At 39.0% G+C, this 576716-nt stretch overlaps 2 protein-coding genes, 1 long non-coding RNA gene and 1 pseudogene across 9 annotated transcripts; 2 read left to right on the top strand and 2 right to left on the bottom strand.

The window, feature by feature from the left end:
* Nucleotides 1-42779: 42779 nt before the first annotated feature.
* Nucleotides 42780-70752, bottom strand: THEMIS (thymocyte selection associated). The gene is given in 4 exon segments (XM_087718520.1): nucleotides 42780-45178; nucleotides 57725-58186; nucleotides 61820-61978; nucleotides 70662-70752. Coding segments are annotated over 4 exon segments (1782 nt in total). The 3' UTR covers nucleotides 42780-44108.
* A 34835-nt stretch (nucleotides 70753-105587) lies between these two features.
* Nucleotides 105588-538563, bottom strand: PTPRK (protein tyrosine phosphatase receptor type K). Of its 7 annotated transcripts, XM_087718519.1 has the most exons (32): nucleotides 538252-538563; nucleotides 453033-453155; nucleotides 405733-406004; nucleotides 341654-341735; nucleotides 338691-338806; nucleotides 319690-319864; nucleotides 307363-307656; nucleotides 227526-227828; nucleotides 214367-214476; nucleotides 211286-211487; nucleotides 206743-206848; nucleotides 193561-193834; nucleotides 190537-190573; nucleotides 163977-164115; nucleotides 158310-158339; nucleotides 146720-146880; nucleotides 144780-144815; nucleotides 139669-139853; nucleotides 137443-137530; nucleotides 135954-136030; nucleotides 132997-133033; nucleotides 131411-131508; nucleotides 130700-130816; nucleotides 124016-124185; nucleotides 121139-121274; nucleotides 117793-117942; nucleotides 117181-117354; nucleotides 115706-115837; nucleotides 112075-112200; nucleotides 110578-110741; nucleotides 108460-108595; nucleotides 105588-105873 (listed from the first exon to the last, which is right to left on the bottom strand). In XM_087718519.1, the coding sequence occupies exons 1-32, from the start codon at nucleotides 538352-538354 to the stop codon at nucleotides 105820-105822; spliced, it is 4407 nt and encodes a 1468-aa protein (XP_087574645.1). In that variant the 5' UTR covers nucleotides 538355-538563; the 3' UTR covers nucleotides 105588-105819. The 7 variants fall into 7 exon arrangements, with proteins under 7 accessions (XP_087574645.1, XP_087574640.1, XP_087574639.1 ...); XM_087718514.1 differs by lacking the exon at nucleotides 158310-158339 and having other exon boundaries at nucleotides 124031-124185; nucleotides 538252-538562; XM_087718513.1 differs by lacking the exon at nucleotides 158310-158339 and having other exon boundaries at nucleotides 163977-164112; nucleotides 538252-538562.
* Nucleotides 200607-204666, top strand: LOC148045105 (uncharacterized; annotated as a pseudogene).
* On the top strand, nucleotides 205587-221671 carry LOC148045104 (uncharacterized). Its single transcript, XR_015697053.1, has 3 exons — nucleotides 205587-205796; nucleotides 205965-206165; nucleotides 221229-221671. It is a non-coding gene; the product is annotated as an uncharacterized LOC148045104 (long non-coding RNA).
* Nucleotides 538564-576716: the final 38153 nt, after the last annotated feature.

Here is a 576716-nt window from a genome sequence, read left to right as displayed (position 1 = left end):
TTGTACAAAGCAATGAAGGAAATTGACAGGATTGAGGGCAACAGATTGCAGGAACATGTAGTGTTGCAAACAACATAAACAGTTTAGAGAAGCTTAGTTCAGCTCAGCTACAGGTTGATAGTTCTCATGTACGCCAAATAGTTAGTACTAAGATTGAAGGAGTGAATGAAAATGGTGTATTAATCTATATTTTTACATTTTTATTTATTTATTAAATTTGTAAACTCCCCCCATCTCACCTAAATGGCAGTTTATGACATCGTATACATAACCTGTATAGTGTATTCAGGCAATCATCCTTAAACTTTTTGATGACTCTACTAACAGGTGAAACATTAGTCTGGTGGATATTTAATGTATAAAATAATCTATATTAGCAATAGCACTTAGACTTATATACCGCTTCATAGTGCTTTTACAGCCCTCTCTAAGCAGTTTATAAAGTCAGCATATTGCCCCCAACAATCTGGGTCTTCATTTTACCCATCTCAAAGGATGGAAGGCTGAGTCAGTGTTGAACCGGTGAGATTTGAACTGCCAAACTGCAGCTAGCAGTCAGCTGAAGTGTCCTGCAGTACTGCACTCTAACCACTGTGCCATCTCATGTAAAATATAAAATATGATTATTCTTCTAGAATAAGATAATGGATTGAGCAATCAACAATATGCAACCTGAATCCAGGATATCAAAGCTGCACCAAGATTTTTCAGTTTACAATGGGATCTATGTAATGCATTTTGGATGGATAATGGGTTTACTGGACAACATAACTCAATTCTTTCTTATAAGCCAATTCCTAGTTGAGTTACAGATGTGTACACAAGCTAAATCTGAGATCATCCAGTCTTACATCTGGCAAAGATACTAATTCTGACATTTCACTTAATACTTCATAGCCACCATAAAAAACAAGGAACAATTTTTTAATTACAATCTACTGTATAAGTATAATCTTTATTGTCATTGTACTTAAATACAGCAAAATTGGTTCATATAGCAATATGCTAACATGGATGAGATTTCTTAAAATTGTGCTCTTTGCTTAACATATGCGATTGAATGTATCATTAGCCATTATATTGGGGGGGGGAATGGGAGTATTACAATAATTATTTTAAAATCTTCTAGGGAGAAATATTGCTCAGTTACCTGTACCTCAGCACCTAGGTACATGTCTCCTTGTTTTCATGATAACTGGAAGCATTCAGTCTACCAAATATATTCCGTGTCATTTGAAATCCTTTACATTTTTATAGCATGCTATCTCCTCTGAATTTCACATGACTGACATTGACTAATGAATCTTCTCAAACTCCAGAGGAAGGCTGGTTACAGATCATCATCATTTCATTTTACAGGTGAGTGAACTGCAACTCAGATAATTCTCCCTGTGTCAAGAAGTAGGCTTCCATCGAAAACAGACAGGAGACATAGGAGACATAGATGTGATTTAAGAGGTGAACTAATCAGATTTCATTCTTATTTCATTCTTCATTCTGTATCATGCCAGTTAATAATAAATACATTTCTTTCTTCAAAAAAAAAAAGACTGATGTTGCAAACTAGATGGTTTGGATGTACATCCATTTAGCAGTGAAAATGATTTGTCTGAAATCTTTGAATGCCACCACCTCTCAGTGTCAATGTACTGAACTTCCTGTTTTGTATAGCAAACTGCTAGCTGTGATTTATTATATAAATATCATGTTCAGGAATAGGTTCCTGTTCAGGTATAGTCAGGGTTGAAATGCAGGGTTTGCAAGGATATCTTTATCCTTCCTAAATTTAACCTTGGAAGTAGCAAATATTGAAAAAAGAGAGAAAACAGGACCAATATCATCATCTGGACTGGAACGTCTGGGGCTGTCATTGCTGTTACCTTTCTTCTATATATTTTTTTAAAGATTATCAGGGAACCAGGCAGGCGTGTAAAGTTTGTGTGTTTTATAATTTTGTTGAGAATATGTATCATCCTTTCCAATACTATTTTCTTTCATATTCTGTAGAAAACACTCAGGATAAGAGAAACAACTCCGGGGTTTTTTTTTGGTAGTCATAATAGTATTCCAATTTTAATGAATTTAAATTGTAAAACTTCATTTGCTTAGAGATCTCCTCCCACCTCCCAACTATGTCAGCAATCTTTTCTTTTGTCTCTCTGATTTGCTTTAATACAATGTATCAGAAATGTACAAATACTTGTAAAACAAGAAATGATGTGGGGAAGGAGAATACTTCATTAAAACTGAAGTAACAAGTTCAACCGTCTTGAGGTGAAATCCTGTGTCACCTGTAAGATCATTTAGTTCATGGTCAAGACTAGCCCTGAAGAACTACTGCCTGAAGCAGGAGGAATCTTTGCCACAGGGAGTAGCAGCAAGATCAAAAGATTCCCCACATGCCACTCCAGCAATCAGACACCTTCCCCAGCCCCAATGACAGCAGCAGTGAACTCATTGTCTGGCTAGCCACCATGCTGGCTGCCTTACAAGGAGGTGCTCATAGTTTTTTATATTATTGTGGGATAACTGTGATGCTCACTGTGCAGAGAGATGCCATTGCTGTGTAAATATGTGTTGCTTTAGAGTAATGACGATAGAGCACACAACCTAAGTGAAGCTTTAACCACACAAGTGAGTGAGATTACTGAGCTCAGATTCATTAAAGAGTTCCAGGCTATCTCTGTAGATTTTAACAAAAACAATTGATTTTTAATATATGATAGTTGTTAACTGATACAGTACTCGGAGATACCTTACATCAATACTTCCAACTTATATTCCCCTCCTCCCTTGTCGAGCGCGATTTTGTCCTACGCGCTTTTGTGGTGGAACCCTCCTCCCCACCCCCAGCTTTGCTCTACATTGGATGAAGTAAGTACCTCATAAAAATTTGTATGTCAGATGCAAAGAACCAGCACCAAAGATTGCAGCTTTATTCAAGCCTATACACAAGAATCTAGTCAACTAAAGTTTAGCACTAAATTGGTGACCAATAAGGATCAGTGGAATTCAAAAGGAGGAATTTTGGAGTTGGACCATTTGGAGGAACATAATGACTCTAAGCTGATGATACACTTAACTCCATCTGCCACTTCTGCCTCCTCTTCTCCGACATTATACCTTGTAATAAAATGTGTTAGCTGAAAAAGATGCCTCCAGATTCTTTCTGATTCATGAGAAGCTGAGGCATTGCCCTTGCTCAGAGGGGGGTACTCAGAAATCAATAAGTGGGGTCTTTGCTACAATTTATCTGTTTCTTCAACTTGCTGCTCAAAGAGAGTATTTTATTTCATATTAAGGTGGGATTGCCTATTCCAAGTTTAAAATTATTTCAATACAACATTATTCCTATTACCAAATATTTGGACATGGGTTTTAAAAGAATCTTTTCCCTACATTCTCAGTAGCATTGTGCTTGCCAGGAAGAAAAATAAAATAAAAGAATATGGGTGGAGCAAACTTTCAAACAAGCTAATGAAGAGAGACTCTCAAAATAACTAGTTAGAATATGACTGAAGAAACATTCGATGTTATTATCATAGCTGCATATTCATATCTATGATGGCTTCCTTAGGGTTTTAACTTCATAAGTTCATAAATTATTTAATTTCTATTAATGTGAAAAGAGCTAATTGGCCTCATCAATACAAACTCAGTTTCTGAGATTGCACCATCTTTCTTACTTTTTCCTTATAGATGATAATGAATTGATGGCTTACTATAAAATTAGTACAGGCATTCTGTACAGAGAAATTTAATAGTTTCTCTGTTAATAGTTTAGTTTTTGCATTAGGCTTATTTTTCCTCTGAAAGTTGCACATCAATTTTTCCTAAATGGTGAGAAAATAGTTTGCCAAATAACTCTAATACCTTGGGGATGTTTTCTCTGATAATCTGGAATTTGTTTTACATATTGTATTAAATGGTGGGGTTTTTTTGATGGCTGATAAATTAACTGCCATATTTTGCATTATCATAACCACTATTCTTCATTGTTATTTATAAAGAGAAATGGCATTTATTAACTAGTGAAGATAATCAAATGTCTGATTCACTTTATTTTAATGGAAGCAGAGCTTCATTGCCTTTAATGAAAATGTCTATTTCTATCCATTTCTCTCCACTAAATACACATTCCTGCTTTATCCTAGTGGATGTTTAGTTTCTGCACACTAAATCAGTGCACTTTCTGTAACCTGTGCTGCAGAGAATATTTTCTGATCTGTTTTTCTTTTTTCCAATATATGCACCAGCTTGCATCTTATTTGAACCATAACTTTAGTGAGCAATCAATACTTGGAAATGATTTGGAATGACTTGGAAATAGTTAGGAACTCAACAATGCATTGCAGATTTCCTGGGAAGATATAAATTTCTATGTTATTGTGTTTTATTGGAGGACAATGAGGATTTTTTTTTAGTAATATCGAGATTTAATAGCAATTAATAAGATATCTTAGATATCTATGTCCATGTGTGTAGGGTTAGAACTCTACAATTTTCTTGGCAAGATTTCAGGAGTGATTTGCCATTGTCTGCTTCCTAAGGTTGAGGGAGCATGATGTGTATATATGTATGTATGTATGTATATATATATTCATAGATTTTCACGGGTGTAGGTATGCTGGTCTTGTATTCGGGTCTTTTCCCGTGTAAGATTGAGATTGTCTTGGCAATTGAAATAGAGAAACTCCCCCACAACATGAATAAACGTGACGATACCTCCCCCCTACCAGACATCTGGAAACCAGCCCTAGTCAACAAACGAGTCTCACCCACCACCCAGGCCATTACAACACAGAAACAATAACGGACACACAACCAGTACCAATCAGCACCAATCTACCAATCATGATACAACCACACAGCCAATCAATCCACTTACTGAAACAAAGCCAGCACTCCACAACCCCAACCAAGATTTATAGAAAGACGGCAGCTCTGACCACGCTTTACTCACACAAACACGAAGCTGAAAACACCAGCCTGAAGATTGCGAGTGAGACCTTGCCGAAACATTGCCAAGACAATCTCAATCTTGCACTGGAAAAGACCTGAATACAACAAATCAATCAATCAATCTCTCTCTCTCCCTCTCTCCCTCTCTCCCTCTCCCTCTCTCTCTCTCTCTCTCTCTCTCTCTCTCTCTCTCTCTCTCTCTCTCTCATCTATCTATCTATCTACACACACACACACACACACACACACAGGAATCATTCTATATATATCATATAATTCTAGCCTGTATATAGATGAAGCCATAGTCAGTCAGTCAGTCAGTCAGTCAGTCAGTCAGTCAGTCAGTCAGTCAGTCAGTCAGTCTCTCTCTCTCTCTCTCTCTCTCTGTATGTGTGTGTGTGTGTATCAAGTGGGATCCATTCTATGAATGATTTAGTCCACCTGCTATCAGTTCTTCTTGCTATTTGACCACCCCATTTCCATTTCAATTCTTTTACTCTATTATAGATAATAGAAGTTGTTGCTCTGATGTGCTGACTTTGCTTCTTCACAATACTGTGGTGTTTTTATTGTTACTCCCAATTCATCACAAAACCAACAATATGGTTTAAAAAATTAAAAATGAATGCACACGCTTTTCTCAGACACATTCTGTGTTCATAAGCACAGCTATAACCACATCCTAACTGTTAGCATCAAAATGAAACCTTGTAGTTCTAGAAAAAGACTAAAGAAAAAGTGGTGCCCCATCTGAAGGCATTATTGGACCAGGCCAGAATTCAGGACTACTTATGGGCAGATGAGTTGAGTCGAAGTGCAGCCAAGCCTCATTTGAAATGCAAATTGCTATTATGCATCGGAAAAACCTTGAGATAATTCTGAGATGAGCTATTTGATGAGAAAAGTAGATCAACAGAAGAGAATTAACTTAGACACCTTTGGGAATTGAGTGACATAGAAACCATAATAGACAAACATACAAACAAATGGTTGGAGGCCAAAGCCAGCAGTTAGTCAAGGCTAAACATAAAATAGACTGACCTTCCTCTCTCATTTCCTTCTGCTGAAGATTTGAATTCAAATGGATGCATTTATGATCATATATGCTGAGAACTAAACTGAACTGAGTACAGGGCGGGGCATAACCTTTTCCTAGGGGGTCACAGCAAGATCGACAGCAGTTTACAACTTCCGCGACACCTCATTTTAAAGCCCATAAAAAACTGAATTGAATGAGCTATTAAATGTTAAATTTGCTTTAAGAATGGCTGGAAAATTCGATTCGGAAGAACAAAGGATCATTGACAGAATAAAATGCATTGCCTTTCGAGAGGCTCGCGATGCTGGAGCGAATTTTGGGGCAATGACGTCTGGCCGGGAAATTCGCCAGATCTCAATCCGGCAGAGAACATTGGGGCCATAATTAAGGATGAAGTGGAAGCTCTGATGATTCAGGAGCAAGGTCAAAATCGATATTCGGTTGAAACTTTGAGAATGAATTTGGAAACTGTGTTGAAAAATCTGGAAAATCGAACGGAACTGTTTGAAGATTTGTTGTGTTCTTATCCACCTCGTTTGAATGCTGTTCGAAGGGCTAATGGTGGTCATACTGACTATTAAATCGTGTCAATAAACTCAGTTTTTGATGGGCTTTCGAATGGTGTATGAATTATTTGTGTTGTTATTACAAGTGTTGCTGTGACCCCCTAGGAAAAGGTTATGCCCCGCCCTGTACATAATTACAATACAAAGGTGTCCCATTAAATAGATGAAATGCTCATAATGCAGTTTTCTTGAATGACAAAAGAATTACTCAATCAAATTTTGGTTATTTTAGCAGATTCTATCTATGAATAATGTGTGTGTATGTGTATTATTCATAGATAGCTTCTGCTAAAATCACTGAAATTTTATGTATATGTATATGTATATGTATATGTATATGTATATGTATATGTATATGTATATGTATATGTATATGTATATGTATATGTATATGTATATGTATATGTATATGTATATGTATATGTATATGTATATGTATATGTATATGTATATGTATATGTATATGTATATGTATATGTATTGAGGGGACACGATGGCTCAGTGGCTAATAGCAATAGCAATAGCAGTTAGACTTATATACCGCTTCATAGGGCTTTCAGCCCTCTCTAAGCAGTTTACAGAGCCAGCATATTACCCCCACAGTCTGGGTCCTCATTTTACCCACCTCGGAAGGATGGAAGGCTGAGTCAACCTTGAGCCGGTGAGATTTGAACCGCTGAACTGCAGATAACAGTCAGCTGAAGTGGCCTGCAGTACTGCACCCTAACCACTGCACCACCTCGGCTCTTTTTAAGCTAAGATGCTGAGCTTGTCGTTCAGAAGGGTCAGTAATTCGGCGGTTCGAATCCCTAGCACCACGTAATGGAGTGAGCTCCCATTACTTGTCCCAGCTTTTATATATCAGTGGTGGGTTACAACCAGTGCACCCTGGTACAGGCGTACCAGTGCCTGCTGGGAGCACCAGAAACCATTCTGGTATGGTGCTCTGGAGGGCCCACCCGTCTGCCCATTTTCCTTACTGGAATTTGAGCCCTTCAGGACTTCCGTGCACACGCATGGAGCATATGGTACCTGTGCGATGCTCCACCGAGCAGCTAGAGTGTCACGGAGGCATCGTGGAGTGGCGCAGGCAGTAAGTACGCATGTGCGTGTGTGTGTGCTATATATATGAGTATGTATGTATGTATGTATGTATGTATGTATGTATGTATGTATGTATTTAGTGTCACAACCCCTGATATGCCCAAATATCGGAGGAAGGTTACTGCTTCCATTCTCTGTCTATCAGCTCGTCACAAGAAACCATCCAGACAGAAACCCAATATTTTTATTGTTGCCTTTGTTACATTTGTGTTATATTTGTGCTGATAAATAAATAAAAGGAGACTAGTATAGATCTGTTTCAAGTTATTTAGCTCTCATCAGCTAGCCATACCCTTACTGGGATTCGAACCTGGGCTGTATTACATATTAGGCAGTAAGCTTCCTCCCATATTTGGGCATACCAAGGGTTGTGACACTAAATACATACCTATTTCCCTGGCTCAGCTGATAAAGGATGAGAACCTTGTGGCTTAGTGGTTAACACATCTGCCTAATATGTAATACAGCCCAGGTTCAAATCCCAGTAAGGGTATGGCTAGCTGATGAGAGCTAAATAGCTTGAAATAGATCTATACTAGTCTCCCTTTATTTATTTATCAGCACAAATACAACACACACACACACACACACACACACACACACACACACACACACAAAAACATATATATCCATGTCCATGTCCATGTCCATATCCATATCCATATCCATATCCATATCCATATCCATATCCATATCCATATCCATATCCATCTATCTTCTATCTATCTATCTATCTATCTATCTATCTATCTATCTATCTATCTATCTATCTATCTATCCATCCATCCATCCATCCATCCATCCATCCATCCATCCATCCACCCACCCGTCTATGTCTATGTCTATGTCTATGTCTATGTCTATGTCTATGTCTATGTCTATGTCTATGTCTATGTCTATGTCTATGTCTATGTCTATGTCTATGTCTATATCTATTTATCTATCTATCTATCTATCTATCTATCTATCTATCTATCTATCTATCTATCTATCTATACATAGTTAGATCATAGATAGATATAGAGACACATACGCATATTACATATATACATATACATATACAAGAGGGCACGTTCGTTTTCTTCTTTTAAACATATTGACCTGTATTATTCAAGTGTAACATAAAGAGGGTGAGATATAAAGAAAAAAAGCAAATAAGATCTAAAATAATAATAATTTTGAAAAGATAAAAACAAAGATAGCATCAGAATCATCCTCAACTAATGGCCAGGGACCAGAAAATTTATTGTTAAGTGGTATTAAGTGGTTAAAATCTCACTTGTTAATCTAAATGTCAGAACTTTGCAAATATGTTAACACGCCCCCCCCGCCCCCCCAAAAAAACCCAAGAGGAAATTGTGTTCTTTCTGATGGCTCTCCAGCAACATTTTATCCCTAACATCCTCCTTTCCCATTATTCACCTGAGCTGAGCCACACCTCAATCTCAGCACTGCTATTTCCCCAAGATACTAGTATTTCTGCTGTTTATTTTTTTCCCCAGCTCTTTGAGTGATTGTGGGGTTCATCCATTACTGAGAAAAACATCTTTCAAGCCAGCTGGATTTCAACTTCATTGTTGAATGATTATGATTACATGGCTTTACATTACAGGGACAGAACAGAGTACAGGTTGAAAAAACAGCACCCCCCTCTGAATGAAATTGTGCCTGAGGGGAAATAAAAAATTAAAACACCAAAAATACTGATTGGTAATCATTGCTAGCAAAATAAAATTTGTAAATAGTAAGATACCTTCCTTCCTTCTTTCCTTCCTTCTTTCCTTCCTTCCTCCTTCCCTCCCTCCCTTCCATTCTTCCTTCCTTTCTCCATTTCTCCTTCCCCCTTCCTCTCTCTCTCTTTCCTTCCTCTCCCTCCCTCTTTCTTTCTTTCTTTCTTTCTTTCTTTCTTTTTTTCTTTCTTTCTTTCTTTCTTTCTTTCCCTCTCTCTCTCTCTTTTTTTCTTTCTTTCTCTTGATTGGATGAACAGAGCAAAATCATTATTTTAAAAGCTTATTAATGAGCACAATCATAGACGAATATTATGTTTGTAAACATTATGGGACCAACCCACGATCTTTCTATCACTTTCCACTTTTCACAGAAATGTGACACTTTAATGTGTGTTTCACCCTGACATATTAAACTCAGCAGAGTTTGCCCAGCCAGCAGGGACTGCATTGCTGAAAAATGCCATCTCTGCAATGCCTCATACAGAAGAGGCTCTAGTGTAAAGATCATCTGGGATAAAGAGTAAGTGGGACAATTACATATTGTCTGCTTAGGGCCTATTTGCCAGCTGTCACTCACATCAAATGCAGATATGCTCTCCTTTTTTTAATTTCTGAGAGGCAAAGGAACAATAACATGACTTGTTATTGTTTCATTTTTAAAGGTTTTTATGGAAATTCTACGTAAAATTGCAGAATACATAATGGTTCATTTATAACATGAGAAAAATACGAATGGTTAAAAAAAAGAATAAAATGGGATTTCTCTAGGTCTGAGCAAGGGCCCTGATGGATACAGGGACGCTCAGAAAATGGCTGCCATTTGAATATCCTAAATATCCATTTCCCAAAAGGCAAATTGGTATGATTGTTCACCGGTCTCCCCAGGATGCTTCCTATCATATCAGTTTACATTTGTTTTTGATGTCAAACAAAACACTGCTGCAGCTTAGCATTATTTCTATTTTTAAAACATGATCTTGGAGCCATTTGGGATCTAGCTTCATCTCCTGATATAATAAAATGATGGTTGAAGTTGACAATTTGTTTTGTGGCATATTAACTTCTCTCTTTAAACAAATCAATCTCAAGGGGGAGAAAACAGAGAAGAGAGAGAAAGGAAATATTAGCGAGTTCACTGGTGCATATGGGTATCATGTTGGGTCAAGGACCAGTTGTTCTCCAGGCTAGTGCCTCATATGTTTCAGGACTATAATTCCTCAAATTTCTAGGTAACCAGGTTTTTCTCCAATGTCTTCTGAATCCACTTATTCAAAGGTATCCACAGAAGAGAGTGTGTTAAAAACAAATCAAGATGGGGCACATTGTTGCACATTTAAAGAAGAGGCAGGACACTGATCACATAGTTATTGCCTTTACCTTGATTTTTTTCTCCTTTCCCTTGTGGATATCCCTCTTCTTATAATAGCTAGATCGTGTATGAAGCATATATGAAGTTTCAACTTACAGAAGGTAAATAAGTCACCAGTGTGAAACCAGTCAGAAATCACTACTACTATTTCATTCATTAAAGCAACATACCTATCCATTCAAATGATTTACTAACAATGAAAGAAAGGACACATTAACCATAGAACCATTTCATTTAGATGGGTTCAATGTATGCACCCCTATAAGCAAAGTTTCTCTTCTTATCTGTCAAAAAATATAATAATAATAATAATGGGTATGTCTGCCACTGTTTTGTTATAAAAACCCAGAATCAAAGAATTGGAAAGTAGCTTAAAAGATATTTAGCCCACCCCAACGGTCATATAAAATCTACTACAATATAGCATTTTGATAGATAACCATACAGCTTTTGTATGAAGGCCTTTGTAAAATAGAACATTATGAATTCCAGTTGTAACATCTTATGTCAACTGTGACTCTTAAAACCAAAGCAGATATAATATAAATATATATCAAGAAGCTATATCCATAGTTTGCTCCAGTTAATAAAGGGAACATAGTAAAATGTGAGGGAAGAGATAATAAATTAACTCTTCTTAGGAATGCCTCACACAGCAAAAAGAAGCATATGTATCTCCATTGCATTAACTAAATCCTTTTACAGTCACCCCTTTGAGATTAAAACACAGACAAAAAATAACATTTCTGATAAGAATTCCTGCTCCCTTTCACTTGTGAAGTAATTAAAATATAATCACACATGTAGCTAACTACTACATATTTATAAAGCATCTGGCCCTTAGTCATTACTAAACCAATTTAGACTCATAGCTTTTTACCGTATCTATTACAAGCACCACTTAAATTAAATCCACAATTTAAATAAGGTAACTTAATTTGAGCCAAAGCCCTGCTGAAAAACAAAACAAAACTAAACAACACATGGTTAGTATCACTTGAGTCCGCAACACTTTGTCAAACGGGGACAGTCCCAGAGTTAAGTATGCTTAATTTGCAAAAGTACTGCAACCAATAGCCATAAATCCAGATTCAAAGGATATTGTGCTATAATACAGCAATGAATACACTGTGCATGAAATCTCTTACATAAATGCCTGGAGGAAAAGACACAAGCTCTAATCAAGCCAGACTTTTCCATAAAGGCCTATATATACTGCGTTAACAAACTGTGTTTTTTTTTAACATATTCATTTTAGTGTCTACAGTTCCTCCTTTGTAATCCTTTCCATGCCTTGCTAAATAATATATCAATTTCAGATGGCCCATTAAATTTGTTATGTGGAAATTATTGGTGCTTTTTAGAATTAGAATTATAAACACACATATATTCCTCAATGGGTAACGTGACAAGAAAAATTGAGAATGCTGTTGATTTCACTTTACATACCCCATTAATAACACCCAGCATCTTTGACGGTAATATATGGTAAGATTACTTCTTCCAAACTGGGCTCGCTTCCTTGGGCACAAAGACAAATGGCCAGTTTAGATAATGCTGTTTATATTCCCAGCAACACTGCCTGTCACAAACTGACTTGGGGAGTGACTGAGATTGGAATATATGCATACCAATGTTTTAATCTGATGATTTCAGATCCCAACAAAGTCATGCAAAAGAGCCCCAAGAATCTAAGCCACAATAGGCTGGTCATGGGAATTATTTTAGGTATATTTTTTATACTCTTTCATCAGTCCCCAGGAAGATTAAGACCACTTCACAAGCTCACCAGGGAGGCTTCATTCACTTCATGACCCCTAAGAATTTTAAGAATTGGCACATTCCAACAATCCTCTGCTTACTCACTTAAGGAATTTATTCAGATTCCTCCTAACCAAACTTTCTCAAACTGAAGAAGTTACTTGGATAAGCAGTGAAATGTTTCAAACTAACAAGAAAATAAGTCCAGTTGCAATAACTCAACTTTGAGATAATTCTACCTGGATGAACTGAGAATCTTCATCAACATACTTTAGGTACACTAAATCCAGGACCTGATTTTAACTTCACTTTGCAAAAATAGATTGCTCTTTAAAATAAACCTTGCAAAGGATTATGATAATCCTAGCAATCTGTCTCCCTTGTTTTTTATCTCTCCTGCCCTTGCTGGAAGAAATGTCCATCCGGGTTCAGTTCCAAGTGGGAAAAAAGACATTGGATTCATGGAAGTTGCTTGGAAAGAAAGTTTATTAATGAACAGTATCACATGCCTTGAACATCTTGGGCGAAGAAAAAGGGAAGATATGCTGAGAGAGCCTGGTATGATGCCCTCCCTGGGCTTTTGAATTTGAACTTATATTCTGATTGGTTGCCAGACTCCCATGGGATCATGCAGGGGTAACTTTGTAGGTTGTGTTTTGAGTCCCAAACTTGGTTGAGCCTTGCTGGGGGATGCAATCTTCTCAAGTGCCATGTGGTGAATTCTGTTGTTAGATGGGTAAAGGGCTAATCCTACTTTTATTGGATCTTGGGTGAGGGTATTTGCCTATGAATAGACCTACCTATCTCTTTATCTCTTAATTGCAGACATCTTCTGTGGGCTATTGAGGAGGATAGGGCTATTAAGAGTAAGTCTGCTTTCTGCAAAAAACATGTTTCTCCATTTGTCATCCAGGAAAATATAATATTCTGTCTTTTTAATATTTCCTAGAATATTTCATTTTTTTAGGAGGGGGATGGGTGCTAACTTCCTACACCCTAAATGCTACCATCTGATGAGCTCCAAGCTACCCACAAAACTCACAGCTCTGTCTCACTTGGCTCATTTTCCAAGGTATTGGTGGTGGTAGAGAAGAAGAAGTGCCAGTGCTTTGCCAAGAAATTTTTCAAAGTAAATAAAAGCTAGTGGTTTTCTCCCACTTCCATACACAATCTGTTTGCTGTAAACTCAACAGAAGGCCTTAAACCTAGAGCAATCTGGCTGCTGGGAGTCCGGAAAGAGGGCATGGACTTTGGAATTTATGTTTTACAACTAAGCTTTAAAGGAGCGAAGTTATGGTGAAGAGCAGCAAGAATCCTCTTTTAGAAAATCACTATGCTATCCAGACTGCTAAATTAGTGCTTTGGAGAATAGAAATGAAAGTGAGAGCTTGCAATGAGTTGGAGAAAATCTGGTAGTTTAGGAAGAGCATCAGTTTACTAGAACTGGACTGTGCAAGAGAGAAGCAAACGGATGGATTGGTTCCTGAAAAAACCCGGGTACAGAAAAGAAATTTAGTGATGTCTTAATTACAGGTTATGGCATGGTTTAGAGCAGGGATGTCAAACTCAATTTCATTGAAGGCCACATCAGGGTTGTGTTTGACCTCAGGGGGCTAGGGTGGGTGTGGCCAGGGTGGGTGTGGCCAGCTTGACGTCACTTGTGTCAGGGACGCCTGTGGTGGCCTGACTGCTCTGCCAATAAAAACAGGCTCCCAATCGCTGTTTTTGGCTGGAACAGCCTCCTGCAACCCTCTGCCAGTGAAAACGGAACTAGGGAGAGCTGCATGTCAGGAAAGCTGATTGGGTGACTTTGGGCCAAACACCAGGAGACTGTGAGTTCTAGACCTGCCTTAGCCATAAAGGTTGGCTGGGTGACTTTGGGCTAATCTCCAGGAGACTGTGAATTCGTATCCCGTCTTAGACATGAAAGCCAATTGGATGACTTTGGGCCAATCACCCCTAAGACAGAGAATTATAGTTCCATTTTAGTCATGACATCTGGTTAGGTGATTTTGGGCCAATGACTCTGAGACAGAGAATTCTAGTCCCACCTTAGTCATGAAAGCCAACTGGATGACTTTGGGCCAATCACAAGGAGACTGAGTTCTAGTCGCACCTTAGAGCTCTGTTTTTGCTGGTAGAGGATTGCAGGAGGCTATCCCAGCAAAAAAACAGAGCTTGTGAACCCGTTTTCACTGGCAGAGGCACTATAGGCCGATCCTTTGCTCTTTTCAGGGTGATTACCCGGGCCAGATCTAAGCACCCCAGAGGCCAGATCTGGCCTTGAGCTTGACACCCCTGGTTTAGAGTTTTATAATGTGACTGGCATGCAAATTTATAGTTAATCAAGTACATTCTGCTGCAATGCTCTTAAGTTGGAAAGGTTCTCGATAGGGGTGAGTTCCTGCCAGTTCTAACCTCTTCTATAGAAGAGGTTCCACACATCTACAGTGCCGTTTAAAATCAATTCCAGCTCCCTCCCCCCGCATGTCCACACATCATCAAGATGAAGAGCGAGAGGCGGAATTCTGGGAGTTGAAGTCCACAAGTCTTAAAGCTGTCAAGTTTGAACACCCCTGGGTTTTTTTCTAAAGGGTTAGGGGTGCAAGGGTCTTGTAACTTGACATCTTTAAGACTTGTTGCTTCAAATGCCAACATTTGACCCAACATTTTGGTTGCTAAGCAAGAGCGTTGTTAAGTGAGTTGCACCACATTTTACAAGTTGGCCATGCCCACCCAGTTACATGGCTACTAAGCCACTCCCACCCAGTCACATGGCCGGCAAGCCACTCCCACAAAGCAGGGCACACCTACAGAAGAAGTTCTAAAAAAAATTGAAACCCACCACTGGTTCTCAGTCACAGAGCATTCCAAGTTTCTGAAAACAAATGTTTTCACAATTAGTTTGACATAACTTTGCTCCTATAATTTAGCATCTTTTTTTCACAATCATCTCTATTCAGAAGGGAAAATTGTTTTTTCCTCCTCCTGTAAGCAGAGCATCATGTGAAACCTTTTGTTTCTCGCATGGTATTGATTTTATTTTACATTCATGGAATTGCAAGGCTGGAAATAAAAATTATTACAGAAACCATCAGTCTTTTTTTTTAAGTGATATTGACTGTATACTATGGTCAAATAATCAGACTACCATCCTGCAATCATGATTTTGTGGCATAACAAAAAGATTACACAGCTGTTTTTTTCATATAATGTATCTTTTATTCTTCTCTTCTTACAGAACCAGTTAAGCATTTTCCTAAAAAATATGCAATTCCTTTGTAGTATTCAGATATATGTAACCTCAATCTTCATACTTTGCTTCTGCATTTCTGGTAGGTTGATGTCTTTTATTTAAAAAATACCCCACAATGATGGTCTTTTATATCTAGTTTTTAAAGAAAAATTAATTGTATATACAGCTAGTCCTTGCTTAACGACAGCCAGAACAGGAATTCCCATTACTAAGTAATGTGGTCATAAAAGTGAAAAATCACACCATCACAACACTTAGCAATAGCAATCGTCCCCCAATCCTCATTGCCATCATTAAATGACCATAATCGGTCATTAAGTGAGGACCACATGTGACTACAGGGTATGACATCCTGTCGGCTTCCAACACACACACACACACACACACACACACACACACACACCTGTGGTTTAGTGAATTTATTAATGTTCCCCAGCAATTCCCTTCACCAAGACTCAGAACTGTTCCAATTAAGACCAGCCACAAGCAGGCTAAGAGTAGCCCACAAAGTAATTGAAAGTTGCTCACACAAATAACTCCACCAAACAAACTTAAATACATTCACAAGAGAGCTCATGAAACAAGAAAATTCCAGAATCTGCAAGGCAAGAATTAATTCCAAACACCATGTCCATCCAGAGTGAAGCAGGAAAAATGACAAACAAAAACCCACAGGTAGAAAACAAACATTGTTCCCAACAACGCCTCCCTCTGTCTGTTGCAAGAGGTTGGACTAAATGACCTGCAAGAACCCTTCCAACTCTGTTAATCTGTTATCTGTAATCAATTGCCAGCTTTCCAGAGCAGGGCCTTCTCCTCTTAAGTAGTCTGGCTGACCTCTGTTGCTCCTGCCTTTTCTCTGCCCTATGGTTTTTCAGATACAGAAGGCAGTTCTTCCTCCTCTTCACTGGCCATCTGTCACTGCAAGGTTTCCCCAGACGAAGCTTCCTCCAATTCTCTTCCGGCCAGCTGTTCAGACCCATTAATCAACTCAGTTCCTGACATGGCAGGAATGTGCTCATCCTCCCCTGAGTAACCTCTGAGGAGGAGGAATCCAGGGAGTCATTCAAGGAAAACATCACACCTGTTTACTTAATGTTTATAACATTTGATATTATTATTAATAGATTATAGATAAAACTGAACAGAGGGCAGTTTTCTAATCAAATAAAGCAAAACTCTCAACAAGATAAGTGAAGATGAAGATGAACAGGTATTGAGAATAATAGTCACAACTATTGTGTGTATAAGATTCATTGTCTGTATTCAACAGACTATAAAGATTGTACCCAGACAGTATTATGTTATACAATATAGAAATTGTATAAATAAGCAAGAAAACTATACAATAAATAATAATAATAACACACAAAAAAGAAAGTTGAGATATTGAAAATGGTGGAACACACTTGACATCTATAATATCAAAATGTTAAGAGTTAATAAGTATATAAAAGACTATAGTACAATTATAATGAGCACATTAAGGCTTGAAGTTGAAAGATAAAAATTTTGTATATGTAATTATATTATTACTGTGAACACTGTGTAGAAAATATGTTAACCCAGACATTACACTGTCAACAAAAAATGTTGGTTATTAAAGAAAAACTGCAAATAAAACTTATACAACAAAAAAGGGGAAGATATCACACCATCAATCAATACCCATAGTCTTGAATTCCCGGTCTGTGAACTATCTCAATCTTGCAAGTCTGAAAATGCTTCTGCCTCTATGCCTTTACCTTTCAGAGAACTAGGAAAAGTCCATTCAAATTACATTACCTGCATTGGGCTCAGATTTCTCTTATCCAACCATTACATCTTCCTCATCTCTGGCTCTCCCTCATCTCTATCTTGGTTATTCCCATTACAAAAAGAAATCCATAGTATACTGTGGAATTCTCTGCCATTAGGTGTGGTAAATGATTTGTCATCAATGTCTAATCTTAATCTTAATGTGTTGCAGTGACGTGCTGTGAGGTTTATGCTGGTGAGGCAAGCGGGCAAAAGCCGCCCTATATCGGACACAGCGGCAGGGCGTTTGGACGCCCTGGCGCTGTGTCCACCATCCCGCTCTATGTATAAATGATCATAAAGATAGACTAAATGACACACATGGTTCTCTCACCTCCTCCTGCAGAGGGCACTCTTTTAAGAGGCTCTTTTAAATAGTTAAGCACTAAGCAGAGTCATCCACTGTGACTCTGGCAGCAACTACCTCAGCCTTTTTCCTTTTTTTTTTCTTTTCATGGTGACAGTGGTAAGGCCCTGCCTCCCCTGCCTCCCCTGACTGCATGTCACTGATGTGTTGCTATTAATTTTTTAAATCTCAGAAGAATCCTAAAGGATTCAATGTTATTGAACCCAACTGGAAGAGGAGATCAGTCTCTTGTTAATGATGGTAAGTATCTAATTAGCCAAATCTACAGTATGCTGGACTAGATTCAATCTTACATTCTCATAATAGGAACCTATGTAAGGAATGTAACGCTACAGCATCTTCTGAGAATAAAATGATTCAGCAACTTTGCTGAAGAACTGGGCCCTTGAAAGAAAGAAAGACTGAATGGCTTCTTTAGCTGGTTCTTTTGAGTCTTAACATAATTATCATGCTCATGGGACAGCAAATAAGATGTGTCATTTGCAGCGGTATTAAATAACCCAAGCCATTTTGGAATTAAAGACAAAAAGTATATGACAAGTAATGCCATGATGGATGAAAAATCTTGATTAAAAAAATAACAGTATGTTTGCTGTTATATTCCCTTGAATACAGTCACTTCTACCAATTCTAATTGTTCTATTAAGTAACCAAGTATGTTGAGTTGCCTTGTGAATGTGTGGCTATGTACATTTAATAATACATGCATTTATAAAGTTGGATTTTTTTTAAAAAAATAATCTGTTGTAGTACAAAAGTGGTGACTTGACAGCCAGTTACCCAGAACAGGAATATATTCCTGAGAGAAATATGACTTAACCAATGACAGGAGTGTTTGTGAAGTTTTTAAATAAATGTAATTTAGCAAAGGCAGGACAGACTATAGCAAATGGGATGCCAGCATGAGAGACTTGCCTGTATAAAATCAAAGAGATATTTCCTTTAGGGAATTAAGAACAGATGTAAAAAGATCTGATAATAAAATGAATGTGACTGAAACTGGCTTAAATGAACATTCAGATAAAGTTAACTGAAATAGCTATAGGCCTCAAGACATTTGACAAATGAGAGTTAGCTTGCATTGTAAAATTAAAAAGATGCCCGGAAGGGATACAGAAAAGTATTATTGGTAAAAACATAAAAAAAGAAGAGAAGAAAGCTTTTTTTGAAAAAGAAGTTGTGTATTTCTATATAGCAATTAAGCAATAGTTGATGCTTATCTATAACCAGGTATAGAATTTTGCTTCAGGGAGGCCCAGCTATGTTAATATAAAGATTTAAAAGAGGGAAAGAGAGAGATTACATTATTATTTTTACAAATAAAGAACAGAATACAACTAATAAATTTTTATGAGGACATGCTTAGGTTTATCAAACACATTCCTTATTTTTATCTTATTTCAGGTACACATAACAGTAAAATTATTATTACATTACTGAGCATTTTATTACTGTATACACCTCACTAACCAGGAAGCTGCCACCCATCACAAATAGAAGGGCTGACAAAAACTGAAGGGAGTCCAATGCTGCTAAGGTAAGGTGACCAGACATCCCGCTTTTGCACAATTTGTCCTGCATCTCACGGCGTTCTTAAAAAGTCCCAATTTTTTTAAAAAATTTTAATCATTACCAATGTAAAGAGGCTGCAAGGCCGTGGAAGATACAGGCCACCAGCGGGTCTTACTGATTTTCTAGGATAGATACAAGTTGCCCACTATCTCCTCCATATTCGGGGAGAGACACTCGCTCCCGCACAGCATGATCACACTGCAGGTTTTCAAAGCCACACTCTTGATTGGCTCGCAAACAGCCAGACGGTATTTTGTCCCTTCTGTCTCCCCGTTGCTCAGAAAAACAACTTCGGGAAGGTCCTTTGCTAGCAGGCAGGTTCTAGGACGCCTGCCGCCACCAAAGGACGTTCCCGGAGTTGCTTTTCTGAGCAATGGGGAGACAGAAGGGACAAAGTACCATCCGTTTTCCCCATGCCACGAGGCAGCAGGAAGACTAGGACAGGGATCTCCTCTCGGATCCAGCCTGGGAGAGAAGCAGCAGAGAAAGGTAAACCAGCATTTTATATTTTATTTGCTTTATTTGCTTTCGGCCCGAGCGGGGCGGGGAAGACACCTTGCCAGAGGCTGCTGAAGAGCTCTTTCCGAAGAGAGGGTTTGGGAACTGGGCGGGCGAGATTGGAGCGGGCAGGCGGGGAGCGCACTTGCTCCCCTTTCCCATGGCCCGCCTTTCCCCATGGAGACTGTGGACGCGGCTGCTGGCTGTGCAGGTGGCCTGGAGAGAAGCCCCGAAACTCCTGGCATGGACCTGGCATTGGAGATCCGCATTTCCAAAGCGTAGCATTATTTCACTCCTCTTCCATTTTCTAGGGGGGGGGAGCTATGAGAAGCGGGTGGTGGCTACTTGGAGATCTGCTCTTCCCTGCCCCTTACCTCCGAAGGGGAGGCCAGGCGTGGGAGAGAGTGCTAATGATAAAGACCGATTCCCTGTTTCTGGATTATACATAAAGAGTATTAATTACAATAACTATCACTATTGTAAAAACTAAATAAAATACATACAATCAAATGTTAATCAACACTGGGAAAATGTTATGATATATGATATAACTAAATATTATGGATGTCCAGCTAAAATAGGATATGAGGATTTGATGTAAATAGAGGACTTTATAAGTAGTAAATGAAATGTCAGCATGTGTTATGGATTAATTTTCTGGTATAGCTAAGGATGAAGGATATTTAAATAACTATAGGTAATTAAAACTGGAGGTATAATGATGTTAATATGGTAAACATTTGAGTTAAGATATTTGAATTAATATGAATTAATGGAAGAGAAGCACCAAAGCATGTTGTAACCAGCTGATATACTTCTCTTTTTTTTTTAATAGATACCTGTGTTTTGTTCTTTTTCCCTGCCTGTCGTGTTTGTTTTTCTTTTTCTTTTTTGTCTTTTTTTTTTTTTTTGCCTTTTCTTTTTGATTTTTTCTTTTCCCACTGGTGTGGGCAGGTATTGTTCAAGATTATTACTTGTATTAATACTTTTAAATAATAATTACAGTCAAATGAAAATGGATATATAATAATGCTTAAGTTAATATGAGTTATGTTTATTGACCGTGGAGGATCTGTAATCGATTGATACACTTTCTACAGATGTAAAGAAAGATGCTGTACTTGTTTCAATTAAAATTAAAAAACATAAAAAAAAAAGACCGATTCCCTGTTTCTGCGGGTTTGGGGGGGGGGGGGAGAGAAGGTAATTGCAGAGCCTGGACTGAAGTTAGGAGGCTGACTCACTACAAGAAGCGGTGACCATTATTTGGAGGAAGAAAAAGCGTAGCCATGTGACGGAGATTCGCTCTTTCAAAACCTGCATCATCTTTTTTTTCCAAATTAAAAAAAAGCCTTTTAAACATTCTTATTCCTAAAGGCAAAAAAACCCCATGAGGCTTGCTGGAGAACGGAGCGGAGGTGATGTGTGAGGGGGAGGTGGTGTGCCGTGGTGGGGGGAGATGTTGTTGAAATAATTCGATCTGTCAGGAACTCGAAGGTGGGGTGGGGAGGTCAGTGGGAACCCTGGCCCGATGCCAGCTGTAGCTCTGAAGTTGCTTTCCTTTCTACTGAAGCAACAGATGTTTCCCTTCCTTAACATCTCGGCATTTTTCGCATTGGGGCGGGCTGCAAGAGGGAGTGAGTGAAGACCTTTTCCGGATTGCTGGTGGTGGAGGTGTGGGCCCGTTGCCCCCGCTCAGCAAAGCAAGTCCGGGGAAGTCCTTTGCGCCAGCTAGAAAAGGTCTTCACTCACTCCCTCTTGCAGTACGCCCTGATGTGAAAAATGCTGAAATCGGTGCACTTGGGGCTGCAGCTGCTGTGACGTCCAGGGAGGCTCCGCTGGTCTGGAACCCATCTGTTGGGGAGGGATCCCCCTCATGTTACTCGTCTTCCTGGATGGGCTGATAAGGGGATAGAAAAGGTTTTTCTCCAGTCCCAGGTGTCAGTCTTCACTTATGAAGCCGAGGTGGCACAGTGGTTAAATGCAGCACTGCAGGCTACTTCAGCTGACTGCAGTTCTGCAGTTCTGCAGTTCGGCTGTTCAAATCTCACCGGCTCAGGGTTGACTCAGCCTTCCATCCTTCCGAGGTGGGTAAAATGAGGACCCGGATTGTTGTTGGGGGCAATATGCTGACTCTGTAAACTGCTTAGAGAGGGCTGAAAGCCCTATGAAGCGGTATATAAGTCTAACTGCTATTGCTAGCTGCTATTGCTAGCTTCTTGGCTTCAGTATCTCTTTCCAGCTTCTTTTGTTGAGCCTGTAATTAAGGTTCTTTTTTATGTCTTAGGAAAGATCACCTGGTTAAAAAGAAGGAAGAGGCTCCGCTGGTCCGGAGCCCATCTGCAGGTTGGGAGGGAGAGAGAGAGAGACAGAAAGACAGACAGACAGAGACAGAGACACAGACACACACACACACACACAGAGTGAGTGATTAAGTGAGTGAGTGAGTGAGTGAGTGAGAGACAGACAGACAGACAGATACACACACACACATATACACACAGAGTTACAGAGAGAGAGGAAGGGAGGGGAGAGAGATAGAGAGAGACACACACAGAGTGAGTGATTAAGTGAGTGAGTGATTAAGTGAGTGAGTGAGTGAGTGAGTGAGAGACAGACAGGCAGACAGACAGACACACACACATACACACAGAGTGACAGAGAGAGAGGAAGGGAGGGGAGAGAGATAGAGAGAGAGGGAGGGAGAGAGAGCTTTCAATTTGTAGGGATGTAACCTGGCTGTTTTTGCCTGCTTTCAGAAAGATGAGCAAGGTTGAACCTGGCTTATAATTGGAGGGGAACCCACCTGGGAATCTCAGTACTGTATATTTAATAGGAAAATATTAAAAATTGTCCAAAAGCGACAGTGACAATTTCCATTCTACTGCTAAGAAAATTACGACACATCAATAAAATTATAGGAGCTGAGTTTAACTCAAGAGAAACTTTTCTAAAGGTGGACAGTTATATAACAATTCCACAATTCTCAAAGAACAAGCTTGTTCTATATGAAATTTAATGCTACAGCACTTCAACACTGAAGATAAGTGCAGGTAGTCCTCAATGCACGACCACAATTGAGCCCAAAATTTATGTTGTTAAGTGAGAAATTTATTGAGTTTTACCCCATTTTACAATTTTTCTTGCCACATTTGTTAAGTGAATCTTTGCAGTTAAATTAGTAACATAGTTGTTGAGTGAATCTGCTTTCCCCATTCTTTGCTTTTCAGAGGGTTGCGAAAGGGAATCACATGACTCTGGAAAACTGCAACTGTCATAAATCTGTGTCAGTTGCCAAGCATCCGAATGTAAATCTTGTGACCATGGGGATGCTGCAATGGTCATAAGTGTGAAAAACAGTAGAAGTCCTTTTTCTGTGCCATTGTAACTTTGAACTGTCACTAAATGAACTGTTGTATATTGAGGACTGCCTATATTACATTTAATTTTTTAAAAATAGCCAATAATTTATATCCTTGAATAAGACTGCATTTAATTCATATAATTATATTTTATGACTATTTACATAGAGATAAATCTTACTAATTATTATGCTTATAAACCAAGGCAGAGGAACTTGTACTATACTCCCTTTCACAGCAACATTCCCTTGAAAGTAGATTAACTTGGGACCTAATGAGGTAAAGGCATCTGGAGTGAGTTGGTAGTTAAATGACTACATTTTATTTCTTCATAGCTTCACTATCATGGCAAACAGGTCTATTGGTAAACTGTAAACATTTTGCTAATTGGTGCCATTTTTAAGAAATATACACAGGATTGAAGTACTAGAGAAATTTTTTATTAGAACTCCAATAAGAACAATAATACTGCATTATGTTTTTATTTTTGTTTATTTAAAGTGACAAGTAATGTGAAATTAATCTCATCAGACAATACATATTTAATTCCATGGTATGGCAAACATTAATACTAGATTTGTTACTTGTATCTCATTAGAACATAAAATACATATTTTGGTGGAAGGACTTGTATAGAAATTTTAAATATTTACAAATAAAAGACACAAGACTATTTTGAAGTGTTTAAAAGCAAGTCATCCTCCAAAATTCATGACATAGCCCTCCTAACAGGACCCTTTTAAAAAACAAATATATAAGTATTATTGTTGTACACAGAAAAATGTACAAAATGTTTGAAAATCATAAAATGACATCATAAAGCAGTTTGTCATTGTCAGTAAGAATACTTTGTCACTGTGCACACAACTGTACTGCTGATATTGAAGAATACTGTGTCTCACATATTCCTGTGAAATACCAAGATTGGCAGCATCTCCCTTTGAGTGATTTAATTGCCCTGAATCAATTCATCAGCTTGATGATGTTATTGCAACATTCACTTCATTTTTGATCATACAAATCAGCTCTTTCTGGTTCACCATATTTATATTTTTGGCCCAGCAATAAGTATACTTACGGTAACTAATCATCACCATAAAGAAGCTGCTTTCAGCAGTGAATTTCAGTTGAAGCTACTTCAGCACTCAAAAATTCAGTCGTGGCACGTTGCTTAAAGCATGCTTGAGAACCTGTCACAGCCTTCCATTTCACAAACAATAACAACCCAATGTTTTTTCAAAACTACTTCTCAACAATCAAAACAAAACAATGTTTCAGCATTTCTAACATGTCAGTACTACCTTTTATGGCAATTGACAACCTCAGAGCCATTATTTTTCACTCAATCCTTACACTATGTAAGTGGAGATCAAATAAATACAACAGGCAGAAGGGTGGGAAAAGTGATAATTCTGAGGGAAAAAATGCCTGGGTCAGCATTAATTTGAGAAGCAGCTATGATCCTGCCATGAGATGCTAGTACAGCATTTCTTTGGTGTTTTACACAATCCATGTTCAGCTGACACATGTCATTTGCCTGTTTTGCCCACTTTGAGCCATCCACTAACACACTGGTAAACTCCACACAACACTGATCCAAGATTGCATAGTGTGAGAACAGAGCGCACTGCTATTTATACAAAGCAGGTGCACTGCTTTAGTGCACATATAACACCCATATGGATGTTTATATGCCTACAAGCAGTGTTCAATACAGCATCACTCTATTTCAAGTGTTTGAAAAGCAATTTTTTAAATTATCAGCCCCACTCCAAGCTGCTGTTCAGTTATATATAGAATTGTCAGTCACATGCTTCCGTTTGAAGGAGACATCTTCATCCTCCTCTTCCTCCTCCTCAGTCAGCACCTCTAGTCTAAGGTGACCAGACGTCCCGCTTTTGGCAGGACAGTCCCAATTTTGAACAATTTGTCCCGCGTCCTGCGGCGTTTTAAAAAAGTCCCGATTTTTTATTTATTTTTTAATCAAACGCCCCCTCCCCGGTCAATGTTGTCCCTCTTTATTAATGTTAAAATCTGGTCAACTTATGCTAAGGGCCTGTTGATAGGAAATTACCAGTGTTATGGCATCTAAAACAAAAATAAATATAGACTATACTATTCTTCATTTTACGACGTCCTTTTCAGGACTTGATATGTAATAGAATAGTCAAGTTTAAACAGTTTTCCAAAAGGCCAATTGGGTTGAGGTTACTGTAATCTTATGTGGTATGCCCCAGAGGACAGAAAATGTGCCAAATAAAATGCACACTTCCTGAGTCCCACAGGATTATCTAATAGATGGAACCTGGAGCTTGTGCTTCCAGTCAGATCTGATAGGTCAACTCCACAGGACCTCCAAGAAAGCTAAAATCCAAGGTGAATTGAATCCAGGTGATTTTATCATCCAAATGCCTAGAATTCCTCATAGAAACCTTGTAAATGAGTCTCTGCCCCATCTCTACTTCCCGAGAAGAGACCTGGCACAAAAAATCAGGAAGATGATACTGAGAAAATAGGCAAGAACTATAAGCAAAGAGGACTGAACTATTCCTTAAGTCATTGTATAAGATACAAGATAAAGGAATCCTACCTGATTCATAAGGATAGCTCTCTCTCTCTCTCTCTCTGTGTGTGTGTGTGTGTGTGTGTGTGTGTGTGTGTGTGTGTGTTGGTAGTGGGGGAACATAAAGCACAATTAGTTTTGGAAGATTTTTTTTTTCAGTAGAGTCCTATTTTTCCTGTGAAGTCAGTTTCCTGATCTGGTCTGTATACAAGATGATACTGTTTACTCAAAACTGGTCTGATGGACAACTATTTGGCCATGCAATAAGAAGGGAGAAGTAATGTCATTTTACAGGCACAAGGTATTAATAGCAACTCTACCTCATGCTTGATCAGTTTCATTCCTCTAATAGTGCTCTAGAAATCTCTTCTTTGTTTCATCGTCCTAAGCATCTTCATAAACTGAATGAGCTCCAGAATCAGTGGTGAAATTCATTTCTTTTACTACCGGTTCTGTGGGTGTGGCTTGGTGGTATGGTATGGTATGGTATAAGTTTATTTATAGGCCGCCCTTTTCCCTGAGGGGACTCAGGGCGGCTTACAACTTATGTAGGAGGGGAATACATACAATGACATATAGGACAATACATAATTAAAAGAATAAAGCAACATTCATCATTCGGGCGGGGATGGATTATTATCTTTAACCCCAGGCCTGACGGGATAGCCAGGTCTTGAGGGCTGTGCGGAAGGTCTGGAGGGTGGTGAGGGTACGAATCTCCACGGGGAGATCGTTCCAAAGGGTCGGAGCTGCTACTGAAAAGGCTCTCCTCCGCGTAGTTGCCAGTCGACACTGACTGGCAGATGGAACTCGGAGGAGGCCCAATCTATGCGATCTAATGGGTCGCGAGGAGGTAATTGGCAGGAGGCGGTCTCTCAAGTACCCAGATCCACTACCATGAAGGGCTTTGTGGGTGGTAAGTAGCACCTTGAAGCGCACCCGGAGATCAACAGGTAGCCAGCGCAGCTCACGGAGGATAGGTGTTATGTGGGCGAACCGAGGTGCACCCACAATCACTCGCGTGACCGCATTCTGGACTAGCTGAAGTCGCCAGATGCTCTTCAAGGGCAGCCCCATGTAGAGCACGTTGCAGTATTCCAGCCTAGAGGTCACAAGGGCACGAGTGACTGTTGTGAGAGCCTCCCGGTTCAGGTAGGGTCGCAACTGGCGCACCAGGTGAACCTGGGCAAACGCCCCCCTGGTCACAGCCGACAGATGGTAGTCAAAGGTCAGCTGTGGATCCAGAAGGACTCCCAAGTTGCGAACCCTGTCTGAGGGGTGTAATATTTGACCCCCCAGCCTGAGTGATGGAACACTGGCCAAATTATTGGGAGGAAAACACAACAGCCACTCGGTCTTTTCCGGGTTGAGTACAAGCTTGTTAGCCCTCATCCAGTCCTTAACGGCTTCAAAACCCCGGTTCATCACGTCCACCGCTTCATTGAGTTGGCATGGGGCGGACAGATACAACTGTGTATCGTCCGCGTATTGGTGGTATCTTATCCCATGCCTCCAAATGATTTCGCCCAGCGGTTTCATGTATATGTTAAATAGTAGGGGCAACAGGACTGACCCCTGCGGCACCCCATATGTTAGGGGCCTAGGTGTCAATCTCTGCCCCCCAACCAACACCGACTGCGACCTGTCCGAGAGGTAGGAGGAGAACCACTGCAGGACAGTGCCTCCCACTCCCACCTCCCTCAGTCGTCGCAGAAGGATACCATGGCCGATGGTATCGAAAGCTGCCGAGAGGTCAAGGAAAACCAAGATGGAGGCATGGCCTCCATCCCTGGCTCTCCAGAGATCATCGGTCAATGCGACCAAAGCGGTTTCTGTGCTGTAACCAGGCCTGAAGCCGGACTGGAATGGGTCTAGGTAACTGGCTTCCTCCAAGGACCGCTGGAGCTGGGAGGCCACCACCTTCTCAACAACCTTCCCAACAAAGGGGAGGTTGGAGACTGGACGGTAGTTGTTAAGGACGGCTGGATCCAAAGATGGTTTCTTCAGGAGGGGTCTCACCACCGCCGCTTTAAGTGCGGCGGGGAAGTGCCCCTCCCTAAGGGAGGCGGTAATAACCGCCTGGATCCAGCCCCGTGTCACCTCTCCGCTGTTGGCAACCAGCCAGGAGGGACACAGGTCCAGTACACAAGTGGAGGCACTCACAGCTCTCATGGCCTTGTCCACGTCCCCTAGGGCAACATCCTGAAACTCAACCCAGCGATGGTCTGCCAAATTATCCACCTGTGCCTTGGCTGGATCTGCAAAAGTGGAGTCCAAATCCGACCGAAACCGAGCAACTTTGTCCGCTAAGAACTGGACATAGTCTTCAGCCCTACCCTGCAAGGGGTCCCTCGTATCCCTCCTATTTAGGAGGGAACGGGTTATCCTAAACAGGATGGACATGGCAGGGGAAGGATACTGCAAAATCTCCATTCCCACCCCACTCTGGGGCCAGCCAGACGTGGTATTTGCCAGTTCTCCGAACTATTCAAAGTTTCCTCTACCAGTTCTCCAGAACCTGCTGAATTTCACCCCTGCCCAGAATGCATTTGTGTGAGAGTCTCTCAGCCTCCCTCCCTCTCTCCCTCCCCCTCTCTGTGTTTGTGTGTGTGTGTGTGTGTGTGTGTGAGAGAGAGAGAGAGAGAGAGAGAGAGAGAGAGAGCAAGCGAGAGAGTGACCTATATAGGCTCAATCTGATCTAAAGCCCTAGCCACCCTTTGTTTCAAATGTACTACAAGTATTATACACATGGTTCTGTTCAATTAAACAATACCATCTAAATCTTGAAAATAAATAAAAACAAAGAAATAAATTATTCTTTTTCTCACGCTAAAGTTTAATAGATATAAAAAGTGGAAGTTTGAGTCCCTTGCTTGTTTTCTTTCTGACTACATACTTACCGGATATACTAAAAATAGCTCCTGTTATCTACCTGTATTGAGAATCTAATAATAAAGATTGTTGAATATGTATAGACATTCAATAATACTTGTAAAGGAACTCTGGAGCCTTTTTCAAAATCATTAATAGGCCAGACTAAATTTTTTTATTTCTACTCAATGAAATCAGCTTTCATTTGCCTTTAAAAACAAGAAACTTCCTCACTTTCGCAATGCTGTTTTTATGCAGATGTCAAGATACCAAGACCAGTTCCAGTGACTCTAATATGGACTTGCCAACAAGGTCCATATTCACAAGCTGTACTGAATGTCTATAGCTTAGGGGAACTAGGATCCTTGCCCACACATAAACTTATTCAGATTAATTGGATATCTCATGGTGTGTTTTAATTGGATATCTCATGGAATTATTGAGTCTGTCATCTGCATCTCTATTGGCTCTGCAACCAAACAAGACAGAGACAGACTTCAACAGATAATTAGAACTGCAGAAAAAACAATTGCTACTAACTTGTCTTCCATTGAGAACCTGTATACTGCATGAGTCAAAAAGAGGAAAATATCTACTGACCCTTTATATCTACTGAGGGCGTTTTTTTAGAGGCTTTTTTAAACAGTTAAACAGAGTCATCCATTGGGGACTCTGGCAGCAGCTAACCCAGCCTGACCTTAGCAGAAAAAGGGTCTTGCCTTTTTCCTTTTACATTTTTACATTTTCATCACGGCAGACAAGAGGAGAGTTGAAATCCTCTGTGAAACAGCTGGAAAAGGTATGTGGGTCGGAGGGAGTGGGAGGAATTCAAAATTAATGTAATTTGTAAGTAATTGTATTATTGTAAGTAATTTGTGTGTGTGTGTGTGTGTTACCCACCTCTGCTGGCCCATGGGCTGGCACTTTTTTTTATGTCGGACATAGCGGTAGGGCTTTTGTATATAGCAGCAGGGCTTTTGTACATAGTGGCAGGGCTTTTGGATGCCCTGGCGCTGTGTCCACCATAGAGGCGGGATGCCTCTATGTCTGACACAGCGGCAGGGCTTTTGGATGCCCCGGCGTTGTTTTGCCATAGAGGTGGGACGCCTCTAAGTTGGACATAGTGGCAGGGCGGCTTTTGCCTCTAGCGCCAGGGCAGCTGGGCGGCTTTTGCTACATGGGTCCGAAAGCCCTACCACTGTGTCCGATATAGAGGTGTCCCACCTCTATGGCGGACACAGCGTTGGGGCATCCAAAAGCCCTGCTGCTGTGTCCGACATAGGGTGGCTTTTGCCCGTTTGCCTCACCAGCCATAAACCTCACCGCACGTCACTGACTATATCCATGTTACTTGTATCTTTAAAAGTTATACTGTTGTATTTGTTTCCTAGTATATTTTATTGCTTATTAGTAACCTATGACTATCACTAAATGTTGTATCTTATGATTCTTGATGAATGCATTCTATTTTATTTATCTTTATGTACACTGAGAGCATATGCACCAAAGACAAATTCCTTGTATGTCAAATAACACTTAGCCAATAAAGAATTTTATTCTAAAAAGAATAAGGGCTTTCCTGTTTTTAGACATCAGTGACAGTGAATCCAAGGGAAAGAGATAAGATGTCTGACTTAATTGGAGGCTTGAGATCAAACATTTAACTTTTGGCAATTTATGTTAATTCAGATGTATCTTCCATTTAATGTCACCTGTTTCATTTGAAAAGTTGCTTGTGACAGTAAGTTCTTTCTTTAATGATGAGAGAAGAGAAGCTAAAGAATAAAATGTAAAATTAAAATTGATTAAGAATGAAACTCAGAAATCTGTGGCTGAAAGTAAACTAACAATTAATGTTGAAATGGTTTTGTAATCTGGAGTCACAAATAATAAATCTTATTCATCATGGATTCAACACTGCATCCTGTTAATTTATAAACTTTCTTGTCAATCCAAACACTCATTATAATTGGATCAGTCTTCTGAGATAGGAGTTTCATTGATTGTATAGACTCAAGAATGTCAGCCTTTGAAAAGAAAAATGTCAGCCTGTATGGAAAGATTGCAATATATACTTAAATATATTTCTTGAAAGACACTGTACCCTTTTCCCAGATGTAATTGATTGCTTGCAGATTCCCAATTAAAACTGTTAATATTGAACGATTCATAACAAAGGAATAAAGCATTAAAAAGGAGCATGAAAAATATTCCAGCTTTCTTGAGTTCAGGTATATTTGATTGCGTTACATATTGATTCCATGTCCCTGATTTAAAGTTTTAAAGCATCTATTATTGGATGATACATAATGGATGCCTCCAATTTTGCTACATTTTAAAAAGAGGACTACAGCTGTGTCTCTGGTACAGTAGCCTTCCTGAACCTTTCCTGCTCATAATTATTGGATCACAAGTGCTAGCATCCCCAGGCTTTTATTATGAAAGTAACTCCTAAAAGTTGCAGAAAAATAACATTTATTTTTGATAGTGCTTCATTCAGATTCAAGACAAAGGAGCCTGTGCATTAAAAAAGAAACAGCTCTAGTATACTTTAAGACTAACAAATATATGACACCAGAAGATTTCATGAGCACAGTACAGCTATCTGAGCAAAAGCTCTCCTCAGAATGAAACTACCCTGTTTTTCCAAAAATAAGATCTCCCTGCATAATAAGCCCAATCGGGATTTTGATTGCAAGCCCTCCCCCCAAAATAAGCCCTCCCCTAAAATATTTAAACACATGTGCAACTGATCCCTGCCATTTCTTGGGGGAGGGGGGAGAACATGCCCCACGCACCCCACATGTACCTGCCATCCACACAGAATGGCCTTGCGGAAGCCACTCCAGGAAACCTTAGCTACCGCCCTGCTGCTCTCAGTTGTGGCCACAAAAGAAGCAGGCCGAGTTAAGGGGCCTCTTGCACTTCAAAAATAATAAGACCTCCCCGAAAATAAGGCCAAATGCTTATTTTGGGGGTCAAAAGAGACCATGTCTTATTTTCAGGGAAACACGGTATGCACCAGATGTAGTAGGAAAAAAGTCATAATGGCGCTTTCTTTCACCCACAGAAGCAGCCATGCAGAGATTTTTGCTTTATAACAGCACATATTGAAAAATGTGTTGAAGCCATTGTCAGCAAGCTAGATGAGTGCCATCAAGTTTCATCAAGAGGGAATGATGCACCTCTAATGTCTATAGAGATATCAGTCATCCAGGATATGGTTGTCCCAAAGGTGCTGCTTCAAGCAGCAACTGGACTGTCTGGGTTTTTTGGAAGACGTTTAGCTTCTCATCCAAGAAGCTTCTTTAGTTCTGATGGGATGGTGTGAATGGAAGCATTTATACTCCTTGCAGACAACTGGTCATTTGCATTCTTTTAGAGAGTTGATGAGGTTTATCTGTGTCATCAGGGTCACCTGAGTAGTGCAAATGGGTGTGACGCCTTCTTGGACCTATAAATTCCCTTCCCATTCCCAATCTGGCAGCACATTTTCAAAATAATACATTTTATTAAAAGGCTGCAGAAAGTTGCCCACCTGCCTCCTGACTGAGGTCCATGCAACTCTTGCTACTGTGTTTCCTGAAAATAAGACCAGGTCTTATATTATTTTTTGCTCCAAAAGATGCATTAGGGCTTGTTTTGGGGGAAATAAGAAACTGAAATGTGTCTTTCTGGCTGACAATCTTAACTGGGGCTTAACTGGGATAGGGCTTATATTATAAGCATTCTGAAAAATCATGCTAAGGCTCATTTTTTGGTTGTGTCTCATTTTCAGGGAAACACGGTATTTAATGAAGTTATTTCTTGTTTCTTCTTTGACAGAAAGGCTCACTGGTGACTGGCTATGAATTACTAAAGAGGAACAAGACTAGAGAAAAACAAGGTAGTGTGTGAATCAAGGGAACAATGTACATCTATACAAAAAAGGCCACAAGTATTTGTGGCCCTTGTTGTGGTATTGTTTTAGCTAAATCAAACACACACAAATTGTGCATACCTCAAGGGAATGGCATAAGAGTAAGGGGCTTTAACAGTTTGTCTTGGCCTGAGGAAGAAGACTCCTAAAGTATAGAAATTAGATAAAGGGTAAAGATTATAAAGATAAAAGGGTAAAGATAAATTGAGGGAAACAGAAATCTAAGAAGGGAAACTTAATGCTCTACAGTACATAATAGGCTTATAGAAGCTGTGCATATAATGCAACTGTTGAATAATGATCTGTATTGTTAAATAATGATGAGTATTCTGTAGTGCTATAAAAAACCTATTTTTCTGCATCTCCTCCTGTAAAGCTTAGTCTTGTACAAGTCTTCAAAATGAGATTATTCCATTACATCTGGTTCATTGGTGTATACAGCTAGGAACAAATTCCTTCTGCAAGTAGAGATTTCCACAACAATTTTAATGTGACTTCCAACCAATTTGTCCTTCAGGTTTCTCCACCCATTACTTAAAACCATAGGAATAGTCCTACGGCTCATAGAAAAAAAAATGACTGAAATACTGGAAACTATATAATAGGAATGTAATTATCAGATCAATTATGCTGATCTCTCGCAGCTTCTGTAGATGATTAGTCAGAACAACTGAAATTCAGAAAGTTGTATTCTCTAGTCTGTAAGAGTGTTGCAGTTTGAAAATAAACACAAAGTGTTCTGTGTAACATAACACTGGACAATAGGAAAATAAATGAAGAATGTATGATCAAATCCAAACATTTGTTGATTTATTTGTTAAATGTATATAACATATTTTCATTTAAGAACTCAAAGTGGCATATGTAGATGTTCCCCTTCTTCATTTTACCCATAAGAACAACTCCCAAAGGTGCTTTTTCAAAAGGCAACTGGACTTTCTTTGTTCTTGAAGATGCTTTGCTTCTCATCCAAGTTGTGTTGGATGAGTTAGATGAGAAGCAAAATGTTTTTAAGAAACAAAGAAATTCTAGTTGCCTTTTGAAAAAGTACCTATGGTACAACCAAGACCTGGATGACTGAGATTCTCCATAGACATAAGAACACCTCTATCAGGTGGGTTGGGGCCCAAGGTCAGTCAAGGAGTTCCATGGCTGAGGATGAATTTCCCATTCTTACTGACACCTTAAGCCAGGAGTGTCAAACTCGATCTCATTGAGTGGATTGTATTTTACCTTGGGGAACTGGGGTGGGTGTGGCCAGGATGGGTGTCACTTGTGTTGGGGGTGCCTGTGGTGGCCCGAGCGCTCTGCCATCAAAAACGGGCTTGTGAGCTCCATTTTTGGCTGCAACAACCTCCTGCAACACTCCGCCAGTGAAAATGGAGTTGGGAGTGTCGCTTGCAGCCCTCGTGAGCTCCGATGCTGCGATAGCCTCCTGCAACCCTTTGCCAGTGAAAATTGAGCTCAGGAGGGCCACATGCAGCCCTCTGAAGCTTCATTTTCTCTCGCAGAGGTACTGCAGGCTGGTTCTTCGCTGTTTCCAGGGTGGCCTCATGGGCCAGATCTAAGACCCTGCAGGCCAGATCTGGCTCCCGGGCCTTGAGTTTGACACCCCTGCCTTAAGCACTGTACCATTCTATCCTTGTGGTAACTGAATGCCTTCAACCCTTTATTTTTCAGTCCATGTTCTTACTGTGCAAAGGATTGAGCAATGCTATTATTTATTTTGTTGCCTTTATGCAAGATTACCAATGTAGTAATGTCCTCATCATTTCAGCAAACATCTTGGATATGAACTTTGTGTTGTCCACTTAGTGGGCCTCACTCTGTCATACTTTATCTATGCAAAATTTATGAAACAATTATTTAAATGGCAGCACTCTTTCAGCATCTTGGTGACTGCTTTGTTAGCGACTGGCATTCAGTTATATTCAATTGCACCTACAGGGTGTGATTTCAACAGTTTCTACAGGGCCTGTTTAGACTTTAGATTTAGCTCCATGGGGACAGTTGCCATAAGGCACAAGCACCACATCATTCCCACATAGGTTCTCAAAATAACTCTTGAGAATCTGTCCTCTCTTCTGTGTGCAGGTTTAACTCTTGCTTTGGCTAATACATGTTGAGTGTGTACTTCAAAGTAAAAATAGCATCATAGCATTTGATAATCCAATCTCCTTTAAGATTAACAGGGAAGAGGGAGGGAAAGAGAGAGAGAAAGAGACAGAGAAGAGAAAATAAGGCTCTGCTGAATCTTTGAAGTGTTTAGAATGATAGAATGATGTTTCAAAGTCTCTGAAGCTAAATTCTTCTTTTGCCTATTAACTCATTTCCCCCCATAAGGTTAAAAAAGGAAAATGATGAAATGATGCCAACTTTTTATGTGTGGGGATGAGGGGAATCATCAAAGTACAACACAAAAGAACAATCTTCCTTAATGCATGTTCATTCCAAGCCCCAAAACCTATGGGCAGTTTTATTTACTTTTGTTGAAAAGAGCTTGATAGCTTCATCTTTTTCTGCAACTTCATTTGTGTGGTGTGAGCAGGTGTTGGCTCCTAAGATCATATCCAGTCTAGCACCCTTTTTTCCTACAGGGACCAACCATAAGCAGCCACGCTACCTCTTTTACTAGGAATAACATACAGCTATCCTAACCAATAATTGTTGTTATGGTTAAACTTCATAGATTTGTTGTCCCTTTTCAAAGCTATCCTCCAGATGGTCTGACTGAATTCTATAAGGTTGATCTCATTGCAAAAATGCCTCCCATCTTTTTTATGTGGATGGTGAAAAAGCAGAGCCTCTGAATATAGAATAACGCGATGGAGCTGGATATCGGCTTAGGAAAGAAATGCTTGGGGGAAGCAAGGGCATCTGGGTGATGGTGGATGGAGCAAGCTCCATGGTGCAGTGCTGCACTGCAATGGAGAAACTGGAAACAGAGCAGCTGACATGAGGGAAGGAAGCCGCTTTCCCTCTTCCTTCTCTCTGCTCCTCCTCCTTCCATCATGCTCTCTTGCAGTGCAGTGGCCAGGATCCACTTTGATGGGGGGGGGTGTCATTTAACAATGGTTCACCCAGGGTCAGGTTGGCCATTGCAGGAGGCTCATCCTGCATGTGGCGGAGCTGGAGGATGGGCCATGCCTCTCACAATGGCCAACATGACTCTGGGTGAACCGGTTGTTAAATTATTTTAATCCCACCACTGCACATAGGGTGAGTAACAGGGGTGGGTTCTGGCTGCCATTACTACTGGTTCAGCCCCCGAAAGCTTTTGCGCACGCATGTGTGCACGCTTTGTTCATGCACACACCAGACATGCGCTCTGTGCACAGGCACATTTGCATTTAAAACGATCTGCAGATGCGCACATTAGAAAAGGAATAAAAATTACATTTTTCAATGAAGATTGTTCTGTGCATGTGCAGAACAGAAAATCAAGATGGCACCACTGAGGATAGAACCAGTACAGTCATGTGTCTGCTGGAGTAACTACCTATTCGGCCGAACCGGACCAAATTGATAGGAACCCACCTCTGGTGAGTAAGATACTAACCTAGCCTTGTGCTGTTACTAGCACTGCATGGAAGAGAATAAATTCAGGATTAATGCTGTTCTGAAGATTTTCTTCAGAGGCATGGAATAAGATTAAGCACTAAACATAATTATATTTTACTTGTAGAAGATTGCATGTAGATACTGGAGTTCAAATGAAAAAATAATATTTCATTTGGTTTTTTGTTTTGTTTTGGGGAATAATTACAAACTTCAATATTAACCAATTAAAGCTCTTTGGGATCCAGACACCCACTAGAAAATATATTGTGTTAGGACTAGGTAGATAATTAAGAAAGGGATTTACAGAGCACTCATCTTCACTTCTGGTAAATATATTGACTTCCAAAATAATGTCACTGTCAGTGAACTCCTTTGTTGTGTCAAGGCAAACTTTAATTGCCTCATTTACACCCAGAGGAAACCTTTTACTTCTGCTGAGCTTTTGATTTATCTCTGTTGAAAGACTGCATACTAATCATACTGGATGAAAATCAATACAAATTTCACTTGAATATAAAAGAGTCAAGTGATGATCACTGTTTTTGGTTCTGTTTGGTGTATTGATAAATATGGCACAAGGCTACATGGACCAAAGTTTGGGGAAAGTGGAGTATATACCTATACCAAACAAAAAAAACCTCAATAACCCAGTGCATGTATCATTCATTCATTCATTCATTCATTCATTCTTTTCCTCCTTCCTCCCTTCCTCCCTCCTTCCCTCCCTTCCTTCCTTCCCATAGGACCTATATGACTATCTCCCATATAATGACTCTAGACTGTTTACCATATAATGACATACATATGTATTCATCACAAGGTGAGCATTACATAATATCTGTACTCTCTCCCCCTCCCCATCTGTCTATATCATCTCTATCTATCATCCATCTATCTACTAGCTATCTGTCATCTATCATCTATCTATATCATCATCATCATCTGTCATCTATCATCTATCTATATCATCATCACCATCTTTCTCTCTCCTATATATCTCTTTGTTATTGTTAGTTGCAAAGTCGTGTCCAACTCCCCGCGATCCCATGGACAATGTTTCTCTAGGCCTTCCTGTCCTCTACCATCCTCTGGAGACCATTTAAGCTCACACCTACTGCTTATCCCAATACTTTGCATTATATTTCCATAAGTTACTCTCATTGTAAACCATTCTTGCTTTTACCTGATTGATACTTTTTCCCCATGAATTTCATTAGGAGTTCATCGCCTGGTTTCTAGGGTTTTGATGATTTTGGACTCTGATTAGCTGCTACTTAATGCTATATCAACCTGCAATAAACCGCACTTTCTCCACCATTTAATTGAGGATGAGAGGGCTAACCTAGGGCTATCACCAAGACCTGAAGGGTGTATGGAGGTTGCCCTCTATAAAACTACCTTCCTGGGCTTCAAGGATAGCATCAGAACAACTCCAGGACAAGGTGAAGATGTGGCTTTTGTTATTCATGAGTCCAGAGGCCTCAAGTGGCCCTGCCCAGACATCACTGGATATGATAACCTTTTTGGTGCTGTAGGAATCAGAACAAATTGCTATTCATGTACTTTCTTCTCTGATGGGCAGAGAAGACCTATACGTCCTACCTATATTCCTAGATTCTGTGTTGGGGTTGTTGATGGAGTTCCCAGGCTTATGATTCAAGACATAAGGTACATATTGGTACATTTTTTCCATCACACTGAAGGTAGGTAGTAAGGCAAAGGTTGATGTCCATGATTCTGGGTATTATAATCTTAATGTATTTGACCAGGGTGAATCCTGTATGTAGATAGCATGGACCTGATATGTACAAGAAATCATTGTTATAATAAAAAGGGATCAACTAGAAATGACACATGCAACCAACAACATTTTTAAAGGAACAGCATTCAGAAGGGAAGAACAAACAACAAGACATTTCCCCTTCCTGAATAACCTCATCTGTAGAGGAAATGATGGCAGTTAGAAATATAAGTCTATCAAAAAACAATCCACAATAAGTGCTCCTTTATCATTACCATAACAATCCATCATCCCATAAGAAGCTGGGTAAGAATTTTAATTTTTGGAAAACAACAAAAGGGGAGCTAGAATGTGGACTTTGGAAAGTTAAGGGGCTAGACAAACTTGAAGGAACATTTTAGAAAAAAAGATATGAAGATTTTGAAATTAACTATTAGAAATCCTCCCATGGGAAAGTTTTATTTAAAAAAAATATGTAAGAGGAGTCTTTAAAGATTGACTAAATTGCTATTAGAAAGAACAGGAAGTTCCTGTTCGTATTGTATTGTGTAAATGTGGTGTATGTCTAGGTTTTGTGTGTGTGTATTTTACATGTTTGTTAATAATTTTTTTTAAAAAAACATTAAAAAAATTGACTAAAGGGAACTAGAGAGAACTAAAGATTGCAATTAAAAGTGAAATACAATAGAGCAGTGATCGTGAACCTTTTCGGCACCAAGTACGGAAAAGGGAGTACACATGCACACACACGCAGGACCGAGTGCCGAAAAGGGAGTACTTCACATGTGTGTGTGCTCATCTGGGACACACCCAGGAAGAGGAGCTGTCCAAGGGACATGCCTGTGCTGGAAAAGGAGCACCTGGTTTCCAGTGCTCAAGTCTTCTGGTTACTGGGTTTCCAGCACTGCTGCATGCATAAGGGCCAGCTGATCATTACGTCCACATGTGCACCAGAAACCCAGAAGAGGAAGAAAAATCCTGGCAATATGGCTCTGTGTACCACTTCAGGCATAGGTCATAGGTTTGTCATCACAGCAATAGAGCGATACTGTGATTCTTACTTACTGTGAAGAAATTAAGGCTGTTTGGAAACAGTTACTCAAAAATTATTTGTGAGATTGTCTGATACTATAAAAGTGGATATAACAGGATTTAAAAGAAGAACTGATTTTTACTGATTTTTTGAAAGTGGATTTGTATTTGTTTGTTTTTAAAGAAATCCCATGCTACAAGAGTAATATTGAAAAGATGTGGATTAGAAAATGGATTTAAAATGGCTGACTACGAAAGTAAAATGGATAAGTATGCCACAATAGATTTACGTTTGAAACTGCCTGATGTTTTAATAACTAAAGGGGGTGAATAAAAATAAATAAATCAGACAAATTATTTGGAAAGCTTTTTTATTTTAGATTTACAAAAGGGCTGTATTACTACTAAAATTCTTCCTAAAAGGAGACAAAAAGAAAACAAGAGTTTTCTTTTTAGTTTAGTTTGGGGGTTATTATTTGATGGGATTAAAGATCAACCTTTTTAAACACAAGGAATGTATGGTGAACATTTTTGACCACTTATTTGAGATATAGTTTCTGGTAACTATTAATGGAATTTCATTTTGATCAGAACTGAGTAACAAGGTTTCAAATATCTGTTAATAAATGAAAATAGATTTCTTTTGCTATATTTCATAGAAAAGTGATGAGTTGGAATACAAAATTGATTTCTTTGATTCAGGTTAAAATAAGTAAGTTACAATTTTTGGTTCTTAATTGACTTTTGTTGATTAGAACTGCATTATGAGTTTTTACAATCTGATTATTAATAAGGAATGTGATATGGGAAGAAGAATTTTTTAAACATTGTAATACTAAAAAAGATGTTAAATTATTGAAGTTTACATTGATATAGACGGAAGGGGAATGATCTTTTATATATCTTTTTCCTTATTTTTTATTTTCTTTTTTCACTCTCTTTGTACTTCTCTTTTTCTCAATTCAGTTTATATTGTTTTTCAATTTGTGTTACTCTTTTACTTTTGTATTGCAAACCTTAATAAAATTATTTCAAAATAGGAAAAGAAGTGAATATATTATTCTCATACTTTTAAAACTAACATAGTGGATACATCATGAATGGATTGGAAGAGATGACAGTGTGAATTAGACTAACAAAATCAGATATGCAGGAACCCTAACTTTGTTAGCTGAAAGTATAGAAGATTTTGAAGAACTCTGTTGTGTCCTCCCAGTGCAGCTGACAGCCGAAGCCAGAGCTGGAAGAAGAGCTGATTGGCTCTGGCATGGATGCCGGCCGGCGGGAGAATTGCTGTTTCCTGATTGGTTCCCTGCCTGACAGCTGTCAAGTATAAATAGCTGTCAGGCGGGCGCTGGTTCTTGTTCTTGTTCTGAAGTGTTCTGTGTTACAATAAAAGCCTGTTTGAAAGAACCCTCTCCTAAGTGCCTGAGTTTTTAAAACTGGCGACGAGGATGTGTGACATGGACCCCATTCACGTCCCAGCCATTGCTGCCACTTCTGTCTTCGCCGTGTTCCGTCCTGAGGTGGAATTGTGGGATGCGTTTCTTGAACGCTTTGAGGTCTTCTTACAGGCTCACGATCTCACGGACTTGTCTGAGGGGAGGAAGAGAGGCGTCTTCCTCCATTATTGCGGCCCGGAGATGTTCGCCACTGCACGGGCTCTGTCTACTCCTATGCCCGTGCATACTATGCCTTTGGAACTGTTAATGGCCAGGCTCAAGCTACACTATGAGCCTACTCCTTTGTGTTACGCCTGCCATCAGTTCTTCAGGTGGTGCATCCAGGCTGAGGGCCAATCCATCAGCCAGTATGTTGCCGCTCTGAGGGCCACCGCAATCCACTGTGAGTTCGTGGATTTGGATGACGCCCTCCTTGAACAATTTATTTATGGCCTCCTCGACATCAACCTCCACTGCTGCATTCTTTTACGATCTGAGCTGACCCTGAAGATCACGGTGGATGAAGCCCACGCCTATGAAATGGCCGGGAAGTCCACTCCTGACCTCCGCCGTTTCCCTCCGTCAGCCTTGGCTTTGCTGCCTCACTCCTCCGTCCATTGCCAGCTCAGGCCCAATGATTCCCGGTCTGAGCTCGATCTCTCAATTGACTGCCTCAAGACTGTGTTTCTTTGGGATGGCAGTGTCTGCCTCAGCTGCGGCGGCTGCCACTTCAGGTCCTCCTGCCGCTTCTGCTTGTCCCTTTGCCGCAAGTGCAGAAAGAAGGGCCACATTGCGGCCATCTGCCGCTCGACTCCTACCGGCCGCCGGCCCGCTTCTGCTCCTTCCTCTGCCCACCACATGTGCTATGCCGTTTCTGACCCAAAGGGCCCACTTCCTGACTGGATGCTTGACTCTGTCTCCTCTGGGGGGCTGGGGTAAGATGCATCTCCGCGTCTTCATTGATGGCCGCCCCTGCCCCATGGAGTTGGACACGTGCTCGACCCACTCAATCATTTCCTGGGACACGCTTAAGGCCCTGCTGCCGCATCTCCATCGGAGCCATCTCTCTCCAACTTCCTGTCATCTGTGGGACTACCAGGGCAACCCCATTCTCATTTTGGACTACAGCACCTCATCCAATATGGACAGGTTAAGGGCCCTCTGCCCCTGATCGTTGTCTGTAACCCTTTAGCTTCCCTACTAGGGCTCGTCTGGTTCTGAGCCTTCGGTCTCTCCATTACAGGCATCAATTCCCTGTGCCTGGCTTCCTCCCTCGATTCCCTCCTGTCTGAATTTTCTGATGTCTTCGATAATTCCTTGGGTTGTTATTGGGGCACCCCCATCTCTCTAAATTTGGACCCCATGGTTGTGCCCATCCTTAAGGCCAGGCAAGTGCCTTTTGCACTTTGGGCGCGGGTTGAAGCTAAGTTGGACAAACTGATCGCACAGGGCATCTTGGAGCCTGTGAATCACTCCCCTTGCTGCCTATTAAGTCTGACGGATCCATGAGGATCTGTGCGGACTATAAGACAACTGTCAACAAGGCGTTGCAGGCCCACCCCTATCCCGTGCCAGTCGTGCAACATGTGTTGCACTCCTTGGGCCAGGGCAAAATCTTTGCTAAATTGGACCTGGCCCAAACGTACCAGCAACTGCCCATAGACGAAGCAACCACTGTGGTGCAAACTATCGTGACACACCATGGTGCCTTTAAGTGCTGCCGACTTAATTAGGCATCAGTGTTGCCCCTGGCATTTTCCAGGGATTGATGGAGCGCTTGCTCCATGAGATCTCTGGAGTCACACCGTATTTTGACGATGTCCTGATTGCCGCTGCCAATCAATCGGGACTCGTCAAAATACTGCGGGCGGTGCTGACAAGATTTATAGCTGCTGGCCTCCGCTTGAAGTGCTCTAAATGTCAGCTGGGCGTCCCTTCAGTCGAATTTTTGGGCTACCTCATAGATTCTCAACTCCACTCCCGCCAAGATTGATGCAACAAACTCCTTATGAAATAAATAATGTAAAGTGAAAAATAATCCAATTTAATGTTAAATATTAAGAAGTGTTAACATATGCTTAGTAAACTTATATTTGACAATGAAATATAGATAGTTTTGTTGTCTTCGGCTTTAGAATAGATAAAGATGGGAGTGTGTGGGAGAAATAAATAGCACATTAATCTTTGGGAATAAAGTAATGACAATTTTAGGTAAGAGCAGGAAGGATAAAGAATTTTCAGTGACAAAAGCATCAGAATAATTAAAGCCATAGTCTTCCAATGGTAATATACAACCGCGAAAGCTGGATCCTGAGAAAGAGCAGGAGAAAGAAGATGGATGCCTCCAGTTACAGTCTTGGAGATATTTACTCATGAAGTGCAAGAACCAGCAGTAATCAATTTTGTATCAAATAAAGGTTGGCTGCTCAATTAAAGCCGTGATAAGCAAGCAGAAATCTCCCTACTTACACTAGGTGAGAAGATACAGCCTCGGGGAAAAATGTTTACTCTTGGCAGGAATTAGAAAAAGTGGAAGAAAAGGCAGGCAATGAATAATGTGAAAAATCAAATAGATTACTGGAATGTTACTACCAAAGACAGGGCAAAAAGATGAGCATTGACCACAAAATCCAACCTGCTTTATGACAACTAACCAACTAATTAACTTACTAACTTAACTATTTTTTGAAGGTGATGGAAACAATTATTTGTACCTTCTTCCGGAAATTACTATGCATCATTTATGACAAAGAGAAATTAAGTATATTAGATATATTCTTCCATTGGGGACATACTACATATTACAAATTATGTGATACATCTATTCTTGGACTCTGCCATTTTGGGTGCCAGAAGCACTGTGGACCAGTCCTTTGCTATTTCCAGGCCAGCCCCACAGACCAGATTTAAGCAACCTGTGGGCCAGATCCAGCCCATAGGCTTTGAGTTTGACATTCCTGATCCAGCAGTTCAATCCTAATACTGCAGGGCAAGGTGAACTCCCATCACTTGCTTCAGATACTGCCTACCTAGCTGTTTGAAAGCATGCTATATAAAAAAACTTTCCTGAGGAAACAAGTTTCATGTGGATGCTTAGAATCCTGCTGGTGCTGGACCTTCCCTGTTGCAATGCCTGTTTGTGAGGGAGTTTTCTGTAGAGAGAGGGCCCAGATGTTATTGCAGGGAATGTTCTTGTTTTTCTTTCTGGTACAGAGCTAGATTTCCCTATCTGACACACTTGGAAAGTCTGCAAGCATGAACTAACAGGGTTAGTAGTCCTAGGCAGCCAAACTACTCTTCAGTATTAGCATTGTAGTTTCCTGGCTAATGTAACATTGCCATATGATAAATAAAAATAACAACACATCAACCCAGTGGAGAAACCAAGATGACTTATTGACAACAAGAGTTTTGTAATTGCAGCATATAAATGCAATAAATAAATACAACAAATTAAAATCTAAAGGAATTAAGATGTGATGAAAACCAACAGTCCCACACAAATGTGGAACTAAATGGTTTTTGGAATAATTTTGGAACAACTAGACATGTAATGAAATGAGAAGCTGGGTTTCTGTTTTATAACTAGTATCTTTCTATGTGTCTTCTATCTTGTCATCTTCTGGTGTATCAAACAGATGGTGAACTGGAACAACGGGAAAAGATTATTTGGATTCTTCTACAAGGTGTACTTTAGGAGGTCTGGGTGGCGGGATTGTGGCTTGATTTTTATATTTTCTCATCATATAGTACTGGTCTTCGGTAATCTCTTCTACAATTGATTTTATTTGGGGATGCACACTATCGTCTGGATATTCTCTCAGCAATTGGAAGGACATATTTAAACAGTGCACAGAAACTTCCCAAATCTCTGTGGGATTATTGAGATTGCTGATTAACAAGTAAGAATCGTTGATTTTCTCTTCAAGCTGCAGATAGGGAATGCCAACCAAAATATCCTCCTGAGTGGAAAGATCCCTTATGCCAACTGTGACATTTAATGGAAGGTGGGAATTGTTGCAAAGCTCCGAAAGATCATATTGATTTCTATCATGCACAACTTCATTAAAGCCTCCTTCCATGAACATCGGAAGAAGGACGGTCTTATTGACTTTATTTGGCAAGATAATTTGTTCACAAGGTAATGCAGTCTCCACACACTTCCTTCCATATTCAACAACTTGGCTTTTCTGGTACTTGGGAATCAAAAAATTATCCCCAACAGAAACAGAGCACATGTCTTCATGCGGACAGTCAAAAGCTTTTGTAGCTACAACATGAAGCTTTTCCTTCATGTCCCTTGCTATTTCCAGGTCATAGGCAGTTGGGAATTCACGAGGTTGTCTCTTGAATTTCCCTTTGTAGCTCTCAGGAATTAAAAAGTATCTTTTAGAGGAATTATTCTTGATTTCAGAAGCTAAGATTCTTCCAGCCTGAAACTTTTTGTAAATTACTATTTCTCTGCCAGGACACAGGAAATTATAAGAATGCTTGTTTCCAATGGAGTCTTCAATTATAGCAACAACAAAAGGGGATCCATTCTCTGCCTTTTCTAATATATCTTTCACTGATAATTGCTGGAGAAAAGTATTAATATTGTAATGGTCAGTGACATCTTCAACTTCAATATCTAAATCAGAATGGAAATGAACGATCTCTTTTTGAACTGGAAAAGAAAGATAGAAACAAAATTCTGGTCAGTTTTCAATGGTATAATGGTGTTAAATACCCAAAAGCCCGTTATATAAAAATTAACAGATTTGGATATCTTTAAGAAAACTTCCTCTCTCTGTTGTTTTTTTTTCTTGTTTTTTGTAGGTTAGGTAGTAAGGTGCTTTCAGACAGAAAGTTGCTATAAACTATATCACATTGCATTACTATAAAGCAGACTATGCAGTATTGCTTTGTCAGAAAAGCTGTGAGAATATTGAGGCAAATGTTCAATGAAAGGTGCAATCAGTTGAACCTTTCACCTCCATGAAATTCATCAGAAGAAGCAGGCAGCCATACAATAGGAGTTTCATTTTGGGCAATTCCACACTTCAGTCTAAGTTGCTAGTTCCCCTTGCAGTTCCTGGGTGTTTCTGAAACCAACTTCAGAAATCCCAGTTAGTAATTAGCCCATGCTGGAACTCAGTCTAGATTATGGCCAACACAAGCCCTAAGTCAGGGGTGTCAAACTGGCAGACCATGAGCCAGATCCATCACACACAGGCCACACTTACCTCAGCTCCGCAAAGGCAAAAAACCCATCTTGATACGTCTTGTGACATCAACCTGACACAGCCAGTTTGACACCCGTAAGTGGTCGTTCCCCGTTTCCTGCCTTTCCAGCCCCCTTGCCTTTCCTAGATGTTTGCATACATGGAAGTCTTCATATACCCCTTCCCATATATTTCCTTTGATACAAAGGCAAGTCCTTCCTTTGTTTTCTTTCCCTCCCCTTGTGGTACCATCATTGCTTTGAGGTGACAGTAGTCACAACAATGGGGAAGAAGTTGTTCTTTCTCTCCTACTTCCTTCTGTTGGAAGAACCATTGGAAATAGCAAGGAAGAATAGCTTAGCTTAATAGAAACAAAGTTGTGATATAAATATATTTTTGAGCCATGGTGGCACAGTGGTTGGAGTGCAGTACTACAGGCTACTTCTGCTGACTACAATTTGGCAGATCGACTCTCACCAGGCTCAAGGTTGACTCAGCCTTCCATCCTTCCGAGGGTGGTAAAATAAGAACCTAGATTGTTGGGGACCATAGGCTGACTCTGTAAACCTCTTAGAGAGTGCTGTAAATCACTCTAAAGTGGTATATAAGTCTAAGTGCTATTGCTATTTTTAAGAATAAAGAAAAGGGGATAAAATCTCTATAGCAGTAGGATGAAGGGATAGAAAAGCAAGGGGAAAATGCCTCACTTGTCCAGAAACTATAAAGAATGTGACCATTGGGAGAGAAAAGAGGTGAGGGATATATAAGCTTCTGGGGCTGGGGTTCATTGCTAATAGACTTAATGGACTTAATTTACTGAATCAAGTAAAAGATTATTGGGGAGGGATATGAGCAACTGCTGATCAATAAATAACACAACAGCCCAGCAATCCAGGATTAATTAGCTGCCTAGGGCAATGACCAGCCACTATAAGGGGGAGGCTATTCCAGGGGCTGCAGCCAATCAGAGCTGAAGATGCTATCAGGGTTGACAAATACCTGTAGGCCATCTATTTTGAAGGGCTTAAGATATCTTGGGTCAGAAAACAGCAGTTTTCAATGGAAGCTGGAAAATCCATCCATCCATCCATCCATCCATCCATCCATCCATCCATCCATCCATCCATTTATTTTAGTTTGTCACTCATGTATAAGATAATAGGAAAGAATGAACATGAATAAGAACACAGAAAATGGGTACAAATAAATGGGGACAGTAGGACAGGGACATTAGGCATGCTGGTACGCTTATGCATGCCCCTACAATGGGACACATTCACAATGGACTGGGTTTGGGGATAAAATGACATCATCAGTTTCTGTACTTAGGAAACCATGAGTTACTGGCAATGGGCCAGGCAAAAAATCTGGATCAGCTGATAGAATTATTTCTTGTTGGAATTAAGTTTCTTGTCTATTAAGAATGTCACTATTTCTTAGATTTAACAGGGAGGACAGTTCTTCTGAAAACAAGCTACACAAAGATTCACTATCACAGGGGAATAATGGAGTAATAAACAGTCCTGAAAAACCTATAGATAATTCCAAGTCATCTATCTTATCTCACATATTCTGTATGCATAGCCTAACAGAAAATAGTTGGATGTAGGCACGTAATTGAAATCGACCTTTGCTTATGAAACTTGCTATTTTGCGAGGATGAAAGCACCTTTCATGTATTTCTGGCTTCATGTTCACAGCCACTGCATAATCAAGGTTAATGATGGTGATGGTGATGCTTCTCTTGCTTCTGGCCTTCCATGTAAAATCTACAGCTACCTCTGGTGATATAATATTTTTAGAACAATCACTTCAACAGCCCTCTCTCCTCTGAAACTCATTGCTAAAGATATGACCATGAGAGGAGAAATTGCAATGAGGAACACAAAACCTGTAAAGGGACAAGCACCAGGAAAAATTGGTGCTAAGATCTGGCCCATGGGGCTGATTTGGAAACAGCGAAGGACCAGTCTGTGGTGCCTCTGCCAGTGAAAATGGAGCTCGGGAGGGCCATGTGCAGCACTCCCGAGCTCCGTTTTCACTGACAGAGGGTTGCAGGAGGCTATCACAGCTGAAAACAAAGCCCGGGAGTCTATTTTCACTGGCAGAGCACTCAGGCCACCACAAGTGCACCTGACACGAGTGACGTTGAGCTGCCCATGGCCACCCTGGCCATGATCCTCCCGGCCCCCTGAGGTAAAACACAACCCTGATGTGGCCCTCAATGAAATCAAGTTTGACACCCCTGCCCTAATCTACTCTACACTACCCTACTCTAACTTGTTATTTATCACAGAAGCATACTCTGCTGTTCTCAGTTTGTCAGAAAGAAAGCTAAACTGGTGTCCCTCTCATTGAAGCTTTTTGATTTTGGTTTTAATTAGGAGCATTCATTTATGTCACTATCACCACCACTGCTACACTACTATGAGACCTCTCCCCCTTCCTCCACCACCATCTGCAGCCTGAATTAAAGTTGTCCAAAAATCAGATTACTACCTCATTGGTGTGCAATAGAAGTATTTATCAAATTTTATTTTTAGCTTTGGCATATTAGTTGTCGATGAGAGAATAAAGTGTTTTTTTTTAGTCCATTAGCCCTTGTAGACAAGCCCTATTTTCATTTGAAAATAGCCTTTTAGGTCCTCAAGTCCAATCCCTTACTGAACACCAAAATCATAATTAAAGCTTTCTTCAACACATCCAAGGGATAACAGTGAGTAATTTGTTTAACTGCTGAACTGCTCTTAATATTAGGAAGGTCTTTGCTAACCTTCAGTAAAAATGTTCTTTCTTGTCTGCATTAGCTTTGTTTGGAGGATTTCAGACAAAAACTTGAAATAATTCCAGTTGGAATTTTGCAGTTCATTCACTGGGTCTTTGTATTTAGTAAAGCGTATGTTTGTAAGCAGGACATATCCCAATGCATATATCTAGTGAAAGATGCTTAGGATCCAAAGGGACAAGTACCATTTAAATAAACTGCATGGTACTATAAATTGATGTGTCAGATGCTGCTTCATTCAATAATCAGGAAAGAAAACCACTCAACTCTATTTGTTTGAAATTAAGTGTACTTTTACTAATTACAAACGAATAGTAGCAAAGCACAACTGAGTCTGGTTAATTGGGCGTGAAAGCAATGAATATCATGTATAGGTCAATCCCCTCCCCTTGGCACCCCAGCCCATAGTCCAATAATAATTCACCCAACTGTCAGGTGGGAGATATCTTCAAAAAACCTCATCAGGATGGAATGCTGGACAGTTAACCTTGGCGGGAAACTCCCTTCCTCCACATGTGCAATGAGATGGTCAGGACAGCTTCTAGAATATTCCTCCAGCACATAATGATTCCCCTCCCAAATACCATGTCCCCCTCCCCGTTTCAATGGCAGCTGAAGCAGCAGCAAGACAGAGGCTAATATCCGGCCCTCCTCCAGAAAAGGGCGGTCAAACCTGCAGAAACGAAAGAACACAGACAAACAGACAGACAACATGACACAGAAGAGACATACGGGAAGGGGGGGAAAAAGGAAAATTAGCAGTCCATCCAAGAATCAGGGCTTGTCAGGGTAGGCAGAGTAGAACTTGTGGAGCAGACGAGGAGCCCGAACATGGGACTTATCAACCCATTCAGTGTGAGATGGGGGAAAATGCTTCCAAACCACAAGGTATTGGACACGGTTCCTTCATTTATGAGAGTCCAAAATCTCACGGACCTCAGTCCGTTTTCTATCAGCATGCTTCTTATGAGAGTGGGGTGCAGCATCTAGAGCCCAAATTGTCAAAGGCCACACCTCCTGAAGGCGGTCACTCCACTCAGATAGTGAGGACACTTGCGGCTGCTTACGAGGAATCTCTGGAATGGGCATAAAATCTTGCCCGTACACCACACGGAAAGGGGTAAAGCCAGTGCTACTGTGCACGGAATTGTTGTAAGCCACTTCAGCATGAGGCAATAATTCCACCCAATCATCTTGCTGCTATTTGATGAAACAACGTAGATATTGTTCAAGCACAGAATTAGTCCTCTTGCAGGCCCCATTAGTCTGAGGATGGTGGGAGGAGCTTAAGCCCTGAGCGGAGCCAATCCATTTTAGGAATTCCTTCCAGAATAGGGAGGTGAACTGAACACCCCTAATCCGAAATGATGCGGTCGGTTACCCCATGTAAGCGATATATATGTGAAATGAACATCTTAGCGAGAGACTTAGTGGAAGGGATCTTGGAGTAAGGAATGAAATGAACTTGCTTGGAGAATAAGTCAGTAACAACCCAGATAACTGTGTTTCCCTGACTTTCTGGAAGTTCAACAATGAAATCCATAGAGATCTCCTTCCACGGAGCCACTGGGTGAGCTACCGCCTGGAGCAATCTCTGGGGTTTTCCCAGAGGCGTTTTGCCGCGGCACAAACGGGACAACTAACCACATAAGTCTCAATGTCTTTTTTCAATGAAGGCCACCAAAGTTGCCTCTTAACGAGATGCAGGGTCTTGACGAAACTAAAGTGTCCGGCCATGCGAGAGTCATGAGCCCGTTGGAGTATGATGGTCCTAATGGACACAGGGAAGTATAATTTTGCCCCAGTCCAAGCCAATCCATCTTTTATAGTGCATTCATTCATGTGTTGTTGGAACCAGTCATCTTTTGCAAGGGCCTCCTTTAGGTCAGAGATAAAGTCTTTTGTGACCTCCAATTTAGAAGTTGTTTGACTTCTAGTGACAACAGGAGCAGCCAGGCTTTTTGTGGTAATGACAGGTTGGACAACACTGAGCTTTGAACAGTTGTACTGTGGAAGTCTGGACAAAGCATCAGCCATAAAAATTTTCCCTCCCGGAATGTATTTCAAAGTAAAATTGAATCTATTGAAATGCTGAGCCCAGCGCATCTGTTTAAGAGAAAGTTTTCTGGGGGTTCTCAAGGCCTCCAAATTTTTATGGTCAGTCCACACCTCAAAAGGGTGTTTGGCGCCCTCTAGAAAATGGCACCAGGTTGATAAAGCCCAATGAACAGCAAAAGCTTCCTTCTCCCAAATAGCCCAATGTCTTTCCGTGTCGGTCAGTTTGTGAGAGGTGTAAGCGCAGGGTTGTAATTTACCTTGGCTATTTGCTTGAAGCAGTACCGCCCCCATTGCCAAATCACTGGCGTCAACCTGGACCACAAAAGGCGTGTCCATGTCTGGGTGCTTCAGGACCGGTTCCTCTGCAAAGAGGCGTTTCAGCTTTTCGAAAGCAGCTTGACACTCCATAGTCCAGCCAATGGTTTGCTAGGTTTGGGCTTAGCTCTTCCTTTTCATTTAAGGAGGTTAGTTATAGGGAGAGCTATCTTAGTGAACGAGGGAATAAACTGATGATAGAAGTTAGCAAACCCCAAAAACCTTTGTAATTACTTAAAAGTACGTGGGGCCTCCCATTCGGTGACAGCCTTGACCTTAGCGGGGTCCATTTCTATTCCCTTGTGGGAGATTCGATAGCCGAGGTAATCAACCCTTTCCTGATGAAATTTGCACTTGGACAATTTGGCATACAGTTCTGCAGCCTGGAGTTTTTTCAGAACCGCTCAAACAAGCTTCACGTGTTCTTCACATGTCTCCGTGTAAATAAGGATATCATCTAAATAGACCATTACGCCTTTGTAAAGATGGTCATGCAAAACCTCATTAATCAGTTGCATGAAGACTGCTGGCACCCCCTGGAGGACAAATAGCATGACTCGAAATTGGAAGCAACCAAGGGGGCAGTTGAAAGCAGTTTTCCATTCATCTCCCTCCTTAATTCTGACCCAATAGTATGCTTCCCGTAGATCCAATTTAGTGAAAATCCTCCCCTTTCCTAGTTGGGACAGCATGCCCTTCATCAGTGGTAAAGGGTAGAGGTTCTGGGCAGATATGCAGTTTACATTTTTGAAATTAACACATAATCTGAAGGAGCCATCTTTCTTTTCTCTGAACAATACTGGTGCAGCTACCTTGGGCCTTGCTGGTTCAATGAAGCCCCGTTCCAAGTTTTTATTAATGAATTTCCTCATTTCCTCCATCTCTCTAGGGGTCATTGAATATATTTGGGGTTTTGGGAGCTTCACCCCAGGTAAAATATCAATGGTGCAATCTGTGGCTCTATGAGGGGGTAATTTATCAGAAGACTTCTCACTAAAAACATCTTTGAGGTCCCAATATTCCTTTGGGATTCTTTCCTCCCCTTCAATTTTCTCCTGGCCCCTGGCCGCCAGTGTGGGGACAGTATTAGCAGACTCTGGAGCTTCTATTTTCCCCTCAGGGGGTGTGGCAGTCTGGATCTGTAACCATCCTTCCCTCCAGTTAATGTGTGGGTTCCACCTACGGAGCCAGGGGAGTCCTAAAATAAGGGGCTGGTCCATCCCTGGGCCACAATAAAAGTTATTATTTCCTGGTGGGTTCCCATCCATATCTCGATGGGCTCAGTAGAAAAATGAGCAGGACCGCCCCCTGCAATAGAACCATCTATTTGGCAAAAAGCAATAGGGATTTTCAAAGCTTTCAGTTTCAAGCCCATTTTCTCAACTATTTCAGGGCTTATCATGCAACATGAGCAACCAGAATCTAAAAGAGCTAGAGGTTTCTCTTTTGCACCAGAAGAGGGCACTCTAAGCTCAACTGGGATAAGTATGGGGCCTGAGCAGGAACTTACCCAGCGGTAGCATCTTCATAGTCACTATCGTCAGATGAGCTGGGACTTCCGTTTCCCCCCTCCTCTGGCTCGAAGCGTTGAGAAGTCTCCTCCCCACCCAAAGCGGTTTCTTTTCTCTTGCCGGGAGTCTTCTCAGGTTTCCTCTTCCTCCGGAGGGGCAGAGCGGAGTGGGTCAGCTTGACTTGGCAATTCACAGCATGGTGCCCCTCCTTCCCACAGCGGAAACAAGTGGAGGGCTTGGGCTTGCCTGTGAAACCTCCTCTACCCCCCTTTTCACCCTTTGGGAGGGGGGTTTTAGGGGGGGAGAGGAATCCTCAACTTCTCCCTTTTCTTTGCAATGAAGTCTAGTCAAATCAAGCTCAATATCTGCAGCGTTCTCATACCAAGGCTCCAAGCGGCGGGGAATGCGTCTGTTTACGCACTGCTGGTAAACATCTCTATTCAAGCCATCTGCGAATCAATCCAACAACGCTTCTTCAGACCATCCCATCATATAAGCAGATAACTCTTGGAATTCCTGCACCTATTCAGGCACAGTCTTTTCCCCCTGTCTGAGGGTCGTAAATTTTAACCTAGCTCAGCGCTCGGTGAGGGGGTCGTCAAAACGTCTCCTCATTGCTGCCATAAAGTCATCAAAATTCCTCAGGAGAGTTACTATTATGTAATCCGACCATCCAGTCAGCTGCTTTCTTCTCTAGGGCCATTAACACTATTCTTACTTTAGATTCATCAGAGTCCAGATCAGGCCCATATATTTGCATATAATTCCAGACCTGAATAATAAACAGCCCCAAACTGCTAGGTTCTCCATCATACTTTATGCTTAAGGGTGGGACCTTAGCCATCCAGTGTCGCCTGGGCCCCCTGCTCTCAGAATGTCTCTAGCTGCAGGGGGAGAGGTTGGTGCTGGGATTTCTTGTGCACACCCCACTTCGGGCCCTCCAGTCTCCCTTAAGCTAAGCAACGGGTACCTTTTCTCTAGTTCCTCTGCTGGGTCCCTTTCCACAACATTCTCTCGAGCCCGGCATTCGCTCCATGCCTCTTCGAGGAGCTTCATGGCTTGGGACATTTTGTAGTCTTCCTCCCTAGATCCACGCCAGTCAGCAGCTGGTTTTTTGGGTCTCCTCCTCGTGACTCTAGTTAGTAGTTTCTCAGGTTCCTCTTTCTGTCCCACTCCCCAAGTCCACTTGGGTCAAACAGCAGGTTCCTCCACCCTCAGATCGGCCAGCATTTATGTTAAAGATGGTGCTGCCATTGCACCCATTTCTTCTTCCTGGTCGCTTTCATATAAAGACATTTTTCCTTCTGTGAGGGCACCCCCCTTGGAAGGTGTTCGCTCCGGGTTGGGTGTGAGGTGAGACTCAGCTTATTGTCAGATGCTGTTTCATTCAATAATCAGGAAAGAAAACCACTCAACTCCATTTGTTTGAAATTAAGTGTACTTTTACTAATTACAAACGAATAGTAGCAAAGGGTCTTGAGGCCGTTAAGAACTGGATGAGCGCTAACAAACTGGTACTCAACCCGGACAAGACCGAGTGGCTGTTGTGTTTCCCTCCCAACAATTTGGCTAATGTTCCAACACTTAGGCTGGGGGGTCAAATTTTATACCCCTCAGATAGGGTCCGCAACTTAGGAGTCCTCCTGGATCCACAGCTGACTTTTGACCACCAGTTGTCAGCTGTGACCAGGGGGGCATTTGCCCAGGTTCGCCTGGTCCGCCAGTTGCGGCCCTACCTAAACCGGGAGGCTCTCGCAACAGTCACTCGAGCCCTTGTGATCTCTAGGCTGGAATACTGCAATGGGCTCTACATGGGGTTGCCCTTGAAGTGCATCCGGCGACTGCAGTTAGTCCAGAATGCAGCCGCGCGAGTGATAGTGGGCGCACCGCGGTTCGCCCACGTTACACCCATCCTCCGCGAGCTGCACTGGCTACCTGTTGGTCTCCGGGTACGCTTCAGGGTACTGATGACCACCTTTAAAGCACTCCATGGTAGTGGATCTGGGTACTTGAGAGACCGCCTTCTGCCGATTACCTCCCTTCGACCGATTAGATCGCACAGACTGGGCCTCCTCCGAATCCCATCCGCCAGTCAATGTCGACTGGCGACTACACGGAGGAGAGCCTTTTCTGTTGCAGCCCCGACCCTGTGGAACGATCTCCCCGTCGAGATCCGCACCCTCACCACCATCCAGACCTTTCGCGCAGCCCTCAAGACCTGGCTCTCCCAACAGGCCTGGGGATAGGTTCCCAATTTACCCGCCCGAGTGTTGAATGAAAGTTGTGTTTTATTATTTTTCTTTTGCTCACATTTTGTTTATCTTTTGATATTGCACCCCCTTCCCTGTGATTGTAAGCCGCCCTGAGTCCCCTCAGGGAAAAGGGCGGCCTATAAATCTTAATAAAATGAAATGAAATGAAATGAAAGCACAGTTGAGTCTGGTTAATTGGGCGCGAAAGCAATGAATATCATGTATAGGTCAATCCCCTCCCCTTGGCACCCCAGTCCATAGTCCAATAATAATTCACCCAACTGTCAGGTGGGAGATATCTTCAAAAAACCTCATCAGGGTGGAATGCTGGACAGTTAACCTTGGCGGGAAACTCCCTTCCTCCACATGCACAATGAGATGGTCAGGACAGCTTCTAGAATATTCCTCCAGCACATAATGATTTCCCTCCCAAATACCATGCCCCCCCTCCCCGTTTCAATGGCAGCTGAAGCAGCAACAAGACAGAGGCTGACATGATGGATCATTGAACAAGTTAACCCAGAGTCCTCATTTGAGGCACAAATGACAATGTTCACATTTGGCACGTCGGCAGGATTATGCAAAGTTCTAACATATTTGGAAAAGGCTCTAATGCTGGAAAGGGTGGAAGAAAAGAGAAGAAGAGGATGACCTGCTGGTCATCCTCTTCTGTAAGATACAGTACACCACTAGAAGAAAAATCAAGTTACAGTTTATCATTTGAAAAACTCTATCAATGTGGTTGCTAAGAGTTGACACTGACTTGATGGCACATAATCAACCAATCCATCAAATAGTACCATAGGTATGTTATTTAATTCTATCAAAAGGCATTCCCAAAACTACAGCCACTTCACTTTATACTTGCTGCTTTTCAGATTTATTACATTGCTGATATTTTAGTTCTCTGTGTTAGCAGAGCTATAAGCATTCACACATAACTGAGATAAAGTAAAAGACAATTCAGGCCTGGGAAGGGGAGGTAGAGGGGCCTATGATAATTTGCCGTGGTCAACCCGCTGGGTCCAACTTGCTGCAGCCAACTTGCAATGGCCAACTCCCAGTGGGGACAATTCACCACAGCCAAATTGTTATGGGATAACTTGCTGAGGGACAAGAGTTCCATCAATAGCAAAGAAATGGTGGAATAGAATCATTAAAGAAAGGATGAAAAAGGAGGGACAGAATGAAATGTGAATCACAAACATGAAAATTATTTTAAATAATTTTAAAATAATTGAATTGTTACATTGTCCTGCAGCAATAGAAATTATTTCAAATAATTTTAACAATAATTGAATTGTTACATTGTCCTGCAGCAATTGTCCTGTGGTATATTGTTCCATGGCGAATTAGACGTGATGAGTTGGCTGTGGTGAGTTGTCCCCTTCCAGAGACAGAAAGAAAGAGCTCAAAATATACCCTGGGGAAGCTGACAGGTTTTCCAGACTTTGTTATTCTGCCTTCCATCAATAAAATAGAATTCCTGTGATGTCCTGGCATACCTTGAAGGGCTTATGCTCTGGAACTGAAGAACTGTTTCCAGTTACTGTCATCATCATAAATATAGAACATCAAAAGCTGTGTCAGTATGACATCTTCCCCATTCAATAATATGACTATTATTCTACTATTAAGGTTCCAGTCTTTCCTCTATTCCTAAATTAAAAGGTTCAGAAAAGGATCAAAGCCTCCTACCTAGGCATCCTGTACAGGTGTTCGCTTGGAGCTCTTATTATTTCCATTCAGTCAAGAATCAGGGAATCAGAGTCAGAGCTCAGTTAGTGAAAGCCAAGTTAAAATATGCATAGGACAGACAATTGATTGGATTTCTTTGGAATCAACCAGCAACATTAGCATAACTTTTTTTTATAACTGCATCTGCAGGTATTGAGCGGAGACCAATATGTGTCGTCTCCCCCCCTCCATACATGTCTAGCAATGGTGCAATTCTATTTCCAAATGCGCACTTTTTTCAGTTGATCAGGCCAAAGCTAGCTTTATTACTAAATATAATACAACATTTTGAACTTGTATGATGACTCTTCTACAGGTCAGTTCCTGAATTTTAGTGCATCTGATCCTTATTTGCTATATGTCCATATGCTCCTAAGGCAATCCTTGTAGAAGGAAGGCTCCAACAGTAGATATGCATGACCTGGAACAGGCTCCAATGCTGGGAAGAAAGTTCAGTGGCAATGAGTCCCCCCCTGGAAGAACTAAAATAACAAGCATGGGAGGAGCCGTGGTGGTGCAGTGGTTAGAGTGCAGTACTTCAGGCTACTTCCGCTGACTGCAATTTGGCAGTTTGAATCTCACCAGGCTCAGGGTTGGCTCAGCCTTCCATCCTTCTGAGGTCCATAAAATAAGAACCCAGATTGTTGGGGGCAATAGGCTGACTCTGTAAACTGCTTAGAGAGGGCTGTAAAGCACTGTAAAGTGGTATATAAGTCTAAGTGCTAGTGCTAGTGCTAGTGCTAGTGCTATAGATAGGCAGATCAAGTCAATGGGATCACTTGGAGTTAGAAACAGGTGGATGGCACATAATGATCAATTGATCACATGTTATTATGGAAAGGTTTTTGTCCTCATGGTGGGAGGAAGGAGATCAAGTTAGGGGAGAGAGAAAACACATTCCTTCTGAAGAAAGGATGCTGAAGGGGAAAACTAAGAATCCTCCAATCCAAAGAAAGCAGAACAAAGAGGAAGAGAAAAACAGAGAGGAAGAGCCTTGCTTTATCTCTTCTTAAAGCGATAAAAAAGATTTACCAAAGTGGATGCATCTCTGTTCATTCAAGCAGAAAATTACATCTCGAGAATAATAGGAACTTTTAAACTGTACCCGTCTCATTTCCACTCTGTCCTAAATGTGGGGATAAAAAGCATCTGCTATGCACATTCACATACATTGTGGCCCATAATATCAATGGCCAAAAAAAAGGATATTTCACATCTCAGGATACAACATGACATTACAGATTGACTAGAACTAAATTATTTACTCTTCAGCTTTATTAACCTGTTCAAATTATTGATTTTCTATTATTTTTTTTGAAAAACTTTGGTGTTTCTGAGTTATTAACTTACATTTCATCACAGCATGGACTTCATATATAGCTTCTAGAATTCCACAGCTTCCAAAATTCTTAGGCAGCAGCTCAAGAGAGAATCCAGCATCATCACTAGTATTAAGGAACAGGACTTTCTTTGTGCGGCTCTTTGGGATTTTCCATTCAGCAATCTCTTCCATGGTATATATTTGGTCATCTTGACATTCATAGAATTCTCCTTCTTGAGAACATGGCAAAATAAAGGTGTGTACCTGGTCATTCCTCTTGATTTCACAATTCACAGTCAGAGTCTCATTGCGATCTTCTACAGACTTAAATACAATTTTCTCCCCCTGTTTGATGATCAGGTTTTCTACATGGATATCGTTAGAGCAACAGAAGCATGGTTGTTCCTGCTGTGTTGGCCCAATCCAAACTTTGCTCACAATTTCTTCAACGTTGATGTAGGGGGTTTTATCAGCCACTACCTTGCAAAGTCCTTCAAAGGCAATTTTCAAATTGGGAAAAAAATGTTAAACATTATGCAAACGTCAAATATTACTGAACATTCATTTTATATTTATGCAGGGATGAAATCAACTTACCATTGATACTGGTTGGCAAATGTAAGCATGCTCATGCACAGAACCACCTCTGCGCATGTGCAGGACCAGAGGTGGATTGCTGCGGGTACAGCCTGGTAAGGCCATACCAGTAATGGCTGGGAGCAGCGGAGAGCGTACCAGTATGGTGGCTTGTTTGGATCACCCGCCTACTTGCACTCTATAGCTGTTTTTATGGGAATCAGTAGAGTGCGCATGCAGTGCCTGTGTGAGCCCCACCAAGCAACTGGTGCATGTGCAGTGCATCAGGAGCATACACAGCGCACATCTGGATGTGCATGAACAGACCACGATCAGCATACTGGTAGCGACGGTAAGAGCAACCCACCACTGTGCAGGACCTTCCGTGCATGCACAGAGCATAAAAAATGGGATCTGATGATGTCTGGGTGAGTGGGCGGAGCCTCCCACCACCACCACTACTGGTTCACCTGAACCAGATAGAACTGGCTGAATTGCACCACTGTATTTATGGTTGCATGAGTTCAGGAAATTTATATTAAACTAAAAAAGATGGCTATATTTTTGTAAAATAAAGGAAATGTACATACAGGTAGATTTATATGTCTGTGTGTGCGCATTTGGGCATGCTATGAGGATACCTATTATGATGACATTTGCTCATTTTCATTTGCCAAATTAATAATTGAAATGTTATCCCCCAAGTATTTAAGCTATTTCATTTTCAGAATATTGTGCCACATGAGTTTTAAACATGAATGTCTACAACAATTCATCTTTGATTTGGAGTCAAGGTTTCCCCTTTGCTTTTTTTCTAAGATTGAAGCAGTCTTGAGGCAGTGAATGCCATCTAGACCTCCTTCCTCCTTCGAGTGTCACAACAACAACAAAATGACAACAACCCTGTTAAGTGAGTTGGGTGGAAAGAGAGGGACTGATATGAAGTCACTCTGCTACTTTTTTTTTTATAACTAAGGCTAAGACTACAACTAACATTCTTCTGCTTTCCAGGCTAGCTGCTTTATCAAACTGGCTCTTAAATAATTTCAAGAGATTGCATGCCAATTATAATGAGGTCTGAGGCCAGTTGTGAGTAGGGCTGAAGTTACAGACGCAACCCACAGTGGGTGGGACCACTTTTTCCATGCTGCTATTTCTGAGTCATCTCGCCCTCTTTAGGATGATTTAAACATGGCCTAATAGAAAATGCAGGCATATAATACTATTAGATTGCCAGTGTTCAGCTGGCTTTATATTGTCATGGCTTAATTTTTGAGTAGCTGGAAAGAATATTTTTTACAGGAAGAAGTAAAGATTAGTGTTTCCTCTCTCTGAGGATAGAAATAGCAGCATGAGTGAAATCAACTTACCTTTGCTACCAGTTCAGTAGCAAGGTGAGTGTGTGCTCGCACGCGCCACCTTCACGCATGTACAGGACCTTACGTGCATGCGCAGAGCATCAAAAATGACATCTGGATGGGTGGGTGGAGCCTGCAAAACAGTGGTGGGTTCTGGATCCCATTCCAACTGGTACGGTTGGAATGGGCCCGGCGGCATCCCCATGCGTTCTAGCTGCTCAGTGGAGCATCGCTCAGGTGTTGTATGCACCATGCGCATGCAGGGAAGTGCAGAAGCCTTGAAAGACAGATAAAGAGCTCAGATGGGTGGGTGGGCCCTCCGGAGCACCGTACCAGAACGGTATCCAGTGCTCCGGCCCGTACCGGCGAGTACTACCTGCAACCCATCCCTGCTGCAAAGGTAAGTGAACAGCAAGGGGGGAGGGAAAACCACTGTGCCACGTGATTTACATTAATATAATATGTGTGTCACAGCTGATAATTGGAAATACCAGTTCACCTGAAGTGGTAGCATTTTTACTAGTTCGGGTGAACCGGTCTGAACTGGTAACATTTCATCCCTGGATAGCAGGAAGTCTTTGTGGAGCTATTGATCAGGACTCTGGAACAAGATTCTACTGATAGTCATTGTGGTTGTAAATTGAATTATCATGTGACAGGATTCAAACTTACAAAGTTTTGTATGATGGTCCTAAGCAAATCCATTTTCCCCAATTGGCTTTTTTTTTTTTTTTTTTTTTGCTGGAAACTGGAACTAAATGCTGAAAACTGGTAAAAAAAAAACTATCACAAATCACTGTCACATGATCGCAGGGCATTGGAAACAGCCCTAAAAGTGAGCCAAGTTGCCAAGTGCCCAAAATATAACCTGTGACTCTGTGCATGGCCGTCATAACTCTGAAAATAGCACTTAGGTAGCTCTGGAGAGATCTGTTGTAAATCTGAATGGTTGTTAAGTGACTGGTCATAAGTTGAGGATTACCTGTATTGTGATGAATGGTGACAGTAGTGAGTGGGAGCTATTAAAAATGGGTTTTGTATTTAGGCATGGCAGGATTTGGGTCATCTAGTTCTAATTACAGCTGTGGAATATTAAGCAGCAAAAAGTTCTGCAAATGAAATTTGTTAAGTTCTGGGCGATGAATGGAGGTGAGGCCAGAGTGATTTCTAACATCTCTTTATTCAATACTGCCTGTGAGGCAACTGAAACTCCTTGGCTGACAGAGCTCCTTTTATAGGACACTGATCAGCTGAACAACCAACCAGGAGAGAGAATTTTTCTGCTCCAACAGAGGACCAGAATGAGAAATTCAACTGACAACTATACACAATACATACCAAAATCCCTGAAAGGTGTCTCTCTCTCTCTCTCTCTCTCTCTCTCTCTCTCTCTCTCTCTCTCTCTCTCTCTCTCTCTCTCTCTCTCTCTCTCTCTCTCTCTCTCACACACACACACACACACACACACACACACACACACACACACACACATATATATATATATATAGTGTCACAACCCCTGGTATGCCCCATACAGCACAGGTTCGAATCCCAGTAAGGGTATGGCTAGCTGATGAGAGCTAAATAGCTTGAAATAGATCTATACTAGTCTCCCTTTATTTATTTATCAGCACAAATAAAAAATAAAACACACACACACACACACACACACACACACACACACACACACACACACACACATATATATATATATATATTGTTTTCCTTATTTCCCTTTTCTTTTTTTCCCCTATAGCAAGGGGACTATAAAACTTTAAAACTTATGGATTTCAACTCCTAGAATTTTCCAGCCAGCATGCGGCCTTAGAAGAAGGTTTAGCAAGAAATTTAGAGAACCAGGAAGTGAAAATTAATTTGGTTCTGTGATTGAAGTATAACTTTTGATATCCTAGGATTTATGGAGAGAATTGTATGCTGTGGGAAATGCATTGCTATTTCCATATTATCTATCTGTAAAATGTAATGACATAAATTGTTGGTATTGATTTGGAATTAGGATTTTTTTGGTCCGCAATTGTTCATCTTTTATATAATGCTGACTGCTATTTATCACATAGCTTAATTTAGGAGAAGATGAGACACTGGGGAAAAAGTAGTTCAAAACTATTTTATGCTCTTTGTCTCTGCTTACCAGCTTTCATATCAAAGGAGAAAAATATTGTACTGTACCTGGAAAATTTAGAGGTAGTTCTGCTGTAGTGGACTGTATGCTTACATCTTCATTTCCTAGATTGTTTGCAAGGATTTTTTTAATTTCTAATGCAACAACTTTAATCACATCACCTGTGGATAAGCAACATTCATGGCCAAGCTTTTCATACATTGAACCTAAGAGATAATGTAAAGATAAAAGAAGTTTTACTGATTTTATTAGCAGCATTAAAATACAGTTCTATACATTCTACTGTTTCATTTTTAATGCACAGGTTAGATACTATCTATTAGTATGGGTGTAAATATCAAGTGAGAACCATGACAATTATTTTAAGACTTGCTAACTTAAACCTTCATTTGCTTTTAAAAGGGCATGGAAGCTTCGAAAAGAAGCTAATCTTCTCTTCCACAATTTGTCCAGAAACTATTTGTTTAATTTGTTGCCAGAACTTTGTATGTAATTTTGTGAATCAACAGCGCTGCTAGCATCCAATATTTTCAAATTGTTTATGGCTAATTGAAAAAACCTTTAGCAGTTACTCTAACATAGGTGTGTCAAACTGATGGCCATAGGCTGGATGCGTCATACGCAGGCCATGCCCACCCCAGCTCTGCAAAAGAGGAAAATGCCACAATACATCATATGATGGCAATGTGGCATAATAGTTAAGTCACCTGGCTAGAAACTGGGAGATGCGAGTTCTAGTCTTCCCTTAGGCATGAACCCAGCTGAGTGATCTTGGGCCAGTCACTCCCTTTCAGCCCCAGAAAGGAGGCAATGGCAATCCACATCTGAAAATGCTACCAAGAAAACTGTAGGCCCTTGTGCAGGCAGTTGCCAGGCGTCAACACTGACTTGAAAGCAGCAAAAACTATAGGCCACTTTAAAAGAAGAACCCAAATAAGAGGATAATTTTAGAAACAACCAAATAACGAGTGGTTGTTATTGAAACAGGTCTAATACTGCTTACAAATGGGAGTTTCAGTTGATTTCAAGATTGCTTTCTCCCCATCTTAAATAACATAGAACTTTTCTCTCTCACTTTTTTTTTGTTTATACATATTAGAGATCTTGGGATTTAAATCTGAATATATAGTTCTTGACAGATCCACATTTCTCAGGGAAAACATACCCCTTGTTTAACAACCTTAAGTAAGCAGAAAATTCAATTGTCAATAAAATTGTTACTTTATATATTTTTAAAAGGAATGCCTTTATAAGGTAGGGAATACAAATTCATTTCCTTGAAATCAATTGGCATATAACATCCTTAGCTTATTCAATATCAACATATATTTGATTCCTCAGAGGAGAGTTTCAGTAAATTAGATACATTTTAAAGGATTTATTGTTCTTTAAAATTATATTTATGCTTAAATGAATCACCTTATTTATTCATTTCTTCAGTATTGATGATAAAATAATTACCAGGGGAGAGAAAAATGAGAAATGTTTTTTTGTTTATTTCTAATTGGAATTTATTTCTAATTCCAGTTGCCTCCTGAAAGATTTGTTGTACAGCTTTAAATTGCTCATGGTTTGATGGAACAAAACCTATAATTGAACTAGGGTATTTGAACGAATTAGTCCCTGAAATTGTATCGGGTGTTTTGGCTATGAGAAACAGTGAGAAAATCAGAACAAGCTTCTTGGGATGCAAAAATATGCAATGGCAGCAAAATAGTACAAAATGAACAACATTCTTCCAGGCTTCCTGTCCTCTACCATTCTCTGGAGTCCATTTAAGGTCACCTACTGCTTCAGTGACTCCATCCAGCCATAAAATTTTCTGTCATCCCATTCTTCTTTTGTCCTCAATTTTTCCCAGGATTAGGCTCTGCTCCAGTGAGTCCTTCCTTCTCATTAAGTGGCCAAAGTATTTAAGTTTCACCTTCAGGATCTAAAGAGCAGTCAGGGTTGATTTTCTTTAGGACTGACCAGTTTGATCGCCTTGCAGTCCGAGGGACTCACAGGAGTCTTCTCCAGCACCAGCACCTACTATATTGGTAGTCTAGATCTTTGCAAGTCAATTATGGCAGCTTTAGCCTTAGCCTTTTGGATTACATTTTTTTAAAGCTATGGAAACTACAGCTACCCCTCATTTAGTGCCCAGAAGGGGTACTGGTTGATAATTCAGTTGATTCAGTTATTAAACAAAGCAGTCACTAAGTAGAAAAAATCATACGTGGTTAAAACATGTGGTTAAAAATCTTAACCACAACTATGCATAAGATTTTACTGGGTAAAAGGAAAAATCTTACAGCTATTTTTCACCACTTCCGTGTTCTTTAGAATTCTCACCCGAAACCGAGATAATTAGCAAACATGTTTATATTTACATTCATTGGAGAGGAAGGGATGACAAGAGAGTAAGCAAGCACACAATGGGGAATATATATCAAAAGGAATGCGCTAGGCCAGCTGTTTGCCTAGCATTCTTATAGCTCCAAGCCTGCCAGAGGATTCTAATCAACTCATTAAGGTCACAAAACTGAGCATGTTAACTTGCAGTTAATACTTTTTAGGGAAGTGTTGTACTGTGGAGAAAAGCAACTTAGGAAGAGACAGCTTGTATAGGCAAGAAGTTGGCTCTGAGAGGGGGAGAAGAAAAAATGGGTCAGGAATAGGATAAATGTGTACTAACAGACTGTAATGGCAAGTATGTGACACAGAGAATGAAAGAGAAAGAAGCTACAAAGGTTATAAATGTGGGCCCTGGTTGCAAAGTTATTTCTTCATCCCCATCACAATTACTAATGGTCACTGACTGAAGCAGTTGCTAAATGAGGAGTCTAATACAGGGGTGTCAAACTCAAGGCCCGTGGGCTGGATCCAGCCCACAAGGTGATTATATCTGGCATGTGGGGTCACCTGGAAATAGCGAAGGACCAGCATATGGTGCCTCTGCCAGTAAAAACAGAGCACAAAAGGGCCACGTTCAGCCTTCCTGAGCTTCAATTTCGCTGGCAGAGTGCTCAGACCACCACAAACACCCCCGGCATGAATGACATCAAGCTGGCCTAACCATGCCTGCCTGGCCTCCCAAGGTCAAGCACCACACTGATGTGGCCCTCAATGAAATTGATTTTGATACCACTGCTCAAATAGGTTGATTGGGGGAGGGGGTTTGATGTCACATATAGAACACAACCCTTTCAATTAATCAATCATCTCTTTTAGAGCAGAAGGACTTCCTGCTAGAAAAGATTATATTCCAATTGTAGCATGAAAGAGGGAGGAGAGTTGCAAGCCATTTAACAGAATATAGCCATTTATTTTACAAAGCCCAGAATGAGATTTGAGTAAGGTGACTGGATGTCCCGATTTTGGCGGTACAGTCGCGATTTTTAACAATTTGTCCCATATCCCATGGCGTTTTTTAAAAGTCCCGATTTTGCCTTCATGTTGAAAGTGCAGTGGATTTGCTTAAGAAATCCTAACCGGGGCAAGACAAAAGACACTCTGTCTAAACCCTCTCTATGTCTCAGTACTTTCATTGAAGATATTAAAACATTAAAGCAAGAAAATGGAACCTCCCCCCCGCCCCTTTTACTTCCTTTTATAAGAAAAGATGACCCAGTACCATAGAGCTCCAAAAAATACTTTGGCTAGAGAAGTAGCGACTCTTCCTTCCTGGATTTCCCAGAGGGGAGAGGCACGGAGGTTGGAGGTCGGCTCTTGTGGGAAAAATGGTGGCAAGGTTTCTTTGAAAAATATTTCTCTGGGATTAATTTCACCATTTTAATTTGCTCAGTTCTTTGTATTAACATCTACATCATTCTGGATTGATTTGGAGTGCCTGCCTGCTGGTAAGTGAGCTGGGTTTTTTCTTTTATTTTTTAATGTATTTTAAAATAATATTTTATTTATTTTTTTAAAATAGTTTTATTCTGTGTGGATTCTTTTTTTAAATTGTCTTAGACTATTTAAAAAAAGATTATCCAAAATAAATTGAAATAAACAATTTTTAAAAATTCTATGCACAATACTTTGAAATAGCCTTAGCTTTCAAACAATTCATTTAGTGACCAAAGTTACAATGGCATTGAAAAAAGTGACTGATGACCATTTTCACACTTAGCGATCATTGCAGCATCCTCATGGTCACGTGGTCAAAATGTTGATGTTTGGCAACAGATTCGTATTTATGATGGTTTCAGTGTCCTGGGGTCATGTAATCGCCTTTTGTGACCTTTTGACAAAGTCAAATCAGATTCACTTATGTTACTAACTTATCAGGTGCAGTTATTCACTTAAGAACTGTGGAAAGAAAGGTGGTATAATGGGTTTAGTGACCAAAGTTACAATGGCATTGAAAAAAGTGACTGATGACCATTTTTCACACTTAGCGACCATTTTCACACTTAACGACCGTTGCAGCATCCTCATGGTCACATGATCAAAATTTTGATGTTTGGCAACAGTTACAATTTATATTTGTAAATTGTAGTTATGTTGAAATAAAAAAATATTACAATACTATTTTTGCGTTGTGTGAAAATTTTTGTTGCTCCATATAAAATTTTTAATCAAGCCCCCCCCCCCCCGGATCAAAGGTGTCCCTCTTTACCAATCTGAAAATCTGGTCACCTTAGATTTGAGAGAACCTGCAGCACTTAAAACTCACTCTTGCTTTTCTTGGACAAGCCTAAAATAAGCCCTGTGTATAAGAAGTGTATTTTGTGGTTTCTCACTCAAGTAAACCTGAAACACCACTAAAACTCCTTCTAATTTGCCTGGAAACCCCTACAATAGGTTTGTGCAGGTGAAGTGGGGTGGCAAAGCTCCAAGCAACCTTTGAGAGATAACTAAACTCATAGGGCTAGTCATTGGTCAAAGATGTCGACTAAGCAATGGCATCTTATTTTTATTATTATTAGTTTGTTTTCTTTGTGAGAGGAGGAAATTGTATCCATTGAGCATTTTAAGGATTGGAGTGTTGCAACATTAGCAAAACTCTAAATTCTTTTTTTTTTAAATGACTCAAAATAAATACCTTCTCAATCTGTGTCAGCTCCTTGTAGTAGTTCAGAAAGGAAATCGAACCCATAAATACTAAGACTACCTTTACTATAAGATTACAGTAACAGAATCTTGAAAGTGTGACTTCTCCCTTCCTCTGCTTTTCCTTTCCAGAGAGTTATGGAGGGTCCCTTGTGAGATGTTTTCCATGCTGCTGTTCCTTCAGGGACTCAGATGCCTTTTGTCTGACTATTATCTAGGCTGTGGCTCTCCTTCTTATCTCCCAAGGTTACTCTTACAGCCTATTAAAATCTATCCCATCTATACATAAACCCCATTTTGCAGACAATTATGGAACAACTCTCGTCAGTCCAGTAGATATAGCCAATCAGAGTTGGGACTAGTACTAGAGTAGAACAAAGTGCTATAAGCTTTCTATCTTTTTGTTTCATCCTAAAGTCAATCAAATTTGCAATCCAGATAAGGAAAACCCATAGGAGATAGAACTAATCATTCCAAAAAACTTTGGGGCAAAAGGACAAGGATACAAATCTGGTATCTATCCATCTCCCTATCCCCCTAACCTCCCTATCTCTCTATCCATCCATTCATTCAAATTTATTAGCTAACTCCAACCTCTCTCCACAAAACAGGTCCTTGTTACTCAAAAGGTTGGAGGGAGGCACTGCTCTAACATAAGACTGGCCACAGCCATGCAAATTATATTCTATACAGAATCATTCTGTATCTTTTCTACCCTGAGGTCTTTAAAAAAAACCTGCCAAATGAGCAAAAAGATTTTGGGACATACATACATACACACACATGCACATGCACATGCACACACACACACACACACACACACACACACAGACACACACACAGAGCAAAAGTGCAACTCTTTGTAGACCGATCTTTTCATTAGGTCGCTTTCTAGTGAGTTCAATCTGATATTGAACTCACTCAGTACTCACTCAGTATATTATCATATAACATTTATTGTAAATATTTCTGGTAACCTGGTTGAACTACTACAAGGAACTGGGAGATATAAGCACGAGTTTCCTAAAATTATTGAGGATGAGAAAATAAATTAGGCATTATGATTTCTGAGCACTTTATTTTTGTGTGGTTTTGTGGAATTCCAAGCAGAATACTTTGTACAATATCATGGGCAGCAATGGTTATATATTAAAAGAGAACCAAATGAAAACAGCAAGTATTTGGGTTGTGCTCATAGTAACAAACCAATGACACCAAGTAGAACAAGCAGAACTGGCAATGAAGTTATATTAAAATGATGGATAGCTTCTACCGTGTATAATAAACAGGCAAGCAGGTAAGAAAAGTATGCCACAGACAAACCCATGGTAGAGCAGACATGAAGATCTTGGAAAAGATATCTAGATGCTTTGATGTGTCTATACCTACAAAGATCAGAATGGTGTAGGTCATGGTACCCACTGTGACATTCTGTGCTGTGGCACTCTGTGGAAAGGAATGTTGGACTTTGAAGAAGCAGCATAGGAAGAATAGTGATGTTTTTGAAGTTTAGTATTAGAGAAGATTCCTGGGGATAATATAGATAGCTAAACAAACAAACAAACAGATCATTGAATAAATCAACCCAGAGTTCTCACTTGAGGTCCAAATAACCAGACACAAATTATTTTACTTCAGACAGCTTATGCAAAGATCTAACTCTCTGGAAAAGATTGTAATGCTCTGAAGGTGGAAGGAAAAAGAAGAAAAGGACAACCAGCAGCAAGGAGGTGATGTAACTCACCACAGTGGTGATGAGTATACAGTTAGGAGACCTGAAAGACCAAGTTATGGACAGATCATCAGGGAGAAAATCTATCTATGTGATTGCTAAGAATCAACACTGATTTGATGGCATATAATCAACCATCAATCAATCAATCAAACAAACAAACAGCACCATTGAGATATACTTGTTTAATTTCATCCAAAAGCATCCCCAAGACTAGAGCTGTTTTATTTCACATCTGCTACTTTTCAGCTTTCTTGTGTTGCTGATCAGATGAGGTTTTGGCTCACTGCCTAGTGCAATGTAGATATATGTGATATAAGTAAGCAGACAACACTGAGGGAAAATAAATGATAACCCACTTCTGGGAAAAGGGAGGGAGGGAGGGAAAGAGAGAGACGGGGGAGGGAGGGAAAGAGAGAGGGGGACTGCAACCATCATAAATATGAACCAGTTTCCAAGCATCCAAATTCTGATCATGTCACCATGGGGATGCTGTGTGAAAAATGGTCATAAGTCACTTTGCAGGGGCATTGTAATTCTGAACAGTCACTAAACAAAAGGTTTTATGTTGAGGGCTACCTGTAAAGGAGTCTTCCTGTGATGATCTGGCATATCTTGAAAAGCTGAAGAACTTTCTCCAACATACTCTCTTCAACATAGCCATAGAATACATAACACTGTGGACTCCCAAATACTTCCCATCCAATAATATTACTGTGATTAAGGTTTCAGCCAGGGGTGGGCTGCTACATGTTCGCTCGGGTTCAGGAGAACCTGTAGCTAACGTTATGGCTGGTTCAGAGAAACCTCTAGATCCCACCTCTGGCTGGCCCTGCCCACTCACCCCGCCCTTGCCAGAAGTCTCCACACAGCCCATTTTGGGTGTGAGGTAAGTGCAGGGCCCAAGGCTCAGAAATATGTCTATTAATAACAGATGCTAAAAAGTTAATGATAGTGTTGTTTTCATAAATGCATCTTCAGATATTAAATGGAGACCCAGGGATTCCCCCACCTCTACCTACAGTATGTATCAATGACACAAATCTATTCCCAGATTTTCACACTTTAGGTAGATTAGGCCAAAGCCAGATTTATTGCTAAATTTTATGCAAGGCTTTGATCATTTATTTATGACTTTTCTACATGTCATTTTCTGAATTATACCTCAACTAATTCTTATGTGCTACGTGTCCATATATACGCTTGTTAGGCAATCCTTGTAGAAGAAAGACTACAAATGCACAGTTATTTTATAACTATTTCATTGCACTTTCCTGAATATACTTTTTCCCCTCAAGGAAAAAGAAAAAGGAAAAATCAGAAACAAACACTGGAAGGTTATAAATGATAATTGACAAACAGCGTGAAGAAGTTGATTTATAGTTAATTTTAGATACCACCCATCTCATGATCTAAAGTTGGTTGGATTGAGTAATAAATGTCATCTGGAAGCATCACGAAAGCATCCTCCTCAAACTTTATTCTTTTTATTTTGTTTTATTGAAAAATGTTTAATTTAATCAGGAGCAAGCCATCCTCATCTCTCTGTGTCTCATTCCATCATTTACTTCTCTTTCCTATCTAAGATACTGTCAGGCGACACTGAAAAATAATACAATAGAAAATGGAACAGACACAAAATATGAATTATGATACCAAAAATACAGTAAAATATTCTGAGTTCACACTATTGGTATTACCGCTTTGGTCTGGATCAAACACTATCTGGACCCAGCACATTTCTGGTGTATTTCAAACACTTCCATTCCCTCCCCCCAGCCTTATATATGCCATCCATTTTGATGACACTTGAGTTAACATGTGTTCAGATTATCCTTCATGGTTCAGTGAAAATTTATACTTACTTTTCTGTACTTGAGGGTGGGAACTGTGCCTACTGTCATTAGTCAAGTGTCTCAACTGTGTTGAACAACCACAGTCTAGTCAGCTGGAGCCCAAATTTGGCATGGATTATTTCAATATATTCACTATCACCTATTGATATGAGGGTTCCCGCTAGTAATGACATAATGCTCTTCTTCCAATAAGTTCTTCCAACTTCTGATAAATGCAGAAACTGCATTATTATACACAGATAGATAATTTTGATCAAACCTTACCTTCATCATAAAAGCCAGACTGGATTTGCAGAATCCGAGGTAGAGATTTGGGATCCAAAGAGTGGATGAAATTCTTCAGGCTAGAGGCCATGGTCTGCAGAGTAATAGAGAGATGTCGTACTTAAAGGGAAATACCTTTTAGGGGGCCTTCCGTTATCTCTTCTTGCATTTGAAACAAAGCCTGGGAAATTCTGAAGCACGCCTTCTCTAGTTGAGACAAATCTTCAACTGGAGACCACTTCCTCTCACTTCACTCTGGGTTGCAATCAAAAAGGAATAAGACGCTAAAAGTACTCTACTGCAGTGCCTACTTTTTATACCAATCTGGGTCACAGGAAACACAATTTATAAGCAGCTGTACTAACACAGAACTATTGACTCAATCTTTGATTGTTTGACAATGAACTTCTGGAACATTTAACTTTAAACAGAGAGTTTTCTTCTTTTAAAAAAATTATTTTCTTTTTTTTCTCAAACCCCCCCCCTTCTTCTCTTTTCTTTTCTTTTTTTTTTTTTTTTTTTGCAAAATGAAATTTTACTTGTTTTCACTCTTAAACATAGCAGGAAATCTTGCTTAGAAACCAAATAACTGAAAACTATTGAACATGTACGTCTCCAATTAAAGTGAGCCTTTCTTTGCTCTCTGCAAGGAAACAACAGTTCTGAAGGCTACCTTAACATTAAAAATTATCTTCTCCTTGCAGAATGACGAGGCATTCCTTTTCACCATTTCAGCTTTCAGAAATCATCCCCCTTGTTTTGGAAATAGTCACCAGGCAATCTTGATTCCCTACTTTTGTGCTCAACAGCTATATCCTACTTCCATGGTCAAGAGTCATGATCTCAACCAACTTTGGGTTCAACCAGGACTTCATATGTACATTACTCATGACTTCTCTCTCTCCCATTCTGCATTTACACAGCTGAAAAAAATGTTCCTTTTTTCTTCTGTGAAAATGTTCCTTGTAATAACAGGGATAGCATTTTAAAGTGGGGCAAGGGAAAAACATGGACTATTAAAACTAAACTTAAAAAAAAATAAGCTGGAATTTCATCTGCCTTTGAGCAGTAGGAAAGACAAATTTACACTTTCAGTTAGTGAATTATTCACATGGCTTTGAATTTACAAATAATCCCAAAAATAATTGTTAAAGTGATAGGTAAATGCAGGGGAGTCAAACTTGTGGCCTGCGAGTCAGTGGTGTCACGTGCTGGCTCCACCCCTGGCCATTTTGTATAGAGAAAACACCAAATTGATTATTTCCCCAGTCTTTTTATAGAATCAAATTTTATAAAGATGATTCTGAACAGAATTAGATAGTTTTTTTGGATTGGATTTCGAATACTTGATGCATTGCCTACCTTGACTTAAAGAAATTCAGGTTTTTTACTCTGTCAAAGCCCAACTGATACTGAAGTATGGCAGTTAACTGGACAAAATCTGGTTGGCTTCAGGCTTAATTTTTGATTCCTTGCTTCTTCATATGATGTGTTCATTTCTCTATAACTGAGTATATGAAATGAAAGCCACAGACTCTTATTCTCCTAAGAGTAAAGAGAATTATAATCTCTCACTTTATATCATTGGTACTTTTCCATGTTAAATTATGGAGACAGGATTAGTTGTCAACCAATTCACATCCGTAGAGTTTATATTCCAACAGATGGTATTTCAAGATGATACATTGACAGTTTGCAGACAAACAAATAATCAGACATTTATAATTGTTTGCTATGAATTTGCAACTAAGCTAAGAGGGTTCTTTTACAGTGGCTGACTCACCAATCTACCTTTTCCATCTTTCTCTCTCAGCAGTTCTTCTACAGTGTCTCCCACTGTCTTGTCTATTCCCTCTATGTCTAAGGTGACCAGATTTTCAGATTGGTAAAGAGGGACACCATTGACCGGGGGAGGGGGGGTTAATTAAAAATTTTATTTTTTGTCAAAAGGTCACCCCAGGACACTGAAACCAGCATAAATACAAATCTGTTGCCAAACAAAAAAATTTTTTTCATTTCAATTTTTATTTATTTCATTTTCATTTTCATTTTATACAATCACTTATATACTGTACGTAACAAGAAAAACAAAAAGAAAAAAAAAGAAAAGAAAAAACCCCAACATAACACTTCAATCCCCCATACACCCTCTCTTCTCCCCCTCCAACTTCCATTTCACCCCTCCAACATTCCCCTCTTCTACTTCCCTTCCCCCTCAGACATCTCCCCCTCCCTCCATCTCACCCTCCTTACATTCCCTCTCACTCCCTCTTTACTTCTCCCTCCTCTTTCCCTCTTCTCCTCGCTTTGGTGTATCCATCAGTTTGTTTGTTTTTTAAAAAAATAAAAGAGAAAAAGAAAAAAAAAGGAAAACGAGCCGCAGTATACAAGTGAATTCTTATTGTTCTAAGAATTGAAACTGTAATTCCACCCTCCCCCCTCCCCCCTATAATCCCCCCTCCCTAACCCCCTTACGGCTTCGCAGGTCCCATACCCGGCATAATTCTTTAACAAGCATTTGAGTATAATAAGGCCAGCTAACTTTAAACTTAAAAAAAGAAAAGAAAAGAAAAGCCAAAAAAAAAAAAAAAAGGGAATAATAAAAAATAAAGAAGAAAAAAAAAACCACACACACACCCAAAAAGAAAGGAGAAACAGAGAAGGGTCAATAAACCCACTATGTTAACACAGCTTCCCATTATCTGTAAATCTTAAACAATGTAATTCATTCCAAATTTCGATTATTTTACTACTTGCAGGGTTTCAAACTATATTAGAGCCAGGTAAGTTGATCAATTAGAATTCCCCAACTAAAAGTCTCATTGCTTTATCTATCTATTCAAACCGTTAATTTATCTCTTTTTTATCCGAATATCCAAACCTTTCTATAAAACCATTAAACTCAAGAACTTCTTTCATTTTTCATTTCCAACACCTCCCTTTCTATCCTTACCCACCTCCACATGTAAATTTTTTTTACCTTCCACCCTGCCTTTATCCATATCCATATATATATTTTATCCGCGTCCATTGCTCCTCCCATATTTACTCCACTTTCCTGAAGACTCTCCGACCAATCTTTCTTGACCTTATATTGAAATAGGAACTCAAACAAACATCTGCTTGCATTCTAGCCCCAAGTAGTCTAATTAAGCTTTCGCTACCCTTCCCTCTCCCACACGCCTCCCAACTCCGTTCGTCCCAGACCACAACTCAAAAAGATCGCAATCTCCGCTCTCCTCGCCTAGGAAAATAATTCATGCCAAACAAAATTTTGATCACGTGACCATGAGGATGCTGCAACGGTCACTAAGTGTGAAAAATGGTCGCAATGGTCGCTAAGTGTGAAAAATGGTCATCAGTCACTTTTTTCAATGCCATTGTAACTTTGGTCACTAAATGTTTTCCCCTTCCTCGAGACACCTCACTTCTTCCTTCATTCCTCTTGCTTATCTACCTTCACCTTATCCGTCTTCTGCTCTTTCCCTCTCTTCCTTCCTTTCTCCTTCCATCCTCTCTTCTTTCCTCACTCACTCCCTTCCTCCTTTTCTCTTCCTTCCTCCTTCCATTCTTTCAGCTTCATTTCTTTTGCCTATCTACCTTCTCTGTCTTTCTGCTCTTTCCATTTCACTTCTGTTCCTTCCTCCTTCCCTCCTTTCCTATTTCTTCCTTCTTCCTTCCTTCTGCCTATCTACCTTCACCTTCTCTGTCTTTCTGCTCTTTCCCTGTCTTCCCCTTTCCTCCCTCCCTCCCTTCTTTCCTTTCTAGTTCCATCTTTTCTTCTTTCCTCTCTCCCTCCCTTTTTCTTTTTTCCTTCCTTCCTCCTTCCTCTTGCCTATCAACTTCATCCTCTTTGTCTTTCTGCTCTTTCCCTCTCATCCCCTTTTCTTCCTACCCCCTTCCCTCTTTTCTCCCTCCCTTCTTCTTTTTCTTCCTTTCTTCTTCCATCTTCCTCCTTCTCCTTCCATTCTTTCTCCTTCCATCCATCTTTTCTCCTTCCATCTTCTCCCCCCTCCCTTCTTCTTTTCCTCCCCCCCTCTCTCCTTCCTTCCTCTCCTTCCCTTTCTCGCACACAGGAAGGGGAGGGGGGGCCTTCTAGTCGCTTTCACAGCATAATTTCTTTATCTAACTTTTAAAAAACAGTGTGCAATCAAACGAGATTTTCGTAACCTGCGAAGCACCAAGTTATTATCTTCTGTTCGCAGCTACTCCATTCTTTCCAATAGGGAACTGCATTTCCCAAGATGCCTCAGGTCCTCAAAGCACTGAACGCTGTTTTGCAATTGACTCCAGCGAGGCCTGGTAGCCGCCGGATGGGGTGGCTGTCAGGGCGCTGCGGAGTGGACACGCCGTTTGTTACTGCTTCCAGCAATCAAGACGGACGAGGGAAGCGACTGAAACGGATGCCGGTGGCAGGAGAGCGAGGCGGCTGCCGGCCGTTTCACCTCGCGCAGAGAACTTCCACTCGGTCCCGGGGCTTCTGCCAGGCGGCACAAGCCCCGGAACCGAGTGGAAGTTCTCTGCATGACTGAAACGGACGCCGGCGGCAGGAGAGCGAGGCGGCTGCCGGCCGCTTCACCTCGCGCAGAGAACTTCCACTTGGTCCCGGGGCTTCTGCTGGGCGGATGCCGCCGCAGGAGAGCCGCAGGGGAGGGCGGCGGGATGCGACCACACCTCGCGGACTTGCGGCGTGGTCGCTGGGAACCGCGCAGCACAGGCGCCGCCACACCGGCAGAAGCTCCGTGAGTCCGTGACCGAGTGGAAGTTCTCTGCGCGAGTGGCGGGGGCTGTTTCACTCACGCAGAGAACTTCCACTTGGTTCCGAAGCTTCTGCCGCCCGTGGTGGCGCAGCACAGGGGCTGGCTGTGACGTGAGGAGGTGAAATGAACTCCGCAAAGGGGGAGAAGGAGGAGAGGAGGGCTGTCTCCTCCCCCAGTGCCTCCCGATTCCCACCAGTACCAATCCATTCCATGATTACTCACCAGTGAGTAAGCGCAGCTGCAACCAAAACAAAAGACGAAATGAAATGGAGACTCACGCAGGCGTGCTAAGCTAAGCGGAGTCCAGCCAATCAGTGAGCTGGTTGGGATGGAAAATTTTCAGCACGCGGCGTGCTGAAAATTTTCCATCCCAGCCAGCTCACTGATTGGCTGGGGTCCAGGCCAATCCAATCAGTGAGCGGCAGGCTGGGCTGGCTTAAATTTGTAGGATAGAACGGAATGATGAGCCAGCCCAGCGAGCTAGCAGCTGATGGGTGAGGGAGCAAGGGAGCTGCCAGCGCCAAAAAAGCATGTTTTTTTAAGAACGGCACAGGACGCGGGAAAATTTATGAAAAGGCGTGCCTGTTCCACCAAATGCGGGACGTCTGGTCACCCTATCTATGTCTGATGCTTGCTCCCTTTAGATCACAAAGCTACAGCCATACCTGGCCTAAGCTATTAGCAGAAAGACCATGAGCTGGCCCAGACAGGGGAACTGAAAGCAAAAGCATGGTTTAACATTCTAGTTGCAAGAGACAACATTGACTTAGAAGAATGAAAACAGAATGGCAAATACTTTTCCTTTCATTTTCAGATTCCTTCCGAAGCAGATTCTGTAAAGAGCAAACCATAAGAAGCACAGAGATTTCACTCCATTCTCTGACTGTCCAAACGTAGTTGTTCTGTGCATGGAATATCTCCTCCCATTACCTATTATACAGGTATGATATATAGAACAACATATAAACCAATGCAGTATTTGTTTGTGGCTTCAGGCCTGTTCAGAGGCGCTAAAATATCTATAATATTTCCAGATGGCATCCGCACAAAGCCTATTTGTTTTAAAAAAAAGCCTCTCTAGGAGCTCAAAAAAATTCCAACTATGAAAATAACAAACTTGAAATGTCATACTTAACTGCTGATCTTGGCTTAACTTCCCAATGAGATAGCCATACAATTGGACAAAGGCCTGCTAGCATTCCCTTTTCTAAATGACATAAATATTAAGCTTCAACAGAAGTATCGTTCAGTAGAATATAGCATTACTGCTGGTTTTAGGTATTTCTGGAAAAAGTTACAATATATTAAAATTATGATTATTGAGATTTATTAAACATATATTCCACCCACCTCCTACTATTATGAACTCTGCATTGATTAAGCACAGGCAAAACATTTATTTTAAAATCTGTGTGCTGCCTATAGGTTCCAGTGACTGGCCAGTTCACAAGCATAATTATTAAGGGAGAAAATAACAGACAAAAAAGAATACAACAATAGACAGGAACAAACTACAACAACATACACAATCTAAATATTCATTCTTAAAACAGGAAGAAAATTGAAATGTCTCAGTCATACACGTGCCATTAATTTTAAACATAATATTGCCTTTAGAAGAAGCAAACTTCTAGTGTGCTCATTCATGATTTCACTTCAATGCCTAGTTCAGTGTAGATGAAAAACAAGAGCATATATAGGGTAGTGAGGTAAATATCAAACACCATTATGTAAGGGCACATGAAGCCAAAAACAATTCACTTTCTAACAGAAAGAGAAAAAACTAGAAATGTAGAAGGCGGAATTTGTCTAGTTGTTGTATAGTGTATAGTGCCAAATACCTCATTCTATCTATTAAAGTCTGATAGAAAAGATCTCATTAGCATGTTCTCCGTAATATTAGAGAGAACATATGGATAATAGTGTTGGTTAATCATGTGTCCTCATTTGCCCTGTTACACTGGCAAACAAAAAAGATTATCAGCTAAAGCATGGGAACAGAAGAGACACCAGAGAATCCTTTCAGTTTGAATTACAAGTTGTGTTTGTGAAAAGGAAAGTGTTACAAAAAGAGCAATTCAAGAACAGGTAACTATTTTCACTAAACCTTTTAGCTCTCTGAATGCAATTGAATTGCTAACTAGCACAAAGGGGGCAAACTACGAGGAATATTGGTTTATAGCTCAGGTGGCCAGATACTCCTTTGACTGACAACTAACACAAAAGACTCTTTTATGACCTTTTGTTGCTCTTTCCAGGAACTGCCATATAATCCCAGTGTGAAGGTTATTTGATTATTGGCACCAATGTAATTAAAGAAGGAAGTAATTCAATCTGTTTTCTCTTGCAATTAAAAACCACTAAAAGTTAATTTTATGAACAGAAACATTTATGCTGTATTAATGATGTGCACATCCAAACTAGTAATTATACTCCAATTGTAATGCTTAATTTAAATTATTTGGTTTTAATTCCTATATAATGGAATATCATTAAGGTAAAAAAGTAAACAAGCAAGATACCCAACTTGTTTGACAATCTATTTCTCAACATGAAAAGTAGAATTAGCATTGTCTAATTGCACTAATTCTGAAGATAGTTGTAGGTACATTTATTTAGTAGTAAGTCCTGCTATATCCTAGGGAGCACATTTCCAAATAAAAGGGGATAGACTCAAAAATGGCCTGCATCAGTGGTGGGTTCCAACTGGTACACCCTGGTATGGGCGTACCGGTACCTGCCCGGGTCCACCCACCCGCCCTCACTCCTTACCGCTATTTGAAGTTTTAGGGGTTTCTGCGCAGGCGCAGAGCACATGGCGCCTGCGTGACACTCCACCGAGCAGCTGGAGTGTCGTGGAGGCATTGCGGGCGATAAAGATGCATGTGCGCTTTGCGTGTGTTCATGTGATTAGTGCCAGCCCCGTTGCACTGTACCGGTTGCACCGGGATCCTGAACCCACCACTGGCCTGCATGCTTAGTATTTCACAATATTTCTTGCTGATCAAATGATTTTTATCATGCTATAAAGTAATGTAATATAATACTGAAGGCATTTACCTTTCTACTTTACTTTATCCAAATCTTTTGGAGATGAGCTGTGGTGGCACAGTGGTTAGAGTGCAGTATTGCAGGCTACTTCTGCCGGCTGACTGCAATTTCGCAGTTCAAATCTCACCTGGCTCAAAGTTGACTCAGCCTTCCATCCTCCCAAGGTGGGTAAAATGAGGAAAAAGATTATTGGGAACAATCTGCTGACTCTGTAGACTGCTTAGAGAGGGCTGTAAAGCACTGTAAAGTGGTATATAAGTCTAAGTGCTATTGCTATTGCTATTTGAGGTGCTACAGAAAGATAAGAATCTTATCTTGCCATTAATGTGAGTCCATCACTGACAATGTTGTATGTTATCTAGGATTAGTCAAAGCTATTAAAACTTTTGCTTGATACTGTGTTTATAAACAAATATTGAGGCTTGTATAGATCATGGCACACACATTTGGTGAATAACACAATAATTCAATACCTCTTAATAATATCTGCAAATCAATGATTACATGAATATTAAAGGAATATTCAATATTCAGTGGGCAAATTACATAATGCATCCGATTACTACAGTGAATCACAACTTTTTAAGGCTTTCTCATATCAGTGTCTGTATTTATTTCTAAAAGGAAGTGGAGAAGACAGTAAATTAGTTTTCCTAGATCATTATTGACTCATTTATAACATAAGATTTTTCCCCAAGAAATTTTGCAGATCTTCCAAAAATTTTCCAAAGCACCTGAAGGCCAGACATGGAATAATGAATGGAAACTGATCAAGGAGAGATTCAACCTAGAAATAAGAAGGAATTTTATGACAGTGAGAATAATTAATCAATGGAACAACTTGCCTTCAGAAGTTGTGGGAACATCATCACTGGAAGCTTTCAAGAAAGGAATGGACTGACATCTGTCAGAAAGGGTATAGGGCTCCTGCTTGGGTGGGGGGTTGGACTACAAGGTCCCTTCCAACTCTGTTAATCTGCAATCCCACCAGAATAGTTTGGATATATTTTATGAATCTCCAATTCTAGATTATATGGAATGACAGTAAAATATTGTGAAACTTATGAAAATCTTTTTCCTTTTGTCTCACAGAAAGTTGTCAGATTTAATTTTGGCACATTTTAGTTCTGACTGCATTTGAAACAACTTAAATATTATTTGAACTAATTGACAATTATGAAACAAATTATACAGAATTATATAATTGTACATAATTATACAACTCACCAAAAGAAAGCCATCTGACATATTAAACAAGAATTAATATTTAAAAACTATTATTTTATGTATAAACATTGATGCAGTGCTAATCATTATTAGTTATTTTTATAATATGGTAATGCCTATTAATTTCTCTTGCTCCTCAAAGATCAAGACCAAATATCTTAAGAGTAGCTTTTTGTTTTGTACTAAATGCAACTTAAATATAATCATCTTTATAATCACTTGTTAACAAATGTTTCATTTTTAAGAAAGTCCAGCAATGTCTGAGTAAACACTGCTTATGCAAAAAGGAAATGGTATTAGAATAGAATAACAGAGTTGGAAGGGGCCTTGGAGGTCTTCTAGTCCAATCCCCTGCTTAGGCAGGAAATCCTCTACCATATTATGCATTTAATTTTATTTATTTTTGATAGGTGGCATAAATTCTTTGTTTCTCACATCATATCTTCACATCACAGGCGATGTCTCCAATACAGTACGTTGAAGTATGAAGTAAACTGGCCCATACATATAATGGACAATGATATACTATTTATGAAATCTTTTGGCATGTTCCTCCTGTATATATTGTTACAGTACAACAATTATCTGTGTGTTCCCAATGTATATGTTTTTTCATTTAGTTTATGTGAGATAGACATACCTCACATGCAGTTTTCAAAAATACAATACAAATAAGTTTTAAATTGATGTTTTTTTTTCTGGTTAGATAATTTTTTGCACAAGAGTATAGCATCCTCCAGATTTCTTAAAGCATTGTTTCCCAGAATTATAGCAATACAGAAAAGTTGTTGCTCACTTCCAACAATGGCTAGATAATGCAGTGAAGATGTTATAAGTCATCAGTATAGAAATGACTCTCCCTCCCCCCCCAATAAGGGCATTCTTATTTAAGACCACCATACCAAACAATCAATCTTTTTGAATCTCGTATATAATTTTAATTTAGCAAAACAAATCTTGAAGGAACAAAATGTAATCACAGTTCACAGCAGACTCACATGCTTGAAGAAGTCTAAATAGCCAATGATAGATCTTAAATAGTTCAAGGTTACTAGAGTTTAGGAGATACTAAGATATGTTCCAATGAGATTTCTATGAGAAGGTAATAGACTTTATAAAGGAGTCTTAAATATCCAAAGGAGACCAAAATATTTTGAAGATCTTTTCTCCCCCAGCAGACTCCTTTTGAATGCCTAGAAAGTTGCTGAAAGGGACATGACTTCTACTGTACCCACAAAATCCCCTTGGGAATATACACGAAAAAGACAGCAGCAATGCAGGAGAAAGAACTTAGTAATAACTTGATAAACTATGTTTAGAACATCTCTTTTCAGATGTGCTAAACATGTCTCAGAATAGATGTTCCATGGCATGGAATGAGCGGATGAGTTATCCTGCTTGTCCGTCTTGGTTCTTCTTGCATTCTGGGTGAATTGAAGCATAAAGCGGGATCTTGGATCACTTGATCTAAAGCTAGGAAGTTAATGAAAACAGGGGCAAGAGGGATGGAGCTACCATGTGCAGCTACGGTACTTTCATTTGGTAAAGACAGCCAGAGAAGCTTTCAAAACAGCCATATACAAAACGTGTACTTTAAAAATCTGTGTACTATGGTCCATGCTCTTCCACATCCCTCTTTCAAACACTTTGGAAAGTTCTTATTTCTAATTATGTTTCATTCTATTCACTGACCACTTCCACCCTAAACATTATATTATACTAAGGCAGAAGACAAAACTCCCTTCCTTATGTAAGAACTTCTATGGCAACAATTTTTAATGGGAAAGTAGATACAAAAACTGAAGCAATTTATTTTGCAAAAAGCAGGAACTACTAGCCACATTTAAATGTCAAAATGACAAAATGTCGTTTTGAATAGAACATTATTTTTGAGATGAAAATTCATTTGAGTTGTGGATTTATAAAAACTGTAGGAAACTTGTTTACAAACTGAATTTTGGGCAGATTCTTATAAAACTATTCTCAGGAACAAAACACATAAAAAGATATAATGTAACATACTCAAGAAAAATAATCATGTGAACTTCTTCACCAGCTGGCTTATGTTCTTCTCTTGTCCTTTGTTTGTCTTGTTAATATCATTTCCTTTCATGAAAAAAGGAAAAAACTCACTGAGCTTTTGATTACTTAAATAAAACAGTAGGTAGCCAGTCTCAAAACATGTGACCTAGACATTCTTTCTGTTTATGTATCCTCTTCCCTTTGTTTAAACATTTTTTCTTTGGACATTCAGTACATATTTTGGGCTTTATATTTTGATTATAGATATATTTTTATGATTTGCTGCTGACCTCACATAAACTTGATATCTTCAGTTTGTCTGTTATTTTACTAGTCCAACATCATTTAAAAAAACAACAACTCCAAGTTATCAATTCTTTCTCCATAATGCTGCTAAGTTACAGAGAATGTAATATAAAAAAGGGACAAAGTTCAGCCCATGCTATTTTTTTCTTTTTTGAGCATGATAATAATCTCACTGGTTTACTTTGCTCACATCTTCATCCAGCTCTGTATTTAAATCTACTGTAAGCAAATGTTCTAGAGTAATGGCTCTGTGTGGAATTAAAACCCCACACTTTAATATGAATGATCCTATTTCATAGAATTTAGTCCTGTGTATCACTGACAAATGGCTAACACTGCATTGGAGGTAATTTTAACTACTTAAAAGTTGATCCTGTGTGGTAAGAGTAAAGAGCCGGAAAATCAGAATTATTTTTCACAAATGAAGGCAAATATACATGTCCCAGAATAATATTGTAAGATCCAATCTAGGTCAGTCACTGGACTGAGTCTCGAGACTTGTGCTGGAGCCCATCCTTAAGGAAGTTCTCTCTACCAGAATGTGTACTTTAGGCAGTGGTGGGATTCAAATAATTTACCAACCAGTTCTGTGCCCTAATGACCAGTTGGGTAGACGGGGCTTGGTGGTCATGTGATCATGTGGACGGGGCCAAGTCAATGTCACTCAGGTTGATGGGCACTTCGCCTTAGTTGTTACAATGGTATTAAGGGTTAACTGAAGAGGCAGTTTCTGTAAGCAGGGCAATAAAGATTAGGCTAGAAACAACACCAGAATGTTTCCTTCGTGCCTTCCTTACAGGATTAGTTCTCTGAACTGCTTAGAAGGTTACCAACCGGTTCTCCCGGATAGGTGTGAACTGGCTGAATCCCACCACTGACTTTAGGTTATATTTATGTGAGGCCTTCCTATTAGTTGATTAGTGTATTGATGGCTGGTGATTAGCTGATTCTTCTTTGTGCTGCCAAGTGCTCAATTTTAATCAAACAATAGAAAGCACCACATAAATATGATCCAAAGCACACATTCCAGTAGAGAGAAGTTCCCTGAGGATGGGCTCATGCATATGTCCAAAAGCTTGGAAGACTAAACCTCTGGTCCCAGTGACAGTCCCAGATTGCATCTTGCAGAATTATTTCTTCTTGCATCTTGGGAAACTAAAAGAAATAACTAGATTTCTTTTTTAAATACCATAAAATACTTTGCTGTCAAGGAATATCAAGCTATTTGCTTTCCCAAGTGGAAAGGGTTGTTGAGTTGATAGGCAAACCTTCAGAAACAATTAAGTAAAGTGATTGGATAAATACCACTGGGAAGATCAGTCTTGAACAAATGAATGTAAATGAATTCACTGTCCTTTCCTTTTAGCAGAGTTTCCATACAAAGGACTTTAGGAGCATTTCTTTCATGACACCCATGAACTGTTCTGGTCTATATATAGGGCTGATCTGTAACATTATTTCAAAAAGGTCCCTTGTGTGCATCACCTGATCTCTTAAATTCACTAAAGATAAGGCAAACACATTTCAGAACACTTTTGCTATAATCTGAAGCACAAAGTAATTTTCCTTTCAAAATAAACCTTTGATGGATCTGCAGCATTTTCACAAAGTGGTTATAAATAAACAGCTCCTTCATATGAATTAAATTGTTTAGTTTACCTAAAATCATAAAAAAATTCAAGACTTTATGATTTTAGAAATTAGTCACTAGAGGGTGACTAAAGATCCCAGGCATAAAAAAGAAAGAAAGAAGAAGAGAAAGAAAGGAGAAAGAAAAGAAAGAAAGAAAGAAAGAAAGAAAGAAAGAAAGAAAGAAAAAAGAAAGAAAGAAAGAAAGGTAGTCTTGTCTTTTGTCTTTGGTCAGCACTGGGAGAAAATGACACAAAGATAGTTGAAATAGCTCAGGAGATACTTGAAGAAAGGGGACAGAAACTAGTATGTACAATGTACAATGACAGCAATGTTCTGCATCTATGGATAAACAGCAATGATATTTTAACAGAAATTACATAGGTGAGAGAGAGTACTTTATGCTGAAACAAGCCTTATGCATAAAATTAGAATATAAAGAAATTGCTGAAATACTGGAAAATGAAAAACACTGGATTACAAGAGAAAGATGACAAAGTAGAAATACAAATGACAAATCAAGAGAATTCCTTACTGGATCTACAAAAGAGGTTTGTTAAAGCCTTGAAGAAGTCTTATGAGATGGGAAAAAGAAAACCTGAAGAGAAATCAAAGCATCTGAATTAAATATTAAAATTCCTTAGAAGCAAAAGGGAGGAGTGCAAAGTTGGCTTGTTTGACTAAAGTTAACATAAATCACATTTTTTATAAAATTCTAGAAACCTTTTGTGGCTTTTGCTGATACCAATGTTGAAATGTTAATATTTATATATTTGTGTGTGACTAGGATATGGGACAAAGAGATACTTGCATGTAACCTTACAAGAGGTGAAGAATTCTAAGTTTGTTTCTAGTTGTGATGAAAGTAAGGAATGAGTTCTTTAAATATTTTCCTTCTATTTTCTTTTCCTGCACTTTCTGATCTCTCCTTTCTTTTCCTTTTTGAGTTAAGTTTGTATTGTCTGCTATTATTTTTTTTAAAAAAGAAAGCTCAGGAGAAGTAGTTTTTTAAAAGCATTCTGCTGCATTTCAGAACAGGAACCAAACAAAAGTTTACATTCTTTTAGTATGTATGGTTAGGAAAGTACTAAAAAACCAATAGAAATTGTAGTAAGTAAGGAATTTTTATCCTAGCTATATCTGCATATAGTGCATTTTTATGTTTTAACTTTGTGTGTGTGTGTATATATATATATATATATATATATATATATATATATATATATATATATATATATATATATATATATATATATATATATATATATATATACACATACATACATACATACATACATACATACATACATACATACACCATTTAAGCATATGTTTTTTTTAAATATTTTTTTTTTTATTTTGTTACTTAAACAACACATGCCCACACCAGTGGGAAAAGAAAAAATCAAAACACAGAGAAGACAAAAAGAACAAAAAACAAGGCAGGGGAAAAAAAGGAAAAACAAAAGAAGAAAAAAGGAAAAAAACACAGGTATATATTATAAAAAAGTATATCAGCTGGTTACAACATGTTTTGGTGCATCTCTTCCATTAATTCATATTAATTCAAATATCTTAACTCAAATGTTTACCATATTGACATCATTATACCTCCACTTTTAGTTGACTACAGTTATTTAAACATCCTTCATCCTTAACTATGCCAAAGATTTAATCCATAACCACATGCTAGCATTTCATTTACTTGTTTGTAAAATCCTCTATTAACATCAAATCCTCATATCCTGTTTTAGGTGAACATCCATAATATTTAATACTAAAAATTCCATCTTCCATGCATATAGTTTATTATCATTCTCCCTTCTTTATATAATTATATCGTATATCGTAACATTTTCCCCATATTAGTTAACATTTAACTGTATATAGTTTTATTTTATTTTTTAATAGTGATAATTATTGTGATTAATAACCTTTGTATATGGTCCAAAAATATTTCCAACCTTCCCTTCTCATATCCAATTATTATTTATCATATCAACTCCACATTATATACATTACTATCAATATCAATTATTATTCAGCTATGTCTATTACAAATAAGAATAATTAGGTTTAGCTAATTTTGAATTGTATTCTTCCATCTATCAGCCTGTGTCTCTCAAATAACAAAACCTCCTTAATCCTATTACCATTCGTGGATCAAATTCTACAAACATCTTTATAAGCAAGTCCAAACAGGAATATCTTCGCACCTTTTTGCTTAGGATGCCTCTCATATAATGTCCTAGGTGTTGTCCTACGCTTGTTGCACTTTTCAGCTTGTCTTTAATTCTCAGTGGTGGTATCGGAAATTCTGCAAATGATGTTTCATAAAGTATAAATTCTTTAATGCTTCTCATTCCTCCTGCGCTCTGTCTTTTGAAATAAATCTTCTGTATGGCTGCCCCCCCTTTAAACGTTGCATCTCTTTCTCCCTCCGAAGTAAACCATATGCCCGGAGTGTCAGCAAGTTGAGAATCTTTAAACCAGATGCCCAGAGTGTCAGTAAATTGAGAAACTTCATTTCTGACATTCTTCATTTGTATTTCAGGAACATTCAAACATTCAACGTTCTCACTTTTTTCTTCATATTTTGATGTTAAAAACAACAAGTAGTCCAGCTTTTTTTCAAATCTATCATACGTGTCAGACAACTTTTGTAACGTGGAGAAAATCATTTGAAATGAATCATTTGAAACGTGCATAGACGCCATGTTTATGACGCAGCTAGTATTTCTCCCTTTAGAGGCTTTAAGGTATTTACAAGTAAAAACAAGCTGGGAGCTGTGCAATCTTATCTGATCTTAGACCAACACAGCCAAGCAATAAAAGTGTCAAATTGTAAGGAGCCAAATTATAGTAAATTGGTTTACAGCCCACTTAAAGAGAGTCAGAGGAGATATTGAAGTAATCTTTCCTTTATCCATGTAAGTAGCATTTAAAACATTTAAGAAATAGGATAACCACCGGCCATAAACCCATAAAAAAAACCCCAATTCGCCGCTAGATTCTTCTGTTCTTTGGTTTCAATTAGCTTAAATTTTTATGCGGACCATGTCTCTTTGAGTAATAAAATCAGCTTACCAGTTGAAAACACTCACACCATTCTTAGGGGCAATCTGCAGTTTCGGTTAGCTTACAGCTAATCCAGAAGGAACTGGCAAAGGAGGTTAAATTCCAAGCTCCCCAGAGACTTTGCGAACGTCTCTGGGGTCACTGGATCTCCTCCAACCTTTCACTGTCTCTCCGGGACAGCTTGGGTCCGAAACGAACCGTCCAATTTCCTTCGGAATAGGGGAATTTCAGGAATAGCCTGAAACTCCGTCTTCTCATTGCTAAGCCCCGCCTTAAGCATATGTTTTGTGTTTCACATACATACATACATGCATGCATGCATGCATGCATGTATGTATGTTACATAAGACCTGCACACTGGAAGAAAAGCAATGGGCTATTTTCCTGGGAGAGAAAGGCTGGAGGGCCAAAATAAAGGAGAGGAAGTAGTAGCCTGAAGCTGAGTAAATCCCTTTGATGCCTTTGCCCAAGTATTTCAGTTGAGACAGGACTGCCTTAAACTGCTTCAGAGGCAAGCCAGCATGAGCACACAAAAGGAGTAACATAAAGGGTATGCCATTTAGTTATACTGCAAGTAATGAAAATGAATTGGTGTGCCATTTATGAAGCCAGCCCATGATGTTTTAGTTGACTTCTATAAGAATTCAAAGTATGGATCAATTGATGCTTACACAATCTTAACTAGGAATCCTTTTTTTTTTGGAGCTGCAGCTTCCACAAGAGCTATTCAGTACCATAGTTACTATACTATTTTTAGAGATTTTAACACATCTACTAAGCTGCACACAGTCCATTAGCCTAATATTATGACACATCAGATCATTAACAACGGTAATTTATTTGAAATTCCACATGGGCAACAAAAGAAAAATCTTGGGTAAGATGCCACACTTGGCTGGTAGTTTAAATTAGCTTAGTGAATTCAACATCATGCAAGTTTGTATTACTATTACTATATGTGATGATAGTATATTCTATTTAAACAGCTCTCATTACTTTATTGGAGTATTTCATCTTAACTTTTCAAAAATATTGTATACATAATAACTATTATTTTGTTTTTAAAGAGAGATTTTTTGCAACTTATTTTTCCAATCTAACTGCAAGCCATATGCATGCAGAAAGAATACATATATCTCAGCAAGCTGGGAAAACTATGCATCTTGGACCTTAAAGTAGGATGTAAAGTGAGATTTGGACATTAAGTGTGAAACCTACTGAGTCAGGCTGAACAGCCTTTCGGGACCCCTTTACTTCTATATTGAAAAGCCACATAGGACACGAGAAAAGTTTCATCCTTGTAGTTATTGTGTGTTTAAATTATTTTACCTGTTCATTTTGTTCCTGAAGCATGTGAACCCATACTTCACAGCTCAGGTGACACAAACTGTTTCCTAGGCTTTTGGAATTAAGTGGAAACTTCATGCTGTCTATTCCCCACAAAATAGTGGTGTTGAAAAATTTAATGATTTGCTTTAACGACAAAACCAACTAATAGGAGACAATTATGAGGGTTTTTGGTTGTAGCAGGGATACCGAATTTTGCCCTTCTAGCCAAACCACCATATGAATCCACAAAAGAGACATAGATAAGAAACAAAAGAAAAAAGAGAGTCTCAATAAAATATTTAGTTCCTGTGCTGTTTTAGCTTGCATGTTTGTCTTTGTTGATGTGTTTAAGTGTTTAAAAAAGAGAAAGAGAGAGTGTGTCTCTGGCATCAGTGCCCTCCACCTGTGTAGCCTTAACATGAAGTGGTTGACACTGAAGGGGTAGGAGACCCAGGGAAACAAAAAGTGGAATCAGATATTGGTTAGAATGAGCAAACGGTCCCATTAAGTGGGGCCAGGAGGAAGGAAACCAAAAAGGTTACCAAAGGGAGAGATCAAGTGGACCACAAACCTGGTCCAAAGGAGCAGTTGAGACAAAAACTCAAATTGCCCCTAAGGGAATTTTATTGCCAAAAGCTGAGGGGGAGCTACGTAAGGTGTGGATATATGCTCCATTCTCAATGGCTGATTTATATAATTGGAAAAATCAAATTCCTGCTTATAGAGAAAATCCAAATGAGATGCATGTCCTTTTTGCATCCATTTTTCTGAACTCACCAGTCTGCTTGGGCAGACATACAAAGTCTGATGGAAATTTTATTAACCCCAGAGAAAAGAAGGCTGGTGAAGGTAACCATGAATAAGCCTTTGCAGAAGGATCATGAAAAAAAATCCAGACTGGACATGGTTACTGAAGGAACCAGATTGGGAACCTAGTCCATTCAGCTGCAGTGTGGCTTGAATAAATGGAAATTGCATGAAAGGTCTTTGTGAAGAAAGAAAGAAAGAAAGAAAGAAAGAAAGAAAGAAAGAAAGAAAGAAAGAAAGAAAGAAAGAAAGAGGACAGGATGCAATGTAAAGCTGAATTGCTGACAGTTGCATTGTCAAATAATTCCAAAGCCCAAAGCAGTGGTCAATGTATTTGGTGAAAAGGAAAGAAAAAAGGCCACTGACTACAAAAATGTCCCAAGACATGCCTGAATCCCCAATTCCTCTTTTGGGGTGTGATTCTATGCAAAATGGGCGTTACACTGTCCTTTGAGGAAGAAAAAATGGCCCTAATGATGAGGCAACCCCCCAGATGAGATATGGCGAGTAATGGTGGTTCAAGAATTTAATCCACCAAGCTATGCATCTCATTATACAAGTAAAGCCTCTAGCCATGCCTGTCTACCTATGCCTTCTTCACCATCTCAAATACATAGAGACAGCCAAAAACTGTTTGCTTCTGGGAAAACCTAGTAACAGGTCACAAGAGGCAGTTTGCTTGGCAAGGATTTAAAAAAAAACCACATACCTTTTTGGCGAACATGGAAATGTGCTACTCCAATATGTAGATATCTCAGTAACCAGACAAACAAAGGAGATTTGTTGAAAAAAATACCAATCAATTGCTCCATTTGTTAATGGTCAAGGGACACCATGCCCAAGGCAAAAAGCTCAGCTGGAAAAGCCCCAAGTTAAATACTTAAGGTACACCATAAGTTGAGGATAGAAGGCAATAGAACATGAGTGAAAAGCAGCTGTGTGCCAAATTGCTGAACCAACAGGTAGAAAAAAAGTTACAGAGACTTTTGGGTGTGGCAGGATATTACAGGATGAGGATTTCAAATTTTGCACTTCTAGCCAAGCCTCCTTACACATCTACGAAGTAGGGTGAAAAAGAAGCCTTTGTTTGGGGTTTAAAGCAGAAATGAGTGTAAAAAGCCCTGGCATCAGAATTATCTCAGGCTCTGATAAGAAAAGGGAAGTTGCCACAACTTGTGGCTTATCTATCCAAACAGTTAATGGAGGAAGTTAACAAATTACACAAGCCACGCAATTCAAAGAATTTTAGAAATGAAGGGACATTTATGGTTAACATAACAAACCCAAGTAGCAAAATTATGGGCTTTAATCCGTGCATTAAAAGAGGACAAAGAAATGGTGAACTTCTGAACTGACTCTATATGCCTTCCTTACTTTGCATATCAATACTGCTGATTATGGGGAAAGAGGTCTTTTAATGGCCTCAGGAAAGAAATTAAGCAAATGTGTGAATCCCACTGTTAAGGAAAAGATAAGATGTGTTTGAAACCCACCTTAAATGGGTAGATGCCTTACCCTTAGCTCTCTGGACTGTAAGATGTACCCCATGTAAAGGACTCTAAATAGCTCCCTAATCTCTTCTGCTGGTCAGATCCAGCAGAAAAGGGAAAAGCAGCTGACAGAGAACCAAGGCTGTCAGCAACCCGAGATGATCAGAGCCACCCTGACATGACAGCTTATGCAGCATTGGAAATGCGAATGGGACTGAGCTCCAGATATTCCAAAGCAGAAGAACTCCATCTTACATTGACTGCTTACACGCACTGTGTGCCCATGCAAGTGAAAGGTGTAGCATGTGTGCTCAAGTTTTGACTGCTGTGTTTCTGACCCACACACTTACGAACTTACGTATGGACTCACTCGCACAATACCATCATCTTTTTTAATACCTGCTCAACCCTTCTCTTTCGTGTGTGGTATGTATGTATATGTTTGTGAGTGAATGAATCCCACTTTCTTTTAAATTAGTTTAATCTCTATTTTATTATTATATTGTTGTACTTTTTAACCTATTGTGGGGTATGTATGAGGTGAATGACTGTCTGGTGCACATGAGGGGATTGAGGGTGTGGCCCGGAGCCCCCTCCACTGAGTGCAATAGCAGAAGTGGATGGGGGCCCGGTTCCACCCCTCAACCTGGAGTGTCTGGTTTGAATGGAGTGCCGAGAGGAACGGGGCCTTGGAAGATAGAGGGGGGTCTGCGGGTGCGGGAGTGGGCTGGAGCATTACGGTCATGACTGGGAGGGGCAGATACGATGGGAGCTTCAGGGCGAGCCATTACCGGGAAAGGAGGGTCCGCTACATCACAGCGATCCCTCCTTCCGGCCCCGTTAGCTCCACTCCAGGACCAGATGGCGACAGTTGCCAGGGCCCTGGTCTCAGGCTGCTGTTGCTAAATGCCAGGTCTGTGGTTCACAAAGCTCCCCTCATCCGGGACCTAATATTAGACGAGGGGGCAGACCTGACATGTATTACTGAACCCTGGCTGTGGCAGGAGGGAGGAGTCCCCCTCACTGAAATGTGCCCAGAAGGATTTCAGATGCTCCATCAGCCACGTTCACCGAGGAACTCTGGGAGATGAAGCACCAAAAGAGACGTCTAGAGCGACGCTGGAGGGTCAGTAACTCTGAATCTGACCGAACACAACTAAGAGCCTTTATTATCTAGTGGCGATACAGGCGGCAAAATGTGCGCATTTTTCCGCTCTTATTGCATCCGCAGAATCGCGCCCAGCCGCCCTGTTTAGAATAGCCTGCTCCCTCTTGAAAGGGAGGGATGCAGACGACCCTTTACAAGGTAGAGCTGAGGAATTTGCCCAGTTTCTGTCGGTAAAATCGCTTGGATTCGGACAGACCTGGACTCCAATTGGACAGTCCCAGCCGAGATGCCGGGTTTTATGAAGTGAGTTTCAACTTGTCGCTCCTGAGGAAGTGGACAAGGCCATGGGAGCGGTGAGTGCCTCCACCTGTATACTGGACCTGTGCCTCTCCTGGCTGGTCTCGACCAGCAGGGAGGTGACACGTGGCTGGCTCCAGACGATTGTTAACACTTCTCTTTGGGAGGGATCCTTCCCGCACCCCCTAAAGGATGCGGTGGAGAGACCCCCTCCTGAAGAAACCTTCTCTGGACCCAGCCATTTTGAACAACTATTGTGCAGTCTCCAACCTCCCTTTCATAGGAAGGTTGTTGAGAAGGTGGTGGCCTTTCAACTCCGACGGACCTTGGATGAAACTGATTATCTGGATCTCTTTCAGTCGGGTTTCAAGCCTGGTTACGGCACGGAAACTGCTTTGGTCACACTGATCGATGATCTCTGGCGAGCCAGGGATAGGGGTTACTCTTCTATCCTAGTGCTTCTGGACCTCTCAGCGGCCTTTGATACCATTGACCATAATATCCTTCTGCGATGGTTGCAAGAGGTGGGAGTGGGAGGCACTGTCCTATGGTGATTCTCCTCCTACCTCTCGGACAGGTCGCAGTCGGTGTTGGTTGGAAGGCAGAGATCGACCCCTAGGCCCCTCAATTATGGGATGCCGCAGGGCTCAGTCCTGTCTCCCCTCCTATTTAACATCTACATGAAGCTGCTGGGTGAGATCATACGCTGGCACGGGATTAAATACCACCAATATGCGGATGATACTCAACTTTATCTGTCCACCCCGTGCCAACTCAGCGAAGCAGTAGAAGTGATGTGCCAGTGCCTGGAGGCTGTCAGGGTCTGGATGGGAGAGAACAAGCTTGCACTCAATCCCGACAAGACTGAGTGGCTATTGAGGCTCCCTCCCAAAGATGGTCCAGTTATTCCATCTCTTAGCCTGGGGGGTGAAATTATACGCCCCTCAGAGCGGATTCACAATTTGGGAGTCCTCCTGGATCCGCAGCTGACATTAGAACATCATTTGTCGGCTGTGACCAGGGGGGCCTTTGCCCAGGTTCGCCTGGTGCACCAGTTGCGACCCTATCTGGACAGGGACGCCCTTCGGATGGTCACTCACGCCCTTGTCACCTCAAGACTGGATTACTGTAACACGCTCTACATGGGGCTGCCCCTGAAGAGTGCTCAAAGACTGCAGTTGGTTCAGAATGCAGCCGCGCGAGCGATAATGGGTGTACCTAGATACACACATGTTACACCTATCCTCCATGAGCTGCACTGGCTCCCCATTGGTCTCCGGACATGCTTCAAGGTGCTAGTCGTTACTTTTAAAGCCCTACATGGTTTAGGACCTGGCTACCTTAGAGACTGCCTCCTGCCATTTACCTCCCAAAGACCAATAAGATCACACAGATTGGGCCTCCTCCGGGTGCCATCGGCCTTCTCTGTTGCTGCCCCGGCCCTATGGAATGATCTCCCCGTAGACTCTCACTACTCTTCCGGCCTTCCGTAAAGCTACTAAGACCTGGCTGTTCTGGCAGGCCTGGGGCTGTTGATTAGCATCCAGCCCTATTTTAAGTGGTATGTATGTTGCGTAATTTTAAATAATTGTATTTCTATTTTTTATTTTTTATATTCCCTTGTTGTCTGTAAGCCGCCCAGAGTCCCCTGAGAGTGGGCGGCATACAAATGCTAATAAACGTCCAAACTTCCAAACTCAAGTAAACCCAAGGCAAGGACCTAGACTCTCTCCTAAAGTCAACCCAAAGGATATTATCCCATGGATTCATTAGTTATTAATTTCATAGTTATGCCCAAGTGTGGGCTATATAAGGCAATGCTAGTCATAAATGGGTGAATACATTGCCACTGGCATTTCGGTCTGTGTGATGCACTACATGAAAGGGAATTGGGTTATCTCCTTTTGAAGTGATGTTTGGGAGACCCCCAGTTATAAGTGCTAACTTGAAAAATCATATAGGACACCTAGGTCAAATAGGGGCCTCATGGGTGAACCAAATGGTGAGAGAACTGAATAAGCAAATACAAGAAATCCAGCAATACTGTGTGTCCCTCAGTCCACCATGTCTGACCACCCCTAGTCATAATATTCAGGTGGGAGAAAAGTATAGGTAAAACACTGGAAAGGAGAAGAATTTGAAGCCTAGATGGAAGGCCCTGGATACTGTGGTCATGTAAGTAAAAATGTTGAAATCCAAGTTTTGGATTCACTGGACTCAAGTTAAGCCAGCTGCTGATGAGTATTGGGAGGCAGATCAGGATGAAGCACGTCCTCTAGTGATATGCTTAAAGAAACGCCCCCTATAAGCTTCCCTACCGGCAACAGGAAGCTCTTACAGGGCAGAAGAAGCCCTACTAAAGTCACCTCCTGGAAGCTGACTTCTCAATGTACGTGTCAGCCTCTGCTTCACTGCTGTTTTCGGCTGCCATTGAAACAGGGAGGGGGGCAATGGTATTTGGGAGAGGAATCATTATGTACTGGAGGATTGTTATTAGGAGTTATTCTGACCATCCCTCTCTGTGGAAGAGGGAGTTTCCTGCCAAGGCCAACTGTCCAGCATTCCAACCTGATGATGCTTTTTGAAGACATCTCCCACCTGATGATTGGGTGAATTATTATTGGACTATGAACTGGGGTGCCAAGGGGAGGGGATTGAATCATACATGATATCTATTGCTTTCACACCTTTTTACTCAGACTCAGCTTTCCTTTGCTTCTCATCGTTTGCAATTAGTAAAAGTACACTTAATTCTGAGGCATGGAGTTGAGTGGTTTCTTTCCTGATTATTAAATGAAGATGCACCTAACAGTACGGCTGAAGATTTGGAGGAGAAAGACAATGTTCCATTTATTAGATATAAGGTATATTAGAAAGTTTGAGCACCTGTCAGGAAATGGCAAGCCAAGTATTCATAGTCATAACTACTTTATCTATTGTTTTAGTGAATATATTTAATTGTTGTATTGCATATTCATCCCCCAGGAATTGCCCCCTCCAAAGGAAGACAGTTGCTGAGGCTAAAACCATTGACTGTGACATAGAGGAGTGTGAATCTTCTGATGACACTTATGTTTGAGGAACTGTGGGAATGTGTTCTTTGTAGTATAATAGGAGTTTTTGGATTGTGGGTAATATGTTTAGCAAATAAGATTTGGTTTTATAGATTGCCCAAAGCTGATGTTGCCCTTCCTCAAACTATATATATCCCCTGCCTTCTCCCTGACGTGGTGATTCAGTAGGCTAAAAGAATTGTGTTAGAAGAAGTTTTGTGTGAGCGACAATTATGAGCCTTTTATGGCTTTGGCTGTTATTGGCAAAGAGCTTGCTAAGTAATAATGTCTTGAATAGTAGTTCCCAATGTTGCAAAAATACCCGAGCAACCCCCCTTGCTCTTGAAGAAAGATCCGAGGATGTCAAAAATCCTGGAGAACAGGGTGGAATCAAGTTACAGGATGTGGAATAAGTCCGCTCCCGTCAACGGCACATTATTTATGCTTGGGGATGGAACCGTAAGCCAATCCCAAAACCTAAAGTCATGACAAACCCTGTAAGAAAAAGCGCAGAGCATAGGGAAAATAGGCCCCTGCAACAACTGAGAAAAGGGAACTTATATGTTAAGAATGCTGGAGTTAGGTCAAAGCTTAATCAATCGGTCTGACCCTGACCTAGGCCAAAAATGCTGGTTATGCTTGTCTGCAACCTCTTAATATTACAATGCTGTTCCAGTTGAGCCAGATTTTGGGGAAATGACCAGAGCTACGATAGACTTTGACAAGGGAGGTAGATGGGGAACTAAAACGGCAGAAGCCCAGCTACATGGCAAAAGGAGTGGGGATGAGCTGTCTCCCCATCATTGGCCCCATAGCAGTTGGTATAGAAATTATAGGGTCACCCTCCTTGTGCCTCAAACGATATCAGGAGCCTGGCATTCCTGTGGGGTCACTATCAGAGGAACAATGCCCATCTGAAATGTATCTTGCCCCCAGGAAAATCCTTGTAGATGTAAAATTGATTTGCAGCATGTCTCGCTTTGCTCACAAGATCTTCCAACAGAAAGTCACTTTCTCGCTCCCACCTCCACTTGTTTTTAACCAATGGGAGGTGAATCTGACCACTGGAAGCTTCCCAAGGCCATTCCAACCACCCCGACTTCCCGTTTGGCTTTCAATACAATCCACTATGGGAGTTAGTGTTTACTTTTGCAATATATCTTTGAAGGACCAGACCTCAGGAATAAGTTAATGGATCCTAATCAAGAAGTTCCATTACAGCCCCTGACTGGTATGTTCCTAGCAGAAACCTTACAAGTCTGGACTAATGGAAGGAACCTCCGAGCCCATGCCTTCTCCGTGAACATCGACATATGTGTAGGAGAAAATTGAGTTTTCTTTCTATGTGGGAGAAATGCATATCTCTGTTTACCCACCAATTGGACTGGCACATGCACTCTAATACACCTCCTCTCTAAAATGGGTGGTAAGTAGGCAACAGACCTTCCCTTTATCCCTCATGGGACATGTCCAGAAAAGAGTGCTGCTGTCAGCCTCTGCTTTGCTGCTGCTTCGGCTGCCATTGAAACGGGGAGGGGGGGCATGATATTTGGGAGGAGACTACTAATTGTGCTGGAGGAAGATTCTGGAGTTTCTGCTGCCTGTCTTACTGTGCATGCGGAGGAGGTTTCCCGCCAAGGCCAACGGCACTGACATTCCATCTTGGTGATGCCTTTCGAAGTTATCTCGCACCTGACACTTGGGAGAATTATGATTGGACTGTGACTGGGATGCCAAGGGGTGGGGAATGGGTTATTCTATATATCATTTGCTTTCGCGCCTAAATAATCAGTCTTCGCTTTGCTACGCTTCTGTTCATTTATAATTAGTAAAAGTACACTTGATTTCTATCAATGGAGTCTTGTGGTTTTCTTTCCTGATTATCCAAAGAAGGAGTGCTGACAGTAAGCGAAGACTCACTCACACCCTACCAGGAGTTTTCAACCTACCGTGGAGGGTGTACTCACAAGAAGGAATGAAGAAAATGTCATTGCGAGCGAGCGATGAAGAGGAGACTGAAAGGGAAACTGCAGACCCATCTTTACCTGAAAGGCTGGCTGGCCTAAGAGTAGAAGAGCCTGTGGTTCACCCCCGATGGACTTTGGGAGTGGGGCAAAAAGAGGATTCTGAGGAATTGGATGCAGGAGTTACCAGAAGGAGACTAAAAAAAACCAGTGGACTGGGAAGAAGCTATGACCGAGCGGAAGACCCAAGGGAGAGCGATGGAAAGGGAGCAAACGGAAGAATTTGAACAAAGGTACTCCATGCATAAATTTAGGGAGGGTGAAGAGGCCAAGGGGGGATGGGAGCAAGCAAACCCTGAAACAGCTTTCCCCCCCCAGCCAGGGCTGCTGCCAGGGTAGGGAGGGCCCCCAGAAGACACAGAATGGCAAAAATCCCTCCCTTACCAGTAAAATATAACAGTGATGCTAAGAGGTTGGGCCTTTTCGTCATTCAAATTTGGAATTACATGGAAATATATGGTCCAGATTTAGAATCCGATGAGATGAAGGTGAGAATGGTTTTACTTTCTTTGGAAGAAAAGGCGGCATATTGGATGGTGAGCTTACACCAATGTAATTCCCCTCTCCTGAGGAATTTTGATGACTTTATGGCTGCACTAAAGAGGAGGTTTGATGATCCGCTGATTGAGAAACGCGGGAAGGTGAATTTTATGGCCCTAAAGCAGGGAAATAGACCAGTGGCTGAATATGTTCAGGAGTTTCAACAGCTTTCATCGTATATGAGGGGGTGGTCTGAGGAGGCCCTCCTGGATCAGTTTGCATTGGGATTAAATGAGGACATTTACCAACAATGCGTTAACAGACACCTTCCCAAGCGAGTTGTTGCTTGGTATGAAAATGCAGCAGAGGTTGAGCTAGATTTGATTAGACTTCAATGTGCAAAAGAGGAAAAAGCGGAGAGGTTGCCCCCCCAGCTCAAAAAGCCCCCTTCTGCATCAGGGGTGAAGGGAGGGGAAGCTCCACCAGCAAGACCGAGCCTTTCACGTGCTTCCGTTGTGGGAAGGGAAGCCATTGCGCCGTGGATTGCCGCGTTAAACTTCCCCCGACCTCCCCACCTCCTGCCAAGGGGAAGGGAAGGCAAGCAGGGCCCCGGGAAATAAGAAGGAGGCTGCGTACGCTGCTGAAAATGCCCCCCAGAGTTTCCAGCCGGAGGTGGAGGAGGAAGCGGATGTGACCACCAGCTCCTCTGATGAATCCGATGATGACGCCTCGCCTCGTTGGGTGAGTTCAAATAAAGGCCCCATGTTAATCCCAATTGAGTTAAGGGTGCCACCTGCTGGTGCGACGGAGCAGCTTTCCACTCTCCTCGACTCGGGCTGCCCTAGATGTATGATTAGTCCGGCAATGGTTGAAAAATTGGGCTTGAAGTTGAGGACTTTGAAAACCCCTATTGTTTTTTGCCAGATCGATGGGTCCATTGCAGGGGGGGGGGGGCAGCCCATTTTTACACTGAACCTCTAGAAATGAAAATGGGCACCCATTCAGAATTAATCTCTTTTATTGTGGCACCTGGGATGGACAGACCCCTTATTTTGGGACTCCCCTGGCTTTGTAAATGGAACCCTCGCATTAACTGGAGGGAGGGGTGGCTGCGCATTTGGACCAGCACAGCCCCAGACGGGGAGGCTGAAGCCTCAGAGCCTGCTGGCTCCGGCCCCACTTTGGCCACCAGGGGCCAAGAGAGAATTGAGGGGGAAGAGAAGATTCCAAAGGAATATTGGGACCTGAAAGGAGTTTTTAGTGAAAAATCTTCCGATAAGCTTCCGCTCCACAGACCCACTGATTGCTCCATCGAGATTTTGCCTGGGGTACCGCTTCCAAAACCCCAAATATATTCTATGTCACCCAGGGAGATGGAGGAAATGAGGAAGTTTATTGACAAGAACTCGCAAAGGGGTTTCATTGAACCAGCCAGACCCAAGGTGGCTGCCCCTGTACTATTCAGAGAGAAGAAAGATGGCTCTCTTCGGCTCTGTGTTAAGTTTAAGAACCTTAATTCAATCTCTTCCCACAATCTCTACTCTTTGCCTCTGATGAAGGACATGCTGGCCCAACTGGGGAAAGGCTGCATTTTTTACTAAACTGGACTTACGGGAGGCATACTATAGGGTCCGGATTAAGGAGGGGGACGAGTGGAAGACTGTTTTCAACTGCCCCCTAGGTTGCTTCCAGTTCCATGTAATGCCCTTTGGCCTGCAGGGGGCACCTGCAGTTTTCATGCAATTAATTAATGAGGTTTTGCATGACCACCTCTACAAGGGCGTTATCGTATATTTGGATGATATGCTTATTTACACGCAAACACATGACGAACACGTCAAGTTGGTCCGCACTGTCCTAAAGAAACTCCGAGCCATGGAGGTTTATGCCAAGTTGTCCAAATGTGAATTTCACCAAGAGAAGATAGACTACCTTGGCTATTGTATCTCCCACGCAGGTGTGGAGATGGACCCCGCTAAAGTCAAGGTGGTCACAGAGTGGGAGGCAGTACATGCAGGCAATTGCAGAAATTTTTGGGTTTTGCCAATTTCTATCGCCAGTTCATCCCTTCTTTTGCCAAAATTGCACTTCCCATAACTAATTTGTTGAAGTCCAAAGGTGGACCGAAACCCAAGCCTAGCAAGCCGTTGAATTGGACCATGGAGTGTCAAGCTGCTTTTGAAAAGTTGAAACGACTTTTTGCCAAGGAGCCGGTTCTGAAGCATCCGGAGATGGACAAGCCCTTCGTCATTCAAGCTGATGCCAGCGACGTGGTGGTGGGGGCCGTATTGCTTCAGACCAACAACCAAGGTAATTTACAACCTTGTGCCTATACCTCTCGTAAACTCACAGACACAGAGAGACGTTGGGCGATCTGGGAGAAAGAAGCATTTGCTGTACGTTGGGCTTTGGCCACATGGTGCCACTTCCTGGAGGGCGCTAAGCAACCATTTGAGGTGTAGACTGACCATAAGAATTTGGAGGCTTTGGGGACGCCCAGGCGGCTCTCCCCTAAGCAGATGCGCTGGGCACAGCATTTCAATCGTTTTAATTTCACACTTAAGTACATCCCGGGGGGGAAGAACTTCATGGCTGATGCTTTGTCCAGACTCCCTCAATACAACTGCTCTAAGCTCAGTGTTGTCCAGCCCGTTGTTCCCATGTCAAGCCTTGCTGTTCCTGTTGTTACTAGGCAACAGACACGCTCTAAGATGGACGTGTCCCAGGATTTTCTTTCCGACCTCAAGAAGGCCCTTCCTCAGGATGATTGGTTCCAGCAACATCAAGGTGAATACACCATGAGGGATGATTTGCCATGGATTGGGGCGAAACTTTACGTGCCTGCCTCTCTTCGTCTCGTTCTCCAACAGGCTCATGATTCCAAGTTGGCGGGGCACTTTGGTTTTGTGAAGACGCTGCATCTGGTGAAACGGACGTTTTGGTGGCCCTCTTTGAAGAAGGACATTGAACTTTATGTCGCCAGCTGTCCCGTTTGTGCGGCCGCTAAATGCCCGCCGGGGAAACCGCAGGGTTTGCTCCAGACTGTAGCTCGCCCTGTCGCCCCCTGGAAGGAGATTTCTATGGACTTCATTGTCAAACTTCCTGAGAGCCAGGGGCACATTGTCATATGGGTGGTTATTGACTTGTTCTCCAAGCAAGTTCATTTAGCGCTCGCTAAACTATTCATTTCTCACGTTTACCATTTGCACGGCGTGCCTGATCACATCATTTCTGATAGGGGCGTACAATTCACCTCGGTCTTCTGGAAAGAATTTCTTAAGCGCATTGGCTCCACCCAAGGCTTAAGCTCCATCCACCACCCTCAGACTAATGGGGCTTGCGAGAGGACTAATTCTGTTCTGGAACAATATTTACGTTGTTTCATCAATTACCAGCAAGATGATTGGGTGGACTTGTTGCCGCATGCGGAAGTGGCTTATAATAATTCTGTACATAGCAGCACTGGGTTCACCTCTTTCCGAGTTGTGTTTGGCCAGGACTTTGTTCCTATTCCCGAAGTTCCTCTTGAGCAGCCGCAGGTTTCATCCATCTCCGAGTGGAGTGAGCGGTTGCGGCATATTTGGCCTTTGGCACTTCGTACTTTGGATGCTGCGCATCGCGCGCATAAGAAACAGGCTGATAAGAAACGTGCTCAACCTTATCAGTACAATGTGGGTGATCAGGTTTATCTATCCACAAAGTTCCTTCAAACTACACAGAAATCAAAGAAGTTGGGCCCTAAGTATGTGGGCCCGTTTCCCATAATCAAGGTTATCAATCCTGTTTCGGTTCGCTTGCAGCTTCCCAAGCACCTCAACCATGTATACCCTGTTTTCCACGTTAATCTCATTAAACCTGTTCGTTTTTCATCTTTACGTCCGCCAGTGGATCCGCCACCTGCCCCCCTATTGATTGATGGTGAACAGCATTTTGAAGTTCGAGAAATTTTGGACTCTCGAAAACGATGGAATCGGATTCAGTACCTGGTGGCTTGGAAGCATTTTCCCCAGTCTCATGCCGAGTGGGTAGACAAGTCCCATCTCCGGGCCCCCCAGCTGCTCCGCCAGTTCTATTCTGCTTATCCTGACAAGCCCTAGTTGTCTCTCCTCCCTGACTTTCTCTCTCTCCCCTCCCTATTTTTCTTTTTCTGTTTTTTTGTTGTTCGTCTGTTTGTTTGTGTTTTGTCTTTTTCCAGATCTGACCGCCTTTTTCTGGAGGAGGGCCGGATGTCAGCCTCTGCTTTGCTGCTGCTTCAGCTGCCATTGAAACGGGGAGCGGGGGCATGGTATTTGGGAGGAGACTACTAATTGTGCTGGAGGAAGATTCTGGAGTTTCTGCTGCCTGTCTTACTGCAGAGGAAGTTTCCCGCCAAGGCCAACGGCACCGACATTCCATCTTGGTGAAGCCTTTTGAAGTTATCTCGCACCTGACACTTGGGAGAATTATGATTGGACTGTGACTGGGATGCCAAGGGGTGGGGAATGGGTTATTCTATATATCATTTGCTTTCGTGCCTAAATAATCAGTCTTCGCTTTGCTATGCTTCTGTTCATTTATAATTAATAAAATTACACTTGATTTCTATCAATGGAGTCTTGTGGTTTTCTTTCCTGATTATCCAATGAAGGAGTGCTGACAGTTGCTCCTAATTCCGCTATTAGCGATCTTGAGAATAGGGACTGCAGTTGGAATGGATGTAGGTGGAATGACCCACTCCATTACACAGTTCAGGCAGCTGTCAGAAGAATTCCAAGAAAGCCTGAACCAAATTGCTGAACTGGCATGCCATAGATCTTTTAACTGCTGAAAAAGGTGGGCTACGTGTATTCCTGGGAGAAGATTGCTGTTTCTATATGAATAGATCAGGAGCATTCCAGGGGGTGGTCAAAGAACTACGAGATCGAGCTTCCTCTATTGGTCAAAAAATACAAGGAACAGATGTGTGGTTCTCTTGGGTACCAAGAACAGGTTGGATTAAGCAAATGCTATTTCTTTGATTATGTGGAATCACAAGTTTAGCATTCCTCCCTTGCATAATACCCTTGCTTAAACAGCTTGTTATGAGGTCTGTAAAAGAGATACGGGCTGAAATGGAGTTAATGATAATGGCAAGCCTAATCCCACATACCCTCAAGGAAGATGAAGCTTCAGATACTAGCTCCTATATTCAAATTGCACTCTTAGAAGTAGAGAAAGTGATGCTGGAAGATAAGCCCTAAGATGTGTATTGCTGGTATCCGTGCTTTTTTTCTCTATTCTGTATTCTGCATGCTTATATTTTTAATCTAACAGGCTAGACTCAATTGTGGGTATTAATAGAGTCTAGAAAGGGGGATAAAATAGGACGTAAAGTGAGATTTGGACATTAAGTGTGAAACCTACTGGGTCAGGCTGGACAGCCTCTTGGGACCCCTTTACTTCTATATTAAAAAGCCTCGTAGGCAGAATTGCAGCTTGCAAAAGAACAGGAAGCAAGTGCCTAACCACAAGACGTCCCTATGTCAAAACCTGTCAAAAGTCCAAACCATAAAGTTCAATTAAAGTTCATTAATGACATACCTGTAACAAAAGGAGAAGTAAGACCCCATCTCCTTATAAGGCTTTCTCCTCAAGGTAACCACTAAGAAATGAGTTAAGTGTTTCTGTGTTACGCTGCCTTTGAGAATGTATAAGAACACGTGCTTCGATAATGAAGGTTGTTCGGAATTTGCAATGCTAGCCATGGGCTAGCTTTCTGAACCTGGCTGCCAAATAAACTTTTCCTGTATCCTGAGAAGTCTAAAGCCTGTCATTTTCTGCAACAACCTTAATCAGAAGCATGGAAGTTTTTCATGAAACAGGATTACACTAATATTCTACCGTATCTGTTGGATTGTTTTATTAGCAACATTATATTTTGATAGGGAAAGCAAAGACAAGAGACCTAGTTGTCTCTGCCCATTGGTGTTGGTACTGATTGTCCCAGAGGCATGTATATAGAGCCATAGACTGAGTTAAGGAAGCTGACGACACCCCACTTTCATACCTGAATACTGATTTGGAGGAACAACTTCTTCCTTAAGATGCACTTCCTGCTGCTGGACTTTCCCAATCTGCCATTGAAAAAGGACTTTGGTTTCTGATAGGCAGGAACAAAATGGGTTTGTTGTTTCTGAAGGCAATCAGCTAGCCATCTCGGTCACTACTGTATTGAAGTTATTATTGTGTTCTTTGTTTTTGCCTTTTTAAAAAAAAAAAATTAAAATTAAAAATTAAAAATCAGGAATGATTCCTTCCCTCAGCCTGCCATACTTGGATGCAAAGCAGTACTTAAAGATATAGGAAGGAGCCACACTGGTCGTAGTGGCAAGGAAGTAGGCCTTGATCCTGATGGTCCTCTCTCTCTTGCCCTCCAAGAAAGTTGGGGGTGACCCCAAGCCTGGTGCAAGTTAAGATGTCCTGAACTGGCTCTGGTAGGAGCAGGAGGCCCAATTGAGGTACTACATTACCTCAGGGGTTTAGGGTATTTTATGCCAAGCTAATGGCCACCCTCCAGATGTCCAGCTCCAGTCACTAGTAGCTCCAAAGATCCTTAAATAGATATGGTGGAATAATACTGTAATCCTGTTTCATGAACAACTTCCATTTAAGGCCTTTATTTTTAATAACATACCATGTACTCTTTTATATTTGGCTCCCCAGAGAGACTTTTGTGTCAGTGTATAAAAAGAGTTGTGGATCTTGGACCAGTTTCCACCAATTTTTTTATTATTAGTGTGAGATGAATTACCTTGCACAAGGGAACTGTGATGTGTGTGTGTGTGTGTGTGTGTTTTCATAAAGAAATAAGTGCAATCAAAATAGGACACATGAACTTAATATTTTATAAAACGTCTTTAATTCACTCTTGTTTTACATGAATATTCATCAGCACCTTATCATTTACTCTTGATAAAAAAAATCAACAGGACACAGTAAATGTTTTTTTTTTCATTATGAAAATATGTCCAGGCTTATGAATGTGCATATGAAGAGCAAAGTAAAAAACATACCAAAGCTATCACCTAACTCTTGAATTGATTCAATCCATTTGGGCTTTGTCAGAACACAAAGCTACCATTTCCACAAATCTAGACTACCACTGGGAGAAAAGCTGGAGCTTCTTTGAAGCCTTGGACCAAAGCTGATTTCTTGGCTCAGCCAGGAAGTCATGAACGAAGACCAGAAGATTCCTCCAGCATTTAAGAAGGGAACAATGTGTTGGCGTGGTGGCCTAAAACTTGTGCCTCAACTGTAAACATTAAAATAAATGTTATTAACTTGCATTTTTATTTATGTTTGTACTTGCTCTGTGTGTCAAGCATTCATTATTAACCCACTTATTCCTTAAAAAAATTAATGAAAGATTATATAACTAACTAACTAACGTACTAACTAATTAACTATATATATATATATTTAGTTAGTTAGTTAGTTAATTAGTTAGTTTCTATTTGATTTCTTATTATATAAACTGAAAAAAAACACCTCTATATAGTCTGAGAAAGAAGTTTTATGTTTCTTCTTGCTTACATGAATTTCATTCATAAGCGTGTACACACACCAACCAAAAAAGTATATCGATGTCTTCTGGCTTATCCATAAAAGATATTTTCATTCTCTCTCCTTCTACTTACACAATACATACAAAAAATAATCTACAAAAATCATTTACACTTGATTTCAGCAACAATGTTTCTAAGAAAAAAAATGGTTCTGTCCAACCATCATAAAAGGAATGTCAGTAAATAATAAATACAATGTGCTTTCTTTCCTATATAAACATATTTACACTTGAGTCTTTGGTTTATGTTTGAATTTCTTTATAAAGAACTTTGATCAGGCTGTCATTGCACAGTAAAATAAAATATGCCATTTAAAAAAAATGTTTGCGGGATGTGTGGCTGTATCGTCTCTATATATATTCTTGCAGCACATAAAACCTACAGATTATCAATCTGTACACAGTGTTTTTAAAAACTTTTAACAGTATGAAATTAAGAACAAGTGTGAAATAAAACATTCAGTAGAATAGATACATGCAACAGATGACAGGACTAATGTAGCCGAGAGATGGTGGAATATGCAAACACTGGAAAGTTTTATTTTGAATAGCAGATGTGTTCTGCCTTGAGTCTTAATTTATTTTTGTGGCACTATATTCAGATTGTATACAGGGACAGAACAACAGTCTCTCTCTCTCTCTCTCTCTCTCTCTCTCTCTCTCTCTCTCTCTCTCTCTCTCTCTCTCTCTCTCTCTCTCTCTCTCTCTCTCTCTCTCTCTCTCTCTCTCTCTCTCTCTCTCTCTCATGTGTATATATATACTTTACACCATTTATTAAGAAAAATACTTTTGCATTTAAAAATTAAGTCTCCCTTTCACTAAAACACTTCTTCATCGGTTCAACAGCGGATGCCAAAACACAGTTTATTAAATTTCATATTATTTGGTTCACTTGATTGTATTTATCATTTCATATTAAGATGATTCAAGGTACTCCAGTGCAACATCATAGCAGAAACGATATTGTTCCTAATAGAGCAAAAAACACAAAAGTTACATTGCATTTGTGAAGGAAAGAAAATGAAGTAAGCACTACTGCTCCATAGACTTAATTACATATTTTGTTCTTAACTCACCATGTTTTTATATTTGCTCATGATTTTTGTTAAAAATTAATAATAATTGGAATTCCTCGCTATCAATGGCTTCATATCTTATTATGATGCTCATTGCTAGTTATTTGTCTACCAAAGGATAGTTCTGCTTTTTCAAAATAATAATAATAATAATAATAATAAAGTATTAACATTCATTCATCAACTGACAAACCTCAATTTTTAATACTATAGCTGGTATTACACCAAACTGAATGAATCATAAAACTAAGTCGAGCAAATCTAATGTAAGCTCCCAAAATAAAAAAAAGAATGTGAATAAGTCAACATATATAGGTTATAATATGGTTATGAAAATGTGTATTTCCTAACAGATATATCTTTTACCAAGGCCCATGATCTGGAAGGAACAATAATCTGAGTGTCGAAAAGAAATGTCAACTCTTTATCTGATTTTTTTTAAAAAAAATTACCCTTCCTTCCAGGTGTAGAAACCACCATCATACGGCACGTAAAAGGAAGTGTGAAAAAAACACACCCTAAAATAATTTACTGCTGTGTGGAGGTCAGGTGAGAATGTTTGGCTGGTTTCCTTGGCTGGTTCCTTCTTAACAGCTTTTGGAGATGCGATCAAGCATTTTGCCCACATAAAACATGACCTTGAAAATACCTCACTTTGGCAGCTGCTCAGACTGTAACAGAATAGCACCATTGCTTTGTGCTTTTACGTATAATCAAAGCTGTTAGATATCATAGCAGGCTAGAAATACTAAAATAAACAACACTGATTATAAAGTATGTGTCTTGAAGTGGTTTTAAATTATAAGTGGGGAAGATATAAAGTACAGATCAGTGGAACTGCCATCCTCCAGTCTGGCTGAACAAAACCAAACCAGTGCATAAATCTACTAGTGGGAATATTTTGCCAAGGAAAAGATGCAAAAGGGATTTATAAGTAATTGTAATGGTGGTAGCCAAAGAGGAAAATATGTTATTTTTCATAGAAGAGGTGTGTAATGTTATTCCACAAATTGATCCGAGACTATAACTCTTGCCATAATTGGCCAAGAATGGTAGGAGTTCAAGGGCTATAAGGTCTCCTCTCTTGCCCCAAACTTGACCCTATGTTTCTCCTTTCTTTCTGCCTTTTCATCCTCATGCCTATTGATTTACCTCCCTGCTTCCCGTTCTTTACTCTTTCCCACTTTATATGCTGTAATATTTTAGGAAAACAAATACTAGGCAAATATGCTAATTACGGTATGCCTTTTCTGTTTGCAGGATGTCAGTTGTTTTAAAAAGCCCCACATCAGAAGCACTAGAGTTGATATGGGATTCTAATTTCTATTGCTTTTAGTTAGGATTGTTTCCATAATTTGAGAGGCTGGGCTGTGTAGATTGATTTACCTTATATTTGAATGATTGTTATGAAATTGAATTCAAAGAATAATAAAAAAGGCCTTTAATAGTCACAGGTTACAGATTCATAGGTTTCAAATTAGTACTGGCAATAAGCACATCTTATTTTATTCTGATGCATGCAAAAAACCTTTATTTCAACATTTTAAGTGTCTGCAGTTTAAAAATGTACAAGTCTAGATTTAATTATAAACTTCAGGATTTAATTAATTCTATATTGTTACCTATGGATATTATATGGATCTTTTTGTCTCTTTTTTGGTAATTAGCCATTTTCTTATCTTAGTAGTATTTACTTTGACTAAATCACCATAATGTACCTAGTTTTTTCTTCTTCTTTGCATAACCATCATCTCTCTCTTTCACTCGCTCTCATTTCCCCTATTAAATATAATTACTGTTACGAGCCTGTGCTCTTTGAATTGAATCATTTAATGTTTTAATGAATTTTTGATGATGCCTCCTGTAAGATTGGAAATTCTCTATGTATTTTATTTGGCAGAGATAGGTAAATCCAGGCCAGCCTGGATAGCAAACTATTTTAATTCTACAGAACTGTCTGGAATTTTCTTGACAAAAATTAGCATTTCAGGCTGATCCCTTGTTTAAACCATATATGTGTTAAAAAGAAACAATTTGATGCCTTCTCCCCAAAAACTCATCTTTACAAGCTACATTATCTTCTCCAATCACTCTTCTTAGTTAGCATTGAGATGATAGCAACCCAAAATTGCCTGAAACTCTGTCTCATGAGTCAAACTGGGACAGGAAGTTAAAGAGAGAGAAAGATGTTTCCAGCGATTAGTGTGGAACTACCATCTCTCAGATTTATCAAAGGCCTATAGAGGTGGTGACTAGAGCCTTTGACCTTCAGCATACATTGAGTGCACGGGAATACTTATACAGCTATAAATCAGTATTACTACATTCTAGATGTATTCTAATTATTTTAGAATGTTTTGTTAGTAATTAATTGATCATAGTCTGTATTTCTTGGTGTCTTAGAAAAATGATTTTATTTAGATGACTTATATGATTTTCATGCGTTTGTTTATCTGTTTATCAGCAAAACATAACTTACCGGGGTTTCTACCATGTTAGGCTTACTGTTCCGTAAAGTTTTTACTGCATGGAAAACATCAATGACATTTTGCCTTTTAACCATTTCCACTACAATGCCTATAGCACAAAACATCCCGCTTCGTCCACCGCCGTTCCTGAATAGGAAAAGACAATGGTTAATAAAAAATACTGCCTTTGTAAAGAAGAAGCGATGCGGTGACTCAGCTAAGGTTCTGAGCTTGTCGAACAGTAATGTTGGCAGTTCGGCGGTTCAAATCCCTAGCGCTGTGTAACAGAGTGAACTTCTGTTACTTGCCCCAACCTAGCAGTTCATAAACATGTAAAAATGCAAGTAGAAAACTAGGGACCACCTTTGGTGGGAAGGTAACAGCGTTCTATGTGCCATCAGTGTTTGCTCATACCGACCACATGACCATGGAGATGTCTTTGGACAGTGCTGGCTCTTTGGCTTTGAAACGGAGATGAGAACCACTCCCTAGAGTCAGAAACAAGTAGCACATATGTGCAAGGGTAACTTTTACCTTACTTTACCTTGTAAAGGAGGCTGAATTAGTTTGAAATTGAGCAATTCTTCCTGTTCTTGTTATTGGATGTTCCCAAGACATTTAAACAGACCCTATTTGTAGTTCTTTGCCTTATCCTTCATCAATCTCTGCTCATTCTGAATTTTAGCTTTCGTGTCATTAGTTCTACACATATGGATTATTATTATGTGTTTGCCTTAGTGAATCCACCTTCTTTCCACTTCCATTATCTCCCCTTTCCATTTTCAGTTTTTCACTCAACTTTTTGCGGCAGCCACTCTGGCTTCTTCTTTTCCATCCTCCCCCCCCCCCTATTATTTGTTATGGTGCTTTAAGTATATCTTTTCTGAGGTTCGCCTTGGGCTTCAGTTTCTCTCGCCATTAATTTTTAGTAATAATTGCTTTAAGATTATTCAGATTCACCATATTGAGATCTTTATATGTATTTTATATGTATGTATATGTTAGGGTATAGGTATATACATATGTATATAGCATATCTATATGCATGTTATGTGTACACCTTTGAGGGTCGGAAACAGAATTTCATTTTTAATGTGTGCCAGAGTGCCAACAGAGGGAAACATGACAATAATGGTTATCTTATCTTTAACATATGTGCTTGATTACATTAAGATTCACTATTCCTGAATATAAAGCATTTCATCTGTACATGTTATTTTTCTTTAATTGTCCCACAACTTGTGTTTTCCCTGTTGATTAAGATTAAGTCAAGCAGAGCTGATCGCTCATGCCTTGTTAAACCCACTGAAGGATTTTCAGAGAGACACATCAATTATTTTCTTGAAAGGACCATGTTTGTTAGAGTTTATCTTCCAACAGATGTTGAAATAATTAAAATGTCCCATCACTACTCCTTCATGTCTTTTTGAAAGACATGTAATTAGCATTTGGTAATCTCCTATTATGGTTTTATATCATCCTTCTTTTTTTTCCTTGATAACCTGTTACCTAACAATAGCCTTGTTGTATTTGGGCTCAGTTTCTGTTTCTTCACCCCAATATGATTTAATTCTAATTAGCTCATAATTACACAGCAACATGTTGAAAATGAGTATGGGAGGAGGGGAGAGAGATGGGGAGTATGGGAGGAGAGAGATGGAGGGGGAGAGAGGGAAAGGGAGGGACAGAGAAAGAGAGAGAGAAGAAAAATTATACATTCTTTGCCTTAACAAAATTGCCTAGAATGAGGGACTATTAGAAGGAGGAACTTAAATTTGTTCAATGTTCAATGGTTGTAGGAAAGATTTTGCTTAGAAAGTAGTTCTAAATACTTGAGGTGGCTAGTATATACAATGTGGTCTGAAATATCCCTCATGTTTCCATTACATTTATTAATCTAGATAACCCTGCCCAAGTGTGTGACATCATCAAATGAGATATGCTATCATCAATGAGAAAGGCACATACCATTCTTGGGAAGAAGAAATATTCCTCTTTGACTAGAGAAATAGGAGTACACACTATTGTTCTGTTAGTGAGACATACCTAGAACATTCACCTACATGAAATTCCATTCCACAGCATAGAGATAATAAATAGTCAGGATTAAACTGTTAAATTACACTTACAGACAATGAATTATGGTTCTCCCTTCCCCTTCTTCACATTCTTCTTGCCACTTTTCCACTTGAAGAATTAAGTTTAGGAATGACCTCTTGGAGCCTGGGACATCCCTATGAGGTGCCCAACTCAGATACTGGAATTGCTGAACCATCAGGTAACCTTCCTGAGGCTAATGGGGGAAAAAAGCAATTGTATACCCACTATGGACAATACCATGATGTTACAAAAGAATGAGTGGCTATATTAAGATCAATGAAAAGTTAATGGCATGCTAGCTTTCTAGTTCATCAGGCAGGATAGCAGAAAGCACAATGACAATTTCCTTTTACTCTCCACAGTTACAAAAGTGTGAAGATGAAGAAGAGTTGGTTTGCAATGTAGGTTAAGTCATATCTCAATTTGCACTGTTGCTACAGGAAAAAAAGTATTCTTCAAAAATATTATTTATTTATCACCTTTTTATCTCACATAGTGAATTTAAGATAAAAGTTTGCAATTATTTAGTCAAATTTCTATAAACAGTCCCGGTCCAAAGGGCTTTATTCTTTTGGGTTGGGGAAATCCATCTTTGTCAGAGAAAATGTAGCTCAATTAACAATGCCACAGATTAATTTTAGGTGCTGCATTTGATGCAAAGCAAGATGTTCAAAGTATTTCATTTTTTCAAAAGTCTTATAAAACAGATTAGGCTGGCAGATAGTAAAATGTGGTTTTTTAATGCGGAAGTAATCCGATCATCAGCAATTCTAATTTTACAGATTTTTTTTCCTTTCTCTTTTCTTGCAAACTCCTATACCATCTGAGAAAAGTTTGAAAACATTTCTGGAGATAGATGAGGGGATTTCCAGAGAAAAGAACAGCTGCTAGGTTGAAATAAAATTCAATGTTTTCAATTCGAGGTGTGCGGTATTTGGATCTGATATGGGTACGTTCATTGTACCTTTTGGAGCCATGATTTTTTCTAGGGTCAAACTAGACATCCAACCTAAGAAAACAGCCACCTGAATTAAGGAGATTGTGCGGATTACAATGCCTCCTGAACTTAAAACGAGTAAGTTCCAGAGCCTTTGTGGTTATGGAATACTGTATATTGTGTAGTGGCAGGAACCAGATTGGTTACTTTAGTAACCAATCATAATACATGAAAACCTTCACTCAAATACAATTGTTCTAAGTTTCCCCCAAAACAATTGTTAACAGTTAGAGTTATCTAAAGGTTAGTTTCAGTTTAGCTCGGCTTAACACAACTATATACATTCAATACATAACAGAACAAGCTCAAGAAAAGACAAGTTTCTTGAAATGATTGTTAACAGGTCCAGCAAGGATGTTGTAGCTGAAAGAAATTGAATTGTAGGAGTTGAGGTCCACATGTCTTAAAGTTACCAAGATTGAAAATCGCTACCATACAGTAAGTTTTTTTAATTAAAGCCATTTAATTTTGTAAAAAAGTTCTTCTGAATACGGAAGTCTATTACAATAGCTTGGTAAACATGCCTTACCCTTGTTAAATTGCATATCCTGAAAATTCTGTTGATTACATCACACTCCATTGAGCAGGACATGCACTCAACCTGAATAGGACCATATCTCAGCATTCCTTCCTCTGGCCAATATTGTGGGGAACCCTGTGTGATATTAAATAAATGTATGGAAAAACTTAAGTAGCTTTAGACATTGTGCTAAATCACCATACAGTGTGGTGTCTTCTAAGTAAGACATCAGAATCACATCAGATAGCTTAATCATTATGCAAATACAACAACACAAGATTGGGAAAAAAAAGTTCACATTGTTCCACTTTTGCATGGTAAAGCAGTTTTAATTACCCAACTCTTCCATTAATTGCAAGTGCTGATGGAGCTCACAGTTCTCATGCTTAATTAAACTGGCTCACATCTGGAAGGAGGGCAACAGGTTCAATATATGAAATCTTCTTTTTAGCAGTCTCTTTTACATTAAATATTTTACTTTACGGTGCAGAATATACTATTAGCCAGCAAGGGTGTGAATGGATAATAATATATCTGGGCCAATTTGATAGCATGACAAACAGCCCAATTTACTTTGTACTAATATGGAGATTTTCCAGTAGAATTGGGACTCAAATTGCAAATCTCAGCTCAGTTGGCTAAGATTAAAAAATCATAGCTTTTTTCCCCTTTTATTTGTTACCTTGCTGTATTTCAGATTAATTCACTAATGGATCTTTGTGCAAGAACAGTATATGGATCTTCTAAAATAGGAAACAGGTATAGCCTAAAGCACAAAAAGCAAGGCACTGCTATGAAAAAAAAAACATAATGCAGATGACCCTAGTTTAGGAACTTGAAACATTATAAAAATAGGAAAGTTTTTTCTAGAAAGGAGTACAGAGATGTGAGCATGGTGATACACTTTTTACTTACTTACTTCTTTCCTTCCCTCCCTTCCTCCCTATGCAATGCAATACAATGCAATAGCAGAATTGGAAGGGACCTTGGAGGTCTTGTAGTCCAACCCCCTGCCTAGGCAGGAAACCCTATGCTGTTTCAGACAGATGGCTATTCAACATCTTCTTAAAGACTTGCAGTGTTGGGGCATTCACAACTTCTGGAGGTAAGCTGTTCCACTGATTAATTGTTCTAACTGTCAGGAAATTTCTCCTACTTCTATTTATTTATTTTAAATGCTCAATACTAATGCCATTTATATACTCCTAGGCAAGAAACCTATAGCTATCAGAAGAATAGCTTCAGGATGTAGAGTGTGGATAAATTTTAAAGAATTTAGCAATAACAACAGCACTTAAGACTTATATACTGCTTCATTGTGCTTTTACAGTCCTCTCTAAGCAGTTTACAAAGTCAGCATATTGCCCCTAACAATCTGGATACATCCTTCGAACCTCGGAAGGATGGAAAGCTGAGTCAACTTTGAGCTGGTGAGATTTGAACCCCTGGCAGTCAGCAGAATTAGCCTGCAGTACTGCATTCTAACCATTGCACCACCATGGCTCCTATGATCAACTAAGGTTAAAGACAGAAAATACAGTAAACAGGGTGAATGATAGATGTGACGGAACAAAAAAACCTATAGTTGAGACAAAACAATTGAATGCCCAGTACTTTCTGACACAGCACCAACTGCTACAGTATACCAAGATACCGAAATCCAAGAAATCAAGATATTTTCCAGAAAATCAAACTTTTCCTTTTCCCAGGAAAGAGCAGAGGTGGTATGCGGCCGGTTCACACTGTTTCGGACAAACCGGTAGTGGTGGCGGTGCGAGGCTCTGCCCACCCACCCTGATGTCATCATGGATCTTCTGTGCATGTGCAGAAGGTTCTGTGCATGCCCAGATATGCCCAGACACGCACACTCCCAGTACCGAACCGGTAGTGAAAAGAATAGAATACCATTACTGGGAAAGAGTATCAGTAAATAATACTGAATGACAGAACAAAGGTTTGATACATTCAGCATTGCTTCATGAAAGTTCATGACTGAAGTCTTAGCAAAATCATTTATGTGAGTAAAAGTTAGCAAAGTAAAACCTTAATTTAACAGATGTCCATTTAGGAAATTTTGGATAGTGTAGCTCAGATTTCCTATGAAACACCTCCCTGAAATAGCAGACTAGTATGTTATATCCAAAGTAGTTTTAATAAAGCAGTTAACCTTATATTATTTGTGGCAAAGTAGTCCACCAATTAATGTCATTTGCCTAGTATATTTACATTATGCAAATAACACAAACAGTTGCAAATAAAATAAATAATTTGTGGCTCAGGAATAATGTATGTTCTACTTCTCATAGGCTGTTAAATCTAGATTTCAGTGTGCTCTCCTTTCTTACCACTTCTACATGCAAGTAGTGTTTCTTACTTCACAGGCTCATGGAGAAATGTATATCAATCAACATGTTTTCTGTTTGCTTATTCATCTCGAATAATACTGAAAACCTCAGAAAGGACCAGGTCTAGATTTGATCCTCTCCTCATTCTGTCTGAATGGGCTTTCTTCAGTCTGGAATTCAGTTGAATTTAATGCATTGGCTAGTTAGTTACATTATAATTATATTTTATAATCATGTTTGTGTATTTAGGACCCCAAAGGTATGTCCATTTATGTAAAAGATGTTCCTTATAATTTGCTGTAGGTATCCAAGCATTCTCAGAAATGCTCTAGATTTTAATGTGAACACATGCTCCTTTAGTATTTATCTACTAGCTGATAACCCAGCACTGCCTTGAGAATTAGTTCATACCAACCCTCCTTCCACGAACATCACATTTCTAATCTTGGATTTTCCCCCTTACCAGAGGGAGCCCCCTTGTGGAGTACTGTGAAGCCGTTACCATGGCAACTCCACTGCGTTGTACAGTAGATGCCATTTTAAGGCAGTATGGTAGACTTAAAGCACAACAGGCAGTTAACAGAACAGACATTCCAAGGGGTGTTAGGGGTGTCTTATCCCCACCGTATTTGTTTCCAGAGGGTAGTAATCTGTGTACCAAGTTTGGTTGAAATTGCTCGAGGTGTTCCAAAGTTATGCTGGAACACACACACACACACACACACACACACAAACAGGTATGTATATATGTATGAGTGTATATACCTATACATATAGGTATGTGTGTATCTACATCTATAGACCTCTAAATGTGAGAGGCCATTTGGTTCAGTGGTTAAGGCACTAGACTGGAAATTCGGAGATTGTGAGTTCTATTTTCACCTAAGGCATGAAAGCCGGGTGAGAGAAAATGACTTTGAGCCAGTCACTTTCCCTAGGCCATGATGTCAGGCTTGGGTTACAAGTTGGTTGGTCAATTCCTGTCTCAAACAATAGATCAACACTCAGTTGATAAAAACAAAAGCACCTGCAGGAAAATACTAGATATAAAAAGGAATATTTATCTAAATCTGCATAAGGAAGACACATGAGTTTATGTATGTTATGTATGTGTGTGCACATATACAGTATATCTGTATCTATGTGGAAGCATCTGTAGTACAGATGTCTATGCAATGTACCGTATTCAGAACATCGATACCATTTCAGACTGAACATGAGCGAAATTTTCTACTGAAAAAAAAAAAGTCATTTTAAGGTGGATTGCACAAACTTTTTGAGCATCAAGATCTTACTTGCGCTAAATCAACTTCATTTAACATCACGAGAGAGGTACAGCCATAATCATAGACTAGTCTCCAGAAATCTTTCACAGTGTTTGGCAGAGGATGCTGTGTGACAATGAAAGCAGCCGGTTGTCTGTAGCTCTGTATTTAAAAATAGATAAAATACAAATAAAAGAGAAATGCAGACAGCAATATCCCCCTCTTCAAATAAGTGTATAAATCTTACACAACTACTGCACCATTCTCCAGGTTGAGCAACAGAATAATAACACAAATAGACAATTTATTAACTCATTTCATCTTGAGATGGATAAGATGGGAGTAGGAAATAAAAAAATTAAATCATGGCCAGAACTAAGGAACTTGTTAGTTTTTGTTTTCACTTTAGTTTACTTTTTTGTCTTGGAGAAAGAGAGCATGATAGATTTATTTGGTCTCATGATAGATCTTAAGGTAGAACGACCTTGACCATGAACAGTTACCTGCTTTTGTTTTAGAGTTATGCTGGGTGTCAAGAAGTGGATTAATGAGTTAATTCCTTTAAGCTAACTGAGAATTGGATTATGGGGATGATTGGTGTGTATCAGAAACAGTGAACGTGAGCATGTACTCCTATTACTTCCTTCTGAATCTTCTCTCGTTTTGCAGCAGAATTAGACTTAGTTATCTAGGCAGAGGATTGCAGGAGGCCGTTGCAGCTGAAAACAGAGCTTGAGAGCCCGTTTTCACTGGCAGACTGGTCGTGCCACCAAAGGTGCCCCCAACACAAGTGACATTGAGATGACCATGCCCACCCTGACCACGCCCACCCCAAGCCCCCAAAGTCAAACACAACCCTGATGTGGCCCTTAATGAAATTGAGTTTGACACTCCTGCTCTAGACGCTATTAGAGGTCCAGAGTTCCATGCTGTACTGCCCAGAAAAGTTAAAGAAATCTGAGCTATCACTTTTTCTTGTTTCTGACTTTATGAAAAGCTCAGAAGGGATCTGCAAGCAGCAAGGTGAGAGATCTCTTCTTTCCTTTCTTTTGGATTTTTCTAACCTCTTCTGAAGGGAAAGAACATCTGTTCAGAAGGGCCTTTCAAGGCTAAGATCATTTGGGATACTTGTTTTAAATTTTAATAATAACTGTATAAATACTAATGAATTAATTATAATGCAGAAAATAACTGTTTTGGTTTTTAGGTGTATATAACCATGAGTCCTTTGGCAGGTTGGAAGTGATTGTTTCCTCAAAATACAAGATCACATTAAAATGTAAAAATATCCAAGGTCTCCTATCATTTCCCCTCGGCAATTTTCAACTCCAAAAAAAACTACAGAAAATTTGTAATATTCATCAAGTCAGAAAAATCAATACTTTTATATTCTTGATTAAAAATATTACTGCATATCAGAATAAGTGTGAATTAATCTTTTTTTCCCCAAGTACCAATAATTCTGTTGCATATTTCTCATCTAGTCAAGGAAAATAGTCACTTACATCCATAAGGGCAGCATTGATGTAATTGCTGCTCTCACCATCAATAGTAATTAAGAAAGGCAGACATCTGTCAGGTGGCAGCATATCCATAAAGCGGTTTTTGTCATGATTTCTTGGCAAGCATGCTATGCTGCAGTCTTCGGCTTGCAGCCGAGGAGTCACAGAATTCAGGGTCTACAAGGAAAAAGAAATATTTATTTTGACATTGAATAATTAACTCAAAGAGATTTGGGCATAAGGGATACAGGCAAGGTGACAACGTTGAAAGCCACAAAGAAAGCAAAAGTATTTTTACTTCTGTTTGCTCAGGAATAGGGAAGGAGAATCTGGGTATATGGAATTGGAAATCATCATGTAAAATTCATGCCCTGTATTTTACACCTATCTAAAATGCAAAAATTGCTCCTGATGGGCCAAAACTTATCCACATACAAATGAACTGGCAGCCTATAGTGATTACAATCACACAGCAATATTCTCCATATCCAGACGTGAAAGAACACCATGAAAGAAGGACAATGCATTATGAATCTGACACGAGGTACAAAACATTCCATATTTTAGGAAGCGAAGAAATTGTGTTTTTAAAATGACACCAACCAAGGAATGTACCTGGAATTCATCTTTAAGATGTGAAGAGTTTGTCTGAGAGTCTATTCGAATCATGTCAAAATATGCAGCTTTAAATTCACAGACTGGGATGGCAGTTTCTCCGCATAAGCAGGCTTCCAGGATGGCATCATGAATAAAGATATACTGTTCCTGCCAGAGAAAGAACAGAAGAAGTTTGGGAACCCTACAGTTGGACAGATCGTTTAGGTCACTGAATCCAACCTCTTGCTCAGTGTAGGAATACAAATTACAGAACTCTCAGCACCTGGTTGGTGTGTAGTGCCACTTGAAAGCGTCTAATAAAAGAAAGACCACCACTTCTCCAGCTAACTCTGTTCAGCTGATTTTATTGGTTAGGATATTGTTTATTGGTTAGGATGTTTTTTCTAACATTCCACAGGATGTCTTAATTACTGAATCCAGCAATGGTTCTTAAAGGAATGAAATCTCTCCTTTGGATACTTTCCCATTATCATCCTTATTCAAGAAAGCTTAAAAAGACAATTTTCATCTCCCTTATCCAACTTAAGATAAGTACTGTTTTAAAAGTAATATTCATTCAATCAGTATACATTTTAAAGAATGGCAAATTTTAATCCCAACAATATTTAATGGCAAAATTAAAGAAATAATGTTGGGGAATTATTATGTTTTTGCTCGCATCTATAAAAAGTATAATATACCGCCAACACTTTGTCGGTATACTATAGTTGTATAAAATTGTATGCTTGAAAGTATAGGACCATGGTGGCGAACCTATGGCATGCACACCGGACAGCTGGCCTTCATGCATGCGGGAGCGCCAACCAGTTGTTTGACGAGCCCATGCCAGAAATTGGACATTTGGGTGCTGGGATACGCATGTGCGATGGAACACTGCTTTTTTGGGTTTTGATGCTCCTCCGCGCACAAAGGCCAGCGAAACCGCATGTTCCTCGCAGGATGGTTTTGCGTGCCATTTTCGGCATGTAGGTACGAAAAAGGTTAGCCATCACTGGTATAGGTAGACCTCAATTTACAACCATTTGTTTAGTGACTGTTTGAAGTTACAACGGCACTGAAAAAGTGAGTTATAGCCATTTTTCACCCCCATGGTCACGTTAGAAAAATTTGGGTGCTTGACAACTGGCATGTATTTATGACAGTTGTACTGTCCCAGGGTTACATGATCACCATTTATAACCTTCCCAGCCAGTTTTCCACAAAAAATGTCAATGGGGGAAGCAGGATTCACTTAACGACCACATGATTCACTTAGCAACTGCAGTGATTCGCTTAACAACTGTGGCAAAAATGTCACTCACTCACTTAGCTGTTTTACTTTGTAACAGACGTTTTGGGCTCCATTGTGGTTATAAGTCGAGGATTACCTGCATATATATTTATTTTAAAAATGACAATGTCATGTCATGACCAGCAATGGCAGAGTGTATTAGAAATAGAAAAATTTGGAAACAAAATTCCCAAATCAAGAATTTCTGTAGAATTTGCAAACTCAACAAATGCTGACGTTGCTTCTCGGCAAAGTCTGATGATGTAAGCCATACAAAGTGTCCCTTTTTGTTGACATTCCATTGACTGGAAAGAAACTCTGTTCTTTTCCCCATATTTAAAAAATGGAAACAACGAGAGTGCAGGCAGTTCAGGAGGGCACAAGAAAGAATTGGTCAAGAAGTTTCCCAAAGGACCTAGAAAGTCTATTCCTGACAGATTTTGCTTACAGAAGTCTGACATAGTGATATATTGCTTATGTTTGTGCTTCCCTCCTGAGATATATCATAAAATTAGATTGATATGTTTAAGTGTCAATGTATAACAATTTCAGTGTTTTTTTATTTTAATTTTAAGCTCCACAGGATAGGATGATCATAGACATTTTGGTTAACAATGTAAGAAGCCCCACTGGATCAGGTACCTAAAGTGGCCAACAGGAACATCTTGGGCTGGAACATTCTTCTGATATTGCTTCTTAGCAATCACCGTTTATGATGTACTGCCCATGGTCCAGGAGGTAATGATCAGGCATCAATATTAATGGCTATTGATAATCTGATTTTCCATGAATCTGCCCTTTAGCACCATCCAAATTGGCTGCTATTTTCCACAACTACTGTTTATGGATGTCTAATATGAAAAATTATTTCCTTCTCTTAGTCCTAAACATTTCTATGTATAGTTTCAATAGATGACCTTGAGTTTTAACAGTGAAAGAATAACAGGCGTGATATCCATATCATGTGCAATTTTATCTCCCTTTTATGTGCCTCCTTTGTTCTAAGGTGTAGAGCTCCAATTGCTATAATCTTGCCTTGTAATGGTGGTATCCTCCCATCTCATTATTTTGAACATTTTTTTTTATTTTTGCAAAATCTTTTCTAGCTAGCTATACAAAAACCATATGCATTGCTGGGAAATAAGGATAAAGTGCGAAAGATACGTTTCAAATAAAAGAAAAAAATGTAAAATGAAGGTGATGTGTTTGTACTGCTAGCAGTTTATTTTGTTTGTGTTGGATGTAACTTTCAGTTCAGTTCAGTGCTGAGTTTGCTTTTGCAATGTTCTCAACATCAATTGGGCTGGTGCCAAGATGGCCTCTTACCCACATTATATTGCATCTAAAAACCTATTGCCTGAAAACTAAGGAACACATGGAGAAGGAAGTATAAGATGCATCAGAGTATAAGACGCACCAAGGTTTTGAAGAGGCAAATTAAAAAAAAAGTTTTTGCACTCTGCAATCCTCCCGAAAACGGCCCGTTTTCCACGAAAAAAGGGCATTAGGAAGCTTATAGAGTGCTCCTGGGGGCTGGGCAAAATTGAACAAAAAATGGTCCATTTTTTGCTCATTTCAGCCCTCCCCAGCCCCCAGGAGCTCTCTGAAAGCCCACTACAAGCTATGCACAGCCATTTTGGTGAAGGGTTGGGTTTCAGGAGGCAAAAAAATACTGTATTCAGTTTATAAGACGCACCCAGATTTTCAGCCTCTTTTTTGAGGAAAAAAGGTCCGTCTTATACTCTGAAAAATACCTTACTATAAACATTGGTAAAAAGTAACTACGATTTGATATGCAACAACTATCACTCTCTTCACAGTTTCCATGTAAATGTATTCCGATCTTATATACAAACACACAGATGACCCTTAATACAATGTTTTAAGGAGAGAAGGTTTGAAATATATGAAGAGGATGGGATGGTTGGAAAGGGAATAAACAAAGGTTGGTTTTATCTTCTTTTCCACCTCCACAAAATGATCTGTTTTGCTCTCTCTTCACATTCTTTATTTAGCTGGTCTTGAACCAGTTGCACATGAGAATTGGACCATTGATCCAGAACAGCACAATACCTCTGTCTGTACCATATTGATGCGTCGTGAACGTAAGGCTTTGACACAGTTGTAGATGTCTACAACACCTTCTCTTTCTGCCATGTCTAACATGATGTCAATTACAATATAGCATCCGGTTCGCCCAGCTCCAGCACTAGAGTAAATCAGAAAACATACATATTTTTTAAAAAAATTACAACCATCCCAAATAAATCAGAAATCTAATATCTAATAAAACATCTAATGTTTTATATTTTTAAAAAATCCAGTATTTTATTTTGTGAAATAGGAATGGTTTTTGGCTAAAGTAAATACATAATTAGATAGGCATTTTCAATGTTATTGATGAACATACTGTAATCACTTTGCAAAGCAGAAAAAAAGGCTTAAAATTGGTTAAGTGAGACATATTAATATTACTTTTAGTTTACTTGTACTGTTGTCATTTCTCTCTGTTAAAGTGACACAGACATTTCCAGTGGAAATCTTTTGAATAAGTTTTCAACAAGGATAATTTATTCATAAAATATTCAATAAGTTGATTCTGAGAGTAGTAATTAAAAAGGCTGATTTTTGTTTTGCTTTGTTCGTTCATTTATTTATAGCATGCATTTCATTATGGGACCAATTCTATTTTTATAAAAAATCTCTCTAAAGTTCTACCCTTTCCAAAGAGATTGCAGCTGATCAGAGTTTTGTTTTCCAACAGCCATTCCCATGTAAAACTGTGGCATATCTTTAGCTAAATTCATAATTCATAGTTTAAAGGTACCATTTAGCTCATTGTCTGGTTCCATATCCTCATCAAAATCAAGATAACTTGCTTCAACGCTACCATTTAGGGAAGCAAATTATCCTTCAGGGGAATTAGTTTCACCTTCAAGCCAGGGATGGTATTCATTTACCTCCCCTACCGGTTCGCAAATGTGAGCACGCACTTCTGTGCATGCTTTTTGGCAAAAAAGGCCCTAAATGGGATTCCATAAAGGTGGGGTGGGTGGACGCCATCCACAATTTCCTCTACTGGTCCGAACTGGTGGAATACCACCTCTGCTTTAAGCTGTACTGACCATTAGGGATGTTTTTCTAATACCACTTACTATTATTCCATGCCTTTCTATCCAGAACAAAAGATAAAGTATAGTATTGATGTTCTGTGTGATGTCCTTTTAGGTTTTTGAAAGGATCTGTGATAGTTCTTAGTTTTTTCTCTTCAAAGCAAAGCAAAACTTTCTGTCTCGCTAGGACTTAGTTTCTAGACCCTGTAAAAGTTGGTTTTCATTCAGTGAAAAATAAGCAATTTGATATCAGACCAGGCTGTTAATGAAACAAGAAACAGATGGAAATGTTATCTCCTACAAAAACAGCTTTGTTTCTTGGCAAAAGAAATCTGAACACAGGTTCATATAAACAGAATTTGCATTTGATATTCAGCAGTCCTGGGAATTATTTCATAATGGCTTCATATTTTTGCTATAGCTAACCTACTCTCAGACTTCATATTCTGGGAAATAAATTTCCACAGGGTTTTGCCTTGTTAATCAAGAAAATGCTGACAGTCCCCAGATCCTTATTGTCTCATATATATTTTTTTCCTCTGAATCTTCCTTCTCAGTCTAGGTATCTATTTGATTTGTTTAATTTGATTAACTAATTTTCATTCAGTTGTTTCCAACCAATTTCTTTAAATGTTTAAGATATTTAATTTTCTTTATCTAGACCATAACATTTTGATAAGCATCCTCTACGCCAGTGTTTTTCAACCACTGTGCCGCGGCACACTAGTGTGCCGTGACATAGTGTAAGGTGTGCCGTGGGAAAATTACTTTATATATAGTCAATATAGGCACAGAGTTAAAAATTTCTAACATTTTCTAATGGTGGTGTGCCTCGTGATTTTTTTCATGAAAAAAGTGTGCCTTTGCACAAAAAAGGTTGAAAAACACTGCTCTACGCCTCCATGTCATTATAGAAAATGTCAATATATACATGCCCAGAATGGAAGTGTGTGACATCTCATTTGATGCTTCCTTCTAGGTTAATGAGAAGCATTATTTGAACATGGTTTTAAGCCAGCTAGCAATCTACTTAACACTTATAACACTTAACACTTATATTTAGCTTGATAACAAAAATATGAAGGCTATTTACTGCATTACAGTAAATATATTCATTAAATAAGTTAGTCTAGTATGTAAGATCAGACTGGCAAAACTCATTTGTTAAATTCTGTTTTTTTTAAAAAACATCCAAGCATGTGATACTATAAAGGTCTTGCAACGAAGTTAAAATGTGAAGGAAATAATAAAACATAGTATTGTTTATTATTACCTGCAGAGGAATATGTTAATTCCTCCTCTGCAGGTAATAATTATTATTAGCAGAGGAATATGTTAATACTTTTCAGAAGCAAGTTGTAGGTCTTGCAATGTAGGATAAAAAGTAGCAATGAGAGAAAATATTTAATTTATTTTATATAATTACCTATAAGTTTAGATTTACTAATAACTTATATATTTCTTCTTTTGAATTATTTCCCTACTTATTAAGAAGTAAAACTGTTGTTTATATAGACTATTTTATGTAGTCTATAAAAAAAATGCCAACCTCAAGTTCATAATAGTGTAATTTACTACAGATTGAGACTTCCCAGGTTGGGACACTGATCTAAAGCAACCTTATACTTTAGTAGTATTCAAAACGGGCCAGAAAACTTTAGAATACAGAAACTAAATCAGACATTATTGGAAATTAGATCATGGAGCTATCTGTCAAAAGAGTCAGTTGGAAATAGTAAGTCAAGCCGTCTGATCCATTCACCTTATATCACACCACAACACGTCACAAAACTTGACAGATCATGCACACATCAAGAATGATAGAAAATGCATCTACCTCTTTTCTACACACCTGCAATGCACAACAATAGGCCCAGCACTTGGAGGATTAGATTGTTTTACACGGCGTATAAATGAAAGAAGGCCTGTTGCATTGTAAGGTACTCCATGATCAGGCCAGCCGGTAAAATGGAACTGTTTAACTTCACGGATTTCATTGTAACCTCTCTGTCAAAATGGAAAATAATAACAAGAGTATTTTTCTTTCATCTCATGAGTTATGGTAAGTTAGTTTTTGGTTAATTTTTTAAAAAGGTGATCATTTTTGTTTTAAACTGGTTAAAATTTATACAGGACTAAAAATAAAAGCTCCAGTTGATTTTAATCAGTTTCCTTTTTTAAAAAATCCAATAAAAATTTGAATATAGCATTAATTACTTTTCACACTTTAATCATTACCTATTTACACTGCAGATATACCAGGCCAATTGTATGTTATCATGAAATTGCAACAATATATGCAAAGTTCCTAAGAAAGAAAAGTTCAGTCTTTAAAGAAATAGTCCAGAAGTCTACCTTAATGTGAAAGTAGCTCTTATGATCTCATTGAATCAGTGATAACTAAAACAATTTAAAGTTTAGATATACCCTTATGTCTAAGTAAAGTAGAACAATGACATGTATACAAGTGAGTAAGATATCATGAATGGAGAGAAACATACTTAAGATTGGAAACTGGAATCAAAAATACAATGGTCTAGTTCCATGAATCATAAAAGCTTGCTATAGTTCTTGCTATTTGAGTTCCTTGACAAAAACCTCAAGCTTGTGTACTCCCGTTTTACAGTTATAAAGAAACCAGAAACATATGTGAAGAAAACCACTGGTGACAAGACCAAAATTAAAACATTCCTTTACAAACCAGCATATTTTAAACCAGACTTCCACAAGCAGCAAGGGCGAGAAATAAGGGAATCTTATCTCAGTCCTAACATAGCACATCAAGTTGGTGAAGGCTAACTTAAGCATCTGGAACTCCCCAATTTCAAAGAATAAAGAGCTTGTGGTTTGGGAATGGAGGTTCTTCTTGTGGAGAAATCTTGCTTCCTTTTAAGCTTGAATAAGGCATATATAAAGTGGCTTAATTCATAATCCATTTTCTATAAATAAGATTACAGGATTATAAACATAGGAACAATATTCATGTGACTATAATGCAACTTTTTTTGTACTGAAATTATAAGGAACCAACCATATAGTATATAAAGGAAGACTAATTAAGAGTGGATAATTAACCAGTGAAATAACTGAGGAAAAGGTCTAAATTCTATGTAGCTATGCCCAATAAAAAAAACCCTGAAACCTGGTCAGCTAGCAAACTATCTTCCAAGAAAGCTGATTATTATTAAAATTCTTTATGGATATTTCTAAGTATATGTATGTACAGTATATGTCTGTATATGTGTATTAATATTATTAATTAAATTTATTTGCTGCCTATTTTGCCCAAGGAAACTCTGGATGACTTACAAGTTAAAACCAATGAATCAAGACAAATATACATATAGAATAAAATTATAAGTTATGGTAAAAATATGAAGAGGGAGAGAAGAAGGTGCGCAGGAGGTAAAATGGGATTTTCTATTAATCCAGAGGTGGGTTCCTACCGGTTTGGAATGGTTCGCCGAATAAGTAGTAACTTGGCCAGACATGTGACCATACTGGTTCTATCCTGGGTGGCACCATCTTTATTTTCTGTTCTGCACATGCGCAGAACAATCTTCATTGAAAAAATGTAATTCCCTCCCCCCTTTTTAATGGTGTTTGTTTGTTTGTTTATTGGATTTATATGCCGCCCTTCTCCCAAAGGACTCTGGTCACGGCCATCAGATGTTCTTATAAACTAAGCCGCGTATCCAGGAGGACTCCCAGATTGTGGGCCCTCTGTGAGGGGGGTAAAATTTCTCTCTCTATCATCAAAGATGGAACAAGATGCACAAATCGGGATGGCAAAAACCACAGCCACTCAGTCTTGGGAGGGATTGAGCTTGAGCCTGTTCCTCCCCATCCAGATCCGCACAGCCTCCAGGCATTGGAACATCACGTCAATGGCATCATTTGGGTGGCTTGGGGTAGAGATGAAAAGTTGGATATCATCAGCATATTGATGATACCGTACCCCAAAACCACGGATGATCTCGCCCAGCGGTTTCATATATATGTTGAACAGGAGGGGTGAGAGAACTGCACAAGTGACGCGGCTCGGGGTCGATCCCTGTCCTTCAGTCAACACGAACTGTGACTGATCCAACAGGTAGGAGGAGAACCACCATAAAATGGTGCCCCCCCCGAGTCATCACAGTAGAATACCATGGTCGATGGTATCGAAAGCCGCCGAGAGGTCTAATAGGACCAGGATAGAGGAGCAGTCTCTGTCCCGGGCCTGCCAGAGATCATCAACCAACATGACCAATGCTGTTTCCGTGTTGTACCTGTGCCTGAAACCTGACTGAAATGGATCCAGATAGGCAGCTTCATCCAGGTACTGGGGAAGCTGACATGCTACCACACTCTTGACAACCTTCACTACAAAGTGAAGGTTGGAGACCAGACGATAGTTGGCTAAATTTTGTAGATTTGTAGATTTTATTAATATTTGTAGGCCGCCCTTTTCCCTGAGGGGACTCAGGGCGGCTCACATAAAATCAGGGAGGGGGAATACAAACATTGACATAGAGACATATAATAAAATAGTAGCAACATACATTCATCATTCGGGAGGGGCGGCTATCCTTGTCCCCAGGCCTGACGGGCTAGCCAGTTCTTAAGGGCTGTGCGGAAGGCCTGGACGGTGGAGAGGGTACGAATCTCCACGGGGAGCTCGTTCCAAAGGGTCGGGGCTACTACTGAGAAGGCCCTCCTCCTTGTAGTTGCCAGCCGGCACTGGCTGGCAGATGGAATACGGAGGAGGCCTAATCTATGAGATCTTATTGGTCGCAGGGAGGTAATTGGCAGAAGGCGGTCTCTCAAGTATCCAGATCCACTACCATGCAGGGCTTTATGGGTGACTAATAACACCTTGAAACGCATCCGGAGATCGACAGGTAGCCAGCGCAGCTCGCGGAGGATAGGTGTTATGTGGGTGAACCGAGGTGCACCCACAATCACTCGCGCGGCCGCGTTCTGTACTAGCTGAAGTCGCCGGATGCTCTTCAAGGGCAGCCCCATGTAGAGCACATTGCAGTATTCCAGCCTAGAGGTCACAAGGGCCCGAGTGACTGTTGTGAGAGCCTCCCGATTCAGGTAGGGTCGCAACTGGCGCACCAGGCGAACCTGGGCGAATGCCCCCCTGGTCACAGCCGTCAAGTGGTGGTCAAACGATAGCTGTGGATCCAGGAGGACTCCCAAGTTGCGAACCCTCTCTGAGGGGTATAGAATTTGACCCCCCAGCCTGAGTGATGGAATATTGATCGAATCTTTGGGAGGGAAGCACAACAGCCACTCGGTCTTTTCTGGGTTGAGCACAATCTTGTTAACCCTCATCCAGTCCATAACGGCTTCAAGGCCTCGGCTCATCACGTCTGCCGCTTCATTGAGTTGGCACGGGGCGGACAGATACAGCTGGGTATCGTCCGCATATTGATGGTATCTGATCCCGTGCCTGCGGATGATCTCTCCCAGCGGTTTCATGTAGATGTTGAATAGTAGGGGGGATAAGACCGAGCCCTGAGGCACCCCATATGTTAGGGGCCTAGGGGACGATCTCTGCCCCCCCACTAACACCGACTGCGACCTGTCCGAGAGGTAGGAGGAGAACCACCGCAACACGGTGCCTCCCACTCCCACCTCCCGCAGTCGTCGCAGAAGGATACCATGGTCGATGGTATCGAAAGCCGCTGAGAGGTCAAGGAGGACCAGGATGGAGGAATGTCCTCCATCTCTGGCTCTCCAGAGATCATCGGTCAATGCGACCAAAGCGGTTTCTGTGCTGTAACCGGGTCTGAAGCCTGACTGGAAGGGGTCGAGATAGTTTGCTTCCTCCAAGGACCGTTGGAGCTGGAAGGCCAGGGAAGAAGCTGGGTCCAGGGAAGGCTTCTTAGGAGGGGCCTCACCACCATCTCCTTCAAGGTGGTGGGAAAGAACCCCTCTCTCAATGAAGCATTGGTAATCGCCTGGAGCTAGCCTCGTGTCACCTCTCGGGAAGCCAAAACTAACCAAGAGGGACACGGGTCCAGCACACAAGTGGCAACACTGAGTCTCCTGTCCATGCCCTCGGGGGAGCCACAGGGTCAAACTCATCCCAGATAGTCTCCACAAGATTCATCTCCGTCGATTCACCCGAATCTACCCAGTCAGAGTCCAAGCCCGTCTGGATCTGAGTGATTTTATCCTGCAGATACTGAACAAATTCTTCAGCCCTCCCTGCAAGGGGTCTTTCCCAGTTGCTTGGTTAAGTAAGGAATGGGTTACCCTAAACAGGGCGGCTGGGCAGTTATCTGCGGACGCAATAAGAGCGGAAAAATGTTGCCGTTTTTCCGCTTTCATCACCACTAAGTAGGATTTAATATGAATTCTTACTAGTGTTCGATCAGATTCGGACCGGCTGGCCCTCCAACCACTCTCTAGGCATCTTTTCTGGCGTTTCATCTCCCGGAGCTCCTCGGTAAACTAGGGAGTTACCCGGGATCAACACCAGGTCAGAGGCCGCAAAGGCACAATGCGATCTAAGGCCCCAGTGGCCACCCTATCCCAGGCTTCCACTAGGGCTTTGGTTGAGCTGTGAGCAAGCGATTCAGGAAAAGTCCCAGCTCCATCAGGAACCTTCCGGGTCCATCAGGCACCTGGAGCGGCACCTTCTAGTCAGTTCCGCCTCCCTGCGGTGAGGGGTAGCAGTATGGAAGTCAAGCCTGATGAAGAAATGATCAGACCATGACAAGGGTTGGATAGAAATATCCCCTAAATCTAGATCATTCATCCACTGCCCAGAGACAAAAATCAGGTGGAGCGTGTGTCTCCTGTTATGGGTGGGGTCTTGAATTAACTGAGTTAGGTCCATAGCCGTCATGGAAGCCATGAACTCCTGAGCTGATTCGGATGTCTCGCCAATGGAGGCAGATTGAAATCCCCCAGGATCATCAGCCTGGGGAAATCAACCGCCAATCCGGCTAACACATCCAGCAGCTCTGGCAGGGCCGATGAAACATAGCAGGGAGACAGGTATGTAACAAAAAGCCCCCATTTCACAAAAAGGGACTCACACTCGCCTATTTGAGGCACAGTGACCTCCTGATGTCTGAGACTTTCCCTAATAACCACCGCCACCCCCCGCCCCTGCCCTAGGCTCTCGGCTGGTAAAACGCCCAGAAGCCTGGTGGGCATAATTCACTAAGGGGAACACCCCCCTCATGGCCTAACCAGGTCTCCTTAATGCACGCCAGGTCCGCTCTACCCTCTTGTATGAGATCATAAATGAGGTGAGACTTATGTACCATGGACCTGGCGTTAAGCAACACCAGCCGGAGACCAGGGTCCTGTAATCCCAAGCACCCGGGGGTGCGAGAAGGGTGATGAGGGTCAGAACGCGTGATCGCTCTTAAACAGCGAACCCGCATCCTCTGAACATAATTTGGCCCTTGGCCCCCCACCATATCTGCCTCTCCCACAAACAGTAGAAATGGTAAACCCCCCAATGGAGTGGCTTAATGTCTCCCCCGGAATCGCAACCCTTCCCAGCACTCCCCACCCACGGCCATTAGTTTGCTCTGGCCTGCGCCCTGGCAGACTGTGCGTGTGCCAGTCCCAGAGAGGTCAGAGATAGGCTCGGTTTTTTTGCAAAAACAGTTTTTGCCTTCCAACAGCTTCCAGAAGCAATCTGCAGGCTTCAGCAAGGCTGGGGGAAGGGAGTGATGTCAAATTGGCCATTCCTACTCAGTCACATGCCTACCTCATCTAGTCACACCCACCAAACTGATAGTAAATTTTGTTGAAACCCACCCCTGTATTAACCCATCAACCACGTCCAGTGTGGCACTCTCACTAGGGCCCCAAGATAATTGGCAAAGCCAGGTTTTCAGGCCCTTAGGGAAGGTCAATAGGGGGGAGCAGATTTCACTCCAGATGTGGGGTAGGGTATGTTCCAAAGATCAGGAGCCTTTGTATGTATGTATGTATAATAGATAGATAAGATAGATAGATGGGATCACTAAACTCTTGCATGTTGTGTGTTTATTTAGCATGTTGAATATGTTAGACATTATTCTCAGATACATGTTTGAACTGATAGCAAAATACTTCAAAGTATTTTGTTTTTTGTGAAATAACAAGACATAAAATATGACCAAGAAAATTAGTTTGATAATAAAATTAATAGACATGTGAGACGCTGCTTCTACAATGAAAAAAATAAGAGGGAAATTAAATTGACAGAGGTGTGAATAGAAAACAATGTCACGTCATCACATTGTCATCACATAACATATCCGGAATTTTTTCTCTTTCGCTAAACTGGGGGTGGGCATGGCTGCATCTGGCACATGGGCTGTGAGTTTGACACCCCTGATTTAGACAGCTTAGGCATAGCAGAATGAGTGTGTTACAGCTCAGGTCTTGTAAGTACTGTAGTGGTAGACTGATTAAAGAATGGCTTGGATATGTTACATAAATCTTACTGGTTATCATAAAGTAATACATTTACAGCAATTTTCAATTAAATAACAGGAAGCTCTAATCCAGAAATATTTACCCTTTCAAGGGTGAATGTCCTGACAACGTATTCTGCAAGTGGTTCCACTTCCACACAAGCAACTTTGAAGTCCCCATAAACTTCCGTGTCATCAGGCCAATACTTGTAGCACTTAACCTACAATCAACAGGATAGAAATATTTCTCAAACAAAGAAACCAGATGAATCACTGGATCATACACAACACATCATTGTTTTTATTTAGTGGTAGATTGTATTTCATAAATGGAAATATGGGGGGAAGTGGTGAAACAATAAAGGTAGAATAAGCATTTTAAAATGCTTATCAATATAATAACCATATATTTCTTATTTTATACATTATGACCTTGTTTTCATATCATTAAAGATTACCCACTCATTTTTACTTACACTCAATTGTTTTGCTTTTACTTTTAATTGTAAAGGAAAATATATAATCCAAAGAATTATTTGACTTTTTCTGCAGTCTCAAATGAATGGATTAGAGGATAAAAAAAGTTTGGTGCTTTTAAGAATGGTACAATAAAAGAGGAGGCATTGGAAAACTGAAAAGTTGATTATATTGAATGTTTTTCACTTAATTCTCTATTTCCTTCTAGAAGGTGGACAACTCATTAGTACTACAGGCATTAAAGATTGGAATTTGTTCTTCCTCATTTTGCTTTTGTTTTTCTTAGCAATGGAACTACAAAATTTAAAGTGGTTTGGCGTTTCTAAGGAGATACTTACTCGACCCACTTCAACTAAATTTGTAACCATAACAATGCAGGCTGATTGTTCTTGCCATATCATTCTCCAGAAATCATAGACTGTCTCATGCACTGGACCTGGCAAAGAAAGTGCTTATAAATGATTTTTTTAAAAACATCCTATCAAGCTACTATCTTTAAAATAGCTGTCAGGTATTGAAGGCAGGTATGAATGATTTCAGTAATCTTTTAACAACTTCTCCACATTAATAATTAGCATTGAAATATTTCACAGAAACCAGGTTATTAGTTTTTTTAAAAAAATAAAAAAAATAAAAATGAAGCTTCTGTAGCTACTTTAGTGCAAAAAAAACCCCAAAACAAAACCCAATATCTGAGAATTAATGGAATTTTAGAATGGGCTCATTAACACATGGAAAATCATCCTGTTCAGGTTGTGTAATGCACCTACCCTGTTTCCCTGAAAATAAGACCTCCACAGATAATAAGCCCAATTGGGATTTTGAGCGCATGCACTAAAATATGCCTTTTCCCGAAAATAAGCCTTCCCTGAAAATATGGCAACATAGCAGCAGCCATGAGGTGACCACGCTCGCCACCTCCTGCACCTCAAAAATAATAAGACCTTCCTGAAAATAAAGCCAAGTGCTTGTTTCGGGGATCAAAAGAAAATAAGACCCTGTCTTACTTTTGGGAAAATACAGGTATTAGCAACTCTTTAAATCAGCTTCATGTTTTCCAATGAGAACTTATACTACTGGAAAAGAACACAAAAAGTTTTTGTATACTTTGAAGAAGCATTGCAGAGCCCTAAAGATTATCACAATATTTATTATTTGACTTAATTGTCTGTTACTATGATTTTTTATAAGCCAACAAGCATTCTGTCTTATTTCCATGTTGGAAAAATATGAGAATTGTTGGATGTGAAATAAGCCTAGATTTGTGTTGGCCCTCCATTTTGAATGTTGGTACTCATGTATCATAAGTCTTGTTTTCATTAGCTCTTGTTAATATTTCTTTCTTATAGGAAAGTTTTATAGAATTATTGATATCAGTCATTGTGCCTTAAATCCTGGTTCACAAACAATATGCCTCTTCTGAATACCCACAACCAGGAGAGAGCTAGTGTTCACATGTCCTGTATCTACCAAGGTGCTTGGTTGGCCACCATGGATAAAAGATACTGGATAGCATCAGAGACCAAGGTTCCTTTTCTGTAGGGCATGGAGCTTCTTTCCAAGATCACACCACTGAAATTGAACGGGATCCCTCCCCACTGCTATTCTTTACCCATTTTTGGTGGAAAACTAACTGAATAAAATAGGCATGCTAATTAATTTATAATCCAAACTTCTCAGAAATTAAATAATGCTTACTTATGTTATCTTTCAACAGTCATTTTTGAGGGTAGCAGTATATAAATGCATTTAACAAACAAGACTCTCTCTCACCCAATTCACAAAAATAGAGATTAAACTTTTCTCTCTTTTTTATCTGTATTGGTGATATAGACATCCAAAGGAGCACTTTGGAAAATCATGCCTAACGTACAACATTTATTAAGAATTTTACAGTTCTGCACATATTTCCACAAACTCTTACCTTGGGTTGCAATGTAGTGACTTGGTCTCTGGTATCCCTATAAAAACAAATATAGGTTGATTTTTAAAACAGTATGTAAGTTTTAAAAATCAAACCAAATAGCGAAAATGAAGGCATACCAAAATATTCCTAGATACTCTTTACAACTAGGCTGGTAGTGGCTAATCCAATCTACCATATTCAAAAACGTAGTTTCAACCATTTCCAGAACATCGAAGTGCATTGTTGGATGTGAAAGAAGCCCAGCTGATTTCAAAATGTTATTTTTGGACAATGGCACTTAGAACCAAACGAAAAGTTCCTGTAAACATATACTGTGTACATCAAAATGAAGTGGTTCATTGTTTCCTAATCATTCCATTTTTTGAAATCCATAACTGTTGTCATTTATTGAATTCCAAATTTGTTTTTGGTTCTAATTCAGTAAAACTATGAAATTGTTCTAAGCACCTATGAGATTTGCCTTCACTTAAAAATACAGATTGACAAAGTTTTGTTTGTTATTTTAAATATTAAGCACAAAACAACCAAGCCATTAGCAAAAGCTTTCACTATGAATGCACCAGAAAAAAAATGGAGCCATAATGAGTAAGCAGAATGGCTGAACATTAGAGCTGGACAATGTATATGCGTGTACAGATTGCAAATCTACATGCAATGCTGCAATTTTGTGCAATTACATAAAACAAAAGTTTAGAATTTAAGAAATTGTGTGTACACATAATTTAAAGATGAACACACATATATGTGCCACTACTGAACTTTCTCTACAGTACAATTATGAAATGCAGGGAAGGATTCCATATACATATATTTTTAAAAAAGGATTTGTTGATCTCTTAGCTAAAATCAAGTAAACAAGAATTAATCATGATTGGTTAATGGTTAGAATATGAAACAAGAAAAAATATTACTGGATCTTATGAATATTATTTCACAAAGTTTTTGCTAATTATATGATAGAATTTTGGGAAGGCAAGGAATTAGTCTTATTACCGTAACAAATAACTATGCTATTAGCACATTTAAACATGCTATCCTCAGTGATTCTATGGCTTAAAGGTAGGATTAGAAGCAGTGTTGTATAATTTTCATGTATTAAACACATTGCACTCAGTTGGTCAAAGGAACACATAGTTATTATGAAAAAGAATCCCCAAAGATGCCTTATTGACAAATGCATTTATAAAGCAATATATATAAAACATTGCTTCTTCAGTTTTTCCATCACTTCTTACTCAGTTTGACAGGAAATACACCTTTTTTTGATGGATGTTTAAAATGAAGAGAAATCATTAAGAATAATGGATTTGGTATAGTACTGCAAATATTAACTTTCTTTTGAGAGCCGATGGCATTGAAATGCTTATTACTAGCCACTAATGTTCCTACCATTGGCTTCCTTGTTTTTTAACATCCAAAACAAGTCCCATAATAACCTGAGATTTGCAGAAAAAACAGAGAGTTGTGTGTTGTACCTGTGCAGTGATCTGCATTTAAACAGAAAATGTGATTTAGAGTACAGATGCATGTCATATCTGTTGGAAATACCATGAACTAATATATACCAACTTTAAGGTCCAGCTGACTAGTGGCACCCTTTAAAATCAAGATTGCTGCATAGCTATAATATCTAAGACAAAATCCAAGTCAGGATTCTTGGGCAAAAATCCTACAAAATTCTAGATCAACCTGAGAATGCACTACACAACAGGGAGAGAAAACATTTTCTTGCAGAGAAATGAAACTCTCAAGGAGTTAGATGACAGCTTTCAGCAGAATCCTGAAATAAAATCTAGGCCTTGTAAACACAGATTAATATTGTTCTCTAACTCATAATCTTGCACATGCATTCATTCAAATTATCAGGGACGTAGCTATGAAATCCTTTTTATTAAAATTATTGGGGGTGTATCCCCTAAGTGATCACTGCTCTATTCATGTAATGGCACCCATCTATAAAACTATTTTCTAAGTACACCAGTCCTGATGACACACATTAGATATTTTGAAATTCTGCATTGAATTAGATTATCAAAAAAATATAAGCCTTGACTACAGTCTAGGAAAATATTATTCCATTATAGCTTTCATGGTCACATATGTTCATTTGTATTTGTCCAAAACTGTAAGCTACAGTACCATTTGTAACTCATTATTATTATTAGTATTTTTATTATTATTATTTTTATTATTTCATTTTTATTGCAAGTGGAGGATTCTTGTCTTACATTAGAAATATGAGGGTCAAGGATTAGTAGGAGGAGCAATACTGCTTAAATGAATTCCCTTTGAGAACAGGAGACAACTCTAGCCCTCCCTTTATCCCTTCCAGGCCATCAGTAGGTTTCTTTTCAAGAGCAACACACTATATTCTATTATCCAGCTTCTCACACAAAAATAATGGAATACAAAATAAAAATTACTAAACAATGCAAAAAAAGGAAAAGAGTAATAAAAGAAGCAAAAATGAGTCTTGTAAGGATTAGGTTTTATTGACTTAGCTAATGATTTTCATGATCACTGTAAAAGACTAAGGATATTTTTAAAATGTAGGTAAAAGCAAAAGAAAAAGAGCACAAAGGAACATTAAAAAGACTAGATATATAAATGAAATTCATTAATGAGGCATGCACATATATCTAGTAATAAAAATTAGAACAGTAAAGCAACTGAGAATGTTCACTATATTAAATAGTCATAACAGGATGCTGTTATTCACATATAGTGGTACTTACATCCCTGTACAGCCAAATCTACAGCCCAAATCAAAGTCAGATGTGAAAGAAAGCACAACAATGTCAGTGAGTACTAGGACGGAGGACAAGGAAAAGTGTACATTTTGTTCATAATATTAAGAAGGCTCTGATTCAGTTCATTGGAATTGCATGCAAAAATGTTTCACAGAGAGAAGATGGAAAGGAAAAAAAACAAGATAAGATATACAATCTACTTACATCAATATAATTAGCATTAATGTAGTCTGAAGAAGGATCATCTTCCACAGGTTGCAATATCACCCTGGAGTGATCATCTGCAAAAAATGGGTTTCGTCTTTGGAATGATATACAGCAGAAACAAATGAGTGAAATGTAAAGGCTAAAGGTTCCCTTATTTAAGGAAGAAAAAAGTAGACCCCCCCCATTTGACCTGTAATGCTGGTGACCCTTTCCCAGTCTGCTCAAAAATGCCAGGGAAACCTCAAAGGGTATCTAAAATTGCACAGAAGGCTAGAGCCAAAAAAAAAAAAAAAGTATCCACTCTGTGGAACAATTGAATGAAATGAGTGAACAGATATACACACTTTAGAACCTGCCTTGGTTTTAAATCACTAAGAGCAGAAAGACTGCAAGAGGTCTTTCTCAATGATGACCCCAAACCAATGGAATTTCTTTTCTAAGGGAAATATGGCCCCAATTGTAGCTACTTTTGAAATAATACTGTATGGCTCCACTCCAGCTATAAGTATCAAGTGAGATACCAGGCAGCTATTTTCTAGGCTCCGTGTTGCTAAATATGTTATAACTTACTTGGATTAGGGTTAAAAAATACGACAATCAAATTTGTGAAAAAGCAAACCAGCAAGATGGTTTCTACAAGGACAAATGCAAAGTCCTTCATTTGTGTACGGTATAGGAAGGTGAACCATACTAAGGTTCATGCTTGGTGGATCACACAAGCTGAACATGAGGCAAACATATGATGGAGCTCTCAAAATAGCAAATGCAATCCTAAACTGCATCAACAGAAATATAGCATCAGTATCAAGAGACATCATTGTTCCTCATTGTTATTGGTTGATTAGACAACAATTACATTGTGTTTACTCGTGCATTTTAGCAAGGATACTGAGAATATGAAGCATGTCCAGAAACAAGCTATCAAGACAAAGAACCCAGAAGAAAAAACTCATGAAGAACTATTGATGGTGCTGGCCATATTTAATTCTGGTAAGGCATGACAGCTTTCTTCAATATTTGTCAGATGCCAAATTGTTCACACTTGATTCAGAAGGCAGTGTGTGGGTCAATGGGTTTACAAGAAAAGAGATTTTGGTTGTACATCAGGAGCAACTTCCCATTCAATAATGGGACAGACTATTTAGGGAAGTTATGGACTCTCCTTGATTGAAGAGCTTAAAAGAGAGGCTGAATGGCCATCTGTCTACATTGCTCAAACTAAATATTCTGCAAGGTCCTTTCTATGCTATGATTCTGGGAAATACAAAAAATTTCTCTATCAATCTCTTCAGCATTGGCAGAGGCAATGCTATGGAGTAGTTAAAGCAATGAACTAAGGCTAGGGAGAAATATTCTAATTTTTAACCACCAAGAAACACATCACTTACTACTGTGTAGGATGGGTAGACATAATAATAGGCTGTCTAGGTTTTGTCAATCAGCGATGTAACACACTCATCTTCATGATTATCTGTTTTTAACTCACATGCTATAATGTTCCCATATCTATTCTTCGTTCTGTTTTGATCCTTTTTGGCCACATCCCATGAAGCTGATTGTCCTTCAAAGAAACTCTTTCAAAATAAAGAGATAATTTATATTTATTTTAGCATTTTATTCATCCTGACACATTTTACAATAACATTGCCAGAGCATCAGTTGGGTTCTTGGTTTCTCTGAGTTTGATTATTTTGCTGGAGTTAGATATCAGCATATATAGCTTTTTCTAGTATAAATACATGGAAATATTCTGCCAGGCAGAAACAAACCCAGTGCTGGCACTTTGAAACATTCTAGAAAACACAAGAAGACTTGTGGTGGGGGAAAAAAAAGAATCCTAATACCCCTGTTTCTCAAATTCAGCAATTTTAAAATGCTTGATGGGAAATTCTGAGAGTTGAAGTTAACAAATCTTAACATTGTTGAGGTTGAGTAATACTGCTGATGTAAATAAAATGATTAAACTACAGTCATGCAAAAAATACTCCTTAATTAAATAATTACAGGTAGTTCTCAACTTACAACTCTCTTATGCCTACCAATTATGGTCATAAGATGTGATAGTCATAAAGTGGGTCACCATGTAACCAACCTGGTTTTATCCTTTTACTGATGGTCATTAAGCAAATTACCATGGTCATTAAGTGCTGGGATTTTTTCCCCCAAAAACTGGAAGCAAATGCCAGTTTTTAGCAAAAACATTGTAAATTGGGACCATGTGACCACTGAATGTCGCAAAAGCCTTTAAATGTGGACCAGTTGCTGAGTGCCCAAAATATGGTCACGTGACTACAAGGGTGATGCTGATTGTCAGAACTTTGGAACTGTATTGTAAGTCTCTTTTGTTAGGGGGAGGGATGTCATAACTTTGAATGGTTGCTAAACAACTATTCATAAGTTGAGGACTACCTGTATTTCCAGCACAATGATAAAAAGTAAATGTAGCGTTTCTTGAAGCCAACAACTGAAAATAGGTTATAAAAATGTAAAATAATTTCAGTTACATGGCAAGAATATTGCATACAACAAGAGCTTGGAATCATGTAACAGTGATTTGGGGTTACTGGTAACAAGGTTGTTTTTTAAAAAAAATAATCTCCCATGTAGTTAATGGATCCATCAGGAAATATATATTGTAGTATTTATCCAGTATATTGCCTTTCTCTGTAACACAATGAATAAGCAAACAAACAAATAAAACATGTTTTAAAAAGTCATACCTGCTTCTGTTTTATGTGGATAAAGTGAATTAGTAACTCACATAGCAAAAAAATAAAATCAAATGCTAAAAGTTATATACATATTTCCTTTATAAAACTATCTGATCAACTAAGATTAAAACCAGAGTTTCTGAATCAGGATTCAGGGATCTGTGTTTGGTCTAGATAAGCCATACACTTCTCATTCCAACTTGTCCAAGATGTCTCTGCTTGTGACACATATCAGTACATGGCTGACTGGTCTTGCCAGAACTGGAACTCTTTGCCTGATGAGAACCTCTCAGTCCACCCTCTTTCTGAAGTCAGAGTTGGGAGCAGGGCATAGACTGACAACTGTCCTTCTCTGTGGTTCCTTCCTCCCCAAACTTTTGAATACCTTACCCCCCAGAGATCATGGATTTAGAATATCTTAAAATACAGATTTCCTCCCCCAATTCTTGGGAATAGGAATTGGGAAGAAGGTTGATTTATTACCTCTTTATCTGCTGTGTTTTTTCTTTTAACACCATGCAAGTTACACAGTCTTTTGATCAGGGTGGCTAAAAAAAGCTACCAATATCAATCAATCAAATAGACAAAGAAGATTAGGTTTTTTTTTCAATGTATAAATATTGATGCTGCATATAGATCCTTCAAGGGAAACTTTTCAACAAATGACCTTTGCATGCAAGATTTGGTTTATATAATATCCTGCATAGGAATGTTGAGGGAAAAACCTGTCCTTAAAAAGGGAGTAATATCTGTATGTGGAAGGTGTGTTTTTGACACTTTTCACTCTTTGCAGCTCTCTAGTTCACATGTAATGCTTTTGAATTTTCCACTGATTCATGGCACACAGAAAATGGTCTTTTTAAAAAATATAACCACATGAAATATTCATTTTCATGCTCTTGTAATTAAGAACTCTCTCTCTCTTTGCAATCAAGAAGCTTTACTCTCAAAGGAACTCTCCGCTCTAGGTCAGGTAAAAAAGCAACTGATGACATTGTTACCTCGTACTCTTCTTTGAAACCATAGCTGTCAGATGTTTTCATGAGATTAATATGCTGCAGCAAATCCGCTACTCTGATAGCAGGATGCAGTTGGCCAGTTTGGTAGGGGGATTCTGTTCCTTCGCAGAGATAACGAGGCACATCTAATAGACGACTTGACTCTGCTGTTGCACTGTGGTTTTCATCTGTGGTTATAAGAGCCCAAAGAATGGAAGAGTGTTCAGCAACAATGAAACTGAAATATTCCTGCTACAACCCATCTTCTCATGAGCTCATTTGAGCACTCTGCAAAGATTTGGATGCTATTTTGGCTCTTACAAAAGAAAGCATAATCAAGAAGCAGCTACCCCACATTAATAGAAAAGTGGGAGCTCCCTCCATGTTTCCCCTCTTAAAGAAAGGCATCCCTCTCTTTGGCCTTCTTCATCATTGACACCCCCCCCCCCCCCAAGATCAGGAATAACATCCCCTTAGAGATTTGGCATGGCTCAACAGTGACTGATATTTATGAAAGAAAGCAAAGCAAGGTTACTTTAGAAGACCTTTGGGAAAATGTGAATTGAGGGAGACCTTCCCTGTGAATGACTGTGGGTTCTAATGCCTACTCAGCAAAGGATTTTTCTACTGTTGTGTTAAATGTTTGTGAATGTTTATGTTTTTCAGTTCTATGCTCTTAGATCTTTTAATTCTGTTAATGCATGGCAGGACTCTAAGCTGTTCAGATGGTTCATAATTGGAGCGGCTATATGCCAAATAAAAATAAAAATATGCATCCTCTTTATGTACTTTTTAAAAAGAAGTTATGCTCAAAATGTACACTCAGAGACTTCAAATTGATTGAACTGAATTTTCAGACTGAGTTAGAATAGACACGGGTATGTGTTGAATAAAAGCCTGATTTTGATTCATATACTGAGAAACCTGAAAGTGTTTATAATTGCAGTTCAACTTCTAAGTCCCATGATACTAACTGATTGTATAATTGCATACCACTGTTCTTTGGGTTTAGAGAAGTTTTTAACTACCTTTGTGCCTCCCAATTTTCTACCGGCTCACTTAAACTTAAATATTCTGTTATCTTCATACCAGTTAATTAAAGTGTAGAGAAAAACAATTTTCAGAAAAGTTGCCAATTTTTGTTTGGTTCATGACTGCGGCATTACAGTAATTCATATATCTTTGGAAATTAATAGACTAACCTGTCTGATACAGATTGTTGAAGCATCACAATAAGCAGCTTTTATTGTTATAAGTAACAGAGCATGTATGACTTGCAGGTGCACACCTTAATTTATACATTGATTATAATGCCCTCAGAATGGCTTGGAGAGAGTCATCAACATTGTTTTCTTAACACAGTAAATAGGGCTTGTAGACCCTACTGCATCCTATGAATGCCTTCCACAAACCTTAACCCCTAATGCATTCAATTGAAGGTTTCTTCTATACATGCCTTATTAAATTACATTCTATACATGCCTTATTAAATTAAATTTGCGCTACAAATAAGAAGTCAAGGTCTCAATAAATACAGTATTTCATATATTTATGTCATATATATCTTAACAAAAAAAATTTCATGGTCAACTTTACACTGTATTTCTCCAATACTTACCACTTATAGGAACTGGAACACATTGAAGCATGTTAAAGCAAATAAAATATATGAGACCCATTTAAAACCAGCTAGCTACATGTTACTAAAGCAAGCTTACAAGTTCTAGAAGAATTATAATGGAGTTACTGAGGTAGGTTTTTTGCCATTTTTGAAATCCTTTATACTATTTTTAATCAGCACATGTTAATAGAAATACTTCAAATTACATTTCACATGCAAAATGTTTATTTAATGAAAAACAACAAGGCTAATATACTATATTAACTAATGTATAAGTCAAGAGCAAACACTCACAACCTCTAGCTAAGGCATCTTGCTTCATATAAAGGTGAAAAAGTTAACAAAAACTAATACAGTGATGGGAATATATTCTGAATCTGTCAATCTGTCAGTTTTGCCCTAGGTTTGCTCTTTGAGGTTCTAGTAGATTAACCTTTACATGTCAAAACAATCATTTTTGCCTAGTTGGAGGTTCTGATAATGTCATGTCAAATATCAAATATAATTTAGTGCCTTACTTACTACTATTATTACTAATGTCACATCAAATATAGTTGTTTAGTCCCTTACAACTAGAGTAAGACTCTTTCAATAAAAAGTATTAAGAAAACAACACTGAATCATCTAGTTTCATTTTTATTGATTGCTAAGGGTTGCAAATTGTAAGTCATTAATTATTAAATAGCTAACGCTAAATCAGGGAGATCTGACATGAAGCTTTGGATGGCTCTTACAAGTAGAAAAGAAGACTTAGTATAGATTTCAAACTGATGGACTTATTCAGTGTTAGGTTTTTAGAAGGATGTTTTACAGGTTTTAGAAGGAAACAAGAGAAAGGAAGGAAGTAGTTAAAACCATCTAAGATATTCTTATACAGAGTCTTCATGGTGGTTATATCATTTGCTATACCTTTCAGCTTGATCTGTTCTTAGAAAAGTATTAAGACACTAAATGATTCATGATTCTTATTATTTATATTCATTTTATTTAAAGTGCATAGTCCCTCCTATTGCACTTAGGTTGAAGGTATGTATCATCACAATATTCATTAGCTTTCTAAAAATATACAGATTTGATCCTGGAACTGCCTAGAATGCCTTGGAATGAATGTTTGTTCTGCTCCTGGAAAATGTCTTTGATACCAGTGGTATCTTTCTGGATTGCTTGCTTCAGATGGGGTTGATATACCACATAATCATTTTATTTGGCTAGATATGAATGATAGATTGGTATACTAATCACAGGGTTCAATCTTGACTCCCGTGCTGCTTAAGATCTACAATGAGCCACAAGTTGAGACTGTTTGGAGAATGCCACCACATCTAACATTATTTTAACTCCTGAAAATATAATTTTTCCTGTCATGTATATACAGAGCAGTGACAGTCTAAAATAACTTTACACCACTATCACTAATTAGCTCCATGCTATCATTTAAAAAAAAAGAATGGAGTATGTTCTGCAGAAGGAAAGTTATGTCATCAAGCAACCATACCAGATGAACTACATAATATTCCTTTACTGCGGGGAGAACCTCTGTTGCTCTAAGCTGGCAGGCTGATGTTTGCAGAGGCATACAAAGTGGGGAGGAGACAATCACAAATATGGGCAGATCTGAAATTTTTATTTTTACCCACAGAATTTCAGAGGGGGCTTTAGAACCATGTTAAATTAATTGTAAGATTTCCATCACAGTTTTATGAGTTTTTTCCCTCCCAAACGCTAAAAGAAAGGCCATCATTTTTCAGAAATAGTAATTTGATTGAGTGGTTTCAAAAACCACATAAATGAGCTAAGGAATGTTTGCACCCTGGCTATAGTTTACTAATCCCTATCTTAAGATAGAACAAGATCTATAGGTATGACCGCATAAATAAAGATTCATGAATGCTGCCACTAGCTAAGCTGTAAAATTACAAAGCTAACAATGTGTGCCAGGGTGTGAAAAGCTTTTCAGTCAACATTTTAGAAAATGGGTATTTAACCTGTTGCTGTAGATATTGCTGAACTACAAGTCCCAAGATCCAATGTTTCTGGCTAGAGTTCTCTGAGTTCTTTTAGTACCACATCCGGTGGAACTGCATATTACACACCCATCTTTCAGCTTCTGAAAATTCTTGCTTACACTAGTTTATTGTTGGAAAATGAAACCTATAGATCCTTGTCCTATTATAGTATTTAATTAGCACAGCAAGACAAACGTTCTATTACAATGGTTATTGTTTTTACATGAGCAACCAGCTTTCTTCTGTTATTATTTTCAGATCAGAAATTAGTGACATTTGATATCATTTTTGTCTCCTTTTTTTCCTATTCTAATATCAAACAGACTCCAGATTTGTGAAGTTTATGGACACTGACTCAAACCTATATTTTAAGATATTTTTTTTCAAAATAAGCTTTTATTAATTTACAGCACTTAAAAAGCCATAGCTATGTTGTACAGTTAAGTAAAATAAATACTATGTTCCAATGGTGAAATTCATTTTTTTTTACTACCAGTTCTGTGGGCGTGGCTTGGTGGGCATGGCAGGGGAAGGATACTGCAAAATCTCCATTCCCTCCCCACTCTGGAGCCAGTCAGAGCTGGTCTTTGCCAGTTCTCCGAACTACTCAAAATTTCCACTACTGGTTCTCCAGAACCTGTCAGAAGCTGATGGATTTCATCCCTGCTCTACAGGTAGCCCTTGACTTAAAATCAATTATTTAGTGACATTTGAAGTTACTACGGCATTGGAAAAAGTGACAAGTGGTCATCACACTTATGACCCATTACCACATTCACAAGGTCATGTGATTCAGGTTGGGGGTACTTGGCAACTGGCATGTATTTGTAATGGTTGCAGTATCCTGAGGCCATGTGATCATCTTTTATGACTATCATTTAAGTCGGACCACATGATTCACCCATCAACTGCAGTGATTCACTTAAAATCATAGCAAAAAAGGCCATAAATCAGGTGTGATTCACTTAACAACCATCTTGCTTAACAAGGGAGATTCTGATCCTAATTGTGGTCTGAATCAAGGACTACCTGTACCTGAATACAGCAATAGCACTTAGACTTATATACCGCTTCACAGTACTTCACAGTTGAGTTGAGTTGAGTTTATTTTATTTCTATGCCACCCAATCCCGAAGAACTCCGGGCGGCTTTACAGCCCTCTCTAAGTGATTTACAGAGTCAGTATATTGCCCCCAACAATCTGGGTCCTCATTTTACTGATTTTGGATGGATGGAAGTCTGAGTCAACCTTGAGCCGGTCAGAATCTGATTGCCAAACTGCAGACAGCTGGCAGAAATAGCTTGCAGTACTGCATTCTAACCACTGCGCCACCATGGGTCTGTATATACCTAATATTAAATATATCGCTAAGCACCAGGCCTAATTTTTTAAATCTGTAACTAGCTGCTTGGACATGCAATAAACATATTTATTTACAAGGGCTGTAAGTCATGAAGGAAAAGAAGACAAAGGACTAAGTCCTCACCTAACACAGCAGTCGGCACAAGTGGATCATTGGGCACTGCGGGAAAACAAAGCTTATGAAAAAAATTCATTGCCTCCAACTGTTGTTTTTTTTTTTTAAGAAAAAAAGAAGCACAGACTTTTTGGAACATACAGCAAAGCCTGTTCATCTTATTCATGAAACAGGAAATACAAAACCACTTTGTAGAAAACAATGTTTGCTTTTTTTACAGGATAAACAGTGCAATAAATGTATACAACTGTCCAAACAGGTTGGATTTAGTCATAATCTAAGCATTTTATTTCTGAAAGCTAAGGAGAAAAGGCTTAGATAGTTTTACCAGAGCAGCTGCCAAAGGATAATTCAACTTTAGGAAGCAATTACTGCTCTCAGAATTCCTTGGGCTCAGCAAGGAGGACAAGCCAGAGTTTTAAGCTTCCAAATGTTTAACTTTCTTAGTAGGGCAAAGTTTTGGCATGGCTTGGGTAAAACTATCGGCTGGCCAACATTCCTGGGGGAATTGGCAGGTAACAAAAAAATCAATGTGGCATCTTGGGCCCTGCAACTGGTCCTATGCAAAATGAGAGGGTTTCATTGCTCATTCCAACCATTATTGGAGATGAGGAACATAGCTCTTAGCTGACGGATGTGGCTTTCTATTCTCAGATTTGGCATGGATTTTTCAACAACCATCTTCACATTATTCAAATTGCTCAGTTATCTCTTGAACTGGCTTGGTATTTTTCTCAGGGGAACATGGGCCTCTGTAGAAACTAGGATGGGAAAACTAACTAAAATTACAGCCAAACCTTAAGATGTCTTACAGAAGTTCAGGGAAGAAAGGTTCCTATATACCCCTTCCTCCTTGTATACCTCTGAATCACATCCAGTAAATATATTGTTTGCAAGAGTCCTTAATACACTTTTTGGTAATATCCTTATGTTTCTTCAGCTTCTCATCCTACTCCTATTATAGTAGTTTCTGTTCTGAAGTTATTGGCAGCAGTTCTGTTGTGTAACCAGAATAAACAATACTTTTTAATGAAACTCATACACAGACGTACAGATATACACAGTTACTAATTAGATGAGTAATTAATATCTAAATATAAATATGATATCCCAAATGGTTGAAATAAAAAGTAATTTGAGTACCAAATTATTTGTGTATATGTACACACATATGCATACAATCATAGTGGGTTAGTGTGAGAACAATGATAAAAATATCTCATTATGTGGAAATCTGTTTTTCTCAGGCATGATGATACAGATATTGAAATTCTATTTGCAAAATACAATGTGTTTTTTTAACAAAAATATATGCCGTTTTGCAGTGTAGGTTTTAAAGAGCTACAATTCTTTCCACACAGAGAGAACAATTGTATGAATCCATATATTGCATGTTCAATGTTGAAGGGAAAAAAGTCAACATCTATCATTTTCTGTGGATTAATACTGGGGAAAATATGATGTAATGCTAGAGTTTTTAATGAAAGAATAGAAAGCAATCATTGCCTGCTGTTTCTGAAACAATTTACATGCTACAAAACTGCAATAGTAAAAAACTAGGAAGTCACTTAAAATATTATCTTGAAAAGGAACTTTCTGTGAGAATTTTTATATGCATCAATCTTCTAAACTACTGCCCTTTATGTTTCTCATCTTTGGACCAGCACTTATCCAGCAAAAGATTGGCAAAGCATTAAATTGTGGCTCTGGAGTAAACTTTCTACTGCTTTTGTTAGAGAATAGCCTCAGAAAATTGTATTTTATAAACAGGTATTTAAATTTCTATGTATTTGATTCTTTTTTGGTCTGTCTGGAAGAAGGGCAAATGTTTCACAACTCTACTGTCTCATTCCCTTGCATAAAATGCATTTTTATGGTACCAAATGCAATGTACAGCAGATATAAACAGAAGTTGCTAATTTCAGTGACAATGGGACTATCATACTTACATCTGGGGTTGAAGTTATGAGAATCCATAAAGGTGACTGAAAGTGGATCTTCTGCATGGATTGTGCTTTGATCAGCATAACTCCGATCCATGGCATTCACCATATGGGTCATTTCTTGTCTAGTGTTTCCCATGGCATCTTTGCGTTTCTTAGCCAGTTTACTGCGCAACCAAAATCAAGAAAAGAAAAGCTTTAAAAAGTAATCACACTTTTATTATCTAATTGTAACAGCTATTCAGTGGTAAATAAATCTATTAAGACTACTTTAGAGCAGGTTTAGAGTTTACAGCAGCCATATACTTGAGTTTTAGGGGGGAAAGCTACATTTGCAATTTAAGACATTTAGGGAATCAGTATGCGCACAGAGATATTAATTCAGTTCTAGAGGGACTCACTTTTCAGCAGGCAAGTTCAGGATTTTAACTCTAAAGAGTTCATTTTTTTAAAATACCAGAATATGACAATAATAGAAATGTTATACACATTCACTTCTTAACGACAGCTGCCAATGTTAAATCTACTTTGCACTGTTTATAGCAAATGCACATTATTTCAATGTTCATAATTATTCAAATTAGAACTTCTGCCATTGTTTTATTTTTTTGTGAGGATATCTTCATTTACATCCTTTAAAAAAAAATTGGTATATTATGATGGCATAAATAAAAATCTGGAAAAAAAATCCTTAATAGGAAACACCTTATAATTACATTCTCCATTCCATCTATATCAGGAGTGTCAAACTCGATTTCATTGAGAGCCACATCAGGGTTGTGTTTCACCCAGATCTAAGCAGCCTGAGGGGGACTTCCGGTGGGCGGGGCCTGACAGAGGATTGTTATCTTTAACAGCTCTGGAATCTTGGCGTCGTTAATCTGTCTAAACAGCAATCTATCAAGCTGTTTGGCAGTTTATTTATCCTCCCTTCGGGCTTAGAAGAAAGTGATGAGAAGCTATGCATCGGAATCTCTCCAACTAGCTCTTTCAGCCTAAACGCTGGGAGGAAAGGGGGAAAGCACCGGCTGTAGCATGGCAGCTCCATGCCAGGATTTATTCTGCCTTTTGTTGCAGAATGAAGGTTTTCGCTCATCCTCAGCACAATGATTTATTATGGACTTCAAGCCGAGCTGAACCAATACTTGTGAACATCTTAATTGTATGTATAAATCCTTAGCTCCATTGCAAAGTATTCCTTCTGCTGATTACTTGTTGAAAGTTCTATAAAAATGGCACCGAGCTGTGTAGGAGGGGCTCGGATAGAGCTTTTGCGAAGCCTAAAAGTGATTTATTACCAAGAAGTGATTTATTATCAAAACAAATAGCAATTGCTGTATAATTGGACTGCCTGGACTTTTTAACTGACTAAAGAAGATTAAGTTTGAGATGGCTTCTAGGCAAAAATTCCCCCCTCCTCCTCCCCCCGCATCGAAAAGTGCCGGAAATTCACCAGCGCTTTCTGCTAAAATACAATCATCACTCCCTTCTACATCTGCAGGGGACCCCCTGACAAGGGAAATTCTGCAGAAGGAATTAATCGATGTGTTAAAAAATCATGCTGTTACGATGGAAACAAAACTTAAGGAAGAGATAGCTGCTTCTAACAAACAGATGTCTGAAGAACTTAAGAGATGTAACCAAATGATTAGAGGGGACTTTTTGATGGCTCTGAATTCACTAGTTGGTTATGCACAGGCCCTTGAAGAAAAGTTAGAAGATCTTAGTGACTCTAATATGAACTTGGCAATGAAAATGGAGGCGGTCCAGCAAAAGGTTAGCGATGCAGAAAATGAAATCATAATGCTACAGTATAGGCAAATGGAATTTGCTTTAAGGATAAGGGGCCTCCCTGAAAATACACAAGAGAACCTGAAACAGACTCTCTCTGAAGCCTTCGACCTGATGGTGGGAAGGTCAGGAGGGAATCTTGATTGGCAAATCGAAAAGGTTTATCGTGTTACTTCCTCGCTGGCAAAACAAAAACAATTACCAAGAGATATAGTGGTCTACTTTGCCACTAGAGATGTGAGAAATACTATATTACAGGAATCCTACAAAAATAAACTTCAAATCGGGGGTCGGGAGGTGACTGTCTTGAAGGAGATACCACCTAAAATGCTGAGATCTAGTAAAGATCTAGGAAAGACTATGCCTTTCTAGTGGAAGAGCTCAAAAATGGCCAGATACAGTTTAGATGGGACGCACCAATGCATCGCATTTAGCTACCTTGGAAAAAGACATTGCCTCAATACAGTATGGAAGGCACAAGATTTCTACACCAATGTACTGAAGGGTGGACAACCCTCTTCCTCTAGATCTAGACAAAGAGAATAAGAAGGATATGATGGAAAGCAAACCACTCAAGTTTTAACAAGGGGCGAGTACCCCTTGTACCCCTTTCAGAAGTACAAGAAGCTAAAGAACAAAGACAAGACCACGTGGTTACCAGACGAATGGAACAGGAATTAAGAAAGCAACGTACACAAGCCACCATTCAGGAGCATACAGGTGTTACATCAGAAACAGTGGGAGGAGCTAGGCCAAAGGTTAAATTCCAAGATGTTCAGATGGCTATTAAAAAGTTTCACGGGGCTAATGATGGTAACTAAATCTCTAATACGGAATGTTAAGCGATTGGATTAATTTAGCAGGAAATGGAGTGCTCAGTATTGAAGGGTATGATTTGGTATATGGCTGCTTGTTTGCTGTATAATAAAGAGGTGGATGAGAATTTTAAAAGTCATGCTCCGGGGAATGCCTTGCTACGGGTTGGGAAAAAACATCAATATTAATTAAATGACATGGTAGATTTATAAAAAGGTTAAGGTATTCTGGATAAAAATATGATGGATTATGTAAAATGTTCTCAAAAAAACCCCTACCTATTCTTTGTTATGTATAATTACTGACTGTACAGCAGTAGAGATTAACTTGACTTTGCATTTGATAACTGCAGCTAGATTGTTGGTGGCGCAATATTGGAAGAAGGAAGATTTGTTTACTATCTAGGAATGGACATTGAAAACCACAAACTTATTTGTGTATTCCATCTCTCAGGCTGGGGGGTGAAATTATACGCCCCTCAGACAGGGTTCGCAATTTGGGAGTCCTCCTGGACCCACAGCTGACCTTAGAACACCATCTTTCGGCTGTGACCAGGGGGACATTTGCCCAGGTCCGCCTGGTGCACCAATTGCATCCCTACCTGAACCGGGAGGCCCTCAGAACAGTCACTCATGCCCTTGTGACCTCAAGACTGGACTACTGTAGCACTCTACATGGGGCAGCCCTTGAAGAGCATTCAGAGACTTCAGCTTATCCAGAATGCAGCCGCGCGAGCGATTGTGGGTGCACCCTGGTACACCCACGTTACACCTATCCTCTGCGAGCTGCACTGGTTGCCTATTGGACTCCGGATGCACTTCAAGGTGCTAGTTGTTACTTTTAAAGCCCTGCATGGTATCGGACCTGGGTACTTGAGAGACCGCCTCCTGCCAATTACCTCCTTGTGACCAATTAGATCCCACAGATTAGGCCTCCTCCGGGTTCCATCAGCTAGCCAATGTCGACCACCCGGGGGAGGGCCTTCTCTGTGGCTGCTCCGGCCCTCTGGAACAATCTCCCCGTGGAGATTCGGACCCTTACCACCCTTCAGGCTTTCCGCAAAGCCGTCAAGACCCGGCAGGCCTGGGGCTGATGAGTTCCCAACCCGACTTGAATTGTGTGGCTGTTGTGGTGTTTTTTTAATCTGTTTTTTGTATTGTGCTTTTTGTCCTGTTTGTCTTTTTTGTATTACCCCTATTCCCTTTAGTTTGTTAGCCGCCCTGAGTCCCCCCGGGAATAGGGTGGCATACAAGTTTAATAAACTAAACTAAACTAAACTAAACTAAACTAAACTAAACTAAACTAAACTAAACTAAACTTAGCAGGGATGGCTAAAATATTTGCATATCTCAAGGATAATTCAAATGAGAGATATAAACGAGACTGGGAAAAATGGATTGACTATATTCAAAATAAATTTGGGTCTAGGAAATTTCAGATAGTTTATGAGTAAGATCAGAAATGATACAAATTGTTTATAGTTAGCCTAGCAAGGAGGAGCTAAGCTCAATTCAAAGATGTTATTAACTTTCTACGTTTTCTCTTAAGTATATCTTAAACTGTTGTTGTTAAAGATTTATACCTTGTATTGGTTCTGGGAAGTCAGGGTGGGGGAAGGTTGGGGGGGTTGGGGGGAGGATGGGAGGGAGTGGAGTTTACTAAGTTGGAGGAGGGATGTTGCATGATTGTACATGTATACTGCTATTTTTTCTTTTTTATGTATATTGAAATGGAATTATAAATACCATCAACACAAAAGGATTTTTGCTCAGAAGCTGAAATACACCAAGTGAATTAGAGGAAGAGTGGGAAGTAGAGGAGAGAAGAAAGATAGGAAGACAGGGATAGGAGAGAGGGTGAAGGGGGAAGATGAGGTGTATAAGGAGGAGTGGTAAGGGGAGAGAGGAGAAGGAGAAAGGAAGGGGAAGTAGAGTAGAAAATGATGGAGGGAAGACAGGATGTAGAAGAGTCGGAAGTAGAGGAGAGAAAAAGATAGGAAGAGAGGGATAGGAGAGAGGGTGAAGGGGGAAGATGAGGTGTATAAGGAGGAGTGGTAAGGGGAGAGAGTAGAAGGAGAAAGGAAGGGGAAGTAAGAGTAGAAAATGATGGAAGGAAGACAGAATGTAGAAATGGGGAGGAGAGAAGGGGAAGAAAGTGTTGGATAAGGTATAAATATGGTGTATGGAGACCAGAAGAGTCAATAACTGGGTTTTTCTTTTCTTTTTTTTTTCTTTCCTTTTTTCCCCTTCCTTGGCAGTTGATGGTAAGATGAATTGATGTAAGTACTTAATAATACAACTTGATATTGACTATGTAATAGTATACATGTGATTATATGTTATGAAAATGGAAAATAAAACTTTTTATGACAAAACAAAATAAAAAATAAGCAGCCTGAGGGCTGGATCCGGCCCACGGGCCAAGAGTTTGACACCCGATCTATATCATGATATATGGTTTGATCCTTCCCAGTATTCACATTCTTGGGTAAATAAATATCAACAAAATGAGGAATATGATTTTATGTTTATTTAAGCTACCAATTATTTTCATTTATTTTTTCCTGCAGTATGACGAATGGGAAAAATGACATTGCTCTTTCAATAGTTGCACATTTTACAGTTTCACCAATTGTACATCATATTCAGTGTTATCCAATGCTCTAACATGTGTATGAAAATGCTGAAACAGCTTATACTGAGTTTGGAACTTAATGCTATGAATGTGCTTGTACTTGTTCTCTTTTATTTCCATCTAAATCCAAGGAAGTTTTAAAAGTAATTTCTTATGTTGGCAATACATGGGAAGAAGTCAAACAAATAAAGGAAAAAAATCCAGAAAAAAAATCAAGAATCAAGATAATTTTGGTAAAGAGAGGCATTGAATTTTATAGGATGAATTTACACTCTTCCTCAACATATGTTTAGCAGTTTGTATTCTCGGAACTAATTCTGAAACTGGTACCCTAAATTCAGGCCACCAAGAAGGCCAGTTGGACTTACTTTTGGAACTGTCAAATCTGACTTTGATGACATATAGCTTGAATCTCCACTACTTTTATTCACATATTATTTCATTACTATAGATATAAAATTTTATCTGTTTTTTTTTGTTAAATGCTGTGGCTGCTATTCTTATTTTGTATATCTATGTAGCTTTATCTCTGTTTAACTATTTATCTATCTATCTATACTGCTTTTCATGTATGAATTTAGTGTCAGTACACAGTTTGACAATCTCACAAGACAGTTCTATGGAGTTGATATTCACCTATGAGCACATTTTATTATGTTCCACAGCAGCAACTAATTGTGCCTCTAAGTTATGAACAATTTCTACAGACATTATCCATTGCATACTCTAAAATCCACAAGGTACAGTGATAACATTAAGTAGTCAACACTGCCCAAGTTGATGCCTATTCTTAACTATATAAAAAAAAATGTTCCTGTTATTGTTTATCACAACACTTACCAAATGAAGATGCCTCCCCTACAGAGATGTTCACCAATAATCTTGGATCCCCTTAAAATAGATGTCACTGAATGCAACTTAATGCCATTAAGACCTACTTAGGAAATCTCTTTTATCATTCTTATGCTCAGAGTAAATTGAGTCAAAGTAACATAAAATCCTGTAATCTGACAATTATAAAAAAATTACTACAGTATTGGAAAAGTAAAGAAGAAGAAGAAGAAGAAGAAGAAGAAGAAGAAGAAGAAGAAGAAGAAGGGGAAGGGGAAGGGGAAGGGGAAGGGGAAGGGGAAGGGGAAGGGGAAGGGGAAGGGGAAGGGGAAGGGGAAGGGGAAGGGGAAGGGGAAGGGGAAGGGGAAGGGGAAGGGGAAGGGGAAGGGGAAGGGGAGGGGGAACCAGTTATATTTTACTAAATCCTATTCTTAAGCACCAATTTATAAACCTTCACAAAAATCCTCCAGGATTTGAAGTGGAGTTCTGAAATTCAACTAGAGTAAGGACTGAACTAACTTTCTGGATAGGAGAAACGAAAAGTCAACAGCATTCAATCTTCAAGAAGCTGAGACATGAAAAAGTTAATTTCTATGAAAAGGCTACAATAGATTTAGGAATTTCTCCACATGATTTCTGAAGTGATGGTTGCCAGGAAAAGGAAAGTATACAAAGTTTGTCATCAAACAGTCAATAATCTTTGTTATAATAATAAACAACACCTTCCTTAAGATATTGTATGTTCAAACTTTTGAGTTGCACAATTATTCATTGGACAGAATGGTGGTTAATGCTAAAAATGTGGAGAAGGAAGGATACAGGTAATTAATGTTCAACTCAAGTTTGCTGTTAGTTACGAAGAATGTTCTGCAAACATTCCAATTAGGTCTAATGAGTTGCTGATGCAACTTTATTTTGAACCTAGAATCCTCTCCAAGGACTGCTGGGCCAGAAAAAGCAACATGCTAATAAAAATGGTTGATTCCTCCATTGTTGGGGGGAAAACTATCCAATACTTCCAATCCTCATCTATTCTTAGGTAAAAGAACTGTGGCAGTCACAAACAGAAAAGTAATAGAAAGATCTAGAAATTTGATTTTGGATAGATACATGCAACCACACATACAATATGAATATTTTATATCACTAGGTATCATGACAAAAAGTTATTATTTTAAAGAGATACACAAACTGAACAGGGTGAGTTCCAAGAGGCACTACTGCCAATTTGCTCATGTGTGCGCCATGCACGTTTGATGCATGCTGTGTGCGCATGCGCAGTGCAATTAAAATTGTTCTGCACATGCATAGAACTGAAAAACAAAATGGCGGCGCCTATGGTGCTACCTGGAGAACTAGTTCAGGGGGATGGCAAGCCTGGGTCGCTGCCAGTTCCAGCAACCCAGGCAGCCAAACTACTACCAGTTTGGACAAACTGGGCCAAACCAGTTTGGCCCTGGAATGAGCTGCCCCCGGAGCTTCGTATAATCCCCAACCTCCGGTCCTTCCGATGCGCCCTAAAAAGTTGGCTTTTCCAGCAAGCCAAGCATGGCCTGAACAAAACAAAATAAATTATTGATCATTGTTAATTTTAATTCAATTTTTTTTAAAAAAAATTATTGTCAATTCTAATTGGGTTTGTTTGGGATATTCTATTTAATTTTTTTTAACTTTTGTATTATGTGTTGCTTTTAATGTTGTACACTGCCCTGAGTCCTTGGGAGAAGGGCGGCATATAAATCTAATAAACCAAACCAAACCGGTAGGAACCCACTACTGAAACTGAAGTGTCTCCCAAAAACTTGGCTGCAAAGAAGCCTCCTTGTAAGATGCCTATGAAATCGAATGTTATTTTACTTGTGTGTATACATATACATTATACATATACTTTTACATGGAGGAGAGGCATGTGAGTCTATCATAGGCCAAAACCAGAAATTTGGTAGCACCTTTTCATATTAACAATTTTAATTAAAAGGAATAAATGTTTGTAAACTACAGCTCATGCGAACATGTGAGATTTAATTAAATTTGGATCCCATCTTATTAGTAGCAACTTTCTGGAATGTGAACTGTTAAAGGTAAAGGTTTGTGCTAGTCATTCCAGACTCTAGGAGGCGGTGCTCATCTCTGTTTTAAAGCTGAAGTGCCAACACTGTCTTTATGGTCATGTGGCCAGCATGACTAAATGCCGAGGCACACAGAACGCTGTTACCTTCCCACCAATTGCTAGATTGACAGAAGCTGGGACAAGTAATGGGCGCTAGGGATTCAAACTGCCGAACTGCCAACCTTCTGATTGACAAGCTCAGCATCTTAGCCACTGAGCCACTGCATCCCTATGAACTGTTAACCACCAATAAAAAACCATGAAGTATGTGCCGCAAGCTGAAAAATTGTATGCATCTCCAATTAAAAGTACTATAAAAGTTTTTATCTCTATAGTTTTTATAATCCACCTTGCAACTTAAAAATTGAAAATATTTGAATGAATTATTTTTAATAATTAATTTAATAAAAATAATAAATTCCTGAAAATCCAAATAATGTGGTTTTTTTAGAAATAGATCCTCGGATGCAGCAATAGCATTCCTTGAACCATAGTAGTCCCCCAAAAATTCTAATTTTAGCAAACAGTAACTCCATGTACCATTGGTTCTTCAGCTCAGCACAGGCAGCTGAAGGAAGGCTGAACTTGTGTCAGCATTGTGTTCTGAAATAATGGATCTGCTTGGTACTTGGATGACTATGTAGAGAATGGGAATTACTATAAGCTAGACTCAGAAGTGCAAAAAATATAATGGAAATAAAGAATGACAAGCCACTTCCATATTGTTTCTAAGAAAACAAGACTAACACATCCCTGAAGCCATTGGGCACCACAGGAGAGTCAAGTACTTTAGATACTAAGTATAGAAGAGTATTATTAGTTGTGACATATTTCTTCTGCGTACATGTACAGAACTATTTCAAAAAGAGTCCTAGTGAGAGGGAATATTTATCCTATGTACATATTTAATTACTGCTAGCTGTGCAAGTTGTTATTTAAAAAGGTAATTACAATTTTTCATAATAAACCAAAGGGCATTAGTCTGTAGATGTTTAGTTAGGTTTTCTTTTAACAAAAAAATAAGAAATAGTCTATCGTTGATAATTTTGCTTTAACAAAGACTTTCACTTAGTAGATTTTGGATGCCATGAACAAAATGTATCTATTTTTGCATTCAGCCCTTTTGGTATTTTTAGCATTTGTAAAGTATTCATCCTAAAATCACATTTAGATTCTATGCACATTCTGCTTTAAACCAACACAACCTTTTCCCTATTAACGCATTAAATCCAGGATTTATTCTATTTGGCAAATGATTACTATTTATTTGCCAAAGAAAGCTTCATTGCAATGCAAGCTGGTGCGTGCCTTATATGGCAGGCATATTTAACTTAATTTTGCTTAAATTCTGCCTATGACAAATCTCTTCAAAATAGCCACAATCAGATATTCAAGCTGGAATATAAACTATATTTTGATACACCCGAAGGTCCTGATTCTTTAAAGAAAATAAAAATCAGCATTCCTTAGTGATTAATCAGTGACTGCCAAGTCAATGCGTGGTAGTCATATATTGTTATCATGCTTTCTTATATTGGATAATCTTATTCTTTATTAATTAGCCAAAGTCATTTTAGAATTCATAAACTAATTAACCAGGTTTATTAAATTATTAATTTAATTAATAATACTGCACTTTTTTACTGCACTTTGAGCATATTTGCCTTAATAAACATGGTAAATTTCAACATATATAGAAATAGCTCCAGACCTTCCATTATCTTGTAGCTATTTCCAGCTATTATTTTGGAAGAAGGTCTTAATCAGAAGGGATGCATGAATTTATTTTCCCTTTCCTGAACATGACTGGATTATGATGGTTGGGAGCAAAGAGATATAAGAAAATAGAAAAAACAACTTGTCACCTCCTTGTGCTACTATACATTTAGTTCTCGACTTACAACAGTTCATTTAGTGATCGTTCAAAGTTACAGCACCACTGAAAAAGGTGACATGATCGCTTTTCACCCTTACAGTATACCCATGGTCACTTGATCAAAATTCAGACACTTGGGAACTGACTCCTATTTATGACGGTTGCATTGTCCAGGCGGGGTGTCATGTGATCCCCTTTTGTGACCTTCTTGCAAGCAAAGTCAACAGGGAAGCCAGGTCCACTTAACAACCATGTTACTAATTTAACAACTGCAGTGATTCAAAATAATGGAATGTGCTGAGATGAGTAAATTGACATTTGAAATTAGAGAACAGGAAGATAAACAATTTTATAAGATATGGGATTTATTTTATCAGTAGTTAGATAAAAAAAGCATAGAAATGAAAGATGTTAGAGAATGTTATAAATACAAGAATAATAGAATGATACAGAATATAACATAAATATATATTATTATTGGACAGATTTAAGATGATGTAATGAATTGTTAAAATATAAATGAACTCAACACCCAGAATATCACATTTAAAATGAAGGAATAATAGTGATAGTCAAATAAATGAGGTACAATGATAATAATGTATACAAATATATTTGATTTGATAATATGAGATTTCATATAAATTGTAAGTGATTACTATGGAAAGGGCGCACAAAAACCTTGTAACCAATTGACACATTGTAATTGAAGTTGGCTTTATGTTTTATGTTTTGTTTGTCTATCTTTCTTTAAAAAAACTGCAGTGATTCACTTAACAATGGTGGCACAAAAGGATGTAAAATGGGACAGCATTCACTGAACAAATGTTTCACTTAGCAACAAATATTTTGGGCTCAATTGTGGTTGCGGACTACCTGTATTTACTGTAGCTACAGAGTGGGAATAAATACAGGATATTTTTACAGCCTAGAAGGAAAGGTAAAAGCAGCCAGCAATTGAAGAGAAATGTTAAAGAAGAAGGAACTGAGGTAGAAAATGTGTTCATTTTTATGTAACAAATATTACCAAAAGGTGACCAGTTGGATCTAATTCTCCCAGTGAGTAAAACAGGAATCACACTTCCCACTGTGCATACAAAAGATTCTACTGTTGGAAATAGATACAGTTATTTGTTTCCTTTTTGAATGGTAAATCCTTTGAGTAAATGAGTATGCTCACCTATCAATTCCCTAAAATAAGATGGAATTACAATCTTCTCATCAAAAGATAATGTTTAGACACCTAAGCCTACACAGGATGGAGGTGAAGCTTGATCTTAGAATGAAAACACACAGTGGAAATATATTTAATAAAAGGGTCCATGTGTGGGTAGTCTACATCCAATTAGAATACAACAACCTTTAAAAAAATAAAGCAGACCGTCTAAAATTATATGTGGCTCCATAAAAACTGTCAAAATGATAACGGGAAATTATAGTGAAATATTAATCCTATTTCTAGACTTTTTTTTTTTAACGAAAAGGGATACTGCATCTTCAAAACATATAAAGAAGTAAAGTCACCCATTTCTACTTACAGGTAGTAGGAGTAAGAATAGTAGCTCCTTCTGGCAAGCAAATCACACAGTGGGAAAAAAGAAGCAATGGTGAATGAAAAGCGTGACACTGTCACATTCAATAAAGCAGAGAAATGTGCGTTTAAAAAAATTAAAAATTCATGTTTTCTTTGTTAGCATTACAATCTTGCTCATGCACTGATTAGCCTTTACAGAGCCATGCAATTAAAAAAAAACATGTTAGCATATAAAAAAATATTTCAATAACAGAGGAAGTTCACTAGAGAAAAATGACATGCTAACACTTCATTTATTGCAGAAAAAATGGAAACCAAATTGGGTTATGTTAGTTCGGCATGCAGCATAAATGTGATGACTGGAAACTATCTAAATGCTATGAAATACAAAACAGCTGTGTACAGTTCTTGTGCTCTAAAGTTTACTTTCCTTCTTTTCTCTTTTAGCTTTCAGTTACAAACTCAAAGGCTAGTAGTGGCAGAGACAGGTAAACCAACAACTACTGTAAAACAATTACGTACAGATATACAGGTGCAAATTTTTGCTAAGCCATAATGTTTTATAGATTTTCAGATGAATAATGTGCAAAAAAAGCCATTATGGCATTTGTGTTATGTGTGAACCAGGCAACTATAGCTCATCCAAAAAAAGGGGGGGGAGGGAGAGAATTAAAAACCAGAACAGAGGCTTAGTATTATGTATGAATGCAGCCAATGTACTGTGCTCTGGCATTCTACAGTAGAAGGGTATGTATATTAAACCCATATATACACACACAGCTGCTGTTTTTATATCTTTAAACTGAAAATACTGATATATGCATATTTAGCTTCAAAAATGAGAAATAAATGAGAAATGGAAGGGGATGATGTACATTTGGAAATATTTCAACAATGTTTAAAAAAATACAGTATTTGCTACTCAAGAGATGCAGTATCCCTTTTCTTAAAATTCAGCTGTATAACTTTGTAAACTCTATAGAAACTAATAGAGTTACTTCAAAATCTGCACAAAATGATAAGGCAAAGCATAAGAACACCTCTGATTTGTGAAATCATACATAAGTGCTTACCAATCAATGTTTTTCCCCATTAGTTCAAATTTGGAAAATCTATGCAAGATTAGAATTGTTAAATCTGTGTGAAGTTCAGAAGTATTTTTTTTTGAGATTGCTAAAATGTTGATGTATCAAAAGGGATACCACATAATGGAATCTCTAATATGTATGCACAGAATTATAATCAATATAATTATTCTATAGCACCTGGAATACACTAAGCACTTAGGGTTAAAGCAGAAAGTGTTTTCTAACACCATTGTGTTTACTTGCTGCTATGTATATAAAGAAATATTTCTTTATTCAGCCAAAATATAAGACATATTTGCCTAATTCACAGGAGAATGGATTCCTTAAGAACCCAATTAAAATGGAGGTCTGGATGGATACTTTTGACTAGTGATATCAGTTCAAGTCAGAAGGAGAAGAAAGAACTCCATGCAAGAATCAAGTATCACAGGAACCAATGGGTTGAAACTAAGGTAAGAAAATATATGCTTATGTATATGTGGAGCAAGGTAGGAAATGCTAGTAATATAAATGGATTCAAATCTGCACTTATGCTATAAAATATGCTAGTTTTTGGGGTGTAGTTCCATGTAAAGTTAAGTACTGTACATCATTATAACCTGTGTAAGAATCCAATGGGGAGCTGCTAACACAAATGGCTTATTGGATACTTATTCATTATCTATCTCAATCTCCATCTCAAAATGGTTTTTCAGTGGGGAAGGGATCTTTAAGGGTGTCCAGGAGCCAAGCTAGATAGTGTACTAGTCATATGACCACATGCTCACTCTTCTAGTGAAAATTCCTGTAGACTTCCAACAACAGACAAAATTAAGGATGGCGGCACCTAAACATTCAAGGGGGATGAATTATTTTTTTCATTTATCTCTTTTGCAACCTAATTTACTAGATTTAGGTGAAAGTGGCTACTATGGAATGATATGATCAAGTAAAGAAGGGGTCTACTTAACGATTCTTCCTGTAATGCACATCTGACTGAACCTTTTCACTATTTTCTGTATACTGGTGTTGTGTAAAGATGTCTGTTTACTTGCTTATTTTGGAAGAGAAGAAAGAAACTGAGTGGCTTTTCTATTAGACTAGTTATCCTCATTAAAAAAGTAGAATCAGATCAAAATTGCTACCTAATTTAACAATGTTTCAGGTTTTGGTGATAAAGAATTTTATAGCAATATACTATAGTTAATGGAGGCGCAATGGTTCAATGGCTTAATATATGCTGGAGAAGGTCTGTACTCTGGCAGTTTGAGTCCTACCACCACGTGAGAGAGTGAACTCCCACCAGGTGCCTTAGCTTCCGCCAACCTAGCAGTTCAAAAACATGTAAATGCAAATGGATTAATAGGTACTACTTTGGCGGGAAGTTAACAGTGATCCTTGTTTTGCCGTATGCTTTGTGCTTTGGTGTGATATCATGCTGGCCATATGATCACAGAAATGTCTTTGGACAGCGCTGGCTCAATGGCTTAAAGAAACAGATTTGAACACTATCCCTAAAGTCGGCTACAGTTAGCAGAATAACACTTATGGGGATTCCTTTACCTTTTATTATAGTTAGTTATAGTTAGTTTATCTACTATAATATTTATTTATTATGGTTAGTTTATCAACTCATAGAAAAAAACCAGTAAATCCAATACCAAATAAATCTAAATCCAGCTAAAATAAGAAATTGAAATGTGCGATTTTCAGGGTCTATTAATGCCCTCCAATAATAATACTTCTGTGAAAATTCTAGACAAAGAATTGCTGTCTATTTAATGTAACAAACAGGAAAGGTTTCCATCCATCTCTTTTTAATCTGAATTAATAGAGTTCAGGAGAAAATTCTTACACATTCTGAAATAGATCAATGCGATAAAGGTTCACACACTGCAGGGTCAGCAAACTTATTAATGACATGATAAATTAGGAAAGGTGGAACATAGCTATGAAAATGTCATGCAAATTAAACATGAGATGCTGATGAACTAGATTGGGTAATGGACCGTGCATCTGATAATACTCCTCCACTGAAGTTGATTTCCTCAAATTGGAAGAAAGCTCCGTTCTACCCCCTGAAAAATGACTCCTCCAACATAATTTAAGAAACTGTTGACAAACTAATTCTGTGAAGTGTAGTTTGTAACAGCATTGAGGTGTTTTCCCTACTGGAAATGAAATGAGAACTGAAAACTTTCTGTGGATCATAGCTGAAATTCACGAGAATGATGGTGAATCCAAGCTTACCAACCTCCAAGACCGAGATGTTCTCCAGGATTGAGCAAAGTGAATTGCAAAATGTCTAGCCTATTTTTTTGAGCCGGACTTAAAGGAAAACTCAAAGACTTGGGGAAGCTTATATATATTTCCCCAAGTCCTTGAGTTTTCCTTTAAATCTTTCCTTCAAATATATATATATATGTGTGTTGATTTTGTGCTGATAAATAAATAAAGGGAGACTAGTATAGATCTATTTCAAGCTATTTAGCTCTCATCAGCTAACCATACCCTTACTGGGAATCAAACCTGGGCTGTATTACATATTAGGCAGTTATATTAGCCACTAAGCCACAGGCTCTCCTCCTTTATCAGCTAAGCCAGGGAAATAGGTATACCTATTTATTCAATTCCCAGTAAGGGTATGGCTAGCTGATGAGAGATAAATAGCTTGAAATAGATCTATACTAGTCTCCCTTTATTTATTTATCAGCACAATTGCAACACAAATGTAACAAGGCAACATAAAAAAATGGCTTTCTGCCTGGATGGCTCCCAGAGTGAGCCGATAGACAGAAAAGGAAAGCAGTATGCTCCCTCCTATATTTGAGCATACCAGGGGTTGTGACACAATATATATCTGTATCTCCATTATCACTTGTGAATATAATGCTTACTCTACTGGCCCAATTATTCTATGTAAGCAGCTGTGAAACTTATACAAGTTAACAGTGTTCTCAGCTCTGCTAGTGGAAAAGCCATTATAATTGATCACAGGTTAGTCTCACAGAAAGGTCTAATAGTTTGGTGTAAATGTCAGCATGAGTGCTGACATTATGATAGGTTTGTAAGGAAGTGTCACATCCCCAGGAGCAGCTGTTGGCTATCTGATATTTTGAGGACATTTCTCACTGGCCTGTCTTTACAGTTCTGGCAATCACATTTATTCATCATTTAGCAAGGAGAACTTCCAGATAAAAAGCAATACAGCTATACTGTACTGCCCCTTAATTTGCACGAGTGGATTTCTCATAATTTTTACTATGAACTGGTTTGTAGCACTTCTTTTTAAGCACAGAGGTACACAACAGGAAAATAAAAAGTGAAAGCACTATTGGGAGAAATCACATATGTGTCTAACTAACACAAAACACTATTAGCATACCTAAGGGTTCTAATGCAGACGTTTCTCCTCCATGTTATATATCTCCAGGGGAATCATTGTAAAAAGGCAATAAATTAAAAAAAATCTATTGGAAACCATTAAGACATGAATATGATTTTTAGGCACAGTGTCTAGTTTTTTTCCCCCACTTGGAAAACTGGAACAGAAAATTCATTTCACTTTAACATAGATAAGAGATATAAAAATACCCTATTTTTATTCCTTCCTTGCCTAGAATAAAAACAACAATTTTGCAACTGATCTCTGAAGCAAGACATCCATAGCTTGGTGGTAGACCACATAGCCTTAATTCATAAAGTCTGCATATGATTTTTATCATTTCCAATTAAGGGATCACAAGTGGTAAGTGATGTGACAGACTTTTAAGTGATATTTTAAAGAACTAGCTCTCTGTCCATCTGTTCTAGGCTAGATGGAACAAATCACTTGACATAAACAGCTTCATATTAAGCAGCCATTTGCTCATTCAGATGTGTGAGAGAAACAGAAAGGCAAGGAAAAAGGATCTGAAAGATATTCATAAAGTCATACATGTTGATTATGAAAATGTGTGTCAATTAACAAAGTGTTTGAAACTTATCAATAAAGTGTATTTAAAAAAATAAAATTATAGATTTTTTTTCTTTCAGAATTACTTCTACTTCCAGAAGATGGTGCTATTGATTTTTGTTGTTACTTTGAAATTGCAAAGATTTTTTTTAAAGAAATGAGACACCATTTAATATACTTTTGCATTTTAAGGTCTGCAGGCCTATCTAACCCAATGGAAAATTTATGATAAGATAATGTGATTTTAACTATAACTTTCATGACTTATAAAAATACAAATGAAGGTAACATAGCCTGTAAAATATTTTCCAAGATAAGTAGGCCAGACATTTCACAATACAAGAGAATAAGCAGGGCTAATTGAAACAGTAAGTTCAAGTTAACCACAATAAAATATAAGAAATATTTTGAAGGTAAAAAGGTATCATTTCAATTTCACCAGTCTTTGTCTTTACAGTTTGTACAACTCAATACTAAATATATATATATATTTGATTTCTACGGTAGAATATTGGTTTCTGACTTTACAAAATACCTTCTGTTCATGATAAAGATGCTCTCCCAGGAAACATTTTTCTACAATGAACTGTGAATGAATTTATTAACATTTATTTGAACAAAAAGAAAAGGGCAAATTTACCATACTTACCTTTTTTTGACAATTAATATGACAAGGAGGAGGATGAGAATAAAGACAAGGATTCCAGCACTTATTCCTGCTATTTTCACTACACGGTCAGTCTGCTTGGCAGGGTCAGGAATAACCTCTGGTTCTTCTGTTGCAGCTGCTGGGAGAAATGGTATTAAAAGTTACTTGAACTGTTTTAACCATTGCTCCCATCCAAATGGGCTCTGCATTATAGCAATAGCAGTAGACTTATATACCGCTTCATAGGGCTTTCAGCCCTCTCTAAGCGGTTTACAGAGAGTCAGCATATTGCCCCCAACAATCTGGGTCCTCATTTTACCCACCTCGGAAGGATGGAAGGCTGAGTCAACCCTGAGCCAGTGAGATTTGAACCGCTGACCTGCTGATCTAGCAGTAGCCTGCAGTGCTGCATTTAACCACTGCGCCACCTTGGCATTGATGCAGTACTGGACCAGGAAGAAGAACTATCTTAGAAAGATCTACAGTATTAGATCCGTGGTGGCACAGTGGTTAGAATGCAGTATTGCAAGCTGACTCTGCCCATAACCAGGAATTCGATCCTGATGGGGCTCGAAGTTGACACAGTCTTCCAACCTTCCAAGGTTGGTAAAATGAGGCCCAGAATATTGTAGGCAATATGCTGCCATAAATCGCTTATAAAGAGTACTGTAAAGCACTATGAAGCTGTATCGAAGTTAAGGTGACCAGATTTTCAGATTGGTAAAGAGGGACACCATTGACCAGTTGGGGGGGGGGGGGAGCTTGATTAAAAAATTTATATTTTGTCAAAAGGTCACAAAAGATGATTACATCACCCCAGGACACTGAAACCATCATAAATATGAATCTGTTGCCAAACACCAAAATTTTGATCACATGACCATGAGGATGCTGCAACGGTTGTTAAGTGTGAAAAATGGTCGCTAAGTGTGAAAAATGGTCATCAGTCACTTTTTTTCAATGCCATTGTAACTTTGATCACTAAATGAACTGTTTGAAAGCTAAGACTAGCTTGCATTATAATGCCTTATGCTAGCTTACATTTTCAAGAGAGAGAAGCTAAACTCCTAAACACACAAGGAATTTGTCTTTGGTGAATATGCTCTCAGTGTACATAAAGAAAAATAAAATAGAATACATTCATCAAGAATCATAAGCTACAACACTTAGTGATAGTCACTAAACCCTGGAGGATTGTTCCCTCTGTGCTTCTTTAAAACAGTATATGTTAGAATAGAATAACAGAGTTGGAAGGCATCTTGGAGATCTTCTAGTCTAACCCCCTCCTTAGAAAGGAAACGCTACACCATTTCAGACAAATGGTTATCCAACATCTATTTAAAAACTTCCAGTGTTGGAACATTCACAACTTCTCTCCTTGATTAGTTTCCACCCATTGCTTCTTGTTCTCACGTGCCTTGGAGAATAGTTTGACTCCCCCTCTTCTTTGTGGCAACCCCTGAGATATTGGAACACTGCTATCATGTCTCTCCTAGTCCTTCTTTTCATTAAACTAGACATACCTAGTTCCAGAAACAGTTTCTCATATCTTTTGGCCTCCAGTCCCCTAATCATCTTTGTTGCTCTTCTGACTTGTGACTGTTTTTCTCCTTTATGACCACTGCACCATCCTCATGACCAGATGATCAAAATTTGCTTGCCACCTGGCATGTGTTCATGATAGTTGCAGTATCCAGGATTATGCGATCACCATTTGTCACTTTCCCAGCTGGTTTCCAACAAGCAAAGTGACCAGGAAAAGCCAAACTTGCTTAATGACTGCATGGTTCACTTAACAATTGCAGTGACTCACTTAACAACTGTGGAAAGAAAGGTCATGAAATGAGGAACCATCTTGCTTTGCAATGGAAATTTTAGGGTCAATTGTGGTTGTAAATCGAGGTCTAGCTGTACAGTATATGGAAATAATCCCAGTCCCTTAAAATTGAAGTGTGCTTGCCTTGCATTCTAAACAACAAAATATCCAACCATTTTTTCTTAAATATTTAAAGCAAATATTGTACAAAATCTCCCAATACAATAAGCTTAACACTGTATCCTGAAGTGTTGGAATATAAAAACTGTCTCGTTCACATAGTATGTGAAAATAGCAATGAATTTAAATGTATGAATTTAAAACTAAGTTTGGAGCTATTGTTTATTAGCCAATGTTGCACTCTATTTTATACAAATGCTTCTGTATCAGAAAACACCCATGTTCTTCTGTTCCAGACACCTGTAATGACCCCAAAGGACAGCTATTTGTCTATGACCTTCTATAACAAATTCATGGCTTTATACAGAGATACAATAATATCAACACTCAACTCTGCTCACTGGGTAGTTCCAGATAACTGCTATTTGAGGAGAAGTTTTAGAAGTTACTTGCAATCTTGTGGCGAGTTTGCTGTTTAATCTGCTAGTTTTGCAAAAGGAGAAACTACACAGCCATAAAAATAATTCCTGTTGCTCAATGCAGCTGTGCTGAGCTGCTTTCCTGGCACGATTTGGAAGATATTTGGTCACAGTAGATCAAATATGGATAAGAGAGCCAGTTTGCCTAGTAGTGGTTCAGGCACCAGACAAGAAATCAGGAGTTTCTAGTCCCATTTTAGGCATGAAAACCTGCTTGGATGAAGTGAGGCCAGTCACTCTTTTTTTCCCTTCTTTCCTTCCTTCCTCCCTTTCTTCCTCCTTTCCTTCCTTCTTTTCCTTCCTTCCTTCCCTCTTTCTTTCCTTTCCTTCCTTCTTTCCTTCCTTCCCTAACTTTCTTCTCCCCTCCCTTTCTCTGTTGTGGGGAGTCAGAAGGAGCATTAGATCTGCTCACCGCCTTAAAAGTGGGATTTTTTTAAAATGGCTTTTTTTAAAGTGATTTCAGCCGGGATGCTTTTAGTACTCGCCCCATCCATCCTCCCATCCTTCCAAAAAGTTGATTTAAAAAGCCAGCGATCCGCGCCTGCTTCTCCAGCGTTCCTGATTCAGGGGCAGAGTCCGAGACAGGTGCCTGGGCGCGCCCTGTTCCCCCCTCAAGGCTTCATGTTAAAGCCAAAAAGGACCTCCACAGAAATGGCTCCAGGAAGGCAGGGCAGAGAGGGATGCTGGAGAGCAGCTTTTGCCTACAGCCTTGGGGGGAGGGGGGTGTTTGCGACCCTGTCCTGTTTGGTGCCCCTCGTTGCTTGAAATGGGGTGCTCTGTTTGGGGAGGGGATGCAGGAAGTCCAAATAAGAGGCAGGCTCAGCCTCCGCTGGGATGGAGCAAGCAGAAGGAAAGGCAAGAGCGGGGGGGATGGGACTTCACTGGCAGTTGCAAAGCAGCTTTCCACCGATTGCCTTCCCCCAATGCCCCCCAACCCTTTCAAAAGCCACCCCCATCGCCAGCCTCTCCCAACCGGATCCCCACCTGTCTTCTTGCTGTGCTGCCGCCGGCAGAAAGCCGTCGCTCTCCCTACAGAAAAACAGCCCGCGTCAGCGCACTCACGCACAGGAGGGGAGGGAGGGAAACCACTGCCCTCTACAGGCCACATTGTGAACGACACTTCAGAGAAATAAAAACATTTTTTTTAACGGCGTCCTTTTTAAAATTGATTTTCTTTCTTTTGGAAACTCAGGATTTTTTGAACACGCTGCGGGACACCGGACAAATTATTAAAAATCGTGACTGTCCCGCCAAAATCGGGACGTCTGGTCACCTTAATCTAAGTCTAAGTGCTCATGCTATTAGGGCATGCTTTTCCCCTCAAGAATAAGAATGTATAGGACTGCTTTAAATTGTACTTCCTGTATTAGCTGAAAAAAGGTTACTCTCAAATAATTGTTAAAGTGAGAAGTTGCCTGTTTGACTGGTAAAAGACATAAAAGTAACCTGACAGGTTCCCCCCCCACCCAATTTTTTTATGCATCTACCTAACCACCAATGATTCTAAACCTACCAACCTACCTAATCACCAATGATTCTAAAACAATAATGTGTCTTCATGGCTTAACAGGCCCCTGTACTTTTGGTGTTATATTTTAAGGACCAGTTGCCACCAGATGTGGCTGAATCTTTCCACTAGCATGCTAGAAGCGATAATTGATTGTAATAGTAGTAGAACTTTAGGATTGCTCCCTTATTTTAGACTATCCTGCCCCGATATATAAAATATTACTTTCATTTGCTAGATACAATATCAAGATTTTAGTTGGCTGTATGTCCTTTCTTGTAACTGATTTTACATTGTTGGTTTATTCAAGTGCATGAATTATACATGAAATAGTTAGAGATACCAAAACAAACCAGAATACCTGTAATGAGCTACTGCAGTGCAGGTATAGCTTTGTGTTCTGAAAAAATGTAAAATTTGGGCTAAATAATTATTTAGGCCTGCTTTCCATCCACTCAGTAGAGTTCTACTAAACTGCCATTACAGATACCTGAAACACTTAAAATAGGTGAAAAGGGTTCACCCTTTTCCCTGCAAACCAAACTCCCTAGAGTTAAAAAATATCAGAAAGTCAGCAACAGCTGAAAGTCACTACTTCCTACCACATATACAAATGTATTGTGTTTGTTCATTTGCAGATGAAGGCAACTACCCTGGAAGAGTCTGCAACATTCGAATAAGCTCTGCTAAAATATATGAAAAATAGAAAAGCTTGCAAGTAAATCAGAGATACAGAATACAGATAATACAATAATTCAAAAGCACAGTAGCCAGGAATATGCTACCTACCATTAAGTTAACTAACAAATGGGTCCCTGCACACCTTAAAGTTTTTAAGGTCTTACAAAAAGACTTTTTCTATTATTAAAAGGGGTCAGATAGATTAGAATGCTAATAGGATTTGTACTATAGTAGAACAATGACTCCTATACACATGTCCCACTAGGGATTACAATTCTTTCTACCTACAATCTGGGGCCGCTATACGGGTAGTCCTTGATGTTTAGCCACAACTGAGCCCCACATTTTCATAGCTAAGCAAGGCAGTTGTTAAGTGAGTTTTGCCCCATTATAGATTCCTTTTTTTGCCATAGTTGCTAAGCAAATCATTGCAGTGGTTAAGTGAATCATGTAGTCATTAAGCAAATCTGGCTTCCCCCATTGACTTTGCTTGTCAGAAGCTGGGAAGCTGGGAAGATTAGAAATGGTATTCACATGAACCCGGTAAAGTGCAACTGTCATAAATACATGCCAGTTGCCAAGTGCCCAAATTTTGATCATGTGACCGCCATAAATGTGAAAAACAGTCATGTCACATTTTCAATGTTGTTGTAACTTTGAACAGTCATTAAATGAATGGTTGTAGGTTGAGGGATGCCTGTACTCTTCTGTAGCATAAAAAAAAAGAACTAGGCTTCAGAGAAAGGTAGGTATCTCATCTAGAGATGTTCCTAAGACTGATTTATTCACCTGCCTCTCTCAAACAGGTGAGAATTAAAATTTCAAAACTTGTCACCATGCTGGGTCTTCTTGTAAATACAATCCTTCCAAGTTCAACAGATAAGAGTGTTGCTTGCATTCAATGTCCTGTATAAGGATATTAAGGGCATCCTACCAGGTAAGATTAGAAAAAAGAGAGAAATCATGACTCTATCTAGGAGGAGGGATGACCAAGATAACATCTAGTCATGTTATCTAGGACTCCTTTTGTCATGTGCGCAGTGGAGCTATGAAGAGGGCATTTCCCAGCATAACCTCTGGGAAGTGGTAAATGATTCTTTCTGGCATAGCACATTGCCCATAGCATTGAAATCTCTTTTTAAAAGGCCGACTAAATACCTGGCTTTTTATACCATCCAGCTTCCAAATCTCATTGCCAGGAAGCTGCTAGAGAGATCATCCATTATTTTGGAGTACAGTATCACCAATATGCCGATGATACCCAATAGTTCAGGGTGAGTGGATGTTACAATAGTAACTCATGCCTCCATTTCTATGCAACTTGATGTGCAATGCGTTGTACGTAACATGCGTTTGAAGACTTAGAAACTGCAGGTAGTTCAAAATGCAGCAGATAAGTTTGTAAGTTTAATTTTATTTATAGGCCGCCCAATCCCAAAGGATTCTGGGCAGCTTACAGAAGGGAAAAGAAAGAAAATAAAAGAAAGTAAAAATAAAATTAGATAAGTTAAAATGACACAGATACATTCATTTCAGTCGGGGCTGGACCTCAACAATGAGGTCAACAGCCCCAGGCCTGCCGGAAAAGCCAGGTCTTGACAGATTTTCTGAAGGCCATGAGAGTGGGTGAGGTCCGGATTTCTGGGGATAGTTTGTTCCAAAGGGTCGGGGCAGCCACAGAGAAGGCCCTCCTCCGGGGAGCCGCCAACCAACACTGCCTGGCTGACGGCACCTGAAGGAGGCCCACCCTTTGCGATCTCACCGGCCGTAGGGACGTATGCGGCAGTAGGCGGTCTTGCAGGTATGCTGGTCCTAAGCCATATAGGGCTTTAAAGGTAATAACCAACACCTTGAATTGCGTCCGGAGACCAATGGGTAGCCAGTGCAGCTCGCAGAGGTTAGGTGTAACATGGGTGTACCTAGGTACACCCAATATTGCTCGCGCGGCTGCATTCTGGACTACTTGCAGTCTCCGAACACTTTTCAAGGGTAGCCCCATGTAGAGCGTGTTGCAGTAATCCAGCCTTGAGGTGACTAGGGCATGAGTGACAGTTTGGAGTGCCTCCCGATCCAAGTAGGGTCGCAATTGGTGCACCAGGCGAACCTGGGCAAAGGCTCCCCTGGTCACAGCCGACAGATGATGTTCCAGTGTCAGCTGTGAATCCAAGAGGACCCCCAAATTGCGTGCCCTCTCTGAGGGGTGTAAGTTTTCACCCCCCAGGATCAAGGATGGACTATCTGGGCTGTTGTTTGGGGGGAACATCCATAGCCACTCAGTCTTGTCGGGATTGAGCACAAGTTTGTTTACCCCCATCGAGATCCTAACAGCCTCCAGGCACCGGCACATCATGTCCGCCGTTACACTGAGCTGGCACGGGGCAGAGAGATATAATTGTGTATCATCAGCATACTGAGGGAGTGGGTCACCCTAAACAGGGTGGCTGGGTGAGATTCCGTGGACGCAATAATAGCGGAAAAATATGTGCATTTTGCCGCCGGTATCGCCACTAAATAAGTCCTAATAAAGGCTCTTAACAGTGTTTGGTCAGATTTGGAGTTACTAGCCCTCCAGCATTGCTCTAGGTGTCTCTTTTGGCGCTTCATCTCCTGGAGTTCCTCAGTGAACCAAGGTGCCCTCCTGGATCCACTGCCGCGGAGAGGCCGCAAAGGCGCAATCCGATCCAGAGCCTCAGCCGCTGCAACTAAGGCCTCTGTCGGGTTGTGGGCAAGGGAGTCAGGTATCCCTCCAAGCTCCTTCTGGAATCCTTCCGGATCCATCCAAATTAAAAGTGGGGACACGCTCTCACCCATTCATACAAACATTCCCTCAACACACAAAATAGCGCAGTTTTTGCCTCGCAAAAGCAGTTGGCGCAAGTTTAGAAAAGGTGAAGTTGGTAAAAAGTTTAAATTTAAGAGAGGGGGGCTCTACGCTATTAGTCTTCTCTCCTGCGGAGTCCAGAAGGTATATGCAGTCTGAGAGTCTAAAATGGCTGAGTAGGTCGACGCCAGTTGGGGAGGGGGGAGCTGGCTTTCTGACCACGTTCTCCTCGTCTCCCCGTCCTCTCCTTCTACGAGGCTCTACAACATGGGATCTAACGCAGAACTATCAGCGTGGCCAGAGGTCCATGGCCGCAGCAACAGTTAGTTAGGGTGATAAGTTAGGATGATAAGCAAAAAAGTCCCTGAGGACGAGGGTGGGGGCGGCCAGAGGGCGAGGGCGACCGGAGAAACGCACCACCAAAGGCAAGCCCACGTCGCCCAAAAAGGCAAGCCCAAGAGATAGCGGGTGGCAGTGGCAGATGGCAGTGGGAAGGTGGCTTTGATGTTTTAAGAAGCCAGGATCACAGCAGCTGGAGTATGGACAAAGCAAAAGTCCACAGCGGTGGTGGTAAAGAGGCAAAGGGCTGCGATGGAGAAAGAGGGTGGGAGGGACGTCAGCAGTGGCAGTAAAGAGACCAGCCGCCCAGTCCCAACTCACCATCCCCTCTGAGGATATGGAACTCAGTGGGTGGGTGAAATCCGCGTCCCAATGCAGCTCAGCGGCGCCCCGTATTAATGAGCCGAGGTGGATTGAAATCGGCACTGGAGTTGTCATCAGCTGGAATGCCGCCTGCAAGAAACTGCATTGCCTGAGGGCCCTTCTAAGCCGATTGGAGCCATTTGAAGCCACTCAGAGTCGTTTGGAGCAGCGTTCTTTTAAGTAAGAGGCTTTTCGGGACCCCCTTGGTTCTCTCTCCCACAGCCTTCATTTTTAGTAAGTCTGGTGTCGGCAGAGGATTCAAATTTTGTTTGTTTCTTCCCTCTCTGAGACTGAGCGGCGAGCTCAGGCAGCCATCTTCACCAGCGCTTGCGCAATGTGATATGTATTATCTGGTGCTAAATAAATACACAGCACCTGTGCTGCTGGCCTAGCCTTGCCTTGTCTTCTAGCTGTTTTCCAAGCATGATTCAAATTGTGTTCAAATGGTTTTTCATCTAGACATTTACAGGACCACCCCTTCTAACCAGAATTAACTACTCTGGTGTAACAATTGCAGTAGAAACTGCTTTTTGTACCCCACTTCTGTGAGCTGAAGGTCTAATAAGGCTTGCAAGCATTTCCTTTCACTGATGGTGTTTTTGATGTGGAATGGCCTCCCACTTGAGTTTGAGGCCAGTTTCCTTTTAGTTGTTTTCTAGAAACAGGTTAATCTTTTCCAGAGTGTATCTGGGGTACTAGGGTGACACTATCCCAAAGCTGCTTTTTCAAGAGGCAACTGGATTTTCTTGTTTTTCTTTTCCTTTGAAGACGTTTTGCTTCTCATCCCAAAAGCTTCTTCAGCTCTGACTGGATGGTGGGAGATAGAAGAATTTATATTCCTTGTATATTCCTATAGATTTTTCCATTTCCCACCATCCAGTAAGAACTGAAGAAGCTTCTTGGATGAGAAGTGAAATGTTTTCAAAGAAGAAAAGCAAGAAAGTACTTGCTTCTTGAAAAAGCAGCTTTGGGACAACCATTACCTGGATGACTGAGAATCTGCATAGATATTTAAGGTAACACTGTTATTATTTATCAGATAATATAATAATACAATTTAATATAATTAATGTTGATATAGGAATGATGGGTGTATCTGACCTTGAATCAGATCACAGTTGAGCAGACTTTATCTGCTTGGGGATTCCAAAGAATCCTCCTGTTTTCAGATGAGTTAGCAAAAGAGATAGCTAGTGTGTGTGTTGCTGGAAGAAAACAAAGAAGAAATCCAATTGAATATGGATAAGAGTCTTTGTTAAGGAATACTTTGTTGCAATAAAGGGGCGTAAATGTAACTCATTTTCCACTCTTATCAGATTGGCAGAGAGCCAGCTGGAAAAAAGAGACACAATTATGTGCCAATTATGCCCGTGTCAATTTTGAAGCGAACCTGGCCATCTTGTGCTGCCTCATAGTTGCCACCAATGTTAAGAGGGAGAAGGGAGGGGGGAATTAGATAGGCTTGCTAATTGTCAAAACAAAAAGTTTTCTTGTGGGAACCAAGGTCACCCCAACAGGTAGCAGTTAAGGGAGGAGAGAAGTGACCCAGTAGCCTGCCAACTATTCACATTGGACAATGTGACAGGTGACATCTGGGGAGGGAAATATTTGCTCTTATAACTAGGAGAAAACCCGTGGGAACTTTTAAAGTTGGTGTCAGGACTGCAACTGGTTCCTTTTAGGATCTTGGGCCTGCCTCACTAATATTCTATTCTACTATGCTGTTTCATTGGTGGGGAATTGGGAGGAGGAATAGTAAGGAGTAGAATGTGATGTTGCCAAAATAAAATTCCTTTCTAGAATCCAAGGTCATTCTTTGTCTCTACACCTCTAAACCTGACCGAAATTGGATGGGTGGAACTGCCAGCATGGCAGTGGAAGATTGGACCATGTGATGGACTTGTGTGTGGGGGGGCAAGATCATGAACTCTCAAATGGGTGGGGAAAACCAGGAAGCTCAGATTCAGGTTTTCACAGATGCGTCAACATGATTCTCTTAATAAATTGGAACGTTGAGCAATACTTTGCCTTGGACTCTGATTTAATTTTGGATGTTATTTGGAAGCCTGACAGTTGGTTTTCACTAGCTGTGCTGATATGATGTATCCAATAAACATGTTCTTTGAGGAATCTACCTGCCTCAGAGTTCTGATTTTTGTGGCAGCATTACTCGGAATACTGACAGCCCATTTCTGGATCAGGAAAACATTCTCACAGTCACTTAGGCCTTGGTTACTTCCCATTTGGACTATTATAATGTATTTTACATGGAGTTGGCCTTGAAGACTACCCAGAAACTTCTGATGCATCATGGTATCATCATTACATCAGAAGTTACACAGGTCTTCCAGTCTCAAATTGTTTCTGTCTGTTCCACAGGTTCCAGAAGGGTGTGTATCAGAGGTGGTATTCAGCCGATTTGAACCAGTTCACCCAAACTGGTAGTGGAAATTGTGGGTGCCGCCCACCCATCCTGGCTCTATGCCATCCTATTTAGGCATATTTTCAAGCCACATGCATGTGTGCAAGCTGCATGCACGATCAAGGTACATGCACGGAAGGCCGAATGCATGCGTGGATGGGAGCACGTGCACGCTCACATTTGCAAATGTGAATACCACCTCTGATGGCTATGTCTTGGGTTGCTTTCTGTAATACAATGTAACCTAGCTGGACTCAGGTAGTGAGCTTTTTCTGTCACTGAAGCTATAGCATACCACTTGAAATTCAGGTGGCTGAAATCTTGTTGGCTTTTGATAAGGTAAAAAGCCAGCAAGATTTGCTAAAATTATTTTTTTTCTCTCCTCAACATTGGACCAGACTATTGGATAAACCTATCCTATAACAGCATGGGAACTGGAATAAGTTTGTTTTGTTCCTTGGCATTGATTGTGTTTTATTGTGGTACGTTTTTTATTAGCTATTTTGTTTTGATGTTTTTAACTCTTTGTTAGCTACCCAGAGTCATTACTGGTGAATTGGGTGGGTAATTACATAAATTATTTTAATAACTACATATAAATAAAGATATGTTGAGAAAGGCAATCCAAGGATTCATTTGTATTGTGGATTGGGAGAGATGTTTGGGTGCTCACATCCCTTTTATAAAGTTCTTTTGGTTGCATATGTCCATGTGTATTCTCTATTCCCTCCATCTTTAAGTATACCTTTTCCCCCAATTAAGTGCTCCTCAAAAATGGTGAAAGATTTATTCTGTGATAACCTTGTTCTATTTTAGTTTACAGAACTTGTCAGAAAGAAACTATGTAGAGTAGCCCTTATATTTATTTGGTCTTCCTTGCTTCATTAAATCTAAACTGAATCATTGTTATCCTTGTCAAACATCCTGTATCTTAAAGTGTTAACAGTTTGTATTAAGGCGCTATTGCTCATGATGACTGCAAACCCATTAACACATCTTTAAAAAAAAACACACAGTGAAAACTTAATTAAACAAGGGAAGGAAGATTTCATTAGACTCTAGTTGCTACTATCATTTATATCAGAGATATAAATGATAGTAGCAGATAGCTCTTCTCAAAGCTATCAGCGAAGATAGGGCTTTTCTGCACTTGCTTGAACTGAGGTTTACTGGCTTTTTTTTGAAATCATTATAATTATGGATTGTAAACCACCATGCACTACTCTGTATAGAGGGAGGAAATAAATATTTCAAAATTATAATTGGCAGATTTCGACAAATTCATTGAGTGGCATGGAACATACAGAAATGCAAAGACACCTTACACATTCCCATTTTTCTGGATTATAGTCAATAGCTTCATCCAGAACTAAAAAAGCTCCTGCCTTAATAAAACCTCAGTAGAATAGAATTTAAATTGGCTCAAACTGTTTTGAAGAAAGAAACATTTTTAACTTTATCCACAACCCCTTTTCTTTGGGAGCCATTTAAATTAAGGCTCCCATGTGATCTCCCATCTGGGCAGTTCATAGAAAATCTGGGGAAAAGTGTGTGCCATCAGACTCTTCTCTGGTTCTCTTGCATATGTTGTCTTGAATGGCAAAAACATACATTCATATTCTAGGAAGCAATGGAAAACTACGCAAATTGAAAGAATAGTGAATTCATTCATGATACAATTTTCACTCTATTCTATATAAACCTGTAACTTACATTTGTGTATCTTCTGCCTCCACAGTCTAAGCAAAATGCCAAAGTGCATTTGGGTGACATGACACCATTAAGATTCAAAGCTTCATCATACATTCAGTTACAGATTTGTAAAGCTTATCCGTCTAGAGATTGTTGATCTTGCTGACCTAATATAATTCAGTGAGGAGATTGTGAATAGTGTTTGGGCATACTAAAGTCTCATCTTGAAATCATTCTGACATATCTGGTTTAACATATTTTTCATTATCTGCAAGCCATGCCTTTCAGAAACAGCCAATTACATTATGATTTTGGATGTTAGATTATAACCACCCACCTATCATCTCGTCTAATATTTCATGATTTATACTTTCTTCTAAACCCAAAGGATCCTCTGGATTAGATTGCATAGATAATGCAGACTCAGAGCAGGAATGATAAAATATCATTTGAATTTCAACACCAGGATGTGATCTGAACATTTTAGGCAAGTTTGAGAAATATATTAAGAAGGTAATATCAACCAAGAAATAAAAAGCAACAAAATGCAAATTCATGCAATTTCCCGTATAGAAAATACAGGGTTTTTGTAAACCTCAAATTCAGATTTTATTTTTTTTAAAAATAATCACACATTGTATTTATTTGATAGCCTGTATACCAAATAGCAGAGGAAGCTACTATACCCAAGCTTACCATGTCTAAATGTTTCTGTTATCTGCTGGATTAAAATGCCCTTTACAAGTGACAAATTTGAAAAAGCATTTTGGAAATGGTGGGAGGAATTCTATAGAAATGTTAAAATCTAATCTTTTCTTTTAAACTGTTTTTGTTTTCTCTATCAGCAGTGAACAAGATCCTATAGGCATTTACCATTTTCCCCACTTGAGCTCACAGCTGAAGTTAAATGACCAACATTCCCCCAAGCAGTTTATTTAGCATGTTATAGGAGATATATTAAAGGATGGGAAAATGCACAAAATCAGTACAGTATTAAATGGGAAAAGTTTTTTTTAAAGCAAATCTATTGAGGGTGCAAGAAATGCTTCACACAAGACATTATATTTAGGAGAACCGGGAAAGGAGTAATAAAAAAAAAGCAGCTTGATGGGTAGAAATAGAAAATCTGATTAGACTAATATAAAACAATTGGAAAGTCATCCATTAACTTCTCCAAAGAAGATTGATTCATTGCCGAAGGAATGCCGTCAGTTCCACAGAACACAAGAGAGACTGAATGTTATAGGTACAAAAATCTAATTTTCAGCCTATTTACTAGAGCTGGTATAGGGGAAATGTAGCTTGTTCTCAGAGGGAACTAATGAAGTGTGATGAATTATGTGAAGGTGAAAGATTAAATTAAGAGGAAAAATAGGAAAATGGAATAATATGAAGAAAACAAATGGAACTATTACTTCAGGCTCTGCAAAACACTTTCATAATGGAAATTTAGTTACTGCCCCCAACCACCATCTAACACATAAATAAGATTTTCTCAGACAGCAGTCTAAAAAAGCAAAATACCAAATGTTTTTGCTTTGGTACTGAATACTACATGTATCATTATTTTGGGTAATCAAGATGAATCATTCTTTTCCAGATCTTGAAAACAACATGGGATGAACAGAATTAAGTAACTTATTTTTCAAAGAGAAAGAGAAGTCTCATTAAATGCTATATGGTTGCCCATCTAAATACACGACTCTGAATAGCTCACAGTTAAAAATAATATAAAGGCAGTGAAACAATGCAGTTGAAACCATATAAAATCATACAAAAAGGCATATCACATATTCTACAATAAACTACCTACTCATAACCACTTAAACTATGCAGAGAATGCTGACATTAAATGCAGAGAAGTTGCATGAAGAGGAATAGAACCAGATAAAGTTTTGCCAAGTAATGCAAATCATAGGTATACCCATTTTGATTTCATAACACCTGCAGATTTCTGGCATAGAAACAATGCATTCGTGGAAGTATAAAAAAACACCAAGTACTGGTATATTATAAACCCACACAATTCTTGAATCTCTTACACTTCACATTACTGTAGTGTCTGAATGTTGGCAAAAATCTAGAAAGTAAAAAACAATAGCTATGCACAGTCAGAAGATCAGGATAGCAGGTTCAGTAAAGCCTTCTGAATATTTGCAAAGTCTGCTGCAACATTCAATTTTTTTTAAATGTATAAACATAGTTTTTATTCTATTCAATGCCATTTTCTAAGTACTGATTAAATATCAAATGGATTATTCTAAAAGGGGAAGATGTCTAAATTAATGTCTTGATGATGGGGATGTTATATTGAAGAAATGAGGACATGCAATGGTCTCTTTAAATGACTTCCAGCTGTCCATATGCCAGAAACATAAATCTAAGGAAAAGCTGTACTGATTGTAACACATACGAATAACACTTGGGGCAATAGCACAGATGCTACTGTACTACACTTTTAATCTAAGAACTGTCTAAGGGAGGGAGAAAGAGAGGAAGCAGTCAGTTAAATGATTTAAGAGATATAGATATAATAAGGTAAGTTGTGGAAAACCAGCATTTTGTATGCTAAGAAGCTAGAAGTATTAGAACTGTGGTTGAAGTATCTTCAACTGCTAACATAGTGTAGGACTTCATTTAGCTTCCTGAGTATATTACTATCTTCTTGATTCCCAGTTTTGCAGATTTCTGGGGATTTCCAGTTGACATATGGGTAGCATTATGAGCATTAAAGATTTTTGTATAATCATCATAATAAAAAACAGGCACAAAGGGATAAAATATGCATGTAGCTCTGTGTAATCCTTCTATTATCTAGGCATTAATTAAAGCGAAAACTCATTTATGGTGTAATACTATTAAAGAGGAATGAAAAAAAGAACTATAAATTTAACTATTCTAAACCTTGGTTTCATTAAATAACTCCAAGGCTACAATTGCACCATGTACATTTTTTACCTGCATACATGATCAATTTATTATTCACAGAGCACACAACTTTTAAAAATTTATTAATATATTGTGCTGCTTTTCAACTGTATAGTCAAATGGTTATTTTTGGTTATTACACCAAAATGTTTTACAAAATACATGTGTGAGAATTTGTATGAATGCATGCCTTTTGCATTTGAACTGGAGGAAGAATCTATAACAGCAATTCTTCAACTGGTCATCTGCAAACGTATAAGAGGAGACCTCCCTCTTATAGGTTCTGACCTGTCAGAACATACAGGCGTGTTTGGTGCTCCGCCCTATTATACCATGCACATGTCAAATGCAGCTTCAGTTCCTAAGAAAGACAAAGTGGATTAAAAAAATGGTGACATCAAGCATGGTAGGAGATGGGAACTTGAGAACTGCAATGATTGGTGAATTCTGAAACCAGTTCATTATAATTCTCTGTGTTTCACACCCACATGGGTGAGTATTCTTACACAGAGAAAGGACTGATTGGGTGGCTCAGAGCAAAACTTGGTGGTTTGTAAATTCCTTTCTAAAACTACTGGTTAAAAAAAAGGAAAAGAAACATGGCCTTTAGAAGGTCTTTGGAAAGTCAAGAATAGTAAAAACACTTCTTAAAAGCAACAAGACACATTACTCAATATGAGTATTACTTCAACATTGAATCCAATGACTGTTATGTAACCACTTACTTTGAACATAAGCCAGGTGGCTTTTAAATGGAGGGGGGGGATTATCAAAGGTATTGCTTGGAGCCTTCAGGCTGGCATTCACAGATAACTTATGCTATGTTAAGACATACAGTAAAACCTCCTTGAGTATAAAATGATATCTTCCATTTGAAAAGCTAATTCCTTTTGGTTAACACATGAACACACTAAAAGAGATAAAAGTTGGGTAGCTGCAGTCTTTATTTTGTGTTATAGAAGACTTCTGAACCCACATTGTGTTCTTACATCTTATGACTTTAATAGTTTGTTCCAATGAAAAGAATGTCTTAAATGTTAGTTCTAGCCTCCAATGTCAATCCAGTGCAGCAAACTTACCAGGAGGATAGTTTTAGATGTTTTAAGTGTTTATTCATTATGGATGTATGAATTGCCTTGGGAATGATGTGTTTAGCTGCTGTTCTATAATTTTGTTGGTGCTTTTTAGTGGTTATTAGCTGCCAAAGTTGCATGCTGAGTGAGTGGCTACATAAATGAAATAAATAGAAAACAAACAAAAAAACCAATCAGTCCATGGTGTTTCAACATTCATGCTTGATATGGAATGAGAGGTCCAAAGATTATGACATGACTTTCTAATTTTCTATTCTCCATGAATGCAGCAAGGTGTTGACAGTGAAAACTTGATTGTGATGTCTCCACTATAATAATGTTAGGCAATAGTACTTGGAATAATGAATAATATTCTTTTTCCTTTACTCTACAAAGATTCTTTTTATTTTTTTCCAAGTTTTTTATTCATTTTTATTTTTTACAAATATATTGAATCAATGCGTGAAGAGTGTGGTACCTGGGTGTCATACATTTTAATACCAGTGAAATTGATAAAAGTTAATCATAATTATTACATTCAATCAACTTATGTTTTTACTACTAATACACATTTATATTATGTTGCAATCTATCGTTATTCAATTATTCCATGTTTTCTCTTGTTATTACTTTTATTTTATTATATAAATATGTATACACGAATTCCCCCCCTCTTATTTCTATCACTTATTCTAGCTTTAGCTGACATCCTATTCTAGCTGACATCCTTTATTAAAAGACTTTTTCTTTCTATTCTGTCTAATTCCTAATCATGTCACCCACTTAAGAAAAGAAAAGAGAGAGAGAGAGAGAGAGAAAAGGAAAAACAAATCAGAACAACAACAAAAAAAGAGAAATCATCTTACTCTACGAAGATTCTTAATGTGGCAAGGTCAATGGCATTGAACTTGGCTTGACCCAGGAGTCACGTGATGTCTCTTGGAACAATACTGGTGAAGGAGTAGTATTTTGTACTAATTGGATTTCTAGGTGCTCTATCATTTGACAAGATTACTGAATTTTAAGTCAAAGAGAATGCCAACCAACCAATTTGTTCATTGTAAGAATGAAGACAACTAAAAGAAAATGATTGAATCCAAAAAAAGAAATGAAAGAATCCAAAGGAGATACTTGGACTTCAACTTGAGCACTGATTGATTTATCAGATACAAAATAAAATATATCAAATCCATACAACACAAAAGCACTTACAGTTTTGAATAGACTTTTAAAATGTAGATGGGCATTTATGTCCATTCAGTAAACATTTCATCTTGTAAATTATTTTTCCTGTTATTTTTAATCTTATTTTTGTGTGATGCATAAGCAATGACTTGAATCTTGGATATATGCTTCCCATTCAAACATTTGGGCATTTGATGTTTCGGAATTCAAATCAAAGTACTGTAAGGTCTCTACCTGCATTTGTTTTATAAATTCTTTATCATTCAATAGGGAAAGGCAATCTCTTAGCTGCCCAGCCCCAAGTCATACATGGCTTTAAAGAGAAAAAACAATATCTTGACTTGAACCGCAGCCAGAGCAGCTCCTTTTTCTGTGTGACACTGCTGGCTGCCAGCCAATAGTAGAGCAAGTTGAAAGCCAAGTTCAATGATAAACAAAACTCAGACAGGACTTTTAGAGGACGAGAGTCCCTTTTACCATTATCTTAAGAGGGTAACTGTAAATGTAGTGAACAAGGCTAGCATGGGTTGAGACCAGGAACCTAATAAAAAGCAATGAATACAAGGAAAGAGACATACAACACCGTGAGATAGAATCCAGAGCTCTAAGTCCAAGCACATCCAGGTAAGCATGACAGAGCTGTGGCTTGAAAAAATGTTCTTAATAGCTTCTCCCAAGGAGTGAGGCCAGCAGTGATGCTGAGTCTCCACCTTGGATAAAGCTGCAGCAATATGCTCTTCAACACTGGCTCTTTTATGCGCTGTTTCTGCTGTTGAATCTTTATTTCTTGCCTCTGCTTAAAATAGGGTAGCTGATCCTGAATCTGGGAGACTGTGAGTGGTTGGAGACATTTTCCTTAACCAGAGAGGAGGTCATTGTTTGGAATCACTGATGTCAAGATTATTGTTTCTAGATGCTGCTGATTCCATTTCCTCTTCATCTCAGGACATATGCAACAGTATAATACTCCTGCAGCAGTAATGCTACACAATGGTATCAAGACCAGTCACTGAGTTGCATTTTAGTCCATCTAAAGTTTCTGACCAAATTACAGTAATCTAATCAGAAGATGACAAGAGCATAAGTGAGTATCCTCAAAGCATCCTGTTCCAGGTAAGGATGCAGCCAAAGCTGAGGACCAACTCTCTTGGCCATAGATTCCACCTATTCTTTGAACAGGATTCATGAGTTGAAAAAGAGCCACAAGTTCTCAATGTACTGTTTCTGAAAAAACGCAATCCCATCAAGAGTGAAATCCTATATAATCCTTCTGTTAGATCTAACCCAGATTGGGTCTGAACCTGTTTTTCTCAGTCTAGGTACTGGGAGTTTCCAGGCATGTGAATGGGTTTCTATGGCATGTCCCATTGAGGCTTGGTACTAGATGCACAACTGGGGATCATAAGCATATTGATGACACCTCACCTTCAACTGGCAGATATCCTTCAAGTAGATGTTAAATAGGATGGAAAAAGCTCCAAGCCTCGGGCATTTCACCATAGAGCATTTGGAAGTCTGTTCTCTTCTTTGCTACAACCCTCCCAATGAAACTGTGCACTTAGGAGTAAAAACACCACAAACCAGTGTCTTAAATCCCAAACCTTTCAGGCAGCTGAGAAAAATATTGTAGACAATCAGCTCAAGGATGAATGAGTTGCCACCATAGCAGATGAAAACAAGCTGAAGAAGTTTTGTGGGAGCCATCCCTAGTTATATGGTGCATGTTGGAAGTGGGCTCTCATCAAAGAAACCTAGAAACTATAGAAGTTTTGAAATAGGGCTCTCCACAGATCCCCATGTGTGAATTATGAGATCATGGTGAAAAAGTCACATTAATGAAGTCAGTAAAAGGTTGACTCTTCTATAGAGCCAGGCATACCTACATTCAGCTAACATGTCAGTCACTCTAGTTCTGTTGTGTAATTGTTTGTAAAGGAACTATGAATGGAATTCAGGATTGCTCTGGTATTTAACTGGTTAAATATAATAGATAACATACTGGAAACAGATTTGTTACTTATTTATTTTTGGCAAACAATTCCCACTATGAAGCTGAAAAACAAATCTGGTTTCAAGGAGATTCTGTTTGAATAAAAACAAATCCACAAAGAATGTATTACTGTTGGGAAATCTACTAGAAGGCATGTCACAACATACATAAAAGTATGCTTTAATATTTTATATCCTATGGGAAAATAGGCACTAGTCTTCAAAGATGTTTAACCACACTGAAGAGAAGTTGGGAATTGTGTACATCATGAACACATTTCTAATAGAATTCTTCATCAGAATTCTGCAATATCCTTTTCCAATTGCTATGAATATATTTTTATTGAGATTTATCTGGCTATTTAGTTAATTGGTGGATATGAAATACCATATGATTGCAAGCTAATCTCTCCTCGTGTAGATATTGTTTAAGTCCTGATAATTTTAGTTTCCTTTTTTTCTGTTTGGGTTTTCCCAAAGTATCCCAGATATGTTCATATGAGGTGTATATTGACAGTTTTACTTTAATCCATCTGTCCATTCATGACCTTTAGTTGGGCAAAATGTTGCATAAAAGGCAACTCTTTGTGAACCAAGGTACCTCAAATGGGCTAGCTCGCAGACTTTGTCTAAAATCTGGGACCTACGACTCCTGAGGGAATTAAATTTGGGGAAGTTATGGTTGCTTCAGTGCTATTGCTGCTGCTGTAGCCCAGTGATCTTCATTTTCAACATTCTGTGAGTTTCCCAGTCAGTCCCTATTCCCTCCCCAACCTAGCAGCAGCCATTTATGTGCCTGCTGCAAACAGAAGGATGGGAGGAATAGGGAGGAATGAACTATGTGTATCCTTACCAGTCCATGCTCTCTTGACCTGTGCTGCCACCCTGAACCTTCCCCAACTCATGCCTCCTTGACATGTCTTCTCCACTTCCACACTCTTGCCCACTTCCACACTCTCTCCCTGATCTGCATTACCCCTCCATGTACCTTACCAGATGTAAATGGCACTTCTTGTGCAACCTGATACACTTTCTGATCCATGACAACCCCTGCATGTCTTCCCTGATCCATCACCTGATCTTCATTTTCAAAGTCCCATTATAATTTTCAGCCAGTTCCACAATTCCTTGTTCCCCCTCTTAATTGCCTATTGGGAAGGGAAGGGCATTGTTCCAATATGTCAGGGTTGCCACAGCTAAAACACCTGAAGGCAGGATAAGAAGCAATGAATGGAAACTCTAATACAATACAATACAATACAATAGCAGAGTTGGAAGGGACCATGGAGGTCTTCTAGTCCAACCGCCTGCCTAGGCAGGAAACCCTATACCATTTCAGACAAATTCCTATCCAACATCATCTTAAAGACTTCCAGTGTTGGGGCATTCACAACTTCTGGAGGTAAGCTGTTCCACTGATTAATTGTTCTAACTGTCAGGAAATTTCTCTTCAGTTCTAAGTTGTTTCTCTCCTTGATTAGTTTCCACTCATTGCTTCTTGTTCTACCCTCAGGTGCCTTGGAGAATAGTTTGACTCCCTCTTCTTTGTGGCAGGAGAGAAGCATCCTTGGACTAAGAAGAAATTTCTTAACAGTGAGAACAATTAACCAGTGGAATGACGTGCCTTCAGGAGTTGTAAATGCTCCAACATTAGAAGTTTTTAAAAAAAGATGGGACAACAATTTGTCAGAAATGGTATAGGGTTTCCTGCATGAACAAGAGGTTGGACTAGAAGACCTTCAAGGTCTCTTTCAGCTCTTATTCTGTTATTCTTTAAGGGAAGGGAAGGGAAGGGAAAGGGAGATTTCTGATAGTAACTTCAAGCTTTCTAGGGAAGTTGGAAGTCACTCCTGCTCCTGTTGATTTTTTTGCCAGTCCACGATCATTCCTTTTCTCTATTTAGGTGAAAAATATCTTTGAAAGGATAACCCAAATTGTCTGGTGATATTTAATATTTGCTTCCCGCCCCACAACAGCTGCACATGAGGCATTATAATGTCTGTTTTCAATCTACTTGCTCTCTCATTGTTAGCATTTTTGTGAAAAGAACTACTTTTTTTTTCACCAGAGTTATTTAAGAACTTCCAGATGGATACTAGCTTGCTTCACAAATGTGACTTTTTTCCAGCTTGTCAGTGACACATTAAATAATTCATTTTTTTCTCACTGCTATTTGTCTTAGTGTCCCTTCCTGAAAATAACAATCCTGGAGAAATTTTGAAGGCTTCATCCAAGATTTTGCAGGCCATGGCCAGATTTGGAATTGTTAGTCATAGCAGTTTACTCTTCCTTTGTGCAAAGTTATGTGTGGTGGGTTTGTTCTGTTTATCTGGGAAAGCTAAAAGAAGCTTTCTTTCATCTAACAGATATCTAGACTTTGTGATACTTTTGGTGGCTTTCTTTACATATTACATCCAATGTTAATTGTGATTTTAACTAACTACTAAAATGGAAAAATCTTAACTTATTTTAGATGTTAATAAAATCAATGCCTGTTGTTTCATTCAGTCAAAGCAAAGCTGAATGTTTGAGTCATACACTTCCCAATGCTTTATTACTTCATTTTATCTTAAAATACTTATCAAGTCTTCAGAGACACAAAAATAATTGCTCATGCAGAAATCTCTACAGCTCTCTAGCATTAGAAGCCTTAAAAAAACCCTGGATTTTGAAAGATATTTTTGATAAGGAAGATCCATTATAATATTTTGTTTTCATCCTCTTCACCTAGAAGCAAAAAAAAACCTTTGCTAATCCTGGTACAGACATAGTTAATTCTCTCTCATTAAGACAAGTAGAAAGGAAACAATTTAAAAAATGAAGTGTGTGTGTGTGCTCTCTCTCTCTCTCTCTCTCTCTCTCTGTGTGTGTGTGTGTGTGTGTGTGTGTGTGTGTGTGTGTGTGTTGGAGGGAATTTAATTCTACTCAAATACCCAGCAGACCTAAAATTGGTTCTATAGGTGATAAAGTTTGGGTGATGGAAAGTCTTGTTAAATTAGAGAAGGGGAAAAGATCCTTGCAGAGTTAGGGATAGTTGCCAAGTAGTTTGCAAAGGGATTTTAGGTCCTTGCATTTTATTGCTTGGGATTATGTGATGTGCTTATCACAATAATTTGATTTTGTATTTTCCATTCTGGGTAATGCTGGAAGCCTCTAAAGGTATTAAGCAATTTAAAATTTACTGTCACATATTCACACAAAGGGACCTTGAATAATCAAAAGTAGCAAAGAATCAACAGTAGCTACTTGTTCCTATATCACCACTATTAGGGGAAAAAATGCATGCCTTAGTGAAGTTCAATATACTGCAGCATCAACTAATTCAGGAACCAGAGCTTTGATTATGAAGGAAAAGTTTGGTGGATCTGTAGGATAATTGTTACTTACATCAATCTATCCAACAACAACCTGTACTGTCTGAATTATAGCATCTTATACCAGTGATGGCGAACCTATGGCATGTGTGCCACAGGTGGTACATGGAGCTATATTTGCTGGCACATGCGCTGTCTGGTCTGATGCACATGTGCATGCTGGCCAGCTGATTTTCGGCCCTCCAGAGGGCTGGGCTGGGGAGGCCATTTTTGCTGTCCCCAGGCTTCAAGAAAGCCTCCGGAGCCTGGGGAGGGCAAAAAACAGGCCCAACGGGCCAACCGGAAGTTTGTTCCCAAACTTCGGGTTGGCTCGTTGGTCCATTTTTCACTTCCCCCTCCCCCCAGCCCTCAGGAAAGCCTCCGGAGCCTGAGGAAGGCAAAAACCTCTCCCCACGTGGGGTGGGGGTCATGTGTGCATGCGCAGGTGGGCAGGACACATTGGGTTATGGGAGTGGGCACTCACACCTATGTGATAGCATGTGCGCACACAATTTTGGGACGCCTTTACAAAAAGGTTCGCCATCACTGTCTTATACCAATGTACACCATGTCTTCTCTTTTTTTACTGGCTATAATAACAGAATCTTACAAGTCTTATTAAGCTGTTACCTCCTCCTCTTTCTTATAATTAAAAAAGTAAATTAGGGAGGGGGTCTGTTTGAGTCACTTCCAAATGTTATCTGGCTGTTCAAACTTAATAAAAAATTAATAATGTATCAGCTCCTGTTGCCTGGGCAACAGCTTCTGCATATGTTTATCAGGGTCACCTGAAAAGGCCAAGGAACCAGAGATCCTATTGCTGATGCACACTGAATAACAGAAAATTGAAAACACTAAAAGAAACCTGTAAGTGCTTTATCAATTATACAAAGGGCCTCAATTGTATCAACTATTTCAAATTGTGGAATGTCCTTAAGGAAAAATACAGGTATGTTATAGAATTTTATTGTCCTTATGCAAAGCCTACATGCACAGAGGAAGCCACAATCCAAGTGAAATGTAGCAGAACAGACTGACTCAATATCAGCAGAAGAGTGAGAAAAGACTGTATATTCTTTCCTTATTTGTTCAATATGCTGGATATACAGGCTAGACCCAATAAATGTCAGCTGATGGGAACAAGGAGAGTGGCTGTTCTGCCAGAGATTTTGCCCTCTGGATTATTTCATTTGATGCTTTTATGATAATGAATGCCACCCGGAATCATTTGTTTGAGATGAGTGGCTATAGAAATCAAATAAATAAAGTAAAATAAGTAAAACTATTGGGAGAATAATTTGGCTTGGAAGTAGATGACTATGGTTTTTAAATTGGATAAAGGATGCAGTGGCTAAGACGCTGAGCTTTTTGATCAAAAAGGTCAGCAGTTCGGCGGTTTGAATCCCTAGTGGCGCGAAATGGAATGAGCTCCTGTTACTTGTCCCAGCTTCTGCCAACCGAGCAGTTTGAAAGCATGTAAAAATGCAAGTAGAAAAAATAGGAACCACATTTGGTGGGAAGGTAACAGTGCTCCATGCACCTATGGGGTTTAGTCATGCAGGCCACATGACCATGGAGATGTCTTTGGACAACACTGGCTGTTCGGCTTAGAAACAGAGATGAGCTGCCCATAAAGTTGGGAACGACTAGTACATATATGCGAGGGGAACCTTTATCTTTAACCCCTAATTGATAATGGTGTCATCACTAGGGCTGAAGACACTACATGATAATTGAAAATGGTAATGATATACAAATTATGGTAATGAGAATACTGAAAAAAATGGGAAATTAAATATAAATAAGACATAACTAATGTCGACATATGCAGCAACCCTCCTTAGAATCAACAATGAAGATAGTTGTAGATAGCTTCTGCTTTTTAGGATCAACCACAAATAATAAAGGAATCAGCAATCCAGTTATATGCCACAGTAGCCACAAAAGCCTTGGAAAAGGACCTGTATCTACAACAATTATAATTATAATATTTACTATAATAATAGAAATATAATTATTCTGTCAATAGTTTCAGAATATGGAACTGAAAGTAGAGTATTGAGAAGCAGGATGGAAAAACTATTGATGCTTTTAAATGTTGATGTTGGAGAAGGTTGCAAATATGATGAATAGCCAAGAAAGCAAACAAATAGATATTGCAGAAAGCAATCCAGATTTCTCACTCCAGGCACAAATGATCAAGCTCAAATTGTCATATTTTAGACACATGATATGAAGACCTAATGTGCAACGTGGAAAAAGCAAAAGGAAATAAATTGGATGGACTCAATTATAGCAGTAATTATGAGTACAGCATTAGAAAAATCACAAAGGCCAAGTTGGCAACAGATTATCCTAGAGAGTGTCTATCTATGTGGTTCCTTACCACCCACACAATTATGGCACGTCACATAATCAAATCGTTCATTAGTCTGTTTGAATTTAATTTGATTTAATGGCATTAGAGCTGCATTTGCATCCTAAGCTATCCTGTGGTAAGTAAATAATGTAGAAGCACTGCTCCAACTGGCCTTCCTGTTGTAGATTAACCTAAAGCATGCCACAAAATCCTAATATGTTTAATGCAATCCAAAATAAGAGATGTATAAGACACTTGCATTGGAACAAAACATGGGTGAGTTTAATTATCTTATTGTGTAAATGAGTAGATATAGTTACAACAACCAGGCATAAACACACACACAGAGAAAAAAACTGGGAGTAGGTTCAGCCCAGCAGGCCTGAAAAAAATGTAACACTCTGAAAAGAAGTGCTTCACACATTCAAACCAGAGGTGGTATTCTACTGGTTCACCCCAGTTCGGGTGAACTGGTAGCGGCAGTGGTGGGAGGCTCCGCCCACCTGCCCAGATGTCATCACAGATGCTCTGCACATACACAGAAGCACCGTGTACATGTGCGCTCCTGGTTCCAAACCGGTAGTGAAGGTAAGAGGATTTCGGTGCATTTATTATAAATTTCCACGATATTTAGTTTTTCATTTTCTAGATTTAAGAAGTGATACATTATCATTCCCAACACCACCCTTAGGTTTTTAAGAACATAACTAACACTGAGAGAAAAATGAAAATTACAATATTGTATAATTACATTAGGCAATAATTCATTCCAGAGTTGTAGCACAATTAGTGTTCAGTAACTTTACAAATTGGTATTTTTTTTTAACTTTAGTAATTGTTTTTATCTTTTCCAGTTCTTTGGCTTATCACTAGAACTAGAATGCACCTATCGATGATGCATACTAGTTCTAGTGATAAATTCTTTTTTAAAAATAAGTAAATAAAACAGGTCAAAGAAGTATATCTACATACATACAACCCTTCTGTGAACTCTTTTCATAAAAGAGACAAAGCTCCCTCGGTTGACATCAAAAAAGAACCAGAAACGTCCTCTTTTAATCTATCCTTTATAATAGGTTTCCTGTTCAAAAGCAAAATACTTTGCTAGAATTAAGCTTCTTCATAATAAAACTTAATAATCTAGGCACTGAGCAACTTGTTCTTTGGAATGACTACTGCCAGTTGTGGTTGGCACAAGAGCAGTCTCCTGTCTTTTGAGTAATGCTGCTGTTGTATTTTCACCTACAAGCAAAACTTTCTACTGAGCCAGCATTAAAGTATAACTCATCTCCTGGGAAGATTACCCCTGTCTGCATGGTACAACATCAAGCAGAGTCCAAACATTTTACAGGACTTAGTATGTAAACTCTCAGCAAAAATAAATAAATCAAAATATCTATGCCCTTTTATTCATGCGGGGTAAAATCTCTTACCTTTAGTAGCAATTCGAACACACTGAGTTTTGGTCTCCTGTTCAAAAAAATAAATAAATACATTTAGTCCAAATGTATTAGTATCACCAGTATATCATCATGGCAAATTCAAAACAGTAGTTTAATACATTCTCTTGTGTACAAATTATAGGATGAGGAAGATGTGAGTAATAGATGTTAAACTAAATGCAAAGGCAAAATTAGATTTCACTAATCTGTATTTATATTTTTTCCAAGTATTACTGGATCATCCAAGTTTGCTTGCATATTCAGAGAATGGATTTTAGGTAAGCAAAGCGCATCTATCTAATCTCTCTCTCTATATATATTGATTCTAACACAATATATAATCTCTGCAGCAAGACAATCCCACTCTCATCTTAACTGCTAAAGAATGGATGATGGGTAGGAAACTAGCAAGGCCAACTTTTAACCCAAGTCTTAGTTGGTTTTTGGTTTCTGTTCCTTTGAGTCAGGTGACTGGTGGGAAAAGTTCCTCCAGTTATCTTGGCAAGATTTTCACAAGTGGGCTTCCATTTTCTCCTTCTTAGGACTGAGAAGGGACTGGCCCAAGGTCACTCAACTGACATTGTATCTAAAGTGAGACTAGAATTCACAGTCTTCTGATATCTAACCTTATGTGTTATCTACTATATCAAGCTGGCTCGCCTTAGCTGTTAAAATACAAAGATATGATTTGAATATCATCCTGTTGATCTAGCAAAATGTAGGCCACATAAATAGGAAGATAGATACTTATGACACAATTAATTCAGTGTAATATATAAAACTAAATATCCAATTTTACATTCCCATCAAATGTGGAAGAAAGTTCCTTATATTCATACTTCCATCCCTACTTACAAATCTCTAAACCAAGTTTAAAATTAAAAAATGAAGGGCCGCATACTATCTAGAAAGGAATTTGTAAAATATTTTTTTCCACTAAAGTTCAGAGATAAAGAAAATGTTTTGTATCCAGAGGATTCAAAGGTTAATTCCTGCCACCTCAATTGAAGACTGGGAGTAAATCGTACCATATGTGGAAACCAGTTTCACAATTCTATTAAACCAAACCATGGTTTCCTTATTTTGGCTTAGCATGCTATGGGAACCCTACCAACTGTATTTTATTCGAAGAACCATGGCTACACAGTTCATTGGTTAGCATGAATATGAACCCAGCCTTTATATTATTAGGCATCTTTCCACACACATGTATACTTCTATATCGACATCAATATGGTCTCCAAAATTTTATATTGTCTTCTGTTTTTCATCTGCTGATCTTCTTCTCAATTGAACTTACTAGTTAATTTGATCTTGTCGCTTTCTCTCTATGTGAGAATACATCACAAATTTTATGGTCATTAATTTAAGCACATACTAGCTTCAGGAAAATCCTCCAGCTTCACCCAGCCCATTGTAGGATGGTTTTAAAAATGATGCCATTTTCCCATCTTGCCACAATATTCAGCTAATTTTTATAATTACAACATTAGGCAAGAATTCATTCTAGGGGTTTGATGGTAAAATCACTGAAGCTGAAACATCTATATTATTAATTGCAGCCAAAATGCAAATGGCAGGGTAGGAAAATCCGTCTTTCTAAAGCAGATTAATTATTTCAAAGTCTACCAATTTAACAGCAAATCCTCCCTTGTTCCCCCCTCATCTTTTCCCAACCATCTGCTACTGGGACATCATAAGAAGGCAACCAAGGTTTTATACAAGGCCATACTTAATTTGGAAATTGCAGTCCTAAATATCTCAGCTACTATCCCAAATGGTGTTTGTCTCATATTTGGGTTTATAAGAGAAAATGATTCAATGGCATCAGCATGAGGGTTATCATGTCATGTTGCTTTTCACACCTACAACTGCCAACAGTACTGAACTTCCTGTTGCTTTGTTCTCTATTAATATACATACTGAAATAGAAGCACTACTCTGTGGCACCAAAATTTCAAACAGTGAGGAAATTGCAGTAGGAACCTCTGGTCATACCTTCAACACCTGCACAGCAGTCAAGTAATTTTCAACTTGTACGTTGAGTTTTTGTACAAACAAGGAGTACACCTAGATCATATTTCAAATAAATGGCTTTTAAAAATATACTCTTTTTATTTGAAGTATGGTATGAAGGCTATGAAAACTTGGTCATTTTGTACGAGCCTGCCAAGCAACCTAGGTTTTCTTTTTCCAAAACCAATTTAATATTTTGAACTATGAAAGAGAGATGAAGGGAATTATTTGTTTTGAAAATGGAAAATGATAATATGGCTAAACTAATTTTACTGAAACCACTACTCTAAATATTTGGGACAGAGTATTTTCCATTAAAAATGTTGTATGTGGAATTTGTGGATTACAGAAACTTTTTTTGTTTTAGGAAAAAAAACAGATTAAGGACTAAGACCTGAGAATAAAAAAATCACACTAATTGAAATTATAATTATAATTATACAGAATGAGATATCCTGCTTCTTCTGACAGTTTTAAGATACTACTAAGGTAAAAGAGATTGTCCATTTAAATTGTTCCCCTCCTTCCTTGGAGAGAGAGACATACACACATGATATTCTTTCAGGCACTAGAATATCTCGGACTATATCAAAATATGAAACCAAATGTTCAAATTGGATATTTTTTATTTTTTTATTTAAATGTTTTATAGATCTTTGGCCATACTGAAACTTTTCTTACATTGTTGTTAGTACTCCATTTTCAAGGAAAGTAGCATACATTTTTTAACCTATAACAAATATTCTTGTTATTCAACAATAACTTTTAATGTCAAGTTGTTTACCACATATGGCAGGTAAGAAACAAGAAAAAGAGTCAAAATTCCCATGCTGTTGTTGAGATCTCTCTCTTGATCATGGTCTTAGTCTTACAGTATTGGAAAAACAAATGATTTAGAGTCAGACTGTAGTTGTGATTGATCAAAATTGAATGAATGAATGCTTGGATGAACCAATGAACAATCAAACAAACAAACAAGGAAAACCTGTATGCACTTACCTTTTCAACACTGCTCATGGCTTGAAAATAGATATTATACCCTTTCCGAGGTACCAAAGGTGGGTTCCAGAAGCCTTGGTAAGTTCTATTGTCACCAACTGTGAAAGCTGCTGCTTCTGGAAGATTGCCAGGAGGCAATTCTGCAGCAAAATAATAGGGCGAGCCATTGTTCAGGGCATTTTGATATGTGACAGGAATCTGGTAGCAATCCATTGCGCCGGTTTCTCGTTTGGTCCGATGAGGATGTAGCTCTTCAACAACAATCTGATAGGCGCTGTTCAAGATCAAGAGAGGAAGAATGCTAGAATGAGTGAGTACATGACTATATAGCCATTGTGCAGCATGTTTGGTTTAAAAAGCTACAGAAAAGAGATAATAAGATTGGAAATTCAGAACACTGTGACTATGATTTGGCCATGCTGGTTGAGGCAGATCAACATGTGGACTTTGCACCCATTCAGAACTGATCTGTATTCATGAAATTGCCTTGTCAGTGGAGGGTAAATACTGAAGCAGTGTGTGTGTGTGTGTGTGTATAAATCCATATAATCATTGTGCTCCCAAGAACCTTTCATAATTACTCTGCTATTATGGATGCTAACAAATCTCTATGAAGACCAACCTAGAGCTTAGAAGAACAAGCAAAAAAAAAAAAAAACCAAGTTATCTAGGCCAACTTGTGTAGATGACTCACAACAACATCTAGAAAAGTAACATCTAAAAGTAGAGTTACTAACTGACTTGGTCAATGGCATAGAACCAAGTTCCCAAACCTTTCTGTCTATGAGGCCTGGTAGGGGGGGAGGGGATGGTTCCACACAAATAGTGGAAAAGTGCACGCATACATGCAGCTCCATTTGTATAAATGGCATGCACACCCATTACTTGTACAAATGGAGTGCATATGCACATGTTATCCTGCTACTCATGCAAGAGGGGATGTGTGTGCACACGCTCACCCACCATTTCCACAGCCTGGTTCAGAACGGCTCAAGGCCCGGTAGTGGGCCAGGACCTGGGAGTTGGGGACATGGAGAGATCAGAGTACCTATTTTTATCCCATAATCAACCATAAGTCAAAAGAAACACAGTGGAGATTGATGGCCATTAGATTCCTGGAAGGAGAAGACATCTAAGCAGAATAGAACTGGAGTAAAACCAGTATTTTTGTTATAATTCTGCTAAGTCTGTTGACCCTGTGGTGGGAATTCTTGCCTCTCTCCTTTTTTCAGCTCTCTCCATCCATCACAATCTCCTCAACCAAAAGCCTCAGTACCCTGTGCTTAGCACCTGATTGTCAATTTTACAAGAGACTTTTTAAGGCAGGGGGATTAGCAATTTTAAACCCAGAAAAGTTTCCTTCCCATTAACCACCCAGATTTCTGCCTAAATAAACACATTATCATATCAATAAAATGAAATAAAAATAGAGAAGTGAGGATGCACTAGCAATTTATTTTATTTCCTGTCTGTGTGGAGTGGCAGCAAGAGTTAGGGTTATTTTTGTTTCTTCAGGGCTGGCACAAGCTATAAAGATGGTACATGGACTGCATGATTTTTTTTACATTCTTTTGTTGCTAGCAGGAAAGTAGGTACCACCTGGCCTACAGTGATTCCTGCCTATTCTCAGCATTTCAAGGTCAGCAAAACTGAAGGCGATTGCCACAGAACGATTGGTGAATGGAAATATCTTGAGAATACCAAGAGTTAACAGCTCAACATATCTGGTGAGCACAGGATTGGGCTTCAAGGAAACCCTTTCAACTTTAAAGGCTTTGGCATTTGAGCAGTCCAAGACTAGATTTCACATTACACAGAGTAATTTGTAATAGATTAAGCATTCTGCTTGATAATTTGCAGCATTTAAAGTTAGTGTTTGCCTTTGAAATGATAATACGGAGAGCTTGGTTTCAAGGCTCAACAGAGCAGCTCTAAGCCATGCCTGAAGCACCAAATTGCACTTGTCATGTTATTCCAAGACAAAGCATGTTGACAGGCATCTCTACCTTTTGACCTTGATATGACATCTTGACTCACAACTATGCAGATCTAAAATATAAACGACATCTTGTAATACAAGCACAGATGGAGAGAAATCTGTCCACTCTCTCCAAATAGCCGGCTCCTTTCCCTATAGTTGTCACTGACAAATTGTTGGAGCAGATGGCATTCAGCCTATTTAATATTGCAATAAAGAAATACACCAATATTTATTTATTTATTTAAGCTATTGGTAAACTTGCCAGTAGCTTCCTCTAAAAGACAGCACTTGGTCATTTCTAAGAAAATGCCCATTTCAGTAGCAATCATAATTATAATTCTTTTTCATGCAGAAGAAAGAGGCAATGCAAATGAAATGGTACAACCAGTTGAAATGCAGCATTCTGATCTTTTGACAATGTTCATGAAGCTGAACTTAAAACTCTCATTTTAAAAATCAGAATAATAATGTAAATTATTTCAAGATCTTTCTCCAAGCCATCTGACAAAATAAAATATGCTAAAGTAAAAAGTGTCACTTCAAAAAGTAGGATATTTAGCCCAGGATACTGTATATATACCATCAGAAGGACCGATAATCTGATCTAGTTCAGATACTTGATGCTTCGTTGCCTTGAATTAACCAATTTCATTGTATTTATTTTGTACAATGGCAATAAAGACTCTACTATACGTGATCAGAAGTTCTATATTCTGTTCTCCTAAATCATTTGCTACATGCAAATACTGTATAAGACTGTTCATTCCTTAAACATGGGTAGAAGAAAAGCCCTTCTGTGGTGGAATGGGAAACTCTTCTACCCCACATTTATTATCTTTGGTCACTTCAACCATATCAAGAACCATGGGTTAGGGTTAGGTACCAAAGCTCAGCTAGAATTCTCTCTCAGAACGTTAATGAGAAATAAATAAAAAAATAAAACTCATTTTATTTCAATGAGTGTCACTAGTTAAATGCTTTAATATCCTTGAGATTTTAACATTCTTGCTTATTGGCTATAACTCCAGCTTCTCTGGACGTCTCAGCAATTCGCATTCTCTCTTTACGAATTTGGAATCTCTTTAGCACTTGAGTGCATCCAAACTGGAGCAACTCAAGAAATTGTAAGAGTCGTATTTCTTCTATGAACTATTTTTTGGGAGATTATTTTAATACACAGCTTGTAATTTCAACAGTGCTATAGGAGTGATTTCTCCAATAGTCATTGTTCTAACAAGAGGCTGTTTAAAGTGGAGGGGAAAGTTGTAGATTTTTTCCCTATTTTTTAAATAAAAATTTACAAATAAAGCTTGTTACATTGTTTTGGCTCTTACAGGATATGGGGTGGTTTTCTCCAGTACACTCAAGGTTACACTTCAGTTACGGGAGGGAACATAATAGATTTTAATTTATTTTCATAATTCCTGTATTCCTTCATTTGTCAGATGAGGCTGTGGATTTGTTTATGTTCTACCATTTGATGTTAAGAAGGGGGAATTATTTCCTACTGAGGTAGGCTGTGGCAACAAAAATACTACAAAGCCATTGTGCCAAGGCCAAAATAAGTACAGCTCAAAGAATTTCTGGGAAAACATGGTAGAAACTCCTCATCTTTCATCCTATGAGTCCATCTCTGACCATTATAATCAGAAACTCAGGCAAATTATGTTTTTCTTTTTCCCTTCATTAACTATAGTTCAACTATTCAGACCTTGTTTTTAATCAAAATTTCAAGCTAGTTTCCAAATCTTGTTATGTTATTAGTCCTATGTTCTCACAGGACTGCCTCCAAAACATTGGGTTTCTGATTGATGGGGATACAGTCCTTCACAAGGCCTTGTTTAAGGTAACCTGAGATCATAAGATGGCCATTTTAATTGGTTTTTACCTTGGCTGCTGTTTATGCATTTTATTTTGTTGCTGTTTTTGTTCTGAACAGCCATTAGCTTCTCAGAGTCACTACCGATACGGGTAGCCATCTAAACTGCCTAAATAAATAAATATTTGGTGGCAGGGCTGTGTTACCATTTCCTGCTGAGGGAGAATTAAAAAAGAACAACACAAATGCACACACAGTTAGCGGAGTCTGTGTCTGAGGTAGAAAATCAAAGGACATTCTTCTAGCTTGCATTGCAATTCATGGAATAAAGAACAATAATTGTACCCACAACTCACTGGATATCAAATAACTGAGTTTTGACACATTTGTGAAAAATCCACCAAAGAAAACGTGAACGGTAGGCTGCAACTGAGTCAAAACTGACTAGATAACAGTTAAATATGACTCCCTAGAATCCCTATATAAATTAGCATGTCATAATGTGGATGATTCCATATCTGCAATATGGAAATAATAAAAACTATAGTAGAGTATCCATTTTCTCAGTTACATTCCTATCTACAGTATCTGACTATTAATAGCAAATTACCTCACAGGCTAAGGCCATGCCATGTCTCAAAAGAATGTCAAGTAATCAATTAAAATGCTCTTAATCGAGATTGGATATGATTATAGTTATAACTATGACCTTTCAGGGTTAATGAGCCAGAAGCAAATCTACAGTACTTCAAGATTAAATTCATATACTGTATTGTTTATTTTGTTTGGGTGAAATCTACTCAAGTAGCAAAAAGCAAGGTGAGTGTGATGCAGAACCGAAAAACAGCCTAGGCAAAAGGTGATAAACAAAGTGGAAAAGTTTATTCTATGAATATGTTCAGATGTCTTTCAGTGAAAAGATGTGAAATTGTCTGCATTTTGAGAATCTAGAATCTAAGTTTAAAAGATTCACCTAAACAGCTGGACTACTCCATTGGGAGTCTTAAGACTTTAGAGACACAACTGCTTTTATTTTTCTGAGCAGCCAGCACAACTCAACCAACCAACAGGGCTTTTGCTCTCCAAAGTACCAAGTGATCAGTAAACTTGTCAATGTCTTGTTAATGTATGCTGATTGGTGTATAAAGCCAAGTATCAGAGGGGGGATAGACTTGATAAGATTCGATTTAAGTTTTAGACTTTGATAACCTTCTGGGAACAAGAGTGAAACTGTGAAAGAGAGGTGGGTTCCATTTAAAATGGCACTAGACTGCTGATAACAGCAACCTCAGGAAGGTGCCAGAGCAACCTTCAACTATTTTCCAAAGCACCTGAAGTTCAGGCAGGAAATAATGAATGGAAACTGAACAAGGAGAGATTCAACCTGAAAATAAGGAGAAATTTTCTGACAGTGAGAACAATCAACCAATGGAACAGCTTTCCTTCAGAAGACCCTCACTTGTGCAAGGAATGGAAGATCGTTGCTTGAGTGGAATGCCCAAGCCTCGTGAAGAGAGAAATACAGAATTGTGAGGGACGGAGCTCCTAGACTTTAGTAGGGAGAAGTCCCCCGTTGAGGCTATCCATCAGGCAGGCCGAGGGAGCATTTGGGCTGAGAAGGGGGTCACTTTAGCGGCCCCTAGGTGCTTTAAACGCTTCTGAAACTCTTCCACCCCCATGCTGGCTTGCGACGAGAATGGCAGCGCTTTGAGATTGGCATTTCAAATTGACGGCGGAGGCAGTGACAGTGCTGGGACGGCACTGGGGCACTGGGACGGCGAGCTCCTAGACTCTGAAAGGAGGAGTCCCCTGTGTAAGACTATCCTATCCATCAGGCAGGCCCGGGGAGCGTTTGAGCAGTAGGGGGTCGCGTAGGCGGCCCTGGACGACGAACGCTCCTGAAACTTTTCCACCTCCATGCTTGCTTGCGATGATGATGGTGTCGTTCTGAGGTTGGCGGCGGCGGCACTGGGGCGGTGTGCGGCTCCCGACCTTGATACTGGAGGGGGACGCCGAAGCGAATGCCAGTTTGAAGTTCCATCTGCGTTAGGCATTGAATGCGAGATTGAATCCTTCTGTGAATCTTCTGTGAATGGTAGCGGTGGGGGCGATGGCGCTTGAGTGGCGTGTTTAGAAAGACGTGAGCTTTTGATCTGAGCCTATTGAACTGTATTGGGGCCCTGAGGAGGAGTGGTGAGTGGATTAACTGTTAATCATGTCTGCCAGGATTGGGCGGCTGGCCTGTGCTGTTGCTGTTGCAACAGCCTCTCCAGGCCTCCCCCTTCCCCCCTCTCTTTCTACTCATTATCCGCCATCTGCTGCTCCTTAAGAAGACTTTTTATGACCGCACCCCAGGGCGGGTTGGCCCTCATCGTGAGGTGGGGGGACGAGACTGCAATCTGACCATTGATTCCAACAGGCATCCACCCCCCCCCTACAACAACTCCAGCCATTTTCAGACTCTGGACCTTTGGACCTTTTGCCCCCCCCCCTTCCTCTCCATCTCCGGACTTACAAGAGGGAGAGGGGCTGTGGAACTCTCCCTCCCTTTCTTTCTACTATCATTGGTTTTTCCGACCGCGATTTTTTTTTGGCACTATCCCACTTGAGTGGTACCCCTATCAAGGTCTACGCAATTTTTTGTATGGGGAGTGTATGGTGTGATTGTTGGATGAATGAACCCACCTAATTTTAATTATTTTATTACTATACTATTGTATTTTTATATGTTTTAAATGGATTGTGGGGTATGTATGTGAGAGTGACTGGGAGTGCATCTAAGAGGATTGAGGGCACGACCTGGTGCCTCCCCCACTGAGTGCTCAAGCAGAAGTGGTAGGGGGGCCCAGGCCTACCCCTCATCCTAGAATGAGTGATAGATGTGACCTCTCGGCTAGAGCATGGGCCGGTGGGAGGGGGGAGGGACCCTCTGGGATGGGGGCGGGCCGGAGCATTCCGGTCATGTTAGGGAGAGGCAGGTACAACGGGAGCTACAGGGCTAGCCATTACCAGGGAAGGAGGGCTCGCTACGTCACAGCGATCCCTCGTTCCGGCCCTGTAAGCTCAACTCTAGGGCCTGATGGCAGGAGAAGCCAGGGCCCTGGTCTCAGGTTGCTGTTGCTAAATGCCAGGTCTGTGATCCAGAAAGCTCCCCTCATCCGGGACTTAATACTTGACAAGGGGGCAGACCTGGCATGTATTACTGAGACCTGGTTGGGCCATGAGGGAGGAGTCCCCCACTCTGAAATGTGCCCAGAAGGGTTTCAGGTGCTCCATCAACCACGACACCAGAGAAAGGGGTAGGGGAGTGGCAATTATTATCCGGAAATCTTTAGTACCTCGCAGGAGCCCTGCTCCGGAGATTGTTGGGTGTGAGTCCCTTTTCTTGAAGTTGGACCTAGGGGTTCAAGTGGGCGTGTTGTTGATGTACCTACCTCCTACCTGCGTCACAACAGCCCTGCCTGCACTCCTGGAGTGAGTAGCTGGGCTGGCGATTGAGTTCCCCAGACTGTTAGTACTGGGGAACTTTAATCTACCATCCTTAGGCAAATGCTCTGATGGGGCCCAGGAATTCATAGCTTTCATGACAGCCATGGACTTGACCCAAGTAATCCAGGGTCCGGCTCATAGAGCGGGACACACGCTTGACCTAGTGTTTCTCTCGGGGCAGTGGAGACGTGGTCTCGAGTTAAGGGCAATAGACATCTCGCCCTTGTCATGGTCGGATCACTACCTGTTGAGGCTTGATTTTTGGAAGCTACTCCCCCACAGCAAGGAGGTGGAACCGATTAGATGGTTCCGCCCCAGACACCTGATGGACCCGTTGGGATTTCAGAAGGAGCTTGGGGAGATACCTGACTCTCTTGCCCACAATCCGGCAGAGTCCCTGGTCGCCGCCTGGAACACAGCGGCGACTGGGGCCCTGGATCGGATTGCGCCTATGCGGCCTCTCCGCAGCAGTGGATCCAGGAGAGCTCCTTGGTTTTCTGAGGAACTCCAGGAGATGAAGTGCCAAAAGAGACACCTAGAGCGACGCTGGAGGGCTAGTAACTCCGAATCCAACCGAACACTGCTAAGAGCCTTTATTAGGACTTATCTCGTGGCGATATGGGTGGCAAAATGTGTGCATTTTTCCGCTCTTATTGCGTCTGCAGAATCGCACCCGGCCGCCCTGTTTAGGATAACCCGTTCCCTCCTGAATGGGGGGGAAATGGGTGATGCCTTGCAGGGTCAAGCTGAGGAGTTTGCTCAGTTTCTGTCGGACAAAATCGCTCAGATTCGGACAGACCTGGACTCCATTTGGACAGAACCAGCCGAGTTGCCGAGGGAGGGTCTTGCTCAGACTTTCTGGAATGAGTTCCCACTTGTCACCCCTGATGAAGTGGACAAGGCCATGGGAGCGATGAATGCCTCCACCTGTTTACTGGATACGTGTCCCTCCTGGCTGGTCTCAACCAGCAGGGAGGTGACAGGAGGCTGGCTCCAGAGAATTATGAATGCCTGCTTGATGGAGAGATCCTTTCCACGTCCTCTTAAGGAGGCGGTGGTGAGACCCCTTCTCAAGAAGCCTTCTCTGGACCCAGCTGTTTTTAAAAATTATCATCCAGTCTCCAACCTCCCTTTTTTAGGGAAGGTGGTTGAGAAGTTGGTGGCCCTCCAACTCCGACGGACCTTGGATGAAGCAGATTATCTAGACCCTTTTCAGTCTGGTTTCAGGCCTGGTTACTCCACCGAAACCGCTTTGGTCGCACTGACCAATGAGCTTTGGCGGGCCAGGGACAGAGGCCATTCCTCTGTCCTTGTGCTCCTTGACCTCTCAGCGGCCTTTGATACCATCGACCATGGTATCCTTCTGCAACGGCTGGAAGAAGTGGGAGTGGGAGGCACCATTTTGCGGTGGTTCTCCTCTTACCTCTCCGACAGGTCGCAGTCGGTGTTGGTCGGAGGACAGAGGTTGACTCCTAGGTCCCTCAATTCTAGGGTGCCGCAGGGGTCGGTCCCCCTCCTATTTAACATCTACATGAAGCCACTGGGTGAGATCATCCTCCGGCACGGGATTAAATACCACCAGTATGCGGACGATACTCAGCTGTATCTGTCCGCCCCATGCCAACTCAGTGAAGCAGTGGAAGTGATGTGCCAGTGCCAGGAAGCTGTTAGGGTCTGGATGGGAGTGAACAAACTCGCACTCAATCCTGACAAGACCGAATGGCTATGGATGTTGCCCCCTAAGGACAGTCCATCTAGTCCGTCCTTAATCCTGGGGGGAGAAAACCCTCAGAGAGGGTTCGCAATTTGGGGGTCCTCCTGGATCCACAGCTGACCTTGGAACACCATATGTCGGCTGTGACCAGGGGGGCCTTTGCCCAGGTTCGCCTGGTGCACCAGTTGCGACCCTATTTGGACCGGGAGGCACTTCAGACAGTCACTCATGCCCTCGTCATCTCAAGACTGGATTACTGTAACATGCTCTACTTGGGGCTGCCCCTGAAAAGTGTTCGGAGACTGCAACTAGTCCAGAATGCAGTCGCGCAAGCGATACTGAGTGTGACCCACGTCACACCTATCCTCTGCGAGCGGCACTGGCTGCCCATTGGTCTCTGAACACGAATCAAGGTGCTGGTTATTACCTTTAAAGCCCTACATGGCCTAGGACCTGGATACCTACGAGACCGTCTCCTGCCACATACCTCCCTTAGACCAATAAGATCACACAGGATAGGCCGTCCCTGGGTGCCTTCAGCAGGACAATGCCGGCTGGCGGCACTTAGGAGTAGAGCCTTCTTTGTTGCCGCTCCGGCCATATGGAATGAGCTGCCCCAGAGATCCAGGCCATCCCCACTCTCATGGCCTTTCGCAAAGCCATTAAAACCTGGCTTTTCCAGCAGGCCTTCTGATTGGTGCTTGTTGCGTTCTTTTTTTAACTTTGTGTGTCCTATTGTTTTTAAGTTCTTTTAATTTCTTTTTATTCTGTAAAACGCCCGGAATCCTTCGGGATTGGGCGGCATAGAAACCTAATAAATTTAATTCAATTCAAATTCAATTCAAGTAGTGGGAGCTTCATCACTGGAAGCTTTCAAGAAGAGACTGCACTGCCATATGTCAAAAATGTGTATGTACAGTCTGCTGGGTGGGGTTGGACTAGATGACCTATAAGGTCCCTTCCAACTCTGTTAATCTGTATCTGTAACTGATCCCTGGGGAAGCAGACTAGTGATGGGCAACACAGTGTTATGAAAAGGGTACCATAGACATTTCAGGCTTTAGGGTCCATTATAAATGATATATGTTGGAAATGGGTTAATGGATGGCCAATGTTGGAAATGGGTTAATGGATGGCCATAGAAATCAGAGGATAGAAAGATGATGACAAGGCCAGGAAAAGGTTTGCATTACTGGCAATTGAAAAAGGACATGAAGTATATTTCTTTGGCAGGCTAAAGTCTCCAAGGCAAGCAAGGGAATTAGAATGTTTGGTTATGAATAAGCAAAAGCACAGATATAGTGAATAGAAGTCTGGAGGAATGGAAAGAATCTGGGAGATATGAACATTCCGTACCATAAGGAAGGAATGGATGCATTAGGAAAGATGTTGCTTTTTACACCAAAAGTATAAATACCATATTTTTTGGAGTATAAGACATACCAGAATATAAGAGGGACCAAGATTTTGAAGAGGCAATTTCTTTTAAAAAAAGGTTTTGCACTATGCAGAACTCCCCAAAATGGCCCGTTTTTTGTGAAAATGAGCCCATTTCCCCCCCCCACAAAAAACCCATGCATAGCTTTTAGGAGGCTTGTAGAGTGCTCCTGGGGGGTGCCCCCCCCAAATGAGCAAAAAATGGCCTGTTTTTGGCAAAAACGTGTCTTTTTTTAAAAAAAATGGCATGCATGGCTTTTAGAAGGCTTATAGAATGCTCCTGGAGGCTGGGGTGTGTGGCAAAAAATTGAGCAAAAATGGTTCATTTTTCGCTCATTTCTGCCACCCCAAGCCCCCAGGAGCACTCTGGAAACCTCCTAAAGTCTATGTACGGCATTTTTGGGGAGGGGGGCATTTTTTTCCTGGAGGCAAAAAAATGCTGTATTCAGTGTATAAGATGCACCCAGATTTTCAGCCTCTTTTTTGAGAGAAAAGGGTGTGTCTTATACTCTGAAAAATATGGTAATAATAATAATAAAAATGGAAGTCTGTTTTTTTCTACAGAATCATTGTAGAAGGCATTATATAGCCACGATTATAAATCAGGTCCAGAAATATGCTAGAGACCCTCTGATCAGAACTCTGAAGATGATCTTGAATTATTGAAAGATGTTTGAGTCTAGCAATAGAGAAGCTGGTGCAGGGTTGGGAGATGGCAATGGCATTCATATAATGTCAGTATATTCACACTTAGGCTATAAAAAGACATCACATTTATTAAATAAACTAATTACAGGTAGTCTTCGAGTTATGACCACAATTGAGCCCAAAATTTCTGTTGCTAAGTAAGACATTTGCTAAGTGAGTTTTGCTCCATTTTACGACCTTTCCTGCCATGGTTGTTAAGTGAATCATTGCATTTGTTAATTTAGTAACAAGGTTGTTATGTGAATCAGACTTCCCCATTCACTTTGTTCATCAGAAGTTTGAAAAAGGTAATCATATGATATCGGGATACTGCAACCGTCATAAATATGAGTCACCTGACCATGGAGATCTGCAAAAGTTGTACATGTGAAAAATGGTTGTAAGTCACTTTTTTCAGTGCTGCTGTAACTTCGAACTCTTGTAAATTGAGGACAGCTGTATTGTGTGTTCAAATAAACTACATTTAAATAGTTTAAGTAACTTAAATTAGGATAATGAGTCTTTCAACTGACTAGAGAAGCTGAAACCTTGGATTTAATTCTAAATGGGGACTGTCATCTGATCTCTAACACAAATGTGTTGTGAAGCCAAAAGGAAGAACTGACCATAATGCTATTCCAATAGAAGAGAAAGTATCTAGCTCAGAATTAAACTGCTGGGTTCATGCTGTGCTCTGAGCTTGGTTGTTTTCTTGTCGATGTTTCATTACCATGTTAGGTAATATTATCAGTGTGAGAGAATATCAGGTTCACTGGCTGTATATATATTAGCTTGTCCTGTCAGTCTTCCAGGTTGGAAGCACCATGTCTTCAGATTCTAGTTAGAGAGAAACAATGAATATGTGTTCAATTCCGGCTTGGGGGTATCCCAGAGTCATTTGTTTGGTTATTGTGAGAAAAGAAGTGATGGGTCTTGTCCTGATCCAGTAGAACTATTCTCATGTTTTTATGTTAATTTAGACAATATCGGACAATATAAAAGGAGATGGTAACTTTGAACCTGAGCGTGGATCAATAAAATCTATAGAATATCCATAATATCTCCTGATATATTTATTTATAAATCTGAAGACACTTCTTAACAGAAAGGTAAATCATTTGTTTCTGTGTGTCTGTATCTGTGCACATCCACATATATCTCATTTTTGAATAAATATTTATTCTTTACTGGCTGAGCTGAGGATTTCCAGCTTGGTAAGAAATAGCTTTATATTTTATTGTAAACACTGATTCATCCAGTCTTTCTTTGTATTTCAGATCTGCTGTTTGGCTTACAGCTTCAGGAGGCCATAAAAAACTACAGATCATGATATAACACTTGGCAGGCAAGACACGATTCTGCCATGATTAGAGCTGTGACTACCACAGCATGTTGCATCTTAAGAAATGATTGACAGAACCTGCAATTTTGAATTGGATTATCAAACATCTGCTTCAAGGGCCATGTGCAGGGAGCAGGTAAGAAAGACAATGACACATTTATACAGGACAGGCTGACTTTTATAGCGCATAATTTCTATCTAAATCAAAAATCAAAATGATGGAAATCTATCTAAATTATATAGTCTCATGCAACTCAATATTGTGCCTGTTGCCACTGAAGTAAGGCCTACTATATTGTAACAAAGCCTTTTAAAAATCACATAAACACTAAAAGAGTTAACGAAGTGCAAAACAGTTACATCACAGATCATTTTTTCATTGAATTAAGATGTTTTGATAAAGGGATAAGTTGTGCAATCTTTTGGTAGGACTTTTTTTAAAAAATGCATTAAGGTCTTAGCTGTAGGGATGGCATACCCAAACAGCAAAGCAAAGCAAAACAAAACATGGAAACCAACTTAAAAGTGGAAATATCGCATCCCATTGCACGATGTCATGCTAATATCTCCTTGTCTGCTCTACTCTCTGGTTGTCAAATGTGTGTCTGCACCTGTATGTGTGACCACACAACTCTCAAAAGATTGCCAGCTGCTGATTCAACCCCCCTCCCCATTTTTTTACATGAGGATTTTCATGTATTTTTCATTTTTACCTGATAGGCGCTCCTTTGGCTTGTGCTGGTCTCAGGAGTACAGTTATGGTTGTGGCTGTTTCATTGAGAAAAGCATCAATACCTTCATAATCTGGTAATGTGGGAGCTGAATAAAAAAAGGATATCGTAGTTTTAAAATATGCAGGTTTTACGGCAGCTTTTCACAGAAAAAATGTACTTGATTATAATTTTGTAAACTGGTAAATCAAATTGCAAATCCTAGTAATGTATAGTATGAGGTTTAAGTTAAAATACATATTTAGTAATGACATTGAAAAACTGTACTACTGATTAGAATTTTCAAATTTTCTAAGCTTATTAAATGTACAAATATTGATATTTCTTTGAATTATCAAAGAAACTAAGAACTATTATGGAATCACTGGATTTCTTTTATGATGCTTCATATAATCAGGATTTCCTGTGGTCCACCCAAAGATACAACACTCCCCGCTATCCTCATTTTTTCCATTCTATTTTTCAATCAGGGCAATGCAATTAAAATTTCAGTAGCTATAATTTAAAACTAACTTTGAATCTGGTCAGGTCAGAGAAGAGCACTAATAGTTCATATCAGACAAAAGAACTAATAATGCCTTACAGCAATATAATTAATCACCGAAACTGCGCTCTTGACCTCTTCATCCTTGTGAAATAATATCTAGATTTATATCATAGGACTTATAAAAATTGGCATGAATACTATACCAATCTCTCACTTTTGTTTTACACCCTTCTATCCCATGAGGTGTGGTGGCTAAAATGCTGGGCTTGTCAACCAGAAGGTTGGCAGTACCACGGAGTGCACTTCCATTACTTGTTCCAGCTCCTGCCAACCTAGCAGTTTGAAAGATGTAAATGCAAGTAGATAAATAGGTACCACTTTAGTAGGAAAATAACAGTACTCTGTGTACCTTAGTGTATTGTCATGCTGGCCACATGACCACAGAAGGATCTTTGGACAATGCTGCTTTCCTCATATAGGAAAAAGACATGAGCACCATCCCCTAAGGTCAAATATTACTGGCAGGGGAAACTTGTAGCCTTATAGTCTGTCCAAATTTTATGTAGGGTTATTTTGAGCTGAGCAAGAAAACTACAATGAAATGTGGTTGTTTGGAAAATAGGATTCATGAAAACTGTAGCAGAATGTGGTATATTTTGGAGAAGCATCTAATTCATTTGGGTTACATATGAAGATAAAGTAGACCATTCAGGAGCCATTCAAATCTTCAACCACTCAACAGAAATTATTACTACTTTCTAGGCCTTGCCATGAATTGTGACAATAGCACAGTAAGTTGTCAACAGTCTTAACATGACTGAAAATCTTACTACAATCTCAAGAGGATTTTCTAAACTATATCCATTCTTTAAAAACAATCTGTTCCCCAGACTATATGCCCTGAACATCACCTTAGCTCTATTCTATTTAGAGATTTTTTTGTACTAAAAAGGGAGGGGGTAGGAACTACTTGTGATAATGTAGACTTAAATGTGGTTATACATTGTCAATGTTGAGAAATACTGAATTAGTGGTCCCAGAGAATGCTTGTAATTTTAAAAGCCTTGGTTTGTAATTTAAAGTAGTTTAAAAAATGAAATGAGTTTTTCTCTTTCTCTCTCTCTTGCTAGGTAACTTTAAAGAAAAAGTAATGATTTCTCCTGAGAACAGTTTAAATCAATCTGAATTAATTGATAACTAATATGTTGAAGATTTTGATGGAAATGAAGTTACTCGGAGCAAACTGTCCTCATGACAGAGTATCTTATGCAGAGATATTTTATGTGTTTTAAGATTTCTTATGGTTCTAGATAAGATCATTCATTTAAGTTGTATATGATAGAAAACCTGTCTCAGCTCTTTTGTTTTCATTCACCAGAGGGAACCAGCCCAATATTGGTTCAGTTTCGCCGAACCACCATTCAAGCTGCTAATTTATTATTGTCAAGACAAACTCAGTCTTTGATAGGGAACAATAAGAAAAGCAGGAGACTTTCCCAGGGAGTCACAGAACACAAACTGTTTGATTGAGAACATTTGGCAGCAAGAAAAAAAAAACCTATTTTGTATCCAGCTGCGTCTTGATATCTGGATGTTGGTATGAAGAAGTTCTCTAATCTAGAAACTAGAGTATTCTTCTAAGAGAAGATCAGTTTGTAGTAAATTAGCAGAATTAAAACCTTTAAAAAAATAATTTCATGTTCTTCCATGGGTCTGTATTTTAAAGATATGGACAAATTAAACCGATAGCTCTAAATCTGCTACAGGCAGTAGAAGAACATGCCCAAATGTGCACCACTGTGCAGGGCTACCAGAAAGGCATAGGTGAGTTGTGAGGGAGAGAGGTGGGGCATAGTTGCAGTGCCCCTGTAGTTGTAAGTGCTTGCTTGGCCTGGTAGGGTGACTAAGCTTCCTGGTGTATGGTAGCTCTGGGTCGTATTGCTGGACCAGGCTGAGTCAGCTAAACCTTCCAGGTTTGCACCTACAGGTTTGCACCTGCATTTCATTGCAGCCTCCCTCAACTTATGCACAGCCTGTGACATACATACACCCCGGCACTTCTGGGTGGCTGCCCTGTGCTCTTACCTGGGACACTTCTGTTTAATGACCCAGTATTCTTGGTTATTGAAGGCAACTGGGAATGCTGGGATTGTGGTCACTAAGCAATGCGGTGTCACATTACAACTACATCACTTTGAGACAGAAATTCTGTTCCCAATTGTAGTTGTAAGTCAAGGACCATCGGTCTCCCATGTTCATTTTGCTCTATCCTGGTACTCACTTCTGGTCACTCCAGGTAACACCAAAGAAGAGGCCCAGAATCCACCACTAAACTAATAATAAGGGGTAAGACCATCGGTTATTTGTAGTAATTTTGTATATAGAAAGTCCTTGTGGATTAGAGACTTAAGATGGGTCCTTGTGGCTGGACCCATTGCAGTGTCTCTGCAATCACGTGACCCAAATGGGCACATGTTTGCCATTTGCAACTTTCACTGCCTGCTTCTAACAAGCAAAGTTAACGGGAAAGGCTGCAAATGTCAATCATGTCTTCTGACCCAGCCTTCACTAGTAGTGATGGCATTTACTCACGAGTAAAACAACCACCTTTTTATAACACGGCAGTAACAATCTTTTATTCATAGGGATAAACAAAAAATGAAACATAATTAGTCCCAACAAACCTGGGTTTATCCAAGAAATCTGAATTGTTTGCTGTATACTAGAAACGAACAGTTGTCTGTGACAACCGGCCACTCTAAAATTTATTTATTTCCCCCTCTTATTTATTTCCCAGCCAGGGAGGGCCTGGCTATCATCTGCATCTCCCTCTCCCTGAGTGCCGGCTTACTGCTTTCCTTTGCTCTCCTCTCTTTTCCTCTCTGTGCATATGCACATCTGGGATGGGCTCCATCTATCAGCTCAGGCCCTGAAGACAGCTGCCTCTCTACCTGGGGGAAGATCGAAGGCCCTGCCTCTGCCTCTGATGCTGCTTCCTTATCAGAGCCTTCCAAAAGCTCTCCCTCCACCTCCTTTTCGTCTGAATCTGCAGCTATCTCTGCTGGCAGCCAATGGGCCACAACATCATGTGACCATAGGATGCTGCGAATGGCATAGGATTTGCCTAATAACAACCTATTGGACTGCTGCTACTGCCATCATAAGTTGCATCATGTGATATCTCACTTTATGACAGAGTTGCTAGTGAGAAGGGTGCTGGTACCAATTACCAGAAGACTACCTGTACAAGCAAGTTTATTTTATTTGTTTGGAAAGATTTCTAGCAGACTGCACATATTTTGTAATATGTGCTTTCTTTTACGTTGTACGTCACCCTGAGTCCTTGGGAGAAGGGCGGCATATAAATTCAATAAACCTCAACCTCAACCTCAACTGCAGCATAGTAAATAAAATGATTAAAATAATGCGTCTTCCAAAAATCGAAGAACTTTCAGTTCCACTTATGTATAACAAGGTTTTTTGAATATTTTAATGATTATTTTATTGATACTAAAATATTAATATAATAATAATTTAATCACTATTTTAATGAACTGGTGAATTCGGGAGATTTTTGTTTTGTTCTGTATTTTAATCTTTCTATGCCGCCTAGAGTCACTTTCATCAGATGGGGGCCACCTAAATTAGTTAAAAACTAAGCAAACCAGGATAGTTTTGGGGAGTTTAGCACCAATTCCCACAATTCCTTCAATGTAAAGAACACTGGGCTGCATTCTAATATATAACGTAGCAAAAATAAGTACATGTAACTGCATAGTAGATTTTGGACAACCATTTGCAAAATTTCATGATAGTCTTGATAATTCACTATGAATCTTAAAACAAGTCTATACCTTCACTGATTTAAATATGCGCATCCATAAATACACATAGTCATCTTTCTTGGTGCCTATTTATAATTACCACTTACTATATCATGTCTTCCATGTATTCCTTGTATGGAAATGGCGTTGGTTTCAACTGAAGAAAGGAGATTTAATATGATAAATTTAATAACTTTTCCATGTTTTCCCTTACCTGAAATATTGGTAGTTACATTGATGGCTGTAGCTGGTCCAAAACCTTTGACAGTGCTGGCCCTTATATAAAACTGATAGGTAGTCCCAGGATGTAGATAGGGAAAAACATGGTGTGTACTGTTCCATAATTTTGACACAGTTTGAGGGGGCCCAGCAACTGGAACTGCAGGATCAAAGGATCGTATGCTAGTGTAACTGACCTGTGGAAATTATGTCAGAGGTTTAGTGAAATTCCAACCCTGGTTAGTACTTTGCTATGAATTAGTTTCCTTTAAAAAAAAAAAAAAACAATGTTTCATGTTAGTCTTTGAATTTTTCATTTTTTCTGAATTCCTGTAGTGAAATACAAGTATAATGTTACTGATCCTTATGACCAGTGGTGGGATTCAATTTTTTTTACTACCGGTTCTGTGGGCGTGGCTTGATGGGTATGGCATGGCTTGGTGGGTGTGGCAGGGGAAGGATACTGTAAAATCTCCATTCACCCCACTCCAGAGGAAGGTTACTGCAAAATCTCCATTTCCTCCCAAACAGCTGGGACTCAGGAGAAAGAGAATAGATGGGGGCAGGGCCAGTCAGAGGTGGCATTTACTGGTTCTCTAAACTACTCAAAATTTCTGCCACCGGTTCTCCAGAACTGCTTAGAACCTGCTGAATACCACCTCTGCTTACAACTACATAATATGACTGGTGACTCACAAATTATGCAAACAACTGTAATTTGTACAATGCTAATCAGGTTTGTTTGTTTGTTTATTTTATAGCACATTACCACATTTTTTCTCCCCTTTTTTCTAATAAACCTACAGATACAGAGGTTGTGTGATGTTTGCTTATTCAAGTATTTATTCTGAATGTACAATGTATACACTGAACTCTTCCTTTAAGTATTTTTATTGAAGAACTAGCAATTAAAAGTACCCATTAAAACACAACAAAAACATTGGAATATATGATTGAAGCATTTAAGTGCCTCCAATAGATATTTAGTTTGTTTTAACGAGAAATGTGGTATTGACAAGGCTGCCTACTTTAAAAAAATGACAGATACATAATAAATTGAATGCCAAATTATTTTTCTCCTTCATTCCTCAAGGGCTCATTCATCAAATATATGATTTTTTCTTTAAAAAAAAATCAGTATTTGCATTTCAAGTTTCCAGGAGAGAAAACCTTGAAGTCTAGAAAATGTCTCAGATCTATTAATAATTCTCACATATATTATCTGTAGCCTTCATTGGATAGAGTTCCATTAAATCATGATTTTTGAACGCTATATATTAATGCTACTAGATCTAAATCAAAGTTGCATATTTAAATCCTAGATTTTATCATTTATTACAAGTATTGGCAAAAACAAGGCTTCATTATTATGCAATTTTAGCCTGTATTTTTCATTTTTTATTCTGAAAGTTTTATTCACTCTGTGACTGAAACAAAAGATCATTAGTAGCATATGCTAATTTAAGGATTAATTCACAGATTTATCATTGGGTGAGATGAATGGTATGATGACAGTGATAATCTGCTCCTTAAATTGAAAAATGGACAATATTTATAGCCCTGATACTTTTATAAGCTTTAATATATTCATGTAAAGCAGGGCTGTCAAACTAAATTTCATTAAGGGCCACATCAGGGTTGTATTTGACCTTGGGAGGGCTGGAGGGTGGGTGGGATGTGGCCATGGTGAACGTGGCCATGGTGGACATGGCCATGGTGGGCGTTTCACACAGGCTCAAGATGCATTTTTCCCCTTTGCATACAAAACAGGTATTCCACACAAAGGGAGTTTTACTTTCTGGCACAAGGTGTCAAACTCAAGGCCCATGGGCTGGATTGTGGCCCATTTTCGGTTTGCATAGTGCTGCAAGAGACCATGGAGGCTGAAATGGGTCATGGGGGGGGAGGGAGGTACACATGCACCCTCATTGCACCTTATTTTGGCCAGCAGAGACATCATGATCTGATCCTTTGATATTTCCAGGCCAGCCCCATGGGTCAGATCTAAGCCCCCCATAGGCTGGATCAGGTCCATGGGCCTTGAGTTTGACACCCCTGATGTAGAGGCAAGAATAGATCATAACACTCTTCTTCGTGCTTCAACGTAACATAAGTTGAGTCACTTGACAATGAGATGTGTGGCATATAAATTTAATAAAGAGGTTTTCTGAACAGGAGAGACTGCCCATGTCCCTATATGAGTAGACATGTTCCCAAATGCTGTTTTTTATAAAAAAAACTTTTAACACCACGGAAATGGTTCCTGTTGTATGTTGCTCAGCTGCAGGTTTTTCAGTGGGCAGCGGGATCAACCCAGTGGTGGGTTCCTCTCCCCGTTGCCCCTGGTATGCTGCTCATGGGGCCAGATGTCCTGCTGTGCACGCATGCACACTCCACCGCCCCTGCAAGTTGGCCAGTTGCATTAAAAAATAGAACGCGGGCAGGTGGCTGGGCCAAACTGGCCACCATACCGGTACACGGTCAGCTGCTCCCGATTACTACTGGTACAGGCGTAATGGGCCATACTGGCTGGAACCCACCACTGGACAAACCCCAGAAGGCAGGGATCCTATGAAGTAACAGCTCACTTACCAGAAATAGACTGAAAAGAAGAGGCTACCATGGCCCCCTTTTTTCATTTCTACAATTTTACATTGTTTTTCTTATAACTTGGGATCAATTCAGAATATTTACCGTGCTTTTGACCAGGGATATATTCCAAACTCATATGCATGATATAATAATGCATTCTGATTAAGTAGATGATCTACTGATCTATTAAGAACCTGATGATAGCAAAAGAAAAAGAAAAAAGCCTTGGGGATCTCATAACCTATATCCAGAATCTAGATAAAAATGCCATCTGTGTTTTATTTTTTTTATTTTTTTTTTCAAAAATAAACCCATGTGTTTTTGCCCAATTAAGCAAAAATGTCAATTCTTTTAACTCTTTTTAATTTTAACATTGTTCTTATGTTTTATATTATGTTTGTTTGTAAATGCTCACAGCCATTTAGGTGAGATGGCAAGGTAGAAATATGCTAAATGAAAAGAAATAAATAAATGTTATTATTACCTCATATTGGGTGATGATACCATTTGGGTCCATTGGTTCTTTCCAATTTAAGAAGATCTTGTCTTCAAAGGGAGTTCCTTTTAATGATTTTGTAGGTACGGGACCAGGCACTGTAAAAATAACATTAATAACATACAATATTATAATTCATTTGTTTATGTTCTGCATGCTCCTAATTTAATTAACCTCTGGCTGCTGAATACTACATTAAATATATTTGTGTATGTATGAAATGTTGTTACTGAAATAACAATAGCCAAGAAAATAAATACATTTTAAATTATTCTGTATTTCAATTCTATAGGGCAGTTTAGGCTGAAAAATGTCCTGTGAACAGCCTAAAAATGAGCCAAAAAAACAGCCAGAAAACAGGCATGTGAGCACCGGCCAACTGGTCTTCAGCTTTCCAGTGCTCTGGCGCTCGCACATGCATGCACATGTACATGTGTTCCAGTTTGGGCACTCGGTGCTGAAAAGGTTCACCATCACTGCTATAGGGTATCTATTAAACAATTCACAATAGATAATCTCAGAAAAACTGTACATTCAAAAACATTGAGGTGGTCAACAATTTGCTTTTATTTAAAAACCTACATCTACATTCAGATAACTTTTTAAGTTATTTTTTTCTTGTGCTTTAATTTAAGGCACACAAATTCACATACAACATTTCCTACATGTTTTCAAAACATGTAGCCATTTTATAAAATCAAAAAAATAAATAAAGTTAGGGGATAACAGAAAATATTATGTAATATGCCTGCAGCATTAAGAAATGGCAGAAAGTCCTTTACTGGTGTCAGATTTATTTCAGATTGTGTGAAAGTATAAATAAGTTGTCCCTTAGGCACCCAATGTAATTTGATAAATTAAAAATATATTCACAATGTAAAGCCATCGTAGGTACACAGATTGAAATTCTGAACTCTCATTTTTGTGAAGTACATTCATCCATATGTCTATTTCGGACTGCTGTTCTTTGCCTCCCAAAGCTGACAAAAATATCACAGCAGATCACAGCTGATGTGCCTTGACAGTCCTTCTGGACTGTACTATGGCTCTTGCTGATCTCCTGCAGGTCTTCTTCTTCTTTTTTTTCTATGGGAATGCCATTTGTTTCTCTTTACTACAATTCAAAGGAAACTTGGATTTCAAGGCATATATTTTGGCTCAAGTGATAGATTTATTTTGATCAATAACTGCACTGCAACATACCCAGTAAATTAATAAGGTTCTGTTATGTTCAGTGGTAGATTGTTTGTTACAAATTCAGCCACTAAGGTTGCCCATTCAGGGCTTTGGGATTGGGTATAAAATGAAAGGATTGGGAATTATCATCATGCAGTGAAAATGAAAGTAGATTCCAGCAGTTCACTAAAAACTGGTTATCATACAAGATCCATTTCCACACCCATTCACATTTTTGGTTCCATTGCCTTGCTGAGGCACTTAGGAACTTAATTGCACTTAATTAACAAAAAGCTGTAACTTGAAAAAAATCCATTACAGATGGTGCTTGACTTACTGACTATTGAGCCCCAAATTTCTGTTGCTAAGCAAGACAGTTGTTCCGTGAGGTTTGCCCCTTTTTACAACCTTTCTTGCCACAGTTGTTAAATGAATCACTATAGTTATTAAGTTAGTAACATAGCTGTAGAGTGAATTTGGTTTCCCCATTGACTTTGCTTGTCAGAAGGTTGCAAAAGGCGATCACACATAACCCAGAACACATGACCATGACGATGGTACAACAGTCTTAAGCAGAAGTGGGATTCAAATAATTTAACAACATGTTCTCTGCCCTAATGATTTCTTCCAACAACCAACCACTGAACTGCTCAGAAGGTTAACAACCGATTCTCCTGAAGTGGTATGAACTGGCTGAATGCCACCACTGGTCTTAAGTATGAAAAACAGTCATACTTCAGGCATGGTATTCACTTACCTTCCCTACTGGTTTGCAAATGTGAGCCTTCCGCCCATGCGGTTTTGGCGAAAAAAAGGCCTAAATGGGATGCCATAGATCTGAGGTGGGTGGGTGGAGCCACCTGCAATTTCCGCTACCAGTTTGGGCAAACTGGTCCGAGCTGGTAGAATACCACCTCTGGTGCCATTGTAACATTGGACAGTCGTTAAATGGTCACAAGTGTAAATTGAGAACTGCCTGTACTGAGGTCTAGGCTTAAACCAGTAGAGCAGGGTTGTCAAACTGGTGGCCCATGGGCCGGATGCGTCATGTGCAGGCCATGCCCTTGTCAGCACCATGAATGGGAAAAACATTGTAAAACATCACGTGATGGAAACGTGACACGGTGAACTTGATACCTGTGTAGTAGAGGATGAACTGTGACCCTGAAACTGATTCCATTTTTTAAAAATAAAAACCCCATTGCTAATAATGATCAGTGCTCTAACAAGTGCTTCTTTCTTCTCCAGCAGGCAACTAGGAGAGAGAGAGAAGAATATAATACACATAGTCTTTGTTTGGCAATTGCTTTATTTAGGGGGTCATTTGAAGTTACAACAGTGATGGAAAAAAAAAACTTTACAACTACTCTTTGTATTTACAACCTTCGCAGGTTTGTAAAGCAAAAGGAAACTGAAGTAAGTTAGTAAGCAGACTTACAATTTCACTTAGCAACTGCTTTGCTTAATGACCAACTTACTTGTCCCAACTGTGGTCGTTAAATGAGAACTACCTGTAAAGAGAAGGAAGCATTGGACAGAAAGGAAAGAAGAGGAAATCTTGTCACTGAAAAAGAGAAAAAGGAACTACTGTTTATCTCAGCCCTCCGTTCTAATCACTGCATTCAGGGCAATCAAATGCAGTATTAACCCAATTAAATTTCTCCATTATTTTCTATGCCTTAGAAATCTTTTAGCATTATTAGTACCATTGTTTGCCAATATTCCCCAGGTGCTAACTGAATATTTTTGCCATTTTCAATTGGAATTAATAAAAGTGGATTAAGCATCATGGCTCTTGACCAGCTTCTTACTTCTCCAATAAACTTTCTTAATTTATCCAATTAATAAGTCTTAAGAGGCCTTTGCCCTTTCTTCCAAATCATGCTAATGCAGAATGTGATAAACCAGCTGTCACCCCTGCTTGTTGCCGACTAGTCATAGTTCTGTATACCTGTGCGGATTCAGGAGTGAGTGTTGGAAGAGACAAAACAGCCAAACAAATTCTGATAGCTTTCTGCTTTGCTGATAAGGAGCTAGAAAGAGAAAATTCTTTAGCTATTCATAGAACATCACGTTAATAGTCAAAGGAGCAGATATGGACCTGGCATCAAGGGAGGAAACCTTAAAACTTCCAAACGACACGTTAAGATTGGAGAGAATTCTAACACCAAAAACATCAGTAAAAGAGGAGCTGATTGGAAGCTGTATGTGCTATCATTGTTAAAGCAAACTGGACAATTCTACTAGCTGTTGATCAAAGATTGTGTAGAGTAGGTGTTGTGGCCTACCAGTGGCCAGCAGATCTGGCAGCAGATTCAGACAGTGAGGAGGTTAGGGAGAAACATGGGCCAGTCCTGGAGTCTGGAGAAGGCTCTGACGAGTGATCTGTGTTGAAGGCAAAGATGGGGCAAGAGCTGTCTGACAGTTATCAGCTGCCTTCAGAGTTGAACATCAGTGGGGGAGAAGAACAGCTGGACCCTGTTCCCAATGTGTGCGCATGCACAGAGCTGCCAGGACGAGGGAACAGCTAAAGAACAAGGGTCAACTCGGTTGTAAAACCACAGGTGGACGGTGAATGGCCCCTCCCATAGGGAATAAAAGAGGAGCAAAAGGGGAGGGGAGTTTGCAGGAGACAATTAGTTCAATTCATTAGAGTGAAGATCTGTTCCTGACTTCTTGCCAAGTATTGTCTGCCACAGAGTGGTGTTTGAAAGATATTGGACTGGCAGCTCTCCAAGCCTGATAAAGGCCTGTAGTTGTGAAATACCTTGAAAGACTGCTGGCCGTGACTTTGCTGGAAAGGAATTCACTTTAAACTAAATAAAGGGGGATTTATCAAGACGAGGAGTTGGTTTCATGCTTTTGGGAAGCCTAGGTCAGAACAGTAGGCTGCTACCTAGAGTAAGATTAGCTGTAAAATCTAAAATGGACTGACTAATTGACACTAAGCAGGACTTATTTATTTGAATGTATTATAACTGCCCAATTCCAATGAACTCTGGGTGGTTATAAAAATAAACCATAAAAAGCCATAAAAAGAGAAAACATAAAACCCCTCTGACAGCCCAGATTAAAATGATCTTATAAATACACAAATCAAACCAAACCAGAGCCTCAGAAATGCAATAGTACATTAATACATCAGCTCCAGGCCTGGGACCAAAGCCAGGTTTTTAGAGCTGGGGGTGATGGATATGCTTGAAGATCAAGAACATCAAACTACCAAGGCCCCTGAACTCAAGTAAATCTCCTTAATGGCTTATTCAGGCCCTTGTAGATGTTGTCTCATTAGTTACCTTAAATCAGTACTTGTATTTTTAAGTTGGAATTGGGAAGTAACTAACCACAATGACTTGTGCCAACTTCTGGTTTATTAATTATATATCTTGATTATAAGCAGAAAATCTAACCCATGTTATCAAAAATAAAAGGACTGGTATATAACATCATTACTGATCACCATTTATTACACAACTATAGAAAGGTACACCACTCTTAAGTGGGCAAAACCCTGAATTCTGTCTCCAGTGATGTTCAACTAAATTTGGCTCAAACAGACTGTGTGGTCTCTACAGTACAGGTAGTTCTCAACTTACAACTTCCACTTGGAAGAGTTTGTTTAGTGACTGTTCACAGTTACATTGGCACTGAAAAATGTAATTTAGGATTGTTTATCACAGTTACAGATGAACCATAGGGGTGCAGTGGTTAAAATGAAGCACTGATGGCTGACTGCAATTTGGCAGTTTGACTCTCAGCAGGCTCAAGGTTGACTCAGCCTTCCATCTTTCCGAGGTCAGCAAAATAAGGACGCAGACTGTTGGAGGCAATATGCTGACTCTGTAAACTGCTTAGAGAGGGTTGTGAAGTGGTATTTAAGTCTAAATGCTATTTTTATTACAACCTGTGCAGCATCCCCATGGGCATGTGATCAAAATTCAGATGCTTGGCAACTGGTTCAAATTTATGACTGTACCTGTGTCTGTAGGTTATGTGATCACCTTTTGCATCCTTTGCAAAGTGAATTCAGTGAGGAAGCCAGATTCACTTAACAACTGGGTTACTAACTTATCAACTGCAGTGATTCACTTAGCAACTGTGGCAAGAAAGGTTGTAAAATGAGGGGAAAATCACTTAACTAATGTCTCACTTAACAACATACATTTTGGGCTCAACTGTGGTTGTAAGTTGAGGACTACCTGTAGTTGTACATTGGATCATGGGGAATGTTCCTCTTTAATTCCCAGAAGTATCTGATAGCACAACTTTTGAAAGAACAGTGCTGAAGGAAAAAAAAACATTGTGCAGGAACATAGCCAAACGATCCCAGAATTTGGCTATGGTGAAGGTGATAGAAAATAGGAAAATTAAAGGTTTGGATGCCAGAGAATAAATAGCCAGTGACTTATCATCTCTTCACTTAGCAACAGAAATTTCAGGATCAATTGTCGATAAGACAAGGACTACCTATAATGGAATTTTTCAAGTTACAGTTTTTTGTTAATGCAGTGCAAACTTTGGGATTGTGTATAAAATCAAAGGACTGGGAATCATCATGGTGCAGTGAGAATGAAACTAGATTCCAGCAGTTAACCAAAAATTGGTTATTATACAAATTAACATTTGAGATCCATCACCACACCCAGTCACAGCTTTGGTTCCATTGTCTTAGTGATGCACTTAAGCACTTACTCAAGTAGGCCCTTCATTAAACCTAGAGCAATAAATAGGAGTAGAATGAGGAAATGGGGACAGTTGGGGACGTATGTATCAGAGGTGGGTTCCTGCTAGTTCTAACCGGTTCGGTAGAAGAGGTTCGTCAAATCTACTGTACCGATTAGAAGAGGTTCCACTGGTGGACCCGGAAGTAAGTTCCAGAACGCCTGCCCCGATCCTGTTGCTCGCTCTCCCAACCTGTTGCGTCGTAGCTCGCTCACTCCCCGCCCACCCGCACTAAACTAGCCCAGCCCGCCACTCACTGATTGGCTGGAGTCCAGCCAATCAGTGAGCAGGCTGGAGTCCAGCCAATCAGTGAGCAGGCTGGAGTTGACTTGCCTGCTCTAACACCCATTTAAAAGTGCGGCGCCAACAGCCAACATTCCTCTCGTTCCCAAGCAGCTGTCGCAACATGCTTGCTGATCGGGTCTTCCCTTCGCTTCGCTTCGTCTTCCAGCAGCTTGCTGCTTCTCTCAGGCAAGCAACTAAGTGTGAGGGGTGGCAGCAGCAGTGGGAGGCTAGCGTATGCCAGCTCGTGTCTTTCATGAGGGAAGGCCTGAAGGCTTTCCCTCACGAAAGCCACAGGCTGGCGTATGCCACGTGGCCAAAAGAGGGTGGGCGGTGGCAACGGCAGGAGAGTGAAAGATGAAAAGCTATATCTTTCCTGTTTGTTTGGGGACATCCTTCCTGAAAAGACTGTACATTGTTGGGTGAAAACAGAGGTCTCTTCTGTTACCTGTAGTGTAGTCCTCAGCTTACAACCACAATCGAGTCCAATATTGTTTTATTTCTTCTGCAATTAGTATTATTTAACAGGATGAAGAGGCAACAGAGTGTGACCGCTAGGACAGTCATCTTTCCTATGTAAATAGCTGTTTTATTGCTTTGTGTGCTTGTTTCATCCTTAATATAGTAGTGCAAGCAATTAAAGTCTTCCTTTCCGTATCTCTTTGTGCAGGCCATTCATTGGAGCAAGGTGGTCAGTGGGTGACTTCAACACACAAAAGCACAGTAATCTTCCTTTTCTATTATTTTTTGTGCTGGTTTCATCCTAATGCAGTGCCCGCAATGTAAGAGTTCATTTCTGTGTCTCTTCTTTGTGCAGGCCATTCATTGGAGTTAATGATATTGAAGACTGGCAAGGACAGTCATCTTCTTTCTGTAAGTAGCTCTTTTATTGTTTTGTGTACTTATTTTAATCTTATTTAAGCAGTAAGTACATAAAATAATGAATTTCATTTTTTATATCTTTTTGTAGATCATCCATTGGGGCAAAGAATTCAGTGACATTGTCTTGGCCACTCCCATCGGTCACATGTCTCCCAAACCACTCCCACCCAGTTACATGGCCAGCAAGCCACTCCCACCTGGTCACATGGCCAGCAAGCCACTCACACAAAGCAGGCCATACCTACAGAAGAGGTTCCAAAAATTTTTGAAACCCACCACTGTATGTGTATGTATATATGTGTATACACACACACACACACACACAGAGAGAGAGAGAGAGAGAGAGAGAGAGAGAGAGAGAGAGAGAGAGAGAGAGAGAGAGAGAGAGAGAGAGAGAGAGAGAGAGAGAGAGAGAGAGATTTAAGGCACACCTCATATTGTTACTTTGAATGCTTTTGAGAATGCAGGTGTAGAAGTGGGGAGTGCTTGTTTTAGTTTAGGTAAGTGTTTCTCAAGTTTGGCAACTTTAAAACACATGGATCAAATCCCAAAATTCCCCAGTCAGCATTGGCTAAACCTGGGAGGCAGGAAAATGGCCAGGAAACAATGCAAGCAAACAATCAAGCAAGTGGAAAATGAAACTTGACTCCTCTGAAAGAGGCTTGGCATGTATTCAAACGGCTTATTTCTGCCTTTATAAAACTGAAAAGAGAAAGTATTGCAAATTATGTGGTCTTGTTTTGTCTCCATCAGATCTTGAACTGGTTGTTCGTACATCCTCTGTGACAATGCTGCCTCAGTTCTCAGTTCTCTATCTAAGAGTCATTATTTTATATATCTGGATTCAACTACAGCAAATTATTCACAGAAGTATGCTGGGTGAAAATATGAGGCTGTCAAAAGAGCATCTGAAAACCCAGTGTGCAAATATATGTAGTTCCACATTTGTATTACAAAATTTGTAGGGATATCAATCAGAAGTTTTTAAGTAGCTGGAGTTGGCAATGCTCTGTCTGCAGATCTTTTATGTATTTCCCCATATTTCTCCATTTACATGGATATGGGGAAAAGAATTTGTAGCTGGCTCATGTTCTACCTTTTGACATTCAAATATTTTGCCAGTGAATATTAAAAGGATGGAAAACAGCACAACAGTACAGGGTAGATACACCTTTGTTTACTATAAACTGTGAGGCATAAATAATAGATATGGATAGGTAATGTAAAATAGCCTCCAGCCACAAAGTACATTAAGAGAAAAAAATTGGAAGAATGCAGACACACAACTTAAAGACATTTTGATCCTGTACCCAGGAGATTAAGTGAGAGCTAGTAAGGTATATGGTTAAGCTGGTGGATTAGGTGCACAGAGAGCCATTTCTGGCCTTCCACTAGGCACAGAAGCCAAGTGTGTGTCTTGGGCCAGTCACTCTCGCTCAGCCTTAATCACTGCCAGACTCGGTGACAAGCTGGCTGAAAAACAAAGCCTTTCATTGCATCATGCATTGATAGTTTTACTGTGACAACTAGGTGAGCACAATGTGAAATAAGTGGACCCTATATAATCAGGATAAATGCTATGAATAACCCAGGAGATGAATTGTCAGATGCATTCATGTTTATGTAAAAAAAAAAACAAGAGTTCACAAACAAGTATGTCCATTGTCAACCTTCTCAGGTATCAACCATCCAAGGACTTGAACTATGTCTCCCATTCATTTCATGTACAAAATGAATGGTTCATAGTTTTGAAGCAACTGTTTCTGTTTTGCATTCACACAGACACAAATGTCCCTCTATAACCAAGGAAAGAATAAATTGTTTTAGTTTCATTTAGTTCTGCTTTCTCTGCCTGAGGAAGTCACTGGAAGTCAATCCAGAGATGGTATTCAGCAGGTTCTGACAAGTTCTGGAGAACCAGTAGCAGAAATTTTGAGTAGTTTGGAGAACTGGTAAATACCACCTCTGACTGCCCCCACCCCCATCTATTCTCTGCCTCCCGAGTCCCAGCTGATCGGAAGAGAATGAGGATATTATAGTAAACTTCGTCTGTAGTGGGAATTGACATTTTTCTTCCACTGCCACACCTACCAAGCTATGCCCACCAAGCCATGCCACGCCCATAGAACCAGTAGTAAAAAAAATTGAAACCCATCACTGAGTCAATCATACATATAGAAGAACAGGGAAATCAATTAGAATGAGGGGCAATGATCATCATTTCCCTTTGCTACTGATTACTTGTTTTGATCAATTTGGGATACGGGAAATGATGTTACTTCCTCCATGAAATTCAGTGATTTTAAAAACACTACATATCAGTGGTCCCTAACCTTTCCAGCTTGGAATGGGGAGACGGAATAGATCCATGTGAGTGTCTGGTGTGTATGCACACCTCAGAACAGCTCCATTTTGTCCGAATGCAAGTGCCCACTGCTTGCGCAAATAGAAATTCGTGTCCGCCCGCTGCTCATGTGAGTAGAGCTTCGTGTGCACACGCTTATGCACCACTTGCGTGGCATGGCTTTGAACAGGACATGGCCCAGTAGTGGGCCACAGGCTGGAGGTTGAAGACCCCTGTTATATATGATGACACATGTGGAATAAACTGAAAGAGACCCAAGTGTCAGTATGTTTCTGAGTATATTTCAGTGGCTTATCTCAGAACAACTGTCAACTTTGTCCCAGTTGAATGACTGTCACTCACTTTCAGTTAATAAAAGTAAAATAGTGCTTCCTGGGGATTATGAAATTCTTTTATGGCACTTTATCATTAATATAAAACCACTGCATTTGGAAATTTTATTGAAGTATGACATTCCAGTTAAGAATAAAAGCCCTGCTGGTTAATAATCTAACTCTCGCAACCTGTTTCCACAGTGGCCAACCAGAAATCCAGAGAAAGTCTTAAAGAGAACATGAGTCACTGGGCCATTTTGTTTCTTTTCCACCAAATAATTGATAATTATAAGCATGCTGTTGCATTGATTCAGGATGTAGGACATAGCTATCAGTCAGTACTGACTACTAGCAGTAGGCTGTCTAGCTTGCTTTAATCTCATAAACTGTAATTGTTCTTTCACAAAGTCATATACTGTGTGGATCATAAACACTGAAATACATGTAAAAGTTATTTTAAAATCTTTTAATTTCAACCCAGATTTACAAACTATACATCTCCATCTGTCCATATTCTCTATTACTCTAGCTGTTGCATACCATATCAAACCATTATGGGAGATATCAATAATTGTATTACAGTCAGACAAACTACATTTCAGAGCTGCTTCTCTTTTTTCCTGTTATGTTAACATTTCTAGGTAGTTTGGACTTCTGGAAGTTGTGTACCATAGATTTACTGAAACAGACATTGCTATAAATCATAATCAATGCATTTCACTGTTTACTTTTGGTTTTCAACTTTAAAATTCTGATTTGTCTCTCTGGGCACTACATTAACTTTAGTTGAAATCCCTTGATGCTCAACTTTCTGGAATTTATTCCAAAAAAGCAATTCTACTGCGCTTCTCTGAGGATGTTAATAAGATATCCCGACTGGATTTCACAGAGGTATACAATGTGAAAATCTGTGTACAACAGTTTTAAAATGCATATTTGCAATGTGTATATTCAGTTGGGTTACAAACTCAACTATATGAAATTAATCTACTTTCATATATTATCATTTCCATTTAATTATGAATATTTAATTTTGTTTTAATTAGCTTGAAATTAAGATTCATAAAGATAATCACTAATGAGCTTTGTAAACATTTAAAGCATCTTTATTTTTCCTCAAATGTGATAAATAAAGCTATATTGTAAGCAGAATTAAATGAAGATTATTTTAAGTCAGCAATCTCAGTGTATGCAGTTGTAATTACTGAGAGACTAGACTAGCATAAAATTACATGCAGGTAGCCTTACTTAGCAATCATGCATTCAGGGAACCATTCAAAATTACAACAGTGCAGAATGAGGAGACTCCCAACCATCCCTTGAAGTTGTGGCTTTCACAGCTTCCCTGGGGTCATGTGATTGTGATTTGGGAGCTTAGCAATGACGATCATATCATGCAATTATCATGGTCCCAGTATTGTGCTGGGATATGATTGTCATTTTCAACCTTCATTGCCAGCTTCCAATAAGCCAAGTCAATTGGAAAATGAGAGGAATTCACAAGGTGCAGTCATGGGCTTTGACCAATCCTGCGGGGGCTGGAGGTTGAGCCAACCCCAAAATTAACTCCCCTCTTTAAACCCAGTTTCCCTTTTGCCTCTCCCTACCTAGGCTACCTGGCCCCACTGTGCCAGGCTTCCTCCCGAGCAAACATGCCTCCAATCCCAACCCCAGTACAGCTGCCACCCACAACAGCTGCAACTTCCACCCCATCCCAGGGAAGGAGGGAGGGAATATAGAAATCCCGATTTTGGCTGTGTGTTGAGATCCAGAGCCCGATCGGCAAATTAACTTCATTTCATATGAGGATCGATTCGCTGTTTCTTTCCCCCCCAACCCAGCCAAAATAAGACCAACCCCGACCAGCCTGATCTGAAGTCCGCAGCTGCTAAAGCTTTCCCAGACCGGTGTTTTTAACATTGGCGATGGGAAGGGAATCCGCTGTAGGGATCCCAGCCTGAGCAAACACCCCCTTCTGTCTCCTTTCCACCCCCGCCAACAGGCATTGGCTGGAACAGGTTAACCTCCTCGTCCTTTAGATTATTCATATTATTCCTCGGTTTCATGGCCATCGCCCCACCTCCTCTTCAAAAAAGAGGGACCCGAGATTTAATTTAGCCACACGGGCTCTCCTAACTGGATCCCAGGGCGGCATGGGGAAGGAAGAGGAAGGAGGACGGGGGAGGGAAGGAGGATCGGAGTTCACAAGGTAGGAAAGGGATAGATTAAAAAAATAAGAGGAGATCGTACGCCCCCACCCACCCACTCCCAACCCCATCTGACAGAAGGAGACGAGAGAAGAGCAGCGGAGAGAAGGATATCTCCTCCATCCACCTGCCTCTTCCAAATTATACACACAGACACTGCCCTCCCCATCCCGCAGCCCCAATTCCAGCCGCACCAATTCAAGCTCCCAGATCTCTCTCTCTTTTTTTCTTCACTCATCCCCCCCTCAACCAAACAAACGAGCAAAAGAAATACAAGAAAAGCAGCTTTAAAATAAATAAATAAATAAATGAAATCCAAGGCACAGGAGGAAAATCCCCCTTTCCCCTAATTCCCACTCTCCCCTGCCCATCCCGCCTCCCGATCCATTTGGGGTGGATTTCTTTATTTGCAATAAATCCTGGGTTTCCCCCCCTTTTTTTAAAGGAAGGAAAATGACAGATCTTTTCTCCCCTCCCACCCCCCCCTTGCCAAAAGGAGACCAGAGAAAAGCAACCAGATTGAAAGGAAGGGAGATATGATCGGGTTTGGAAGAGCCTCCTCCTCGCCGTGCTGCCACTGCCGAAAAACCCCCTTGTCTGAGGCCGCCGGACGGCAGTTGCAAAAACATCACGCATCAGCGCATGCACACGCAGGACAAGAGGGAGCCTCGCCCCTCATTGGGCGCTGCAAGTGAGCCGAGCGGAGGGAAGGAAACCACTGCCCTCTAAGGCCACATTGGGAACGACACTTCAGAGAAATAATGTTTTTTTTTAACAGCGTCCTTTTTAAAATTGATGATTCGGCGTCTTTTCTTTCTTTTGGAAAATTGGGACTTTTTCAACACGCCGTGGGACATGGGACAAATTTTGAAAAATCGTGACTGTCCTGCAAAAGTGGGACGTCTGGTCACCTTAGTCATGGGGACATTGTGTTAACAACCACAGATTTACTTAACAACAACTGTAGGTATGGTGTGGTCATGTGATTTGGAGCTTTATGACTACATTACTTCAAAAGAAAGATTAAAAAAAACTAGATTCAAGGTATTTACATTGCAATATTTACATACAGTAAATATTGTCTTCAAATGTGACATTTTTTTTTAAAATTTGTAAGGTATTTGAAATATTGAATACTAGAGGTGGGAGAGCCACACATCACAGTAACCAACCATGCTAAAAAATAAAGCTGAACATACCATCTTCGTCTGTCTGAATAATGGTCTCCTCGCTCTCTTTCCGCCCTTCGGGGTTTGTCAAAATCATTTTGAGGCTCACATTTGTGTAAGGAGGCAGGTGATTCACAACATGCTGTGGTGCTTTGGGATCCATGTCCAAGCAGTCAGCCTTGCTTTCATTATGGCCATGGAAATAATGGTAGCAGATGGTAACATTGAAGGTATGGCAGCGAGTGATGTTGTAACCCAGGGATTCCCAATCCACAGCAATACGACGTGCCTGGATTTCTGCAATTTTTAAAGTCTTGGGTGTTCTCATAGGCTCTAAAATACAGAATATAACATCATCACATTAACAACACACAAAATATTAGGCCAGAGAATGTATGCATAAAACGATGTCTCAAATATTTTTTCTTGTTTATAGAGGTTATCGCATTTATCTCTACCTACCTCATTCAATCATGCTAGGAGGCTCACAACAATCCATAGAACATAATTAAATTTACTTTTCCCTCCAGGCACCAGATCAAACATTCTTATAATTCGATCTCTCCACTCCAGCCCAATGTTTGGGGAAAGAACTAGCTCTCCAGAAAGCTAAAAGTGTAAGGATCCCTCTGATTTCTCGTAGGAGGCTATTTCAGAGGACTGGAGTGGCCACCAACAAGGTGCACTTCCAAAGTCCCATTTAAGGAAGGGCACCTGGAGTGCATCCACGTTATCTAACCTAGAGGTATGAGCAGATACCCTTAAAGTTAAAGGTTCCCCTCACACATATGTGCTAGTTGCTCCCAACTCAAGGGGGCGGTGCTCATCTCCGTTTCAAAGCCGAAGAGACAGCGTTGTCCAAAGACGTCTCCGTGGTCATGTTGCCAGCATGACTAAACAACGAAGGCACGTGGAACACTGTTACCTTCCCACCAAAGGTGGTCCCTATTTTTTTACTTGCATTTTTTTACATGCTTTCAAACTGCTAGGTTGGCAGAAACTGGGAAAAGTAATGGGAGCTCATTGCATGATGCGGTGCTAGGGATTCGAACTGCCAATCTGCTGACTTTTCTGATTGACAAGCTCAGGATCTTAGCCACTGAGTCACCGTGTCCCTTTAAATACCCTTAGGAAGTGTCAAATAACCTGGCTCTATGCAATGTAGGGCTTTAAAGGCCATAAAGCATCTTGGGGGCGGGGGGGGGGAGGTAAAAAGCAACTGGAAGCCAGTGTAGCTCATGCAGCAGTGGTATTCTTTGGATGATCCATGGGGCATCCAAAACTGTTTATGCTGCTGTATTTTAAACCAATTGCAGTTTCTGAACTGTCTTCAGGGACAGTTGCATGCAGAGTAATCCAAATAGGAAGTGACTAAAGGTATGGATGACTGTGAGCAAGGCCTCCCAGTCCAAGAATGGGTGCAGATGGTGCAGTGTCTGTTCCAGTCCCAAGTTCTGGAAGGAAGACTGACACCATTGTTGCTAAGTCATGTGGCCAGTAAAGTATTAGACACATGATTTAGTTCCACACCTGTGGCCACTATTCACCAAAGTGCTTGAATCTTCTTCAGATCCTTAGGTCCTCATGACCAGGATGAGATGGTGAGGGCGATAAATATAATGAATACAATATTTATCAAATCTATTATAATAGATGGTAGTGCTTTTTTAATTCAAACACACAATAAATAATTTCCATGGACCATTTTATTTTGCAGTTCTTCTATTACATACTGAAATCTGATTTGCATGCCTCTTACTGGTAGATGGGGGTCTACAAGATGGCCATTGTGCAAACTTACATTTCCCTTGTCACAAAATTTCATTCTCTTCCTGTCACTTTTGTATAAGTTTTTCATAACATCCAAGAGTGTTAAAAATGAAATGTTTAATTAGCAGACATTTTTGACTAATTAAGAATATTTGGGAAGATTGACAGAAGACTGACCAAGAGCCACCAAAGACTGCCACCAGCTGTTGGAATGCTTCTTTTTATTTTGTGATTTCCTTGGGCACACATTAAAATTTGAGCAAATTGGATAATACATCATCCTGGTGAAGAGACAATGTGCTCCTAACTGTGATTTATCATGCCACCAAGCTATGCTGTTTACTAATTACACTAATTGCTCTGCTAAGCTAGCAGTAACCAAAATGATACAGATATTAATTAAAATTTATGACTTGAGTACCCTTGCTATTCAGCCACAGCAAGAAGCTGAAAAACTAAAATGGAAAATCACTTTGAAATAGCTAACATCAGACCCCTTGCTCGATTCCCCAAATAAACTAACAAGATATCTAAAATATGCACTATCACCCAAGCTTGACCGATGGTGTGTACATAGATCTCAATTTTGTTAGAAAATATCAGAGTTACTTGTTTTACTGCCTGGGTAGCCATCAATCTTTCATCATCTCCCCAGTGTATTTATCCCCCATGCAAGACTAACTTTATAGTCTGACTTAATTAAAATGACTGCAAAATGGGAGTCATGACCATGAGTATACATGCTGGAGCCACATTTGAAAGTCTATACACCACTACATTTATTTACATTAGTAAAATTATTATTTCTTGGCACTACTCTCAGATCAGGATGACAGATTCAGACAAATTTGAATATTCATTGTGTATGAGTCCTTGAAAATACACACACACACAAACACACACACGTATATTCATTCACAAATTTTCACAGGCTTTTAAAATACTAATCAAACAAATTAAAAATCTCAACTAAGCAAACAGCAAGTCAAGCGGGGTCTCTGTGAAATCTGTTCAAGCATACAAGCTAATACAAGCCTCTATTTCTTGATTCAGTAGAGAGATTGCTGGATGAATGTATTTTTCACAATTCAAAAGTTATGCTGTATTTAGATTCCCGCCACGCCGCCCTCCTCTCAATTATCAGCTTCCATTATGGGTATTCCCCCCCCCCCCCAATCTGGGCTAGATTTTACTCTTCTGGTTAAAAGACAGTATAATAAATGAGAACAGTGATGAATACGTCAGCAATAATAATCTTGTTTTCATCAACTTCAAATCAGAGATTCGAATTCAACAAACAGACTTGAGCAAGAGTTGGGAGGATGTTAGCTCATAGAGTCATAACATGTTCTTCACATCATTCCTGTTCAGCAATCTTTTGAGTTGAATTAATGATGATTTGAGCTATCACTGATTTACTTTATGAAGAGATCCACCCACCCACCCACCCACCCACCCACCCATCCATCCATCCATCCATCCATCCATCTATCATTACCAAAATAGCTCTCATTAGATGCCTTAATGAAGAAGTTGTGGTGGCATAGTGGTTAGAAAATAGTATTGCAGGTTAATTCTGCCAATTGCCAGCAATTCAATCCTGCTCAAGGTTGACTCAAACTTCCATCCTTCCAAGGTTGGTAAAATGAGGATCCAGATTGTTGGGGGCAATATGCTGACTCTGTAAACCATTTACAGAGGGCTGTAAGTACTATGAAGTGATATATAAGTCTAAGTGCTATTGCCGTTGTTTAAGTGTTCCAAAAATGGAATGCAGATTAAAATAAGATAAACCTTAATGTCTTGAAGTTTTAAATGAAAAATATGGGATAGGATACTGAGTGTAATATTATCAACATGAAAGGAGCATACAAAATGTATTTACCTATCTTTGCATAGGTCATCATTTTCTTGGTAACCACTTCCAGGCATAAAAAAATATCTCCAATTACTAATGAGTAGGACCAAAAAAAGCATATGCCTTTTTTTACTACTGTAATTCTCTAAGAAAATATGAGCCTAAAAGAACTCAAAGGGCCCTTCCTATCCTAGAGTTAAGGGTTTCTCATGGAGGTATAATCTGATTTATTCTCCACTCCCCTCTAGATTGAACCCCCAACAGGATCAAAGTGTGTGCAGTCTCCATACTTTAGCAAAGCCATAATTTAAATAATGTTAAAAGAGACTTTTTCTATAACTTGTGACCTAAGTGATTCTCAAACATACTCAACCTGTTTATTTGCATGGATGATTGCAAGAACCTAGCAATACAATGACACATTTAGCAGAAAGGTACCTACCCCAGGTATGTTTGGCAAGTGTTTTTGACAGTTAAGCAAGTGTGCAAATAGTAACTGAGAGATTCGTTAATTATATGGGAATCACTTGTTCTTGATAGCAGGATAACTTTCACCAAAATATATACTTGACTCTACTATGCATACCTTAATGCCTTCTATAATTTTAACTTTTAAAATATGCTTTTCTTCATTAATACTAGGATATTGGTATTAGTTAATAGTAATATTAATTAAGATTAATACTGCTATTAACTGATATTAACATTAATATCATTGTATCCTTTTATACTGGGATATATCCCATTTTTTGGTCCTTACCAACATCCTATATTCTATACCTGCCTTGTTAAAAAAAACAACTTTTCAGCAAGTGCTATTAACTGAGGCAGGATTAGAAATTGATCATGCTAAACAAGTAGTAATCTATCATAGTTTAGCCCAACAAAAACACATTCTAATTCCTTTGGGTAGAAAATAGTTCTTATTTAAGAGCGTGTCGTTGTTTATTGCCCTTTACTCCACTATAGAATATTTGGCTAAGCAATTTGGCTAAGCAATTATAGGAGGAGACAAGAAAGTTTCAGCCTGTTTGGTATTATTGTGTAATGACCATGAAGAAACTGTCAGATTGGCAGCACCCACACATTTTGGGGTAAAGAAAGTAGCTTGCTAAAGCCAAATAAGAAGTTTCTTCCTGATTAAATCTCAGAAGAGACATTCCCAAGACATTTATTAAGTTTCTTTACAGATTCGAATAGCTGCACAGTTTTAAAAAATGCAACTCTGGGTGGAATAGAAAGACAATAAACTCACAGTTGGGGTGCTACTCCCCCTGGGTGAGATGAAGTGTGCAGCTGAAGGAGAACTGTGGAGCCAGGAACGTTGCCAGCAGCACACAGCTTCTCAGAAAGGAGGCAGCACATTTCAGAGAGGTTCTATGATAACTCGACACCACCAGCTCAACACGGCCAGCAGGGGGAATCCTTCTCACCACTGATGACTCATTGCTGTCAGCTTGCTGCTGCCATCTCTTTGCAGGACATCTCAATACTGCAAATTCACTGCAGGGACAACTCACTGCAGGTGCTGAGTGGAGAGCCGGGTGGACGGGCCTATCAGAGAGGGCGAGGAGTAGGGCTGTACCAGATGGGAAGTGAGTGTAGGTTGGGTGTCAAAATGGGAAGCCCCCCCCCCCCTCGCCCTGAAAGGTTTTTTTTAAACGTCATTTAATGTTTGAGTGTGTTTTACTCTGAAAGTAAGGGCAGTTTTGGGAAGCAATGGGGTGAAGGGGTGAGTGGGAGTGGGTGTCAAAATGGGAAGCCCCCGCTGCCGTGCAAAAACATGGCAGACAAAGATATAAAGCATTTTCTACTTCTGGAAAATGGGGGAGAAAGGACTGACAAATCAGTTTTGTATTGATCAATTCATCATTAGCAAAGACTAACCGTTTTCTGATCATTAAAGTCAGCTCTATTTCTTTCTAGCATTGGTAAAACTCTGCCTGCTGTCCCACTGCTGCTGAAAATGATGCTTTGATGTGCAATTTTGTTTTCTACTCTGAAGAACATCCATAACAGGGTCCTGAGAGATCAGATCCAATTGCTTTAAACTGGGGCACTGCAAAAACCTCTAGCCACAAAGCCTCAATGGACAGTAATCTAATAACTGTTTCTTGAGAAGAGGTGGCTATTTTGTTTAGTACATCTGAAAAAATTTAATTGCATCTCATTAAGAATAATTTCATCTGAAAGAGGAGGAGAATGAACCCATCCCAGATATTACTCTTTAGGGCTTCTCTGCCCTATAGACCACTGGCTGAGCCTTCTTACAATTTAATTCCAGCTAAGAGGCAAGCTAAATTTCCCAAAGTTATCAGGGCATTGTTTTTATTATTCTCATCTTTTCAGAACTTACTTTTTCACATACTCTCCAATCAAAAATTCTAATTAAATTCAAAACATACTTTGCTAACATATTATCTTCTGTGCAGAGATGCTTAACTCATTGCTATGTTTTTCAAACTTCCTATACATCGAGACATTGATGTTTGAAAGCCTAGAGCATTACCTAATTATTCAGTAGTTTATTGCATCTCTTCTGCATGTAAAAATTCTTCCTCCCAAGGGCACATCCAGTTGATTATAGGTTTAGCAACAACCTTAGATGCACCAAACTCCAAAATTAAAGATAAGTTTATTTTAAAATGCCAGCATCTCCAAGGATTTGGGGGCTATCCAATATGATTCCATGTAGCATATGAAAGTGCCTGCTGATTGTAAGACAGTCAGATCATTTTTGAGTGGGGCAACCAAATAAACTAAGGGCTCAGAGGAAGATCTAAGCTTGTTTCCAAGTCTGATGATCTAATGCTGTGATGGTGAAACTATGGCATGTATGCCAGAGGTGGCATGAAGCACCCTCTGTGTGGGCACGTAGGCTGTTTCCTCAGTTCAGCTCTGCTGCACATGTGTGCGTACCTCCCACCAGCCAGCTGGTCTTTGGGTCTCTGCCGCACATGTGCGGGGGTGGGTGGGGCGTGTGTATGTATTTTATTCCTAATGTGCATGCACAGGGAGTGGGATGCATGCATGTGGGTTGCACGCACATTGCATTTTGGGAGTTTGTGCGCACACACACGCTTTGGGCAGAATTACTGACCTAATGCATTGGACCAATCATGTTTGGAGCAAGTCATCCTGAAGATCCCAAGGTGTCAACCCATAAATAACTTTGAAGGGACCTTGGAGGTCTTCTAGTCCAACCCCCTGCCTCGGCAGGAAATCCTACACCACTTTAGACAAATGGTTATCCAACATCTTCTTAAAGACTTCCAGTGTTGGAGCATTCACAACTTCTGGAGGCAAGCTGTTCCACTGATTAATTGTTCTAACTGTCAGGAAATTTCTCCTCAGTTCTAAGTTGCTTCTCTCCTTGATTACTTTCCATCCATTGCTTCTTGTTCTACCCTCAGGTGCTTTGGAGAATACTTTGACTCCCTCTTCTTTGTGGCAACCCCTGAGATATTGGAACACTGCTATCATGTCTCCCCTAGTCCTTCTTTTCATTAAACTAGACATACCCAGTTCCTGAAACAGTTCTTCATATGTTTTAGTCGCCAGTCCCCTAATCATCCTTGTTGCTCTTCTCTGCACTCTTTCTAGAGTCTCCACATCTTTTCTACATCGTGGCGACCAAAACTGGATGCTGTATTCCAAGTGTGGCCTTACCAAAGAATTATAAAGTGGTATTAACACGTCACATGATCTTGATTTTATCCCTTTGTTTATGCAGCCTAAAACAGTGTTGGCTTTTTTGGCAGCTGCTGCACACTGCTGGCTCATATTTAAATGGTTATCCACTATGATTCCAAGATCCCTCTCACAGTTACTACTATTGAGCAAGGTACCACCTATACAGTACCTGTGCATTTTGTTTTTCTTGCCTAAATGTAGAACCGTACTTGCAACTGAGCAAGTGGGATCTAATCCATGCAAGGATAGTCATCATACATTTGTAATATTTTAACTGCAATAAGATTGTCTGTGTGCATGTGTATGTAGTTTTCCTAATGTGGTTTCTACCTGGAAGACGGAATTAAATAAGTTCTTTTCTCCCACTGGCAAAATGGCTTCTTTCCAAAAGTTACATTTTCATGGCCAGAAGAGGAAGAAGAAAGAGGAAAAATTCAATACTATTAACCAAGCTCCTCTTATACAACTCTGACAGTCTCCAATAAAAATAAATATGTCTATAAAATATTTTTTAAATAACAACATAATGTCAGCTTGCCTTGAACCATATAAGCAAGCAGCCAATGCTATAATTATGGAAAGGAATAAACACTTATGAATCCTATATTTGGATTTTTACAAATTAATAGCATTGAAACAATTCTAAATCTGGAATGTAATTCCCCTATGAGCTGGGTAAGAGATATCATAAGAAGTAAAGTAAATTCTAAGTATAACTGGTGGAAAAAAATCAGAAAGTTGTGAGTTTCTATTTAATAATGTATTGCCATGCAGAAGAAAACTGAACTGGAGACTTCTGTTATACTCTCCTGACAACTTAAGTTGTTTCTCATGAAACAGCTGAAGAAATCGCACTTCTGATGGCCCATGGGATACAGTTTGCCTGCATATCAATTTTTACATAGGGAGAGTTGTGCTGTGCCCATTTTTGTTTTCCTTTTAATTTAGTCATCATGTGCATTTCTTTTAACAGCTTCCAACAGATAATTGATTAAATATCTTCATAACAGAACCCAAATTAATTATACTTATGAAGTTGAGAGAAGAGAAAAATCCGTTTCTCCCAGATGACAGAAATACATATAATAGATGAGTGCATGATGGTTATGCTTTCTGACAAAATCTTTATTGGCTGAGAAAACAGAATTATTATTTCATATCAATGGTTCTTAATCTGCCGCATGGCATCCCACTAATCAGTCTATCAAAGAATGTGAATCCCACCATGACAGAAATAAAAAGCCCATTTTTTTACCCTGAAAAGGATAGTTCCATGATTATATGCAATCTTCTATTGCAGGGGTGTCAAACTCGATTTAATTGAGGGCCGCATCAGGGTTGTGTTTGACCTCTTAAGGCTGGAGTGTGGCCAAGATGGGTGTGGCCAGATCGATGTCACTTATGTTGGGGATGCCTGTGGTGGCCTGACCTCTCTGCCAGAGAAAACAGACTCCCGAGCTCCATTTTTGGCTATGATTAAGGTGACCAGATTTTAACATTGATAAAGAGGGACATCATTGACCGGGGGGGGGGTGTGTTTGATTATTTTTTTTAAAAAAAAATCGGGACTTTTTAAAAACACCGCAGGATGCGGGACAAATTGTTCAAAAGTGGGACTGTCCCGCCAAAAGCGGGACATCTGGTCACCTTAGACTAGAGGTGCTTACTGAGGAGGAGGATGATGATGATGAAGATGTCTCCTTCAAATGGAAGCATGTGACTGACAATTCTATATATAAATGAACAACAGCTTGGGATGTGAGGTGGGAAGGTTCTTGGAGTGGGGCTGAAAATTTAAAAAATTGCTTTTTAAACACTTGAAATAGAGTCATGCTGTATTAAACACTGCTTGTAGGCATATAAACATCCATATGGGTGTTATATGTGCACTAAAGCAGTGCACCTGCTTTGTATAAATAGCAGTGCGCTCTGTTCTCACACTATGCAATCTTGGATCAGTGTTGTGTGGAGTTTACCAGTGTGTTAGTGGATGGCTCAAAGTGGGCAAAACAGGCAAATGTAATACACGTGTCAGCTGAACATGGATTGTGTAAAACACCAAAGAAATGCTGTACTAGCATCTAATGGCAGGATCATAGCTGCTTCTCAAATTAATGTTGACCCAGGCATTTTTTTCCTCAGAATTATCACCCTTGCCACCCTTCTCCTGTTGTATTTATTTGATCTCCACTTACATAGTGTAAGGATTGAGTGAAAAATAATGGCTCCGAGGTTGTCAATTGCCATACAAAGTTAGAAATGCTGAAACATTGTTTTGTTTTGATTGTTGAGAAGTAGTTTTGAAAAAACATTGGGTTGCTATTGTTTGTGAAATGGAAGGCTGTGACCGGTTCTCAAGCATGCTTTAAGCAACGTGCCACAACTGAATTTTTGACTGCTGAAGTCGCTTCAACTGAAATTCACTGCTGAAAGCAGCTTCTTTATGGTGATGATTATGTTACCATAAGTATAATTATTGCTGGGCCAAAAATATAAATATGGTGAACCAGAAAGAGCTGATTTGTATGATCAAAAATGAAGTGAATGTTGCAATAACATCATCAAGCTGATGAATTGATTCAGGGCAATTAAATCACTCAAAGGGAGATGCTGCCAATCTTGGTATTTCACAGGAATATGTGAGACACAGTATTCTTCAATATTAGCAGTACAGTTGTGTGGACAGTGACAAAGTATTCTTACTGACAATGACAAACTGCTTTATGATGTCATTTTATGATTTTCAAACATTTTGTACGTTTTTCTGTGTACAACAATAATACTTATATATTTGTTTTTTTTAAAGGGTCCTGTTAGGAGGGCTATGTCATGAATTTTGGAGGATGACTTGCTTTTAAATACTTCAAAATAGTCTTGTGTCTTTCATTTGTAAATATTTAAAATTTCTATACAAGTCCCTCCACCAAAATATGTATTCTAATGAGATACAAGTAACAAATCTAGTATTAATGTTTGCCATACCATGGGAATTAAATATGTATTGTCTGATGAGATTAATTTCACATTACTTGTCACTTTAAATAAACAAAAATAAAAACATAATGCAGTATTATCTTATTGGAGTTCTAATAAAAATTTTCTCTAGTACTTCAATCCTATGTATATTTTCTTAAAAATGGCACCAATTAGCAAAATGTTTGCTGTTTACCAATAGACCTGTTTGCCATGATAGTGAAGCTATGAAGAAATAAAATGTAGTCATTTAACTACTAACTTACTCCAGATGCCTTTACCTCATTAGGTCCCAAGTTAATCTACTTCCAAGGGAATGTTGCTGTGAAAGGGAGTATAGGACAAGTTCCTCTGCCTTGGTTTATAAGCATAATAATTAGTAAGATTTATCTCTATGTAAATAGTCATAAAATATAATTATATGAATTAAATACAGTCTTATTCAAGGATATAAATTATTGGCTATTTTTAAAAAATTAAATGTAATGTAGGCAGTCCTCAATATACAACAGTTCATTTAGTGACAGTTCAAAGTTACAACGGCACAGAAAAAGGACTTCTACTGTTTTTCACACTTATGACCATTGCAGCATCCCCATGGTCACAAGATTTACATTTGGGTGCTTGGCAACTGACACAGATTTATGACAGTTGCAGTTTTCCGGAGTCATGTGATTCCCTTTCGCGACCCTCTGACAAGCAAAGAATGGGGAAAGCAGATTCACTCAACAACCATGTTACTAATTTAACTGCAATGATTCAATTAACAAATGTGGCAAGAAAAATTGTAAAACGGGGCAAAACTCAATAAATTTCTCACTTAACAACATAAATTTTGGGCTCAATTGTGGTCGTGCATTGAGGACTACCTGTACTTATCTTCAGTGTTACTTCATTCTGCTGTACCATTAAATTTCATATAGAACAAGCTTGTTCTTTGAGAATTGTGGAATTGTTATATAACTGTCCACCTTTAGAAAAGTTTCTCTTGAATTAAACTCAGCTCCTCTAATTTTATTGATGTGTCGTAATTTTCTTAGCAGTAGAATGGAAATTGTCATTGTTGCTTTTGGACAATTTTTAATATTTTCCTATTAGATATATAGTACTGAGATTCCCATGTGGGTTCCCCTCCAATTATTAGCCAGGTTTAACCCTGCTCATCTTTTTGAGAGCAGGCAAAAACAGCCAGGTTACAAATTGAAAGCTCTCTCCCTCCCTCTCTCTCTATCTCTCTCCCCTCCCTTCCTCTCTCTCTGTCACTCTGTGTGTATGTGTGTGTGTGGGTGTGTGTCTGCCTGTCTGTCTCTCACTCACTCACTCACTTAATCACTCACTCTGTGTGTGTGTCTCTCTGTCTCTCTCCCTCCTTCTCTCTCTATCTCTATCTCTCTGCACTGCAGGCTGACTGCTAGATCAGCAGTTCAGCGGTTCAAATCTCACCGGCTCAGGGTTGACTCAGCCTTCCATCCTTCCGAGGTGGGTAAAATGAGGACCCGGATTGTTGTTGGGGGCAATATGCTGACTCTGTAAACCGCTTAGAGAGGCCTGAAAGGCCTATGAAGCGGTATATAAGTCTACTGTTATTGCTATTATTGCTCTATCTCTCTCCCCTCCCTTCCTCTCTCTCTGTCACTCTGTGTGTATATGTGTGTGTGTGTGTGTGCCTGTCTGTCTGTCTCTTACTCACTCACTCAATCACTCACTCTGTGTGTGTTTGTGTGTGTGTCTCTGTGTGTCTCTGTCTGTCTGTCTTTCTGTCTGTCTCTCCCTCCCTCCCAACCTGCAGATGGGCTCCGGACCAGCGGAGCCTCTTCCTTCTTTTTAACCAGATGATCTTTCCTAAGACATAAAAAAGAACCTTAATTACAGGCTCAACAAAAGAAGCTGGAAAGAGATACTGAAGCCAAGAAGCTTAAACCTGGGACCGGAGAAAAACCTTTTCTATCCCCTTACCAGCCCATCTGGGAAGACGAGTAACATGAGGGGGATCCCTCCTCCCACAGATGGGTTCCAGACCAGCGGAGCCTCCCTGGATGTCACAGCAGCAGCAGCAGCCCCAAGTGCACCGATCTCGGCATTTTTCACATCAGGGCGTGCTGCAAGAGGGAGTGAGTGAAAACCTTTTCTAGCCGGCGCAAAGGACTTCCCTGGGCTTGCTTTGCTGACCGGGGGTGATGGGCCCGCACCTCCACCACCAGCAAACCGGAAAAGGTCTTCACTCACTCCCTCTTGCAGCCCGCCCCGATGCGAAAAACGCCGAGATGTTAAGCAAGGAAACATCTGTTGCTTCAGTAGAAAGGAAAGCAACTTCAGAGCTACGGCTGGCGTCGGGCTGGCAAAGCTTCCCACTGACCTCCCCCCCACCTCTGAGTTCCTGACAGATCAAATTATTTCAGCAACATCTCCCCCCACCATGGCACCCCACCTCCCCCTCACACGTCACCTCTACTCCATTGTCCAGAAAGCCTCATGGGGTTTTTTTGCCTTTAGGAATAAGAATGTTTAAAAGGCTTTTTTTTTTAAATTTGGAAAAAAAAGATGATGCAGGTTCTGAAAGAGCGAATCTCTGTCGCACGGCTATGCTTTTTCTTCCTCCAAATAATGGTCACCGCTTATTGTAGTGAGTCAGCCACCTAACTTCAGTCCAGGCTCTGCAATTACCTTCTCTCCCCCCCACAAACCCGCAGAAACAGGAGGGAATCGGTCATTATCAATAGCGCTCTCTCCCACACCTGGCCTCCCCTTCGGAGGTAAGGGGTGGGGAAGAGCAGATCTCCTGGGGACACAAATAGTCCCCAAGTGGCCACCACCTGCTTCTCGTAGCTCCCCCCCCCTAGAAAATGGGAGAGGAGTGAAATAATGCTACACTTTGGAAATGCGGATCTCCAATGCCAGGTCCACACCAGGAGGTTCGGGGCTTTCCTCCAGGCCACCTGCATAGCCAGCAGCCACGTCCACAGGCTCCATGGGAAAAGGCGAGCCATGGGAAAGGGGAGCAAGTGCGTTCCCTGCCTGCCTGCTCCAATCTCGCCCGCCCAGTTCCCAAACCCTCTCTTCGGAAAGAGTTCTCTAGCAGCCTCTGGCAAGGTGTCTTCCCTGCCCCCCTCGGTCTGAAAGCAAATAAAGCAAATAAAATATAAAATGCTGGTTTTCCTTTCTCTGTTGCTTCTCTCCCAGGTTGGATCCGAGAGGAGATCCCTGCCATGCCATGAGGACAGTCTTCCTGCTGTCCTCATGGCACGGGGAAAATGGACAGTACTTTGTCCCTTCTGTCTCCCCGTTGCTCAGAAAAGCAACTCCGGGAAGGTCCTTTGGTGGCGGCAGGCGTCCTAGAACTTGCCTGCTAGCAAAGGACCTTTCCAAAGTTGCTTTTCTGAGCAACAGGGAGACAGAAGGGACAAAATACCGTCCAGCCGTTTGCGAGCCAATCAAGAGTGTGGCTTTGAAAACCTGAGGTGTGATCATGCTGCGCGGGAGCGAGTGTCTCTCCCTGAATATGGAGGACGTAGTGGGCAACTTGTATGTATCCTAGAAAATCAGTAAGACCCGCTGGCGGCCCGTATCTGCCACGGCCTTGCAGCCTCTTTACATTGGTAAAGATAAAAATTTAAAAAAATCAGGACTTTTTAAGAACGCCGTGGGACGCGTGACAAATTGTGCAAAATCGTGGCTGTCCCGCCAAAAGCGGGGCATCTGGTCACCTTAGCTGTGATGGCCTCCTCCAATTCGTTGCCATGAAAACAGAGCTCAGGAGGCTGCATGTGGCTCTCCCGATCTCCATTTTCATTTGCAGAGCACCATGGGCCAGTCCTTTGTTGTTTCCAGGGCAGCCCCATGGAACAGATGTACCATATTTTTAAGACTATAAGACACACCGGAGTATAAAACGCACCATGATTTTGAAGAGGTAAATTTTTAAAAATGTTTTTGCACTCTGCAAGCCTCCCAAACCCTCTGCACGTCCATTTTTGCAAAGGGGGCGGGATTTTCGTAGGCCCAAAATGCTATATTCAGTGTATAAAACACATCCAGATTTTCACCCTCTTTTTTTGAGGGGAAAAAGGTGCGTCTTATACTCCGAAAAATACGGTAAACAGCCCATGGGCCAGATCCGGCCCTTGGGCTTTCAGAACAACACTCTTGTTCTATTGTATACATCTCTCCATTTATTAATTCAAACTTAAAAGTTTTAATGTTGCACAAAGACTATTTATGAGTTTCCCTATATTATGTTTTATGTGTACTACTGAACGAGACCTAGTTTTCCATGATCATATTTTTTTAAAAAAAAAATCCAAAGGTTATTAATAGACAAGTGGATAAAAAGATTTTTAAAAGAGTAAACAGAAGAAAGACGCAAAAGTTGTTGATCCCCAAGCCAACTTAAAGCAGCCAAATGATTTAACAAAAGATAACAGCTAAAAGGAAATTCTGTTTCTTTAGCACTTGATAAGGAATAGCTGACATGACAGGCCGGTATCTGGGTCTACTTGTAGAGATTACCAACTTTTGTTCAGAGACTGTTTTCTAAACAAAAGGTCCATCGTTAAATAGGAAAAGCAGAGAGCAACACACATTTCCTTGCAACCAATTTTAATGATAAAATGCATTACCCGCTGTCAATCAAAGAAAAACAGAATATGTTACCATGCCTGTGTGACAAAAAGGCTATTTCTCAAAGCAGTACACAAGAACAGAACATTCAAGCATGACAAGTGCTTTGCCATTGGTTTTTTTTTCAACAAACATCTCATAGGTTGATCACAACACACAATTTCAGTTCCATTTATTTGAAATAAAGGGAAGTGGCTTTTCTGCTTGGTAGATAACACATATTTGTCTCCGTGAAATTGAAAACAATGAGACAAATTTAATAGAAATGGCAAAGGAGGCTGACAAAAGGAATAGCATAAATACTTGGGGTCTTCAGTCATTTCCCTCCCTTTTTAGTCTCCTGCTCCTAAATTTTGAGACAGTCAGGAGTCATTTAAAGATTGCATAACTGGGCCACTCTTTAAAGCATATTGTTTACCTGCTTCTTTGATGGCTACTTAGCATACAAGGGAGAGTAAGGAACATGCACTCTTTTAAAAAGGCAATATAACCTTGTGGCCAAGAAAGAGAACTGCATGTCAGGAAGTCTCTGGTTCAAATCTTAAACTAATTTACAAAGCTGGCTACTCTCTTCTCCAAAACTGTTTTAATACTATTATTTTACTTCGTGAATGGCATTATTTTCAGTACAAATACAGTGCAGCATGGCCAACTAGTTTTTTGTCTGTCAATTAAGCCAATTGATACTTCCTTCACCACATCAGATGATGACTTGATCCAGATTGACATGAATTGATATCTGGGGTATCTATGAGGTACACATACAGCAGGGACCCATTTGAAACATCTTCCCCACAGGCCTATGATGATAATCTATGCTTTGAATGACTCCTGGCAACTCATTAACATAAGATAACAAAAAAGCATTAATATAAAGAAGCATTAACATAAGATAGCAAAAGCAAAACTAAAAAGAACAAATTCCGATGAGAACAAAGGGATAACAAGGGTAATAAGTTCAGATGGGGACAAAGAAAAAGAAGAAAAGGGATCTTCAACATGTTTTGCCAAAGGCAAGGCTAAAAACTGAGGTCTTTAGGGCCCTTTGAAACAGGGTGGGGGGCAGGCAAGTCAAAACTCAGGGAAGGCATTTCATTCCAGACAGAGAGCAGGGACTGTCTGGAATTTCTAGATTCAGCATTTCAATTATTAGAGCAGCCATGGCAACTTTGACTAGTGTGTCAGTTGGGGCCTTACCTGGGGAAAGTAGACTTTGCAACAGAGATTTACTACTGCAGTTAGACTGCTGCAATTCCTTTTTCCCAAGGCTGCCTTTAAAGACTACTTGTATACAGGTCATCTTCGACAGAAAATTTCTGTCGCTAAGTGAGACATTGGTTAAGTGAGTTTTGCCCCATTTTACAACATTTCTTGCCACAGTTCTTAAGTGAGTCACTGCCGTTGTTAAGTCAGTAACATGGTGGTTAGGTGAGCCTGGCTTCCCCATTGCTTGTCCGAAGGTTACCAAAGGGGATCACATGACCCAGGGACAATGCAATCATCATAAATGAGTGAGCTGCCAAGCTCCTGAGGTTTGATCATGTGACCATGGAGATGCTGCAATGGTTGTAAATGTGAAAAATGGCCATAAATCATTTTTTTCAGTGTCATCGTAACTTTAAAGGTTCAATAAATGAACCGTTGTAAGTCGAGGACTCCCTGTACTGCAGTTCGTCTAGAATGCAGAACCTCATGTATTAATTGATAATTGTGAACATGTTACATCGTGCTATCGATCCTCAACCGGCTATCAATTAGCTTTTGATGGAAATCTCTCTGACCAATAAAGTTATTTATGGCTTGGCACTTTGGGATCTTCAGGATGACTTGCTCCAAACAGGATTGGTCCAATGCATTAGGTCAGTGATTCTGCTCAAAGCAACCCCCAAAATGCAATGGGTGTGCGACCCATGTGCATGCGCCCCACTCCCTGCGCATGCACATTAGGAAAAAAAAACACATACACATGCCTCACCCCCTGCACATGTGCAGCAGAGACCCAAAGACCAGCTGGCCAGTGGGAGGTGCGCACACATGCGCAGCGGAGCTGAACTGAGGAAACAGCCCACGTGCCCACACAGAGGGTGCTTTGTGCCACCTCTGGCAGATGTGCCATAGTTTCACCATCACGGCATTAGATCATCTCAAGAGTAAATTTCCCAGAGTGTCCAATTTTGGGGAGCTAGAAAGAGTTAAAGCTTGAAGTCACTGCCTCTCAGTAGTAGCACTGGTTCTCTGAAACCGTTTCCCTGTGGAGACCTGGCCGTCTCCCTCCCTGACTTTCTTCGGAAAGATGCTGAAAACGTAAGTGTTGGAGAGGTTATTCCAACCTAATTGAGCCATCTCTGCTTTTATTTTTGAATGGTTATTTTATTTTTATTTAGTTTGGATGATTTACTCTGTTTCTCTTTATATCACTTTAACCACCGAGAGCATTTTGATTGCAGAGAGACACAAATACAATAAAAAATAGATATCATTCCAATAATTGAGTTCATACTTGGTGTGCCTAGCTGCTTTCATCTGAATGTAAATGCAGCTACGTTCTAAACAGCAATACAAATCACCCAAGCAGTAAAACACAGAAAAGAGGTAGAGATGGCACAGAATATAAAGGTGAAAAAACCACCCAAGAGAGAACGGAGAAGAAGTTCATAGCTTCTCATGCAAAGGCAGTATCTGCTGATAGAAGTACAGTTATATGTATATATAATCTATATGCAGTATACATATAATATTTTGGCTGATTTTGTAGGTCAATCTGCATTTAGAGTATAACAGTGAAGTTTTACCTAAATAAGTTGGTGATCACTTGGAACTGAACAAAAATTCTGGCATTTAACAATTTTTATAAAAATTTGTAAATGCCAGAATTTTTGTGGACTTTCAAGTAAATCACAGAATGGTGCATTATCATTCTATGATGCCAGAGAAACTATCTATAATGCATTTCAAATGTATGTTGGACATGGGAAGAATAATAATTGACATTCTATAGTGCTTAGTGAATATTAAGAAAGCTTAAAAATAGAATTAAATACATATATTGATGTAGAGTATTTTAAAGATTAATAGTCAATTAAATCTAGAACTTTTGTGTTTAGGACAAATTAGTAAACAGTTTGAAAAGAGTCATGGAAGATTGTTTCAATTTATGATTACTTTGGCAAGAACATTATATGCACAAAGATAGAGAGATTCAGCATTTCCAACTCATGGAAGGAATGGTGGAAAGTGGATGGAAACATTGAGGGAATTTGCTGAGATGACCGAACTGACTTCTTTGATTACCCAAAAGTCATTACTGATATTTATCAATGACTGGAAAGCCCTTGTGAACTTTTTGCACAAAAAAGAAAATGATTTTGTGACCTATGGTTTTGATGATTAGACAGAATAGGTTATAGCAAGAAGGGAATTATGATGTAATCTGAGAGAGAGAGGAAGGAAGGGAGGGAGGGAGGGAGGGAATGTTTTATATCTACTAAGCTATTTTTTTTATATTCCTCTTCATGTTTTCTGTCTTAAAATTTTTGTAACTTCTTTTTTTCTTTCTTCTTTTTCTTTCTTTTTAAAGTTTTTTTTTCTTTGACTGTATTTTGAAATGCATATATATAATAATTTCTTAATAAAAGTTTAAAAGATTCCGGCATTTAACCAGAAGATGCTAATTGTGCTCTTCTTCTGACTTATACCAGCAACATTTGAGCCACAAGCTCAAATGAAAAATTAGTGTAGTATTTATGTATGCAGTCAGAAAGAAAAATAATATTTGTGACATATCATATACATGATTTTGGGGTAAGCAAGTGGGGCAAGGTCAGTGGTGGGATTCAGCCAGTTCGCACCTATCTGGGAGAACTGGTTATTAAATTTCTAAGCAGTTTGGAGAACTGGTTGCTGGAAGAAATCTCATTTTGTTTTTTTCCACTTTAGAGGGCTAATCCTGTAAGGAAGGCAGGAAGGAAACATTCTAGTGTTGTTTCTTAATAAATAATCTTTATTGTCCTGCTTACAGAAACAGCCTTTCCGGTTAACGCTTATTAAGCGCCCATCGACGTGAGTGATGTTGAGTTGGCCACGCCCACCCAGTCACATGACTACTGAGCCACTCAGCTGGTCATTAGGGCAGAGAACCGGTTTTTAAATTATTTGACTCCCACAACTGGGCAAGGTGTAAAATGAGAGTAAGAAATAGTTAAAGAAACAAAGAAAGAAGAAAAGGAAAAATACCTCAATGTATTTTTTTAGATTTCACTAAAACTATTAACTTTACACCATCACTTTTTTCCTTGCATACTATTCTATTTATACAACATCCCTGCACTGATTAAAACAATCACTTGCTGCATATTAACTTCAAGTTTATTGAACACCTTTTCATTGTTGACCCTATCTTTGTTTCATCATTCAGCTATCTTAAGTATTCCAGTCCATATGTTTCTCTTGGTATATTCAACTCAAATTGCCATAAAACAAATTACACAGAAGTAATGTAGCTGTACCCTTCATTCAGTATATTGGGGAAATAACAGTATCCATCGACTTAATGGATTGTAAACAATGTGCTGCATATAAATTAAAGTAACTGTTTGCAAAGTACATATCTAATTTGAATTAGAATATCAGTTCTCCTTATCCCAGGGAACTTACACAAGTTCCCTTCTACTGTATCTACAACATTCCCTCTTGACTATATCAAGGTCTTTCATCACGATACTGCTTATGTTGGGTCCCATCAATTTTTTAAGACAATGTTTCTGAAGATCAGCTTTTTAGATGCAGATAGTCTATACAGCTAGTGCTCGATTTACAACAAGTTTGTTTAGTGACTGTTCAAAGTTACAACTGCACTGGAAAAAAGTGACTTACGACTGTTTTCACACTTATGACCATTTTTCACATTTATGACTGTTGCAGCTTCCCCATGATCACATAATCAAAATTCAGACAGTTAGAAACTGACTCATATTTATGATGATTCAGTGTCCCAAGATCGTGTGATCATCTTTTACAACCTTCTGACAAGCGAAGTCAATGGGGAAGCCAGATTCAGTTACCAAATATGGCAAGAAAGTTTGGGGCAAAACTCTTTTAACAAGTGTCTCACTTAACAACAGAAATTTTGGGCTCAATTGGGGTTGCTAAGTCAAGGACTACCTGTACATCATGCTTCAGATAGGAATCACTCACAAGTCTTACAGCATTTCCATAGTAACTCTGTAATCAATTACTTCAGACAGAAAAATTGAGCCATTTCTACAATAGAGATCTATTATCTATAGATAGTGTATATAAACATACAGGGGGTGAGACAGAAACTGTGTACTTTAATAAATTACAGGTGTGAAACAATTATACTGTGTTATATTTATTTCAGGAGAAGAATGCAATGTCTTTTAATAAATTAAAGATGTGAAGTAACTTTACAGCTTTACATTTCTTTATACTATGGGATTTTGACATCCTTTGGGGGTTTATCTGTCTACATAAAGTGTGGGGCTCAAATAAATCCCTATGTTATTACACAGCTACTTAGCAGATGGAGAATTGTTTCAGTAGCAACCTGAGGATCGTTAATATATTTAGCTACTTTTTAAAGCACCTATTTTAGCACATGCAAAATCTCTCCCTGGTGCAGAGACAAAATAAAGAGACAAAGATATAACTGCGCTATCGGCAATTATTTTTCGGTTTATCTGGTGGAATGTTTATTCTGCAGCCTCCATGCATGATTAACAGTTTGCGTATCCTTCACCTGTAATCAATAACTGTGAAGTCTTGTATTAGCTGTAGAGATTAGATAGCCCTTGATAATAAATTCCATTGATTTCCACATCTGAGCTGTAATAATCCCACAACATTTTTCAGCATTTAAATTAAAAAGAAATATATAGCTTTCAATAAGTGGAAATACCATCGTGATTATATGATGTGACCTCTTTAACCGCATCCCTCCAGATGAATAAAAACATCTGATATAATAAAACGGGTACAAGTGGGGCAACAAGCATGAAAATGAAAAAGCAAAAAAAAAAGGGGGGGGCAACCGACTGCCAGAGAAGGCTTGTTATATTTTTTTAAAGGAACATGCTTTTTTTTAATATCATGTCACTAAACTATTTTGTTTCTGGGTAACGCTGGGAGGAAATTGAGACAAACAGATTCAACCTCTTTTCCCCAATCTACTTAGATCTGGCAATTTCTCTGTAGTTCCTGCTGCTTTTTGAAAAGAACACATTTCAGTTTCTCATTATATGTAATTTTATTCTTCAACCCATCCTGTTCTTAGTTAATCCCTAACTGTAAAGTTATAGTCCAGCTCGAGGAGACTTCAAACACATATATTCTAGTCCCTTCCATTATTTCTACTTTTTTTAAAAAAAATGGAAAGTGGAGAAAGCAGGTGCTTGGAATTAAAATTCTTTTGTTTTCTACCCTTTCTGCTTTTCCTAGAAATATATTGGTAGATATCACACAAATATAACTGTAGGTATCACACCTGCAGTGAGAATTAAGAGCACACGGATCTCACTGCCGGCAAGATATGCAATCTCTTTCTCTCTTTACCTCTGCTCCCTGCAGAAGCATCGGGACTAGATGGAAATAGATGCTGTGATATGGTGGGATTAATTATGATAAATCTATGTTCACATTTTTGTACCATCAGTTATTTAACTATTTAGGATTCCCCCCTCATCCAATACATAAAAAATTTATCACCTGCATTGACTGTGCCCCATTTTTTTTTATTTCTGCACCTGTTTGTACATGGACCTCAATCATGTATGGACCTCAATCATGTATTACTGAAACTACTGTAACCATGTTGAGGTACTTGCATAAAGAAGAAACAAATCAATCTTATACTTCATTTTTTGGTGAAGCAACAATACTTCATTTAATTAATTAATTCAATTTCTAGAACCATCCATCTCAAGCAAGTGACTTTCAAAAACTATCTAAAAAAAATTCCCTATAGCAACTTTTCACGGTAGGAAGATAGCAATAGCACTTAAGAGTTATATACCGCTTCACAGTGCTTTACAGTCCACTCTAAGCAGTTTACAGAGCCAGCATATTGCCCTCAACAATCTAGAAGGATGGAAGGCTGGGTTAACCTGAGTCAGTGAGAATCAAACTGCCAAATTGTTGGCAGTCGGCAGTCAGCAGTATTAGCCTGCAATACCTCATTCTAACCACTGAACCACCACGGCTCTTAAGATTTTAGATTCCTATTAAGACTTCCTTCTAATGGCAATGTAGTTCTTGGTTAGCATATTTTGTTTGGCCTGTAGGGTAACATGAAAGGATGGATGTGAAGATGTATGGGGTAAAAACTGATTCATGCAATTTCCTTTCTAAGGTTAACGAGCACTGTAGTTGGGCATTCCTGACCATGCTCCTAGGATTTGCCCCTGTGGATATTCTATCTCAAATCAGAAGTACATGACTGGAATAATATGGAATCAGGAACGATATACAGGTAGCCCTTGATTTACAACAGTCCATTTATTGACCTGTCAAAATTACAACGGTTGCAGGATCATATGAACCACATTTGTGACCTTCTGACAAGCAAAGTCAATGGGGAAACCAGATTCACTTAACAACAGTTTGACTAATTTAACAACCACAAGGTTGTTAACAACAAGGTGACAAGAAAGGTCATAAAATGGGGCACACTCACTTAACAAATATTTTACTTAGCAAGAGCAATTTTGGGCTCAATAGTGGTCATAGGCCGAGGACCATTTGTATAAGTGCATGATGCTTATTCACACTGTAATGTAACTCCATCCATACCATGTGCACACAGAAACTCCTTGTTGTATTTTAAGCTGTTTGAATCAGCAGAGAGTGATTAATCAGTCAGTATTGCATCCAGAAAATACTAACAAACATCCAGCCACTAGTACTGCTACATGGCAAATTAATTATAACCCATTTCTGCTCTTTCAAGGTTTTTACTGAAAAATTACAACCACTTAATGTGCAGATGGATGACACTGCCATTAGAGCAAGTTGGTAATGCAGCCTTTTAAAATAAACAAAAGAGGACAGAATCATATCTGTCTTTCTTTTTTCTTGAAAGCAAATTATTCTCTGTGAAACACAGAATCCCTCTCTAGGGATAATTCAAATTAGAGTCACAGGGCAAACAAAAAGACATATCAGTGAAACCAAATACTTTTTCTCATTTAATAAGTTCCTGTGATTTCAAGTCAAACAACATCACAGAAAGACTTGGCTGGCAGCTTTCTTTTATTCTGTCGTCTTGTTTTTCAGAAGTATCTCAAATATCTGGTGAAGGGAGGAAAGCGACTTAGCTATAATAAGGATCAAATAAATATTGTTAAACTCAGGTTGATTTTCTTCTGTAGAAACCCCCACAATGTTGTCTTCACACTACACATGTTTTCTTTCACATTGCATCCATTTCCATTCCAAACTTTAAGCAATACTTGAGAATTTCTGATTTGTCTAAGGAGTTAAACTAGAAAAGTTGAACGACAATGCAAGAAGCAAAGCTTCTCGGAGAGCTAAAAACTACAACCTCAACAAGTTTTTTGTTACACACACACACACACACACACACAAACACACACCAAGCCTTCATGCCATCAGAATGCAAAAATACCTAGTAATCTGACATGGAGTTCCATTAGCTCGCCACAGAAAAAGCCAGCTCACCACTGAAATTTAAAATGACTTTTGGTATCCAGTCACAATCAGATAAGATTATGTCTGCAGATGGTATTTGGTCTAATTTTTTCCAGTTTCTACCCCATCCTCCTTTTAAAATTCTTTTCTAGAGCATATTCATCATCTTCTTCTTGTGCCATATCTGTCATTGGACGTTGGTGATCATGCTGGCCTATTTTTATCAACAGCCGCACAAAAAAGTGCTGTTGAATTTTGTCCAAACCAATCCCTTAGATTTTGACGCCATGATGTTCTTCTCCCTGGACCTCATTTTCCTTCAATCTTCCCTTGGAGGATTAAGAGAAATATGCCGTATTTTTCCGGGTGTCGCATCACATGTCCAAAATATTCTAACTTTTGCTTTTTTGTGGCTTTGATGATTTCTCTTGGCTTTCCCAGGCGGCTTATCACCTCCCCATTTCTGATTTTGTCAACCCAACTTATATGTAACAGCTGCCTATAAATCCACATATCAATGCTTCTAGTCTCTTCAAGTGCTTTTCTATCAGAGACCAACTATCCACTCCGTAAAGGGAACATAAATTGGAGAATAATAAAGAAGGGTGGGGTGTTGAAAGGAGGGTAAAAAATAGAGGATCAAATAAAGTATGAGTTGCATCACTCACATTGGGTCATATGTACTGCTTGTTTCTGTCCCTCTACCATGAAGCTGCCAATTAAAGAAATGGGGGGAGGGGTATAGAAATGTCACACTCTCCTGAATTAAATAATATTTGAAGCAGAGGTTTAGTCACAAGGATCATTCACAAATATTATTTTCTTCAATTTTAGATGATTTTTTAAAGATGTTAAATTACCACTTACCAAAAGGTTAATATTATGTAGGACCCAGCAAAAGCCAAACACTTTTAAACCCCATATCTACAAATCACTTTCTCTCCCTACTTCCAGCTCATAATTACCTACATAATTGTTTTCCAGATCCTAGATGCCTATTGAATTGTGATTTGTAAAGGAAAAAACAGTTTTCAAACATTGAAAATTCAAATAGAAAAATAACAAATCCTCTTAGTAAGATTCAGGGGGTGTTATTAAAAAAGAATTACAAATTGAAACATATTCATTTCTGAAAAGAGTAATAGCTGGATATTGGCAACTTTCTTTTGAAAATATGATCATTTCTGGTTGTTTACAGACAGTTTTATTTTTCATTGTTCAATACAATAAAACATAAAATATCAAAATACAAAAAAGGCAAAGAAACCTAGAAACTAGGCAAACAAAGGAAACATAAAATTTGGAATTAAACAGAAATGTTAGGATTTGCTATGACTCAAAGGAAGACTTTTCAGTCTAAATGGGACTCTCCAATTCTATAAGCAACTGAACAATATTTTGCCCCTGGAAGTGATTCTACATACAGATTATCTACAATGGTAGGAAAGGTGAAGGTTGGTAACAAAAACATATCCTGGCTTGGAAAAGATAGTGTAAGGGAAGAAGGAACAACTCTGAGTAACAGGAAGAGAGCCATAACCAAGAAAGTGGTCAGATAAAAGAAATCTGACCAGTCAGTTTTGTAATTCAAGTGTTTCAGACAAGACCCTTCCTAATTCTCATGAACATGAAAAGATGGATGGGGAAGCGCACTCATACTTGCAATATCCTGTGATTACAACCTTAGAGTAAAAACTGTATCCAGGACTTTGGTTTCTTAGCCTCGTCTGCCTCAGAGGGATCTTCTTCTGGTAAATTTGTTGGTTTTTGACTCTCTATGCACACCATGATAGCTATTTCTTTAACTATTAATGGCATGCTTTGCATCAACTTTGATATTTTGGAGCCTCTGCTTGTTCCAGGGACTAGAACTAAATCAGATTGCTTCTCATGGTTAATCCCTCCATATAACTTCACATCTCATTCCCATTGAATACAAAAATCACTCTGCAATTAGGTTTTGTGGGTCTATGTATATTAAATAAGAATAGGCTAGCACATTTCCCTCTAATGACCTGCCACATTATTGTTTTAAGGCAAAGAAGCTGTTTTCACCATTGCCATTATGGAAAACTGTAGTAGAGGTTTTTATAAAGTAAGGGGTTATGGGAAGAAATCTCTTTACAAATGTAGACATGGTCTAAAATTGCCCTTCTCTTATGAAGCAGTCCTAGTGATGTAATTTTCTAAAAGGAAAGACAATTAACAGCTGTTGTGTAAAATAATTATATCTACCAAATGTTGTTGCCCAGAAATATGAATGCATAATTGTTCCTGCCATCTGTTAATTATGCTATTAACTACTTAATCATTTATATATATTATTTGAGTTCTATGCACTTTTAAACAGCTTTCATACATCCTCTGCTCTCATTCTGACAGAACTAAGACATTAAAAACATCCACATGATTCTGCAGAGTCGTGTTGTACCACAATTCCCCAGATGAAAGTGCCTTCTTATTCTGGACAATTTGTGCAATAAGAAAGACAAAATAGAAAATTATCTTCATTATCTTGAATAATGGCATCAATTAACAAGCTACAAGCCATCACTTTCCAGGTTGCCATATGGAATACTGTATTCCAGTTTTCTGACTGAGGAATTGTTAAACAGCAGGAGAGGAAAGAACATTAAAAAACTAGCAGATGAATTAACTGTGACCACTAAATGGAATATGATCACCAGCTAATTGACCAGAAAGAATTAACACCTTTTCTGGTAAAAAAAGCAGACCTCAAAAACTTTTTGCTGCATTGGACAAAACTTCTTAAGCCACAGGAGATGACTTGAAGTTTACAAATGCTTGATTACTTGCAACTAATCAATGGTGATCACAAAGAAAAGTTCCCATACCCCCCAATACATAATGAGTTAGAAACATTTTTCCACCACAGGTCATCTTCTCCAGTCAGAATCAACTCATTTATGTATTTGGAAGAAATTGCTGGGGCTCTCCTGCTTTGCAATGTGACAGGAAGTGACAAGAAATGCGGTTTGATGGATGAATCAACAGTGTGGAAGGTCTCCCATTGGATATTGCCTCTACAATATTCCATATTGCCCAGTATGGACAATGTGTAAGTCTCCCACTGAATATTGTCTCCACATCCATAACAAATTGTTTTGAACACCATATGGATAGTGTGATTTGTGATGTGTTTCTGAGGTTGTTCTGGACCCTTAATTTTACTTGTGGTAATTGCTATAATAATGCTATTATATTATCCATCCTGGTATCTGTGCCTTTTCTACTAAATCACTTGAGTTTGAGTGATAGAGCTAAGTACAAATTTGACAAATAATAGCAATAGCACTTAGACTTATATACCACTTCATAGTGTTTTATAACCCTCTCTAAGTGATTTACAGAGTCAGCATATTGCTCTCAACAATCTGGCTCCTCATTTTACCCACCTTGGAAGGATGGAAGGCTGAGTCCATCTTGAGTGAGGAGAATCAAATTCTTGGCAGTCAGGAGAGTTAGCCTGCAATACTTCATTCTAACCACTGCACCACCATTGCTCCTATAAGTATACTTATATGTATATGTAAGTATTCATTCAGGCAACATGTTCTGAGAATGTTAGATGCATTATGCAGTAGGCCCATTATTACCAACAATTACTGGAACTGATTGGAAATAAATGCATTGAAGCAGTATCAATTGAGATGGTTCAAATCTATAGGATTCTTTTCAGTACTAAGAAGCCAAATACCAGATTTGCAGAGGTAAATATGTCTATGCTGAAGGCTCAGAAGAATGTGAAAAAGATAGCACAAGTAGATGGCCTGCAGAATTCTCTCATAGCCACCCGTGTTTTGTTCCTTTCATTAAGAGTGACAATAGAGTGATATGTAGTGTAACTTCTGCTTCCTGGTGACTGGATACATAAGGTGACCAGATTTTAACATTGGTAAAGAGGGACACCATTGACGGGAGGGGGGGGCATTCTTGATTTAAAAATTTAAAAAAATCGGGACTTTTTTAAAACGTCGCGGTACGCGGGACAAATTGTTCACGTGCATGCTCACATTTGTGAACCTGTAAGATTCACCACTGGTCCTAAGTCACTTTTTTAGTGCTATTATAAATTGATTAGTCATTAAATGAACTGTTGTAAGTCAAGGACTACCTGTACTGTTCTAAACAAAAAACCTGTAACCATATATCCCCATAACCATTAGTCTGATCAGCCCTTGTAACATATATCACAGCCTTCAAGATGGGAACACCTGCAATAGGAGATCAAAAAAGATAGTTTTCAATTATAGGCTAGAACCAGCATCTTGACTATTCTGACTCGCCACAACCCTTCTTCATGTTAATATAAAGAAATTAGGTGGATACAATTCCATATTGAATTCAAATTGACATACAATCGTGTGTGTGTGTGTGTGTGTGTGTGTGTTTGTATGTACACAGTATATTATATATATATATATATATATATATATATATATATATATATATATATATATATATATATATATATATATATATATATATATATATATATATATATATATATATATAATTGTAAAAGTGAAATTTCTACCTATTGTCATTCATATACTGGGTTCCTAATTTTATCTAACTTCCTGTTAATTTTAATGGTTTTATATTGCTGTTTTATTGTATTGTAAGCTTCTCAGTATCACTTTGGATAGTAAGATGAGTGGCATATAAATTTAATAAATAAATAAATAATACTCATTAATGTATCATACCTATCTATAGATAAGTGCAAAAAGCAATTAAACAAGCATTTTCAAGAGGAGAAAAGTACCTTGAGTCTAAAAGATAACCTCTTGGGATTAGTCGCAAAAGGTTTGAATGTTCTGCCAGTTCCATTTTGTTTTGAATTATGCTATCCTGAATCTAAATCATAGTTTGCTGGTTGCCTGAAGAAATATCATTTGTTACTGAGATGGATTAAAACTAGTTAAACGCCAAGCCTTCCTTGAAAGGTAGGGAAACCAAGTTTCTTAAGTGTTTTGAAGCAAATATCATTTAAAGGTCTTACTTAATTCCAAGTGATCTTTTGCATATTGAGGAGGTAAGTAGGCTAAAAACAATTCAGCCTTTTATTTCCTATCAATTCTGGAGCAAGGCATGGTTTAACCCCCCCCACACACACACACACCAATAGCGCGGAAGCTGAGGAAAATGAGAGTGGAGAATCGAGCTGCTCATTTTTCCGCAACCTGGCGGGGCAGAGGAAACGAGGTGAGGCGGCCTCAGGTGACAGCCCTTTGGAGGCGTCGCTTCCCGGGTCGAGTCCAGGTGCATCTGTAACAAAGCCCGTGGTAATGTGGTTGCCACCGCAGCGCCGGCTGCCTGGTAACCGGGTCCTGCCCTTTTAAGCTGCCGGAGGTTGGGACGGAGGCGAAGAAATCCTTTCCACCCCAACCTCTGGCCGGTTTTTCCGGCGCTCCCGCGGGATGCTGGGTCCTGTAGCCATCGCCCTTTCCTTTTCCTTCTTTCGCGTGGTCACTACCCACCCCATGCAGGCAGTGGAGGGGAAGGAGTCTGTGGTGGCTGCAGCAGCAGCAGCAGCAGGAGCGGTGGCGGCGGCTGGAGCGCAAATGTCCCGTTGCTGCTGGCACCGCTTTTGGTGAATCCAGCTGGGAGGCGGGGCTCTTGCCATAGCTGCTGCCGCCGCCGGCACCACTACCACCGGAGAGCTCACTGTTCTGAGCCGCGCTCACGAGTATGGCTGGTTTGGGGCGGTGGCATGCACTTTAAAGTGCCAGCGTGCCTCCTGGCCACAAACCAGGACATGTTTCGCTGTATGCGGACAGCAGCAGGAGGCACGTCAATGCAGCAGCCTCCTCAGTGAGGGAGCACCGCTGCGGCGGGAGGAGCGAGCCAGCTACCAACCGACCCCGCACATCCCGTCACTGACTCCAGCTCGGCCGGTGAAGGGGCGAACTCTCATTAGCAGCGGGGATGGTTGAATGTTACATCGGAAGATTGATGGGGTATTTTAGAATGCAATCAGCGCACTAACAACTAAACAGGTAGGTATGCCAAGCGGCACAGGACAGGCAAGAATTGACCAGGGGCTTTTTAATTAGGGGTGGAGGGAGATGGATCTGAATTCAGGACCGCGCAAGGGAGTCCTGTTTTTTCAAGCAAGAATTCTCAAAGAGCAGTTGCTGCCGCGAACGAAAAGCAGCTTTTACCGCAATCCTTGCATGCTGGCGAGAAAGAGGAAGCGGGAAGAAAAAAAAATAAGCACCCTCCCAAGCAGCTGGAGCTTGCAAAGGGTGACATTGCAATGAGGGTCGTACTCCTGACCCTCTAAAACTCTCGGGAAACTCCTTTGCAGCCACAGGGGAGGGGGACCCTGTCATGGGAACAGCCCCACTGGCAGGAGAACGACGGGACGGCTGCGAAAAGGCGCAAGGAGGGGGATTGACAGCAAGGGTGTGTCCCGCCGCTCATTTTAAAGCTCTCGCCTAGCCGAGCTCTGGGGTTGCAGCCGCTGCTCGCCATTCCCACAACTTGGAGTATGGAGCGTGTGCAAAACCCTGCCATGTGGGACTCCCTGCAAAACTCTCACATATTCCCCCCACCCCCCGCTCGCTCCGCCTTACCAGATTTCAGGGGGTATCTGTAGAGGGAATTGGACGAGACATCCACTCCGGCGTTCTGCTGGCTGGTGAGTGCTCCCACACTTCAGGGCCCAATAAGGGCATAGGGCATCTGGGGTTGCGGAGGGGGTGCAGAGAGGAGGGGGGTGCTTCAGCTTCCCAGTTCGCCCCTTCGCCCGCCAAGCTGGAGTTGGCGATGGGACCCGCGGGGTCGGTCAGTGGCTCGCTCGCTCCTCCCACCACGGTGCTGCTCCCTCACTGAGGAGGCTGCCGCATTGACTTGCCTCCTGCTGCTGTCCCCGGGGGGGTGGGGTGGTGGCGGTGCCTATTGCTGCTCCCCAGCCGAGGAGGGAAGCAGCCATTTCGGGCACCCCCTCCACGCCTTCCCCACGTCCACCACTTTTCCACAGGAGCACCAATGTCCAAGACTCCTGTTTAGCTGGAGGGGGTTTCAATCGTGATTGTGCGACCGCTCTACAGACTGCAGTCTGTGTCCGGCAAACGACACTGCGCGGCAGTTGGAACAGTGGTCCTGATGCGAGCAACCCACTTGGCGTCCCTGGCCCACGCTAGGAATAATAGCCCCTGAGATCCCACCTTCTGCCACATCACAAACAACTCCCCCAAGCAAAGCCGTCAACATCATCAATGCGCAATGGACGCCAGGCTATGCGATGATGCCTCCAAGTCCAATGGAAAGCCGGCAAGCGTTGAATGATAGGGCAAACAACATTTGTCTCTGTTTACGATTAGCTGAAGGGGGTTTCGTTCACGATTCCATGGCCATTCTGCAGAGTACAGAGACTGCAGTCCGTGTCCAGCAACAATGTATTTACTTGCCAAAATTTACTTGCCAAAAATCGGGACATTTTAAAAATGACGCGGGATGTGGGACAAATTATTGGTAAGCACGACTGTCCCGCCGAAAGCGGGAAGTCTGGTCACCTTATGGATACATGACCCTGTGGCTCTCTTGGGCAAGTGGAAAGGATCCTGATAGGAGGATTTGAAAGGAAATAAACTGCATCTTTTTTTTTTTTTTTAGAGAAAGGGAGGTTCTATCTTAAAAGAGACTGTGGTGGACCTCTTTATGAAGGAACCATATCTCAGTGCAATCAGTTTGGAAAACTGCAGTCTTTCTCTAATCTCCCTCTCTTGATGAATATTTATGAGAAGGCAATGTAGAAGATAGAAGAAGGCAAAAAACATACCAGTACTGAGTCTTCCCCCTATTTTCTCCATAACAACAATCCTGTGAGGTGAGATTGTCAGGATTTGTATGGGAAATGGGCATCCTCTGCTTCTACTGAACCTTTTAGCAGTGTTTGATGTTTGAAGTGTTTGAAGACTATAGTATCTTACTAAATAGTCTAGAGGTGTTTCATATCTGATCAGAGAATACTAGCCAGTACTATTACTAATATATATATCAATACAGCAGGTCAGGCTAGGGATGTTGTGAAAGTCTAAAGCAACATAGGAAAATTGTAAAGGAGCTGAACTGGTGAGAGGAAAAAATTCAAAATATTTGGAAGACCAGATTATAATGATTTATCCAGTTCAACTCCAGATTGTTAGAATTGCATTCATCCCAAAACAGCATCTTCCTGCACTTGTGCCTATTGCTTCAGGAGAAGGTAGAAAGTGTAGCTTTGCCTGGTATGCCAGCTGTGTGTTTTTATTGAACTGGAGAGCCTTACAACCATGACAGAAATTTGGACTATAATGAATCCAAAATGCAGTGGACTGATAAGAAGGTAGGTTCAGTAGTTTCAAACCTATGTTGAGATCATTGTGTTCTAATTAATAGACTTCCAGGCCCAATTTAAGGTTGAGTTTTCATCTCTAAAACTATACAGGATTTGGTATCCATAGACCAGAGATGGGTTCCTACCAGTTCGCACCTATTCGGTAGAACTGGTTCGTCAAATCTACCGAACTGGTTAGAAGAGTTCCACCAGTGGACCCGGAAAGCAGGCCACACCTACAGAAGAGGTTCCAAAAAATTTTGAAACCCACCACTGGTCCTTGGATATGATTATTCTACACTATTATGCTCATATTTATAAAACTCAGTGCCTCTGTGAAAGGTAAGGATGACTACTGCGTTTGTGGCGCAATCAGAACATTGCGTGTGTTGAAGTTGTTTTAACACAAACCAAAGATGCCTTTTAAAAAACATCATATTCTTTTACATCATATTCTTATGCATGCCAGTGCTGTGTGTGAGGTAATTTAAGGTGGTTCTGACAAGCATCTTCATATCTGGTCACATGGGCAGCAAGCCACTCCCATCTGGTCACATGAGCAGCAAGCCATTCCCACAAAGGAGGCCACACCCATAGAGTAGGTTCGAACAATTTTTGAAACCCACCACTGCCACAGACCTGCAGGTTCATCGTTCCAGAATCACCTCATGTTATGCATTCTTCCCAAGGATAGGATGATTTGGGCCCCGCCCTTTGTGAGATCACAGGGCTGGAGACCTGTTTTTATAGCAGAAACCCCTACATTATGAAATACCTTTTTATTTTAGGGATCGATGGCAGATTTGGGTTAAATTTATAATTTTATTATATATTCTCTGATGTTTTATTTTTATTATGCAAGGAATCTTGAGTTGCAAGAAGGTGAGGAATATAGAAAAGTTGCAATAAATATTGATTGACTCTCTGCCAAGTTGATATTGACTGCTAATGGCCACAAAGATTTTCTCAAGAAGAATCTGTCATAAACTGGTTCTTCAAGCCTTCCAAACAAATAAGAAAAATATATAATTCAAATTACATCCCCTGAAGGTAAAGAAACTCCCTGTCACAAGATGGGATTTCATGTACATTTCTAGACAGTAAGGAAGCACAGCATATTTTACAAAGTATCTAAAGTTATAAATAATTTCATATAAGACATTGTGACAATCATATAAAAAAGCCTGTGTAAAGAGCAGCATTATAGTAAATAAACGCCGGTATTTATTTACTACTCATTCTACTTGTTTTTACAACTCTCTTTATAGTGCCAGGTTTAACAAACTACACTGGCAATTCTTCTCTATCTTCCAATTGATTTCTTTTTCCTAAGCTATCTGCAATTTCAACAAAGTGAACTCGGTGTTACAAAATGGGGCTAAACATTCTGTGCTACCAAAAGACTGTTACCTACTAAAGAACTCTTCCTTAATAAATATCAGAAACTGAGAGCTTCAATCAATCCAAAATCATTTAATTAAAAGCCCTCGTAGGGATCTATTGAAATGGACAGTCTCATTTGGAGGTGTTTATGGATATGTCAATTTCCAATGAACCCTGAACTGAAGTAGATTGGGATACTTCTCCTCAAGAGGGCGAGAATCTAATCAACCTGTTTCCAATTCAAAATGTTCCAGAAAACTTCACCTGCTTCAGGAACTCAATAATATAGAGGGTAGGGTGTCACACCTTGTTCAAAGAGGGGGTGGGGGAGAAGGATTTAAAAACCATTACCTTAGGAGGGTATGATAGTCAGAGATCAATAAGTCCTTCAAAAAACAGAATGGCTCTTGCAATTGGTCACTTCGATCAAAGTGCTTTGGATAGGTCATGAGATTGTCATGAGATTGTGGAGAAGAGAAGAGAAGTGCCTTTCCTCTAGTTTCAATCACATCTCACTGTCACCAAGGGTCAATTTTTCTGTTCTTCTATATCTCTTGTATAAATAGCCAACTAATATTTTTTCATTATCTTTCCTTTAAACCTTCATTTACTCTAGTTGTTCAACATTTCAACCTGACTCTTTTCCACTTCTCCCCCCCTCCCCTTTCACACTGTACTCCAACTTTGTACTTTGGTTAAATTGCACTGGGCTCTTTCCTTACATAGTCCTGCTCTTTCACTTATTTGTTCTTTCTGAATATAATTCAATTGTTATTATTAACTGGCTATTTAGTAGATCACTGTGTATATGTGTCTGCTTTCTATCTTTGATATTGTAATCAGAGTTTGAGAGCTCTATATGTGAGTGTTTAGTGTATGATGGTACTAGGGTAATAACACACCAGCTGGAAGGGAGGAATTCAGTCAAATTTTGCTGGCAAAGATTACTGGAGCAAGTAGCTATAACCTTCCTGGCAGCTTGAAAACCCATGCACTGATGTCTATAAAATTAGGTACAGTTTATCCCTCAGTAATAGCATAGCTTATTAGGAAGGTTCAACCCATTGTAAAAGAGAAAAGAAAAAAACAGCATGTGAATAATCCACATTCCTGCATTATTTTATATACTCCATGGGCATTATCTAAAATAGACAACAATTGGCCCCATAATCCTAACTCTTCCCTATAATTCTTAATAAGGGGGAACCAAGGGTTAGGGTATTTTCAGAAGCTATGAGAAGTCCCAGCTTTGAAGAAATATTGCCTGGATGTGTTGATGCAAAGATGCTCTCTGGTTTGTAAGTTTATGTAGTAACTGGGTGCAGAAAGGAATACCGGGTTAACAACTGCAGGACTGAAAAGTAGAACCTCCATCAGTTACACCCTGATTTTGCAGAGAGGCAATTATTGGAGGGGGGGATGGACAGAGGATAGTAGGGAATTTGCTTCTTCCCCTTGTATCCACTACACTGAAAGAAAAAGGTCTATTGGAGGAGAGGATTGGATAAAGTAGCAGCCTCTAACTTTTTGGGCACCAGGAATTGGTTATGTAGAGAGAAGTTTTTCCATGGGCAGAGAGGGGCGTGGTTTTGTGCACTGCCTGCATCCCGCCAATGGGACTGCGCTTGTTTGCACAGTCCCGTTTCTCACATGCCACAGTCCAGACTGGGGTGATCTATGGACCAGGGTTTAGGGATCCCTGGGGTAAAGCACACACAGAGGCTTTCCAACTTTTGAGTGGCGAGGTGACATAATGGCTATCGTCCATCTCAGACTTATCCTGATTCAGCCTCAGGCAGACAGCCTAAGCCATCTCAAGTTTTTCCTCCAGCCAGATTAACGGACTAGAGTCTACTTCTGTATCTTGCGTAGAGAGAAATCAGAAAACCACTATTTTCTGCAATGTATGGGCTCTTGGTAACCATGGATTCGGGGAACATAGCTGGTGAGGGCATGTAAGCAAAAACAAGTCAGGAGTCCAGACTGGGTGCTGAAGACAGTGAGCTCTCCACTGAACTGGGCCTCTTGGGCACTCTGTGTCTTGGTAGTAGTAGTTTTAATAGTAGATAGTAGATAGTAGCAGTAGTAGTAGATAGTAGCAGTAGTAGTAGTAGTAGCAGCAGCAGCAGCAGCAGCCGCAGCCCTGTTCCTTTGAACTTTTGGAAGGAACATGTGTTCTGAAGCATAATATGCTCATTTAAGATTGAATAAGATAAATTGTAATTCAATACACCACAAATTTAATATATGATCTGTCTTGGTTTCACTCCATTTCCTATTAATAAGCATCTCTTCTTTTTTCAGGATTCTGCATATTGCTTTGTTGTTAAAGCAATAATAGCCTGAAATAGTTTCCACTAAAAACTATTATAGAAATGCATATTTAAATTTAAAACATAATTTAGGTGTCATAATGTTAACAAAACCTCAGAACTACAATTTCCTTCCTGGAACTTTTATATTATTACTTGCATAAAGAGAGGATGTCTGAAAAACCAAAGAAATGAAAGCAAATGTTACAGTTCTATCATCAGATAATGTCAAACCCTGGCAATAATAATTTTGCTAATCCTAAATATAAAGAGCTACTTCGAGAACCCAGCACGAAGCCTGAGTGAAACCAAATTTCGTAAGTTTTTGAACTGTGAGGATTTTTTCCATATTAACAGTATTGAAATTAAATGGTTCTTCGTTCAAAAACTTCAAGATAGCATAGTGACAGAATATACTTAATTACTTCTACTGAATCTAATTTTAACAGCTTCAAAGTTTTTTTAAAAAAAACTTCCCTCGTTTCATTACCAAGTCTTAGATTTCTATTTGATCAAAATGACAAATATTTAATTTCCTCAGTTTAATTAATTTGGGCTGTTAAAAAAGAAGGTCCATTTAATACCATGATCAGAACATTTACAAACCAAGAAACAGTATCCAGGAGAGCATTCTAAAGACAGATTAAACATTTGCACAATGCTATAAAGCTCATCTAGTCCAATATCTACCATTACATAGAAATATGATTGCTTTGGCCTAATTAGCTGGCAACATGAACCTCTTCAAAAGAAGGGTAGCTATCCAAGGTGGCAGTGCTTTAAAGGAATAGGAGGACTTGTGATAGGAGGAACCTGGTGCCTTGGTTTAGATCTGCAAAATTATGCTTGTCCCCGGAGCTCCCATTACTGTCATTCTATCTCTTCTCTCAGGCTATTCTAACAGCCATAAGGGGAAAATGTTTATTAGAAATGGACATATAAAACTACAATTGTACATCAAATATTTTGGAATTATCAAATCTTTGTACAATTATAGCACAAAGAACTTATCCATACAAAACAACGGAAGCCAAGTTACTGTTCTTAATTATGACAAGCACCCAAAACAAAGATGCAACAGACAAAATACCAGGTATATGTTATTATAGTCTAAGTAATGCACCCAGAAATGTTGGGATCAAGATAGGAAAATGAACTTGATACAAAAGGACAACAAGAAAGTTTACGTAATTAGGGAATGTTATAACCCAGAGAGTATCTTTTACCAAACACATCATTCAGAAGAACACAGTGAAGTTATAGAAAAATATACGGCCTAATTAATTAATACTGCCTAGTACTCTGACCTGATTAGTCATCTGAGGCAGAAGTGTCAATCAGCATTGTTTAAATTATGCAAAGGGGGCAGTGCCCCGTTCAATACAGTGAGTGTGACTAGGGTTTTCTGCTTAGTCTAGGCTAATTGGGGATGATCCTTGTTTAAAATAAGCTTGTTTTAATGCTTACATTCATGTGGTTTTTTTCTGACCTAAAGTGGTGCCACTGGACGTTTTTGGCTGACCCAGGGGACATTCCTGCTTTAATTGGGTATGCATGAATTGAATCTCACATGCATGAAGCTTCAAAATTGCCACTGATGGTATGTCAAAAACTATCCTGCAGTTTCTCAATTTTCCCCCATATGAAAGGCAGAAAGCTTTGCTACCTGATACTCAGAAAACTTGACTCTTCCTTTAAAACTTTTCTTGAAATGTTTTTGAAATTTTAAACTTATTGAATGAAGTGTGGGATACTACTGCTGCTGTTTTCAGTTCCTTCCCGTTCTTTTGTTCTGCAGCCTCTCTGGTTGGCCAGGAGACCTGACCCACATCTGCTCAAAGTGAGGTGTTCACAACTGATGTCTTCCCTTGGGAGTAAACTGAAGTATGGAAAACCAGAGAGGTCATTGTTGTTGGAGAAATAATTGTACAATGAATGGTAAGACACACTCCTTGGCTGCCTTAAATCAGGAGGAGTCTGGTAACACTTTTAAGACTAATTGTAGACTGAGACAGACTAATTTTATTACAGGAAAATTATTACAGGACATGAACTTGGGTGGTTTGCAGCTGCATGGAGTGACCATATGAATTTTAGCTCACAGAAGGTTATTCTTTCCTAGGTAGGTCTCTCTGGGGTCCACAAGATGGGGCTTCCCAATGATGAAAAAGCTCAGATATCAAACACACATGTACACACAGCCTCAGCAGTTGCAAGGATGCCGGGAAAAAGGAAGGAGGCCACAGTGCCAGTCTTGACCACAAGTTCCATGTTACTCTCCTGTTTCTTCCACTCTCTTTCAAAACCAAGATACACATGTGCAGAAAGCTCATTCTCCCTCCTTTTGGTTGACACCTACTTTCACTTTCCCCTCTTATCTACACAAGAAAAGGAAGGGAATGTCTAGCCAACAGAATCAGGAAAACTGCTTGGGTCTCTAAGGGCCCCACTTCCAAATCTGACTGCTGCTAAGATGGCAGCGTACTTAAGAGCAACACAGGAGGGGAAAATAGTGTAGTAACAGCAGGGTCCCCATTCTCCTTCTTCCTTGCCACTCATCTGCAGTGAGTAGAAAAGGACACCATACTCTCGTATTGGCAGAGACCAGTCCGTTGCTTAAACTGGCTTCACTGTAGGAAGCAACCAAGATAGTTTTCTAGATGTGTTGTTCAAGCATTTGCTGAGTGAGCTGGGAAGCTTGAAACTTTGCTTCTAAAAGACCACAACTGAATCCCCTGATGCCTTTCACTACTTTGGAAAAGAGAAAAGGTAGCAGAAACCTTTGGACACTTTTATTGGGCAATATGCCCATACATAACCTACATGAAATCAAACCTAGAAAGGATTTTTTTATTCCTACCTAATAAAAGAAAGAGCAATTAACCATTTAAGCATTAAAAAAATCACCACCTCAAATTTAATAATGCCAAATCAGAGTCCACTAATGCTGTGATAATGCCTTCTAATAGAATTGAGGCTACAAGCTGTGCCGTTAGCTGTTCTCCTTCATTCCAATCATTTCCCTGACGTAAAATATTATCCTGCCTAATAGTTTGTGTATAAAATATTTAAATAAATTAGTCCCATTTATGCATATGCATTCTTTTCTTAAAGGTCATACCAGTTTTTCAGTCAAACAATTACAAAACACTACATGTTATTAAAACTTAGTTTAGTAATTTAAGGGAAAGCACTTAAAAGCTTACCCAAGAGGCTATACATTAAAGGGCAAAGCTGAAAGCATTTGTCAGACTTAAATGAATTAAGCCTATGTTACAGCTCATCTCTCTGAGTTCTGCTAATTTCAGTGTTATCCAAATGCTATATCCCTCAACAACTGCTCTGTTCTATGCTAGAGAAAAAATACTATATCTCATCATTACAGTTAAGTCTACAACAGGTTTATCAGGGCTGCCTTTTAAACGGACAAACAGAAGTATTGTCCATGGTCTGAATAAGGAAATATTTTTTTCAAGCATGCATGGCCTGAATAAATATATATGTATAGTATGTTGCTTATTACACACATATCAACCCAATTTTGTCTTTTCCTTTCCATGATTTTCACACATGAAGATAATTTATTTACTTTGGCCTTTTGCCCAGTTCAAAGATTAAGATGAACTAAACAGCATTTATCTTTTGGTGCAGAATTGTTCTAGAATCACAAAATAGTATTTGCTATCATAACAAAGAATTATGATGTGTCTAGTTCAGCTCATTTCACAAACACATCCATTTTCAACCTGACTGCTGGTTATATCATGCAGATTATCTATGTAGCTAGGTTAGTAATAATAAGAGTTGATAAAATTTAAATGCTTCAATGAAACGCCATTTGTTTACACAAATTATTTGGGGCACGGCTAACTAGGGAAGTCAGATTTAGATACAGTAGAACTACATAAGGTAGTATTCAGGTAGCCTTTGACTTACAGTCATTTGTTTAGTGATTGTTTGAAGTTACAACAGCATTGAAAAAAGTTAATTTTTCACACGTATAACCGTTGCAGCATCCCCATGGTCATGTGATCAAAATTCAGACATTTGACAACTGGTTCACATTTATGATGGTTGCAGTATCCCAGGGTCATGTGATCACCTTTTGCAACTTTCTGATGAGCAAAATCAATAGGAAAGCCAGATTCTCTGTAGTGAGTCACTTAACAACTGTGGCAAGAAAAGTCACAAAATGGGGCAAAACTCACTTAACAACTGTGTTGCTTAGCAACATAAATTTTGGGCTCAATTGTGGTCATAAATTGAGGATTAGCTGCATTATACAACATCAGATTTAAGGTAAATTAGGTGAGCTCTGCTACCTGTGGGCTGAACACTTGCCCTTCCTAACTTTTATATGTTGCAGGAAAAAGGTTGCTGAGTTTGGATAGATTCAAAAATGAAAAAGCTCTGAAATATCATTAATGGAGGAATGGTTAGTGAAGATGACAAAACTAGCAGAAATGGCAAAATTAACTTGTTTGATTAGAGAAAGATCAATAATTATATCAGTGACTAAAAACCCATTGTGATCTTATTTGCTGAAAAATGAGAAAAAGAACATGTTTTATGGGTTTGAAGAATAGAAAGGGTAGCTTATGGAAAGAAGAAAATTATGATGTAACTTTAGAGAGAAGGGGTAAAATGTAAATGCATTTATAACCACTGTAAAAAAAGATAAAAAGGTGCTTCATTATATTCTTTTTTCTTTCCAACTAATCCATAAAAATATTGCCAAATCTCCAACTGTGACGGAATGTGTCTATCAAAGGGGAGATTATGTGATGAACTACAATAACACAGCAGGTTCCCAGGAAGGAGAGGGGCAAGCAGAGGGGCAAGGAGGGGGTGAGTTAAGATACAGCACAGGCTGGAGCCGAGAATCATGGGAAGAAGAAGAGTTTTAGGATACTCACACCCTAGAATCTTCCAGGATATCCATTACGTTAGGGTAGTATAGATTTAGACTGGCAAGATTCTGTCTATATGGTTTATAGAAAGAAATAACTGAAATTTGGCTACATTGTTTTACTTTTTTCTTGGGCTAGACATGACATCAACCTCACATTTAAGGAACATTAGTAGAGAAGGTACTGGGACCAGAGCTACAAAGGGCTTTAAATGAAGCAATTATAGCATCTGTCCACTCAAGTCATGCTGACAGCGAAGCTATGCTAAAAGTGAGGTGCAGTGGGAGGAACTTGAATACCAACATTCTTTATCATATCCCTTCTTTAGAAATGGATTCCACCCCCACCCCCCGAAATAATATAATCATTCTTCTATTAATATGCATAAGATTGGTGAAGACTAACTATTTAAATAGGCACTGGAGAACCAAAATAGAGGATATATACATAGGATGTATTCAAATGTAAATATTGTTGTTTGGTGATTTTACAATGATAAGTGTTGATTAATTTGTGAATTGAATATCATATTCCCCTTTTGGAAGTGACTTAGATTTTGAGATACATTAGCTCTGAAAATCCTTCTACTGCTTGTATTATTGCTACTCCATTGTTTGCAATAGGCAGTAGTAAGATAGTGTTGGAGAACAGTAATACCTAAGGCTGAAAGCTACCCTAACTCAAGAAAAATAGTCTACAATCTTTGTTTTCTAGAAATGTTAATGTTTTTTTCAAAAGGATGATTATTAGTATTCTTCAATCAGAAATTCAAAGATGCAGTCTTACATTTTCTTGCACGACTTCATAAAAATTGAAGGGAAATATAATGGCAATCAGCATGACATCAGAAACTCTTCATCCGTTGTAAACAACAACTACAAATCTGATTTCCATTCTTGAGTGTTCACACCAATAGGAAAATGAGAATTTTGCATGTAAACTCAAAAAGCACAACACAAATTTACCATTTCCAGTTTTAAAATTCAAATCGAGCAACCTGCAGAGAAGCTGATAAGCTTTCTACTAGAATATAAAGTCTACTTAGGTCTTAAGATCTAGCATAGGTGTATTATGTATAATGAAGTAAAAGGAATAAATATCTGGCTTGAACAAATCAATCACTATTTTCATCCAAGCAAGAAAACAAAACTGCAGGTTCAAGAGCTATGAAACCAAATAACTCAAAAACTATATATAAATATTACATTCTCCAAGGAAAGTTGCCTTAGATCTAGATACATTACATTAATCTTTAAAAACACAACATAAAGCAGACCAACCTGACTGCATTTCAATGACACAGCATGGTAAACATGGAAGGGAAGCAATCACCTTCCTTGCCCAACTTATTTTTTCTTGGCTTTAATTAAAAATGTTCTTCCTCCGTTTCTCAAATTTTTCAAAGTTAAGTCTTTCAACTGCTAAAAGTCAAGAAAGTTCCAAAGCAATAAGCCAGGAAATGTTTTGTATGAAGAGTCTTGTAAATCATATTAAAGTTTAGATAATGGCTGCCAAGCTTGTTTGGTTCTTTAATATGTCTCTCTATATAGTGAGGTAGAAGAAGGAGTGAAATTCAGCAGGTTCTGACAGGTTCTAGAGAATTGGTAACAGAAATTTTGAGTAGTTTGGAGAACCAGAAAATATCACCTCTGGCTGGTCCCAGAGTGGGGTGGGAATGGATATTTTGCAATATCCTTCCTCCAGGAGTGGGGTGGGAATGGAGATTTTGCAATATCCTTCCCCAAGGAGTGGGTTGGGAACGGGGATTTTGCAATATGCTTCCCCAGGAGCAGAGAGGGAATGGGCATTTTGCAATATCCTTCCCCAAGGAGTGGGGTGGGAATGGGTATTTTGCAATATCCTTCCCCTGGAGTGGGGTGGGAATGGAGATTTTGCAATATCTTTCCCCAGGAGCAGAGGGGGAATGGGTATTTTGCAGTATCCTTCCCCCGGAGTGGGGTCGGAATGGAGATTTTACAATATCCTTCCCCAGGAGCAGAGAGGGAATGGGGATTTTGCAATATCCTTCCCCTGGAGTGGGGTGGGAATTGAGATTTTTCTGTATCCTTCCCCCAGGAGTGGCGAGGAAATGGGGATTTTGCAGTATCCTCCCCCTGCCACGCCCACCAAGCCTAAGGTGACCAGATGTCCCGATTTTGGCAGGACAGTCACGATTTTTAACAATTTGCCCTATGTCCCACAGTATTTTTAAACAGCCCCGAATTTCTGGCTTCATGTTGAAAGCCCAGTGGATTTGCTTAAGAAATCCTAACCGGGGCAAGGCAAAAGACACGCTGTCTAACCTCTCTTTCTGTCTCAGTACATTCATTGAAGATATTAAAATGTTAAAGCAAGAAAACGGAACCCCCCCCCCCCGCCTTTTTTATCTCCTTTTATAAGAAAAGATGACCCAGTACCATAGAGCTCCAGAAAATACTTTGGCTAGAGAAGTAGCAACTTTTCCTTCCTGGATTTCCCAGAGGGGAGGGGCATGGAGGTTGGAGGTCGGCTCATATGGGAAAAATGGTGGCAAAGTTTCTTTGAAAAATATTTCCCTGGGACTAATTTCACCATTTTAATTTGCTCAGTTCTTTGTATTAACATCTACATCATTCTGGATTGACTTGGAGTGCCTGCCTGCTGGTAAGTGAGCTGGTTTTTTTTCTTTTATTTTTTTTAATGTATTTTAAAATAATATTTTATTTATTGTGCATAGGGTTTTTTAAAATAGTTTTATTCTGTGTGGATTCTTTTTTTAAATTGTCTTAGACTATTTAAAAAAAGATTCTATCCAAAATAAATTGAAGTGAAACCATTTTTAAAAATTCTATGCACAATACTTTGAAATATATTGTGCATAGAATTTTTAAAAATAGTTTTACTTCAATTTATTCTGTGGGATTCTTTTTTTAAATTGTCTTAGACTATTTAAAAAAAGATTCTATCCAAAATACAAAATACCAGCTGCAGTTATTCACTTAATAACTGTGGCAAGAAAGGTGGTATAGTGACCAAAGTTACAATGGCATTGAAAAAAGTGACTGATGACCATTTTTCACACTTAGCGACCATTTTCACAATTAGCGACCGTTGCAGCATCCTCATAGTCATGCGATCAAAATTTTGATGTTTGGCAACAGATTCGTATATATGATGGTTTCAGTGTCCTGAGGTCATGTAATTGCCTTTTGTGACCTTTTGACAAAGTCCAATGGGGAAACCAGATTCACTTATGTTACTAACTTATCAGCTGCAGTTATTCACTTAAGAACTGTGGCAAGAAAGGTGGTATAGTGACCAAAGTTACAATGGCATTGAAAAAAGTGACTGATGACCATTTTTCACACTTAGTGACCATTTTCACACTTAGCGACCACTGCAGCAACCTCATGGTCACGCGCTCTACATGGGGCTACCCTTGAAAAGTGTTCGGAGACTACAGCTAGTCCAGAATGCAGCCACGCGAGCAATATTGGGTGTACCGAGATACATCCATATTACACCTGTCCTCTGCGAGCTGCACTGGCTGCCAATTGGCCTCCGGACGCAATTCAAGGTATTGGTTATTACCTTTAAAGCCCTACATGGCTTAGGACCAGCCTATCTGCAAGACCGCCTACTGCTATACACCTCCCAATGGCCGAAAAGATCCCACAGGGTGGGCCTCATTCGGATACTGTCAGCCGGTCAGTGTCGGCTGGTGGGCCCCCAGAGGAGAGCCTTCTCTGTGGCTGCTCCGACTCTGTGGAATCAGCTACCCGCAGAGGTCCGGACCTTACCCACTCTCATGGCCTTCAGGAAAGCCGTTAAAACCTGGCTGTTCCGGCAGGCCTGGGGATGTTGACCTTAGTGTTAAAGTCCAGCCCCGATTAGAACGTATGTGTGTTGTGTATTTTAAACTATTTTTTTACTTATTTTGCTTTTCTTTTTTTGTTCTTTCATTGTAAGCCGCCCGGAGTCCTCCGGGATTGGGCGGCCTATAAATTTAATAAATGAAATGAAATGAAAATTTTGATGTTTGGCAACAGATTCGTATTTAGGATGGTTTCAGTGTCCTAGGGTCATGTAATTGCCTTTTGTGACCTTTTGACAAAATCAAATGGGGAAACCAGATTCACTTATGTTACTAACTTATCAGCTGCAGTTATTCACTTAAGAACTGTGGCAAGAAAGGTGGTATAGTGACCAAAGTTACAATGGCATTGAAAAAAGTGACTGATGACAATTTTTCACACTTAGTGACCATTTTCACACTTAGTGACCATTGCAGCATCCTCATAGTGACGTGATCAAAATTTTGATGTTTGGCAACAGTTACAATTTATATTTGTAAATTGTAGTTATGTTGAAATAAAAAAAATATTCTATTTTTGCGTTGTATGAAATTTTTGTTGCTCCGTATAAAATTTTTAATCAAGCCCCCCCCTCCCCCGGGTCAAAGGTGTCCCTCTTTACCAATCTGAAAATCTGGTCACCTTAACCAAGCCACGCTCACATTTTTGGGGGGTAGTAAAAAAAATGAATTTCCACTAGGTGGAAGCTAATTGTCTTGCATTGCTGGTGGTAAGGATTATTCCAAAAGGGGTTTCACCCCCAAATTATAAAATATTACTTACATTGTAATCTGATCTTATTCAGGATGAATAGTTTTTCTGCTATTTGTTATTAAACCTAAGGAAAGTTTCTAAAATGTGCCAGGCAAAATAATGTTTATTCAGGCCCATTGAGGAATATATGATCCCTCACCTCCCATTTGTTTGTATTGAGGAAATGTGATTTTAAATGGTCTTATTTTGCCTAATGCTTATTCTTTTAAAAGCAACCACAAAAAGCTATAAACATTGTTTGAACAAAATTTGGAAACCCTTTCCTCTGATTCTAAAGTAAAATACAGGGAAGCATGGAGAAACATTTTGTTCCTGGCAAGGTTTGTCTCTAAGGAATAAGGAAACAAGTTTAGTTAAAATTTAAGATTTTATGCTTTTCTTGACTGCTGAACTAATCTGATTTATCATTTCTGGTGATATATTTTCTCTATGGAAGCTCAGTTATTGTATATTTGATGTATGGAATCCCTGTACACCAAAGTCTTTCATATTAGCATATTTTTATGCTTAGGCGTCCCTGATTGAATTGGTGATAAATGGCACACACACACACACAAACACAATATATATACATACATACATACATACATACATACATACATACATACATACATACATACATACATACATACATACATGCACCATTCCATCTTGTAATCTTCTCCAAGCTCATCTTCTCATTTATAATGTTTTTTCTATTGGAGATTGCTTCGAGACACTGTCTCTGATTTAGTAACACTGTAAGTTTATGTTCTCCAATCTTGTTCTAGCATGTGATTACTTAGTAAATATAAATATTGATTTTAACTATTCCTTGTAAGATTGATTTAGCACCCAAAGGAATGGGAAAGGTAGATTTCCCTAGTTGTGTATCACTATGCTTCACAGACAGGAAGTGAAGCTATATAATTTATTTTAGCTTTAACATTCTTAAAGGTCATGGTCAAGGAAGACTCGCACATCACTTTTACAGACCGAGGTTAATGGGAAGGGTAGCAGGCAAGAGTCTTCCTCTGGAAGACAGGTGGTGGCAGCAATAAATACCAAATAGCTACACCAAGACAGGGAGGTTGGACTAGAGATGTAGCCCCAGAGGGCTTTCTAGGAGTGGTTTAAGATCTTCAAACCTTCTTTATATGAGCTCATGCCTACTGTCACTCATAATCTATTCAAGGAGGGATTGTTAAAAATGCCACAAACGGTGGGCTAACACATTTCTACGGTATAATTTAAGATTTTTAATGGGGTAGGTCCGTGATGGTGAACCTATGGCACGTTTGCCAGAGGTGGTACACAGAGCCCTTTCTGTGTGCACATGCACCGTCACCAGCTGCTCTTCTGGGTTCCATCGCGCAAATGTGTGCTATACAGCTTGTCCAGTGCGCATGCATGTGATGGAACCCAGAAGTGCAGCTGGCTGCCCCCATGCATGCACAGCAGCCAGCTGCTCTCTTCTGGGTTCCAGTGCTCCGGTGCACGTACTCCAGTTTCAGCACTCAATGCCGAAAAAGTTAACCATCACAGTTGAAGATCAAGCAACATCTATCCTCCAACAGAAGAGCTACGTCATGCCATAGTTTGATATGTGAGCCTTTTCAGTTAAAACCAAAAGGTCATTGTAATTGTAATAGACAACAAGACCTGGCTCCTTTTTCTGAAAGTTAATACAAAGAACTATGTGGGTGATTCAATTACCTGGACTTCCTTACTGAGGGATTAATATTTAAACAGCCTCATTCGTGGTGCTTATTTTTTTAAAGAAAAGACAAATTGCCCATATTTGGATGCAGGGTTGTGGCTTTGTTAAATTTGAAAGTTTACAATCTTCCATACTTTGTGGAAAGTGAAGTAAAAAAATAGCTGATCAATAGCAGCAGCTTTTGAAAACTCTGAATGTCAATGCAAAAGCTTTTTGTTAAATACAAAATGGGTATGAATGAAAAAGTAATATTAGATTTACAAGGAATAATATCTGTGTATAAGACACAGTCTTTGCCACAACAGATCACTGTTGCATTTTTCTTAAGTGAATGATGTCTGCTGAGTGTTTTCAGAATTCTGGAAGGTAGTCTATACCTGTGGACACACATATTACAAAATTCAAGGCTAGAAATAGAATAAGAATAGCAGCTTTACTATAGTACACTGCAGCTTTATTGCAAGCACAAAACCAGTGTGACTATTTTCTATTTTTGTTGTTGTAACTGATAATTTAGACCTCATTTTCATTTACAGTATACGCCTCTGTTCTTGTAAAAAGTAGTGTTCAGAACTGTATACAGAATGAAGAAACAATGTACAATAGTGTGCATCATAATTAATATTTCAATTCTATTTTTAAATTTTAAAGAAAACAATAGCAACTTAACGATAGAAATGTTTTATTCTACAGCAAAGCAGCACTACAGTGTCCAATCATCACTACTTATAATATAAATACAATCAGGAAAACAGTAAGGATAAACCACAGATGTACAGCACACCTTCATTGTCAGAAGCTCACAAAATGCCTTCCCCAGAAAAAACAAGATCTAGCCACTTAACTCCTAACAAAACAGAAAAAAGGAAGTTCCCTTGAACCTTACTCATTTTTAAATTAAAGATATGCTCTTCACAATGGATTCCCCTAATCCTTGGGGTGGAGGGGCAAAAGGCTTGGTAATCAGTTGAGAAAGTGCCTAAAGTTGATAATAGAACTATCTGTTCACCAGAATTCTCTTTCAACTTCTAAAAAATATAGAGGGGAAGACTTTGAGCAAGTCTCTAAGGCATGACCTGCTAGCAACAATTACCATCTATATTAGCCTTTGGTAAAATATCTTTCCGCCAGTAGTTACAAAATTGAACGGGAAGACTTCTTACTAAGCTACAGAGGAAGATTTTGGTTGCTCTAGCAACATACTCATATCAATTGTTCGTCAAGCAGAATCTCAAGGATTGTTTGGGGGCTATCTGAGATTTGCAAAACCTTTTGGGAAAAAGAAATTGTCTTCATTCCCTCAACCTCTTGTGGAAGGGAAGAAAACAGGGTGGCCAACAGCAGCAAAATAGATGGACAGAGTTACAGGAGCAATGGGTACATCATTGCAAGAATTCAATGACCAAGTTGAGTCGAAACTCTCTGTGTTCTTCCTAGAAGTTGGAAACAGCTTGATGGTTCATAATGAATCAATCAACCACTTCCAGACTATGATATTCTGCAAATGTCCAATATTTGCACAAGTGTGATGGAGCTAAAACTTGGGAAAAATAATATAGTTGCCTTCTTTAATAGATGTACATCTTGCCGTTAACCAGATTCCCAAATATTTAACTTTTTTGGTTATCTACATGTCCATCTCATTTTTCTGTTTATTTGTAAGGTTCTTTGTCAATAGTCTTAGTCTTTTCTTTGTTTATTTTAAATCCTGCCACCACAGCACCCTCTTCTATTTTTTTAAGTCATCTGCAAATGCTTATACTTTGCATTGTTCTTTTTTTAAAAAAATCTTCAGGCCTTTTATTTTCTGGTCTTTTCTGATCTGTCTGAGTAGGACTTCCAGGGTTAATATAAATAGTAGAGGGGATAGTGGACATCCTTGTTTTGCCCCCTTGTTTATGTTAACATTTTCTGTTGTTTCTCCGTTTATTATCACATTCGCTGTTTGGTTGGAGTATATTTCTTGAATTATCTTTACAAAATTTTCTCCAAAGTTCATGTTTTTCAATTGTAATATCATGGACACAATTATGATGTACAATATTATGTATTTAAAAAGAGACTATACCAGTGATGACAAACCTTTTTGTAAAGTTGTGCCAAAATTGTGCTATTACGTGCATGCATGCCCACACCCACAATGCAACACGTGCCCTACCACCTTTACATGTGTGTGCGACTGCCCCCCCCCCATGCATGCACACATGAGTTTCCACCTTCCCCAGGCTCCAGAGGCTTTCCTGAAGCCTGGGGAGGTTGAAAATGGCCTCCCCAGCTTTCTGGATGGCCAAAAATCAGCTGGCTGGCGTGCGCAAATACGGCTCCATGTGTCACGTGTAGCACATGCACCATAGTTTAACCATCATGGGAATATACTATGAGTAAGAGAAAAAATGGTCATGATTAGGGTGTATAACATCATGTACATTTAAAAAGGATTTGATATAACCAATATACTGATGTTGCAAAATTGAAAGTGTGATGTAGAATAAGGGAAAATGTACAATAAAAATATTTTTAAAAACTTGGGAATAATGAGAAAAGACTATTGTATTGTGTATAAGAAAATAACTATATTTTCTCTGAGTTGAAAGGATAGGTTAATAGTCTTCCCCCACCCCCCAAGAACAATCAAACAGTCTAAAATGTTTGCTGTGATGTAGGGAACCTTCTCATATAGGCCACCAGGCTTAATCACCCCATGGAAAAGAAGCTATGAAGATTGGCCACCTCTATTCATGATGGCTGTGAACAATTGGGGTAGGTGATATTCCTCCCTCCTTAAGAGGCTTCAGGATAAATTCTCTTCAGAAGAAAATGAGAAAATTGCCTGGAGAGGGTGGTGTCTCTTTTGGGACTTCTTGAGCAGCTTCTTTCCATCACAGCTGACTATCAAAGAACTAATGCCAAGTCACCTCCTTCGCCTTCTCTTCCTAACTCCATTCCTCTCCCCTTCCTGCATTGCGTCTTTTTCAGTTTATAAGCTTCAGGGCAAAAGCAGCTTGGTTTTTTTTTATTATTCAGAAAACCATCCTGGGAGCTTCCAAGCTGAAGAATACAGTACAAATGCTTTAGGCAAAAAAAATAGTTTCAAATTCATCAACACCTTCTCTTCACCCGGGGCCAGTTTTCTATAAAGTTTTAATCATGAATTTTCTTCAGCAGCACCTACAGATGGAATGATTTTCCCACTGAGATTAGGCAGGTGTGCAGCATGGACCACTTCAGCCAAAAACGAAAGATCTCTTTGTCTGCTGAAATATTCTTCTGACGAACCTACTGCCAGCTACCTGAAATGATTGTGCTGTCATAGCTTACAGAGTTTTTTATAAGTGGTAATGTTATTTGAGTAGTTTAATGTTTTAATAAAAGTATATGAACTATAACATAATTCTACTGCATATTATATTATTATTACTATATTTTGTTATTAGAATTACAGAAGGGCTATCATTATTAAAAAGTAGCCTTGTAAAGAATAACATTTGGCCACCTAAAGCGATCCCCATGCAAACATCCTCATAAGAAATTTAACATGAAAGTCTTGGAAGTTTGGGATTGTCTGAAAGAACAAAACATTTCTTCCTACATATAAATTTTTGGTCATCTCTGTGTTGAAAATTTGGGTAGCAAATTTCTATAACGCTAAGCAACATTAAATCAACTTATTTCATTCTAGTTAATAATCGTGACACAATATGTCATAATTTATCACTAATATGTACGAATGATTACAATGCTAAAACTGTTTTTATAAATAGCAAATATACATCATCTGCCAAAATATGTCACATCCCACAGCAATGTCCCATGGAAACTAGTCTTGCACAATAAAATCTTACTACATTCAAGCTGAAAGAATGTCTACACAATCTTTCTCTTCCTTTTGATCACACTTTAAACATTAGTCAAGATTATTTATGCCCTTTCTATCAGAAACCATCATGGGTAAGCAAAATAAATAAGTTGTATCTAACAACTAAATATTGCTAGACACATCATTTAATGTCATGACTTCATCTGATTGACATAGCCAAAAAATGAATATGAATCTATAGACAGGCAAAAACTGCAAATTTGGACAATTCCCACCCCTCCCCCAACATACACATGCATTACCAGAGGGGGGAAGGGGGGAGAATGTATGGCAAAATACAATGGATCAGGCATACTGTCCCAGAATGCATTTAATAATATAATTTATAAGCCTTCAAAATATGTACAACCTTCATTATTTTAAAAAAATCTACTTCAGTAACACTAGGCAAGCATTATGTTCCATATTAATTCTAGGAGAAGATTGAAAACAACTAGAAGTTAATATTTTGCCCGACTTCAGAAACAAGATCTCCAATGCATATTGCCTGGTAACTGGAAACACTTTTCTTGGATTTTTGGTCTCATACACACCAAGTTCAACAAATGCGGGGAGGGGTCCTAGCGGTGGAACGCAATCTGGGGGACACGAACAGCTGGTTATTCAGGGGGTCACCGCTATCGGGCGACCCCTGGTCCACGCGACCGCCCGTAGCAATTTCTACAGCGCTCAGTGGCGAAAATGACGAACATGGCGGCGCCGCGTTGACGGCGCCGTTCCCAGCAGTTTTTTACAGCTTTAGCCCTGCTTCTTCTTCTGACCGGGAGGAGCCCTGGAGTGTAGTTGACTGTAGAAGTGCCTTTACTTTCAGAGAGGAGGGGGATGGTTTAGAACGACACTGGACAAGGTCAGGCAGTTGGTTTGTTTGCCACTGCCGTGGCTTCCTTAGGCACCCCCTCCCTCTGCTTCATCGATTTGCGATACGCGACGCTCCCGACATCTTTTGACACCTCCTGCTCTCACTCCTGTGACCTTCAGACTACATCCGGACTGCATTGGACTATCCCAGACTATTCCAGAGAGGGGGTGGTCATCCTGGCACGGCGCTGGAGGAGAGCAGGCAGCTGGCTTTGTTACCACCACGGCCCTTTGGGCGCCCCCCCCCCCATTCCATCTAATTTGGCCTTCTCTGTGGTGCGGCCTCTCCTCTGTTTGCCCTCATGGCTATGAGGCCTTTTTTGTCATCGGGCTCCCTCTGCTCACGGCTGCTGGATTCTTGGATTTACGACTGGTCTCACCTGGTGTGACCACTGCCGCCCGTTGCTGCTCAGGATGCCGCTACAGCCCTTTTAGACTTTTTTGGACCCCTTGCGACACCATCCTACTGCACAGAAAAAAGGGAAGACTAACTCTTCTCCCTCCATATCATCGCTAAACTTTATCTAGCTGAACTTTTATGACTCCACCTATAAACTTTGCACAATTTTAACAGCTGCACAACTTTCTATATGTGGCGTGCTTGTGGTATGTATGTGAATGAGTGATCCCACGCTTTTAAAATTAATTTAACTGCATTTTCTATTTTATTGTATTGTTGTATTTTTAATATTATAGTCGGGAATGCATGTGGAGAATGCCTGGCTGGTATGTATGAGGGGATTGAGAGTGTGGCCTGGAGCCCCCTCCACTGAGTGCAGAAGCAGAAGTGGGTGGGGGCCCGGATCTGCCTCTCATCCCAGAGCGTATGGTATGAATGGCCTGCCGAGAGGAATGAGGACTCTGGGAGGAGGGGGTAATCTAAGGGGATAGGGGTGGGCCGGAGCATTGTGGTTACGACTGGGAGGGGCAGGTACGATGGGAACTACAGGGCTATTGACTTCCTGGGGGCGTGGCCTGTTGCCGAGGAGGGCTCAACCAAGCTCCTCTCAGGGATCTGGTCTGTATATCTAAATAAGATCATAGATATCACCCCTTTTTGGCTAAGGAAGGGGCAGGGAGTAGCTCTGTATGCTAGGGTCTATTCGTAATCCACAGCCTTTTCTTTTTTTTTTGGCTGTGGACAGAGATTAGATCCAGCGGGAGCGGAGCTTTTATCTCCAGCCAGTTCTTCTCAGCTGCCTTTTTTGGCAGCCCCAGACAGGCTAGCCCCCCCCCCCCCCCAGGACAAAGCAAAGCTCTTTTCAAGCTAGGTTAATACGGGCGGGTCCCACTCCTGTGAGATTTATGCTTTTATTACTATCTTAAATACCAGCACCATTCGTCTTAGAGACTTCTTTGTCTAAATGGACTTCAAAATGGCGATTTCCCCCCGTTGGTGATTGATAGCGGATGTACTTAGCCGGTTTTACCTTCCTGCAGACCGCTCCTTAACAAAATAAACTCTTTTTCTTTGGAAACAGAGGGGAGCAAAAGCGCTGCTTATCTGTTTATTTATTATGGCACCCAGATCAAAGAAGCGTCTTGCTACAAATGTGCCTAAAGAATCTAAAGAATTTATATTGGAACCACAGCCTTTGTCTCCTATGCCCTCTACTGGAGAATTTTTAACACAGGAATATTTCTTTAAAATGTTTAATGATTTTAAAAAAGAAATTAAGGAATTTGTATTAGAACTATATGATGATTTAAAGTCTAAAATTAACCAAATGAAGGCGAATACGTTCGCAGCCGTGTCTGCCCTGTCAGATTATTCTGCTGAAATAGAGAATAAATTGGAAAGCCTGGAGAAGGCTAATTTTAATTTGACTACTAATATTCAAATATTACAACAAAAAATTAGAGACACTGAAGAACAGCTCATGATGATAAATTTTAATAGGAAGGCATTTGCAATATGAGTTAGAGGATTCCGTGAAAAGGAGCAAGAGAATCTGAAACAGACCTTTGCTGAAGCCTTCAGCCATGCGGTGGGAAGCCCGGGACTTAACTTTGATTGGCAGATTCGGAAAATCTATCGCCAGAACTCATTGGTAGCGGAACAGCGACAACTCCCGAGGGACATAATTATATATTTCTCCACAAAAGAATCCAGAAATGCGATTGTGCAAAAGTTTCATAATAACAGTCTCCGAGTTGATGACCAGGACCTGATTGTCTTCAAAGATATTCCTTTCCAGATGTTGAGAGCAAGAAGGGACTACACTTTTTTAACTAAAGAGCTTAGGAGTCAACAGATTCGATACAGATGGGAGGCCCCTGCCGGCATTACGGTCACATTTGAGAATCAAAGATTTCGTACTTCCTGGGAGGAGCTTACTGGTGGGGGCAGCAAAAAATCAGCTGCCTCCGAATTCCTGGCTACGTACCTGTTTAGAGGATCTTCCATCTGACGTCTTATCAGGTTTTCTTATCCTTCAGGCAAGAGGGAAAGAAGAAACTGTTTTGCTGGCAAATGCTCTTCGATTTTTGCAGCTTTTGTGCTTGCAAGGAAAGGGGGGCTAGCCCAAGGCAGAACGGCTGTCCGTGCTGGGAACTTCAAACTGCCTTGTGCAGGACAAAGTAGGTCTCTCCCACTCTGCTCTAAGTTTTGTTTGATTTAATCTTATCACGAGCTGAATCCGTTTACTGCGAGGACAATAATTGCTTATCAACATTTTAGCTTCTTCTCTTTTTCTCCTCCGAAAAATTATTTACTCAGAGGCTTTTAAAATGGCGCCGAGCAGGCTGGTTTCTCCGGTAATAACGAACACTTTTTGCTAATTCTCACAAGACTTTAAAAGAATTCAAAACAAAAGAGATAGCTTATCAAATGTTTTGGTTTCACAATAGAAGAATTTTACTCCTTCATTAACTTTGCTTATTTGGAAGTTAAATGGTGATGAATCTGTTGAACGGTCTTGTTACAATGTTTACTCACTGAAAGTTTTGCCAAGCCTTAAACTTCAAAATAAAAGCCTCTTTACTTAAAGCTGCATATTTAGGCGATAGAGTTTTATTAACTGCAGGCAGATAAATTTTGAAATGGCCTCAAAACCAAATATTAACTTGAAGTCGTCACCCTCTACTTCCAGGGGCACATCCTCAGTGCCTGGCACAAAGCTGCAGCCTCCGCTTCCTACGCCCCCTGCTGGGGATGTGTTAACGAAAGAATTTTTTCTGAGTAATCTAAGCGAGGCTCTTAATGCACAGACAATTAAAATGGAAGATAAATTTAGAGATAATAGAGAGGAGAGAAAAGAGGAAATAAAAGAAATGAAAGAAGAAATTAAAAGTGAAATTAAAAGTGAAATAAAAGGACTTAAACAGGAGTTGTATGAGAAATTTGAGGCTAAGGTTGATAAAATTAGAGACGACATGCTGAGTCTTGTAACTGTATTAACAGAACATATTTCTGGAGTGGAAGATACTCTAGAGGTTCTTAATGATGCCAATGCTAACTTGACATTGAAAACAGAGGTGGTGGAACAAAAAGTGGAAAATGCTGAAAAAGAAATTATTATGATACAGTACCGACAAATGGAGCTCGCATTAAGAGTAAGGGGGCTGCGTGAGGAGAAACAGGAGAACCTGAAACAGATCCTATCGGAAGCTTTTGACCGCCTGATGGGAAGACCAGGGACCAACCAAGGCTGGCAAATTGACAAAGCTTACCGCGTTAACTCCTGGCTGGCAAAGCAGAAGCAGCTTCCTCGAGACATCGTTATATATTTTACTACAAGAGAGTTCAGAAATATGGTACTGCAAGCGTCTTATAACACTAAGCTTCAAATTGGCGGTCAAGACCTGGCTGTTTTGAAAGAGATACCACCTCAAATGTTAAGAGCCAGAAGAGACTACGCTTTTTTGGTCGAAGAACTCAGAAACCGTCAGATACAGTATAGATGGGATGCACCATTCGGCATCATATTTACATTTGATAAGCAAAGGTACCGCCTCAACTCTGTATGGAAAGCCCGAGATTTTTATTATAATATATTGAAGGCCGGACACCCTGCACTATCTGGACCTAGAGAAAGACCACAAGAAGGACAGGATAGACAGCAAACTACACAACCACCAGACAAGATGGAGCATCTCTCTTCTCTAGAAGTGCAAGGTGCTATGGAACCAAGACCTAGCCGCATGACTACTAGACGTATGGAGAAACAAGCTAAGAAGCAACAGTATCAACAATCATCGGCCATCGATCAAGGAACTACAACAACAAATCTGGAAGCAGTGGGAGGAGCTAAACCTAAGGTTAAACAGGCCGTGCAGGAAGCTCTAAAAATGCTTCAACCAACCAAAGATGACAACTAAGATTTTAACATGGAATGTCAACGGACTGAACTCTCCACAGAAGAGGAAGAAAATATTTCATTATCTTAAACAGTTTAAGAACGATGTAATTTGTTTGCAAGAAACTCATATCAAGTCAACTGATCAAAAATATTTGATCAACTCAAAACTTGGTCAACATTTTGCAGCTTCTGCTATGGAAAAGAAGAATGGTATAGTTGTATACTTAAGAAAAGATATGAAAGCTGAATTAATAGAAGCAGATCCCTTCGGAAGATATATTGCTTTAGACTTAATCTTAGAAGGGAAAAAGACATTACTTTTGGGAATTTATGCACCCAATCAACAGCAAGATAGATTCTATAGAAATCTTCATGCTAAATTAGTACAGTGGGACTATAGTTCCTGTATACTATTGGGTGACTGGAATGGAGTGATAGACACTAAGAGAGATAAGAAGATTTCCCGCCTAAATACCAAGATGCGAGCAAAGTTACCCAAATCCTTCTTTGACATTATGGATGATTTTGAATTGAGAGATATCTGGCGAGAAAGAAATGCAGAGGAATATGACTTCACTTTCTTCTCGGACAGGCATCAATCCCTTTCAAGGATTGATTTTATTCTAACCACTAATGATTTGCTTTCTAGGGTCAAGAAAACAAAGATTGCAGCTAGAGTCCTTTCGGACCATAACCCAGTTTGGATGGAGTTGGGAAGGGTAGTGCAGGCAAGAAGGTTTTGGAGACTGAATGAAAATTTATTTAGATATGAAAACTATATTAATGATTGTAAAAAATTACTATCTGAATATTTTGTTTTGAATATGAATAAGGGTACATCTATGGAATTTGTATGGGATGCAAGCAAAGCGTATATGAGAGGAGTTTTGATGAATATAAATAAAACACATAGAAATAAGCAAGGGTTAAAACGAACAGAACTGGAAGAGGAAATTAAGAGAAAAGAGCTGGAGTTAACAAGGAAACCAGACGATACAAAGGTTAAGGAAACTATTAACATATTAAAATCTCAATTTGACATGTTGATCTCTGACCAGGTAGCTACTAATTTATTATATGCAAAACACAATACTTTTTGTAATGCAAACAAACCTGGCAGATGGTTAGCTTATCAGATTAGGAAAAAAAGGAAAACTCGAAATATATCTAAACTGATTTACAGAGGGAAGGAGGTGTTCCAACAGGAAGAGATTCAAAAGGCTTTCTGGGAATTTTTTACAGAACTGTATAAAGAGGATAAAATTAATGGTTTAGACATAGACAAATATTTAGACAAGGAGAAAATACCTTCAGTTAGAGAAGAACACAGGCAAAAATTGAATCAACCAATAACCTCGGGGGAAATCCTGCAGGTAATTAAGCAATTAAAGCCAGGGAAAGCACCAGGTACAGATGGCTTGACAGCGGTTTACTATAAAAACTTACAGTTAGAAATGGTAGAACCTCTTAGAGAATTATTTAATATGATTCAAACGGAAGGTAAAGTCCCTCCATCTTGGAAGACAGCGTTTATATCTTTGATACCCAAAGAAGATCAAGATACTACTCAACCCAAAAATTATAGACCCATTTCATTACTGAATGTAGATTATAAAATTTTTACTAAAATATTAGCAAATAGGTTAATGTTGGTCATTCAACAATTGATACATACGGACCAAACAGGTTTTATACAAGGGAGACAGATGAAAAGTAATGTCAGATTAATTATTAATGCATTAGAATATTTGGGAAAGAACAACCAGATCCCTGCTGCGTTTATATTTTTGGATGCTGAGAAGGCCTTTGATCGAGTTAACTGGCAATTTCTGCTGAAGATATTGCAAAAAATGCAGATAGGAGATAATTTTTTACAGTCAATTAAAGCAATATACCAACAGCAAACAGCACAAATCATAGTCAATGGAAGTTTAACAGACTCTATTCAAATTGGAAAAGGTACAAGACAGGGTTGTCCTTTGTCCCCATTATTGTTTATTATAACTTTGGAAGTATTGTTGAATAAAATACGGGGCTTGGATGGTTTAAAAGGGATCAAGATTAGGCAGCAAGAATATAGAGTCCGCGCTTTTGCGGATGATTTGGTCATAATATTGGAACAACCGCAGGAATCCAGTATGGTTTTAATGAATACGATTAATCAATATGGTCAAGTGTCTGGCTTTAAAATAAACTTAGGAAAAACCAAAACATTAGCTATAAATATGAATATTAAACAAAAGGAAGAATTAGGAGTGATGCTAGGATGTGAGGTAGTTAAAAAAGTCAAATATCTTGGAGTTAACATTTTAACTTCAAATGGGAAGTTATATAAGCATAATTATGAACCACTTTGGCATAGCATACAGACAGAGATGAAAAAATGGGAGAAATTGCACTTATCTTTGCTGGGCAGGATAGCGGCAGTGAAAATGAACATTTTACCAAAATTTTTATTTCTTTTCCAAATGTTACCTATACTTAAAAAAGATGCGAACCTTTTAGAATGGCAGAAGGGTATCAACAAATTTGTGTGGGCAGGAAAGAAGCCGAGGGTAAAGATGAAAATAATGCAAGATGTACGTGAGAGAGGAGGACTGAAACTACCTAATTTAAAACTATATTATGATGCAGTGGCATTATCCGTAATTAGTGATTGGATTCATTTAACCAATGATAGAATATTGAACATTGAGGGACACGATCTGGTATTTGGTTGGCACGCTTACCTGTTATTCAACAAAAAATTGGATAAGAACTTTAAAAGTCATATTTTAAGAAATGCTTTATTGCGGGTTTGGAAGAAATACCAATATAAATTAAATGACAAGATACCCATGTGGGCAATTCCTAGACATGCAATTGAAAATATGAATACAGCACAAAAACAGGACAGATTTACTTACAGACAGCTTCTTACCTCGGAAAGGGGGGTATTACGATTAAAATCTTTAGAGGTATTAAAAGAGGAGAAGGTAGTTCAAACATGGTTCCAGTATGGGCAATTACAGGCTAGGTGGAAAATAGATCAAAAAATTGGTTTTATTCAAGTTGAGGATAATCTGTTTAAACAAATAAGAGATCAAAGCTTAATGCATATAAAGAGGATATATAATGTATTAATACAGATGGATTCGGAAACAGAATTAGTTAAAGATTGTATGATAAAATGGGCTCAAAATATTGAGGAACCAATAATGTTGGATACATGGGAAAGAATTTGGGTAAGAAATGTGAAATTTACACAAGCTCAAAATCTGAGAGAAAATTTTTACAAGATGTTCTACAGATGGCATTTAGATCCTAAAAAGTTGGCTTCTATGTATCCGAATGTACAGCCTAAATGTTGGAGGTGTGGTTCTCTCGATGCTACATATTATCATATATGGTGGACCTGCCAAAAGGTTAAGGCATTTTGGATAAAAATATGGTGGGTCATGCAAAATGTTTTTAAAAGAAGGATAAAGTTTATTCCTCAGTTATTTTTACTAGGTATATGTACTGATTTTACAGTGGTAGAGACCAATTTGATTCTGCACCTGATAACTGCAGCAAGACTGTTGGTGGCGCAATATTGGAAGAAGGAAGACTTGCCTACAATCCAAGAATGGACATTGAAAGTAACAAACTTAGCTGAAATGGCTAAAATATCGGCATATCTCAAAGATCATTCAAATGAGAGATATAAACGAGACTGGAAAAAATGGATTGACTATATACAAAATAAATACGGGACTAAGAAATTCCAGTTAGCCTATGCTTAAGATCAGAAATGATTTAAACTGTTAAAAGTCAGTTCAGTAAGAAGAAGCTAAGTTCAATCTAGAATGTCATTAATTTCTTTATTTCTCTTTTCTCAATAGATTTTAGACTGTGTTAGTTAAAAATCCATACCGTGTACGGGTTCTGGGAAGTCGGGGGGGGGGGAAGGAGGAGGGGGGATGGGGGGGTGGAGGGAGGGAGGGGTATACACAAAAAAAAAAAATTGTACTTCAATGTCTTAATGATTGACAAATGACGACATATTTGTGTTTTTTTTTTAAAGAAAAATAAAAAAGTTCTCTTAAAAAAAAAAAAAAAAAAAGAGAATCAAAGATTTCGTCTTAACTCTGTTTCGGAGGCCCGAGATTTCTATCGTAGGACTTTGAAGGCGGGACTTCCTGACTCACTTGGAAGAGAGGAGAGACAAGCGGAAGGAGAAGGCAAACGGCAGGCCGCGTGGCTGCAAGATGGAGGGGGTAGCCTTTCCTCCCTCGGAGAAGCAGAAAAACGGAGATCGAGAATTTAGACATTTTAAAATATTTGCCAAAGTTGTGGACCGAATGGGGGTTTGCGACCTCTCTCCGGTAGAAAAAGCGGATTAATTCTTATTAGAAGGGAAAGTTGGGTGAAATTACTTTGAGCTAGATCTTAAACTAATGTCAGCATAAATTTGATAGTGGTAAACATCAGACAAGCAAGGGATGAGGGTAAAATATATGCGGAATGATTTACGTTGTTTAAAGCTTATTAGAAGAGGAAAAGCCGGTTGGGATTATCTTAAGATAGATGTAAAATGAATGCGGAATGAATTATGTTGTTTAAATTTTGTTAGAAGGGACTACTTTAAAACAGAAGGTTAACTGACTTTTGTTGAAAGTATTATTTGAATATGTGGAATGATCCATGCTATTTAATTCTTATTAGAAGGGAAAGTTGGTTGAAATTACTTTGAGCTAGATCTTAAACAAATGTCTGCATAAATTTGATAGTGGTAAATATCAGACAAGCAAGGGATGAGGGTAAAATGCATGTGGAATGATTTACGTTATTTAAATCTTATTAGAAGAGAAAGTCGGTTGGGATTATCTTAAGATAGAAACTGATTTTTGTGTAAAGTAATACTTGATCTACGCTGCTTAAACTTTACTAAGAAGGGGAAGCTTGGTTAGATTATTTTGAATTATTGTTTGAAAAGGAGGTTAAGAAAGATTATTTACGCTGTTTAAATTTTATTAGAAGGGAAAGTTTGATTATTCTTCTGTAAAGTAATATTTGAATATGTGGCATGAACCACGTTGCTTAAATTTTATCGGAAGGGATCAATTTTGGTTAGACTGTATATTGATGCCTACACAAATTTGTATAAATGTTTACCTGAATATAAGGTTTAGGAAGAGGAACGGGAGAGTCTACAGAAGGTTGGGGTAAATAACAAAGAAGTAAGAGACGAGAATAAAATATAGATAGAATGACTTATACTATTTAAGCATAGATAAAGATGCGTGGCTGAGATCAACACAAAGAGTGGTTTCCTTTTTTTTCTTTATTTTCTTTTCTCTTTTCTTTTTTTTTCTTTATTTTCTTGTTTTTCTTTCTTTTGACATATTACTTTTATTTTTAATCCATATGTATACAAGATATTTTAGACAGAAGGTAGTGCCAGGTGTGGGCCCTGGGAAGTCGGGAGGATTAGGGATGGGGATTTGTGGGGGGGGGGTGGGGGGGCGTTAAAATAGTCTCAATAAGAACAAGAATGTATTTATATACGGTGGGTTTTTTTCTTTTTTCTTTTCTCTCCTTTTTCTTTCTTCATATATATATTTTTCTTTTCCCTTGGTTTATTTTACTTTTATCAGATTAAACAACACTCGAATAAAGGCATACACCAAGGAGGGAGATAGAGGGAAAGAAGAGGGAGGAGTAAGGAAGGAGTAAGGGGAATGTAAGGAGGGCGTGTGGGGAGTAAGGGGAGAAGGAAGGTTTGAGGGGAAAGGGAAGTAGGAGGGGAGTGTTAGAGGGAGAAAGGAAAGTTGGAGGAGGTAGATGGGGTGTATGGAGGATGGAAGTGTTAGGTGGGGTTGTGAATGATGAGTTGTGTTCCTTTTTATTTTGTTTGTTTTATTTCTTTTTTTTTCTTTTTTTAAATACCCTGTATATAAGTGATTGCAAATGGAATGTGAAAATGAATAAAATATATTTTAAAAAAAAAGGGGGGAACTACAGGGCTAGCCATTACCAGGGAAGGAGGGTTCACTACGTCACAGCAATCCCTTGTTCCGGCCCTGTGGGGTCATCTCAAGGACCAGGTGACAAGGGAAGTCAAGGCCCTCATCTCAGGTTGCTGTTGCTAAATGCCAGGTCTGTGGTTCATAAAGCTCCCCTCATCCGGGACTTAATATTAGACGAGGGGGCAGACCTGACATGTATTACTGAAACCTGGCTGGGCCATGAGGGAGGAGTCCCCCTCTCAGAAATGTGCCCAGAAGGTTTTCAGGTGCTCCACCAACCACGACACCAGCTAAGGGGTGGGGGAGTGGCAGCTATTATCCGGGAATCATTAGTTCCTCGCAGGATCCCTGCTCCAGAGACTGTCAGGTGTAAATCCCTCCTTATGAAGCTGGACCTGGGGGGTCAAGTGGGCTTGTTTCTGATGTACCTACCTCCCAGCTCGTCATGACAGCCCTGTCTGCGCTCCTAGAGTCAGTAGCCGGATTGGCGGTTGAGTTCCCCAGACTTATAGTACTGGGGGACTTCAACCTGCCATCTCTTGGTGAACGCTCTGATGGGGCCTAGGAGTTCATGGCTTCCATGGCAACCATGGACTTGACCCAGGTAATTCAGGGTCTGACTCATGCGGCAGGACACACACTCGACCTTGTGTTTCTTTCGGGGCAGTGGAGACGTGATCTGGAACTAAAGTGGATTGAGATCTCACCCTTGTCATGGTCAGATCATTTCCTTGATTTTCGGAAGCTGCTCCTCAACTGCAGGGAGGTGGAGCCGATTAAATGGTTCCGCCCCAGGCACCTGATGGACCCATTGGGATTTTAGACAGAGCTTGGAGGGATGCCGGACTCCCTTGCCCACAGTCCAATTGAGGCCTTGGTCGCTGCTTGGAACATGGCGGCGGCTAAGGCATTAGATCGGATTGTGCCTTTGCGGCCTCTCCATGGCAGTGGATCCAGGAGAGCTCCTTGGTTTACCGAGGAACTCCGGGAGATGAAGCGCCAAAAGAGACGGCTAGAGTGACGCTGGAGGGCTAGTAACTCCGAATCCGACCGAACACCACTAAGAGCCTTTATTAGGACTTATCTAGTGGCGATACGGGCGGCAAAATGTACTAATTTTTCCGCCCTTATTGCGTCCGTAGAATCTCTCCCGGCTGCCCTGTTTAGGATAACCCGCTCCCTCCTGAAAGGAAGGGATGCGGGGGAACCCTTCCAGGGAAGAGCTGAGGAATTTGCCCAGTTTCTGTCGGACAAAGTAACTCAGATTCGGACGGACCAAGATTCCATTTGGACAGTGCCAATAGAGATGCTGAGGGAGGGTCTTGATCAAATTTTGTGGAGTGAGTTCCAGCCTGTCACTCCTGATGAAGTGGACAAGGCCATGGGAGCGATGCGTGCCGCCACCTGTTTGCCTCCTGTTTGGTTTCGACCAGCAGGGAGGTGACACGAGGCTGGCTCCAGAGGATTGTGAACACCTCGCTTCAGGAGGGATCTTTCCCGCAGCCTCTGAAGGAGGCGGTGGTAAGACCCCTCCTTAAGAAGTCTCAGAGAGGGCCCGCAACTTGGGTGTCCTCCTGGACCCACAGCTGACCTAGAACATCATTTGTCGGCTGTGACCAGGGGAGCTTTTGCCCAGGTTCACCTGGTGCACCAGTTGCGGCCCTACCTGGACCGGGAGGCACTTCAAATGGTCGCTCATGCCCTCGTCACCTCAAGACTTGACTACTGTAACGCGCTCTACATGGGGCTGCCCTTGAAAATGTTCGAAGACTACAACTGGTCCAGAATGCAGCCGTGTGAGCAATATTGGGTGTATCAAGATACACCCATGTTACACCTATCCTCCACAAGCTGCACTGGCTCCCGATTGGTCTCGGAACTCGCTTCAAGGTGCTGGTTATCACCTTTAAAGCCCTGCATGGCCTAGGACCTGGATATCTACGAACTGTCTTCTGCCACACGCCTCCCAGCATCCGATAAGATCCCACAGGGTGGGCCTTCTCTGGGTGCCGTCAACTAGACAATGTCGTTTGGTGGCTCCTCGAGGGAGGGCTTTCTCTTTGGCTGCCCCAGTCCTATGGAACAATCTAACCCCAGAGATCCGGACCCTCCCCACTCTCGCGGCCTTCCGCAAAGCCATTAAGATCTGGATTTTCTGGCAGGCCTGGGGCTGTTGACCTCTTGAATGAGGTCCAGCCCCATTGAGTGCATGTTGTATCTCTTTTAACTTGTCTTGTCCTCTACTTTTTAAAACTTTTTAGTATTCCTCTTATTGTTTTTTTTATGTAAGCCCCCCCCGGAGTCCTTCGGGATTGGGCGACATATAAATTTATTAAACTCGAAACTCGAAACTCAAACTAAAATGATTGCACAAAGTACTTAATTATCTTTAACAAGTTTCAATTCCAACAAAGTAAAAAGCCCAAACTGATTGAGGCCAAAGGAACTTAATGAGAAACAAATATTTATCACAAATATTTTGGATTAAACTTGGCCTATATACATCAAAGTGGCAGGTTGGAAGAATAAACTGCATTTAATTCATGCCTTATTAGCATAACAAGATGTCAGATATGGAAACACTTAGAAAGGTGTTGAAAGTTAAAAAAAATCATTCTGACCTAATACAAATGCTTACATTTCATTTATAAATGGAAGTAGCTCAGTTTGCTATACATGCAATGGAATCACATTACTGCAACAGCAAGCAGGCAGACAGACAGACAGACAGACAGACAGACTGACAGGTGTGTGTGTGTGCGCGCGTGCGTGCATGCATGCAATAGCTTAGGAAAAATATTGCAGCAAGGCAAAACATTTCCACCTAGTTGCTCATGTGCAATTATTTTTTTCCAAAGGAAAAAGAAACATTTGGTCCATTAGTAACCATTCCACAGAGTATTCTGATTAATGTGAAAAAACATAAAACCCAGAGTAATGTATTTGTGAGAATAAATGCATTTGGAGGTCTCTATGGATCATCAAGGATATTGTATTTTTAGTATTGCATCACAATTTATCTTCATCAGCAATGAGCTGAAATTACCAGATTCCAATTAATGTGTTTCTTATGTCAAACTGAGGGGGAAGTTAAATTGGCACTACATCAGGTGGTAAGGAGTTTGAAGTAAAGAGAATAAATATTTCACTCATTTACATTATAATCAATTATTAAATATTTACAGTTATGTTTCCTTTCCTCTCTCTCCCCACTCAGCCCGAATTTCAGATTCTTTAGTTTCAAATTAAAACCACACTTTAAAAACAATTTAAAGAGAAATAAAATATAGTAACCTAACAAGAGTACCTTTCAGAGAAAACAATCAACACACATTCACAAGGAGTCATACAATGATGTGAACAATGGCACATCTTCATTTGGCCACACTGCCTTTGACCGGCAGGATAACTACAGTGTTTGTGTGTGTGTGTGTGTGTGTGTGTGTGTGTGTGTGTCCGTCCGCGGGCACACACATGTGCACACGCACACACACACACACTATATGCATTCAGTTGAACACATAATTCCAAGAAGTCTGCCTATGTTTCAGTATCCATGGGAAGTTCCCATAGCTGTAGGACATAGGCACGTAGTATTTCCCTATTGCTTCTGCACTAGTTATAGCTTTCATAATAACAAAATAAGTATGAATGAAAACTGGTCAGATGTATTTTTTTCTCTTGTTCAGCTGCCACGGTATTAACAGTGTGAAAACAGTTATATTTTCCCATATTTTTACAACATATGGTGTTTGCTGCTGAACATGCAACAGAAAATAGTGAAGTAGAGAACTAAGAGTTAAAATCCCTCCCCCTCATTTCACCAGTATTGATTTGCTTTGTTTTTGACAGTGATCAACATTTGTATCAGCCTTGCAAAACTGGCTATTTTGCATTTCAAGAAACAAACATTTACTTTATATGGATGTGTTGTGTCTTTTACAGGAAATCAACGCATCGATCAGTTTCCTATATCATATGCACAGAAATTCAATATATTCTCTCTTCATCGACCTGTTTCATTATTTTTTTAAAGGAGAAGCGATCTGATCATACTTTTATAACCACATTTCAGTTCAAAGCTCTTCTTGCAATTTAAATAAATAAGCACAAAGGACTTCTAGAAGGAAAAAAGGTGCTTATACAAATTTGATATGTTTATTATATACTTCAATTATAGCTTTGTTCTGATAATATCTAGGTGTTAATGCCCATGGTGCTTTATCAGGTAAAATAGTTACATCCAGAAGTCTTGTCTTATTTGCAACAAGCTGATAACCAGTTGTTGCCTAGGTATTTATTTAATGGGGGGGAATGTTTAGACCAAACATAATTTCTAATGTTGGATTTTCCCCCTTACTAGAGGGAGTCCCCTTTTGGAGTACTGTGAAGCCATTACCATGGCAATTCCACTGCGCTGTATAGTAGAAGCCACTTTATGGCAGTACAGTAGAAGCCATTTTAAGGCACAGCAGGCTGTATCTTAACAGAACACACCCAGAGGGGTGTTATGGGTGTCTTACCCCCACAATATTTTTCTCCAGAGTGTAAATCATCTGTGTACCAAGTTTTGTTGAAATTGTTCAAGGCGTTCCAGAAAAATACTGGAACAAACAAACACACACACACACATGATCAGATGAGATTTCTGTTGTAACAATGGAGGGAACTGTTAGCAACACTAAAAATAATGGACATTTTAGGAGTCATACATAGGGGCCTGAAGAAGGGTTAAAAATCAAAATTAGTAACTGATATTCCTTATTTTCAAAGCAGTCCACACGGATTATATCAGAAAAAATATATACTTGCTAGATTATTTTATCCTATTTCAGAACAACCAAAAGAATACAGAAAACATAGTATAGCTTTTAGAACCAGATTCCACTATGTTAATCGTCTCTTTATATCAAGATTATATTTAATGCAACATTTTTACTCATTATTTCAGTTAGGAAGTAGAAGGAATGCTTATTAATTTACACATGACATAATATTGAGTGAGGTTTTTCATTAGACAGAAGACAGAAATAATTTTCAGCTGTGAAACAACATAGGGTAGGAACACAAATAATCTCAGGGAAAAAACATTCTAGAAAGCAGGAATTGCATTTGGGTAGGTATGCTTTCTGGATCCTGGAAGGTAACATTCTTTAAGTGATAGGACCTGGAACATATCTATGCAGAAATGATTGAAGATAGCTAGTTCCTCAGATGGCCTATGTCTTGGAAGGACTTTAAAGGGACAACCAGCACCTGGAAGCTAAACAGTAATCAGTGCAGCTCACAAAGCAGTGTAGTGATGATACATGTATAATGTGGCATTTCTATTACTGTCTATCCTTTCACATTCTGGACTGGCTGCAGTTTCGTTATAGTCTTCAGAGAAAGCACCAAGTAGAGTGCATTATAGTAAATCAAGTGCAAGGTGGCTAGAGTATGAGTGATTGTCCAAAGGACCTCACAATCCAGAAAAGGATAGAACTGCATGCAAGATATACTTGTGCAAAGTTCTCTTGGCTACAATGTCCACCTGTTCTTAAAACAGGAGCTGAGAATCCAAGAAGATGCCCAGATTGTACAAAACCTTGAATGGTGAAGTGCAATCCCTTTGAGAGTGAGTGAAGGAATACCTCCAAATATAGCATGTCCAAACAGCCATAGTTACTCAGTCTTGTCAGAATTGAGCTTCAATCTATTCTTCTCCACCAAGATCCACACAATCTCCAGGTGCTGAGTCAGCAGCTTGATTAAATTCCTTGGTCAACCAGGATTCATGATGTACAGTTTGGTATCATCTACATAGTGATTATATCTGACCATAAAATGGTGAATGACTTCACCAATGGTTTCCTGTAGTTGTTAAACAGCTTATTATTAGTGTTACATTAGTGTTTTTCCAAACTTGACAACCTTTATGGTGTGTGGACTTCAACTCCCAGAATTCTCCAGCTATCATGATAACTGGGAAATTTTGGGAGTGGAAGTTCACACATCTTAAAGTTGCCAAGTTTGAAAAACACTGTGTTACATCATGAAGGAATGCCAGAAGTTCATGTCTGATTTAAAGCCTTGTGATTGAATGTGTCATGAAAAAACGGAGAAAACCATTTGAATTGCAAAGGTGAAATGAGAAACCTCAGCAGAAACTGAAGAAACAGCTGCAGCACTAAGCAGATCAAATTATATTTTTAAATAATTTCCACTTCATTAGCAATGAAGTAATCAAGAGCTCTTCATAAAGTGACTAGCAACACTTGATATGCGTAACAACAAACTGTAGAGAAAATTATTTATAAGTTCCACAGACTATTTTTGAAGGGAGGGAAATGAAAATGCACTTTTCAATTTAAATTTAGCAAAGCATAACAAATATTATGCAGTGAATGAAAACTATTATCTCTTGTCCGAAAATGCCGAGACTTAACATTCCTTAATTAGTTGAAGTCATAATAAATAACTGATTTTTGTATTCATTCTCTTTTATTATCTGGCAGATTTGGGGGGGGGGGGGCATTCTTTCTGGTCATCAATATTTTAATTATTTTTTTGCCCAAAGGAGAAAAACAATTAGTTAATTGTAAAGAATGCAAAAATAGCAAGTTAAAAGAGGCATTTCTAAAACAACTACCTCCCCCAATGCACTTTACAATCTACTTTTGCTAGTTATGTTCCTTTATACAATGCTAAAATAACTATACGATGAATTCAAGCAATGTCAAATAATAATTCAAACCAAGTTGCCAAATCAAAGCAGTTCTAAGTCCAATGACTAATGGAGGAGCTCTGCTCAAAGGCAAGTTTTTTGGTCATGGAATGAACATTTGTGTTGGATGAGTCAACCAAATGAGTCACTTGGTTGAGTTGGGCCACTATAGAAATTGAATTAAAAAAAATAACTATTTTGCTAGCATGTAAAATTTTACGATAGTGTGCAGAATCTGTTAAGTATCCTTTCTTTGGTATTGCTGTGGATTGACACTTCCTATCTATTGGCTACTATGTCATTTTCCAGATTTACTGACATAGTTTTGTTACAATAGTTTCTTTATGGATTCTTCTCTTGCTTGCCATATTTTTGTAGCAATTCCATCAGTGGCTTTCCAATTTGGTAACAATTGGACTGATGGTCTAATTTTACTTCTAATACTAGAGATTCCTGTAAGCAGGGAATATCTTTTATAGTACACTGACATTTCTTTTGTACAGAATGTCAGTATACTCCATATTTTTTTCTTCTTCAAATCAGTCACAGTTAAACATGACCAGTATCTTAAGTTTAAACCATTATAAAATTCCTGTGGTCACATGATTGTGATATGGGTGTTTGACAACTAGCTTGCAACTATGATGGTTGCAGCATCTTGCAGTCACATGATCGCCATTTCATTGCTGGCAGAAAGTCACAAATGCTGATCATGAGACACTACACCTGATGATGATGTGGATTTTTTCTAATGATTGCAACTGGAATTGTCAGAATGGTGGTCACAAGTTTGCATGCTCATGTGACATTGTGCTTTGTGTTGTTTACTGACAGAGTTCCTGGTCCCAATTACCATCATTAACTGAGGACTACACTTATACCATATGATAATATCCAGTTTTTTTTCAGCTGTGTTTACAGACCATAAAGCAAAGACATCAGGGATGTTTAACTATTCCCCAAATGCTTAAACTTGAAACTTTTTCCTCTCATGCTTCCAAATTAATAGATACTTGGAACAGTATTTAGTGTCCTTGAAATCAGGTAGTTGTCCTATGTTTACAAAAATGGCCAACTTTAAACATGGAAACAATGGTAATCCCCTTGCTAATTTCAAAAATTTTAGGAGGCATGGAGAAACTGGATTACATTTCTTATAAAAGGCAAGAATATCCCAAGTTTGCTAGCTTAATAAAGACAAAACTTTATTACAGGTAAGTACAGGTAAGCTGCCTATTTTGCTATATTATATCACGATACAGAAAAGTTGCTTTGTTTGCTTGGTTAGTTAGAGTCAGCAACCTGTTGATTGAAGCTGCAATGTACTGCTAATTTACTCCATAGTAGGCCTTCTTAGATCAAGAGCACTGTCTGGATTCAGAGGACTGAGGGCTCTGACCTAAGGATAATGATTTCCCCAGAGAGGAGAGAGCTGGCAGGGAATGTGTTACCCTCTTAGGCCAATTAGGGTTGCCTTTGAAGTTAATGGTGATTATGCCCCTAAAATGTACTTTGAAAACTATTTTAGTCTTGACAGAAAAATAAAATACATAGCTGAGTAACTGACACTGAATTATTAATGCTGCATTAAAAAGCTTGAGAGCCTCTAAGGTGCTACATTTTCTCTTTGGTGGGATTTGGCATTTAGACTAACTGGTTATTAGTGTTTTTCAAGTGATTGTTTTCTTTCAGAAGCTAATAATATTATAAGACTTTGGTAGACAGCTGCAACACTGTTCATATTGTGGCCACTGTAGCAACTACCACAGGAGAGAAAATATCAACAACATACCTTTCTCAGCTAGCTATACATAAAACATATTGTACATCTCTTGTTTCACTGTTTATTGATATGTACAAATTCACTGACAATAATGGCAATCTTTCAATCTTCTGGCAGAGGGAATCAGATTTTGAAATGACAGTGTATTGTCTTCATCTGCCACAACCTACTGACAAGATATTTCCCCACTAGTCAAATTAAAGTGCCTGAAACTCAAATCTGATATTGCTGAAAGAAGACAGATGATTATATACAATCTTCTACACATATTGGAGTTGCTGCAGAAAAGGTGGTTTAATGATCCAAAAAAAAGGACAAAAATCTAGTCTCAACAAAGTGGAGACTGGCAGGATTAAATGTTTATACAATGGAATGTGGCCATTAGATAATTACAGATTCTTTCTCTATTACCTAGTATTAAATGTCACTCTATTTTACTTGACAGCTGTGGCAATTAATTTAAACTTGGAAAAAGGTTGGAAGGTCAAGGCTTAGAGATCCCAATAATTAACTACAACTGATAAGTTTTTAGAAACCCGGCTTATGTAAAATTTATCAGTCATTCACACTGATAAGCTAGGGTCCAAATCCTTCTTAGGTTCTAAGTTGAGAAACTAAACATTTGGCACTGTTTTTAAATTTCTGAACAGTAAATTACAATCAAAATCAAGTAACATTGTGTATTGTCATCATACTTATAGAAAACAATGCTCTAAGGCTCTCACACAGAATTTACATACTTAGGAAAAGCTGACCCTTTAACTTCCAAAAAGTTGAGAATTTTTTAAAAGATCTATGGCTTATAGAAGGTGTCAGATACCCTCTTCATATTACTAATTGTTTCAGGCCTGTCTTACATTTTTAAATACATGATTAATCTGCTATATTTGATTTTTCTTCTTAATAATTAATCTTGGACTGTAAATAATATTTGCAGGGAAAAACCCCAAACGTTTGACTTTTGTTTGTGCTTTATGAAACTATAAAAGAAAATAAGACAGGGAAATAGGGCTACAAAATAATGTATCCCTATTTCACATATTAATCCTGGAAAAAAATAATTTGACTTCACCACATAAGTTATTGAATGTTTTGGCATGTTTTTATTCTATCAGAATGTTTATAAACCAAGGACTGAAATTTCTTCCTCTATTTTTCACAAAATCTTGAGAGTTGTAGCATACTTAAGAACTATGTTAGATAAGAGTAAAGTGAGATTAGGGGCTAGGAAACATATTTTGTGAGCACTTAATCAAAATAGGTTTTCAGTAACTAGCACGATATTGGAGTCATAGGACTTATGCAGCAGAGCTATTATAAAATGGATCTAGCAATACTGGGGAAATAGCTTTGCTGATCTAAAAAGCTTTAAAAATGTTATATATATGAAAATAATATTCTACCATACAAATGTTAAGGATTTTTTTTTCTGGAAAGGTTTTACCATTAATGGCAGATCAGATGATTTGCATACAGAAAATCCTGACTACAATTACTGGCACCTTAGATTCTTGGGCATGGCAAAAATCCAGTTTCAGCTCTATGGCCAGAATCCAATTTTGGAAGTTTCATGGACCCATTTTTAAGGATGAACATAGTAAAAGTGGATGCCTCTTGTGTGATGATTATAACAATGTTCTTTTCATGAGCTTAAACGTATCAGGTTAGGTTGGCAGAACCTCTCTCAACTGTGGATCCAATTTATCATGGGATAACTTAACATGAAATTGTTTCTGGCATCAAGAAAAAAACTTCTCGCTGCAATAGGTAATTCCAAATACTGTGTATCTCTGGAGTGCTAGAAATTATTCATTATTTACTTGCATGCCACAAACTCTTATTTTTTAAAAATATTTTGTTCTCTATTAATTCTTACTGTATTTTACAGTTCTAGGATTCTAAACTCAGATTTATGTTGTGCAGCAGCTGTTTAACGTAAGAAATGTTAATCTGTTAATGTTAATTAAATCTTATACGATTTCCTATATTTTTAGGGCTCTAGCTTGTTCAGCAAAAGTATAAACTATGATTACATAATGCATAACTGATTCATGGTTCTGCTCAGTTTGCTAATCTGATTTGCTAGAATTATCTTTTTTCATGTCCATAAAATGAGGAAAGCAACTGGTTCTAGACGTCTCATCTAAGTTATAGTTTTGAAAGATATGAAAGTAAAAATAACCAAGAATGTTAGTTCACATAATCGATTTGAGTTGTTTGACCACAGGTTTTTCCTAGTATTTTCATTAAAAAACCTTGTTCTCCAGTAAAGAAGCATTTCAGAGCATTTCATTTCAGTTCTGCCAGCTTGCTGCTTCATAGTAAGAAATGAAATCCTTGTAACTCTCTGAAAGCTCTCACAGCACTGGCTTTGATGAGATTAATGCATAATAATACTAATATTGCTGCTTTTATTCCAGTGGAGTGTATAGAAAGGTTCTAAGGAATTGCGTAGTGACAGAATAGCACGTTATTTGGAACAAAGCTGAAATGAACAAGCTTTTTAGGATTGTAAAGTCTTTTGGAAGCCACAATTACTACAGGTGTGGTAACTCTGGTAATACCACAGGATTTCTCAAGTGGCATCATTCGCCGCAACCAGAATTTGTTCAAAATTATGTTTTCCTTTAAAATACTCATAGGCTGCTGACAATCTCCAAGTATGATGCCATGCAGGAAAATTGTCACCTGGCAATATTTTTTATAATGACATCAAACAACTAAATAGTAAAAAGATAAATTCAGAAACAGCCTTTCAGAGGCAGACCAATATCCTCTGAGTTCTTTACATTCTGCTACATACTGTTCCCTGGGATAAGCTCATATTTCAAATAAATCCAATTTCTGTGGTGCCAAGCAGAAGAAAAAAACGGCAATCAAGAATTACAAGGTGGGCTCGGAATGAGGGCAAAGGTTTTTTTTTTGGGTGGGGAGGGTGTCTGCAAATTCATTAACACCACAACTGATATATTTCTTTGATCACTTCATACTTATGTTTAATGTTACACTGTCATTCTAAATTTGCTTGTCTTTATTATCATGACAACTAGTTTAACACTCAAGAAGCTTAGCTTACTGTTTTATGCAAATTGTTTGTTGCCTTGAAAAAAAAACTGAGATATGAACTGTGAGAAGTTCTGCTAATCTTATCAAAATTATTTTAGCTGCCCTAATAATTTCTATAATTCTAGTTTGGCAGGACATGTGTTATAAATTTTAATTTTTGTTTCAGAAAAAAAATTAATTGGAAGTTCTTACAGAAAATGATGTAAAACAGAGCCATTATTTCAGATTAGGTTAAGTGAAAAATTAGCTCCAAACTATGTATCAACAAACTCAGTTCACTGCTGTAAGTGATAAAAATTGCATTTGTTTGCATTTCTATCTGGCATACATAATTCACAGTGAATATGCACATTTTGATTTTTATTTATACCAATAAAGCAGCATTGCAAAAATAGCAAATTTTCTTTGTCATTTTTCACTTCAACTGCCTTTCATTGCAAAGTATAGACAAGGAAAATTATTCATATCCAATCTGAACCCCTTAGCCAACTAAATTACATAGATATGGAATTGTAATGCCCAAACATGTGTTATTCTACCATATTCCTTTAAAAATAAGACAAAATAAGACAAATAAATGTGCTTTTCTTTCCTATATAGAAATGAAAAAAGTCATAACCATGACCTTTTGGTTGATGATGATGCCAAACCCAGAAAGTAACAACAATGATAAATAACCTTTGTTACAACAGCAAAATCACACCTTAAAAATTGACTAGCTACTGAGACAGTAATGCATTCCTACAGCATATTTTATGTTGAAAGTGTAAATCATTTTTCAATTTTTTAAATAATTTACCTCTTTAAAAAAACAAATGTTTATTTGTGTATAGTCAAAATCCTTCTGATAGCTCTAAATTAGCAATGACAAATCAAACATGAATCAGATGTCATCTAAAATCCAGGCTGAATTCATATTGGAGAAAGAGAAATGATTTATATTGTTCTTATTTATCATATGGAATTGTAAATCTCAGGTACTCGGTAGGTAACTAACTAACTAAAGAAACTAACTTCTTCAAATATAAATTATTTACAAATTCTTTGTAATCCCTCTGGGTCAATCATTGTCTCGTTATTTTCAGGCAGGTCTTATTATTTTTGAGGTGTAGGAGACAGCGAGCGTGGTCACCACCTGGCTGCTGCTGTGTTGCAATATTTTGGGGGATGGCTTATTTTCAGGGGAGGGCTTATTTTCAGGGGAGGGCTTATTTTAGTGCATACGCTCAAAACCCCTATTGGGCTTTTTATATGGGGAGGTCTTATTTTCAAGGAAACAGTGTATACAGTATACAGATTTCTCATCTGGAATTAGAGTGCTTGCCAGCATTGCTGCTATTTTAACCTTCCTTTTAAATAAGAGCTCTGAGAGAATGGATCATGGAATTAACTGTCCATTCCAGGTGATCACAGGAGAAACCTGACATAAACAAATCAAACACAGTATTTCCAAATGAACTATATTCAAATTAATAGTACAAGGTGGGCTGGGTTAAAATGTCACCATAATTGGCCAGATACTATTGGCAGAAAGGGTTCCACCACAAAACCGCGATGCCCTTATCCGCGCCGACATAAGTGCGGAGGCAAATCCGCGGCGTCCGAAGCGCTAAGAAAAAAACGACCCTACCGCCGCGACAACAGCGCGGTGACAGAAGGGCGTTCTACATGCTTCGTTCTTTGCCTCCAAAGGTAGCCCTCCTCCTCCAGCTGACAGCGGCAGCGGGCACAGGGCAAAGCGGGCTGCCCAGCAGCAGCAGCCCGCGGGAAGGGTCCAGCTCAGCCGCGGGGGGCAGCAGGAAGCGGAGGAGGACGCGGCAGCAGCGGCGGCTGAGGCTCTCCCGGGCCGGCGAAGCGGGCTTGCCTGGCGGAGGCAGGCTGCCCTCTTCTTCCTCAACAACATCTCCTTGGACGGGCAGCCTCCGCCGCCGGCGCCTCCCCCGGAGGAAGAGGCAGGACAGGCGGCGGCGGCGGCTGAGGCTCTCCCGGGGCCGGCGAAGCGGGCTTGCCCGGTGGTGGCGGCCGCCCATCCAAGGAGATGTTGTTGAGGAAGAAGAGGGCGGCCTGCCTCTGCCGGGCAAGCCCGCTTCGCCGGCCCAGGAGAGCCTCAGCCGCCGCCGCTGCTGCGTCCTCCTCCGCTGCCAGCATCGGTGGCCCTGCTCGGGCCCCCCGCGGGCTTCCTGCTGCCCCCCGTGGCTGTGCTGGACCCTTCCCGCAGGCTGCTGCTGCTGCTGAGCAGCCCGCTTTGCCCCGCTGCCGCTGTCAGCTGGAGGAGGAGGGCTACCTTTGGAGGCAAAGAACGCCCTTCTGTCGCCGCGCTGTTGTCCCCGCGGTGATGACGCGCGATGATGACATCGCGACTTTAGCGATGCGATTTAATCTCCGCTATTTTGCGTAGCGCGGTTTTGTCGTGCCACGGGCAGAAAGTACTTTGGATCGGCTACAGTGCATAAGACTATTCATCCCTTTAAGACTATATCACACTTAAGGTACACATACAAACAAATGACAAAACTTGAACATTGGGCACTATCTAATAAAATGAAATTCAATGGTGAAAAAGAGTAAGGTTCTACATTTAGGCAAGAAAAATGAAATGCAAAGGTACAGTATAGGTGGTACCTTGCTCAATAGTAGTAACTGTGAGAGGGATCTTGGAGTCCTAGTGGACAACCATTTAAATATGAGCCAGCAGTGTGCAGCAGCTGCCAAAAAAGCCAACGCAGTTCTAGGCTACATAAACAGAGGGATATAATCAAGATCACATGAAGTGTTAATACCACTTTATAATGCCTTGGTAAGGCCACACTTGGAATACTGAATTCAGTTTTGATCACCACGGTGTAGAAAAGATGTGGAGACTCTAGAAAGAGTGCAGAGAAGAGCAACAAAGATGATTAGGGGACTGGAGACTAAAATATATGAAGAACGCTTGCAGGAACTGGGTATGTCTAGTTTAATGAAAAGGACTAGGGAAGACATGATAGCAGTGTTCCATTATCTCAGGGGTTGCCACAAAAAAAAGAAAGTCAAACTATTCTTCAAGGCACCTGAGGGTAGAACAAGAATCAATGGGTGGAAACTAATCCAGGAGAGAAGCAACTTGGAACTGAGGATAAATTTCCTGACAGTTAGAAAAAATAATCAGTGGAACAGCTTGCCTCCAGAAGTTGTGAATACCCCAACACTGGAAGTCTTTAAGAAGATGTTGGATAGCCATTTGTCTGAAACGGTATAGGGTTTCCTGCCTAGGTAGGGGGTTGGAGTAGAAGACCTCCAAAGTCCCTTCCAACTCTGCTACTGTATTGTATTGTATACCTCAGGCAAAAGACCAGGGCATTACACTCTTTGATTATTTTTCTTATCAGACTCATTTTTATTGGATAATTTCTCACATACACTGTCTCCTCCAAGGCTCTTTGCTTTGTTGGTCTTTCTGATGAATCTCCCCAGGCTTCTGTGACTTCAGAACTTCCCTGGCTATATTTATATCATTGTCATCATCATTTTAGCTATTGTCTATCCACTGCAGGATGAAGGCCTCTTCCACACGTTTCCAACCAATACAGTCCCACACTTTCTTTTGCTAATTGGGCCTGCAATACTTAAGGTAAAGGTAAAGGTTTCCCTCGTACATATGTGCTAGTTGTTCCCGACTCTAGGGGGCAGTACTCATCTCTGTTTCAAAGCTGAAGATCCAGCGCTGTCTGAAGTCATCTCTGTGGTCATGTGGTTGGCATGACTAAACACCGAAGGCACACAGAACACTGTTACCTTCCCACCAAAGTGGTCCCTATTTTTCTACTTGCATTTTTACATTCTTTCATACTGCTAGGTTGGCAGAAGATGAGACAAGTAACAGGAGCTCACTTTGTTACACAGCGCTAGGGATTCGAACTGCCAAAGTGCTGACCTTTCTGATTGACAAGCTCAATGTCTTAGCCACTGAGCCACCACATCCACAGCAATACTTGCTGATGTATTAATGTCATATTGGACTAAAAGGCCTTAAAAACTAACAATTCTTACTTAGGCATCATTAAAATACAGAATAAAATATTTAGGCCTTCATACACACCACTTTTTCCCGTAAAACTATTCTCCATATCAGCTTTGTACACTGTGTTTTCCCCATGGAATGTGATTGCTCTCCCTACTTGTCTCTTTGTTGAACTAAAGTTCTTTCTCCTTATAGCAGTTGGCCTCATAGTTGGTTTCTCTCTCTCATTTGCTTCATATGTATTCTGGATTTCATGTCTAAAATATAGCAAATTTACATGGAATCCCTCCTTAAAATGCTTTCTCCTGCAACGGGAACAATCCACTTCAGGCAAACTTTCTTCAAAAGGCCCAGTGAAGAACACTCAAGACTGTAGAATAATGAAGGTGTTTTTTTTAAATGAATCTGATAAAAGTACTTTTTCAACTAAAAGGAGTGGGAGATATGGCTACAACACTATATTAGGCTACACAGGGCTCCTCTTACGTCTTTATTTGCAGTATTAGCTGTGCAAAGGTTTGAAGCTGTCTGAAGATGAGCTATTCTAGTTCAACAACTGACCTTCCTCTTCTGTAGCAGCTAGCAGTGTTCCTTAATGAGCTACTGCTTGACTTCTATGGATTGAAAAAGAACAGGCTATCCTTGGAAGGAGATAAAGAAGAGAATGTCCTCAGGCTGAAAATCCAAAAAGTATTATAGCTTGTATCTTGTTCACATCTAAATTATGCCTCGGGCAGAACACCATTAAACACAGAGACAACTGTGTATGTACTTTCATCATAAATGTTAGGGCAGCAGCCTCAAAGGGCTGTGTTTTATGCAGAATAAAACAGGAAGACATTCAATTTAATAAATGAGTCATGTAACTTTTTTTTTTGAATCTTCAGTTGCATTACTGTTGATATAAACTTTCTCTTGGACCCGTGAAACCTTACCTTTCTATAATCTCTATGTCTGGGGGTGGAGGGGTAGATATTCCTGTTACTCTGAAGTATCCTGGATCTTCCTTTCCTAATTGAATGTCATATAATGTTTTATATCTGTATTTGGGAAAGGAGTGTACCAAGGTTGTATGCTATCGCTATATTTCTTTAACTTATGTACAAAACACATTAAGAAAAATGCTGGATTAGAAGAAATAGAAATTGGAATTATAATTGCTGGGAAGAAGAATAACAACCTCAGATATGCTGAGAGTATCCCTTTGATGGCTGCAAGTGAAGAAGAATTAAAGACTCTTTTTCTAAAGGTGAAAGAAGATAACACAAAATCTACTCTACTGCTCAATGTTAAAAGTAAAAACAAAAACAAAACAAAGCTTATGTCAGCAATGCCAGCCCAATGAAAATAAGTTGTGTTTCAAAGGTGTCAAAGAATTGACCCTCTTCAGTCATATTTCAAAATCTATATACTACTAAAACTCTCATTTGGATTTGATACATTATAAATTTCAATTGGGCATAAACCGAGCTTAGGGCAAACTTTGTCAACAAAGGTACCTCAAATGGACAAACATAGAGAATGCTAGGGCCCATTACTTGATAAATTGGTTGCTGCTTCAATGACATAAAACAGCTCCTGCTATCAGGTGATTGCAGATGATCTTCACTTTCAGTGTTTCCTGAGAGCTTCCCAAAAGTCAATGGAGAACCAGGAAGGAACTGTTATGATAGATGACGCTCCTTCTCATCTTCCCACTAGCACAGCCATTGCTTATGGGCAACTCGTAGGGAGACGGTTAATAGAAAAATGGCACATCCTCCACCAGTTCCTTTCAACTCGAAACATGCTGGACAGTTGCACACTCCCTGGCTCACTCCTCATCTGATTCAAAGTAGTAATCACATATCAGCTAATTGGAGTTTGAGAGAAATGTGTCATTCCATATTAAGAAACTACTTTTCTACCAGAAAATAAAGGCTGTTTTGTGGAACAAAAGACTCAATCCATTATAAATATTTACAATTTTATAACAGAAATAGAAATGTATTTACAGTGCTGTTTTTCACTTGTTCGTTGTATTCAAATGTTCAAGTTCAACAATGTTTTAAAACTGTATTTAAAGTACATTGTAAATATCAAGTATAATGTAGATCAACTTACTTATCTGATAGACACATAAGATATCCCCCCCCTCTCTCTCACACACATACACACACACCATAAACCGTATCTTCATTTTATATGAAAAGTTGAGGATTATTGCCGGCTGAAGCTATTCTACAAATTCCTTAGAATTAAATCTCATTTGTAGAAGCTATTCTATATATTCTTTAGAATTAAATCTCTACAGCTTTAGATCCCTGCTTTTTACTATTAAAAGAAAGGAGCCAGTACACATTCAGTACCCATTTCATTTGTTGGTTACTACTTTAAGAATTGCTATATTATAATATTTTAGGATTGTTTCATCATTGGAAAACATAGAAGAGTGACAGGAAGAAATGTATTACCTGCACATTTGGTTCGGGTAATCAGTGGAGGACCTGGCTGACCTGTGCCACCTTCTCCAGGCCTGGTTAGAAGAACACGAATCTCATACTCTGTGTCTGGGTCCAAATGCCACAGCTTATATGTTGGTGCATTGACAGCATGCGTTTCTGTCCAGGTCCCTGTTGTCATATGGTATTCCACCTCTTTTAGGATGATTGGTCCATCCCCAATAATGGAATTTGCATTCAGCTGAATGAGCAGATAGGTTGGTCCAACACCAAGCAACTGTGGGGGAGCTATTGGTCTAGGAGGTTCTGTAAAATAGAACAAAAGCCAACTGAGTGAGAAAGATAATAAAACGGTAAGATAGTAAGTAAAAATCAAGACAGAGTTCAGAATCGTAAAGATTGCACAATAACTATCATTCTAAGTAAATGGATGAATATTTAAACATACTTTATAAAGTTTATTTATTTATGTATTTGATTTCTAAAGCCATTCTTCTCAGCAAGTGACTCTTATTGTTCTTAGTCAATAATATATTGGCATATATCTGTATAAGTGTTTATAGATAAACTTAAAAGTCAAACAAAAATAAAATACAATCTCTGATTTTCTGCAAATGAGTAGCGATATTTTTAAAAAGTGAAATTTCTTAATAGAAAAATTAAGAAAATACATACATTGCTAAATAGAATGAACCCAATAAGAGGCTTCATTTTTCATTACAAGCATTTTCCAATTCAATTATGCCTAAAGCTAAAGTTAAGGTAAATAGGGCTTTCTCATTCGGATGGACTACAACAAAGCAAGTTCCAAAGCTGAAGAATTAACCAAGCAAAATGCCTACAACTATCGCAAACAATTTCCCAAGTCTGTTCTCTGTCCTGGAAACAAGAGAATGCCATGGAACATTAGATAGCTGCTTTATTTTATGTGAAAATATCATGGAACATTAAATAGTTGTTTTCTACAATATTAAAAAAGGAGTTCAAATGCTGCCTTGTGAAATCCACCATGTCAGAGTAAAGCATCAAATTAGATGCTTTCTTTTTCCTGCAGATTAAATTCCTCAAAGTTTCATAGCTGCCTGGCCACCATTTACACTATATACTGTTTCAGGCATGTATGTCTTTAGATTGTTAATACCTAGCATATTATCTCAAACATCCCATATAATTTCAATGACAATTTTCTACTACTGTTGCAAACAAGTTATTTTACTTGTTTACTATCGGCACATGATTTGAAGGATCTTTGCCCAAATTCAGCTTTGGTACCAATTGTGCTTATTCCTTGATCAGAAAATCCTGCTCCCTACTTTATCAGACAGGGTTGGCATGTTCTAGGTCCTATTAGTTAAGTAATGTCATCCCATAAGACCTGGGAAATGTGCTTCTTTTGGCGCTACACTAGATAACCCTATCTTCAAACAACAAAACAACACCTCTATACATGGATGGCATCAGATGGAACACATAGAAATCAAATTGACTACATTATTACTAAAATAATGGGAAGTAACTTGATTATAGCATCAAAGACATGACTACATACTGACTGTGGAACAGATCATGAAATATTTGTGTGAAGTTCCAAGTTAAGCTAAAGAAGAAGAAAGCCAACCAATTTCTATGATACAATCTTGAATACATACCCATCATTTTCAAGGACAGTTTCAGAAATCACTTTAAAGTCCTGAACCACATTAATAGAGTGTCATGATGTTTTTTGTTTTGGCAGCTGTGGGTATATTCTAAGACATACGGTAGGCTGATTCTTCTCTGTAAGCCTACTACACACGTCTCTTTTTGCCTTTCTCTTTCTCATTCTGTTTTGCCTGCCACGAGGAGGTAGGCTAGGAACTTTACCAGAATGTAGTTATTAGCCAGTAAGTTTGTTTGTTATTTATTTTATTTATTATTTATTTTACAATAAAAATGTGTTTTCTTAGAATCTACCTCGGGCTTATTTCACTTAGTCATAAGGTATACTTCAAGGAAAACCACGATTCACCCCTCATCAATCACAGGGCTGAATTTACAACCCTCACATAGAGAACCAAAGGAAGTACGGAATAAACATAAATAAGTTATTAAGGATTAATTTGTTGAGAGATTGCCAAAGATGAAGAAACAGAAGAAAGCAAGCTCTCTTCCTGTTTCTTCCTTCCCATTCACCCTTCCCATCCTCCCTATTTTCTCCTTCCTCTCTCCTTCCCTTCTCTTTCCAGCAAACAGATAAGTGACCGCTGCTAGGTTGGCAAGGACACAAAGGATTGTGAGACTGGCTGGACACTGTCACAAGGTACTGAAAATGAAGATCATGTGACCACAGCAATAGCCCAGCAGCACCGCAACAGCCAATAGCATTGAAGCAAAGTTTCCCAACTTTCTCAAATTTCACTCCATTGGATGTCAAGCTCCCAGGTTTTGGATACATTCTGTATCCAAATATCTTGGTTCAAAAATATTGCTCAGGTAAGGGTTGTGATGAATTTTAGTGCTATCTAGGAATAGTATTATAGCTACAGATGACAAGCAAATTAGCACTAATTTTTTGCCAGGGTTTATTAATCACCCTATAACATCTAGTATTTTATGAAGAATAATAGACTGCTTATCTGATAAAAGATAAGAAGCATAAATCAACAGGATGTCTAGGAAGAGATCATAAAAGAGTTAAACCTGCTAAACCTGCAGCTAAATTAGATCTCCACTCTGAAGAAATATGAGTATGTCATCTGCAAACAGATTAATTACATGATGCTTTGTTTTTATATTAGAATAAATATTTTAGCTGTTCAGAATATTCTGTGTTAACCCTTCTATAATGAGATCAAGCAAAACAGAAATAAGATTCTATGTTTGTTAGGTGGATTTGTTAAGAGAAACATTCTATCCATTAATGCTATTTACTGCTCAGGGATATATGCAATTAATTATGCAAATGAACTTAATACGTAAATCCCCTTTCCAATAACAATTTTTCAAGAAATGTAATTTCATTTCTATCAAATACTTCAAAATAACTAAAGGCTTCAGAATGGGGTGTTAATATATTTGGCATAATTTATTACACTGGAGTCTTCTAAATCTTATTTGGGTTAGGAAAAATCAGAAGTCTTTGCCTTTGATGGAAAAAAAACGTGTCATTTCGTAAGAAATTTTCTGCAAGTAGATGAAGACTTTCTTGCAATGAAAATAAGGATGCTTACATTTTGCTTTAGGCTTGGTGCTCTGGTTTATTAGTATTATGAGAACAATTAAATCCATATTATTAAAAAAATCTAATGTTTTGGTCAAAAAAGTTAGTAAGGAGCATGGTCAATGGAGCCAGTTGAGGAATGAATTTGGCCTAGGCAATAAACATTACTGTGGGTTCCATGATTAAATTAATTGGTGCTGATCATTACTGATTGATAAGAGCCAGTATGTGTGTTGAGGTTAAGATGTTGGAGTCAAGAGACCCAAGTTCTAGTCCAGGTTATAGTCCTCCTTCAGCTCATTTAATGCCTCTGGGCCAATCATTGTCTCTGATTTGCCTCTTAGAATAGAAGAGGGAGCCCTAAGTTCTTGTACATAGGAAGGAGGGAGGGAGGGAAGGAAGGAAGGAAGGAAATAATGTTTATTCCCCTGAAAGAATATTGAAGAAATTGAACTGAATGTGAACATTATGGTGCCTTATTTTTTTTTATTCTTATTTCATTTGATAAAAGAAATTGCTGTTTTTCAAATTAAAAGGTTTCAGAAAGATTCATATGAATGGAAGAGGGCTCTTAAGTCTGCTTTTATCCAAGGTAGTGAAGGATTTTGGGATTTGTGTGTTGAGGGAAGGAAGAACAGAGTGAGGCAGAGACACTGTCTTCCCTTTGCATCATCCTTTTTCCGCAGCATTTCTGGCTTTCAAATAATCAAAAGGGATTGCCTTCTATGGGTTTTTTCACAGAACACACACCACTTTTCACTGCCTATCAATTTCATCAATTCAAAAATAACAACAAAGGAAGAGAAACAACCTGGGTGTGTGTGTAATAATTGATTAGACGTGTGAGGAAGTATAGTAATAAACTGCTATTCATCAAATTTATCAATCAGAATTTCCTATTAAAACTGAAACAGCGGACTGAAAGCTTGATATAGTTATTATCATAATATAAACTCATGTTTAAAAAAACAAGATTTTTATATGATTATTTAATGGTTCATATTCCTGAGAGTACATACTCTTTATTTCCCATGCCCATTTTAATTTGCTCCATTTTGCAAGCTTTTAGAAGAGTATATAAAGTTTGGGAGTTGGACTTTTAAAAATGGTAATATTGATTTTAAAAATGATAATATTGAATCTTATGGAAAAAAGCTATGAATTAGCAAAGATAATATAGTTCTGCATACAGTTTTTTTCCCTAGGCTGAAAGCAAAGCATATACATAGTTGTATATACATTTATTTTCAGCCTCCTGAAGATGTTTAAAGGGATGCATGATAAAATCCCTTCATGTACCCATAAATTATACATTATTTTTAACTGGTTATCAAATTAAATAGCAATTGTTTTGCAGCATTATTAATATTCTTCATAAGACAGTGTACTGTCAGAGCCAGAGGAATGGTGCAGCTTCCCAAACTATATTAAATGACATGGATTCCCAACGTACCAGATAAATTCTTGGTTAACTAATTAACTTTTAGCTTAATGAATCTCGTTCCTTATTCTACAACTAGAGTGATGAAATATTCCCTAATTGGCATTTCAGTGTTACAGAGTTTACTTCTATGCTGCAAGTAATCAGTAAACATTTTGCATCAAGATTAGAGGCTAAAAAAACAGAGGGCTCAAAATTAGTTAAATAATTAATTAAACCAATATTGGGTTATATTGGGTTATTTTTCAGATGGCTACATAGCAATTTAAAGGTAGGTTTGAACAATGAGATAAGAGACTCAACTTCAGCTTGAATCTCTTTGTTATTCAAGGACTGATGGTATAATTAAAAATTCCACATTAATTTATGAAATTATATTTGACGAGATGAAAGCAAGGAGGGATATGAATGTATCATAAAACAAACTAGTGATCAAGACCATCAATATAGTTTAGACAGAAATGTTGGGGTAGGTTAACTTAGTTTGTTGATACTAGGTACTTGATACTTTAAGATTGAAAGGCCTTCATAATTACAAGTCTACAAGGTGAGTCTCACTTTAGTCCATTTAAAAGAAAAGATACTACATGTTTCAGTTTTGTAGGATGCTTATTAATTCATTTTTATACTTTGTAACTTTTGCAATATATTGCAAAGGAGTAACTTTAGACCTAAGAATTGATCTTCTCATATGGGAAAAATCTATATTGTTTTCATTTCAATGTAAAATAAGACTTTGAAGATTGATTACTAAAGCACATGATGGCTACTTTAAAGGAAACTTTTGCTCTGTAATGTAAAGTGCTTGAGTTTCCAGTCTGGAAGTAAAAAAATGTGTTGAAGATGACCAAACTCCTTTGAAGATAATCAAAATGGTTTTGAAAGTCCACCTTATAAGAAAGAGATGGAAGATCTGGATCTGCAAGTGGATTTGGTTGATCATATAAAAACCAAAAAAAGACATATAAATAATGTACCCCAAAAGTAGGCTATCATTTACATTGAAATGTAAGAGATTTATTAGGCTTCCTTCATAGAAAGTATAAATGGACTTGACTAAAAATGGTAAAAACTTCAAGAGAAGAGGAAAGAGGAGTTGATCTATGGGATCAAAGGACAATTGGGAGGAAGTGGGGGAAACCCAGGGAATGTGTTTGTTTAAGGTAAAGGTAAAAGTTCCCCTTGTACATATGTGCTAGTCATTCCCAACTCTAGAGGGCAGTGCTCATCTCCGTTTCAAAGTCAAAGAGCCAGAGCTGTCCGAAGAGATCTTCATGATCATGTGGCTGTCATGACTATACATCACAGGCACATGGAATGCTGTTACCTTCCCTCCCAAGTGGTCCTATTTTTCTACTTGCACTTTTTTACATGCTTTCAAACTGCTAGAAACTGGCAGAAGCTGGGACAAGTAATGGGCGCTCACTCCATTACACTAGGAATTTGAGCCGCTGAAATGCCGACCTTTCTGATTGTTTACCTGTCTTTAAATAATGAGTTGCTAACTTTGGTGATGTTTAATGGTTATCTAGATTAATGGTTATCTAGATTGGACAGTTTCTTGTTTCAATGGTGGAATAGATTAGTTTGTAATTTGACTATATGAATAAGGAGTTATTAGTAGTATTTAACAGTTTTCATTTTTATTATTTTTATGTAATGTTTAATTGTTAAGAGAGAAATGAGGGGATTTACACTAAATGGAAAGAGGGATTAGGTTGTTCATCATTTTTGTTAAATTTTCATGGATCTTTGAGGATCAATAAGGAGAGCTGAAGATATAGAGATGAGTTTATAGAAAATGAGGTGAGGTATGAAGTGGAAGATTTATCTGGTTGTAATTTAAGAGATAGCAGTAAATTGTTACTGTTGAATATGCCTGCTGGGGATGAAGGAGGCAGATAGTTTTTCTTATTACCTGTGATGGAGGGAATTTTTCTTTATTTTGTGTACACTGTGTGGGTGTAGGAGTATTCTTTTCTTACTTTTCATTGATAATTTTATATGTTTAATATAATTATTAATAACATTATTGAAGAAAAAACATGCATAGAAGCATAAATCATTTCTAAAGTTCCATCCAATTTTCCCTATAAACATGGAAGCTTTGGCTGGAGAAAGAGAGTCATACCTCAAAATACCTTGATGGTACTATGTTGAGGAAAATGACTGTTTTCCAAAACCAACAAAGAATTATCCACCATGTATCATGGTGGGTAGGATATCATTTACACATTCTGTCTACTGAAGCCACTTCCACCCAGCAAAGGAATAGCTATATACAAATAAACTGGGTAAAGCACCTCTTCACATCAACAGGCATAGGAACAAAAAGCAGCGGGAAAGACTACTACCATAAAAAAGAGAGAGGGCAATGCTGTAGCTCTGTCTCTGCTTATTCCCTTTTCATGGCCCAAATGAAGGTTGTTTGCAGAAGCACCTGCCCAAAATAATTACATTCCAATTAGGAAAGTATTCAGTAATATTACAATATGCCTATAAAGCACAAGCAGAATTTTGCTCAACTATCTTCTTAAACTAACACAAGGAATTTTACTTGGAAGGAATTCATTACAATTGCAGAACTGCTTTACATCCAGAAATGTAGATTACTTTTAATTACAAATAGATGTAAATGGTTTATTTTGCTGTTAGACTTTGTTTCTATTGTCAGCATAAATAGATTTTTTTTCCAATGCTAAGCAATTTACATTCTAAAACCTCTCATAATTCAAAGGAGTTGAATAATTATAGATTCTATTCCCTACACACACACACACATCAGACAATAGAAATACCAATTAAAATAAACAAATCCTTTTTCTGCAACTTGAGCTAATATATTCTTTCTCCCCACCCACATTTCTTTTTCTTTATACAGATTCAGCTCTCTCTCTCCTCTCTCTCTCAAGTAAGTGTGTGCGAGTATGTGTGTGTGAAGGAGAGAGAGAGAGAGAGAGAGAGAGAGAGAGGGAGGGAGGGAGGGAGGGAGGGAGGGAGAGAGAGAATGGAACATAATACATCAGCCTTTATTTTTATTTTATACAGTATACAATAGTATACTCATCATGAGTTGAATGATCCATAAAGCTACATCTGAATACAATACTGTAATTGGACATTGTAATTTGTGTTCATCCTAACTGGACACTATTCCAAACCCAGTCTCTGAAATCAGGATTATATTGCACTGACCAGTGCCAATATTTTACCCTTAATACCAGCTAACAAGATATCTGTGCCAGACCTCTGGTATAATAAATAACTGAGCAGCTGAAACTGAATCTAGAAAGAACCTCAAATAGCCCATCAATGTGCTATTTTATAGGTAACATTAACAGGGTCATGATTAGCCATTTCCTGTGAATGATTAAAGAACCAAATTCTTTCAAAATCCTTGAAAGATGTGTTCTGGTTGAGCCTTGTGACACCTCTTTCAAAATTGTTCTCAAACAGAACAAGTGCCCAGAGGACTGAAGGTTACCGATATATCACAAATCACCTTATTTCATCCTAGGAGGGAAAAAATAATTATATCTGCAAAAAGTGATATGAGCCACATTTTAGATATAATACCCAATTATCCATTTCATTTTCATTTATACATGCTGGGTAAGATCATTTATCATGTTTCATGAGAATGACTAGGAAGCACACACAACCAATTTGGATAGGTAGCAAATTACTTACCATATTAACATAGGTTTATAAGATCACATCAACAAGTGTTGTGCATAAATGAGATAATTACATTTACAATGAGCAGAAATATTTGAGATGCAGAAATAATGGTCTCCTAATTGAACATCCTGGTTTGTTTTCTTAAGTATAGTAATTTAGATCCAGCAATCAAGATTGACTGCTGCTGGAACACCAGCCAGGTGTTACTGCACGGCTCTGAATCTGGAGATGAATCTTTTATCATCAAGTCTTCCTTCTCGCCACCAAGTCATCCATCATGTTTCTGAGACAGCTTGGAATGATAGTGCTGGACCTTCACATTACTGCTCCTTGAACTCCATCTCATCCATCTTTTGCATCATGCCTGATTTGCAGCAAAGTATCATCTCCCTGCTGCAAAACCAAGTGTGAACCCAATCATGCCTCTAACCTAGAGTGCCACTCTAATAGTAATTGATTTTTTAGAGCTACACTCAGAACGTGGAAATCCCATCTTTGGGAATTCATAAAGAGAGATGATAAAAATGCAATTGCTTCAGAGAACTCAAATCTATTTATTTATTTGCTTCTTTTCTTTAAATATAAATGTTACTGGTGTTTGTTTTGCATTAGTCCCAGATATACCCACATATGGAAAATTGCAAATATTCTGTGTGTATAGACACACAGTGGTTTTTTTTAGAATACTTCAAATTAAATAGAATACCTTTAGACATTTAAATTAATATATTTAATATGTATTCACCCTGTGCACCAAAAGTGGAACTTATTATTAACCCCTAGTTCATCATTCAAATAAAGCCTGTTTCAAAATCTCCACTGACAATAAACCATTCAAGATTAAGTATAGTAATTAAGTTTCATCTGAATACAGCTATAAAAATTTAATAAATCAAAATGATCAAAATGCCCCAGTGGCAGATTGGAATTCTGTTTCCAATTCCAATTCTCTTTAATACATGGCTTCACTGACATCTTGCATTTTCTCATATCTAGGCTGAATTCCAAATGGTTTCTGCTTTCTGCTGTTACCAAGCACTGGGCAACCAATCTAGTTATCCAATCTCTTTTCAGCAATCCAGCACAACCCTTGAGAGATGTCAGAGTTGGTAGATTTTTCTCTTGTACTCATCAGTGAATGGCAGACAAGAATCAAATATTATGAAAATCTCCCTTCTGAACTCATTAGAACAGAATATTCTGATTCTATATTTCTGCCCAAGGATTTCTTTTTATACAATATTAACAAAAGAAAAGTCTTTGAAGGGCTAATTAAGGGCTGCATCCTATTTTGAGATGAATCCAGGATTTCTGATTTTAAAACATCTAATAAACATAGCATATTTTCCTGCCCAATACATACAGCCTGAGCAGAGTATTAACACAGCCAGCATGCCAGTCTATCTAAAAAAAGAACCTTTTCATGAAAACCTTCAATAAGGACGTATCTATTTTAGATTTTAATATAATATCTGGGATGATGAACTCAAAAATATGTCTACCATCAGGTCACTGTGGATGACAAAATTCTTTCTGCAGTTGACTAAATGTGCACAATGCACTGCACAAACCAGCATCCAAACTCTTTTTAACTCTAGAAAAGACAAGAAACTGAGCCTGAGATAATGAATTCTTGATTTGGGAGAAATATTAAAGTAATCTCTCCATTTGGGAATTATTTTCATGACCAAAAAAATAAGATCGAACTGAGTAGAAATAGTTTTATTATTAATATCCTTCCCAGATGTTACTGCAATTCCTGTGAATAATTACTAGTCTATATGCTACTATCACAGAGCATTTGGAAGGAGACCATCCATCTTTTGATTCATTTAGAAATATGTTTACTATGATACATTGTGAATATCAAAATAGAGGAAGTAGACCCAGACTCATAGATCTGAATTAGATATATGTAATTATTCCTAGAGTCTATCTTCTGCTACTTGACTAAACAATGACAGTGACAGATAATGAACAGGAACACTTAAAGGGAAATGTCTCCTTAAGTAAAGGAGTAAATAAATAAAACACAAATTCAATTTTATATTTTTCCCTTTTACAAACTCAGCAAATATAAATAATTTGAATTACTCATATGGCATAATATTTGATGTTTTCTTCACAGACATTAGAATTGATAGAAATAATACAGCCCCTATTCCTCATCATTTCCATGCTTTTCCAAAACCATTAGCATCTGTTCCTAAAAGCTGTAAATAAAAAAATTAAAAGGATTAATTTTTAAATAAAACCTGTATTTATTTCAAAATTGATCCTTTTTTAATTAAAAATGTAAATACATGCTGTTTTTATTTAAAAATTAGTTTTATAAAAATAGTGCTTAAAATGTAATAAATAATATGAAAATATGAAAAAAATAAAAATTTGTAAATAAGTAAAGAAATATTAGGAGTCCCTTTCAATCATATGTTTTACTAATAACAAAAAATTCTCCTAAGGAAAGAAGGTATCTGGCACCGGTTCATCAATGTTCAAGAATATAATCCATAATCTGTACCACTGTTTTACTCACAGGGCACATTTTTAGGAAACATATCAGAGAGAGACCAAGCATGCAGTAATAGTTAATGGCTGGGACTACTAGGGGGAGGGCCAGGTTCCAGGCCACCATCAACCATGCGTTTCATTGAATGACTTTGGACCAGTCACTTTCTCTCTCTCTCTTAGCTTATCCTACTTCAACAGTAGTCTATCCTTTATACTGTAAGGATGAAATTAATGGAGATCCTCCTGTAAGCTCCCTTGTGTTCCAGGAGGTATAGCAGACTAAAAATTCAATAAATCAGTTCAACTATGAAGGTGCAACTTCCTATAGCATTTGACAACTGTCTTAAAACAATAAAAATGACATAATTTGATGTGTACTGTTATCCATGAAACTAAGGTTTGATTTTTACTGCACCATTTTCTGATGGACTTCATTTACCCTGTTCATTTTCTAACTTTCTGCTGGCTTACCAATATTAAGTGTTAAACTACATGTTCTGACCATATATTCCTGGCAATAGAACTGAGCCAATTTTAATCTAGTTTATCAACAGCCGGTCTTATTCATCTCACATTGATTAAAGCCTAGAAGTGTCAATGTTTGTCTTCTACAAGTTGAAGATAGTCTCATTAGTCAAAATGATATAGAAGCAATACTCAAGATATGACAAAATAAATTGCATTTCATCGTATCATGTTTTTCCCCCCTACAGTTAAGGCTCAGATAGATCAAGATTTGTCAGTATGAGAAATTCAGCACTGAAATTTTTGTTTGTTCCAAATAGCAATAGAAAGTCCTTAAGCATGCCCTGTCACTTTGGGTTTAGAAAGGAATGCACTAATAAACTCTTACCCCCGGTCATTTTTGACTATGGGCAACATTATGCCAGCTTTTATTAAAGGCAATTCATATCACTGGCCCAAAAATTTCCTTTAAAATTACCATCTTTTGTGTCCATAGAATACGACATTGGCGTTAAAGTGCCATTAAGATATAGGTCCTGTCATTGTAGTTAATTTTCAGCACAGTTTTAACACTGGAGAAGCTTTCTCCCCAGGGTATGTTTTTGACTAATGAGGCTTGTTTGATGGTTAACGAAACAAACAAGAAGAAAACACTTTCACTGGGTATTGCTTTTGAAATAATATAGTAAGCATAGCACTCTATATCCTCCAGCTATGAACTCATACTCCCAGGATTTTAGATACAACTTTTAAAATAAAGGATACATCTAGCAATTTCATTAATTTTAATCAACAACCCAATGTAAGAATCATCTATATAACTGTGAGGTTTATAATAGTGTGATTTACTAGTCCACTAGTAAAGGTAGTTGGTAGTCTTTGGGTCCATTGCTCTGTCTCAGCCCAACCCAACCTATTTTTGGAGGGTTGGTTGTGGAGAAAAGTGAGAGGAGTTGTTTTGAGCTTCTGATGGAATATCAATCAAATAAATTAATAGTAAAATATAAAGGGATCATGTCTGAGACAGCTAAGAAACCCTTACCTCGAACAATAAGTTGAGCAAAGTTGGAAACGCCAGATCCTCTCTCAGATTGAGTAACACAACGATATAAATCCTGATCTGTTTTTGTTACTTCCTGAAGTTTAAAGGTAGCAGCAAAACGTCTGTGATTTATGTTTTTTGTTTGGGCCACTGGAATATCTTCTCCATTGCGTCTCTGAAAACAATAAAACTCAGTGTTACAAAAAGGATGGATGATATTGACATCATGTATCTGTTCAGAACAGTTTAAATACTAAAAGGAAAATAACTGATGAATTCCATTCATCAAAATGTGGCTTCACAATGTTTGAAAAGAAACACCTCCTGAGCTTCTATTATGTTTGTTTACCTAAGTAATTTTAAAATATGCCTTTTCTGAGTAAGGGTGATAAACATTAAACACCATATAAATAATTGTATTTTAATCATTTTAATTCCAGATTGCTATGATGGTCAACATAAATGAGGGAAAAGAATAGTGATGGGGGTATGAGTGTGGTGTTGCACATAATCAGTTAACATACTTCAGAAGTTGGAATTTCACAATTTCACAGAGGTTTTGTGCACCATGTCACCTAGTAAGACTGACACAATGCTTTTTCTAAGAATAGCAGAATTACTGTAGGAAAGAAAGTTGGGTTGCTGCAGAATGGACATTAGTCTTGGCACATTCAGTGAACAGCACAACAGCCAGAACACCAAAGAATTTCTTCTGAAAGGCCAAAAAATACTGCAAGAAGTCATAGGATCCTGAAACATTCAGTTCTGAACTGTTTCCTTTATGTGGAACAGTGTTCCACACTTGATAGTTTTGAAAACATCCAGTGTTGTGTTTTGAGAATCATGGAATATGCTCTTCTTGATAGCAACTATGCTACCCCAAAATTAAATGAAAATCTTTGCATTGGTCAGTATTGAAATTATTGTAATAAAACAAAAATGAAAAGTAGCTCAACAAAATTAAATAATTTATGTTTAGCAAGTCTCAGAAAATGTCCAATGTCCAATTTAAATCATAATATGTTTAGCAAGTCTCAGAAAATGTCCAATGTCCAATTTAAATCATAAGATCTCTAATCTCTGTTATGACTTACAGCAAACAAAAAGGTTCTTTTTCCTAACAAAAAGCTGTTTATTTTAATTAGCTAGTTCCAAAACCTTATATTAAAAATTTCAATATCCCTAATTTGTTTGGTCCCTTGATTCATTTACAGCTCTCTTGGTTCAAAAATCCATTCAGCATTTTGCCATTTATTTCAAATTCTTAAACTTACAGTTTCATTATCTTCAGAAATAAAGGTAGACTCAACAGTTGGCTTTTTAAAACTTGTTATACTGAAGATTTTAATAGCCCTAAGATAGTTAAATAGGCAATTCCTGAAAATGACTAGAAGGAGATTAGTGTTCTTTAAAAAGCCCTGCTGCAGTAATGAGCTTGATGATCAATTTTTCTCCTAGCACTAAAAAGACCACTGTCTCCTCATGGAGAATAGCCACCCAGGGGACAGGTGGACAATCCCCTATCCTCTCCTTATCCAGAAAGTTTTTGAAGAATTAGTCTATTCACTGATTCTTCAATCTTTGTCATAGTTGTTGTCACAGCTTCACTGTCACAGCTTTACTGTCCATGAAGATGTGTTTAGCTTGTTATTGCTACCAGAAATTGAATTGCAATAATATCAAAATCTTGTAAGATTTCCAGTGGGACTACAGCAGTCCATCTGATGACAAGATAATATTTTAGTCCATCCCTTCATGAGTTTATGATTTTGGGGTGTGTGTGCTCTGGTTTGAACGTATTTGTGTGGACGGCTTCTGGAAGGCAAATTACTTCTATTTCCATTTTCAAACCCACTCAAACTCCCAAAATGTGATGAAATTGCACTACCATAATGGGATCATTTTGCTGTCAACCTTCAACAATCTGCAGGTTTCCTAGTCTTGTCTTACATGATAACACACATAATGGCTTATCACTAGTTGTGGATTTTCTTTATTCTTCACGAATAGCTACTGTAAGGCAACTTGGAAAGCAATGTTACCACGGCATAAACATTTGTATCGTGAATAGAGAGAAGGAAATGAGGGACTGCAAATGTTAAGGCCCCTAGATTTGTTACATCACTTAAAACTTGGAAGACAAAAACTGTGGTCCTGGTGATCAACCCCGATTGGATCATGCAACATTATCCTGGGACATGTATATTTGCCTTCATTTGAGATATTACTTGTAGTTTAATGATAACAGCAAACTAAAATAAAGTAATTGTTAAAATACAAGGAAAGAAAGTTCAATCATAAAGAATATAAGTGTCAGTAAAAAACATTAAAACTAACAATAATCCAATATTTTATACATTGACATATCTATAGTTAGAGAACATTACAATCTGGATTGCCATAAATTTTATAGATAGATAGATGATAGATAGATGATAGATAGATGATTGATCGATGACAGACAGACAGACAGACACACACACACACACCGAATTGCCCATCGTTAAAAAGGAAAGGATGAGATAAGGGCCCCCATTTCATATCAGCAATCCTTTCAGCAATCCTATACAAATTTACCTATTTTTTGCTACTAATAGCAAATTAGAAATATGTTCTCCATCAGCATGATTATTCCGCTGGCCAAAAGGAATATCAAGAAAAGACTTTTCTATCATAGGGCTATTGAGATTGGGAGAATCATCTATAGAAAATTTTATTTATGGGGAAATATCAGAAACGTCTTCTAAGGCAGAGGAATCTGAAAAAAAATCAATTCTAAGAATAAGAAATAGTTGTATATTCAAATGCACTCAGAAACATTAATTTTATATACGTTAAACATTACTCTCAGTTGTACCATCTTTATCTCAAGATACTAATGAACAAGGGAAAATATTAAAGCTACTCAAACTGTAGGCTTAAAATACTAGCTTGTTCCAATAATGGTACACAGGGTGATCATTCATGCCAGGATAGAAAGAAGGTTCACGTGCAAATCAAATGTAAGCTATTACTTATAATTTTAAGTGTGATTTATTGATGACTCTGTGTTTCAAACTTATACCTTAAAAATGGGAAAGGAGAATTTAACGTTATTAAGATGCAATAACCAGAATGTGGCTAGTCAGTTTCACGGAAACTAACAGCTATCGGTTTATCAGTGGAACAAAAATGGAATAATAACATATTATGCTTGACCAATGATTTGCCCTATGGCCTTGTAATCAGTGAAGAAATGGCAAGTAAATTTCCCTAAGCCATACTGAAAGAGTCAAATGTTAGTAGCATTTAGGCATCCCGAGAGAACATATATATTGCTTATGTGACTTACAGAGGAGTTGCAAATGAAACAGCCAGGGGAAATGATTGCATTTTTTTCATGAAAGAGAAGCTCTCTTCTAAACTAAATGACGGAAATGGCTTCACAAGACAGAATACAGAGTGACAAGAAGAGTTCAATCTAGGCACTCACATGCTCAAAACTGAATTTATAGGAAAATCTCAAGTAAACTAAAATAAAGAATAAAATTGCAGCATTGGTATCCAATGCTAATACAGTATAGCATCTGAAAGACATTATTCTATTGTGAGTTTACAAAAACTATTATCTAACAATATCTAACAATATACCGGTATATTTTTTCTCTGCTATACTGGTAGTCCTTAATGTATGACCATAACTGAGTCCAAAATTTATGTTGCTAAGTGGGACATTTGTTAAGTGGGCTTTGCCTCATTTTACAACTTTTATTGCTACTGTTGTTAAGTGAATCATTGCATTTGTTAAGTTAGTAAACCATTTCTAAGTAGATCTGGCTTTCCCATTGACTTTGCTTGTCAGAAGGTCACAAAGTTTATCACATGACCCTAGGACACTGCAACTATTATCACATGACCCTGGGACACTGCAACTATTATCACATGACCCTGGGACACTGCAACTATTATCACATGATCTTGGGACACTGCAACTATTATCACATGATCCTGGGACACTGCAACTATTATCACATGACCCTGGGACACTGCAACTATTATCACATGACCCAGGGACACTGCAACTATTATAAGTTCCAACTATTATAAATATGAACCACTTTCCGAGCATCTGAATTTTGATCATATGGCCATGGGGATGTTGCAATAGTCACAAGTGTGAAAAATAGTCATAAGTCCCTTTTTCAGTACCGTTACAACTTTGAACAGTCACTAAACAAACTGTTGTAAGTCAAGAACTACTTTTATTGAGCTGAAATCACTATGTGTATAATTTTTAGGCAATGAATTACTTGGAGTATTAATGTGAAAAAAAGACACCCAAGTATTTATTTTGGTTATTTAATAAAACAAATTATAACTCTTCTTTGAAAATACTCCAATAACATGAGGAGGGAAATTAAGGTAGGAGGAGTAATAGAAAAGTTCTAGAGAATTGCACTGAAATGTTTTCGCTTAGTTTCTTTTAATTTTCCCCAACTATGTGACAGTTGTCATTCAATTTGAGGGAAAAGAACATGCACTCAAGGGAGATTTTCAAAGAAAACAAGAGTTTTGATGAAATTCTCCTCAATCTTATTGATGACATATAGCATCTTGCCTGAATTTTGAAGCAACTCTGGCTTGTGTTACTATCCCTGCTTTTACCACCCAATCCTCTCTTCTCTGATACAATATGTAGTAGCCAGTTCTCATGCCTCAGTTACATTCTAAGGGAACATATAGGAGAGTTCAGAAAGTGCAGATAGAGAAGGAATCTGAAACATGATGGAAAAGATTGAAACAAAAACAAAAAATTCTTTGGGAAACTGGAAAAGAGATTTCAATATAGTATTAACTTAAATAATCCAAAGGCAGTAAGGTTTACAACATTGTAAGCAAATGATGGCATAGAAATATTGGGCAAAGAAATTTAAAAACAAAGCTCTATAAAGTTCAACTTTTTCCAGCATAAAACAGCAATGTTTGCAACTTTTCCTTCACATTCCTCACTAAAGAAAGAAAACGTATTTTCAATTTCAACTAAAGTTCCTGTAAAATATGAAATTTTTGTCCCAGTAGCTACAATTTAAGCATAAGAATAACAATACCCCAGTAACGACAATTTAAGCATAACAATTTAAGCAGTAACTACAAATTAAGTAAATTAAGAACCATGGTGGAGCAGTAGTTAGAATGCAATACTGCAGGCTACTGCTGCCTGCCGGCTGTCTGCAATTTGGCAATTCAAATCTCAGCAGGCTCAAGGTTGACTCAGCCTTCCATCCTTCCAAGGTTGGTAAAATGAGGTCCCAGATTGTGGGGAGGCAATATGCTGACTTTGTAAACCTCTTAGAGAGGGCTGTAAAGTACTGTGAAGCAGTATATAAGTCTAAATGCTATTGCTAATGCTATTCTATGGTTATCTTAATTCAAATGCCAAAGAAAACTATAGTTGAAATGAAAGCTCTCATTTACCACTGTCATCTTTTTTTGGGCGTGGGGATGCAAAGAGGAAGGTGAGGAACGTAGGCACACCAAGATCTATTACAAGTTAATTCATGTAGTCAGAAATAATGATTTTTTGTATGCTTGATCCAAGTCAAGCTGAATTATCTTTAGTTTATCAATAAATCATAATGACCTTGGTGTACAATGGCCAGGTTATCTATTCTGTTGAGTTTTATATATATTTTTTAAAAAATAATTGTATTATGTTACAATGATAACCATCACCAGAGTTGTAAAGGCTGTTAAGACTCAATGGACATGTAAAAGTGGAATGGTGAAGCAGACCAGAAGCATGACAAGAGGCTCTAGTTATGATGGAACTATTTGAAACAAAGACATTTTCAAAAACAAATCTCTAATCAGAGAATTGTGTATAAGGGCAGGAAAGCTATTTGAAGAACCACCATCAGAGGAGCTTGGTGGGGGGGGGGGGAAATCAGTGAGATAATACTCTCATCTTCCGAACTGTAATAGAAAGAGGCATCCGCTGAAGAATGATGTAATGCTGGACATGCTCTAAGCACCAGTTAATTTGCAGAACTGAGTCTGGAGGGAATCACATCTGCAGTAGTCCCCTGAATCATATGTCACCATGGTTGCTCCGTTACAATGAGAGAGAACATGAGGAGACATAAATTGCCTACAAGGCTGTGGAAGCAAAAGAAAAAGAAAATCCGAGGAGAGCTTTACAAGACAATTTTATAGCAGGGAAGGAAAATTAAGAATTGGAAAGCAAGACATTGTTAAACTACCTCGCACCACAGCAGGAATCTGGTAGGGATTTATCAAAGCAGGTAGTTTAGGTCTAAATCACATATTTTACTTGCCAGGGCCTTGGTGGACTTTAATCTGATTAAAGATAGAAAATTTAAAGTACCACCTTTACTCTTTCCGCAACAAGGCACAGTTAAGTTTCATGGCTTGAGGCACTGGGGACACAAGTGGCCTCTCAAAGCCAGATGTGTGATCCTTAGATCCTATCCAGAAATTGCCACTGAATTGCAATGTTGAATGGGACTTTAGGGGAACAGTAATTAAAAACACAGGAAGCAATACAGTCAGCTATGCTGAATTGAATGTAAATGTAATTTAAGTGGAATCAACACCATCTACTGCTATATTCCAGCCCTGTTATTTTTTATTGGGAATGACCCTAAGATGGCATTTAGAAATCATCTAAATGAAATTAGGTAATTACAGTTCAAACAGGAGGTAGGGCAGTATTGAAACTGCAGACGTACAACCAGGTTGTGCTCAGGTTTTCTACTGCCTTTATATATATATATTTAAAATGAGCACATCTGTAAGATGGAGTCCCTCTCATCACATGGTAGGAAAACCATATTTTCTAGCCTTACCCACTCTGCTGGAGTGTTTAAAGCTAGAAAATATGTAGGTCTGTTAGAGACTTCCTGCTGAAGCGCAGATGTTCCTTTTCATTGAACTAGCTAAATTATTAGGGGTCACTTTTCAGAATGATTAGGATTCAGGAGACAGTTTTGTAAATAGATACCTGAAGACTCATCCATTATTGGTCCAAAGACCCACCTTCGTGCCAATTTACAGTCAAACCATTAAAAAGATATTATGAATGGTTCTGCCCTAATGGCTGAGGAGATAAATCATATCTAATGGGAAATACTTGGGTTATGAAATGTTAATAACTCTATTCTTTTTACTTCAACTGGTCTTGTTAAAATTCTGTGTTGCTCATGCCTAAGAAAAGGAATATTTTTAGTCTGAGAACTGCCCTTCTAGGGCTAAAACTGCTTTATAGACTATTTTAAAGAGTTGTTCATACTCTTCATGTTTTATTTCAAGCAAACAGTTATTTTCAAACTATCCCCTTTTAAGATCTAACAAACATAGTCAATTCCACACTACCTAAACTCAAACCTCTTAACAAAAATATTCGTTAAAAGAATGAATGAATGAATGAATGAATGAATGAGTCTCTTGCTTTTTTTCTAGGGCATGCAAAACAAAATATTATGTCTTAATTTGCATACTATAATTACATAAATTGCTGTGTTCATCTATAATCCTAAACCAAGATTTTTAACCATATGTATTCACCTTGATTCATATGTAATGCTAAGATAAGGCCTGGGATAATACTTCATGCTATGTCAAAACAAAAATGTCCTTATGGAGCTATAATTCCATAAAGAAATTAAAAGTATACATTATTATCATTAGCTAGAATTATCTATTTCATAAATGCAAATGTTGTAGTTGGCAACACCTCTCATCATTCTAATGAAGAGCAAAAAAAATATATATCAATGGACATCTAACTATAGTAAACCTAAATATATTAATAAACCTATATGTGTATGTGTATGTGTATGTGTATATATGTATATATGTATACATATATACACATACATGTATATGTATGTGTGTATATGTGTATATGTGTATATGTGTATATGTGTATATGTGTATATGTATATATGTATATATGTATATATGTATATATGTATATATGTATATATGTATATATGTATATATGTATATATGTATATATGTATATATGTATATATGTATATATGTATATATGTATATATGTATATATGTATATATGTATATATGTATATATGTATATATGTATATATGTATATATGTATATATGTATATATGTATATATGTATATATGTATATATGTATATATGTATATATGTATATATGTATATATGTATCAGCGGTGGGTTTCAAAAATTGTTCGAACCTACTCTGTGGGTGTGGCCTCCTTTGTGGGAGTGGCTTGCCGCCCATGTGACTGGATGGGAGTGGCTTGCCGCCCATGTGACCGGATATGAAGATGCCGACGGCACTTGTCAGAACCACCTTAAATTACCTCACACACAACACTGGCATGCAAGGTGGCGCAGTGGTTAAAAGCAGCACTGCAGGCTACTGCTAGATCAGCAGGTCAGCGGTTCAAATCTCACCGGCTCAGGGTTGACTCAGCCTTCCATCCTTCCGAGGTGGGTAAAATGAGGACCCAGATTGTTGGGGGCAATATGCTGACTCTCTGTAAACCGCTTAGAGAGGCCTGAAAGGCCTATGAAGCGGTATATAAGTCTACTGCTATTGCTACTGCTATTGCTATTATGCATAAGAATATGATGTAAACCTGTTTTTTAAAAGGCATCTTTGGTTTGCATTAAAACAACTTCAACACATGCAATGTTCTGATTGCACCACAAACGTAGTAGTCATCATTACCTTTCACAGAGGCACTGAGTTTTATAAATAGGAGCATGATAGTGTAGAATAATCATATCCAAGGACCAGTGGTGGGTTTCAAAAATTTTTGGAACCTCTTCTATAGGTGTGGCCTGTTTTCCAGGTCCACTGGTGGAACCTCTTCTAACTGGTTTGGTAGATTTGACGAACCGGTTCTACCTAATAGGTGCGAACTGGTAGGAACCCACCTCTGATATGTATATATATGTTCTATTGACCGGTATCTTTATTGAACAATGATTACAAATAATTTACAGAGATTCTGGCTGAAAGGTTAAAAATAATTTTACAGAAAAGAAAGAGAAAATAAGGTGGTGTCATAGCAGGTGTGAAGGATGGTAAATAATACATTCCAAATTATACCTTATACCCCTTTTAAATGGAATAATAATAACATAAGAATGGCAAAGAAAAAGAATAACTATGTGAATGTATACCTATAACTGCATGTAAGCGAATAGATGACAGTAAAAATATAAAGCACAATATAGGTAAATAATACTTGATCATAAGTAGCTAAGTATAAATAAATAAAGAAATGTATATAAAAATGGATAATGAGTAACGAGATTACAAACGCAAGATAGAAATGTATAGAAAGGAAAACACTAACTGCAAAGAAACCGATTCGGAACTGCTGTATGATATACGATGGAACTTATTGTTCCTATGTTGTTTTTAAGTTATGTGGTTATTTTTGTTAATGTGTTTATGTGTTCTGTTGATGTGCTTATGTGTATAAAATAAAATAAAAAAATTAAAAAAATAATTTTACAGGATATTATTCATGAATATCAGTAGATTTTTACTTAAAAGTCAACTATAAGACAATATTAGAAATATTGAGAATATTTTGGAATATCTTGAGCAACATAATGAAAAATAAACTGCATTACCATATTTTTGGACTATAAGATGCACAGGTGTATAAGATGCACCATGATTTTGAAGAGGTAAATTTAAAAAAAAATTTTTTTCACTCTTCAGGCCACCGAAACCCTCTGCACGCCTTGTTTTTTGAAAAAAAAAAAGGGAAGGCATGCAGAGCTTTGGGAGGCTTGTACAGTGCTCCGGGGGGGGGGGGAAACGGCCTGGTTTTTGGGTCAATTTTGCCCTCCCCAGCCCCCAGGAGCTCTTTGCAAGCCTCCCAAACCTTTTGCACATCCATTTGTGCAAAGGGAGTGGGGTTTCAGAAAGCCAAATATGTTGTATTCAATGTATAAGACACACCCAGATATTCACCCTCTTTTTTGGAGGGTTATATTCTGAAAAATACGGTCAATTTTAGATGACTTTGAATATACAGTGGGACCTCGGGTCACGGTCGTAATCCATTCCAGGACTTTGGTCAACACACAATTTGGTCGTGACCGGAAGAAAGACTGACTGCATGTGTGCATATCCCCCCCCAAAAAGGTGCACAAGGGAAAATAACTGTAGCAGGAAAAATTGCTGAGACGGTGTTTGTGAACAGAATGAAACATTTAGCAGATTTTTTGGCTGACACCTGATTTGGTCGTGGTCAGAACCATTTGTGATCCAAGGTCCCATTGTAATTTTTTTGCTTGTTTCCTTAGCATCCTGGTGCATATGAACCTTGAAGATAATTTTATTAAATGGGTAAGATCGAGTTACACTTTTCAGAAAGTACAAATAATTGTTAATGAAGAATTAATAAAATCTTGTGAGATTCAGAAAAACAAGCCCCTGTTTCCAATTTTGTTCATGTTTTTTCTTCAAGTATTGAATAGAGATATAAGTCAAGGTCAGAAAATCAAATTAAAATTAAAATTATAAATTAGGGGCATTTTGTAGATGATTTGATCTTAATTTTAGAAAATCTATTAGTGGGAATAGAATAGGAAATGTAAAGCCATTGGTATATTAGCAGGTTTCAAGATTCAGAACACAAAGATGATAACAAAACTTTGATATTTGAAGATGAAATAGAACTTATGTAGAAAAATGGTTTTACAATTAAGAAAAAGTAAAATACTTGAGTATTACTACAGTAAATATGAATTGTAAGTTACTTCAAATTAATTATGTTATGAAATGGACTAAAATTTAACAAGGGCATGTTAAAATGGAGATTTTTTTTAAAAAAAATCATAAAATACCTGTTAGGACAATGGATAAATTTATATGGCCAGGGGTAAAAATATGTTAAATATAAGCTATTACAAGGTGCAAAGGAGAGAGAATTGGGTTTACCAGATTTGAAATTGTATTTTGCTGCTTGTTGTTGATCTGAATGAAATAACTGATTTTGCTAAGAAACACGAGACTTTTAGAGTTAGAAGATCATGACAAGAAGTTTGTATGACATGGATATTTATGGTAGTATAAAGTCAGTGATGGGTTACAACTGGTACGCCCCGGTACGGGTGTACTGGTGCCTGCCGGGAGCACCAGGTACCATTCCGGTATGGTGCTCCGAGGGCCGGACCACCCGCCCGTGCTCCTTACCAGTATTTGAGCTCTTCGTGGCTTCTGCACACGCACACAGAGCGTATGGTACCTGCGCAATGCTCCGTGAGCAGCTGAACTGTTGCAGAGGCATCGCGGAGCATTGCAGGCAGTAAGTACACATGTGTATTCTGCATGTATATGCTGCACACATTCATGTGGTGGACGCCGTGCCCCTTTGCAGCATACCGGTTGCAACAGGATCTGGAACCCACCACTGTATAAGGTTAAAATTAGGATAGACTTTAAAAATCTTACTTCAAATGTATGTTGGAAAGGTGAACATATAAGAACATGTTAAAAAAAGCTTAAAAATTTATTCAAATAGATACTTTAATATAGAGGATTTTAAAGATCAATATTCAGCTGAATCCAGAACATTTCTTTTTAGGATTAATGGACAAATAGGCAAAAATCCCATTAAAGATTATTTCAATATATAAAATAATAAATATATTACTCTGGTAAGCTTATTATATGCAAAGGGACGGAAAGATTTAACTGTATCCACTGTGAAGTAATAGTTGGTTTAGTTAAAGATTGTGCTGAAATGGATACATTGACTTCTTTGATTAGAGAAAAGACATTATCTACATTTATTGAAGGTGCAAAGCTCTTATGGACCTTTTTGGATAAAAATGTAAAAAACCTTGTGATTAATGGATTTGATGATTAGTCAGGTTATATTAGGGAAAGAAAAGTAAAATAACTTTTTAGACAAAGGTTAGAATATATTTGTACTCATAAGTGCATTGAAGATACTGGAAGTTACTGCAGCTTATATATTTTTCCTTCTTTTCTATTTTTTTCAACTCTTTTTCTCCTTTCTTTGAACTTTTTATGTTGCTTTTTCCCCCTCCCTTGATTTATATTAGTTTGTAGTAGTTTTTAATATTCTTTTTTAAAAGTTTCAATGAAAACTTCCAGATTTGACTTGCCAACTGGGGAGGCATTTAGCCAGCACCTAAAGCCTCAGCAGGCAGATTGGCTTCTTTCCTATATCTCTATCTGCATAGGATTATACCAGTCAAGCTTTAATTTTCTTTTTCTTTTTTCCTAAGTGAATGTGATCATCTTTTAATTTTGGTCATATCAAAATCGATGGTAGCACCCTGGCCTGCATGTCAGAATGCAAACAGAATTGCACAAGGAGGCCAAGCTTCTCTGCCCAAGCCAAATGGTGTGTGGATGCCAAGACACAACAGTGATAGATAGACTCATTAGTGATTCAGTTATGAACAACTAAACTGGGAGCCAGGGCATATGGTTTAGCAGATGCTCCAAGCACAAGGCTTTATGGGTGGGGCATTACAGGTGCTATCTTATTCTGGGCATATAAGTGAGATCTAAAACCTTTTGGGACAGTTTATGCTACTCATTATTATTCCAAAACAAATAAACAAGAGATAGCTTAATGTTGAAAGACAAAGGGTAAAAATGGCTTTGATATTGACACTGAACTAACAAAAACTTAGCTGAATGGCATAAATCAGGATATTTTTAAAATCCTTATTCTTTGTCCTTCCTATTGGATGTTGTATTTGAAATTATTTTATATTGTTCTCGAAATGTTCCAATCCATTTGAGGTTTACCAAAGCATCCAATTCCATCCATCCATTCATATTCATCCCCTCTATACATTGTATGAACAAACGTATGTCCACTGAATAAATCACAGGACAAAGCAAACTTTTGGATTATTCAATGACTTCAACAATTCCTGAAAATGAAAAGAATTCACAAAATCATAGCAACAATGGTTTTGTGAAGCAGTAGGGAGTTGGACTAGAAGATCTCTAAGGTCCCTTCCAACTCTGTTATTCTATTCTAATGGAGACTCTGTGCTCCTTTGGTGTTTGCTAGGCTTATCTACCATTAGAACTTCATTCTCCATTCTGTCACCTGCCTATCCAAACAGACCAGGACTAACAGCTCAGGACAGTGATCCTGTCTGCTTTATCTTTTTAACCAAGAAACTGGTCCAGATATGCATTACCTTCCCAATAAAAATTGTGCGCACCCAGATGGAGTACTGAGTTTGCTTCTTGTTTCTCTGTCAGTAAAACACAGCTTATGTGGTTACAGAAATGCCTTTCCCACTATACCTATTGACCATGGAAACAATTTCCTTCACACCCAATTGTCTCTGGCTCCTTAAAGATTCTTATTTGGTTTATGCTCAAGATCTCTATTAAAAGGAACTGAAGTTGGAGGAGAGTCACACCCTTCACTCAAAGGTATTATGGAATCCCTGGAGCGATAATTGGTTTCAGGCAGGATAGCTTCTGAATGGCTATAAAGCAGGGGTGTCAAACTTGATTTCATTGAGGGCCACATAGGGTTATGTTTGACATTAGGGGGGCAGGGTTGGCATGGCCTTGGTGGGCATGGCCAGCTTGACATCACTTGTGCTGGGGACGCCTGTGGTGGCTCATGTGCTCTGCCAATGAAAACAGACTCCTGTGCTCCTTTTTTGGCTGCAATGGCTTCCTGCAACCCTCTGTCAGTGGAAACAGAGCTCGGGAGGGCTGCATATGGCTCTCCCGAGCTCTGTTTTTGCTGGCAGAGGTACGACAGGCTGGTCCTTTACTGTTTCCAGGGTGGCCCTACAGGTCAGATCTAAGCACCCGCAAGCCGGATCTGGCCCTGTATAAGGACATGTTTACAAGACACTTAATTTATTACTACAAATCCATTTCCTGGAGTTGCACAATGTACTGAAGTATAAACTAGCTGAATGGATAGATAAACAGGCTTCATTCACTTATTTCGCTCAGGTGAAGTCATATATTTTTTTCAGCTGCTAGATCTTGAATTGTGTGACATGTTGTATGAAAGCAGCCAATGGAAACAAGGAATCTGGTTGAAATCTGCACAGTTCCCTTTAGGCTAGAACCCAGAAGCTCCAGGCACAACTTGGCATAGGGATTCTGGTACAGTGCCAAAACCTTGCAGTCCTTTCCAGGCTAATTCCCAAATGCCTCTTACTTCAAGCCCCTACAGTCTGATATAAAGGTTGTGCTTGTACCCAGAAAAGCCAGTATTGAAACAGAACCCAGGAAAACATTTCTGTCTGTGAAACCAATCTTAGAAGCAGGTGGAAAAGAGATATCATAATCTGTCAGTGTCAACATACCCATTATGTTAAAGGACAGTCCTGGCCTTTTATGAGTTGGTAGTTCCACAAGATCTGTACAAACTATTCTCTCCATTGGTGAAGAACTCCTACATGCCTCACTCATGGAAGGCACTTCAGGATAGGCACTAGCCAATGAAAGAAGATGGCATTCAAACAGACCAAAAGGATAGCCAGGCAGACCTAATCTATGCTGAGCAGCAAGCCAAGAAGAATATCAAGAAGTAGGTTCCAGCCAATGAAGAACAGATGATGAGCAAACCCTGTCCAGGATCAGCAGCAGCAACACAAGATGTGATCAGGGTTTTATAGAAGAATGGAAGATGAGAGCAAAAAAACTACACAAATGTTGCAGATGACCATACTCTAAGCCCCAGATACTCTGTTGGTCTGTTTATTTTCCTCCAGTCATTAAAATTCTAACTGCATTTGTGGAAGGGAAGCTGATCTGCCTAAGCAAAGTGAGACTTGCACTTTCTACTCAAATTCTCCCACAGACAGCTGGATCACTGTCAAAATGTTATTCTATGTGGAGAAACTGTAGCCATGACCCCATATTCATTGCTCTAGAAGAACATCATGGAAGAAAGCAATTCATCAGTAGAATTCACACATATTTGAAATTCAAAGTGAGAAATGGTTAAATGAATCAATATTTGCTATATAAGACATAAAGCCAAAAAGCCCCCAAATACTTAGAACTGCACAGCTATGTCTGAGAATATATACACTTTCAATGAAGGATGTGGAATGATTTGAAATAAGGCAATATTCTCGAGCAAGAGAGCCATGTTATAATCCTAGGCAATTATTCTTTGGAGTAAGAAATGTATGGTTGACTTCTTCCAGCAGTTTCATGCTGAAAAGCTTTGGGAAACAGGATGGAAAAAGCAAAAAGGGCAAAGGAGTTTCTTAGTACCATCTTCTCAAAGAGTTTCCTAGACAGAATTCAACAATTGGAATTCAGGTACACAAGCTCTATTCTGGCAATAGGAGCTGGTAGTATTGTATATTAGAGTATTGTATTATGAATCACAAATGGTATCAGGAAAACCCATTGCTACCTCATTCCTCAAACCAGTCCTAACTAAAACAGTCATCTTACTTCATTTTGCTATTATGTATATACATACAGATAAAATCCACCCTCCCTCTCTCGGGGAGGGGGGAAGGAGCAATGTTCCCTCTAATTTTTTTTCAGTGGGAGCAGAAAAGTATAGTGTTTGAGCGGCATATTTTCATGCCTGAGCACCTGAATTTTTTTCACAGATGTCACCTAAGACAACAATGAAATCAGTATTATTTGAAACTCAAAGTTATGTTTATTCAAGGTACCTGCTTAATTAAAAGTGTTATATAATATCAGTATCACTTAACAACTCTCCTGCTTAGCAACCAAAATGTTGGCTCAGAAAGTCTGGCATTTGAAGCATGCAAATCTTAAAGCTGTTGTTACAACACCCTCGCACCCCTAACCCTTTAGAAAAAAAACCTCAGGGGTCTTCAAACCTGACAGTTTTAAGACTTGTGGACTTCAACTCCCAGAATTCCTCCTCCAGTCATGTTGGCTCAGAAACTCTGCCATTGAAGCATGCAAGTGTTAAAGCTGTCAAGTTACAAGATCCTTGCACCCCTAACCCTTCAGAAAAAAAATCTCAGGAGTCTTCAAACCTGACAGCTTAAGACTTGTGGACTTCAACTCCCAGAATTCCTTCTCCAGTCATGTTGCAGCGACGTCATCTGCGTGGATCTGCTCCATCTTCGGGTTTTTTTCACAGGGGGCAGGGCTGCCGCTGAAGATGCCGACGAGCCCCCACCACCACCAGAATAACTGCTGCCGCCTCCCCCTCCTCCTCCAAGAGGACCACCACATTTGCTGCCTGGTGCTGTGGCTGAGGTGAAGCTGCCAAAGCTCCTGCTGGCACCACCTCCACTCGGAGCACCTGAGCTGGGCACCGCATTTACCCCTGCCACCGCCTGATCCTCTGCCATGCTTTTGAGAAGACATGAGGCCTTTTTTCCCTGCTCCCGCCCCCTCCACTGCCTTCCTACTGGCTCCCGTAGCCTCATGGCTCCTCAAAAGCACGGCAGAGGAGGAAGGGGGAAGGATAATGTGGGGACCAGCTAAGGTGCTCCACTTCAGAGGGAGGCACCACTGCCACAGGCGGGGGTGCTGACGGGAGCTTTGGCTGCTTCATCTCAGCCGCGGCATCGGATGGCAAATCCAGTTCTGTTAGAGGAGGAGGGGGAGGCAGCAGATATTCTGGTGGCGGCAGGGGCTTTGGGGGGGGGGTTACTTCAGCTGCAGCGCTGGGCGCAAGCGGCTAGGATTGGCCGCCCACAAAGGACCTCCCCGGGCTTGCTTTGCTGAACACAGGGGCGACTGATGCTAGTTTGAGCGGCTGCGGCTGGCACAAACTACCGTCAGTCGCTCCGTGCTCATCAAAACAAGTCTGGGGAGGTCCTTTGCAGGTAGCCAGTTCTAGCTGCCTGCAAAGGACTTCCCCACGTTTCCTTTGACAGAAATCACTGTGCGGCAGTTAGAAACTGCTGTGCGGGGTTTTCTTGCCACGTGCGCGGCCACGCAGCCGCGCACCTCAGAGGGAACAGTGGGAAGGAGAGAGAATTAAGACATCAGTCGCCAACTCTGGCCCTAGAAATGTGTAACCCAATCCACATAGCCCACATCAGATAGAGCAGTGATGGAGAACCTTTTCCGCACCGAGTGCTGAAAAGGGAGCATACGTGCTCGTCAGGGCCACAACTCGGAAGAAGAGCTACCCAGGGGGCATGTGCGCACTTCCTGTTTCTGGCATGCACATGCACCAGCCAGCTAGTCTTCAGTTTCCTGGCCCGCATGTGCGCATGATGACCAGTTGGCTGTCGCACATGCTTATGCCAAAAAACGGAAGACTTGCTCTTCCAGTTTCTGGCACTGCTGCACGCATAATGGCCAGCTGATATCGCACACACATGCACATCAGAAGCCTGGAAGAGGAACGGTTGATGCCACGTATGTCAGGCAACATGGCTCTGTGTGCCACTTTGGACATGCGTGCCATAGGTTCACCATCACAGAGATAGAGCATGCAAGTTGTAACTATTTCAAACCTTTTGAAATGCCTAAAAACTATTGATTTTTTTACATAATAATTTCAATCTCACTAAATTTGTAAGCAGAATGCTTCCAGATCATGAAAGAGTTAGGAGATATGGATGCATATGTACAAGAATAAGTCACCTTACCTGCTTCCTTGGAAAAGTAAGTACTCAAAGCAATGATTGCCAAGTAATAATGATTTAAAGGAGATTTTTCACTGACTACAAGTGGTAGTTTTGGCAATTTCTCATTACTTTTGAAGATGCTCAATATTCAGTTAGGACTCCACTTTCTTGAAATGTCTTCCAGTAAACCATATAAAGACCATTAAAATAATGTCTGCTGTTCTGTACTTTGCTTAAATAGCCAATTAATTCTTTCTCTTAGGCTTTTTTTCTTCTTATTGGTTTAATTGTAGGATTTAAATATTTCAACTGCATGTATATTTTTAAATTAAAGCTCAAGGCTGAGCTTTTGGATTAATTAAACTGAGATATCATGCAATGCAGTACCAATGAACATTCCTGAAAAATAGAACGCTATAACTTCTATGCTTTGTTTTCATAGAAGTGTGTGAAGTTCAGACTACTCAGTACTTGGGCTCCCTTCTATGAATTGCTTACACCACTCTGTATATGCAAGATTTGGCTGGAATTATTTTCAGTTACCTTATTATTTTTAAACAAAGGCAAGCTAAACCAAGGTTTGTTAAATAAGTCATAATGTCCTAGCTTGCGCATAATACTAAGCTGTAATAAGTGAATTTATGTGTCCTACTAAATCATATTCCTCAACAAATTGGATTATGTCTTACTGTAATACAGGAGCCTATCCTATATGGTTAAGTTATCACATTATAAATATGCACAGCTGAACTGGCCTCATCTATGCAGTGGTTAATGTACTGGAACAGAAACTGTGAGCCCATGAGTTCCAGCCTTCCCTTAGGCACGAAAGCCCACCTCACTATTTTGCCTTGAATTGTATAAAATAAAGATGGTGTATATTCCTATTAATAGTAATAATAAGTAATTGTAATCAGAAATGGCAGCTGCTTTGCCCCAGTTCACAGATATGTGCCTGTAAAATGCCTTGCTCGTTGTTCCCAGAAGTAGGTTGTTGCTTTCAGATGTACTAGAGAATGCTGTCCCATTGCCAGTTCTGGTTGTCAATCACACTGAACCGCCAATCATCCCATTTTGCAGAATGGGAGGTGCACCATGATCTGTTTCTCAGGCAGAAAATTATGTGGGACTAGCTTTGTGACATTATGTTATCAGCTTGATTTTATGAAGGCCTGTCTACCAACGATACACCAACCTACACAGAATTTATCAGCTTGCAACTTAAAAGAATGAATCCCACAGAAAAAGAGGATATGGCATAGTTTCTCCCTCATTCTTCTCGCCTGCAGAATGGAAACAAAATTCCATATGTGCAAGCCAGATAGAGGAAGGTGGCATTTAAACAGTCTGTCATATACAATCTTTGAGGAACTGGAGACTTTGTTTTTATCAGAAGGGTCTGACCATTAAATGGGTCAGGTTGAGCCTTACCTGCAGCCATAACTTGTTCTTCACTGCATCCCTTCCTGTAGCAATGCACTGAAATGTTGCATTCTGACCTGCATTGACCTCTACATCCCCCAGCCTCAAGAAATGAGGAGATTTATCTGCAGAGATAGGGAAAGCAGAAAGTTACCAAAGGCTACTCTCAGTCACATTTTTTTAAAAAACATCCCCCAAAGATACACAGAAATAGTTACCAGAGTTACCAAAGTGTATTTTCAGTCACATTTTTACAACCCCCCCCCCCCCCAATGATACACATGGAGTCTTTAGGGGAAAAGAAATTCATACATGGAAGAAAAAAATGTTTTAGCTCAGTAAGAAGAATGGCCAAATAGGATGCGAAGAAATTGCAAACCTGAATGTGAATTTCAATAATATTCAATGTGAAAACTTAATTAGCTATATATTATGGTAGGTTGGGGGGATGTGGAGTCCTGTCAGTAAATATTATCTGCATTGCAGACATAGCATTGTTTGAAACAGTGACAAACCTTTTTATACTTTCTGCATTGCCTCAGGGAAAGCTCTAGGACAAAACTCTGTTTATGAAAAAAAATGGGTTGAAAAAGGCACTGACAGAAGATAAGGTATTATTATTAAAACAGTGTTTCTCAACCTCAGTGTTTCTCAACTTCAATCTTAAGGTGGGTATACTTCAACTCCCAGAATTCCACAGTCAGTCCACATATCCATAGTTACTGAGGTTGAAAAATACTGCATTAAGGTAAAGACTCTCTCAGGTGGAGTCCAGCTTCTTGTGAATACATGGAGATACCCACATAGAGGTTTTGTTTTTTGTTTGTTTTTGTTCCAAAACGCAGGTGCAATTTGTCATGATCTTTTTCCAGGTTTCTGAGGGGGAGGTGTCTGTTTTTATATTCCGATCTAGACTGTAGGTTTGAGATTTCATATCCTACTCCTAAATTAGTAAGGATTAGGGATAAGAAATATTGACATTATGTTTAGTTTAGTTTCCACAAACTCTGTTTCACTTGTTATTGCACTCTTCCAGAGCATGCACTGATTATAAGTAAGTATAATCTTTATTGTCATTGTACTTAAATGCAATGAAATTGGTTATAATGAATTTCTTCAAGTCTGTCTGTGAGGCATCTTGGAAACTTCAAACAATTAAAATGTACAAACATCCAAAGGATGTTAGGTCCTAGAAGGACATTTCTCCAGAATTTTAGCTCCATTAATACCTTGCTAATTTTGATCGCTAAATCAAAGACTTATCATTATTAACACCTTCTCATTACTCAGATATTTGACTCATGGGCATCAGCACAGTGGAGGTGGTTGATTGAGTAACATCATGTCCCACCTACCCCATTCCACCCCCACCCTCCCAATGTATTCTTAGAGTTTAATTTTGGGTTTTAATGTATTTATGTTTCAAAGCGAAGAGCCATGGTGGAGCAGTGGTTAGAATGCAGTATTGCAGGCTAATTCTATTTCCTGCCAGGGTTTGATCCTGACTGATTTAAGATTGACTCAGCCTTCCATCCGTCTGAAGTTGATACGGTAAAATGAGGATCCAGGTTGTTGGGGGCACTATGCTGACTTTATAAACCACTTAGAGAAGGCTATAAAGCAGTCTGAAGCGGTATATAAATCTAAGTGCTATTGTTATTGCTAATGTAGTATTGCTGATTTCTATGACTGTGAGCTGCCCAGAGTTACTTATATAAGTTGAGCTGCCAATAAATTTTATAAACAATTAAACAAACAAATAAATTCTTGGTCTTATTGGGGAAGAGCTGATGGAAGTTGCTTTGGCTCTGTTGGTGCATACAACCTGTTAGCCCAACAGGACATATGAAACTTAAAAAATCCAATGCTATATAGGTCAGGACTATTTTCACTATAACAGCTATAGTAGCAGAATCTGAATACTTCCTCTGCTCCCACACACACTTTATCTTTGTGTGAACTAAGTGGGGGCTTGTCTGAGATATTTATTTACCATATTTTTTGAGTATAAGACACACATTCCCCCCCCCCCTAAAAGAGTGTGGAAATGTTGGTGCGTCTTATACACCGAATACAGCCATTTTTGGCCTCCCGAAGCTCTGCCCCCGGGTTATTTTTCACCAAAACGGGGATGTTTTTGCCTTCTCCCCCCCCCCAGAAGCACTCTGCAGGCTTCAGCAGGTCTGGGGGAAGGGAAAAATGCCCCCATTTTGATGAAAAACAGCCCGTTTTTGCGTTCCCCCAGCCTTGCTGAAGCCCGCAGAGTGCTCCTGAGGGCTGAGGAGGACAACAACTTTTTTTCTTACTTACGTCTTCAAAATCTTGGTGTGTCTTATACACTGCTACATCTTAAAGTCCGAAAAATATGGTAAGTTAGTTTCTTGGACTGGTCTCAAACCCCACTTATCTGACCACTGCCTTGATAGGAGCTCTTCCGTCACTCCTTCAAGACTATTCTGACTGCACTTAGTGCAACCTGGGGGTCTTCCCATGGTTCCAATCCTCTGTCACAGGAATTTCCAAAGATATGACCCCAAATAAAACAACTGCAAGACCTGTCAGTAGAGAGACAGCTGTCCATATCCGAAAATAGACATTTTTCAGAACTGTCACAACACAGAACAAACAACAAAAATAGGATTTGTCAATTGTTATTACCTGCTTCTATTATTGGGAGTAACATGAATTTTAAAAATTCAGCTCACAATAAAACTATTAGATACACTTTATTTCACTTTCATTACAGTCGAGTGGGAGAGAATAACTGAATTAAAATAATTATGTGATAACAAAATAACATTTATGACTTTGACATCCTCCTTTTCTTTTTCTAACACGTTAGAAAAGAAAAAGATAGAAAAACAGTGGTAGCAGCCAGACACCAATGGCTGAATAATGAAAACACCAGTCTGACAATATTGAGCTTCTCTTAGAAAAGACAGAGAAAAGTGTGCCTCTTAATCATTACTTACCACAAGGGTAGCTCAGAACCTGGATGTCATCAATGGCAATGTAGCCATTTCTTCCATCTGAGACTTCAGCCTCAAATATTACCTGTCAAGGAGAAAGAAGAAATGTTTATAACACACATGGCAATGGAATTCCCACTGGTCTGGAGTGAGGAGTGCATTTTCTCATTAAAGCCAAATGTTCTGCTGTATTTCACGAATAGATTTAATCGTGTTCACTGTTTTTTTATTTATTCAAAGATTAAGTTCTTAATTAATACTTGTCAATGCTCACTTTTCAGTGGCCTCTTACGCAGAATTTACCATTTTAAAAAGAGCTAGAGTTTCCAGGTGAAAGAGACAATGATTTTTCAGCTTTTTTTCCTCACGATATTGTCTAGGAGACAAGCCTTCCAGAGTGACAGAGAAAGTAAAAACTGAATTTGCCTGCAACTATTTTTATTCTTTGCTAAGCATGTGATAAAAATGTTACACACGAAATAATGAAGGCATTGGTATTATACTATGGGCAGTAGCTTGGAATTACTGTCTGCTATGAATAGTCCTTGTATGCCTTTGATTAGCAAGGTCTAAGAATTTTCATGAAAAAGTGAGGGAGCACATTTAGGCAATGTTCCTTAGGAATTTTGTGGGAAGAACGGACAATTTTTACCTGTAATACCATTTCCTGTGCTATTTTGGCAATGCCCTGGCCCTCTTCTAGAGCTTTTTAGGTAGCAGAAAGCAGAAAGTAGAAAGAAGAAAGGGCAAAACTTTTTCTTTCTCCTTCTTTTCTCCTACGAAGAAATTCCTAAATCTAAACTTTATCATACCATATTAAAGTTTATCACATTCAACTTAGATCTATCCTAATGTAACACCTGTTCTGAAAACTTAATGGACTGTATATACCATTCTGATAGCCCTTCCTTCAACTGCTGAGCATCAGGGCCCAGATATCTCTTAAAAATTAATGTGCTGTACATTGTCATTCAAGTACAAAGGATCTGTATGTTTAATTTCTGGTAGAGGGTCTGAACCTAGAGTACACCACCTCGCTATCGCCTAATAATCCCCAATAATGATGGCACTGAAAAAGTGGTGCCTATTGGTAGAAACATAACTCATTATATTTAGGTAGTTTATTTATTTATATTGTGAATAAACTTGGAGGGGGGCGGATTGATGCACACTTTTCTTATTTGATTTTTTTAAAAAGAAAACTAAGTAATGCTTCCTTTCTTGAAAAGAATCTTCGTTATAAATATTTTAATTAATTACAGTCTTATCAAAATATATTATATGCCACATCAATAAATACTTTTATTGAGATAATCAGGCAATCTCCACCACCAGAAACAGCAGAAGGCAGAAGAAGAAGCAATGGATGGAAGCTAATCAAGGAGAAAAACAACTAAGGAGAAATTTCCTGACAGTGAGAAGAATTAACCAATGGAACAGCTTGCCTTCAGAAGTTGTGGGTGCTGCATTAACTGGAGGTTTTTAAGAAGAGACTAGACAGTCATTTGTCCAGAATGTATAGAATCTCCTGCTTGTGTATGGAATTGGACTAGAAGACCTCCAAGGTCTCTTCCAACTCCGTTATTCTGTTATCAAAATGATATAGACAATGACTCTAAAAGTAGGGAGGGAGGGGGGGAAGGAAGCAAGGAAGATATCAGATATGAACAGTACTCTCTTATTCTCAAATAGTGCTAATTTAAATAAAAAAAGACTCCTCCCACCATTTATCAGAATCCACAGAAAACAACTAATTCTTTATATATGCAAGTACACCCAAACCTGCCACATGAAAAATTATCCTCTTGTTTTAAAAATATTCAGTGCTGTAACAAGGAAAAAGCAAACATTGACAAATAAATTATTGGTCTTTTGACAAGCCTTACATTTATAATAAGAAGAAGGAAGATAATCCCTTTTTCACAACAGAAGTGTATTTCTTTTTTTAAAAAAAAAATAACCATGCTATTATGACCATGTTATTTTAGCAACTAACTGATAATTGATAGTATGCAGAATGCAATTTCTGCAATCATTACATGATCTATAGAAATTAACTGAACTTGTACAGGAGAGAGGGTAGGGGGTGGAGAGAATATTTGAGACAGTCTAACTCACATAAAGAGAAAAATGGAAAACATACCTATCTCAGGTTTTTCAAAATGTGTGTAAAATTTGCATCCTAACAGTTGCAGTCACTTTGTTCCAAAGAAATACAATTTTAATTCACAGTTCTAACCACAAAGAAAACATGTAGTATATTTATTGCAAACTTGTAACTTGGTTAACTGACAAAATCAATACAGAGAAGCAAGTTTCTAAGCAAGCAAACATTGTTGTAGTGCTATGGCATCGATGTTTAGGCCACCGTAAGGGTACAGAGAATCTATTTACATTATCCAGTTGTCAAATTACATGTACTAAATATATCGTTCTGAAGAATAATATTACACAGAACTTTCCCAAAGAGAGCCCAGATTAAGAGACTGTAGTGCACAGTTCGAAACTGGATGAGGAAGTGGGGAAGAGTTTCAGGGTAGCTGCAGAATCACTCAGAATCACTCAGGATATATTGTATTTAGTAGTTTAGAAGGTTATAACTTCAATTCGGCAAGAATATGTCCCTGAGATGTGAGAAAATTAAGGATGGGATTCATTTGGATCTCAGTGTGTCATCTTTGGACTTGGGCCTGACACAAACCTAAATATAAATTCAGTATCTAGTTCCTGACACTTCTGTTCCTGATTTCTCTTTTATTTTCAATAAATCTGATTAAAGAAGCCTCAGTGAGCATATTGTTGTCAGGTGTAATAACAAAATCCTAAATTCTTCTCCACCTTGCATATTCTCTAAGCTTATTTGCTCAATTCTTGATACCTTCAATTGAACCGTTTTCTGTTATTCTACAATAATCTGATTGTGTCCATGTTTCTTCATGGGAATAAAAAGAAATCATCTCTCATTCTGTATCTCTTATCTGATATTGTGAACATTATACAACAATATATTAGGTCCAATGTTGCAATGGGCTCTAATTAGGATTGAAAGACCAGAAGAGATATAGCCAACCCTGAAGGCAAATAGGGCTTTGTGGCCATTATGACAACTGGATATTTTAAGGTATGAAAGGCTTTGGAATTTATAGTTGCATACACAATATGTGTCAATATAAAAACTATTAAATATGGAGAAGTAGAAGAATCTATATGTAGCGTGGACACAGAAATTGATACCGCTAGTTTGTTCTCACAAAACTAGCTGGAATAAATTCCACTTCCTCATATGACAAATAAATGGTTCTGACAAAACAAAATGTTTTCTCTTTTTCTCCTTGCAATTTATTTTCCCCTTGCTGGGTTCTAGTATACATCATTAAGATGAGCAGAGAGGCAGAATTCAGAACTGTCCAAAACCTAATCGTCCTTATCATTTTAGCAGATCATTCAGCTGGCATATCATTTTGTTCTGTCCAACTATAGGAAGACATGGATTCTTGCTAGCTTAATTATCTGAAACTTGAGCTGAGGTATATATAGGTCACTTCTAATATCTGGAGTCAAGAACATTAAAAAATTGGATGCAGAAGGGAAAGACATCCCAACAACATGGAAGAAAACTTATATATCAGCTTGGAAGTAAAATACTTCATGCTATCCCCCCCCACCCCCCATTCTGCTTAACTGAAATCCTAATGCATTCTGATTCATGAAGTTCCAGATTCATTTCTAGTTAAATGGTTTTTATAATTAAATGAATGACTTACTAAAACAAAGTTTCTCTTTCTTTACATTAAAAAGTATAATATGGGAACATGTAAGTAATTCTATGTATGTTAATTATATATCTTAAATACCAGAAATAGAAGGTATTCTGTTTTGAAGACATGGAAACTAACTAAAAATACTGTAAGCACGTACAAAAAGTTAATTATTTTTTCCTCTTTTATAAATATAATGATAAAGCCACACACTTTATTGTATGCAAAAGGCTGTAATTTTATAGTTGTCTGGTTCTATAACTGTACAAGTCTATGAAGATCACCCTTGAAGAAGGAATTCAGTGACTATTATATAAACATTATCTTAGCCAGAATAGATAGGTAGCATGAAGGAAAAGTTCAATATTTTCCTGCTTTGATTCTCTTTAGTACAAGAAGAGAGATAAATCTCTGCCAAATTTTAAGCTTCTGTCATTATAATCTGTAACAATAAAATATTTTTATGTAGTGTCTCTCCTCTGAATTGGTTTACATTGAATGGTTGACAACAATTTCCACCAGCTATTGTGTTACCAGAGAGATGGTTTTGGTTCAGTGTTAAAGATGCAAAGTCAAGGAAGAAAGACCAAATATAACCACTTAGCAGAATAAGATTGTGGACGAAAAGCCAAAGAAGCTTTGTGGATTTTTCATTATATACTGAAAAATATGACAGGAAATTACAACCATGCAGGCATCATGCAGAAAATGAGGGAATATTTTTAAAAGTTTCTCCACCTAATTCTCACAGTGCTATCTAATGCCTATGAATGTTTACACATGTTGTATGGCTGTAATATTATTATTTACCCTTATCATCTTTATTCTCTTTTCTTTTTGGTATATCATCATTATTATTATGTGGTTAATCTTTGGTGAGATTCACAGCCTTTGGGGATGGTTGGTAGCTCAACAGCTTGAGTCCTAAACAAGGACCTAGGAACTGTTAAGGTAACATCGGAGGATATAAACTGTTCCAAGTAGGGTGGTTTTTTGTAGAATCAAAATGTTCAAGTCTGATAAATTTAAAATTTCCAAATAGTGAGGTAGCCCTTTGGGTATTGCTCCAAGGGCTCCAATTGCAATCAGGACAACATACGATTTCTTTTTCCATAGTCGCTCAACTTCAATTTGCAAGTCCTGGTACTTTGTGATTTTTCCTTGCTGTTTATCTTCAATTCGTGCATCTCCAGGTATTGCAATGTCAATGAACCATACTTTTTTCTTTTCAACTATTGTTATGTCAGGTGTGTTGTGGGCCAAGTTCCTGTCAGTCTGAATTATGAAGTCCCACAAGATCTTGACTTTTTCATTTTCATTTTCTAAAACCTTCTGAACCTGATGTTCCCAGTGGTTTTTGCTGTACTCAAATCCAAACTTTTGGCACAATTTCCAGTGAATGATCTTAGCAACACGATCATGGCGTTGTAGGTAGTCAGTTTGTGAAATTTTGTTGCACCCACTGATCAAGTGGTCAATTGTCTCATCTTTCTCATTACAGAGGTGACATTTGCCTTCATGTAGTTTGTGGCTAAGGCTTGTTCTTGAGCTGCCAAAATAAAGCCTTCTGTTTCTTTTTTCAGTGCTCCTGATCTTAACCAGTTCCAAGTTAGCTTTTGGTCAGCTTTGCCTTCAATATTTTTCAAGTATTGGCTATGCATAGCTTTGTTTTTCCAATTTTCAGCTCACTTCTCAATTACTTCTTTCCTATATTCAGCTTTTGACTTAGTTGTCTTTAAAAGGCCTCCTTTATTTACTTCCTTAATCATTGGTTCTTTACTATTCTGGATGTAATCATTCAAGCTGTATTTTTCTTCTTCCACAGTCTGTTTTACTTGTAGGAGTCCTCGACCACCTTCTGCTCTTGGTAGATATAACAGGTCAACATCACTTTTAGGGTGCAAAGCATGATTCATTGTCATAAGCTTCCTTGTTTTTCTGTCCAAATTGTCCAACTCTATCTGGGTCCAGTCAATTATTCCTGTAAAGTATCGGATCACAGGTATAGCCCAGATATTTATGGCTTTTATGATGTTTCCTCCATTCAATTTGGACTTTAATATCTTGCGAATTCGTCGAATGTATTCGGCATACTTTACTTCCTTTCCTTTTTGGTATATTATTATTATTATTATACAATTGTATCACAGCGGCCAGTTGTTTCGCCGGATTTGGCATTGGTTACTAGTCGGGCCCCACCCAGGGGCCTAGGACGTTGTAACGTATTTTCGTAATATGCGTGCAGATCCAAGCAGTGCGGCTTTTTGCATTTGACTTATGGTGATTTTGTCAATTTTTAACTGTTTTAAATGTAATTCCAGTGCTTTTGGAATAGCACCCAGTGTGCCAATAACCACTGGACTTACCACTGCTGGTTTGTGCCATAATCGTTGAATTTCGTTTTTTAAGTCCTGGTATTTTGTGATTTTTTCATATTCCTTCTCGTTGACCCTGCTATCACCTGGTATTGCGATGTTTATGATTGTAACCTTATTTTTCTCAACCAGTGTGATGTCTGGTGTATTATGCGCCAGTATTTTGTCCGTTTGTATGCGAAAATCCCACAAGATCTTGACCATCTGATTTTCGGTAACTTTTTCAGGCTTATGTTCCCACCAGTTTGTTGCTGTTTTAATATTATAATTTTTGCACAAATTCCAATGGATCATTTGTGCTACTGAATTGTGCTGGAATTTATAATCAGTCTGCAGATTTTTTTACAGCAGCTGAGTACGTGATCAACAGTTTCATCAGCTTCTTTGCAAAGTCTGCATTTGGCATCATCAGAGGAGTTTTCAATTTTGGCCTGAATGGCATTTGTGCGGATAGCTTGTTCTTGCGCAGCCAGGATTAGTGACTCTGTTTCTTTCTTTAATGTACCTGCTGTTAACCATAACCAAGTTTTTTCACTGTCCACTTTATATTTTATTTTTTCCAGAAATTGGCCATGCAATGCTTTTTTCTGCCAACTCTCCATTCTTGATTTTATCACATCTTTTCTGTATTCTTGTTTCGTCTGTTGGACCTTCAATAGTTTTTTGATGATGATGATGATGATAATCTTTGGTGAGATTCACAGTCTTTGAGGCTGGTTGGTAGCTCAACAGCTTGAGTCCTAACCAAGGGCCTAGGAACTGTTAAGGTAACATCGGAGGATATAAACTGTTCCAAGTAGGGTGGTTTTTTGTAGAATCAAAATGTTCAAGTCCGATAAATTTAGAATTTCCAAGTAGCAAGGTAGCCCTTTAGATATTGCTCCAAGGGCTCCAATTACAACCGGGACAGCACTCAATTTCTTTTTCCAGAGTCGCTCAACTTCAATTTGCAAGTCCTGGTACTTTGTGATTTTTTATTGCTGCTTATCTTCAATTCGCCCATCACCAGGTATTGCAATGTCAATGAACCAAACTTTTTTTTCTTTTCAATTATTGTTATGTCAGGTGTGTTGTGGGCCAAGTGCCTGTCTGTCTGAATTCTGAAAACCCACAAAATCTTGACTTTTTCATTCTCTAGAACCTTCTCAACCTGATGTTCCCAGTGGTTTTTGCTGTACTCAAATCTAAACTTTATTAAAAACTTTATTTAAAGGCCTCCTTTATTTACCTTCTTAATCATTTCTTCTTTCTTCTTCTTCTTCTTCTTCTTCTTCTTCTTCTTCTTCTTCTTCTTCTTCTTCTTCATCATCATCATCATCATCATCATCATCATCATCATCATCCTGTTGTTTCCCATATATACTGAGAGCTTCTGCACCAGAGACAAATTCCTTGTGTGTCATACTTGGCCAAATAAAATATCCAATGAATTCAAATCCATTCCTATAACTGGGACATTAAATTAGTCAAAAGAGGATATTTGACCAAATGAGCATGCTTACTGATTCTAAGGAGGCATCAAGGATTTGGGTTTTTTCCCCTCTGTCAGGATCACTCCCACCCACTGAATGTGCTTGTGACAAATAGCACAAAGCAAAATATCAGATAACCACTAATAAACTGACTAAAACTGAGCCTTAATGCTCAAGGAAAAATATGAGCAAGAACAAAAATGGCCTGTCTACCAACAACCAAGCAGGAGGCACAGATACTTTTCTACATCTAACCTAATCTGTAACGAGGAACACTGTGGCACTGGCTCGCGTAGCTAGGATGCTAGGTTGAAAAGTAGCAAGTTCTGTTCAAGATCTGAGTTCTGCCCTGGAATGGGATGACCTCCCATCCTTCACTCCAGCTCCTGCTGAGGACATGAAAGAAGCCCCCAACTGGATGTCCCCCAGCCAACAGTGATGTCACTAGCTAATCTTTCAATCGGGACGTGCCTTAGCACTTCTGACATGAGTGTAATCTGTAGGCAGCATGTACTAAAAGCCAAAAGTTTAGCCAAAGAAGTAATAACTGGCTTATTCAGTCCAATTGTGTTGATTGTATTTAAAATCACTTGTATGTATCCCTTTCTTTTTCTTCTATTGTCCCCTTTTTCCAATAAACACTTGTTCTATAGCTTCACTGGTTTTAGGTGGAAATTTCTCATTGCAACTTTCCTGACATCCAAGACTGTATGATTACAAAGTCATTTCATATGTTTCCGAAAACATATTAACAGGTTCCCTACAGCAAGGCTAAAGAGGGGGAAAAAGATGGATAGAAAAACTAAGAATTCCTCCTGGACAGGCTAAGACGTGTTGGGAGATTTAGACTTACAGCCTATTGTAAATTCTTTTCCTAGAGAAACCTTGGATGAAGAGGGCTGCCAGGGAGGTTTAAAATTACCTTTCCTCTTGATTTGTAACAATAGCATAAGTGACAACACTCCCTTTTGTCTCCTTGCTAGCAGCAAGCAAATCAAGGACAAGATTGTCACATGGATATAAAAAGAAGAATAACAGCAGAAGATACTACCAGATCTAGGGAAATAAGCCAAGGTTGAACTTTGGAGTATCAGACGGACTCCCTTCCCTCCCACCGATCCCTTACGCATTCATACTAACAACTGCATAGAGAGGAAACACTTCAGTATATGGTCATTTCAGGCAGCGCGAGTTCCTCCTTGAAACAGTAAACTGGGAAGGGATGTCTCAACATGCATTTTTACCTAATCCACAAAATTTTTGTTGACATAATAAAATGACTCTCCCATGTGAAACTTCCAGATAATTTTTGCTTAGCTAATTTAGAAACCATGAAAACATAATTATTTCCCTTTGAATGCCTAAGTAATGTTGTGAGGCTGTGTTTTCTGCTGACAGAACCCTGGGGATTTTTTAAAAAAAACCACCAGTAAATCAAATACTTGGGTAGAAAATTTGTAATGTGGCTTCTTAAAGATGTGCTAGTTAAGAAACACACTTCTCAGGAGATTTGAAAATGGAGTTAAATGCCCATCTTCTTGTTCTTTAAAGCAGTCTGATTCTTAAGAAGGTTGGTTGGCAAATGTTATCTAGTAAATGTATCTAATGATAATCAGAAGAGGCAGTTTTCTCCATTTGCCATTATTTTTTTCAACAGGGATTTAAACCTGCCAAATGATTACACAAATGCATTGTTTTATTTCATCAACCCAGCTACTGAATTGTCCAACCATACTTACTGATGTTCTCCAGCAAATAATAAATTTCAGCAAAATCAAGCAAAACAATTTAGACCAGGTAATAAAGCAATAGCAATAGCAGTAGACTTATATACCGCTTCATAGGCCTTTCAGGCCTCTCTAAGCGGTTTACAGAGAGTCAGCATATTGCCCCCAACAATCTGGGTCCTCATTTTACCCACCTCGGAAGGATGGAAGGCTGAGTCAACCCTGAGCCGGTGAGATTTGAACCGCTGACCTGCTGATCTAGCAGTAGCCTGCAGTGCTGCATTTAACCACTGCGCCACCTTGGCTCTAATTCAACTAATTCAAATTACAACTACTACTCTCTCTCTCTTTCTTAACAACCATGAGGAAGGAAATGGACCATTCTGAAATACCCTAATTACCCTAATGGGAAAAACATCACAAAACATCATGTAACAGCAACATGACACCACGGGTTTGACACCCGTGACCTAATATGATAAAAATCAAGGCTGTGCATTGCAAGATTGTGATGGATCTAATAATGGATTAGGTTAGATCAAAAGACCCTTCACAAGACCCTCACATTATGTGACTCTCCCATCACTAGACCTACACACAAAGCCCTTATAAGCAGAAGAACACCAACATTGACATTCCCTAAATTCTGCTGAAGATGTTACCTAGCCTAGTAATGAAATGTTTAGAAATCAACCCACAAGCTCGGAGAATGAACATCCATCCTCATTGTGATATATTTTCATTAAAAGTAGGTATTGGTCAAGCAAGTGTTTCTCAACCTTAGCAAATTTAAGATATGCATACTTCAACTCCCAGAAAGCTGACTGGAGAATTCTGGGAATTGAAGTGTACAAAACCTGAAATTGCTAAGTTTGAGAAATCGTGGACCAAATAATGTAAGGTAACTCAGATCAGCATTCATCTCTGGAGTGCAACAGAATGGTGTGCACCCAATTTGTTCCAAATCTTGATTTTAATAAAGTTCTATCATCTTCCAAAAACCGCTACAAAGAACACCTACCATACAGAGGTAAATTGCTGCCAGCATTACTGGGGAACTGGTTCAGAGGTCTGGCAGGCCTGGGTCGCTGCCGGTTCCAGCAACCCAGGCCGGGAAACCACTACTGGTTTGGCTGAACTGGTCCGAACTGGTAGGAACCTACCTCTGGTACCATAGCCATGTCATATAATGTATATAACTACAGTGGAGAAGGAGAAGGAGTGTTCAGATTTACCCCAATGCTATTTTAGAGAGTTGCATTTCAAGCATTAGTGCCCAAATAAATGGCTTTTATTAGGGTTCAAACTAGGTGCTCCTGTCGTTTGAATTCTACAATGGGTTTCCTCATCTATTTTGTACCAGTAACTGTTCACTGTTTCAATGAACATCAACATATTTTATATATTTATCACTTTTTAGTTTCCTGAAAGAAAATTACAGCTATTATTGTTTCTCCATGCTAATTGATAGTAAAAGAAAGCCATCTTAAAAAAATTCTTCCATCTTAGACAATGAATTGGAGTAAAATATTTCTCGAATAAATCAGGTTGTTTAAGGGCACAAACCAAAATAGAGAAAGTAGAGTACAGTAGATATTTTCATATTCTCAACTGTAAGTCAAAAAAGACAGATTTTCAAAATTGTCATCATAATAATAGTTCACAATTTGACTTAACTAATGCAGAACTTATAAAATTACATTCTCTAGTATTCTAATCAAAGATCACCAAGAGACTTGGTGGACACAATGATAACTACACAGAGTTATCCTTTCATTACAGTGTAGTGATTCCAGAAAATTGTGATCTTAGATTTCTTGAATAACTTTAGTGCCTCAGAAAACTAAGAGCAACAGTCATCTTGGCATAGTGGTTGGAAGGATAAATTTACCACTAGTGGTACTTAGGATCAATGTTAACTTCTTCCATGGAAGAATATACTGTATGTTAAATTCTCAGAGCTATGACACCATTGAAAGACTGGCTAAGACGTGAGCAGCCGGCCGGCAGGAGAATGCAGCCATTCTATTGGTTCAGCCATTTGACAGCTCCTATATAAAGAGCTGTCAGCTGTCAAATGTTGCTGTTTGCTGGTTTGGAGTTGGCCTTGCATTTTGCCTTGTTAATTGTTAGAATAAAAGTTGTGTGTTAACTTTCACCCTGCCTTGCCTCAGTTCCTGCCTGCCTAATTCTCCCTACAGAACAATATAAGTCTTTTCATTTCAACTAACTGGAATATAGTTCTGGGGGAAAAGCAGAAGATAAAGTTTGATGCATGCCATTTTGATCTTCTGGGAGGGAACGCAAGAAGTAAATCCATTTAGCCAAATTATCTTACTCTTTCCTAGGTTAATGAATCCACAAACCTAAGACAGAAGACAATGAAGTTTTCTCTGAGCTTGGATGTATTTATGGACTATATAGCACCAAAGTAAATGTTCCCCTCACATTCTTTGGATTTTGCCAGCTGAGTCCTGAGTTAGAAAAGAGATTATTTCTTTCTAATTTATTTTGAAATGCACCTAGGGTGAGAGTCAGAAGATATAAAAATGTATAAAGCAAAGAGTAAAATAGCAGAGTGATGAAGTTTACAAGAAAAGTAGCTAATAGAAAACATATTGGCAGAATGGCAGCTATTTCATCTCCTTTTGAGTTTCAGTTACAATACTTTCACATTCATCTTCATGAGGGGAGATGTATTTTACTCTGGATTTGTTGTGCATGTTTCTTGTTGCTCTACATTCCAGCTTCAACAAAGAAGCTGACTGCCTGAAAATCTAAGCTTTCACTTTTATTGAATGAGGGGGAAGCTTGAAAATGTGACTCAAGGGCATTCTTAACACCAAGACAAACAAAGCCAATAAAATTCCCCTCAAAAAGCCTGAACTAGAAGTACATCTCCAAAGCCTAACGCAAAAACCAATCTGCCTGGGGAATTTTCAGATTTCAAATTACAAGATGTGTGGATGAAATGAAACCATGTTAGCAGCCGGTTCATTCTAATCAACAGTTTCCCAAAATCTAAATTTAGATAATGGGGCAATATTAAATTCACAAGGGGGTTTGCGAGTTCCTGGGTTTGTCAGGCGGGATCATAATTTTAAATGCTTGAGAAAAGCAATATTAAAATGTGAACTTGGGTGGAAAAAGTCCACATTCCCAAAGGTGGTAATTATATTTTGCTTGGGCAAGACCAAGTGGTCCTCCTGACCCTCGTTTCCAGTCTTCTGAGTGCTCCATGTATCTAGAGTTATGCATTACAGTAGCCTGAAGAAAATTGCTCTTAGAATTCAGAAAAAGGGGTGGAGGTTCAGATAGACACAGATAATTATAATATTGCACAATCCTTTCCATATATCAAAGCTATGTAAGGATTTAGGAATAAGACTTGTAAGTCAATATGAATCAATCTATACCAGAGATGGCAAACCTTTTCGACACCCAGTGCCCAAACCGGAATGCATGTGTGTGTGTGTGTCTGTGCATGCGCATGCGTATGCACGAGCGTACTGGAACCCTGGAAACTCAAAAACCAGCTGGCTGGTGTTTATGCACGTGCACCTGGTCTTCAGGTTTACGGCAATCCAGCGTGCGCGAAGACCAGCTGGCTGGAGTGCATGCATGCTCCAGAAACCAGAAAACCAAGTGGCCAGAGCCCCAGAAACACAAAGACCAGCTGGCCAGCCAGTTGGTCTTTGGGTTTCCGGGGATGCAGCATGCACGAAGATCAGCTGGATGCACATGCCAAAAATCGGAAGAGCAACTGGCGACAGCACAAAGAGGGCTCTGTGTGCCACCTCTGGCACGGATGCCATAGTTTGGCCATCACAGATCTATACCTTCCATATACTAAGGCAAGCAGGTTGTAAAGATTTCCAACTGTCTTCAGTCTACAAGCACACTGGTTTAGTGTGACAACAGAAAAAAAATTATAATTAATAAAATAAAACTTCACAGTTATTATTTTTTTTTACACGATGGGATAGAGCATTGTGGAGAAAAGATCAGTGTTGGGGAATAATCCCATCAGTTTGGAAATGAGTGTTTTGTGATAGTCATTTTTTGCATGGGAAAGACCCTTTTTTAATTATTTTATTTTATTGTGCCTTTATTATTTTTATAAAACTCAAGGGGCAACCTCATATTTTCTCCACCGCAACAACCCTGTGAAGTGGGTTGATCTGAGAAAAAGTGAAGTCACCCAGCTGGCTACTGGTTTCTAGCCTGGTGCCTTAATCACTAAACCAAGCTGGCACACTTTAGTAGTCATTTTGTAAAAATTCTCTTGACAGTCTGTCAAAATGCCACCATCCAAAATCTTGCATTTTTGATTGGATACAAGCAAAACAGCACATCTCCCATTCATTTTAAGTGACTTGTCGGGGAATCCAAGCAGATATTTTTCTCACTTTTCAACATATGCAGTATCTTATAAAAATGGGTGTAATGATTCTAGTGCCATTCCATTAAAAACATGAAAGATATACCCCATGTTGAAAAGTCTAATTTTGCTCATTCAGTATATCAGCAACTGCAATTGAAAATATCAAGACTTCTTAAAAGAAAATAGAAGACATTTCCTCACTAGAACTTTGGAATATTTTGCATTCAATGACAAAGGTTATTCTTAGAAGCCACAATAGTCAGAAACAATTGTGGCAGTTAAAATTTAACTACAGTTTTCTAAGTTTATTTTTTATAAAGGAAGAGAAAGAACACATGAAAGATCCCGGCAGGACAACTATTGAGGCATTTGATGACAATCCTCAATAAATAAGAAACACAGATATTGTTAGTGGTGCTTAACTTTGGAAAAACAAGCCACATCCATCTATAGTAATAGATGTAGGGCACATCTATCACTATCTTCAGAAATGCTTCTCCACCATTTAAAAAAAAAGCATCAGAAAAAGTCTTTAAAAGAAACATATGCAAAATAGCTATTCAGTAGCAATTAATAGTTTTTTCTTTCCTAGCCCATCATAGAGTGAAAAGGTCAAGCTGTACCAGAAATAAAATGAAGATTTTGTTTAATTTCAACTTGTAGGATATCAAATAACCTAAACATTACACAGCTAAAAGAAATAAACCCAAATTTACATGATCATCTCAACTTCTAAACTCTAGTCAAATCCAGACCCAAGTAATGAATTGTGCTTTCATCTACACTCTCTTCTCCCCCACCCGCACAACTTTCAAATGAAACAACTTGTTCAACACTTGTTGAAGGCAAAGACCTCCAAGTCACAACAGGACCCCCATCAAGGAAGATGAATCTAGGAATTGGAAATAAGCATGCATTTTTAGCAACTTAATCAGTATCAAATTGTGAGATTTGTGTACTGTAATCCCATGAATGTCATAACTTCCTATTCAGAAACACAAATTCCTCCTGCTTTGTATCAAAATTAATTCAAGTATATTGGATTATTTCCATCCAATATCTAAAGCATGTAGGTATTTTGCATTTTACTGTGAAGCTTCTGTGAATTTCTGACAAAACAATGAAGTTGGTAGCTGTAATACAGACAAACATATTTAATTCTAATCCCCTGTTATATCTACCACCACAGATGTCTAGTATGGAAAGTCAATAGTTCTAGTTTCAAATTAAAACAAGGAAACAAAGGACATCCTTGGCAGGTTCCATGAGTCATCTTTATAGGTTAAGAAAAAAATGAAATCTATAATAACCGTAATAAGGATTACAATGCCACAAATTAATCCTATTTAAAATGAGTAGAATGGATAACATTCACATTTTATTATTTTATAATAAACTTTCAAAATTTTCCTCTACATACAGTAATACCAAAATACTGTTTTATGCATCCAACAGTCTTACTGGATATATATTCAAAAGATTAACGAATAAGTTAATAATATGAAAATGGAGGGGAGTTAAAAAGGAAATCAGATTGTACAGCATTCATAATCAAGGATAGCATCATGTGTAAACTGCATGCCAGGTTAGTCAATACTTTCTCATCAATAGTTCATACTGTGCAAGAGCTTATACCAGTAGCAAACGTTGTGAACCTTCAGAATCACATCTACGCAAACCTCCCTAAAGGAGATATGAAGAATTTATTTTTAAAAAAATAAATATAAAAGTTTGTGCATGAAGACCGAAAAAAAATCAATCTATATCTTACATCAGTGAATAGAAGTCCTCAATTTACAACTGGTCACTTAACGACTGGTTAAAGTTACAATAGACCTCCACAGGGTATTTATGACCTGGATTTGAAGTTCCAACCATAGTTGTCTCCATGGTCATGTTTGCATTTTCAGCCATCAGCAATCAGCCCGCATTTATGACTGTTTGTAGCATCTTGCATTCACATGACCAAGATTTACCACATTTTTTTGCAGGAATTCCAGTTTCCAGAAAAAAAACACCCATTACAAGCATGGATTAACTTAATGACTGCAGCATTCACTTAATGACTAAACATCCCAACCAGCCAGTGCATCTATAACAACTGTATTTGTAGTGGGGAACCCCTTCAGTCTTATTGAATCTATTTTATAATTTTAAAAAATCAAACCCTTTTGGCTTTTTTCTTTGATCTTCATTCTGTGTTAGTTTGTGTTCATTTTTATGTTCTCTTTAAAACTTAATAAAATTTATATAAAAATAGTCATTATACTGACAAAAATAAATGATAAAGTGCAAGGCAAACAAAAATGAAGAAAAAAAAAACCATATCATCATCTTGTCCATGCTATAAAAATGCAAAGCTTTTGTTATGCTGTAAATTTATTCAGTGTCAGAATACCCAGGCAACTCTAGCACAATTCATCTTCAAGTTGAAAGCTATGTAGAACAATTCTTTACAAGCAACCATTATTTTTCTTTTTCCTTTCCTGTTTATCTTTTATTTACTGCCTTACAAATTATTATTGAATATATTGATTTCTTAAAACCAATGCACAATACTAAAAGGGGAAGGGAAGAGATCTGTTTATAGTTTAGCCTCTCTGTGTCTATGTATAACTTTGTGTGTACATTCTATACATAATATATTGAACTGTACTATATCACAGTATATTTTTGTATTAATTATTAACTATTAATATATTTAGTTACTGAGTTTTAAAGAATGAGCTACACATACTTAATTGTACTCAAGGAAATCAATGTTAATTATAATTTATTTGATTGTTGTGAGCTGCCCAGAGTCACTGAGAAGTGGTTGTGGAACTTGTGCTCTAAAGAGGATGAAAGCTATGCCAGAGGTTCAGCCATAGTGGTCAGATCTCATCAAAGAAACCTGACAAAGAGTGTCTTTCTAATAAACATTAGGGGGAGACATATTTCAGTGAAACCCATACCAGCTCAGCCATGACCAGGGTCAACAAGGACCATACTATAAGTTGGAGTGGACATCTGGTGACAAATGGTTTATAGTATTGTTGGCTGAGCAACTAGGGTCAACAGCTGGAGGTCTACTAGAAAAAAAGTATTTATGTTGCAAATATACAAAGAATGAAAAGAAAAAGGATTTGATATTAAAAATCAACAGCCCAAGAAGAAGAGAATATTTGAGATGAATACATCAGTTCTAGAAAGAACAACATCCAGAGTCAGAAATAACAGAATAGTGACTATCAGATCAATATCAATTTATAATACAAAAATAAAGTATTCACAGAAGCAGAAATGGAAGAATGGCAAAGATCTACCCAGGGTGAAGAAACTGAAGCCTTGCCTGAAATAAGTCGGACTACAGGGGCAAACCAAGAGGAGGTCGGAGTAGAGGAAACCAGCATACATACTGAATCATTTTTATTCTCAATCCAGGCACCATCTCCTTTGCCTGAACCTCTGAAAGAACAAAGCTTTCTAACTGAAGAAAAATAATTGAAACAAAGAATAACTGAGCATCTAGAACAACACAAAAGCAACAGAAGAAGGTTCCTTCCCTTATTCTAAAGAAACAGTTAGCACAAATATTAAAAGATGCCAATATCTAAATATCAATTACAAGAACCAGCTCACTACAAGAAACAAACCAACCAATGTACAGCATGGCTGCCATTATAACTGAACACTGGGATGCAAAATAGCAATAGCGATAACATTTAGTCTTATATACTGGTTCACAGTGCTTTACAACACTCTCTAAGCAGTTTACAGAGTCAGCATATTGCCTCCATCAATCAGTGTCCTCATTTTACCAACCTTGGAAGAATGGAAGGCTGAGTCAACCTTGAGCCGATGAGAATCAAACTGCCAAAATGCAGGCAGCTGGCAGTCAGTAGAAGTAGCCTGAAGTACTGTATTCTAATCGCTGCCCCACCATGGCTAAGGTGACCAGACGTCCCGATTTTGGCGGGACAGTCACAATTTTGCACAATTTGTCCCGCGTCCCACGACGTTCTTAAAAAGTCCCGATTTTTTAAATTTTTTATCTTTACCAATGTAAAGAGGCTGCAAAGCTGTGGCAGATACAAGCTGCCAGTGGGTCTTACTGATTTTCTGAGATACACTACGTCCTCCATATTCGGGGAGAGACACTCGCTCCGGCGCAGCACGATCATGCCGCAGGTTTTCAAAGCCACACTCTTGATTGGCTTGCAAACATCACAAGAGATGGCTTCCGAAGGAGGACAAAAAGCACTGTAGCTTCGCCTAAAGAATAGCCGTCTCTGTAGGAACGAGAATGTTACTCATCCCAATCTGTTGAGACAAATATTTAATCTCTCAGTTCGATGCTTTCACAAAGCAGAAAGCCTAGATATTCAAGGGAAGACTTATCCTACTCGCGATAGCATCGGGATTCTGCACTATAGCTCACAATATCGCTATTCAGTAGTAAATTCAAAAGATACAATATGGAAAAACCAACATTATTAAGCTGTAACTCCTGAACTAATATATTAAGGAGTAAGCCTTACTGAATTGCACATGGTTTTACATGTATACGCGAGGCCTCCAAAAAGAATGGGCGCGGGTGCGAGGGTGGGAACTTATGTGGTGCGGCCGGTGTCTTTGACATGTTCGGGGACCTCGCAAGGCCTTTGCATGGTCGCCGGACTTGCCCAAGATGCCAGGCCTCCAAAAAGAATGGGCGGGGGCGGGAACTTACGCGGCGTGGTCGGCATCTTTGACATGTTCAGGGACCTGCCGTTCTCTGAAGTCCTTGGCTGGAGAAAGGGGGAAACCTGAAGAACCCACTGCCTTTGCTCGGCTGTGCGGGGTGGGCCCGAAGCATTGCTTCGCCCGGGCTTTGCTGCTTTTTGAGCCTTGGTCCAAGGACGGCGGCAGCGGCGGGATGTGCTGCGGGAGGACGGTGGCGGCCAAGAGAAGTGAGGATGTACAACCACAACTGAGCCCAAAATTTATGTTGTTAAGTGAGAAATTTATTGAGTTTTGCCCCATTTTACAATTTTTCTTGCCACATTTGTTAAGTGAAAAAAAAATTTTTTTTGATCAAACCCCCTCACCCCCGTCAATGGTGTCCCACTTTACCAATGTTAAAATCTGGTCACCTTAACCATGGCTCAACAAAAGAACAAACAAAACAAAACCAAAAAATCAACAAAGAACAAAACAAGTCAAACAGTGCGCCCTCAAAATGGAAGATAAGGTTGTAAATTAAGATCAGCAAGCTATGATCAGATGCAAGTAAGCCAGAATAGATGAAAGAAAGGAAGTTGAAGAAGGCCAAGAATACCTGATTAAGAAATATGACTTAGAAACAAGGAAAATCAAAGAAGCACTGGGAATAATAAGCAGCAAATAACAGCTATAGCGAAGAAGATCAGCAGACATGAAGCTCAAATTGCACAATATAGGCAAAAGTTCACCTAAGTGAATCTAGTCAATCTGAACCAGCTAAGAAGGAAAGAAAATAATATTGCCCCCCCCCTTTTGGAGGAGAAAGGTCAACTGGGAAAGAAAGAGAGATAGATGAGGAGAAGTTACTGATGAAGGATGAAAGCAATAGCATGCCAAATCTGTATTAAGAGATGTGAGTTTTCTTTGTTTTTCTCTTAAAACTGTCTACTCAAATCTTGTTGAACTATAATACAGCTGCTATAGTTATAACAGCTGATGTGAAAATGTTATACACAAAAATAAAGACATTACTGTAAGGGAATATTGGAATGACCTTGGGAGACAGGAGGAAGAGACAGACTAGTTAACAATCATGCAAAAACAAAAGGGATGTGGGATCCATTTCAGAGAGGACGTTCCCTGGTTTGCTGAAAAGTAAAAGTAAAGAAGGGGAGAAATGCTTTCAGATTTGCAAGATTCTATTTCTGTAATTTGTATCAACACTATCTTCTGGGTTAAAAAAAAAGATGGGGTTACTACTCATGGTTTGTGCTTCTTATCCGGACTACTTGAAGGGTTGATAGCTCATGTTTAAAGCTATTTGGAAAACCTCCTATGACTCACTTTCTTGTTCACTTGTAATCCAATATACTGCAGCTTTTTTAACACATTCCAGATATAGTCAGATATTTCCGCATTCTCCAACCCATGCCTTACGGCTTTATATTAAGGTCTTTATTAAATGTAAGATGATAATGGAAGTAGAACCCTCAAAGATATTGGCCTGTGATTAACCCTAATAGGACTAATAGGTGTGCTATCATACAATATTGTATGCCAGGGGCCTATATAATGTTTTATATCCCTATAAGCATTTACAATAAACAAACATCTTTAAACTCAGTGTTCTTATCTACAGATCCTTATCTACAAGGAATTTCAAGGAAGTCCATACATGCCTCAAACATTGCTTAATATTGTGAAAAATATACCAAGTGTTAATCCTGGGCAATAATTCTAGAATAAAATAAGACAATTCACTCTTAAAATCATTTCCATCATTCAAGCAGACAGTGAAAATGATTATATGATGCATACAGGAAGTAGAGCCATCTTGATTTAATAAGGACTTATAGTGATACTTATTCCCAATATAATTAGCTGCAATCAAAATACAATTCAACGAATGAATCAAAACCATGTGCCTTAGGGGGAAGTAATCAGTTCATGCCATTGCAAAAAGTTATGTTCGGCTACAAAATATACAGCCATTCCTGATGTAGGGATGTCACGTCATTAATTCAAATAAAATTGCCTTCAATCTCTCTAATAACAAAAATAAATATATAGCAGGTAAATGGGGCAGAGGGTAGAACTGTTTACTTTAAAAAGAAATGACAAGAAAAATCTAGTGAAGCTTTCCATAATTATGCATTCATGTACAATCTTTTTTGTCCTAATAAATAATCAGCAACATATACTATACTTTCAAGTATACAAATGATAAAGAATAACAACATTTTTAAAAACTATAGGTCATATATGTAAGATGACATTCAGTTAGTGCACATACAGATTTTTCCCTTTAGATATAATTAAAACTAGTCCTTAGCAAAATGCACCAACTTCTTTTTTTTAAAAAAGCCACTGATAACTTTTCTTGCCTTGATTATGTACTTGCTCACATTCACTAAGAATTTAGCACTTTTCAATCTCTACAGCAGAAATTTGTGGGAGAGGGTCTCAATAATTTCCCCCCTCTTCTTTAAAGAGATTATTTAAATGACATTTCCAGGTGACAGAAAGGTTACCTATGCTTGGGTCTGAATATAAAATGTAAATTTTGAAATCATCCTGCCTGGTTAAACTCGCCAGCTTTCATTCTATTGCCTTCATATCCAATTATCTTACAATTTTTTCATGTTAAGATAATCGTTGCTTTAAAGTATTTAACCAGCCATTTATAAATATTCACAATCTCCTCAGGCTATCTGCAAAAAAAGAAAGAAAGAAAGAATACATATATTTAAATCTATGTTTTACAGCAAATTGTCGACATTGCCTTTTAGTAATTATCAAATAACTTTTTTCTCAGCCAATAAAATCTCAAAATGAAAAGTGTTGCTGCCTTTGTAAAGTGTGATTTTTAACACAATTGGGTTGAACTCTTTTAACAATAACCATCCTTGACAAACTGAAGAGATAGCGACCTTCGTGGTACTGATTAAATTAAATGATTCAGGCAAAGGTTTTTGAAAAAAAAATCACAAAATCGACATTAGAGAAAAAGGATGACACTGTGAGTTTTTCACCCATCCACACTCATTTCAAATTAAATCTAATTAAAATGCATATGAAGAAAGATGCAAAAATTGTGTTTATTTATTTCTGTTAGAGTTACAAAACTCTGCATTAGCGATTTCAGCTAAAGATTTCAGGAAAGGTGCCATGATAAATAGTATCAAGGTTTCACTAAGGGAATTAGATGAACCAACATCTAGTTGGTTCTATATCAAGACTGCCTCAGTTCCTGAATCAAAACAATAGATTAAAATTCAAGACAACCTGGTATTGTGAATTCCTCAAGGTTTTTGAGCTTGTTCTATTGCTTGCAAATAATGTCACCTAATCACTTAATGAAACATCTGCAAGCAAACAACCAAGTTCGGACAACACCAAGGACAACACCAGTTCAACTCTACATATGTTCTCTTCTATTGGAAACACTTGTGGATGTCAGATGCTTCAGAAAACTGGTAGATTAGCACTGATGATGTTATCTAGTCAGGTAATGAAAGGCCTACCAGCAAATCTTCAAATCAGAGTGTACCGAGACATCACAGTTCAACTCTGAACTGCAGATATGCTCTTCTATTGAAAGCTGATATTGTCACTAGTTTTTCAAGGTTTTTTTTTGGGGGGGGGGGTACCGACTCCTTAAGATGATCACATGATTATTTAATCACACAGCTCCTTAACAAGCTCTTTTACTGGCTTTCTTCAGTTTTCTCACCATTATGGCAAATGCATCGGTTAAAATGGTTAAAAAATCTGCAGTTGATTGGATTTAACTCAGGCTCTTCTCCATTTACATCTATCTAGATTATTTTGAAATCTCCTCCAAATCTTTCGTGAGGGGTGTGGTGTGGTGTGTGTATAATTTTTTCTAAGTGAGTGGGTTGGCAAGAATTTGCACACTGGTGCAGATTCAGAACAAACCATCTTTCATTTTTATTACAGAAAAATAAGAACACTACTAATGCACCCCATACCTTTTGCAGCTTGTCCAATTAAAGAAAATTCATGCATAGGATTTTGACTTTGGAGATATATGGAGCTTTATCAGCCTTGCGAAATGTAGTCTTCCAAGTTGAATCAAAAACAATCATCTTTTCCATAACTGTTTTTGATTCCACCCAAACTGTTACATTTTCCCCCTAAAAGGCTACATTACAAAGGAAAATATTAAACAGTGCCAGATGGATTTCATACACGAATAAACAAACTGACAATGCAATTTCCATAACTTGCACGATTTAATTAAGAAAGTCACCAGCATTTGTCAGTGTGAAAGAATCAATTAATTACTGAACATAAAGCAGAACTTTACATACAGTTTTATTGATGGCTTGTTACACATAGAAAGCTATTCCAATGGCTACAAATAACAGCCATTCTCTGCTACAAGCCAAGAGAAAACATTTAGATAGAAAAAAAAAATGAGAAAATGGCATGGACAGTGTTTTGACTGCAATTAGTAGATTTAAATTATAGTTATAAATGTTTTATGAATAAATCTGTAAATATATGACTTATATTATGCAAAAATAACAAAATGCAAACTATTGCTTTTATACTGTTGTATCCTATTCATAGGTTTCCTTTGCCTACTATGCCAGAACAAGCCTATTTATAAATGTGTAGTAAATCTTTTAATTTTTCTGCCCCTTGATGACTAGCAGCTGAATTGTGTGAGGGAGTTTTGAAATGATGCAAAGATGAGCTCTAAAATTTCTGGCTGTAACTTGTCTTCAATTTGTGAATGGCAATATGCATTAGACATGGCATAAGAATATACATGTGTAAACAAATTCACTGCCTAAGAGGGAAAACTGACTAAAATTAAATGTGTCTGGAAAAGTTTCTGAACAATTCCTGAGAAAGCTGTAAATGTTGCTTCTAACATATTTTAGAACACATAGGCCTTCCCTCAATTTTTTAAGACAATGAAAGAGAAAATTCTCTGATCTATAGCAATCTAATCAAGTAATTTTGTCCTTGTCATTTGTCCCATCAGATCTCAGAACTAGATCAGTGTAGAGCAGGAGTGAGTTTCAGCCAGTGTTACTGCCAGTTCGCTTGCGCATGCTGGATGCACTCTGTGCGTGCATGCACAGTTCAATGGAAATCGTTCTGAGCATGCACATTTTTTAAAAAAATGATGGCGATGGTGATGGCAGCAACCGGGGAACCGGTTTGGGGGCATGGCCAGCCTGAGTCACTGCTGGTTCTGTGATCCAGGCCAGCATACCACTACCAGTTCGGCCAAACTGGGCCAAACCAGTAGGAACCCACCTCTGGTGTAGAGACACATGGCCCTCCAGATGTTGTTGGACTACAATTTATATGCTTCCTCCTAATTATTGACAATTTAAAGGGCCACAGTTTCATTCAATTGTAATTTCTGGGAGGAAAAAAACATGAATATGTGGCTAAGAATCATGCTACTACATATGTATTAGTTCAACAACATGGATATGGTACAATATTTGATACTTCATATGTGATGAAGTTGCCTCCAGCTTCATCACTACCACATAGATGGATAGGTATGAATGTTAGAACAGAATCTCCAAGTTTCAGATTTATCTGCATGATAGAAACTTTCTGAAAATGAAACTAACATTCCATCTTCCCTGTAACCAGTTGCCATTCTTTGATATGTTTGCCCATTTGTTAACAAACCATATACAGAGAACAATGCATCTATGCACATCTTATACAGAATGGATTTTCTTTTACTATTTTTGCCGTTCTGTTCATGCTTTCATTGAAGAAACCTACTGTTATATTTCCCCTATTATTTCACTGATTGGAATGCTACTAATGTACCTTTGTATGATGCTGTTTGTTTCAAAGGGACAACAGGATACAATTACACTCAGCCTTACTGAAAATAAATAAATGACTTGAGAAACAATTTGCGGGTCTCTGTAGAAAATTATTTAGAGAAACATACATAATTGGAGTGTTCTTTTTGCTACTTGTGGATCTACCTTTTTTTCATGTTGCGTACAGAAAGAGAGCGGAGATAGAGAAATAAGTTAGAGCTTGGAGCTTATTATTATTTTTTGAACCAATTCTTGTTTAATGTAAACTACATGATTTACATTGTAAGATATACAGTATGTGTTTTCTTCCTTGAAGACTTGGCAGGTTATCTCTCTCTCTCTCTCTCTCTCTCTCTCTCTCTCCCTCTCTCTCTCCATGTGTGTGTGTGTGTGTGTGTGTGTGTATGTTATATTTGTGCTGATAAATAAATAAAGGGAGACTAGTATAGATCTATTTCAACTATTTAGCTCTCATCAGCTAGCCATACCCTTGCTGGAAATCTCCCTTTATTTATTTATCAGCACAAATATAACAAATGTAACAAAAAGGCAACAGTAAAAAATATTGGGTTTCTGTCTGGATGGTCTCTTGTGACGAGCTGAAGGACAGAGAATGGAAGTAGTGATCTTCCTCCCATATTTGGGCATACCAGGCGTTGTGACTTTAAATATATATATATATATATATATATATATATATATATATATATATATATATATATATATATATATATATATATATATATATATATATATATATATATATATATATATTAAATATATATATTTAAATTTATATATCAGCTGATAAGGAGGAGACCTGTAGCTTAATGGCTTAGACGTTTGCCTGAGATGCAATACAGCACAGGTTCGAATCCCAGTAAGGGTATGGCTAGCTGATGAGAGCTAAATAGCTTGAAATAGATCTATACTAGTCTCCCTTTATTTATTTATCAGCACAAATAAAACACACACACACACACATATATATATATGTGTGTGTGTGTGTGTGTGTGTGTGTGTGTGTTTTAAGCAGTTAGCTTCCTCCCATAATTTGGGTTTACCAGGGGTTGTAAAAAATCTTATATACACACACACACATACACACACACACACACATACACACATACATATACATATAATATATAAATATATATATTTAGATTTACAACCCCCGGTATGCCCAAATATGGGAGGAAGATGACTACTTCCATTCTCTGTCCTTCGGCTCGTCACAAGAGACCATCCAGACAGAAACCCAATATTTTTACTGTTGCCTTTTTGTTACATTTGTTGTATTTGTGCTGATAAATAAATAAAGGGAGACTAGTATCTATTTCAAGCTATTTAGCTCTCATCAGCTAGCCATACCCTTACTGGGAATCGAACCTGTGCTATATTGCATCTTAGGCAGATGTGTTAGCCACTAAGCCACAGAGTTCGACTCCTTATCAGCCAAGCCAGGGTTGCAACAGTAAAAATATTGGGTTTCTGTCTGGATGGTCTCTTGTGACGAGCCGAAGGACAGAGAATGGAAGTAGTGATCTTCCTCCTATATTTGGGCATACCGGGGGTTGTAAATCTAAATAGATACCTTTCACCCTGGCTTGGCTGATAAGGAGTCGAGCTCTGTGTCTTAGTGGCTAACACATCTGCCTAAGATGCAATACAGCACAGGTTCGATTCCCAGTAAGGGTATGGCTAAATAGCTTGAAATAGATCTATACTAGTCTCCCTTTATTTATTTATCAGCACAAATACAACATACACACACTCACACACACACACACTCACACACACACACACACACACACACACACACACAAAATAAACTTTTGATGCGGGGATTATATGTCCTGCATGACCAATTCATCAACTGCTGTAGGAAAAAAGCAATAGCAGATTAAGGACAATGCCTGAGGCTAACATGAAAATTAATATTGATTTGGAAGAGATCTCAGCAGCTTCAGGAATTTAATAGCAACTTAATAACATAAAAGAGGAATTCAAGTGATGAAAGCTGCCTCTTAGATTCAAAATTCAGGATGCTTACTATAACTTCCTTTTCCCTATAAACAACATACAGGTCCAATTTTTGCACAGTTCTTTATAAAACCATTAGTATATTTCCACTTTTTGTATACTTTTATAATGCAATCCTTGCAATGCAATACTTGTAATCATTTTTGTATACTTGTATAATGCAATCACATCACTTATGTTCTGCATATTAAGGAGATTTCCACTGAGTTGAATACACAGACACACATGTATTGAAATTGGGGATTAGAGTGTCAGTTAAAACAAATGAGCTTCACACACTTTTAGTGCTCTCTAATGAAGTATAAAGTAAAGGTAAAGGTTCTCCTTACACATATGTGCTAGTTGTTCCTGATTCTAGGCAGCAGTGCTCATCGTTTCAAAACCAAAGAGCCAGCGCTATTCAAAGACATCTCGATGGTCATGTGGCCGGTATGACTAAACGCCGAAGGTGCATGGAATGCTGTTACCTTCCCACCAAAGGTGATTCCTATTTTTTTACTTGTATTTTTACATGCTTTCAAACTGCTAGGTTGGCAGAAGCTGGGAGAAGTAACAGGAGCTCACTCTGTTACACAGCGCTAGGGATTCAAACCACTGAACTGCTGACCTTTCTGATGGACAAGCTCAGCGTCTTAGTCACTAAGCCATCACATCTCCTAATGAAGTATAAACAAATATATAAAAATCGCATAGATATTTAATAAATTCCATGTCATTCATTTTCCCTCTGTGAGATTATTTCTTATAACTTTCCCTGCTTCCCCCCTTTTTCAGGTACAATTATTCTAATAAAGAGACATTTCAGTGCATATCACGATCAGCTAAGCTTTTTAAGACTTTGCTAGAGAATTTGTTAAAGACTTTATGAAACCTTCAAGTGGGCAATATCAGTTTGTGCTCTGAAAATGCAACACAGAATTTGTTGAAAATTTAAAGTATTTTTTTATTATCATACAAGCTTTTGTGAATTGTAATCTATTTAATATTAATAGCTAAAGAAGCCCTAATATTTATCTAATAACAATTTTAATATTTATTTTCCATAGCAGGACATTTTTTTTTGCACTGACCCTATTTAGACTTGTTTATGTAGACCTATTTAAATAAGAAATATGCATTAAAACAAAAACAAAACATTTGGTAATACTTTTTCTGGCCAAATCTAAGGTTACAACAGTGCTGGGAAAGGAGATTTACAACTGGTCCTCCAAGTTGCAGCCATTGCAATCTCCCTGTGTTTATGTGGTGACATTGCAGGCATTGGCAACTAGTGTGCATTTACTGTGATCAGCTTCCAGTTGTGAATTTTGCAAAACAGTTGACATCACGCTTAATGACCATATGTAATTCGCTTCATGGCTGCAGCCAGAGTTTACATTATAAATTGTGTGTGGTCACTTGTCAACCCGTTCCAACTGCAGTTGGTAAGTAAGAACTACTGCAGTAACTTTATAGTTGATAAAACTCATATCAAATGCTTTATTATGTATTTGAAACTATTTAAACCCATGTTTTATTATGATCACATCAAGGGATCGAATCTTTTTGTAAAAAAATAAACTTATTATTAATCCAACATAGAAGCTATACTGGTTATCAATAAGTTTCTGGAGAAATTTAAGGAGCTGCTTGTGACCTATGAAATTTTATCTAGCAAAAAAAGCTTGATTATTTGGATTGCTAGATTGTCTTTCACTGATTACTTGATTATCAAACTTTCACTGATTATCAAACTGCCTGTTTGCTAAAATCTGATAAGATGGTGATGCTTTGGGTGCTATCATTGAATCAGAATCATCTGGAAGATCCCAGGAGAAACATCTTTTGTGTTTCCACTCTATACAACAACCTTTTCCCTGAGATCCATATAGCCCAGACCCTACTTGCTTTCTGGAAGACTCTTAAGACTTGGCTTTTCCAAGATATGAATCAGGACATCTTGGCTTTTATACATACTGTACATATATACATATGTGCATACATACATAAACCCACACCGTGTGTGTGTGTGTGTGTGTGTGTGTGTGTTTGTGTGTGTTTGGTTCATAAACAATGGTGCAATATACTTTACTACATATATTTTCAGTTATTGTATGTTTTTTGTTATCTGGATATGCCTTCCCAAATCACATGTCATTTAGGCATATATCTTAAGAGGTAGGCAGGGAAGAATAGAGAAAGGGAGGGAAAGAAAGAGAGGGGGGACGGAGAGGGAGGGGGGAGAGGGGGAAGGGAGATTAACATGTTATATTTTTATTTCTCTTTAGGCTAATAGATAAAACAATATTTTGCTCTCAGTGACTGTAAAAAATATATATTTTTGTTCTTTGGAGATACAGGTAGACTGTACCTTCTGTGGTTCACTTTTTATACCTCCTCCATTTTACAACTGTTTAAATAATTAGTCCAGAACTAGAAAAGGAAAAAAATGTGTTGGTTCCTTTCTGCTAATGGAGCTTAACGCCACTAAATGGCAATCTTCATTGAAAGCTTAACTACTGGAGACTTTACTCACAAATTTATGTAGGATTTTTTTGGAATATGTAAATGATTTGCCACTGCTTTGGGGGTGATTTTCCACTTTTTCAGTGTTAGCCTATAATCCTGGAAAATGAAAACCAGTGACTTAAAAGAAATAACTGAGTGAAAGAAAGCAAAATGGTAGTACTGTTATCTTTCTTAAAATCTATACTTTTGAATTACCTTAGCAGTGAAAAAATGGAAATCTGAACAAAGATCACTATGAAGGAAAACGTGAGATACAGAGACAGGACTTCTAGAAATCCAATTTAAACTATAGCAATCAAAATGTACAGACAAAATCTGTCCTGATTTTAGGTATGTAATAAAGCATGCATGTACCGTATTAGGCTTAGAACACAGGTGTCAAAGTTGCGGTGTCACATTGCCATGACATATCGTGAAGTTTTCCCCCTTCATGAAACTGGGGTGGGCGTGTCTTGCGCATGATATATCCAACCCGTGGGCCACAAGTTTGAAGCCCCTAGTTTAGAACTTTCATTTCAACAAACATCAAAAAATAACATCTAGTGATAATATTACCATCATTCCATTGTGACAGAAGTTTGCTATATATACTGTGAGAAATGACAAAAGAGTTAAGCTGCTAGTTCAAACTAGTGTGATTCTGATACTGTTAAGACTGCAGTACAGATTTATATTATTTGAACATTAATAATGTAATGTTCAAGAGAATAACAACTTATTTTATATTGTCAGTATATATTTTACACTGTCAAATCAAATAATATAGAACAACGATGGTGAAACTTTTTTGGCTCGCATGCCATAAGTGGGGGGAGCACAGGGGGGGTCATGTGCTGGCATGCCAAACCCATAATGCAAGGTGCGACCCACATGCGCGCAGGTGTTCCCCTCATTTTTTTGCATGCTTTTTTCGCCCTCTCCAGGCTCCAGAGGTTTTATAGTAGCCTGGGGTGGGCAAAAACAGCCTCCCGCCCTCCGGAGGCCCTCCAGAGGCTTCAGGGACCTTCAGGAGGCTTCCCTGAAGCCTCCGGAGCAGTCAAAACAATTCTCAGAGCAAACCAGAAGTCACTTCCGGTTTGCTCAGAGGATCGTTTTAAGCGCTCTGAAGGCTTCAGGGACCTTCAGGAGGCTTCCCTGAAGCCTTCGGAGCACTCAAAACGACCCTCCGAGCAAATTGAAAGTCACTTCCGGTTTGCTGGGAGGGTCTTAAGGCTTCAGGGACCTTTAGGAGGCCGTTCTGAACTTCCAGTTTGCCCATAGGGCCGGTTTTTGTGCTCCGGACGTTTCAGGGAAGCTCGTGAAGGCTCTGGAGGGCCTCCGGGGGAGCTGGGGGGGCTCTTTTACCTTCCCCAAGCTCCCATAAAGCTTCTGAAGCCTGGGAAGTGTGAAAAATGGCTTTAAAAAGGGGTTCCATAGGTTCACCATCCTGGATATAGAAGATAATACCAACAAGACTAAAAGGCTAAAAAGCTAAAAATACCATAAAATCCAAATGTATTGCAGTCTTCATAATTCTAATAGCTATGGGTAAGAGAACTTTATTAGTGTGGTCACAGCATCTACATAATAAAATAGGCTCTAAACTATATCATTAATTGTTATTGACCATCCGTAGGGTAAGTTTACACATGATGTATCAAAATGTTGCCATATATAGGGAAATAAAATTAGATTGAGAATCTAGTAGAATAAATTAAATTTCAGAGTGCCTTCCAAATTGAGATCAGAGAGAATAATGGTTGATAAAGAACATAACTCTAAGAGTTCATGTTCTGCTTCCAGTAAGGAAGGACTTCAGCTACATTTTCTGTGGCATTAATTTTTTTTCTATTTCTATTTTAAAACCGTGAGAAGGAGACAATGAAATGGGCAGGAGTTAAAACTCTTCTAAATTTGAGGATTGAAAAGTGGTATAAATAATAAGCCTATTTAAAATGGAAAATGTGACTATTTCTGAAAGGTCCTGTGGGGGAACAGCAGATGATAATAGACTTCCTGTATTCAAAATCCTTTGTTTCAAAATTAATTTACTTTGACCTGGCCATAAGTGGAGAAATAGCATAGTAGGATAAATCAGAAAAAAATAGTTATTTAGGAGGAGTTTTAACCAAGAAAATTCAAAATTGTCTGATAGAATGAGAGAATTTTGGATTATGATTTAGTTTTAACCTTTAAATAAAGACATTTATTCACAAAATGGATTCAACTATACTATTAGTTTCTTCTTCCCGGAGCATTATAAGGTCATACCACAGTTTAGACCAGGAAACTGTATCAATGATGAATTTAATAAAAGAAAAGCTACATAAAGCAGTGCAGCACAATAACATGGTTTAGTATTATCAGCCTGCCCTGAGCCCAGCATGCTGACCCATCAAAAGATCTTCAGAGTAGAGCCAGCTGAGAAATTTAACTTGCATTTACTGTACTACTGCTGATTTGAATTACAGACTAATTAGGTAGAATTAGCTAGACCATTTCTTATGTCTTAGATTTTAAAAAATGCTGAAAAAATTACAACCTGCCATTATTACACTCCAAGAAACACATATTACTACCAAATCAACAGCTTTTCTTGAGGCCTAGCGAGTATAATGGAGAAACATATATTATTAGCAAATATTCAAATAAAGCATGTGGCATAGCATGTTTAACAATAGTAAAACTATTTCCTGAAATATGCAGGGTCCACTTTGCTTTTGTTTATTGTTGCTGTTTTGGATTAACTAAGTGTTAATCCATTGGTTGTAACAGGAATTGACTGACCAATTTGTTGAAAAGCAATCTTAAAACTGATATAGAATACAAATACATTAAGAGTGAACAACCTTTTATTTGTTTACACTTAAGATACCTACTTCTGTAGTGTTTCATTTAACTTTTGTGGCCTTATTTTAATAAAATTAAAATAAATTTTAATAAAATACCAAAAAAAAATACTTATTAAGAACACTCCTGAAATGTTTCATAAACAGTTTTAGTTTTTTTTTTACATTCCATAAACTATCAATATATAATCTGTGCTTGAGACTTTAATCAAATTCAAGATTTTAAGACAGAGAAGATTATTTTCCCCCTCAGACTGTACTGTATATTACAAGAATACACACAAAAACACACACACACACACAAACACACACACAGAGGGGCAAAAAAGTATTTAGTCAGCCACCAATTGTGCAAGTTATCCCACTTAAAAAGATGAGAGAGCCCTCTAATAGACATCATAGGTAGACCTCAACTATGAGAGACAAAATGAGAAAACAAATCCAGACAATCACATTGTCTGATTTGGAAAGAATTTATTTGCAAATTATGGTGGAAAATAAGTATTTGGTCAATATCAAAAGTTCATCTCAATACTTTGTTATATATCCTTTGTTGGCAATGACAGAGGTCAAATGTTTTCTGTAAGTCTTCACAAGGTTGGCACACACTGTTGCTGGTATGTTTGTTCGGTTAATTTCAGATGACATTTGAATATTGCTGTCCTAAGAAATCTCTTTCGTGCTGGAAACCATATAGGCAAAGCTTTTGTAGCAGTTAAATTTGGATTAGGTAAAACCAGTGACGTGCGGTGAGGTTCACGGCCGGTGAGGCAAGCGGGCAAAAGCCGCCCTATGCCTGCCAGCACCAGCCACCTCCGAAGCCCCGACACGTCCTGCTGTATGGCCGGAAGCCGGCGTGTTCCGCTCTATGGCAAGGTAGGTAAAGCACACACACATGAGAGAAATTACTTATAATACTACAAATTAGAAATTACAATTACTTACAAATTACAATAATTTTGAATTCCTCCCCCCTCCCTCCGACCCAGGACCCACATACCTTTTCCAGCTGTGTCACAGAGGATTTCAACTCTCTTCTTGTCTGCCATGATGAAAATGTAAAAAATGTAAAAAGAAAAAGGCAAAAGCTGCTGCTGCCAGAGCCTCCAATGGATGACTCTGCTTAACTGTTTAAAAAAAGCCTCTAAAAAAAGTGCCCTCCGCAGGTGGAGGCAAGAGAACCACGTGCCTCCTTTGCATAAGGAATTTTTCACCTTTTAACCCTTGCTTAACTCTGCTCAAGTGATCATAAAGATAAAGTAAAGGAGGCACGTGGTTCTCTCGCCTCCTCCTGCAGTTAAGCACTAACAGTCATCCACTGTGACTCTGGCAGCAACTACCTCAGCCTTTTTCCTTTTAAATTTGTTTTTATTTTTCATGATGACAGTGGTGAGGCCCTGCCTCCCCTGACTGCACATCCCTGGGTAAAACAATTCGAATATTCATTAAAATGTATCCACCAGAACTATTAGTTAGTAGATGTTGCCTGTGATCCCCCCCACTTGCAAATAGAAAAGAGATTGGAGAAGGGAGGATTATGAGAGAGTAAACACACACACAGAGACACACACACACAGTGAAAAAAATGCAGTGGCACTGACTCCCACAGGCACTCTATGCAAACAACTGGGGTACTCACCTGCTTATTGTGCCTGCTTATTCTCTTGTCATCCTTTCCTCCCCTCTTTTGCCATGACCATCAGTCAATATACATTTTAGAAGTCATTTAGAATTTACAGTATATACTGTATGTAGCAACTCTAATTTTTTCATTCCTGCTTAAGTAAATTCTTCACCAATATATTTTCTTAACACAAATATTTTATTTTAAATAAAATTATTATTATTTTTTATAAAATATAATTTTACATATTGCTTCTGTGAAAAATACTTGATACTACATTCTCTTTTTTCTACTTTCTAAGTTTAACTTTGTCTGTTATTTCTGTCTTTTTTCCCTTTTCTCTGTTCCAATTTAGTTTGCAACAGTCCTTATTATTGCTCTTAAAACTTTCAATAAAAATTATTTTTGAAAAAAGAATTTAGATATTTCTTACATGCAATGATATTGTGGCTATTCTTGATCATTTTGCAATGTCATTAGTAAAACTTGTTGAAATTATACAGCAATACACTTTATAGTCTGGTTGAACTATTAATTGGAATAAGTCTAATTTGTTGCCTTTGGTAGCTGTACAGGTAGCTGTAGAAGATTAGGATTTACAGTTTTTACCAACTCTATAAAACATCTGGATTTACCTGTTTCCTGAAATATATTACAATATGTTGAATTAAATATGCCTGAATGTACAGATGCAATTTCACATAATATAACTCAGTGGTTAAAAGTTCCACTACGTTTTGGGGTAAGATTGATGTTATTAAAATGAACATTACAAAGAGATTAATGTATATTTTAAGAGAGATCCCAATGTTAATTTCCATTAGATATTTTACACTGATAGATAAGTTAATGAGAACTTAAAAGGCTTAAACGGCTAGAATACCTGTTAAATTGCAGCTACCTCACATTATATGTGCAGCCAGTCCACAATGAATCACCCTTCATTCAGTGACCATTACATAATAAGAGGGATTTACATAGGATCCTTATAGTTGCATTGTGACAACTTCCCCCTAATTATGTAGTCCTAATACAAGAACTTGACAATTTCCTTGCAGGGATGACATTACAGCTTCCCACAGTCACATGATCGCCATTTGCAACCTCCACCGCCAGCTTCTGACAAGTAAAGTCAATGGGGAAGCCAGCAAATAGTGATCACATGACTGTGGGATGCTGTCATACATGGGATTTGCCTAACAACAGTAATTGATATCATAAGTCTATCTGGCCATATAACTTAACACTTTACAATTACATAACTTAACAGTAGAACCTCTCATCCAAATTACCATTGTTAAGCGAAAGATTACTTTACATGGAAACAAAAGGCATAACCATTTGTCGTGGCTATTGTTCTAAAATAATAGAAAATAATGCTTAAAAATCTCTGAGCTTGCTTGTTTTCTTGGAGACATTTCATTACCCTAACTAGGTAACATCATCAATGCCAGTTCTGATGATGTTACCTAATTAGTGTAATGAAACATCGTCAAGAAAACAAGCAATCTCAGAAAGCACCAAGGAGCCCTCATTTCAGCCCTGAGCTACAAATATTATCCTTTATTAGTACTTAAATGTGTAGGTTGCATTTAGAAAGGGAGCTTGCACATAATCATAACTTTACCATTTCATATAATTTTGTGATCCAGCGGTATTTTTTGTTAAACACTCTGTTTTTGTTCTATAATTCCAAACAGGATTCAAAAGATAATATCTTCTCCAGGAACTAAAGTATTTTCTAAATGTATTCTCAAGGAAACTTTATGCTTGACTGAATTGGAAGAGAATGTTTAAATTCTCACATGCAAGAGAAGCACTGATTATCAGTTCCTGACAAATGTACCCAAAGGAACATCTTTTAAAGAATAGCGTGAATGTAACTCTGAAATTGACAGACCTAATCAAAACAGATCTTCCTCTAAAACTGTCTAAAAATTAATCAACTTAGTCACTGAAATGTCAAATATTTCCAAATATTCCCAGAGCAACTATTCAATAGTTAGGTAACTTCTTTCTTGTCTATCTATATTGAACTTGAGCTAAATCTACCTCTGACCATTTTGGGGCTAGAGTTATGTTGTGCTGAAAACTAACTTCCAATCTTGAAAAATGTTGTTGTTTTTTTAATTTTTTCTGTTGCATTCTTAGGCACTTTCAACTTTATTGAATATTTCTTTTGGAGTGGCTGGGCTTCTGGTGTGATGGTTGAATGAGCTGTGCTATTGTTCCTTCTGGTCGTGTGAGGAATGGTCATAAGTCAACGTTATTGTACCTTTGAATCAACATTAAATGAATGGTTGCAAGTCAAGAACTACATTTAAAGGAATCCAAAATTCTACAAATATGTTACGGGTTTTCCTTTGATAAATGGAAAATAGTTTATTTTCCAAGAAAATGAAATAGTTCAAAGGTATTTAAAGACTGTAATCTTGTCTGATACTGATAAGCACTGCATTAGTTTGATTTATATCTGCCACTAACAAAAGACCCTTGAGAGATTCTATCCATCTATAAAAATACAGTAAACATAGAAAGGATCAAAAAGTGAAATAATGATGGTGGCCCATATAAGACTCAATCAACCAATTCCTGCAACAACTGAAATAGGACTATAAAAATAAAAACTAACACTTTAATGTGAACTTGGAAAGTAATAAGAGGTACGAAAACTATGAAGCTCTTCCGGTAAGTACATAACAAAAGACAGAGAAGGCACTGCTTTCTGGATTAACTGAAATATCTAGATCAGTGATGGCTAATCTTTTCTGGACCGAGTGCCCAAAGTGTGTGCATGCCCCCAAATCCCCCAAATGCAAAGTGTGTGCAGCCTCCAGCATGTGCCTCACCCCCGTGCATGCACATGCACCCCACACATTTCCCCCACGTATGCACGGCAGAAACTTGAAGACCAGCTGACCAGAGGGATGTGCATGCCCATGAGCTGAACTGCGGTGACAGCTCATGATCCCACAGAGAGGGTGCTGTATGCCAACTGTGGCATGTGTGCCATAGGTTCACCATCATGGATATAGGTAGTCTTCAGATGCTACAGTAATATAGAGTACACTGCAATATTCCAGACAAATTATAATCAGATCATGATTGTCCAGCTGCTCACAATGGACTCTGCCTGGGTAGAGTCAAAACTCTGGCAAATCTGAGCAACGTTATCAATGAAATGCTACGTTAACACAGCACCCACCCTAATCCTAACCCTAAGAGCCGAGGTGGCACAGTGGTTAAATGCAGCACTGCAGGCTACTTCAGCTGACTGCAGTTCTGCAGTTCGGCTGTTCAAATCTCACCGGCTCAGGGTTGACTCAGCCTTCCATCCTTCCGAGGTGGGTAAAATGAGGACCCGGATTGTTGTTGGGGGCAATATGCTGACTCTGTAAACTGCTTAGAGAGGGCTGAAAGCCCTATGAAGCGGTATATAAGTCTAACTGCTATTGCTATTGCTATTGCTAACTGAATATTTCCAGTAAAAGCAGTACATTAGAAGCTCGTGATTGTTTTTTTTTTAAACTGTTTATTTCATTTTCATTTTCATTTTATACAATCACTTATATACTGTGCATTTTAAAAAAAAGGAAAAATCAATGAACACAACTCATCTTCCACCATAGAAAACCAACATAGCACTTCAATCCCCCATACACCCTTTCTTCTCCCCCTCCAACTTTCATTCCTCCCCTCCAACATTCCCCTCTTCTACTTCCCTTCCCCCTCAAACATTCCTTTCTCCCCTTCCCTCCATCTCACCCTCCTTACATTCCCCTCTCACTCCCTCTTTACTTCTCCCTCTTCTTTCCCTCTACTCCTCACTTTGGTGTATCTCTACAATTCATTAATCTATTCAGTTTATAAGAAAAATGAAAAGAAAAAAGAGAAAAAAAAAGAAAAAAAAAGAAAAAAAAAGAGAAAAGAGAGCAACAGCAATAGCAATAGCAATAGCAGTAGACTTATATACCGCTTCATAGGCCTTTCAGGCCTCTCTAAGCGGTTTACAGAGAGTCAGCATATTGCCCCCAACAGTATACAAGTGCATTCTTATTGTTCTGAAAATTGGGACTGTATTTCCACCCTCCCCCCTAGACCCCCCTCCCTAACCCCCTTTCGGCTTCCCAGGTCCCATACCCGGCATAACTTTTTATCAAGCACAGTCTGGAGTATATTAAAATCAAATAACTTTAGAATTAAAAGATAAAAGATAAATGAAAAACAAAAAAAAAGGAAATAGTAAAAAAAGAAAAAAAACCACACACACACACAAAAAAAAAGGAAAAACGGGAAAAGTCAACAAATTCTCTACATTAAACTCAGCTTCCCATCATTTTTAAATCTTAAACAATGTACCTCATTCCTAATTTCAGTTATTTTATTGCTTGCAGGATTTCAAACTATATTGAAACCAAGTAAGTTAATTAAATGGAATTCCAGCGAAGGCCTTATCTCTTTATCTAAATATCCAAACCTTTGATTTATCTCTTTTACCTCCTTCTCTATTAAACCATTTAAACATTCAAATACTTCTCTCGGTTTCCTTTTCCAACTCCTCCCATCCTGCCTTTACCCGTGTCCATATATATATTTTATATTCATCCGTACTCCTCTTATATTTGCTTCACCTTCCTGCAGACTCTATAGGTATATCTTTCCAAACATTATATTCAAATAACAATTTATACAAAGATCAGCTTACTTTCTGTCTCAAAATAAACTCTACTTAAACCTTCACTACCCTCCCATCTACCCCACACTTCCCAGCTCCATTCAATCCGAACCACAATCCAAGAAGATCGCGATCTCCGCTCTCCTCACCCTAAAAAATAAATCATGAACAATTAAGTAGAAATTCAAAGTTATCCATCGAATCCTGTTTAAATCCCATACAATATATATTCCAAAATCATCGCCACTTCTTTCAGTCTCTTTCAGTCTCAATGTCTCTTCGTCAGTATGCAGCTATACCGTTTTACCCAAGACAGAAATCACAAAGTATTATTCAGATTAAAAATTAAGCAAATGTTTTAGAAGCATAACTAAGTCTTTATTCTCTACTCTTCTGCCCTTCCGGAGGGGGAAAGCAGTGCCTCTCGCCTTGTAGCCACGTGTTCCGCTGTTTCTCTTCTCTTTCTCCTTGTCTTTCTCCATGTCCGGGTAATTCAGGAAGTCCCGCCTTCAGAATATTGTAATAGAAATCTCGGGCTTCCCAAACAGAGTTGAGGCAATGTTTTTGGTTATCAAATGTAACAGTAATACCAAACGGCACTTCCCATCTGTATTGTATCTGAGAGTTTCTGAGTTCTTTAGTTAAGAAGGCATAGTCTCTTCTGGCTCTTAATATTTGAGGTGGTATTTCTTTGAAAACAATCAAGTCCTGTCCATCAATTCGCAGCCTATTATTGTAGAACTCCTGTATTATCGCGTTTCTGGATTCTCTTGTGGCAAAATATATAATTATGTCCCTCGGAAGTTGTCGCTGTTTTGCTACGTACGAATTATGGCGATAAATTTTTTGAATCTGCCAATCAAAGTTAAGTCCCGGACTTCCCACTGAGCGACTAAAAGCCTCAAAAAAGGTCTGTTTCAAATTCTCCTGCTCATTTTCACGCAATCCCCTAACTCTTATTGCAGACTCAGTCTTCTTATAATTTATCATGACAAGTTGTTTTTGCGCAATTTGGATTTCCTGTTGTAATATTTCAATTTTAGATGTCAGGTTGGAATTAGCTTCTTCCAAAAGTTCCAATTTATCCTCCATTCCAGCAATATAATCTGTCATAACATTCATAACCTCGATCATATCCTCCTTTGTTTGAGCAATTTTGGCATCAAGTCTGTCATAAAAGTCTGAAATAAATTTTTGCATTTCCTCTCTGAACTCTTTAAGGATTTCAAAAAAAAAATTCTTTCGTTAGGAAATCTCCAGTAGAGGGCGTAGAAGGCAAGGACAGCGGCTTTGTAACAAATGCCTGAGATGAGCGTCTGGGTTTCGATTTCGGTGCCATGATAAAAAGGGAAGCAAACAGAGTCTCTGCTCACGTTAATTTGAGATAAGGTAGTTTCAACAAACCCCTGGCAATCAATAAAAAGAAATCTTCGAGCGAACAGGGCTAATTAGTTTGTAATCCCTTAAGTCTGTCCAGGAGGTTGAAGATATATCGTTGTAGCAAATGCGGAAGTTACAAAATCGCCATTTTTTTTTAAGAAAAAAAAAGGTTAAACAAAAGGAGTCTTTTATAAAATTGAAGCTGGTATTTTAAATAGAGAAAAAGGAGAAATTCACAGGTATGTTCACTGCCCGGATTGATCTTAAATAGGTTAATTACAAAGGCTTGTTCTGGGGGGGGAAGTAACTCGCCTAGAGCTGAAAAAAAAAACAGCTGAGAAGATCTGGCCGGAGTAAATGACTCAGCTTTCGTTGATTCACTCTCTTTCGTTCGCAGCCAAAAAGAAAAAAAGGCTACGAACTTCAAAGAGGACTCTAACTGGCTGAGGGACCCTCCCTACTTTTTCCTTGCCTGGAAAAAGAGATATCTAAGATCTTAAATAGATATACGAACCAGAACTCTGAGGGCAGCTTCATTAAGCTGCCGACGGCGGCAAGAACCTCCCCCGGAAGTCAGAAGCTCGTGATTGTTGAAGGCATAGAGGAATCTGGTAAGGAAATGCCTCTTAAAGCAGAGGTCCATGAACCAGCACCTGACCACAGCCTGCCATTAACTGGGCCACACAAACAAGCAAAGCCCCATGTGCGGGATGAAGGCAGCATGTGAATCCATGTCCCTCTAGTCCACAGAAAAACCTCTCTCCACAGAACCAGCCTTGGTGCCCAAAAGGTTGGAGATGTGTGGTCTTAAAAGATGACCCAAGGAGTCATCGATTGTCTAGTATGTTATACAATCAACTTTTGAACTGTATGTCTCCCTAACTTCAGAGGCACCTGTTACAAGCCATTATGACATCAAAACACGATGTGCCTCACACAATTATCATTTGTGCAACCAACAACACCGCAACTAACTTTAAATATGTAGATCAGAGAGAGTGCATGGTGACAACATTCATATTTCTGTTCAGAGAAATATCCCAAAAATTGAAAAACAGAGCCCATTATAAAAGTCTTTTGCATTGATGAATCTTCCTACATTTGCAATAAGCACTATCTCCATACCTAAAATAGCATAAGCTTATGTGCTGCAGATTGCCATAAAGAGGAATAACTGCTGTTATAAAGGTTGGAATGGTAGGCAATATTCTAAATGCTACAGTAACCTTTATAAGAATACCAGCAGTGAATCTGCATAGTATAAATTATGATTATGATTCTGAATGTGTTACCCCATCTTTGTGAAATAAAGAATTTGATATTTCAGTCTCTGCTTAAGATTTTGCTGTGGCTTTATCAAAATATAAGCCTCTCTCTCTCTCTCTCTCTCTCTCTCTCTCTCTCTCTCTCTCTCTCTCTCTCTCTCTCCCTCCCTCCCTCTCCCTCTCCCTCTCCCTCTCCCTCTCCCTCTCCCTCTCCCCCCTCCCTCCCTCTCTCTCCCTCCCTCCCTCTCTTTTCTTTTGGGCTACAGCTTTCTTTTACTCTCAAGCCTTTGGTAGATGCCCAGATTTTAGAAGAACAGCTGCTCTTTACAATGAGACACTGGTATTATTCAAGCCAAACCATGCCTAGGTCAGTTCACCAGCACTATAAGTTATTCCTTCATATTTAATATGGAATTTGCATGACACCATCATCCAACTATAGACCTGCTGTATTCGCCTCATGCACATGTTATATTTTCTAGATTATAGAAAGTGCACTTTAAAAAAAGACCTCTCTCTTCTGTCTTTCTGGTAATAGGCACCAGACTAGCTTAAACATTTGTAGAGTTGCAGAATGAGTGAAACATTATCTAGCATTATTCTTTACTTTCAGTTTTGGTCTTTGAGCCCAATAATTCTCTAAAGTTAAAAGTGATTGCTTACCAGTCTATATAGCTACCTATGTACCAGAGGTGGGTTGCTCCCAATTCGGCCTGGATTGGCCGAATCAGTAGTAGCGGCAATGGGAGGCTCCGCACACCTGCTTGAATGCTTCTGTAATGGCCAATGAGTCCACAAAGCATTTGAAATAAGACAACTCTATCAGGCAAAATTAAATCCACACACAAGAAGATTCACAAGGCACAAAAAAACCCAGAGTTCACAAGGCACAATTCAAAGTCAAGGCACAATGTCAATCCAAAGGCAGGCAGGAATCTCAACAACCAGGAAACAGACAGCTAGAAAATGTACACCTTATTCCCAGAATTGCCTCCATATGTCTGCTGTGCTAAATAGCCAGCTTCTGGTGCAGCCCATCAAGAGGGACGAGGCTGCCTCCTCATGAGTGATCAAACTGATGTTCACTGTTCCTGCCTCTTTTCTGCCCTACATGTTCTTAGATCAGGTGCAGAAGGCAGTTCTCATCATCATCACCAACCAGCTGCAACTGTGTGCTTTCCCACCTGAAGCCTCAAGGCTGTCCTGCTGCAGCTGTGCTTCAGCCAATCACTCTCAGCTGCCTGCTCAGAACATACATACATACATACATACATACATACATACATACATACCATGTTTCCCCGAAAATATGACAGGGTCTTATTTTCTTTTGAACCCCAAAATAAGCACCTGGCCTTATTTTTGGGGACGTCTTATTATTTTTTATATGCAGGAGATGGCGAGTGTGGTTCACCTCATGGCTGCTGCTATGTTGCAATATTTTTGGGGAGGGCTTATTTTCAGGGAAACAGGATACATACATACATATACACACAAGTTCATTATTGTCCATTGATAGTAAATATGGCAAGCAATTTCAGATCACACGTTTGTGGGGGAGAAAGTCTATAGCAATAGCAATAGCAGTTAGACTCATATACCGCTTCATAGGGCTTTCAGCCCTCTCTAAGCGGTTTACAGAGTCAGCATATTGCCCCCAACAATCCGGGTCCTCATTTTACCCACCTCGGAATGATGGAAGGCTGAGTCAACCCTGAGCCGGTGAGATTTGAGCGGCCGAACTGCAGAACTGCAGTCAGCTGAAGAAGCCTGCAGTGCTGCATTTAACCACTGCTGCACCTATATCTTGGGTTTCCAACTCGATCACACCACTTGTCAGATCATAATGTTATCACAATGTTTTTGCTTTTGCAGAGTCATGGTGAATGTGGCCTGAACGTGATGTATCTGACCCATGGGCCACTAACTTGACAGGCGTGGTCTACATGGAAATTCAAGGTAAATAAGCAGAACTAAAATTAAAGCTAACCAATTTACAGATATTCTCTAAGTAAAATGTAATTCCAATCACACACAACCAGAAAGAGAGTACACTTAAAACAGCATTTTGCTGTAAGGTTATCCCATGTCAGGAGTTATTTTCACCATATCAATATATGCACTGTCAAGTTGGCATTATGTTAATTCAACTAACGTGAATAGGCAGAGCTTTCCAAAGACCAAAATCTAACAGAGAGGTGGAATGCGAAGAAGAGACTTCTTAGGGGTTTTTTACAGGGGTTTTAAAATCAAATTTTAAGGAGGAGGGGGTGGGGGGTTGATACGAATTGCTCAGACAGGCTTGGGGGGAAATCTGCCAGGGCACAGGCCAGAGCTAACTAATGGGCATGGGTCGGGAGTGCTAGGAAGGGTTGGGATTCTGGGGGAGACATTAAGCCATTCCATTGGGGGGTTCACGATCTCTACTGTTTGTGGGAGAGGCAGATATGGTGGGGGCCGAGGGCCAAATTATGTTTGGGGGTGCAGGTTCGCTGTTTAAGAATGATTGCGCGTTCTGACCCTCATCACCCTTCTCACACCCCTGGGTGCTCGGGATTGCAGGACCCTGGTCTCTGGCTTAACGCCAGGTCTGTGGTACATAAGACTTCCCGCATTTACGACCTCATACAAGAGGGTAGAGCGGACCTGGTGTGCATTACGGAGACCTTGTTGGGCCATGAGGGGGGTGTTCCCCTTAGTGAATTATGCCCACCAGGCTTCCAGGCATTTCACCAGCCGAGAGCCCAGGGCAGGGGTGGGGGTGGTGGCGGTGGTTATTAGGGAAAGTCTCAGACCTCAGGAGGTCACTGTGCCTCAGATAGGCGGGTGTGAGTCCCTTTTTGTGAAATGGGGCCTTGGAGTTCAGGTGGGCCTTTTTGTTACGTACCTGTCTCCCTGCTACGTTTCATCGGCCCTGCCAGAGCTGCTGGATGTGTTAGCTGGATTGGTGGTTGATTTCCCCAGGCTTATGATCCTGGGGGATTTCAATCTGCCTTCCATTGGTGAGACATCTGAGTCAGCTCAGGAGTTCATGACTTCCATGATGGCTATGGACCTAACTCAGTTAATTCAAGACCCCACCCATAATGGGCAACACACGCTCGACCTGATTTTTGTCTCTGGGCTGTGGATGAATGATCTAGATTTAGGGGATATTTCTATCCAACCCTTGTCATGGTCGGGTCATTTCCTCATCAGGCTTGACTTCCATACTGCTACCCCTCACTGCAGGGAGGCGGAACCGACTAGATGGTTCCGCCCCAGGTGCCTGATGGACCCTGAAAGGTTCCTGATGGAGCTTGGGACTTTTCCTGAATCCCTTGCTCACAACTCGACCAAAGCCCTAGTGGAAGCCTGGGATAGGGCGGCACTGGGGCTTTGGATCGTGTTGTGCCTTTGCGGCCTCTGACCCGGTGTCGATCCCGGGTAGCTCCCTGGTTTACCGAGGAGCTATGGGAGATGAAATGCTGGAAAAGACGTCTAGAGAGTGGTTGGAGGGCCAGCCGGTCCGAATCTGATCGAACACTAGTAAGAATTCATATTAAATCCTACTTAGTGGCGATAAAAGCAGCAAAATGGAAACATTTTTCCGCTCTTATCATATCCGCAGATAATTGCCCAGCCACCTTGTTTAGGGTGACCCACTCCTTATTTAACCAAGGAGCTGGGAAAGACCCCTTGCAGGGTAGGGCTGAAGAATTTGTTCAGTATCTGCAGGATAAAATCGCTCAGATACGGACAGGCTTGGACTCTGACTGGGTAGATTCAGGAGAGTCGACGGGGATGAAACTTGTGGAGACCATCTGGGATGTGTTTGACCCTGTGACCCCCGAGGGCATGGACAGGATTATGGGGAGACTCAGTGCTGCCACTTGTGTGCCTCTTGGTTAGTCTTGGCTTCCCGGGAGGTGACACGAGGCTGGCTCCAGGCAATTACCAATGCTTCATTGAGAGAGGTGTTCTTTCCCACCGCCTTGAAGGAGGCGGTGGTGAGGGCCCTCCTTAAGAAGCCTTCCCTGGACCCAGCTTCTTTAGCCAACTATCGTCCAGTCTTTGTAGCGAAGGTTGTTGAGCGTGCGGTAGCATGTCAGCTTCCCCAGTCCCTGGATGAAGCTGTCTACCTGAATCCGTTTCAGTTGGGTTTCAGGCCCGGATACAACACGGAGATGGCATTGGTCACGTTGGTCACTGCTCCTCTGTCCTGGTCCTATTAGACCTCTCAGCGGCTTTCAATACCATTGACCATGGTATCCTACTGCGACGACTCAGGGGGTTGGGAGTGGGGGGCACCATTTTACGGTAGTTCTCCTCCTACCTGTCGGATCGGTCGCAGTTTGTGTTGACTGAAGGGCAGGGATCGACCCCGAGGCGCGTCACTTGTGGGGTGCCCCAGGGGTCGGTTCTCTCACCCCTCCTGTTCAACATATATATGAAACCACTGGGTGAGATCATCCGTGGTTTTGGGGTACGGTATCAGCAATATGCTGATGATACCCAACTTTTCATCTCTACCCCAAACCACCCAAACGACATGATATCCCGATGCCTGGAGGCTGTGCGGATCCAAGACTGAGTGGCTGTGGTTTCCGTCATCCCGATTTATGCATCTTGTTCCATCTTTGATGATAGGGGGAGAAATTTTAGCCCCCTCAGAGAGGGCCCACAATCTGAGCGTCCTCCTGGATACGGGGCTTAGTTTAGAAGAACACCTGACAGCCGTGACCAGGGGAGCTTTTTACCAGGTTCGCCTGGTACGTCAGTTGCGCCCCTTCCTGGATCGGGATGCTCTGTGCACAGTCACTCATGCCCTTGTCCTTTCTCGCCTGGACTACTGTAAAGCTCTCTACATGGGGCTGCCCTTGAAGAGCACCCAAAGGCTTCAACTGGTCCCGAATGCAGCTGCGCAGGTTATCATGGGGGCACCTACTTGCTCCCATGTTACACCCCTTTTAGACGGCCTTCACTGGTTGCCGGTTGTCTTCCGGGTACGATTCAAGGTACTAATTATGACCTTTAAAGCGCTCCATGGCTTAGGCCCAGGGTACCTGCGAGACCACCTACTGCCACTGGTAGCCTCCCACCGTCCAGTGCGATCCCACAGAGTTGGCCTCCTCAGGGTGCCATCGGCCAGACAGTGTCAGCTAGTGACCCCCAGGGGGAGAGCCTTCTCTGTGGGAGCACTTTCCCTCTGGAATGAGCTGCCCCCGGAGCTTTGTATAATCCCCGACCTCCAGTCCTTCCGACGCGCCCTAAAAAGTTGGCTTTTCCAGCAAGCCAGCCTGGCCTGAACAAAACAAAATAAATTATTGATCATTGTTAATTTTAATTCGATTTTTTAAAAAAAATGTTATTGTCAATTCTAATTGGGTTTGTTTGGGATATTCTATTTTTTTTTAACTTTTGTATTATGTGTTTCTTTTAATGTTGTACACCGCCCTGAGTCCTTGGGAGAATGGCGGCATATAAATCTAATAAACCAAACCAAACCAAACCAAACCAAGCAGTATAAGAAAACATTTCACAGACTACTTTTTCCTCCTTTAAAGGGGATTTCATTTCCACTGTCTGGCACAGATTAGAGTCTGTATTAGAACCTATCTTAAGATAAAAGTGGTGAAGGAAGCTCACTTGTCTACTACTATCTCATCTGCAGATAGTCAGCCAGCCAGCCAGCCTGTTTTGGGTGATCAGGTGGAACTGGAAGACTGCCTGAAGAGCTCATATGAGAATTTATTCAGAACTGATTCTGGATGGGAGGTCCTCTGGAAATGGTAGATTCTTGCTCAGTTACCTGGAAAGCACTCCAACCAGTTGGTCTTAAGGAAGTGAACATGATACTTGTTGCTGTAAGTTCTGCTACCTGTGTTCTTGACTCATACCCTCCCTGGCTGTTTAGTCTCTCTGGAAATGGGGTGTGGTTAGGGCAAGTGACAGTAATGTACCTCTGCATGAAATGGGGACTCCTCTGCTTTGAGAGAGGTGATGCCTGGATGTTTCTCAAAAGGCCATTCTTGGATCCAACTGAGTTGAACAGCTTCCATTCAGTTTACATCTTTCCTTTTTTAGAGAAAGTTGTTGAGGTGGTGGCTATTCATCTTGAAGGGATTAGGGAGGAAGTGGATTATCTAGATCTTTTTTAGTCAGGATGCAGACTAGATTACAGTACTGAGATGGCACTGGTCATGCTTCTGGATGACCTTTGGAAAGTTCAGAATGGGGGACAGCAAATGTATTTCCTATTTCCAGCTTTGCTGGACAACAAAAGTTATTCATGTTCTGGAAACCTCAGATTACCAGTAATAAGTATGTAGAGGAGATGAAGTTTCAGAAGCTGCATCTTAGGCGAAATGGGGCAGCCAGATAGCTTAATGAGACATCTTGCAATGTATATATTCATCCTTGTTGATTGAAGCCAACTACACTGACAACTAAGCAATTATTTAGCCAAGTTTGGGAGTTTTGTTCTTAAAATATAAATAAGACCCTAAATAATTTGGTATCAGGAGACTTGGCAAACTGTCATTACACCATGGACTTGGCTGATTGAAAAGATCATCAAAGAGTATCACATTACATGTGCCAAGTTTGATAGAGAGTCATTATTTATGAAGTTATTTCAGTGGGAGCACAAATTGCTCAAATTCATCCCCCATATAATACGTTAGACACCTGCTATTAGACCTTTCATAGGACTGTCATGCTGTTCTTCCTTGTAACAATGTTAGTTAGTAGTTCTCTTCTGCTTTCGGTTTCCTCTCCCAAATTTTAATGAATTTTATGCCTTTTTAATGGAGCATTTTTATACTGTATCTTATAATATTATTGCATATAATATTTTGAGAACAGACATATATTAAATAAATGATTACACTGTAAAGTGATTTGCAACTCAAAAATGCACCCAAAAATAGAAATACCAAAAAGTGCACCCAAAATGAATATAAGAAATGTTTCTATAAAGTGTGCATGTCAAGAAAAAATTATACAGTATGCCTGAAAGTTTTCATGCACATATTTTTGATGAAGTCAAAATAAACCCAAGGTCACTAAAATGAGAACTGGAGTGAAACTAATCTACAAAAGTTGCCTCTACCAATATTTCCATAGAGTTAATACTTGCATATGCCCCACTATGAAAACAAACAAACAAACAAAAATACCCTGAAAGGCCATCATGATTTCAATGTCAAGAAACAAATCGTGCTCTCTGCTGAATACACCTGGAAATGGCAACAGTTAAGTAGACTTGGTTTGTATGATTGTTTTCAGGATAAAACAAGGAAAAATATTTTTTTTAAAAAATAATAAAAATGAAGGCCTGGTTGAAAAGCCTCTACATTAAAATCTCCTTAGCAAAATTTGTTGGCATAAAATTTCTAGGAACCCAGTATTTTTGAACAAAAAAGTGGTAGAAAGTACTATAGAAAGAAAACTCCTTTGGCTTCACATACTGTAATCACCTTTGGATTTCAAAGAGGACTGTTGCCCTATGTAAATTGAATTATTAACCTAAACTGCTACCCTATCAGATACAGAAGGAATATGTTAATCAATTTAAAAATCTTGTTTGATATGGAAATACAGTATTAACAGTTCCCTACTAGGCCTCTATCTTATAAGGGAGAGAGGTGGAGACAGTCCATCACTCTGCTGTAAATATATAAAGTATTTCTTACTGACAATCTGTTTTTATGATTCATGATTACAGGACAGTTCAAGAGTTGGATCTTCCATAAGTCTAATGATCTTTCCCCGTTCCTTCTCTATATGGCATAAGATGATTAATATGGAGGTCTCTGTAGAAGAATAACATTTTTTGAAAAGGTAGCTAAGCTATGTATAGATTTCAATTCTTTTACAAATTGACTTCTAATAGTGAAGTTAGTGGAATGTTCTAAAGTAGGTGTGGAAATAAGCTCAAAATACTGCACAATGTTGAAAGGAAACATTATTTTGAGAACCAGATTATCTCTATGCTTACTGGTGGTTCTTCACAATTCATCTATGTGTCTTCCCATGGATAAAGAAAAATTGAATCCTTAAAGACAATCAGAACCAGAACCAGCCCTCTGGCAGGATCTAGGAGAGGAGCATTCTCTGCCATAGCACCAACCCTCTGGAACATTCTCTCCCCCCCCCCCCCCAAGTGAGGCCTGCCCCAACACTCCTGCCCTTTCCAGACTGGCTCTGCCAGTTGGCTGAAGACCCAATGAAAGAGTACCACACTAGAGGTGGCTATTAGATTAATAGCAGACCCCAACTTCCCTTCCCCATGCATCCCTTCCCCATACATCCTGCTCCCTCCCATCTTTTAATTCACATATAGCTGTATTTTCATTATTTATGTTTATTGTTTCATTGCTTTACTATTGCTATATTTATATTTTTATATATCATTTTACATTCTACTCTGGTAAGCCATCCAGAGTATATCTGCCACAAATAAATGTAATAATAAAAAATAAATAAAATCAACAAAGTTCTAATCATTAGCTCAAAATAATACCTTGTTTCCTAAAATTTCGACTTCACTTACCTATAATCACTATATATTCATTCTTAATTTGGTAGCAATAGATACAGATATGAAATTCAATTGTTTAAAAAAACTTTTGTGAATGGTTAGCGCTATTTTGAAGAAATGTATGTTGTCATGCCAAAGTTCAGCAACCATCCATTACATTGTACATGGCTGAGTTGCTGGGAGTCAGACAGTATATAAATTTAATATATTATTACAATATGACAATCAGATGTTTAGACTGGATTTGATGTTTTTATCCACTTATTAAGACCTTCCTAAAGACCTAGCCAAGGCAGATGTTGTTTTTATTTATATTTAAAGGTATTGTTGCAGATAAGTAAAGCTGCCTTCTGCAATTGACTAACTTTTGTCAATTATTGCCAATTGATTGATTTTTGTCAATGTTCATGATGTTTAAGTCATGCTCCAGCTGTTTTGGGATTGTACCCAAGGTGCCTGTTATTATTGGTACTATTTTTGCTTTCTTTTGCCATAAGACACTCTATTTCTATTTGCAGGCCTTTGTATTTTGTGATTTTCTCCAGTTCTTCATCCAAGTATTATTTTTTAAAGAGATAAGAAGGATAGGCTCATTAATTACAAATTTCTAGTGAGATGTCAAATAAGAGGATGACACTCTCCACTTCAAACTTCTTTACGGTTTACTCCTTTAAAAAAACACTAATAAAATCCATATTTCCACAGCTTGAAAGCCTATTACTCTACTCAACAAGATTTGTAGTTTGGTCCTCATCTCAGCCAAATTGACAATAAATAAATAAGCAGGTAGATATTAAAAGACTCAGAAGTGAAACAAGAAATAACATGTTTTTTAAAAGCAGAAAAGATTTTTCAGTAGGGAATTCAATCTAAACATTCAGCACAGAGAGCTGCAACAGTGATAAGTTCTGGTTCCTTAACACTCCTCTCAAACATGGTTTATTTTTATTCCTTTTAACTTATTGTGATGGAATGAAGTAAGGAAGTGGATTCCCAAGAAGAAGGAGGTGCATTCCAGAGGAGTAAGTGGTAACTCAGTCTGAATGTTACTAGTGAGAGAAATAGGGTGAAGATAGTTCCTCTCTCATAGTTCACAGAGTATATTGTAGAGTCATATAGTAAAATACTCTGCCTGGCAATATTTTGTCTATAGGGGTGAAATAAAGAACTCGGCTTGGAAGAATCAGGTGTCATTCTGTCACTTACTAATTGCAGCTATTTTATAACCAGTTGAACTATTTTATCTGATGTTTCCAAAGAACAGATCAACCAAATTGCATTACATTTTAAAAAATTCAATTTTAATTACCAATCTTTGTTTTGATGCTTTCAGTTTTAGGAAAGGCTATTATGCAGTGATTGACTATCATATTAAATTGTATCAAAAGCTTGATTCTGTTTTCAAAATATGATTTAAACCCCAAAGAGCTATAAAAACAAACAACAAATTAGTCTGAACACTGTAAAAATCTTTGAAGTATTCTTAACGTCAATGTCATAGAGAAAGGGGGAGAAGAGAGCACACCTTTGTACTAGAACAAAGTATAGAAAAGAAATTCAATCAGTTTAGCATGGTAAACAGTAACAATTAAAGTTGACACTCTTAACGAAAGCACACAAATTACTAATGCATCACTTCTCAAAACCATTTTTTTAAAAAAGATATCCAGATTCTATCGTTCTCGGTATGGAACAGACACAACAAAGCCCAAGAAAAGTAAAATCAAAACAGTGAGCCCCATTCTAAGATGCCATCACATTTTAAAATCATTTTTTCACTGATCCAGAATAAATGTCCATGTTTCTAGAATGAAAACAAAATTGTTCCAAAAGTTTTTTAAAAAACTAGCAGGGGTCACTTGTTTCAGAGCTTATAGTCACCAAGTGCCTTTTCTAAGGGAATAGTAAACCAACAGCTTGGCCTGACCTGTTTAAAAGAAAAAAGAAAAAGAGTTTGATCTCATGGCACAGCTGCAGGTAATTAAGTAGCCTGCAAGTTCTGATTGAATGAATGAGTGTGCCCAAAGAGAAATTTCCTGCGGGCTTTGTGCATCTTAGCAGCAGGGTAATTAGTTACACTGTTAGAGATGTGCCCAAAGATGTTTAATGGGCCACATGAAGCCTGTCAGACTGCAGTCACTTTGTGCAACCCTTAGTAATCTTCCTTAAGGACATACAGAGTAAACTGACAACAAACCCACCAAGAACTTAGTTCAGTTTAGTAAGGCAGCATGATGTTACAGCTGGAAGATGGCAAGAAAGGGTTGTTATTATTAAGCCTACCACTTACCCTTTGATCTTTGCCACTACTAGCCAAGATAAACTGGCAAATCCCTCTTGATGGCTGCAAATTAGAGATGGGCAGTCAACCCACAGTCCACAGGCTCCTGGTAGCTGCCTTAGGGTTTTGGGCTTTTTTTTTTTTGCATTTACAGGAGAACAACTGTTGTCCTCTGCTGCCAATTTTTAGTACCACCACCAAAGTTTTGCATCCATATGTTGACAAGAGTCTCAAATGAATGAGACAGTATTTTGAACAATTTCCAGTGGGGCTGTGGGAGAATATAGGTTACTCTTTGGGAGGGAAGTGTTTATTGTGTTGGTTTTTAACTGCCCTTATCAGTGACGTGCGATGAGGTTTATGACTGGTGAGGCAGCAATTTCTTTAGACTTGTGGACTTCAACTCCCAGAATTCCACAGCCAGGCATGCTCAGTTCCAATTTAAAGTGACAGCATTTGTTTTTCTCCTTTGCTAAATAAGTTTCCTTCATTCTTTTTCTTTTTCTTCTCCCTTCCTCTCCTTCCTCCCTCTCTCCCTCCCTCCCCCCCTCTCAAATACACACACACAGAGGGAGAGCACTTCCCTCCAGCCTTTGCCCAAAGCCCCGCACCAGGAGGATGAAGTTTGAATTCCTACCCCTCCTTCGGACCCACACGTACCTTTTCCAGCTGTTTCAGAGAGGATTTCAACTCTGCTTTTGCCTGCCATCATGAAAAGAAAAAAAATGTAAAAGGAAAAAGGTGAGAGCTGAGGTCAGGCTGAGCTAGTTGCTGCCAGAGTCATCGTGGATGACTCTGCTTAGTGCTTAACTGTTTAAAAAAGCCTCTAAAAAGTGCCCTCTACAGGAGAAGGCGGGAGAACGACGTGCCTCATCTACGTCAGGAATTTTTCGGCTTTTAACCCTTGCTTAACTCAGCTCGAGTGATCATAAAACGTCAGACTAGATGAGGCACGTCGTTCTCCCGCCTCCTCCTGTAGAGGTCACTTTTTTAGAGGCTTTTTTAAACAGTTAAGCACTAAGCAGAGTCATCCACGATGACTCTGGCAGCAACTAGCTCAGCCTGACCTCAGCTCTTGCCTTTTTCCTTTTACATTTTTTTTCTTTTCATGATGACAGTGGTGAGGCTCTGCCTCCCCTGCCTCCCCTGACTGCACGTCCCTGGCCCTTATGCTGTTGTTACACTCTGAGCTACTGATTTACACAGCTTAGCAGAATTATGCCACAGATGGAGCATGGAAAAAAGTGGAATAGCAACTTTCTCATTTCCAAGCAACATATCCTTTTAGAAAATTTAATCCTCTATGTGCCACCACTGAGAAGTCTCTACTCTCTACCAATTATGTATCCAGAGCAATGTCCTAGCTAATAACCATGTCATATCAACAAGTTCACATGAGACAAACCACACAGTTTAGAATTCCGCCTGTTGCCATATTCTGTATGAGCTGTAGTTTCCAAGCATCTTTCAATAGACTAGCCCTGCCAGGTGGCAGATACTAGTAGTCTAATCCAAGCACTAGCTATCTCCAGGCAGATTGCTTTTATCGTATTGTGGATATATAGCAATAGTACTTAGACTTATATACCCCATCACAGTGCTTTACAGCCTTCTCTAAGCAGTTTACAGAGTCAGTATATTGACCCCAATAACCTGGGCCTTCATTTTATCGATCTCAGAGGGATGGAAAGCTGAGTCAACCTTGAGCCAGTGAGAATCGAATTGTTAAACTGCAGCCGACAGTCAGCAGAAGTAGACTGCAGTACTGCATTCTAACCAATACACCACCACAGCTTTTATAAAAGCAACCACAGCTTTTATAAAAGCAACCATTTCAATCTCTTTGGAAAGTCTGAACTGAAGCTCTTTGTGTGACCTGGTAGAAACACAGGCAGTTCTATGGATCATGAACAATTCTTTTTAAGCAGAGTGCAACCCCTCCATCATCCGAGGAAGTCAACATTGCTTTACCACATGTCGTTTGTGCAGATTAACTTTTATCCAGGAGTCATTCTGCCAACCGTTCCTAAAAGTTGCCAGAACAAAGCTTCTCTCACTCGCAATAGAGTGAATAAAATATTCTTCTGTTTCTTAAAGGCATATCTCATCCAAAGAATTCAAGGTTCATTTAATCATTTCAACTTTAACGTAAACAACTACTGTATTGTGCAGAGATACTTTAAAAGAAGATAAACTTATAATTGGCCCAGTTAATGGAAGTCAGTTTTAGCATCTAAGCTTTGCTCTTGAACCTGTTCTGACACAAAATAACTCTGTATTATCCCCCCCAAAAAAAGAGAAGAGAACAGCCAGAAGTATCCTAGCATCTAAGCTGATGATTGTTCTTTCTTCAGTCACCCTCAACTACAAAACAAATAGTTCTGCTTATCAATTGAGATAATTACTCCCTTTCATGCGTCCTGCTGTTTTACTAGAAACGATATTTTTGTAAACTACAAAGAGCAAGTCTCCAGCTGTGTGTCCCATCATTTTTTCTTTCTTTTCATTTCCTTGGTTTTTTTATCCAATTACAAGGCCAACATTTTTGTTTCCAGAAGGAAATCTGTATAAATAACCTGCATTTTCCATCACCCAGAAAAAATACTGGATGTTGCAACTGCTTTAAAAAAAGAGGGACATGAGCAAAAGCAGAAGTAAATACTGTTTCCTTTGAAATAGGTTTTCAAGTGTGTTATTTGTCTTAGGTTGCCTTTTTTCAGAGTATTGCTGAGAAATGCTGGGAATCTGCCATATCTTGAATTGCTTGGGATAGACAATAATTCAGGCCTTCACTTACATATTAAATTGCTATATTTATCTGTCAGACTGATTCCCCTGCCTCTTCACTGAATGGATCCTTATCTGTTGATGAAAATATAAATTGCTGAAAATAAAGCCATGAGTGGTGAGTGCTAAATAATAGCAAGCATCCCTGCGGAAAAATGTGGATACATTTGAAAATTAGCCACCATTGGAGAGGATTCCTCCCCCCCCCCTAATAATAGACATCCGCATTCTTAAGAACTAAAAGCACTCTTCCTTCCTTCACATTCTTCCCTGGCCTCATCCCATTTCATCCTTCACTCTCTTCCTTTCTCTTGTCCCTTCACATCTTGGATATAAAACTGCTTCAATTCCTCCCCTCAGGATAGTATTGCATGTCCAAATAACTACACACAGGGACATTTTTCCCCTTGTGTCATCACTCTACTAAACACCTAATTACCAAAGTACTGTCTTATGTCTAAGGATATTTACATATAGTAGAGCTGCATTACTAGTATCCTTCTCATCTTTCCTATTACTTTCTCGTATTGATATCTTATGATTATATTACTTTGTTATTTGTATATACATTGAGAGCTTATGTACCGGAGACAAATTTCTTGTGTGTCCAAACGCATTTCACCAATAAAGTATCTCCTCCTCCTCCTCCTCTTCCTCTTCCTCCTCTCCTACTTTTCCCCATATTTATCTTGATTTGCTTTTCTTCATTTTTTCCAATTGGAAAGAGGAAATGGAATCTGCATAGGAGCATGTACTTATACTATACTTCTACACATTTTGTGTTTGTGAGAATATGCAAATGAGGATAATTAATCATTTACTTGTATATCATACATCTTATTTATTGGCAGTTGGTTTAATCACCAGTTTTTTATCTAATCTATATTAATTTCATTTGTTCCCAGACTATGCTACTTTTAAAAATGTATATTCTTCATTTATTTAAGGCATAGGAAAGGGAGCAGTGGGGAGGGAAAAATATATCTGTCTCTTAACAACACATGCGACTTTTGACTGTTTATGGTTTCTTTTTGCCTTCTTTTGGCGTACTTGGGGTGCCATCTTAAATGTGGATTCAGCTTTCTTTTGAGCAAATATGGCATATAAAAACTGATTTGTATTTATTAGCTATCTGCAATAGATTTCCCCCAATTTCTATCTCTTAGCTCTTTAACAAAACATAAACACAGGAAGAAGAAAATTTCTCTCTTCATGCAGTTGTATTATTATTATTATTATTATTATTATTATTATTATTATTATTATTATTATTATTATTATTATTATTATTATACAATTGTATCACAGCGGCCAGTTGTTTCGCCGGATTTGGCATTGGTTACTAGTCGGGCCCCACCCAGGGGCCTAGGACGTCGTAACGTATTTTCGTAATATGCGTGCAGATCCAAGCAGTGCAGCTTTTTGCATTTGACTGATGGTGATTTTGTCAATTTTTAACTGTTTTAAATGTAATTCCAGTGCTTTTGGAATAGCGCCCAGTGTGCCAATTACCACTGGAATTACCACTGCTGGTTTGTGCCATAGTCGTTGAATTTCGATTTTTAAGTCCTGGTATCTTGCGATTTTTTCATGTTCCTTCTCGGCGACCCTGCTATCACCTGGTATTGCGATGTCTATGATTGTGACCTTATTTTTCTCAACCAGTGTGATGTCTGGTGTATTATGCGCCAGTATTTTGTCGGTTTGTATACGGAAATCCCACAAGATCTTGACCATCTGATTTTCGGTGACTTTTTCAGGCTGATGTTCCCACCAGTTTGTTGCTGTTTTAATATTATAATTTTTGCACAAATTCCAATGGATCATTTGTGCTACTGAATTGTGCCGCAATTTATAATCAGTCTGCGCGATTTTTTTACAGCAGCTGAGTATGTTATTATTATTATTATTATTATTATTATTATTAGTAGTAGTAGTAGTAGTAGTAGTAGTAGTATTAGTATTAGTATTAGTATGAGTATGAGTATGAGTATGAGTATGAGTATGAGTATGAGTATGAGTATGAGTATTAGTATACAATTGTATCACAGCGGCCAGTTGTTTCACCTGATTTGGCATTGATTACTAGTCAGGTCCCACCCAGGGGCCTAGGACGTCGTAACGTATTTTCGTAATATGCGTGCAGATCCAAGCAGTGTGGCTTTTTGCATTTGACTGATGGTGATTTTGTCAATTTTTAACTGTTTTAAATGTAATTCCAGTGCTTTTGGAATAGCACCCAGTGTGCCGATTTCCACTGGAATTACCACTGCTGGTTTGTGCCATAATCATTGAATTTTGATTTTTTAAGTCCTGGTATTTCGCGATTTTTTCATATTCCTTCTAGTCGACCCTCCTATCACCTGGTATTGTGATGTCTATGATTGTAACCTTATTTTTCTTAACCAGTGTGATATCTGGTGTATTATGCGCCAGTATTTTGTCCGTTTGTATGCGAAAATCCCACAAGATCTTGACCATCTGATTTTTGGTGACTTTTTCAGGCTTATGTTCCCACCAGTTTGTTGCTGTTTTAATATTATAATTTTTGCACAAATTCCAATGGATCATTTGTGCTACTGAATTGTGCAGCAATTTATCATCAGTCTGGGTGATTTTTTTACAGCAGCTGAGTATATGATCAACAGTTTCATCCGCTTCTTTGCAAAGTCTGCATTTGGCATCGCCAGAGGATTTTTCGATTTTGGCCTTAATGGCATTTGTGCGGATAGCTTGTTCTTGTGCAGCCAGGATTAGTGACTCTGTTTCTTTCTTTAATGTACCTGTTGTTAACCATAACCAAGTTTTTTCACTGTCCACTTTATCTTTTATTTTTTCCAGAAATTGGCCATGCATTGCTTTGTTCTGCCAACTCTCCATTCTTGATTTTATCACATGTTTTCTGTATTCTTGTTTCGTCTGTTGGGCCTTCAGTAGATTTTTGTTCTTTACTGCGATTAATAGATGTTCTAGACTTTCTTTTAAATAATCAGCCAGTGCATGTTTTTCTTCTTCAACTATTTGCTTCACTTGTAATAATCCTCTGCCACTTGATTTTCGGGGCAGGTATAGTCTATCAGTATCACCACGTGGATGTAAACTGTAATGCATTGTCATTAGTTTCCTGTTTTTTTCGGTCCAAAATGTCCAAATCAGCTTGTGTCCAATTAACTATACCAGCTGTGTATCTTATAACTGGTATTGTCCAGGTATTTATGGCCTTGATTGTATTTCCACCATTCAATTTAGATTTCAAAATTTTCCTAACTTTGTTGGTGTACTCTCGCCTGACAATAGTTTTTACTTCTCCTGCTTGATGTTATCCAACTGCAGGATGCCTAAGTATTTGTAGTATTCATTGCATTTAATTAGTTGGCCATTGGGCATTTCAATTCCCTCACATGTAGTGATTTTGCCCCTTTTTATGGATACAGTGGCACATTTTTCCATGCCAAACTGCATTGAAATATCGGTACTGAATACTCGGACTGTGTTTGTCAGTGATTGGATTTCTATTTCTGACTTTCCATAAAGTTTCAAATCATCCATATATAATAAATGCGAATTTTTTTCAGCTTCTTTGGCTGTTTGGTAGCCTAATTTCATTTTTTTAAAAGATTACTGATAGTGGGATCATGGCGATGATAAAGAGAAGAGGTGAAAGTGAATCACCCTAGAAAATTCCTCGCTTGATATTAACCATTCCGTAGTTCTCATTCCCTACTGCCAACTCAGTTCTCCACTGTTTCATCGCCTTTTCAGTAAAGGATGTAATATTTTTGCTAATGCCAGTTTTTTCTAAGCATTTTATGATCCAACTATGTGGCAATGAGTCGAATGCCTTTTTGTAATCAATCCAGACCATATTCAAGTTCGTTTTTCTGTTCTTACAATTTTCTAATATCATTTTATCAATTAGGAGCTGATCTTTTGTGCTCCTGCTCCTTCTTTTGTTGCCTTTTTGCTCTACTGGCAAGATGTTTTGTTTCCAAATAATCCATAATGTTATCTGCAATAATGCCTGTGAGTAATTTGTAATCACCAGGCTCAAGGTTGACTCAGCCTTCCATCCTTCCGAGGTGGGTAAAATGAGGACCCAGCATATTGGGGGCAATATGCTGACTCTGTAAAACCTCTTAGAGAGAGTTCTAAAGCACTGTGAAATGGTACATAAGTCTAAGTGTGATTTCTACTTGCTTCTATGTAGGACCAGTTCTAGCCATTTTACACTAAGAAAACTATGATGTTCACCCATGTGTTATATGCTTTTTACTGAAATTGTGTATGTTAATATTGGCAATTATTTACATATATTAAACCTCTCATTGTCATGACCTTTAACTGGGCAAAATGATTAATCATAAGGCAACATATTTTTCAACCAGAGTACTTCAAATAGGCTACCCTACAGAAAGGATCCAAAATCCGAGTCCTAGGACTCCCAAGGAAACCGTGACTGCTTCAGTACCACTGGTTACTGCGTGCAGCTGGGCTACTGATGTGATCATGTGCTCTTCATTTTCACATTCCATGAGTGTTTTCCAGCCAATCTCACAATCCCTTGCTCCTTCTCTTACTCAGCAGCAGCCGCCTACCTGCTGGAAGGATTAGGGAAAGGAACTGAGATTTCCAATGCTCCCTGTCAGAGTCCTGCAAGGAAACTCAATGGGGAAGTTGCTCCTGCTCCCACTGCTTTTGGGGTTATTCTGTTTCTCGATTTAGATAAGAAAATATCTCTGAAATGATGACCTAATCGGGCATGGGTTGTCTCCTATATTACCATGCTGATCCTGATTTTATTTAACATACTGATATTCCCTGAACTGGTCTGGAAGTTCTTCATGTGCAGTAAGGAAAACATAATCCCTTCCTGCAGTCTCCTTGTGCAGCACTGTACACCTTTAGTTTAAACAAAATTCAAAAGTGGAGCAACACTCCAGACATTCTATGTGTTGTTTAATACAGTCTGTCTGTATTTTCTAAAGGGTCACAAAGCTAACTCAGAGCTAAAAGAACTGCTATGATTCATGGAAAGATAAGCCTCCCACAACCACTCTCCAAACAAAAAGTCATTATCACAAACTGCTTTTGAGAATACTATTTATCACCTGGCATTATCAGCTTTTCCAAAGAAGAAAAACTATAAATCCAAGTAGGGATAATGGAGATTTTGGAATTCTTAGGAGCCCAGATAATTACATAAACACATACTTTGAGTCTATTTCTGTGTTCCCAAGTAATGCTTATTTCCAGGAAGACTATGTCAAGCCAGACAGCAGGCTGCAGTTATGTATTGCCTGATGGTACTTGCAGTTATATTTGAAGAAGCTTAAAAAAAGCTTTTCTCTGCCACCACAAGTATGAACTGATCTCAAGTAGTTTGGGTGTCTCATAGGAAGAAAGTCCTTATTTACAGAAAAGTTATAGCTAAATAACTGTGAATTGTTTGGCAGCTTTTGTTTCAGAGTGCAAGGAACAGCATGAGGCATATATGCATGTATGTATATATAAATATTTGGAAGGAGTGTGGGCTTTTCTCACTCAAAGTATTTATCACCAACAACTATAATTTTATCCTCAGTCAGCCACATTCTCCCATTTCAATACTCTTATCTCTATTCATTTGGCTACTTAGTAGATCAGAATGCTAAACCTGTCAGGTTTTTTTTTCATTTTTCATTTGTACTGATAACTTGGAAGTGAGTAAAAGTTTTTCCTTTGCTTTGCACACACATGATCAATTGTCATATGTCCTTATTGCCCAAAGATTTCATCTTTCCCTGGCTTTCAAAATAGCTTGCTCTGAAAACATTTTACGCTTTCCTGTTTTGAAATTTAGGAGAGATATCTTTTCTGTTTAGCCTTCATGATGTTTTCAATTTCAGCTCCCCAGATTGTCTTTTTTGCATCACTTAAGTGAGTTGAATTAATTCCTTGCATTATATTGTGATCATATGTTCTCCAGTTCAAATCTTGCTGATACATATATCCTCTTCAATTTTCTCATTTTAATGTGTATACTTGATATTACTAATTCATATTCCTGTCCATTATCTACATCTGAAAAGTGGCTAACTAGATTGTCCTTCATCTTTTATTTCCTACTTATCAATCCAATTTGTGGCAATATTGTCTATCTAGGGATACCATGTGTAAAATTTCCTAAGGTAAAGGTTTCCCTTGCACATATGTGTTAGCCATTCCCGACTCTAGGGGGCAGTGCTCATGTCAGTTTCTAAGGCAAAAAGTCAGCACTGTCTGGAGATGTCTCCATGGTCATGTGGCTGGCATGATTAAACGCCGAAGGCGCATGGAGCGCTGTTACCTTCCCACTAAAATTGGTCCATATTTTTCTACTTGCATTTTTACATGCTTTCTAACTGCTAGGTTGGCAGAAGCTGGGACAAGGAACGGGAGCTCACTTGTAACGGGACAATTAACCATTACGTGCTGCTAGGGATTGAAACTGCCAATCTGTCGACCTTTCTGATCAACAAGCTCAGCTCAAAATTTCCTAAACTGGTCACTAAACTGGACAGGAATTCTTCAGTATCATTTATTACCAGGGTAGAGTTATTAGAAGAGCAAGAAGGGCATCATTTGCTTTGACAAGATGTTATAGGCTGCAGAGACAATGTACTGCACTTTTTAATGCATAGGAGCTTTGTTTCAACAAGGCACTTGGCACAATACAGAGCAAATCTTCTGGAACTCCTCTCAAATGGAAATACACCAGATGCCTATTTTTCCAGTGAAGTGGCTGCCATGTCATATGATAAAAGCTGTTTCAAAAGAATGCTTCTAATCAAAGGCAACAGTAGTTACAACTTGCTATCATAAGAGGAGTTCTATTTGTGGCTGTTTTGTTACAAAAAATAAGATAACTTTCCAATGTATATTTATTTACTTATTTATCATATATTGCCCTGTTTCCTAACATATTAGAGTGATATATAATTAAAATTAAGACATATTACAATAACTAAATACATAAAATTATATTACAAAATAACCAATAATGCCAAGTTGTATATCAATAAAAAAGAAGATTGCAGAAATAAAGAGTTGTGTTGATGCAATGGTTAGAATGCAGTATTGCAGGCTAACTCTGTCCACTGCCAAGAGTTTGATCCTGACCCGCTCAAGGTTGACTGAGCCTTCCATCCTTCTGAGTTTGATAAAATGAGGACCCAGATTGTTGGGAGCAATATGCTAATGTTGTAAACCATTCAGAAAGTGCTGTAAAGCAATATGGAGCAGTATATAAGTGTACTGCTATTGCTATAAAACTATACTGATCTCCAAATCTCCTCTGCTAACCTCATGGCACAGGTTACAACACTAAATACCCATATAGCATTCATCTATTATATTAAAGCATTGCTCTAGAGAGCCAGCATAGTGCCATGGTTAAGATACTGGTCAAGGAGTGGAAAACTCAGGGTTTCCTTGGCAGAGTAAACCAGTTGGGTGATCTTCAGCCATTAATTCTTTCTCACCGTTGATTATTGTCTAGTTCTATAACTAGATGGCTAAGAAATAAAACTCCATGTTGCAACATGTATTGTTAAGTTTTGCTGTAAGAATCAGACGTGCAATGCAAAAAAGTAGGCCCAGCAACTAAGCAGGACAAACACTAAGAACAACACTAATAAAGCATTTTTGATTATTTTAAACACTAACCACTCACTCCATCCTGATTACAACATATTCTGAATCCCTTTGATAACATGTATCCCAACATTAGAGAAGTCAGAAGTGTGCTTCACACACACAATTAAAAAAATCTCATACTTAGTTCTTCAGAGTTTACAGTGTCAAATTTAAGTGATGCAAAGACATCTGAGTTCAAGAGAGCCCTGAACTCATTCTGACTTCAAGAGAGAATAAAAGACATTGGCACAGTTAAGTCATTGTCAGCAATAAAACAATGTAAGGGAAGGACAGCATGAGTCCATTTTTTCATCTCAACCAAATGAACAGGGAAAGAAAATTATGCCAACTGAGTCCCTATACATTGAATTGCCATGCAAGAATCATTCAACCTGTAGTCCATGACACCACTACTAGAAACCATCATAGCATGGTACCAAGTATTAATAAACAGATTGGCTCTGCATCAGAAAGAAGCCTCTATGACTCTCATGACATAAAACATTTTCTCCATTGAACAAAATACTTAATTTTATCAGACCACCCAGAATCCATTGTGTTAACAACAAAGATTATTTTTTTCTTTCCTCTATAAAACACCGGCTGCCATTTCACAACTGAAGAATTTGCCAAGACATTTTGCAATTCCAAACTCCATTACATTCATGTAGGACCCTAAATTCCTTGAACTTATTTCATTATTTCCCACCAGGATCCATCTCTATTCAGTGAAGCTGATAAAAGCAAGCTCTGACAGATGATAACAAGAAATTCACACATGTGTCAAGTTGATGGCTTTTGTTTTTCAGGGAGGGGGGAGTGTTTTTTTATTTCTGGCAGACAACCATCCATGGTTAAGTTAACATTTCACTATTCAAATTAATAATTTGATGGTAAGAACGGGGAAAAGAAATGACAGTGAACCCTAGGTGATATTCGCTTTCTCACTTCCTACATATATGAAGTTGCACTAAAGTAGCTGATCAGCAAAGATGTTGTTCTGACTTACTACTTATTTTTGCAAATTGTTTAAAATGAAAAATACCCTGTTTCCCTGAAAATAAGACATCCCCGGATAATAAGCCCAATCAGGCTTTTGAGTGCATGCACTAAAATAAGCCCTCCTAATAAGGCCTCCCCAAAAATATTGCAACACAGCAGCAGCCATGAGGTGACCACGCTCGCCACTTCCTGCACCTCAAAAATAATTAGACCTCCCTGAAAATAAGGCCAAGTGCTTATTTCGGGGGCCAAAAGAAAATAAAACTGTGTCTTATTTTTGGGAAAACATGGTGTATATATATAAACATAAAAATGTATACTTAGAAAGCCTGCTTGTCTGCTTTATTTATGGTAGACTCTACTTCCCTGTAATATCAAATTTATGCTGGGCGTAAATATGCCTTTGTTTTACTTCTCAAGTGAAGCCCTTAAAAGCAAATTCATAGCTGTCAATCCTCTTCTTAAACACATGTGACATTATGTGAGTGTTTGCTACACTCCCAATAGGCTAACATGCAACCAGCAGAGTTAGTCAACTGAAGAATTGTCAGAGAGAATTGCAGCTGAACAAAGGAGACATTCACGCTACATTCTGTAGTGAAACACAGCATTAAAACCAGCTTTGCACAGGGGGAAGGGAAGTGGTGTTTTTAAGCAGCTGTGTTGACCTCATGTCTTGAAAGGAAGTGCTTACAAAAGAACAGCCAAAAAAAAACACACACACAAACACAGACAAACACTGTTCACAAAGCAAGAAAACAGTTTAGGGTGATGGAGCTTTTCTCTCTCTGTGAAACTGTACAAGATTATATGGCTTTCCAATGGCACTCCATTAGGCAGCACTTAGAGCCGGTTCATCTTACAGTAATGAAAAGCTGGTGTAAACAAATGCATCTGACCTACATTTCTTTTGATGGAGAGAAATGGGAAAGATTTTATTTTCCCTTAGTATTTGTTTTGTTGTTGTGCATAAACAAATAGCCAATCTATCTCCACCTATAAAAGACACTGATAGCTATTCTTAGCAGCTGCTGGGAATGAGTGAATATTTCTATCAATGCCACATCCCAAACCTTTGGAAATACCTTCTGGTCCCATTTCCAGAGATTCAGAGGAATTGACAGGTATAACACACCTGGAATATTCATTGACAGCCTCTCACTATTTTTGTGCTGCAGTATGATCTTCCTTTTCTAATGATGTCTTAAGGATGCATGGCCAAGAGGTGGACAAATTTGCATGCTGGTCGTGGATACAAACATTTTTCATCACTTTTCATTACCTGGTATTCATTTGGCCAAAAGGTGCTGACAGCCAGCTCCGCCCGTAACCAGTCTTTGCCAGTGGAGCCGGTCACGTTCCAAATGGGGTTTGCCAGAGGGCCTTTGTTCACCCTAACCAAGATGTTCAGAGTCCCAGGGCTTGTCCCTTTCTTACTGTACAAAAGGTAGCTGAAATCGATACAGTGGGTATCGTTCTCTTTCATGGTAGGAAGCTGAAGCCGAGCCTTTTCTCCGTGGCTGTGGTGTGAAGAATCCACTATCATGTAGGAACCTAACAAGAGGAAAAAAGGAAGACCAACAACAGGTAAATATGGAGATACAAGTCAATGCATTCAGAAGACAATGAGGATCAATCCCTGCTTTCACAATAAGGTGTGCACACTTATTCCCATCTTTAGATATAGCTTCTTTTTCTTCAGTTACAGCTGTTTACAGAGCCATGCAGGTGATTGCGGACAAGCATTCCTGTAAATGTGTCTCTGTGCACTTTTGTGTATGCGAAAGAACAATTTTCGTCCACATTTTGTGTCTCTCTGTGCAGGAAGTCAACTAGTTTAGAAAAGCAAAAATATTTTACAGGCAATTTTTTAAAACTCATTTTAATCAAGAGTCATTATTAAAATTAATGTCAAACTTTTTGTCTGGTCCTTTTTCAGAATGTGGTCTCTGGCTTCCAATTTTGCATTTGTGTATTTTTGGAAGTGGGAAAATAGCAAGAACTGGTTTTAGTGGGAGTCAGCAATCTTGGTTGACAATATAAGGAAGCTGGAGATATGCTTATAGACATTGTTCTGCCTCATCTTCCTCCTTTGTGGGAATTCATTTTTAATACGGAACTTTTTTGAATTATCCTTTTTGGATAAAGTTTCAGTTGCTCAATTTATACTTTTTTTTGCTGGGCATTGTTATGGTTCAATTATTATGAGAGCCTAACATATTCATAAGTGTTCCTGCTGAGACAAACATTTGGTCCTTCTAGTCTAACCAACTGCAGAAGGGATCCGCTAATTTCCCAGCAGAGATAGCCATTCTGCCATCATAGCTACTCTCTTAATAAGCCCAATACTGGGAATAAAAAACCCTGACAGGCAGATGCATACTTACAAACCACCAGAGGGCTCGATATTTGGAATCTTTTAAAGAAAATATATTGAAGAAAATAGTAAGTTGCCAACACAGAAGATTCCAAAATTATTTATCTACATTTATATACAAAGGAGTTAGTCTACGTGCTTATTTGCTTTCAGGAGTGTTTTCATTAACTAGCTTTGAAAATGAACTTGAGGTAATGCAAGTTTGAGAGATTACTGCTCAATGAAAATAAAAAATAGGTCAGTGTTTGACAGAAAATTCAACATTTATTATATCTGTGGTTAGATCTTAATCACTATTTGTAAAACTTTGCAGACAGAAAAACATCTTAAATTATATTACTGACATGCAATTATCTAATGAAAAACAAATGAATATGAAGCTATTAAAGTTCACTGACTTTTAATATTTTGATTAGCCACACTGAATGCACTGGAGTTGCAACTTTGAAAAAAGTTTGCATGACTGCACTGGCTGCTGCCCAACCTAATTTTTACTTTTTTAAAAAATCTGGAGATAATTGGGCACTAGGATATTTACAGCCATCATTACTGGCAATTTCTACACTGATGGATCAGAAATGACTTAATATAGCACATTAGGAGTTTCTAAAGTAAATGCTGTGTGATGCATAGAATTCAAATTGTTATGTTCTCATATTCAAAGAACAGGCAGACATGTACCCCTAAGCATAGATTGATGAGATATGTCCTTGAGCACATTTTTACACATCTCCATTTGTGCTTAGATGGCAGTTCCAAAACTGGGATATCAAACTCAATAGAGAACAATATGTGAATTTTGGAGAGAACCTGTGGCTTTTGGCCGATTAGTTGAGGATTGTAGGCTAGACTGAGAAAGAGGGGGGAAACAGTTCAGAAGTAAACAATAGTAAATCACTTTTTTACAACACTACTGCCAAAAAATTTTTTGGGGGAGATGTTTATAAAGACATCAGGACATTCCAGTAAATGCTGCGGCCCTTCCTAGATAATACAGAAATAACCACTAACATATGGGTTATTATTAATTGGACACCAAAGGAGGGGGGAATTAAAAAAACACATCAGAAATCCATGTGGCCCACTTTATTTTATTTGGTTTTGGATTTGATTCACTTCCAGTTCATTTCTCGATATAGTTCAAAGGGCTGGCTTTTATCTTCAAAGCACGAAATGAACTGATGCCAGGATAGCAGAAGTCTGCAGCCTTCCAAAATGAGCTCCTTCCTCTGTAGACTATAAAGACAGTTCTGCAAGCATCCCAATATTTTCCAGAGAGCAGCTCTTGGATGCAAAACACCTTTTCCCCCCCTCTTAAAGTATCTCTAAAATCATGGCAGTTCCCTTTTCCAAGATGCATGAAATCATCTTTTAGTTTCTAATAAAAGCTAAGATCTTTACATTCTATTAAAGGCTTAATAGATAGGGTTAGGGTTAAGGTTACTTTCATTCCTCGATTTTGTTCTAACCTGCATTTACTACCTCATAAGATTTTAATAATTTCAAATCAGTAAAATCTCATTCAAAAGACCACTTGCAAGGTGATTGAGGCATGAATGACTATAAGGAAGGCTTCTTAGTTCTCTTAGTCCAGGAAGAAGCATAACAACTGCCACCTGCCCCTTAAGCAGGAGGTGCCAATTGAAGAATTATCTGGCTAAGGATGAAAAGATGCAACTGACTATCAGCCACATACTGATAAAGCTTAATTGATGAGTTCCTTTACTAGAAAAAAAAATCCACAAAATTATAAGGAAAAAACAAACAAAATGTATTGAACATACATTTTAACACACACGTATATATAAAAGTAGTGCAATAAATATTGGCCCTCAGTGATCAATGGGTGTAAATAAATAAGTTTATTCTCCAATGCTGAACAATACAAAAGTCCAACAGGTTGTGATATCTATCCATCCCTGGCAAGGGAAGGGCAACTGAAAAAGATCCATTGATTGGTTACCAGGAGATGTGGTAAGAGCAGAAAAGTAAATTTGTTTCACTGCTCTTACTCCACGATTTGTAATATGGGTTTGTATGCATGCTTGGTTGGATTCACTTGGTCACTGTTGATTACTTCCAATAGTGTGCTCCAGATATCTCATCTGATTAAACAATGTTACAAGTTTGCTTCTTCTGAAATGCAAAAACCCTGTGCCAGTGCAGAAAAAACTTCAAGAGAGACAAATACTATTTCTAGAAAGCTGACATTGGCAGCTCAGAAACCTGATGCTCCTGCTGTTTAATAGCTTGCCACTTCCTTACACTGCACTGGGGAAAAATCCTGAATGCTGGAATCAAAGCTTTTTTATCTTTCCAATGAAATACACAGCAATATCAATCCTCCAAACCTTTAAATTTTACCTGGATGAAATAAGATTACTTGAAGTGTAATCTGTCCCCCCCCCCACACACCCGCCCGAATGCAATGCAATGGATATAAAGTGACAGATACTTTAAAAGATTCCCAGCAACTCAGGAAGAATCATGTTGAGCGTTTACCCTTAAAATTGTATAGGCTTGAATAGCTTTGGAAAATATAGGTAGTCTTTCATTTATGATGGCAACTGGGACTGAATTTCCAGTTGTATGATGCATGTAAGTTTGAGGACATCATTTTTTCCAAGACTGTCATAACTTTGAACTATTAAAATAGTAGTAAATTAAGACTACTGGTAGTTGTGTTAATCATACTCTACCTCATTTCAAATACAGCACTTATATACTATTTTTTCTATTTCATTTAATTTTATCCCCTTTTATTTTTTAAGAATTCAAGGTAGTATATAAGATCAATGTTCTCACCTCTTATTTTCCCCACAATAAGGTAGGTTGGTCTAAGACAGAGCAACTAAACCAAATTCAATCCACTGATTTTCAAATCTACGGGAGGGCTAGAACTTATAGTTTCCCAGTTTCTAGACCAGCATTTAACTATTGTACATCACAGTGAATGTTGAGCTCACTTCAGGAAAAACCTATGCCCCTGATGGTGAATCTATGGCACACATGTCACAGGTGGCACGCGGAGCCATTACTGAGGGCACGCGAGGTGTTGCCCTGTCAGATCCAGCACGCATGGGTGCACTGGCAAGCTGATTTTCATCCTTTATTTTTTGGGCATTTTTCACCCTCCGGAGGCTTTAGGAGGCTTCCCTGAAGCCTGGGCAGAGCGAAAAACAGCCCAAAGGGGCCCAACGGAAGTTTGGGAAATGACTTGTTGGGCCGTTTTTCTCCCTCCGGAAGCTTCAGGAGGCTTTCCTGAAACTGTGGAGGGCAATAAAAGGCCCCCTGGAAGTCCGGAAAGGTTGTGCACACATACACGGGGGGAGGGCATTGCATTATGGGGTGTGGGGACAAAAAGGTTAGCCATCACTGACCTATGCTAGACTATACTATTTTTTTTAAAAAAAAGGATTATCCACATGCTCAGTACATTAAGATTCTCTTTCACACAGTTTAGTCCACCATAATTTAGGATATCATTCTCAATCACATTTCTTTCTGGAAACAATAAGCTATAATAGCTGGTCCTCTATATGTTCAGTAATAATGCAGTTATGTAGCCAATTATTAAAAATCTTAAGCATCATGATCAAAGGACACAATTTCATCATTTTAGAGCCACATTTCTACAAATTCTGTATGAATAAATAAGACTTCCACTATCCAAAATAATTTAGTTTGCTCAAGCAGGTTCCTCAAAAAGGCAGTCTATAAATTAAGGGAACTCTAAGAAAAATGCTGCAGTCAGCAATGTCAAATTTTCCCTTTGTTGTGGAAAGTATAAATGATAAACTGAAGAAGAAGTGTAGAGGCCCAATGCAAATAGCCCAGAATTTGGGCTATTATACAGCTTTGTCTGACAGAAGAAAAAACAGTGCTTTGAAATGCTAAAAATAATGGAAGCTTCTCACAGTTAATGAAACACATTTTTTCTGGAGGCCTCAGCGTGGATTTTTGGTTTAGATCTATTTTGTCTTGCTTCGCTGTATGATACATGGAGAGGAAAACACCACACATCCATACTGCCACAGACAAATACACCCCCCCCATTTATAATGTCCCTAAACAAGAATTCTTTTATGCCACTCATTATGTTCACTGGTGTTGGGTGGCCAATACATTTAAATAAATAAATACAGCTGAGTGCGTTTTTTAGCCAATTTAAGAAGCTCCAAACCTCCAACTTCAGAACTACAAGTGGACAAGCAGGAAGAAACTATTCCAAGGCTCAGTTTAAAATGAAACTAAACCATCCTTTCCAAATGAAGCTGGTGAAGGAGACAAGGGGAATATTGAGTTCCTGGTAAACAAGTTGTGACTGAGCTTCCAAGTGCAGCCAGGACGCTGATTTCACACTTTCTTTTGCCGGCAAAAAAATTTGAGCCCAACACTTAGAAAGTGTGTGTGTGTGTGTGTGTGTGTGTGTGTGTGTGTGTGTGTGTGCACGCATGCGCACACACAAAACATGGGAAATGCCAAAAAGATACATGGTGACAGCTCAATGGCAGCTAAAGCCTTATTCATCTAATTCCTATATTACCTTAGGTTTTCTGAGCATCTTTGTTTTTCAGACAAATTCCAAGTATACTTTGTAGTGGCATGTTTAATGTTTCTTTTTTCTTTGTTTAAACTGGAAAGACTTGTATATTATTGCTGGATACATCAACATCTATTTTATTTCACTCCCTTGTCCTATAATGTTAAATTTAAGAGAATTGTAGGAAGCCAAGCTCGATTTGAAATCATGTTGCTCATTACCCACTAGATGATGTTTAATTTCAACCAGAGGACTTGATGGTTTCATTAATTTCAAGATTGGGGATTACCAAAGTGAAGAAAAAAATCGTCAAACAAGATTCATGTTAAAAGTAAACCTGGCTACTTGGCAGAACTTTAAGGTAATAATTATTCCTGCCTAGTGAATTATCCCACTATTTCTATTTAAAATATGGCAGAGGAATATTGTTTTGTTCTTTTCTAGGGCACATTCTGCCATGTTTGTCCCCTGTCAAGTGCAATTACATGTGACAGCATGTAATAGATGTTCACACATCTCACAATATTCTTGTCTCATAAAAATCTGAAGACTGAGGTAAAGATTGAAGAGTGCAGGGGAAAAAGACTATCCATCTCTAAAATTAAATGTGATCGTGCAATAGCCTGGGTGGGGAGCAAATTTACCTTAAAGAGAATGAATACTGCCAGATAATATATCCAAGAATGAATTAACAGAACTATATTTAGTAGATACTCTCCTTTTTTTATCAAACTGTCAAGATATTCTGAAACCCGGAACATGGTTGATGCTATGGGAGCAAGAGATTTTTTTTAAAAAAAATTATTTTACTCTATTTGTGTTGATCAATGTAAGTCTGTCCTTGCAACCTATCTCTGCCATAACACTACAGGGCATGAATGAAATAATTAAACAGACAGATGAAGCTTCAATTTCTGCATGAATCTATTGCAGGTCAGACCAACGATCAGTCCAAGTTATAACCTCCCTTTGATATAACCGGTGCCATAAACTATAGGGCACTAATGCAATAATTAAATTACTATCTGAGGAACAGGTACTTTGCAATGCAGAACTCATAGTCTAGACAATAATACAAGGTTCATGACTGTGATTATGCACATGTGGCCAACAGGAAAAGAACCCTTTAATTACTGGCTGCACCATTGACTCTTAATTTAGACCCACTTATTTATTACACTCTCAGAGACTGAGCAGTTACTGAGTAATTACTTGATTTATGTTCTTTAAAGCTCTACCAGTTAAAAAGAGAGTCCAAGATATCTCTTAAAGCAGCAAATGACTTAACTCAGAAACCTCCAATCGGGTAAATGAAGGAATTTTTAAATATAATCATCATATTATTGTATGGTTATTGCTTTCAGTCATGATTGACAAGGGCCTGAAATCAGCCCATTATACCAACAGAATCCATCCACATGTTTCTTTACAATTTCTCTTATGATAAGAGTCTTCTTGTAAATCCTACAAATAACTCAAAATTCCTTCTGTAGATACGAGTATGGGATATAACCTCTATATCTGTAAACCTGTAAATAACATCTACATATTTATTCAAAATAACAAAAATGCTATAATCTTTTTCTTCAAATAGAGTAAAAGAGATGAAGAGAGAGGTATATTTACAACTATGGTTTTAAACTAGAAAGTAGAATATTAAAATGTTATTTTATTTGGTATATTAGTTAATTGGCAAGTATTTACCTTCATAAGTAAAAAAGAAAGGCATTCTAGGAAACCACTAAATTGTTCTGGGTATTTTCAAAGTTTTTTATTTTATTTCCCTATTTATAACTTAAAAGTATCGCATTTTATTTACTCCTTTAAAAAAAGAATTGGCATTCATTTAATGGCATCAGGATTTTCTGTCTCCAGGGAAAAATTCTGGCTGCAACTTTAAAAAAAAGAACATTGTACATAATTTATTTTCCGTACTAACGATTCTTGTCAAAAGAATATTGGTTTTAAGTCATGGCTGAAGTTATTTAACAGGATGATTCAAGTGTAACTAAAAGGAATAACTTCCAAATGAGTCTTCAGGCTAACTTAGAAGTTGAAGTTGTCTACACTTCAGAGATACTAAGCTTGTAGTTTTGCCATTCCAAGAATCTCTATCCACAGGTGATTCAAATGTCATCTCTAAGACCTTTCCCACCCAAGAAGAATATATGTGCCATTGGATGCTCAAAAACCAGATGAAACTAAAGTAGAACACAGAAATACAGGAAACTCAGGGTTGAAATGGGGAGTCCTTAGTGCCCTCTGAGCTGTATTGTTTTCTTGCAGATGTTTCATTACCCAAACTAGGTAACATCATTAGTGCTAGTCCTAGTTTGGGTAATAAAAATTCTGCAAGAAAACAACCAAGCTCAGAGAGCACTGAGGGCCCCCTCAGAACAACAAAACAACAACAACAAAACAACAACAACAAAACCCACTCAAATTGTCAAATAAGTTTCAAAAAAACTAGATGCGTAGATGATTGTGTAGATTATCCATTTGGAGAGGTGCCCTATATAGACTTAAAAAAGAGAAATTAGCAGAGTTCCAGTCCTTCCTTTGTTGTTACCTTTGATGTATACAGTGAAATACAACATACATCAGCACTACATAAGCACAGCACAGAAAGAGTGTTGGTCTTACCGAATACACTTCTTCTCACTGTGCTGAAGGATAAGCCAATTTTGTGGGTGTAGACTCCTCTTCTGATTTGGAGACTGAGTCAATCCGATCCCTGCCCACGCCTCTTACTATTGAGCATGCCCAGATTTGACAAAGCCATCTTGATTGATTTGACTTGTTTTGGAGCTGGTACCTACTTCCCCTGGGCTCTAGACTAGACTGTTGCCATGGTGGGATTGGCTTATCCTTCAGCACACTGTGTAGGCATGTACAGGATTGCAAGTCTTATTCATATTCAGTTATCTTAAGCCATCTGCCATTCCTTACTGTTATTGCTTTTAAAATTATTTATTTATTCATCTTCTAACATATATTTATAGAAAAACTTATAGCAGCATCATTAGGGTAGCTTATAAGAAGTAATTAGAAATATATTTGCCATGGTATTATAAAAATATTAGCAATGAAATTATTGCAGCTGTAATAATAAATAAAAATAAAATTAGCAAACACATTTAAAATAAAGGCTTTGTGTAGCATTCATAGGCTTCCACTTCTCAAGCCATGCAAGCCCCAAGATTATTTTCTCCGGCATCTCTGGAGCAACAATGAATCTGAGAAGCTCGCAGTGGCAGCCCACTTGTAACTTACCAGGTCAGTTACTAGCGTGGTTTGGGCCCCTCCAATTAGCGTTCCATCTACCTGCTCACCCCGAATGGGACAGGCTAGAGGTCTTGTGCTTATGCCTAGTTGCTTGACAATCGACATGCTGATTAAGCATCGAGCGCAACTGGTACTCACAACTGCTTCAACTTCCCCCTCCAACCCCGTCTTAGGCACTTGGAGGTTGACTTGGAAAGCGAAGGGGCGGATGAGTGCATTCACTAGTGGGTCATCTTCAGCATTTTCCTCTTCTGAGGCCTCCCCTTTGGTAGGACTCTTTGTCACCTTAAGTTGGGGATCCTCTTCCAGAGCGTGTTTGCTTTTTTCCTCCTCTGAGGCCTCCCCCTTGGTAGGACTCTTCATCACCTTAAGTTGGGGATCCTCTTCTAGAGGTTGTTGGCCCATTTGGCTCTTTTGTGGTAGCATCTGGGGCCTTCTGTTTTCCGCTGTGGCGGTTGGTGTGCGCATTTGTGGCAATGGGGCTGGAGCCAAGCACTCTGACGCTTTGTGGCCAAGTTGACAGCAAAGGTGGCATTTTATTTGCCCCCACGAGGAAAGGGACCTAGTTACATCTCTAAACCTAGGAACCTCCTCATCACATTTTTCCACCATCCATTCTGTAGCTTGCCCCTTGGTAATCCCTTCTTCCATTGTTGAAAACCTTTCTCTGTAGGAAGGTTGGGCAAAAACCTTTTGGGGCATTGCAGGGGAGACTGGAACCGGTGGGGAGGTCAATCCCTCGGTTGGCCACTGCACAGTTGTCTGCCATGGTGCCATCTGCTGAGGGAGGGCAGGTACCAATTGGAATCCCTTCCATCCATGACCTGGGATTAAGACCCATCCCGAGGGTGCCTAATTCACAGGCTGCGGTTCACCCAATGATGGCTGGTTAGGGGGATTTATGTGCCAAGAGCCCCTCTGCTGGCTTGGAGGAGTTCTGGCTCAAGGGCCCCTTTGCTGGCTTGGAGGATTTTTGGCCCAAGGGCCCCTCTGCTGGCTTGGGGGATTTCTAGCCCAAGGGCCCCTCTGCTGGCTTGGGGGACTTTCCCATGTTGATGGTAGAGGAGGAACCCACTGGAATCTTAACCATCCATACTCTGGGAAGAAAGCCCAATCTAGTTGTGCTTCATCCACTAGCTGCAGCCCAATTTCTGGTGGCTGGCAAGTGAAGGATGCTTGCCAAATTCCTTCTTGCTGGCTGAGTTGAAAATCCCATCTTACTAGGGATTCTGTTTTCAACTCAGTTGCAGGGCATTGGCTCATTTCAAATATCCCTGTTTGGAAGGAGTCAAAATCTCCACTCCATGGTTTTTCCCAAGCCTTGGCTGGGGTGAAGGAGGGGGAGCATGCACTCACGTTTAGTTGTCCGAAATTGTCCGGGATCTCCATTCATCAGATCTTCTGGCCATCTCCTAGACACGTTGAGATTAAGCTCCTTCATTCCTTTACTTCCCATCCCCCACAGGCTGCTCTTCTTGCCAGCGGCAATTAATTTTAAAAGCGAAACTGCTTCATCTTTGAAGATTTGAAGAGTTGCGTCTCATCTCAGCTTCTTATCTCCAAAGGCTTTCTCCTAATTATTTGCTGATATTTTACACTGACTGGGTGGTTCAGCGCTGGGAAAACAGCCACCCTCACCAGCTCCCCTGTGAGGGAGGGGTGCTGGTGATTTATTTTGAAGGGAGAGTTGGAATTATGTCAGCATTCCAAATACCATGCAGAATTAAATCAGAGTCGAAGGCAAAACTATGCTTAAAGTTCCAATTTAATAAGACAGGCATGTTGGCATTGTGCTGTGGGATTCCAACTCTGGAAGTCACATCAGAATCCCACCCAGTTAAAAGTTCATGATCTTGTCCCCACACCCACAGTCCATCACATGGTCAAATCTTTTGTTACTAGGCTCAGCCTTCCATCCTTCCGAGGTGGGTAAAATGAGGACCCGGATTGTTGGGGGCAATGTGCTGACTCTGTAAAACCGCTTAGAGAGGGCTGAAAGCCCTATGAAGTGGTATATAAGTCTAACTGCTATTGCTATTGCTATCTTCATTTGTTGAAATCCAGTGTGTATTCTGCTCTCTGGGAAAGACCTCAATGTTGGACATCCAATGAGTTCCAACATGTATGATGATGCACTCTGATAGTTCTGCTCTCCACATTTCAAACAGAAAGAATTGCTTAAAGACTGATTTGAAGATTCTGTGGGAAACACTTGAAGAAGCACTGACTTCCAAGGCAAGCCTCAATTCTCCCCCCGCCCTCTCTTTCATGTCACAAAAACTTTGGCATTAAGCTTTTATTTGTTGACAGGCTCCTGTGTTTTAAATAAGAACACAGAGGTAGAAAACTGCAAGCACCGCATATTAAAACAGTGGTTTAAACAGAATACAGAATGTGCTGTTACAGAGATTGCTGAATTCTTCAGTGATGCACACTATTGCATATCGTCTATGTTCCTCCTCTTAAATAAATTCCAGTTCTGCTACAAAAGGATTTAAGGTATATTTGGAGGGCATGAGAAGTACTGACATTAAAGGAGTTGCAGTTTAAATTTGTTTTACTAGATCAGGTCACTAGGACAGAGTGCCTGGGTTTACAAAACTACTTTGAACTGTTGAGAGAAATGACTTTCACTGAGATGGGATGCAGGTAATTATGAATTATACATTATATCAGAGAAAATGATGCCTCTTCTCTCCCTCACTTATACTGTTTGATTATTCAACACGATACTGATGAAATCCTTGCATTTATTCTACATAACTTTTTAATATTATATCCTGCTACAAATATCTGTACTGTGGCAAGAAAAAACCTTTCTGTACACATTCCTAATATCATTTTCAAGAATCAGCGGCCCAATTGTTTGGTAAATATGCCAGAAAGAACATCAAAATTATAGGATGGATGCTCAGGCACAGTTCCAACTAGAACATAGACACACCCATTGTTTCTAGAAGAGCTTACTTGTAACAGGAAAATAAAGTTGTAAACAGCCTAAAATTTTTCTCCTTTGGAAGAACTTTGGATGAAAAGATAGCAAAAGGAAAGGGGTGGCTTAAAAAGAGATAGCAATATTGAAAGTTTTGACCACACCAGTAGCAGCAGTGGCAGGAGGATCCGTCCACCTGCCCAGACATCATCCTGGACGCTCTGTGCATGCACAGATGGTTCTATGCGCTCGGTACCGGTTCCGAACTGGTAGCGAAGATTAGAGGATACCATTACTGACGTATATAACCATATATGAGGGAAAGGGGAAATATGTGAGTATACAGCGTAGTAGATCCCCAACTGTTCTTTATAAATGCCTCTGTTTTTAATGTACACTATTTGTAGTCCTTGACTTACAACAGTTCATTTAGTGACCATTCAAAGTTACAGCAACACTGAAAAATGTGACTTATGACCATTTTCACACCTACAACTGCAGCATCCCCATGTCATGTAATCAAAATTAAGATGCTTGGCAAGTGATTCATATTTATGATGGTTGCAGTGTCCCTGGGTCATGAGATCCCTTTTTGCGACCTTCTGACAAGCAAAGTCAAGGGGAAGCCAGATTCACTTAACAAACGGGTTCCTAACTTATTGACTGCCATGATTCACTTAACAACTGTGGCAAAAAGGTCATAAAATGTTTCACTTAACAGCAGAAATTTTGGGATCAATAGTGGTTGTAAATCGAGGACTACCAGTATATAAAAAGCATATATTTTATGTCTATTAAATGCTGAACGTCTAAAGGGCCCCAGTGGTCTGGCAATTATGTAAAGTGTGCAGGGTCTGCTACTGCCCCTTTCTGGAAAAGATAGCTGTATTTTATTCCTTTGTTTTTAGAATTATGATTCAGGGCTTCTAGCATGTGCTCTCTGTCTCTAAATAGTGCCAATCTTCGAAATCGGTAATCAAACAGAGCTTTGGAGTTCCTCAAAAATGTCCCAAGCTACATGTTGTCTGTCAGTGATATAAAGGTGTGTAGCTGCTTGACACAAACATCGATTTTTTAATGGTTAAACTATCTTGCCTCGCTCTGAGGATTTGCACTAAATGAGGATGAAAAGAATGCTGACAGCCAGAATACCTTTATCTCCAAGTTTAAAGGGGAGAGATATCCTGAAAGAAATCTCATTTCAGACTTAGATTCCTTATATATTATTTTTGCATCTGATTTGGACAGATACAGTAATATCCAACTGGATAGGGAGTTCCTTAATTTAGGTTCATTTAATATTACTGTTGATCAGGATGGGATCAAACATACAATAGAAAAGGTCACAGAATCAGTGTCTGTCATGTCTACTTTAAAAAGGGAGAGGAAAAATAAGGGACAAGGGGAATAGGTTTCCTCCTTCCAGAAACACCAGAGAACCACCATTTAAACTGCTTAGAGAGGGATGGAAACAGAGGTGGTATTCAGCCGGTTTTCTCTGGTTCGGGCAAACCAGTAGCGGCGACTGCGAGAGACTCCGGCCATCTCCCCGAGCATAATGCACAAGCACTATGCATGCGCAGAAGGTGGTGTACATGTGCAGGGAAGATAAGTGAATCCCACCACTGGCTGTAAAGCACTATGAAGTGGTATAAGGTATATAAATCTAAGTGCTGTTCCTATTGAGTAAGTGTTACTCATCTACAATGACAAACAGTTTAAAACGATGGGTGGAAACCTTCCACATTTCTTTATAACAGATACTACATCTAGATTTATCTTTTTAAAAAAGTAAGTAGAAATCAATTGATTCTTTATCAAATCAGTGTGTGTGTGTGTGTGAATGAGAGTGTGAGAGAGAGAACATTGAAACATTTCTTGATTCACTAAACATCTGCATCTGGGTGCACAACTTGTATCACGTAAGGGAAATATGGGTTTTCAGACTAAATATTGAAATTTTAATGAAAAAAAGCACGCCACCAACCAGTATAATAAAAATAGCTCTTTTTCCAAAATAATATAACACATAGAAGAACAAACAAACTTGTATTTCCATGTGCATCAGAGGTTGGTTCCTACTGGTTTGGCCGAACCGGTAGTGGCATGCTGGGTCGCACAACAGGCAGTGACCCAGGCTAGCCACACCCCCAAAACAGTTTTTTGATCACTGCTGCCATCTTTTTTTTAGTTCTGCACATGCGCAGAACAATTTCCATTGAATCGCACATGCACGGGCAGCGCACGTCCAGTGCATGCACGAGCAAACCGGCAGTAACACCGTCTGAAACCCACCCCTAATGCACATACTCATATTTTTTTATATATAAAGAGTATCTCTTTATATTTATCTCTTCCAAATCTATCCCTATTTTACTGAAACAAAAGATACTCTTTTGTAAAATATTTGGCTCATGAAAAAAAACATCCTGATTACATTAACTGAGTTTTTCTTGCAGGCGCCAAACTACAAATCCTTTATAAGCATTATATCCTCCTTTCCTGCAAAATTTTAATTTTGTCATTTATGACAAAAATCATTAAAAAAATCTTTAATGCTGATTCTGCATCAGTGAAAAAATTATATAAGAATGCAAATTTCTTTTAGATAGTTATTTACTTTTTTATTTAATATCACAGCAATTAAATTTGGATAAATAAAATTCAGGTCAATCCAGGAGATTCTGATCCTACTTAAAATACAGCTTTACAATAAGAAATCGATGCCAATTGAAGATTTGAAAACACAAAGAATATTACAAGATCTTTCTTGCTCACATTCAGATGGGAAGAATTGATTTTAGTACCCTGATTAAATGAACAGTACTCTTCCTCCCAGCAGAGGCTGCCATCATAATGAGAAACTCTGTACTTAACAGCAGGAAACCAAGTCTCGTGAGGTAGAGGTAGCATGAGATCTTTATAGTCCCATTAGTCACCATTAGAAGGAGATTGTGTAGCGAGTGTCCAAATAGAGTTAAGATAAATTTTGTGCCAAAGCACCAATGATGCACATTGAAAGAAGTTGATCTGGTATATGACTCAGATGTTCTACTCTTAATAGAAATCAATAACTATTAAATTGGTGTATGAAAGCCAGAAAACAGGGCTTGTATATGTGAAGCAAGTTACAACCATCTGCATAAAAGAGCCTGGACAGTATTCAGACAGATATTCCAAATCACTCACAAATAAAGCAAGAAAGAAGAGTTTATTCCTTCAAATTAGCATTAGCCTAACAACCTAAATTTTATTCCTGTCAATTGCATCTAACAAAATTCAAAAATAAATGGTTTCCATCAAAGAGATTGTAATGCAAATTAATTTTTTAATTCTTCCTTAACAGTATAGAAAGCTCAAAGCACTAGAACAGTGATGGCGAACCTTTTTTGGCTCACATGTCATAAGTGGGGGGAGTGCAGGGGGGTCATGTACAGGCATGCTGCACCCATAATGCAATGCGCGACTACCCAGTATGCATGCACACACTACAGATGCTCCCCCCATTTTTTGCATGCTTTTTTCTCCCTCCCCAGGCTCCATAGGCTTTATAGGAGCCTGGGGAGGGTGAAAACAGTTGCCCCGCCCCTCTGAAGGCCCTCTGGAGGCTTCAGGGACCTTCAGGAGGCTTCCCCGAAATCTCCGGAGCACTCAAAATGACCCTCCAAGCAAACCGGAAGTCCACTCCCAAACTTCCAGGTTGCCCATAGGGCCAGTTTTTTGCACTCCGGTGGCTTCAGGGAAGCTCATGAAGGCTCCAGAGGGTCTCCGGGAAGCAGGGAGGCTCTTTTTGCCCTCCCATGCTCCTATAAAGCCTCTGGAGCCTGGGGAGGGCGAAAAATGGCTTTAAAAAAGAGTGAACTCAGCTGGCCAGTGCGCGCATGCATGCTGGCCAGCTGACAAGGCAGTGCCTCGCGTGCCCTGACAAATGGCTCCATGTGCCACCTGTGGCATGCGTGCCATAGGTCTGCCATCTCGGCACTAGAATATTATGCTAAAATGTGTAGTTGGAAAAACCATTTACAAGCTCCTCTTCTCATAAGTATATTGATTTTTCCTCTGGTGTAGTGTTATTGCACAAATTAATTAGTTGAATTTCTGTTCCATCATGTTGACAGGTGCAGCCATTCACAGGGATAGAAACAAGTAACTTCTCAGGTAATACTATAAATCATACAAAACACAGAACTTTCATGGAAAGAACACCATTCTTTCCATAAACACCATAATATCACCATAATTAATTTCTGTGCCAATATTCAAGCTTATCTTCACCAAAAGAGGTCAGCAAATTGAGAGCTAAATAAAACAGGACCTTGAATTTTTTTAAACCGTTGTTTCTAGTGGATGTTTGCTATTCCACAGTGATAAGCAGTCAGAAGAAAAGGGTATGTCTTTCAAGGAACAAGGGTGAGGACAAACTTATTTGCTTCCAGCTGAGTATCTGTATTTGATGGTTGCTTTGGTGAGACATCTAAGCAACATCAAGTACACCAAGCAACATCAAGTACACCAGTCACTGAACTCTAATCATACCTTGGAAGCCATTAGATGTCACTTAACCAATGCAAGAAATGCAAGAAAACCTTGCTTTTGTATGTAAGCAAGAGCGTATACATTTTCTCTCCTTCATTCTACAAGAGCACTTCATTTAGCAACTCAGATACTGTTACTTTATGTTATTTCTTCTGTTTTTTTAAAATTTGAGGCATTTTTTAATTTTTTTAATGTTTCTATTCTGTTTTTAACTTCAAATACCCAGAGATATGTATAATGAAAATCTGCAATGCTGTCAGGGAGCTACTGCACAAGATACTAACAAAAGTCCATTTCATGTGCAAACAGAACTAATCTATTAAAAAAGAGGATTTAATGCATGGGTAAGAAAAGATGTATTCACTCTGGGCACATATTTTAAAAAACACCATAAAGAAGAGAAAATATTTTGAGAGAAAAGCTGTTTTTAGCCTTATCTAATGAACTGCATGTCACGATACTAATTCCCAGCCTGATATGGACTTATAATACACCTGAGACAGGTGGTACCTTTCTATCCTACGCTGACACTTGAAATGTTGTGAGCATGATATGGGAGACATGCTTAGTTGCACAAGACATGGTAAACACAGCAACCACAAAACATTTACTTTTCAAGTAAAGCGTATTAGTGAAATTGTTCCCACAACTCTGCCTAAGTCCCTCGGGATGCTCTGTATCATACAACCTACATTCATGGTTTGTCTTTTTTCACCTCCCAGGCTGGTGGGCATATTTCCAAATAAAATATTATGCTGCAGCCACCCAGGCTTTTCAGAATGCTTTTGAGGGCTCTGAAGCAATCTTATAAATAAGGATGATGGTAAAAAGTGGTATTTTGCTTTGCAGCATACCAATTTCTTCACATTTTGATCCAAAGATTCTTTAAAAAAAATCCAGTGAAGAAAACTGTTGTTGTTCAGTCTTTCAGTTTTTAAGTCTTTATGACTTGATGGATATTATTTCACTAGGGTTGTCTGTCAGCAACCTTTTCTTAGAGGCTTCATAAGTTCATCTTTGTGCTGTCAGTAATAGTCTCCAGCCAAATTGTCTTCCTTTCATTTCTTTTTTATGGTCTTTGATCTTTCCAAGTATAAAGGTTTCTTCCAATCATTCTTGCTTTCACATTATACACCCAAAATATTTAAACTGTGGTTTCATTGTGAGTCATTTCAAGGGAGCAGTCTGGTTTCATGTTACTGTCTACTGAATTATTTGTTCTAAGATAATTTTGACAACTTTCCCCAATCTGACCATTCAAAGACATTCTTTCTTCATTCAGTCTTTCTAACAGTCCAGCTTTCACAAACCCATTACAAATAGGGAAACAATAGCTATGTAGCTTTGTTGTTTCTGATCTTTAATATTTTGTCTATATGTGCCTTCTTTTTGTCAGGAAGCAGATATCTCTACCTCACAGTTGCAATCACCACCTTTATGAATATTTAAGGCTATGGTTATTTTCAACTCTTACTGAAGATATTATTTCAAGTCTTCTTTATCTATCCGCATTGGGCTGGCATTGCCTATTGACATATTCTTTGTTTGCTTGTGTGTTTGCATTTAATATTCAGTTTGCAGTCTCTTCTTTCATTTGCAGTCTCTTCTTTCACCTTCAGGAAGAGATTCTTTAAGACTTCCTTACTTTCAGCCACTGCCGCATTATCATCTTCCAATATGAGGTTGCTGGTGTATCTCCTAATAATGTTCAATCCAGTTTCTATTTCTTTCTTCTAGTCCAGTATTTGCCATGATGTTCAGCATATATGCTACATATAGGAGATGGTACACTTGTTTCCAATTTTAAACCATTTAGCTGTTGTATATTCCATTCTAACTAACAATCAAGTCATTGTATAAACTGTTCAATAGTTTGTGTGGGTTAGTTGAGCCATGTTTTTTTTAAAAAAACATTTTTATTTGTTTTTGAACAAGGACAAACAAACATAAAAATTAAAATAAAATAAAAACATGTTTTTTTCAAATCTGTTCTAGCCTACACAAATCCATTGTATAATTGATAAAAAAGACATACTTTTTAAAAAACCCACTAACCGCTGCATGTTAACAGTGTGATCTAACAGTCCTGAACCTCTTCAGAAACTAGCTTGTATATACCCAGTACACATTCCATATACTGTGATAGTCTGGACTGCAAAATCTTGAGCATGTGAGATTGTCTGGTAGTTTGAGAATTCTTTAGGGCTGTTCTTTTTGATATTGGAATATACTGTACATTGATCTCTTCTAGTTCTTTGCCCTGGGAACTCTGAGATAATCCTTATTTGGTAATTTTTTTAAGTAACTGACCCAATTCTGTTGTATTATAATGGTTAGAATCAAAACCTACAGGGTTGAACATGATAAAGTGCTATTACAGCACCATCATGCAAGAGCTAAGTTAAAAATGTGTATTTCATGTTACATATATTTTCTCACTCTGCCCCATTTAACCTTCAGTGTAGTTTTCCACAATAATTAAATTGGGCAACTAATGTCTTGATTTATATTTCAGAGATCAATTAAGCATGCTACAAATGTCTGGCATGAAATCTAATTTGAAGAAGATTAAAACTTCAGCCATTATTCTTTTTTTTATAAGTGGAGCAAATATACATGAGAAATGTTTAGCAATTTTTCATTCTGAACTATTTTTCTGAACTTTTCCTTAAATTAACATCAGCACTACTTCTTCCTCATGGGAATGCTATGTTTGCCCCTTAAGATTAATTAATAAGGTTCAGTTAAACAAGTTTTACAATATATTACTGATTAAATGTGATGCCTTGAGAAAAATACATTAGTATTTGGTTATATTAAAACTACAGAATGACCTTGTTATCCCAGCACCCTTAACGAGAATGACCTTGTATTCTTTTAACATCATAATTCTTATGAACACGACCTCTTTCAGAAAGGAATATTCCCATGAAAAGGGAAGCAAATGTTGTTGCACTTAAAGACTACAAACTAAGCACCAAAGAATCAGGAAATTAATGGAATTAAATAAAAATCACATGGGAATCCTCTTCGGGCATTCAAATAAAAATTCAATAGTAGAAAAGGGGGACAGAATAATAATGCTTGATCACTGAGGATGCCCATCCTCATACCCTTCCTGTCTTGAGTGTACTTTATGCAGTAGAGAGCCTTTAGATCTTCCCGGGATAAATAAGTAGTCCAAAATTTAGAAATGCTTATACTTTTTTTTTTTAAAGCAATATAGCATTATATGAATAAGGGAGAATTACATGAAGAGGTTCTTATCTAGTTCTTCTCAATCTCATCTCTCAGCTTGTTCTACTGAAATGAATAAGGCATGATGGCATTATATAGCAAACTGGGTCAAGAAAACACAGACTAGGTTGGAAATTCCATTTTAAAAATATGGGGGAGAAGAAAAATCTTTAATGGCAGCTTCTTTTACGACTATGATAATGACCTATCACTATTGTTGTATGTACACTGAGAGTTTATGCATCAGAAACCTTGTGTATCTAATCATACTTGGCCAATAAAGAATCCTGTCCTCTTCTCTCCTCTCCTCCACTCCACTCCACACCACTCCACTCTATTCTTATTCTATTCATTTAGTTATTTATTTTTATCCTATCATTATTTTTTATAAATAACTCAAAGCAGCAAACATATCCTATACAACCCCTTTCTCCTCCTACAAGTAGTCCTCAACTTACGACCACAATTAAGCCCAAAATTTCTGTTGCTAAGCAAGATAGTTGTTAAGTCAATTTTGCCCCATTTTAAGACCTTTCTTGCCAGAATTGTTAAGTGAATCACTGCAGTTGTTAATAACACAGTTGTTAAGAGAATCTGGCTTCCCCATTGACGTTACTTCTCAGAAGGTCACAAAAGGAGAACACATGACCTCGGGACACTACAACTGTCATAAATATGAATCACTTGCCAACCACCCATATTTTGATCATATGATCATGGGTATGTTACAACAGCCGTGTGTGTGAAACAGTAGTAAGTCATTTTTGAGTGTGTTGTAACTTTGAACAGTTACTAAATGAGCTGATGTAAATCAAGCATTACCTGTATTTTCTATGTAATAACAATCTTGTGAGATGGGTTGAACTGAGAGAAAAGGAGTGGCCCAAAGTTCAATCAAAAAGATATAAATATGATGCAAGTCCTGCTTCCCACCTCCCTACACATGTGACATTTCAAGTCTGCTTAAAGGGGAGAAATTTTGTGCCACAATACTGTTTTCACTATTCTAACAAAGAATGAGCTAAGGATGTCTCCAGATCAGTAAGTAGCTTTTACTAATACACAATAATTAAGGAAGCAGAAAGTGTGTGTGTGTGTGTGTCTGTGTGTGTGTGTGTGTGTGTGTGTGTGTGTGTGTGTGTGAGAGAGAGAGAGAGAGAGAGAGAGAGAGAGAGAGAGAGAGAGAGAGAGAGAGAGAGAGAGAGAGAGAGAGAGAGAGAGAGAGAGAGAATTATCTAATACTAAATATCCATCCAAGATAGAATGGATCCAAAATATATTATTTTAAAAAGATTCTTTAATTTGCTACAACAACAGATCTACAATATTGAAATAAAGCTGGAAATAGCTGCTCTTTAATTAACATGAAGGTCAAAGACCAAATATCATTGAATACAATTTTTCTTTCCATTATAGCAGTCTAGTTCATTCTGAAGAGTAAAAAAGCATGCAAATTCAATTAGGTTTTGCAAATCATTAAGATATACTTGCTTTATTTCAGGAACTCTCTTCCACCACCCAATACTGAAGGCATTAGCGTTTGGTTATCAGTTTCAGATCTTTGGTCAAAGTTTGCTTTTCCATGGCTCTTACGATTTACCAAAAATTAATGACGCGGTGTGCAAGGTAGCCAGAAATCTTCAATTAGAAATTATTTGAAGCAAAAAAAAAAAACCTCATTCTTTCATATTTTTTGGAGCAAATGAATTATCATATACAGTTCTTACTTTCCTTTTTATACATTGAGTTTTGTTAGATGCTTATACTTAGTACGTCTTGCCATTAATTCACAAGTTATTTTATCAATTATTGCATGTCTTTGTCTGTCTATCTTGGAATAGTAGTAACTGTGAAACGAATCTTGGAGTCCTAGTGGACAATCATTTAAATATAAGCCAGCAATATGCAGGAGCTGCCAAAAAAGCCAACACAGTTCTAGGCTGCATAAACAAAGGGATAGAATCAAGATCACGTGAAGTGTTAATACCACTTTATAATGTCTTAGTAAGGACACACTTAAAATACTGCATTTTAAGCAGCATAAAAAAGATGTTGAGACTCTAGAAAGAGTGCAGAAAAGAACAATAAAAATTGAGTAGGGGACTGGAGGCTAAAACATATGAAGAATGGTTGCAGAAATTGAGTATGTCTAGTTTAATGAAAAGAAGGACTAGGATAACATGTTGCCAGTCTTCTATTATTTTAGGGGTTGCCACAAAGAAGAGGGAGTAAAGCTATTCTTCAAGCACCTGAGGGTAGGACAAGAAGCAATGTGTTGAAACTAACCAAGGAGAGAAGCAACTTAGAACTAAGGAGAAATTTCCTGACAGTTAGAACAATTAATAAGTAGAATTTGTCTCCAGAAGTTGTGAATGCTCCAACATTAGAAATTTTTAAGAAGAGATTGGATAACCATTTGTCTGAAGTGGTGTAGGATTTCAAGCCTAGGCAGGGAGTTGGACTAGAAGACCTCCAAGGTCCCTTCCAACTCTGTTATTCTGAAGGCACAGGGGGAACCCAAATGCTGCAGAAAAACTTCTTAAGTTAGAACAGTATGTTAACGATATATCATTTGACCATGCTAAAATATTTCCCAAGTCTTTGATTTCATCAAAAGAAATTTTCTTTATATTAAATAGAGTGTCTTCCCTGATCAGTTATTAAGCTATTACCAAAATATATGAATAAGACAATTTCACTTTACCATTTTACGAAGCTCAGAGCATTTTCTTCCTTGCAAGTATTCTTTCCATTTACAAATTTAAATAAAATTGAAAATAAAAGCACCAAAAACGGGCCAGCACATAGCTATGCAAGTGGACACGTTGTAATGAGCAATGAAGCTGCATATTTCAGTTTCTAAAAGTGTAGGAAGCTGGTGTACTCATGTGCCACTGATTCATAGATTATTCTCCTTCACCAGTGGCTTCACTTTGAGGAAAGTAGCTTCTGAACATTTGGTTTATTGGATGAGGTGAAACTGTAAAGCTGTATTATGGGGGCTACTTCATTTGTTGGGTAATTTCTTCAAGGCTAAATTCAAACAAGCGATATAAAAAAGATGTTGAGACTCTAGAAAGTGTACAGAGAAGAGCAACAATGATGATTAGGGGACTGGAGACTAAAACATATAAAGAACAGTTTCTGGAATTGGGTATGTCTAGTTTAATGAAAAGAAGCACTAGGGGTGATATGATAGCAGTGTTACAATATCTCAATGGCTATCACAAAGAAGAGGTAGTCAAGCTATTCTCCAAAGCACCTGAGGGTAGGACAAGAACCAATGGGTGGAAACTAATCTATTTTCTTCAGTATGTTTCTAGCTAAACATTGTTGCACACATCTACAACCATAGTAAGATATATTATATTTTTGATTATGCAACTACAATGCTTCCATAATACCTACATAATGCCAAGTTCTAGGTAATCCAACATACTGGTCTTCATGAAGAAGAATCTATCCAGCAATGGGTGAAATCCCTAACAGACATAATAAGTTATTTTGTACTTAGAAAATTATTTGTGCCTTAAATACTACCAATTTAATAAAAAAAAAGTTCCATGAAGTGATGTAGCTGAAATTATACTGTTGTAATACAATTACTATTATAGAACATCAGTAAACGCTGCCCTAGCAGAAAGACATCATAAGGAAATATAAATTACACAGTGAAAAATCAAACTGGATAGAGCTCTGAAAATCAATATTTGTGTCAGAAAAGCATCAGATTCTGTAGAATATTGCATTTAAAAATACATAATGATTTTATGATTTCTCCATTTTTTCTCTCTTTGATGGTGTTTAGTTTTTGAAGTTCAATTTGATGTCATTATGTTCTCTGTCTCAACACTTCTATCATTGGCTTATTTACTCAGCACGTTGTCTCAAATTAGATTTCAAGGCCTTTAGGCCAGACTGTCATGCCTATTAGACTGTTTACTAAGTAAAAAACTAGAAGATGGTTATCTTCAGAACCTTTTAAGTATTGCTATTTCACAGTTCTATTATCATCTTCAAATATGTCTATAAACAAGTTATAATTACATGAAGGTCAAGAACTCAAAGGTTATTTGAACAAGAGAAATTACATGAACATTCTTCATTAGAAGCTTATTTGCCTCTGCCATAAAAACAACTAAGCAATTGGCACTGAGATGGTCTTATTAGAAGTTTGACTTTGTTAGCTAACTGGACATATTAGCATTTCTTGAATTCTAAATTAGATTAAAAGACCATTCCATCTTACTAGAAACATCTTCCATAGGTACCCAGAGCAAAACTGTTTTGACTCATTTTGGAAGAGAAAATTGGACCATCTATTGAAGAAAAATGGTTCCGGAAATCTTATGGTTTGCAGAAATGCAGTACAAGAAAGTTAAGGGAGATAAGAACTCCAGGACCTTAACGAATAAAAAAGAGGGCTTCAGAATATTGACTGAGTGATGGCAAGTGCAATGACAGGCATAGAACAGAAATTTGCTTCAAGTCCCCTTGGGATCTATTAACAGAAAGAGTACAAATTCTTCTCTTCCAAACCTATGGCTTCATTTGAACCAAATTGGTTATCTAGCAGCTGTATTCTAGCTGCAGTTTTATCTGATGTGATAGGCAGTTTCTCTTTTTATTATCACAAAGAGAGGGGGGTCAGGGCACAGGTCACTCAAAGAGCTTGGGTCTCTCTCTCTCTCTCTCTCTCTCTCTCTCTCTCTCTCTCTCTCTGTGTGTGTGTTTAAGATTTCCCTTCCCTAAAGTTTGGTGCTGAGCAGAGGTTCCAAATTCAAATCAGTATTCTCAAAATTTCAGTCAAAACAAATGGTCCCACAAAAATAAGCCAGGAGCCAGTCTTTAGGGAAAAGGCAACAGACAGAAACCAAATGATAATTAAAATATTTAATGGTAGATTAATGGAAGATTAGATTTTTCTCCTTACTTGGAACATGACCCTCCATTTGTTCTTCTAAAATCTTTCAAGCGTTGCTGATTCCCAGATTCAAGAAACTGACTTAGGTTCCTCTGAACTCTTTTTTTAACTTTATTATTTTCAACTACATTTAAGTTTAGTAAAACAGTAGCAATCTAATTATCTGCAATATGTGACACGTGTTTTTTAACATTGCTAATGACTAAACAAAAACTTGATAATAAGCTATATTAAGGATGTTCTAAAATGGAAAGCGGGGAGATGCTTAATCAGCTCAAGGAATTTATTTTGATAGGTGGTCTCGGAATGTTTTTTCCTCTCCCAACTAGGCACTTGGTATCAGGCATGCTACCGTAAACAAAATGAAATGATTTAATTTCTTAAATGCAGAAGCAACTAGTGGTTAAAGGCAGGGTGGACTACTGGATTTTTTTGAGGGAAGATTCCTCAATGTTGGAGGAACATAAATTATGTTTGGAATTTGGAGATCATGTTGTAGTAATTCACATACATCGCTGACAGAGAAAAGAGCTTGTTCATTTTCAAAACGACTACCAAATAGCAAGTGAAAGAACATTCTTATACCAAAAGGTAAGCAAATATATTTGCTTTTTGCTACCTCCTGTTAGTTGCCCTCCCAGAAGATTTCTTATTATCTTACTTTTCTTCCAGACCTGTTCGCAAGCATAACATAGTCCCACATTTTATAGAACTGTTATTCTTCAATTGTTACTGGAGTGTATATCCAGTCTAGAAGAATTCTTCTAAGCCTAATTCCAAAATAATACTTACAAATTAAAATTTACTACTAAATTTAATATTCAATGGCTTAGAAAGACATGGAAAATAATTGGAATACCAGTACGTGAAGTCAAATTTTGGCTGGAGTATGTTGCCATTGAAAATTGCCTACTTACAAAAATATTTGTAAATAAAAGAAGACACCAAGGAATCTTTTATACTATAAATTGATGACTTCACTTTATCATTGGAGATGACATGCTCAAAATTCAATATAGTTCATTCAAATCTTGTATGTTGATGATTTCCCTTTTAACAAATGTTATTTCAAAAAATTATTCTAATCTGGAAAAAACTATTTTTTGTAGATGATCAGGCAGATTCTTTTGGATTAAATGCCAACACTTCAGTAGTGAACAGAAGGATTGTAGAAATGTATATGACACTTTTTATTAGAAGAAAAAAGAAACAGGATTAGCAGGACATTTTCTTTATCAATTATAGAAATGGGGAGGGATTATTGTTTATACTTTTTGTATGAGTTTTTATTTTTTATAAGCCACCAAGAATCACTGAGTGAATGGTTGGCCATATAAATAATTAATAAAATAAAAAATAAATAAAAATATCCAATAATCTGAACTTTTTTTTCTCTTTCCCTGTATTAAAATTATTCAAATTATTGAGGCTTTCAGCTGAAAGATTGTTTGAACAGCTGGACTGCATTTGCTAGTTTAAATGTTTAATGACCCATTTTCCTTATTATTAACTAATGTGGTAAAAACGTAATTTTGTAATAGCTTTGATTAGTATATGAAAGTTGAAAGGTTTTGTGGGCTTCATTTTTATTTTTGCACATAAAATTGGAACTGTTATATGAATTCATATCTTCTGATGGCATAGATATCAAGCCTTAAAACTGCCTTCAGGCATGATTTGAGAATTTCATTCCAAATCTGACAGTGGAGCTTCAAAAACAGAAAGCGGACTGCTCTTTTTTTTAGGTTCACAACCATGGTCCCCAGTGCTGAAGGTAATGGGCAAAAGTGATTTTACACATTAATGCTAATAAGGTTCAAACTTAACCAGGGCTGTTTTTATACTACAGTGCAATACAATGGAAAGAAAAACAGAACAAGAAAGACTCCAAAGGACTCTTCTTCAATCTGCTCCACTCCTTTCAGATGTCTTATGACTACAATTCTAGTCATCCCCAACCTGCATGTCCCACACAGAGACAGAATGAATACAATGAGTAGATATAGATATGAACTAGATATAGTTCATTCTTTTGGGTCACAGCAGGGGCGGGTCCCTGCTGGTTTTACTACCAGTTTGCAACCCGCATGCAACACACACGAGCTTCCCTCACGCGTGCGCCAGACGGTGCTGCATGCATGTGCGCTGTTCAATGTAAATTGTTCTTTGCACATGTGCACATGCAGAGTCACTAAAAACCTAAGTGGCGGCGGCCCAACAGCAGTGTGGGAATCAGTTTGGGGGCGTGGCGGGGCTGGGTCATTGCCGGTTCTGCGACCCAGGCCTGAATTCTACTACCAGTGCGACCAAACCGGTCCAAACTGGGAGCAACCCACCTCTCGTCACTTGGCACCAATTGTGACTCTTAAAAATTACTATACATACTAATGAATAAGCCATCCATGTTTATACCAACCTCAAATTTATAATCAAGACACTATGACAAATGCACTTTCTCAAGTTTTTTGTTAAAAGTAGTTTAATATATTCAATTGTTTTTACTTTAATCCAACACCCACCCAAAATAGTTCAGTCCTACCCTACACATTAAAGCCAGCCACTCTCTCTCAGCCCAACTCACTGCACAGGGTTGTTGTCATGTAGAAAATAAGGAAAGTGTGTTGGATACATTTACCTCCTCGAATTATTTGTAAAAATAACTAATACCAATAAACAAGTTACACATGCTAGAAAACTGTGGCTCTGCCCTAATCTAGCATGATGTTGTCAACAGCGATCATCAGCAACAACTCTTCAGTTACATAGATAGGAATTGTTCCAGCCCTGTCTGGAAGGCCAAAAATGATCTTGGAAAAGCGAAGTAGACACCATCTTGGAAAGTAATGGATTTTTCAATAATGGAGGTTTGCCAGCCCAGGGAGCCCAACTCCCTGCTTCTACTTAGATTCTTAGCAGATTTGATTTGACTGACTCTACCAGATTCAATGTATTTTACGTCAAGAAATTGATATAAAAAAATCCATAATAAATTTAAACAAACATTAGAAATGCCCGTGTTTTATGTATTCTGACATAATATGCAAATGATGGGTTTGCAAACCACAGACAATGAAATCAGTTCAATATTTAGGGCTAGGAATATAAAATCACTGCTAATTTTGTTATACCAGACATCATTTTAAGATATACATACTTCATCAGAATTCTTGGTTCCTGTTTTTCCCCCTTCTTATATCTTATCTTAACTCTTAGAACTAAAGTTCTTATACTTTGTGTTTTCTTTTATACCTTTACCTTCAGTTCCATTAGTGCCCTAAAATGTAATGTTACATTCTGCCGAGAGTGACTGTAAGGCCTTTTCCCAGCCTATCATTTCTGACTCTTGTAATTTTATACATCCTTCATTGTGCACTTTTATCCAAGAGATAGCCTTTACATTAACAAGGATCCTGTTCTTTCTAAGTGTTCATTAGGGGAGCTCATCCTCTGACCCTTTGTTGTTCAAAGCATTGCAAGCTGAAAGGGGGAATGCCAAATGTGATAATTACACCTCTTCTGAATTTCAGAATAAATGTAACCCTTAAATACAGAACTGTAAGAAAGTGCTTGGGGAAAAAGCACAATCTGCCTGTATTTTACTGAGATCACCACAACACTTAAAAACTTCTAATGTTCCACCTATTATCACACTGCACTTTACAATCATAGTGTCAAGACCATACTAGATCCCAAAAAATCTAATAAGGACTGGCCATAAATTACATCTTCTATCTCCCCCTTCTTCCTACGATTATTATTTCAAAGAAGACAGACTTTAAAAAAATAAGCAGCTTTATTAATGTTAAAATAGCATAATCATAATGAAAAAGACCTAATGAACATGCTTACACTGTGCATTTGCTCCCAGCGTGCTCTTGACTCCTTCACCCTTGTCTTACACAGAGCTAAATTCACTAGTCCACCTAACTCAGTCCTACCATTTTTTTTTCTTTATATATATTTTATTATGTTTTCATTCTATACAATCACATATTCACTGTGCTTAATCAGGGCATATAACATAATGCCCTCTACAATACAAACCCAGTATACCACCTTGGCCCGCCATACACCCTCTTTCAACCCCCTCCAACTTTCATTCTTCCTTCTCACACACCCCTCTACGCCTACTTCCCCTCCCCTTCTTTCTAACCTTAACCCTATCACTCCCTCTCCATTCCCTCCCTCCCTTCTCCTCCTCCTCTCTCTCACCCTCTCCACCCTCCTTCTTCTTTCACTCGACTCTTTCCTTCGGTATCTATTACCTTCCAGTATATTCGGTTTGTTCTATTTTCGCACTAACATTGAAAAGCCACAGTATACAAATACAATCATGAAATTTAACACATATTGTATTTCCCCCCTCCCCCCTCCCCCTAAATCCCCACCTCCCTTCCCTCCCCCCGACTTCCCAAAGACCATACGTGGTATAACTTTTGAACAATCACAGTCTAAAATATCTCTACATTGAACTCAGCTTCTTACTGTTACCCAAATTTTAAACAATTTAAATTATTACTGATACTAAGCATAAGCTATCTGGAGTTTCTTAGTCCCATATTTACTTTTTATGTAATCAATCCATTTTTTCCAGTCTCGTTTATATCTCTCGTTTGAATGTTCTTTGAGATATGCTGAGATTTTGGCCATTTCGGCTAAGTTCATAACTTTCAAAGTCCATTCTTGAATTGTAGGTAAATCTTTCTTCTTCCAATACTCAGTCCTACCATTTTAGAATTACATAGTTGAACCATCTTAAACACAGAAACACACATTTTGGAAAGTGGGTTGTTTTAATTAAGTACTTTACAGACTACAGATAGTCTTTGACATACAACAGTTTGCTTAGTGACCGTTCAAAGTTGCAACATCACCGAAAAAGTGGCTTATGACCATTTTTCAGATTTATGATTATTGCAGCATCCCCATAGTCACATAGTTTACATTTGGATGGCTGGACAACTGGTTCATATTTATAACGGTTGCAGTGTCGGGGGGGGGGGGCATGTGATCTCCTTTTCCGAATTTCAAAGCAAAGTCAGTGGGGAATCCAGATTCACCTAACAACTGTGTGACAAATTTAACAACTGCAATGATTCACTTAACAAACGTAGCAAGGAAAGTCATAAAATGACTCACGTAGCAACATAAATTGTGGGCTCAATTGTGGTTTTAAGTGGATGACTACCTTAAACATTTTTATTATTATTCTCCCTTTTCCCCATCCCCTTCCCATTGTGTATTTGTCACACGTGCTAAATAGTTAAAATTAATAGAATAACACACTGGTGCTTGTATGAGCACTCATGTCCCAACCTGTGAAATACAAATAAATTATGAATGGGAGAAAACTGGGGCAAACAATTATATTTATTTTTATTTATTTTCCCTCACATCCAAATAAAAAAGGTACATCTAAATAAGAAGATCTAACTGGGGCTGAACAGGATTTCATATAAAATAGTTTGCAACTGAGTTGGAATCTGTGAAGCAATTTTGTGCATTATTTCTACCTTAACCTAAAAATCATTAGCACCTTGTGACCAATAGCACCTCTCTCTGTATATCCATATAGTATATACGGAATGTGTGCACATTCACTGGTCAAGTCCTAATTTATCTCCAGTACTTGCTGATCAGCAGATTGCAGAAATTTTTCCTGTCTACTTTTTTTCTAGGGTACCTTAGTGTCACTTCTGATGTACTATCAAAGGCTATTTCAGACTCTTAATGGTGAAAAAAACCAAATACCAGACATTTTAGATCTAGGAAAAGCATGATTAGGTTAAGCTGATTTTGTCAATGCTGATGATGTTCAAGTGGTCCCCCCCCTGATATTTTGGACTCTACAGGGCGGGGCATAACCTTTTCCTAGGGGGTCACAGCAACACTTGTAATAACAACACAAATAATTCATACACCATTCGAAAGCCCATCAAAAACTGAGTTTATTGACACGATTTAATAGTCAGTATGACCACCATTAGCCCTTCGAACAGCATTCAAACGAGGTGGATAAGAACACAACAAATCTTCAAACAGTTCCGTTCGATTTTCAGGGCGGGGCATAACCTTTTCCTAGGGGGTCACAGCAAGATCGACAGCAGTTTACAACTTCCGCGACACCTCATTTTAAAGCCCATAAAAAACTGAATTGAATGAGCTATTAAATGTTAAATTTGTTTCGGTTGAAACTTTGAGAATGAATTTGGAAACTGTGTTGAAAAATCTGGAAAATCGAACGGAACTGTTTGAAGATTTGTTGTGTTCTTATCCACCTCGTTTGAATGCTGTTCGAAGGGCTAATGGTGGTCATACTGACTATTAAATCGTGTCAATAAACTCAGTTTTTGATGGGCTTTCGAATGGTGTATGAATTATTTGTGTTGTTATTACAAGTGTTGCTGTGACCCCCTAGGAAAAGGTTATGCCCCGCCCTGTACATAAGGTGTCTATTAGTACTGCCTTTGCATTCTTCTGCAATAATCATTCTATTTCTATTTGCAAGTCTTTATATTCTGTGATTTCCTCCAGTTCTTTCTTTTTTCCCCCTGCTCTCTCCAGATATTGCAACTGTCCACAATGGATGTCTAGGCCATCCTGGATGTTGATCTATATGATCAACAGTCATTATGTCTGAGGTGTCAATTCTGGCAATATTAATATTATTATCATATAATGTAGGCACAGTTCAATTCCAAACCAGGCAATATACAATAAAACTACAGTTAATAGAAAAATACATCATAATAAAATTATTTTAAAAACAAGGGATTAAGGAAAAAAGATTAAAAAGTCTCATGAAGAACAGACCCCCCCCCCACCAGATATGTCGAGCAGAAGCACAACCATTCTAAAACCAGGCCTAGAAGAATATGTAGAAGAGAAAGAGCAACCTGCAAATGGATAAGGCAAGGTAGAGAATGGCAGTTGGTCTTACCTGAACTGCTATTTTTGGGCTCGGACAGGAGGCTCCAGTGGATAGGCTCCAGTGAATGGTATTGACATGCCCCTTTGGCCACGAGACTGAGATGAAGCTGAAGACCCGCCTCTGTGCTCCACCCTTCCTTCTCCACTGCATCGAACTGAGCTCCCTTCAGACCTGAAAACAAGGCACAAAGGAGAACTCCCACCACCGCAGCTATCATACTACTTAGGGCGGGAACTGGAGCCTCCTGTCCAAGCCCCGAAAATAGCAGTTCAGGTAAGACCAACTGCCGTTTTCCGGAGCAAGGGACAGGAGGCTCCAGTGGATGGGACCTACCAAAGCTAAATCCCATGGGTGGGGAACTCATGCTCTGCAATAACCTGCTGTAGCACCCTGCGCCCAAACGCTGCATTAGCCAATGCGAATGTGTCCAACCTGTAATGTTGGATAAACAGCAATGGGGATGCCCATGTAGCCACTCTGCAAATTTCCTCTATGGGGGCCTGGGAGGCCCAAGCCACCGAGGTGGCAGTACTCCTCATCGAGTGTGCCATGATGCCAGCCAGCACCGGCAACCGCTGGTATTCTTATGCTAGGGATATGGTTATGCGGATCCACCAGCTAATGGTGGGAAGGCATTACCCTCCTACCCAGAAACAATGGTTGGAAAGATAGGAAGAGTGCCTCTGACCTCCAGAAGGAGGCCGTCTGCTTCAGGTAAAAATGCAGGGCCCGTCTGACATCCAACTGGTGCCACTGCTGTTTCCGTTCCCTAGCCGGATTAGGGCAGAAATCGGGGAGAACAAGCTCCTAGGAATGGTAGAATATGGAATTCACCTTAGGAAGAAAGGCTGGATCCAACCTCAATACGACCCTGTTGTTGGGGAACATGGACAAGTCCTCCCTAGAGGAAAGTGTTCCTAGCTCTGACACCCTTCTAGCCAACATGATGGCAACTAGAAATACCACCTTAAGGGTTAGGTGTTTTAGGCTAACCATTCTCAATGGCTCAAAGGGCTCCTCCATGAGAGCTGTAGCATGGTGGGAAGATTCCACATGGGCAAGACCCTTGTCTAGGCCATCCTGGATGAATTCCAGGACCTGCGGTACCAAGACCCTGGTGGGCAAAATCTGTTTTGCCTGGCACCAGGAAATGAAAGCCACGCATGTAGAGTCATAGATCCACGAAGTGGCATTTTTGTGAGAGGCCTCTATGGTTCTAATACTTGCAGAGAAAATTGAGCTCCCTTTAGGCACTACTGCTCAATCTCCACACGGCTAGTTGCAGCCAGTGTGGTTCCGGGTGGATCAGCGTCTCTTTGTGCAGCTCTATTTCCCTCTCCGGTATCTGCCATGGAGGCTGGACTGATAGGATCTTGAGGTCCATGAACCAGGGTCTCCTCGGCCAGTGAGGAGCCACCAGGATCAGCTCTGCCTGCTCCCTGACTAGCTTCTGAACTACCCCGGAAAAGAGAGGGTGGGGAGGAAAAGGGTACAGAAGTCCCCTTGGCCATTTGCGTGAAGGGCATCAACTCCTTCCATTCCCCGAGCTGGGAACAGAAAGAAGAACCGCGGAAGCTGGGTGTTGGCCGGAGTGGCGAAGAGGTCCACTACTGGCCATCTGAACCTCTGGCAGATGCTTTGGAACAGCTCCTGGGACAGGCTCCACTCTCCGTTGTCCACCGTCTCTCGACTGACCCAGTCGGCCTGATGGTTGTCGATCCCCGTGATGTGCTCCACCCAGATAGACCGCAGATGTCTCTCTGCCCAGCTGCCCAGCGACATCGCTTTGGTGTGCAGTGTCCTGGAATGTGTGCCGCCCTGCCGATTGATGTGGGCCTTGGCCGCCACATTGTCAGTGAGTACCAGGATGTGATGACCCTCGACAGCAGTCCGTAAATATCGAAGCACCAGATGGATCGCCTGGAGCTCCAGCCAGTTGATGTTGTGTCGGAGCTCCTGCCAGGACCACCAGCCATGTGCCAACTGGGACCCCAGGATCGCCCCCAACTGAACACGCTGGCATCCGTGATGAGAACGAGGCGCTTCTGGTCCCTGAACTCGCACCCCTTGAGCAAGGCTGGGGACAGCTACCACTTGAGAGAAATCCGTACCTGAGGGGTGGCCTCGACCTTGGCCAGTGAGCTGCTAGTGTTGGCTCTCTGGAATGGTAGGAGTTGCCACTGCAGAGTCCTGGTGTACAACCGTGCCCACAATACTACCTCAATGCAGGATATGAGTTTCCCCAACAAGCTGGATAGAAACGCTATGGGAACATAACAGTCCCTACGAACCTGCTTAATCATCTTAACCAAACTGGTCCTGCGGTCTGGGGAGAGAAAAACTTTTTCTGCATGGGAGCCTATGACCGCCCCTAAATGGAGAATTCTAGTTGACAGGGTGAGGGAACTCTTTTCGAAGTTGACAGAGAACCCCAGCCCCTGAATAGTGTCCATGACGTGCCAGAGGTCCGCCTGACTCAGGGATGCCCCCTGGACGAGGACATCATCCAGGTAGCAATGTAGCCTAATGGGAAAGCCCCTTAGGTAGGCTGCCACCACTGGCAGTACCTCGGTGAATGACCTAGGTGCAGAGGATAACCCAAAGGGAAGAGCCCTGTATTGGAAGTGGCGGCCCATGTAGGAGAACCGTAGGTACTGCCTGTGGCGTGGGAGGATGGGAATATGGAGATAAGCCTCCGTGAGATCTATAGAAGCCATGTAATCCCCCTCCCGTATGCCTGCTAAATTGGATTTAAGTGAGGTCATCTTGAACCTGCAGTACACAAGATGTTGGTTCAAGAGCTTCAAATTGAGAATAGCTCTCCAGCCTCCCGAAGGTTTCGGCACAAGGAACAGATTTGAGTAGAACCCCCGACCCACCTGGTCTGAGGGGACCGGTTCTATCGCGGCGATGTCAAGCAGATGCTTAATGGCCTGATGCATCCGCCTGCTTTTGTCTAGATTTTAAGCTGGGGAAAATGTGTGAAAGTGGTTGGCGGGGATGGAGAGGAACTCTAGCTGAAACCCATGTGAGACAGTGCTGATTACCCAGGCGTCAGAGGAAATTCTTGCCCAGGCCTTGGGGAAGAGAGCCAGGTGACCACCAAAGGGTGGGGTCGGGTTCAACCTATTTGCCCCGGCGGTAGAGTGCCCATCTCCCCCTCGAAAGGGCTGCTTACTCTGAGGCTGGAAGCTGGATCTGTCCCTACTGAAGTTGCTGTCAGATGTCCTCTCCGACCTGGAAAAAGAGTACCTGCTCTGCTGAGCCTCCTGTTCCGGGGGCTGGTATGAGAGCTTGCAGTAAAATGGGGTTGACCTTTGTTCTGCCTTCTTCACCAAGGTTGGTAAGACTTTTTTCTTGTTTTTATCCTACACGAGGAGCGGTTCCAGGGCTGCCCAGAAGAGGGAGCCCCCTGTGTAGTCAGCCGATGCCAGCTGCCATTTGGACTTGCTGTACGCCTGCCACCCCCTGAGCTAGAGAAGGCGACGGGAGGTCACAGATGACACCATAGCCCTGGAAGCAAACTTCATCACGTTTAGTGTGGCATCAGCCGAAAACTGCACACTGCCACTAACTTGTTCAAATCCTGATGCAGTCGCACATCCTCCAGAGGAATGCGTTCCTGGATCTTCTCCATCCACAGGATCACCGTGCAATTGAAGAATGAAGCCGATGCTGCTGCCTTGATGGCCCAGGCCACTGATTGGAATGTTTTCTTCAGGGTCATCTCTACCTTCCTGTCATCTGCCTTAAGGTTGTCTGTGACATCCTTGGCCACCAGGGATGCAGGTGATGCCACAGCCACCACAGGTGGGTCCACGGCTGGTAACTGTAATGCTTGGGAAAAATCTGGCTCAATGTTATAAAAACATCTGTCGTTACTGCCAGCAGAGAGCTAGCTATGGTGGCTGCAGAGGCAAGGAGGTTCTAGTAGAGATAGAAATCGCAGGAGAAGTTAAAAATATGTCTCGTCTTTAGCCGGACTGAGATGAAGTGGGGAAGGAAGGGTGAAGCACAGAGGTGTGTCTTCAGCTTTATCACAGTCTCATGGCCAAATGGGCATGTCAATACCGTCCACTGGAGGCTCCTGTCACTCACTCCGGAAAATAAAGTTAATCCTCCATTGCCTTTTCTGAGCATAGCAAAATAAGCACCTACCAATTCTCTCCCTCTCCCTCTCCCTCTCCCTCCCTCCCTCCCTCCCTCCCCCCCTCTCTCTGTGTGTGTGTAGAGAGAGAGAGAGAGAGAATTGAGGGAGGGGGTACAAGTAACACTTTGGTGTAGTGTTTAAGGTACCAAGATAAAAACCGGGGGACAGTGAGTTCTAGTCTCACCTTAGGCACAAAGCCAGCTGATGACCTCAGGCTGGTAACTCTCTCTAAGTCCTAGGAAGAAGGGAAAATTATTTCTAAAAACTTCCCAAGCAGCAGAAAACCCAGTGATAGGAATAAAGGAATGGCAATTGCAAATTTCAGCCATTTAGCAAGATTTTTGAGGTCAGGAGAGATATGGTTAAATGAGCAAGGTGGTGGTAATTGTTAATTCTTCCACTTGTTCCATTGTTGATGAGATATTTAATATTTAACGGTCTTCATTATGCCACATTTAATAGCTATACTGCCCTAATACCTTTCTAGTCAGATATAAAAAAAAATAGCAAGATTATGAAATCTTTATTTTGTAAGCAGAAAACAAGGATAAAGCTATCAGCATTTTAATGTTTCATTACATTAATGTATTTACTGCCTCTGATGGGTGGGAAAGGTGACTTAGCAGCTGATTATATAATCAAATCTATCTAAAGAGAGAAAGAAACCTGCTTGATTACAGGGGGTCATGACTTATTTCTTCGATCTCCGTTGCATTTTCCACCAGAAGGTGTTCAAAGAGCAACATGCCTTGATTAAAAGCAGAGCCTCTAACTTCTGAAAGCTTGGCTGTCTTTAGGGGCTGAATTTAAATGTACAGTTGCTACCTGTGTGGAACACAAAGGTCAGAATTTTCCAATACTGAAATATAAACCAGAGCTTTAAAGCTTCTATTATGTACACTTTCAATCAGTCATGTTCAGACAGAACACCAAACTGAAGAGATAAGGCAGCACTGAGTACAAAAGGAACAGAACTACCACTGTAGGACAGGACAAAGATGCCCTCCAGCAACTTAAAAGTGTTTTGCAAAGGACAAGAAGATAGAAAAATTTGATTGTTGCACCATCATTCTCAACCTTATCTTACAAACCCGGGAGCAAGAATTCCATCTCCTTTCTTCTAAGCAAGATGGCCATTGGAAAGACAAAATGAAGAAACAGAGCCAGGAAATTCAAGAGGACTTGAAACCTAGTAAGCATAACAGTGGGGTTTATTTTAAAAATCTTATATAAATAAACATTAACTTAAAACTAAGAGAAAAAATCTGAAACTAATAATGTTCTGGAGGTGATAAAATTTCATCCATTAAGTTGACAACCCATGCCCTATCGGGTCATCCTTTCAGAGGTACTTGCTTATCTAAACAGAGAAACAGAATGACCATGGGTGGATTGCTATTGAGTAACTCAGCTTTTCACCTTCAAACCTAGCCGCATGTCACCCACATATTGCGGAGTAAATAACTTCTTCTTCTTAGAAGTTATTATTCTCATTCAATAGGTACAGTAGCACATTACTATTAGTTTCTTGTTCATCATTTGTAGTTGGTCCATCATCTCCAAGATGAAGATTCAAAGGTGCCATAGGAACGAAGGGAACTGAAATTATTTGGAAACCAACTCATCGTTCTTCTAACATAATGTGTGATGTGGGTTCAGTTTCATTGTTGTTTGGTATAATGTTGGTGATTTTGTTGGAAATTAAATATTCATCCATTTTTCAAATGCTGGTCAGTTGGGACCAATGATAATGGAAGCTTCTGGCATGTCTCAAAATTGTTCTTATGCAAAATGAAGGGAGGCAATGAATGCATTTTGTCATCATAGTAGCTTATCCAATAATTCAACAATCTCATGTTGAATCATGATGGAGTGTACCCATTCTCAATTCTATGCTGTGTGGATCGGCCATGAAGAAAACTTGAATAAATTTGGCTTGCCAGTTGAGGACTAGTATTAAATATCTAATGAATGATGGAGTTAGCTCTTCAATAATCATTGAAGGATTCCATCCATTCCTTGTTGAAAGGACTTATTTGGCAGCAAAGGATGTCATTTGGAAGAGGCAGTCTGCTGTTCTTCCTGAACTCATTTGCAAAAGTTTATCATTGCTACATAAACTGAGAAGCTCATCAGGAGAAATATTATTGTGCAAATTGTGCATTTTGCCTCATTCTTTCTCTGTCTTGTTCAACATGGGTATTGTCGTGTTAAGGAACTTATGAAATATTTGTCCTAGAACCTAGAAAATGTTAAGTCTATAAATAAAAAATATGTTCATTTTTAGATATGAAGCGAGGAGGCGAGGCGTGAGGTAACTAACAAACGTTTTATTCAACAGGCTTCAACAGAACAGGTTTCAGAACTCGCGCACCGGGACAGCGCCGCCTGACAGCTATTTATACGGATAGCTGTCAGGTGGCCAGCCAATGGGAGAGGCGCAATTCTCCCGCCGGCAGCCAACCACGCTTGGACCAATCAGGTTGCGGCGGGGCGGGACTTGACTGCCGGCTGCGTCAGGAGGACACAACACCCCTTCCCCCCGGATGGCGCATGCGTAGTCGTCCAAGTATCTTGGTCTACTGCGCAAGCGCTGGGACCGCCTCAGTTTGGGTGTGGTCGCCGAGAAAGACGGTCGTGGAGGAGGAGCTCTGTCTGGGAGGAGGAGCGGAGACCGAGGCCCAGCCCCTAGCCTTGCACCGAAATTGGTAGGCAAGGCAGCGGTCACGACGGGTGGAGGTGGGTGGTCGTCTGGAGGTGCACGCCAAGGTCCTTGCGGTTGCGGTTGGAGGCTAGGGTCAGGTGCAGGAGTCGGAGCGGTGCGGGCCTGCTGTCTGGGAGGTGGGACCAATGCGCGGCGGCACAATTGGTCTACATGGTGCCGCCAAATTCTTCCGTCACCAAGTTGGACCTTGTAGGAACTGGGTCCTGTTAGTTCCTGAACCACGGCCAGAACCCACTTTGGCTCACCCGAATAATTTTGGGCGTAGACCTCCTCCCCCACATGGAAAGCCTTAGGGGTGGAAGTCAGGGAAGCTGAGAGGGGAGAGAAGTGGGGGTGCAGCCAGTCCAGGGTGGTGCGGAGGCAGCGGCCCATGAGAACCTCGGCCGGCAATTTTCCAGTGGCAGCGCAGGGGGTGGAGTGCTGGGCCCGGAGGTAGGTGGTTAGGCGGGTTGTCCATGGCTGGTGGCTCAAGCGCGCTAGGCCCTCCTTGGCAGAGCGAACCACGTGCTTCGCCATGCCATTGCTGGTGGGGTGGTATGGAGCCACTGGGGCATGGCGGATTTCTAAGCTGGCGAGGTAGAGACAGAATTCAGCTGATGTGAATTGGGGACCGTTGTCGGTCACCAATGTGTCAGGGAGGCCGTGGGTGGCGAACAGGCACTCCAGGGCATGGATAGTTGCGGTGGAGGTGAGGGAGTGGAGGTGGACAACTTCTACCCATTTGGAAAGGGCATCGACGACCAACAGGAAGGAGCGGCCATCAATGGGGCTGAAGAAATCGGCATGTAGGCGACTCCAGGGAGAGGAGAGGGCGTCCCATTCCCGGGGCGGGGTGGAGGGCGGGGCGGGGCATACAACCTGGCAGGGAGGGCACCGCTGCACCCAGCCAGTGATGTCGGCGTCCATAGAGGACCACCAGACATAGCCGCAGCCAAGGGCCTTCATGCGGACTATGCCTGGGTGACCCTCGTGGAGCCAGTGGAGCACCAGCTGGCGGAGGGCAGGCGGTACGACTACCCGAGATCCCCAGAGAAGGCATCCCTGGAGGACGGAAAGTTCGGTGCGGCAGCAGAGGAACGGCTGGAATTCTGAAGTCTGAGAGTCCGCGGTCCAGCCCCGGCGAACGGCGTCTAACACGCGGGAGAGGAGGGGGTCGGTGGCAGTGGAGGTGGCGATGTCCGAGGCGGAGAGTGGCAGCTCCAGGTCGTCTATGAGGAAGACGCTGGAGGCCACAGAGGGGGCTGGGTCGGAGAGTGGGAGGGGCACCGGGCACCGGCTGAGGGCATCTGCGTGGCCCATGTATTTGCCAGGCTGGTAGTGCAGCCGGTAAGCGTAAGCCGAGAGGAACTTGGACCAGCACAGGGAGAGGATGGGGTCCCCTGCTAGGATGCCCAGGAGGGGCTTGTGATCAGTAAGGAGTGTGAAGGGGCGGCCATAAAGGTAATGGTGGAATCTTTTGCCTCCAGCTACGGCTGCCAGCTACGTTCAGCCCTGGACAAGGTGCACGAGTAAAATGCGATGGCTGCCTCCGAGCCGTCCGGAAAGGAGTGGCTCAAAACAGCACCCACGCCATAGGGGGATGCATCGCAGGCGAGGAGGAGGGGCAAACGCTCATCGTACTGGGCTAGTACGGGAGCAGCTGTCAGTAGATGTTTGACAGCCATGAGCGCATGTGCCTCGCGGCTAGTCCAGGTCCAGGGGGCGGAGGAATCTAGGAGGTGGTGCAGGGGCTCCACCACAGAAGCCTTATGGGGGATCGCCGGGACAGCGCCGCCTGACAGCTATTTATACGGATAGCTGTCAGGCAGCCAACCAATGGGAGAAGCGCAATTCTCCCGCCGGCAGCCAACCGCACCTGGACCAATCAGGTTGCAGCGTGGCGTGGCTTGACTGCCGGCTGCGTCAGGAGGATGAAGAGTAAAAACTGTATTTGCTAATGGATTTAATCTCATTATCTTGTTTCCCTATCATTTCCACATTCACTATTTACAATCTAAAAGGGTAAGAGAAGGCTCCCTGAATTAAGTCAAAAACCTAATCCATTTCATTCAATCTTCTATATTGAGCAATCAACAAAAGATGCTAGAGAAAGTCTCCAACCAGGATAAAAGTAGTATATTGCTTCCAACAACTCATATTTTTTTACAATGGTTTTATAACCATTGCAGCATTCCATGGCCACAAAATTCTAATGCTTGGCAACTGGTTCATATTTATGATGGTTGTCTAAGGTTCATGTGATCACCTTTCATGACCTTCTGACTAGTAAAGTCAATAGGGAAGCCGGATTCACTTCACAACCATGTTACTATGTTAGTGTGTGCACAGTGTGCCTACTATTTTGAGATAACTCAGGAGCAAAATAAAGTACAGAGAGGTTTTGGCTTTCAAATAGTGGTTATCTACAAGGCATGCATATATATAACTATAACACGGAACCTCCATCACAGGCCTCTCTTATATAGACAGTCTCTTAAAGTGATAACCCTGCTGACTCATTCTCATTGCATCATCTCGGTTTACAGTCTTACAGCAGCTAGTCAGCTATTAAATCATCATTACCTTAACATACTAACTTAAGAACAGCAATGAATCACTTAACAAATATGGCAAGAAAGGTGGTAAAATTGGGCAAAACTCACTTACCAACTGTCTCATTTAGCAAAAGAAATTTTGGTCTCAATTGTGCTTTTACAAGTCAAGAACTACCTATATTCCAAAGGCTAGTGAAGATCTTACTAAATATTCCATAAGTCCTTTAGAAATTGATTATGCATATATAGCCAGTGGCATTAGAATATTTGGTTTCATTGTTCATTTTATTGTACTATGTTATTACAATTATTATTTTTTAGCTTACAGATCTAAGGAATAAAGAAAACAAATATGAAATTAGGATTTTAGAGGGAAAGGACTCATCATTTTATATCTGCTTAAGCTGAACCACTTTTCAAACAAATATGAAACAAATTGTCCCAATATTGAGAAAGTCTTTAATGGTTTTAACATTTTAGGCACACGTTGCGTCTTTACAGATATAGAACAAATTTTAAGCACTTGATACAGATTCCTTGGCTCCCAAATCTCCACAGCAAGAAATGACCTTTTATCTCTCCCCTTCAGCTTTGTTTAGCCAGTAACTAAATTACACAAGGATCTCTGCTCTCCTGCTATGACAACTATGTTTGCACTACAGGCAGCTGTGAAGAGTAGGAAATGTGAAAGGAAAGTCACACAGAATTGTTTGGAAAGTGCAAATGTTTCCTTCGGAAATAGGTTCAGAGAGAAGTATAGTTGTAATCAGAATCAGAATTCATATTTTTCTCCCTGCCACATGCTCAGAAGAGAAACCAAAACTTCTAGTTTATAAAATAAGTTCACAACTGGTTTAGTTTTGGACTGAGAAACAGAATTCAGAGAGAGGGTGGGCCACATTGTGGCTGGTGATGTATTAGTGTGCAGGTAGTACTCAATTTACAGCAATAGCAATAGCATTTAGACTTATATACTGCTTCACAGTGCTTTTACAGCTCTCTCTAAGTGGTTTACAGAGTCAGCATATTGCCCCCAACAATCTGGGTCCTCATTTTACCGACCCTGGAAGGATGGAAGGCTGAGTCAACCTTGAGCTGGTGAGCTTTGAACTGCCGAACTGCAGCTAGCAGTCAGCTGAAGTAGCCTGCAGTATTGCACTCTAATCACTGCACCACCTAGACTCTAATGCCATTCTAACTTTAAATGGCTGATAAATGTATGGTTGTAAGTTAAGGATACATCTGTATCTGAACCTAGAGCATATCAGTTATCTAAAGAAAAAGAATGTCCACATCTATCTGTGGAAATAATTAATTTGAACACCCTGGAGGCAGGGGTGGGATCCTACCGGTTTAATGACTGGTTGACTGACCGTGCATCATAAATATGAAAAATGGCCATAAGTCACTTCTTTCAATGCCATTGTAACTTTGGTCCCTAAACAAACTGTTGTAAGTCATGGACTACCTGTTTTCTTGGGAGCAAGGCACAACTACAAGAGATGATTTTGTTTACAATTATAGGGAATATTATATTTTCAAATAGTAATATTTTACATTGCAATATATTACTGTAAGCATAAATGATCACATCTTTTCATTATGATTTAAACTGCATAGCCCAGATCAATAAGAGGTAATGGTTCCAGATCGATTTCAAATGTGGAACTATTTTTTTTATTGCATTTGCAATCTCCTTGAAATTGTGAGGGGGAAATAATACATGTCAACAATTCTGCAACTGGATTCTTTATTCAGCAGCTGGCTTTTTGGTTGAATTTCTTAACAGTGTCTGGAACAAAGGGCAAGGAGATAATTTCCAGCCAATGGCTAGAGGTATGGCCACTTTCAAGAAAGCAAGCCAAAACTCTGTATCAACATGATAGAGGAAAGGGAGAGGGAAATGGCTAGCTTGAGACATTGAATCAGAGGTAAGGTGAGGAAATAACAACAATAATGTGTTTATTATGCACCATCACCTAGGCACGGTACATCATAAAACAAAACTAAGCTCCAATAGCAGATCACAAATCAATCCAATAATATTGGCACAGAAGCCAGGAAACAAATACTGGCAACCCAAACTGACAAAACAATAATTAATTTAACAACATCTGACAGAATGGATAACAAAATCTGGCATCAGTGTGCCCGTAAACATGACATGAAGCTAATGTTCCTGAGAATACTGGATTCACCAATAGTTCCCTCCTTCTTTTCCCTTCCCACTTTCCTTTACAGTGAAGCACTACTACTTCTACAAGGATGGCTTCTCCCCATGGAGGATCAAAATTTTAAAGCAGGAGAACAGAAGAAAAAAGCAGACAGAAGAAAGAGAAATTGTGGTGTTTGGTATGCATGACTGCCTATGACTGTCAAGACTCTGGACCTGCCATTGATGGTTGAGATAGGAACCGCCTGCCCATCAAGCAGAATATTTAGATGTGGCATGAGAAATGTGCTCATATATCATTATTTATCATTTCTCTCCTTACTGCTGGTGAAATGATAACATGATTTTTTTTATTATTTACCCTTGTGTTTGTGTATGATTTCAGCAACATGGAATCAATTGTCTTTAAGAAAAAGAAAAGGAGAGGTGGAACACTGACCAGTTAAAAGGGACAAATATGCAATTGTGGAAACATTCCAAAAAATAACATCTACCCAGGGGATTTGAACAGGAACAGACTACCACTATGGATCCAACTTGATATTTCCAATAATTTGACAGTGATTCACTAGCCCAGAGGAAGCTGATTCAGCATAAACACTTACTTCCACCTCACATTCTGGAACAACACTGGGCATCATGCAATCACCCAGGAGACAAGGATTGGTTTAAATACATCCCTACTACGTTGTCAAACTTAATGAGGAAGATGCAGTGTAGCATTCAACCATTTATCAATTGGAACCACATAAAAGTGAAAGCCTAATTGCTAGTTATAAAAGTGAAAGGGTGCTTGCTTTTAAGTATAATTAATTAGAGAACTGTAGACAAGAAAATGGATGGCAGTGTTGCAAGCAGGTAGGATTAATTTTATAGTGCAAAGGTCCCTTATTCCACCCTTACATAGCTGCAAGTTGTTTGAAGGAATAAATAAAATAGTCCTGACCTTTATTTCCTCCTTTTGCATGATTAATTATTTAATATCCCATTAATTGAAAAATGAACTTGAATTTCAGAAGCATTCATTTTGTTCAGCATAACAGTCTATCGAGAAAGCACCAATTGTGCTGTTTATCAAAGGTGAACAGACAAGGTCATCTAGGCTGCACCTTTCCAGTTATTCATTATCTTGTCCACAGTAGTAATTAACAATGAAAACATTTCCATAAATCAAAATCCTAGTAGTATTCACAAACTAAAGAACAATCAGAAGGTCCATCTTTTTTTTCTTACCCTTCTCCACTGCCTTAGAAATAAAAACATTTTTTGAAGTCACATATATTGTATATGTACGATAATCCAAATATATGGCTGTTTATTTCTTTATTTTCATTGTTATATCAATAAACTTTGTGGCAATATTCCCTACCATGCTAGCGTAATACTTTGAAGGTGGCTATTAAAGTACTATAATGGCATTGTAAAATCTCAACCGAAAGATAAACAGAAGATTTGGACTAGGATGCCTATGCATACATATACAGTAACATCTGTCTGCAACTGCCAAATTAAGCATGCCCTTTCCTAGGAGATTGCTGTATCTATCCAGGTATATCAATATATCAATTTAGGAAGGGACCTCCCAACAATGGGTTATGGACCAGTACACCCTATTAGAAACCTGTTGCACAAGTGGCAGATAAGCGAGCAAAGCTTCATTTGTGCATGAGTGGGACCTAGGCTAGGTTGTGCACAAAACCATCCCCACTGCCTGGTCCGTGGAAGACAATTTTTCTTCTGAAATCAGTCCCTGGTGCAAGAAAGGTTGGGGGTGGCTGTCCTTAGGAATCAATGGGAACACAACTTTGCTTTCACTCTTTGAAAAAGTCTGTTTCAAATCTGTTATCAGGAAGCATAGATACAAGCTTTCCAATTTATGCAAACTCTCTGAATTGCTCAGGCAAAAGATTAGAAGACAAAGAGAGCACCTAATCTCTTTAAAACTCTCTTTCAATTAGCTCATATTCCCTATAAGGTTATCTTAACGTTCTGCATTACATTTTTTTAAAAAATCCTTGCTGATTCCCTCCCTCCCCCCCCCCCTGATGTGCCACACCATTTAGCAAGATCAGGATGTTTTGGGTGCTTGGCAGCCTATATGCCGAATGCATAGTCAGGAAAAGTGACAGGATTTGTTCTTTGTAGTTACCCTTTATGGAGCAACAAGCTATTATTCTTAAATGTAAGTGAATGTAGTACATTTGAACCAGATTGAATGACACATTCAGAATGTAGACATATGCCAAGGTTTGGCAGTGCTGCCCCAATTCACAGAATCTTCACACTGAAGCTCAGCCCCCAACGGGACACAAAAGCAAGCAAACAGTGCAGAAACCTCACAAATTTAGGAAATCAACCAAATCAACATTGTACTTAGTACTTCTAAAATACAACAGCTGAACAAGAAGTACAATCATGCATGCAGAACTTCATATTAGCTCTGCCTGTAAAATAAAGCCTAGCACAACAGAGATACAGCTCATCCATCCATTTGTATGAAGTTGAGCACTTTAAAAGAGAGAGAGAAAAAAATTCCCAGGCAAGCTGCCAAGCATATAGATAACTGCTTCTTTCCTCCAACACTCCTCTCCTATATTCCCCATCCAACTCAAAATCAACTGCAACAGGACTAGATTTGGCTGGAAAATATTTGAAAAATAATAATACATACAGCAGTCCAATCAGTGCCCTGAGCAGTTAAAACTTAGAACAATCCAGAGAATGCCATTTGAAACAACTAAGCTTTTTTTCATGCTTGGGAAAAAAAGGTGTGTTTTGTTTCAATTTCAAAACCAAACTGTCAAAACAATTTTTGTTTCACAAATACAATACTTAGAATAGCTGTTTTGCAGCAGAAATCTTTTGCACATCCCTGGTTTAGGAGGAATTGCAGTTAATCGATCTCTCAGATATAAGCATTCATATTCTTTCATTGCTGTGGAGTTTGTGCAGTATAAATTACAGTCACATTTTTTGTTGTTAGCTTCAAAGTGCAACAGCTTTAATTATTTCATTTTTAACTGCTTTGAAGGTGAACAGCTAATTTTTACTGTATTCTATTTCAAAATTCAAATGTGAATGAATTAAGTCAATTGTCTGCCAAGCATTTTGTTTGATTTCTATGTTACTTTTCTTTCAGAAACTAAAGGAAAAAATATATAGTATTTTTTTTTTCAAAACTCTATGATGTAGGTGAGCTTGAGAGACAGGGCCTATCATGTCTCCAAGCAAATTTCTATGGCAGAAAGTGAATCTTTTTGGTCCTCATTTCTATGATTGAGCCATTTTGGTTTCGATCCACCATGCTGGCTCTCTAGTGCTATCTGGAAATTTCTGGGTTATAGGGTACTTCACTGGACACCCAATACTCCTTTTCCCCTTTTCCCATCCATACCTGGTCTTGCTCATTAGTAGTGCCCATTTTGGTTATGTAAGCAATGACCTCAGTATAAATCTTAGAAACTAAGGAAATTATCGTGCAAAAGTAGAATCTTGATGCTGCCGAGTATGGCTGTGACTTTTATAAGATAAAGAACAAATCTGAACTCAACTTGCAGTGTAATTGTTTTAGTCAGTGTGCTGCTAGGTCAAAAGGTCTGGGCTGGTGTATAAAGATCTAGGGGTTTTTTTCACTGTAATTCTGTTAAACAGGAGTACAATAAGCATATATTTATAGTAAAGCTATAAATAGTAAAGGGGACATGGTAGCTCAGTGGCTAAGACACTGAGATTGTCGATCAGAAGGTTAGAGCTTCAGCAGTTTGAATCCCTAGTGCCACATAACGGAGTGTCCCAGCTTCTGCCAACCTAGCATTCGGAAGCGCATAAAAAATTCAAGTAGAAAAATAGGAACCACCTTTGGTGGCAAGGTAACAGCGTTCCACGGGCCTTCGGCATTTAGTCATGCCAGCTACCTGACCACAGAGATGTCTTCGGACAGCGCTGACTCTTCATCTTTGAAATGGATATGAGCACTGCCCCCTAGAATCAGGAATGACTAGCACATGTGCTAGGGAAATGTTTACCTTTACCTATAATAAAGCTAGATCTAGAAACCTATCCAGTTAAATACGTTAATCCTTCTTTCATTTGAGAATGCAGGTAATTCTTATCCCCACCTCACTCGTTCTATTATATTGTTCCCTGGGGAACAGTTTTCAAATTTGTGGGCACAAAACATGCATCCAGTCACATCTCACAAAATATTTGTTTTTACCAACACTCTGGACACTTACCAAGAGGCATCTCAGGGGGTAGATAATGAGGCTCTTGAGCACTAACATGTACCCAGTCAAAATCATCATAGGGGTCCTGATGATAATCACAGGGTCCCGGGCCATCTTCAAAGGTGCAACCTCCTGAAAGAAAGAATTGAAATCAATGCATAAGAAAAAGCAAATTATATAATTTGATGTACATATTTTTTTAAACACAGCTTTTTGGTCAAACTATAGTTTCCTTCAGTGAGCCTCTGAAACAAAAATAATTATTCGTCACTTCTTGTCAGCAAACTGGGGCAGTCAGCATCTTTTGATGCGGCTTCTCTCTCATTCACAAATTGTCTCTTCCAGCCAGGGGTGGGCTTCAAAAATTTCATCAATGAGTTCTTTGCCCGGTTGCTAGATGGGCGTGACCATGGTGGGCAAGGCCTAGTTGGCCTCCTACACTATGGTGTGGGAGCATTTTTGTCTTCCCCAGGCCCTGGAAGCTTTCCTGGGAGGGCAAAAACTGCCTCCATCTGGAAGCCAAAAACGGGCCCATTTCTGGCCTTCTGGAACTTCCAGGAGGCCTGTTTTCCCCCCTCCCCAAGCCTCAGAACGGGCCCTGCACTTACCTCACATCCAAAATGGGCTGTGTAGAGACTCCTGGGAGGGGCGGGGTGGGATTTGGAAGCTCTCCAAACCAGCTACAGGTTCTCCCGAACACGGGCAAACCTGTAGCAGCCCACCCCTACTTAAAGCTCTAGTAAGTGGCTACTATTATTCAGAAAGGCTGTATGAAGTAGTACTGGTATAACAATGCCATAACGAAGAACTCTGATGAAAAATTGAAGTAGTAAAACTGCAAATAGTACAAGCAAATTCTTTTCTGAATTTGCTAAGCAGTCTGGTGTCACTCTCCAGCCCTCAGACTGTGTTATGATAAAGTCAAGGTTAGTGTTGATTTTAAAAATAATTATGTTGGACATGCCATATTGAGAATACAGGTAGTCCGCAACTTATGACCACAAGTGAGCACAATCTCTTTGTTGCTAAGTGAGACATTGTGTTAAGTGAGTTTTGCCCCATTTTACAACCTTTCTTGTCACAGTTGTTAATTAAATCACTGCAGCTGTCACGGTTGTTAAGTAAATCTGGCTTCCCCATTGACTTTGCTTGTCAGAAGGTCGCAAAAGGGGATCACATGACCCCAGGATACTGCAACCAGCATAAATGAGTCAGTTGTCAAATGGGTAAATTTTGATCAGGTGATTATGGGGATGCAGCAATGACCATAAATTTGAAAAACAGTCATAAGTCACTTTTTTTCAGTGATACTGAAACTTCAAATGGTCAGTAAGTGAACTTTTGTAAGTTGAGGACTTCTTGTATGGAATAGTTACAAACCTAGTTTGTGCTCAAAAACGTATGTGTGGCATAACTCTGGAATGCCTTGAGCAATTTCAATCAAACTTGGTACACAGATGACTTACTCTCTGGAAAAAAAAACACTGTTGGGGTAAGACAACCCTAACACCCTCTCAGTGTGTGTGTTCTGTTAAGATACAACATGTTGTGCCTTAATAATGGCTTCCACTGTACAGCACAGTGGAGTTGCCATGGTAACGACTTCACATTACTCTACAAGGTGGCTCTCTCTGATAAGGAGGAAAATCCAACATTGCAAATTACATTTGGTCTGGACATTTTCCCCCTATAAATAAATACCTGGAGAATGCCGGGTTATGAGCTAGTATATTATAAAATCTCAGGAAGAACTAGTGGCAAAGTGATATAATTGTCAATAGTTTACGATTGCCAGAATTTACAATTATCACAAAGATTATATATGTAAACAAACAAACCCATACACAGAGTTTGCCAAGAAAATGTTAATATCAATAAAAACCTAAATCTGCACCACAAATACTACCAGTATCTTATAGAAGTAGAAGAAGAGTTATAAAACATTACTGTAGCTTGTACAGTCCATCAACAATAATAGAAATTCTAATTTCCATGCCCATTTTTTTAAAAAAGTCTAAGATTTTATAACCTTTTAACAGTGCTGCAAAAATTATCGAATAAGCTACGAGAAACCATAAGATGAGTCAACAGAAGGTGAAATGTATCTTAATAGTTATTTAAAGAAAAGTATGAAATGGAGATGCACAAAGTAAACAGAGAACAAATTAAGGACAACATGCCATCAAAAATACCTCCAACTATCCAATTCTTAATACAGAATTAAACACGGCATTCAGCAAAACTACAAAGAAATCCAGAATGGAATACACTAATATTGTCATTACTATAGACTTCATTTTATGTTTTTGATAAGTCTCAATCAATCATAAAGGAAGACATTGTGCACATTAATAGAAGTCTCTTTAATTAGTCCATATTGTCGAGGCGGTATAACTTACAGAGAAATGTAAAACCAGATGAGACTTGGTTTGGAGACAAAGAAAGCAGTAGCTTCATTCTTAGAGGTCATTTTCAATTATTCAAGAATCAATAAAGAATGAATGAAGAATAGCAATAGCAATAGCAATAGCAGTAGACTTATATACCGCTTCATAGGCCTTTCAGGCCTCTCTAAGCGGTTTACAGAGAGTCAGCATATTGCCCCCAACAATCTGGGTCCTCATTTTACCCACCTCGGAAGGATGGAAGGCTGAGTCAACCCTGAGCCGGTGAGATTTGAACCGCTGACCTGCTGATCTAGCAGTAGCCTGCAGTGCTGCTTTTAACCACTGCGCCACCTTGGCTCTTATTCAAGAAAAAACTTGAATAAACTGAAATGAATGAATGAAATGATAATCTGAATTTGGGATTAACTCTAGTATGTATCAGTCTTCCCCAATCCGGTGTCTTTTAGATGTATTAAGTACAACTTTTAAATCCCTAACTTTCTGGACCAACAGAAAGTTGGATATTTCTACCCAAAGCACTTGGAGAGGACTGAAGCAGTTGAAGTTGAAGATAAGGAATTCTATTGGTCTTCTTAAAAAACTGCTTTCTGACATACTGGAGATAATGTGGATCAGGTACAAGCAATCCAGTGGTGGGATTCAATTTTTTTTATTACCAGTTCTGTGGGCATGGCTTGGTGGGTGTGGTGTGGCTTGGTGGGTGTGGCTTGGTAGGCGTGGCAGGGGAAGAATACTGTAAAATCTCCATTTCCACCCCACTCCAGGGGAAGGTTACTGAAAAATCCCCATTTCCTCACAATCATCTGGGATTCGGGAGGCAGAGAATAGGTGGGGGCAGAGCCAGTCAGAGGTGGTATTTACAAGTTGTCCGAACTACTCTAAATTTCCACTAGCGGTTCTCCAGAACTGGTCAGAACCTGCTGAATTCCAGCTCTGAAACAATATTGGAAAAGAATGTAGCTTCAAGGACAATAATTTCAATCATATAAATTTTGTAGCAACTATTGTGGTCTCACCCAACATCCTTCACAGCTTCCTGTGAACATGTACTCTGATCTTCTATATCCAGTGGCGTTTATAAACTGTAGGCTCAAAACTAGTTTTTTAAACAGATTACAGATCAAAGGACCAAAGCAGAATGATGTATAATAATTTCATTAGCAAAATTGGGTTCTTAATTTGTGATATCAAACAAAATGTTAGAAATGCCTTGGTGTATGATAATTCGGTATGATTACAAATGCTAATTATTTACTAATCCTATTTAAATATTTTTGAAAATGATTGAGGATGACTATGCAGAGTGGCTCAAATGTATGATATAAAACCTATTTTTTGTGACCTTTACTGTTTACTAAATCACATATACATTCATATAGTATGTATATAGAGGCTGCGATACAAGATAAAGTAGGGTATTTACATCATGAGATTATCCCTGCAATTACAATACCCTTGTGAATTTCTCTTGAAAAAGTGAAGAATATGCAAGGATGTAGGGGGAAAGCTAAATAAACCAGTCAACATAGGCAGAGGGCACAGTAGCCCTGTTCTTCGCAACTTTTTTTCCCTTCGCTAAAATGGGGTGGGCGTGGCCAATACATGACTTATCTGGCCTGCAAATTTGATACCCCTGTCCTAGATTATTATTATACAAAATACACACTTATTGAAATGTTTTAAAATATTTTCTTTCGTTTAGCCTTAGAAATTCTTAATAAAACCAGAAATTAAGATATTTTTAAAGTAATAAATACATCGTATTTATTTTCCTTAATTTATTAATCAAATGGTTTTATTTACTACAATATTACTCTGTATATATTACTGAAGGGAATTATGATCTTTTAAAGACATGTGGCATAATATAGTTACACAAGGCGGGGAAAAAGCAATCTTCATTCTACGCTCAATTTCCCTTATTCTAATTGTGCGGTTAGTTCATTAAAGGATTTCTTTTTGAAAATGCTTTTGTTTGTTTCTTTACGCTTAAATGGAAAGGCAGGGCTGTCAATTTATTTATTAACATGAGGGCAATTACAGAAGATTGTTCTGCACTAAAGCTATGTTTATATACCTATGGTGGCCTGGACTGGCCATTTTTTCAGCAGTAGGTTAATTAGTTATTTGAAACAATGGTAATAGATTGCCAGGGTTGTAGTCCAGAAAATCTAAAGGGCACCAGATCCTATATCATAGTTGGAGAACAAACTCTATTCTAATTAATTCCATAATCTACTAGACTGTTGCACCATGATTAATAATCAATCTGGTATTGATTATTTGTGGGACTATAGTGTTATTGCAATAGTTTTTTTTTTAATTTAGTATATTTAATTTTTGCATCGTACCAAAGAAATTATCCCAAGAAACCCACTTTTATTTCAAGCAATTCATTTAAGGAAGACTCAATCTTGGGCTTTCTGTCTACTGCTACTTTTGAAATGCACAATCCCTCCTAAATTAAACAGTTGTTTAACTGTTTTGTAATTTTGAATTATTAGTGGCTTCAAAAATATTTATGTATTGAGTGTTCTAATAATGATTTCAATTGCTTTGGGGATTTTCAGGGAGGTTTTTTTATATTGTATGATTGATTCTTGGTATTCCGTAAACAGGTGGGTGATTGCTATGAGCAATTTTCAGCAATCTTTGCTAATTTACCTCAACTTCCAGTGTTAGGGCAAAATCATGGAAAAATACTTGAAAGCTTTTCTGTGGAGGAGGTGAATATCTTTTCCCTGAAATTAATGGGCCCAAAACTGGCTACCTGCATAGCTAATTCCACTGATGCACTCTATACACTGACTTTCTAGAAAGTACTGAAAAAGGTGGAAGGAAATCTCAGATTTCAATGCTTGTGTTATTACATTAGATTACACCTCAGCATGAAAATGTCAGATTATCTATTCCAGGACTTTTTAAATGGTGCTGTATAGAACCCTAAGGTTTCCTTAGAACTTGACAAAAGGTGGTGGTGGGGAATCATTAAAATGTAGCCAACTTTCCATCAGTAGAATGTTGCATCTTGATAAGGAGTTAAATATTTTTATTTTTCAACTAACAACCTGAAATTTTTTTAAAATTCCTAATGTGTTGTATGGTAATTCATGTTGGTTTATGTTTCTGCTTGGTTAAATGAATTTCTCAAGAGATTGTCCAAATTATTGACTTACTTTAAGTATTTGTATGACAGATAGATTTTATTTCTACAACAGGTAAGGCCAGTAGAAAGTTTAACAAAATAAGGAAAAAATAAATAAAGGAAAACTGGACCCTCTAAAAAAATGCACCACTTCGAAAAAAGTAGCAAGAACACTGCACAGAAAAATGTTAATAGTGCTACTGTAAGAGAAGGAGTAGCAGAACTTGCAGGTGCAGTTAAAAGAGGGATCAGTCTAGAATCCTTACATAGCCACAAGCAAACTACTTACATAGCCACAAGCAAACTATGTCCAACTCTCTTTGAAACCTGTTGACTCTTATCTAACCCAAAGCAGGTGCTAACCATTAGTTGAGAGGATTCCTGTGCATAGGTATGATTACCAGGCCTTCCGGAAAGCCGTCAAAACCTGGCTGTGCCGGCAGGCCTGGGGTTGATGAGTTCCCCTCCCCTCTCGACTTGTATAGCCGTATGACTCTTGTGTATTTTAATTATATGTATTGTGTTTGTATCCCCTTTCCACTTTTGAGTTGTTCGCCGCCCTGAGTCCCTCCTGGAGAAGGGTAGCATACAAATAAATTAAATCTGAAATCTGAATTACTACTAAATCACTTTAATTGGACCTTCAGAGGTGAATGCCTGGCAGCTTTCATGCTCAACTGCTACCCCTTTTAAGAAACTAGATTTTTTTTTAACCTACCTACAATTTCAAATTCACCTGATGCAACATGGAAAATATGGAGGAAGCATTTTTTCAGTCAACTGTCTATTATAGAGTTCCAAAAAGTGAAAGCAACACTCTGAATTGTATCTAAATGCTGAATGAAGGATACCTTGGAATTAAACTATTGATCGGCCACATTTTTAGAAATTTGGTCATTATGTGTTGTTAACACCAATCATTTCAAAACTGTATTTGTAGTTATTCCACATTCAGAATATATTATGTCTTCTTCATCTAATCATATTAACAGAAGGAACCAGAGCAAAGCTAGTGCAACAATAGAAAGGGACATTTCTTGCAATGACCATTGTATGCAAATCATTAAACCTGGGTGCAATTTATGAGTCCAGACCTTCAGAAAATACACTATTTTGTCCACAGAAGGTACCTAACTAAAATTAGAGTTCTATTTACAACCATAAAATATCTCTTTATCTGACAATTTGACAGTTAACTTGTTCTCATTTTCCTACTCTATATTCCAGAGGCTGTTTGAGAAATTTCATTGACAGCACTTATATCCAAATCTCACAGACCTTCATAGGCAAATCAAAAAGAGTTGTACAGGAAATATCAAGGATCACTCTTGGAAAGTTAATTTGATGCACCTAAACTAGTGAAAAAACAGTTCTTGCAGAAAGGAAAATGAGATTTTTCCATTTTATTCATTAAAGAAAAGAAGAGTACCCTTAAGTACCAAGAATGTATACAGCTTACCACTAAATATGCACAATTCCTACATGCTGTGTCAGATTATGGAGCTGAATACTGGGCTACACCAATAGAGCTATTGAATTGCTTCTATGAAAAAAATTCACAACAAAGAAAAATATACAAGCTCCAATAAACAAAAGACAATAAATATACAAGTTATGAGAAATCTTAACTCTGATTTATTCATTCATTAAATTCATAAATTGTATTGCCCATACCACAAGTTGGCTTGAAACTCAACATTAAGAAAACTAAGATCATGGCATCTGGCCCTCTCAATTCCTGGCAAATAGATGGGGAAGAAATGGAGGTAGTGACAGATTTCATTCTCTGGGCTCCAAGATCACCGCAGATGGGGACTGCAGCCAAGAAATTAAAAGACACTTGCTCCTGAGAAGGAAAGCTATGGTAAATCTAGGCAACATACTAAAAAGCAGAGACATCACCCTGCCAACAAAAGTCCGTATAGTCAAGGCTATGGTTTTCCCAGTTACAATGTATGGCTGTGAAAGTTGGACCATAAGAAAGGCTGAGCGGCAAAGAATTGAGGCCTTTGAACTATGGTGCTGGAGAAGACTCTTGCAAGTCCCTTGTACTGCAAGGTGATCAAACTGGACAGTTCTAGAGATCAACCCTGATTGCTCTTTAGAAGGCCAGATCCTGAAAGTGAAACTCAAATACTATGGCCACCTAATGAGAAGGAAGGACTCACTGGAGAAGAGCCTAATCTCTGGAAGAGATTGAGGGTAAAAGAAAAAAGGGATAACAAAGAATGAGGTGGCTGGATGGAGTCACTGAAGCAGTAGGCATAAGCTTAAATGGACTCCAGAGGATGGTAGATAACAGGAAGGCCTGGAGGAACTTTGTCCATGGGGTTGTGATGGGTCAGACATGACTTCGCAGCTAATAACAACAAATACCACAAAGTTGTTGGAAAGATGGGAGTTAAAGTTTAAGGCCATCTATTATAAATTTCAATTTCATCCAAATGAAGAAGTATACATAAAAATGAATAAATCCCAAACAACCTTAAGAAGGACTCAACCCTTCTTCTGTAATTTCTCTTGATAACATACACCAAGGAACACTTATTTTACAAAATATGTTAATATTGAAAATAATGCTGGTCCAGTAGATGGATCTTACATTCTGAATAGTTGTTGCCAAAACTGATTAAATTTACCTTCTTCATGTAAAGGAAACATGCAGCTTCATTAAAACCTTACATTTTGTATGTTGTGTGGTAAAACACTGGGAAATTGTTCCAAAGATAGTTTCCATTAAGGCCACCTCCAAGCTTTTCACTTCTTATGAGATTAAGCATGGATCTTAACACTTTCTGATGTGGCACTTTTTTGCTCAACTATGGTGCATTAATTTCTATCCATCTATCAAGATCTTAGTCTGACTTTTGAAACCTTCCTCCCATCATCTTGTTCTCAAGTTTGTCCTGTGGTTTAATAAAATATCCTATAACACCTATAGACCACTTCATCAGGCCAGAGTAGAATACAACTTGTGAAATGTTGAAGCATGCAATAACAGCACCTACAGTTTATGCAATATTTGCTAGTCCAGCTTGGCTTGTTTCAGGTGATTTATCTGTTTTGTGGCATTTTTGTAAAACAAGTCCATCAGCATACCAATCTAGTTAAGAGATGAAATTGCATTCAAAATCACCTTAAGTACATAGGGCCCTTTCAACTGAGTTTGGTAATCTCAATCATCAAGTTGAAGCAAGTTTCCTGATGTTTAAAAAAAAACTAAAATGATAAAATAAAAACATTTATCAAAGGAAAGCATCTTGGCCCCATATTTTGCTACTATGCATGCTAAATGGCATGAACAGCCAGTGTCATAATTTTCATTTTTTGATATATTTTTTTTATGCAGAAGTGTCAGAATTCCATTATTCTTGCCAATAAGGTACTGCCTGAGTCAAAAGCCATAGAACTCTTTAGGCCGATTCCTGAATCAGGAATATTTCTTCAATGGTTTTCAATCTATTTTCAGCAACTGCACTGTTTAGTGTGGCACAACTAATTCCTAACTGAATCCTGAGAAACTTTATGACAAAAAGTAAAAAAATAAAATAAAATAATGTTGCCTTGTCAGCAACTCTCTACATTCAATGAAATATATTTTTAAAACATTAGTACTTCTATTATATTCATTTCTAGACTGCATTTATGCTTTCTTTTCTGATGCAATGGATAGGGTGACTGGCTTTTATGCATTTTCATTTGTATTTCCCAGAAGTTTTATTGTCCGGAAATATTCTTCCTACCTGTTTACTGAAATATGGTTCACTGTGCTGCAATAAAAATATTTGGAAAAAAAAAATAGTTGTGTTTTCCCGTGTCCAATCATTTGTCAGGCTATGCATAGTTGACAAAGATGTCATCAAGATTTAATGGGATTTTAAAATATTTTGCCTTATTGGATTTGTCCTAAACTTCATATTAAGTGCATACAGGTAAACCTTGCCTGATAACTTCCCTGTTTAATGACTGTCTGAATGTATAATGGTAATGGAAAAAATAACCTGATGATCAGTTTTCATATTTACAATTGTCTGGCCCACTAGATGACATGTTAGCAATTTGGGTGTCTTTCAACTGGGGGTTAATTACAACCATAACAGCACCCTGTGGCCATGTAGTCACCATTTGCTTGCTTTGCAATGGCCTCTGGCAAGCAGAACTAATGGAGAAGCTGGCAGTAAAATCACCTGTTGTGGTCACACAAAGTCTTGCATAATGTCTTAAGCAAGGTCTCAAAGTCTTAAGGTCTCAAAATCTTCTACAGACTTTTAACTATACAATTTGGAGTGAACACCCTTTGAATGGTGTGGGAGTAGGAATGAATTTCCAGAGAAAATTGCAGACTACAGGAAGCAGGAGCACTACTCAGGTGACCTTGAGGACACAGATAAACCTTCAGCTGGCCTCAACAGCTCTCTAAAAGGATGCAGATGACCAGCTGTCTGCAAGGAATATAAATCCTTCCATTCCCCACTATCCTGTCAGAACTGAAGAAGCTTCTTTGATGAGAAGTGAAACATCTTCCAAAGAAAAAACTAGAAAGTAAGTCCAGTTTGCCTCCTGAAAAAGAGTTGGGACATGGTTGGGACAACCATGACCTGAATGGCTGAGAATCTCTACAGACTCTTGCTTAAGAACCACAACTGATTTGCTTAACAGCCACAGCAAAAGTGAGATTGTTGTGAGTCCATCATGTTTATGTGATGTTTTGCTTAATGATAGTGTTGCTTAGTGATGGAGTTGTTGGCCCTACCTAATTACAGTTGTTAAGCCAGAATCACTTGTAGTACCTATTATATTATGAATATTGAGAAGTTATAAACCATTTAACAACAGACACTCGTGTTTTTTCATCTGGCTAGCAATATAAATCCTCTACAAGAAACAATGAAATTCCACAATGGTTTAGCTTCAGTTTTTGTTTAGGCATAGAGTAGTGGACACTGTTCTGGATTGGCAAGTCCCTTGATTGGAGCACTTCAGTGATTTTTGAAAGTAAAAGACTGTATTTTAAGACTTAACTCCTCTAAAACTACTTAACCCCACCATACCTCTTGATGCCTCATGGCTAGCACTTTCTCTTACATGTGCACTCTCACCTAGCCTCCCTCTAATGAGAAAATTTGAAGTCTTGTGACCTTCATGTTGGGTAGAACAACTAGCAGCTTCCCCCTAGACTACAAAGCTTTGCAAAGATATTACCAGAGAAATAGTACTGTGCACTTGTTTTGTTGCTGTTTTCGAAGGCAGAGATGATGTGATATAATCCAAAGATTATTCTTAATAACAATATCTCCATCACGTAGCTCTGTCTTGAATTTACTAAGGAACCCTACTGCTTCCTAATTCAAAATGTAGCTGCCACTAGAAATTCCTCAAGGTTCTTTACAGTAGATTCATATTTGTGGTGACTTGGATCAGGGGTCTCCAACCTTGGCAACTTTAAGACTTGTAGACTTCAACTCCCAGAATTCCTCAGCCAGCAAAGCCAGCAAAGCTGGATGAGGAGCTCTGGGAGTTGAAATCCACAAGTCTTAAAGTTGCCCAGGTTGGAGACCCCGGACTTAGATAAGATTAGTCTTTGTTGCAATTCCTTGAAATACAGGGATACACCAGTGGTTAAGAAGTACAAGATACCTGAAGGTATGTTGTAGCTTCTTCCTGGGCATTCAATATGATATAAAATAAACTATAGATAATGCTACTGTAGAAAAATAATAAAAATGATTCTTAAGGGTTCAATTAGATAGTTCTCTAATCACAAGGTAATTTTGAAAGGCTGCTTGGTGCGCATCTCTCCAAATGTCTAGAATTCAAACAACGAAGAGATTAGACCACAGTGAGTCAACTCTAACACAGGAACTTTGACAAACAATGAGTATCTGAAGCTGATATTTTGAGCTATCTGGGAAAATGTTGTTCTATCTACTGCCATTACATGATATAAAACAGGCTACTGCCTCTGTTAAGTCCCCAAAGTCTCCAAAGACCTCTTTGTAGGATGCTACTTTCCATAAAGTTTGGAAATGTCCCTCTGTAGCTTACATTTTAAAACAACACAGACAAGCATCCCTCCCCAGCAGCCTCTAATGATTAGCTGAGAAGGGTAGAAAAGTGTCATTCCAATTTTGGAAATAACGTCTCTTGGCCTCAGGGTTAGAGCTATCAAGAAGCTGCTGAGATACAGAATACTAAAATGTAAAATGTCAGCTAAAAATGCAATGAGAAAAAGCTAAGGGATCTGCTCAGACAACCTCATATACTTACCTCTGCCTTGGGACAGTTAGAGCTTTTTTCTCATTTGTTTTTAGTTGAAAGGGAAATCGGATTTAAAAAAATATATTTGTACAGCTATGAGATGAGAGTTACTTAAAGGTTAGATAAAAGTGAGTTGGGATAGCTCATAGAATACCATAGAAATAAGCCCCTTTTGCCTTCTGAAATAAACAGCTATTATGAGAACTGTTTTATTGCCAAGTGCCAGGAGAAAACTAGGCAAATGTAGTCTGTTAAATATATAAACGTATGTGGAAAGCTAGCAGAACTAGGGAAATGTGTATATGGGTGAATGAAGTCTGCATTTTTTTAAACAATGATGCCTACTTATTTAGTTTTTCTAAGTGGCTGCCTTCTGCTTCTCTCCCTCACAAACAGGCATGCCTATATGAACATGTTAAAAAGCATGCCTATTTCAAAAGCACATTAAATCCACTGTTGCATATGATGTCATGAAAAGTCAAGTGCATAATGAACACCTTCAAAGATGAAGTCTTGAAGTTAACCTCTTTATATCAATAGCACTTAAACTTATATACCACTTTACAGTGCTTCACGGCCCTCTAAGCAGTTGAAAGAGTCAGCATATTGCCTCCAACAATTGGGGTCCTCATTTTAGCAACCTCGGAAGGATGGAAGGCTGAGTCAAACTTTAGCCTGGTGAGATTCAAACTGCCAAATTGCAGGTAGGCAGCAGTCAGCAGAAGTAGCCTGCAGTACTGCACTCTAACCACTGCGCCACCGTGGCTCAGGTAGTCAATATAAAGACCTCAGGTTACTTGAGGAACCATCTCACCCCACTGGAACTGGACTGTCCCACCAGTGCCAGAAGAAGAGGCTTGCTGCAGGCTCCATGCTCAAGGAATTTTAGCTGGTAGGGTCTAGGAGAAGAACCTTTTCTGTCATGGCTCCTGTCCTCATACCACTGGAAGTGAGATCCGCACTGACCCACCTGACTTTCCATAAGGGCGTTAAAGGCCTGGCTTTGCCAACTGGCTTGGGGCTCCATGGGAGAGTATGATGCTGGAGGTGGTTGATGGGTTAAGAGAAAGTCCCACCTCCCTCCCCATGAATCCTGCTCGCTCCCACCCCATCTTTTAATTTTTGATTGAAACATTATTGTTTTTAGAATATTTATGTTTTGCAGTTATATATAAGGTGACCAGACATCCTGATTTCAGAAGGACAGTCACGCTTTATAATAATTTGTCCCGTGTCCTGGGGTGTTTTTAAAAAGTCCTGATTTTTTGGGCAGGCGAGCTCTAATGTGGGCGAAAGAAAAGTCCTTTCCTTTGCCCACATCCCGGCCGAGCTCTGATGCGGGCAAAAGAAGGCACTTTAATCAGTGGGATGCGTGCAGGGAGCATAGGAGATATTCCTCCCTGCACGCAGCCCACTGATTAAAGTGCTTGCTTTCGCCCGCCCAAGCTCTGATGCGGGCAAAAGAAAAGTCCTTTCTTTCGCCTGCAGGACCCAACAACACTGTCAAGCGCTGTCAAGAAAGAGGCTTTTGGCCGCTGGGTGGGGATTCCTGCGATGGGATTTGGAGTCCTAAGACACTGGCCATTGGGGGCTGGTGCGATGGGATTGGAGTCTGATGCCCCTGGTGATTGGGGGTTCCTGCAAGGAGATGTGGGAATAGGGGGAGGGGGGGCTGCACAAGCCCCCCAACCCCTTCTTTAGAAGAGCCGGAAGCATTAGGGGAGGGGGCTTTGCGCATCCCCCCTCCCCCGAAGCTTATAGCAGCCGCAGATCGCCAGTGGCATCGGACTCCAGCTCCCAGCCCAGCCCTCTGCACAGGGTGACACTTGCAAAGGAGAGATGCAAGAGGTGCTGGGATTGGTTAGAATCGGATGAAGCTTGGCTTTGGAAAGGTTGGGGGGGGGGAACAAGCGAAAGTGAAAGCTCCATAGAGTGATGCCACCAAGAAGAGTTTTGCAGTGTTCCATGGCCCTCCCCCCTCGGGAAAGGAAGGTTGGGATCACAGGCACCTGACTCTATTCGCTTTGGGTGTGCATCATAATGTTGTAAGCCGCCTGGCATTACCTGTGTGTGAAGTGGGCTGCCCTATGCATTTGCATTTGTGTGTGGGAGAGAGAGAGAGTGAAAAAGAGAGGGAGAAATAATTATATTAATTAGATAGATCAGTGTTTCTCCACCTTGGAGACTTGAAAGTGTGTGGACTTCAACTCCCAGAGTTCTGGGAGTTGAAGACCACATACTTTCAAGTCTTCAAGGTGGAGAAACACTGAGATAGATGATAATGAGATGAGGGAGGGAGAGGGAGAGGGAGAGAGGGAGAGAGAGAGATACCACAACTAGATAGGAGGCCCTCCCCCCTCGGGAAAGGAAGGTTGGGATCACAGGCACCTGACTCTATTCGCTTTGGGTGTGCATCATAATGTTGTAAGCCGCCTGGCGTTACCTGTGTGTGAAGTGGGCTGCCCTATGCATTTGCGTTTGTGTGTGGGAGAGAGAGTGAAAAAGAGAGGGAGAAATAATTATATTAATTAGATAGATCAGTGTTTCTCCACCTTGGAGACTTGAAAGTGTGTGGACTTCAACTCCCAGAGTTCTGGGAGTTGAAGACCACATACTTTCAAGTCTTCAAGGTGGAGAAACACTGAGATAGATGATAATGAGATGAGGGAGGGAGAGGGAGAGAGAGAGAGAGAGAGAGATACCACAACTAGATAGACAGATAGGCAGGCAGATAGACAGATGGATAAAGAGAAAGAGAGAGAGATAGGTAGGCAGGCAGATATACGGATGGAGAGAGAGAGGGAGAGAGGGAGAGGGATACCATAACTAGATAGACAGATAGGCAGGCAGATAGACAGACAGAAGGAGAGAGAGAGAGAGATACCATAACTAGATAGACAGATAGGCAGGCAGGCAGATAGACAGACAGACGGATGGATGGATAGAGAGAGAGAGGATATGTATAATTAAGGTGACCAGACGTCCCTAGCGAGGCCACGGGCTGGCACTAACCGCCGCGGCCTAGCTTTCCCCCCTCCGGTCAATGGTGTCCCTCTTTACCAATCTTAAAATCTGGTCACCTTAGTTATATAGCTTTTAACTTTTTAACTCACCCAGTCACCTTGAGACGAGATGGTCATCCAATCAATCAATCAATCAAACAAACAAACAAACAAACAAATAATCAATCTGTCTTCCATAAAGTAATGAAAACTGTAATATTTCCAAAAAGGCAGGCTTTCCATTTGTTCTTTATTATACAGTATACTATCCTGATAAAATTAGAGATGTTTAGATAATTTAATACTAGATAACACTTTTCCCAATCAGAGGAATGTTTCACAGCAGAGCATGAAAAGAAAAGAAACAGTGACAAAAATAGAATTTAGCTCTATAATCAGTTGTCAAATTATAGAGGCCTATAAGATCGCACAGACTAGGCTTCCTCCGGATTCCATCTGCCAGTCAATGTCGGCTGATGACTCCCCAGGGGAGGGCCTTCTCTGTAGCTGCTCCGGCCCTATGGAACGATCTCCCCGTTGAGATCCGGACCCTTACTACCCTTCCGGCCTTCCGCAAAGCGACTAAGACCTGGCTGTTCCGGCAGGCCTGGGGCTGTTGATTTTGTCCAGCCCCATCTTAAGTTGTGAATGTTGTGGATTTTTTAATGTTGTTTGTTCTTTGTATGTCCTCCCACTCCTTTTTTTACCTGTAAGCCGCCCTGAGTCGCTCGAGAGTGGACGGCATACAAACTAATTAAATAAATAAATATTTTTTTCAATATTAATGCTAGTTTTCAATTTGCTAATTAGCATCTATGTAAGATGGTATTTGCTCCACTCTGAAATTTATCCAGTCATAGCCATAGAGTATTTCAATGCAATGCACTGCTTTCCTCTGTACATTTCTTTCTTTCTAACATATGCAAAAACAAGCTAAAAAGCCACACTGTCTCATTTAGTTAACTGTTATTAAGCCAATTTAGACCTTTTTATCAATCCAATGCAAACCAAGTTCTCTGAGTTTATAAAATTATGCATGAACACCAACATACACAATTTGGTTCACACAGGCAGGTTAGGCATAATGTAACCAATTAACAATGGTTATTTGTATTTTAAAATAATTTGGCATTGGTAATCAATTGAGAAAAGGACTGTACTTATGTGATAAGGATTTATCTAAGGCAATTGTAGAAAAAGTGGCATATGAATTAAACAGACCCTTCTCTCACAGTTCACTTTCTTAGGATCACTTTTTACAGTCTAAACATGATAAGATGATAATATTGCAAATATGCTTCAGAAACTAGATGGATCCAGTCTTCTATTATGCACAAGAAACACCTGTGATCATGATGTAGATCAGGGGTGGGTTGCTAATCCCGTTCCAACCGGTTCGGTTGGAATGGGGCCGGCAGTGTCCTCGTGCACGCGCGCAGTTCACGCATGCGTCTTAGCAGGCGCGGAGACTCGCGGAGACTCGCGCAGGCGCTGTATGTGCCATCCAGCTGCTCGCGGAGAATCGCGCAGGCGCTGTATGTGCCATGTGCCTGCGTGGAAGCGCAGAAGCGCAGAAGCTTTCAAAGACCGGTAAGGAGTGCGGGCGGGCAGGTGGGCCCTTCGTCGTTCCCGTAAGTTACTTACTTCCGGGTTCGCCGACCAACCGGTTCGCGTTGAAACCCACCCCTGATGTAGATTGCATAATGATGGCCCATGGCTACTAATTCTGCCTTCACAACATGTGGAATTCAGACAACTATAAACATAACACAAAATGTAGTACTGTGAATCTTTTTGACCACAAATAGCATATTTTTTTGTCCTTTGTGAGAAAACCAGAAAACATTCAAGTAAAATCTAGTTTTGTTTTGAACTATGATGTTGTAGCTGAATTCAGTACAGGATATTTCCTAGTTCTGAAGCAAAACAACTATGTTACTAAAAGGATTTCTGGTGCCTATGATAATGATCAACTACAATAATTGTTTTGTTGTTGTTTTCTTGGCAAGGTTTTTTAAATCTGGTTTGCCACTTCCTCTTTCCTAGGGCTGAGAGTAAGTAAATACCCAAAGGTGTCATCCAGCTGGATTTGTGCAGGACTAGAACTCCTGGTTTCCCAATTTGTAACCTGATGCCCTAATCACGACACCAAATTATCTCTCATAATAATCACACCTTGGGGTATAATTCAATTTTAATAAATGATATATCATCCCAGGGGTTGGTTTCTTCAGGGACGTGCTATGTGTACATGCACAGTACTAAAAAAATGCTGTGCATGCGCAGAAGCAAAAAATATGATGGTGGCACATATGGCGCCGCCGAGAGAACCAGTTCGGAGACATGGCAGGCCGAGTTACTACCTACTCAGCCGAATCGGGCTAAACCGGTAGGAACCCATCTCTGTAGCATCCATTATATTTTTAAAAAATCAATTGGGAGGCATCAAAATAATTTTAATATAATAAATAGTATAGTAAAATGAAATAGTAATGTATCTCAGCAAACATTCAAGATTCAGTATTTCAGTAATAGCAAAAGCGCTTAGGCTTACATACCACTTTATAGTGTTTCACAGCACTCTCTAAGCGGTTTTACAGAGTCAGCATATTTCAATAATCCTTCTCACTTGGCCCTGGTTCACAAGCCACTAGGTCTATAAGTACAGGTAGTCCTCAACTTACAACCGCAACTAGGACTGGATTTCCTAAGGACTGTATGTTCCTAAGTCTAGGGTCATTAAGCAAACACTGCAGTCCCAAGAATTTATTCTTCTGAATGAGGGTTTTCTGCCAGAAAAATTATCACCAAACATAGTCATGCGATTTTAGGGAACTGTGACATGTTGTAAAGGCGAATCAGCTGACAAGCACTCAAAATGTAGTCATTAGACCACAGTGCGTGTGGTGGTGTGGATATGACATTTTATGATGGCCATAAGTGCTTTATTGGCCGTAAAGTACCTATTGGACCTGTTTGCAGTTTAGAACAGTCCTTAAGAAAATGGTTATATGTTGAGAATTCCCTGCAGTTTGGTTTGAGTTTAGCATCTTGTACATATCCAGTTATGCTGGCTTGAAATGTCAATAGATCCTCAGTATACAATCGTGTATACTTGTCTTCCCAGTTTTTCTTTTAGCCATGAAGTTGATCAGCTTAGCTGTGATGGGGGAGGGAGGAGAAATCTGAGTAACAGAACACACAAAAATACAACTTTAGCAGAAAGACACATATTCATATGGGTCAATACTTGAAACGTGACAAAGAAATTAAACTAACCCAGGCCTGCGTTTATACAACATACCATTTTTCTGTACAGAATATTAAGCATCCTCGATGCAATTACTCCTCTGACAGGCTTGTAAAAATATCCTGCCCATATAGGTTAATAGTTCATAATTCATATTGATAGTTCTGTGCAAACAATAGACATGTATGTTGCTTAGCAATGCTTAAGAGCCTTCTACCTTAAATCACTGAGCTTGGAGTGAAAAATGAATGGGGCTGTTTTATAGCCAAATTTGCACTTTCAAGTTTGAAAGTAGAACATTTACTAGAGACATTAGAAGTAAATGAAGGTTTTAATCTTACAGGGCTGTCACTTTCAGTCTGTATAAAGAACCCAAGAAACTATTCAGCGAAGCCTATTTCTGATGTGGAACAAAGCATTTAATCTTTTTAAATGCACAAATGATTCCTACTGGCCAAGAGAAACTGTTTTCCTGGAAGTTTAAAATGGCTGTAATGAAACAATATCTTGGTTATTATGAGATTCTTATTCTGAAGGCAGCCATGTACATCCCTGCCACATGAATAGCGAGCTCATACTACTGTGCACAGATCTGGCCCATAAGTTCTTCACTGGTGCACTGTTTTAAAATGTGACAATTGTAGTGGTAGAAGTGCATAGAATCACAAGAATTAATGTGTCTCATGAAAATTCATGAGGCAAGTTTAACTTGGAGAAAACTCAGAAATAGTTCTCTGTTGTGTCTATGGAAATTCGCACTTATCCAGATCAGTTATCCCAAAGGTGCTTTTTCAAGAGGCAACTGGACTTTCTGCTTTATTTTTGAAGACGTTTCGCTTCCAGTTGTCCCTTGAAAAAGAACCTTTGGGAGTTCTCTATTGTGAATATTAGAATAGTCACCACCGAATGGAAGCATGTGTATGGAATAGAAATTGATCATGGGCTAGGAAGGCAGGAATACATTTGGGCCTTCTTCAGAGTTTCTGGAAGAAAATGTTTTTTCTAGTTATCTATACCATTCTGCAAATATAGAGGAATTTGTGTCCTGCATTTGAAGAAAGTAACAAAGCCGAACCTGAATGAATTTCTTATTAATGGTTTAATATAAAGATTGGAAACATTTGGAGGCTATTGGATACATTTGTAGTGTTGAAGGTAAAGGATTCATTTATTTGATTGCCAAGTTTGTTTGACTTTTTATAGCTGCCCATCTCAAAAGAATTGTAGGAATCATAATCAAATAATGGTCCAAACAAAACGGCAAGACATACTTTTTTATACAAATATCGGAGAAAATGGGAATGGCCAATATAATATTTACAGGATGGTGAATTGCCTCTAGCTTGCCAACTCCAACCATCAAGACACCAATGTACAGATGCCAGTTTTAACCAGTTAATCAAACTTCAAAACAAACATTGGGCTACAGTTTCCTACAAGTCTTTTACTAAAAGACGCTTGAGTCCAGAGACATTTTGTACATAATGATAATACAGGGATTTACAACCTGTAAGAATGCCAACAGCTATCTATTTATTTACTTTATTTTAACCTACTTGAATACCACAAGAATGTCTAGAAAAAAGTATTTAAAAACACACCTTACTTATGAAAAACCTTCATGATCATTAAGATTTTTTAAAAAGCAAATTGATAGTTCTTTCTTTTTTTTCATAAAAACTTTTTATTTTCCATTTTCATAACATATAATCACATGTATACTATTACATAGCCAATATTCAAAAGATGAATCCAAACAGAAGATTAACAATAATTTGCTGCATGCACCTAGATTGCAATCACATGACATAGTAGGGTAAGTATGATGGCCGCAACTATGAGGACTCATTGTAAGTAACTTTGAACAGTCATTGAATGAGAAGACATTAAACAAGGATTACCTGTACAATACAAATGTTTATGGTGGCAAAGCAAAGTGGCTCCCAGTGCCCTCATGCTATAGATGCAAAATGCTTCTCTCTTACAGATATTCATCATTATCATCACAGTAATTATAACACCAAACATTCAAAGAACATCAGCTAAATAAGCCAAACATGGGAGATTATACAGTGTGACGTATATAACAAATGCCTTAACAATGTTATTTTGTTATATTGGTTTAATTTATAGATGGATAATCAACGCAAAAATAATGATCTACACAATATCCAAAGAAAACAAGAGAGCAAAGTAACTATAAAAACTACTGAAACTTCCAAATATTATATTCTTCATCTTTTTATTTTATATTTATTCATAGCCACCCAATTTAACCAAGTGACTCTGAGCGGCTTTAGAGATTATTCATACTTCTATATCTGTGATAAATCCTTTAAGAAAATTCTGAAATATGCTACAGTAAAAAAGCCAAGAATTCTTTATCCATGCATATATTTACAAAGAACCACATCCATCTTGTTTTTCCTGCCACACACAGTAGCTAGAAGAGTTCCAATAATATTTAATACAGTTTAATCTTGCAATCTAAATATTTACAAGAGTGCTTCTGTGTAAATCACCACCACTAAAAACAGATCTATATTTTCTTCTTCAGTACATATACATGGAAGGAAGGATCAGATTAGAACTTTGCCACAATATGCAGAGCATCTTATGCCATCATAGGAATCTAGAATACAATAAGATTTTGTTGTGTTTCTTGGAACACTTGAGTGCACAATTTCTATTCTGATGCAGAAATAGAGAACTCTAATGCAGATCCAAAAAAAACTTAGCACAGTCAAGGAAAACCATACTTGTTTCTTATCATATCTACAACTCAGGGATGTCAAACTGGATTCCTTTCAGGGCTGCATCAGCATTGTAGTTCTCCACAGGCCAAAGGGTGGGGGAGAGAGAGATGGGACAGATGTCCCCTGCAGCACTTTGCTGGCCAAAACGGGGCACAGGGGGGTGCAGCTGCCAGTCCTTTGCCAGTCCTTTGCTATTTCCAGGCCAGATTTAAGCATCCCGAGGACTGGATCCAGCCTGTGGGCCTTGAGTTTGACACCCCTGCTCCAACTACTGGGATTCCTAGCCTTCTGCAAAAAGATTATGGTTTACAACTAGCTATAAAATTGTCATCTATTCCTCTCTTCAAAACTAATTAGTTTAGTTCAACAAGCCATGATCTAACTCAACTGTATATGTGATGGTGATTAATCTGCAAATACTAATATCATGGATATATTTACAAGTCTGTTCAATTTCACAAAGCTAAATGTTTTTGGACAACATTGCTAATATTTATAGAAATGTAGAAAAATATTTCAACAAAGGCTAAATACCATATTTTTCAGAGTATAAGACACACCGCAGTATAAGACGCACCAAGGTTTTGAAGAGGCAAATTAAAAAAAAGTAGGTAGGTAGATAAAGGGATAGAGAGGGAGAGAAAGAAAGAGAAATACAGTAGGTAGGGAGAAAGAGAGTAGGTAGGTAGGTAGGTAGGTAGGTAGGTAGGTAGGTAGGTAGATAGATAGATAAAGGGAGAGAGAGAGAGAGAGAGAAAGAGAAAGAGATAGAGAGAGAAATACAGTAGATAGGAAGGGAGAGAGAGAGAGTAGGTAGGTAGGTAGATGTTTCCAGGTGTATTTATCCATGTGTGTGAGAAGGAAATTGCTGACTTTGTTTCTGCTGGCGCAGCACTTGATCAATCTAATTCTTATCAATCAGTTAAAGAGCTTTCCAAAAGGGAAAAAAAGTTTTTGCACTCTGCAAACCTCTCCAAAACGGCCCATTTTTCACAAAAACAGGCCCATTTTTGTCAAAAAAATTGCATGCATAGCCTTATGGAGGCTTATAGAGTGCTGCTAGGGGTGGGGTGGGGGCAAAAAACGACCTGGTTTTTGCTCATTTCTGCCCTCCCCAGTCCCCAGGAGCTCTCCGAAAGCCTCCATAAGGGTATGCATGGCCATTTTGGTGAAGGGGGTGGGGCTTCGGGAAGCAAAAAATGCTGCATTCAGTGTATAAGATGCACTCAGATTTTTCAGCCTCTTTTTTGAGGAAAAAGGGTGTGTCTTATACTCCGAAAAATATAGTAGTCATTGTGATGAGGATGACAATACTAGGTTTTATTGAGATATTCTGAGAAGTATTATTACCTTAATTTCAAAAAAGATTCCAGTTACATGGAGATTTAGCCATCTATATCACCAATCTAATCACCAATCTTTCGGAATGCACCCCAGCAGGAATTTTCAGTAGTCAAAACACAGATAGCAAAAAGGGGGAAATTAGTAAATGATATTGAAGTCAACCTTCTGTGTATGGCGCTAACTTCATATGTTATCAAATAACAAACAGACACAGTCTGGATCACTTAGGGGTCATACTAATTCTTTTATTCTAAGACACAGATATAGAATAAGATAGGACAGCTCCCTATTCTTATAACTGTCTAGTTTACCTATTGTATAGGACATATTTCAACTTCTCACAATAAGTGAATATATTACTCCATTCTCTAATCTTTTACTTTTGTTTGTCTACAGCAGCAATATAGTACATAAGCAAACAATTGGTATCCCAACTTAGGGCTAACTGAAAGAATAACCACAAATGCATACACAAAAGGAATAATCTGTTTTACAATGTTTTCATATTTTTTTTAATGTTAAGAGCCATCAATCTTTTTTATAAATTACTTATGTTGAACTTGAAACAAAGTTAAGAACAGCAGGAAAAAATGGTAGATTAAAGCTTGGGATCAATTTGGGCATTGCTGTATGCTTATCGAAGCTTATGGAAGGTCTAGATGTTGCCATATACCAAATTATATTGAACCTCAAAGAGCTTCTCCTGAATGGTCCTGAAGGATCCTGTGAGCTGTACATTTTGAATATGTTTAAGTTAGAAAAGATTCATGGAGTCTACTCAGGAACATATTTCTTCATTCCATCAAACATAATCTACTTAAGCAGTAAGGTTGTGTCTTAAAATTAAGTGTGACTGTATTTGTACACTGTAAGGATGCATAATTAATGCAAGTCTTACTGATCAGAGTTATAAATCAACTACTACAGAAAACATGGAAGTTAGTTGTTTATTCTGAAACTGCTGAAGCTAACTCATTTGGAGAAAATAAATTGGCGCTGGAAAAGTGCAGGATGCAACCCCTTAATTCAATCATTGACAAATTCATTTATAAGGCACCAAATTTAGTAATTAGGAAAAGAGGTCCATTATTGCAACAACCATTAGATAACAATCAGTAATCGTAATGATAAAACTGATGGAAAAAATGTAGAAAGTGCAAAATAAAAAATAATGAAAAGTACAAATTAATTGGGATTTTTTTAAAAAAAACATAATTATTGTTTATTTTTTAAAGAAACCTACATGCAATAATGGCACATGGAAGAATCTTGAGAACAGCTGCATAGAAAAGCATAATCCCAGTAAGAATATACTTAAAACCAAAACAATCTACTGTTAATGTTCATATTTTATCAAGATTTAAGACTCATATACATTTCTTCAATTAGTAGGAGACTTGTAATTACTGGAATAGCATATATTGTGCAACAGAATGAAATTTGTCCTGTAAGTTTCCATTCCTTAAGGCAGAAAACCAGTATCTCACAAAACATCTGTTGTCCTCTGATGATTTAAACCTCTGACTTCTTTTAATATGGCAGTTATATTATTTATTAAGTCCTTGCCCTACAAACAGTAAAACAATGTCATTAAATCAGTTTAATTAGCAAACATAAAAGTATATGACCTGCAACATACATAGCTTTGTCTCTTCCTTAGTTTATCTCATATTGACATCAATCACATATTGCACAGAGGCTCAAATGCAATTTTTTAATTTCATGTTTAAAAACCAAGAATAACAATTTATGTCAAAAAATGGGATCATGCAGGTGGGGGGCCATTGTGTGGGGAAGTCGCACGTGCATGCACAGGTGGGTGGGGCACATTCCATTGTGAGTCTGGGCACACATGCACAATAGCACTCGCACACACAATTTTGGCATGCCTTTACAAAACATTTAGCCATCACTGATCTAGGGGGTTCTTCAAGCTAGGGACCTAGATTTGGTGGGTATCAGAAGACAAGCCTTCTCTGCTGTGGTGTTCACCTTATGGAACATTTCTCAAAATTAGATCAACTCCATCCCTTTTGATATTCCAGAAGGCCTTCAAAACTTGGTTAGGTTATCAGGCCTGGGGGTTCCAGGAAACCAGATACAAGCTTAGAAGGCTGACTATTTTTAGCCCCATTCAGCTAGGGCTAGTATTTCTGTTCTTAAGCTGTTTATTGATTATGTGATTTTTATATGATTTATGTATATTTGTTGTTTTTATATGTGGTTTTACCCATTTGTTGTGTGCTGCCCAGTGTTGCTTCAATGTGATGACAAGTTATATACATTGGATGGATGGATGGATGGATGGATGGATGATAGACAGACAGACAGACAGACAGACAGACAGACAGACAAACAGACAGATATCTCCACTAAACAGTTCCTGCCATCAATACTTTTACAACAATTTAAAATATTTTAAATTTAAAAAACAATTTTATCTGATTTTAAATCAGATAAATATTAAGATATACAGTATGTTTTGTTCCTATTGTGTGTGTGTGTGTGTGTGTCTATCTTTCTATCTTTCTTTCTTGCTTTCAACTGGTGATATCAGCTGATTAAAAATCCTATAATGAATTAAAACATAAATCAATCGCATTATCTGAAGGAGAAAAGAATGGAATCTTTCCATATATTGTTAATTAATAGGTGGGATGGGAGTCTTAACGGTTGAAACCTCCAGCATTCACCCATATTCTTCTAATTTACCAATGCTCTTCCCATCATAATTTAAGATATAAGATATTATCTTTCATAATTTAACATGCTACTAAATTTAATATATTTTTCTTGTCACTAATCATGAGTCAAATAGAGTCAAAAATAAATGGAACATGAGGATTACACCAGTGTCTTATAAAATTAGAGAAAAGACATTATCTACGTTTATTGATGACTGGACACCTGTTATAGACTATTTAAGCAAAAATGAAAATGAATTTGTAACATGGTTTTGATGGTTAGATAGAATAGATTATACAAAGAGTCATATGATGTAACTTTAGAGAGAATATATGTACTTACAACTGCTGTGAAGACTATCCAAAGTCATTTTGTAAAAAAAAAAAATCATTTTTTTCTTTAACGCTTTACATGGCTTGCTTTTTTTATTTCTTTCTCCTTCTTTTTCTTACTTTCTGCTAGTTTGTGTTATCTTTGATCTTCTTGTTTAAAAGTTTAATAAAAAGTATATACAAATACCTGTATATTCCTTATGAAATAGGATGGAATCCCCCCCTCAAAAAAAGATTGAGTGTCATTAAAAAGAACATGACTATGTAAAAGAAAAAAAACTATTTTTTCTTAAGTAAGCTTGGTAAGCTTATACCTGCAACACCTTTAAAACTAACTTTAAACTGAATTGTAATATACTTACTGTAAATCAGTTCAACTGAAAAGTGGTTATAGAGGAGTACACAAAATCCTTCTGGGGACAATGTGAAATCTCCTGGATTCAGATTGTGCAGCCATCTTCTAAGCAGTCAGATGAAATAAATCATAAGCAGTACTGTCCAAGATGAATATTATATACCCTTTCCCTCATTTCACTGAAACAAATGTGCAGATGACACCAAGCTAGCAGAAATAGCCAACACTCCGGAAGATAGGCTTAAGAAGAATATTGACAGACTTGAACATTGGGTGCTATCTAACAAAATGGAATTCAATGGTGAAATAAGTAAGGTTCTACATTTAGGCAAGAAAAACCAAATGCATGAGTACAGTATAGGAGGTACCTGGCTCAATGGTAGTAACTGTGAGAGGGATCTTGGCGTCCTAGTGGACAATGGTTTAAATATGAGCCAGCAGTGTGAAGCAGCTGCCAAAACAGCCAATACAGTTCTAGGCTGCATAAACAAAGGGATAGACTCAAGATCATGTGAAGTGTTAATGCCACTTTATAATGCCTTGGTGAGGCCACACTTGGAATACAGCATCCAGTTTTGGTTGCCATGATATAAAATTATATGGAGACTCTAGAAAGAGTGCAGAGAAGAGCAACAAAGATGATTAGTGGTCTGGAGGCTAAAACATATGAGGAACGGTTTCAGGAAATGCGTATGTCTAGTTTAATGAAAAGAAGGACTAGAGAAGACATGATAGCAGTGTTCCAATATCTCAGGGGTTGCCAGAAAGAAAAGGGAGTCAAGCTATTCTTCAAAGCACCTGAGGGCAGGACAAGAAGCAATGGGTGGAAATTAATCAAGGAGAAAAGAACTAAGGAGAAAATTCATGTCATTAAAAACAATAAGTGGAACAACTTGCTTCCAGAAGTTGTGAATGCTCCAACACTGGAAGTTTTTAAGAAGATGTTGGAAAACCATTTGTCTGCAGTGGTGTAGGGTTTCCTGCCTAAGCAGGGAGTTGGACTAGGAGACCTCCAAGGTCCCTTCCAACTCTATTATTCTGTTCTGTTAAATCCAAATACTGAATCACATTTAATAATTTATTCCTGGCATGAAAGAGCTAATATAGTTGAGTAGTTAAGGAGTTGAACTAGGACTGGAGATATCAATGTCCAGAGTACCCTTGGCCAAGGAAGCTTACTGTGTAACTTTGGACATTTATTTTTTATTTTATCCTATATTATTATTATTATTATTATTATTATTATTATTATTATTATTATTATTATTATTATTATTATTATTATTATTGTTATTATTGTTATTGTTGTTATTATTATACAATTGTATCACAGCGGCCAGTTGTTTCGCCGGATTTGGCATTGGTTACTAGTCGGGCCCCACCCAGGGGCCTAGGACTTTATTATTATTATTATTATTATTATTATTATTATTATTATTATTATTATTATTATTATTATTATTATTATTATTATTATTATTATTATGCAATTGTATCACAGCGGCCAGTTGTTTCACCGGATTTGGCATTGGCTACTAGTCGGGCCCCACCCAGGGGCCTAGGACGTCGTAACGTATTTTCGTAATATGCGTGCAGATCCAAGCAGTGCGGCTTTTTGCATTTGACTGATGGTGATTTTGTCAATTTTTAACTGTTTTAAATGTAATTCCAGTGCTTTTGGAATAGCACCCAGTGTGCCAATTACCACTGGAATTACCACTGCTGGTTTGTGCCATAGTCGTTGAATTTCAATTTTTAAGTCCTGGTATCTTGCGATTTTTTCATGTTCCTTCTCGGCGACCCTGCTATCACCTGGTATTGCGATGTCTATGATTGTGACCTTGTTTTTCTCAACCAGTGTGATGTCTGGTGTATTATGCGCCAGTATTTTGTCAGTATGTATACGGAAATCCCACAAGATCTTGACCATCTGATTTTCGGTGACTTTTTCAGGCTGATGTTCCCACCAGTTTGTTGCTGTTTTAATATTATAATTTTTGCACAAATTCCAATGGATCATTTGTGCTACTGAATTGTGCCGCAATTTATAATCAGTCTGCGCGATTTTTTTACAGCAGCTGAGTATGTGATCAACAGTTTCATCAACTTCTTTGCAAAGTCTGCATTTGGCATCATCAGAGGATTTTTCGATTTTGGCCTTAATGGCATTTGTGCGGATAGCTTGTTCTTGCGCAGCCAGGATTAGTGACTCTGTTTCTTTCTTTAATGTACCTGTTTTTAACCATAACCAAGTTTGTTCACTGTCCACTTTATCTTTTATTTTTTCCAGAAATTGACCATGCAGTGCTTTGTTCTGCCAACTCTCCATTCTTGATTTTATCACATCTTTTCTGTATTCTTGTTTTGTCTGTTGGGCCTTCAGTAGATTTTTGTTCTTTTCTTCGATTAATAGATGTTCTTGAGTGTCTTTTAAATAATCAGCCAGTGCATGTTTTTCTTCTTCAACTGTTTGCTTCACTTGTAATAATCCTCTGCCACCTGATTTTCGGGGCAGATACAGTCTATCAGTATCACCACGTGGATGTAAACTGTAGTGCATTGTCATTAGTTTTCTGGTTTTTCGGTCCAAAAGGTCCAAATCAGCTTGTGTCCAGTTAACTATGCCAGCTGTGTATCTTATAACTGGTATTGCCCAGGTATTTATGGCCTTGATTGTATTTCCACCATTCAATTTAGATTTCAGAATTTTCCTAACTCTGTTGGTGTACTCTCGCCTGACAATAGTTTTTACTTCTCCATGCTTGATGTTATCCAACTGCAGAATGCCTAAGTATTTGTAGGCTTCATTTTCTTTGCATTTAATTAGTTGGCCATTGGGCATTTCAATTCCCTCACATGTAGTGATTTTGCCCCTTTTTATGGATACAGTGGCGCATTTTTCCATGCCAAACTGCATTGAAATATGGGTGCTGAATACTCGGACTGTATTTGTCAATGATTGGATTTCTATTTCTGACTTTCCATAGAGTTTCAAATCATCCATATATAGTAAATGCGAAATTTTTTCAGCTTTTTTGGCTGTTTGGTAGCCTAATTTCATTTTTTTTAAGATTACTGATAGTGGGATCATTGCGATGATGAAGAGAAGAGGTGAAAGTGAATCACCCTGGAAAATTCCTCGCTTGATATTAACCATTCCGTAGCTCTCATTCCCTACTGCCAACTCAGTTCTCCATTGTTTCATTGCCTTTTCAGTAAAGGATGTAATATTTTTGCTAATGCCAGTTGTTTCTAAGCATTTTATGATCCAACTATGTGGCAGTGAGTCAAATGCCTTTTTGTAATCAATCCAGACCATATTCAAGTTCGTTTTTCTGTTCTTACAATTTTCTAATATCATTTTATCAATTAGAAGCTGATCTTTTGTGCCCCTGCTCCTTCTTTTGTTGCCATTTTGCTCTACTGGCAAGATGTTGTTTGTTTCCAAATAATCCATCATGTTATCTGCAATAATGCCTGTGAGTAATTTGAAGGTTGTTGGTAAGCATGTTATTGGTCTATAGTTTTCAGGTGTTGTTCCTTTAGTTGGATCTTTCTGAATCAAGTATGTTTTTCCAGTTGTTAACCATTCATCAATTTGGCCCTTTTGTAAAATTTCATTCAGTTGCCTGGCAAATATTGCATGTAAACTGGTCAGATATTTGAGCCAGAAACCAATAATTATTATTATTATTATTATTATTATTATTATTATTATTATTATTATTATTATTATTATTATTATTATTACAATAAGCTCCAACGTGCACAACATATTTTCTTTCTCCTATTTTCCCCTCAACAGCAACACTATAAGTTGAGTTGGGCTGAGAAAGAATGATTGGCCCAAGGACACCAATCTGGCTTTCATGGCTAAGGTGGGGGCTAAAACTCATGGTCTCCCACTTTCTAGCCTAATGTCTTAACCACTAGACCAAAACAGCTCTTATATTCTCCTCTCAGCCCAACCACCCTCACAGGTTGGTGTTGTGGGAGTAACAAAAAGAACTCATTTAAATCATTTGGGCTCTAGGAGAAGGCAGGGTACCTAATAATGGCTAAACCTCATTGTGGCCAACTGGAGGTTCCAATAAGGGCATCTCATTCTAGAGGTGGTTAGAAGATTAGGAGAAGATCCCATCTTTACCTGGTTTACACATCAGTACTTTTTGTCATTTTTTGTTCATTTTAATGCTTTAATTTTAAATGCTGTAATTGTTTTATATGGTGTTTTAAGACATTGGAAGTTGCTTAGAGTCACTTGACAGTGAGATCAGCGCAAATAAATTTAATAAATAAATTAAATAATAATAATGGTCATAGAATACATCACCTTTCTTAGTAACACTGTTGTTCAAGTGTTTATTTTATAAAACCTATTTAGATATAAACTCTAAATGAAACCTTGGAGGCATGACTCATTGTGTTGAGCCATAGTTTATAAATAAGCCACTATTTATTAATATAGGTAATATAAGTATAAAATAGGTACACTTTTGTTAATAGGCTACTACCGACTGGTCTATGTGCAATGTGCACCAAGATGTAGGTAACAATAGACTAATTACATATTGCAATATATTTCTCTAAAGAAAATACTATTGTGCTTAGAAATGTTCAAAGGTCATTTAAGAAAGTATTTAGAAGAAAATGGTAGTCAGATGAACTATGTAATGTAATTTACATAATAAATTGTCTAGGGAACCTGATGTTTGGTACACCCTGTATTGTACTTGGCTAACAAAATTTTATAACATAGTAAACCACTTGATGCAATATTGGAAACCAGTTAAATCAATCTATTCTGCAGGATTATTCAAAACAGAGAGATAACTAGCATCTCCCGGGAAAAACTGCAGCACATGACAGATAAAAGCTCATCAATAGATTTTACCCTTTTAAAAATCCTGCAGATTCTGCATATTTTCAGTAGATTTAATTATTCTTTGATTATAAGTGAGCTGAAAATGTATCTACTACGGTGTTTAAGAAGGGCTAAGAACTGGGTAAGTGACATCCCGTCCATTTAATTTAATTACATTAAATTAAATTAAAATGGCAAGATTTCAATCAGCAACACTTCAGAAGCCCAAGGCTACTATTCCTATTATAGGACAGGCTATTGCTTATGTTCTGGGCATTCCATCACACAGTCAAAAGCTCCTCTTGCTTCTAGAATGCAAGTACTTCTTTAAGGAGAATGATAAGTTAAAAACTTTCTGAATTATACATTAGCTTCCCTCTGTGCAGGCTTTCAAAGGGAGATATAAATAATCCCACCTATTTATTTATAATCCACCTTCTGGATTTGCTTCATTATTACATTTGTAAATTGCCTTTCCGCAAAGGTCCCCAAGGCAAAGTGTAAAAGTTCAGAGAAATGATACCATCTAATTCTGTTGAGGCTGCTAGCAAAATTTCCACTAGTCTGGTGGAAATATCAGTAAGACGAAGCCAATTATATCACTGTTCCAAATGAAGGTGTTGCTTTTACCCTGCATGTTGGGTTTCTTTCCTCATCTGCCATCTAAAAATGTGAACTTTAACTCTATGGGAGCTGATATAAAATGACCCATGCTCATTTCAAAGCATTTCCAGAGCAAGTTCTTTATTATCTCTAGGATTGACCTGTTAATGTAGTGTAGAATTTAATTTGGTTTATAATTTGGTTAAAACAGGGACCTCAGATGCTTCCCAATGGAAATGAAAAAGAATAACTGACCTGACCTGAATAGAATATAGAAGACATTATAACTCAGCACAGATCTATTGCTCAGAGACAGGTATTTAATTCTGACTGATCTAAAGAACATACTTAACTAATAGGTGTCATACAGATGTGTAGGAAATATCATTCCAAGAAATTGCAGTTGTTGGCTAGAGAACTATAAGTACACCACCTCTAAAGTGCACTAGATTGACCATGACTTAGCTACCACATAACATTTAGTAGTTCTTTGAAGAGAAAGAAAATCATATAAAAAGAAGTGTCTTTCTATTATTCAGACCTCAAAATTAGGAATGAAGCAGCTGTGCCATGGGACATGTTCACTTTCTATGGATACACAGTGTATGATTTGTGAAGTTTAATTGGACTCCAGCTGGGGTTAATCAGTTTTTCCACCTTCCTTGCTGCTTTTATTTCTTTCAACACAACAGATTAACAGGTTGAACAGGAAATAGAAACAACTCCATCCTTCAAGTGCTACAGGATAGAGATTGTGAATTGGAGAAAATAATGTTTGGTTTTTGGAAAACTATAAGCAAATTATATTGAAGTAAAGAAGAGGTGGGGAAATAAACAAAGACTTTATAATTCAAATTAACAATGATGCAATGCGCTTGTTGCTTTAACATACCCGGAGTCTTATGCAAATTTAACCACCTGAGTTTCCTGGAAAAAAGACTTTTTTCAGTCCTGCGACTTCTCCCAAATGTAATTCAAGTGGAAAGCTGAAGTTTTATTCAACTGTTTCTTTGCCCAGTAATAGGAAATCAAAATGTAAATTGTCCATCATATAATTCCAACATATTGCTTATTCTATTTACTTATCCAAGAACAATCTAAGGACATCTATAAACATGAGAAACATACATAGTTTTTACTTTATGTCTTAATTCTGATGTAGGCAAGAGATCATGTTTGGAATGAGAGGAGAGAGAAAATGGCTACCTAAAACCAATATGTGTACATCATGTGCTTAAATGCTTTTGAGGCTAGAGACCAAATCTGAAAGGACAAGAGAGAGAATTTTCAGCTCCCTATCAACATAGCAATTCCAGGGATCTTCCAACAAGGCAACACAATTGGCATGGCAACGATCTTTTCTTTGATCTCACTCTTTTCTTTTCCAAAAGAATGCCAGATGAACAAAGGGAAACCTGGCATTTTTTAAATCTGATACTATGGATGGTAGCAGGCCTGAGAATAAAAGAAAGAAAATGAAAGAACAAAACCTTCCCTGAATATTCTTGACTTGTAATGCAGATATGGTTGCAAATTAAACATCAAAAGCTTTGTGACTATTGCCACAGCATGTCTCCCTAATCTTCCCCTTCCAGGTAGTCCAATTCCCCTTTTTTCCTATCGCATTACTAATGGATGTTATTATCTTGCCATCCACACATGTCATTCCATGTATCTCAATATTTCTATTTCCTTACACCTTAGCCCAGCTTACTTTTGTAAATTTCCCTCATTTAACTAAAGCTTGGAAGTCCCTCAAATTGAACTTGACTTCTGATAACTACATGATTACCATGTCATTTGGTGCAACAAGACAAAACATTCTTATTCCTAGTGCAGCCTAAAGCTTTACGATTCCATAGTACTCTCCCTCCCGGCCCAAACTTAATTGCCATATGATCAGATGAATAGCCTATTAATTTAAAAAAAATGGTAATAATGTCACTATTCCACTAAATTTTAGGAAGTAAATGTTTTGCAGTGGGTAGTGCGTTGAATTTAAGATGATAGGATTCTGGTCCAAATTCCACTCAATTCTCTACACTCCTCAGAATAATATTACTTTACTATAACCTTGCATGCTTCAGCATATCTCAGCCCCACCTCATACCAATTTTAAGAAATTTTGTGTGAGAAAAGCTATTATGCTAACTCCTTGGATTAAAAACTGCTGAGGTAGACAGATGAAGAGTATAATGCATATATAATAAAGCAGCATTTCATATCCTCTGGAGATATTATAAACAACATCTTCCAATTTAATTGACCACCTTGCCTAAATAGATACTGACATACCAAAAAATCTCAACTGGGAAATAGATAAAGCAGCATAACAATAACTGAACCAACTTCTACCTCCCAGTGTTCAGGGTTACATCAGAAAAGCTGCAAAATGTGAAATGGAGATACACTGACTTAAGTCTAGGGGTGTGTGTGTGTGTGTGTGTGTGTGTGTGTGTGTGTGTGTAGGAGATTATATATATAGAGAGATTATATATATCAGTGTATGTTTCACAGCAGTCTCAGGCAGTTTTGGGAAATTAGGAAATTGATTATACAAAATATCAAATGCAATAATATCTAAAAAGATAGGACAAATAATACAATTGAGACAGGTTTCATTATATGCCTTTTATTTTGCTATTCCCCTAAATCCCTGTATGTAATTACCATTAATTTAACTTTATTGTGCTCTCTTTGAATAACCAAAAAAACGAATAAAGTAGATAGGCTTTTATTTAAACAGGATGGTTTCTCCTAAGCACCTGTGTTTGTGTGTGTATAGACATACACAGGATTATAATGTTTTCAAGAATATGTAATATTTGCATTTAATTTACATTTCTTGGTTTAAAACATATACTTGAATCTCTATCCCCATCGTGTGAAGTTCTGTGAGACATAAAACAAAAAAAATATGAGTTTACAGGATCTTTTTATCAGCATAGTTTACAAAATATACAAAAATCTAATAAGGTTTTCATTCTAATTACTTCACCAAAATAATTTTTATTAAAATATATAGATTTTTTTTGTAAAAGAAATGTGGTAAATTTACTTTAGAATTTTGTAACTACATATACTCTTAGCTAGGTCCTAATCACTGGAACTCTAGTCAATTCTTTTTTCTTTCCAAAACCTTAAGAAAAACAATTAGGAATCCTAATTAGGTAAGGGAAATTATGGACATCTTTACATAAATACATTTTACACTGAATATGTCACTCAAAAATATTTTTAATACTTTATTCACATCCGAATTCACTTCAGACACATTTGCTCCTCCCTCAAAAATATGTCACAAAACACCCAGTTTCCAGAAAATTATCTTATCCCTTAAGGGCACAGTGTGGTTTGCCTTATGGAATTATTTATTCCAACTCTATTTTCTAGCAATTGCAATTTATGTTCATGTTCATAAATAATGTAAAAACAAAAAAGCAGTCTGTTCTGAAAAATAAATATTTCCAATTTAGTGGCCTCACTTATACGGCTTTGAAAGTAAGAAATAACATTTATCTATGATGTTGTAAAGTATTAGTAGAGTAACTTAATAAAGAAAAATGATCTACATTTCCAAACTATTTTCACATGGTAACCGAACAGGTTTTGAATAGTTCAGCAGAATGTAATGCATACAAATGCAACTTTTCCAGTAAAATAGTACTTCAAAAGCTTTGCTCGAACCATGCATTTCTACATGGACTTCAACCAGGGGTGGGTTTCTGCCAATTCTAACCTCTTCTATAGATCTACAGTGGTTCCACAAATCTACAGTGCCATTTAGAACCGGTTCCAGTTCCCTCCGCCCACCTGTTCGCACATCATCAAAATGAAGAGCGAGAGGAAGAATTCTGGGAGTTGAAGTCCACAAGTCTTAAAGCTGTCAAGTTTGAACATCCCTGGGGATTTTTTTCTAAAGAGTTAGAGGTGCAAGGATCTTATAACTTGACAGCTTTAAGACTTGCATGCTTCAAATGCCAGAGTTTCTGAGCCAACATTTTGGTTGCTAAGCAAGAGCATTGTTAAGTGAGTTTCACCACATTTTACAAGTTGGCCACACCCACCCAGTCACATGGCTGGCAAGCCATTCCCACGAAGCAGGCCACACCTACAGAAGAGGTTCTAAAAAAATTTGAAACCCACCACTGACTTCAACGGATGAAAGTGGTCTGTCTCTTTTCCAAGTCCTACTATGACATCACTGAAGAACCATGGTTACAGCATGAATATCTGCAGTGGGGAGCCTCATAAATATGCAAACCCTTCTGCTTCAGTCAGACGTATCCATGCTATTCATGGACACCATCTCTTCTTTGACCTCCCCAGCGTAATTTAGGAAAGGGCCTGTTCCCCACTCTTCTTGTAGCGTCTGAACAAAGTTTAGCAAAGCTAAAGTATTTATGCAACTAGCATAAATCATTCAGCCCTGCGGACTTCATGCAGCTACAAACATTTTAACAAAACATTTCCATTTCTTTTAGGTGGACCTGAAGCTACAAGGCTATGTGAAGTTGAAGGTATAACACAAATAAGTGGTCTAATTATGCAATCACTTAACTCAGCGTTTCCCAAATTGTAATTTGTGCCTGCTTGGGAACATCCAGACAAAATCCAGGGGAAGTAGGAAGAACCTTTTAGGTACATGATTAAAGGTCCATCCCCCCCTCCAAAAAAGTTTCATCCTCCTGATTATTTTGGTATTCAGATTTTAGGAGTGAGGTGTACATTAAGCTTATACTAAAGGGACCTGTGATAGCAAAACATTTAGGAATCCCTGATCTAAACTATTTCTATGTAATGTACTCCAGAATATATTTTATTCTATTGGCTAAGCTTCAGGATTTCATTTTTACTGGGGGAGGGATGAACATGGGGAAAAGACTATGGAATCCTATTCAATATACACAGATAAACCTATTTCAATTTAGCATGTTATGAATTTATTTATTTTCATACTTTTGATTCTCTTTTTAATTTTTGCAAAATACATGGGCTAAAATAAAGCTATTCATAGACCCTCCCGAAAAAGGGCACAGGGCTTTTCAAATCAAAAATTGCAAATGCAAAATTTTTCATTGGTTGTTTTTAAAATAGGAATGATGTAATAAAGTAAGAATACAGAGAAGAAACCATCTCTCGTAAATCAAGAGAAGCGGGCACTTTGGGAATGCCAGGTCCAAAAGAGAAACATTTCAAATTGCAAATCTATAGGATTGCCTAATAAGATAGCAAGTGTTGACGTTTTATCTCTATATATCAACTTGATTTAATTGATTCTACTCATCTAAGAACTGATTTTCCCCACACTAGATATAGCTAAAACCTACAACTAGGTTTTTATGTTTACAGCCATTTGGTAAGAAATATATTAAATCTATTATAGTTGTTGCTATCATAACAACTATCATTTGTTTGTAATGAAGAGCAAATACTAATTCCAATAATGGAAAAAAAGAAATCTTTGTATCAGAACAGGAAAAGGGATATACTGGAGAGAACTGCAATACTTAAGTCTGTTCCAGATCACCTAACTTTGGGTAAGAAGTGAGAATTATGCCTACAATGGACAAACAAAAAAGAAAAAAAAGAAGGCAACTGTAATGGGACTTCTATTCAGCTAGGTACTTTCCAGATGGCTATTACACAGGAAAAGGGGAAATTGTGCTTTTAAACCTCTTTCATCCTCCATTTATTCTCTTATTCAATTATAGTCCAAATGAGTCTTGGATATTTTTGGATCTCTGTGTCAAAAATACAACTAGTGATGGAGTTGGAAAGAGACTCTTTATACTGTCTGTACTTAGCATACTTTTGTAAGCAGGTTCAGGATCAATTTGGAAGGTCTTGTTCACCACCCACAGTTATATCCTCTTACCCTGGCAGAAAAATAGTACTTCGCTGCTGCAAGCTAATTACACCATCTGTTTAGCCACCATACAGTAATACTAAAACATTAACTCCTTAACGTTCCCAAATGAACCTGGCTTGGGTTGCCCTTATATTGCTTTAGGCTGTTTGCGATAGTATCAATACAGAAAGCAAGGTAACTCAAAACTTCCTTGTTATTTGTATTCTTTTCGCCCTCCAATTCAGCTACAGTGTCAGTTCTCCAGAGGGATTTCAACCACCTGACAGTTTCCCTCCATCTCACCTCAATGCTATAGTTGTCAGTTGTCAGGACTGGCAATAAAAAATATCAATCTCCTTCTCTTACATACAAATGCATATGCACACTTACCCTGCAAAAGGAGGGGAAAAACTTTTGAAAGGCAGTACGGTTTGACAAAGGAAACAGGCTGTTTCAACCAAGGCATGCAAAATAGAGAAATTATTTAAATTCCATGTGAAATCTTAAAGACTGATGCCCCATAGGTTTCTTTTGAGAAACATAATGATAAAATGGTTCTTCACTTAATTGCCTCATTCTCAAGCACCCTTATATATAATTATACTTTTACAGACCTCTTTAAAACGTTTTTAGACTTTTAAAATATTACCCTTATTAGGTCTTCTGGTTCAGTCAACTCTTACTGAGACAACTTTCTTCTCAAGCTGCTTGACCTCTGAATCCCTCTTCACACATCCTTCTCATTTCCTCTTTTGTCTCCCCCCATCTTCCATGGCCTGTATGACTGAGAATCTCTACAGACTTTTAGCTGTACAATTTGGGATGAACACCCTTTGAGTGGTGTGGGAGTAGGCATGGATTTCCTGAGGGGAAAAATGCTACAGGAACCAAGAGCACCATTTAGGTCACCCCGAGGACACAAATAACTCTCCAAGTGCTTCAACAACCTTCTAAAAGGATGCAAATAGCCAGCTGTCTGCAAGGCCCACTATCCTGACAGAGCTGAAGAAGCTTCTTGGATGAGAAGCAAAATGTCTTCAAGAAAAAAAAACAAGAAAGTCCACAGTTGCCTCCTGAAAAAACACCTTTGAGGTGATTATTGACTATTAGTACTGAAAAGGTTTTTCACAGACACATGCATAGTGAGAAGTCTCACATCAGCAATAGAACATGGAACTTCTGCTGTTTTTCACAATAACCCCATTCTCATCACTTTAAACCAAGTTTTGATTGAGGTGTACTTTCAAAGTGAAGTGAGGTGTACTTTCAAAGTGAAGTGACATCAAAGCAGTGTTTCTCTTCAACTGGACTGGATCAACTTCTCCCACTTCAATTGAACATCAACAATGTTTCAATACATGCAATGAGGCCTCTGGACACTGGATTGAAGTGGCCACGGCTGAATTTAACCAGTTCACTTCAGTGATTTAGTTGAAGGGCGATTCTTGAATTTTTGACTCAAAATTTCCTAAACAAGGCTCTTGGGAAACATTGGATTACTGCAAGTCAATTTATAAAAATAAAATAGTCACTTTGCACCAGGCCTAATGCTTAGCATCCATGAATGCAACTGTTTCCTATTTCGTCAGTTATTTTCAAAGGACTATTTACACCCCGTGGTGTGGGACTTAAAGTGACACTCTGTGACAGAAGCAGTAGTCAGGGATGAGGTTGAAGCCTGGGGGATGGTGGTGGGATTGCAGCTATCTGAGACTGCTGTTGGCCCCAAGCCTCCACTCCTGCCCCAGTATCAACGCTGTTCTGTATTGAATGTATATAGTTGTGTTAACTGTTCTAAAGTGAAACTAACCTTTAGATGATCCTAACTGTTAACTGTGCTAAAGTGAAACTAACCTTTAGATGACTCTAACTGTTTTGGAGGAAAATATAGAACATTTATATTTGACTGGGCTTTTTCTAGTTCTATGATTGGTTACGGCCCTGTGGGCCTAGAGTATAAATTACAGACATTTGCCTGCAATTCCTCAGTTCCATTTTTCAGTCAATAAAAGTTGTTGCAGCTATGCAGGTCTGTTTCTTGCCTACTGAAGCCCACTACACAATACATTTATTCCTGAGGAGTGTTACTGTGCACAGCAGCAAAAAAAAAGGCAGGGTGGGAGACTGGCAGGTAGGAGAAGGTCAAGAGAAGATAATCCCTTGCCTTATTAAGATCTGGGTAGGTTTGAGAGAATGTAAGCCATGAATGTTTTGGATCGTGATGGGTCCTCATGTAAGGACCAGTGGCATTAATGACAGCAATGGAGAGTGCTAGGATTACTTTAGCTAAGAGATGTGGTCAAGTGATGTTTTATCTAACAGAGGTAGAAATTCCAGTCCCAATCACCGTTGTAACTCAAGGAATGCTTGTATATCACAAATAATGCTTGCCAACATGGCCAATGTTCAAGAACATTAGACTTTTACTTCTAAAGATATAGAAGATCACCTGTTGGGAAGCATAATTCAGTGTGTGATATCAATCAATTGCAGTAATCATTTTACAGTTGGTTTTGCAGGTTATGATGTTATCCCATTTATTACAAGATCCTGACGAAGTGGGATGACTTAAGAAATTGAGGAAACAGCCTCTTGGGGGAGAACCCAAATAGCAGCAGTCAATCTTTAATTGAATCAACACCACTAAGAAATATTTAATCTAATTTGGCCTTTCCATCTAAAGTGTGATCTGATTCTGAATGGAAGAATAAACAATACAGTCCTAACAGAAACTCCCTCTTGATGGGAAACGTAGATGGATGTTGGATATTAAAATATTTCAAGGACCCAAAAAAGCCAATATTTAAAAAGAACACTTTCTTACAAGAAATGTAACTGTAAGAAATTGTCCCCGTCGCTTGCTTTCATCTCTTAAAAGTTTGAAAAACTCACACATAATTGGAGGAGGCAATTAATTTCATTTCTATGTAAGAATTTTGGGTGGCAGCTGCACTGAAAATAACATTCAATAGAAAACATGCAAGGGGCTGGGAAATAAAGAGAATTTTAGTGAAATTTGATTGTGTTATTCTTGCTCATCACAAAAACTATAGAAATTAACATGAGCTGCATGCATTTGTGCTAAAAAAAAGTCTATAAACATAGTTCTAAATGTATTTTGTAGAAAAAATATTTTGGTAATTATCTATAAAGAAATTTGCAGCTTTCTATCTTCACATAAGAACTGTGTAGCCAGGCAAGGAAAATAACTTATTTTCATAGTGCCAGAAATAGAGCCTGTTTTCATTACAAAGCTTTTTCTTTCTTCCAGTTACAATTTCTGTCTTTGCTCCAATATTTCCATCCATTAATGAAACCAATTTTTAAAAGCCAGGAGAAAGAATTCACTGAAATGGGCACTCTAACATAAATTGGTTGCATTTTACAACCATTGGAAGATTGCTAAATTCACGATACACATGCTATCCAGAAAAGGATTAGCTATTCACAGTGCTGTACACAAGATCAGTGCTGGTTTGAATGAGATGTTGAGATATAACAGCTATATTCCAAAAGTAAACTTAGAAATGGAATGGCATACACTGGGATTATGCAATGACCAATACTGGTATGAATGTTACAGGGGGATAAAATGAGTTTAATAAACAAAAGCAAGGACAGAAACAAAGCAAAAAATTATTTGGCCTAAAGATTAGCCTAGTTTTCCTTTTGCTGTATCAGTGGATGGAAAAATACCAAGCCAGGAAAAACATTTCTTTTTCTAGATAAGATCAAAAGTTGAATTACAGTAACCATTTCCTTGATGTGGAAAATACTTGTGCAAGTCAACCATTGGTGAGAATCCAGCAAAACAAGGTGGACTAAACTGCTTCATCATACGGTCTCTTAGTTTAGCAAACCAGAAGACTGTGGCTTCACATGCACTGCATGAAATATAGCTATGTTTCCAGGTTGCCTAAAAGAAAGGCTGTCAAAATTCAAACTGATTCCCCTTATAAGCAAAGGGCAGGAAGTGATGGGCAGACAGGTTTTGCTTCCAGACTGAACCACTTGAACAGACTGACCATAATTGTTTTTGTTTCTTAAAATGATAGCTACACAAATTAGAAATGCTTACTTAAAACTGTACAGGAAGTCCTTTACTTACAACAGTTCATTTAGTGCCCATTCCAAGTTACAACAGCATTGAAAAAAGTGACTTATGACCATTTTTCATAGTTACAACCTTTGTAGCATGTGATCAAAATTCAGTGGCTTGGCAACTGTTTCATACTTAGGACTGTTGCTGAATCCCAAGGTTACATGATCACCTTTTGCAACCTTTTGACACGCCAATTCAATGGGGAACACAGATTCACTTTAACAGCTGGTTTACTAAGTTATTAATTGCAGTGATTCACTTCACAACTATAGAAAGAAGGGTTATAAATCAGAGCAAATGTTTCACTTAACAACAGAAATTTTGGAGTAAATTGTATTGGACCACCTGCATTGTAACCAAACATCACATTAAGCCATATTGTGGTTGGGTGACTTCTAGTTTAGCATCCTGTATTGTGACAAGTTTCTGTGGCTTATATGACAAACAATGATGGGGAACTGCAGCTGAATCTATCAAGGGGATTCAAGGGGACTTTAATGGAAACTAAGATAAAATAATAATGAGACACAAAAGATGTATTTCAACTTGTCAGCAATGAGCAATGTTTTTAAATGGCAGATGTCTTGTAAGTATCCATAGTAGAACAGGATTTCTAGACAGATCACTAGTCAAGCTAAACCACTAAATGACTTGCTTGAATATGTGACAATATCTACTGTAATATTATTCGTATAGGTACGAAATGAATGCTGAATGCTTATTTGTTACTATGTAATCAACTTGGCAAATAATAACTTCAAAAGATAATTGCAAGGCTTTATCATTACACTGTCAGGTAAAAACATTTGAAAAGAGTGAGGGGGGGAATTTCCCCCCAAAATCAGTGTATAAATCAGTGCTTCCCATGGATTAATCCCCCTTCTCCAAATGTTACAATTACTCCCTTTTGGATTATATTAGAGAAATCTTCCTAAGTAGAAAACAGTAGTTTCTATGCTAAGTTTTTTACAGAACTGACTATAATGATACCTCATTATTTAGTTGCAATACTACATTGAATAGTAGTTGAAAATAAGAAGCATGAACATACTTTTCATGTTGGTAAAGTGAAGATGGATTTGTGAAAAATCTGTATCTCAGAATAGTTCATACCCAGAGTCTTCCCAAATGTATTGTATGTTCCATATTTAAAAGGACATCAGTCCCAAACTTGACAGCTAACATTCTAGAATTGATAATATTATGTACCTCAACCTTCAATGGGCAGGAAATGCTAGACTGCATGCTTTTCAACCAACCAATAATTGTCTTTTTTTTAAACCTATACAGAATCCTTTCTTCACTCCAAATAAATGTATGCAAAAATCCCTGTGCCCAAGGGATCTGTGTCAACCCTGAAGCCATTTTGGAGCATCTTCAGGGCTGCCACAGCTATGCTGGTTGGAGCTGTGGGAACAGGAGTGGAGAATATATAGTTGGGGACTTGTAGTCAGTGGTAGCCAGTTTGCAACACTTCAGGAGAACCGGTTGTTAACTTTCTGAGCAGTTTGGTGAACTGGTTGTTGGAAGAAATTAGGGCAGAGAAGCTGTTGTTAAATTATTTGAATCTCACCACTGCTTGTAGCCAAAATAATTTTTTTTCTCCTGGGAACCAAGGGTGTTCTCATCATGTGCTGGGGAGGCATGGTTTGAAACCAAATGGGGTTGCACCTGTGACCGGATTAGACCATGTGATGTACATCTGGATTGTGGGGAAAGAACTTTGACTTTTAATTTGGATGGAGAAAATTGCAAGACCTTCAGAATCGGGTTTTCACTAGATGTGCCAATATGACATGCCCAATAAATAAGTGCTGGGATACGACTGGTATGCCCCGGTACCGGTGTACCGGCGCCTGCTGGAAGCACCAGGTACTGTTCTGGTATGGTGCTCCGGAGGGCCCACCCCACCTGCCCGCCTGCTCTCCTTACCTCTATTTGACCTGACCGAGGCATTTGTGCAAACTCATGGGGTGTACAGCGCCTGCGCAATGCTCCGAGCAGCTGTATACGCATGCGCACACTGGGCGCGTGCACATGGTGGACACCCAGCCCTGTTGCAGCATACCAGTTGCAATGGGAGCCGGAACCCACCACTGAGGAGGGTGACTGCCACAATTTGATGCAGACTTCATTAATCCCATGACCATCACCACAGGCTGCACACTCACATTCATCAGATATTATCTCAATTACAATGTTTTTAGTAGAGTCTATTTTTAGAATCATGGAGTCATCAAGGATATTTGAGGCATAGGAGCACAGGTTCCTGAATGTGCTATGCGAGGTTAAAGGTTGGCAATTCCCAGCCAAAGTTTCCCTCAAACAGAAACAACCAATGAAAAGTTGCAGCATTCTCCTAAACAGTCTATCATCATGGAAAACAAGAAAAAAGTGAAACAAATAAGAAACCAAATTCTAATTTGGGAACCATATTGGGTGTTTTTTACAATTACTGAGGTTTCAATTCAATATCTATCCAATATTTTTAGTTGTTTACCATTTTCGGGAACCTGCCCTAAAATGAGTAGAGACTAATTTGTAATACACAGCTGACACGGAACCTCTTATGCTTTCAATGGAATTCAAAGCCAGTTCACCTACAGCCACCTTCAATTTTGCTTTCATTTGTGCCTCCTAACAGAGGGATAAGTGGATGTTACAGTAGAAAAGCTACACAAATTCTTAGCATAGGTTCTATAAATGATTTCAGTTTTACCAAGAGAGGAGAAAAGAACATAGGTTACACAGGCCACAAATTGAAAAGATTAAATCCATTTTGTTAGTTCTCTCTCCTGGGCTGGATTTCTCATCTAAAAATTTTCTCCACACTGATATTCTTTGATAGCTTGGATCTATTGAACATTTTCTTTTTACTGGGAAAGAGAATGGCTCAAAAACAATAAGTGGCCTTTACCCACTACTTTAAACATCAGAGTCTACTAAAGCAAATAGAGGACAAAACTCAGAAGCAAACAGTTGTTCAAAGTCATCAAGGAAGGGGGTATGGATGTGCAATTTATCATGGTTAGTTCCAGAACAGGAACCAGACAATGTTTATACCCCAACACTGGAGATGCTGCGGTGGGTAGCCATTATTTTTAGGTAAAGGTTCCTCTCACACCTATGTGGTAGTTGTTCCCAACTCTAGCGGACAGTGCTCATCTTCATTTCAAAGCCAAAGAGCCAGCACTGTCCACAGATGTCTCTGTGGTCATGTGGCCGACATGACTAAATGCTGAAGGCACATGGCACACTGTTACCTTCCCACCAAAGGTGGTCCCCATTTTTCTACTAAAGCATCTAAAGCATTTTTACATGCTTTCGAACTAGCAAGGTTGGAAGAAGCTGGGACAAGTAATGGGAGTTCACTGGAGCTAGGGATTCGAATTGCCAAACTGTTGACTTTTCTGATTGACAAGCTCAGCCACTGAGCTACCTTGGTTGTTGTTGTTGTTTTACTGTACAGCATTTTGGCAGAAATGTACTATTTCCAAATTTCTTTGCATATTTATCTCAAATTTGTGTGGAGATTCCTTTCCAAAAAATATGTGAGGGGGTTTGTTTCTGTCTTTCCACTTTATTAAGAGGAAATTTAGCAATATATATTTAACATTTGAGAATATTGAAGTGGCATAAAAAGTCAATGAATAAACAGTACGTCCAACCAATGAATAAATGGTATGGATGTCTGTAAATATGTGAAATATCCAAATATATATAATTTCTGCTGATTATATAAGAGTTAACCTTCTTTGTCATGAGAACTTTTGCTTTGCGGTTACACTTGATATGTGATTGAATTACTAATTTATTTATTTATTTATTGGCTTTCTCCGTGCCATCGTCAACGAAAGTCTGATCACTTTTCAACATCCATCAGTACAATATAAACTACCCACTGTACAAGCAATAAAGAACAGTAATATAACAAAGCCTAATATACAATACTAGATTATCAGACATTAAGTTTACTTTTTTTTCTCATATTCCAAGAAAAAGCCATACGGGATTTAATTGAAAACACTGATTGTACAGTTTGCTTTTCATTTATTAATTTCATCTTGGACCTGATATACAGTTAGTCTAGTCTTAAACAGAATTTTAAACATTGTGGAAAAAAGAAATAAAAAACAACACTGCTACATTTAGGAATGTTAATTTAGTTGAATATACATTAGACTATATTTCAACCTCATAATTAAGTCCTAGTTGATAGCAATGAAATAAAGTTCTAATTTTAGTTCGAATCATACAACACAATGTAGAAAACCATTCATGCATTAACCATTAGTCTTTCTGGGAAAATATATTTGTTTTAAATAATAACTTTCAGAAACCATATTTCATGCCAAAAAACATTAGAAAAAAGTGCCTTTTCTTTGGAAAGTTATCCAGAAATTAATACTACTGGAGTAAGACTCATACACTTATATACTTGTATATTTTCCCACAAGCCATTGCACACTAAGAAAACAAGCACAAGCATAAATATAATTACCTAATTTTTAAAAAAAATCGATTTATAGGAATTTTGGAAACTACCCCATTTTAGCCAGATCCCAGAAACACATTTATAAAGAAGACAATGAGAAGCTTTCATCTTCTGATTTCAGATCATACATTCTCTGTCTTGCCACAAGGTTTTTTTTAACAATAATAAAAAAAGAACCAGAATTGCCCCTAAAATAAATAGTGACAATTTTAATTCCAAGAACCAGACTGCAAGTAATACTGAGGATCTTGTCCCACTGGTAAATCTTGCTGCTTCTGTCCCCTGGATGGTCACCTTGAACATGCTCAACTACTGTCCTCTTTCAACTATCAGTAGATATTTAAGACAGCCTTCCAGGGGTGGGCTGCTGGGGGTTCGCAGGGGTTCGGGAGAACCTCTAGCTTACATTCTGTGCAGTTTGGAGAACCCCAAACTCCACTCCTGGCTGGCCCTGCCCACCCCATTCCTCCCAGGAATCCCCACATGGCCTGTTTTGGATGCAGCAAAGTGCAGGGAGCATGTAGGCTCAGAAAGGGCAAAAAACGGGCCTACCAGAAATTCGGGAAGGCTAGAAATGAGTCCATTTCTGGCCTCCAGATCGCCTCCAGAGCCTGGGGAGGCCATTTTCACTCTCCCAGAGGCTCGAGGAAAGCTCCGGAGCCTGGGGAAGTCATTTTCACCCTCCCAGAAGCTCAAGGAAACCCTCTGAAGCCCAGGGAGGCCATTTTCACCCTCCCAGAGGCTTGAGGAAAGCCTCCAGAGCCTGGAGAGGGCAACCCCCCCCCAAGAGGCTGACTAGGCCACATCCACCATGGCCATGCCCACCCAGCAACCAGGCAGAGAACCCCTTGCTAAAAAAAATTAAGCCCACCTCTACAGCCTTCCCTATCTGTGTGGCCTCCAGAAGAACTGGGTCAATTCTAGGAATACTCAGAGGAGGATGTCAAAACCTGACATAATAAAACACGGTAAGTTTCCTTCTCTGATTTAAACTCACATAATCCCAGTAAGCTATCTTTGTGAAAGGGATAATGTTCAGCTGATAGAGAGCTGTGACAAGAGGGAGTGAATGGTTGTTTTTTTTGGGGGGGGGGGGTCTGGGCAGGAATACTATAAAAGTCACGACTCCATGACTTGAATTCTATTCCTTGATGACTAATCAACAGAGTCATATTTCTTTTTCTGGTAACAATGCAGAAAGGATTTGTCACTGACTTCAACTTTTCAGTGTAGCCTCCAACCCTGAGATTTTCAGGTGCTTTCCCATTCAAGTCATCATTAGATGCAACCCTATTTGCTTTTCCTGAAGTTGGCTAAAGTTTACTCAATGTTGCCACTTGCTAAGACCAGAAACCCCCCCCCCCAAAAAAACCTATATTATGTATTAATTTGAACATCCACATGGACTCGAACATCCATATAGACTTGAAATCATATGAGATATGTAACAGTAGCACATTGGAAGGAACCTTGAAGGTCATCTAGTCCAACCCCCTGCTCATGCAGGAGACCTATACTAAAGATTCGAACCGACAAACTGCTGACCTTTCTGATTGACAAGCTCAGTGCCTTAGCCAGTGAGTCAGCTAGTCGGGTGGCCTAATAGTATGAGAGGGAGTATAGGTAGTCCTTGATTTATGACAAAAGGTACCAGAAAATTCATTGATTTTCTTTGTTGGAAGCCAACTGGAAAGGTTGCAAGTGGAAATCACTTGAATCTGAGACACTGCAACAGTTATAAATGCAGGCTGGTTGCCAAGAGCCCAGGTCGCAATCATATGATCACAGGGCTGCTGGGAGAGTTTTAAGTGTGAAGATCAGTTGTAAGTCATTTTTTTCAGTTCTGTTGTAACTCGCCAAAAGAATGGTCATAAGTTGAGGTTTGTGTGCACCATAAAAGTTGGATGAGGTGAACTAATTGAAAAATATAATTTGTAACTAAGAGGAAATATTCAGAGGAATCTGTATAGTGTGAGAAAAAAATCATTGTTGCTGTTGCTTTTAAACAATGTAACCTGGTTAAAATAACATAATAAGCTAAATCTGATTACTTAGCTAAAATTTCCGTTTGATAAACCATCCAAATTACCTTAGACTTTTGTTTTAGAGAAAATTATTTACATTAACAACTTATAGAATGAGATCAAATATAAAATGATTTAAAATGTAGGATGTTAATAAAACAACTGAATTAAAATACTAAAAACCATATGCATATCAGAGGAATGAAAAAACACATCTGAAGGCACTTTTTTAAAAATTATCATTTAAGCTTCCTAAGCATCAACTCTATTAAATTGCTAAATCAAAACCTTTTAATATGTCTGATGAAGTATTGTTATATTTATTATGTTATAAATGAGGACATTGGCAAAAAGAACATTCCTCTCTATTTCCTTTATCTGGACCCAATTATAATATAAACAATATGGAATATTATAGCAAAGAAAAAATGCAATGAAATGTGATTGCTATTGCCACCTACTGGTCACAGTTAGAGCTTGTAAAATGCCAGATCTTTTAAAATCTGTTCACTACTGAGCTATGATCCAAAATAAATGTTGAGTTGAAGCCAGAAAAAAAGGTGTATACTGTATGCTTCAGTGAAAGTACCATATGTCAAAAGTGACAGTGAAACAGATTTTACAAAAAGTTTAATAATATGCTCAAGAAACAGCTACAACCAATGGAGGAAAAGAAAAGGTGTGGCTTTTCAGAATTTATCGAATAGCTCAGGCCCAGGAATTATGATGTGATCTCTTTATCAAAGGTTTAAATAATTTAAAAACATGGAAAACTTCACAGACCCAGAAAACAGAACTTTATCATCATTTCTACTTCTTGGTATTGATATTAGATTCAGACTGTGGTATTGTTCACTTTTAAAATGTCTAGGCCAGCTGTCAATAAAATCACAATTTCCAAATGACTTAAACACTAGAAACTTTAAGATCTGTGTTTCTCAAAGATGTCACTTTATCTTTAATTGCAAAACAAATAATGTTGTTCCAACTAAAGAATATTAAATCAGTTGTTTAGATTGTTGAGGATCTAGTTATCATTATTAGTCAGGAATATGATGTGCAAAGATGTATGGTTACCATTAGAACTGTTTATTCATTCATTCTTCCAACTTTTATGTATCATCTTCACTTTAAAAATCCCACTTCATATATTCAAAAAGGTAAAACAGTAAATTAAAATAATTAATAAAAACATATTAGCACCAATGTTCCCTCTAATTTTTTTTCAGGGTGAGCGGAAAAGTATAGTGTTTGAGCGGCACAGTTTCATGCCTGAGCACCTAAGAGAGCAACAGTTTGAACTTCTGTCTCGTCTGCTGGACATTTGCGCAACATTCCAAGCGCCAAGCACCAATTGTGAGCGAGGTTTCAGCCTGATGAATGCCAGGCATGAAAAGTGCCACTCAAACACTATACTTTTCCGCTCACCCTGAAAAAAAAAAGACTTCTGCTCAGCTTTTAGATCATTAGACTGGCTAGAGAGAGACATGGCACCAACAGGTCCTAGGTCCTGGCATTTTGCAGGCAACCTGTCGTCTCACATTCCTTTGGAATGCAACCCATCACATTTGAATTAGATTTTGCCAATTATCCTATTAAAAGATAATCCTATTATTCTAAAATATGACTAACTCGATATTAAAAATGTAAATATTTAATGCTGATAAATAATAGCAGTAATTGTTATTTAGTATGATTAAAATCAGTATTGATATATCAATATATCTATCAAAATTGACAATAAACACTAAAATAACAATACAAATATATAATGTGGAATATAAATGTAATAAATATAATATATAAATACAACATAAATGTAATAAAATAATTTATCATGAAACTCTCCCCCTTTAAAGTAATAAGATCAATTAAATAGTCTAGCAAGTTTGGACAATATGCTATATGTTATGTTACTTAAGAATATATATGCCTCAGAATCAGATAAAACATCCACATCATTTCCAACTGAGTCAATAAAATGATATGCCATGCCAAAACTATTTTAAATAAAGATATGAAATTAATCAAGTATTGCATTTATTTTTCAAAATGAATGTAGAATTTTTTTTATTATTTAAGTTTTGTACCCTATCTTTTGTAACTAACGTTAACTTTAAAAAGATGTTACATCAGACTACAATACAAGTAATTAAATGAAGACTAAAATAAGTGTTTTGGCATATTGAGCTTTTTATATTTCTTTCTAATATTGCTTCCTTAGTTGAGAACTTCCTCCTCAGCTTACTTACGCATTAACTGTTTGTTGCTTTTATGGCTTATTCATTCACTGCTCCATTTTCAGTTTTTTTCACAGGGGGCAGGGCTTCCTTCCTTCCTTCCTTCCTTCCTTCCTTCCTTCCTTCCTTCCTTCCTTCCTTCCTTCCTTCCTTCCTTCCCTCCACTCCTTTGGCCACCAATTTTGATCCAACTCTCTCTCTCTCTCTCTCTCTCTCTCTCTCTCTCTCTCTCTCTCTCTCTCTCTCACACACACACACACACACACACACACACACACACACACACGTGTTCTTTGGGGGGGGTTGAATTACTCCGCCTCACTGCGCAAAGTCGGCTCAGCATGTGTTCGGCCCCTGCTTACGCTGAATCAAATCTGCAGCCGGCGGGACCATTTCAAAGCCACCAGTCCTCTTGCTCCTTCTCCTTCACCGGCAAAGCAGCGGCGGTGGTGCCTCCCCCTCCGCTCGGAGCACCTCAGCTGGGCTCTGGGTTATCCCTGCCATCGCCTCCACCTCCGCCGCTTTCCTACTAGCTCCCGCGGCCTCAAAAGCACGGCAGAGGAGGAAGGGGGAGGGATAACGCGGGGGCCAGCTCAGGTGCTCCGCGTGGAGAGAGAGGCACCACTGCGGGAGCTTTGCTGGTGAAGAAGAAGCAAGAGGACTGGTGGCTCATCAAAACAAGTCTGGGGAGGTCCTTTGCAGGCGGCCAGTTCTAGCTGCCTGCAAAGGACTTCCCCACGTTTGCTTTGGTAGAAAGCTCTGCGCGGCAGTTAGAAATCTCTGCGCGGAGGTTTCTAGCGACGTGCGCGGCCGCGCACGCGCGCACCTTAGAGGGAACAGTGATTAGCACCCAGCATAAAATATTCAGAGTAAAACAAGAAATGAAACTAACAACAACAATAATAATAAAAATAAAAATAGCAAGAGCAGAAATTAAAGAAAATAAAAATTCAGTTACAAAAGCATAAGCCATAATTAAAAAAAACAGAACAAAGGTTTTTGGGATTTAAAAAAAAGTGCTTTCACCAACTGCTGAATAGGAAAGCAACACAGGGACAAGGATCTTGACTTAGGGGCTACCACTGAAAAGCCCCACTTCTGGATAGCTTCCTGCCACTCCTCAACTGGGGAAGGCATCTAGAGAAGGCCTCTCAAAAACGCCCTTAGAGTAAAGGTAGAACAGAAGCAGTCTTAGATACGGTGGTTAAAAGTCATGGAGTGCTTTTTAAATTAAAACCACCCACTTAAAATGGGACTGGAAATGAACTGGGATGCATAAGATTAAAAGGAATTGGCATAAAAAAAATAACCATTCTCTTTAGACAACCCTGCATGCCATCAACCTGTAAAATCCGAGCAGAACAATAATTGTATTCCTACCCTGTAAGATCATTCTAGGACTATATAAATTTGGACCTCAAAATCTTCTAAAGCAGTGGTGAAATTCAACCGATTCTATCCGGTTCGGGCAAACCAGTAGCAGCGGGAGGCTCCACCCACCCACCCAGACATCATCACGGCCCATTTTTGACATTCTGTGCATGAACAAAAGGTCCTGCACATGCACGGAAGGTGGTGCGTGCACTCACATTTGCGAACTGGTAGTGAAGATAAGTTCTAAAGGCTTCAAAAGGCTCAAGAAATGGTGACAGTGACAGATCTAAATAATCATCTCTGCCTACCTGGAGCATTTTTAGCATGGTGAATAACAGAACCAAAATGGGGCTATGTTCCCTTAAAGCCCTTCATGGTATTGGACCTGGGTACTTGAGAGACCGCCTGCTGCCAATTACCTCCAATAGACTGATCAGATCCCACAGATTAGGCCTCCTCTGAATTCCATCTGCCGGCCAATGCCGACTGGCGACTACCCGGAGGAGAGCCTTCTCTCCGACCCTCTGGAACGAGCTCCCCATGGAGATTCGAACCCTCACTACCCTCCAGGCCTTCCGCAAAGCCCTTAAAACCTGGCTGTTCCGACAGGCCTGGGGCTAAAGAGTTTTTGCCCCCCTTCTCGAATGGTATGGTTGCTGTGTGTTTTTAAATTTTGTATTGTTATGTCTTGTCTTTTTATCCCCCTGTCTGTACCTCCTTCCCTGATTGAATTGTGAGCCGCCCTGAGTCCCCTTCGGGGAAAAGGGCGGCATATAAATGTAATAAATCTAATCTAATCTAATCTATCCATTAAGAGAGAAACCAACTTCTGCGAAAGTGACTCTGCTGAAAAACCATTATGGTCCAGGCCAGGTCCTACCTTCCCTAAATAGACCATAACGATTTGACTTGAGATTCTAGTAATGCTGTGCTAGACCTTAAACAAGAATAAATCTCAGCTAGGAACAAAATGTCATAGTGTTATTGTAGAGGCACTCTACAAGGTACATATATACTCTGAAAAACATTTGATAAAGAATGTGTGGATGGGTAAATATTGCCTTAAAACATTCATTTTGTTTTTTAAAGCTATTAAAACAGTCACTTAGTCCTGTCAGGGTTGAACAAAGTGTTTTCCTCCACATCTAGACCAAAACAGCCTCCAGATTCTGAGTCAATACATTGATAACTTCACCTACGCAGCTTGGAATTGAGATATACAATACAAAGCTGCCTTTCGCAATTGATTGGTGATGATTTTGTCAATGGCAATGGTGTTCAAGATGTTTGCACCAAAGATGTCTATTGCTATTGGTACTGTCTTTGCTTTCTTTTGCTAAAGTTTACTTCTATTTGCAGGTCTCTTATTTTGTGATTTTCTTCCATTCTTTCTCCTCTATTCTGCTGTCTCGAACTACTGCAACATCCACTATCCAGACTTTTTTCCCCTCTCTCTTATCAACAATTGTAAAGTCTGAAGTGTTATATGGCAGGTGTATTACCAGTTTGAATTCTCAAGTCCCAGGCACTTTAACTTCTTCATTTTTTTATTTTGTGGTCCACCAGTTCTTGCTTATAGCCAAATGATATTTCTTGCAGATTTCCCAATGCAGCATCTTCTGCGAAAGTGACTTTGCTGAAAAACCATTATGGTCCAGCCCAGGTCCTACCTTATCTATATAGGCCATAACAATTTGGCTTGAGATTCTGGTAATGCTGTGCTAGACCTTAACAAGAATAAATCTCAGCTATGAACACAATGTCATAGTGTTATTGTAGAGGCACTCCAGATACTATTTAAGGTACATATATACTCTGAAAAACATTTGATAAAGAATGTGTGCATGTGTAAATGTTGCCTTAAAACATTCATTTTGCTGTTTTAAAGCTATTAACAGTAACTTAGTCCTGCCAGGGTTGAACAAAGTCTTTTCCTCCACATCTAGACCAAAACAGCCTCCAGATTCTGAGTCAATACATTGATAACAAATGATATTTCTTGCAGATTTCCCAAAGCAGCATCTTTGTTGCTGTTTTTATACATGACAACATGAAATTACAGCTGCCAGTCCTTTAGCTGATGTTGGCCTTCATGAGCATCAGGTTCTTCCTAAGAATATAAGATGTTGTAATGTGTCAGCATAGTATTATGTGTGGATCCAAGCAGTGTTTGTACTTGACAGATGGATTTTTTGTCAATGGGCAGATTCTCCAAGTATCATCCAAGCTTTTTAGTATGGCACCCAGTGTGCTGATAACTGCAGGGACTACCACTGTCAGTTTGTGCTACAATTTCTCGATTTCCATTTTCAGATCTTGATACTGTATGATCTTCTCCAACTCTTTATCTTCTATTCTATTATCATCTGGTATTGCCACATTAATTAATTGGTCATCATCATTACCAGTAAACACTAAGTTTCATATGAAGACAGTGGGTTTGCATCATCATAATTAATGTTGAATTTACAGTGCCATTTGTTATATTTACTAATATTAACACCCAATTATTTTGTTGTTAATTTCAATTTCCCATTAATAAAGGATGCTTCAGCACACTTTTGCATCTTTCATTATCCTTGAAATACAATTGCTGGACTGTCTCCAGATGAAAGACCATTCAGAGGAAGGATTTAAAGAGAAAGTAAATAGCTGAGTTGGATTATTCAGACTATGTTCCTGAAGAGCCCAGACAAATAAATAAGAAACTTTTAAAAGGGGAGAGGGATAATACGAATATAGAAAGAGAGACTGTGTTCACCTATGGTGGCAAAAAATCAGGAGGAATCTTTTCTGACTAACAAATGTATTAAAAGCATATGCTTTTGTGAGTTACAGCTCATTTCATAAATGCATAGCGTTTCTATGCCTAGGAAACACATGCTTTAATTGGAAGTTTAATAGAGAAGTCATGTTGATAGCAGTCTTGAAGAAATTGGCAGAAAACCACAAATAAACAACTAGCAAGGAATGGAATATCAGTTATTGCTTGTCTTTTAGCAACAAAATTCTGGAATTTGGGCAAAAGGGCATACCTAGACCAAACATTAGGATAAGACGGGAACTGAAGAGAATACAGTAATGGATAAAAGAGGCAAATATGATATGCTAAGAAACACCTAATAGATGATGCCAAGTAGATATTCTCACAAATACACAGTTCCCAGATTGCTTCCTCTTGTTATCAAGATTGATCCTGTGGTTTTCCTCTGAATTTATGGCTCTACTAATTTAGAGAAGCCCAGGCAAAATGAAAAAAAGGTTTTGTTTCAGACTCCACACAAATACAACACTCCTCAGCACAGCTTGTGTGCTGCCCTGGAATGTCTTCCTCTGATCTTTCCATTGTTTTATTTTCCTTTCCAACCATCCCTCAGCTGTGGCTCTCAGCACAATTGATAACCCTTCCATTCAATTGTGTCCAGTTCTCAACAAGAAGCCTGGACAAGTCCTTGCACTTTATTCAGCAAGGGTTTTTTTTAATTGTATCCTTCCTTGGGCTGAGAGAGAACAATTGGTCCAAAGTCACCCAGCTGGCTTCATGCGCAAGGCAGGACTAGAACTCACAGTCTCCTAGTTTCTAGACTGATGCCTTAAAACCATAGACAAAATTGGCTGTCAGCTTTTTCATGCTTCACAGCAAAAGAGATATATTCCTCATATGTGTGCTTTGAACTACATAAAACTAGCTGTTTATTAGAGAGGGCCAGTGGTGGGTTATCACGAGTACACCCCGTATGGGTGTACCGGTGCCTGCTGGGAGCACCAGGTATCCTTCTGGTCTGGTGCTCTGGAGGACCCACCTGCCTGCCCGCGGTCCTTACAGTATTTGAAGTTTTTGGGGCTTCTGCGCAGGTGCCATGCTATCTGTCGCGGAGTGTTGTGGGCGGTAAGTATGCATGCGTGCGTGTGCACATGCACTGCATGCATTCATGTGGTTGCATACCGGTTGCATACCGGTTGCAACAGGATCCGGGTCCCACCACTGGAGCGGGCAGATAAAAACACATACAGCCAGCCTCTGCTAAGTGGTTTTCATTTATTTTGGATTCCCATAAATAAGACATTTTGGTATCAAGCTTGGCAACACCTCATCAGAACCTAATATGATCACTATGGATTCTCTTCTTTTTTTGAAATATATATACAATCCAAGAATTGAATTGAAAGTGAATAGAATATAATTGGCTGAGTTAAAGAGGTTGTGTTAGAATTCTGCATCATCATCCTCATCATCCTCATCATCATCATTATTATTACCTTCTTTAATTATTTGCATTCCCTCATTTCATATTTGGCTGTTTGATGTGTTTTATTTTGCTACATAAACATTATATAAAGTAAAATTTGAGTGTACAGACCTCTTAGGCAGGATATAGAAATGTAAAGCATGCTGCTTATTCATATAGATTTTGAAGTATTTGCTTATTTCTCCAACTTGTCTTTATAGCAGTCATTTCAACATTATAACCTAAATTATAAATTCAAGTAAGTACAGAAAAATCAATTGTTTTAACCGGCAATCTTTTGCTCATTTACCTGGGCCTAAGTACTACTGAATTAATGAGATTTACTGCTGAGCAGACATCTACAGAACTGTGTTGTTATTTACTTTGTATTAAGGGGAAAAAAATAAAAGTTCCCAGTAAGATGACTAAATGATATGCTTTTTTATTCAGCTGTGTCTGTAAGAAACGGGCCACTTTATGTACATTAACAGCTGTTTAAAGACAACATTGCCTGAAACAAAACATCTTCACACTTTCTAATTCTTCTCTTCATGTTCTGCTAACAGTATGTAATACACATAACACTAACAGAGAACTGTGAATTTAATCTACAACTTGACAATGAGAAAACCCCCCATGGCCTTGGTTTGCAAGACTAAACTGGATTACATTTGTTTAGCTCTAGGAAGTTTAAGATTGGTATGATATTGCAAAGTCCCTATGCACTTAAAAATGTAAATTTGCTCTCTGGGGTCCCCTCCTCTTTCTTCCGTCTCCATCTTATTCTGCTAAAAGCCTTATTTAACTTATTCAAGCAATTTTGGAAAGAGGAGAGATGGGAGGGAGGCAGAACTGGAAATGTTTCAGATTCACACAACTTGGAAAAATGTCATTAATAAGGAATACAAGCTTTATGAGCAATTCTTTTTTTAAAACTCAAGTTCCAAACAGATATAAAACATTTGGAGCAGTGGTGGGATCCTCTCGGTTTAACAACTGGTTCAGTGATCATATGATTTACTGCGCACATGTGCACGATTTGAAGAAATCTTCACTTCCGGGTTTCTTCAGAGGAGTAACACAGCTGATTCGCGCAACAATCTGCTCTGCCATGCAAATCAGTTGAGAAGGTAAAGGTAGGAAAATAGCACAGGGGGGGGCATTTAATCGTCGGAGCAAACCAGTTCACTCCCAGCTGATCATTGGAGCTAAAGGTTTGCCCAAAACTGTCCAAAATGGTAGAATCCCACCCCTGATTCGGAGCCATACAAAGGCCTTTCTCTATAAATTATCCAACAAGAATTTACTATGGGATAAGAACTGAACTAGAAAGAAACCACAGAACATTGCTGTCTCTATTAAAAGACAAGCCAATACATTTTCTTCAAACATTTGAAGAGTAGACAAAATGGGAAATAATATATTTCTCATTTAATAATAATAATTAACCAGGTATTCTGTGTACAGCTGAACATTTACATACCAGTGGCTAAATAGAGTCTCTGGAAATACTTCATCCTGGTTTGCTTTTGCTCTTGTGTAGTTAGAAAATGCTTTGATCCAGCATGAAGACAGCTAAATGAGATATTGGGTAGTTTCACACATCAGCATCAAGCTATAATTTCATTCACATGCATGGCTGGGTAACCTACCTTAATTTATTCACATATTACTTTCTCTAACCTAAACTAAACTACATTGTGATTTGTAGTAATGTGTGAACCCAGCAACAGTACAAACTAGTATAGCTTAACCATCAGATAATTATATTGTAATAGCAACAATAACATTTTGCAAAAGTTTAATCTTGGAATAAATTTAAACAGAGTTCCATAAAACTTTCACGTTGGATTTGCACAACTTTCTCATTGAACTCTGAAATGCAAACCACCAACTAGAGAAAGGTTAAAACATATTTTGGATTGGCAGACTGTGTGGCTTAATTAACAAGCAGCAACCACAAATTCAACCACTGGCCTTAGACATCACTGCTGCTGTAGACAAAAGGCTAAGGCTCACGGATCTGCAAATCCTTATGAAAAGTATTTGCATGAGTGCATTCACAGTGAAACTGCTCTTACTAATTAAAGCAAATTATATTTACAGAATCCTGACAAAACAGTGGAATTGCCTCAGATTCATTTAAAGGAATCTCAGAGCTTCGCCTGCACCTTGTTGAGAGAGCTCCTTCAAATGTTTCTGTCTTATCCAAGAACATACTATCACAAGTAGATTCTTAAGTGCCTTTGGCTTTAGAACGCATTATTCTAGTTTAAAGCAAACATTTACTGTTTAAATTAAAGGGCGAAAAATCTGGTGGGAGTTCTGCTAGAAACTGATGTAAATGTGAGCTGAAAACAGTTCTTCCAAATGCCCTGATATGAAGTCATATAAATTGGTAAGTGGGGAGGAGGAGGATTTATAAGGATACATATCCATTAACTTTATTTCAGGTCCTTTAATATTTTTGTCACATTTTGGAGATGTTTTATCACAACCTCAGGGGCTAAGTGTACTGCAAGTGGAATAAGATGACAGAATGGTTACAATACTAGCTTTTCCACTAATAGAAAATCTGAAAGGAAATGTCAGTAGGGAAACTTAGAAGACAAAGACCAATGGCCAAACCAGCATTTGTCACTTGCAGTATTATAAGGACAAATACTGAAGCAATATTTCCTCAGTGTTAACTGAAAACCCAATTCCTTACAAACACTTGAGGGAAGACCTCAAAGGACATATTCATTTATTTTCCTTTTTTTCTTAAGCCGTTATGAACATAACTTCCCAAGGAGAAAAAAAAGGTATTGTGCATAACAATGTGACTCATTTCTTTTGGCCTGGCTACTAGATTTGCCCCATGTTGTCATATAAATATATGTATATACACATACACATATACATATACACAAATATACAATTCATCTTAGCTCAAAGGTTGAGGAGTGATATTCAATGCTGCCACAGCAGAGGTATCCAATGCCCATTCCTAAGCCCCCAGCATGGCCCCAGTGTCCCTATATTATTGTTTCTATATATCATCACAGATTTTAATTGAATCAGTTCCCATAGCTTTAATTAATGTTATTTTCATAACTGCTTTTTTTTAGTTCAGTTACCAACAGAACATTTAAAAGGCCATGTAACATCCAGTCAAAGTTAGCATCTTCACCATATGGCAAAGTTTTGCTTGGCACAATTTAAAATTCAAACCTTCCACTGATTTTTCAGACTTTGGAGAACATAGGACTAATTCCATGCCCCATTAGGCTACATAATGTGCAAGCTGGGAATTCTGGAAGTGTTGTATCAATCATCTATAGAGTACTAGTAGATATCATATTGATGTAGGTATATTAATCTTTCAGTGTGGAAGTAGTGCCCGATTAGGTTCTGTCCTATTCTGTTCTCTTCTTACTGGGTTTTTACGTTGCATTAAATTATTTTTACATTGCATTAAACTGTGACTTACAAAATAGTATACCATATTTTTTGGCATACAAGATGAACCGGAGTATAAGATGCACCAAGGTTTTGAAGAGGCAAATGAAAAAAAAAGTTTTTGCATTCTGCAGACCTCCCCAAAACGGACTGTTTTTTTTTTGTTTTGTTTTTGCAAAAATTGGCCCCCTTTTTTTTAAAAAAGGGCATGAATAGCCTTTAGGAGCTTGTAGAGTGCTCCTGGAGGGTGGGGGACCTAAAAACAAGAAATGGGCCATTTTTGTTAAAAAAAAAAAAAAAAGGGCATGCATAGCCTTTAGGAGGTTTATAGAGTGCTTCTGAGGGCCGGGGGGGGGGGGAATTGAGCAAAGAACAGCCCAGTTTTTGCTCATTTCTGCCCTCCCCAGCCCCCAGGAGCACTCTGCAAGGCTCCTAAAGGCTCTGCATGGCCATTTTGGTGAAGGGGCGGGGTTTCAGGAGGCAAAAAATTCTGTATTCAGTGTATAAAACACACTCAGATTTTCAGCCTCTTTTTTGAGGGGAAAAAGGTCCGTCTTATACTCCGAAAAATACTGTAGTTGGAGTCACACAACATTCAAAACCAAAGAAAGTACACTATAGTTTCTTCAACCTACAAATAATTATTTTCTGCCATAAAGATAATTCTTAGTCAGAAAATAACCAAGGTTTTCACATTTTTCAGACTATAGAACCTGTTAGTTTACACTCTTGTGATAAAAAATGTACTGGTTCTGAATGAACTTTTTTTTATTCTTAGTGTCTTATGGAACTCTATCAGGTTCTCATGAAGTCCCAAGATTCCACATAACATGGTAGTCTTCACAACAACCACATGATTTATTAAACCATAGCTTTAACCACATATAAAAAGCAATATTTTTATTGCCAAGGTCATTCTTGAACCAGAGTCAATTTAAAAAAGCACTCCACCCTCCTTACATACAGTCCTTATTAATCATATGAATGATCTAAAATCAATTATGAATAATTTTCTTTTAAGCAAAACCAACCATGATGATCCAATATTTTGTCAGATGGAACACAGAAGCACTTCAATTCCTCGTGTTACTCGCATTCAAAACAAAATAATGAATATGCATAAAATTACTTCCCACGGGCAAAAGAAATTGGAGAGACGAGGCTAACAATTCCAGAATGTGCCGATTTCCTACAGATGCATCTGCCTCTAACAGCTTCCAATACTACGAGCCAATGCACAGAGGCAGCAGCTCAATCTCCTCACACAGTAGTCCAAGAAACATTGCAGTGGGACTAATTAAATCCTTGTGCTGGTGCACAAATTCTGGCATCCATCCATCCAGTGAAGGGCTTCAGCAGTCTTTGTATGACACAACTAAGCTTTACCAAAAGACTTCCTTAGGCCACCAAAGAGTAAATTGTAGGCAAAGAACCAAATGGCTCACAGACAAAACAGTGGCTGTTTCCCAACTCCATAGCAAGATTATTCTTCCAATCACTAGATAATGACTCAGTTTGCAACAGACCCAGTTTTTAACTTACATAAGAGTTATACTTTTTTTTCTTGTATGATTCATTTAAAAATGAATTATCGTTTTTGCAGAATATGCACGTAAGCTCCCTTGAAAATAAGCAGAACTGAGAACCAGAAAATCCCTACTTCAGTTTTTTTTCTACTATTAGGAATCAATTACGTTTACAAGCTATATCTCTTTAGCTGCAATCCCCTGTGGTGAATGAATTTTCACTTTTGTCCTAATGCCGGTGTCTTGAAGATCTATGACTATTTTGATGGCAAAAGCTAACTGGATCAAAATGATGGTCAAGATGATGGTCAAGATCTTTGGTGAAACAGAAAGCCAAATTCCCTATCACTGAAGCTTACAAAATCAGTCAAGCTTCTCCATCCTCATGCCTTATACAGCCTCATTAGTCTGACATAGGAAGCCAGAGTTTCTAAAACTCTGCTTTACTTTTAATAAATTAGATGTTTTCATGTTCTATCACAAATGAACCAGGATCCCTGGCTTGTTCCATTTCTGACAAGCCTAATGGAAACCATGTTTTGTTCTTGACTTCTGATACCTGGCAGAAACTTCTAAAGTTGGTTTATTCACTCCCACTACAATTGAGGTAGATGCACTTCAGTACACAATGTATCCATTGAGTTCTTGCAAATTCTGTAATATTATAATATGAACTCTTCCTACATCTATCTTATATGTTTTTATCTCTGTCTATATCTCCTCTCATTGGCAAACATAACAAAATGTAAATATATTGCACAGGAATATATAAGCTATATAGCACAATATTACTGCACAATACAATAAAATAAAAGTCCAAGAACTTGTCGTATTTACACTGACATTGTATTTCAATGCAAGATTGTGAAATAACTTCACAGTCTTGCGAAGTTTAAAACTTATTGGCACCTGCAAAAAAAAGCAGTCACCTTCTATTCATAGTGGAAAGTTCTATTACAAAAAAAAACCCCATGTAAATCAAGCATAAATACCTATTCATAGCAATTTTAAAAATGATAAAAAGATCACAAATACTAAGTCAATAATTATTGGCACATTACAGAATAGGTACAGGATATGAGGAGAAATAATGCACTGAGCAATGCACAACTTGCTCAATAAAATCTGATCGACCTTCAGGAGAGTAACAAAAACAGATAAAGCCAAGGCAAACAAAATTAAACTAACAACCAAACTATCAAGAATTAATATTTTCAAAAAGACCAGTAACTTTTTAACTCTGTAAACATGTTAGAATTTGACATATGTTTCAGGAAGAAACAAGCAGACACCGTCAAATGCCCTTCTATGATACATTTACAAATGTGCTCGCTGTGCAGTTGTTATACATTTGTCTCTTTGCTGCCAACTTAAATCCTTTCTAAGTCTGGTTTTTCCTACTCTGCAGGCTATTAATCTCCCTGGAGGTGGACACTTCTGTGAAGCTGCAACAGCTCATCATTTTTTTTTCTGGTCAATTCTTCTTTTAATCTCTTTTCCTGATGAAAAATTCTATGAAATTAAATCACCATGGAGGTGGACATTTCTATAGATGTTATAGTTTGTCCATCTTTTCTTTCAGATCCATTCTGACAATCTGCTGAAGCCGATAATCTAATTAATGAATTTTCTTTTCCCCTGCCCCTATATTAGCTACCTTTCACTTTTGACAGAACCTTAACTTGCTTTCAAGTTTCCTTCCTGTAGTGTTTAGCTGTACCAAATCAACCAAAAGTCTGAAGTGATCAGAGTGATATAGTGATGAGTGAAAGGCAGGGGCGGATGTGTTATCATAAGGAGTGTTCCTTGGTAATATTGACTTAGACTGAAGAAAGTTAGTTAAAACTTCTAGATGCACCAGGATGTAATCCCTACCCCCACAATTTAAGTATAGTGGGATCACAGAAACCTACTGTAGAGGCTCAGTGCTGAAATAAAGTCCATCTCATCTTGTGAAGCCTTCCCCCAGCTATCCAGGCCAAATTTCATCTATTAAGAACTTTCAGTGGTACTTGACTGCTTTGAAACTTCTCGAATTTGATACTCGATGCATTTTGACATTAAAATGTTGTCCCGGTACTCATCACTTGTTTGGTACTCGATGCACAAGCTGGAACTTGTCGGTGTCAGTTGCTTCATGACTAATACATTATTCCTTATGGGAAATATTTGACACGTGTAGTTTTGCATTCATATACTAGGTTTTAAAATCACATGAAATTGATTGGTTAAGTGCCATTGAGTTGGTATCGACTCTTTTAACAATCACATGGCTAGATTTTTCCCCCCGAAAAAGATCTGTCTCTTACTTGTTTCTTCACCCCATAATTAAATCCATTCCTCTTTTGACTAGCTCCCTCTTTTGCCCTATCACTTCACCTTTCCCAGCATTAAAGCTTTTGCCAAAAGTATTAGATCTTTGCATAATTGGAAGTATGATCATCTGAGTCTTTTCATTCGTGCCTCAACAAGACCTTTGAGATGATTTGTTTGAAGATCCATTGGTTGGTTTTCTTGGATATCCACAGCATTCTGTGGAATTTTCTCCAAAAAAAAATTCAAAAGTGTCAATGCTCTCTTCATCCAGCTTCTTCGAGATTCAATTTTCATAGAATATCAAAGGGCTTGCACTACTGCTTGCACTATTATGATCTTTACAGATGTCTGTGGAGATTCTCAATCATACAGGTCATGGTTGTCCCAAACGTGCTTTTTTCAAGAGAAACTTTTTGGATGAGAAGTGAAATGTCTTCAAAGAAAAAACTAGAAAGTCCAGTTGCCTCTTGAAAAAAAGCATCTTTGGGGTTATCTTTACAGGTATAGATGTAGCATGGCATCTGAATATATTTTACAAGGCTTTCATGGCTTCTATCTATTAAGTGCTAGTCTACAGTGTATTTCTTCTGCTTGTTCCTTTACCCTTGAGCAATGGTTTTATCATCAAGTAATCAATGTTAAATACACTTGTTGAGTATTTAACTGGTAATTTTGAAATACCCAGTTAAATTCTATGCCTGAATTAGACAGTTGTTTGTGTAGGGCTACGTTGTAGTTTTAACTAACTAGATCAGGTTTAGAGCACCAGAGCGCAGAATCTAGGAACATGTCCAGATTCAGACCAAGCCTGCCAATGTTAAAGGATGTTAAAGGTTTTATAACATCAATTAAAACAGTAGGTTCTAAATTGAAGATTTTATTCAGTAATTCCACCAACCCCTTATAAAACCAGCCTACAAAATCACAATGAAAATGGCAATTATATATATATATATAATTTATATATAAATATTTGTTTTCCCTCTAAAATATATATATATTTTAGAGGGAAAACAAATATGATTAAAGACAGTATTTATTCTGCAGAAAGGCTATTACTCCAATATGTTGTTCTGGTTACCCTTCTACACATGAAATTAATTCAATGCAGTCAGGTTATTAGTAGCATACATTTTGATCATGTTGATATATTTAGCAACTATGTTTCTTACAGAAGTTTAGCCACTTTTCAACTCCTTACTCATTGGACTTTTGTATTATTTACAACTCTCCGCTGAGTATCAAATGACCTAACATGTACCTTAGCCCTCTACCACAGGAGGAATCTCAAATTTCTTCTCTTATTCAGGGGGAAAAAGTCCAAAGCTCAATGTCAGGATTAACTGCTGTTCTAGTTTTCCCCTAATACAAAGAAGGATTCATAAAAAAGGACAATATATCAAAATCAACTGAAAAGTATTAATGTTTCACCTGCCTATGAAAGCTGTACGCCCTCCAGCAACCTAAACTGCTGACCTGGGACATGAATGGATGCATAAGTGCGTGCGTGCGCACATACACACTCACACACAAACACCTTTATAAACTCTTGATTTAATCTTTGATCTCGGATATGTGTTTTTTAAATAAATTACATTGTAGAGTTATACAATTTAAATCTATTCATCCTCACATTATTCCCAGAGGACATGCTGAATTTACCATTCAGTTCCTCTCTTCCGCTTTATTGCAAACTCATGTCATTTCCTTTAAATATCTTCATCTGCTTTTAACAAAACATCTCCAATTCAGTTTGTCCATTCTTCTTCTTATGCTCTGCCTTTATATCCTGCCATTTATCAATATTGCAAAAATGACTTTTGTACATGCAAATGTGTTGCCCATTCTAGTGATGGCAATTCAGATTTTCAGAATATAGGAACTCCATCCTGCTTCCTCAGAATGTGAGCAAATACTAAGAGCCGTGGTGGTGCAGTGTTTAGAATGTAGTAGTGCAGCCTATCTCTGCTGCCTGCTGGCTGCCTGCAGTTCAGCAGTTCGATTCTCACCGGCTCAAGATTGACTCAGCCTTTCATCCTTCTGAGGTCAGTAAAATGAGGAGTCAAGATTGTTGAGGGCAGTTTGCTGACTCTGTAAACTGCTTAGAGGGGGCTGTAGAGCAGTGGTGAAATTCAATTTTTTTTTACTACCGGATTTTGTGGGCGTGGCTTGGTGGGTGTGGTGTGGCTTGGTGGGCATGGCTTGGTGGGTATGGCAGGGTAAGGATACTGCAAAATCTCCATTCCCACCCCACTCTGGGCCAGCCAGAGGTGGCATTTACTAGTTCTCCGAACTACTCAAAATTTCTACTACCAGTTCTCCAGAACCTGTCAGAACCTGCTGGATTTCACCCATGCTGTAAAGCATTGTGAAGTAGTATATAAGTCTAAGTGCTATTGTTATTGCTAAGAATACATTGCATTAATAGCCTGTGCATTTAAGTTTGGTTTTAGAGCTTCATTTTATTAACCATGGTGGCACACTAGTTAGAATGCAGTATTGCAGCTAACTCTGCTGACTTCCTATTGCCAGCAGTTCAGCAGTTCGAATCTCACTGGTTCAAGGACGACTTAGCCTTTCATCTTTCTAAGGTCAGTAAAATGAGAGCCCAGATTGTTGGGGGCAACAGATTGACTCTTGTAAACTGCTTAAAGAGGACTGTAAAGCACTGTGAAGCAGTATATAAGTCTAAGTGTTATTGCTATTGCTACTTATTTCCTTATTTCCTGCTTTATTATTTTTACAAATAACCTAAGGTAGCGAACATATCCAACATACATTATTGCATTGAATATTGCATGTTCATTTAAGAAAAAGGATACAGATACCGAACACATCAGACCTCTTGGGGGGGGGGGGAGCCTCAGTATAATAATACATCTAAATATATATTTACTACCAACATTACCATTGGAATATAAACTAAGAACACAATAAATTCCTATTGTATGTATTCTTTTATTCTGGATTATCTCTATCTTCAAGATCAGTCATTTACAAAAAAGTTAGTGCTGGGGAAAAACTTCTGGAAAGAAAAGATTAAGATTTTACTTTCTTGGCTGTAAATTCCAAAAGATGATTAAAATGCATTTCTAAAAAAAAAGAGCACATACCATGTCTTATCACTTACCATGTGGTCATTTCCATGCAAGTGTGATGCTAATTTCACCTTTTCTCATTATCTGACACAAATACTGTACATACTACTTAGCTAGATTATAGCACTCTAAATAACACAAGAGACAAATGTTTTCCTTGACTGATTCATAATCAAAGTTAATCAAAACTTGAAACAGGAATATTATGAATTTTGACTTAAAGAAAATCATTCAACCATTCTCTTTGATTCAATATACAAGTTGTCCTCATTTAATTTAGTATTTAGTATTTTAGTATTTATTAGGATTTATAGGCCGCCCTTCTCCCTGAGGGGACTCAGGGCGGCTTACAATCATTAGGGAGGGGGTGCAATTCAAAAATAAACAATATGTGAACAAAGTAAAATAATAAAAACACAACTTGCATTCAACACTCAACACTCGGGTGGGGCAAATTAGAAGCTTATCCCCAGGCCTGTTGGGATAGCCAGGTCTTGAGGGCTGTGCGGAAGGCCTGGACGGTGGTGAGGGTGCGTATCTCGACGGGGAGATCGTTCCACAGGGTCGGAGCTGCAACAGAAAAGGCTCTCCTCCGTGTAGTCGCCAGTCGACATTGACTGGCGGATGGGATTCGGAGGAGGCCCAGTCTGTGCGATCTTATCGGTCGGAGGGAGGTAATCGGCAGAAGGCAGTCTCTCAAGTACTCAGATCCACTACCATGAAGGGCTTTGAAGGTGGTCAACAACACCCTGAAGCGCACCCGGAGATCAACAGGTAGCCAGTGCAGCTCGCGGAGGATGGGTGTTATGTGGGCGAACTGCGGTGCGCCCACTATCACTCGCGTGGCCGCATTCTGAACTAACTGCAGTCGCTGGATGCACCTCAAGGGCAGCCCCATGTAGAGCACATTGCAGTATTCCAGCCTAGAGATCACAAGGGCTCGAGTGACTGTTGCGAGAGCCTCCCGGTTCAGGTAGGGTCGCAACTGGCGCACCAGGCGAACCTGGGCAAATGCCCCCCTGGTCACAGCCGACAAATGATGGTCGAGGGTCAGCTGTGGGTCCAGGAGGACTCCTAAGTTACGAACCCTATCTGAGGGGTATAAAATTTGACCCCCCCAGCCTGATAGATGGAACATTGGCCAAATTGTTGGGAGGGAAACACAACAGCCACTCGGTCTTGTCCGGGTTGAGTACCAGTTTGTTAGCACTCATCCAGTTCTTAACGGCCTCAAGACCCCGGTTCATCACGTCCACCGCTTCATTGAGTTGGCACGGGGCGGACAGATACAATTGCGTATCGTCCGCATATTGATGGTATTTTATCCCGTGCCTCTGAATGATCTCGCCCAGCGGTTTCATGTATATGTTAAATAGTAGGGGGGATAAGACCGAACCCTGCGGCACCCCATATTTTAGGGACCTCAGGGACGATCTCTGCCCCCCCGACCAACACCGACTGCGACCTGTCCGAGAGGTAGGAGGAGAACCACTGCAAAACAGTGCCTCCCACCCCCACCTCCCGCAGTCATCGCAGAAGGATACCATTTAAGTACTACTATTGATTGAAACCATTTACAGTTATGGTGGTGATGAAAAAATAATTGTGTGACCCATGCCTGAATTCATGACCTTAGCAATCTGTGTCATAGGTTCACTATAATAGCTAGTAACATTGTCCTGTGCCTAACATCCTCATCCCACAGTCTTACATAGTGAAGGGCTTGCCTAAACAAGCTGCCTCTTCTTGGGCTGCTTTTCTCTATAGTGCAACACTTCCCTAAAATAACTTTCCAAACACAAGTTAATAAGCTCAGCTCTGTGACTTTAATTTGTTGATTTAGAACCTCCAGCCACTTGCTGCCTGAAATTGATAACATTTTAATCTTATCAGTTTAACGGTTTCATATTAAGATTTTTGTAGTTTGCTAGACAAATAGCAGGTCCGAGCATATTCTTTTCTACGTATATTCCCCATTACATGACTGTTAGCTCTCTTGAAATCCCTTTCTCTCCAATGAATGTAAGTGCAAACATTAGTTAGCAAACATCTTGATAATTATCCTAGTGTTTGTGAGAGCATTCCAAAGCACAGGAGAATTGGGGGAAAGGGCTATAAGATTTGCCCTTTTACCAGGTTTCTTCTTGAGTCAAGTTTGGAAATCTTCCCCGTTCTTTGGGTTCATCTGATCATTTGGGGTTGTATCCTTCTGATGCTATTAAGAGAAAGTTAAAATATTTGTCATCATATGATTTTTTAAACTTAGTAACTACTTCACTTAATGCCACTTCCAATATCAATTGAGGTTGCTAAATGAGGAGTACCTGCAATTCAAATGCTTTCAGATTACGGCTTGCCAATATGAAACCAAACCAAACCAACCAATTCTAGTTATACTTCCCTCATCCTGGAACTCACCAGATTATAATTGGAATTATAACTCCCACATTCCAATTCTGGGAACTATAAAATTAACATATCTAGGTAGTACCAGTTTGGAAAATGGGGCTAAATTACTATCTTCCTGCCAATGTGTCTTTCCTACCAGATCACTTTAATTCTCCTACTCCATGATGCTTTTGAGCTATCCCAAAAATTAGATTAAGATGTGGAATGTCCATCTAGCTTCTAATCTCAGCATATCTCAGTATGAACCTGACTAACAGCCTCTAGCTCAGAGTTGATCCTGCCGTACTCGGGCCCAATACTAATTTTGCTGCAGTTAAATTTAGTGGTGTACAAAACATTTTGAGGTCAAAATGTTCAAGCCTCATAATAACCTGTTCTAACTTTGTAATAGTTGGTTTGCCCTGGCCTGAAAATAAAAGTGTGCTGATTGTGGTCTGCTCTAAGAATGGTCAATTCCAAGATTAGACTCCTTCTGGAATACTCAGAACCAGATGTGATATAAACATATCCCAATGTTTTAACCACAAAGTGTTTCCTACAACTTTAGTTGATTTAGCCATTCCATTACCAATAAACTAAGAGTAGCCTCTTAATGTTTGATTAATTACATAGATCAAGTTTGGTTTATTGTGTTAATCTTAACTTGAAGGCTTGTTTTCTTAATATCTATAGGCAGGTCAATTCTTTTCTTGTTGAGGTTATTTTAAAGCCGCCCATACCTTGAATTTGAACCACAGCAGGCAAGAAAATCCTGACTGTGCTGTCTCTTGGCTTACGATCACATCAGGAAACTTCCATACTACAATCATTTATGAACTAGTGGTATTCATCATAGGCCCGTATTAGTCTAATTCATTTGAACCCTTGCATGAATTAGCCTTAACGAATTTGACATAAAAACTGTCACTACTGACAGCTATAACTGTGGCCACATGGAATCAGCAACAGAAAGAGTTTTGTATTATCAGATATCACTAGTCTGCACTTTAGCTAAGCTTTTGTTATTAGACTAAATTTGGTTTTTCATCAGGGCCAGGAAGTGATCTTCTCCTTCAGTCTGACTCAGTGTCAAGATCCAAATTATTTGAACAGAATAATTCAAAAACTCAAAGGAATCCTCTTTGCTTCCCTACAGCATTACTATCTTGGCTGCAAAGCTTCACTAACCATGATCTTCTGGTGGACCAAGAACTGTATCAATGACCCTACAAGACTGGAATGAGCTTGTTTCACAAGAAGGTATGCTGATTCTAAAAGGAAGGCAGCCAGCTCGGTCCACACAATACTAATGTTCCCTGGAAGACACATTTAAAGAAGTACATGATCCTCCAAGTTCTTATTTACAAAACAATATAAGATGAATTCCAAATCCTTAATTGACACCTGCTTCAGAAAGATGTTTTGGAAAATAGTGCCTAGATGTTAACTAATAGTGACTGTTCTGCAATAGCAAGCTATAAATCTAGACTTTTTTTAAAACAGTGTACAGTATGTTCACAGATCATTTACTCAAATTCTCCTAAATCCTTGGAGCTATATTTGAGCATAGTTTTATATCACATCTGAATTGTTTCCAGTGAATTACAATTCATAAGCTAACTTGAAATCTTGATTTAAGGTGTGCTTCCAGTTGTGAATTATTTAGGAACAATTTCCCTTCAATCTAAGATTCATACATACAGTTTTGCTAAATTGATACTTCCTTGTTTATTTTTTATGTGTATTTATTAATTCAGGTAATATTCAGAATCCCATGAATGTGATATACGGATGAAAAATCTATGAAATGAAATGGATTGCATTCCAACTTCTCATCTGAGTTTTCAGCCAACAAAACAGGAAGTGTCTGATAAGATATGAAAATGTTTTACAAAGATTTTATGATTAAAAAAAGATTATTCAGGTATCATTGTGTCAAACTTTATTTTACTGATTTATCACAGAGATGCTATTGATGAGACCAACCCATGAATTAGAGGCCAATTATGAAATCTGCACCAGCCCTCTGATAAGGTATCAAAAGCAAAGCAGGATACATTCTTCTGGAAGAAATGACTAAACATTTACCAACTCCTTCCTTGCGTTAGTGTATCCTCCAGGGAGTCTCTAGTGCATAAGCTAATTAAACACAAGCAGTTCTGTAATGCTTTCTTGAATTCTTGATTGCTTCCAGGCTCTGCTGCCTCAAGGGCTGAAGCCAACATCCTTCACACTTAAGACTACTTCACAAACTTCATAGGGCCCATTAATTTATTTTACATACGGTACACACATTAGCTTCAATTTATTTTCAGGAGCTCTTTCCGTCTCAGATAAACAACTAAGGTATTGTGGAGTGCACTCCATGAAACAATCTTTTTAGAACATGTAGCTAACACATTTGGGGGCTGCTGCCCTACTGCAGCCATCAAGGAGATATTCATAGTATCTGGATACTTGCAGAGAACAATTATCTGTTTACTACATAGTATAACCAGTGTCTTTAAAATTATACATGGGGTTTCTCCAATTTTTGCATAGAGTTATATGGCTTGTAAACTTCAGACAAAGTGTTTTAAGTGCACTGTCAATTTAAAGATAAAACTAACCTCTCCTCCCAAGTCAAATGTGTCCAAAAATAGTATCTGTGTTGTTCCTTCACTGTAATGACAATCTTGGCCAAACCTAGATCAGTCAAGCCCAATTGGCCCCTTCATCCATAGTTTTCAGAATTAGAACTGATTAAACTGATTTACATGGTTCAGGGTTTAACTCAGATACCTTAAGAAGAGAAGGAAAACTGACCCTGTGCTGAGACACCATAAGTAAAATGAGCAGTGACAATTCCTTTGGAAAAAAAGTATCAGCCTGCTTTTACAGAGACTGGAAAAGGTATCACGTGTCTCACTGATTGATAAATGTGCCACAGTATAACTGTCCTGTGACCCAACCCTGTTCAGAAATCTCTGAAAATATGCCAAGGAGGGATGATCACATTCTTTATCCAATGTTATTTCCTTCAAAGGAAATGGGAAAAATATTCACACAATTATGTAGCAAGTAGCACATTTCACCTGAAGACGCTCACAAAAAAGGGGCCACTGAATTTACATATACTATTAGATCTTTGCATATAATATCAAATTGTTGTTGTTGTTGTTAGTTGCGAAGTAATGTCTGACCCATCTCAACCCCATGGACAATGTTCCTCCAGGCATTCCTGTCGTCTACTATCCTCTGGAGTCTATTTAAGCTCACGCCTACTGATCCAGCCAGCCACCTCATTCTCTGTTGTCCCCTTCTTCTTTTGCCCTCAATCTTTCCCAGCATTAGGCTGCTCTCCAGTGAGTCCTTCCTTCTCATTAGGTGGCTGAAGAATTTGAGTTTCATCTTCAGGATCTGGCCTTCTAAAGAGCAATCAGGGTTGATCTCTAGAACTGTCCAGTTTGATCACCTTGCAGTCCAAGGGACTCGCATGAGTCTTCTCCAGCACCATAGTTCAAAGGCCTCAATTCTTTGGTGCTCAGCCTTTCTTATGGTCCAACCTTCACAGCCATACATTGCAACTGGGAAAACCAAAGCCGTGACTATATGCCCTTTTGTTGGCAGGATGATGTCTCTGCTATTTAGTATGATGTCTAGCTTTGCCATCAAATATATATAGTATAATAGCAGATATTTCTACTAGTCACTTTTTTAAAATTGCAATGATCATATACAAATGTAACATATAAAGGGGTCTTAACTATGTTTTTTCCCCAACAATATCGCAACTAATGATTTATATAACTATCTAACTACTCTTCCATATAAGTTAATGTTTTAAGGGTTCTGTTTTGTTTCTGTTTTTCTATAAAGAATTCAAGACAATATATGTAATGGTTCTTCTCATCCCATTTATTTATTTATTTTCTGTTTTGTCTCCCACATTCCTATTAAGAAAGGAAAAATTGCACCCACATTACTTATGAGCTTCAGGACCAAGCTGAGTTTGAATCTTCCAAGTCCAAGCCTTGCTATTAATAACAGCCCTGTACTAGATATTTTGTTTATCGCTTGATTACTCTATTTTTTTCTCAAAAGTGTGCAAGAATACTTAAAGGTGCACGTTTCTTAACAAGGCTAGCTATATCTCAATTAAGAAAAATGTTACAATGCTGAATAAATACACTTCAGTGGCTGTTTCCATAGCAAAATTTATGGCTGAGTCACAACTTTGTCTTAGCTCTAACATTTCATTTATTCTAAAACATACTGCACAAATGGTTATTTCACAATAACAAACACAGATTAAGTGCAACTGAAGCCAGGCACATGGTTTGATATGACCAAAAGATGAGCATAAATATATAAGGTCAGTCCTTCATTTATCAACCCAGATATATATCAACTTTTGGTTGGAGAAGTATTGTGATGCAATGTGTCCAGGAAAGGGGTGTGTGGTGTACTAAATAATGCAGCAAGTTCATAGGCAAGAAGGGAAAAAGGAGCATAATCTGGGAAGGGAGGGGAAAGAAGAGATAGCACAATCCCGAGCTGGATTGTGGGAAGAGAAAGAGAAGAGAAAGGATAACCACTCCCTAGAATCGCCAAGCATATATACAGTCTCTTGGGGTGTAGATTTAGTAGTGTAGATTTAGTCTAGCAAGATTCTGTCTATAAGGTATAAACAAATAAAGAACTGAACTTTGGCCGGATTGTTTTGCTATGCTTGACAGGTATTCAGTAAATGGAAAAGCTAGTTTCTTGGTGATCTGTGCCTGGATCAAAGCTTGTATGTCAAGTCCCCAGGGCAGAAGTATTTCAGATGAGGGAGGGTGGGAGGCAGGAAAAAAAACTAAAAACAGCAATAGCAGCAAATAGTAGAGAAAGAAAAGAGCTTGGGAAGTTTGGGGGTGGGCAGACCAATTGTATGGTATCACCAACCTTGTCCTTAGCTTCAAACATTGGTTATAAAACTTCTGCCTCTTCCAATGTGCCTGCCAATGGTATGTGATAAATACTTTGAGAGACAGGGTGAAGAAATGTTACCTAGGGAACAGTCAGATAAGAGAGAACATGTCTGCAGCTGCATAATGGATGGAGAAAGACAGTCAGAATGGATCTTTCCTAGATTCTCAGACAGTAAAGAAGATGTCAGGAGATTTGTATTTTCAGACCCACAAAGTTTTATTAATGTAGCCTTACAATGAAGTAGAATTAGCTCATCTAGTTGTATTTCCTGTCTGATTTACCTGGGATAGCTAACAGGGTCTCTTTCACCTACATCCCATTAGTTTCCACCACTTCCTCTGTCTTTTAAGTGAAGCATTAGAGGAAGTTAGGAAAGTGAACTACGAGAAAGACCAATTGACAGGCTGCCAAGTGTGTTCTGCAGAGGAAGAGGGAAAAAAGGGTAAGCTTTATAAGACTCTTCTAGGTTTTTGTCTTGGCCACAATCAACATCAATCAAGAAACCAGGTTTCAGCTATGCCAAGCAACAGCCTGCCTGGAACAGTTCAGCAAAACTCACAAATTGCAATATGTTTGTTTTGCTTTGGAAACAAATTGCATTTTCTGTTTCATACACAATCCTGCCCTTAATTTTATTCAATTTAGGTTCTAATTGCATTTATAAGATTTATATGGCTTCCCATCCAGTGGGCACACAATTCTGGGATGCTTACAATAATAAAAACAGAAGCAAAAACAAAAACAAAAAAGGCATAAAGACTTTAGACCAGTAATGGCTAATTTTTTTGTCATCGCATACCCATAATGCAATGTGTGTGCAGGGACCCCCTCCCTGCATCCCATTTTAAGCCTGAAAGGCTCCTGCACCAACCTGAAAGCCAAAACAGAGGTGGAGCATTGCACGAGCTCCCAAAATGCAATGCAAGTGCTCCCTGTGCTCCCTGCCCCCCACGCATGCGTGGCAGAGACCCAAAGACCAGCTGGCCGGCGGGAGGCAAACACACATGTGTGGTAGAGCTGGGCTGGGGCGACAGCTGGCGTGCCCACAGAGAGAGCTCTGCGTGCAACCTGTGGCATGTGTGGCATGGGTTCACTATCATGGTTTTAGGACATTATTGTAATCACCATTGCCTCAATGAAACAGCATAGTGTAATAAGACAATCACTAGTATTTAATGACAAGCACTCCCATTCAGGTAAAATATACTGTTGTTGTAACAATTGTTTTAATACATGCTTATCCAATGCAAGTTTGTGCATGCAGAGTCCTCTTTAGAAGGAGTTTTACAATTAAGATAAGAATCAGGGAGAGAGAAATAAGCCAACATTTTGGACTGGTAAATACAGCAGAAAGGTTAAGAAGGTGTCATGGATGTTCTAATGACTATCACGGATAGAGATAAATCTACCCATAAAAGGGTAACACAAAACATTCATTTATTAGAAAACTAACATGAAATGAAGCTCTCTGTATAATTCCAATGCCCTTTTTTTCTAAGCAGGTAGGCAACTTTTCAAAGCTTTAGGCTGTAGCCACCACTTTTTTAATTTGCATATTTGGAGCTCAGAAATATTACAAGAAATTTAAAAAAAATGTTGGAGGCTGACTCCTCTTTCCTTGTAATGTACCAGTTTCAAGGGCCATATGATGCGCTTCAGATCCAGTTTTTAAAAGGTACATCAGAGTTCAGCACCTGTCAGTGACTCATTAAGACAGCTGCAGCTTATTCTAGAATAGGACAACAACTGCTTACAAAACCTTTTCACTTCAGCTACGCTCTGCTGGAAAAGGATGCAGCTGATTTAATGGGTTGCCAACAGATGCCACTTGCATATCCTAAAGCAAATTCCTGGAATCAAATCACTTCTAGTCTTATCAGTTTCCTATTTAATAAGGATAAAAACTCTTTAGAGTTTATAGCTCTCGCATCCTTGATAGTTACATGCTTTCTTGATAATAAGATTGGGTGAAAAACAAATTGTTTAGTCACCTTCCCACTGTCATTCTAGTCTACAGTCCTGGGATTCCCTCATAATCTCCAATCAAGATGTAATTTTGCTATCTCTTTACCACTACAACAGATGTCCCTATTATACAGGTGGCCTTGTGACTTGGTTTGCTGCCATGTGGATCCAAACTATTTGAGGTACTAGTTTAAGATTTAAAATTATTGTATTTGGTAACTAGTTTAATTCACCCATATTTTACCAAATGCTTGGAGGTTCCCAATCAAGTATTAAAACATTAAAAAAAACAATTCCTAAAAAAATAATATTTATGCTAATAATCTAACATAGGTAAAATGTATTAATACATTTGTATTAATGTATTTTGTTCCATGATCTCTTTAAGATCTCTTTTTCAAACCTCAGGGGGGAAAATGGATTTAAATGCATAAAATAAAACAATGAGGAAAAAACCTGCATATTTGTTGCTATATACATTATTAAAACCTTGAAATCTTAACTCCAGATTGAGAGTATCTGCTGTAGCCCTTCCACTTTTACACATATGTCCCTATGGCAGAGGGGAGACTCAACATGATGCGGAAGCTAAAGGGCTGGACCAAAAGTGTATAAGCCTGGAAAGAGTCATGGCTGCTTTAATTAGTCAAATAAGAGATGTTCTACATGCAGTCCCATCATTCCAAAGCACCTTCTTTTAAATGGTTTGCATAGTTTTACAAGAGAATGCACAGATTAGTAACTCTGCTCTACCATGTCACTAGACAACTCATGAGCCATTGAGTCATTCTTCTTTCCCTATACAGTATAAAGGTAAAGGTAAAGATTCCCCTTGCACATATGTGCTAGTTGTTCCCAACTCTAGAGGGCGCTGCTCATCTCTGTTTCAAAGCCAAAGAATCAGCGTTGTCCAAAGACATTTCCGTGGTGATGTGGCCGGCATGACTAAATGCCAAATGCGCACAGAACGCTGTTTCCTTCCCACCAAAGGTGGTTCCTATTTTTCTACTTGCATTTTTACATGTTTTCAAACTGCTAGGTTGGCAGAAGCTGGGACAAGTAAGGAGAGCTCACTACATTACATGGCACTAGGCATTCAAACCGCCGAACTGGTAACTTTTCTGATCGACAAGCTCAGAATCTTAGCCACTGAGCCACTGCATCCCTCCATATAGTATAGGGGGCTGGAAATGTTTCAGCTACCCTCTTGGCTGCCCAGCAAAGCCTAATTGAAACCTCTTCCTCCTCTGATCCATGAAACTACCTACCAGTTTTCTGGGGGAGGGGGAAGAGAACAAAAGGAGTCATAAACTGCAAGGCAAACTGAACCCCCACTTCCCATGCCACTATGTCACCAAGGGCCCCCTGTCTTCAGGGATGAATAGGACTCATCCATGGACTGCCAACACTCACCCACCCCTCCACCAGCCAGCTTTACTTGCCAGCAGTCATCCAAAGTGTTTCCTTGTTCTTCCCTCATCAACAACCTTCATTAAACAATTTCAAATTACAGCATTAGTTCATCACCCATCAGAGCCCAGAGGGAGGTGGGGAAAAGAATAAGGCTGCGTCCCTTCCATCTTCTCTTTCACCATGCAACCTAAAGAGTTCTGGGTAGTGGCGGTGCTAAAATGGCCACAATGTTGCAATATATCAATATATCAATATATCAATATATCAATATATCAATATATCAATATATCAATATATCAATATATCAATATATCAATATATCAATATATCAATATATCAATATATCAATATATCAATATATCAATATATCAATATATCAATATATCAATATATCAATATATCAGTATATCAGTATATCAATATATCAGTATATCAGTATATCAGTATATCAGTATATCATCAATATATCATCAATATATCAATAAACCAAATATCAATCCCATGGATTTGGATACATTGTGTAAGTTAGCCCATTTGTCATTCATTGGTTTAAAAAATATTCTATGATAATTATTTCTACCAAGGATTGAAGGTTGGAATTGAAAGTTATAAAATATCAAATAGACATGAAGTTTTAGCAATATAGAGGAATTGCAATATGAAATATAGCAATTCAAGTATACTTCAAAGAAATATTTATAGTGAAACAAAGAAGTAATATAAAAATAGCATTGGAAGAAACAGGTTTATAAAAAGTACGGAGTGAATTAAAGATGAATGCTGTACCTCTATCTACTGGAAAAAGGTGAAGCTAAAATCAAAATTGGAGGTCAAAATACAAACAGACTGAGATATGTAGATAGCATCACTTTGTTAGCTGAAAAGAATGAGACTTGGAAGAAATAATTATAAAAGTTATAAGGGAAAAGGAAAAATTCTAGGTTACTGAGAAATATTAAGGGAACAAAGATAATGTCAAACAGCAAGCTCAGTGAACTTTCAGTTCATAGCAAAGAACTGGAGGTAGCAGATAATTTTCTTTTCTTCAGGTCAAGAATAAAGAGATAGGCTACATGCTAGAGACATAAAGAAGTGATTAATTCTAGGGAGGAAAGCAGTGACAAATTTAGACAAAATCATGAATGATATTTCTATGACAACAAAGATAAGAATAGTTAATGGAATTTTTTTTCCAGCAATAAATTATAACTTGGAAAGGTGGAAACGGAGAAAAAGCAGGAGAAATAAGATAAGATGCTTTTGAATTATGGATTTACAGACAGTTATTAAGAGTCCCATGAACTGCAAGAACAGCTAATTTATGAACCAAATTTTAAAAAATGCAGTTATTCTGAAGCAGTGAAGAACAAGCAAAGACTCACACTTCAAACATGTGATGCAAGCCAATTATGGACTTTATTGGCAAAGCTTCAGGAAATCAAAGAGTGGAAGCCAATGTACAGTAGATAGATAGGAACAATGTAGACATAGCTTGGTATAGTGGTTAAAGCACCAGGCTAAAAATTGGAAGACTGCATTCCCATCTTAGATATGAAGTCAGCTGGGTGGCTTTGGGCCAGTCATTTGGTCTCAATCCCAGAATGATTCAAAGGCAAAAAAAATTAAAAAGGAAAAGAGCAAAGAGATTACTGGAATATGTAGGAAAGAAAGGTATGTTATTACCATGTAAGACATTGACTATTTGAATTCACATTATTTTAGCAACTGCAATTCCTCTGTTCAAATAAAGAAATAGAAAAAATAACACAAATGCACAATGCCCAAAATACAACAAAAATTTCAATAAAATCAAATATGAAAAGTAATCACATTTACTCTTTCTGAGCAAAGATCTTAAACTTTCCGAATCATCAAGGGTGGAGAAGAAAAAAGGGAAAGACTGTATTTGTATGTATGGGATCAAAAAGATTAGAGGAATGTTCCTGGAAGAGCCATAATTTGTTACTGCAAGATGCTGGACATTTGTGTATAACATCATCAGATGTCAAAGTAGGACTCAGTGGCACCAAACTAACTTGATTCTTAAGTAACACGGCTTTGGCTAACTCTTAAGGCCAGAATGCCAAGCTCTTTTTTTTTTTTCAAATATAAAAGTGCATTCTATTTATTTGGCTGTGGTTAAATGCTTGAAAGGTTAACTCTTTCAGTGAGCCTGTGTTTGATTTTCAACTACAAGCAGTCACTGTTTAATGTCCACTCATTCAGAAACCATTCAAAGAGCTATGAGGGCATAGAATGAGGGGGACTTACAACTGGTCCTTGAAGTTACAGCCATTATAGTGTCTCCACAATCACATGATTGGATTCAAGCACTTGGCAACCAGCCCACAAATACAATTACAACATTGCAGTGTCCTGTGGTCACATGCTCACAAACTGGTGATCTTCACTGTTGGCTTTTGACAAGACAAGCCAATAGGCTAGCCGGCAATTAGTTGCAAATGGCAATCACATACTGCACATGCTCCAGGATTCATGATGACAACGAAGACTGACAGAACTACTGTCTTAAGTCAGGATGGTCATGTGATGTGTTGTTTAATATGGAATTCCTGGTCCCAACTATCATTGGTAAGCAAGTACTACCTGTATAGGTAGTTCTTATTTGGCAGCTGCCTCGAATAGTGACTATTTGCAAATACAACAGTAATAAATAGTAGTAAAACAATAATCTTCTGATAAATGTGCCCATTTATGTCCAAATTTCTGTGCTGGTAACAATACATGCCAGTGAAACACTAGAATACTGCACAAGAGAACTTTGTCTAAAGGAGATGCCTCTTTCTCTCTCCCTCTCTGTCACATTATTTGCTTAGCAACCATTTCATTGAAATTAATTGCTCAATGAGGACTACTTTTATCATGTTATGTGAACCCAATGTCACAATGGAAACAATGGCTTAAAGGTAAAGTTTCCCCTCGAATATATGTGCTAGTCATTCCCAACTCTAGGAGGTGCTGCTCATCTCTGTTTCAAAGCTGAAGAGCCAGCACTGTCCAAAGACTTTTTCGTGGTCATGTGGCCGGCATGACTAAATGCCAAAGGCACATGGAATGTTGTTACCTTTCACCAAAGGTGGTTCCTATTTTTTCTACTTGCATTTTTTACGTATTTTTGAACTGCTAGGTTGGCAGAAGCTGGGACAAGCAACGCAAGCTCATTGCGTTACACTAGGGATTCGAACTGCTGAACTGCAAACTTTTCTGATCAACAAGCTCAGCGTCTTGGCCACTGAGCTACCATGTTCTTTTAACAATGGTTTAGGGCTTAGCATAACATAAACTGAAACAATTGAAGCTTATTCAATAATGATTAAGCAAACCATGATTTAACATGTGTGAATCAAATTATATAGAGGCCACATGTACACTATACTCCATAATTTATCAGTAACTAATCCAGGTGATCCATTCTGATTGGTTTAGATAAACCTTATGGGTCACATGACATTGCCCACTTCCTCCTCTACTTCTAAAAGGTTTGCTAAAGGATCAGGCTGAGAATGTCTTATTCCATAAGCTTCCTTTTATTTCATTACTTAGGGGACAAGCTTTTGTGATCATAGAGAACAGAAGTGCGTTTGTAATCAACTGAATTGACTATTCTAGTAACAGTGAGCATATGTGCAGTTATCAACATATTGCCAATTTTATTAAATCAGATACAAGCTAAAAAATAGAGGAGTTAAAAAGGTCATTACCCAGTAATAAGATCAAATTTATCACTTGTTATCATCAAGTGTTAGTGTTTCATTTAAAGACCACTGAGTAGACCAACGTCAAAATCAGCTGGCAGAAACTTTCCTTTTTTTAAGCACAGTGACCAGATTTCAATTGTCTTAAGTTTTATTTGCTTAGAAAATCCTATATTAGAACTTGCCAAACTAGATCATATTGTTTCTAATTAAACTCACTTTCCCCAGTAAAATTACCGGTAGAATTATATGTGTTTTACACTTATTTAAAATCTACTATTGTGTCTGGTTTCAGATTAATTAGTAAAAAAAACTACATTACTAATAAGAGATTGGTTCTGGAGTAAGTTCTTTCACAAATGGTAAGATTTTTAAGGGTATTATTTTACATATTTTCTGGTATCTTGATCAGTTTTATTAAGACGGAATATTAAATTGTGCTAATTCAGTACATGGATTTTCTTGATATTGACCAAGCTGTTATTTGGAGATTCGAAGACTTTATATAATTATTCCCTTCAGTGCCCACTTCAAAATATTCTAAGAATCCACCTGGGAAATACTATTTCTCAGTGAAAAAGTTTGACAAAAATATAATAAAAGTGAGAAACTTGTCCCCAAAGAACAGCAATGATCTTTCATTTCCACCAATTAAAAGAATAAGCCATCCCTCCACCAACGTCTATGGTGCTTTGGATCATGTATATATAAATCATATAGGATAGATCTAACATACAATAATGACTGTAAAATCTATTTTCAAACCATGAATCACTCATCAAGTTCAGCTATATTCTTCTCAAGAGAGAATAGTATATACCAACAAGTGAAACAGGTTATTTTGAGTATCCAAAATAACTCCAAGACAAAAACATTATGGATAGAATCTTTCCAAAACCAAAGAATTGAGTATGATCAATGGTCATTGAATATTACATTACAGTTAGCAAATGCGTAACGCAGGATAATGAACAGCTGGAATTTTGAAGAACATTCTTGAGGTGGAATTTCTACCTGTTAATTGATACCACCTATCTAGATGGAAGGCTAGGTGAATAATGCACAGGAAAAAAAGATCACGTTCAAATATTTTCCCATTTTAAAGTTTTCTCCTCTCCTGTTAGATAGTGGCCCTGTTCTCTGACAATCCCAGTAATCGGTACCATTTCATCTTGCCATCTCTAATTTCTTGTCTGTACTCATACAATGGCTCAGCAGTTAAGACATTGGGCTTGTCAGCTGGAAAGCCAACAGCCGATGTTGGAGACCCAAGCACTGTGCAACGGGATGAACTCCTCAGTTCCTGCCAACCTATCATTTCGAAAGTGTGCAAATGCAGATAGATAAATAGGTACCACTTTGGTGGGGAGGTAACATGGCTCCATGATATCATGCTGGCCACATGACCACGGAAATGTGTTCGCTGGCTCAATGGCCTTGAAACTGAGATAAGCACTGCCCCCTAAAGTCAGATACAACTAGGAGTAAAAGACACAGGGAAGTTTTACCTTTTTATTCACACTAAATATCTCTGAAGAGAAACTGATGACGGGAGAAAGTCATTTGGAAAAGGGCCAATTTCACAGAATCTTGTGAACTATATTTAGGGCCAGAACCCATACAGTCTCCTACACAATCTAATTTTTAAAAAGCAGTATTATGTTTTTATGCTACTTCTGAATAATATTGCTTCTATGCCAACAAATGATTCAGGAATTAAACTAAAGACTATAATACAATTTCAATTAAAGTGCTCACATCGCTGAGCTACTGAAGGCATTGCTGACATTATTAAAAATGTTAATTAAATGATGATCAGGACAGTCAACATTTACACGGAATCTGATAAATTTAAACACAGAGCTCTAGACAAGAATGAGAATGAACTCCTTATAATCAGATGAAGGGAATTACTATGTAAAAACTTCATGACAAATGTATATTTACATTTTCATAATCATACACAACGCTAGGTATATTTATACGTCGCTTATCCAATTGTCTATTCAAGACAATATTGAGGATAATTTTTGATTAAATAACAAAGTTGGAATAAAAAGGGAATCCTGTTGTGTTTTATTGTCTTTTGTTCCATATTTATTAGATAAATAATTGTTTCCCTGAATTGATTTACAGCAACCCTAGGTCTTTGGTTTGAGACATCAGCCCATTTTTTAACAATATGTATAACAAAATTGAAGAAAATACATGACACAAAATTATAGAGGGTTTCTTCAGCTCAAATTATCCTGTATATCCTAAACTCAAGAAAAACCTAGTCTTGCACTGCTGCAGTTTGTGGCATCTCTCAAAATCGTATCTTTTTCTTCAAACTTAGAAGTCTGTATTAATAAATGGCCAGCTGACAGCATTTCAATCTGATTGTCAGATATCTGAAGTCAAGGTTAGATAGTGTTTAATACTGAGAGTCAAGCAATACCAGAAAAATCTGTCCAATTTATTGTAGTGATCTATTCTTTTAAAAAATAGGACAGTTCAAGAGGCTGCTGGCAGTTAATTTAATTCCTGTCCTATCGCAGGTGGTCTGTGAATCACCCACTAAGAATCCTTTCATTTGTGTGTGTGTCTGTTTTCCTCCTGTCACCACACCTAATAAAATTCCATGATACTGATGTAACCTTGGTCCCTTATTCTACATTCTAAGCTACAAAGAATGATATACTTGTAGAATATGCAGTTATCATAACTTTCCTTTGGGAAAGAGTATGTAAGAAAACAAGAACTGAAATACAAAGAGCAGCAACAGAATGTGGAAATGAAAGCTAGCCATACACACCACAGATTTAACTGCATTGAAAGGGATATATCTAAAAAAAATTAAATTGCCTGATTAAATGATCAGATTAAAAACGGTAGGCGATTGAGCATAGCAAGTAAGATAAAGAAAGCATGTAACTTTAAGGCAAATGCAGAATACATTCTCCCTTTGTCTTTGACTGAATATAACACAACAAAACTACTGGCACTAAAAAAAAAAGTTTTGCATTGTGGGCTTTTTTTAATGGAATGGAAATAGCTCAAATGTTACCAGAATATTGACAAAATGTGCATAAGATCTTTTATTTATATTTGTTAAAAACACACTCCATAAATATCTTCCCAACATAGCAATCCAGAGCCAACCGTTTCAAAACTTTGTATCGGGATTTCAGTCCTTGCAAACATTTGGGAAGGAGAAAACTTATTTCAAAATTCAATTTATAAAACATTGCTTGTGTTTATTAGACACAATAAACCTAACTCAGAAATAAGCTCCCTTGAAATCAATGGAGTTGAGTGGCATAAGAATCCTGTCATCTCCAACTTTCTGTCTACAGAAAAGACTGCACATTAGGACAGCCTGTTTCTCTGATCTTACATACAAAACACAAGGAAGAGTGTCAGAGGTCAAACACTCTCAGTAGGTTCTAAAATGAATCTGTATTGGGGAGGAAACTTGCAAATGTGTTCTTTTTTACGAGTACTAAAATCGAACGGCTGCTTTTCCGTCCAGACAAAAGGATACGGTTACAGCCAGCACCGTTTCTGGGATGTATATAATAGGCACCATCCCTTGAACTGGGCAAGCAGGTTTTTTTGGGACTTTCAGCATTTCGTTCTGTAGCTGTCAACTTACATTCCTGTTCTCTCCCCCCCCCTCCAACCACCCCAAAGCCTTCAGATGACTTTCTCCTTGGCGCTTAATCACCGTTTTTTTTTTCCCAGAAACAAAGGCGAGGCTGAAAGGCGCTCGCCAACCAGAACACATGCCAAGTTGTTCTGAACGTCTGCGCAGGGGGAGCCTGCGCGTCCAAAAGCCATTCTACCCGCGGGAAGTCGCTTCCCCCGAGATCACCTCCCTCGGGCCAAAAGTTAGCCCGGCAGTAAAGTCAACAGAAGAAAGGAGGAATCGGCCCGTCGCTGTTGGGTGCAGCTTGTTTGCTTTAGGAAAAAAAAAGCCTGACAACCGCGCCAAAGTATTAACTCTTTCACGGCTGTTTCTCCCTTCCTCTGAAAGGGAAAGGGGCTGCTAAAACGACCCGAGGAGGGGACGGTAAGGTGGTGACTTGAAGCACTCGTACCTTCCCTTCAAAACTCAGTTTATACAAAGCAAAGCTACACTGAGTGTTAACAGCAGAGTTGTTCCTCCTCGGGCTTCTTTCCAGTTTAGATACAAAGAAGTTAGAGAAAGCTTCCGGAAAAACTTAAGAGGATTCCTTTTGTGCGCGTGTGTGTGTGTGTGTGTGTGTGTGTGTGTGTCGCGATCACGCACAAATCAGTCGTCGTCTCCTCCCAAAGCGCCCCCATCTCTACTAACAAAGGCGAGGAGACATTCCGAAACGTAACCAGCCAAGGCTATGTCAACAGGATCTGGGCAACTGACCAGGCGAGAGGTCGACGATTGGCGTGAGAAGCCGAATATGTGCCGCCTTTGGGAAGCCTGGTGGATTTCTGCTCCGAGAGCAGCGGGTCGGATTCGAGAATCTAATGGGCCCGCTTCAAACTCTATGGCTCTTCCCTTTCCCCCCTCCCCCGTCCAGTTCCAAAATGCAAAAACTCCACAGTGATTTTTTTTTTTACACAAAGAGCCCCATCCCGAAGCCGCCAGTGTCAGCCAGGGCGATTTGAGGAAAGGGCGAACGAAAGTCGACCACGCTTTTCCAAGGGTCCCTTTCCCCCTCCCGAACGCGTCAAGGTGCCGAAGGTGAGATTCTTGGAAGGAAGGCACCGCAGCGTTCCGCTTCCTCCAACCTCCGAAGCTACTCAAGAGGGAGAAGCCCCGAACGGCGACCCTTTTTCGGGGAAGGGGGGGACCTCTTCGTTGCAAGCATGAGGCTGCCGGACACCCCCCTTCCCGAATCTGAGGAATGTGGCGGAATCATCCGGGAAAGAAGACCCCCCCCTTCTCTAATGGGACCCTTTCCACGGTACAACCTCCACCACCTCCCTTCTCTTCCAACCGGTGGGGAGCTCTTCGAACCCCAAAGGTTTCCCGGGCACCCAGCGAGAGAAGCCAAGAGAGGCATAGGAGGAGGCGGTCCCCTTTCTTCCCCCCATAGAAACGGGACGCCTATGGCACGGAGCAAGTCCTTACCTGCCGAGAACTGGCCACGAGCTACTCCCAGGAAGGCAGCCGAGGGCGCGACGAAGGAGACGATCGCCGCCAGTAAGCCGAGGGCTCCAGCCTCCGGGGCCATCGCGACTTTGGATAACTTTATACCAGGAGTCTCTTGCTCAGGCGGTCCCTGCCCAGAACTGAGAGGGAAACCTCTCGCCTTCCCAGAGTCTCCTGTTGCCTGGTCGGGAAAGGAAGGAAAGAAAGAAGGGAAAGGCAACAGTTTTTTTTCCCTTTCTCTTCTTTGCTGGCGGTGAGGCGATGATCTTCTTTCCCCCCCCACCCTCCCCGCCCCTTCCGGGCGCAAAAGCTCAAGCCAGGCGCTGGTGGCTGGTGCGATCGCAGCTGCACTCTTACTCCATCGGAGTTACTTTGCTGAGCCGCGAAAGGAGGAGCTGTAAAGCGCTCGCTCGGCGCGCCTCCGTTTCTTAGCGCCTCGGTCGCGGGAATGAGGGACTCATTTCGGCAGGGAGCCCATCATAGACCCGTTAGAGCGGACCCGCCAGCGCCTCCTGCCGCCCGCTCTCAGGAAGACGTTCCAGCTCTCTCGCGCTCTCTCAGCCGCAGCTGTAAGAGCGTTAAGATTCAAGCTCCGGTTTCCTGTCCGCCGTGGCTGCGCTTTGATGCTTATGTGTTGGGAAAGGGAAGAGAAGAAAGAAGAGAGAAGAAGGAGCTTTTTTATTAAAAAAAGAAGAAGTGGAGGATGTGAGGAGGGCGTTACGTTTCCTAATTTTCTCCGCGGCATTCGAAAAGGAATCCCAAGCACACTTTTTCCTTGAGGCGGCCAGACACGTACATACAAAAGCCAGGTGCCCGGATCCCGCACGGGTTTCCGCGAGGTCTGCTTTTCATTCCAGCCAGCGCTTCACCAGTTGACAAACATGCGGTTTCCCAAGCTTGAGATCGCGGGTGGCCCGAGGGCCGAGTCCCTGCTTTCTCACCTGTGACTGGTTTCAAGCTCGTGAGGTGGCTAGCCCTCCAGGCGAGGTTGAACAACAACATCTGTCCTAAAGCAGCGCTTTAGCTTTGCTAGAAAGCAGTTTCCCCGCTGCCTCAGCATCGGCTGGGAAACGCCACAGGTGCAGCTCGGCCCATGACTTCATAGCAGCGAAGCTGCACCTGTTGAACCGCCTCCTGCACTGACCACCTGTTAAGGGCAACTGCGACTGCCTTTTGAGCCAAACCGTACTAGGCGCTGAGCTCCGGCCAGGGAAGTTTAGTCGATCTCCGAGCGTACTCGAAAAAAGATTCTGCCCTTCGCCGACGGCGGCAGCGCGCTAAAATTCCCATTAAAAGACGCAACAATTGTACTGTATTTAGAATACAGGGCAATCGGAGAAGGGGAAAGCGGGTGGAGTGTGTGTGTATGGAAGCCAAACAAAAAGAGCGCTGAGTGGTTTTTTTTTAAATTTTTGGTGCGGAAGTTCCAGTTTGAAATATAGGGCACCTGAGAAAATAAAGCCTATTGTGTGCCTAACGCTGAAACTATCACCGCGCTGAAAGAGTACTTAACTGACAAGTAGAGTTACAAAATAAGCGCCCGGTTGGAAGGAAATGTTGAATTAAGGTTTTTTTTAAAAAAATAATAATAATCCCCCTCACCCCAGGTATATACATCTACGGGCAATCTTGACAGAATCGTTCTCTTGGTTTAACTAGGTTTGCTAGCATAAAATAAATAAAACTAATAGCCTCTATGTGGTGTGCTAAAAGTGTTATAGCTGTGATAAATACTGTAACTGGGTTGTAACCTAAGTATAAACGGAACAGGCCTTACTAGACGATTTTGAATTTATGTATATATTTAAAAAACAAACAAACAAAAGAAAATAGTCCTAATGCATGTGGCAGTTCAACTAAATCTGGCTGAAATTGTTTTGGAGTTAAGTCAGTTCAGATTCTGGAGGCAACCATGTTATGAAAATGTCTGTTCTTAATTTCTGAGCAAATATGTTTAGATTTCATCTTAAAGCTATGATCCTGTATGCATCTGCTATGGTGTAAGAATTATATCTGGTTACACTGCATTGCGTTCCATTTCTGGCTGGACAACCCTAACTACATAGCTCCTACAAGATTGCTAGATTTTTCCTCTACCCTTTGCTCAACAAGAGATTGGTGCTTTCTCAAAAGACTGAAAATGAATCTCAGAAAATGAGTGTTTTCAGTGGTGAGATTGACCCTTTGTCTTTATTCGATAACCTTTTAAAAATGGAAACTTGAATCCCACAGAGAAATTGCTCTCAAACTGGATTCACAAACACGGCCATCTGTGTATGTGTCTGGGGGGGAGCAAGTATTAACATGTATGCCATGAGACCATCATGCAAATTGCTGTATAATATTTGCCATCATCATACAACTCAAATTTTGGACTGATACAAATTACACAATTTGCACTGTTTGTATGGTTACATTGAAGTACATGTGATGCCAATGTGCTTTGCTCCAGATGCATAAGTCCCCAAATTGTACAAAGCCATAATATGTTTTTGTTTAATTTTGGCTTACTATATTGTGTGAATTCTCCCTCTGTGACTTGTAATCCATGTTTCATAAATGTAGTGCAAATTTATATAACAAACCATGACTAAATCCAAATCAATTAGCCCAGGGTGTAAACCTAGATCCAATATTTAAGGTTAAGACTTAGTGCTATTGAAGTAAGCAAATTTTTTGCACTTTTTTTCCTATTTCCTCCTTTAGCATCTGGCCAGCTAAAAGGGTTTAGTAAACTAGGAAGTTTATCCACATATTTAAAAATATATGTATTGATCCTAATAAAAGTACTGCCAAGTGATAGGTTTTTTTTAAAAAAAAAATCATTCCCTGGAAATCCTATTTCATTACTTTAGATGCCACCTAGTAGACATTCAAGTGATTTGTTACCAGTATAGCATAACAGCTGATTTGTGAAAAATCATATTCAATAGGTTCTACTCAGTTTCATTAGCCTATAAATGCTTCTCAAATTGCTTCATTAATTAAAATGAGAAAAATTGGTGTTTCACTTAAACATAAAAGCAAATTTTCGTCTTCCCAGCAGAACAGCTGGAATTTCTTTGTTTTGAGTTTTGCTATTTGTGCCATGTTTGGGTGGGATTTTTTTTCTTTTCTGTTTTTTAAAATTTATATTCTCCTTTTTCATGAAATTTTGATGAAATATTTTTATTTTTCCTTCCTAGTTCTGCAAAGGAGAGGAATGTATTGCATGGTTTTAACTATTTAAGTTTAATTGTTGGTTAGCAAGGGAAAAAAATCAGTAGGGTCATCTTACATGTGAATGAAATTTACTTTTAAAGCTACTATTTGAATTTCCATGTAACCACTCTCTAAAGCCCAAGGGGACTGCAAGTTGTATTTCACCTGAATGCCTATTGTAGGACTGTTACAGTGGAAGGATTACAGTTCATATAAGATCTTATAACTTTAGAAATGAGTCTTTTTGTAGTGATAGTTGCCTGAGGCATTATCTGCCTAGAGATTTGGACCTGTAAATAGATCTAGCAAAATAGTGAGTAGTGCCTCTTTTTGTTAAGGAAAAATAACAAAACAACCTTATTCTTAAGTTGATTCTACAGATTAACAACTGTATTGTCTATTGACTTTTAAAAACTAGCAAAGGAAAGGACTAAATACTATTCTAAATGTACATGCATCCAGGTGAATGGGACATACCCTTCTTCTCATTCTGTATTTCTTTTATAGAAAACAATGTGCTATATTGCTTTTCAAAGAAAAAAAGTTAGAATTGAGAAAATGGCAAAGTAACAGGCCCTATGCAGAGTCTTCAGATAACAGTTGGCTATTATAAATCTGATGGTACAACAGTGAAGGTTGGAGAAGCTATGAAAGTGATCACTGTTTTACTTCCATCTGGGCTCTGCCTATCTATTTGTGAATAAGTACACATATTGCCCAATGCAGCTAAGTATCTACTGTCATGCCAAAATAAACCAAAACTGGAAAAGCACTGTGCCTCTGAAATCTGACACTGCTCAAAAACTGTTCATGGGCCAGCATTAATATTATTATTATTATACAATTGTATCACAGCGGCCGGTTGTTTCGCCAGATTTGGCATTGGTTACTAGTCGGGCCCCACCCAGGGGCCTAGGACGTTGTAATGTATTTTTGTAATATGCGTGCAAATCCAAGCAGTGCGGCTTTTTGCATTTGACTGATGGTGATTTTGTCAATTTTTAACTGTTTTAAATGTAATTCCAGTGCTTTTGGAATAGTGTGCCAGTGTGCCAATTACCACTGGAATTACCACTGCTGGTTTGTGCCATAGTCATTGAATTTCAATTTTTAAGTTCTGGTATTTTGTGATTTTTTCATGTTCCTTCTCAGCGACCCTGCTATCACCTGGTATTGCGATGTCTATGATTGTGACCTTATTTTTCTCAACCAGTGTGATGTCTGGTGTATTATGCGCCAGTATTTTGTCTGTTTGTATGCGAAAATCCCACAAGATCTTGACCATCTGATTTTCGGTGACTTTTTCAGGCTGATGTTCTCACCAGTTTGTTGCTGTTTTAATATTATAATTTTTGCACAAATTCCAATGGATCATTTGTGCTACTGAATTGTGCCGCAATTTATAATCAGTCTGCGTGATTTTTTTACAGCAGCTGAGTATGTGATCAACAGTTTCATCAGCTTCTTTGCAAAGTCTGCATTTGGCATTATCAGAGGATTTTTCGATTTTGGCCTTAATGGCATTTGTGCGGATAGCTTGTTCTTGTGCAGCCAGGATTAGTGACTCTGTTTCTTTCTTTAATGTACCTGTTGTTAACCATAACCAAGTTTTTTCACTGTCCACTTTATCTTTTATTTTTTCCAGAAATTGGCCATGCAGTGCTTTGTTCTGCCAACTCTCCATTCTTGATTTTATCACATCTTTTCTGTATTCTTGTTTCGTCTGTTGGGCCTTCAGTAGATTTTTGTTCTTTACTTCGATTAATAGATGTTCTTGACTTTCTTTTAAATAATCAGCCAGTACATGTTTTTCTTCTTCAACTGTTTGCTTCACTTGTAATAATCCTCTGCCACCTGATTTTCGGGGCAGATATAGTCTATCGGTATCACCACGTGGATGTAAACTGTAGTGCATTGTCATTAGTTTCCTGGTTTTTTGGTCCAAAAGGTCCAAATCAGCTTGTGTCCAGTTAACTATACCAGCTGTGTATCTTATAACTGGTATTGCCCAGGTATTTATGGCCTTGATTGTATTTCCACCATTCAATTTAGATTTCAAAATTTTCCTAACTCTGTTGGTGTACTCTCGCCTGACAATAGTTTTTACTTCTCCATGCTTGATGTTATCCAACTGCAGGATGCCTAAGTATTTGTAGTATTCGTTGCATTTAATTAATTGGCCATTGGGCATTTCAATTCCCTCACATGCAGTGATTTTGCCCCTTTTTATGGATACAGTGGCGCATTTTTCCATGCCAAACTGCTTTGAAATATCGGTGCTGAATACTCGGACTGTGTTTGTCAATGATTGGATTTCTATTTATGACTTTCCATAGAGTTCAAATCATCCATATATAGTAAATGCGAAATTTTTTCAGCTTCTTTGGCTGTTTGGTAGCCTAATTTCATTTTTTTTAAGATTACTGATAGTGGGATCATTGCGATGATGAAGAGAAGAGGTGAAAGTGAATCACCCTGGAAAATTCCTCGCTTGATATTAACCATTCCGTAGATCTCATTCCCTACTGCCAACTCAGTTCTCCATTGTTTCATTGCCTTTTCAATAAAGGATGTAATATTTTTGCTAATGCCAGTTGTTTCTAAGCATTTTATGATCCAACTATGTGGCAGTGAGTCAAATGCCTTTTTGTAATCAATCCAGACCATATTCAAGTTCGTTTTTCTTTTCTTACAATTTTCTAATATCATTTTATCAATTAGAAGCTGATCTTTTGTGCCTCTGCTCCTTCTTTTGTTGCCTTTTTGCTCTATTGGCAAGATGTTGTTTGTTTCCAAATAATCCATCATGTTATCTGCAATAATGCCTGTGAGTAATTTGAAGGTTGTTGGCAAGCATGTTATTGGTCTGTAGTTTTCAGGTGTTGTTCCTTTAGTTGGATCTTTCTGAATCAAGTATGTTTTTCCAGTTGTCAACCATTCATCAATTTGGCCCTTTTGTAAAATTTCATTCAGTTGCCTGGCCAATATTGCATGTAAACTGGTCAGATATTTGAGCCAGAAACCATGTAATTGGTCCTTTCCAGGTGATGTCCAATTCTTTACCTTTTTAACTCGATTTTTGACCATCTGAGTTGTTATTTCTAATACTTGCATTTGTTTGTTGCCAATGCTTTTCTCAAAGTCATGTATCCACTTTGCTTCCTTGTTGTAGTCCTTTGCATTTTCCCACAATTCTTTCCAGAATTCAACTGTGGCCTGCTTTTCTGGTTTTTCACTTTTGGTGTCACCATTCACATTAAGACTTTGATAAAAACGCTGTTGGTCTGATCGAAATTGCTGATTTTGTTTGTATTGGATGATTTGTGCCTCATATCTTTCAATTTTTCTAGCTGTTGCTGTTATCTGCTGTTTTACAATCTCTACAGCTTCATTGATGTTTCTTGTATCCAATCTATATCTTCTGATTAGCCGATCTATGATTTTGTTATTTTTAAGTCGTTGCTCATGCATATTCTTTAAGTTACTAGCATCTGCCCTTAATTTTTTGATTTTTTGTTCTAAACGGATTTTCCACTTTGGCTTTGATGCTTTTTCTGTTGTGTGACTAGGTACTTTAATTTTAATGCCTAGTTCATTAGTGACTATTACAGCTGCGCTGTACATTAACTGGTTTGTTTCCAAGATGGATCCAGGTTCAATTGTTGAAAACACTGCATTAACCATTTTCATGATAGGGGCCAAAATTTTCTTAGGCACAGTTTTTAATGATGGTAAACGTTGCCTTTCCTCATTAAGCAGAAAATGTTCCATGATCTTATCCTTCAATTCTTTTTGTTTTTGAGTTAGTTCATCAGTTGGTTCAGTGATAACTGGTTCTAGTGGTGGTGATGTTATTTCCTCCCCGAGAGCTTCTTCTGGGAGTTCTACTATAATGTCTTTAGTTGTGTCTTGAATATCAGTTATTTCCGCTTGTGATAATTGTTTTTTGGGTTTTGCAATTTGCCTGAATTTCCTCATATTCAACTTCACTAAACACTTTATTCCGTATAATAAATCGCCTTTGATCTGCTAGTCGTTGTTCACTAACATTTGAATCTGGATATTGTTGTTTCCATAATTCATACATTCGCTTTAAATAGCCTCTTTTTTCTGGCTCTGAGTTGTAGTAACAGGCCATTATGGCACAGTTTTTATCTGCACTATATTTTTGTCATTTTGTTGGCTGGTCCACTTGTAGCCCACTTGTCGACGGATGTCCAGGGACCCCAACATCTGCCGCGGCCCTTGTTAACCCGTGCGACGACCGATGCGGTATGGAATTCTTATTTGTTTTTTTCACCATATTGTATGGGTTGGCGGGGTTTTTTTTACGGGACCAGATGCCAACCTGACCCCAACCCTCCTCCTTTCTCATCCGGGCTTGGGACCGGCAAAGGCGGAGTATTATTATTATTATTATTATTATTATTATTATTATTATTATTATTATTTCATATACATTGATCAATCGTTGGCCATGGTTAAAAATGTTAGAAAAAGTATAAATTTTATTTTTGGACTTCTCCAGAAGGGGCTAGGAAAGACCACTTTCTGAAATTTTGGACAGCTACAACTAGTCAGTGTTGGGAATGCTTACCCTAAATAAACTAATTATTCAGTTCGGCAGAAACCAAATTTAATTTGCAACTGAGTCCCCAGATATCTGGCTAGGATTCCTCAAATCACTTTTCTCACACCATTGAATCAGTGCAATACAGCCCACTAATTCTGAGGGAGGAACTGTTTTTGCATCCTACATAATAATTTAAGAATTAGTGGGGTACTCTTTTTCATTTATCATTGTATTACCTTTACCTGAAAGAATGGTGGCCTAGTAGTGAAGACTCTTGTCTTCTGCTCAGAAGCTTGAGAGTTTAACCCTAGGTAATGGCAGATGTTTCTCTCCTAGGGCACAAAGAAAAAATATCTGCTGTGAACTCTGTGTGGCATCAGGAAGGGCATCTGGCCAGTAAACACTCAGCTCCATCCAGTCACCCCAATTCTATCCCAAATTAAGGGATTACACAGAGTCATAAAAGGGAGTTTATCTTTACATAAAAACTTTGTTTAAAAACAACAACAATCCTCTGTCGATAGTAGGTATCCATATTATTAAAATCTCCATATGTCAGTCCTATTTAGGTGTTACTTTACTACTGCACTGCAAGAAAACATCCTGTACAATGGAGTATCTACTTTATAAAGGATAATTTATTGCTGAATTTCGTTGGCCTCATGAACTAGCAGATATGGATGTAACCATTTCATTGTAGTAATTTGTTAGCAGCTCACATTACCACATTTAAGCACTTTTCCAAACTGTTGGTTGTATTCAGAAAATGGCCACATGTCCTGGAAGACCGAGCCAATATTTTGCAGTTAGCGTAGATAAAAATTCATGTTTCATTGCGCTGAAACCATAATGTTGATTTGCTAGGAAAATGAAGTTTCCTTTGTGCCTTCAGGATTGCATAAACAAACACAAACTGAATGTTGGCAAAGACAAGAGAAAAATACAAGCTATTTAAAGTTATCCTCATTTTGCTTTGTTTCTGTTTATTTCCAGGTTGTATTTATTCTTAGTCATAAACTATGGTTTTTAGAGTGGAATTTCCTGGCTTCTGTGATATTATGGAACTACCTTAGCACTTGAAGGAGAAAGAAGAATAAAGCAACTAAATAAAGAGCCAAGGTGGCGCAGTGGTTAAATGCAGCACTGCAGGCTACTGCTAGATCAGCAGGTCAGCGGTTCAAATCTCACCGGCTCAGGGTTGACTCAGCCTTCCATCCTTCCGAGGTGGGTAAAATGAGGACCCAGATTGTTGGGGGCAATATGCTGACTCTCTGTAAACCGCTTAGAGAGGCCTGAAAGGCCTATGAAGCGGTATATAAGTCTACTGCTATTGCTATTGCTATTATGGTCTTCTGGAAAGTCTAAAGTGGAGCAAATCCATTCTGTTGCTGGCTGAGAATATTCTTCTAATCCAGGGGTATTAAACTCACATTGTCATGGCAGTGTCACATGACATATCAAAACTTTTTTCCTCTTTGCTAAACTGGTTATGTGTGTGGCCAATACGTGACACATCTCGACCACTGGCCGAGTGTTTGACAACCCTGTTCAAACCCAATTCACCTGCGAGGCTAAGCCAGCTTTTGGTTTATTTGGTTTGATTGAAGGTGATATGAATCTATCAATCACAGTTTAACATTATGCATGAAATAAGCTACTTTTGGTTTGTTCAGAAAAAGCAAACATATCAATACTACAGTTTACACTGGTGTAGTTAATTTTGTAGTCGATGTTAATTGTAACTTGCAATTGAAACCAGAGGTTGATAGTACATGGTAGCTGTTTACTATTGATGTCTTCTAGGTATTTCAGCCATGCTCATTGCACACATAAACGGACCAATACATCTGGATGGTATCAGATTGAGGAAGGGTGATTAAAGTTATAGCATATAAAGCATTTGCAAGATTATATCCAAAGTATCAAAATACAGATTATTCACACTGAATAACCAGATTGTTCCTGTGTGGTTAGAATAGCAATAGCACTTAAACTTACATACTGCTTTACAGTGCTTTACAGCCCTCTCTAAGAGTCAGAATATTGCCCCCAACAATTTAGGTCCTCATTTTACCCACCTTGGAAGGATGGAATGCTGAGTCAACCTTGAGCCTAGTGACATTTGAATTGCCAAACTGCAGACAGCCAGCAATCACCAGAAGTAGCCTGCAGTACTGCACTCTAACCACTGTGCCACTGTGGCTCAATGAAGAATGAAAACAATGGAGTTTTTAGCTCAGATGATATTTCTGAACTCCAACTGGACTTATCTTCCACATATCTTATTTTAGAAGTTCACCTGATTGCAAAGTATTATTACTTAATAAATATAATTCTAGGATTTTTCATGCACTTAAATCTGAGAACTAATTTTCATGTTATGGTAACTATATGACTTAACCAAGATTAATGAACAAATCAGAGTTGGAGTTCACAAACCCATGATGCATAAGTTAAGAGTGACACAAACAAAAAATATGATACTGGACAATATGTATAAACTCAATCTATAGTCCCTACTTATTTTAACTGCAAGGAAACCAATTTAGTTTGTGAGTTTATTAATTTTAAATCTTGTTTGTAACAGTTCTATTTTGACTTTTACTGTACCACAATCTGGAAGTTAGAGTACAAGTCATCAAAAGCATTTAAAGCAACTGAAATAAATTTAGCTAATACTTTACCATTTTAAAACATTTAAAGCTCATCTTTTGAATTTTCCTTTATGAGAGGCTTCGAAAAACATGACATTAAAATTGCAATTCTGTATATATTTACCAAATACACTGCTCCACTGAAGTCAATGGAACTTCTGGATAAATATGTATTGTATATAATGGATTTCTCTATAAAAAGACAGATTTTTTTTTAAAAAAGTAATAAGTATTTACGTTTGGATCATCATTATTGTGATTTAAAATAGTAACCATTCTATATATTTGTGTAAGATTTTAAGAGGGAAGGGGAGGGGCGCGTAATGCAAAATCTTTTCTTTGTAGTGGAATGAATAACACTTTACAAAGGTCTTTCCTGTGTTGAGAAACTTGAATGCGATCCAGAAAGATGTTACTTGAATGGAATGACTGAAAAGTAACCCCAATACATCTGGAACATGCAAGCAGCTGTGGTTTAAGAAACACTAATTCTTTATTTGACAGAGGCAAGGAAATGCCAAATTATGTTGGTTAGCTCAAAAATTCCCGATCTAAATAAGTCTCTTGGTTCCTGAGTTTTAGAACAATTGAGCATATACCTATATTTGCAATCAAGATCCAGCAATTTAAGCAATCAGTGTAAAAGCTACTGCATTGGTTCTTCTTTTTGATTGCTCTGATTCCATTTGTTTTCTGCATTTAATTCTAAACTTACCACTAGCAATCTAGCTGTGGCCTCTGTGTAGACTCCTAGAGGAAATAATGAAGACAATCTTTTTTAAAAATTTGACTTCCCTGACATATTTATTGTTTAAATAGGTATTGAAGAAAAAGTGCCTAGTTCCGTGATGGCAAACCTATGGCATGCATGCCACAGGTGTAAGGTGACTAGACATCCTGATTATGACGGGACAGACACGATTTATAACAATTTGTCCTGTGTCCCGGGGCATTTTTAAAAAGTCCCGATTTTCTGGCTTCATGTTGAAAGCCCAGTGGATTTGCTTAAGAAATCCTAACCGGGGCAAGACAAAAGACACTCTGTCCTAACCTCTCTCTCTGTCTCAGTACTTTCATTGAAGATATAATTAAAACATTAAAGCAAGAAAACAGACCCCCCGTGCCCCTTTTACCTCATTTTATAAGAAAAAATGACCAAGTACCATAGAGCTCCAGGAATTACTTGGCTAGAGAAGCCGTGAGTGTTCCTTCCTGGATTTTCCAGAGGGGAGGGGCACGGAGGTTGGAGGTTGGCTCGTGTGGGAAAAATGGTGGCAAAGTTTCTTTGAAAAATATTTCCCTGACTAATTTCACCATTTTAATTTGCTCAGTTCTTTGTATTAACATCTACATCATTCTGGATTGACTTGGAGTGCTCACTTGTGCCTGCTGGTAAGTGAGCTGGGTTTTTTTCTTTTATTTTTTTTAATGTATTTTAAAATAATATTTATTGTGCATAGGTTTTTTTAAAATAGTTTTATTCTGTGTGGATTCTTTTTTTAAATTGTCTTAGACTATTTAAAAAAAGATTCTATCCAAAATAAATTGAAGTGAAACCATTTTTAAAAATTCTATGCACAATACTAAAGAATAGTTTGAAATGTTTTACTTCAATTTATTCTGTGTGGATTCTTTTTTTAAATTGTCTTAGACTATTTAAAAAAAGATTCTATCCAAAATACAAAATACCAGCTGCAGTTATTCACTTAAGAACTGTGGCAAGAAAGGTGGTATAATGGGCTTAGTGACCAAAGTTACAATGGCATTGAAAAAAGTGACTGATGACCATTTTTCACACTTAGCGACCATTTTCACACTTTTCATAAATTTTGATGTTTGGCAACAGTTACAATTTATATTTGTAAATTGTAGTTATGTTGAAATAAAAAAAATATTACAATACTATTTTTGCGTTGTATGAAAATTTTTGTTGCTCCGTATAAAATTTTTAATCACCCCCCCTCCCCGGGTCAAAGGTGTCCCTCTTTACCAATCTGAAAATCTAGTCATTTTACACAAGTGGCATGTGGAGCCCCCTCTGTGGGCACACAAGCTCAGTTCCACCGCACATGCGTGCATGCCTCCTGCCAGCCAGCTGATTTTCAAGTCTGTGCCACGCATGCAGGAGACATGTGGGCATCTGCAGGGGGCTAGGGATCATGCAGGCATGCATGAGGGGTGGAGGGTCATGCGGGCATGCACGGGGGGAGCAAGGGGGAGCGGCCTGTTCCAGGAAGGCCTGCTAGGCCCAAAATAGGCCATGTGGGATGCGCTCCCTCCCTTGGGCCATTTTTGCTCCCAGTAGGCTTTAGGGAGGCCTGCTAGGCCCAAAATGGGGCATGGGAGGAGTCGCTCACATGCACACAGGGGAAATGGGGGGGGTGTCATGCATGAATGTGCAAGGGGATGAGATGCATTGCATTATGGGTGTGGGCACACGCACATGCGCTGTCGCAGGTGTGCATTTTATTTCGGCACGTGAGGACAAATGATTAGCCTTCACTGGCCTAGTTCTTGTTCTTCTGGGGCAACGTGAGAAGGCGTCTTGGAGGATTTCTCAGTAGTGATAGTCACAAAAACAATTTAGGCTTAGGACACAATTTTTCACTAAATGTTGTTCTTAGTTAAAGAATCTGAGTCAAGGTATCAAATGTATGCCTGACCTCTTGAATCTCCAACCCAAATACTACAACTATTAGAAACCTAAAGTATAAGATTCAAGATGGTTTCTCTTTGAGCTTTGCTTAAAACTTCACTTTAAGAATATGTTGAAGGATCATTTTTAAAAAAATACGGTTACCTATCTAGGCCACAAATGTTTACTGGTTTTCAATTTATTGCTGCAAAATATATTGCAATATGTTGTCATTTATTATTTATTATGGTGTGGATAACCTGTTGGGTGGGTAGAACACCCAGATCATTTAGGTCATTGCAAAACTCATTTCTATTGAAAGTTGGAGTCAGCAGGTCTGGTTGAAGTTCTACAGGTAACTGGAACCCCCAAATTACTTGGAAAATCTAGGGATTTTGTGAGAGATGCTTAAGGACTTTTAAATTATACTAATTGCAGATTGCAAAATGTATGGTTACAAACTAGTCAACTGCATATTAGCTTGTCTGTTTCTAACTTGATATGTTGTACAATTGAAGTCATTTAGAATTCCCTGATATTAAATGTTTCATATTTCCAGTGTAAGACCAGTGGTGGAATGCTGCTGGTTTAACAACCAGTTCGGTGAGTACGTGCTTTGCGCTCATGTGGGCTACACGCACACACAGTGCTGAAAATGGAGCATTTAGAAGCTCAGCTGCTTACCTTCCAAGTTAAACAGCAGAGAGGGGGAATAAGCTGTGCTGTGTGATTGAAATGAGCTAGAAAGCAGGAAATAAAGAACAGGATAGAGGGGCAGGTGGGCGGGGCCATCTGATCGTCAGAGCTATGGATGCTCCTGAACTGGGGCGAACCAGCTGAATACCACATCTGTGTAAGACTCCTAAAAATCTGGTTTGTAAGTTTGAGAAACATGATGCTGGACTTCATCGGATTATTGGTACTAATTAAATATAAGTAAACATTAAATTTATATATTTTACATTTCTCCAGTTGATATGTTTCTATATTTTATTTATTTGTTCAACTTCTTAAACTGCACATTTTACAAACGCGGGATTCTGAGCAACATACAACAAAGATAAAAGAATCAATAAATACTTAAAACAATTATTGTATTATTTTAAAAAACATTAAAATCTACAAACCAAAGCTAAAAACAAGAGGTAACAGGTGATGTTGAAAATAATAACGCCACCTCACTAATTTGCCAGTCCCCTAGGAACTTCAGGTCTGCGGGCATTATTATTTAAACTTTAAAAGAAAATAATTCCAAAATAACATCAAGGTTGTGTATATGTCTATCTCTCAATATCATATGTTGAGTGGGAACTTGAAGAAAATAAAAAGCTGATACCCTATCACTCGTGAGCTCTCTCTCTCTCCCTCTTTCTCTCTCTCTCTCTCTCTCACTCACTCACTCACTCTCGCACTTTCTCTCTCTCTCTCTCGCACTCTTGCTCTCCCCAGGCCCCCCTGAAGGCACTTCTGCCTCGCCTAGTGATTGTGCACCTAGGACACATATGTCAAAAGTCATTTTTTTTGACATGCCAAGCTTAAAAAGTTTGCCAATATTTTGCCCAACCCATAAAGTGTAAAGAAATTACCATGTTTAATTGCAGATGGTGATATACTTTAAAAAATAGATTAATACCTCCAAATCTCTATAGGACATCCCATACTTGAATGTATCCCCATTAGAATTTTCCAAATGCTCTTTAAAATGGCGAATCCCTGGCCCACTACTAGGCCATCAGCCATTTGTAACCAGGACATGGAAGTTGTGAGCAAACACTTGTGTTCACAGCGGGCAATTGTGGTCTCTGCATACGCTCCATTTGCCAGTGACTTGCGTCACCCTCTTTCCTCCCTCTGCCAACTTTTGGGGAACTCTTGTCATAGACCATATTTCAATGCCACCAAATTATAGGAGGGGGAACTTTCATTACTTTTCATTAACATTCCGTCTCTCATCTGTTCTCAAAGTCTATATTCTATGTTACAAAGCAAGCATTTTATTTTACTGATTGCATAAACCTTGTCATCTTGTTGGATTGCTCTAATGACTAGTAGTGTATTGCCTAGTAAAAAGCTTGCAATTGAAAATCTGGGTTAGCCATTTCTTCCCATTGACACATATGGCACTTTACAAAAAACAAGATGAGTCCCTACGCAAAGAAGATATCCAGCCTCAGAAGTACAAACACAAATTGAATTCATTTACACATTAATTCAAAGTGGGCATCTTCATATTGACTTTGGGAGTCTACATAACCAAATTCCTAAAGAGTTATCTGAATTGAACTGGGGACAATTAGTGTTTTACTTTTTGTTTGTAAAACACTAAAATGGAAAAAAAGAATTAAGAGATCAACAACAATTCAGTTGATGATTATAGGGACCATTTTTCCCAATCAAAGTACAAGTGGTGGATGAACAGTAATAATTTCCTATGGATCAAAATACTGCTCACATGTTTCCACTTGCATCTCTCTCTGAAATCTAAAAAAATTGTCTCCATACATCATATTTAATTTTATCTCAAACCAAAAAAGATTAGAGTCATGAGAAGAAGCAAAGATTTAAAGAAATTTAGCTTCAAACTCCCTCCATCTAATTTTCTGAAACCGGGTGTGTTTCTCACTAAGAGTCCTTTCTACAGTTTTCATAACATTACCTTCCAAACATTAGGTAATTTCATTAATCAGTTTTACCCCATGAAATCTGAAAAGATTCCTTTTCACAAAACCCCACTATCAGCAGGTATGTGAAAATTCTCAGGATCAAACAGACAAAACACAGCATGTATAGATCCTGTGAAGCAGTTCAATTTTTTTTCTTTATTTGTGACATTTTGAAGATAGAAAAACTTTGGTTTCTCCGAGTTTGACTTTTATGGCTAGATAACTCTGTGACTTGCATCTAAAGCAAATGAACTGATCTTCAGATTCCCTTCTCCCTTGTTTGCCTGCCAGCAAAGAAAGTTGGTATGCAGTAAATTGATTTATTGCCTAATTTCTGTACCATTCTGAGCTCAGCTATCTCCTTGCTTGCAATAGTACAGCTTCTGTTACTGTTACAATAGTGTCTATTCTGAAATGCAGCTAAGTGTGCAGCTATAAGTGAATTCCCCTTAGTATTAACCATGGGCTTCAGATAAAATCTAACTGGCAATGTCTTGTCGCTAGTGGACCCTTGGGGTTCTTCTCCCTCAGGAAACTTATGCAGGATAGACTGATTCCTCATCTTCCATCTCATTTAGCCAGAAGACCTCTTCAGTGATCTTCATTCCATCCCAGAACTTGGTTATCATGAGCAGACTGAATCTCCTTAAATCCAAATTTGCTCACCAACCATCTTTCTTGTTCTTTGAGGCCAGCTCCTTAACTGACCCCAACTTCTTCCTCTGCTTCATCAGAATGTGTTCTATGTGTTATTTGTTTATGTCCATCCCCCCTCCCAATAATTTTCACAGACAGACTTTATAATTTCCAGACAGTTTAGATACCTAGGAGATCATACAGCAATGTATTCCTGCTCCATTCTATCACACGTGTACTGTTCCTGAAATTAGACAAAGAAGAACTGTGCCTTTAAATATCTTCTAATTATGCCAGAAAGAAGTTGCTGGCACTTTACTTTCTAAAAAACAACAACCAAAAATAAGGAACCCATCCTCATGCATATTTTTTTTCTCAGGTTGAACATCATTTTCCGTGTTTTTCTTGTAACTTCATATTTTATTTGACTCACATAAAAGAAAGAACCCAAGGGAAAAATACCAGTAATTACAGCCATTTATTGATATTCATCATAAGAACTACAACTTTTGCTTTATTTAAAGTCATATTTTCAAATGAACCAGCCAGACTCTGATTTGGCTTGAACTATTTTCAGAATCACCAAATCTTAATCTAGTTTATGGGACTTGGATTTCTTCATAGCAAAGTTTGCAGGATAGTTCAAGTCTAAAATCCTGAGTCTACAAATGGCTATCATATTTCTATGCCACCTTCACTAAGTTAAACTAAAGATAAGTGTGTTCTGGTAGGATTATAATCTAACGGTTGGGTTGGCAATATATAAATCATGTAACAATGCTGTACCTGTTTCTTTAAATCATGCTGTAAATGTGATTGGTTGCTGTTTCCTCAATCGGCCATAAGATAGAGGCAGAATCACTGTTAGATGCTGATCTGATCTGAGTGTTTGGAAGCTGGCTGTTAGAAGTGCCGTATAATGATCAGTGTCAGCTATTGTAAGTTTTGCAACTGCTAGCAAACTTTGTGAACTGGACTGTTTGTATGATTATGGACTATGTTATTTGGATTATCCCTTAACTGAAAGACGTTGATGACTGACTGTCTTAACCGTGTATGACTTGCACTGTTTGATGGACTCTGATATCCCTATTTCCACGAAAGTAAAAGCTTATTTAAACTGCAATGTCTCTGTATGCTGGTTTGTGTGTTCTCCAACACTACTCTCACAACGCTTCTCTGAACATACTCGCTCCCCCAACAGGGAGCTTACCTAACATGTCCTGTGAATCTGAAATGAATATCTATCCTGAGAAATGGAATTTGAATGACTATTCTTGCTTGTAAACCCCAGATTCTACAGACTAAGAATGGCAGGAGCTACAGTAGCAGGACTTGATTAGGTTTACCTAAACCACCACATTTGCTTAAATAGCAATTTACCTAGTGAGAGCTGTACTATAAGGCTGGAGTCCTATTAAGTAGATATTTTAGGGTCACATAAATGTATACATAGGGACACGGTGGCTCAGTGGCTAAAACACTGAGCTTGTCGATCAGAAAGGTTGGCAGTTTGGCAGTTCAAATCCCTAGCACCACGTTACAGAGTGAGCTCCCGTTACTTCTCCCACTTCTGCCAACCTAGCTGTTCGAAAGCATGTAAAAATGCAAGTAGAAAAATAGGGACCACTTTGGTGGGAAGGTAACAGCGTTCTGTGTGCCTTCGGCATTTAGTCATGCCAGCCACATGACAACAGAGATGTCTTTGGAGAGTGCTGGCTCTTCAGCTTTGAAACAGAGATGAGCACTGCCCCCTAGAGTTGGGATCAACTAGCACATATGTGCGAGAGGAACCTTTACCTTTACCATTAAACATAAAGTGAAACTACTTGCCATTCTGGTAATGGCAAGTGACAGCTGCAATTGTTTGTTACTACAATTGGGGAGAAGCCTAGAAAAAGAAAAAAAAGCACAGCAGCATTAAGATGTTTCACACAGGTGCATTGTGAGCATCTTCACATGCTCCAAAGCACCTTTTTTTGTCTTTGAATTTGAAGCCCTAAAATCCACATTCAGCTGTGCCTTCAGATGTGTCTCTGATAATTCTGCCTCCCTCAAGTATAAAAATCTCAGCTTGAGTTCTTCTGAAGATGCACTCATGCTGGCAGTCAATGTGGATGCAGAGATTTTCCAAGTACTTAGATTATGTTTCTGTGCAAGGAGTGCTTTGTTATGCTACTTGAAATCTGAAGAAATAACTTCCAAATAGCCATACATAGAGGTGTACTATTTTTAAAAAAGAGGAATGGGAGTCACAGACATTCAACATATTACTCCTCCATTATTTTCTTTCTATTTTTAAAATAATTTTTATTAAATGTTTTGATCTTTAAAAACAATAGGAAAGACACAGCAAAGAAAAAAACACAGTAAGACAAAACAAAACACAGAACATACATAATATACAGTAATTTTACAGCTTTCGATATTGGCTTTCCTTCTTAGCTTTTATAATTCTCTCTTCTTCATTCCCTTCCTCTCACTATAACCTTGTACTATAATGTAATAAACATAATATTAATACTTATAATAGTATTCACTATTTATATTTCCATATATTTGTATTCTCTATTTTCTGTCTGGCTTCTGTTTTCTAGCAACTTGTACATTTTATTCCATACTTTATAGAAGTCCGATTCTTCTCTTTCTTTTAGTTCTATTGTCATTTTATCCATTTCTGCACATTCAAGTATTTTCCTCCATTATTTTCTAAACATTCAAGGGTAGCCATGAGAGTCAGTAATGTTACTGTGTGAAATGTTGGTTGTTCACTGTTAACAGGTTTCACAGGCCAGAATCATTGTGTCAGCTAAATCACAAACAAGCAAACCATTTATTTTATTTTATTACCTACTTTGTAAGAAATCGATCCTTCCTGCTCATCATCCTGACATTATGCAGACTATCCCTATCAAACCTTTATTTCTGCACTATGCACTTATCGTTCTGCTGCAAGAGTATTTGTACAATACTCAGTGGCCTGTATATAAATATTAGTAACAGAGATGATCATGATTAATAGTGTCAGCAAAAGCAACACTTTCTTCTTTTTAAGCTGCTGTTAAAGCTATATAAGTGCATTAAAAAGTGGGGCATTTTGAGAAGCAAGATGTTTGGAACATGACAAGGTGTGCTATCATTGTTGGAAGTTAGATTGGAAAATTCTTATGTGCATTGCCTTTAACATATCTTATACTTGCTCTGGAAATCCATGTACATGCATGTAGATTATGGAAATTCTCATATTCTCCTTATGTATAAATGAGAACTCCCAAGATGCATTTGAACAATGACATAAATTAGACTGTCTCTTACTAACATCCTCACAAAGCATCTTATCTGGTAACTTTCTTTATTCTTAATACGCCTTCCTTTGATATGCTCTTTCATAACTTCCCTTTCTGCAATTTGCCATTGTAGCTGTTGTTTGACTTTGAAATGAAAAGAACTCCATGTTTGATGTATAAGACAGGGGGTGTAAGACAGATGTGATTTGTCTTTAAAAATATTTTAAAGATTGATATAACTCCATTGTCAATTCAGAGTACCAAAATCAGAGTACCAAAACTTAAGTAATCATTTTCATTTCAAGGCATGCTTGTCCATTTGCTTAAAAATGTTAGTGATTGCTTCCTTCTCATTTTGGGATGGAAGACATGAGAGCCAGAATTTTTTTTTAATCTCATCATGGATATTATGCAGAAAATGGAAATGGTAACATCTCAGCATGACACAAGCAAACCCTTTTCTGGTGGTGTATTTTTCTTTTTCTTTTTATGACCCTGTAATCCCTTGCTTGACAATAGAGTTGGGGTGTCTAAATGAAGCTCAGCGTTTACTGGCTGGCTGCCCTTCCTGATGCTTAAGCAGAGTTTGCAGTATTTATTTTCTCTTTGCGCCCTGATAGATCTGTCCCTGCCTAAGTTTGAACTCTCAACCTTCTGAGTGGGAGGCAAGTATCTTTATGTCCAGGTCACTGCGCTGCTCTGGTAGTGTAGTAATTAGCAAGTCAAAATTGACTGGGTTCAAATTTGTTGCCTTATAGAGATAGATTTGTTAACTGGATTGCAGTTGTAATGTTTAACACACACTGAGTGTTATATTCGAATTCCACCCCCCCTCTGAAGTCAGAAATGTGTTCATTGTTCTAACAGTTTTCTTTGAATTGTCAATAAAGAGATTCAACAAAGAAACCTTCAAAGCTGGCATAAGAATGCAGTCACTTATTTCTAGAAATAATTTTTGCCCAAGTCTGATTGTTAATTCATGAATAAAAAAACTATTACTCTGGTTTTAGAAGTGGGTGCAGAGTGCAAGAAGCTTGCATTAAAAAAAAACCCCAGTGTTCACGTATTCAGTATTCTCTTTCTTTGAGCCACCTAAATAATGTCGCTAATGTTGCATAACAGCATGCCAATTGCTTCTCGAAACCCTAATAGATTAAAGAACGCACTTACGAGTTTCAAATGTTTGGCAGCACCAATATATTACACAAATGCCATTGTTTTGGTTAATAGCCATTCTAAAAATGATGAGAGTTAAATAAGGCTTTTGAAAACTAAATGCTTTATTTAAATTACTAAATGAAGAGAGGACAAAATTATTTCTGAAAAGTCGCAAGGAACTGTTGATCAGTGTAATTTTCTCTACGTACATAGATGAAAGTGCATAATCTTAAAGAGAGAATCTCACAGCATTTCACAGCATTTGAGGTAGTGTTTATTTTATAGCATTTAATTTTAAGTACAGTTCTATTTTTTCAGGGTTTTTTTCATGCTTCCTTTAATGATAAAATTCTTTAAAACTCAGGATTGATTATAGCAAAACTTATTACTTTATTATAGTAATAACGAAAGACTTCAACTACCCAGACATGTGTTGGACAACTATCTCAGTTTATACTGCACCCCCTCCCACCATCTCTTTAAAGTCTTGCTAACCATGTTGTTTTCTAGAAGATGGAAGAAGCGACAACATGATTGACTATCTTAGATCCGATTCTAGCCAATACAGAATTGCTAGCAAAGATAAAATAATGGAGTTTTGGGAAGAAGTGAACACATTACTTTGGAGTTTAAGATGATATTGAAAAAGAAATTGTAGATTTCAGAAAAGTCAGTTTTAATTACTTTGGAGAAGTACTAAGCAGAATCCAATGGACAAAAATCCTCGGGCAGCAGCTTCACTTCACCTTGTCAAAGCCAGGATGGTAGAAGGGTTATCTCAATGCAAGCCCCCCCCTTTTGTTTGTACATGTGATTTCCACATATGTACAAAAGCGTTGGGATTTACATTACAATGCTGACTTTGCCTTTTTTTGATACCTCTGGAGGAGGCTGCTCTGGTCAAAACAAAAGTAACTTAAGAAGCCTGCAGCCTTTTTAAAAATAAGATACTAGAAGTAAAACCCCACCATTCCAGTTAAGGAAAAATGGAGGGGAGGCAATTTACAAAACCATTGTAGATGCACAGAGAGCTTTTGATTGTGCTAACAGTTAAAAGATATGTGGATAATAAATGGAATATAGGTGTAATCACAAAGGAAGTCTAACAGCAGGTAACAACTGTAAAAAAAAAGAAAACTAGAAAGGCTAACGAAACTGGGAAGGCAACTTAGGTTAGCAGCAAGAGAAGTTAAAAGCAACAAAAAGAAGCTTTGGGAGTAAGTTATTAGTCAAAGGAAGAAAAAGGAAGGGAGGGATCGCCTCCTGGCTCATGCTAAGAGAAGATGGTAGGATAAGTAACAAGTGGCAATGAAAGATCAGAACTCTTGTAACCCTACTTGGCTTCAGTCTTCTCTCCTGAAAGGACCATGTTCAATTGGATTTAAGCAGAACAATTGACAAAAGAGGGGGAGTGGCAATACAAGGTAGTTAAAGAGATGGTAAGAGTATCCAGCTATGATGAATACTTTTAATAGCAACAGCACTTATATACTGCTTCATAGTGCTTTACAGCCCTCTCTAAGTGGTTTACAGAGTCAGCATATTGCCCCGAACAATCTGGGTCCTCATTTTACCGACCTCAGAAGGATGGAAGGCTGAGTCAACCTTGAGCCGGTCAGGATCGAACTCCTGGCAGTGCAATTCTGCATTCTAACCTGTGCCAACATGGCTTTAAGTTTCCAAGACTAGACAAGTTACATCCAGGAATCTTGAAGGGAGCCCCTCTCTGTGAACTTTGACACATTATGAGGAGGTCATAGTGCTAGAGGACTGAAGATGGTAAATATTGCTTGTTTATTCTTATCTTCAAAAAGGGGATTTGGTTAATACACACTGCTCAGATTGAAGTCAATACCAGGAAAAACTCTAGACCAAATAATCAATTAATCTATGATTATTTTGAAAAGAAGACATTGTTCAGTTCAGTTCAGTTCACTTTATTTGTATGCCGCCCTTTTCCCTGGGGGGACTCAGGGCGGCTCACAGTTCAAAGTTGCTCATTAGGAGCCACCTGAGTTTATCAAGAATAAATATTTTTAGTCAATTTTAGTCAACAATAGCAGTGTTTGTTAATCCACAATAGCAGGGTTCCAATATTTGAGGGGCTATCACAAAGATGTTACGGTCAACCTATTTTCCAGTGTACCAGAAGACAAGACAAGAAACAATGGGTGCAAACTAATCCAGGAGAAAAGCAGCCTAGAACCAAGGACAAATTTCCTAACAGAACAATCAACTAGTGGAATGGCTTGCCTTCACACATTGTGGGTACCCCATCACAGGAAGCTTTTAAGAGGAGACTGAACGGCCATTTGTCTGAAATGGCATAGTGTCTCCTGCTCAAGCAAGGGGTTGGATTAGAACAGTGTTTCTCAACCTTGGGGACTTTAAGTCCTGGGGACTTCAATTCCCAGAATTCCCCAGCCAAGGTTGAGAAACATTGGATTAGAAGATTATCATCCCTTCCAACTCTGTTATTCTATGTTCTGTGTTCTAACTTGTTTTTTTCTGTTAGAGTGAGAAAATTTAGGTAATCACAGGAATGAAATGAAAATAGGCTATCTTAACTTCAGCAAAATATTCAATAAATAATTTTCATGAGACTAACAGAGAAGGTAGTAACATTTGATATGTTATAAATATAAAGTATAAAGTATACTTGATACCTTAGTATCAGGTATACTAACTGTCAGGCCTGCAGCGGTTCCTTTAATAATCTTTGGCCTGCCACACTCTCTCTTCTAACTTCATATTTAGTATGCCGTTTCATTAATTGGGGGAATACCAAGGGATGGAATGTGTTGTTTTCAAAACAAAAAATTCCTTTCTAGAAGCTCAAGGTTATTCTTTGTCTCCACACCTCAACACCTGACCGGAACCAGTCGGGAGAAGATGCCAGTGTGGAAGAAGACGATTGAACCATGTGATGGATTTGTGGGTTTGGGGACAAGATCATGAACTTTCAACTGGGTGGGAATCTTAGGTAACTTCCAGAATTGGGATTCCACTGATGTTCCAAGATGTCTGATTTATTAAATTGGAACTTTAAGGATCGTTTTGCCTTGGACTCTGATTTAATTCTGCATGATACTTGGAACACTGACACTAACATTAGATACCTAAAAAGCTGGTGCCAAATTTTACCAAATGAGTTTATATTAATGGTTCCATGTCAAGCTTCAAGGAATCCTTGAGTGGTATACTACAAGGCTTTGTTACAGATCATGTGCTGTTCAGCATAATAATAAAAAACATTGGATGCATTATAATAAATTATAATTATCAAATCTGCAAATGGTCCAAAGGTAGAGGAAATAGCAAACATCTTAGAGTGACAGTATCAAGATTCAGGAAGCTCCTGAAAAGCTGAAACAACATGCAGAAACCAGTTAGATAAATTTCAACAATGATAAATGTAGTCCTTTACATTTGGAGAGGAAAAAACATCAAAGGGCTGAGTACAGAACATCTAAGGTAGGGGTGTTGAACTTGATTTCATTGAGGGCTGCATCAGAGTTGTAAGTTTGACCTTGCAGGGCCAGGGTGGGCATGGTCAGGGTGGGCATGGCCAGCTCAACATCACCAGGTGAAAGCCAGGCTCTCAAGCTCTTTTTTGGTTGCCACGCCTCCTGCAACCCTCTGCTTGCAGCCCTCCCAAGCTTCATTTTCACTGGCAGAAGCCTCATGGGCCAGTCCTTTGCTGTTTCTGGGGCAGCCCAAATCTAAGTATCCTATGGGCTGGATCTGGCCCCTGTGCCTTGAGTTTGACACCCCTGATCTAAAGGAACTGTACTATGCAAAAAGATCTGAATGTCTTGATGGATCACAAAGTTAAACAGGTATCAATATTGTGATGCAACTGCCAAAAAAGGCAAATCAATAAAAATCAATCAAGCTGAATCTCTCTCTATTTTAAGTCTACTTTGAAGCATAGCTTTGTAGGAAAGACATTAACAAACTAGAGAGAATCCAGAAGACACCATCAAAGATGACAAGGGATTTGAAAGGCAAAACATACCTTCCAAAGGAGCAGTTGGAAAGGCTGGGTTTGTTTATCCTGAAAGGAAAACACCATGGGGACACATGAGAGCTGTTTCAAATATCTGAAAAGCTATCATATAAAACAAAGGGCAGCATTGTTCAGAGTTGTTCCAGAAGAAAAGATAAGAAACAATTGGTTTAAATTACAAGGAAACCAATTTAGAGTGGACATCAGACAAACAAAACAAACAAAAACAAATGGTGAGATCCGTTCAATAAGAGAACAGACTGCCTTAAGACTTGGTGGAGTATAGAAATGTCTATTTTTCAGGGAAGCTATAATACTTTATGTACTAGTAAGGCAGCTGGACTAGATGAATCTTTCCAAACATGATGTTTTATTTTTCTTTCATTCTATAGTGTATTTTTTGTTGGGTTTCTAAAATGTATCTGATACTTTTCCCTACATTTGTTATTTTTTTAATCAGTGTTATTTTTTTAAAAGTAGATAAATACTTGGCAAGAGTACAGTAGAAAGACCACAGGGAGTCCTTGGATTATGGCAGTCATTGGGACTGGGATTGATGTCACCAAGTGATGTCATAAAGCACAATGTCATGTTTCTAGTGCTGGCATAAGCTCAGGACCTGCAGGTCATTAAGCAGAAAAAGATGCCAGGAGGGGTTATGTAGAGGCTGTTGGACAGTGCTGTGTAGAAACACTAAGGAGTGCAGGCAGTTCACTGTGGGAACTCCAGCAGAAGCCTAGGGTAGGTGGTGATGGTTGTGGGAGGGTTGGCAGAGTGTACAGGAGGGTGGGAGATGCTGCAAATGGGTGCATGCTATGGAATGTGGGGAGTTGAGAGTGGTACTTCAGAATAAGAGTTCTCGCGGGCAATTTGCAACTTCTCCTACTGGCTTCCCCATTGGCTTTGATTGTGGAAGTCAGCAGGGAAAATCACAAATGGCGATCACATGATGTGCCTTGCTGCAATATTGTAATCATGAGCCAGGCATCTGTTCACCTAGATCACAATCATGTGACCGCAGGGATGCTGTCTAGTCATAACTCCATTTTTTTTCAATACCAACATAACCTTGAATGATGTTGAACAAATGTACGTAAGCTGAGAACCTCTTATATACAGCTCTGTCAAGCATTAGAGGCACTTCAGTCTCTTAAAGGTTTACTTGATATCTGAACATGTACAATATGTTTAGAACAGGGGTGTCAAACTTGATTTCATTGCGGGCCACATCAGCATTGTGTTTGACCATGGGAGGCGGGGTGGCAGTGGCCAGCTATACATCACTCATGTCAGGGGTGCCTGTGGTGGCCCAAGAGCTTTGCCAGTGAAAATGGACTGTTTCGAGGGTGGCCTTGTGGGTCAGATTTAAGCACCCCATGGGCCAGATCGGTTTGACATCCCTGGTTTGGAAGATATCTTCTTTATGTGTATTGCCAAAGGGAGTTATTTGTTTTTAACACTTTTAGCAGCAGGTTCTAAATCACCATTTAGCTGCTTATAAATTAGAGCAGGAATAGTTTTTGCTACAGTTCTACACCAGTTCAGTTTAAACTGATTAATCATTCTCTAAAATGCAAAAGTCATTCAGAGGTTTAAGATTTAAAAACTCAGTTAATTTCTCACTTTATGGTCTTTTTCAATACAAAATAATGCAAGTAAGGATCAATTATAGAGCAAAAGGTAATAGACAAAGTTTGTTGATTAGGGGTCATGCTTACATTTGTTTTTCAGAGGCTTAAGTTAAAGTAGGTAGAGTAGCTCCATCAAGAATGGCTGGGATATTTTTTATTGGCGTTTTTTTTTCTAAAACAAACTTCTTTTACTTAGTTCCTACTGTAACTTTTGTGCCACTTCAACCTAACAACTGTCAGTGGTTTACAAACATTCAATGGCATAAACAGGGCTTGGGGATTTGGTATGGCCTTGAGACCACAGCTGCCCACCCCTGCTTTATAGCCTTAATAGTGATGTGTAAAACATTTCAAATTCAAAACATTTCCAAGCCTGAAGCTCTCTATTACAACTTTGAAAAGTTCTTCCAAGCTGTAATAGCAATGCCAACCTCACTGAAAGCGTTCTAACATTGCCCTAACTCTTCTGAAATATTCTGCGCTTGAAATGATCCTGTATCAAGCTCCAAATATCAGTTCAGAACCTTCTTTCAGAATGATAGGCATAGTTTTATTTCTACAATTAATGTGATTTGTCTCATTAGTGTGGAAGTTGATATGGAACAGCTCATATTTACCAAAAACAAATGAATCAGAATGGATATTGAGGCGTATGTTCAAAAATGCATATGCATTAATGTATATTAATGCATTAATGTATATTTTGAAGATTACACTGGCATCAAGTAGGATGAGGTTATATATATATGGACTCTTGTGACGAGCCGATTGACAGATGATGGAAGCAGTTAGCTTCCTCCCATAATTGGGGCTTACCAGGGGTTGTAAAAATCTAATAGATACCTTTCACCCTAGCTTCGCTGATAACAGATAAGAGCCTGTGGCCTAATGGTTAAGATGTCTGCCTAGTATGTAATATAGCCCAGGTTCAAATCCCAGTAAGGGTATGGCTAGCTGATGAGAGCTAAATAGCTTGAAATAGATCTATACTAGTCTCCCTTTATTTATTTATCAGCACAAATTTAAAAAAACCACAAATATAACAAAGGCGACAGTAAAAATATTGGGTTTCTGTCGTGATGGACTCTTGTGATGAGCCGATTGACAGATGATGGAAGCAGTTAGCTTCCTCCCATAATTGGGGCTTACCAGGGGTTGTAAAAATCTAATAGATATCTTTCACCCTGGCTTCGCTGATAACGGATAAGAGCCTGTGGCCTAATGGCTAAGATGTTTGCCTAGTATGTAATATAGCCCAGGTTCAAATCCCAGTAAGGGTATGGCTAGCTGATGAGAGCTAAATAGCTTGAAATAGATCTATACTAGTCTCCCTTTATTTATTTATCAGCACAAATAAAAAAAAACCACAAATATAACAAAGGCAACAGTAAAAATATTGGGTTTCTGTCGTGATGGACTTTTGTGACGAGCCGATTGACAGAGGATGGAAGCAGTTAGCTTCCTCCCATAATTGGGGCTTACCAGGGGTTGTAAAAATCTCATATATATATATATATATATATATATATATATATATATATATGTGTGTGTGTGTGTGTGTGTGTGTGTGTGTGTGTGTGTGTATAAATATATATGTGTGTGTGTGTCTGTGTGTGTGTACAATATGTATGTATGTATGTATGTATGTGTGTGTGTGCATATACACACACACAAACATATATACATACTGTGTATATGTGTGTGTATATATAGGTATATATGTATGTATGTATATATTTGTTTTCTGTATGTATATATGTATATATGTATATATAGGTGTGTGTGTGTCTGTGTCTGTGTGTGTGCGCGCAGGTCTTGGCATATTCAGGTCTTTTCCCGTGTAAGATTTGGATTTGGATTTGGATTTATTTGACTTGTGTGCCGCCCTATTCCCAAAGGGACTCAGGGCGGCTGAACAAAAGCCAAGGGGAGGGGAACAAATACAAAAAAGTAAGACAAAAAATAAGACAACAATACAAACAATTTAAAAAACACAACCAGCACAACCAATTCGAGTAGGGGTGGAACTCAACAACCCCAGGCCTGCTGGGACAGCCAGGTCTTAACGGCTATACAGAAGGCCTGAAGGGTCCACGGGGAGATCGTTCCAGAGGGCCGGAGCAGCCACAGAGAAGGCCCTCCTCTGGGTGGTCGACAGCCAGCATTGGCCAGTAGATGGAATTCGGAAGAGGCCTAATCTGTGGGATCTAATGGGTCTATGGGAAGTAATTAGCAGAAGGCGGTCTCTCAAGTACCCAGGTCCAATACCATGTAGGGCTTTATAAGTGACGACTAGCACCTTGAAGCGTATCCGGAGACCAATAGGCAGCCAGTGCAGCTCGTGGAGGATAGGTGTAACATGGGTGTACCGAGGCGCACCCACAATCACTCGCGCGGCTGCATTCTGGACAAGCTGAAGTCTACAAACACTCTTCAAGGGCTGCCCCATTGCAGTAGTCCAGTCTTGAGGTCACAAGGGCATGAGTGATTGTTGTAAGAGCCTCCCGGTTCAGGTAGGGACGCAATTGGTGCACCAGACGAACCTGGGCAAATGCCCCCCTGGTCACAGCTGACAAATGGTGATCTAAAGTCAGCTGTGGATCCAGGAGGACTCCCAAATTGCGAACCCTGTCTGAGGGGCGTATAATTTCACCCCCCAGCCTGAGAGATGGAATACCTGGCCAATTTGTGGGAGGGAAAAACACAAGCCACTCGGTCTTGTCAGGATTGAGAGCCAGCTTGTTTACCCCCATCCAGACCCTAACATCCTCCAGGCACTGACACATCACTTCAACCGCTTCACTGAGATGGCACGGGGCGGACAGATACAATTGAATATCGTCCGCATACTGGTGGTATTTTATCCCGTGCCGTCGGATGATCTCTCCCAGCGGCTTCATGTAGATGTTAAACAGGAAAGGGGACAGGACCGACCCCTGTGGCACCCCATAATTAAGGGGCCTAGGGGTCGACATCTGCCCTCCAACCAACACTGACTGTGACCTGTCCGAGAGGTAGGAGGAGAACCACTGAAGAACGGTGCCTCCCACCCCCATACCTCGCAACCGCTGCAGAAGGATACCATGGTCGATGGTATTGAAGGCCGCTGAGAGGTCAAGGAGCACCAGAATGGAGGCTCGGCCCCCGTCTCTGGCTCTCCAAAGATCATCGGCTAGTGCGACCAAAGCAGTTTCCGTGCTGTAGCCAGGCCTGAAACCAGATTGGAAGGCGTCTAGATAATCGGTTTCCTCCAAGGACTGCCGGAGCTGAGAGGCCACCACTTTCTCAACAACATTCCCAACAAAGGGGAGGTTGGAGACTGGACGGTAGTTTTTGAGAACTGCTGGATCCAAGGACGGCTTCTTCAGCAGGGGTCTCACCACCGCCACCTTTAGAGGGGGGGAAGGACCCTTCCCGGAGAGAAGAGCCTTCTCGGTGGCTGCTCCGTCCCTTTGGAACGAACTCCCCGTGGAGATTCGGACCCTCACCACCCTCCAGTCCTTCCGCGCCGCTTTAAAGATCTGGCTGTCCCGGCTGGCCTGGGGTTAAGATTGTAGCCCCACTCGAATTGTGCGATTGTTGTGTTTTCTTTTTAACATGCTGTATTGTCTATTGTTTGTCTTCTCCCCCTCCCTCTTTTGAATTGTGAGCCGCCCTGAGTCCCCCCAGGGAAAAGGGCAGCATACAAATAAAGGCAAAACAAAACAAAACAAAACAAACTATCGCCTGGATCCAGCCCCATGTCACCTCCCTGCTGTTCGCGACCAGCCAGGAGGGACACGGATCCAGTACACATGTGGAGGCACTCACTGCTCTGATGGCCTTGTCCACTTCCTCAGGAGTAACAGACTGGAAATCAATCCAACGATGTTGTTCAAGACCCTCCCCCGGTACCTCGGCTGGCTTTGCGCAATTGGAGTCCAGGTTTGCCCGAAGCCGAGCAACTTTATCCACGAGAAATTGATCGAACTCCTCAGCCCTACCCTGTAGAGGATTGCCCGCATCCCTCCCCTTAAGGAGGGAGCAGGTTATCCTGAACAAGGCGGCTGGGTGTGACTCAGCGGATGCAATCAGAGCGGCAATGTATGATTTTTTTGACGTCCGAATTGCCCGGAGGTAGGTTCTGATGCAGGATTTTAATAGTGCTCGGTCTGACTCGGACTTACTGGATCTCTAGCGGTGCTCTAGGTGTCTCTTTTGGCGCTTCATCTCCCGGAGTTCCTCAGTAAACCAAGAAGCCCTCCTGGATCCACTGCCTCGGATAGGCCATAAAGGCGCAATCTGGTTAAGGGCCTCTGCCGCCGCTGAGTTCCAAGCAGCGACGAAGTTCCCAACCGGACCGCGGGCGAGAGTATCAGGTATAACACCAAGCGCCGTCTGAAAGCCCAAAGGGTCCATAAGGCGCCTGGGGTGGAACCACCTAATCGGTTCCTCCTCCCTACAGTGGGGGATTGGCCTCCGAAAGTCAAGCCTCAGTAGGCAGTGGTCCGACCATGACAGGGGCAAGTTCTCAATAGCCCTCAGACCAAGATCGCAACTCCACTGCTCTGAGAGAAATACGAGGTCAAGTGTGTGACCCGCCGAGTGGGTCGGATCCCGAATTACTTGGGTGAAGCCCATGGCTGTCATGGAGGCCATGAACTCCTGCGCTCCATCAGAGTGCTCGCCGAGCGAAGGCAAGTTAAAATCCCCCAGCACCATAAGCCTGGGGGACTCAACAGCCAGCTCGGCTACTGACTCGAGGAGCGAGGGGAGAACTGCTGCAATGCTGTTGGGAGGCAGGTACGTTAGCAGCAAGCCCACTACATACATACAGCACAATCATACCACAAGCACTCACCATACATTAAAATTCATGGAGCACTGCGATAGTGCGCTATCAAACAATGGTGTAAAGATGAAGAGAGAACTGCTCCGCTCTTCTCCCTCCTCTATGTCCCAGAGAGACGTCCATGGCCACAAGACCGAAAGTCAATAGTGTACATGGCAATCGTACGTGGAGGAGGGCAAGGCATAGATGTCTGATGTTCACAGATAGCAACCATTCAGTCTTACCCCCCTTAAGGTCCAAAGGGAGATCAGAGGACCACGTGCAAGGAAGTCTCTTTCCTGAGATTATATAAGGTCCATAATCTGGGGGGCCAAAGTCTGAAACTGCCCAAGTTGCTCAAAAAGGAGGGGGAGAGAGCACCGATTTTTCCGATACCAAGTCCTTGCCCCTACGGCCACCATCATCTATCACTCCTAGCCCCAACCTGACCCCAACCCTACTCCTAACCCTAACCCCTAAATCTAATCTAATACTAACCTACACCCTAACCCTCACCCAATCTTAGCCCTACACCAATCCTAATCTTAATACTAAATCCTAAATTAACCCAGCCCTAACCCCAGCCCTAACTCTATCTCAAGCCCTGATCCTAGCCCTAAGTCTAACCTCTATCAGTCCTTCCCACAGCCCGGGTGCAACCATCTGATGGAACGTTGCCCTGGTAACTATATCTATGCTATATCTACCTATCTACCTATATCTACCTATGCCTATGCCTATGACTACCTATACCTATACCTATATCTATCTATCTATATCTATCTCTATCTAATTTTATCTAACTATCTAGGGCAATAGCAGGCAGCAGACGGGCGGGGGAGAACAGATGTTATGGGCAGAACATCGGACACAGGCCAAGGCAGAGAAGAGTCAATGATGGCTAGGGAGATGGTAAAAGGCTCCCCAATAGCTAGGGAGGGGAGGCAAAGGAGCAATGTCCGAAGAAGGCTATGATGATAAGGAGGCCAGAAGGTGGAAAAGGGGGGGCATCCAGGCCTCTCTTCTCCTCGGAATCAGGAGCGCAGAATGATGATTATGCTGCTCAGGGCGCCATCCTCCTCTCAACCCGAGCACCACACCAGGTAGACGAACGGCCAGATCTTTTTTCCTTTTTTTCCCCAAAGGACCGCAGAACAACAAGGCAGCAAGGCGAGCAGAGTAGAACAGGGGGGACATCCGGGGCGGCGGCAAGCACAGCCAGCCGTCCAATCCGCCGCTTCCACGGTCTCCAACAAAGTCTCTGATGACCCCCACCTTCTTCGATCACAGTAAACTGAGTCCCCAAGCTCACCGCACCACTCGGATCAGTCAAAGCAAGGAGGGAGGAGGGAGCGCCGGAGATTTGCAAGTCGCTGCGTTCAGCAGCACGGCACCGCCATCTTCTCCTCCACACCGCAAATCGCTGTTCCAGGCCGCCGCAGTTCCGCTGCTTGGGGAGACGACCACGGGCAGCTACCAAATAAATGCCGGCCCTCACATGATTCCTGGGACCGAGCCCCTCCAGTGGGCTTTGTTGAAGATGTAAACGGACTCCGGAGGCTCTCAAGATCTTCTATTTTTGTCACTGGCTTCTGGCTTAAGATTGACAGTATCTCAGTGTAGCCAAAGGCACAAACCTGAAGATGACGAGTGTGACCTCGTCAAAATGTCGCCAAGATACTGTCAATCTCACATGGGAAAAGACCCAAATACGCCAAGACCTGCATACCTATACCCGTGAAAATCTATGGGGAAAAAACACACACACACATATATACATATATACATATATACATATATACATATATACATATATACATATATACATATATACATATATACATATATACATATATACACATATACACATATACACATATACACATATACACATATACACATATACACATATACACATATATACATATATACATATATACATATATACATATATATGTTTTTTTATTTGTGCTGATAAATAAAATATCATATATATATATATATATATATATATATATATATATATATATATATATATATATATATATATATATATACACACACACACACACACACACACACACACACAAACATACATACATTTACATACATACATACTGTACATACATACATGTGTGTGTGTGTGTTGTATATGTGTACATGTGTGTAGGTGTATCAGTGGTGGGATACAACTGGTACCCCCCCCGGTACGGGTGTACCAGTGCCTGCTGGGAGCACCAGGTGCCGTTCCATTATGGTGCTCCGGAGGGCCCACCCGCCCGCCCCCCATCCTTTGTGAGGATTTGTGTTGTTACAATGTAACAAAAAATTGAATTAGAAGTAAAGGTTTGTTGAAGAAAGAATAAGAAAAGATTGGAAGACACCCCCTCAAAAAAAACCTAAACAAACCCCAGAAAGAAAGAAAAACTATTATCCACTAGTCACAAAACCTATAAATTCTATAGCAGAATGTTTGTCTATCTAGATTTGTTTTTGCTTTGCCAGAAACCAGCTTACAAGGTTGCAAATGGCCATCACATACACACATACACACACACACACACACACACAATGCTGCAATAATGGTAAATACATGCTGGTTGCCAAGCACCCAAAGTTTGATTACGTGATATGATCACCTAGATAAGCAAGAATCGGCAAGGAAGTACTAAATATCATGCCGAATAATCTTGAATATTTCTGTAGGCATATAATTTGGATAGGTTAGAGTTAGAAAATACAGCAAAATATATAAAGCCAACCAGGACAGGCTGAGATTCATCACAGTATGAATAACAGCCTAAGATGTATATTTTTAGAATTTGCTTTTATAAGATAAATACTATAAAATTTAGTTGTTGCGATTTACTTCCATAAAATAAAGAACGGGGAATTGCTATAAGAAGAGCAGACATGGTAAATGGATACAAAATGCCTTGTAACTAACAGAGGTGGGGGGGCTCAGTTTAGGAATAAAAGATAGGCTACATAGCTCATTAAAGTGATAGATACTTTGAATAATTTAATAGCCAGCCACTGTAGGCATTATATATCTGGAGGGAGAGGAAAATGTTCAGATGGTTTCCTCAGCGGAACTACTTTTTGATTCATGATCTAGAGATGAGGACATGACTTAAGTTCATAGCATTTGACTGAAGAAAGAGCTTTTGGAAAACTATAAGAAAACAAAAAAGACTTAGCCTGGAATGGTTAGAATCCCTCATAATAAGAGGCAGCTGTGCTATGATCAATAATCCCACAATCATAAAAAAAATAACAACAATAATAACAGGAGACCAATCCACATTATTTGACCTTTCTCTCTCTCTCTGATGCCTTTTTTTTTTACTGTTTCACAGCCTAGTGTCTGTTTGTTTATTTGTTTGTTTATTGGATTTATATGCTGGCCTTCTCCCAAAGGACTCAGGGAGGCATACAACATTAAAAAAAACACATATTACAAAAGTTAAAAAGAAATAAAATAAAATATCCAAAGTGTCCCTCTAAATTAAGGTGACCAGACGTCCCGCTTTTGGCGGGACAGTCCTGATTTTTAATAATTTGTCCCATGGCGTTTTTAAAAAGTCACGATTTTTTGAAAGAATGCACGACAAGCTAGGGAACGGCGGGAGAACGGGAAGGGAGAGGCTTCATTGCTCAGGGGAACTGAACCAACAATTCATAGACAATCAAACCAGGGGGCTTAGCTGCTTCCCAGGTGTGCTGCTTTGGGAGGAGGGGGTTACTGGTTGGAAGCCTGCGAGGTGGGATCATCACGCAAGCGGCCGGAGGTGGAAAGAACGGAACCGCACAGCCCTCAAGACCTGGCTATCCCGTCAGGCCTGGGGATAAAGATTCTAATCCGTCCCCACCCGAATGATGAATGAATGTTGTGTTCTATTTTTACTTATGTACTGTCTTATGTCTCGTCTTGTATTCCCCTCCCCATAAATTGTGAGCCGCCCTGAGTCCCCTCAGGGAAAAGGGCAGCCTATAAGTAATAAACAAATACAAATACAAACCTTGCACCAGTAGGGGAGGGGCTTCTGCTGCTCCTCTCGCCAAAGGCGGCCCAGTGCCCAAGATCAGAGAAAGAGAGAGAGAGAGAGAGAGAGAGAGAGAGAGAGAGAGAGAGGTGGGGTGGGTGGGGGGAATGTAGGAGCCAGAACGGAGGTGAGGAGGGGGGAAAGAGCAGTTCCCTGCTGACCCAATCGCTCAATCTGCTCTCCACCCCGAGAAGGCATGAGCCTCTCACCTGCTTTTGCCATTCTGTGTCCTTCGCAGGCAACTCAGTGTCGGGAAGAACTCCAGCCCTTTTCTCACGCTCATCTCTTGCGCATGTGCAAGCAAAATACCCTCCTGCGCCAGGATCAAGGCAAAGGAGGCAACGACTCTCCTCCAGCTGTCACCACTGTGCAATGAGGGGAGTAACTGGGGACGCAGCGCAGGGGAGCCACGCTACACAGGAGACTCCTCAGCGCCAGATTCAAGTCAGCGTGAGCCGCGGTCCCCTTCGTGTTGGCTCAGGAAGGAGGGGAATGGGGAGCAGCAGCAGCTGGTTGGGTGCAGGGAGGGAAGAGCTCCGGTTCTCCTGTGCTGCACAGGGCTCTCCTTGCACAGGGCTCTGGAGCTCTTCCCTCTCTGCATCCAGAGACGGCTGCTCTGGCTGTTTCCTGAGCCAACATGAAGGGGACCAACCGGAGTCTGGCACTGAGGAGTCTCCTGTGCAGCGCAGCCAGCTACTAACTTCTCAGTGGCAGCAGCGGAAGGAGTCATTGTCCCCGCCGCCGTGATCCCAGCCCAGGAAGGTATTTTGCTTGCAGGTGCAAGAAAGAGATGAAAGAGAAATGGGGAGAATGAGGGAGAGATAGAGAGAGAAATGAAAGAGAGCTGGAAGGAGAGAATGGGAGAGAGGGAAAATAGAGGGAAACAAATTAGAGGGAGAAGGGGGAGAGGGAGAAAGAAATGAAAGAAAGCTGAAGGGAGAGAATGAGAGAGAGGGAAAAGAGAGGGAAACAAATCAGGGAAAGAAAGGAAGAGGAAAGAAAGAAAGAAAGAAAGAAAGAAAGAAAGAAAGAAAGAAAGAAAGAAAGAAAGAAACTTTCTTAGACCTATGACGAAAGCAATGGCAAGCTAGATCTCTTGCCAAGAAAACTGCAGTTTGCCAGAAGGCACAAATCAGAAGCAAGTCTGATTTTTTTAAAGAAAATAACAAATGGCCAAAAAATGCATCTGAAAATAAGATTATTTATAATTTTGGATAACGTATTATATTGTCAAACTCAAAAGAAATCAAAATATATATCCTATTGCTGATAGTACAATCTTGCCAGCTTCTATCAACTTAGAGTTCACTATGAAAAGATTACAGAGAAGCAATTTCCTACAATTAATAACTTTATTTTGGATTTGCTATCATATTCCATTAGAAAGAAAAAGAAAGAGGGAAAGGGAAGGAAGGAAAGATAGAAAGGAAGAAGAGAAAGGGAGAGGAAAAATAGAGAAAAACAGAAATGAGAGGGAGGGGGAGAGAAGAGAGAGACCCTATTCCCAAAGAAAACACTGAGCCATGAAATCTCAGTGAACTGAACCAGCAATTCGTAGACAATCAAACCAGGGGGCTTAGCTGTTTCCCAGGTGTGGGGAACGTATCAGAGACCTGACTGAAAGTCTTAAAGAAATAATGAAGCCCACAGATTATTATCATCCTTTTTTCCTCTTTCACGTGGGGAGGAAAGAAAAAGACCCTGGAAACTACAGACCAATCTCGCTGTGTTGCCTCACCTCTAAAGTCACGGAATCAATTATAAACCAGCCCTTCACCCTCCACTTAGAAACAAACAACCTGCTTTCTAACAAGCAGTTTGGATTCAGGAAAAAATTGTCCTGTAATCTGCAACTCCTACAATTCCCCTCCCCCACTTACAGGAGGACAGAGAGGGACCCCACCCCTTTCCCTGATGGTAGCCAAGGTGGGGAGCCACAGCCAGACCCTCCCTCTATCTCCCTCCCTCCCTCCCCCTGCCCCCAGTATCTGGGTGGGAGTGGGCTGCCTGGAAAGAGGAAGGGAAGGAAAAGTGAAAGCAAAAGAGGGAAAGTGAGGCATTTTCAGCCCTGAATCCCCAGAAGGAAAAAGAGGCATTTGAGCAAAAGGATTTTTGCTTCTTCAGAAACTTCACTTTTTCTTCTGAAACTCAAACTTGAGGCTTTGAAGGTCAGGCAAGAGCTTCTGTTCCTTCTGGGGGAGCCCCTGAATTTGGGGAGGAGACCCCCCCCCATAATCCCCCATTGCTCAATCGGGGCCTGGAGGCAGAGGGGAACTGAGAGAGGATATTGGGGGCTCTGAGTTGCTTCTCTGGAACTGGCTCACCTTTGTGAAAGGGGCTGGAAACCCTCACTTTGAAGGGATCCATGGACCATATAGACCAAATTTTTAATCAACCCTCCTCCCCGTCAATGGTGTCCCTCTTTACCAATGTTAAAATCTGGTCACCTTACTCTAAATCAACCCATTCCCTGCCACAGCTCTCTGTTATTATTTCAAATCCATTGAAAGTCCATGATGACAGTTCATGGTTGTTGGATGCAGCTCTTTCAATAGATTTTCCTTTCACATATTTTTACTGTATTTTACCCAGCTCAGAGGCCTGCTTCATTGTTGTCCTCAGCTTGCAGGGGAAGAGATGTAATGCTGACAGAGCAACCTTTTCCCGGTTCTTTGGAACAGAAATGAATTTGTCAGAGACTATTAAGCACGTGGAAGGTGCCCAGTAATAAATGATCCCCACAGTAGATGAGCAAGGGGTTTGCATAGCTTTTAATCTGCCTGTGGATATCCAGGATTTCAAAGTAAAAGAAAAGCAGAACGGAGCCGAGAATGGAAAGGAAAATTATCGGAGACCAGTTTTGCTCATTCTGGTAGCTGGAATTTGGGCCGTCTTTGCTCTCACTCTAAAGCCTTTTGGTTTTTGTTTAAATTAGTTGCTATAGCGAGGCTAATCAAATTATTAATAGGACAATGAGATCATGCTTCAAGATGTTCTCTAAAAGCTTTCTCTCTAAATAAATGGCATTCACTACTTAACCAGGGTGTTTGATGAGTGACGAATTTTTCTTTTCTTTTTTTGAGCTGTGATTCCTACAAGAATTTCTCTGTCTTTTTTTTTAATTTCTGAGACTGTCAAAGC

Source organism: Thamnophis sirtalis, unplaced genomic scaffold (assembly GCF_051295495.1).
Source record: "Thamnophis sirtalis isolate CommonGarterSnake01/CBP01778 unplaced genomic scaffold, rThaSir2_p1.2 scaffold_6, whole genome shotgun sequence".
NCBI classification, from domain to species: Eukaryota; Metazoa; Chordata; class Lepidosauria; order Squamata; family Natricidae; genus Thamnophis; species Thamnophis sirtalis.
Note: the sequence above shows the minus strand (reverse complement) of the source record. Positions and strands in the feature narration are given on the sequence as shown.

Bases quoted from the DNA above. Each gene is read 5' to 3' on its own strand.
- PTPRK (XM_087718519.1), bottom strand. From the start codon at position 538,354: ATGGCCCCGGAGGCTGGAGCCCTCGGCTTACTGGCGGCGATCGTCTCC. The intron at 214,477-227,525 runs GTATGTTCAGCT...TTATTTTTACAG, and splicing joins TATTCAGACAGACGAAGATG to TGCCTGGTCCCGTACCTACA. The intron at 190,574-193,560 runs GTAAGTGCATAC...TTTTTTGAACAG, and splicing joins CCATGAGCAGTGTTGAAAAG to GAGACCAAAACTCAGTGTGT.